The sequence below is a fragment of the Capricornis sumatraensis genome, chromosome 3 (genome assembly GCF_032405125.1).
Source record: "Capricornis sumatraensis isolate serow.1 chromosome 3, serow.2, whole genome shotgun sequence".
Classification (NCBI taxonomy): Eukaryota; Metazoa; Chordata; class Mammalia; order Artiodactyla; family Bovidae; genus Capricornis; species Capricornis sumatraensis.
The window spans coordinates 73365498-73942213 of NC_091071.1; the positions used below are offsets into that span (position 1 = coordinate 73365498).

Consider the following 576716-nt stretch of genomic DNA (forward strand, 5'->3'; position numbering starts at 1 on the left):
TCTTTCATCATTTATTGTGATCTGCCACTTTCTAGATGGGTGACCTTGAGAACATAGTTTAATTTTCTTCAAGATGTAAGTTATTTACATAGAGATAATAATTTTGTCTCAGAAGTATGTTGTTAAAATTAAATGAACCTCAATTGGTTACCTCAATTATAAAAACATGATACTAAAATATATGCCAGACATTTTAACGTAAGTATCACATGGATATTAACAGATATTTATTTTGGAAAAACTGAACTTTGGCAAAATGTAGACATCCACCTGAGTTTCTTCCCTCCTTTTCTTCTTCCTGCTCCCTTTTCTCTCCATTATAAGCTATATTGGGGAACAAAGATCTGAAGGTGCTTTTGCAACGTGCTACCATTTGCTATCCACAGGAACATATGTCATTCACTCATTCATTCTTCTATCAAGTATTCACTGAGCATGCATCCTGTGTGAGTATTAAGGGAGACAGAGACAGGATGCCATGGTTAATGAAAAAAGCCGGAAAAAGTGGTGTGGAAGTAAATGGTTGTATGCCCTATGGGCAGGAGAAAGAGGGAAAGGAAGTCCACGGGGACTGTCTTTAGCAGGATCTTGTGTAAGATTGTCATTGAAAGCAGAAGCAGCAGAAATCCAGCCTGTGTCATTTATGCTCACAATTCCCTTCCTTTTGCCTTGGAATAAAAATATCAGAGGAAATTATTCTGTAAATGTGGCCATTATGTTTTACTTCTGCTGATATTGAAGTGCGTTCTTATTCCCGGAGGACACAAGTGAAGGTGGAAGGGAGCCAGTGGTCTGGGTAGGTTGGCGACGCCAGCCTGGAATTGAACATTTTCTGTAGGCAATCTCTTCATGGGTAATTGAAAGTGGGCTCTTTGAAATGCTAGTGATTTAATAACTTTCTTATGAATTAAAAAATAGGCACATGCTCTTCCTTTCTTCTTTATCAAGTAGCCATTTACACATCCTCCTGTGTTGGAAGTATTTCTAGCTTAAATATTTCAGAACTTTGAAAATCAAAAGGTTTGGTATTTAGGGTGAACAGTTCCTGTCCTGTTTCACATGGCCGTGGCTGAACCTTTCGCCTCCTGGCATTTCCTGGCACAGGAGAAAACGCTGCCATGTTTTACAGCCACACAGACAGTGAGGTAATCAGTAGCAGCAGAGGCCTTACTGTCTTTCTCTAAGTTATTCACAGTCGTCAGGTCCCACATGTGCTGATTCCTACCTGACATCTCCTCTCTGCCACATGCAATTGCTTTTGTTAATTTCATCGATTTAAAAAGAGCAGTTCTGCTTGCTGCTCGCCTTTAAGGTAGGCAAGTGAATTGATGTATTTCCTTCACTTTCATTCCCTGAGGTTGATGACATTTTCAGTAAGTAATCTTTTTTTCTCTACTTTGCATTATAAATGTGTCTTTGGAATGTACGGGCATAAGTACCTGATAGTAGTCATGTAATAATATGTGTGTGTGTACAAACACACAATTGCACATAGATACATTTACACAAAAAAATGCAATGAGTATATGTATAACACACATGTATATTCATTGTAATATCTAAATATAGTTATAAACATAGTAGTTAGGCATACTTGTGCTCATAAGCATGTATGTGAGCATCTGGTACATATGTTTTACTCACACAATAAAGGGCTGAAAGGCCAGAAGAAGGCGACAAGTCATAGTTAATAGACTTTTTAGTCAGTTAGGACTAATTTCAATCTGTGCCTCTGTACTCACAGCCGGATAACTTCGTAAAACTCAGTCAAGAAACCGAACAGCCTTAAGCCACAAACCCTTATTTCATGTCATAATCATGAAACCTTATTTCATGTCATATCCATGGAACACTTGTGAGAATTAAATGATATCAGGGACCATGGTGCTTGTCCTTGCTGTGAGGTTGGAGCACAGCAAAAGATGAATACTATCTGCAACTAATTTATATTATTTTTATATGGACAAGCATAGCTGTTTATTTTCTAATTAGTGGCAATTTCTTCTCTGCCTATCTGTAATTTCTGGTTAAATAATGGTTAGTCCAGACTATTCTTTTCAATTCTTGTTAAAATCTTCCAAAACGAATGTACTCCACTATCTGAGTTCATTAAAATAATCAACACATGAAATTTCTAAATATATTGAAATTATGAGCATTTATATAAAAGCTAATACTTTTCAGCCAAATCATGTGTAGGACCTTGTTTGAGAAATAGATGCTTCAGATTTGGTTCTAGAACATTAGTATGTGTGCATACACATGTATATGTGCACATAGATGTACATGCATGCACAAATCACACACACACACACACACACACATACATACATCACCAGTTATATACAAAGATAAACGAAAGGGCAAAAAACGAAACAGAGAATAAAAATTAAATGTTTAGTAGCAAAATCACCAGACTTTCAGAGACTGTTTCAATGGAAGAAAGGGTATGGAACTTCAAACAATAACCATTTTCATGTCCTTAATGTAATGTAATGAAAGTCGCTCGGTCATGTCTGACTCTTTGTGACCCCAAGGACTATACAGTCCATGGAATTCTTCAGGCCAGAATACTGGAGTGGGTAGCCTTGCCCTTCTCCAGGGGATCTTCCCAACACCAGGGATCAAACACAGGTCTCCCGCATTGCAAGTGGATTCTTTACCAGCTGAGCCAACAGGGAAGTCCTTTCATGTCCTTACATTACAGTATTTTAAGCATAACCTTAGATGACTCAATGTCCCTAAATCTTGCTTTTCTCAAATATAAATTAGGAATACTAAAATCTCTTTCACTTCTAATTTACTAGGTTGAGTGCTAAGTTACTTCAGTCATGTCCCACTCTTTGTGAGCCTATGGACTGTAGCCCTTAGGCTCCTCTAATCCACAGGGTTCTCTAGGCTGGAATACTGGAGTGAGTTCCCATTCCCTACTCCAGGGGATCTACCCAACCCAGAGATAGAACCCGGGTCTCCTGCATCTCTTGCATGCACAGATGAATTATTTGCCACTGAACCGCATGGGAAGCCCTGTATTATTTGGGGATAAATATGTAACCTCTCTGAGCCCCAGTTTCTTTATATGTCAAATGAAATAAAGATTTACATACAGTGTAGGATTTTTGTGAAAATTGAGATAAATCATATTGACATGATTTACAAGTTACAAGGAACTACATAAACTTCTATAGTTAGTCAAAGTAATAGAGATATTACCATATGCATTCTTATACTTTAAATATGTTTTTTTAAATTCCATCTTTAGCAGCATTTTATTTATATGTGGGTATTTTTTTGAAGTGTGACCTCCAAATCAAGGACTTATCATCATTCCAGCCTTTAACTATCCAACCAGTATGTTCTATACAAGTTATTGTACAAAGTAAACTAGTAATATGTGGGAAAATTCATACTTTAAAGCTAATGTAATGAATATTAATACAGATTTTAAATATATGTATGTATTTATATAAATGATTTTGTCTATCCTTAGGTATTGGATTAATTTTGTCAGTCTTTAAGAAAATAAACATGTTTTCCTGTAAAAAAATCAGCCTAGCCTTATTTGCAATAATAAAGTTTACCCATTCAGCTGTTATTCCAGAAACATGCCCAATGGTGCCACTGACATTTGGATATACAGTCTGCCAGTACAACTGCAGTTCTCTCAGAAATGTTGCTTTTACATATTATCAACATGGTTTGTGATTGATACTTTGTGTTTAATCCAAAAGTGATCCCAGAAATATCTTTATCCATTTCCATATGTTATTCTAAAACAGTATGTACTGTGGCTCAAGTTTTAGATTTAGATCGGCTCTTTACATTTTTTTTCTTCAAACTTTATTAAATGCCTACTGATGCCTAACTCATTGCTGGAATTTGAGGAAATGTGGAGAGTAAAATTAGACCCAGTCCTGTCTTTGTAAAGCTTCCAGTCAGTGTGGGAGGGGTGAGTGGAGTGCCACCAGCATTCATCAAATAATTTATTAAAAACATGGAAAATGATCAATACAAATGTGATTTGTGCTAGGAAGAATAGATGAGTTTTCTAAGCAGTAAAAAATCAATTGGATTTGGTGAAAGATTTTCATTGTGAATGGATGAAAAACTAAGAGTATAAACTATGAGTCCTAGTTTTTTTTTTTTTTTTTTTTTTTTAGTGATGATGTTATAACAGAGTCTGAGATAGGAAATAGCAAAAGAGACCCAAGTTTAAGGCTGGAGGTACGGAGTGGGTAATGCTCTGATTCGGACATGCTGGATTTAATGTGCCATTGAAATACCCAAGAGAAACCGTCAAACTGGCAGTTGTCTATGATTCCAGCATTCAGAGGAAAACTCAGGTAAAGTTATATAAATGTGGGAGTCACTGATACTAAGAAGATAATCGAAGCCTTGGGCATGGATAAAATTGCTAGGAATCATATAGGTGAAGAAATAAACGAAATTAGTAAAACATTTTGAGTAGCTATAGCATGGTTATAAGAAATTATGTTAATAGACACACACTTGCTTACCAGTACTATATCTATTTACATTAACAACAAACCAATGAAGGTATTAACAAAGAAGAGAAGAGTAAAATGCATCATCTGAATGTTACAATCGGCAACATAAATGTTATCCAAGTGATAAATATTTATCCAAATAATGTTGTTATTAACTTCTAACAATGACGTATTCAGAGTTGGTGATTTTGACAGCATTAAAATGGACTGTTCTGGCTTGCTAAAAACAGGCTGAAGAGCATAGAAAAGTGCTGATATTGATGTTTTTGAAATTTGGATATTAATTATTAAACACATATTCAGAGGAATCTTGCAATATTTTGGTTACATCAGCCAACTTATCTCCAACCATGTTCTGAATTCCATTTTTTGCCAAACAAGTCCCTGGCGTTGGCAAATCTTTATGCTTCCATAGGGTCCAGCTACTCTTACAATTAAGCTACATTTAGCCTTTAATTGTTGATTGATAATTTCAGGGTTTTGTTAATTCCCCCACAGAGTGACAGTGTTTGAGAATGGCCACTCAATTTCATTTTCATTTTGTAGTTGCTATTTTTCCTACACTTCTCAAATACCTGACGTATGGTACCAGTTAAGCACTTACTTCGATTAGTACAGCCATTCTAGATCAGCAATACTGGGATTTTTAACAATTGCACTGCCATCTTGTGCTCAGTGTCAGGCAGCAAATATTTCGGTTCCAAAATATCATGCCAGTGTCTGTGTTCTGCTGGGGTCATTCCTAGTACCAGCTGGTCCAGGTGGGTTCTCAGAGACATCGATTCTGAGACAGGATTGATATAGTGATGGTTTATCAGGGTGTGCTCTTGGTACCAAGGGAAGGGAAGGGATGGGAAAGAATGGAGATTGGACAGAAGAAGGTGAATTGTGATGCAGGCTCAGTGGAGAGCTCAGCCAGCTCTACAGGGAGATTCACACTGGAGTGACCCTTCAGAGTTGTGCCAAGTTGTCCTTGAATTCACCTCTTATTGAATACAGTCTGTGCTGAGGGAAGCGACTTTCTTTAGCTAAAGCAATCCTGGCATGAGACTGAAAGTGGAGGACTTTCTGTGGGCTGTATTTCAAGCTTTGGGGGAAATAAGTCCTTCTTCCTGTAGGGGGAATCTTGGCTGTGCATCATTGAGTCCACAACCATATAATTCCATCAAAATAAATTGTGATTATGGCAATATGAAGATAGTTTACCTTTCAAAGTCCCAAATTTCTCACATGTTTATTTACTATTATTTTGAAGTACTCTAATATAAGAGACTCTTTATGGTTATACATTTTCCTGGGTTGGTTCCCTCTACATCTATAAACATAATTAGGGGATTTTTTAAAAAATTCAAGTCTGAGACCTTATATGGAAGATACCATAAGCTATTCTTTAAAAAGTCACTCTGCCACCATATACTGAGTGTGCTTAGTCATTCAGTCGTGTCTGACAGCCCTCCAGGCTCCTCTGTGCATGGGGATTCTTCAGGCAAGAATACTGGAGTGGGTTGCCATGCCCTCCTCTGGGGATCTTCTCAACCCAGGGATGGAACCCAGGTCTCCTGAATTGCAGGCAGACTCTTTACCAGCTGAGCTACCGGGGAAGTCCCAACATATACTAAGGGTTCTATGATATTTGCAGAATGGCTGTTGACTGGGTCCTGCCACAGTATGTACTAGTCAGGCTTTCTATCCATCAGTTTACTTTTACAAAGAAGTACTACTATATGAAAAGGTAATGGCCACATTGTAGACATTCTATAACTATTGCTTTCCCTCTACCACTTTATTTGCGTATAAATACTTACAGTTTTAAAGTTTTAAATTTTCTCATAATATTTTAGGGGGAAAAACATCCATGATAAATGGACCTTGTTAGGGGGCTTAAATTAGCCTTTACGAAGTACTCTGTCAAAGCTGAGATTAAATTACCTGTGGCTCAGATGGTAAAGAGTCCGCCCACCAATGCACAGATCCAGGTTTGAGCTCTGGGTCAGGAAGACCCCCTGGAGGAGGGCATGGCAGCCCACTCCAGTATTCTTGCCTGGAAAATCCCATGGACAGAGAATCCTGGAGGGCTACAGTCCACAGGGTTGCAAAGAGTTGGACATGACTGAGTGACTAACACACACACAAAGTACTCTATCAAAGTTGAGATTAAGTTACTTTTAGATTCATTTCATTTCAGTTCAGTCGCTCAGTCGTGTCCGACTCTTTGTGACCCCATGAATCATAGCACGCCAGGCCTCCCTGTCCATTACCAACTCCTGGAGTTCACTCAAATTCACGTCCATCGAGTCGGTGATGCCATCCAGCCATCTCATTCTCTGTCATCCCTTTTTCCTTCTGCACCAAATCCCTCCCAGCATCAGGGTCTTTTCCAATGAGTCAGCTCTTCGCATGAGGTGGCCAAAGCACTGGAGTTTCAGCTTTAGCACTTTTAGATTAAATTTATCCAAAAATATTTCTTGTCTTTTATTAGAGATAATTCCCAGGGCATTGAGACTGAACTCTTTAGCACTCTCATATACCCTCAAGGCTCTTGTTTTGAATCTGAGAATTACATTCATGGTGTATTTGTGATCTCCATGTAAATTTGATTTTTCTAAAGTAAGATTTTATATTACTGTTAATATATACAGATTTAAAATTTTTACATCAGATGTGGCAATAACTCTTGTTTCTCAATAGCATTTCCAGAGAGAAAAAAATGCATTGTACTTTTCTTTCACTGCAACATCTGTGATTATCTTTCTATAAGTTCATTTTCTTAGAAATGGGGAAAGTTTTCTCCTCCTCCATTGGCTTATAGCAGAGAAGGTATACTTTTTCTATCTTCAAGTTCCTTGAAAAATTAATGTCCCTTTAGAAATTATTCTAGAGATGTTTATAGAAAACTGTTAATCTAGGGGAAAGTATGGTGGATGCACATGATTGTCGCACATCAGAGATGGGGTAATGGGTACACATTCTGAAGTTTCATTGAACTGTAGGAAAATCACTGTCCCAAACCAACGAATGTGCTGCCCAGAGTTCCAAATATGTCACAAGGATGATTGTGTGGAAGTTGCAAAAGATAGTTCAGCACAGTTTTCTGGGTAGCATAACATTTTTATAATATTCATTGGAAGGCCCAGTCTTGAAAAAATAATGCAAAACCCCTTATATGCTAAGCTCTGCTATCATACAGACTCCTTTGGTAAAGCACTCATCTATCGTAAAACCATTTTGATTCCTTTAAAAGAAAATTATATTCCTGGAAATATTAATTTTTACAGCATAAATCTATGAACGGTTCTTTGAAGACCTCCCAGACATTTAGAACTAACACCCAAAAAAGATGTCTTTTTCATTTTAGGGGACTTGAATGCAAAAGTAGGAAGTCAAGAAGCACCTGGAGTAACAGGTAAATTTGCCCTTGGAGTATAGAACAAAGCAGGGCAAAGGCTAATAGAGTTTTGCCAAGAGAATGCACTGGTCATAGCAAACACCCTCTTCCAACAACACAAGAGAAGACTCTACACATGGACATCACCAGATGGCCAACATCAGAATCAGACTGATTATATTCTTTGCAGCCAAATATGGAGAAGCTCTATAGAGTCAGCAAAAATAATACTGGTAGCTGACTGGCTCAGATCATGAACTCTTTATTGCCAAATTCAAACCGAAATTGAAGAAAGTGGGGAAACCCACTAGGCCATTCATATATGACCTAAACCAAATTCCTTATGATTATACAGTGGAAGTCAGAAATAGATTTAAGGGACTAGATCTGATAGACAGAGTGCCTAATGAACTATGGATAGAGGTTCACGACATTGTACAGGAGACAGGGAGCAAGACCATCCCCCCAAAAAAAAGAAATGCAAAAAAAGCAAAATGGCTGTCTGGGGAGGCCTTACAAATAGCTGTGAAAAGAAGAGAGGTGAAAAGCAAAGGAGAAAAGGAAAGATATACCCATTTGAAGGAGAGTTCAAAAGAACAGCAAGGAGAGATAAGAAAGCCTTCCTCAGTGATCAGTGCAAAGAAATAGAGGAAAACAATAGAATGGAAAAGACTTGAGATCTCTTCAAGAAAAATGGAGATACCAAGGGAGCATTTCATGCAAAGATGGGCTCAATAAAGGACAGAATAGTATGGACCTAACAGAAGGAGGAGATATTAAGAAGAGGTGGCAAAAGTACACAGAAAGAACTGTACAAAAAAGATCTTCATGAAAAAGATAATCATGATGGTGAGATCACTCACCTAGAGCCAGACATCCTAGAATGTGAAGTCAAGTGGGCCTTAGAAAGCATCACTACAAACAAAGCTAATGGAGGTGATGGCATTCCAGTGGAGCTGTTTCAAATCCTGAAAGATGATGCTGTGAAAGTGCTGCACTGAATATGCCAGCAAATTTGGAAAACTCAGCAGTGGCCACAGGACTGGAAAAGGTCAGTTTTCATTCCAATCCCAAAGAAAGGCAATGCCAAAGAATGCTCAAACTACCACACAATTGCACTCATCTCACATGCTAGTAAAGTAATGCTCAAAATTCTCCAAGCCAGGCTTCAGCAATACGTGAACCATGCACTTCTAGATGTTCAAGCTGGTTTTAGAAAAGGCAGAGGAACCAGAGATCAAATTGCCAACATCTGCTGGATCATCAAAAAAGCAAGAGAGTTCCAGAAAAATATCTATTTCTGCTTTATTGACTATGCCAATGCCTTTGACTGTGTGGATCACAACAAACTGTGGAAAATTCTGAAAGAGATGGGATACCAGACCACCTGACCTGCCTCTTAAAAAACCTATATGCAGGTCAGGAAGCAACAGTTAGAACTGGACATGGGGGAGGGAGGGGTCCTAAGATGGCAGAGGAATAGGATGGGTAGACCACTTTCTCCCCCAACAAATTCATCAAAAGAACACTTAAACGCTGAGTAAATTCCACAAAACAACTTCTGAATGCCAGCAGGGGACAACAGGCACCCAGAAAAACAGCCCATTGTCTTTGAAAGGAGGTAGGAAAAAATATAAAAGACAAAAAAAGAGCGAAAAGAGGTAGGGACAGAGCTCCGTCCCAGGAAGGGAGTCTTAATGGGATCTAATTAAAATTAAAAGCTTCTGCACAACAAAGGAAAATATACGCAAGGTGAAAAGACAGCCTTCTGAATGGGAGAAAATAATAGCAAATGAATCAACTGACAAACAACTAATCTCAAAAATATACAAGCAACTTATGCAGCTCAATTCCAGAAAAATAAACGACCCAATCAAAAAATGGGCCAAAGAACTAAATAGACATTTCTCCAAAGAAGACATACGGATGGCTAACAAACACATGAAAAGATGCTCAACATCACTCATTATCAGAGAAATGCAAATCAAAACCACAATGAGGTACCACTTCACACCAGTCAGAATGGCTGCGATCCAAAAATCTGCAAGCAATAAATGCTGGAGAGGGTGTGGAGAAAAGGGAACCCTCCTACACTGTTGGTGGGAATGCAAACTAGTACAGCCACTATGGAGAACAGTGTGGAGATTCCTTAAAAAATTGCAAATAGAACTACCTTATGACCCAGCAATCCCACTGCTGGGCATACACACCGAGGAAACCAGAATTGAAAGAGACACATGTACCCCAATGTTCATCGCAGCACTGTTTATAATAGCCAGGACATGGAAACAACCTAGATGTCCATCAGCAGATGAATGGATAAGAAAGCTGTGGTACATGTACACAATGGAGTATTACTCAGCCGTTAAAAAGAATTCATTTGAATCAGTTCTGATGAGATGGATGAAACTGGAGCCGATTATACAAAGTGAAGTAAGCCAGAAAGAAAAACACCAATACAGTATACTAACACATATATATGGAATTTAGAAAGATGGCAATGACGACCCTGTATGCAAGACAGGAAAAAAGACACAGCGGTGTATAACGGACTTTTGGACTCAGAGAGAGAGGGAGAGGGTGGGATGATTTGGGAGAATGGCATTCTATCATGTATACTATCATGTAAGAATTGAATCGCCAGTCTATGTCTGACGCAGGATACAGCATGCTTGGGGCTGGTGCATGGGGATGACCCACAGAGATGTTATGGGGAGGGAGGTGGGAGGGGGTTTCATGTTTGGGAACACATGTAAGAATTAAAGATTTTAAAATTAAATAAAAAAAATTAATTTAAAAAAAAAAAAAAAGAGAGAGGTTTCCAAACACTAGGAAACACTCACACTGCCAAGTCTGCGGCGAGCCTTGGAAGCACAGAGGGCAACATAACATGGAGGAAAAATAAGTAAATAATTAAACCCCACAGATTAGGAGCCCAACGGTAACACTCCCAGCGGAGAAGCAGCGCAGATGCCTGCATCCGCCACTAGCAAGCAGGGGCTGGGCAGGGAGGCCCGAGCTGCATTGCTTAGAGTCAGGACCAGGCCTGAATGCCCCGAGGGCAATCTGAGCGAACTAACTTGGGCTAGAAAACCAGACTGTGGGATAGCTACCACGCGCAAAGCCCTAACCTAAGACAACGCCAGGCCCGCACACAGAACAAAGGACTGAACAGAACTAGCCGGCTGTGGGCCATCCCCCCCTGGTGACAGGCAGCCAGAGCCAGAAGGGGGCAATCGCAGCCCCAGAGAGACATTACCTACCAAACTGCAAGCAGGCTTCTTTGCTAACTAAGACTTCTTGGGGTTCTGGACAGTCAACATCCACCTGAGAAGGTGTGCCGGTACACCCAGAAACCCAAGTGGCAGGGACGGGGGAGGTGATAAGTTGCAGCAACAGCACTAGCCAAACACCTCATCACCTGAGCTGCTCAGACCTGGGAAGGGCACAAAACGTAGGCCCAACTGAGTCTGCGCCTCTGAGGACTACCCGAGGGCCTGAACCTGAGCAGCTTAGACCTGGGAGGTGCATGCAGCCCAGGGCGGCCCTCGGATGGTTCTGGGCGCAGAAACCTAGAGCCTGAGCAGTGTGGGCAGGAAAGGCACACATGCCGTGAGCAGGGGCAGGCCCAGTGTGGCTGAGACACTGCGAGCACACGCCAGTGTTATTTGTTTGCAGCGTCCCTCCCTCCCCACAGCGCGACTGAACAAGTGAGCCTAAAAAAAGTGTCCACCACTGTCCCCCTTGTGTCAAGGCGGAAATCAGACAGTGAAGAGACCAGCAAACAGAAGAAGCTAAAACAGAGGGAACCGCCTTGGAAGTGACAGGTGCAATAGATTAAAACTTTGTAGTTAGTACTGACTACATAGGAAGGGGCCTATAGATCTTGAGAAATATAAGCCGGACCAAGGAACTATCCGAAGATGAACTGACCCTACATTGCCCACAACAACAACAGAGAAAGCCCTAGTATATTTTTACTATTTTTACAATCATTCTTTTTTTTAATTAAAAAAATTTTAAGTCCTCTATTACTCCTTTAATTTTCATTTTTATAACCTACTATTACTCTCAAAAAAAAACCCTATTTTTTAAAGTAAATTCATATATATATATTTAAAAAAATATTTTTTGTGACTTTTTTTCTGCTTCTTTTACTATTGTATTTTTGAAAATCCAACCTCTACTCTAGATTTTTAATCTTTGCTTTTTGGTATTGCTTATCACTTTGTACCTTTAAGAAACCAATCTTCAGTTCCCAATTTTACCTGGGAGCGAGATTACTGGCTTGACTACTCTCTCTCTTTGGACTCTCCTTTTTCTCCACCAGGTTGCCTCAGTCTCCTCCCTCCCCCTTCTCTTCTCTACCCAACTCTGTGAATCTCTGTGTGTTCCAGACGGTGGAGAACACTTAGGGAACTGATTACTGGCTGGATCTGTCTCTCTCCTTTTGACTCCCCCGTTTTATCCTCCTGGCCACTTCTGTCTCCTTCCTCCCTCTTCTCTTCTCTGTATAACTCCGTAAACATCTCTGAGTGGTCCAGACTGCGGAGCGCACATAAGGAAGTGATTACTGGCTAGCTTGCTCTCTCCACTTTTGATTCCACCTCATCTCATTTGGGTCACCTCTATCTCCCTCCTCCCACTTCTCTTCTCCATGTAACTCTGTGAACCTCTCTGGCTGTCCCTCACTGTGGAGAAACTTTTCATCTTTAACCTAGATGTTTTATCAGTGGTGCTGTATAAAAGGAGAAGTCTTGAGACTACTGTAAAAATAAGACTGAAAACCAGAATCAGAAGGCTTAAGCCCAAATCCTGAGAACACCAGAGAACTCCTGATTCCAGGGAACATTAATCGATAGGAGCTCATCAAATGCCTCCATACCTACACTGAAACCAAGCTCCACCCAAGGGCCAACAAGTTCCACAGCAAGACATACCACACAAATTATCCAGCAACACAGGAACACAGCCCTGAGCTTCAATATACAGGCTGCCCAAAGTTACTCCCAAACCACTGACATCTCATAACTCATTACTGGACACTTCAGAGAGAAGACATCCACTCCAGAGAGAAGAAATCCAGCTCCACCCACCAGAACACCGACACAAGCTTCCTTAACCAAGAAACCTTGACAAGCCACCCACACAACACCACCCTCAGAGAGGAAACTCTTCAATAAAGAGAACCCCACAAACTGCCAGAATTCAGAAAGGCCACTTTAAACTCAGCAATATAAACAAGATGAAGAGATAGAGGAATACCCAGCAGGTAAAGGAACAGGATAAATGCCCACCAAACGAAACAAAAGAGGAAGAGATAGGGAATCTACCTGATAAAGAGTTCTGAATAATGATAGTGAAAATGAACCAAAACCTTGAAATCAAGATGGAATCACAGATAAATAGCCTGGAGACAAAGATTGAGAAGATGCAAGAAAGGTTTAACAAAGACCTAGAAGAAATAAAAAATAGTCAATATATAATGAATAATGCAATAAATGAGATCAGAAACACTCTGGAGGCAACAAATAGTAGAATAACGGAGGCAGAAGATAGGATTAGTGAAGTAGAAGATAGAATGGTAGAAATAAATGAATCAGAGAGGAAACAAGAAAAACGAATTAAAAGAAATGAGGACAATCTCAGAGACCTCCAGGAAAATACTAAATGCCCCAACATTCTAATCATAGGAGTCCCAGAAGAAGAAGACAAAAAGATAGACCATGAGAAAATCCTTGAGGAGATAATAGTTGAAAACTTCCCTAAAATGGGGAAGGAAATAATCACCCAAGTCCAAGAAACCCAGAGAGTCTCAAACAGGATAAACCCAAGGTGAAACACTTCAAGACACATATTAATCAAATTAACAAAGATCAAACACAAAGAACAAATATTAAAAGCAGCAAGGGAAAAACAATAAATAACCCACAAGGGGATTCCCATAAGGGTAACAGCTGATCTTTCAATAGAAACTCTTCAGGCCAGGAAGGAATTGCAAGATATACTTAAAGTGATGAAAGAAAATAACCTACAGCCCAGATTACTGTACCCAGCAAGGATCTCATTCAAATATGAAGGAGAAATCAAAAGCTTTACAGACAAGCAAAAGCTGGCAGAATTTAGCACCACCAAACCAGCTCTCCAACAAAAGCTAAAGGATATTCTCTAGACAGGAAGCACAAAAAGGGTGTATAAACTCGAATCCAAAACAATAAAGTAAATGGCAACGGGATCATACTTATCAATAATTACCTTAAATGTAAATAGGTTGAATGCGCCAACCAAAAGGCAAAGACTGGCTGAATGGATACAAAAACAAGACCCCTATATATGTTGTCTACAACAGACCCACCTCAAAACAAGGGACACATACAGACTGAAAGTGAAGGTCTGGAAAAAGATATTCCACACAAATAGAGACCAAAGAAAGCAGGAGTAGCAATACTCATATCAGATAAAATAGACTTTAAAACAAAGGCTGTGAAAAGAGACAAAGAAGGACACTACATAATGATCAAAGAATCAATCCAAGAAGAAGACATAACAATTGTAAATATATATGCACTCAACATGGGAGCACCGCAATATGTAAGAGAAATGCTAACAAGTATGAAAGGGGAAATTAACAATAACACAATAATAGTGGGAGACTTTAATACCCCACTCACACCTATGGATAGATCAACTAAACAGTAAATTAACAAAGAAACACAAACTTTAAATGATACAATAGACCAGTTAGACCTAATTGATATCTATAGGACATTTCACCCCAAAACAATGAATTTCACCTTTTTCTCAAGCGCACACGGAACCTTCTCCAGGATAGATCACATCCTGGGCCATATATCTAGCCTTGGTAAATTCAAAAAAATTTAAATCATTCCAAGCATCTTTTCTGACCACAATGCAGTAAGATTAGATCTCAATTACAGGAGAAAAACTATTAAAAATGCCAACATATGGAGGCTGAACAACACGCTGCTGAATAACCAACAAATCACAGAAAAAATCAAAAAAAGAAATCAAAATATGCATAGAAATGAAAAAAAAAAAAAAGAAAACAAAACAACCCGAAACCTGTGGGACACTATAAAAGCAGTGCTAAGGGGAAAGTTCATAGCAATACAGGTATACCTCAAGAAACAAGAAAAAAGTCAAATAGATAACCTAACTCTACCCCTGAAGCAACTAGAAAAGGAAGAAATGAAGAACCGTTCCCAGGGTTGGTAGAAGGAAAGAAATCTTAAAAATTAGGGAAGAAATAAATGCAAAAGAAACAAAAGAGACCATAGCAAAAATCAACAAAGCCAAAAGCTGGTTCTTTGAAAGGATAAATAAAATTGACAAACCATTAGCCAGACTCATCAAGAAACAGAGGGAGAAAAATCAAATCAATAGAATTAGAAATGAAAATGGAGAGATCACAACAGACAACACAGAAATACAAAGGATCATAAGAGACTACTATCAGCAATTATATGCCAATAAAATGGACAAATTGGAAGAAATGGACAAATTCTTAGAAAAGTACAATTTTCCAAAACTGAACCAGGAAGAAATAGAAAATCTTAACAGACCCATCACAAGCATGGAAATTGAAACTGTAATCAGAAATCTTCCAGCAAACAAAAGCTCAGGTCCAGACGGCTTCACAGCTGAATTCTACCAAAAATTTCGAGAAGAGCTAACACCTATCCTACTCAAACACTTCCAGAAAATTGCAGAGGAAGGTAAACTTCCAAACTCATTCTATGAGGCCACCATCACCCTAATACCAAAACCTGACAAAGATGCCACAAAAAAAGAAAACTACAGGCCAATATCACTGATGAACATAGATGCAAAAATCCTTAACAAAATTCTAGCAATCAGAATCCAACAACACATTAAAAAGATCATACACCATGACCAAGTGGGCTTTATCCCAGGATGCGAGGATTCTTCAATATCCACAAATCACTCAGTGTAATACACCACATTAACAAATTGAAAAATAAAAACCATATGATTATCTCAATAGATGCAGAGAAGGCCTTTGACAAAATTCAACATCCATATATGATAAAAACTCTCCAGAAAGCAGAAATAGAAGGGACATACCTCAACATAATAAAAGCTATATATGACAAACCCACAGCAAACATTATCCTCAATGGTGAAAAATTGAAAGCATTTCCCCTAAAGTCAGGAAAAAGACAAGGGTGCCCATTTTTACCGCTACTATTCAACATAGTTCTGGAAGTTTTGGCTACAGCAATCAGAGCAGAAAAAGAAATAAAAGGAATCCAAATTGGAAAAGAAGAATTAAATCTCTCACTGTTTGCAGATGACATGATCCTCTACATAGAAAACCCTAAAGACTCCACCAGAAAATTACTAGAGCTAATCAATGAACATAGTAAAGTTGCAGGATATAAAATCAACACACAGAAATCCCTTGCATTCCTATACACTAACAATGAGAAAATAGAAAGAGAAATTAAACAAACAATCCCATTCACCACTGCAAGAAAAAGAATAAAATACATAGAAATATATCTCCTTAAAAAAATTAAAGACCTATATATAGAGTACTATAAAACACTGATGAAAGAAATCAAAGAGGACACTAATAGATGGAGAAATATACCATGTTCATGGATTGGAAGAAGCAATATAGTGAAAATGAGTATACTACCCAAAGCAATCTGTAGATTCATGGCAATCCCTACCAAGTTACCAACGGTGTTTTTCGCAGAGCTAGAACAAATAATTTCACAATTTGTATGGAAATACAAAAACCTCGAATAGCCAAAGCAATCTTGAGAAAGACGAATGGAACTGGAGGAATCAACCTGCCTGACTTCAGGCTCTACTACAAAGCCACAGTCATCAAGACAGTATGGTATTGGCACAAAGACAGAAATATAGATCAATGGAACAAAATGGAAAGCCTAGAGATAAATCCACACACCTATGGACACTTTATCTTTGACAAAGGAGGCAAGAATATACAATGGAGAAAAGACAATCTCTTTAACAAGTGGTGCTGGGAAAACTGGCCAACCACTTGTAAAAGAATGAAACTAGAATACTTTCTAACACTACACAAAAATAAACTCAAAATGGATTAAAGATCTAAACATAAGACCAGATGCTATAAAACTCCTAGAGGAAAACATAGGCAAAACACTCTCCGACATACATCACAGCAGGATCCTCTATGACCCATCTCCTAGAATATTGGAAATAAAAGCAAAAATAAACAAATGGGACCTAATTAAAATTAAAAGCTTCTGCACAACAAAGGAAACTATAAGCCAGATGAAAAGACAGCCTTCAGAATGGGAGAAAATAACAGCAAATGAAGCAACTGACAAACAACTAATCTCAAAAATATACAAGCAACTCCTTCAGCTCAATTCCAGAAAAATAAAAGACCCAATCAAAAAATGGGCCAAAGAACTAAATAGATATTTCTCCAAAGAAGACATACAGATGGCTAACAAACACATGAAAAGATGCTCAACATCACTCATTATCGGAGAAATGCAAATCAAAACCACAATGAGGTACCATTTCATGCCAGTTAGAATGGCTGCGATCCAAAAGTCTACAAGCAATAAATGCTGGAGAGGGTGTGGAGAAAAGGGAACCCTCTTACACTGTTGGTGGGAATGCAAACTTGTACAGCCAGTATGGAGAACAGTGTGGAGATTCCTTAAAAATCTGGAAATAGAACTGCTTTATGACCCAGAAATCCCACTGCTGGGTATACACACCGAGGAAACCAGAATTGAAAGATATACGTGTACCCCAATGTTCACCGCAGCACTGTTTATAATAGCCAGGCCATGGAAGCAACCTAGATGTCCATCAGCAGATGAATGGATAAGAAACCTATGGTACATATGCACAATGGAGTATTACTCAGCCATTAAAAAGAATACATTTGAATCAGTTCTAATGAGGTAGACGAAACTGGAGCCTATTATACAGAGTGAAGCAAGCCAGAAAGAAAAACACCAAAAGTATACTAACGCATATATATGGAATTTAGAAAGATGGTAACTATAACCCTGTATATGAGACTGCAAAAGAGACACAGATGTACAGAACAGTCTTTTGGACTCTGTGGGAGAGGGAGAGGGTGGGATGATTTGGGAGAATGGCATTGAAACATGTATAATATCTTTTAAGAAATGAATTGCCAGTCCAGGTTCAATGCAGGTTAGAGGATGCCTGGGGCTGGTGCACTGGGATGACCCAGAGGGATGGTACGGTGAGGGAAGTGGAGGGGGGAGGCGGGGTTCAGGATTGGGAACATGTGTACACTTGTGGGGATTCACGTTGATGTATGGCAAAACCAATACAATATTGTAAAGTAATTAGCCTCCAATTAAAATAAATAAATTTAAATTTAAAAAAAAGAAGTGGACATGGAACAACAGACTGGTTCCAAATAGGGAAAGGAGTACGTCAAGGCTGTGTATTGTCACCCTGCTTATTTAACTTACCTGCAGAGTATATCATGAGAAATGCTGGGCTGGATGAAGCACAAGCTGGAATCAAGATTGCTGGGAGAAATATCAATAACCTCAGATATGCAGATGACACCACACTTATGGCAGAAAGTGAAGAACTAAAGAGCCTCTTGATGAAAATGAAAGAGGAGAGTGAAAAGTTTGGCTTAAAGCTCAATATTAAAAAAACTAAGATCATGGCATCCAGTCCCATCTCTTCATGGCAAATGGATGGGGAAACATTGAAAACAGTGGCTGACTTTATTTTGGGGGGCTCCAAAATCACTGTATATGGTGATTGCAGCCATGAAATTAAAAGACACTTACTCCTTGGAAGGAAAGTTATGACCAACCTAGACAGCATATTCAAAAGCAGAGACATTACTTTGCCAACAAAGGTACGTCTAGGCAAGGCTATGGTTTTTCCAGTAGTCATGTATGGATACGAGAGTTGGACTGTAAAGAAAGCTGAGCACCGAACAACTGATGCTTTTGAACTGTAGTGTTGGAGAAGACTCTTGAGAGTCCCTTTGACTGCAAGGAGATCCAACCAGTCCATCCTAAAGGAGATCAGTCCTGAGTGTTCATTGGAAGGACTTTTGTTGAAGCTGAAACTCCAATATTTTGGTCACCTGATGCAAAGAGCTGACTCATTGGAAAAGACCCTGATGCTAGGAAAGATTGAGGGCAAGAGGCGAAGGGGACGACAGAGGATGAGGTCATTAGATGGCATCACTGACTCAATGGACATGAGTTTGGGTAACCTCCAGGAGTTGGTGATGGACAGGGAGGCATGGTGTGCTATAATCCATGTGGTCACAGAGAGCTGGACACGACTGAGCAACTGAACTGGACTGAAAGCATAAATCCATAAGTAACATAATTCTGTGATATAAATTAGAGAAAATTATTGAGAATTTTGAGTGAAAATTGAATGAAAAATTATTCATAATATTCATAGACATATTTTTAAAAAGTATCAAGGTAAAATGTAATTACTGCTGTTATGGACTGAGTTGTGTCCCCCTAAGACAATATGTTGAAGTCCTAACACTCATTATCTGGAAAAGTTACTATATTTGGATGTTGGGTCTTTGAAGTGGTAATTAATGTAAAACAGGTCATTAAGATGGACCCTAATCCAGTATGAATGGTGTCATTACAAGTGGAAGAAATCGGGACATAGATCTATACAAAAGAAAGACCATGACAGAGAGAAGGTAACCATTTAAAGCTAAATAGAGGCCTCAGGGGGGAAAAAAAAAAAATTGTTTCCAACTTTATCTTGGACTTCAGCTTCCAGAATTGTGAGATTTCTGTTATTGAAATGACTCCAGTCTGTGGTACTTAGTTATGGTAGCCCTAGCAAACTAATACCCTCTTTGCAAAAAACAAGAAAATTTATTGAATTTGGATTTGTGTGTTTATCTGTACTTTAGTTCAATTCAGTCGCTCAGTCATGTCTGACTCTTTGTGACCCCATGAATTGCAGCATGCCAGGCCTCCCTGTCCATCACGATCTCCTGGAGTTCACTCAGACTCACGGCCATCAAGTAAGTGATGCCATCAAGCCATCTCATCCTCTGTCGTCCCCTTCTCCTCCTGCCCCCAATCCCTCCCACCATCAAAATCTTTTCCAGTGAGTCAATTCTTCACATCAGGTGGCCAAAGTACTGGAGTTTCAGCTTTAGCATCATTCTTTCCAAAGAAATCCCAGGGCTGATCTCCTTCAGAATGGACTGGTTGGATCTCCTCACAGTCCAAGGGACTCTCAAGAGTCTTCTCCAACACCACAGTTCAAAAGCATCAATTTTTCAGCGCTCAGCCTTCTTCACAGTCCAACTCTCACATCCATACATGACTACTGGAAAAACCATAGCCTTGACTAGACGGACCTTAGTCGACAAAGTAATGTCTCTGCTTTTGAATATGCTGTCTAGGTTGGTCATAACTTTGGGTCCATTTATTTAGCTGAAAGATTTTGTCATAATTAGAGTTAACCAATACTCATTACTAAATAAAGCAATATTTGGACTTCCAAAATCACTGAAGATGGTGACTGCAGCCATGAAATTAAAAGACTCTTACTCCTTGGAAGAAACGTAGGAGTGGGATTGCTGGGTCGTATGGTGGTTTTATTCCTAGTTTTTAAAGTAATCTCCATACCGTCTTTCATAGTGGCTGTATCAATTTACATTCCTACCAACAGTGCAAGAGTGTTTCCTTTTCTCCTCACCCTCTCCAGCATTTATTGTTTCTAGACTTTTTCATGATGGCCATTCTGACCAGTGTGAGGTGATACCTTATTGTAGTTTTGATTTGCATTTCTCTAATAATGAGCCGTGTTGAGCATCTTTTTATGTGTTTGCTAGCCATCTGTACATCTTCTTTGGAGAAATGTCTGTTTAGGTCTTTCCCCCACTTTTTGATTGGATTATTTGTTTTTCTGGCATTGAGTTGTATGAGCTGCTTGTATGCTTTGGAAATTAATCCTTTATCAGTTGCTTCATTTTCTATTATTTTCTTCCATTCTGAGGGTTTTCTTTTCACCTTGCTTATAGTTTCCTTTGCTGTTGAAAAGCTTTTAAGTTTAATCAGGTCCCACTTTTTTGACTTTTGTTTTTATTTCCATTACTCTAGGAGGTGGGTCATAGAGGATCTTGCTTTGATTTATGTCATCGAATGTTCTGCCTACATTTTCCTCTAAGAATTTTATAGTTTCTGGTCTTACATTTAGGTCTTTAAGCCATTCTGAGTTTATCTTTGTATGTGGTGTTATGAAGTGTTCTAATTTCATTCTTTTACATGTAGCAGTCTAGTTTTCCCAGCTCCATTTATTGAGGAGGCTGTTTTTGCCCCATTGTATGTTCTTGCCACCTTTGTCAAAAATAAGGTACCCATAGGTTGATAGGTTTATTTCTGGGCTTTTTATCTTTTTCCATTGGCTTATATTTCTGTTTTTGTGCCACTACTCTACTGTCTTGATGATTATAGTTTGTAATATAATCTGAAGTCAGGAAGGTTGATTCCTCCAGCTCCATTATTCTTTCTCAAGACTGCTTTGGCTTTTTAGGGAATTTTGTGTTTCCATATGAATTGTGAAATTTTTTTGTTTCAGTTCTGTGAAAAATGCCATTGGTAATTTGATGGGGATTGCATTAAATCTGGAGAAGGAAATGGCAACCCACTCTCGTGTTCTTGCCTGGAGAATCCTGTTGACAGAGGAGCCTGGTGGGCTGCTATCCATGGGGTTGCACAGAGTCAGACAAGACTGAAGCGACTTAGCATGCATGCATGCCTTGGAGAAGGAAATGGCAACCCACTACAGTATTCTTGCCTGGAGAATCCCAGGGACAGAGGATCCTGGTGAGCTGCCTTCTATGGGGTTGCACAGAGTCAGACACCACTGAAATGACTTAGCATCAGCAGCAGCAGCATTGAATCTGTAGATTGTGTTTCGTAGTATAGTCATTTTCACAATATTGATTTTTCCTACCCAGAAACATGGAATATCTCTCCATCTGTTTATGTTGTCTCTGATTTCTTTCATTAGTGTCTCATAATTTTCTGTGTACAGTTCTTTTGTCTCCTTACATAAGTTTATCCCTAGATATTTAATTCTTTTTGTTGCATTGGTGAATGGGATTGATTCCTTAATTTCTCTTTCTGATTTTTCCTTGTTAGTATATAGAAATGCAAGTGATTTCTGTGTATCGATTTTGTATCCTGCAACTTTGCTAAATTCGCTGATTTACTAGAGCTCTAGTAATTTTCTGATACTATCTTTAGGATTTTCTATGTACAGTATCATGTCATCTGCAAACAGTGAGAGTTTTACTTCTTTTTTGATCTGGATTCCTTTTATTTCTTTTTCTTCTCTGATTGCCGTAGCTAGGACTTACAAAACTATGTTGAATAACAGTGGTGAAATTGGACACCCTTGTTATGTTTCTGATCTTAGGGGGAATGTTTTCAGTTTTTACCATTGAGGAAAATGTTTGTTTAGGCTTATCATATATGGCCTTTACTATGTTGAGGTAGGTTCCTTCTATGACCTATTTTTTTGAAGCGTTTTAATCACAAAGTGGTGTTGAATTTCGTCAAAGGTTTTTTTCTGCATCTATTGAGATTATCATATGATTTTTATCTTTCAGTTTGTTAATGTGGTGTATCACATTGATTGATTTGCATATACTGAAGAATCCTTGCATTCCAGGAATAAACCCAACTTGATCATGGTATATGAGCTTTTTGATGTGTTGCTGAATTCTGTTTGCTAAAATTTTGTTGAGGACTTTTGCATCTATGTTCATCAGTGATATTGGCCTGTAGTTTTCTTTTTTGTGTGTTGTCTTTGTCTGGTTTTGGTATCAGGGTGATGGTGGCCCTGTAGAATGAGTTTGGAAGTGTTTCTTCCTCTGCAATATTTTGAAAGAATTTTAGAAGGATAGGCATTAGCTCTGCTGCTGCTGCTAAGTCTCTTCAGTCATGTCAGACTCTGTGTGACCCCATAGATGGCAGCCCACCAGGCTCTTCCATCCCTGGGATTCTCCAGGCAAGAACACTGGAGAGGGTCGCCATTTCCTTCTCCAGTGCATGAAAGTGAAACGTGAAAGTGAAGTCACTTAGTCGTGTCCGACTCTTAGCGACCTCATTGACTGCAGTCCACCAGGCTCCTTCATCCAGGGGATTTTCCAGGCAAGAGTACTGGAGTGGGGTGCCACTGCCTTCTCTGGCATTAGCTCTGCTCTTCTTTAAATGGTTGATAGAATTCTCCTGTGAAACCATCTGATCCTGGGGTTTTGTTTTTTGGGAAATTTTGATCACAGTTTCAATTTCAGTGCTTGTAATTGGGTTGTTCATAGTTTCTATTTCTTCTTGGTTCAGTCTTGGAAGATTGAACTTTTCTAAGAATTTGTCCATTTCTTCCAGGTTATCCATTTTATTGCCATATAGTTGTTAGTAATAGTCTCTTAAAATCCTTTATATTTCTGCCTTGTCTGTTGTAATCTCTCCTTTTTCATTTCTAATTGTGTTAATTTGATTCTTCTCTCTTTTTTTCTTGATGAATCTGGCTAAAGGTTTGTTAATTTTGTTTATCTTCTCAAGGAACCAGCTTTTAGTTTTTATTAATCTTTACTATTGTTTCTTTCATTTCTTTTTGATTTATTTCTGCTCGGATCTTTATGACTTCTTTCCTTCTGCTACTTTTGGGGTTTTTTGGGGTTGTTTTTCCAGTTGTTTTAGGTGTAAAGTTAGGTTGTCTATTTGATGTTTTTCTTGTTTCTTGAGCTAGGATTATATTGCTATCATCTTCCCTCTTAGAACTGCTTTACCATATCCCATAGATTTTGAGTTGTCATGTTTTCGTTGTCATTTGTTTCTTGAATTTTTTTGATTTTCCTTTTGATTTCTTCAATAACTTGTTGGCTATTTAGAAACGTGTTGTTTAATCTCCACGTATTTGTGTTTCTTACAGTTTTTTTTTTCTTGTAATTGTTATCTAGTCTCATAGCATTGTTGTCGGAGAAGATTTTACTGAAGTTTGATTTGTGAGCCAGGATATGGTCATTCCTGGAGAATGTTCCATGTGCACTTGAGAAGAAGGTATATTCTTCTGCATTTGCATGGAATGTCCTGAAGATATCAATGAGATCCATCTCATCTAAAGTATCATTAAAGATTTGTGTTATTAATTTTCTGTTTTGATGATCGTCCATTGGTGTGGGTGAGGTGTTAAAGTCTCCTAGTATTATTGTGTTGCTGTCAAATTCTCCTTTTATGTCTGTTAGTGTTTGTCTTATGTATTGAGGTGCTCCTTTGTTGGGTGCATACAGCTGTTATATCTTCCTCTTGGATTGATCCCTTGATCATTGTGTAGTGTCCTTCCTTATCTCTTGTAATCTTTATTTTAAGGTCTATTTTGTCTGATATGAGGGTTGCTACTCCAGCTTTCCTTTGCTTCCCATTTGCATGGAATATATTTTTCCATCCTCTCACTGTTAGTCTAAATGTGTGTTTAGGTCTGAAGTGGGTTTCTTATAGGCACCATATATATGGATCTGAGACTATCCTCAGTCCTTTTCCTTCCTTTTACTTTATTCTGCTCTTCAGAAGTTATTTCTACCATTTTATCTTTCAGCTCACTGATTCATTCTTCTGCTTCAGATGTTCTGCTATTGATTTTATCTAGAGTATTTTTAATTTCAGTAATTGTGTTTTTTGTCTCTGTGTATTTATTTTTTAATTCTTCTAGGTATTGTTAATTGATTTCTGCATTTTCTCCATTTTGTTTTCAAGGTTTTTGATCATCTTTACTATCATTATTCTGAATTATTTTTCAGGTAGTTTGCCTATTTCATCTTCATTTATTTGAACTTCTGTGTTTCTAGTTTGTCCCTTCATTTATGTAGTATTTCTCTGCCTTTTCATTATTATTTTTTTTTATCTTATTGTGTTTGAGGTCTCCTTTTCCCAGGCTTCAAGGTTGAATTCTTCCTTCCTTTTGGTTTCTGCCCTCCTAAGGTTGGTTCAGTGGTTTGAATAAGCTTTGTATAGGGTGAAATTTGTGTTGAGTTTTTGTTTGTTTGCCTGTTTGTTTTTCCTCTGATGGGAAAGACTGAGTAGGTGGTAATCCTGTCTACTGATGATTTGGTTTGCATTTTTTTGTTGTTGTTGTTTAGATAAGGGGTCCTGCATAGAGTACTACTGGTCCATGGATGATGCTGACTCTTGTATTTAAATGGGTTCCTTTGTTTGTGTTCTTACTATTTGATACTCCGAAATCTGTATGCAGATCAGGAAGCAACAGTTAGAATTGGACATGGAACAACAGACTGGTTCCAAATAGGAAAAGGAGTGCGTCAAGGCTGTATATTGTCACCCTGCTTATTTAATTTATATGCAGAGTACATCATGAGAAATACTGGGCTGGAAGAAACAAAAGCTGGAATCAATATCAAGCCTGGAGAAATATCAATAACCTCAGATATGCAGATGACACCACCCTTATGGCAGAAAGTGAAGAGGAACTAAAAAGCCTCTTGATGAAAGTGAAAGAGGAGAGTGAAAAAGTTGGCTTAAAGCTCAAGATTCAGAAAACGAAGATCATGGCATCCGGTCCCATCACTTCATGGGAAATAGATGGGGAAACAGTGGAAACAGTGTCAGACTTTATTTTTTGGGACTCCAAAATCACTGCAGATGGTGACTGCAGCCATGAAATTAAAAGACGCTTACTCCTTGGAAGAAAAGTTATGACCAACCTAGATAGCATATTCAAAAGCAGAGACATTACTTTGTCGACTAAGGTCCGTCTAGTCAAGGCTATGGTTTTTCCAGTGGTCATGTATGGATGTGAGAGTTGGACTATGAAGAAGGCTGAGCACTGAGGAACTGATGCCTTTGAACTGTGGTGTTGGAGAAGACTCTTGAGAGTCCCTTGGACTGTGAGGAGATCCAACCAGTCCATTCTGAAGGAGGTCAACCCTGGGATTTCTTTGGAAAGAATGATGCTAAAGCTGAAACTCCAGTACTTTTGCCATCTGATGTGAAGAGTTGACTCATTGGAAAAGACTCTGATGGTGGGAGGGATTGGGGGCAGGAGGAGAAGGGGACGACAGAGGATGAGATGGCTGGATGTCATCATGGACTCGATGGCTGTCAGTCTGAGTGAACTCTGGGAGATGGTGATGGACAGGGAGGCCTGGTGTGCTGAGATTCATGGGGTCGCAAAGAGTCGGACATGACTGAACGACTGAACTGAACTGAACTGAGGATTAGTTCTCTGGTAATCTAGGGTCTTGCTTCTCTGGTGGCTTAGATGGTAAAGCATCTGCTTACAATGCAGGAGACCTGGTTTTGATCCCTGGGTCAGGAAGATCCCCTGGAGAAGGAAATGGCAATCCACTCCAGTATTCTTGCCTGGAAAATCCCATGGATGGAGCCTGGTATGCTACAGTCCATGGGGTAGCAAAGAGTCAGACACGACTGAGTGACTTCACTTCACTTTACTAGGATCTTAGAGTCAGTGCTTCCACTCCAAAGGCTCAGGGCTTATCTCTGGTCAGGGACAAAGATTCCACAAGTGTTTTTTATTTGGCATTTAGTGAGATTAAAACAAATATCCCCAAATGAGAAACCAAAGATGAACTCCAGACAAGTGGCAGTTAAAAAATCAGCAAATAATAATTAAAATAATGAATACACACATATACATATACATCTATGAGAAAAGTCAAAACAGCCCAACAAAAATAAAGTACAGTAGATTGGCCTGGCGAATAAAGGAAATCAGAAATTATATTTACCAGTTAAGAACAAAACTAACCAAAGCACAAACTGGAAAACAAAACTAAAGCAAGGTGCCAATTGGGGAATAAAGTAATGAAAATAAAATTAACAAATATGTTGAAAAGAAAGGGAAGAAAGATAGAATAGATATGCAAAGTTAAATAGAGATAGATGAAGATTTATATACATTAAAGATTAACTGCAAGGGGAAAATAGCAGTAGGAAAAGCAAACAAATGAATAAATGTAGAGAAAATAATCATAGGTTAAAAAATTAAAAATTAAAATTAGAAAAAGAGAAAAGAACAATTAAAAAAAAAAAAAGGAAAAGTCTACAGAATTGCAGGAGCTCAATGCAGAGGAAGAGGTTTATAACTCCAATAAGAAATGTGACAGAGGAAATAAAAAGTTCAAAAGCTTAATTATATTTCATCAGTTCAGTTCAGTTCAGTCGCTCAGTCGTGTCCGACTCTTTGTGACCCCATGAATCACAGCACGCCAGGCCTCCCTGTCCATCACCATCTCCCGGAGTTCACTCAGATTCATGTCTATCGAGTCCGTGATGCCATCCAGCCATCCCATCCTCCGTCGTCCCCTTCTCCTCCTGCCCCCAATCTCTCCTAGGATCAGTCTTTTCCAATGAGTCAGCTCTTCACATGAGGTGGCCAAAGTACTGGAGTTTCAGCCTCAGCATCATTCCTTCCAAAGAAATCCCAGGGTTGACCTCCTTCAGAATGGACTGGTTGGATCTCCTCACAGTCCAAGAGACTCTCAAGAGTCTTCTCCAACACCACAGTTCAAAAGCATCAATTCTTCGGTGCTCAGCCTTCTTCACAGTCCAACTCTCACATCCATACATGACTACAGGAAAAACCATAGCCTTGACTAGACGGACCTTAGTCGACAAAGTAATGTCTCTGCTTTTGAATATGCTATCTAGGTTGGTCATAACTTTTCTTCCAAGGAGTAAGCGTCTTTTAATTTCATGGCTGCAGTCACCATCTGCAATGATTTTGGAGCCCCCCAAAATAAAGTCTGACACTGTTTCCACTGTTTCCCCATCTATTTCCCATGAAGTGATGGGACCGGATGCCATGATCTTCGTTTTCTGAATCTTGAGCTTTAAGCCAACTTTTTCACTCTCCTCTTTCACTTTCATCAAGAGGCTTTTTAGTTCCTCTTCACTTTCTGCCATAAGGGTGGTGTCATCTGCATATCTGAGGTTATTGATATTTCTCCCGGCAATCTTTATTTCAGCTTGTGTTTCTTCCAGTCCAGCATTTCTCGTGATGTACTCTGCATAGAAGTTAAATAAGCAGGGTGACAATATACAGCCTTGACGTACACCTTTTCCTATTTGGAACCAGTCTGTTGTTCCATGTCCAGTTCTAACTGTTGCTTCCTGACCTGCATACAGATTTCTCAAGAGACAGGTCAGGTGGTCTGGTATTCCCATCTCTTTCAGAATTTTCCACAGTTTATTGTGATCCACACAGTCAAAGGCTTTGGCATAGTCAATCAAGCAGAAATAGAAGTTTTTCTGGAGCTCTCTTGCTTTTTCCATGATCCAGCAGAATGTTGGCAATTTGATCTCTGGTTCCTCTGCCTTTTCTAAAACCAGCTTGAACATCAGGAAGTTCACGGTTCATGTATTGCTGAAGCCAGGCTTGGAGAATTTTGAGCATTACTTTACTAGCATGTGAGATGAGTGCAATTGTGTGGTAGTTTGAGCATTCTTTGGCATTGCCTTTCTTTGGGATTGGAATGAAAACTGACCTTTTCCAGTCCTGTGGCCACTGCTGAGTTTTCCAAATTTGTTGGCATATTGAGTGCAGCACTTTCACAGCATCATCTTTCAGGATTTGAAATAGCTCAACTGGAATTCCATCACCTCCACTAGCTTTGTTTGTAATAATGCTTTCTAAGGCCCACTTGACTTCACATTCCAGGATGTCTGGCTCTTGATGAGTGATCACATCATCGAGATTATCTGGGTCATGAAGATCTTTTTGTACAGTTCTTCTGTGTATTCTTGGCACCTCTTCTTAATATCTTCTGCTTCTGTTAGGTCCATACCATTTCTGTCCTTTATCGAGCCCATCTTTGCATGAAATGTTTCCTTGGTATATCTAATTTTCTTGAAGAGATCTCTAGTCTTTTGCATTCTGTTGCTTTCCTCTATTTCTTTGCATTGATCACTGAAGAAGGCTTTCTTATCTCTTCTTGCTATTCTTTGGAACTCTGCATTCAGATGCTTATATATTTCCTTTTCTCCTTTGCTTTTTGCCTCTCTCCTTTTCACAGCTATTTGTAAGGCCTCCCCAGACAGGCATTTTGCTCTTTTGCATTTCTTTTCCATGGGGATGGTCTTGATCCCTGTCTCCTGTACAATGTCAGGAACCTCAGTCCATAGTTCATCAGGCACCCTATCTATCAGATCTAGGCCCTTGAATCTATTTCTCACTTCCACTGTATAATCATAAGGGATTTGATTTAGGTCATACCTGAATGGTCTAGCGGTTTTCCCTACTTTCTTCAATTTAAGTCTGAATTTGGTAATAAGGAGTTCATGATCTGAGCCACAATCAGCTCCTGGTCTTGTTTTTGTTGACTGTATACAGCTAGTGCCAATAAAATCAACTACTACAATAGAGGGGGGCGGGGAAAGAAAAAAAAATGGAAAAATCCAAAAGAATCTACAGAACAAGTCAAAACATAAGAAAAATAGTTTTTCTTGAGTTGCTGCTTCAGAGTCCTTTTCCTTACTGAGAGTCACAGTCTACCTCACCTCCCTAGGATGCCCTCCAACACTGTGCTGATCTCTGGACCTGCTGTGGGGGCAGCTCGGATTCTAATCTGGTCCTAGTCCTTTGTGTTCTTGCCTCCAATGTCCACAGCTATCAGAACCAGTGTGTTTTATTTTTGGGGAGCTCTCAATGACCTTTTTTATATTCTGTAGATACAGAGTCTGCCTAGTTGATTGTGTGGATTTAATCTGCAGCTTGTACAGATGGTGGGAAGGCTTTGGGTCTTCTTCCTTAGCCACATTGCCCCTGGGTTTCAACTGTGGTTATATTTCCACCTCCACATGCAGTTCATCCACTGGGGTTTGTTCCTGAGGCTGCTCTGGAGGATCTGGGTTTGCCCCTCTGAGAGCCAGATGTGGAGGTGGTGCAGCTGCTTGGGTCGCAGGGGTTCTGGCAGCATCAAGTACTCAGGGCAGTTTGCGGCTAGGGAAGCAGGAAATATAGTGCTTTAGAAGGGTATGGGAACCAGTACTGGCCAGTATGCTCCAGTATTGTTGCCTGGAGAACCCCATCCCTGACAGAGAAGCCTGGCAGGCCACAGTCTACAGGGTCACAAAGAGTCAGACACTACTGACTGTGTGTGTAGATGCAAGACTTTTGCTTGCCTGTGGCAGCTCTGCCCAGTAAGAGTTGAGTGTGAAGATGGCACAGCTGCTTGGCTTGTGAGAACCCTGGCTATGCCAAGTGTGCAGGGCCACAGACTGCCTCTGCCACAGGAGTTATGGCCCTATCGGATTTTCAAGCCTCTTGTAGCTGGCAATCAGAAGGCCTCTTTGGCCAGTCTTTCACGTAGCTCTGCCCAACCAGGCACTTAGAGGGCTCCCTTGCCTGGAGTCCTACTCTGTTGTTCAGCATGTCAGGCACATAGAGGGCCCCCCTGGGTGGGGTCCTACTCTGTAATTCAGTGTGTCAGGTGTTTGATGGGCCAGCCTCTCTATTGTTCAGCTGCCAATGCTGGCCTGTGGGGAGAGAGCCTATGTGATGGCTTCACCCTCTATGCATGACTCGGCAGTCTTGCTTTGCTTCCATGGCAGCCAGACGTTCCGCCACAGGTATTTCCCACCACGGTCTCCTCCCTCACATCCCATTGATCTGTCTCTTCAACAGCAGCTCTCGCACTGGGATTGCTCCACAATTCCTAAACTCCAGCTCCCAGCTGCTGTGCCTTCCAGGGGACCTGTGTCCCTGTCTGGGGTATGTATGGCTGCGACAAGGACTGTCTGATTCTCATTCCATTTAGGCTGCCACAGATCAGCTGTTTCACTCTTGGCCTTAACTGCTTCTCTTCTGACTCAGACAGTTGCCCCGATGTGGGGATCGGATCCCTGTTTCAGTTCCTCCACCGGCCAAGGGCAGGTCCAGTCCTACTAACACTCCTGTTTTTCCCCTTAGTTCTTTTGTCCTACTGAGGCTCTCTACATATTGTGTGTGGCTCTATATATTCTTTTCCACTGGTCAGGTACTCCTGTCTGCTCTCAGCTGGTGTTCTGCATGCACTTCTGTGTCTGAAGGCATCTTCCTGATGTATCCATGGAGAGAGATGTACTCCACGTCCAACTACTTCTCTGCCATCTTATTCTCTCCCCAAATATATCTGAATTTAAAAAAAATCTTACATGTTACCCAAGGAAGGTGAGGCAGTCAATAATTATGTCTGATAGAGAAGGTTTTAAAACAATAAGTTGTTGATTGAATGAAGGTTAAACAAAAGAACAATTCATATTTTTCTATTGTCTTCCCTGATATCTACATTAGCTAATTTTAATCCCAGGTTTTAATGTAACTGACAGTTGTGTGGACTGCGATACCAAAATTAAATGAGCAGAATCCCAAGGTAGAAATTTTGCAAAGCAAACCACTTTTGTAAAAGTGCAACTGACATTAAGAAACTAAATCTCAAGATATTGCCATGATCATTTATAAATTATTTTTTCCTCTATGGAAACTATTGTGTAATCTTAGCATATATTATCTCACAAGACGTAATTAAAGGTTATGTGTGCCACAACTAGAATCCCAGATGCCACAACTAAAGATGCTGCACGATGCAACAAAGATGCGATCCCATGTGCCACAACTAAGACCCAGTGCCACCTAATGAATAATGTGTGCATGCTCAGCGGCTCAGTCATGTCCAGCTCTTTGTGACCCCATGGACTATAGTTCACCAGGTTCCTCTGTCCATGGGGTCTCTCAGGCAAGAATACTGGAGTGGGTTGTCATTTCCTTCTCTAGCGGATCCTTTCGACTCAGGGATTAAACTTGCATCTCCTGTGTCTCCAGTATTGCCAAGCAGATTTTTACCACTGAGCCAACTGGAAGCCAATAAATAAATAATAAAGATTCAAAGAGTAGATCAAAAGTGGAGTAATTCAATTTAAACAATAATTTTGCTATTGTAGTACCACAGTTAACTGTTTTCTTTGCAGATTTTCACAGTACTCCATTAAACTGGGTAAATATATTCCCACAAAATGTATATGTTGAAGCCGTATCCCCAGTGTGACTATATATGGAGGTAGGGTTTGTATTAGAGGTGATTAAGGTTAAATGAAGTTACTGGAGTGGGGCCCTACACCAATAGGCCTAATATCTTTATAGGAAAAGGAAGAGACATCAGCAGTACACCTGCATAGAGAAGAGGCCATGTGAGGACGCAGTGAGAGGGCAAGCTGTCTCCAAGTGAAGGAGAGAAGCCTTAGGAGAAACCAATCCTGCAGACACCTTGAACATCCAGCCTTCAGAACTGTGAGAAAGTAAATTTCTGTTGTCTAAGCCATCTAATATGTGGTACTTTATATGGCACCCCTGGCAAATGAATAATGTCTTAGGAACCTGTTGGGAACATACTAACAGGAGAGAATTGTTATAATTTCTAAAAAGAATGAGTTTTCAACATTACATTTTGGTTTCATACTTGACAGAAAGGCAATGGTTTGTGCTCATGTAGAAAAATACAGGATAAGGCCTATTTCATATATGTATATTTTACGTCAACATGCCTTTTCATATTCTTGACAACAAAGGACCTTTACCAAAAAAGGTCCATCTAGTCAAGGCTATGGCTTTTCCAGTGGTCATGTATGGATGTGAGAGTTGGACTATAAAGAAAGCTGAGTGCAGAAGAATTGATGCTTTTGAACTGTGGTGTTGGAGAAGACTCTTGAGAGTCCCTTGGACTGCAAGGAGATCCAACCAGTCCATCCTAAAGAAAATCAGTCCTGAATATTCATTGGAAGGACTGATGCTGAAGCTGAAACACCATTACTTTGATCACCTAATATGAAGAACTGACTTATTGGAAAAACCCTGATGCTGGGAAAGATTGAAGGCAGGAGGAGAAGGGGACGACAGAGGATGAGATGGTTGGATGGCCTCACACTCAATGGACATGAGTTTGAGTAAGCTCCTGGAGTTAGTGATGGACAGGGAAGCCTGTTGTGCTGTAGTCCATGGGGTCTCAAAGAGTTGGACATGACTGAGTGACAGAACTGCACTGAAGTCAACATGCACTGGCTCATTTATATTCACATTATTTTTCTTCTCAGAATTATCACATGTATTTGAGGGGAAAATTCAGAAAAGAAATTTTCAAAAGACAGTGTTTTGTAATAAAAAATTAATATCCATTAAATAGGGTAAGAAAAAAATCTGAAAAAATGTAGTGATATCATTTATATTTTCACCAGTTGCATATATAGTAAGCATTAAAAATGTGTGTCATAATTTTTTTTAAGTAACTTCTAATACTTTTTGAGTTCAGTTGATTTCTGAGTATGAACTTCACATTATTTTGATGAAAAGTGATATTTTTTCATTTAATGTTTATAGGCATGTTCCATAATAATTTTACACAGGTAAATAAACAACCATAATAGTTCTTGTATCTCTATAAAAAGAGCAAAAAAGGGAAAGAATATTTTATATTTTCTAATAATACTGTGGCTCTGGCTTAGTATTTAATTTTTCCAGGAGTGTGTGTTTGCATATTAAATACTTGGCACAAGACATATATTTTCTATATCATGAAAACATACATGCTTAGAATGGGAATATACATGGAGAAAAGAGACACAAATGTTTTGGTTTGCACCCCAGGTGATTCGATTTTATTTTAGCAGAAATTATAGAGAAAGTGTAAGAATGGTGATAAATATCAGAGTACAGAATGTCACCATGATGTTATCTGGCATGTTGAAAAAACAGAGCAATACACTTAAGTATCATTTGACAAGAAAACATTCAAAACTGTTTCATCTCTTGATTCCATTCAGACTAGAAGTAGATTCAAATCAATTATGAAAAACATCTAGTGTAATACAAGGAATTATTATATCCATTGTGGATCCAATGGATTTATTACATCCATTGTGGATCCAATGGATATATTACATCCATTGTGATAGACATGAGATTTCTGAATGTTTACAAATTCAACAAAAGGTTATCAAAACCCCCAGAGTCTTCTTTCAGAACACTGATATTGCCTGAGTGTGGACTGCAAGTGGCCAGAGATGTTCTACTCAGTATCACTGTAGTGCCTATTCCTTTTAATTTGCTCTTCCACTGTGAGTTGTTCAGACTGGACTTCCACTCTGGGAAATAGAGGCTTGGCTGTAAATTCACAGCTTGGAGCATCAAAATCTGTGTCTTTGTTGATGTGTGCTGCTCCTATTGTTTGCCCATGCCAATGTTTGATATCCTTCCCCAATTCTCTTAAATACAAACATGGCATATTTTTAATATGATCTACAGAATCTATTAAATTATGCTTAAAAATGTTCTCATTCCTTTTGGAAAAAGCAGCAATTTTTACAGTGTTTGAAAAGAAGAAATGTAGGGTTTTATTATTTGAGTGGTTTTCTTTGATGTTTAAAATATTTGTCTCAGAAGAGGGCATTGAACTTTTCCCGTCACTGAGGCCTGACCTGGGGACACACTGAACAGGACTGCCTGCAGTCGCTCGGTCAGTCTGTCTATCTAGAGTCATAGCCAGCATGTTTCTTGAGTAAGTCTTTTCAGATTCGAATATACCAAGTAACTCCGGGAGTTTAGAAGCATTTTCTAAGCTTTCAATTTGATATTCATTTGCAGTGCAGTACGCTTCACTTGACAGCGGCAATAGATTAGGAAATTCTAAAATAGATGTCTTCTGCCTGCAATTATTCAGATATGATGCTGCTACGTAATTGTTATTATTATTCTTATTCAAATTCTCTTTACGATTTTCTGGTACCACCTCATCATCGGTGTTAGTAACCTGTAGAACTTCTGGACCATCAGGTTCATTAGCTTTTTCATTTTTCTCTTTCTCAGCACTCTGCACAACCGCATTATTGTTGTCATTAAGATCCATTTCACTTTTCCTCTTATTCTTTGTATCTTCGGCCTCATTCACCTTATCTTGTACATCCTTATTTCCTTCCTTCTTCTCTTTTCTTGCTTCATATGCTTCCATTTCTTTGATTCCTGTAATATCTTCTTTCTGACACATGTGGATGGATTGCAGGCATGGCTGCAGGAAAGCAATGTTATCTTGTTCTTGTCCTTTACTTTCCACAGTTTTCATGTGTTCTATCAGTGATCCACTTTTAAATCCAGCAGATGTAGGGGTTGTCATTTCCGGTGGCCATTTAGGTTTACTCATTTTGAGCTCTTCCTCAAGGGAAGAGCTTTTCTTAGGTATCTCCCTGGAAGGAGGCCAAATGATTTTTAATTTCCCCCTCTTTCCACATTTTTTCAAATCATCCCTTTGCCCTTCACTCTTACCAGCATCTAAATGCTTATTAAGTTCTCCAAGCATGGGGGTATTTTCCGCATTGTTTTTACACATATCTGGTTCTTCATTAGGAGTAAAGTCAACTGAGCTGCTTTGATTTTTGCAATTCCATCGATCTTTATGCTGTTTGTGTCCAAAACCTTCATCATAATTTCCTTTTGATTTGAAAAGTTGTTTAAAGTGAGGTTTACAATATATTTGTCCATGAAGTGAGGCATAATTTCCCAAACTGTCAAAAAAAAAAACATTTTTAAACATTTTATATATACACTGCAAATTCATACAGCATTAGGGAATTGATTGTTTCGGGCAGTGAATCAGATATTGAGTACAATTAGCTTACTGGCAATAGGAATGTGCCTATTAATTGAACATTCCTGTTAGATAATATTCACCACTAATGCCCTCTATAATACTTGTCTTGCAGTAGTCAGAGTTTCGTGCTGTATGTCAGGTACTGCTACAAAAGGTGCTATAGTGTAATGCATATGTAGTTATAGATGATGTAAAATGGTAGGACTAAATCTTTGCTAACTCAGAGAATTGTGAGGGGCTGCAGCTTTCAACAAATCCTGAATAGCATACAAAAATAAACTATTTGAACTTCCCAGTTAACTGGATTTTGAATGAATGAATTTGAAAGCTTGTCTATGCAATTTTTAATCTTGTCTCTTTGGAAATATTAACAAATAGAAATGCCTGTTAAAATCAACATCAAATTTAGTCAAAGGCAGCAGCATCATTTTTTAATATTTCTGAATCACTACATAAAAATGGAGAGAAAAACTAAAAACCCAAGGATAAAATTACAACAAAACTAAGTGACAAGGTATCCTCGTCAACCTCAAAATACAAGGAGGGAAGGACAAACCAACATCAGCTACAAGATTAGCATAATAGTAGCATGTGTGTGGATGACAACAGAGGGAGAAAGGAAGGTGTCTGATGGACCTGAAAATATGAGACTACAAAATAGTCAATCAATAGTTCCTGGAAAGTATCACATGCCAATCGGAGAGCAGCAGCTCAAATTGGGAGAGCTTTTGGCATTTCAATAGCCAGTGAGAGTGCAAAAGTCCTGTGGCAGGAAAGTCTGAAGAGGCTGGAGAAATTAAACTCAAAACTGACCCACTGTGATCCTTTAGATCCTACACTGTGAAAAACAAATATGGGAGTGGAATCAAAAGTGAGGTGAACAATGATGACAGAAATCAAAAGGTCCCAGTCAACATGAAGGAGAGAATCCAATAAAGGAAATCCCAGGAATATCAAGGCACCATAGTTTTTTGAACAGTATAAGAAAATTAGAAAAGGTAGCCCTGTGAAGTTGGGAAAACCATCCTGAATTTTGCTTCCTTCCAAGATTTGCGTAAATTAACTCTATATAAACAATCAACAGCAAAGTATCAAGGCCAAACGGTATATAAAGTTATTATAAGAAGTGAAAGAATAAGGAGCATTATCATTGTAGGCAACAAAAACATGGTAGAAAAACATGTTCTTGAAACATCAAACTTTTAACCTACTATTTCAAAATGAACTAAAAGACATTAAGAAAATGATAAAAGACCCAAAAGAACAGCATGAATTCTAATTAGAAAAAGCAATAAAGAAGGTTTCAGGTATCAAGAAGGAAACAGTAATGAAAGGAAAAGTCAAACATGTCAGCAATAAAAACCAAACTAAAAGAAAACCAAGAGCAAATTAATAGGAAACATCTTAAGAAAAATATGGCTTTCCTGGTGGCTCAGATGGTAAATAATCTGCTTCAGTGTGGGAGACCTGGTTTCAGTCCTTGGGTTGGAAAGATCCCTTGGAGAAGGGAATGGCAACCCACTCCAGTATTCTTGTCTGGAGAATTCCATGGACAGAGGGGCCAGGTGGGCTACAGCTCATGGGGTCGCAAACAGTCAGACACGACTGAGCGACTAACACTTTCACTAAAGAAAAACAGGAAAATTAAAAGATAAAAAATTTATAATCACAAATGAAAAATATATAATAGGAGTTCCTGAAGAAGAAAATAAAATTATGAAACAAGTTAAATACTAAAAAGCTATAATTTAAAGAGCATTTCCCAATATAAAAAAGAATGAAATTACATACTGAAAGATCACAAATTGTTATCAGTATGTAAGAACTAAAGGAATAAACTTTCCATGAGCCTTTTCTAAGGAATCTACTTGAAAATAAGCTTGAGCAACCATAATGACTAAGGAAATCTCAACATAAGGATTGTGGGTTAGATTAAATACACTGTTATATATAAACTGTGATGAAATGAGGGCACAAAGGGAGGGACTATAACATGTAACAGCTACATATGATGGCACCAAAGACTCAGTACACTATTCTAAAAAATGGGGTGGGAGTGATCAGCAGAGCAAATACAATTAATGCTCTGATAATCAAATTAGTGGTGCTGATAGTTTTGTTTTTCTAAAATTGTTGTTCAAATGAATATGGGATAGTCTAACTCTGTTATCTCCTTTGTCTTTGAGAACCAGAAGCCCTGAAGTAGAAGAAGATACAGCTGTAACAGAGAAGAGGCTAAGCAAAAGCTACGAAATTCTGAATTCAATTTGGAAACATCACTATGAATTCCTATTTTTTTCTGTATATATAAATATTTACTATATCTTAACACTAAAAAGCTTAGAAATAGTGATCAACTCGGTAGAAAGAGCATCAAGATTATAGTCTTGAAATATTTTACATTTCTCACTAGAAGAAACCAAGGCTTAGAGAAATGACTGACTCTGCATCTGGGCCAGTAAATGTATAAGATGAACATGGGACATCTAGACCTATCAGATAAAGAGGAAGTTATCACAGACAACTTGGGTTCTGTCAAAAGGACTCAGGAGACAACTTGAAGTAGCTTCCACTGGCCAGGTATAGAATAACTGGAGTTTCAGTAATGATGATAATTGTTTGTGTAAACATGTGTAAATCTGAAGTTTATAAAGACATTAAAATATCTTAAAAGTGGTTATCTCTAGGAGATAAGAAACTATTATATTAAATTACTAAATAAAAATTGATACATTGACAAAACTGATGAATAAAGGAAAAGAATTATGGACTTATTCTGCCTTTTTAAAAATTAACTTTATCACTGTGTAAACAAATACCAAATACAGGGAAGCATCTTCTGTGAAAGTATTCTAATCATAAAAAATAAAGAACAAAATTTGAGTATCAGGATTTTGCAGACATCATTGAACAGATATAGGTATTACAAGCTTCAATATCTGCTATGTCACAAAAGAGAGAATAGCTGACATAATGTGTTAAGTATACTCTTGTATAACTCCCTATGTTCTTCCAAAAGGAATCAAATCTTATTTTAAACTTGAATTAATCTAGAACCTGGATTCAGCCGACAGTTTTTGAAAATACGGAGGATAAACGAGCATATGAACTGCAGTATGAGTGTGTCATCAGCAATTCCAGACTGCAAAACTTCACAGGTCAAATGTCCTGGGTCTTTCACAAGTAAACAATATGGAATGAAAGGAATGGATGGAAAACCTATAGATTATTTTTTAAAAAGACTTGAAAGACTTGAGAGAGTTTTTTAAAAAAGGATAAAACCAGAGTACAGAATTTAAGAACACACATTTGGGTAAACAAAACTATAAAATGCAAGGAAACAATTACTATAAAGGATGATATTTACTCACAGGCAAGAGACTGGTTATGTTTGCATAGGGCAAAGGGAGGAAGGAGCTTCTGGAATGGCTAACAATGCTGTATTTCTTGATCTTGATAGTGCTTATGAAGTGTTCACTTTATAATTTAGTGAGCCACGTATTTGCTTTGCTTGGTTTTCTGTATCTGTGGGTGTTATATGTGCTGTACTGTGTTTAATTGCTCAGTTGTGTCTGATACTTTCTGACCCCAAGAACGGTAGCCTACTAGGTAACCCTACTCCACGGGGATTCCCCAGGCAAGAATAGTGGAGTGGGTTGCCACGCCCTCTCCAGGGGATCTTCCCGACCCGGGGATTGAACCCAGGTCTCCCGCATTGCAGACAGTTTCTTTACCATCTGAGCCAGAAGGGAAGCCTGGGTTTTATATAATGCTTTTTAAAAATAGCAGTCATTGAATAAATATTTTTGAGTCCTTATTGTATATTTGGGTTTACTTGGTATTGACAAGACAAACATTAGCACATTTCCTACAGCCAGGGAAAATTACACTAGACTGTGTTAGAATGGGGCGAGCACGGGAGATGCTGCGATCCATATACAGGGTTAAAAGCAGGTCACTTCAAAGACATGAAGTCTCAGTTGAGGTCTGAGGAATGATCTGGGGGTTAGGCATGGGAAAACTCCTCCAAGGAGCAGCAACAACATTTGGAATCAGCTAGATGTGAGAGAAAAAAATGACTTTGAGGAACTGAAATTCAGTCTTCATGAAAAGCAACAGGCAACAGGAGGAAGGGGTGTTGGGAGATGAGAAGGGACAAGATATTGAATTGCTTTTTAATTCATATTTATATGTTAATTTTGGGAATAGAGGAAGCCATTATATGTTTAAAACTGGGAAGTGATCCCAGATTTGCATTTTTAGAAAGATCATTTTTCTTATTCAGTGGAGCATGGCATTGGGAGAGGTTGGTGGTGGTGAGAGTTATTTCTCTTATCTATGTGATCTTCATGCTTGGACTAAAGGGCCCCTTCTGAATTTTATTAAGAAAGCAAAACATCAAAAGGAAAAAGGTAACAGCCATTCCGAGCAACATAGAAAATGACCACATTTCCCTTTGTTGTTTTAACTGAGGGAAACAGGATTTGGAAAAACTGACATCTTTGTAGAGACATGATGTTATAAGCATACTGCAAGCTCTTTGAATATTTGGGCCCCAGGCCACAGAACAGTTTTACCTCAGTTTACTGTTGCAATGGTGGCAGCGGAAACAGGATTTATGAAAACTCTGCCTGTCTGCTACTAGGCACTCCATTGGATAAACTGTCTTTCGACAAAGTATACATATTTCCTTGTCTTGGAGTTGCAGTTTCTAAAAATAAAAATATATAAGAGCTTATGTAATACTGTTTTCAGTCACACTGTAAAAGCAAAACAAACAGCAACAGCATATTAACTGGCCATGCAGTTAGTATAGAAAGCTCTAACACTACTGGTCTCGATGTTCCTTCTCTGGATGTAGGGCATCTACCATTAGGCTTAAGGTTCTGGTACAATCAACCTTATTCTGGTTTATCTACTATTTATACATGGTACAAGTTAATTTTTATTATTTTAGGAAATATACATGAGTAAAATGTGTTCACTAACTTTAACACACTGAAAAGGATATATAAGAAAATCGGCCATGAGGAGACCTCCTGAGACCACTTATCATTCTAAATGACTGAACTTTCTATGTATATAAAATTTATACCTAACTTGGTCTAAAGCTTTAGTCTTGAAAGTATTCGGTAGAGATTTTTCTAAAATATATCCATATATTTTTTTCAGCTGATATTTTATTTGTTTAGGTATTTTCTTGATGACTTAGTGTTGACTCTGTGACACCAATTCTTAACAATCAGACGAGACTCCTAAATACACGGAACTATTCAGGGCCATTTGTCCTCAGTCTAAATAGCTTAAGATTTCAGGGCTTTGGGGATTCTTATCTCTGCCTCTTATGATTTCCCAAAGTTACATGTGAATGTCAGTTCCTATGAGTAATAGTAGTTATATTACCAAGTGTTTGCATAGTTATATTACCAGTGTTTGCATAGTGGTTCAAAACTGACACAACTTTTGCCAGAGTATTGTTTTGATTCTCACAACTATTCTGTAATAAGCTAGTGTAGTAGTTTTATATATGAGCATATATGTGCACTGTTCTTTATATAAATAAATATTATATACACACACTTTAATGTTTTGATGCTCAATTTGGGCTACTAAGAAATCTCCTTTATTTATTTTGTTCTAATAGGAGACACACTTCTATATTTAACGCCAATTTCCTTGTATTTTTTTATGTCTTTAGTTAACAGAAACTCAGCATTTGAAATTAGACAGCTTTGCTTAATTATGCCAGAAGTCAGTACATTAAGAAATCATATTAACCTGATAAAATAGACACATATGTTGCAAATATGATAAGGGCAGAATTATTAGTTTCAGCAGTTTTTATTTTTAGGCTTGCTATTTCTTTCAATCTATCTAAAATAATGGGCTACATTAATTATGTCAAATCTTCTTATTGTGAAGCCTCATTAATTGTAAAAAGGAGGAGAATATAAAGAAATGAACTGTTCTCTGATGTTAAAAAATCTGTACTAAGTTCATGTGTTTTAAATCTCTTCTTCCAAATATAATTATATTTTAAAATTATTGTCCATGTTTATCTGTGAATGAGACCAATTGAGCTATAATTTGGGGTTTACGGAAGGCAAAAGAAAATCAGTTATGGGGGAAAAATAGCAGTGGCATTAGAGAGCCAATTCCATCCAACTCAACAACAATAATTAAATATACTTTTGTCAGAGATCTCAATCAATGAAAATCTTTAAAGCACATATGCAGAGTGCAAATTGTTTCTTGGATTATTACCAGGTTGTATTGAATGCAAACTCAAACACCACTTAAGTCTGGCAGTTAAAATTCTATCAATAATAGGTCAAGAAATATTATCTCATATTGTCTTTAACATGTGTATAAAATATTCTAATAAGAAATACTCATAATGTACTGCTGCTGCTGCTGCAGCTGCTGCTAAGTCGCTTCAGTCTGTCCGACTCTGTGCGACCCCAGAGATGGCAGCCCACCAGGCTCCCCCCATCTCTGGGATTCTCCAGGCAAGAACACGGGAGTGGATTGCCATTTCCTTCTCCAATGCATAAAAGTGAAAAGTGAAAGTGAAGGCGCTCAGTCGTGTCCGACCCTCAGCGACCCCATGGACTGCAGGCTACCAGGCTCTTCCATCGATGGGATTTTCCAGGCAAGAGTACTGGGGTGGGGTGCCATTGCCTTCTCTGTATAATGTACTAATGGTATACAATAATTAATAAATCTTTAATTCCATATAATAATGAATGCTACCACAATAGCAATTATTATTATACCTGCTGCTTTATCTAAAGCCTTATTTACCTTGACAAACATAGGTCTCAATAACCTATATAGCAGTGTTTGTTACTCTCACACAGGGCTGGTGAATCATATTAAATGCTTTTGTAAAGAGAAAGTAGTAAAAGCAAGCACGGTAAAGGGAAGGATAGCAACAACCAGGGAAAGCTGTTAGTTTTACGTTATGTTCTTTAGTTCTTTCCATGTACTCTTTTAATTGCAAATCGTCTTAGTTCTGTGCCTTTAAAGGGTTAATCTTACTTCACTCTTTGCAAGGTCATTTACCATGTATAAATGCAGATTCCTCTTGGAAGGTGGTTTCCATCTCTGTTGCAGAAGCATCTGAGATTGTATATCCCAAGTTTTTAATAACTCTTTCACTCTCCTGCCAAGTCTGTTGAAAATTCCTCCTGAGTTCTTTAGGTGAATCAGAAACATCTAAAATGTGGCCAGCGATGACATCCTCATAGGTGGGTGGGGCGTGCTTGAAGTCAAAGCGAGATCTGCCAGCTTCTGAACCATGTGACGAAGAGACCGTCGTCTTCGACCCTACAACCTGACTCTCAAATGCATCCAGACCTGAGAAATGTTCACTGAGAGACCTTGTTTCAGAGCGTATGCTGGGCAGCTTAACAGGCATCATTTCTTGTCGCTCTCTAGGACGACTGTGAGAAAAACCCGTAAAGCTAGTGCTTTCTGAAGATGTCAATCCAAATTCCTCCTTAAATGAACGGCTTTCTTGCTTTATATTACGATTTGCTTCTCCATTTACATAAACTCTTCTATTTGACTGTGTGTCAAAACTTAGGCCATCCTCAAATCCGCTGAACCATCTGTTTATTTCATTTTCATGGTCACTCACGAAATTTTCAGCCATTTCAACAGTCCTGTTGGCTGCTTCGTATCTCTGCGCGTGCTCTGCCAGGCGAGGTCCTTCGACTTTGCGGATGATTTCCACTGCGTCAAAACTCTCAGTATCTGGCATTATGTCTTTAGCGGAATTTACTCCATCTTTGTGAATGTAAGTCGACCTTTTCTCTACTTTCCTTACTTCCTCTTGAGCTTCCATGGGTTCTTTGAAAGAACCACCAGCAGCATGATTGACAGTTATAGGTATTGTGATTGTAGGTGGAGAGTCCCTACCACGAGCCTCTATCTTAATTTGACGGCGAAGTGTTGCAGGAGACGTGATGATCTCAGACCTCTTCTCCACAATGGGAACCGGGGTTATCGATGAACATGGGATGATCCCTCTGGATAACATCGCAGTGGTATCTTTGAGTTTCACAAGTTGTTCAGAACGACTCTTGGGTGGCGAAGGGGAGGTACTTGCTCTGAGAATTCTAGTTGGTTGTGACGGTTTTGGTGATGGTTCAGCAAAACTGTCCTTTTTAGGGGACTGGGAAAGCTCATCCTTAGGAGAGGTTTGTGTTCGCCGGGCGGTAGACTCTATCGTTATGAAAGTTGGTGACGGTGGGCGTGTTTTTAAAGATGGAGGAGGAACCTTGGCATCATCTAGTTTAATTTCCTGATGGGTTTTCACTTGATGATGAGCAGTAGTTTCTTGATGAGTTGCTGCTTGGTGGTGCTCTGCTTTTTCCACAATTGTATTTTCTCTCTGCTGGGTATTTTTGTTATAACTGACATTAGCATTAGACACTTTAGATAATGTTTCATTAAGACTGGTAGCTTTATTTCTCTGCTTTCCTGCTTTAGATGATATCATGGCCGTTTGAATTGTATTTTCACAGGACACAAGCATATCCTCTGCCTGAGTCTTAATCTGTGTTATTTCTTCTTTGATTTTTTCTATGTTATTCTCCATAGCAATGCGAACTCCATATTCTCTTTTTTCTTCACTTAATAGCCATACTGGAATAATATTTAACAGCATCTGAAATGTCTTAAGGCTATTTTTATCTGGCTCTGCTTCAAACTCTTTTACCCTAGACAGAATCTGTTGTAGTTCTTCACGTTTTCTCAAGAATTCCAATACATTTATAGCACGTTTTCCATCATCCTGCTGGGATTCTTTCGCAGAGGAAAATAAAGATTTGTTCTGTGTAATCTCTTGCTTTGACTCTTTAGTATTAGAAAAGACTTGTTTCTGTTGTATGCCCTTGACGCCAAGATATTTTTCTTCCTGAAGATTATTATTTGGCTGGGGCAATTTTTTATGTTCAACTTGACTTTCAAAAGACTGTATATGTGTTTGCTGAAAATTCTGAGTCTGAGAATCAAGATGTGCCTCAGCAACCTTTTGTTCGACTACCTTCTGAGCTGATTTATTCAAGTGTTCTTGTTTTGCTTCAACTATTAGACTTTCTTTCTTTGGGCCAATCATCGGTGGTCCCTGACTTGTTTCTTCACTTCCTAGAGGTTTCCCACTCTCAGATTCTCTAAATTCTCTTTGCTTCTCATGAACTATTTTGAGCTTACTTTCATGGCTTTTCCCTGTGGTTTCTGTAGGCAACTGTATTGTTGCTCTCTTTTCCTTCGCAGGTAATTGATAATATTTTTCAGTCACTGACTGCTTATTGCTACTACCTTCAGTCCTTGCTTCTGTTCTCTCGGTTTCCTGGTACTGTTGTTTGGTAATGGTTTGAATATCAACTTCAGATTGCTTTTTATGACTTTCATAGCTGTGGTTTGTTTCATTTAACTTATGATCTAGAATTGGAAGCTTGATGGTTTTAACTTTGAAACTGGGGGAAACTGGTTTGCTTTGGGGCAAGTGCAACTGCTCCAGATGCTTCTGTTGTGTTTGCTGGGTCCTACATTCTTGCTGACTGTGTTTAATTTCACAAGCTGATTTAGATTGAATCATATCCTTTGAGTTTTGCAAAACTTCCTTTTTCATGGTATCTTTGCCTTCCAAGGTTACTGGAACATGTTGGAGCCTCTTGGCAGAGAATGTCACTGACGGTGTTGTGGAAAGCTGGTTATCTGTACAGACCCCTAGTTCTTGAGAAAGACTTTGAGAGACTGGGTTTGTCTGGGCCACAGTGACCTCTGAATCCATTCCAGTCAGAGGGACCTCCTCCTTTGTATTTTGTAACAGCACGTCCTTTTTCAGCTCTGATATGTTTTGATTTTGGCTCTCTGTTCTAACTATGTTGTAGCCTGAACTCCCCTGTCTCTGGTTTTCAAGCTCTTCTCTTTGTTGCCTATATTTTTCTTCAGCAATCATTAAAGGTGTTTTAAATTTTCTCATATAAGGTTTTGGACTTTGCTGCCCTGAACCTGCTGGAAATGAATGAGATTTTATGAGAGGTGCTATAGGTTTTTTCTTGGCTGGTGAACTTTCTGGAACTGCCTGTGAAAAAGACCTTGTAGAGTCCATAGATCGTTGTTTTCTTTTATCAAGACTTTTGCTAGATATGTTCTGCTTTGTTTCTATGTGTTCACTGCTAGTTGCCATTATTACTTTTTTCTGATCCATTGAGGGAGTCATTTTACATCCTGTATCTGGCAGAGAATTTTCCGAATCAACTTCTGTCTGCTTGGGGAACTTGGGTTTGGGGAGTGTGGGAGGTGGCAAACGTCCTCCAGATTTTCCTGTTATGATTTTAGCCTGAGAGCTTGAGGCTTCTTCTTGGGAGTATTGTATGAATGTTCCATTATGCTTTTCTTGAACAGAAGAGGAAAGGAGATGTGCTGGTTTTAGAGCTGGAGCTGGAGGAGGAGGGGGCGGTGGTGGAAACATGGATAGACATTCTCTTTCAAATTTCTCATCTTCTGGTGGTGGAGGAAGAGGGAGGCCTGGAAAACTTTCAAATTCAGCCTGTATCTTCTCAGTGGACAGTGAAGGAGGAAACACATTTTTTTCAGGCAACATCATTAAAGGAGGTGGAGGAGGAAGAGGAAATTCAATTTCAGATGATGCATTAGAAGGTAGAGGAGGAGGTGGAGATGGAGGTGGAAGAGGGAACTCATTTTCCTTTGCATTATTTTCAGGGTTAAATTTGATTGGATTAAAGGACATTTCCATTGCCATTTTTAAGTCTTTGGTGGTATTTGTCTTCATTAGAAAGTCCTGGCTCTTCAGATGAATATCAGTCTGCTTTTTGTCAGTTGCTTTAAGTTGATTGTGGCTTTTTTGGGAGACTTTTGCTTCTGTTACATTTGACATGTCTTGATTCACAGGCAAAGTCTGCCACCCTGGTTGAGGGGTCACATTCTTTTTCATTATATCTTTATTAGAATATTGCTTTTCTTGCTTTAACAGAGTCTGCTTCTGAAAGTCCTCTGAAACCTCACGTGTTTCTCCAACCATCTTGTAGACTGGAGCCTGGGTTAAACCAGGCCTAGAGCTTTGTGTATCTGTTGATGTTTTAGTGTTTTTGGGATTTTTAGAACACTTGACAGGGAAAGCCTCAATCTGCTGGTGGTCATTCCCCAGTTGGCAAGTTTCAGTCTGTTGCTTTCCAGTTGTTTTATCAGTAGATTGCAAAAAGACAGCCTCCTTCTTCTGTTCTCTCGCTGTCTCTGCTTCCTTGGTTTTTCGATGTTCCCTAACTGACAGGGTTGAAGTCAACTGTCCGCTTACATGTTCATCCCTAAGATGTTGCTCTGTCGTGCTATCAGTCCAGATACCCACTTGGTATGAATTAGATAGTTTTCTAAGGTTTTTTTCAAGAGCATCATTGTTTTGTTCACGATCTATGACGATCTTTATAGGGCCTTTGGGGGCTTTTGGAAGATTAACCTCAGTTCTTTCTTCCATTAAATCTCCATGACAAGATTTGTTTACAGTTTGATTGAGAATGTCTCCTCCCCCCTGCCACCTGGCTGCTGGCTCAAAGGGTCCTGGTCTTGGCTGAAGAATGCTTTTCTTGTCCCTCTGGACAGCCACCTGATGAATCCCTCTTTTCTGCTCTTCTTTGGAGCCCGCCATCACAGTGTGCACATCATCTTTGACTGCACTTTTATTTACCTCTTTGAAAGCTCTTTGTGTTTCTTTTAGACTCCTTAATGATGCCTCAAGGTCATCTAGGATAAGCTCCTTTTTCAGTATTTCTGTCCTCGTCTGTGCAGTCTTTTCAAGGCATTCAATAGCTTTCTCAATATCCCCAGGGATGACATCAGGCTGTCTAGAGTCTTTCCATTTTTGACTTGATTCCTTAAGTGACTTGAGGGAGGTCAGCATGTCACCTTTTAAAATTTCTTCTGTTTTAGCCACTGTTTTCTGACTTACGGCCTGGCTGAGGGAGTTTACGGTTGACTTCACATCACCTTTAATAATTTCTTCTTTGGGTAACTTACAAGATGTATTCTGAGGCTCTGTCAGAAAAACCTTAACTGTGTTAAGCACATCTCCTGGGATGATGTCAGTTTCATTAACAGTACGTTCAACCTGAGATTGCCTTTTCTTTAATAACAGTTTTGTGCCTTCTACATCACCACCAATTATTTCTTCCTCTTTTTCTTGTTTCCCACCTGTTAGTATTTCATTTGAGCCTGTCTGGAGTTGTCTGAGATAATCCAAAGCTCCAGTTTCTATGCATGTTGTAAAAAACTGAACATTTCCTCTCTCAGAGGCATCAATTTTAGCCCTTTCAGATACTTTATTGTTTGATATGGAAGATAGCAAATTATGAATCGTACGTTTTACATCACCCCCTACTATTTCTTCACGCTTAATTGTGTTAGCAGCATTTTCATGGAGAAGACAATAGATAGTCATGTTAATATCGCCTCTCTCATCTTCCTGAATCAAAATACCTTTCTTTACAGATCTTTCCTCAGAGAACAGGTTTTTTATTGCTTGTTGGACATCACCACTCACTATCTCTTCTTTTTCAGCATGAAATTCTGTTGATCTGTTTAATAACTGAGTTTTGGTCAGATTAACATTTCCTTTCTCTTCTTCACTGACCAAGATCTCTCTTTTCTTACAGTCTTTTTTGGAAAGAAGGTTCACCATTATATTTCTGAGGTCAACCTTGATAATCTCTTCTTTCTGTATCTCAGGTGATGCTTGATTCATTAGCTTGTATTTTGCCATTCGAACATCTCCAACCTCATCAGCTTCAATGATGATTCCAGGAGCCTCGATAACTTTTTGAGAGTACAATTCTCCTAAGGTTTCTTTAATGCTCTTACCAATAATTTCCACCTTTTCTACCCTCTTTTCAGTAAATCTGTGAAGGGGTGTGGTTTCAAAGAGCCATGTAGTTGTCTTGACATCAGCAGGAGGGATTTCTTCCTTGGTGATTTTTGTGATGCTTTCATCTGCTTCCTTAACAGAATCCAAAGTTTGATTTTCAAAGAGCCATACTGCCTGCTTCACATCACCTTTCTGCATATCTTCCTGGGTGACTGTTTTGATATTTTCATATTCTGACCCTTCTCCTCTCAGTTCATCTAGAGTATGGGTCTCAAATAGCCACGTGGATGTTTTAACATTGCCCTTCTGTATTTCATTGACACTTACTGTTCTTACATAAGTATTCCTATCCAAATTTTCAGACTCAAAGAATTGTTTACTTGTCCTTACATCCCCACCTTGAATACAGTTCACAGTGGGCACAATATCACATGATTCTTTTGCAATCTGATCCAGTGGCTGGGTTTCAAATTTGTATCTAACAGAACTAACATCTCCCTTCTGAATGTCTTCTTGTGTGACAGATTTAATCACATACACAGTCTCAGATTCATTAATTGAGTCTAATGGTTTTGTTTCAAAAAGCCACCTTGTCCCCCGTACATCTCCGTGAATTACCTCTTCCTTTTTAACTGTAGTCACTTCATGATAAAACCCTTCTCGATCTTGAATTGCATAGAGTGGCTGGGTTTCAAAGAGCATTCTATAGCTTTTTACATCACCCTTTATTACTTCTTCAGTAATTGTTTTCTTGGTGCTAATATAGTCCGAGTCTTCTTTAATCTCATCTAAAGAAAAAGTCTCAAAAATAAAGCACCCCTTTCTTACATTTCCACCTTGTATGTCTGTCACTGTCTTAACTAATTCATCACCTTCTTGACTTTCTTTTATCATATCAATTGGTTGGTTTTCAAAGAGCCACCTACAATGTAAAACATTGCCTTTCTGAATATCTTCCGTCTTTAGGGTTTTGATCTTTCTCAAAACCTCCTCTGAACCAGAACTTATAGAATCTAAGGACTGACTTTCAAATTTATGCCGCATGCTGGCGACATCCCCAGCTTGGATATCCATTTCTATGGCTTTGATCTCCTTTCCTTCTTCTCCTTGTATGCTGTCCAGATTTTCTGTCTCAAAAAGGAAGCATGTTGTACGAACATCCCCACCGTGGATTTCCTCTTGTTTCACAGTTTGCAATTTGACTGTTGCTTCAGAGTCATCTTTTATCGTATCAAGTGGCTGAGTTTCAAAGAGCCATGTACAGGCTTTCACATCTCCCTTATGAATTTCTTTACTGCCAGTCATTAGTGAAACTTTTTCATAAAGAGATTCCATTGGCTGGGTTTCAAAAAGCCATCTACAGGTTTTGACATCTCCTTTAACAATATCAGTGACTTGTTCAGTTTTACTTTCTACTTCTTCCATATTGCTGAATTGTTTAATCGAGTCAAGTGGTTGGGTTTCAAATAGCCACTTAGCAGATTTTACATTCCCAGTCTGTATTTCTTGAGCAGATATTCCTCTAATTATCTGATATTTATGAATGCTTTCATCAAACTGATCAATGGGCCTTGTTTCAAAAAGCCACCTACAGCTTCTTACATCACCTCTTAGGATTTCTTCTTGCTGGACTGTCTTTACTTGATGGTATTTTCCAAGGTGATCTTGAATGGCATATAATGGTGTTGTTTCAAAGAGTGATTTATTTAGCTCTACAGCACCTCTTGTGACTCCTTCCACCTCTATTTTATGTGATGCATCAAATTTAATCAAGTTGTTTGACTCAAAGATATGTGTATAATTCCTTACATCTCCTCTGTCAACTTCTTCAAGTTTCACTGTTTGTATGTACTCTTTTTTATCTTCTCTAATCTCTTCCAGAGGTTGGGTTTCGAAAATCCATTTTTGGTGCCTGACATCCCCCTTTTCTTCTTCAGAAGCAGTAATTTTTTGAAGTTTTCCTACATCAGGGCTATCTTTTAAAGCCTCTATTGGAAGTGTTTCAAATAGTTGCTTAGTAGTTTGTACATCACCCCCTATTATCTCTTCAGACTTAAGATGATCTGCATCAGGAACTTCTTTCAGAATATCTAATGGCTGTGTTTCAAACATCCAACACTTTTTAGAGACATCTGTACCTATTACTGTTTCCTTTTCAACGATGACCTCTTCTGTCTCTTCTTTGATTTTCTCCAAAGGTTGAGTTTCAAACAACCACTTGGCCCTACTCACCCCACCTTTGACATTTTCTTCCATGGATATTCCTCTGACGACTTTAATTTCTGTTATATCTTTGTTAATTGTATCTAGGGGCTGTGTTTCAAACATCCAACGTGCTGTTCTCACATCACCCTTTTCAACATCTTCTCTGTGAACAGTTTTAATTTCTAGCATTTGACCTGAGCCATCTCTAATAACATATAATGGTTGCGTTTCAAAACACTTTATACTTCTCTTAACATTCCCCTTAATTTCTTTGAGCTCAGATCTGAGTTGCAGTAGGTGTAACTCATCTACTGAGTGAAGTTGTCCAAGTTGATCCAGATGTTGAGTTTCAAACATGTATCTCACAGTCTTGACATCTCCCCCAGTTATGTCCTTTATGGCAGTTCCTATTGATTCTTCTTGACTTTGATGCAATTTATTCATCGAGTCTAATGGCTTTGTTTCAAACATCCACCGAGCTGTGTGGACATCTCCTCTGGCTAGCTCAGGAATTTTCTCAGCATGTTCCTCAGTGCCAGAAGAATGATCCCCCAGAGTATCGATGGGTTGGGTTTCAAACATCCATGTGGTATATTTCACGTCACCACCAGCGATGATTTCTTGATCAGCAATGCCCTTGGAGATGTTGTCTTCACCTGGAGAGCCATTGTTGATGGAATCTAATGGCTGATTCTCGAAGATCCATCTCATGGACTGCACCTCCCCCTTCAGAATTTCATCCCACTCCAAGTGTTCTCTTTCTGAGTTCAGACCTTTTTGAGAACTGTCATTCGTATTTTCAAAAACATACCGGGCTTGTTGCACATCTGCTGAAACTGAGCTCCCCGCGTTCATTTGACGAGAAACAATCTCAGAAACCTCACTGATATAATCTTTTTCTAAGTTTTTCCTTAACTCAGGATGGATGTGTTTATATAAACGGTTTAATTCATACAAATTTCTTTGTTTGGAGTATACTTCTTTGGGGACTGGTGGTATTCTAGGAAGGCTGGGGAGTTCAGGGGACTGGGAAAATGCTGTCACATCTACTGGAGGTTGAAGCATGTCGGGTGGGGGAGGAGGAAATTCTTCTGTCTTTTCCGAAGGAGTGGCATTAATTTGTGCCAGAGTTGAGGAAGCGGCACTGTGGTCACTGTATCTGGTGGCTGATGTTTCCTTCCTCTGGCTGGTTGAAGTGTAAGGAGTAGAAGAGGTACCCACAATTGATGATGGCTTTAAAGTCTCTTCAGATTCACTTTCAATCTTTAAGGGAGAGAAAATCAAATCTTATAAAGATGAGTATACTGGAGGAGACTTTCTGGGCACTGCCTTTCACCTGCCCATGCTACGATGTCTCCCTTGGGAACAACAGGTGATACACTCCATTTAGAGACCTACTTCAAAGCAACATTCAGCATATGTTACTATCTTTCCTATAATCCATTTGCACTTTTTAGAATTATATGCCCTATTCAATACATCAGGAACTCAGTATTTTAACATTTACCCATAATCTTGACTGTCTTTCCTTCTTTACTTAATGTGCTATGCAGAGTAATCTAGAGGGAAACAATTAAAATCTTAAAGTACTTTTGAGGGTTGTTTTGTTCTTCTTGGAATTTTAAACACAACAGAGTAAGTAGATGACATTTAAAAACTGGCTTTATTACTTTATCTAATGTTAATTATTAAACTTAAGTGCATATATAATTTTTTCTCCCCTAATTTGCTTTAGTGAGAAAAGTTTTAATTCTCTGTACTGCTTTTCTCATGTAGAAAAATATTCTTCTTCTGGAACAGAATAAGGACTGGTTCAGGATACTTTTTGCTATTGAGAAACCTCTTCAGTCAATAATTCGAAAATGTTATGTGTTTACGTGTGGTTTTATACTTAACATGTCTCTGTGCAGAGAAATTATCTTACCTTAATCTGCTTGGCTGGGGTCAATTCTTTGTCAGAATAAAGGACCTTCTCCTGGACAGACTTTTCAAATTGTTCTTTTAAAAACTTAGTCGAAACCTTTGGAATCTCTTCATCTTCAGGTGTATCTATGACTAAAAACAGAAAAGAACACCATGGATATTATGTAACTAATAAACATGATGTTTGAGAAGTCATCATAATACTATGGAAAACTTCTTATAACATACATTAAATAAAAGTATTCAGGATATAAGTGTATACATATGGTACTACTACATTAGGTAAGTTAGTAGATGTCAAAAAATATAGGAAGAAAAATGATGGTGGTTACTGGATGGAAAGTCGTAAGTTATGAAGCTGTTATTTATTTTAATTGTATATATTTTCCAAATTTTCTACAAGCATGTTTTACTGTTGCGCTCAAATAATAATAAAAGTTATAAAACAAGAAAAGAACAGCAGAAGAACAAGAAAGGATCTACTTCCTTAAGCAAAAGTACCATAAAACCAAATTCAGATATAGTTAAGTAACATCTGGGTCACAGTTGGCTTAAATCTTCCCTTTTAGCACTTAAGAACAGCAAAACTCATTCCCCTTTTACAGGCAAGACACTCTGTACCCATTTTATGCAGATCTGCACAAGTTTGCCTGGAACCTAATCTCATATCTGTAGGTTGGAGAATTAGACTTAAACATGCTTGAATCTATCATTAAAGTGAAGTGAAAGTGAAGTCGCTCAGTCGTGTTCGACTCTTTGCGACCCCATGGACTGTAGCCCACCAGACTCCTCCGTCCCTGGGATTTTCCAGGCAAGATACTGGAGTGGGTTGCCATTTCCTTCTCCAGGAGATCTTCCTGACCCAGGGATTGAATCCGGGTCTCCCGCATTGTAGGCAGACGCTTTACCGTCTGATCACCAGGGAAGATTATCATTAAAAGTAATACAATCTAGGTAACTTTTCTGTTCCCAAGGAGCTTGATAAACATCAAGTTTATTCTAGATCCCTAAGGCAAAAACAATTCAGAGGTGACTGGCTTATCACTTTCTAGGCTTTTTGGATACATCATAAAGTTGAAGGGCAATGAACTATTTTAGAAGCTTATTGCGTCTCTTAGCATAGACAGAACCTAATTATATATAGAAATACTGCCCTGTCTCCATTAGAATCATGAGTAATAGTTACTAACTTTATTCAGTGTGAAGGCTTGTGCTTTGGAAGTCCTCTATTCAAATGCAGAAGCATCAGCAGTAAAAAGGTATATTCAAATCAAATAATATCAGATTCTTACCTGTTTCTTGAACGTATTGATGGAGCTGAGAAGCTTGATTTATTTCCTCAGTGTGCTTTTCAAGATGAGAGACCTGTGTTTAAAGATAATTTTAAATAAATAATTGTTTTTAAGAAATCAGTTATTTCAGGATTGTACATATATTCTACATTGCAGAGTGATTTTCATCCAAGACTTCAGTACACATAGAGAGATGCAAATTAAACACTGATCATTTGTTGTAATGAGCTCATGCTGTAACAGAACATATATGAATGGACATCTAAAGTACCCTTATATTTTCAGGGTGGTCATTTTATATTTCAAAGACTTCAAAGTTGGGAAAGAGACACTGGTGTGTATTGGTATTAAATACATAAAGGAATATAAAAGCAATTGTTTATAACAAGATCAGAATGTCCACACAGTTCTGGAAACTGTGTGGAAAGTGTTTTTTCTAAGTAGTTACCATTTCTGTTCCAAGAACATCAATTTTGTGTGCTTCGGAAATTTCTGGTTCATTTCTTTCCATTTCCTGGCTGCGTCTTGAAATGTCGACCTGGTTGCTACAGATTACCTCCTGAAAATGAATGAATAAATAGACATGCCTTAAGAAAATTCTGAAATTTTTAACTTTTATCAGTGCAATTTCAGTGAAAGAGACTTCTGAAAAAAATTGTTTCCTCAGTATATTGCTTTGCTTGACTGTTGTAACAAATGACCACAAACAGTATCTTACAGTTGTATAGGTCAGAAACACTGAATGGGTCTTGCCGGGTGTTAGCAGGTGTCATTCCTTTCTCCAGGCTCTAGGGGAGGATCCATTCTCTTGCCTCCAGCAGTTCTAGAGGCTGCCCACTTTCACTGGCTCATGGCCTCCTACTAGTTAAACTTTTTCTCTCTCTGCCATCTTGCTGATTTTCTCTTCTGATTCCCCTTTCACTTTTATGGACCCTTGTGATTACGTTGGACTAATCCACAGAATCCAGGATTATCTCCCTGTCAAAAGGTTAGCTACTTGGCAGCTGTAATTCCATTTTCAACCTTAATTCTTCTTTTCACATAATTTAACATATCCACAAATCCTGAGGATTAAGATACAGGTATCTTCAGGAGCCAGTATTCTGTTCACCACCCTTAGAAAGCAACAACTGTTAATGAGGCAACTCATACCCCATATGACAGAGATGAATCTCGAAAAGAAAGTGAAAATCCTTGATGAAAAAGAAATATATCAATATTGTGGTTTATAAGCCAGATTTTTCATGTTACAGAAAGACATTCCTGTGTTCACGCTGACCTTCTGATTTGGTGGCAGATCTAGAGTCTAATTTAAGAGTATAACCATTACATAAAACCAATATAAACAGGCCATATTATGCTAGCATACCTCCATCACCACACATCAGGCTGCTTTTGATTTTAGTTATGCCGTTGCCTTCTCCAGTTAAGTTAGCGCAGGTGATCCTGACTGAACTGGATGGTTGAAACTGCTGCTAACTTTGGTGGTCCATCCCTGCTGTTACTCTGGGATGGGATCTGATGCAAATATATGATTGATTGATTGATATGAAGCATTTGGCACACTGCTAAAAATCTTACCATCAAAAAATAGAATGTAGACAGATGACTCTCCAAGAACACATCTATTTGAACACCTTTGAAGTTGGGATTTTACTTTACTTTTGATAATTTACATGATTAGCAAGTACTATTTTTGATATGGGATTTCATTAATAAAAATGTTGTCTTACTAAAGAATAGTCAAGTGAGCAAAGGTGAATTATTATTATTAATCAAATAGAAGCACTAGAGGTTTTCTTTTTAAACATGGAGTTAAATAGTTTTAAGTGATTAAGTTCTAAACCTTTAAACCAAGAATAAGTTTATATTAAAATTAATTCATGAGATCTTGACTTGTGATTTTTTTTTTTCTTGCTAGTATACTTGCAGTGTTTAGCTTTTTCCCCTCAAGTCTATTTGGTATATAGGGTCAAATTTAATAAAGTGGCAGTCATATATTTGCATATATATATTTACATTATATGTATGTGTATATATATATATATAGTTGCTAAGTCATGTCCATCTCTTGTGACCCCTTGGACTGTAGCCTGAAAGGCTCTTCTTTCCACGGAATTTTCCAGGCCAGAATACTGGAGTGGGTTGCCGTTTCCTTCTCTAGCAGATCTTCCTGACCCGGGGCTCAAACTCTGGTCTCTTGCATTGCAGCTGGTCTCCTGCATTGCAGGCAGATTCTTTACCAACTGAGCCACCAGGGAAGTTGTATATACATATATATATGTGTGTGTCTATATATATATAAAACATGACTTGATCTTATTATATTTCTCTGGGAAGGAGAATTAAGACAAAAAATTGATAACTTCTCAAAAGTCCTACAGAGAATTGAAGCCAAAATCTAGGTTTGCACTTTAAAATGTAGATTATATTCCATTCAGTCCAGTTCAGTCGCTCAGTCGTGTCCGACTCCTTGTGACCTCATGAATCACAGCATGCCAGGCCACCTTGTCTATCACTAGCTCCCAGAGTTTACCCAGATATTTTTGGGTAAACCTAATATTTATACCTAATATTCCATTAGGTGTGTTAATTAACTAGATGGGAGGAATCCTTTCACAGTGTATAAGTATACCAATTATCACTGTGTATGCTTTAAATATCTTATAATTTTTTCAATTATACTTCAATAAAGGTATAACTGAATATCTGAAAAAGGCATTTGAAAAGGTACCTGAAAAAATTTAAATTATACCTCATTAAATTAAAGACCAGTGTAATATTTTCTTAAGCAGAATGCACTTCCAGCTCTAGTCATTTATCACATGATATTTATTAACATGCTTGATGCATAGTTTATGCTAAGGAAAAGCTTACTTAATGAATGAATGAATAAAACAAAATAAAACTTCCATTAACAAATTAATTTCATTCAACCTTCTATTTGACTGAGAATGTCCTAGGACCAGGGGTTAGAACAATGATCAAATGTGTACTTTATTTTCTCAAGAGGGAGTATAGAAAATAATCCATATTCTTTCAGATTCAAATAATCATAAAGAAGTTGTGCATAATCAAGTTTTATTTAAGGTTATTAATAACATTAGGCTGGAGGAAATAATAAAAGTATTATCTTTTATTGTCATCACCTAGGTGTCCCAGGTGGTGCTAGTGGTAAGAAACTCGCCTACCCAATTCAGGAGACATAATAACCTCAGGTTCAATCCCTGGGTCAGGAAGATCCCCTGGAGGGGGGGGCACGGCAACCCACTCCAGTATTCTTGCCTGGAGAACAACCCCGTGGAGAGAGGAGCCTGGCAGGCTGCAGTCCATGGGGTTGCAAAGAGTCAGACACGACTGAAGCGACTTAGCATGCACGGAGAGAATAATAAGTGCCATTGCAGACGACAGAGAGAAAGGAATGCATGGGTACTAATAACATTTCTTTGTGTAAAAACTGTTTGCAACTATGGCAGATCTTTATATCTATCGACATATAATGGGGATATTCTATGGGTTTCTTTTGATGCACTGAGAAATAGGAAGTACTGATTAAACAGTGAAAGAGCAAAGGACATGGGAACTTGATCAGTAACAAGATCCTTATTGAAGGGAACTTTGATCATTACTACAGAATCACATCTCTGCCTAGAGGTGCATATGACAAGCTGTGACCCAGAGACCCATTTATTTGACCCACTCAATGATTTTAAGGTTTTGAACTAGTTAACACCTACCAAAAAATCAAGATTCCTGCTTATGTTTGAAATTTTGAAGATCTGGCAACACTGGATTCACATTCCAACATGGCAGTGGCTTGCTGGACAAAGTAGTGGCCACCTGTCTTAGTTGGGACATATACTTTTCAGTTGGGCACCGTTCCTATCATTCACTAATGTTTATTACCAAATCTGCCTGGAACCATAGAAATTTGAGTTTCTGATACTTGCTGCTAATTGTCAGGCTGAAAGAATAAAGTCAGTATGTTAACTTGATGTGTTGAGAAAGATAAATGTAAAATGTTGGGAGTAGAAAAACAGTAAATAAATATATTTCAATACATTAAAAAAAATTATCATTTTCTGGGGCTAACACTGTATACTTTATGTGTATCTACTTGGTTTAAAACAATCCAGGCCTATCATCTCTAAATATATTTTCTTGTGGGAGATGACACAACATAAATACATAAACAGTACAAGGATACATAAATTTAGTTTAGAGTTATAAGCTTCTACTTCAGCACTTATGTGCTATTATGAAACAGAACTATAACTGTTACACTAGTTCGGTATGTTAGTGTCAAGGCATCAATTTTACTGCCCCCTGTTTTCTGTAATTTACATAAAGTCTGTCTTAAAATATTCAAATTTTTTGTTTCCATTATTTACTGTGTTTCATATTTTGTAAGTAGTGGAGTTGGATTTTAAATCTGACTTTCTTTCTTCCCAAGTGTTGGTGTGTATAGACTGAAGTATTAGATAAAAGGATGGATCGTCATAATGATCAGGAAGAAATCCAATTACACAAATAAATGCAATAAAGAATTCTGGCCAGAACACCATACATAAATTCACATGAAAAGTTCACAAAATTGGTATTAATACTTTAAAAATTAAATTCAAATATAGATTGGCTGCAAGAAGAAAAATACAATTTTGGGTTCATAGGTGGATTAACCAAAATCAGTACTCACGCCCTCCTTTATACTAGGTATGTCATAAGTTACTATGGGTAACTTACTAAATCACACTTAACCAAAAAAAAAAAAAACTCATTTATCCCTGAAAAGAAACATATGATATATATGCTTTAATTTTGGAATCTAGACAATATCAGGCAAAATAAAAAAAAGCTATAATGTTCGCATAACTCATGCCAATCTGATATCAGCTCATCGATTAATCAAGTATATTACAAAGTTTCCATGGATGTACATTTCTTCAAAAGGGATTTCTCCAGCACAGAAAAGATTCTGCACTTCACCTACTTAATTTGCCATTGTTCTTATCACTGTAAGAAAAGGCATTGTACATTTCCACTGATAAAAATGCAAACTCATGCTACCATAATGAGTAAGGGAAGAAAAAAGACAGTTTTTTTATGATGACTCGTTATTATTGTGACTCTTAGAAGTACATCCATTAAAATAAAGTGTGATGTAAGACTGGCAGAATAGTAGTTGATAACTGCCTCACTAAAGTGGAAAAAATAGCTCATTCTCAATGCTAGTAATTCAGCAATTTTACCCATCACTAACCTCATTCTTAATAAAACCAAGAAGGGCTTGTACCATTGTCAAACAAGCGGAAATAATACCAAAAATGTGCTGTTTATGTTAACAAAAATGTCAGTTGATTCAAGACTTGAAAGAATAATCAGTTCTTTAAGTGATGAACATAAAAATTTGTGGTTGATATATTGTGTTTGTCTATTTGGATATTGGATATATTTGAATTCAAACATGTTTTATTTTTGCCCTGAGTTTTCTCTCTTCACTTTTTAAAAAATTTACTTTAAAATTTTACAGCATAAAATTTGATATCCCTATAGTTTGAGCTTCATGTTAGGGTTTTTCCTCATTCACTACACACTTTTGAGCCTTGGCTCAAAAACTGTATTTTCTTTGAAACCTTTCCTGACTTTTCTGTACAGAGTTGCCTGTTCCTGCTCTTATTATCATATTCCTATATGGTCAGTACATATCTCTATTACCTACCTATCACATTTCACAGTCATTATTTGATAATATGACATTCTCCTTTAACTGAACTCATACATCTTCAAATCTTGATGTTTATCTTCCTGTTAGAGAGTAGATTCTCCCCTCTAAATGTCAAGAAGTGGATGCATGGATAAAAATAACTTTTTTTTAGGAATGTGAAAACTTTATGATTTTATAAAAATCTAGTTTAAAAATTAAAGTTCTATAAAATCCTATGATTTTTTTAAATATTTCAGTTGATAATCTTTGATACTGAATATTTTGTAATTGGTAGGCAGAGTTACTATTACATATAGCAATAATATGTTAATCACTGACAAAGTATACTTAGCAGAGTTCTCCTGATAACATTACAAATGGTTGGAACATTTATGGAAGAACGTGGGCAGTGCTGTTATGCTATAAAGAGCAATTGAAATCACTAGAGGGAAGTCTGTATCAAGAAACCAAAAGATACACAAAGGCAGCAAATACATACAGAAAGTAAAGAACCTTTCAAAATAGGAAAATTTATTTTCAAATGTTCTTTTTATAAAAGATCTTATTGGTGGTAAACTAACTTGTATGTGCTTTTTCTTTTGTAAATTGTTATTATTCATTGAGTTGGTAAATCAATGCATTATCAAGGATTATGTAAAAACAACAGTAGAATGCATTGGGTAGAATTTCTATGACATCAGCAAATTAAGTTGATATATTTGTGATGACAATAAAAGATAATATTTTATCCTTATTTTTACTATAAAGGGGAAAGAAGAGTCAAGGCAAATGCGAGTCGTGACCCTTTGTATAACTGTATATACTTGGAAGTGAAGACTCCAGTTGTACTTCATTTAGTTGCCTGAAGCTATGAATGCCTGAAGCTGGCTGGGCTATTGGATCCTAAGAGAGTGATGATGCAAAACATTTGTAAAAAAAATTAAAGTAGCAACTTTTTCCTTTGAAATTACTGCATCTCTAAATGTGAGTGACCTCATATCACTTCACCTATATATTTATTTATTCTAGCAGCAGCTACTGAGCACCACCTATCTCTATAGCATTTTGCTAGGCATTGTCAGTATTGTTTTAATAAAAGTTTTATCTACCAACCTATCTACATATCAATAATCTGTCAGTCTATCTCTATATCTATGCAGTATATAAAAATATGTACATATATATCTAATGGAATAAAAATGGCTCCCTTAACTTGAAATTCTCTTAAGATCTGTAATATATAGACATGCGCAAATTATGTAGGTTTGTTGTATAAGTCTCTGAGAGAATTGAATTCATACTTGATTGAATTCATACTAATTCATACTTTAATTGAATGCTATCATTCAATTAATATCAACTATTTCCTGACTCAAAAGAATTATGCTTTGGTCCCATCTAGCTATAAAGAACAAAACTTATCATTTTTAATAAAATATTTAATTTAAAAGTAGAAATATTTGACTTCAAAGAGAGGTTTCTGAATAAGTAATGCCAGCTTTCACTGCTAAAATTCTGTCCTCTTCTTTCCGCAAAGTGTTATTTATACAGTCATATCTCAGCATCTAAAATGCTAAAGATTCATAAAAAGAGCTTTAAAAGATGTACTCTCAACTGAGCCATCAAACATATTAGTTATATAAATAGCAATACTTATTTGACAAACTAAAAAAAACAGGATACATAAAACATTTGATTTTCAGTAAAAGACACCTAGAAGTTTTATGTAGAAGTATAATATACATATTATATATTCACACACACACATATATACATGTATACAACATTTCAGTCTAACATAGAAGTAAGGCATCTTAAAACCAAAAGGGCATTTGGATATAAATAAACATAAAAGTACAATAAAAGAGGCTAAAACATGGAGTCTCAAGGAGTAGTGAAATTGCAAGTAAAAAGCTTGCCAAAAAGAATGAAAATAACTTAAAGAAAAAGAAAACCAGGGGTAACATGTATATTATGTTAATTAATACAAACCAAAATAGAGAAAAAGAAGAATTGTACCTTTTCATTACACAACTCCTCTTCACCAATATTCAGTTGATTTGTCAGTGAAAGCCCTGCCAATTCTACCTTTAATTATCTTTTGAGTCAGTGTCCCCTTTATTCTAGAATTTCTGACCCATTTAAGCCCTCATATATTTAATCTGCTATTTCAGTATTCTCTTAACTTACTTTCTCCAATCTAACTTTGACACTCCTTACATCAATCCTATACAGCTAGGAAGAACATTACTTAAATGCATATCTATTCTTCTTACTCCCTTGTTTGTTTCTTCAATGGTTTCTGATTGCCTTAGAATAAAATAAAAATTATATTTTTTTCTCTTATGCAGGCTTTGGCTATACTTCCAGCCCCATGACTCAATTATGTTTCACTATATTCATAAATATACTAATTTACCTGTGGCATAAGCTGTTTCTTTCACCTACAGTGTAGTTCTACATTTATAAAAAAAGTATTTTAGTCTCCGCTGAAGCATTCTCCACTCTCAGATTCCCCTCCTCAATTATCCCTCATCCAGAGTAAAGTTTATCACAACCTTTGTGTCCTAACAAACCTCATTTATATTTTCTATCATAGAATCTACCATATTGCACTTGTAATCATTTGTCATGTGTCTGTCTCTCTGATAGAGAGAGCTTCTTGAGGGCAAAGTAATATCACACTCATCACTGAATCTTTCATGCTTGACAGATGGTGCATGCTTAATGACTATCAGCAGAATAACAAAATTACAAGGCACAGACTCTGGAATTAGCCTACTTGAGTTTGGATCACATTTGCTTGGGAGGACTGAGACAGTAAAATTTCTCTGCTAAAAGGATCATGAAGAGTTCCTGTTATACAAACCTGCCTCCTTCTTTCACCATTCCTCTGAGTCTTTATGGTCATCAGTCTTACTCACTGGAGGGACACATTTTAATTCCTTATATAAAAATCCAAGCAGAAAAAAGTGCAATAAAACAGATTTAGCTCTGATGTAAGCATTCCAAGATAATCTGTGCAAACAAAGCCTTTCAGGGTAATTATTAATTATGATTACAAATTAATTACTCTGATCACTTGGGTTTTCTTCAAAATGAGGGAAATTTCTGAAAAATAAAAGGGTAATTGGTTGCAGTTGCACTGGTGAATGTATCTACTAGTAACATCAGGAATGGAAAAATAATGAAGTGGAAATAGGAATGGTGGATTATGAGCTAGAGTTTGTCATCAATTCAAGTGAGAAATCAGGTAAGTAAATGACAGCTAATTTCAGTCGCAGTTAGAATCCTGATTCATAACCTGCTGGGGTAGAGTGTAGGGAAGCATTGAAGGAGACAGAAATAAAGACCTATCACTGACTGAGTGTTGTATATGTCAGGAAATACACAAGGCCCTTCACACTTCATAACATCTGATTTGTTAAGAATTTTACCATTTTTAGATTCTACATGTTGATTACCCATGGACTTAATCAGTAAAAGGAGTTGAAGGGAAAATGCTGCACAAGATTTGAAAATTCCAAACATATACCATGGTACAGAGGTTAACAAGAATTCCATCAGTATAGAATCAATGCTTTAACACCAAAAAGCAGTAAGTTATGTGCTCAACATGCACTTGTGATGTACCTAAAGTGTGTTTAAACTAGGAACAAGAAAGGAGAGTCATTATCCTCAAGTAGATAAATATTTATGCTGAAGAACTGCACTGAAACACCTTCAAAGAATTAAAAAATTAAGTCACGTGCTGTAATTTTTATTGCACATTGATTTCAAAAATCACTGAGTCTTTTCCCCTAATATGGTTTTTACTAGTCCATCAGGTAACTGCACAATTTTCTTTATTTCTTTTAAGGTTCGTGATTCAGTAAAACATCTTTTCTATCAATATAATACTGGTAATCACATGCAAAGATTTAAAAAATACAAAAGTTAGAGGGGTCTCAAAATTAAAGAGACTCTTACAAAAAGAGAACAAAGAACTATTTGCTTTAAGTAGATGTTTAAATAGTTTCATTTTGCCTAAAACTATACATCTATAGCTTTTAAAAATTGAGCCATTTAACTCCTATACATATATAGAAACAAATCAGATGAAATGAAATTTAAGGACATAGCCTTTGATCTGTATTGGATTTTTCTCCAATTATACTTATCAATTCCAGGGCAATGTAAAGGGTAGAACACCCACCCACTTGCTGGAGATTCATGACTGAAGGTCAAATTAGTTCTGTAAGGAGGGGTCAGAGCAGATGAGATTCAAATAGACTTTGCTAAGAAGGGGTGATAGTCTTGTCTTTAAAACTTCAAGAATAGTGGTCTAGAAAACAGTAAAAGATAAATACTTGACTACATACCTCAAAATTATAAGAGAAATTATACTGAGCATAAGTGCTAAACACAGAGACAATGATCATTATATTTAAATAAGTTAACCTGTATTTTGTCTGAAATGATATTGTCTCAGCACTATTTTTACAGGAGGAAATCAACACATTTGTATCTGCTTCTGATATAGAAAAAGTAGTTGTGTATGTAAGTATCTCTAATTCTCTAACCCGTATTTCTTTACATTCCCTCATCTCCATAAATTACTGCTTTTTCATTCTCTGTTTTCTGTACCCAGACTTGATGGTACACTCTGTCATTGTCATAATCCCCTCTTTAGTAATAAAAGGGCTGGGAACAATAAAGACAGAAAAGAAAAGAAATTGAGGGGAAGAAAGGAATACTCCTTTTTTAGATCCTCTAAGAAAAACAAAACAATGGAAATGTGATTGGGGGAATTTGTTGTTGATACTTTTAGAATAATGATAAAAAATGCTTATGATAACAGGTTCACAAACTGGACCCCAGCCTAAAGTCTTGACTGCACTGAAGCCTCACAAACCTCCAAACCTATTTCTATACGCTGTGCAATATGATGAATTGCATAATCCAATGGAGGGATTTCAAATACCAAAGCAGAATGATGTCTCTAGAAGACCATGGTGTATACCCAAGGATAAGGAAGATGGATTGAGTACTTGGCTCCCCACTTTTGGTGTCCACCTAGTGGCTGCTACCTGAAGTGCTCTGTCCTCCTGACGGGGTTGAAAATGAAGGCTCTCCGGGAGTTGGTGATGGACAGGGAAGCCTGGAGTGCTGCAGTCCATGGCGTCACAAAGAGTCAGACACGACTGAGCAACTGAACTGAACTGAACTGAAAGAGCTGTTTATTGGACCATGTTGAGTAGATCACTAAGGACAGAGAGGGATAAAGAAGAAGCACAAGAAAAGCCTGTTGGAAGGAGATGTAATCTTACTTTTGGGTTCTGTGATGTTGAGATTTGCAAAGAAACTGGAAAAAAATGAAGAATTTCCTAAACATAGCTCTGCAGAAGCATTTCCTCTAAGCACAGAATCTCTTTATGCTTCTTCTTTGTTCACGCCTTGTGTTCTTCCAGTTTTGCTTTTTTAGCAGGATAATTCATTTGTAATTATGCAAACTAATAAATAAATGAACATCCAAAAGAACAGACAGGCTTGACTTAATCCAATCATTTTTAGAGCCCCAAGAGGACAGGTTTATTTTGAGAAATATCAGATCCAGAAGCAGCAGAAAAAGCTAATAATATATCCTCTGATATATTATAGAAAATGCCCATTTTCATAAAAGTAATTATATGGAAAAAAACATTCTTGCAGATTTTACTAAGTTCTGAAAACATGATTGTATGTTAATGATTTCTATTGGTGCTATAATTTTCCTTGCTCTTCACAAACTAGCAAAATCTCAGAACTTAAAATTCTGTATCTTGCCATTTTATTATTAAATTTAAAAAGAAAGTTTATTTAGTAAATATATTATACTATATTGTTTACATACTTGAGAAGCTTTTTAGGTGTAATTACACGAAGAGCACAGTTATAATTCTAAACTAATAGGACAATTCAGATTGAAGAAGGGGCTATACAAATGCATATTCTTTTTTCTATTCCAACTTTCCCTAAATGTCTACTCTCTCCCATAAAAGAAGACATACAACTTGATTATGTCTAAATAATCTTTACATCTTTATCAACATCAAAAGCTTTTTGAGATCATGTGTTGGAGCACTGAGAATATGAAATTCTGCTGTGATTTTGTGCCTTTGTGGAAAGGGTCCAGGTAACACTCCCTCAACAACCACAGGCCCTGTGATAAGCACAATGCCATTCCTTTCCTCCTGAGCAATCCTAACTCCTTTTACTTGAACGAAGTGAAGGGTATATCTGTAAGCACACTTGTCTTCTGTAAAAGAAATTGGAAATGGGTTCTATAAGAACAAATAGATTACAGAAATGGAAAACTCACAGTACCATTCAGAAGAAGAGGAACTATGGTCATAATATTCCAATAACTGGGATAAATCTTGTTTCTACAAATTTTTTTTTGGAGAAACAGTAAGATGATCATAGAAAGAAAAGCAACCAATTCAAGATATTTTGAAAGTGTTGAATCTATGCTTGTAACTTAGTCTTATTTATGAGTATTTGTACTATCCCCCAAGGTCCTGCCTGCCTGGGAAACGAGGGGATAGGGGTGGGGCTTCATACAGTAATGCTTCTAAATCCCTCTAAGCCACCAGGCAGATTAGTTTCTTTGCTCATTTTCAGCACAGTAAAGGTTAACAGAGATTTTTCAAGAGAACACACTGATCATAACAAATAGCCTCTTCCAACAACACACGAGATGACTCTGCACATGGACATCATCAGATGGTCAATACTGAAACCAGATTGATTATATTCTTTGCAACTGAAGATGGAAAAGCTCTATACAGTCAGCAAAAACAAGACTGGGAGCGGACTGTGGCTTAGATCATGAACTCCTTATTGCATAATTCAGATTAAATTGAAGAAAGTAGGGAAAACCACTAGACCATTGAGGTATGACCTAAATCAAAGTCAGGAATAGATTCAAGGGATAAGATCTGGTAGACAGAGTGCCTGAAGAAATATGGACAGAGGTTTGTAACACTGTTAGGAGGTGGTAATCAAAACCATCCTAAAGAAAATTAAATGTAAGAAGTCAAAGTGGTTGTCTGAGGAGTCTTTACAAATAGCTGAGAAAAGAAGAGAGGCAAAAGGCAAAAGGGAAAGACATACCCAACTGAATGCAGAGTTCAAGAGAATGGCAAGGAGAGATAAGAAAGGCTGCTTAAGTGAACAATTAAAAGAAATAGAGGAAAACAATGGAATGGGAAAGACCAGATCTCTTCAAGAAAATTGGAGATACAAAGGGAACATTTCATGCAAAGATGGGCACAATAAAGCACAGAAATGGCAAGGACCTAACAGAAGCAGAAGAGATTAAGAAGAGGTGGTAAGAATACTTAGAACTATACAAAAAAGGCCTTAATGACCTGGATACCACAATGATGTGGTCACTTACCTAGAGCCACACATTCTGGAGTATGAAGTCAAGTGGGCCTTAGGAAGCATTATTATGAACAAAGCTATTGGAGGTGATCAAATTCCAGCTGAGTTATTTCAAATCCATAAATGATGCTGTTAAAGTGCTGCGTACAATAAGCCAGCAAATTTGGAAAACTCAGTAGTAGCCACAGGACTAGAAAAAGTCAGTTTTCATTCTAATCCCAAAGAAGGGCAACGCGAAACAATGTTCAGATTACCACACAATTGCACTCATTTCACATGCTAGCAAGGTAATGCTCAAAATCCTTCAAGCTAGGCTTCAACAGTACGTGAGCCAAGAAACTTCAGATGTACAAGCTGGATTTGGAAAAAGAGGAACCAGAGATCAAATTGCCAACATTCACTGGATCATAGAGAAAGCAAGAGAATTCTGGAAAAACATCTACTTCTGTTTTACTCACTATGCCAAAGCTTTTGACTGTGTGGATCACAAAAACTGTGGATAATTCATAAAGAGATGGGAATACCAGACCACCTTACCTGTCTTCTGAGAAACCTGTGTGCAGGCTGAATAGCAACAGTTAGAACTGGACATGGTTTCACCAAGACGCACAGAGCTATAGGAAGGTGGACATGAACAGGAAGAGAGGAGGCAGATGGAGACTGGGTAGCCAGAGGTTACAAGTTGAAAAGCATGTTCAGGGATGTTAATTTTAAATTAATCTTGGATTGCCTAATGAGCTTCTAGGAAATGATTTTGTCTCCCTAGGCCAAAAAGGCAAAAAGAAAGACAGTGTGAGGCATAGAACAATGCCATCCTTCTTTGTCATTTTACTTATAAATAAAATAAGTTTATGAATCGTATTCTACTTTGAATGGCAAAGTAGTGGCAATACTACTACTGATAGTAGCTGGTGTTTACTGAACTGTTCATATCTGCTGGTCAGTTCTGGTAAGAACTTTACATGAACCACCTCATTTTATTCTTAACACACAAAGTACTTAATCCTCATTTTATAGAGGAAGTTATGTGGTCAACTCAGGAGACTATAACCTGGGCTGTCTGATTCTGGAACTGATAGGCTTAACCATTCCTCTAAACTGCCTCAGTTTGATTGGGTTACTTTAGTTACAGCAGTCATTTAAAAACCATGCACATAACTTCAAAAAAAAAAAAAACACATTTCAAGACATACTTTTGGTCACAATCCTATGTGCTGATAGAGATATAAGTTAGATTGGGGTTGCTAATAGCAATCCAGGCCCTTGAAAAATTATGTATGTGGCAGAAAGCTAAAGTCAGGCTTAAAACACTTTTTATGAGAAATGCTTTGCAACGTGGACATACAGTTGATAAAAATATGTTTAGCTTGCTAGAAAATAATTATGGGTCACCTTTAATGAGTCTAAAACACACAGATGTCAGATACATCACAAGCTGTCAAAAATGTTTTCTATCAGCCTAAAATTGTCTAGAGATTGCTTCAAATCCACATAATCTTAATCGAGTACGACTGTTTATGTGAGGCTTTTTGCAACAGCAGATGTGTGTGGAAAGCTACACCCTGTCTTGCAGCTCCCTACTGGTCCACATCAGACTTGGCGGCAGGGAGTGGAGGTCAGGCATGCTTTAGACTCTTGACATAGGTTCAGTGCAGCTGTTCTCATATGAAAGCAATTACCTAAGCACAGCATTGGACTGAGTACTTACCAGATTTTTGGAGCTCCATCTGTTCTTCCCTATGTAGACCACTTAAAGTGAGGGAAAAAAGAAGCAACTCCAGAAAAGAGCTGCTAGGACTTCACAATTAATACGCAAAGAGCTACTTAGTACTGTGTAAATACAAGAGAAAGAAAATGAAGAGGAAATAAGCATGAGAGAAGGAAGATCAAATCCTGAATGTGAGAATATGGCACAAAGAAGGAAGCTCCTAAGATTGCTAATGGGTCCGAGGTTTGGTTTTTGGAAGAATGGGAAAGTTCTAAAATTAGATTGTGGCGACACCACACAACTTTGTAAAGATATTGAACAGCCATTGAACTGTACACTGAAAATGGCTGAACTTAATGGTATGCAAATTACCTCAATAAAGCTGTTAAAAATGAAGAAAGAGAGGATGAAAGTCTTTAAAAAGAACAACCCAGCAACCATACAATGGGTGAGTGAAAATAAACTCTGACAGGAAGAATGGCATTTTCCTACCAACAACATATTTATCCTAATATCTGCTCCATGTACTTCAAGATCTCTTTTTAAAGATGAGGGGATGGATTATTCAGAATGTTTTCCCAAATGGAGCCTGTTGTAGTGAGTGGATTAAAAATATCCCTCTTAAGTGGTCCTTTCCATTCTAGTATTAAGAACCTACTGCTTTTCACTGGCATAGAATTCTGAGAATTCAGTCCTAAGACAAAATGAGAAACAATGCTAATGTGGTATTTCTAACCTAAATATCAACAGGACACATGCTGAATGGCTCATAATCCCTTAAGGAGGGTTGGATTTCATTCTTATCTACAGGAATAAGTAAAGGATGCTTTGAAAAACAGACTCTAAATGGGTGATATTAAAAGCAGTACTTACTATCAGAACCACCGATAATAATAAAGTTTTCCCCAACATATTCTTCTAAGAAGCTGAACTCCATACCCCTGTTACCCAGAGACCATGACTGTCCAGAGTGGCTTCTTTTTCTAATTTACATAAGGATACTCCCACAGGCTAGCAGTGATGCTGCTAACTGTTAGGCAGAACCATAAAGTCGAAGTCTAGAATACATAAATAGGACATTATTCCAAGTTTAAAATGTTTGGCATAGTGAGTGTTCCTATATCTTGTACCTGCTTTCCCCCCACTATTTAAACCTCTTTCAATAGGTATAATCAATTAAATAAAAGAGAGAACTTTACCCTCAGAGATAGCTTAATTTTCAAAACCTGTTTAGTCCTATTGTCTGTTTTCTAGACAAATTGCTTCCAAATAGCTAATTACCTTGAAACATTTGACTTCAGTACATTAGGAAAAAAAAGAGGCAGATTAAAATTCATATTACACCTTATGAAATTATTGGAGGAGGAAATGGCAACCCACTCCAGTGTTCTTGCCTGGAGAATTCCATGGACAGAGGAGCTCAGCAGGCTACAAGTCCATGGGGTCGCAAAGAGTTGGACACTACTGAGCGACATTTGCACTTCATTAGAAGAATTGACTCATTGGAAAAGACCCTGATGCTGGGAGGGATTGAGAGCAGGAGGAGAAGGGGACAACCCAGGATGAGATGGCTGGATGGCATCACTGACTCGATGGACGTGAGTCTGAGTGAACTCCGGGAGCTGGTGATGGACAGGGAGGCCTGGCGTGCTGCAATTCATGGAGTTGCAAAGAGTCGGAAATGCCTGAGTGACTGAACTGAACTGATGAAGTTATTACTAATTGTGATGTTAAATATTGTCAGAAATCCAAAACAAATGTTCTTTCTTTTAACTCTAATTAAACTTGATTTTCAAGTTAATTTATATATGTTAGCAAACTAAATATTTTTCTGGCTATGGGCAGAATTTAGCAGAGAGATAAATCTCAAGTACTTTAAACAAAGAGACAGAAAACACTCTCAGGCATGACAACAATTTGGATAAAACAGAATTAACTGTTTGTCTACCAATAAATGTTTTGTCGTCAATCCCTGCTGATAAAAGAAGAGATTTTTAGAATGCATTCAGAATGCTTTAAACATTTAAGTGAATATTTAAAACATGATTTTTCTACATTTTCTGTTCAAATTTGATAGATATCTCAAATTTCCATTAAGGATTATAAGTCAGTAATTTGATTTTTAAGGACAGATGACTTGTTTCTTTTATTTCCCTACAGATTTCTGTGTAAGGGTCAATAAATGGTATTTACTTGTTCATTCTCTCATGTTTCCTTTCTATTTTATTTATATTGCATTGCATTATGCCTTAGATTTAGCCATTTCTCATGGAATTATGGGGTATTATTAGTATGTCTAAAGGCAGATAATGAAACTGAAGTTTAGAGAGGTCATTACAGGCCTAAAATCATGCAGCTATTCAGATTTTTAGTACATTTTTTAAATTACTCTTACATACTTTAGTATTTCATGTTCTCAGAGCAGGGATTACAGCTTATAATAGTACACTATATTTGCAAGGAGAAAAATACGTCTGCAACACACACACACACATATATTGCTTGATTGCTTTGGTCTTTTTGATTGTTTTTTGATTTGATTGTTTTTACCCAGGATTGATTTGTTTTTGATTGGTTGATTGTTTTGGTTTGATGGTTTTTACCCAGCCTCTATTTACTGTTTGTTCCTAAGGGGATGCTGAGGACATGCACAGAGGCTGCTCAGTCAATCAGCATCCTCTGGCTAGAGTACTTTAGCTCTAGGGGAAGCACATGTATCCATTTAGAGCCAATTAGATGTCATAAGGCTTTTTTCCAAGGCTTCTGGGAAAAGGATTCTCCCTCTTTTTCTCCATCATTTTTAGTCTTTTCTGGGGAAAATTTGAGTGAAAAAGGGGCCAACTGAGAGGAAGTAAGGCTGAGAGGTTAAAAAAGAAAAGAAATATGGTCAAGGAGATATTTAGTTTTTAAAACAAACACTTGGAAAGTGCTTATAAGGTCCAAGCACAATCTTAAGTACTTTACAAAAACAGCTTTTTTAATGCTCTTAACATACCTATGAGGTGGGTGCTAGTCTAATCTTGGCTTTATAATTGAGGAAATTGAGACACAGAGATATAAAGAAACTTGCCTAATGTCACCAGCTAATATGTTAAGGAGGGCTTCCTTGGTGGCTCAGCAGTAAAGAATCCACTTGCCAAAGCAGGAAATGTGGGTTCGATCCCAGAGTCAGGAAGATCCCCTGGAGAAGGAAATAGCAACCCACTCCAGTATTCTTGCCTGGAAATCCCATGGACAGAGGAGCCTGGCGGGCTATGGTCCATGGGGTCCCAAAGAGTTGGACATGACTGAGTGGCTAAATGACAACAACAATGAGTTAAGGAGCAGGGATATGGACCCAAGCGATCTTGCTCCATCTGAGTGCTCCTAGCTACTGTCTAGAGACACACTGTGACTCCTTAGTTAACTCCATGGTAATGTAATACATGCTTAACAATGGGTTCTCAAAGGAAGGACAGAAAGAGGAAAGGGAGGAAGAGAAGGGAAGGAAAGCAAGAAGGAAGGGAGGAAAAATATTCCTGATTTGTTGCCAGTTCCCTTGGTATTAATATTCATAGTATGGCTGATTTCAAGCTATTAACATGATATTATCTGGTTTTCAAAATTCCTAAAAATTTAATAATGAAAGTGTTGGCACAAGCCAGCTGCTCTAGTATACCTCTGGAGATTACACCAAATCTCCCTTCTACAAGATTGCATTTTTATGAATTTGTAATATTCTTTTTAGCTTAAGACGTTTGTGGTTGGGTTTTTGGTCTTTTGCAAAATAAAGCATCCTAATTGATATCAAATTTTACAGATGATGAAATGCTTTCATGGAAATGCCCTTTGGTATCTTTGACCACCACAATCACCTCATGAAATAGACAAATCACTCATTGGTTTCTCCATCTTAACAGAAACTAAGACTTGAGGGGTTATGAATTTGGACTATGTAGTGCTGGCAACATAATTTGCCATACTCAGTGTAAAATGAAAATGTAATGTTACTTGTTTAAAAATCACTAAGAATTTCAAGATGATAGCAGAGTATGAAAATAAGTGCAGGGCCCTTCCACCCAAGGGGTTCTGTGTAACTGCTCCCCGTGAAGGTGGCCCCTGGGTCTATGTGACTCAGCTGATACACGTCAGAGGTGGTGCGTGAACTCATATCTACCAAGTCTCATAGTTCTTACACTCTGTCACACCGCTTTCCTATAAATTAAAGGACCTGTAAAAACCTGTACTTCTACATAGGATTTATTTAAATTATTAATAATGACTATATATCATGTAGCTGATCAATTTCAAGTAAACACACATACTTGATTCACTTAGATTCCTATGTTGCAAAAGCTATATTTTAGATCGCAACTATATCCAATCCCAGGTTTCCTTGGTGGCTCAGTGGTAAAGAATCCACCTGCAAGTTTGATCCCTAGGTCGGGAAAATAGCCCTGGAGAAGGAAATGTCACCCATTCCAGTAATCTTGTCTGAAAAACTCCATGGGCAGTCCTTGAGGTCACAAAAGAGTTGGACATGTCTTAGCGACCAAACGGCAACAATATCCAATCTTAATTTATTTACATTACATTTCCTTTAGGTAAAATTAAAAGAAATCTTGCCTTAAACTTGAGCTACTTATATTGCACCTTAAAAATTTTTTTTCAAACAAAGCCATAAAAAGAAAACAAATACGATTTCACATATCAGACTTTTAATTAATCTCTCTGATATACTTTCCCTGCTACCTGACCACCATACACACTCGGCTGCCTTAATATTCAAAACTTAGACAACTCTAAATATCCTTGGGATTTTTCTGAAAAAACAAAAACAAAAAATACTTTTATGTCCTATGACAACATTTCAGAAATATCCCAGTTACTTTCTTCCTCATAGAAAGGCTATTTACAGTACAGTTACTATTTTTCACAGTGCCAGGCTCAATCTAATGAGTCTTATTACTAATATTTTCACAATCAAAAATCATTATAACCCATGACAATATTTGGTGATATATGACAATGGAGTAATGAAATGGGAAAATAAAATCTTTTATGTAAGATAGCATTTAGAGGTTGCATTATTAAGTTTTATATAACATCTGGGTTCCACTACTCAATTTTTGATTATTTTAAGCAAATAGAAAACTCATCAAAATAAGCAGCTGAATAATGCTTCAAATTTAATCTATGCAAAGAAATAACAGGTAGTTTATCATGAGTTATAATGTAAAGGCAGAAGTTCAATGTAAATATTGTTCTCAACATTTCTGTTTACCTGTTTGACTAACTTAGACTATTTAATTTTCATTTTTGAGACATTAGAAGCCAAGAAAAAAATATACCAGTGTGATTTTCTAGAAACATGTCAAAATGCTCCAATAAGTTAATACACTGATATGCTTTCAGGATGATTTTCAAAACATTTCAAAATTACCATTCTTGATGAGTAATAAAAACAAATATACCACCAAAGAGGGCGGGTTTGTGTGTTTTATATTAGCACTGAAATAAGAGCATTTCAGCCAGACAGGATTTATCCTTGACTGATAGTAGTATTACCTGCTCAGATCTGTTCTGGTGTTGGTATTGGTACTGAGTGAAGGTATTAGAGGAAGAAGCAATTTTGTCCTTCTCAAATTGTTTCTTCACTCTGGCCAAACCACCAGGCACTGTGCACATTTCTGATTCTTCCAGCATCTAAAACAAATTAAGAAAAAGGAAAATTCAACTTTACATCATCTCAGGGTAGGATTCTCAAGCTATTTAAAAAAAAATCATTGACAGTTATTAATGGGTGGTATAATAGAAAGACAGTAACATAAATAATTATTTCAGAAGGTCTTTATTACAGAAAACCTTAATAAAAATAATCTATCCATGATGGTTTTTCATGTGACAGTCTTCTGATATAAAGTTAGAAGAATCTTCAAAGTATTGAGTTAATTTTCTTTATCTCAGATAGATTTTGATGTCTGGAGATTAGACCTGTTAGAATGTATTTCTCTCATACTACATAAACTAGCCAGATATTAGAACAATGGATTAAATGTTAATCCATAATAAAGTTGTTATTAAAATCCCAAATGTCTAGATAGGTAACACATCATTAACAATATTAAAAAAGAAATTGGACTTATTCCAAAATGTACTTAAATCATTAAGGATAAACAAAATAGCTTTGGAGTTCTTTTAAGGGAGCATATTTTTAATCATATGAAAAAATATTAAAGTTAATAAAATTAACCACTATTTAATACATAGTGCTGAGTGATTTTCTTCGATATATTTACATATATTTTTCCACTTGATGCTTCTCCATATTCTGTGAGATATGAACATTTATCATCCTCACTTTAAAATGAGGAAATTGAGGTTTGGGGAAGTAAGACATCTTGTTAAATTCTCACAACTAGGGTGTGAGTGTGGGAGCTGGAGTTTGAAACCATATCTGCCTGTCTTAATCACAGCTGTCTGTCTTAACACTAGCCTTTAAAAAATAGGCAGATAAACAGATACTCCGAGATGGATGTATCCTAGGACTCAGCTCTTAGCCTTGGTGTATGAGACTCTGGGTTGGGTGGGAGGGTCTAAGTTTAAAAAGATCCTGGTCTATCACTGGCAGTTTACGGATGAGAAAGCTCATTCTAGTAGGAGTCACTTGGAACAACCTGAACAACTTTGAGAAGTTGTCTCAGATACTCTGTTTCTGTGGGAAGCTCAGTAACTCGACGGCTTTGGTTTTGACGATTCAGCATATTCTGCAGCCCAGCAGGCACTCAAGCCCAGGTGGGATGACAACTGGTAAGCAAACAGGCCCCAGGCCAACCCACTCTCCTCTAGGATGTGTCCCAGTATGAGACTGGGAGGAGATTCAGTGACACTTCACGCACAGAAGGTCTCCTGAGGTCCGGCCCAGTCCTGACATAACCCCGGAAGACTTGAAACCTGAGAGTATCTGGATACTTGTGAGCTGAGGTTCCCTGGACTGTGGATTCTTCGATCCTGAAATCCTGACTGAAATAGTTTCTCAAAGAAGTACTAAAAGTACAACACTATATTGAGGTTTTCTATACTCTAAAATGGGTTTCCGGAGGTGGCACAGTGGTAAAGAATCCACCTGCCAATGTAGTAGACACAAGAGACCTGGGTTTGATCCTTGGGTCGGGAAAATCCCCTGGTGGAGTAAACGGTAACTCACTCTAGTATTCTTGCCTGGGATATCCCATGGACAGAGTAGCCTGGCGGGCTACAGTCCGTGGGGTCACAAAGAGTTGGACGGGACTGACCGTGCATGCATGCCCACACGCAGGCAATACTCTAAAATACTGGAGATGAAATTAATATTCAGGATTGTCTGAATTACTGGCAAAGTTTATAACCTTTCCCCAGTTACAGGGCCTGTCAAATATTTAAGAATAGCACATTAGCTCAATGGAAAGAAGGGATACATTCTATCAAACTGTAACAAACTTCACACATAAATCCTGGTCAATTACTATCACTTGATACATGTTAAAATCATAAGAAGTTATGGCATCTCTTTTGAAATTTAAGATAAAGAAAGGGAAGGGTAAATTAAGGCTACAGTATTTCTCTTATCCCCTCTATCATTTAACTTACGTAAATGACCTTTTTCATGTATGCTGCTGCTGCTAAGTCGCTTCAGTCGTGTCCGACACTGTGGGACCCCATAGATGGCAGCCCACCAGGCTCCACCGTCCCTGGGATTCTCCAGGCAAGAATACTGGAGTGGATTGCCATTTCCTTCTCCAATGCATGAAAGTGAAAAGTGAAAGTGAAGTTGCTCAGTCGTGTCCGACTCTTAGCGATCCCATGGACTGCAGCCTACCAGGCTCCTCTGTCCATGGGATTTTCCAGGCAAGAGTACTGGAGTGGGGTGCCATTGCCTTCTCCAATCATTTATAGATAATATATAAATATCAAATTATAGAAATCAAGCCAAATTTTGTTAAGAAAGTTACCTTTTCCAACAACTATAAACAATGTCCAAATGATGTACAAATTAATCTGGTAGGTCTGATTAATTATGCTAATGAATGGATACTTTCCTGGTATGTGTGTTTGCACAAAAAATATCAGTTCTTACACTGAATAGACTGCCTCTTATCTACTAAACGAATTAGAAAAAAATGGATATATCCATTAATTTCCTTTAGCATCGTGCTTTGGAATTAGACCATGTTACACACGCAACAATGCATACAGTTTGTTGATATTTTCTAGTAATACAACCCAGTACTCCTGATGCCACTTGCTGGCCTAAGGGGGAAAGCCCTTTGAGCTATAGTTCAGTTAGTAGGAGTGAAAAGGTTTTTTTGTTTAGTTCAGCTTGTAAGTGCATGTTTACCTATGTAAGATGGCAGGACTTACTCAAGAAGCAGCCTGTGACTATGAGCTGGAGTGATGTTTCTTTGCTTAGACTGAAATCGTTATGCCTTGGTTACTACCAGGTACTGACATCCCAACTACTCCATGTAATTGTCAATGACCATATAACTTAGATTGCTTTGCGTTGAACCTTTAAAAAAATGTTTATTCTTATTCTATGTTTCCTATTCTTGGACACAGCAATAAGATTTGGAATTTAATGGGTACACCAATAAAATTATTCTATTAACAAGTCAATTTAAATACCTAACACAAAATCTACCTACTGTTATTTTAATAGTAAGTTAATTTAAATATATAACACTTAAACCTAGGCAAGTATATTACATAGAGAATCAGCAATTTTGTTTAAAAGAATTGTTCTTGGTTTCTAGAGCATAATAGAAATAACATAATTTGGAGAGTAGGACAAACAGTGATTCTAATCCCATGTATGAGCCTTAAAACCTTGGGCTAGAGTTCCTTAATCTCAGTTTTCTTTTCTTATAAACTGGGGGGGGGGAGGGGGAGCAACATATTTCTCACAGATTTTTAGCAAGTGTTAAAAAAGAAGATAAAGGAAATAAATTTGCACAGCACAAAATGTGTTGCTTTGTTGCTTAATAAATGTTACTTCTCCTTTCTCCTCTAGGGGCTTCTGTAGACTGATGCTTTTTCACAGGCAGGCCTTTCCTTTGGTGGTGGTGGTGGTGTAGTCCCTAAGTCGTGCTGGACTCTTGAGCCCCCATGGACTGCAGCCTGCCAGGCTCCTCTGCCCATGGGATTCTCCAGGCAAGAATACTGGAGTGGGTTGCCATTTCCTTCTCCAGGGGATCTTCCTGACCCAGGGATTGAACCCCGGCATCCTTGCAGGCAGATCCTTTACCAACTGAGCTCTGAAGGAAGCCCCAGACTTTCCTTTATGTTCAACAAGATACCACCTGGCTGATTCTAGGACAACGATAAACTGATCTAGGACAAAGAAACTATCTCAGTGTAATTCAAATATAATGGATTCAGTTTGGGGCCACATCAATGACTTCCAAATTCTGCACATAAAATATTTGGTTTATTTATGTAGACAACACTTGGTTATAAGTAGTTTCCATGCTTTTTTGATTAAACAAACATTTGATGCAATTGACCAAATGAGGCAGGTATTTTGCTGTATCTTAGATATTTATCAGGATTTCTCTGAGATAATATATGTGCTCATTTTTCTCAAAATATTAGCTTAGGGGCAAACCAAACAATAGGGCACTTTTTGGGCCAATATGCATTCCTGTATAAGAAGAGGCAGTTGAATATAGTTAAAAGAGTACTGGAGTCAAGAGACTTTGAATCTAGTCTGGCTTCGTTGCTATCTAATTACATGACCTCCCATAAATCGCTGTCCCTCAGTTAGTTTTATCTGTACATGGGCAGGAAAGACAGGGACTATTAAATTCCTTTTACATAGACTTTCTTCAGAATAGCACTGAAATTAAAATTTTTTTATATTAAATAGTGAGAAATTTAGTTTCCCATGTGCCTGATTTAAATGTTTTCCTTTTAACATAATATAAATACAAATCATGCCTTGTACACATTTGTTTTATGGTATATTATCCTCGTGCCTAGCAAGATAAAAGTCTTCCTAGATAAAAGATGGCTTAGTAAATAGCTAGTCTTTATCTAGGTATTTTCAAAGTCAGCTTGTTTCCCCAAGAAACATTTTTCCAATTTATCTAACTTGTGGTGAAATTGCTTAATGGTCCAGCAGGGGGTGCTATGTAAGAAGACTGGCAGGAGGCGCTGGAGGGATACTATTTGTTTTGGAAGTATTTAGATATTTCTCTACATTCATTCAACATCTATGCTGCGTCTAAAATGTATTTTAATTACTATGTAAAATCTTAAATGTCATCTAGAATTGCAATATTGTTAATGAGTTTGGCACAGTCATTCTTGTCTCTGAATAATTTGTAAAGAAAAACGCCGCTTCACAGTAGCTATTTTAGAATACCACCCTTCTTGGCTATTCTCTCTCTCTTGTGGATAAATGAACATCTTTGCTAATTTGGAGATTATAATTATAAAAGAATATCCTTACATTCCATTAAAGCTTCTACTAATAAAATGACTTCTCAAATCCTGTGGCTTGCAGGCCGCAGAATATGGAGCCCAACAAACTCTTTTGAATATGACTTTATTATGCATTGGCTCTAAATATCGGTGGTCTTACTGAATCCTGCTCTTTCCTGTAATCATAAGTGGTTTAGCAGAGTGCCTACATTGCTAATCTCCCTCATTTCTATGTTGATTAAGCTACTCGTAATGGATTTAGTGCATACAGAAACATGAAAAAAGCAAAAGAAATTATATTGCCAGTGAATTTCAATTAACTATACATGTGAACAAGGAGGATGGGAGGCAGGCCCACATGATTAAGATTTTGAAATTAATTCCCCACCTTCCTGAGGAGAATAGCTATAGGTTAAATGATAATTGGGGCAATAATAACACATTTATACAGTGCCTTACGGCTTACATGTAAATTATCTCTTTGACTCTTCACAGAGACCATCTGCAGTAGGTGGTTTTTCCCATTTTTCAGTTAAGGAAACTGAAGTTCAGAGAGGGGTTAAGATAGGAGCTCAAGTTTATACAAATGGTAAGTGGCAGCATGCATGCTAAGTGGCTTTAGTCATGTCTGACTTTTTGTGACCCTAGGGGCTGTAGCCTGACAGGCTCCTCTGTCCGTGGGATTTTTCATGCAAAAATACTGGAGTGGATTGCCATGCCTTCTTCTAGGGGATCTGCCTGACCCAGGGATTAAGCCTTAGTCCCTTATGTCTCCTGCACCACCAGGCAGGTTCTTTACCACTAGTGCCACCTGGGAAGCCCCAGTAAGTGGCAGAGCTGAAGCTTAATTTCAGATACCCTGAATTTGATACACCTTATTTCTGTTTTCTCTACTTTATCCAGTTGTGCAGTAATATTCTTATATTGCCATGTAAAGAAGGCATGTGAAAGGCAATCAGCCGGCCTAATGCAGGAGCACCAGGAGCAGCTTACATTGGCGGAGAAGCTGCGGCAGTCGCCCCTGGAAACAGCTGCCTGGTACCTCGCCATCCGTTCCTTCAAGGACACCACTTCCTGGAGGTCTGACACACTCTTGCTCTGCGCGGCAGTGTCTTCTGCAAATCCACTCGCAGGCTTATTAGGGCCAGCAGTCACTAAAAACAAACGTAGCATGCTCAGATATGATTCAGGTTTTGAAAAGAAAATAACATCATCTTAGGAACAGTGAAGGCACTTAAAACATCTAGTTTTGGGAAGCAGACTGTAATATACCACAGTATTTCCCATGTTTCACAGTCACCTTCTTTTTTTAAACCTTCAAGCAAAGCTACAAAATGCCAATAGAGAAGCATCTGCTTATGCAAACAGCAAATGAAAATACTGCCCCACTTTCCTGCCATTATTCTGATAAACAGTAAGTATTTATTGACATACATAATGTTAATGAAACTCCTGAAGCACTATGTGTTGGATTTATGCTAAATGCTATAAAAGCGTAATCTCATTTACTTCTCTAACAACCTCATGAAGTATGTTCCATTATTTTCTAAAATTTATAGATAAAGAAAATGGAGAATCAGAGTAATTAAAAAACTTTCCCGTGATCACACAATTAGTAAGTGTCAGATTTGGTGGTTTGACTAAATCTTTAGCAAGTCTAAAAATTGCTCTTTGCCTCTTACCTTACCCTTCAACCCTCAAGGAGATAGGTCTAGAAAGATCTATTGAGATCGATCTAAAATATGTGAATGCTATGAGAATTATAGACTGGAGTTTTTCCTTTTATTTCATAGAGGCATGTGTTACATAAGACAGCATTAATAGTTCCCTTTAAAAATAAGTTTTGCCAGTTATTCCAGATCACCTGATATTTTCCCATGAAAGCCATCTACCTGACAAAAATATAGGGCATTAGATATTACATATTTGCAAACAGAGCAAAAGCCTGATTGCATGATCACAGAATAACAGATGTCAGAAGCAGAAACGTCTTAGAGATACTGTAGTCTCATCTGGTCTAATCGGTTCCTTTTAGGCATAAGGAAACACATCTAAATATTTCCTGATGTGAAAGGAATATAAGGACCCTCCCTGGTGAGTGTGATTCTCCATGTTTATTTAAATACAGGTGCCAGAGTTGATTTCAAAACTAGTTTTTGTTATTTAATTCAGTGTTCTTTGCTGCTATCACTCTGTTTGTTTACTATTTACTCTTTAAAAATTGTAATTCCAAAATCATTTCAAGGGCTCCTTCTGGGGCCAACCAGTGAATGGTGTGTGTGTGTGTGTTTTGATATGCTCAGCACTCATTCATACACCCCTGCCTTTCTCCTTAGGGCTGTTGTTTTTTGCACTCATAGGGTAGTGGTCTTTGGTGTGCTTTGTTATTTGAATTGGTTTACCAACACTGACTCAAAGCCCCAGACAACCCCAGTTAACAGACCACCAAGCTGTTTCCTCCCTGCCCTGCTCCCCTATCTTCTCACCGTGTCCCCACACTGAACCATCTTAGTACATTGTTTGTTTTTTCCATCAGCTACTTGAAAGTTTATGTACACACAGCAATTTGAGAATAATATGCGTGACCCAGGAGAGATTAAAAATCATTTGTAGTTTGACTCTGTATTTTGTAATTTGACTCCATATTTGGCTTTCCTTAAGGACTTCTTATTATATTAAATTATAGGTATATTTTAAAGTTTTAATTTTTTTATATTTTATTTCACACATATCAAAAAGAAACAAAATATAAAGGAATAAGACATTGTATCATATGCATGCTGTGATTGTATAACCTGATATATTCACAATAAATGTGAATTAGTTTTTAAAATTCACCTGTCTTCTGAAAACTCTATATATCCACACAAAAGTATAACTCCTCCAGATAATCCTGATAAAAAGAGATTCACACAAACTACTGAAAGTCTCTCACATGCAGAAGAAAATATGTCTTTATTTTTCTCTGTACATTGTCTATTTGTACAGATGAATTCTGAATATGTTCAGCCATACTCCTCTTGTTGTAAATGGTCACTATATGAATTTTATTGAACATGAACCACTAAAGTTTTTCCACATTATGATATGAGTTTCATTTTGTACATTATTCATAAAATATGTCATTCTTATATCAATCTTAACAGAAAGTCAGTACTTTATTTTTGCAAAAATTTACAGAGTATTTACTTTCCAAATACTTCAATTTTTATCCTACTTACTGGGAAATGCCTAAGATTATTAATGGTCAGGAAATCAGTTGTCTGAGTATTAGAGAGATTTGGCTTCCATTGCCTTGTGGCTTTTTCTTCTGATCACAGAAAAGACATTATGTTTTATTCTCTCTGTTTCTCTCTCTCTTCCTCTCTTTTCCCCATCAGTGACTCTGCCTACACAGGCAGGGTAGTGGAGTAGAAAACCTACCTGGAGCAAATAAATTGTGTCCATGTTGTTTTTTAACCTCCTAAGTCAATGTCTTTTAATATCCTCATTTGAAAAACAAGGTGATGCTTCCTGTTGAATGTACTGTGAGGCAGCACACCCATTTGTTCCTATCCTGATGTTGGTGACACCTGATGTAAATTTGTAAGGTTCGTAAAACAGTCTCTTTTTTTTCTTTTTGAAGGATAATTGCTTTACAGAATTTTGTTGTTTTCTGTCAAACCTCAACATTAATCAGCCATAGGTATACATATATCCTGTCCCTTTTGAAACTCCCTCCCATCTCCCTCCCCATCCCACTCCTCTAGGTTGATACAGAGCCCCTGTTTGAGTTTCCTGAGCCATACAGCAAATTCCCATTGGCTACCTATTTTACATATGGTAATGTAAGTTTGCATGTTATTCTTTCCATATATCTCACCCTCTCCTCCCCTCTCCCCATGTCCATAAGTCTATTCTCTATGTCTGTTTCTCTATCACTGCCCTGTAAATAAACTCTTCAGTACCATTCTTGTAGATTCTGTATATGTGCATTAGAATACAATATTTATCTTTCTCTTTCTGACTCACTTCACTCTGTATAATAGGTTCTAGGTTTGTCCACCTCATCAGAACTGACTCAAATGCATTCCTTTTTATGGCCACTGTGTATTTGTATCACAGCTTCTTTATCCATTCATCTATTGATAAACATTGAGGTTGCTTCCATATTCTAGCTATTGTAAATAGTGCTGCAGTGAACAATGGGATACATGTGTCTTTTTCAATTTTGGTTTCCTCAGGGTATATGCCTAGGAGTGGGATTGCTGGGTCATATGGTGGTTTTATTCCTAGTTTTTAAAGGAATCTCCATTCCATCTTCCATAGTGGAAGATGTATCAATTTACATTCCCATCAACAGCGCAAGAGTGTTCCCTTTTCTCCACACCCTCTCCAGCATTTATTGTTTGTAGACTTTTTGATGAGGGCCATTCTGACTGGTGTGAGGTGATATCTCATTGTAGCTTTGATTTGCATTTCCCTAATAATAAGCGATGTTGAGCATCTTTTCATGCATTTGTTAGCCATCTGTAAGGACAGTCCCTTTCTTAGTGATGTGTGGCAAAGAAGATAGGAACATTGGTTGTCTGACCTCGTGATATTCTCTTTCAGAATATGACTGACATTAGAAACAGGGTTAACTGAGTTTAGGGAAACTTTAAAGAGAAAGGTAACACAGAACAAAGTGGGTGTAAGACAGACTCAAAGATATCCTGTACAACACAGGGAACAGAGCCAATATTTTGTAATAACTGTAAATGGAAGATAACCTTTAAAAATTAAATAATTTTTAAAAACATTACTAATAATTGACTGGAAACTAAAGATGCTACTGTCATAAAATACTTGTAGAAAATAGGGAATAATAGGACCTGTAAGTATTCTAATGGAAACCAGAGTGTGGAGGACCATGCCATAAGGCTACAGTGGTCGGTGAAAAAGAGGAAGGGAAAATAAAATTTTACACGACTATTTCTGATAAAAAGCATTGTAAATATTTACATCACAAAACCATTGTACTAGAAGTTATTTGTTTCTGGGATTTAGAGGTAATTCACTGTGCAGATGAGTAAATAAACTTTTTTAACAGTTCAATGAATTCTCTCAAATCTCCAGTTAATGAGTTCTCCAGCCCAGCCTAGAATCTGTTGTAATCCTATATATAGAATATTTTATTTGCTGATAAGAAAATACTTGCTAATCCACCCCCAAATGAATTCTTTCTGTAATAGAATACATCCTGTAAAGCAGAAAGAGCATACAGGGAAGCACTTGGAAAGAATATACACCACTAACAAATCTAAGCTGTTATCATGAGACTATTAGAAACCAAGGGTAAGAATGCATTTTCAAAGAATCCTGAGGTTCTTAGGGGAAAGATTTCTATTATTACCTTTTGTAATATAAGAAGTTACATACTCCAGTTAGACCCAATTTATGTCCACTTCCTATTTTCTTAAATCATGAGAGAGTGTGTGACTATTTTTCACGTCTCTATTTTCCATGAGCCTCAAACATGTGCTTTTCTTCTTCAGGTTTTAAAAATGAAGAAACTGACTAAACCAATGGATCAATCAAGCAAATTTACCTAGGTTGCAAAGTTTATTGTGCTTCCTTGAATTTTACTTCCTGTGGAAAGTCCTTGTTTCAGGAATTTTTTAAAAAGCAAAGTAGTACAAGATAAGGCAGAATGCCCTGATTTTGTTGAGCAATTATTCATCTGCATGTAAGCAGTCACAGAAGGGTTTGCATAGTCAGCCTTCTGTGTTTTCTTGGAGGTGATAATAGTTTTAAGATATCAGATATACAAAATGATGAGGAATAGTCAATGTTTTGAATACACATTGAAAATTTCTTGTAATTTCACAATTTCTGTTATCAGTGAAAGAATTTTTAGAGATATGCAGAGACTAATATCAAGAGGCATTTCAAAACGGTCACTGAGACATTTGCTATGAACTAGTCTTCAAATTAGCTGTTCAGGAATTTTCAAAGTTGCAATTCAGTTTTTTTATTTTATAAATGATATGTTCCTAGAGCATTAAAAAATGACAAATCTATCCTTATTTCTCATTAAACAAATGTCTAAAAGCTGAAATAACAAGTTATAAATATAATTAATGACTTGGAAATAAAGGTTAATGTCTAGATACATAGTGGTAGGCTCAGTGTATTGCTTCAAAATACTGTCAAAGTCATAAAAGTGTTTATTTAGAAAACACCTAATGTGGCAGGATTCGCACGACCAAGTGCTTTGTCATGATCTTCTTTCTAAAGCAAGATTCAATCTCAACACATTTTATAAATTTAAATATGTCTTATTATTTTCAAAATACGAGAGGCCCATTCCCAAATCGTAGTTGTGGGTAAAGTGTTATGGAAAAGATGATTATGTCAACGGATGTTATTGGATGAAAGACTGATATTGAACACCAGGAGCTTTAAAACTGGCTTGTACAAGGATGGTGTAAATTTTTGTGAGTCACCTCTTTACTTCTCCCTTTTGCCTGTGCAATATGAGCTATGTGAAATAAAGTAAAAACTACTTTGACCTCTTTATTTCACTAAGAGACTGTTTGCTAGAGTCTGAGTTGTGAAGCTGATATTTGGTCTCTCTGATTTAGAACACAGGTATAAGCAGAGGTGTTTCTGATTTCCTAGCTGTGGTGAAATCAGAAGGAAAGTTATCAAAGGTGGGAAAAGAAGTAAAGGTATAAAAGTTTTTTAGAAGAATTAAAGCACACATTGAAGGCAGTTAATAGAGTTACTGTATGTTGCAGAGGGCTCCCTGGGTAGCTCAGCTGGTAAAAAATCTGCCTGCAATGCAGGAGACCTGGATTTGATCCCTGGGTCCAGAAGATCCCCTAGAGAAGGGAATGGCTTCCCACTCCAGTGTTCTTGCCTGGAGAATTCCATGGACAGAAAAGCCTGGCGAGCTACAGTACATGGTGTCACAAAGAGTTGGACATGACTGAGCGACTTTCTTTTTCATATGCTGCAGAAGAGAAAAACCAATAGCGAAATACCAATGACAATGTGAAAGACGATGACAAAGATAGAGAAAAGACAGCAAAAGTCAAAATGCTACTACAAGATAGTAGCATTTCAGTAGGAAGGTGGAGCAATGAGCAGAACAAATGAAAAATAGAATTTTTGCTGAAAATAGAAATATTTGCTGAAAATAAAAGTTGGGCATTGATATATTTAAAGTATTTACCATAATCCAGGATAAAAAGTAATTCTAAAACACCAATAGTAAATCCTGGTAAAACATTTCAGAATCAAGGAAAAGAAATTATCCAGACAGATGAAGGATTTCTGTGATGATGAGGCAAAATTCAGGATGTCTTCTTTTTAACACTGAACACTAAAAGCAGTTAGAGAACTGATTACTGAAATTTTAGTTTCAGTACAGAACTAGAGTCTCTGTGAATTCGAGTCTATGTGAATTCAAGACTCTGAGAACTAGGGTCTATGTGAATTCAAGAGTCTATGTGAATTCAAGAGTCTATGTGAATTCAAGACTTTGAAAACTAGAGTCTATGCGAATTCAAGAGTCTATGCGAATTCAAAACTCTGAGAACTACAGTCTATGTGAATTCAAGTTGGTATTCATGTGAAAAGTCAATAAAAATCAAAACACAATCCTTTTAACAAGTCAGCCAAAAAGAAAACAAAGAGACTTAACAAAATAAAATGGAATAGTGTAAAACCAAATGTAAATAAACATGTGCCAAACTTCACCTAAAAGACAAAGACAAATATTAATAAGTCCAATCATATGCCACCTGCAAGACAAAATTTAAAATGAAAATATTGGGCAAGAAATTGCCAGGCAAAAATAAATGAAGAGGAGTTATCATGGCTATATTCCTTTCATGCAGTAGCATTAAAAACAAAAATATGTTCAATGAAATAGAGAGCTATTCTATAAATAGAAGATGCTACCCCACTATGAAGCCATAGCAACAGTGGGCTTCTGCATGCTGACTAGCATAGAACAGAAACATATAAAGGTCATCTGTAACAAAAAGGAGAATTTTTATATAATTTTTGTGAATATAATTGCTGTAGATGACTTTAATATTTTTCCATCTTTGCCATATAAAACTTCAGAAATAAATTAGCTGAATTATACTTTAATAAGGTTTATTTTAATGTCATTTATGTATTCTTTATTATTAAACAAATACCAATTATAATAAACATGACATATTCACTATGCTCCAGAGCCTCCAGTCTAATTGGTAAGAGAGACAGGCAATTTTAGCCCAGAGTGTTTATGGTTTTCCATCAGGTTGAGTTGGGAGCCCCTGGGATGGGGCGAACCTAATCTACCTGGGTGTGTCGTTGCGTTGTGTCAGGAAGGCATCCTGAGAAGTGGAACACCTGCACTGAAACAAGAAAGAGTTGGCATGTGACCGCGTGGAAGAGAAGAAGATGCAGAAAAGGAAGGAAACAGCAGCATTACCAACAAATCGTGTTGGGAAAATTAGGCAATGCTTTTGAGGAAAACATTAAGTTTCTCACCGCATGTTAAAGTCAGGAAAATATTTAGAAAACACCTAATGTGACCAGATTCACACCACCAAGTGCTTTGTTGTGATCTTATTTCTAAAGCAAGACTTAAGTGATTTTTAAAATGATGAAAATTCCTTAGAGAGATATAGCTAATTCATAAAATGGGTTCTGTTGGACATTCTTAGCATAAAAATTCAAAGTGACAAAATCTTTCCAAATATGTAGTGAGACAAAAGAAAACTGGAGGACAGACAAGTATAATAAATAGGCTGAAGTGTTAATTTTCTAATTATTTTCTAACATTATTGAAAAAACAAATAAATGACTCAAAGGAATGATTCACAAGCAAAAAAAAAAATAGAAAATATGTATAAAGTGCTTTCTACATGTCAGACATTAGTCTTTTTAATGCTCTCAACTGCCGTATGAGGTAGAGACTATATTTATTTTTAATCTCCATTTTACCGATAAGGAAACAGAGACATGGAAAGACTGTCAAACTTGTTCAAGATCAGGTGGCTAGTAAGCTTCAGAGCTGGAAAGGAAGCTAGACAATCTGGCTCTGGGTTCTGTGACTTAAGTACAATTCTATGCTATATCTCAAGAAGTACAAGTGTCCAAAAACCAAAAGACAAACCCAAACAATTACCTTCCCAAGGAAAGAGATGAAGTAAAATTCAAACAACATAATAATGTCATTTTTTTTTTGCTAACTGACTCACTGCATATGCAATAAAAACATGTAAAATAAATAGACCTAGAAAACTGATCTGATGTATAATTATGACTCAAAAGAAATTCTAAGGTTTAATAGTAATTTGAATTCTCAGGCAGAAAAATAAGAATTTAAAGATTTTTTTATTAGAAATTTTCTAAAATCAATTTAAGAAGCCTTTATTTAGTCCAGACTAAAAGCTAGGCAGAGAATGAGCTGGAGTGTCACAAAAGTCCACAAAGCTGATACAAATACAGATGTCAGCTTTAAGAAGGCAAGTGTACTTCTGGAGACATATCAATAGCTTTGCTCTTATATTCTGGATGCATTCTAAAGAAGTCAACTACTCAGAAAATTGACTTAGAACTAAATTGGGAGAATGATGAACTAAATTCCATAAAATCTAAATATATGATTTATAACCCAGCTCAAATTTGTGTACACCAGATCAAATCTATGGACATACCATAGACTCAGAGCCATTAGCATGAATAAATTTTCTATAATTCTTAATATTTGCATATCCCTCAGCTAATAATAAAATTCATCTCTTTTAAGCATTCAGAATGCTGCTGCCAAGTCAAATTTGTACTCAATTTGAGTTTTATATATTTTACCCTCATTTGAATATTATAAAACCAAGAAATAGGTGGAGAATAAAATGAAACAGCAAGTGTATAGCAAATCTTGCATTAATTTACAGTGTTTTAAAAAAACATGGAGAAGAAGGGCAGAGAGTTAACTGAGTAAAAGTATTTGACGTGACGGCACAAAAGGCATGCTGTGGCATATGAACCCAGTAAACCAGATTCCACTTTTAAGACCAACCTCCCTTTGGCCCCATTCCCCCCAGAAGCATTGTGTTGTGTGTACTCTAGTCGCCTCTCCAAACTCCATTCATTCATGTGATTTGCACGATTTATACATTAACAAGAACAGATCATCTCTCAGGGTAATAAAAAGGATTGGTTCTTGCTTTCTTAGTAAATCTTCCCTAACCACTATTCTTATTCAGGTACTAGAAGAGATCCTACACATCCAGTTGCCTCATAGAGGAGAAAGACAAGGTTTAGCAATGCGGTAAACAAAGTATAGGTTCTCAAAAGATGTGTACATCCTTATCCCCCAAATCTGTGAGTGTGTGTGTGTGTGTGCGTGTTATGTGTTATGAGCAGTTATGTCTGACTCATTGCGACCCCATGGACTATAGCCCACCAGGCTCCTCTGTCCATGGGGTTCTCTAGGCATGAATACTGGAGTGGGTTGCCATTTCCTTTTTCAGGGGATCTCCCTGATCCAGGGATCGAACCTGTGTCTCTTGCTTTTCTTTCATTGGCAGGTGGGTTCTTTACCACTGCACCACTGAGAAGCCCCAGAATCCGTGAATATGGTATTTTATTGGGCTGACCAAAAGTTCATTCAGATTTTCCTGCAAGATCTTACAGAAAATCTTGAATGTACTTTCTGGTTAACCCAACACATGACAAAGGGGACTTTGCAGATGTGATTAAATGAAGAATTTTAAGGTGGGAAGATTATCCAGGATTGTCCAGGTGGGTTCAGTGTAGTCACAAGGTTTCACATGAGGGAAAGAGAGGCAGGAGAGTCAGAGGCGAAAGGGAGCGATAATGACAGAGGTGAGAGACGGGGAAAAAGGTGAAGAAGGAGAAGAAAAGGAGGAGGGAGAAGTGGAGGAGGAAGGAGAGGAAGGGGAGTGAGAGGGAGGGGAGGGGGGAGGAGGAGAGTGGGGTGGGGGGGAGAGAGAGAGAGATGTAATACAAAATCTAAGCTACTGGCTTTGAAAGCAGAGGAAAGATTCCATGAGTCAAGAAATGCAGGTAGATTCTAAAAGCTTCAAAAGGTAAGCTCCCCCATAGAACTTCTGGGGGGGGGGGTCCCAGGCAACACTGTGATGCTGATCCAGTGAAACTTGTTTTGAACCTCCAGAACTGTAATAGAATGGATTTGTGCTACTGTAAGCACAACTGTATGTATTGATAACTGTTTGCATTAATTTGTTACAGCAGCAATAACTGTACACGTACATGCACCTCACCAAGTCGGAAATCACTACACAGTCGATTCTTTTAATGGCATATTTCAGTTCTAGCTGCCCCAAATTTTATAGATTTATATACACAAACCATGCTCTGTTGGAAACATCTTTGAATTTCTTTGTGCCTCAAAGAATAAATGTCTACCTACTCATAGATAAGACAGTATAAAAGTCCACTTAGATTCTAATCTCTCTGGGTAACAGAACTGCCATTTCTAACTGTAATAACAACTTCTTGTATAGACTTGTCTTCTCTTTTCTGCAGCCCCTGGCATCTCATAAGAAGTTCTCCTGGTACAAGAGCAGTTATAAATGTATAGAATTTAGACGGAAATTAAATAATCATTCGTGCTTAATATTGCTAGTTTGGACATATTTGAAAATTCAATCATATTGCTATTAAATATGTTAAACTGATTGCTTAAAGTATTGGCCAGTTAAAAAATCAATAATTGAATTAAATGACTTAAATTTCTTTGAAGTGGTCAAATAACTTGAAAGTATTAAATGCCTATAGATGATGCATACTTTTACAAAATAAGTCTTGTTAGATATTTCCCTAACACAATGAAACTTATATTGCATTACAACAATAACTACTTGTTAATGAGTATCAGTTCTGTGTTAGCCATTTTACATGTATATTCTTACACATCATTTTATGTCTAATTCTTATAACAACTCTACCTGATGGGTGGTATTATTTCCAGTTTTCTAATGGCAAAAGTAACATTTAAAAAGATAGAATCATACAGTAAGGAGCTGAGCTTGAAAAAGTTCAGGTATTTCTGAGTACAAAGCTATTTAACTCTGCACAGTCTTTTATGTAAGTATTTTTCATTAACATATAACATTATAAAGTAAGTTTTTAATTAAGGGTATGAATCTCCCTCTCTGCTTCCTAAACATCTACACACAAATCCTTTATTTCAGGGATTTATCTAGGGATAAATCAAAGGGAAACCAGCAAGTTGAATTTCTGTGCCCCTAAGTGAGTTCTTTTTTGTCCTTATAAGCTTGAGTTTAGAAATGGAAATCAAGCAAATTCTTCATCTATATTTCTTTGGTCACTCACTGTAGAGCTCAAACTTGAGATGGGGTTAGGTATTGATCCAAGCCAGCAGGGACAGAGTTTAGCTTTTCTGTATGGGAAGGAAATGCAAAGCAAGGGCTGCTCTCATTGCTATTGATGTTTTGCCTCAGGGCATGGGAGGTGGTGGCATGATTCCATCAAAGTTTCTTCTTGTTTAAATCAGTATCCCAGGTATACAATAAGGGTATTTGATAAACTCTCCCCTTAAGGCTTTCAGCATACATTTGGTAAACATTTATTACTCATCTAATGTTGACCATAAAGAAGGCTGAGCCCGGAAGAACTGATGCTTTTGAATTGTGGTGCTGGGGAAGACTCTTGAGAGTCCCTTGGACAGTAAGGAGATCAAGTCAATCTTAAAGGAAGTCAGTCCCGAATATTTATTGGAAGGACTGATGCTGAAGCTGAAGCTCCAATATTTTGGTCACCTGATGCTAAGAGCTGACTCACTGGAAAAGACCCTGATGCTGGAAAAGATTGAGGGCAGAGGGAGAAGGGGGCAACAGAGGATGAGATGGTTGGATGGCATCACCAACTGAACGGACATGAATTTGAGCAAACTCCAGGAGATAGTGAAGGGCAGGGAAGCATGGTGTGCTGCAGTCCATGGGGTCACAGAGAGTCAGACATGACTTAGCAACTGAACAACTGTTGACGACGCATAGTGCTCAGGGCAGGGCACAAATTAATCACTGTTTTATTTAGTCCTGCTCTCCTTGAAAAGAGAAGAAAAGAAAAACCCCAGAGTGATCCTCCAGAAACACAATGCTCTAAGTGTTGATCTGGCTTTGTGTCTAAAAATAGAACCACAACAGCTTGCATCATTTCCACATGCTGACTTAGGAATAAAAAGTTCCCATATGGCTGGCCCTGCCAGGGAAGTTAGCTTTTGTGAATATGCAGCAGATGGAGTCCTCCTGAGGTGGGGAATCCTAAAGGAACTTGGTGACACACACACCACATCCCCATCCCCCAAACCACATTCATTTATACTGAGATGAAACTGAATTAAAATAGATCAAGACTAATCATTTTGATGGGGTTGAAAAGTCCCTCACATGTATCCTCATAATGGCTTAATTTCTCTTCAGATTTTCCCCCCTTAACCCAAGCAATGAGTAGCTCTCTCTACTGTGCTCTCCCAATGTTTGAAAATTACACTTCTGTTTGTATTATGTGTTACTTTTTATTGTATTGTTGAACCTCTCTGTCATCCCTACTTCTCTGCCCTTCCACCTATATGCAAATTCCTCCAGCACAGGGCTGGGTTAAGCTCATTTTGAAACCCATTTTATATCCGTTCTACCTGGGTTTCATCCTACATGAGGCAAACCCAAGGGAGATTAATCATCTACTCTGGACCCAGAAAGCCTGATATTTATTCTGTCTCTGACACTTACTTTTGACTTTAAGCAAATTTCTTAACCCCTGGAAGCCTTCTTCTTCTTACCTATAACAAGAAAATGATACCCGAACCTGAATGCCTGTGAGGACTGAGGGATATCTGATTAAAGTAATGAGTTTTACAGTGTCTTGCACATAGTAAATAATATATGTTCCCTAGCTTCCTGTCTCCTTGCTGCTGCTGCTAAGTCACTTCAGTCGTGTCCGACTCTGTGCAACCCCATAGATGGCAGCCCACCAGGCTCCGCCGTACCTGGGATTCTCCAGGCAAGAACACTGGAGTGGGTTGCCATTTCCTTCTCCAATGCATGGAAGTGAAAAGTGAAAGTGAAGTCGCTCAGTCGTTTCTGACTCCCAGCGACCCCATGGACTGCAGCCCACCAGGCTCCTCTGTCCATGGGATTTTCCAGGCAAGAGTACTGGAGTGGGGTGCCATTGCCTTCTCCTTAGATGATGTTATATATCCTAGGTAATATTATCCAGATAATTTGAGATGATACGAGTCTGAGAATAATAAAAGTTACAAAGTTCCCCAAATCTCAAAGCCAGTAAGTAGAAAGGATAGGACTTGACTGATCCATATGCATCTCAAGGCTGTTCCACTCCTTTCTAAAGTCAAGTATCTGTCATGCTACTTGAAACAAGAATACAATAGAGCACGACAGAGTAGATAATTACTGGGAGAGACTGGGGCAAAGAAGGCGTACAGTCATGTTCATACGGCCACAGGAACGGAGCAAGTATTTAAGAGAGAAGAATGTCAACGAATGTGATATCCAAAGTATTAGTCTGTCTGTGTTTTTGGCATTAGCCTGCTGGGAGGGATCGGGGGCAGGAGGAGAAGGGGACGACAGAGGATGAGATGACTGAATGGCATCACTGACTCGATGGACGTGAGTTTGGGTGAACTCTGGCAGCTGGTGATGGACAAGGAGGCCTGGCATGCTGCGATTCATGGGGTCACAAAGAGTCGGACAAGACTGAGCGACTGAACTGAACTGAAATGAATGAACCATTAAATTTTTACCAGGAAACAAGAGGGCAGTCCCCTAGAAAATGTGAAATGTGTGAAAATCACAACACTGTGGGGATGGATCTACTCCTTTTCTTCCTGCAAATGGTTCCTCACATTTCCCCCTGCCCTCTGTTTTGTTAGGTAAAATCATGAAATCATCACTGAAAGCTATTCACATGTTTTATTTCCCTGTGGTGTCTCTGAGCAGTGGGCTTGGCACAGTGAACCCTGGCTTGGACCAGTTAGGTAGTGATGACTGGGCTGCTCCTTAAGACTCTGCCATCCTTGTTGCTGCCTTCCAAAGGCAAAGAAAGAGAAGGATTCTGGATTCCATGTTTAACGATCCATTCTATTGCTGCTCTGGTAAATACCTCTACATTGCTAGGTACCTCTGCTAAGTACCTCTACATTTCTAGGTACCTCTGCTAAGTATCTCTTCTAAGTACCTTAGTAAGATGTTTGATAACTGCTAAAGGAAGAGGGGTTTTTATATTTGGTTAGTTGGAATATAGGTATTCTTTCTATTATTTCTCTGTATATTCCTTTACTTAAATTGATTTCCATCCCCCTTTTCCCCTAAGGTCTTACTCTAGAAACTCTCCAAAGTTGATATGTTTCTGCATAATTCACCTCTTGCTAACTCATTTCCTCTTTGATGTCACTTAACTTTTTCTCACCCATTATTTCCTAATGTATTCCTTTTATATTCCTACTGCATACTAGCTTAGAATGTGTTCTTTCCCTAAAACAATCCATTTTTATTTCTCAGGCTTGGAAAAATTTCATGCAAAGCTAGTTCGTGTGTACTGAACTATTTTATTTAGTTCCAAGTATGCTGTTGTCACTCAACAGATCAAAAATAAGCAACAGTAATAAAATGCAGATGAGCCTTTAATCATCTGCAGCTTTGAAAAACATCTTCCCAGTATGCCTACCTTTAAAACAAGCTTGGGCAGAGTAAGAAAGTTATTTATTACCTAAATCAGTTCTATGCTAGCTGCAATCTGGAAAAGCCAGACATTTTTAGGAATTCCTCAGTTCTTCATCCTCTAACTTTCCCCTCTCCATTGAGGTTAGCATCTGAGATTTATTCTGACAGAGGGCATTAAAAGAAAGCCTGAATCATTCAATTCTGATTCTCACTGACTTAGGCAATTGATGCTGCGGCAGCTTCTCTCCTACTAACCATATTTTCCTTTGAAAAACAAAATGCATTTAATTCAGTCTGCTTTTTGTCTTAGAGAAATTCAGTCTCTGAATTTACACAAACTTTTCAATGACCTTAAGTAAGTCTTTGTTTAAAATGCTTTTTCTGCCTAAGTCCACAAATAACAGCATACTTTGATATGATTTTCTTCTGAACTAAATGGCTAATAGACTTCATCAAAGAAAGGAAAACTCACTAACTCCACACAGTTTCCATACCGAACATTATTTGGAAAGGCTAAGCAACCAAGGAGAAAAGTGAAAATGCTTAAGTAATGCAATGTTTTGCTTGCTAAATAACATACTTCTCTGGAAGTAAATTCACTCTTTCAGAGCAGTGATATACTAGAAAAATTCTATAAACACATTCCAAACAATGCGATCTTTAATCATTTAAATGTTTCCTGGGTAGGAAAATAAAATTGTGAATGTTAAGCAGAAATAATAAGAATCCATCCAGTCTATGGGGTTGCAAAGAGTCGGACACAACTGAGCGACTAAGCACAGCTCTTACCAAAGTTCTAGGTTCTCCTAATATGCTATAAAATGAAGGGTAACCAGCACTTGTCAAATATTTGTACTGGCATGACTCCTTTCTGATTATTGTACCCCATAATTGTAAAGGACACTTGATAATACTGTATACATTTTGAACAGTCTTTTAATTTAGAACAAGGATGTTTATAAATTAAAACTATAATAATTTTAATTATGTCAAAACTGAATCAGCCAGGTGCTGGGTTACTGTCCCTGTCACCATTAACATGCCCTAAATACCCTTTGCATATCAACGCAGCCTGTAATTTCAAAAGAAAGCGATGATGTCAGTTTCCTAATGATATCCTGGTCCTAGAACAGTCCAAAGAGTGGAAGTAATTTAATAGTCTTCCCTGCTTAAGATGCACATGGGACACATAGTCAGTCAGTCTCATCATCCCTTAATTTATTTATAGCTACTATCTTTGAAAATTTGGCATTGGCATTGGCATTTGTTTCTGTTCTCTCAGATTCAAAAGCTAATCCTATCAGGCCCCATAAGTGGTGGAACTCAGTTTATGCTGCTTATTTCACTCCCGTTTTTAAAGGGCAAAGTGTAAAAATCAGTCTCTAAATGTTATTCGGATTGAAACTTGCTCTTTTCTGTGCACAATAAGACAGTAATATCTGTGAACAATGAATTTAATTAAAACTTGCAAACAAAAGTTTTGATAGACCACTTATATTTAAATTCAGGCGTGGTGGTCGGTAAGGGGAGGAAAGTTGTGGGGGGGGTGTCGGGAAAGAAACGTAAAAAGGAATTAAAAATTATATATTGTGCTTCTTTGTAAGAGTCCACATGAAGCTAGGCTTTCACAACTTTCAAACAGAATCACTTTCCAAGACTACTCCCTTTAGGCACCAAAAAACCTTAGGCAGCTGGACAAATCACTTCAACTTAGTGTAACCTTCTACTGTTTTAAGACAGCTTACCTGAAAAGGAACTCAGACTATAAAGTTAAGTATCTCCTTGTTTATTTTTAAAGATTATTTAAAAATCTAGACATTTAACTGCGGCTCTAGACGGGAACTAACAATCACTAGACAGGGACTCAGCATCAGGCTCCATCTCTTAAGTCTTCTAGTAGCATACATCACCATGCTTACCATTATTTCAGTCAAAGAATCTCTTAGTCTCATCAGTTTACAGAATGGTCACACCCACAATGTGAATGTGAAAGTCTGGTCATTAAACAGTGGCCAGAAATGATCCCCATGGGCCTTTATATGGGGATAGGAGGAATACAATTCATTTGTTAGAATGATATTCTTGTGCTTTTCCTAACAATGAGTGCCAGAGCCGCTCCTAAAAATTTTTTGTTTTTGGAAGAACAGGTTATATGCAATTTTTATTATTACCAGGAACTAAAATTCCTAGATTGCCAAGAAGCAATTGACAGTTGAGATGAATATGGCCAGCTTCACAGGTATTTAACATATAACATTATAACTTGCCTGGTAAGCATTTATTGAATGAATTTGCCTTGCAACAATACTGCAAAATTCAGTGCACATCTTTTTAGGGTTCCTGTTGACAGATTTTAATTTTTCTCTTGTAGTTCTTTTTAAAGAGTAGAAAACAAGTTCCAAATTCTGTAACAGAAGTTATTTAAGCAGAGCAGTGATGTGAAATTTGGGATTAGAGCTTCCAGGAAGGAGGAAAAATAAACTTCTTGCCTGTGAACCTGTGAGTCTCCCACAATGAAATCCAGCTCATCTCCCAAAATGCTCAGCAAGACACCACATGAGCAGGTGAAAATTAAAACTGCATAAAATTGTGTGTTTGGAAAATGAAACAAGTCAACTTTGGGCTTTCTGCCCAGTTTAATTTCTGTCAGAAATTCTCTTGTTATTACATATCTGCAGAAAGAAATTAGAAAAGTGTTATAGCTAAAAAATTTCAGATACATTCATATCTCCATCAGTTTGGTCCAAAAGAAAATAACTAGCTTCCTCATTCCAGTGGATAAGTACAAGACTACAGATAGAACACGTAAGTACTAATACACACACACACAGACACACACACACACACAGACACACACACTTTTCTTTAGGGGACTATTTAATCACAAGTAGTATCCTGTTTGCTTTATGAGATCGAGGAGGAAGACCTCAGGAGGTTTTCAGACTGTCCCAGTGCAGCTCTGGGTTGGAAGCTTGCCAAGGAAAACATATGGGGCAGAAATCCCCAGGCCCCATTCACCAGCCATGCACGACCTGAGGAAAACATCATGAAACTCTCTGAGCCTAACATTTGCTGTTACAGGAAGTATCTCAGGAGAAGGAATTTAAAATGTTGATGCTTTGCAGCACTCTCTGCAGTGTGCTTTATAAAATCTTAAAACTGAGTGTGGAGTTGGTGAGTAGCTTAGGCCAGACAGAAGTAATACTCATCTATCATGACCAGTCTCCTAAAACACACACACACACACACACACACACACACACACACACAATTCTTGGCACCCAATCACATACATTTTTCAGGGTTCCATCCCCAGTCTTCTGTTTTTGTCTTACCACACACATTCTATTAGTTCTAAGTTTCATCCATATTATATCAATGTATATCTCTAGTAACTATTTCAGACTTAACCTTGCCATACATTTGAAAATTCAATGTGACTTTTAAAAAGAATATTACTCATAAACGTCTTTTCATTTTCAAATTTTCCAGTTGTATATTACAATGGAGAACATCTGGGATTGTCAGGAATAGTGGTGAATGTGACATGAAGTCAATTAAAAGTGAATAAAATGATTGTTGGGTATTAACATATATGCAAAACCACAAACCTTTAATATGTATACACACACACACACACACAACCTGGGAATGGGGGCAAATATATCAGATGTTGAGGAAAATGTTGAACTGGCTTTTGATAAGGTATATTTAGCTCAAGAATGTGGGGACAAATGAAATGGGAGATCAATGGAATCTCCAATCTTGCAGCTGACAATGGGCCCAGGCTGAGTGGGCACTGGGTCTGGCATGGGTCCTTTAAGCTTTAGACCCATGCCTGAAGCCTGGAGTCAGGAGTGCTTAACACCAGGCCACTAACACTCCTGAACTGTTCTTGGCCTCAGTTGAAATGTGTGCCATAATCCATCCTAGGTTCCATCCTGTCTTGTTCTTAGTTTTCCTTATTTCTGACCTTGTGATTTATTTTTCTGTTTATAGCTTAGCTTCATCCATCAAACCTAATACATTGTACAATTTCACTGGCTCATAAACTTTTGCTTCCTCTTCCATTATTGGATTCCTCTTGGCCATTTATGCTTTAGATTCTACTGATGAACAGGTGCCCACAGCTGCATCTTTCAATGCTTTCCTCCCAAGTAACAGTTCTCCCTCCATCTTTACTCAGACACTGAGTGGATTCAAAATGCAGAGAGATGAGGCAAAAGAGCAGAGGGGCTGATGGGCAGGATGTGTTGAGGATGGGAACACTATGCTGTGGGTCAAGGTTAGTTGCAGCTAAAAGAAAAAAGACTGTGATCTAAGAGTATTTTGAGACTTAAGAACTAAGTCAAAGTAATGAGGTGGTCCAATGTGTGGCTATGAGCAGCTCCATCAGAAAGGAGACAGACACATTATGGTTGAAGTGGTTGAAGAGCTCAGTTTCTTGAAGTAATGTGATACTGACATCACTGAAGATAACCAAAAAGTTATTAGTTTCAAGTGTTGGAATGATTATAATAGAAAAATGATATTTAATAGCTTTCTACAACTCCAAAGAGGACAGAAATTTAATTTGAGCTCAAGAGTGCACCTTTGAAAAGGAAGGGTGCCTTTAACAAGAGAACAACCTATTAAAATGGGTAGATAATTTTCTCTCTTAAAAACATTTTTATTTAGTATGGTGTTATTTTGAATTTGCAGCATCGAGGATAACTTGGTACTTTAAATTCTTAAGTTGTTCTCTGGGAAAGACATAAATGTTATTATATTAACCCCATATATTAGACAGTAATAATAATGATGATAATAGCCAAAACTCATGTAGCATTTACTGTATACCAGGTACTACTGTTTTAGACATTTTACAAATATGAATTTATTTAATCCTCAAAACAGTAAGCTATGAGATAGATTCTATTAGTATCTCCATTTTCAGATGAGGAAATAGGCACAGAGATGGATTTAAGTAATTTACCCAGGATCAATCAGTTGGTTAGGTTTAAGAGCCAGAATTCAAACCCATACTGTCTTGTTTCAAAGTCTGTACTCAACTAGTTAAGAGTTTATGTGACACAGCATTTTCTGGTTTCCTAGTAAAGTATTATGTGGGTTTCCTTTGAGATCTCTTCTGGCTCTAGAAGCTGATGTTCTTGTGATTTTGGTAAACTGAGGACACTCCATAAATCTTAAGGATAGTGATAGAGCTAGGGTTAAGTAATATATTCCACAGGTCTTTAGGAGAAATGAAATAAAAAAGAAGGAAGGAGAGAGAACAATGCACATCATTTGTGAAATCTTTCTAATTTTGGAAAACTTTCAAAAAACTTTCTAATTTCAAAATATAAAGATGATTATAAATAATGAAATTTTATATATCGACTCTATACAGCTATCTATGGGAGAATAATCTTATAGAAAAGGTTTGTTATTGTTACAGTTTTTATACAAATATAGCTTTGTACTTTATCAGTACAAATGTTTACAAAACAGCAGTTTTTAAAGCAATGTTACATGAAAGGTAAAGTGTCACTATAGATGATATTGTGGTTATTGGTTATTGTTTGAAGACTACTCATTTTTTTTTTTTTAACATCTAAATGGACTTTGAGAACATAAAGGGAAAGCAATATGGAGACATGGGTAACACTGTGCCTTGTGTATAATAATGTATACATATACACGTGCTCAGTTGCTCAATCATGTCTGACTCTTTGCAACCTCATGGGCTATAGCCCACCAGGCTTCTCTGTCCATGGGGCTTTCCAGGCAAGAATTCTGGAGTGGGTTGCCATTTCCTCATCCAGGGGATATTCATGACTCAGGGATCAAACTTACACCAGCAGGTGGGTTCTTTACCACTAAGCCCCTGGGGAGGCCCATACAGATACATACACATACATATATATACACATACGTGTATATACATGATCATAATGGAACACAAATTAAAAGAGATGGTAACCGTATAACAAAATGACATAGTAGAGAAGCTGGGACCAGTTGGGTTGAAATGATGAATTAAAAGAAAAGCAGTGAAAATTGAAATTTGAGGTAATTTGTTGCTTCTAGTTAACGGGTGAACTATTAGAAACTATAAATTGTAGTTTTGAGCCAACAATTGAAATAACTGAACTAGATCTTTACAGAAAAAAAAAAAAAAAGATTGCAATTTAAATACAAACACATGGCTTCTTTTCAAATTTCCTTTCTCTGATACTTTATAGAGTTAAACTTGTGGTTGTTGCCCAATTTTGGATGATGAATCCTGAAATCATTCCCATTCCAGAACAAGTCAGTGACTGAAGCACACATGCATAATACAGTTATATTCCTCAAAATGAGTACTTTTGAGCCCTCTGAGATCCAAAGGGCTAGCACAGTTTCCACTGCAGAAGTCAGGGCTATAAAACAGGGTTCTGTTCTTGCTCTGAGCAGTCTGGGGTGGCACAGCGGACAGAGGGAATGACCAAGCGGCTGATCGCCATCCACTGCTCTTCCTTTGGCACCTCTTCTAGCTCTAGCCCCTGTGTTCCAACTGGAACCTGGGCTGGGCTGCACCCCAGTTGCCACAGCAGACTTTCATCCTATGCAATACTCAGGAGTCTGGTCAGGATCCAACAGAAGCAGAGGCAGAGAATCAAAGTCTGGAGCTGGAATTGACCACCCTTAAATAATGTGAATGAACTCATTTTATTTTTGTCTCTTTCCAGGATTTTCCAACTTGATAATAAGGTGCTTGTATTGACAATAAAAAACTCTAATTTATACGACAAATAAGTTAAAAGCTGATCCTTAGCTTTACAAAAAGATTTCTCCCTGTTTCTCTGGAACACTTATTTACTGTAGTTACTTCTGAAGTCTAATTACTTGACAAAAAGGCTTAGTGGTTTGATAAGATAAAGCTGAATTCTTGTTATGACTGCATGGACTGAAAACAGTCAACAACAACAGAGATAGTGATAAAGCACCTGTGGATTTTAATGCAATCCAGTGGGGAAATGTGACTCTACTCATCAAAAGTTCATATATATAGCTTTTAAAAAAACCCACCACTTAATAAACTGATCTGCCTACATCTTACTTCAGTGCAACTAACTTCTTATGAATTAAGTAAGAAAATCAAGTAATTATTATCTGAACATTATTTTATATGTATAGTTCCTGTTTGTGAAAGTTTACATGAAAAGCATTGACATGTTTTGAAACCATTTATAACACTGGACTTAGCTTTTAAAATTAACGGTGATGTGATTTTTTTTTTTTTTTCTTTTAGCTTTTCTATGTTGCTGACTACCAAGTAAATGCATTTAGAAACACATATGCTGATATATTCAGATTTGGGTGGAATTGGGTCTTTGACAAATAAAAATTTCCTAAAATAAATTATTTTAGTATTATATTCATTTTAAGTCATATGTATGCCTGGAGCAATTTGGCAATTATTTATTTTTGAACAGCCAGACATATCTAAAGTGTTCAGCTCACCAGGCAAAGGATATATCCTGCATACAATTAGAAAAATGTAGAAGACACAAGCCTACTTGAAGGTCGGCCAAAAACAACAGTGCAAAATGATGTGTCCAATGATGGGCTGATGGTGGAGGGCAGGGGACATGGGGAGGAAGTGCTGGGGAAGAGGGGAAGAGTTCATCTAGCACAGATGACAAGCAAACTTAGATGACAGTAAAGTTAAAAAATAAACCAAGCGCCATTTATTAAGTTGTCAATAAATATGTGGATCAGGTCTGCTTTTCCATAATTTACCCTAAATTTGAGAGAAATATGAAATGAAAAATAAAAAGAAAAATAATAACCTGGGACAAAAAGACTTTATCAAGTTGTACTTTGAAATGTATTCCAAGTTGTGGGGGTGGAGTGGGGATGGAGTGATGGTTTCATGAAGCTTTGCAGAATAAAATACAGTCAAGAGAGTAGGTTTCTACTTCTCTCTGCCTAAATCTTGTAAGTTGCTAATTAATGCTCTGTGCCTCAGTTTTCTTATCTAGAACTTAAAAGTGTTAAGTCAAATAAGTCAGTGGGGTTCTTTGTGTTATCTATGTGACAAATTCCTTTTATTCTTTGTGACATTTTAAGAACTACAGCCACTCTACCAGGAATTTGGATTACCTATTGCACTGCTCAGTGCCAGATTATTTTTATGCCACCATTTAGGCCCATGGAGTCCCAGGAGTCATTAAATATAGCCATGCTGTCATTTGTTGTATCCAACTGACACAAATAACTCATTGAATTTGCTGACTCTCAACTCTTTTAAGAAAGCAAAACATTTGTTCTTTACATTGTCTGATTGTCACTGTTCTTTGTGCTTTTCTTGACTATAATGTACAAATAGAAAAATACTCAGGTTAGTTAAATTTGCAAAAAAAAAAAAGATTTCAATGATTAGGAAAATTAATACTATGAATATTTCACTCTGGAGTTCATAGGTAGCATTTCACAGAGGAGTAATATTGTGGGACATATGTGAAATAATTAAAAATATATATTTGGCCTGTTTCCCTGATTCCTGGCATAGAGCTCCTAAAACTCTTGGAATTTGATGGTGTCTTTGGTATGTGAGCTGGGCTTCCCTGGTGGCTCAGATGGTACAACGTCTGCCTGCAATGTGGGAGACCTGGGTTCGATTCCTGGGTCAGGAAGATCCCCTGGAGAAGGAAATGGCAATCCACTCCAGCACTCTTGCCTAGAAAATCCCATAGATGGAGGAACCTGATAGGCTACAGTCCATGGGGTCGCAAAGAGTTGGACACGACTGAGCTACTTCACTTTGGTATGTGAGCTAATGAGGTAACTCCTGGCTTCCTGTTGGTTGTTGGGGGAATATAGATAGTTTCAGGACAGGGTTTGCATTCAGAAAAACCAACTGAGTAATTAAAGAGTTGGAATATTCAGCTCTACTTTCCACTTAAAGAGGGAGAGGGATTAGGCACTGAATCCTATTACCAATGGCCATGATTCAGCCAATTTCCCCACATAAAGAAATCTCAATTCTAAATAACAGCATTTAGTGAGCTTCCAGGCTGGTGAACATGTTGATTGATGGTGAGCCCAGAGAGGGCATGGAAGTTCTGTGCACCATCTCCACACACACATTACTCTATAAATCTCTTCCATTTGACTGTTCTTGAGTTGTAACCCAAATTCAAGGCTAAAGTGGGGGCAATCTGTGGGTTCTGCTCTAACTCTGGAAGTTAGTATGAGTACTGAAATGAATTGTTGCATACCCAGTTGCTATCAGAGAATTGGAGAACTGGTTGGCGTTAGAAAACATCAGTCATTTGGTATAAGGGAGGAAAACCAACAATATCATATCTTACACAGTCACATGAAGACCATTTACCTAGGGGAATTCCCTGGTGGCCCAGTGCAGGGGGTGTGGGTTTGATACCTGGTTGGGAGTTAAGATCCTACATGTCTCACAGCCAAAAAACACAAAATATAAAACAGAAGCAATATTATAACAAATTCAATAAAGACTTTAAAAAATGGCCCACATTTTAAAAAAATCTTAAAAAAAGATTGAATAAATCAGTGTTCTAAAATAGTTTATTCCTGAATCAGAGAAGTCTGAAGTTAACCACACTCTGCAAAGGATGAAACTGTAATTTGAATGAGCAAGTGGTTGTTTCAGAAGCAGGAAAAAACAAATTACAATTTAATTAAATTTCAAAGTGTAACTCAAATGCTTTTAAAAAAGGAGGTGGAAAACAAATAAAAATGACAACGTATTGTCAATTAAGTACTGTTCCCCACAGACTGTTCAATCAGAAGTCTTGAAATTATACTGCCAGGCACTTATTAAGTTGCTGCCCTGGTCTATAAATTACTGAATCTAGACATGACTTTGAGGTAGCAAATAAGTGTTACAAAATGGTCTCTTACTGCCCAGAATTGTGTGTAGGCATGAAGAAGAAAGAGAGGAGAGAGACGGAGAGAAAGTGAGAGAAGAGCTGAGTATCAATTCCCTGTTCCAAGGTTATCACAGGAGTCCAACCCCAAATTGTCTCATTGTAAGTAATATTTTACCAGACAAATAAAAAAGAATACTGATGTGCAGAAGCTTTTCAATTGTGGTAAATGTGAGAGGCAAAATGCTTGACTAGCAGACAGCTATCCATGGTAAACAACAATAAATTATACATGAACTTTGTGGTCTTTTTACCCAAATGTCAACTTGAAGAAAGAGAACCAACCCTCTCTCCCTCTGTAATTGCTGAAGGCTTGAGGCCCACCTGACATTTTCTAAAGTGATGCTCTCTGTGATCATTAAACAGTGCCTCTTTTTATTTTTCAGGTGGTTACAGGCAGTTGTATCAAAGATGCCCAGTACTTCATGCAGAAACATTCATGCCAAACTCCAGACTACACTTTCCCCAAACAGCTGGCACTTTGCCATATTGTAGACATTTGAAATGCTGATTGACTTAAAAAAAAAATAGGTCAAGTTGTTTGTTTATATATTAACAATAAAAAAGGTAAAAGAATCAAAGATTAGGCAGAGAAGTAGAGAAATACTTAAGCATAGAATTCAAGACTTTCCCATTTTTGATCCGGTATTTTTGCTTCTAAAACTCAATGGTAATAGCTTCTAAAACTCAAAACAGGTGCTCTTTCATATTAAAATTCATGGCTCTGAAGGTAGCTGAGGTTAATATTTTACTCGTCCTTTGGCACTCTGTACATAAAATTTTAAAATGACTCAAACAACCACCAACTTGTCAGTGACCAAATAGAGCTCTGATAAAAATAAAATATCTTTCAGTTCAGCACCAGCTGGCTAAATTTAAACCCTGTATTATGTAATCTTAAAGTGTCCTTGCTTGTAGTTGGTGTCTTAATTTAAGAGAATCTGTTATAATGTCTCTTCCAAATCACTTTAGTCTGTAACATTCTAAACATTTAAGGCACAACAGGACCAAATTAAGGTGTTCACAGGCAACTGAAGACAGAAAAAATTCATTTGAAACAGTATATAGGGCATGCTACTTTTAAAGTGAAATCTGTCTTCTCTCTTTAAGTTTGTAGTTACTATAATTAGGGCTGGCAGATCCGACTGGCTGCGCTTTTCTTAATTCTGGAAAACATGTAAGAACCTGATTCTTTAATCCTTACTCCAGTAATACTCCCAGAGGAGATGAGACTGTGGTTGGGGCAAGAAGTACAAAATCAAACTAAGGCTGGATAAAGAATACATTTCATAGATTTCTCTGAGGAAGCTGCAACAGTTGAGAATATTTTAAGTTCTCTTTTTCCCTCAGCAAATTTTAAGAAATATAGTTTAGAGTTTTAAACATATTCATTGTATAGATGATCAATTTATGCTCATAAAAGATGAGCTAATTTTTTCAGTTTTCTCTTTTAGCTAAAAACTGAAGTATAACTTCCACTCATGTCTGTTTATCAAATTTGGCTCATTATTCTTTAATACTAAAAATAAAAAAGGACTAACTATTAATCTGTAAAGAGATTAATAGATGAAGCCCTAAATGTAATAATCTGAAGTAATGCTAAATATTGTCATAAGAACAAAATCTGAGTGAATATTTCCTCTGCTAACAAGTACAGTTAGACCTGTGGTCTTCCTTGATCTTAAGCAATCAGTAAGAACATATTACAGCTATGGAAGTAGACATTTATCAATGACAACGTAACACATACCTTCTGCAATATTTAGACTTAACCCCAAGTTCGTGGAAAAAGCATATATCTTTACAGTTCTTCACAGACTAGTTTCCTCCTTTGTACAGCAAATTTCCCAGTCCCCTGAAAGCAATCGGTGGAGTGGAGGCCAGCTCCACTGAAGGGTCTATCAAGCAAGTAGATGGGACGGCTGAATTTATTTTAGCCCTGCGTCTAAGGATGTAACTTAGCACCTATTTTTAGGAACTGAGCTCTGTATAGGTGGGGCCTGAGTCAACTACTCTTTTCAGAAGTGTGTCTCTGAGGGCACTCTGCCTCGTAGTTCCTCAGTAATGTATGCATGGTATTAACACATGTGCAGTCAATCAAACCTCCTCCTGCAGCCAGGACCATCAAGCCAACTCTCCACTTCCAAAAAAGCCTAAAAAATGACCAGCACCGATGAGGGAAAGGATGACAGTCCTTGAATTAGTTTCATTTGTTTTAATAATTTCAACCTTTTAAGAGTCAAGAATATAAAGCATAGAGAAAATGTTCTAATTTATTATGATGGAATTTGGGTTTTCAGGAAGCAGAAACACTGTTTTTATTTACAAACAGCTCTTAGGTATTGAAAACATTGGTTTGCGTTTTGAGGCTTCACATACAAAGCAAAACACCGCTGTGGTATATTTGTAAGTAAGAAAGTGCTCTCGTTTAAAGAAAGTGAGAGAGGAAGGAGTGATAAGGCATTCTAGAGAGAGTAAAGGGCACTTGGCAGAAGGAACAGCAGGCCAGGGAAAGGAGTCACCTCACACGCTCCTGAGAGAATCATATTAGGTGTCCTTACTCAGCACAGCCTGGAGACCTGACCCGGAAGGAAGTAGGAGAACTCGGCTAGAACGGCAATTGAGCTCCATAATGCCAACATCTAATACCTTCTAAGTAATCATAAAACAGGCAGCACCCTCTGTCTTTCCTCTCTTCTATTATTTGCTTCTGATAGGTTTACTGTGTACACTAACGGCCTCACAGGAAGCCCAAATAAAGAGAAAAATCACACTTTGACTTAAAGAAATCACTTGACTTACATATTGTTTATTTCATACAAATGCTTACAAGTAAGCTATTCATATTGTTTACTAATAAAGACTAGTATATACATTACACTTTCCCATATACAATATTCCATATACATGTACTTTCTATTAAAAATAGGTCAAGGAGTGATATTCCAACTGATTAAGAAAAAGCTTCTGAGACAGTGTTCTGGTACACCCACAGATTTTTCAGGGCCAGAAGCCAATACAACCTAATTACTTTAGAGCTGTGCTGTCCAGTGTGGGAGCTACTAGACACATGTGATCATTCAAAGTTTCAGTTTCAGTTTAGTCACTCAGTCATGTCTGACTCTTTGCAACCCCATGGGCTGCAGCACGCCAGGCCTCCCTGTCTATCACCAACTCCCGGAGTCCACCCAAACTCAAATCCATTGAGTCAGAGATACCATCCAGCCATCTCATCATTTGTTACCCACTTCTCTGCCTGCCCTCAATCTTTCCCAACATCAGGGTCTTTTCAAATGAGTCAGCTGTTCGCATCAGATGGCCAAAGTATTGGAATTTCAGCTTCAACATCAGTCCCTCCACTGAACACTCAGGACTGAATTCCTTTAGGATGGACTGGTGGGATCTCCTTTCAGTCTAAGGGACTCTCAGGAGTCTTCTCCAACACCACAGTTCAAAAGTATCAATTCTTTGGTGCTCAGCTTTCTTTACAGTCCAACTCTCACATCCGTTAACAATTACTGGAAAAAACCATAGCCTTGACTAGACAGACCTTTGTTGGCAAAGTAATGTTGTCTAGGTTGGTCATAACTTTTCTTCCAAGGAGTAAGTGTCTTTTAATTTCATGGCTGCAGTCACCATCAGCAGTGATTCTGGAGCCCCCAAAAATAAAGTCAGCCACTGTTTCCCCATCTATTTGCCATCAGGTGGTGGGACTGGATGCCATAATATAGTTTTATGAATGCTGAACTTTAAGCCAAGTTTTTCACTCTCCTCTTTCACTTTCATCAAAAGGCTCTTTAGTTCTTCTTCACTTTCTGCCATAAGGGTGGTGTCATCTGCATATCTGAGGTTATTGATATTTCTCCCGGCAATCTTGATTCCAGCTTGTGTTTCTTCCAGTCCAGCATTTCTCATGATGTACTCTGCATATAAGTTAAATAAGCAGGGTGACAATGTACAGCCTTAATGTACTCCTTTTCCTATTTGGAACCAGTCTGTTGTTCCATGTCCAGTTCTAACTGTTGCTTCCTGACCTGCATACAGATTTCTCAAGAAGCAGGTCAGGTGGTCTGGTATTCCCATCTCTTTCAGAATTTTCCAGTTTGTTGTGATCCACACAGTCAAAGGCTTTGGCATAGTCAATAAAGAAGAAATAGATGTTTTTCTGGAACTCTCTTGCTTTTTCCATGATCCAGCGGATGTTGGCAATTTGATCTCTGGTTCCTCTGCTTTCCTAAAACCAGCTTGAACATTTGGAAGTCATGGTTCACATATTGTTGAAGCCTGGCTTGGAGAATTTTGAGCATACTTTGCTAGCATGTGACATGAGTGCAATTATGCGGTAGTTTGAGCATTCTTTGGCATTGCCTTTCTTTGGGATTGGAATGAAAACTGACCTTTTCCAGTCCTGTGACCACTGCTGAGTTTTCCAAATTTGCTAGCAAAAGTTTACTTGATTTAAATGACATAAAATTGAAAGTTTATTTCATCACTTGCACTAGGCACATTTCAAGTACTTAATTTCTACATGTGGCTGGTGGCTATGTATTAGACATTGCAGTGATAGCACATTCTTATTATTGCAGACAATTCTATGCTGATTTAGAGCACAGGATTTTAACATAGCTTTGATACCAACTAAACTCTGTGACCTGACAAATTTCATACATTGCTTATATTTCACTTTACTTCTCTATAACTAAATGGGACTCAGTTTACCTACTTTAAATGATGGTTGTGAAGATTAAATGACTCTGTGTGTGTATGTGTGTGTGTGTGTGTGTGTGTGTGTGTGTGTGTGTAATACTCAGGAGCTTCCTTAATGGCTAAGTGATAAAGAATTTGCCTACCAATGCAAGTTCAATCCCTGGGTTGGGAAGATCCCATGGAATAGGAAATTACAACCCATCCAGTATTCTTGTCTAGAAAATCCCATGGATAGAGGAGCCTGGTGGGCTACAGTTCACAGGGTCACCAAACAGTTGCACACAACTTAGCAACTAAACGACAACAGTATATAATATGCGTGAAAGTCTAAATCTAGGAAAAATATTTATTTAAAAATTATCATTATTATTATTAGGACTTTATCCTGCTATATGGTTAAGAAAATGGCACTAGATCTATCATCACAACAGTTTGATTTTAGTCATGAGGAGATTGACCTACAAGGTAAGTATAATAATCTTTACTTTTGTATTTGAATATAGAACCTAATGATGCTATCATGGTTTTAATATTTCAAAATATTGTCAGTTATTCAAAGACAGGACTTGTAGCTTTGTACTTTCTCTTCTTACTCAAAACTGCCTGCTTTCTCATTCCACTGTAGTGATAGATTTCTTCACTTGTTTCTGTAAGTTTAATTCAAGATAATATTTCTTCAAACTTCCAGCTTTTGGCCCTTTCAGGAAATAAATATATTTGATTTAAATACATAAATAAAATTATGTTTTTCATATTTTCTAGTGTTTGTTGTTGTTAATTGCTAAGTCATGTCTGACTGTTTTGCGGTCCAAAGCACAGTAGCCCCCTAGGCTCCTCTGTCCATGGGATTCTCCAGGCAAGAATACTGGAGTGGGTTGTCATTTCCTCCTCCCGGGGATCTTCCTGACCCAGAGATCAAACCTGCATCTTCTGCATTAGCAGGTGGGTTCTTCACCACTGACCCACCCGGGAAGCCTCCCTTTAGGTTACTTGCTTTCAGTGTGGCTACCAGAAAAGCTGAGTTTGGTTTTGCATCTCCTCGCTTCTGCCATTGTTCCCTGTTATTGAATACTTTTGAAACAACACTTACTAGTTGAGAAGGATTCGTTTCAAATACACAATCTGACTTCTACATTTTTAAAATCTCTGGGGCACTTTGCCTGATGAGGGTCATATTTATCATCGTTACATTCTCAGGGACCTCCAGGTCTGTTCACATGTAGCACCTATAATCATGTGGATCACAGTGAACTGTGGAAAATTCTTCAAGAGATGGGAATACCAGACCACCTTACCTGCCTTCTGAGAAATCTGTATGCAGGTCAAGAAGCAACAGTTAGAACTGGACATGAAACAATAGACTGGTTCCAAGTTGGGAAAGGAGTACATCAAGGCTGTATATTGTCACCTTATTTAGCTTAGATGCAGAGTATATCACATGAAATGCTGGGCTGGATGAAGCACAAGCTGAAATCAAGACTACCAGGAGAAATATAAATAACCTCAGATATGCAGATGACACCACGCTTCTGGCAGAAAGCAAAGAGGAACTGAGGAGCCTCTTGATGAAAGTGAAAGAGGAGAGTGAAAAAGTTGGCTTAAAACTCAACATTCGAAAGACTAAGATCATGGCATCTGGTCCCATCACTTCATGACAAATAGATGGGAAAACAGTGGAAACAGTGACAGACTTTATTTTCTTGGGTTCCAAAATCACTACAGATGGTGACTGCAGCCATGAAATTAAAAGATGTTTACCCCTTGGAAGAAAAGTTATGATCACCCTAGACAGCATATTAAAAAGCAGAGACATTACTTTGCCAACAAAGGTCAGTGTAGTAAAAGCTATGGTTTTTCCATATGGTTGTGAGAGTAGGACCATAAAGAAAGCTGAGGGCCAAAGAATTGACACTTTTGAACTATGGTGCTGGAGAAGACTCTTGAGAGTCCCTTGGGCTGCAAGTAGATCCAACCAGTCCATCCTAAAGGAAATCAGTCCTGAACATTCATTGGAAGGACTGATGCTGAAACTGAAGCTCCAAAACTTAGGCCACTTGATGTGAAGAACTGACCCATTGGAAAAGACCCTGATGCTGAGAAAGACTGAGGGCAGGAGGAGAAGGGGATGACAGAGGAAGAGATTTTGGATGACATCACTGACTCAACGGCCATGAGTTTGAGTAATCTCTGGGAGTTGGTGATGGACAGGGAAGCCCGGCGTGCTGCTGTGCATGGGGTCACAAAGAGTTGGACACGACTGAGTGACTGAAATGAACTGAACTAAGCTGAGCTGAACCTAAAAGTTTGATAAATTCTTTCTAGAAAGTCTGATGGGTCCTCAGTTGGTTTTGTCTCCTGAATTTTTAAAGCTCCTTTGTCTATGTACCCTTTTGGGTTTTCTCTTCGACCTCCATACCGTAATATGGTAGTCCTCTGACTCCTTTTTCTCCTGATGCAATAGCATAAATGCTTCTATATATGGAATCTCATCTCTTTTCTCTGCTCTTTTGCAAAACACTTTTGTGAGATTGCATGATAACTGAGTGGACATTGAGAAGATCCCCTGGAGAAGGAAATGGCAACCCACCCCTGTATTCTTGCCTGGAAAATCCCACGGACAGAGAAGCCTGGCTGGCTACAGTCCATAAGGGTCACAAGCCGTTGGACATGACTGAGCGACAGCAGGCAATGTTCCCATTGAGAACAATTAGAAAAGTTGAATCAATTACAAAAAAGGATATTAAAGGCATCAAGGATCAGCCAAACAATAAGGGCTAGAGGGAGTACCTTTCAAGAAATATGATTTTTCAAATGTGAGCTAAGAATCTGAAGCTATCCCTGGAGGTTATTTTTCATTTCTAGATGCAGATGAAGCTGACAATCCAGGCTAAGTCAGGAAGAACACTGAGGCTGGGGGACAAAAGAACAACAATAGTTTTGGCAGTTGCACCAGACTGGGATAATAAAACTAGAGAGGAGCAGGACCTCAGATTTATTTTACTTCTCAAGATATCGGCTAAGTTTCAAAATTTCACAGGACAGCAGACTATAGCTATAAGCCCAAACACAGAAAAGTGTAATAGCCTACATTTTCATGATCTACTAGGAGGACAGGAGACAGCTCAAAGTCCTCAAAGGAAAGGGGAATTGACTTTTAAATAATCCTCAATAACTGCTTTGTCTCTGGGGGTGCTTGATAGTGCAGACTGAACTGGAGCTGAGTGAGGATCCTGTCTCAGCCCCTAGAAGATGGAAGACAGATGAAACAAGAAAGGAGGGACCTGTTTAGGCATAGAGTGATAAAATTAATGACTTGAATAGACTTAACAATAGCCAGTCTCTCTTCCTCAATTTACCAAACTCAGAAGCTTCACAGGGTGTGTCACTACATATCCAAGCTGAAGACCTCTGAAAAGTAGAGCAGAGATAGGCTCTGACAGATTCTCAATAAAAACTTAAAGTAGTCAGCCCCTCTACTTCCTCTGCTGTGTCTGCCTAGCAGAGGAGAGGCTAACCTCTCTAATGAAAGTATATTACCTGGAGATTTTTATACCTTTGTTTTTTGAAAACACAATGCTTGACTTTCAACTAAAAAGAAGTACCTGGCATGTGAGGAGACAGAACATTGTCTCTACATGCAAAAAGGAAAAAAGCAGATATTAATAGATGGTTAATTAGATGATAAGGACTTTAAAACAATCATGATTTATATATTTAAGAAAATATAGGAAATATCACAGGATGTATATAAAAATATAGAGAATTTTTCAATAAAATCAAAATTACAAAATAATAATGAAATGGACATTCCATGAGATTTTCTGTAGACATATGCCACTGTTGAATCATATAACTACCGCTCATTAAAATGTAAGCCTTTTTTTTTGCATATGTTACTGACAAGCCACATTACATTCTCTTATTTTTTAAAAATTTATGCCTAAGTGAATGGTAATGGCACCATCCCATTAGTCCAGCATGCTTCTGCCATTTACCATAGTTTTCTCTTCACAAACTACAATATATGTTTTATCTAAGTGAATGATAAAGAATATTGAACAGAAAAGAACCACTGACATATTTAAAGTCATACTGCTGCTAAAGACCTCCTTCTGAGGGCAAACTAATGTATGAGTTTAGGTTCATTTATATATATACAATTGTATTGTTCTTGGTGGCTTGATATAAAATGTTTTGATTAGGAGATTTCAAAATTCTACGTGCTTCTTTACTAGGTCATCAATTATCTTGAATTTATTCCCTTATTCTACTTTTCCTGGTACCATTTGTTGGTTGAAGACTATTATCCTTGACAAAAAGTATAGACACTCTCTGGGAATTCATTTGGCTCACTTTCTTTTCTTGTTCATTAATAGTAAAAATTTCCAAGAAAAGCAGTGAATCTTTTTTCTTTAATTTTCTCTTAATAAATATAGACTTTATGAAAAAGAATTGTATCAGAGTGATTTACATATATTTTATTTTATCGTCACAACACCACCAAGATTTTCGGTATTATCACTTCATATTAGGAAACTGAGGGTCAGTGAAGTTAAGGAACTCCTTCAAAGACAAAAGTTAATAATCAGCAGTATTGGAGATTAGATTCAATTTTGTTGATTTCATATGTTTGGATCATTTGGGATATATTATTTATCTTGACCATAATCTACACATTCTATCCAATCACTGTTATGTATGCTGGATGATATGCCTTGAGAGCGATCACCTTGTTCAGTTTAGTTCAGCCACTCAGCAGTTGTATCTGACTCTTTGTGACCCCATGGACTGCAGCACGCCAGGGTTCCCTGTCCTTCACCAACTCCCAGGGCTTACTCTAACTCATGTCCATTGAGTTGGTAATGCCATCCAACCATCTCAACCTCTGTCGTTCCCTTCTCCTCTCACCTTCAATCTTTCCTAGCTTCAGGGTCTTTTCCAGTGAGAAGGTTCTTTGCATATGGTGGCCAAAGTATTGGAGCTTCAGCTTCAGCATCAGTCCTTCCAATGAATGTTCAGGACAGATTTCCTTTAGAATGGACTGGTTGGATGTCCTTGCAGCCCAAGGGATTCTCAAGAGTCTTCTCTAATACCACAGTTCAAAAGCATCAATTCTTCAGCGCTCAGCTTTCTCTATAGTTCAACTCTCAAACCCATAGATGACTACTGGAAAAACCATAGCTTTGACTAGAAAGACCTTTGTTGGTAAAGTAACATCTTTGCTTTTTAATATGCTGTCTAGGTTGGTCATAGCTTTTCTTCCAAGGAGCAAGCTACTTTTAATTTCATGGCTGCAGTCACCATCTGCAGTGACTTTGGAGCCCAAGAAAATAAAGTTTGTCACTATTTCCACTGTTTCCCCATCTATTTGCCATCAGGTGATGGGACCAGATGCCATGATCTTAGTTTTCTGAATGCTGAGTTTTAAGCCAAGTTTTTCACTCTCTTTCACTTTCATCAAGAGGCTCCTCAGTTCCTTCCTCTTTGCTTTCTGGCAGAAGTGTGGTGTCATCTGCATATCTGAGGTTATTGATATTTCTCCCAGTAGTCTTGATTCCAGCCTGTGCTTTATCCAGCCTGGCATTTCGCATGATATAATCTGCATCTAAGTTAAATAAGCAAGGTGACAATATACAGCCTTGACATACTCCTTTCCCGATTTGGAGCCAGTCTGTTGTTCCATGTCCAGCTCTAACTCTAGCTTCTTGACCGGCATACAGATTTCTCAGGAAGCAGGTAAGGTGGTCTGGTATTCCCATCTCCTGATGGAAATTTGTTGTGATCCACACAGTCAAAGGCTTTGGCTTAGTCAATAAAGCAGAAGTAGATGTTTTTCTGGAAATCTCTTGCTGTTTCGATGATCCAACAGATGTTGGCAATTTGATCTCTGGTTTCTCTGCCTTTTCTAAATCCTTTTTGAACATCTGGAAGTTCACAGTTCATGTACTGTTGAAGCCTGGCTTGGAGAATTTTGAACATTACTTTACTAGCGTGTGAGATGAGTGCAGTTGTGCAGTAGTTTGAGCATTTTTTGGCATTGCCTTTCTTTGGGATTGGAATGAAAACTGACCTTTTCCAGTCCTGTGGCTACTGCTGAGTTTCCAAATTTGCTGGCATAGTGAGTGCAGCACTTTCACTGCATCATCTTTTAGGATTTGAAATAGTTCAACTGGAATTCCATCACCACCTCTAGCTTTGTTCATAGTGAAGCTTCCTAAGGTCCACTTTGTATCCAGGATGTCTGACTCCAGGTGAGTGACCACACATTGTGGTTATCTGGGTCATGAAGATCTTTTTTTGTATAGTTCTTCTGTGTATTCTTGCCACCTCTTCTTAATATCTTCTACTTCTGTTAGGTCCCTACCATTTCTGTCCTTTATTGAGCCCATCTTTGCACGAAATGTTCCCATGGTATCTCTAATTTTTTGAAGAGATCTCTAGTCTTTCCCATCCTCTTGTGTTCCTTTATTTCTTTGCAATGATCATGGAGAATGGCTTTCTTCTCTCTCCTTGCTATTCTTTGGAACTCTGCATTCACATGGGTGTATGTTTCCTTTTCTCCTTTGTCTTTAGCATCTCTTCTTTTCTCAGCTATTTGTAAGGCCTCCTCAGACCACCATCTTGGCTTTTTGCATTTCTTTTTCTTGGAGATGGTCTTGATCACTGCCTGCAAAATAGGTAGACTCTGGAAAGCCCCTTTTGTGCATTGCAGCAAAGTTAACTAACAGTGGACACTCTAAAGACAAAAAGAGTGGATGAGTGAGAACTTTACAGCTGGGACATCTGCACTTCAGTCACCTGATAGATAATCCCTGGACCAATGGGGCCAATCTAAGATTTTTAGAATTAAAGAACTAAATTTCTAAAATCTGTAGAATTAAAGATCTTGAACGTATAAAACTCCAAATTCTATGTTATTATCCAGCGCACATGAAGTACTAGTCCACCAACTAGAGTTTAACAATCTGCTTTGAACATTGTTGATGACATGACCCATTCAGTTTTCATGCAAGCAGGATTAGGATATTCGTAAGTCTGAGTGAACTCCGGGAGTTGGTCATGGACAGGGAGGCCTGGCGTGCTGCAGTTCATGGGGTCGCAAAGAGTTGGACACGACTGAGCGACTGAACTGAACTGAACTGAACTAAATTGTAGCTCAATTTAATTAACAGCAGTTTTCACCTGCTTAAGTTTAATTCCATTAAAATTACATCACAATTTAAGGAAGCATGAATAAGTCCTTCAAGGATATATGACTGACATTTAAATTGTATCTCATAGTGTCATATAGGATGATCATGAAACTCATCATGCAAACCACAATGCTTTAGAGAGTGAACAGAACACTATAAATAAGTATGATAGCACAATAGCACAATCTGTAACAGCCCAGGGCAAACAGGATGGTGGAATGACATGACTAATAAGCCTAATGTGGACCCTCTTGACTCACTATCAGGGTCTGCATGCAAGAGACTGGTGACCTGGCTCCCAATATAAAATAGTCCTTTACTAAGTACTTCAGAATGTGAATCATCTCTACTCTTTAAATATAATTTGATAAAACATGTTCCCTATAACAAAGATGGAGATGAATTAAAGAACTCCAGGGACTATGAGATTTGATTCCGATAAAGTTAATATTAGGGTACAATTTGGTTAAAAAATGACAGATGACTAGGTGTTCCTAATAAGCCACTGTCAGTTAAAATAGTAAAAAAGAATAAAGCTGTCCAAAATATCATGGATTGCTAATAATGAGAGAGCTAGAATATTAAAGTGATGCTATGTTTGTGTAAGAGAGATGAACAAAGAAGAAAATCAGAGAAAAGAAGAAAGAACAGGAGAAAATATGCTGATGTTTGTGCAGAATATCCAACAGTGGTTTCCCTCCGAGCAATAGACGTGAATCACAGTTTTGGATGACACATTGCATAGAGAACCCTCCGAATCAGGCGACACATAATTCCCTCAAATAAGAGAGAAAGACTGACTCACTCCACAGTCTCATGTTGCTCTGACCAAAACTAGGAGGTCTTCTCTCTATATCATGTGAATACCTTCTGGACCAAGCTGCACTATAGCCCTGAGTCATCACCACTCCTTCCCCTCTTACTATACATCAGTACATACACTACAGAACAGAATGGAGAAGTGGGGTGGGTTGTTAGGGTTCTGAAGGGGCACTTTAGACAGTAGATGGAGGAACTTTGTACAATTTGTCATGCTTTGCATCATGCAAAGGCAAGTTTATATACTGTATCTGATAATCTTCGTTTAATTCTGTAAGGTAGAAGGTAGAAGCTTTAACCTCTACCTAGCAAATTTGGATAGGAGCAAAAATTAAAGCTTTTAGATGTAGTTCAAAGAGAAAACGGAAAAAAAATTATGGTAAGAATGAAGATCCAAGTGTTCCATGATGGCAAAAAAAGACAAAAAAGAAAAAATTCCCTCACCCTATATGAAGGAAATGGCAAGCCTGAATCAATCTCAACACAGTGCAAGTAAAGTAAATAAGTCAAAATGTCATAAAGAGGCACTGCTGGAGGAAGGCAAAAGTGTACTGACTTGATGAGGCCAGTTGAGAGAATAATTCTGAGAATTAGTTTATTTTTAAAATAGCTGAAAAATTTACAGTTATAGTCTTCATCTTAACGTTTACAATCTTGATGTGCTCAGGAGGATTCATGAATAAAAGCCTCTACAAAACTATAATACGTGTTATTAAGGAGAGAATAGGATGAAATAAAAAAATGAGAAAAGCGAAGGCTATAGTAGGTGGCAAGAAAATGCAAAATTCAACAGAAAATTAAAGTAGCAGTTGAGATAGCGAAGAGCATGTAAGGAAAAAATGAATCCAATCGATGAAAAGGGAAAAGATTTGAGAAATTTTTTGTAATGCAGGAGTGAAATCAAAGAGATGAAAATGGTGGCCTAGATAATGATGGATATGAAGGACAGAGATATGATCAAAGAAAGATAACTGTTTAGGGGAAGAAAGAAAAAAAATAGCAAGGACATAAATAATTAAATTTAAAAGAAAAGAAAAAGTTTTCAAGCTGAAGAAAGATCTGAGAAGACAAAACCAAAGGCTCATCCAGATACCTGGATATGCCCTTATAAATTTTTGAATTTTAAAGATAAAAAATAATGAATAAGGAAAAAGACAAGCTAGTCTCAGAGTTCTCACTGAGACATTATGTACCATGATAGAGTGCAATATTGTATAAGAGGGGTTTGCTTTTGTTTGTTTTTATGATGGACATAGATTGAATGGACAATTCTCTTTATAGACAAGTACCTGTTATTTATGTATGAGGCACATAGAGACATATTTTCAATAAATAAAAAATTTCTCAAAGCAAGTGGTTAATGTATCCTCAGTAGGGAAGCTGCTAAAATATATCTGTAAGCCTACAAAAGATGATTCAAATCAAGAATTAAAAGAATGAGAAATTTATTGTATAAAAGCTTTATTATTTGAGTTAAAAGCAGACAAATATTGTAAATACAGTTATAAAACTGAATGTAAGGCACCCCACTCTAGTACTTTTGCCTGGAAAATCCCATGGATGGAGGAGCCTGGTGGGCTGCAGTCCATAGGGTCCCTGAGAGTCGGGTACGACTGAGCAACTTCACTTTCAATTTTATGCACTGGAGAAGGAAATGGCAACCCACTCCAGTGTTCTTGCCTGGAGAATCCCAGGAACAGGAGAGCCTGGTGGTCTGCCGCCTATGGGGTCGCACAGAGTCAGACACGACTGAAGTGACTTAGCAGCAAGGACTTCCCTGGTACTCCAGTAGTTAAGACTCGTCTGTTCCACTGTAAGGGAGAGGGCAGGTTTGACCCCTATCTGGGAACTGCAATCCCACATGCCACACAGTGCAGCAAAAAAAAAAAAAATTGAATGTAAACTTCCCCCAAATTCTTGAAAAAGCATATATGGAAAACAACATTTTAGTATTCATAGCATCTTATTTTAAAATATAATAATTCAGGGTTCTAATCACAGATTAAAATAAATTATGTGACATTAAATGTCAAGAGTGGAGAGAAAGCAGGGGAAATAAAATCAAGTGCGTATTTTTTTTTGGAATTTGATGAATTTATTCAAATCACTCACTCATACATTCATTCATTGAGTAGGTCAGTCATCAAATATTAATAGAGCAGCTGTATATCAAGCACTGTGATAGATAAAGTGTTTATAGGATGAACAAAACATCCGTGGGCCCTAGTAAATACACAAATAGATATACTATATGGCGGATAAGTTGATGAAGGAGAAGAAATCAGCAGTATGAAGAAGAAAACACTTTAGGTTGAGTGGTCAAGGAACACATTTAAGGTAGGGACCAAATTTCAAATTTTATCAGGAAAATAAATACAAAAATTAAAAAAAGAGTGAGTTAAAAAACATGACAAACCAATATGACACACTAGCCCCAACAAAAATTACAATTTACAAGGCTGCTGCTGCTGCTGCTGTCACTTCAGTCGTGTCCGACTCTGTGCGACCCCATAGATGGCAGCCCACCAGGCTCCCCTGTCCCTGGGATTGTCCAGGCAAGAACACTGGAGTGGGTTGCCATTTCCTTCTCCAATGCATGAAAGTGAAGAGTGAAAGTGAAGTCGCTCAGTCGTGTCCAACTCCTCGCGACTCTGTGAACTGCAGCCTACCAGGCTCCTCTGCCCATGGTATTTTCCAGGCAAGAGTACTGGAGTGGGGTGCCATCTCCGATTTACAAAGCTGTGTTAACTCAAATATAGTGAAATTGGCATTGAAATCAATATCCTTTTACTAGAATAAAAATAATCATTCTGAATCAAGCATATAAAATGGAATTAGTTTTCTAGAGCATAGAAACTCAACTAAATAACTGGAAAAAAGGAAAAAAAGAGAACATTTCAAAGTCACACCTTATATTTCAAATACATATTCTAAGCTAATAAAATACTTAAGCCTAAATGCAACAAACAACCATAAGAAATAGAGACATGTATTTTTTCAAAGTCATATATAGTCAACATTTCACACAAGAGAGTAAGAATAAAATTAAATCTCTCTGGAGTCCAGACACCCAGACCTTTTTTATGTGGGCAACACACTGTTGTCAAGTTTTTCAAGTATCCTGAAATGTTCTTTTTATGTAAAAAGACACATTTTATGAGTGATAATATATGCATAAACACATATCTATATGTATATATATATCTCCATACCCTCCTTTTTTATAAAAAATGGGATAATTTTATACCCAGTGGTTTATATTTGCCTTATTTTTTCATGAGAAATGATGCAAATCCATTTATGTCTCCAAAGTAAATAAAGTCAGTCACCATAATTGTAGATTAAAATATTTTAAGTAATTTATCATTCCAGTAACCAAAGAACCATATTTGACAACATTCAACACCTATTCATGATTAAAAACTTTCGATAAACTAAGAATAAAAAGATTTTTTAAAGTTCATAAACAGCATGTACATAAAATTCTGTAGCCTACATCACACTTAATGATGGAAAGTGAATGTTTTGTCTTTATTAAGATTGTGGAGAGGATGTCTACTCTTATCCTTTCCACTTGGCATCATGCTGGAGTGTTTGCCAGTGTAATAAGGTAGGAAAAAGAAATATGAGACAAATGATTAGGAAGAAGTAAACGAATCACTATTCAAATAGCATTACTATATACTTAAAAGTCTTCAAAAATTACTATAACTAATAAAAGCAAAACCAAATACCACCACACATCTAGTAGAATGTGGAACACCACTACACAGCTAGCAGAACACTAATTTCTAAAAGTGTATGTTTCTACATGCTATTTTACATGTATATCCACTGAGAAAAAACTAGGAGGAAATACACTTGATTCTCCACAGTAGGAATACCAGTAATTTTTATTTTTCTAAACTTTATCTCACAATGGAAAATCACATATTTATAACATTAACAAAACAATAAGCCTCATTAATGTTTTTCAAATAAACATGCTGTCATTTGCCACTGAAAATATAGAAGTGGAAGAACTTTTGTAGCTAGAATTTTTTTATGTCTTTTGTGTGTGTGTGATACACCATGTAGCATGTGGGATCTTCCCTGACAAGGGATCGAACCTGTGCCCCCTGCTTTGGGAACATGGAGTCTTAACCACTGGACCTCTAGGATTCTATTGCCTATATAGTCAAGATGTTAGAAACAACTAGATTGCTTATAGAATTATTTGTTAATAATCTCTTCTCCCTCAAACCTACATACATCATTCTACTGTTTTCTAGCAGAGCATAGGTTGGAGAAAAATTCAGTGCATCTTGACAGTGTTACTTTGTATATGACTGATTTTCTTCTTAGGATCCTTATAAGACTTTTTATTTTTTATCCTACATATTTAAGATTTGTAATGGAAGAAATAATAACCATATATGAAAATAATAGCAGCAAATAGTAACAATAACAGCAAGTGAGCATATGTATGTGCCAGTTGCATTCCAAATATATTGCAAACATCATCTAATATAATCTTCATAAGAAATATATGTAGTAAGTTCTGCTTTTTTTAAAGCAAACAAACCAAAATATAGAGACAGGTTAAATATTTTTCCCAACATATTTTGCTCAAAGTCTAACAGTCAGAAATTGGATCCAAACTGTCTGGTGCCCAATTCAATGCTTTTGATTACCAGGTTGTAAGTCTTACTCTTTATAGTAATGGGCAAAGTAATTTCAAAATTTTTTATCTTTTAGAAATAAATAGATGAAATATATTTTAAAAAATGATTTAATCCATTAGGGAAGAATAAAATATGTATCCCCTTAGTGAACTGTGACAAATAAATGATATTATGTAATTCATCTAAATGTTCTTGATATACCAATGTGTCATTTATCATTTTATTCCTCTAAGCTGCAAATCTACCCTCGGTGGCTCTGCATGCAATGCTGGAACATTTTTCTCTTGCCAGCTGGCAAGATGGTAAGCTTCATCAGTAGAGAACCCTGGAGGGATCCTGGAAGAGAGTCAGCTCTTGGTTTCTGTGCATCCTCTCTTCTGGCAGCCTCCTACAGTGCTCTGTGGCCAGGGCATATGGTACCTCTGCGTGGTACCTCCCTCAGAGGCTCAGAAGGTGATTCCCCAGTTTCCCAGTGCAGCTCCTCTATGAACTTCTCTGCCATCTGGGGGGCCTCAGTAGTGCGCTCTCCAGGGAGGTCTGGATCCCAGCCTTACAGGGATCCTTCTATATTTGTTAGTTTCTTGGGTGACCTTTGTTACCTCTAGAGGTTGTGGTTGCTTTCTATATCTTCTAAATCTGTATTCCTTAGAGTTTTCTTTACTCCTTTATGTACAATTCTCTTTTGCTCCTATCTCCTGTTATAGTTAATGATTCCCTGTTTTAAACTTCCCCTGTTAAAGTTACTGTATGTTTCTTGTCTCCTGATTGAAATCTTACTGGAAGAATCATTAAGTGCAATAAAATATAAATGGATGTAACAATTTACATTCTCAACAGTGTGAGAGGATTCCCTTTTCTCTACATCCTTTCCAGCATTTATTGTTTGTAGATTTTGTGATGATGGCCATTCTGATAGGTGTAAGGGGATACCTCATTGTAGTTTTTATTTGCATTTCTGTAATAATAAGTGACGTTGAGCATCTTTGCAAGTATTTTTTGGCCATCTGTATGTCTTCTTTGGAGTAATGACTATTCAGGTCTTCTACTCATTTTTTTTAAAATTGGCTTTTTTTTTTATATTGAGCTGCATGAGCTGCTTGTACATTTTATAGATTAGTCCCTTGTCAGATGCTTCATTTGCAAATATTTACTCCCATTCTGAGGGTTACTTTCTTTGTCTTGTTTATGGTTTCCTTTGCTATGCAAAAGTTTTAAGTTTAATTAGGTCCCATTTGTTTATTTTTGTTTCTAGTCTCATTATTCCAGGAGGGGCATCAAAAAAAGATCTTGTTGTACTTTGTGCCAAGAGTGTTCTGTCTGTTTTCCTCTAAGAGTATTATAGTATCTAGCCTTACATTTAGGTGTTTAATCCATTCTGATTTTATGTCTGTGCATGATATTAGGGAATGTTCTAATTCATTCTTTTACATGTGGCTGTCCAGCCACTAGGTAGAATAACATGGAGTTTCCTTTAAAAAACTAAAAATAGAACTACCATGTGACCTACCAATCCTGCTACTGGACATATACCTGGGTAAAACCATAATTTAAAAAGAAACATGCACTGCAATGTTCACTGCAGCAGTATGTGCAATAAACACGGATGCCAAGGGAGAAGGGGGGGCTGGGATGAATTGGAAGATTGGGATTGACATGTGCACACTAGCGATACTATCGAGAACCTAGCGTAGAGCACAGGGAACTCTACTCAATGCTCTGTGGTGACCTCAATGGGAAGGAATTTCAAAAAAGACAGGATATATGTATACGTATAGCTTATTCACTTTGCTTTGCAGTGGAAATTAATAAAATATTCTAACCAATCATATGCCAGTAAAACATTTTTAAAGATATGTAAATGGCTATTTTTTTGAGATTGAATATCCTCTATACATATCTGTAGTTATCTCTGAACCTCCCAACCTTAAAGTGTTCCAGTTTCAATAATCTCATTTACATGTTGGGAATAATAACACTTATCTCAAAGGATAAGAAGTAGATAACACAAATGTTTATAAAAATGTATTACATATTGTGAAAGCACAATAGAAATGTGAGTTATTATTACTACGTGGTAAATGCTGTGAGGACAGGCCCATTTCTGTCCTGCTGTTACTGGATGCCCAGTGCCTTTCACAGGGCTTGGTACACTGTGGGTGCTCCATAAATGCTGGTTTGGTGAACAGATGCATGAACACATCTTTGTCATTCCATTTCACACTTAAGTCCGTTTGAGCTAAATTTTAAATATGTCAGATAAAGACATTGAGCAAATGGTAAATATTATACAATAAAAATTTACTTTGCATCCTTCAACAGCATCTCAAAATCTTCTCGACTCTTGCCTCAAACACATTTGTAGTTATAAAAGAGATAGAAAACATGGGGAAAAAAACCCTATGTAGTCCCAGAGATAAAACTGTGATGTACTGTTTAATTAATGATTTTCAGGTGTATTTTGTAAGAACAGTTACTATTTGTAACCTGCTTTGGCCACCTGATGCAAAGACCTGACTCATTTGAAAAGACCCTGATGCTGGGAAAGATTGAAGGCAGGAGTAGAAGGAGATGACAGAGGATGGATGAGATGGTTGGATGGCATCACTGACTCAATGAACATGAGTTTGAGTAAACTCCGGGAGTTGGTGATGGACAGGGAAGCCTGGCATGCTGCAGTCCATGGGGTTGCAAAGAGTTGGACACAACTGAGTGACTGAACTGACTGAAAACATTTAATTTTGTATGAGTCTTCTTTTGTTATCTTTAAGGAAATTATAGGTTCTGATGCCAAACTGTTTATGTTACAGCACAACTAGAACACTGTTTTAAGTTATTATGTGGATAAATAACTTCACATTTGATGCCCTTTATTTTCAGGGAGAAAAGAAACAGCTTTCATAGATTTCCCCCCCACTCTTAATAGTCTCTGCTACTATTTTCACCCAAAAGACTAGACAGATATCAAGTTAAAATATGTCACTATGGCCAAGATGAAGCTCTATAATTATTTTCTTCTTACATCTGTCCATGGGCTTGTATACACCGATACTGTTTGTTCCTCCCATTGCAACACTTTTCATAATGATCTTCAGCTGCCTTGTCAAGGAAGTTTGTTGCTTTTTTCTAAGAGTATGGAATTAGTAACACTTCACAAGCTGCTTTGATCACAGGGGTGGATGGGGAAAGACAGGCAAAAATTCTGGATTCTCAAAATTTTTTCTTGAAAGTAATGAAAATCACTTATTTTTTGGTGGACTTCCTTCTCTGTGTGTCTGGTGTTTCAAAAAAAAAATGAAGACATAGGCTAGTCTCTGAGCTGTTATACATATACGTGTATACTGTATACAGCATATGTGTAAGCTTCTTTCCTTTGCTTCCTGTAAATGAAGAGCAATGTCCATGTAAGGTAGATACTGACTTTTTCACATAGGAACATCCCACTGAACACAGTAGGCTCACATGTTATCCCAAGCATGTGCACGTGTGCTCAGTCATGGATGATTCTTTGTGACCCAATGGACTGTAGTCACCAGGCTCCTCTGTCCATGGAACTGTCCAGGCATGAATACTGGAGTGGGTGGCCATTTCCTACTCCAGGGGATCTTCCTGACCCAGGGATTGAACCTGCTTCTCTTGTGTCTCCTGCATTGGCAGGCAGGTTCTTCATCACTGCACCACTTGGGAAGCCCCCCAAAGATAATGAATTAAGTCAAAAGCACACTGAAAACATCTGTTTATGACACACAGAATTAACAGATAAGTAAAGGAGTGAATGAATGAATCAAAGCTGAAAAGATTTGATGGAAGAATTTAGCAATAAAAACTAGGATCCCTAGGCTTTCTCATGAATCTAACATTTTTTTCAAGCATGCCATTTGGATGTCATAAACTGCTTTGTGTGTCTGTTGAGAATGCTTGTCTCCATGTCTTTATTGCAATCGATGCATGTTGTTGTTGTAAATAACAAAGCATAGTAAACATTTCCAAGCAACATTTGATTTGTTTATATTGAGAATTGGGAGAATGTGTAAGGATAATTTAGTATGTGCATTTTTAGACTGTGAATTGAAAAAAAAAACATAAGCAAGATGAAAATAGAAACCTAAAAGCTTCCAGTGGAGCTTGGAAGAGGAAAATCATGAACAGTCAGTTTCATTGTCTTTGAAGTTTTAGACATTCATCTATTTTTATTGACTAACCAAAAAGCCATTTAAGCTTTGCTTCAGATGTCATTTCAGGCTGATAGGTCAGTTTCTCTTACTCTTCAAGACTTAGTTATTAAAAAAATGTTTTTTCCTATTGACAGGTCATAAAACATGAACACAGTAGACTTTATTTGATACAAAGTTTTTTTCAAAACTTATTATCTAAATTTATGCCTTAGACGTGCAATCCATAGTCAACCACCTTGTCAAAAACTGGAAAATCATGTATTCACACAAACTACATTCCTTGAACATCTATATAGCACTGACTATGCAAATACAACTTATCTTGCATTGATGAACTTACAATTGTTTATTGATGCAAAGAACTTGGAAACATCTTAGATGATTTAAAATAATTCACTCTAATTATAAATATATCTTATAGAACTTTTATGGACTGCACTTTCCCTAGCTGGCAAACTATTTCTGTGCCTTTCTGTGCCATTTTGAGTGCTATGCAGAGTAATAGGTTATTTTCCTGTAATATTTTAGGCAATACCAACAACATGCCTAAGAGATACATATTATTAACTTTACTATTTTAAAGAATAGGAAACTAGAGCTTAGAGAAGTTAAGTAACTTTCTCAAGGTTGCACAATTTGTAAGTGACCCAAATAGGATTTAACCTGAACTTACCCATCACCAAATCAGCATGTTCAACTATGGACTCATATATGAGTTCATATATGAAAGAGCATATTCTCATATGGTCACAATTATAACTATGTTCAATGATTCTTGGTATTTAAAAATTAGTTTATTCATTCAACAAGTATTTTAAGCATATAGTCCACACTGGGCATATATTGCTATGTACTTGTGAATAACACAGACAAATAAATCATAACGCAATGTAGAATCATCATATAGATATTTGTAAAGGTTGTGTGTACAATTAGGAAGGGGCTGCATCTGAGGGAGCATCTGAAGAAAACATCCTGGGATCATTTTATCTGTTATTCTAATGCCAGTGGCTCAGAATACCAACTTCTCCTTATGCTGTCTAGGTATTTTCTATTTTATAGAATGTACTTCTCAAAGTGATTACACGGGGGAGGGGCGTCAATGTGGCAAACAATTCTCTATGGACCCATTTATTTACTTATTTTAAAAATAATCTCATTTATTTTTGGCTGTGCAAGTCTTTGTCGTTGCTTGGACTTTTCTCCAGTTGTGGCAAGCGGGGGCTGCTCTCTAGTTGTGGCGCAAGGGCTGCTCATTGCTGTGGTTTCTCTTGCTGCAGAGCATGGGCTCAGGGCGTGTGGGCTTAGGTAGTTGCTGCGCCGGGGCTCAGGAGCTGCCATTCCTGGAGCACAGGCTCTGGAGCACAGGCTCCATAGCAGTGGCCCATGGGTTTAGCTGCTTTGTGGCATGTGGGAACTTCCCAGCTCAGGGACTGAACCTGCATCTCTGGCATTGGCAAGCAGATTCTTTACAACTGAGCCACCAGGGAAGCCCCAGCCCATTTATTCTTAATGAAATAGCTATTCACCTTGTCTAGAGCTGAGATTTCTGTTATATTGCTTTTCTAGCTTTAATTAAATATGATTTGACTTGTCCTCTTGCTCTTCAGGCCCAGGTTGTATTGGGCATGAAGACACATCAAATTCATTGCTGTGAGGACATAAATGATTATGTATATATATGTATAAATAAAGACTAACAATATAAGCAATAATAACCAGCTGGTCTAAAAATAAGTAAGCTTAACCCGAATGAAATGAAAGTACATGGTCAAAACATTTCTCTCACAGAACTGTCAGCCTCTGGTGCTCGCTTTAGGACTAAGTTAATTTAAAAATACAACAGGAAAAGAGAGTTGATATCACCTCTATTAATACAATCGTTTGACAGCCTACTGACACATAAATAGAAAATAACTAGTCAGACTTAGTGAATTCTTCTCAAATCTAGAGAGAAATTCAATTTTAAAGATTATGTGTAAATGGTTCCTTTGTCCCCAGTAATTTCACAGCCACCTCATACACCCAATTTTCTTCCTTTACTCTCAATTTGTCATTATTTATTTTGTTATCACGTTATATACTTATTATCTACTTTATTCACCAGCAGAAAAGATCCATATGGGCAGGAACCACATTTTTGTTCATCATGGTATATCTGGGGCCTAGTATCCAGTAGTCATTTTATTAATGTGTTGCTTGAATAAATTAATAATGACTTCTATAGCCCTACTGGGCTTCCCTGGTAGCTCAGATGGTAAAGAATATGCCTGCAGTGTGGGAGACCTGGGTTGGGAAGATCCCCTGGAGAAGGGGATGGCTACCCACTTTAGTATTCTTGCCTGGAATATTCCATGGGCAGAGGAGCCTGGTGGGCTAGTCCCATGAGGGGTTGCATATATCCATCTTCTATAAATTCTGAGCTCCTTGAGAGCAAGATCATAGTCTTAATTCATATTTGTGTCTTCTGAGCCTAGTCTATAAGAGATGCTCAACCATAATTTTCTAAATAAATTAACTCAACCCAGATGTTGCAAAACTGTTCCACTCACACAAACAACTACAACATATTTCCTTGAATGACTATAATGGGGAGAGAGGTAGGATCCCAGGATCTGTTTGAGAATTTATTTCCCTGTTTGTCTCTGTCTAAAGAAAATTTTTGCTAATCTAAAATTTATGGTACTTTTTATTTGCGTTCTTGTGCTTTATATTGTTAGTTATTTTCACATTGATTGGCCTGTACCCAAAACTCAAACTTTGATCCCACTCCAGCCCAACTCCTGCCTCTCTCCAAATACAGGATCAATCTTAGTACTGATGAGCTGCTAGAACTCAGTGCTATTTCCCTTAGCAAACAAAAATCCAAGATAATATTGTTTACCAAACTAGATCAGAGTGCAGAGAAATCACTTGGGAAGTTTATTAAAATGCATGGATATTCAGTCTAATCAAAGAGGTAAGCTACATTTTACTATAAGCTGTAGGTTGCATTGAGAAATCTGTATTTTAATAATCATGCTGCTGCAGCTGCTGCTGCTAAATCGCTTCAGTTGTGTCCGACTCGGTGCGACTCCATAGACAGCAGCCCACTACGCTCCTCTGTCCTTGGGATTCTCCAGGCAAGAACACTGGAGTGGGTTGCCATTTCCTTCTTCAATGCATGAAAGTGAAAAGTGAAAGGGAAGTCGCTCAGTCGTGCCCGACTCTTAGCGACCCCATGGACTGCAGCCCACCAGGCTCCTCTGTCCATGAGATTTTCCCGGCAAGAGTACTGGAGTGGGGTGCCACTGCCTTCTCCCAATAATCATGCTAGCAGGGTGATTTGAGAAACTCAAATTTTAAGACCAGAGTTGAGAGAGGATGTTTATACATCCTTGCATTGTCAGTGCCTGTGTCTGACACATAATTGGTATTAACATCCTTCCTCAAAATGTAGATGCCTATGCTTCTTAGACAATCGGTTTTATTCATGATCTGTCTTCTTTTGTTAACCTTTTTTCTGCCCCAGAATCCATTTCCTATCACTTCTTATCCTATGTTATGGCCTAGTCTCAATAGAAATTTAGCCCATTGGTTTATATTTAATGAGAACCTTCTCTACGCCATTAACAATTTCCAATATCACTTAAGATAACTGAGTTGTTTACTAAGAGCAAGTTGAAATGCAAACAACATCCCATAGCCACTGGGACCCAATCCAGGTTGCTTGGTGATAAACGATGAACACTGAATTCACTCTTTAAACCTGTAAAAGAATCTAGACCTGGTACTTCACACAATGCTCTGTCATAGACTGAGTTGTGTCCTAAAAAAGATTTTATTTAAAGTTACAGGATTTTACATTAACCTCTTCTAAAATACTTTATTCACTAATATTTGTTAAACTTGCAAATCTCTAAAAAAACTTCCACTGAAGTAGAAATTGAAAAAACAGTAGTCTTTTACAAAATGTGGAATCAAATAACAAAAGGCCAGTTAACAGCCATATTTTAATATAATAGTTTTTCATTTATATTGCTATTATAAAACTTAAACCTAACTCTTTACAGCTTTTACAATTCTTTTTGCTGCTGCTGGGGGCGGGGGAGGTTGTCACACTTTGGGGGGTGGGCCTGCTGCCACGGCCCCTCAGCTTTTTACAACTCTTCAGCATATAGACGTGCCACTCAACAGTAATGAAAGCAAGCAGGACCCTATGGGGCCCTCCCAGATACAAAAGATTTCCATGTCACGGTTTCTTGTTTGTAGGAAAAGGTTTCAACCTTCTAGACATTCCCAGAGTTCTAAAGGGCAGATTCAAACAGTTATTAATTAGAAGACTGAGGGAATGCGGAAACAAAGGAAAGACTGGCGAGAAACAGGGCAGCGATACAGCAGGGTTCTGGCTCCTCCTCAAGGGATATAAGGGATATACATAACAATGCGATATGTATCCTTGGGATCAACAAGTGTCATTGTTGCTCAGTCTTCCTGCTGTGTTGACTCTGTGTGACCCCATGAACTGCAGTACACCAGGCCTCCCTGTCCTCATCTTCTGGAGTTCACCCAAGTTCATGTCCATTGCATCAGTGATGTCTTCCAACCATTTCATCCTCTGTCACCCTCCTCTCCCCCTGCCCTCAATCTTGCCCAGTCTGGGTCTTTTCCAATGAGCTGACTCTTTTCATGAGGTGGCCAAAGTATTGGAGCTTCAGCATCAGTCCTTCCAGTGAACGCTCAGGACTGATCTCCTTTAGGATGGACTGGTTTAATCTCCTTGCAGTCCAAGGAACTCTCAAGAGTTTTCTCCGGCACCACAGTTTGAAAGCATCAATTCTTTGGTGCTCTGCCTTCTTTATGGTCCAGCTCTCACAACTGTACATGACTACTGGAAAGACCATAGTCTTGATTACACAGAACTTTGTCCACAAAGTTGTGTCTTTGCTTTTTAACATGCTATATACGTTTGTCATAGCTTTCCTGCCAAGAAGTAATTGTCTTCTAATTTCATGAATGCAGTCAACATCCACAGTGATTTTAGAGCCCTTTTCGGAAATCTGTCACTGCTTTCACCTTTCCCACTTCTATTTGTCATGAAGTGATGGGACCAGATATCATGATCTCGGTTTTTTTAATATTTAGTTTAAAGCTGACCTTTTCACTCTCCTCCTTTATCCTCATCAAGAGGTTCTTTAGTTCCTCTTCTCTTTCTGCCCTTAGAATGGTATCGTCTGCATTTCTGAGGTTCTTGATATTTCTCCTGGCAATCTTGATTTCAGCTTATAACTCATCCAGCCCAGCATTTCTCATGATGTATACATAAGTTAAATAAACAGGGTGACAGTAAACAGCCTTGTTATTCTCCTTTCTCAGTCCTGAACCAGTCGGTTATTCCATACAAGGTTCTAACTGTTGCTTCTTGACCAGTATACAGGTTTCTGAGGAGACAGTTAAGATGGTCTGGTATTCCTGTCTCTTTAAGAGTTTTCCACAGCTTGGTATGATCTACACAGTCAAAGGCTTTAGCATAGTCAATGAAACAGAGGTAGATGTTTTTCTGGTTGATCTCTGGTTCGTCTGCCTTTTCTAAACCCAGCATGGACATCTGCAAATTCTTGGTTCACATGATGCTAAAGCCTAGCATGCAGGATTTTGAGCCTGACCTTACTAGCATGGGAGATGAGTGCAATTGTCTGGTGGTTTGAACATTCTTTAGTACTGTTCTTCTTGGGAATTGGGATGAGGATTGACCTTTTTCAGTCCTGTGGCCACTGCTGGGTTTTCCACATTTGCTGACCTATTGAGTGCAGCACTTTGATAGTGTCATCTTTCAGGGTTTTAAATAGCTCTGCTGGAATTCCATCACCTCCACTAGCTTTACTGACAGCAGTGCTTCCTAAGACCTAGTAGACTTCATACTCCAGAAGGTCTGGTTCTGGGTAAGTGACCACACCATTGTGGTTATCCAGGTTCTTAAGATCCTTTTTTGTACAGTTCTTCTATGTATTCTTTCCATCTCTTCTTGACCTCTTCTGTTTCTCTTAGGTCTTTACCATTTCTGTCCTTTGTTGTGCCCATCTTTGGTATTTCCAATGTTCCATCTTTGATATTTCCAATGTTCCATCTTTGGTATTTCCAGTTTTCTGAAAGAGATCTCTAGTCTTTCCCCTTCTGTTGTTTTCCTCTATTTTTTTTTTTCTTCACTGTTCTTTGAAGAAGGCCTTCTTGTCTTTCCTTGGTATTCTCTGTAATTCTGTATTTATTTGGGTGTATCTTTTCCTTTCTCCCTTGCCTTTCACTTCACTTCAGCTATTTGTAAAGCCTCCTCAGACAACCCCTTTGCCTTCTTGCTTCTCATTCCTTTGGGTGGTTTTGTTTGCTGCCTCCTATACAATATTATTGGAGAAGGCAATGGCACCCCAGTCCAGTGCTCTTGCCTGGGAAATCCCATGGACGGAGGAGCCTGGTAGGCTGCAGTCCATGGGGCCGCTAAGAGTCGGACACGAGTGAGTGACTTCACTTTCACTTTTCACTTTCATGCATTGGAGAAGGAAATGGCAACCCACTCCAGTGTTCTTGCCTGGAGAATCCCAGGGACAGAGGAGCTTGGTGGGCTTCAGTCCTTGGGGTCGCACAGAGTTGGACACGACTGACGTGACTTAGCATACAATATTATGGACATCTGTCCATAGTTCTTCAGGCACTCTGTTTACTAGACCTAATCTCTTGAATCTATTCATCACCTCCACTGTATATTCATAGGGGATTTTATTTAAGTCGTACCTGGCTGGACCAGTGGTTTTCCCCACTTTCTTTGGCTTAAGCCTGAATTTTGTTATGAGAAGTGTATGACACAATACTATAAAGATTTTAACAATATTTTAACAAAATTTTAAAAATTCAACAATATTATAAAGATTTTAGTATCTTAATCAAAAATTTTTCTCTAGTAAAATCAATTCTTCAATATATATCCTCCATCATTGATGATTGTACTTACTTCCAGTGTTTCTTTTAGAAAAATAGATAAAAGTTGGTACAAATTTTTAGATTGAAATTTTGAATTTGATTAACATTGTTAAACTGTCTCTCCAAGTGATCATACTTTTTTTTTTTTTTTCACCACCACAACATATGAGAGGGTCTAGTTCTTTATATAGCTTCTCTGGTGGCTCAGACAGTAAAGGATCTGCCTGCAAAGCAGGAGACCCAAGTTCATTTCCTGGGTCAGGAAGATCCCCTGGAGAAGGAAATGGCAACCCACTCCAGTATTCTTGCCTGGAGAATCCCATGAATAGAGGAGCTTGGCTACGGTCCATGGCCACAAAAAGCTGGACATGACTGAGTAGCTAACACACTTTCATTACCTAATACATCCTACAGATGAGGGGCTTCCCTTGTGGCTCAGCCGATAAAGAATCTGCCTACAGTGCAGGAGACCTGGGTTCGATCCCTGTTGGGGAAGATCCCTTGGACAAGAAAGCAGCAATCCACTCCAGTACTCTCGCCTGGAAAATTCCATGGAAAGAGGAGCAGGACAGGCTGCAGTGCGTGGAATTGCAAAGAGTTGGACACAACTGTGCAACTAACTTTCACTTTCACAAATGGAAGTTTGTCGCAGAAAGTTTTTACATTCTGATCGTCTGATGGAAAATATTATGCCTAATTCTTATGTCAATTTTATCAATAATTACTAGTGTTGTTCACATTTTTATATGATTATTATAAATTGTAGCTTTATTTTGGTTCCTACGCTTACTCCTTGGAAGGAAATTTATGACCAATCTAGATAGCATATTAAAACGCAGAAACATTACTTGGCCAACAAAGATCCATCTAGTCAAGGCTATAGTTTTTCCAGTAGTTAAGTATGGATGTGAGAGTTGGACTATAAAAAAAGCTGAGTGCCAAAGAATTGATACTTTTGAACTGTGGTGTTGGAGAAGGCCCTTGATAGTCCCTTGGATTGCAAGGAGATCCAACCAGTCCATCCTAAAGGAGATCAGTCCTGGGTGTTCATTGGAAGGACTGATGCTAAAGCTGAAACTCCAAAACTTTGGCCATCTGATGCAAAGAGCTGACTCATTTGGAAAGACCCTGATGCTGGGAAAGATTGAGGGCAGGAGGAGAAGGGGATGACAGAGGATGAGATGGTTGGATGGCATCATTGACTCAGTAGACTGAGTTTGGGTAAACTCTGGGAGTTGGTGATGGACAGGAAGGCCCGGTGTGCTGCAGTCCATGGGGTCACAAAGAGCTGACACGTCTGAGTGACTGAACTGAAATGGAAATTGATACTTCGCCCAGTTTTAAATTTGGTTGTTTCTTTGATAGATGCTTCCTATATATCCTGGATATTCATGTTTTGTTGGTTACATGTGCTATAATATTTGCTATTTTTCTATTCTCTTATTTAGTTAGTATATTGTTTTCAGAACCATAGATGAAATATGTCACCTGCCATATCAGTAACCAAAGGACATTGGGGCTATCAAGCTATCAGCCACTGAGGCCACCCTCGATGACAGTACACCCTAGGGGGTTTCAGGATGGAGAAAAACAGGACAGTGGCCCTACTTAGTTCAGAAGCATATCAAAGGAATAATTTCATTAAGCCCAGATTTAAAAAAAAAGAGGAGACTTCCCTAATGGTCCAGTGGTTAAGACTCTGCATTTCCAAAGCAAGGGTACAGGTTTGATTCTTGGTTGGGGAACTAAGATCCCATAGGCCCAGCAACATGACCCGCCCCCACCAAAAAAAAAACAAACCTAGACTCGCATCTTCTCATACAGAGAAAAGTGCTAAGTTCATTAACTTAGGATGTTTGCTCTTACTTTAATTAGCAGTAATCTTTTCATGTTCAGCTCTTTTTGTTTGTTTGTTTGTTTTGCAAAAATTCCAATGTCCTGGCTCTTCCCTTACCTCTTTAGAACAGACTCTCAGAGATATCTAAGAGGCTATATTCTGGGCTTAGTATTGTGTATTCTGGATAAGTCTTCAATAATGCCCCGACTAAAACATAATGCTCACCTTTTAGGCTGTGCAATTTTTTCAGTCAACGGAAGCTTAAATATTTTTATGACATTGGGTCTCATACATTTTCTGTTTATTTTCCCCTCTCAAGTCATAAATATATACTTATATTAATATAATTTTATGCAGAGCTCCCTTTCTAAAACCTCTAATTCACATCTGATGTTTGTGTATGTATAGTTCTGTTTTGTTATACATGTTGACTCTTACATAGTGTTGTTTCTTGCCTATAGTGTGATTTTTGATTGTGAGCTCACATTCATTGGAACTCTAACCCTGGACTTTATTGAGGCCTTAGTCAACTAAGTACATTCTGCCAGAGAGGATTTATATTTTGTCCTACCAGCTGTTTACTAACCTGGATCCATTAAAAATTGATATTAAAGTTCCTTAATAGTTACCTATCCATAATATAACTAAAAGTAATGGGCTTCATGCTCTGACATCATCTTCCCACGGAGCACTTCATCATCACTAGGGATAGAGATTGAAGATACTTAAGCCATGAGTCAAAAGTATTGTTACATGATGATATAAAATAGGTTTGGAGGTGGTGTATAAAATTCTTCCCTGATGTTTTTGAAAGGCAATGGTCTTAACAAGTCACTAGAGAATGATTACGCATCCCCTAATAAATCTGGAACTACCTAGAATGTTACACACTGAAATATTAGACCTAGTAAACTATTAAACAGGATGCTTCCTATTGTGTTTGGCAAGAACTGATTATTTTTTTTAAACAGATGATCTTCAAAAAATTGAACAACTGGTCTTTTATATTAGGCAATACAAAGTTATGTGTTGTTCTTCAAGAATTCCTGAGACCCTCTGGCTGGGACTTTGTGTACTCTTCTAATTGAGGCCCCATATAGTATTTCATCACTTTGGAAGTTGTAAATAAAGAATCATAACTATGACATGCAACATTTATTCATAGAACATTATTTTAGCTCAATCCTCATATTTATAGATGTGCAAAAAAAGCCAAATATAGAAACATGTAACTCTTTGTAAATATAACTTCATATTCATGTGCTATTATTACTTGTTTTCATATTCCTATTGATAAGTTATTATTCTTCTAATTCACCATGGACACTAAGTATTTTAAGGAGCATGCAAAGCTGTATTAAGCAGAAATAATAAGATATTATCTTAAAAACAAAATGCTTCTAATTAATTTTGATTTCAAATAAGTGAGATATTTCTTATATTAGATTGTGTGGAAAAAATACACATTTGTAATAAAAATATTTGGCTCAAAATCTGAAAATACAAATACATAAAAAACATATACTTTGAAAACTGAATTTTTAAAGAACTGCTAATTAGCTAATGTACTTGGCAGCATTTTTCCCCACTCCTCATATCTAGGATGTCTAGAGTTTAGGATTGTCCTTAGAATGTTTGTTTTTTATTGTGGTAAAAAAATAGGTAAATACTCCACTCCTTCACTTTTACAAATTTTGGTAAAACATGTCAATCAACATTTTAATCAACCCTGAATGCATAAAAATTGCCTTCCTTTTTCATTCAAACCAGCTTTCTTAACCTGGTAACTGAGTCATATTAACCTCAACCTAAATTGTTTCATTTTGGAATTGAGATCCTACTCAGGCACCACCTCACTGGGTATAAAGACATTCATTGACATGAACTGCTAAGTATAAAATATATGGAAGCTTTCCTATTCCCCCCAAATTCCTTACTTTCAATTGATCCACCTGAATTTTCCCCCGTTCTCATATTCCTCCCTTTCAAACATCTTTGAAAAACAATATTCTTTACAAATCCCAATCATATTTCACAGTCAGCACCATTCCCCTCCACAAAAAGACTTCAAAAAGAAAAAAAAAAAGAAAATCAGCACTTCTACAAAGCATCTGGGTCCAGGGACAAATGACTTTCTGTATGTCCTTCTACTCTACAACTATTCATCCTTTAAAGACAATTTTTTTGTGGACGTGCTTCCTTTCTTATAAGTGGCTCAGGGACAGAATATGTCTTCATATACCCTACTCCCCGATACCAAATATAGAAGCAGGCTCACAGTACATGTTCAGTAAACATTTGCTGAATTTATGGATGTTGCTATTGCTCTCCCTCTGTGTTTGTCTTTGATGCCAGTTATTTAGTAACTGGATTCTAGATATTTCTCAAAAACTGTTTTAAAACTGCTTTTCCCCGATGCCTTTTCCTGCCTTTCCCCCTCTATTCCTACTTCTGTTTCTGTCACTTTCTCTCTCTCCTCCTTTCTTCGTTCTCTTTTTCTTTTCCCTCAAAAAGCACTGCCTCAAAGTAATGTGTTTTCTTAGTCATGCATTAATCCTTTGTGACTAGCTTTGTGCTTAAACCCAGCTATGATTGCATCTTCAACACCTGTCATGAAACTTGTCCAGTGTGGACCCACCACATTCGTGAACCTCTAATGTTGCCTTTATTTTGAAACACTGACAGCTATATGAGCTGTGCCAACCTGGAGAGAACATGAACTCAGGTTAAGATGCGGGGTTCTTGTGTTTCACCTTTGTACTGACATTCTAATTTCAAGCCTATTAGGTAACACAATTCTCATGTCCCTTTCCCTAGAATAACCACTTCTTGGTTCAGGTCCCACGTGTGAGCTCCAAGTCTTTAGCCGGTCCTGTGATTCTGCCTGAATCATTTGCGTCATATCTTAGCCTGTCTTCTGGAGACCAAAAGTGAGCAATAGATACGCCAAACGTATGACATGTGTACCGAGGAGCAAAGGGCAGAATAGTCACACACTTTGCATGGTGACACTGGTAAGGTATAAGGGTTCTGTGTGTGCTTAGTTGCTCAGTAATGTCTGACTCCATGGTCCCATGGACTGTAGCCTGCCAGGCTCCTCTGTCCATGGAATTTTCCAGGCAAGAATACTAGGGTAGGTTGCCTTTCCCTTCTCCACGGATCTTCCTGACCCAGGGATCAAACCCATGTCTTTTGCATCTCTTGCATTGGCAGGCGGATTCTTTACCACTAGCTCCACCTGTGAAACCCCATAAGGATTTTACTGCCACGTTACCTTTGCTTCAAGTAACTGCGTAAATACCAACACTATAGTCAACTCAGATCATGGGGCCTGTCATCTCTCAAGGAGGATTCTGCTTCAAACCTTCCTGAATATATCTGTTTTAAACACATTAAAAACTATAACTTTGTATACTCCTAGGGATGAAGAAAGAGAAAAAATCTTTTATTTGAGTGTTTGCTTAAATGTCATCTTTTTGTTGTGGCTCATCCTGACTATCCTAATTAAAACTGCAAACCTTCACAGGTCCCTATCCAATTTATCCTAATCTATATCTTCTATAGGACTCATTGCCTTCTGATATATAATTTACTTAACTATTTTTATTGTGCATTGTAGGTTTCTCCCTGTTAGAATACAAGCTGCACAAAGAGAGATTCTTGTTTTTCTTTTCCCTCGTCTTAGTCTATTTTATTCCTGGATGTTCCCAAGCATGTAGACTAGTACCTGTCTCAAATAAACAATCAAAAACATTTGATGAATGAGTGAATGAACAAATGAAAACAGTGCATCAAAAATATTCTCTAGGAATAGATATACATTTCTGATTCTATAATCAGAATATTTAAAAAATAATATTTAGTTCTTCCAATACACAAGATGAATGAATGGTTCTCAAGTGGGATATTTATATTTGTTGTTCTCTTTCTTTGATGGCATCATGTTTTAAAATTAAGTATGACCATGTCCCAGCTCAAAATGATTTCCTGGGATTTTGATTATTAACCAATGGAAATTTTCCAGCATTCCAAGGTGCTGATTTATAGCTAGCATGTGAAAGACCTCATGAATAGATCCTTCACTACAGTTTCCTCAGAATAGCAAACCCCCAGCTGCCCCTTCCAAGAGAGTCCATGATTTAACTCTGGACTTTGTTTTGACTCACTGACTATAAAAGGGACTAAAAGGAACGTATGGGAGTCATTGAAAAACTGCAGGTGAAACCCACTTTAAGAAAGAAAAAGAGCAACCTCAAACTGAGTAAAGAGATCAAACATAGCAAATCCTTTTGATATGACAAAAGGAATCTTCACTTTGTAAAGGACGTCGCTGTGAGATTATTTTAAGTGGTGATTCACTGACAATATTTTTACTGATGACATGTCTCCTGTATGAATTAAAATAACATGGCTATTTTATAGGAGATTACCTGGGGGCATGAAAAAAGGTACAAGCAGGTAAGGAAGCAGGTCTGGGAGTAGAAGCTGGGGTTGAGAGTCTTGGGTTCACCATGGTGTGCCCAGAGGCTGGGTCTAAAAGCCTGTATTTTGAGTTTCATTAGAGAGAGCACATCAGTCAGAGCAGAACAAATGGTGCTGACGGCTGTCGCTGGAACTGCTCTGTGTCTAATTTATTTATGAGCTTCCAAATGAAGCCCCCTTTTTTTTAAATTAAAGGAATGGTTCTGTTAATTTTAAGGCATCCTGTTACTGTATTTCATTTAACTTTTTTGACCTTAGGTATTTAGAGAATGGTTTGCTTCCTGACCTGAGTGGATTCATATTCCTTTTTTTTTTTTTTTAATTTTTATTTTTTAATTTAAAAATCTTTAATTCTTACATGTATTCCCAAACATGAACCCCCCTCCCACCTCCCTCCCCATAACATCTCTGTGGGTCATATTCCTAAGACAGTTAAGCTCTAGAAAAGATATTGTAGGAAAATCGCATACCCTCACAGTAGAAATGTCTGTTCCTATAATAGTACCATTGTTTTATAGTGCGTTGAGAAGGGGACACAGGTGAAACTATGTTTCTCTTAATTTTGTCGCTAGGAAATACTGCACAGAAGAGATTACTAAACCTTGTAGACAATCTTTTTATTATGTGGATTATTGTTACTTACTTGTTTATTTTGCTGAGATAGACTTTCTTTATACTTACCCACCTATATTTTTAGAAGGATAAATTTGCAGAGAAAGGGTAAGTTAAAATTAACTATCATCTGGATCCCTTCCTATGAGAAAGGTGGATGATGAGTTTCTTGAGGAAATGACATCTACTAAAACTATAATGTCCAAAATGGTAACTATTTGCATTCAAATTAATTAAAATTCAGTAAAATTCACAAATTGCTCCATCTCAGCAGGTACTTTTGAAGTACTTAATTGTCATTAGTGGTTATTTGCTACTGGTGTTACCACACTGAAGTGTACACATGTGGAACACTTTTATAAGAGACATGTGTACTCGAATGTTCATTGCAGCACTGTTTACAATAGTTAGGACATGGAAGCAACCTAGATGTCCATCGGCAGATAAGTGGATAAGAAAGTTGTGTTTCATATACACAATGGAATATTACTCAGCTGTAACAAAGAACACATTTGAATCAGTTCTAACGAAGTGGATGAAACTACAGCCTATTATACACAGTGAAGTAAGTGAGAAAGAAAAACACCAATACAGTATATTAATGCATATATACAGAATTTAGAAAGATGTCAGCAATGACCCTATCTGTAAAACAGCAAAAGAGACGTAGATGTATAGAACAGAGTTTTGGACTCTGTGGGAGAAGGCGAGGGTGTGATGATTTGAGAGAATAGCATTGGAACATGTATACCACCATATGTGAAGTAGATCACCAGTCCAAGTTTGATGCATGAAACAAGCACTCAAAGCCGGTGTGCTGGGACAACCCAGAGGGATGGGGTGGGGAGTGAGGGGGCATGGGGTTCAGGATGGGGGGTGACGTATGTATGCCTGTTGCTGCTTCATGTCAACAGATGGCAAAAACCACCACAATATTGTAAAGTAATTAGCCTACAACTAAAATAAATTAATTAAAAACATCAAAACATCTAATTTTAAAGAACAAATGAGACATGTGAATAATAATCTCACACAAGTATAAGCAGTGCACATATATCAATATTGTGGAAACATTAATAACTGAAAGGATCCCACCACTTATAGAGTAGTGGAAGATTTGAACAAACAGAACCCAGAACTCTATCAGGGAAGATGAATGGCCATTATGAGAATAAAAATAAATTTAGCTTTAATTCAGCATAATAAAACAAGAAATATACCAGGTACTATCTTAAGGTTTATCACAAAAGCCTTGAAAGAGTAACTTTGAATGTATATTTTATCTGTTAGCATTTTACATGTTGATAATTTAAAAAATCAATATTAAAATAATGGTTTACAGAATAAAAGCGAAAAGTAGGCAACTGTCATATTAAAAAAATCCTAATTAACTTAAAATTTATGAACATTAATTACCCAATCACCTGTGATATTTGAAGCATCTCTTGGTCCAGAAGTTTTCAGCAGAAAAAGTAGATATTGTATACTATGTACATGTGGATCAAACTGAAGTAGATCAAACCATGTAAATCAGTATCTAAGACCCTCATTATTTACTTTCCAACTTAGTGGTTTTTAAATTTCCGAAGAAAATTCCATAAATCAGATTTTTAATAGCACTACAACATTTCGGTCAAAAACCATTTATATGAATTTGTCTTTTCTCACACCTATCATATCATCCAAATTTGTCAAATTATGGATTCGTCATGCTTGACATTTAATTTCAAATGAGCCAAGTCTTCCTAGAAGCATTGGAACAACTAACTACTAGAGTACATTCTGCAGAAAATGTGAACATAATGCACTCACATGTACACACAGCACTATGTGTTATTCGACTCTCGTACACCAGTGAGGAAATCTTACAAACCTAAGAAGAGGTAGTGAGGGCAATTAAACACAAGCCGGGATGGATCATCAGACATGGAAAGGAGTCTGGGGAAACCCCAGTGCCCTTCTGTGCTGCTCCCTATGAACTGAAGTTTGGATAAGGGACAGGGGTAATCCATTCGGCATCTCCATTCCTGAGTTCCAAGATGGGACTATCAATTTACATCGATTTTACTAAATTCAAACAATGCAGGCCATTAGGTAACTACATGTTAATAATCTATTGTTAGTTTATTTTTAAAACGTTACTGTCTATAAAAGAGCTATAAGTAAATGCTACCTTCAAGTATGAAATGCTTGAGGCTACTTAAGAGGTTTAACTAATACGTGAGGCCGTTACAGTCACTCATATAATTGTATAAACTCTGATATCTTTCAGTTATTACAATTATTCAGACACTTGTGTTTACCTTTTGGAATAAATTCTATCTCTGTGCAGCAGAACAACAATATGAATATACTCTTTGATTGTGTTGGCTTTGTCAAGATTATAAGTTAACTCTAAGTATTAAAAGGGCTTATGATTATTCCATCAGAGAGAAAAATTGGGGGTACCATGGAAGAATTAAAAGGATCCTATAATGAAAGAAGCTTCTCTTAGAAAGTAGTGGTGCAGAGGGATCGGGTCTTGTGCAAGGTACACATAAAATAAAAATTCAGTTAGTTGCTATGTTCATCGGTAGTGCAATTTCTCCACTCTGGCTTTGTTGTTGTTTTAGTTTAGTTGTTTGAGATGTTCAATATACCTAGAAATTTAAATCTGTGGTCACTCTAAAATTTACGTCATACCTTGATAATAAAAATACCCTTCAGACTACCTTTTCTAAGCTTGTAAAGTTAAGAGGCTTTTGAAAAGCTTTGCACGGAAATGAAAGAAAACAGAAGAGAGAAGTAAGGTGAGATGAGAGGAGCTGTTTATCTCATGTAACTTTGATTAGTTTGCCAGCCTCTCTGTGCTAAGATCTCCACAGGCCAGCATCATCAGACATAAATCATTCACTAAAGCTTCCCCTTTTTTTTTGGCCTCTGCTACTCTAATTCTTAGCATTCAGCCAAGTGCACACAAAGTTTAATCACAAGGCCAGAAATATATGGAGTAAATTCTTCAAGACTAATACTAATCATATTAGAATATCTACTGGGGATACCAAAATGAATTGAAAATGAAAAATAGAGATTGAGATCCCAGTTTGAAGGTATTTTGAAATCCATGCCTGGCCCTCATTAGAAAACTAGCCCTTACCCCCACCAAAAAAAGAAAGAAAGCTCTCTTTTATTCTTCCCACATCATCTCCCAATCCAAATTACATACTTAAATCAATTGGAAACAGAATGGGCTAAATCATATGTAAATTATTCTGAGGTTCAGTTTGTACTGTCATAGATTATAGCTTATCAAACTTTAATGTGCACACGAATCATTTGAGGATCTTGTTAACATACAGATTCTAATTCAGTAAGACTGATGAGGAGCCCAAGGTTCTGCATTTGTAATATGCCTCCAAGGGATGCTCCTGGTCTGATTCACAGAAGACACTTTGAACAGCAAAGTTTTAAAGTAGAGCATCATTTGCTTTCCCAAATTGTGACTTGTCTGCCATATTCCAAAGACTATTTCACATTACTTTCGACTGGCATCTTGATGTTTGGCTGTATATAAATATATATATCAAAAGTATCCTAAAAGTTGTACTAATTGTGATTATTAACAAACATCACAAATACTATAATATGCATTACTTGGCTAAAATAGAAAAACCCAGACTATGACTAATCAGAAATGATAAATTATATCCATATTTTACAATAAATTATTTATATTTTGCAGTTCTGTCATAGTTGAAATTATACTGATACTGTAATTTCTAACATATGAGCTATTAACTTTTTAATGACATTTGCAGAACATTGATCAAATTTATGAGGTTTTCCCTTAAATTATGACACGCTCATGTCACTTTTTATTCTGAATTCATTAAGCACATTTAGTTTAATTGTCTGAAAAAGAGATGCTGAAGGCTTTACACTTTTTTTTTGCCATTGACAATTACTTATATTTTATTCTTTTATTTCCCACAGACAGGGAGACAAATATGTTTTTCCCTTTAGAAAAGGAAAAGTCAAGTGACGGTAAAATGCGCAGCTCCAAAAGCCTAATACTGAAAACACGTATTGTACTGGCTTATAATCAATTAAAAGATATTTTATTTTTAAAAATCAAAGTAAATATGATATATGCTGCTGCTGCTGCTAAGTTGCTTCAGTCGTGTCCGACTCTGTGCAACCTCATAGACGGCAGCCCACCAGGCTCCCCCGTCCCTGGGAATCTCCAGGCACCAACACGAGTGGGTTGCCATTTCCTTCTCCAATGCATGAAAGTGAAAAGTGAAAGTGAAGTCATTCAGTCGTGTCCGACTCTTAGCGACCCCATGGACTGCAGCCCACCAGGCTCCTCCGTTCATGGGACTCTCCAGGTAAGAGTACTGGAGTGGGTTGCCATTGCTTTCTCCAGAATATGATATATAGAGAGAAGTATTTAAATATACCATTTCTCCCCTGAATTGTGTTTCTTGAGCTGTTCTTTCCCAATTTTTAAACAAAACTTTTAAAGATTTTACTTATTAACCATTCATGCTATACAATGTACAACCCTAAGAAATATAAAAAAATTATGCTAACCTTCAAAGATGTGACTGTGACTACTTTCAGATGAGATCTTGTCAAAAGGTGTTTCCTTGTCTTTCTTGCCTGAATCTTTCACAGAATCATCGGACTGGCTCCCAAGGTGACTCTTAAATGCTGGTGAACACAAATTTCTCTCAATTTCCACTTCCTGTTAGAAGACATTAAAGGGATATGTGTTAAAAGCTATCAGTGGGAAACAGATGTGGTTTTTAGGGGGTTTAAAAAGTGGGAGTGAGTGAGGGAGGAGGTTTCTATGAGTGATGCTTTCCAATATGCTTCGGGTAAAATGTTGATAACTTAGCCAAGCACTGTAAACACATATCTGACACTTAGTTTACTTCTCTGGAACTAGTTCCACTTTCCAAATTAGCTTTTCTTTCATGTGGCTTGTTTTGTTCTCATAAAAGAGAGAAAGTAGAAATAAGAGTCAAAATATAACCTAATACATGTTAATAGATGCAACTTCCTAAGGCCTGAGAAATGTCCTTAAGGGATTTAAAAAAATAGCTATATATATCAACGTCATATGCTTAAGACAGAAGGAAATGAGTTTTTCTTTAATATCATGCTCATCCTATAGTGATAATCTTAGTAATTATAGAATTCCCAAATTACTAACCTATTCAACTACCATACAGTAAGTACAGTTTGGCCATTCATAGAGATTATGAAATTACTTCTTTGAGACAGTAATTCAAAATTGGAGAGATAAAAATTTCCCAAATAAAAATGTGTAAATGATATTTCAAATACAGGGAGTCTACTGTTCCTTGTTTTATAGATTAACACAATCCAATCAAGCAAACCCCATCAATCAGACTAATTATTTTGAATAAAAAATTATAAAATGTAAATGAGCCAAGACAGCTTGAGAAGCAAAGGGTACTTTTTAAAATCAAGTAATATGTTGAAAAAACTTTAATAGCTACTCACATCTTTTATATTTTTGTACATGAAGTTGTATTTTCTAAACCATGACCATTCAGATAAAGAACTGATGAATTGCTCTTTACTTTTGTTACATTTTAAATACACTGGCATGAATAAGTCAAGTTTGAGAGACAGATAAAAACTCTAAAACATTTCTTAGAGTAGGTACATTTTCTGTGTCTATGATATGGTTAGACAGGCAAGGCTTTCAGAAAAATAACCTCTTAACTTCTTAGCATGTTTATGTTTTCTAATTTTCACACACACAGTATATATACATACATATATTACATTTATAACATTTATATATATACACTCCGTTCAGTTCAGTTAAGTCACTGTCATGTGCGACTCTTTGTGACCCCATGAATCACAGCACGCCAGGCCTCCCTGTCCATCACCAACTCCCGGAGTTCACTCAGACTCGCGTCCATCGAGTTGGTGATGCCATCCAGCCATCTCATCCTCGGTTGTCCCCTTCTCCTCCTGCCCCCAACCCCTCCCAGCATCAGAGTCTTTTCCAATGAGTCAACTCTTTGCATGAGGTGGCCAAAGGACTGGAGTTTCAGCTTTAGCATCATTCCTTCCAAAGAAATCCCAGGGCTGATCTCCTTTAGAACAGACTGGTTGCATCTCCTTGCAGTCCAAGGGACTCTCAAGAGTCTTCTCCAACACTACAGTTCAAAAGCATCAATTCTTTGGCACTCAGCCTTCTTCACAGTCCAACTCTCACATCCATACATGACCACTGGAAAAACCATAGCCTTGACTAGACAGACCTTAGTGGGCAATGTAATGTCTCTGCTTTTGAATTTACTATCTAGGTTGGTCATAACTTTTCTTCCAAGGAGTAAGCGTCTTTTAATTTCATGGCTGCAGTCACCATCTGCAGTGATTTTGGAGCCCCCAAAAATAAAGTCTGCCACTGTTTCCACTGTTTCCCCATCTATTTCACATGAAGTTCATATATATAATTAGAAAATAGTGGTATGTGATTGACCATCTCATCTTTCAGTACCCCTCCTTCCAATATATGATACATACTGTCTTCTTTACTGTGACTGTTTAACTGGAACTAAAAACATTTACAGGAGTCAAACAATGGTAAAGAAGTTTCTATTTTTAAAAAGGCATTGCCTTTAACATTTCTGTTTCCAACTATGAGCAAAAACCCAAATGCTCATAACAGTAGTTTGCTTTAAGTCATCAAGATACAATGTCAGATAAGCCATGGCGCTTGGCTTGATTGCCTTAGCTAGCGGAGAAGCACAGAACTCTCTCCTCAGTTCAATCTGGTGTCTTCTCCTACTGTCACAGGAAGTGACTGCTGTGAAATGGATGCAGCATGTTTGTTTGCTTGTTTCAGCAATTTAATCCAGCTCCTTGCATTGGCAAAAATAAACTAAGATAAGCAAAGGAAAAATAAAAATGCCTTAAAAGTCATGATTCTTGTTCAGAAAATTTTTGTTCTGATAATGGCCAGAATGCTGAAAATGGTCCACGAACCTGATGTGCGCGTGTGCTCAATCGTTCAGTCGTTTCCAGCTCTTTGTGACCCCATGGACTGCAGCCCATCAGGCTCCTCTGTCCATGGGATTCTCCAGGCAAGAATACTGGAGTGGGGTGCCATTTCCTTCTCCAGGAGATCTTCCCAACCCAGGCATTGAACCCCTGTCTCTTGTGTCTCCTGATAGGTGATGTGAAATTTATCATCTCTCTGTTTCATATGTAAACACAAAATGTGATTTGGTGAAATTGTTTAAGCAAATTTCAGCCAGTGATGACTCTGACATATATTACATTGGTATTTTCAACTCTGAATTCACAACTATCAAGAGTGCCTCATATACTGAGGCAGTAAATGGCCCCACAGACAATTCAAATACGGACAAGTAGACCCATTTCCAAGCCTTGATCATCAGATTCATATCAGTGTGTGGCAACTTCCTTAGCACCCTGTCAAATGGTAAGAAGGGGCCTGTACAGAAAAGGACTTTTTAGATAAGGTTGAATTGAGTTGTCTCTAATCAGTGATCTGCTGTAATCTCTTTAATCTGTTTTACGCACTACAAAAGATTTACTCTGAGTAAAAATCCACAGGCTTAAATAAATGCACAGAACACCAGTTTAGAGAGGGAAAATACCCACAGCTTTTGATTATGAGAAACTGAGATTCAAGCCTTCCCTTCACTACTTATTAGCTATGTGATCTTGTTCAGGTCACTTAATATATCTGGGACTAAGTTTTCTCATATATTATAGGAAAAGATTTAGTCACTGAACATCTAATATCCAACAATCAACTATTTGTAGTGTAATTTCATTTGAAAAAAATAAAATAAAATTTTAAAATGTGATTAATTTTTCCTAGCTTCCAGTCTAGTCAAGGAGACAAAGTATAATACACCACATAAATCAACATAAATATGCAACTATGTACAGGTGAGGAAGAAGAGATAGATACACTCAGTGTCTAAAATAGAAGAATTAGCCTAGTGAGGAAAATCACAAACAGTGTTCCCCTCTCCCCTTACCCTAGAAGAACTTGGCTGATATTTGAAGGATAAACATCCTACTTTGACAAAATCTACTCTAGCTTTTCACACTGTAGCCCTGATTCTGTCATGTGTGCATATGTACACACACACATACGCAAACACACACACATACACACATTGCTTAAAATTCTTCAGTAACTCAGCTAAGGTCATAACAGTTAGTGTGGCCTTCCATTGGTGTTACTGACATTTTGAACCAGGTAACTCTATATTGTGAGGAGCATATTCTGTACATTGTGGGATGCTTAGCAAGTTTTCTTCCATCTTACCCACGAGATGCCAGTAGCATGCCCCCCTGGCTGTGACCATCAAAGGTGTGTTCAGACATTGCCAAGTTTCCCATGGGGAGCAAAGACATCCCTGATTGAGAGCTGCTACTTCAGAATAGGCTGGACCAGAAGAAGATCAATATTTATATGAGAAGATAAATTATGAGAGCATGGTAGTGCTCCAGGCAAGTGATGACAAAGGGTGGTGATGGAAATAAAGAGCAGTGAACTAAGCTGAACGCTATTTAGGATTTAAAATTGACAATGCTAAATGATGGATTGTCTGAGGTTTGAGAGAGAGAGAATTTCATCTTTCTTCTTTCTGGTGTACATAACTAAATGAGTTGTGGTATAATTAAATAATGTGAAAGCACCAGAAGAAGACTGGTTTGGCAGAAAAAAATAGACCATGAGTTGGGTAGCAAGATATCGAAAAGGACTGCATTTGTAGCCCTGGAGCTTAGTGGAGAGGTCTTAATGAACAGTAATCTGTGAGTCATCTGTCTTATGGTGGCAATTGAAACAGTGGTTGTGCATGAACTTTCTTCAAGTGTGATGAGGAAAACATCCAGAATTGAGCCTTGAAAAATGCTGACATTTAATATTAGGGCAGAGAAGTAATAGCAGACAAGAAGAATGTTAGAAGAAAATTAGAAGGGAGGAATATCTTTAACAATATTACATTCTTATTGGGAGTAAAATTAGATAGAAACTTAAATACATACTTTGAGCGTAGCAACGTGGATGTACACTGTTGAGTAAAACTGTTTTGGTGAAAGTAAAAAGCTCGGAGGCAGATGAAATGGGTGAAGAACTGACTGAGAGATAGTGGGTGAAGATAATTTCTTATAAAATTTAGTGTTAAAGCGAAGGGAAGAAATAGAGCAGTACCTTGAGAGACGTGTTTTGTTTATTTCTGTGGTAAAGAGAGAGACGTGCATGTGTTGAAAAATCAGTTGAATGGACTAAGTGAGATGGAGAAGCTGGTTGGCTATGCTGCAGAGACAAGGAATATCAATGATGTAAAATTTCTGAGAGGGGGAAGAGAGTGGGACCCAAAACATGGGATCAAACATAACCCAAAGATAAGAGAACGTAAGCATTCTGGCTGTCACTGAGGGGAAGGAAGGTGAAATAAATACAGATAGAGATAATTTGTAGGCTTGGTAGCTTGAAGATAAGAACATCCCAATTTGAGATCATCTGTTTCCACTGTTAGAATGTGAGGTCTGATGCAAGCAGGAAGAGCTTGGAGAAGACAATGAAAGAAGTTTAATTTCATTGCTGTGGGATACAGAGAAGTGAGATGAGCAGACAGATGGCCGGGCCTAATGCAGCCCTGGGTGCCCATTTGAGGTTGATAATATCGAGTTTACAGGGATATTGTTAGATGCTGTTGAGTGACTTTGTCTGAAAATTCTCCATAGTTCTACTTTAGGCAATGAGAAAGTGGATAGTTGCTGACTTCAACCTGGTAGAGGTTATGTGAGGAAAAAATCAAAATAAAATGTGTACTGTAGGGTAGGCTAAGGTGTGGGAGGGGAAGGTTTAAGGGTGTTTAGGTTCCCATCAAGAGAAATAAGAAAGTGATTGAAAGGAAACCATGGGAGGTAAGATGAATTGAAAGGGACGAAAGTAAAGTTAGGGAGGATCAGAAGACAAAAAAAAGATTAACAGACTAGAATCCTGCTGAATTTAAAGAACACTTGTACTGTGAATATTTGGTGAAGCAAATTGGAAAGGAAGGTGAATGAGGTATTTGCTTCAGTGATTTAGGAAGTAAAACAGATACGGTTTCTAGGATCTAGATGTGACCATGAATATGGAAGCTAACGTAGAGTAGAGGAGAATATTGTTAAAAAGGGGGAAAAGGAACTCAGAGGCTATGCTTTCCCAGGTTAATGAGAGGGCTTGGAAGCTTGAGAATAACTGTAAGTTAAGTTTCAACATCCCTGGTAAACAAGGGAAACTTGACTGAAATTAATTAAAACAGTAATGAAAGGGGACAAGAGGGTTCATTATGAACCTCAGATGATCAGAATTTTAACAAGAGAGTGGGAAAGGAGTGGCCAGAAAGAGCAATGCCTCCAAGTACACAAGGAGGAGGATTCAGGGATGGCAGTTTTTCAGGGGAGAGTCATGCTTCTGTGAAGGCAAGAAAGTAGAGAAAGCACCTGTGGGGGAAGTTGAGGGTACAGAGGAGGTCGCCGATGATGGAGGGGCAGCTCCAGAAGTACTGGTGAAAGCTCTGGTTTAAATAATATCTAAATAAGTCAAATCTCTCAATAATGTTTACAACCTTTTCTAGCTTTAAAACACCTTGAAACCAGGAAAGCCATGGGAAGTAGGAGAAATTTAAGCTTAAAAGAGAATGAAATTTTTTTGTTATTCATATACATTTATGTATTTAACATACTGAATAATTTGTCTTAGAAGATGAAATATATGTGTTTTAAATATGAGAATGGAAAATGCCAACTTTTAATCAATCTAGCCGTCTAGTTCCCAAGAGACCATGGAGCTATATAAGATCACCTAAAACAGTCAGAACATCTTCCCAGACATTTCAAAGGAAAGTGGACTGCCTTATGACGTTATTAGTTTTTCCTCTCAGTATGGATACGTGAGTGGAAAGGTTGCTGAGGTGGGAGTGGGTGGAAGATGAGCATGGATGAATGAGAATGTTTAGACTTGCCTGCATTTAAAGTGCTGAGCTTGCTTAAGTACATTTCTAGACTCAGTGGTTTCTTGCCTTTAAAGAAATTTTAAAAAAGGGAAGTTTTATGCCTTCATAAAGAAAAGGTCAGAAAGAAATGGAAATCATCAAAATGCGAGAGATAGGAGAAGACACCTCCTCACGATGAATTTTGCTAATGTGAGAGAAAAAGAGAACTCTAATCATGGCTTGAAGACTTCATAAGTGAACAATCCTCTTGAAAGTTTATAATCCCCTTTTCCTGGCCCATTTTTCTGGAAGCTTTTACCTTCTCCCTCTGTGTATTAAAAATATAATTTTCCTCATAACTCAGTGCAGCCTTGTCTATGAATTTCCTCCAATCATCCCATTCCACAAGTATCTTTTGTTCATTCAAAATATATTTGAACATTTAATATGTCTCAAGCATTGTTCTAGGCACTGTGAATACAAAGATGATTAAGATGCAGCTTGGGTCCTCAAGATGCTTACAGTCTAGTGACAGATGAAATACATTAATTGACCCTTCTAACACAAATAGGAGTGTGTAATAATAATGAAATATTAAGGCATCCTGGACACACAGAGGGAGGATTCCTTTAAGACGTGGTGAGAGAGAGCTTCCTCAAAAAGTTTACGTCAGAGCTGCTTCATGGGCTCCATCCTGTAGGTAACAGGAATCCTTGAAAGTGAATGAAATAGGGGTGACAAGATTAGATTCATGCTTTCGATAAACGTATCTGTCAGTTCTATGAGAAATAGACAATGGAAGAAGATGATAGTATCTTATACAGTGAGTTTGTAAGGAAACTGTTTGGGAGACAGGACAAACCTACAATAGCATAGTGAAAAGGAAAGTAGAAAGAGAGCACATTACACCATATTTATGAATAAAATTAGTAACTGGTAGGCTGAAGGAGGTAGATGAGTAAACAAAGTCTAGCATAACTCAGAGACTCTAACATGGATTGTTCTCTGAAACTAATAAACCAGGATGAATTTCTTCTTTAAACCAATCAGTGCCCCGGAGAGCTGAGGCCAGTTTCAGGTTTCCTTCTGGACCCAGTACAGTGAGGTGTCCCGGGAGGAATCCTGGGAGATGAAACATACACCACACCTTCGCAATTTGGGCGCAATATTACTCCGGATACAAGTTACAGGGGCAATCCCACAAACATGCTCTTCTCTTTCTCCCAATACATATTTCACACGTGAAAGTGAAATTGAACTTTTTCATTAAAATAGGGGTAATAAAACAGTTATTTTGCTTTAAAAATGAAGTCTGGGTTTCAGTTTTGAAGGGTTGGTAGGTGCAGCCTCCTCTGTGAATTACGTTTTTGACATGCTGACTATTACTTTTACATGAGACGTCCAGATGAAGACATCCAGGGGGCAGCTAGATTTCTCAAAAGAGAAGTCTGTGCTAGAGTGAAAGATTTAGGACTCACTAGCAATAAGGTGATAGTTACTACAGTAAAAGTATATTAAATTTCCCAATCAGAGTATGTTGACTAAGTCCAGACAGCTGAGAAAGAACGTCACTGACATTTAGGAGACAGGCAAAGGAAGCTTATCTAGGGAAGGCAGGAGAGGAGAAACAGTCAGAAGCAGGGCTACTCTGCTACTCTGGTCCACATGGTACCTTGTGTGAATCAAAAAAAAAAAAAAGCCTCCTCTTCAAGACACTATTCCATCTGTCAGAAACTATATGTATTTTGTTAGATCAGAACATGTTACTGCCACCTGCTGGAAAATATCCCAATAGATGACACCTCTCTTGTTTTGGGTACCTCTTTCCCTAGATGTGTGACTTGAGCAAATTATAACCTGCACAACTCCATGTGGCTGCCAGAAGCACCTAGAGATGATTGAAAGCCATAATTGCCCAGGATGTGGGCATTTTCAATGCAGCAGAGAGTTTAGAGAAAATAAGCAATAAACATATTTCCTGGTTTAGGCAATGAGGAGCTGAACTAGGTAAAACCCATTCTGGTAGAAGAGAGTTGGTTTGTGAAGAATTGATAATGAGGGGAAAAAATGATATAAGCATCCTAATTCGTAAGGATTTGAGTAATAATAAAAATAATAGCGATGAAATGAATAGCTAGTAAGCCTTGAACATGCTACATTTTAAGCATTTCATGTGTATTACTCTTGCAAGCCTAATCTCAATTTATGAGAAGGTAAATTTACCCCCATTTAGAGATTATGAAACTGTGGTTCATAGGAAGGAGGACAGGGAACAGTTAAAGAAGGTGAGGGTGATACGTAGATGTGGGGCGAGTTGTGTGGCAAAGAGATCATAGCTTTGAGCCTTCATGATCTTTCCCATCTCTGCAGAGAATTCACAATGGGATGTGTGAGGAGAGGCAGATGGTTGTTTTCCCAGAAGATGCAATTTGGATTCAGAAGGCCAAATCCACTGTCCAGTTCTTTCATTAAGAATAATGTTCTCCCTGCTAACCCTTAATATCCCTTAGCCTCGGCTTCCTCATCAGAGAAATGGAGACACCTTGCTGTCTACCCTATTTTCATGGTACTTTTTAAAAGACTGTCACAAAACAGCAACAGTTTCCCTCCTCTGCACATGTTATCTTTCCCTCCCTTGTCAATTTTGCCAAGACAAGTAAGGTCTATGTCTCTGCTTCTTTGAGTCAGGGCATACCTAGTGGACATGGCAGGTGTGCTTACAACAGAGAACACCATGGCGCAAAAGGCCCTTGTGAATGAGATGGGGGAGAGAAGGGGAAAAGAGGAGAGAAGGAAATTGCAAGCAGCATGGGTGCTCAGAAATGCAACTGAAGAGTCTATACAGTTTCTGGCCAAGTCTTGAGAATGGTTTCTTTCAGAAAGCATCCCTATGCTTTGAGGTGTCCAAGCCACTTGGACAGATAATTTGTACATGCTCCACTCTACAGCCAGGCTGGATTTCCCAGGCCACAAGAGAATCAGCAGCTTGCAGTGTGTATGAGCCATCTTGGCTGTTGAGTGCTGTGGAATCTTCAGACACTTATAGCCTCAGACCATGTGACATGCAAAATTCATGAAAGAGTCTGAGTAAGATCTGCTCAGTTGAATCAAGCCAACCCATAGAACCATGACAGATAAAAATAAATCATATGAAGCCACCAGATTTGGGGACTGGCTTGTTATGCAGTAATAAATAACCAGAAAATGTATCTTCACCCACTGTATCTCCTATTGTTCAGCTTCTGTGGCCCTCATTTTTCTACTCAACAATAAGAAAGCTGGAGAAGAGAAACACCCTTTGAAGAAATCTTAAGGGCCAGCATTTCCTGAATATTATGTTATGCCATATGTTTTGCTCTACATGCATATTTTTATTTAATACTTTAATACTCTGAGGTAGCTACTTTTATTTTTTTAATACTTAAAGTTAAAATAATACCTTTTTCATTTTTGCTGTTGTTTATTTCTTGTTTGGTCATGCCATTGGCATGCAGGAACTTAGTTCCAGTTGGACCAAAAATGGAAACTGTGTCCCCTGCAGTGGAGGTATGAAGTCTTAATCACTCTATCACCAGGGAATTTCCAGCAGTAACTTTTATTTTATAGTAAATAAAATAAAGTTAGAGAACTTAAGTAACTTAAGAGAGTTGCCCCCATCCGCTGATTGTGGCTCAGATCATGAACTCCTTATTACCAAATTCAGACTTAAATTGAAGAAAGTAGGGAAAACCGCTAGACCATTTAGGTATGACCTAAATCAAATCCCTTATGATTATACAGTGGAAGTGAGAAATAGAATTAAGGGTCTAGATCTGATAGGTAGAGTGCCTGATGAACTATGGAATGAGGTCCATGACATTGTACAGGAGACAGGGATCAAGACCATCCCCATGGAAAAGAAATGCAAAAAAACAAAATGGCTGTCTGAGGAGGCCTTACAAATAACTGTGAAAAGAAGAGAGGCAAAAAGCAAAGGAGAAAAGGAAAGATATAAGCATCTGAACACAGAGTTCCAAAGAATAGCAAGAAGAGATAAGAAAGTCTTCTTTAGCGATCAGTGCAAAGAAATAGAGGAAAAGAACAGAATGGGGAAGACTAGAGATCTCTTCAAGAAAATTAGAGATACCAAGGGAACATTTCATGCAAAGATGGGCTCGATAAAGGACAGAAATGGTTTGGACCTAACAGAAGCAGAAGATATTAAGAAGAGGTGGTAAGAATACATGGAAGAACTGTACAAAAAAGATCTTCATGACCCGGATAATCACGATGGTGTGATCACTCATCTAGAGCCAGACATCCTGGAATGTGAAGTCAAGTGGGCCTTAGAAAGCATCATTACGAACAAAGCTAGTGGAGGTGATGGAATTCCAGTTGAGCTGTTTCAAATCCTGAAAGATGATGCTGTGAAAGTGCTGCATGCAATATTCCAGCAAGTTTGGAAAACTCAGCAGTGGCCACAGGACTGGAAAAGGTCAGTTTTCATTCCAATCTCAAAGAAAGGCAATGCCAAAGAATGCTCAAACTACCACACAATTGCACTCATCTCACATGCTAGTAAAGTAATGCTCAAAATTCTCCAAGACAGGCTTCAACAATATGTGAACCGTGAACTTCCTGATGTTCAAGCTGGTTTTAGAAAAGGCAGAGGAACCAGAGATCAAATTGTCAACATCCGCTGGATCATCAAAAAAGCAAGAGAGTTAGAGAAAAATGTCTATTTCTGCTTGATTGACTATGCCAAAGCCTTTGACTGTGTGGATCACAATAAACTGGAAAATTCTGAGAGAGATGGGAATACCAGACCACCGGACCTGCCTCTTGAGCAATCTGTATGCAGGTCAGGAAGCAACAGTTAGAACTGGACATGGAACAACAGACTGGTTCCAAATAGGAAAAGGAGTACATCAAGGCTGTATCTTGTCACCCTGCTTATTTAACTTCTATGCAGAGTACATCATAAGAAACACTGGACTGGAAGAAACACAAGCTGGGATCAAGATTGCAGGGAGAAATATCAATAACCTCAGATATGTAGATGCCACTACCCTTATGGCAGAAAGTAAAGAGGAACTAAAAAGCCTCTTGATGAAGGTGAAAGTGGAGAGTGAAAAAGTTGGCTTAAAGCTCAACATTCAGAAAACGAAGATCATGGCCCCCGGTCCCATCACTTCATGGGAAACAGATAGGGAAACAGTGTCAGACTTTATTTTTGGGGCTCCAAAATCACTGCAGATGGTGATTGCAGCCATGAAATTAAAAGACGCTTACTCCTTGGCAGAAAAGTTATGACCAACCTAGATAGCATATTGAAAAGCAGAGACATTACTTTGCCGACTAAGGTCCGTCTAGTCAAGGCTATGGTTTTTCCTGTGGTCATGTATGGATGTGAGAGTTGGACATTGAAGAAGGCTGAGTGCTGAAGAATTGATGTGCTTGAACTGTGTTGTTGGAGAAGACTCTTGAGAGTCCCTTGGACTGCAAGGAGATCCAACCAGTCCATTCTGAAGGAGATCAGCCCTGGGATTTCTTTGGAAGGAATGATGCTGAAGCTGAAGCTCCAGTCCTTTGGCCACCTCATGCAAAGAGTTGACTCATTGGAAAAGACTCTGATGCTGGGAGGGATTGGGGGCAGGAGGAGAAAGGGACGACCGAGGATGAGATGGCTGGATGGCATCACAGACTCGATGGACGTGAGTCTGAGTGAACTCCGGGAGTTGGTGATGGACAGGGAGGCCTGGCGTGCTGCTTTTATAGTGTCGCAAAGAGTCGGACACGACTGAGCTACTGAACTGAACTGAACTGATGCCTTTCATTCTGCTTTGCACTCTATTCATTTTTGACTCATCTTGTTTTCCCCATTATACCATCAGTTCCTTAAGGATATGCTTTTTTCACCTTTAGAGCCCACATAGCATCTAACATACTGCTTTCCTTGAACACTGCAGATGGCTTACTAAATGTTGAATGGATTCAGATAATTTTTTAATTTTATATTCAAATAAAAATTCAGAACTAAATACAATCTAGAAATGTCCAAAGAAGGTAAAGATGTGAGAGAGAGTGAAAGGAGCAGATGTTAAAAAAAAAAAAAAGCAGGCTAACTCCTTTGGGGAGAGAAGAAAAAACAAAATTTATACCCTACACATGACAACCCAAAACTTTCCTGCCAACACTTTAAAATTACTCCTTTAGATACAACTCAGCGGTCTAATGCAAAACAGGTTTTTCACAATTTAAAACAATTCTAAACTTAAAAAAATCCATGACATAGAGAGAAACAATTGGGGTACTAAAATTATTGTTTATAAGCAAGAATATATGCATTTTTGCTAAAGTGCTATAAAACAATTTCCTTTAAAAAATGGATCATAAGTTATCATGGTATTTTTATTCATCCTCCCAGAATGAGTTTAAATATTAAATAACAGAATAGAAGTTACCACTTCCCAGGGGAAAAAAATGCATCAATAATTTTTATAATTTTCAAGTTGTTATAAATCCTTATTGACTGTATGGCCATAAAATCAACATCATCCTAGTCACTCCTGTAGGTACTTTTATCCCGAGTAGTCCCTATAGTCCCCTGTTCTAGTACACTACATACAGATACCACACACATCCATGTTCATTAATTCATTTCACTTACTACTGAACTGGGCTGAACTGTGTGACCCTCCCCGCTCCCCGATTCATACACTGAAGCCTTAATGCCTTGTAGCTCAGAATGTGACTGGATTTGGAGATAAGGTCTTCAAAGAAGTGATTAAGTTAAAATGAGGTCTTTAGGGTAGGTATTATCCAGTTGGACTGGCATCCTTATAAGAAGAAGAAATCTGGGCTCACTAATAGACACCAGGCGTGCACATGCAGAGGAATGACCGTGTGCAGAGGCAGCAAGAGGGTGGCCATCTGCAAGGCAAGGAGAGAGAGAGGCCTTGGCGATAACCAATCCTGCCAGTGAGTGGAGCTTGGAACTCGACCTCCAGAATTATGAGAAGATAAATTTCTGTTGTTTAAGCTAGGGATCCTCAACCTCTGGGATCTATTGCCTGATGATTTGAGGTAGACCTGATGTAATAATAATATAAATAAGGTGCGCAATAGATATAACATGCTTGAATTGTCCCAAAACCATCCCCTCCTCACTCAATTTGTAGAGAAATTGTCTTTCATGAATCTGGTCCCTGGTGCCAAAAATGGCTGGGGACTGCTGGTTTAAGCCACCCAGTCTGTGTATTTGTTATTGTAGTCCTAGCAAACTAATATAGTATACTTAGAGTGATAAGGATATGATTGATTACTGCATGCTAAGTCACTTCAGTCATGTCCAATTCTTTCGACCCTAGAACTGTGGCTCACCAGCCTCCTCTGTCCCCTGGATTTTGCAGGCAAGAATACCGGAGTGGGTTGTCATGCCCTCCTCCAGGGGATCTTCCTGACCCAGGGATCAAACCCACGTCTCTTGCATCTCCTGCACTCGCAGGTGGGTTCTTTACAACTAGCATCACCTGGGAAGCTCCATGTCTCTATAGCTAGACAGAAGAGTCAGTCACACTTACTGGATACATTTAACAGGATAACTATCAAAGTAGTTGTAAGGCTCACATGTGATATAATGTATGCAGACCCTCTCTTCTGAGACAAAGCCACAGGCAAAAGTTTTCCTAGCTATTTTATAACCTCCTGACCAAACTGAGATTCATTCTTGAAATTCTGACTTTTGCAAATATGTTTCCTCTGTGACTCTGCCTGCATTCTAGTCAATGTCATTAAATTCTGGCAGATTTTTAGGTCTTCAGGTGAAATGAATGTAACCGTTACCCAGTTCTTGACAAGCCAGCAGAACTGAAGGCACAAAGTCCCATAGAAATCTTTGGCAGAAAGATCTAAAGCAAAAAAAAACTATAATTGCATAAACAGCATTGACTCTCAAGATCATTCTCCCTGTGTTTTATTTTACATTGTGTTTAATTTATTTTCTTTCATTCTAGGTTTGCCACTGAAGGCCATTCTTCACTTTGATTTTAGTTCTAAAAAGATATGAAGACATCTTGAATTTTATCTCTAAGCCTGTGGTGTATACTAAAATTCTCCCCAAATTTTCTTCTTCAGGATTCCTGAAATAGATGCCGTGGCGCTCAGGAATAAGGGTCTGTGTCTTCTATCTTTCATCTTTTCCTTTTTGTGTTCTCTACAGGTTAGGGTTGGAGAAGGCATTCAGTAAGAAATGTTCTCAAAATAAATGACAGTCTCCAGGATTTCTGTAGACTGCCTAATGTAATGCACCTATCAATATTCACTATATTATCAAAAAAAATTAATGTGTTAATTCAAAATGAGGCTTTTTGCTCACAAACGCAACTAGTGGGCAGTCACATAGCCGCAGGATTCAGGCGAGCTCAGCCACTGGGACCTTGGGTCTCCATGCAGCCACAGTCAGGTCTTTTTCAGATGGTACTCTCTGGCGCCTGTGTTTGGCCAGAGAGGCTGGTGAGCCTGGACGTCTCATTCAACACTATCACAGTCTAGTCAACACTGTCACCTATAATTCTGCAGCCTGGCATGTTGCAGTCCATGGGGTCGTGGAGACTTGGACACGACTGGGTGACTGAACAACAACACATTTCTGGGGCTGGGAACAATGTCACTAGTAACTATGGGTAGACCTTCAACCTTTCTCATGTCTGTTATGTTATTTCTCTGCAGAGTGAGTCTGCTCCTCCTCGTCTCTACTGCTGCTGCTGCTGCTGCTGCTGCTAAGTCGCTTCAGTCATGTCTGACTCTGTGCAACCCCATAGATGGCAGCCCACCAGGCTCCCCTGTCCCTGGGAATCCCCAGGCAAGAACACCTGAGTGGGTTGCCATTTCCTTCTCCAATGCATGAAAGTGAAAAGAGAAAATAAAGCCGCTCAGTCGTGTCCGACTCTTCATGACCCCATGGACTGCAGCCCACCAGGCTCCTCCATTCATGGGATTTTCCAGGCAAGAGTACTGGAGTGGGGTGCCATCGCTTCTCTGTCACCTATACTAGAACACACAAATTCCCTTATCCAGGGCATCTTCCCAACCCAGGAATCGAACCCAGGTCTCTTGGATTGCAGGCAGATTCTTCACCACATGAGTCACCAGGGAAACCCAGACCTTCAACCTTTCTCATGCCTATTATGTCATTTCTCTGCAGAATGAGTATGCTCCTCCTCGCCTCTCCTAGAACACACAAATGGGTATGAAACAACTCAGCATATATTCACCTTCTTGGTATGGAATCTTGTATTTGTGCCCCACACAGAGAGTTAGATCTTGTCATCCCTGTTTTCTAAGTGAGAGAAATTAAGTACAATTATAATCCTGGTTCATAACCCCATTTTTGGTTGGGTCCAAAATGAATACTCCTATGCCCCAACTTTTTACTTTATTTTAGTTTTTGCCCCAACTTTTCAAAGAAAATATTCAGTGTGCCGTTATTTAATATTCTTAGAAGAAATATTCTTCAGGGAGGGGAAAAGCTGATTCAGGTCTTGAATGCACATTTCCTCGTTTCTTTAGTTTAACATATCTCATTTAGAAGCTGGACATGTACATGACTATTTTGCTATTTGCTACTGACTTAACAGAAAGAATTGAAAGAAGTATGTTTCAAAGTCCACTGAAGTTCCCCATGTGCAAAAATAAACCATGTTGTTATCTGAGCTTTGAGTGGCAGCGCATATCATTATGTCCCTTTGTTTCTCACCTCCTTTGAGACCATGCTCATCTGACTTGCTGTGTGCCTAAGAGAGCCTGTGGCATTTTATGCTCCAGGAGAACTGAACACAAATTCCCTAAGACGCAGAATTTTAGTGCCATGTACCCTTATTTTCATGCTGGTATTTCATTTAGGCAGTTAATTTTCCATAAAAAGCAGAAATACCGCCTTCTTTCTCTTCTCAGTCAAGAATAACAGCCTGCAGCTTGCCCCCAGTTGCTCTCATTTTGCTTAAATGGACCCCTGAAGTATTTTATGATTATCTTTATTAGTTGGAGACTATATCCAGGCTTGAAATAATTCTAATGAAAAGAAAACTTCTATTAAAATATTCTAACTAGTTTCAATCAGCCATATTACTGCAATGGAAAATTCCCTAATGGCCAAACCCTTTAAAGCTAATCTGCTTTAACACGTTTTAAAACTGATGTGCCTTTTGAGATTTAGGTGTTAGCATGCAAAGTGTTTTCTTTTCCTAGTCTTATATTCACTCATTATTTCATTTTCCCTTAACTTTTTGAAAATGAGATAACCTGAGGCTATTCCCTAGAGCTGCATGAATGAGTTAAGAGCAAATTTCTGTACTCAAACTATCATTCTAAAAAATGCATAAGAATAAAGTGAAGAAATGTGTAATTGTGTGGATGATGACCTAACAATGCTCTGAGTGAATCATGTATGTTTCCCAAGGAGTACAAAGTTCTTGATAACTACAACAATTCACATGATTGTGTTGAGTTGGGGTGACAAGGTGGAAAATGGCCCAAAGCTAGTCACACCTGGGTTTAAATTTCAATTTCATTACTTTCTGGCTTGGTGAACTTGAGAAAATTATTTCACCTCCATGAGCTTCCATTTCTTCCTCTGTAAAATTATCATACTATTGCTCATTTTGTGGTGAATATGAAATATGGCATTGGATAGAGCAGGCATTCAACACCTGATAGCTACTTCATAGGTATTTCAATACGTGGTTTTAACAGTCATCAATAAAATGCTAAGTAAACTGAGTTTTCAAAGTCAAAGAAACACTTCAGGGAAGATTTCTTGGGGAGTGTATTTGATTTCTGGCTGCAAATTTTCTTCTAGACACTAAATTGAATATTCAGAAAAATATGTGGTCCTCATAAGGTATAAATATTTATATTCATGAACTAATTATGTCCCATTGAAATTTTGTTAAGACAGCCTGAGATACATGCTCTTGTGAAGCTTCTGACTATCCATGTTTTATGAAAGAATCTTCTAATTATCAGAAGAGATGAGCTTTTATCTTTTTTCATCCCTTATGAGGTATGCTACTGCTGCTAAGTCACTTCAGTCGTGTCCGACTCTGTGCGACCCCATAGACGGCAGCCCACCAGGCTCCCCCGTCCCTGGGATTCTCCAGGCAAGAGCACTGGAGTGAGTTGCCATTTCCTTCTCCAATGCATGAAAGTGAAAAGTGAAAGTGAAGTCACTCAGTCGTGTCCAACTCTCAGCGACCCCATGGACTGCAGCCTTCCAGGCTCCTCTATCCATGGGATTTTCCAGTCAAGAGTACTGGAGTGGGGTGCCATTGCCTTCTCCATTATGAGGTATGGGAACTTGATATGTCATAAACTACCTATAACTCTTACTTTACCATAAATGGAAGGCAATGATAGCTCAGACTTGCTGTAGTGATGATTAGAATAAGTACTGAAAATAACGCTTACAAAATACCTTAAATGCTTCAGAGGCAGCATGCTTTCATTCAAAGTTCGAATTGTTCAGAAGCAAAAGGTAGAAACACTGACTTGTGAAGGTATAACACGCCCTGACACCATTATGTGCAGTTCTTAGGGAATAAAACACTCAACACCATGGAGGAACAGATGGCAAAGAAAAAGTCTGCGCCTCCTTGGAGACTGTGCTTTCTGCTAGAAATAATACTGTGGAGCTCTAGGAAGCCAGATACGGCCCCAGAGAGAAGAAGTTCATGAAGTGGCACTGAAGAAGTGCAGAAAGGACTTCATCTTTTCTAAAGCTTTTCCTGGGAGAGTTCTTGTTTCTGCATTTCTGGACTACAGATGGTCAAAAAAGTGTTAAGGGAAATCAGTCCCACTGTGACTGAGATAAATCCTTCCAAAGACTTAGGGAAAAGTAGAAAGTGTACAAGCACTCTAAGATTTCTTATCTCTTAGAAACTCATTTTATAAATCCCCATGAACAACACAATTATTTTAAATATAGTAGCACAGAAGGGGAGGCTTTAAGTGGATTATCCATATAACATTTTTACGATGCTGAAAGGGAAGAGAGAACTCTTATAGGCCAATTAGATGAGCACTTTGCATGCGTGACAGACTGATGTTTAACATTTGCAGCAATGAAGGAGAGAAGTAGAAACAAAATTGTCCTATAAATAAACTGCTGAACTTTAGCATGTGCCATATTAAGAAATTTTCAATCTTAACTCAGAAACTGTGTGGTTTGAATTATAATTATTTTTGTAGTCTTTGGAACAATTGTGGGCATCATAAGTAAAATCTATTCATTCAGCAAATATTATTAAGCACCTATCAAATGCCAAAAATGTTATCAAAGACTGAAATTTTAAAAAGACAAACAGTCAAGAGCCTGTCTTTAAGAGCTCCCAGTCTGGCAGAAGTAACTGTAGGCTGGTGCAATGGTGCTCAGAGGTAGTGAGTCCTGAGATGCTACCCAAGTGCTGAACTTTGCAAGTGAATTACACATATTGCTTCTTTGTCCTGTTCCTGGTGATCCCTACAGTATTTTATTCTTGTTCTGCATATCAAAGCATTATCTTAATTAAAAAAGGGGTGCAAGTCCAACCAGAGCAGTAGAAAATGAGGAGTTTGTTAAGGAGAATGCGTCATTCCTATTATGGAGAACACTTAAGTTAAATTAAAGAGGGTAAATTTAACAACTAAAATTCCATAGAGACCATTAATTTTACTTTAAAATATTGCTTCTGTCGATGAAAACAAGGAAACTACAAAGAGTGATGAATCTATTCAGCCCGATTAAAATATTATTCCATTTCAAAGAAATTGTATCTGCTTTCTCACTAAATTGTCAGCACCAGGTAAATGAAACAGGCATAACCTTTCCCTCTAAATTTACGATTTTGCATCTCCAGTTCACCCTTGCTTCTTCTCTATAGACCAAGTGGTATCCTCCCTTGTCTAGGGTTAATTCTCTCACTTGTGCCCCTATTATTATATGTTCTGCTACAGTTCTCATCTCTGGATGCTGTTGGGGCCCCACCCTGCTTTAATTAAATTAGATTCTCTCAGACTAGAGCTAGGACTTAAGTACTGTTAAGATATTTTGCAGGAGATTCCAGTGTTCAGCCAGGATGAGAACACTTTCTTATCATCTTTGAGATCTTACTCAACAGTTATCCAGTGTCTCTAATGTACCATGTCAGAAAAATTATCTAAAATTTGAAAAAAAAGGCCAAAAAAGTGATGGTATATTTCAATATCACGTTGGAGCTAAGTACATAAAGATTGTCTTGGGGAATGTACTTAATTCACATCATATCTTTACTACTGATTAGAAGTCAGAATTGGAGACTTAGAGAAGACACATTTTAATGTGCAAATTTTTGTCCAATAGAGATGCAAATAATTTCTGACTGGTACAACTGATAACTTCAGTGACTTATGGCCTTTTGGACATGAACACGTTTTATATCTAATCCAGTAATCCTATCATAGCATATCTTTGTTAGTTTGCCTATAACAATCTCAGCTTCTCAGCTGCTATAGGAACAGGTCAGAGTATCACACTGCTTCCTTCATTAATTAATGTTACATAAAATCTTTGACTTTATATTGCCATTTGTTATGTTAAGATATTTTACCTTTTTGAAAATTATATTTTAAACACTTTCAATTTCTCCCCAGTTATTAGATTCCTCCTAAAAGATGTTAATGTTTATCTAATGCTAAAGTTTTAAAAAGAAAAATTTTCCTGGTTCCCTTTCAGGAAGTCCTTATCTTCCTTCTCCTTTTCCGAAACCCTGGAAAGAACTGTTCACTGCTACTACTGCCACTCCATTACTTCTCACTTGCTCCTCAACTCACCCCAATGCAGATTCATGCTTCCATGGACTCACTGCATTGATTTTTCATGCTGTCAAGCTCATCCATATCCTCCTTGCTGCTGAAATCAATGGACATGTCTCAGTCTTTAGCTCACTTAACATTCTAGCTTCATTTGTCCCCTTGAAGTCATCTCCTTCCCTGGGCTTCTACAACATCATACTCTCTTGATTTTCCTCTTGTTTCTCAGGCCACCGTTTTTATAAATTGCCTTCTTTTTCAGTCGTAGTCCTCTCTCATTCTCTCTCATCTATGTACATAAGTGCTCATAACAGCTTTGTTTATAAGAGCCCCAAGCTGCAATTGACACATGTCCTTCAGTGGGTGAGTCAACAAACGGATGCATCCATGTCATGGAATACTTTTCAGCAATATAAAAACCAAATTATTTAGACATATTCTCAACTACTTGGATGAATCATCAGAAAATTAGAGTGGATGAAAAAAGCCAGTTCTAGAAGGTTACAAACTGTATGATTCCATGTATAAAACATCCTGGAAATGACAAAATTACAGAAATGGAGAACAGATCAGTGGTAGCCAAGGTCTGAGGAAGTGGTGGAGTTGGAAGAGAAGTGGATGTTACTCTGAAAGGGAATAGAAAGGGTCTATGTAGTGATGGATATATTCACTGTGGATATCCTGGTTGTGATACTGTGAGAGTTTTACAAGATGTTACAAGTTTTACAAGATGAAATTAGGTAAAGGGTGTAGAGGATCTCTGTTATTTCTTACAAGTTTGTGTAAACCTATGTGAAGAAGTGAAAGTGTTAGTTGCTCAGTTGTGTCCGACCCTTTGAGACCCCATGGACTGTAGCCCACTAGGTTCCTCTGTCCATGGGATTCTCCAGGCAAGAATACTGGAATGGGTAGCCATTCCCTTCTACAGAGGATTTTTCTGACCAAGGGAATGAACCCAGATCACCTGCACTGCAGGCAAATTCTTTACTGTCTGAGCCACCAGGGGAGTCCCAAGAACACCAGAATGGACAGCCATTCCCTTCTTCAGGGACTCTTCCTGACCCAGTGATTGAACCTGGGTCTCCTGCATTGCAGATGAATTCTTTACCATCTGAACCACCAGGGAAGCCTGGGTAAGACTATAACTATTTCAAAATAAAACTTGATTAAAAAACTAGTTTACTTATGTAGTAATTAGTTATTAATCATAAGTAGATTTTGCTATTCAAATATATCAATTCAACACAACTCATAGATTGGTTTAGCAGAAAAATTGTGTTGAGGAGTTTGGTTTTACTTTTAGTAAACACTTATATTGGATGATTTCATCATCTGGACTAGTAATTTGAATGAGCTAACAGGTATGTGCAGAATAAGGATAACTGAATGTCATTATATACTGGTAGTGAGTGATCAAGAAAGCAAATTGAAAGTAGCTTTGATGACATAAATCCATCATAACTATGTCTGTGGGTCAACTGATTTGAATCATAAATATATCTAATGCTACTAACAATGGCAAAAACTCAATTTCATATGGGAAGAAATAAATGAAGCAACACTAAAATAAAGCTATGAGAGTACAATATTTACCAAGAGCTTGTTAATTTGGCAACTACAACCATTAAGAATGAAGACAGGCACATATAAACAAGTAAATATCTCTAAGAAGCCAATAAATGTCACTAAATTCACACAATGAAGCACAAGCATTTGGTTCAGGTCATTACTTTACTCATTTAATTTTACCTCAGAAAAAAATTTAAATCGCTTGATTATTTGATATGGACAGGGAGGCCTGGTGTGCTGCGATTCATGGGATCGCAAAGAGTCGGACATGACTGAGCGACTGAACTGAACTGAGAAGTAGAAAAATACAATCTGTGAGAGTATATAAATATAAACTGAGAATATTCTGCAAGGATAATGGTTATTTTGGGGAGAGGAATCAAATTAATATGTAGGGTTGGTAAAAGAGGGAAGGGGAATTTTTAATTTTTATTCTATACTCATTGATATTTTTGAATATCTTACCAGTATGCATTTCTTTATTTATTAATTTTATAAGGAATAAAATGGAAAATAAAAATTGGACATGAAAAATACACAGATAAATTCTATTGTAAGAAGTAAGATAATTATTCCAATTAAGTAAAGATATATAAATCCTTCATGAGAAAAACCAAGAGAATAAAAGACAGTAATTTCTTTTTAAGGAGAATTAATCACCAAGGAACGTCAGCTCCTATCAGCTGGTGTGCCGGTAGCTTAGTTTTTGTTCTCATATAAAACCCAAGTGAACACTTTGTAAGAGAAATTTCTAAAGGAATCCTAATAAAAACTATAATGTGCAAGGCATCACTGAGGAAGTCAGCTGACTTTTTTTTTCCAACAGTAGGGAATACAGATTAGGGCAGAAAAAAACAATCATTGTTTCTGGTAATAATGCAATAACTTAATAGAGTTTTGTGATAACAGAAACTACATTTAAAATTAGCTGCAGTTTGGCTTTGGCACTTCATTACTTTTTCTTTTCTTTTTTTAAAATAACGTGAAGTCCTAAGAATGAGTTTTCACAAACCTGGGCAAGGACATTACCAGTGCTTGACTCCATTTAGCTAGAGTGTTTCTGATGAATGGATTTCTGTATTTCCTTAGGTATAACTATTTTATAAGGTTTCTGTAGAGTCCAAAACATAAAGAGTAATCTGTTTTTCTACTCTGTAATAACATCTGGTCAAATAACAGCTTTCCTGTAACCTAGAGCATTGCTATAATATTGGCTAAGTCTGTTTGCTGACTTTGGGCAACAAGTTCCTGGAAGCAATGGTGCCTTCCCAAATCTCAAGATTTGTTAGAAAAGCCTGTTTGGGTAAGCAATAAAGAAAGATCTTACTGTGCAAACCCAGAAGACACCAATCTCAAAGAGCAACAACAAAGGGAAAAAAAGAAAGAGAGAGAAAAAAAGAACACATTGAAGCCAGTTTTATCTGTGATAGAACATTATCCTTTTCAAGTATCATAGCTGATGATTTTCAATTTGGAAAAGAAAAAAAGCCAATGCTCCTAGAATGTACCAAAATAGGACACAATTTTTTCTTTGAAATTATTAATCTGGTAGATCACAGTAGGCCAATTCCAAAGGATTTTTAGTCTTTGTTATTTACAGCAATTAATCTTTTATCTGATAGGCCAGTTATAGAAAGAGTATATTGTAATAAAATAGCCCAAGAGATAAAGAATAAGACCTAAATCTCAAAGGAAAAAAATTTTCATTTGGAAACCAAATAGTAGTAGAACAAAAAAGTTGCTGCCAACAAAGTCTGCTGTATCCTGTAGAGAAATAGGAAAGAGTGAATACTTGTGAGACAGAGCTGATAAGACCACATTCTGATGCAAAGGAGAGCAATGAGAACTGCGCTGATGGTCTCTTCAGTTTTCTGATCTTTCTAAAGATATTACTTTTATGGAGATTAAAGGAGAGTATATCTTACAATTTTTATTCTGTCAAAAAACAATGGTATTGTCACTATTTTAATGTTAGATTTACAATGAAACTCTTCCTAGCAATAAATCTAGGTTAATGATAGAGTAAGTGCAGTTTTCACACAGCCTGTTTTCAAGCTTTATACATAATTCTTAGTTGTCATGAAGTTAATTGCTTCTTTACAATGTTTATTTGTATGTTGTTTATATGAATGCCAATATGTATACTTCTGCAGTTATTTTTCACAGAAAATGGTTCATAAATGTCCATGTTAATATAATATAAAGATGGCTATTGAGAATGGCTGAGCTAATCCTAAAGGAAATCAATCCTTAATATTCATTGGAAGGACAGGCTAAAGCTGAAGCTCCAATACTTTGGCTACCTGATGTGAAGAGCTGACTCACTGAAAAAGACCCTGATGCTGGGAAAGATTGACAGTAGCAGGAGAAGGGGGCATCAGAGGATGAGATGGTTGGATGGCATCATTGACTCAATGGAGATGAGTTTGAGCAAACTCTGGGAGATAGTAAAGGACAGGGAAGCCTGCTATGCTGCCATCCATGGGTCACAAAGAGATGGACATGACTGAGCAACTGAAAAATTGAGAGTGGCTATAGCATAAGGGCCTAGAGGAGCCATCCCACATTGAAGGTCAGGAACGGTGGCAGTGAGGAGATACCCCCCGTCCGAGGTAAGGAGCAGCAGCTGCGCTTTGCTGGAGCAGCCGTGAAAAGATACCCCACGCCAAGGTAAGAGAAACCCAAGTAAGATGGTAAGTGTTGCAAGAGGGCATCAGAGGGCAGACACACTGAAACCATACTCACAGAAAACTAGTCAATCTAATCACACTAGGACCACAGCCTTGTCTAACTCAATGAAACCAAGCCATGCCTGCGGGGCAACCCAAGATGGGCGGTCATGGTGGAGAGGCCTGACAGAATGTGGTCCACTGGAGAAGGGAATGGCAAGCCACTTCAGTATTCTTGCCTTGAGAACCCCATGAACAGTATGAAAAGGCAAAATGATAGGATACCAAAAGAGGAACTCCCCAGGTCAGTAGGTGCCCAATATGCTACTGGAGATCAGTGGAGAAATAACTCCAGAAAGAATGAAGGGATGGAGCCAATGCAAAAACAATGCCCAGTTGTGGATGTGACTGGTGATAGAAGCAAGATCCGATGCTGTAAAGAGCAATATTGCATAGGAACCTGGAATGTCAGGTCCATGAATCAAGGCAAATTGGAAGTGGCCAAACTAGAGATGGCAGGGGTGAATGTCAACATTCTAGGAATCAGTGAACTAAAATGGACTGGAGTGGGTGAATTTCACTCAGACGACCATTACATCTACTACTGCAGGCAGGAATCCCTCAGAAGAAATGGAGTAGCCATCATGGTCAACAAAAGAGTCCGAAATGCAGTATTTGGATGCAATCTCAAAAACGACAAAATGATCTCTGTTCGTCTCCAAGGCAAACCATTCTATATCACAGTTATCCAAGTCTATGCCCCAAGCAGTAACGCTGAAGAAACTGAAGTTGAATGGTTTTATGAAGACCCACAAGATCTTTTAGAACTAACACCCAAAAAAGATGTCCTTTTCATTATAGGGGACTGGAATGCAAAAGTAGGAGGTCAAGAAACACCTGGAGTAACAGGCAAATTTGGCCTTGAAATGCGGAATGAAGCAGGCAAAGACTAATAGAGTTTTGCCAAGAAGATGCACTGGTCATACCAAACACCCTCTTCCAACAACACAAGAGAAGACTCTACACATGGACATCACCAGATGGTCAACACCGAAGTCAGTTTGATTATATTCTTTGCAGCCAAAGATGGAGAAGCTCTATACAGTCAACAAAAACAAGACCTGGAGCTGACTGTGGCTCAGATCATGAACTCCTTATTACCAAATTCAGACTTAAATTGAAGAAAGTAGGGAAAACCGCTAGACCATTTAGGTATGACCTAAATCAAATCCCTTATGATTATACAGTGGAAGTGAGAAATAGATTTAAGGGTCTAGATCTGATAGGTAGAGTGCCTGATGAACTATGGAATGAGGTTTGTGACATTGTACAGGAAACAGAGATCAAGACCATCCCCATGGAAAAGAAATGCAAAAAAGCAAAATGGCTGTCTGAGGAGGACTTACAAATAACTGTGAAAAGAAGAGAGGCGAAAAGCAAAGGAGAAAAGGAAAGATATAAGCATCTGAATGCAGAGTTCCAAAGAATAGCAAGAAGAGATATGAAAGCCTTCTTCAGCGATCAATGCAAAGAAATAAAGGAAAAGAACAGAATGGGAAAGACTAGAGATCTCTTCAAGAAAATTAGAGATACCAAGGGAACATTTCATGCAAAGATGGGCTCGATAAAGGACAGAAATGGTATGGACCTAACAGAAGCAGAAGGTATTAAAAAGAGGTGGCAAGAATACACAGAAGAACTGTACAGAAAAGATCTTCACAACCCAGATAATCATGATGATGTGATCACTAATCTAGAGCCAGACATCTTGGAAAGTGAAGTTAAGTGGGCCTTGGAAAGCATCACTACGAACAAAGCTAGTGGAGGTGATGGAATTCCAGTTGAGCTGTTTCAAATCCTGAAAGATGATGCTGTGAAAGTGCTGCATGCAATATTCCAGCAAGTTTGGAAAACTCAGCAGTGGCCACAGGACTGGAAAAGGTCAGTTTTCATTCCAATTCCAAAGAAAGGCAATGCCAAAGAATCTTCAAACTACTGCACAATTGCACTCATCTCACATGCCAGTAAAGCAATGCTCAAAATCCTCCAAGCCAGACTTCAGCAATACATGAACTGTGAACTTCCTGATGTTCAAGGTGGTTTTAGAAATGGCAGAGGAACCAGAGAACAAATTGCCAACATCTGCTGGATCATGGAAAAAGCAAGAGAGTTCCAAAAAAACATCTATTTCTGCTTTATTGACTATGCCAAAGCCTTTGACTGTGTGGATCAAAATAAACTGTGGAAAATTATGAAAGAGATGGGAATACCAGACCACCTAACTTGCTTCTTGAGAAATCTGCAGGTCAGGAAGCAACAGTTAGAACTGGACATGGAACAACAGACTGGTTCCAAATAGGAAAAGGAGTACGTCAACGCTGTATATTGTCACCCTGCTTATTTAACTTCTATGCAGAGTACATCATGAGAAACGCTGGACTGGAAGAAGCACAAGATTGAATCAAGATTGCTGGGAGAAATATCAATAACCTCAGATATGCAGATGACACCACCCTTATGGCAGAAAGTGAAGAGGAGCTAAAAAGCCTCTTGATGAAAGTGAAAGAGGAGAGTGAAAAAGTTGGCTTAATGCTTAACATTCAGAAAACGAAGATCATGGCATCTGGTCCCATTACTTCATGGGAAATAGATGGGGAAACAGTAGAAACAGTGTCAGACTTTATTTTTGGGGGCTTCAAAATCACTGCAGATGGTGACTGCAGCCATGAAATTAAAAGACGCTTACTCCTTGGAAGAAAAGTTATGACCAACCTAGATAGTATATTCAAAAGCAGAGACATTACTTTGCCAACTAAGGTCCTTCTAGCAAGGCTATGGTTTTTCCTGTAGTCATGTATGGATGTGAGAGTTGGACTGTGAAGAAGGCTGAGCACTGAAGAATTGGTGCTTTTCAACTGTGGTGCTGGAGAAGACTCTTGAGAGTCCCTTGGACTGCAAGGAGTTCCAACCAGTCCATTCTGAAGGTCAGCCCTGGGATATCTTTGGAAGGAATGATGCTAAAGCTGAAACTCCAGTACTTTGGCCATCTCATGTGAAGAGTTGACTCACTGGAAAAGACTTGGATGCTGGGAGGGATTGGGGGCAGGAGGAGAAGTGGACGACAGAGGATGAGATGGCTGGATGGCATCACGGACTCGATGGACATGAGTCTGAGTGAACTCCAGGAGCTGGTGATGGACAAGGAAGCCTGGCATGCTGCGATTCATGGGGTTGCAAAGAGACGGACACGACTGAGCGACTGAACTGAACTGAACTGAACTGAACTGAACTGAAGCTTTAAAAGCTACCATACCAAAGGATTCCTTTTCTTTAGGATTTTGATTATTTCATCCTAGTATTAATAGTTTTCAATGCCCCTCCAGGTTTCTGATTTGGACACCTGTTTCCACAATCTCTAGATTTCTTCCTATTAATTCGTGTCCTAGCTAATCTAAATCAAGCTGTTATTATCAGGGTTTAAAAGTTCTGTGCAGGTAACCACTTACTGTAGGGGTAACCTACATGGGCAACTAAACCTTCAGTAGAGACTGCTAATCTGCACTAAGGCAACCTGAACACAGAGTATGAAATTCATCTTGGCTGGATAACTGTTCATTTTTAATTTTCAGAAATGTCAATGGCATCTATTCTACTCATTATGTCCTGGAAGCACACTGACCACCCTACTCTCCACCTTCTTCCCCAACAACAAATCCAGTTTAATAGGGAGAACATTAAGGAGATTTAATAAATAGTTCTTAGATGAATGAATGAATAAATGCATTATAACAGTATACTCTTGTTTGGAGAAATCTTGAGTTGTGTCATTTTATTTTTTTAAATTTAAACTACCTGAAGCATTTCATAAAGATTTTGAATGGTACACAAGAGTGTATGAGTTAAAAAGTAAGTTTCCCTTCCACCAGGGAACTCAGAAACTACTCTCTTCTGTATCTTTCCACTTACAATCAATGCAAAACAAACTATGTATGTACATATCCAGACACTTTCACCATTTTTCACGAATAAGATTATACTCTAAACACACTCCTACAGTTTCATTTTTATTTAGTAATAAACCTTATGGATTATTTATAACATTACATATAGATTTTCATTTTTAGTATTCCAATGTATGAAGTATAGTATTAATATTTTAAAATTATACTTGTGGATTTAGAATACAGGGAATGTAAGGTAAACCATAGTTTTGCAAGGTTATAAACTCAAAGGGTTCAATGGTTTTTTTCTTAATGACCTTGAGCATCTGGGTAAAGATATTAGAGAAGAAGAATAAACAACAATAGCAAAAGCAAACAAAAAGTAGAACAAAGGATCCTTTTCTACTTGAAACTCTGAGAAATAAACATCTGCTTTATCTTCTCCATAACTTATTTTTCTGGTAAGAAATGAGATGAATTAAAACATGACTCTATTCAGAGCTTGGGAGCAGGGAATTAATAATGATGGAAAGAGGAAAGCTAGAGATGGAGGATGGAAGATCAAAGTAGCATGCACAGACCTGACAAGAAGCAGGTCTTTGATTTCACGTCAACCACTATTTCCTGAGTGATTACTGCAGTCAAGATGCTTACTCGCTTTTAATCTGCAAAGACAAATGACAATTCAGCACAACATATGTTCAGTCCCAGGTGAGTGATTACAGATTGTAATTGCTGAAAGAGTCTGCTGAAAATATTAACACTGAATGTAGCTTCCTTCTAGGCCAAAGGGAAGTACTGTTGTTTTTAATGGTCTGCTGCTATGGGGGAGAGTTTGGTGCTGCTAAATGAGAGATTGTCTCCTCAGAATAATAATCTAGACAGGCTAATATGTCACATGTGATTCAATAATTTCCACGCAATTGTTTTATTATTTACTATTCATATATACCCTGAGTTTTAGGTGTTTTATGTACTCTGATAAAATCAAATATTTGAAATAATTCTAAAGAAATAAATATTTCTCAGAAAACTGATTATTAATTCACCATCTTAGCCACAACCAGAGATCCTTGCACAATATTTCATAAATATTATATGGATGTCTGTGAACACTAGTATCATGTCTGATTTTGCCTTTTTTTCTTCTACTTGATATGATACAGTGGGGAAAATATAATTTGGGGGATCAGATCAGCCAGTGCTCATATCTCAATTCAACTACTCAGCTACTGGTTGAGTCATTTCTGCAAAGGCTTTTGTGGTCCCAGTTTTTGGTGGTATTGTGGGGAGTAAATGAGGTAAACTGTGTAAGAGGTTTATTGAGTTAAAAATATAAAACAAAAATATGCATTGATATATATTTGTCAAGTAATATAATTCATATTCTACTGTATTAAGTCATATGTCTAATATTTATTAATATTTAATTTATTAATTTTATACTAATTAATATAACTATAGTGTTATATTATTATTCCCAAAACCTTAAATTAAAAATTTCTGGCACACACTAAAGTTGGAATAGTAAAGCAGAGGAAAACAAACAATTTTTACTTTTACAAATATTTTACTATTTGCAGAAGTATGTTTTGCTTTAACATCTATTGTTTTGCTTTAACATCTATTGTAAAATAATGTTATTATAAGAGGTTAATAAAGTGTTTAATTTTGGTTGCTTTCTTAGACACCATATAAACCAGTAGATGAAAAATATATATGTATATATATATTTTAAAAAATTCCATTATAGTCTATTTTATACTCCAATTAAAATTCACCATTCTTTGTTGCATTAGTGGTAAAGAACCTGCCTGCTAATACAGGAGACTTAAGAGATGCAGGGTCAGTCCCTGGGTTGAGAAGATCCCCTGGTGAAGGGCATGGCAACCCATTCCAGTATTCTTGCCTGAATAATCCCGTAGAGAGAGGAGCCTGGCAGGCTACAGTCCATAGGGCTGAAGAGAGTCAGACACAACTGAAGGGATTTAGCACACACACACACATCCTTCAATATTGTGTCTCCCTTTCTAGATCAGTACCTGGCTTGTAATTTACTTAAATCTCTCTCTATAACTCATATGTAATCATCAGTTTCTATCACTAAGTATGCTTCTTCAAGTTAATTCCTGGTTAAACCACAGTGGAGCAATAGCATTTCATCATTAATTGTATAATCTGTATGTGATACAAACAAGAAGTCAAGAAAGTTATCAAATATACGTGGTAACAGTTATTAGTCTCCAAGGCAAGAATATACAATGGGAAGAAGATTGTCTCTTCAGTAAGTGGTGCTGGCAGAACCGTATAACTATGTGTAAAAGAACGAAATCAGAACACTTCCTAACACCATACACAAAGATAAACTCAGAATGGATTAAAAACTTAAGGCCAGAAACTATAAAATGCTTAGAAGAAAACACAGGCAGAACACTGTATGACACAAATCATAGCAAGATCCTCTATGACCCACCTCCTATAATAATGGAAATGAAAACAAAACTAAACAAGTGGGACCTAATTAACTTAGAAGCTTTTGCACAGAAAAGGAAAACATAAACAAGGTGAAAAGATAACCCTCAGAATAGGAGAAAATAATAGCAAATGAAAAAACTGACAAAGGATTAATTTCCAAAATATACAAGCAGCTCATACAAGTCAATACCAGAAGAACAAACAGCCCAATCAAAAAGTGGGAAAAAGAACTAAAGAGACATTTCTCCAAAGAAAACATACAGGTGGCTAATAAACACATGAAGAGATGCCCAACATCGCTCATTATTAGAGAAATGCAAATCAAAACTACAGTGAGATATCACTTCACACTAGTCAGGATGGCCACCATCAAAAAATCCACAAACAACAAATGTTAGAGAGGATGTGGAGTAAAAGGAACCCTCTTGTACCGCTGGTAGGAATGTAAATTGATACAGCCACTATGGAAGACAGTATGGAGGTTCCTTAAAAAACTAGGAATAAAACCACCATATGACCCAGCAATACCACCTCTGGGCATAAACCCTGAAGAAACTAAAATTGAAAAAGGCACATGTACCACAATATTCACTGCAGCACTATTCACAATGGCTAGGACATGGAAGCAACCTAGATATCCACCTACAGATGAATGGATAAAGCTGTGGTACATGTATACAATGGACAACTACTCAGCCATAAAAAGGAACACATCTAAGTCAGTTCTAATGCGGTGGATGAACCTAGAGCCTAATACACAGAGTGACGTAAGTCAGAAAGAGAAAACAAATAAGGTATATTAACCTGCTGTGAATGCTAAGTCACTTCAGTCGTGTCCGACTCTGTGTGACCCCATAGATGGCAGCCCACCAGGCTCCCCGTCCCTGGGATTCTTCAGGCAATAACACTGGAGTGGGTTGCCATTTCCTTCTCCAGTGCGTGAAAGTGAAAAGTGAAAGTGAAGTCGGTCAGTTGTGTCTGACTCTACGCAACGCCATGGACTGCAGCCCACCAGGCTCCTCCGTCCATGGGATTTTCCAGGCAGAGTACTGGAGTAGGGTGCCATTGCTTTTTAACCTATATACATGAAATCTAGAAAGATGGTACTGATGAACCTATTTGCAGGGCAGCAGTGGAGATGCAGACATACAGAATACACTTATGGACAAGGACGGGGGAGAGGAAGGAGACGGTGAGATGAATGGAGAGAGTAGCATGGAAGCATGCACACTAACATATGTAAAATAGATAGCCCATGGAAATTTTCTATGACTCAGAACTCAACTGGGAATCTGCAACAACCTAGAGGGGTGGGAAAGGGTGATAGGGGAGGGATGTTCAAGAGGAAAGGGGACATATTACACCTATGTCTAATTCGTGCTGATGTATGGCAGAAATCAAACCAACACTGTAAAGCAATCATCAATCAATTAAAAACAAATAAACATCATTTAAGGAAAAGAATTATTATAGATTCTAAGAAATGCTGCCTGGTTGGGAACATTTTTTAGATTTAATATGGAAACTAAATTTAGACTCCAGGGACAGATCACAGTAAACTGCAATGCCACATGGAAAAAAAAATACCTTATGTCTAAAAAGTATGTTAATTTGTGGGATAACTTTTATTAAATGTTTTGATTTTGGTGTCAATATTGTGCAGTTCTGTGCAATTAAGATCAGAAGGTGCTTGAGACATGAAAGTGCAATTGGTAAGTTCTTTCTTCTTCTGAAAATACCACTTGCAGATGGAATGATTGAGAAAACTTATTTTTATTTAAATCCATGATATTAAAAAAGTAAGCATAAAAATATTATGAGATATGAACTGTACAGTACTCAAAACAAAGAACATAAAAGTTGAAATAATGAAGTGACATGTAGAATGGGCTATGACAGAGGTATACCAATCCAGAATTTACTCCCAATAAGGGTAGACTAGGTAATTTGGTTATATCTGCCAAAGTGTAACAGTTATCTGAAAAGCTGAGAAGCAAAATAATTAACAATTGTATGAAGACACCGAAAAGCTTTAAAAGTAGTATCAATTTTTACGGCTAAAATCCTGGAGAATAATAGAACCCCAAAAGGTGAGCCCCACCTTTGTGCTTCTTTTCCTCTAGAGTTAGCTGCTGATCCCATAAAATGTGACAGATTTTAAGAGGCAGAGCAGGGCTGTTGACAAACTATGGAGGCTAGAGTGACAAATAAGTAGTTTGGAGGCTCTAAGGAGGGATTATCTAGTATATGTCCTAAGCTTTGAGACTCAACCCCAAGGTGCTACAAACTAAAAGGAAGGAGGAACTGACAATTGACTAGCACTAAAATGAAAGGAGAACCAGTGTCAAATGATCTCTGCTGAGATATAAGGATTTGGATACCAAGTACTCATAGCAGCCTGCCAGATGTAATTATTAATTCCTTCATATTTTCATATGCAATGTTTAAACTAATTCAGAAGTAGTCAAGAACATAGGAATACAAACCCATAGGATCACAAAAGCAACAGACAGTGAAAACAGAATTATCAGATACAGAATCAAAAGTATGATTTAATATGTTCAGGGAAACAAAAAGACAAATTTAAGAATCTGAGGAGAGAAAAAGATATGGTTAAAAGAGCCTAATGGAGATTCTAAACAAAAGGAAGATACAATTCCTAAAATTAACAGTATAATACAATGGTTTGAATTCTATTAGACACAACTGAAGAGGGAATTAGTGGAGAAGTCAGAAAAAATATACAAACTGAAATACAGATAAAAGTTAGGTTGCAAATACAGATAGGGAATAAAAGATAAAGGGGGTAGTATGAAAAGTGTATAATAAGTATAACTGGAGTCTTAGAAGGGACTGGGAAAGGGAACATGATGGAAGCAAAGTTTAAAGAGATTACTGACTAAAAATTTCCCAAGACTGATAGAGGCAGCAAACATTTCCATAGAGCAAAGAATTATAGATATAGGGAAAATGATACTCTTTAGAGTGTCATCATAGAAAAATGACTAAAAGTCAAAAGCAAAGAAAGATCATTCTAGATCATACTCCAGGAACAAGACTGTCAGTTAATTCCTCATTGAAAACTATTTCAATCAACTAGCAATGGAATCATAGCTAGCATTACAGGTACTTCATTTCAGCATATTGAATATACTATGCCTTATTCAGCAAAACATCCTTCCAGTATGAAAGTGAAATAGAGATATTTTCAAGCAAATAAAAATGTGGAGCATATACTACAACCAGCCACAGATCAAACAAGATACCCTACAGTGTTTTTCAGATAGTTGGCCAGTGATCCATGAGAAAAGGTTGGAGATTGAAGAAGCAATATTTGAAAATATATTTGAGTGATATTAACTTTTGCTTGCAATGCAGGAGACCTGGGTTCAAGCCCTGAGTCAGCAAGATCCCCTGGAGAAGCGAATGGGTACCCACTCCAGTATTCTTGCCTGGAGAATTCAATGGACAGAGGAGCTTGGCAGGCTACAGACTGTGGGGTCACAAAGAGTTGAACATGACTGAGTGACTAACACTTCACTTCACTTTAACTGCTTAAAAACAATAATGTCTTGTAGAGTTTAAATACAGAGAAAATCCCTATCACAATGACATAACAATTGTGAATGGAGCAAATGGAGTCAAAGTATTCTAAAATTTTGCATTGTCTAAGAGGTAAAACTACTAATTTATATTAGATTCTGATATGAATGCACATTGTAATATGAGGATTAATCCAAAGTGTACTGTACTCGTCTAAGGGGTACCTAAGACCATTAGTGTGTCCATGAAGATGGTTTGATTTTCATAATAAGATGCTATTTGCCCTTTTCACTGAGTTGGCATTTTATTTGACTGTGCGAAGGCCATGACAAGTAAAATTGCTAGATTCTTACCCCCAAACAAGGCAGTGAAACCAAACTCTTACTAGTTTTTGTTGTACTTTTTTGTGCTAAATGTCAGCTGTTTTTTTTTTTTTTTTTCCTGTAAAGGTCTAGAAAGGAAAAGTTTTAGACTTTGCAGGCCATATAGTCTCTGTCTTAATTACTAAACCCTGAAAATTAAAAGCAAAACATCTGTAGACAATATATAAATAAATGGGTATGGCCGTATTCCAAGAAATTGTCATTTTTAAAAAAAAAAAAAAAGTAGCTACGGGTTGCAATTGACCTATTGACCATCATTTGCTGACCTCTGTTCTGTGACTCACATTTGCAGTAAGAACAAGTTAACACACATACACACACATATATACACATACACATAAACAGGTTTACTTAAAAATGTCCCTTGCTGAAGCAGTAAGAATTATTGATTTTTTAAAAGCTTAACTCTTGAGTACATGTATATTCTTTGTGACATAGTGGGAAGTACGCATAAAGCATATTGCCTGCATGCTGAAGGAAACTGCGTATTGTCTTAAGGAAATGTACTTACGCAACCCTATCATTTGTGTGCTGAACTAACTGCTTCCTTGTTGAAGACCATTGCCACTTGAAAGAACAATTAACACATCAACTATAGTTATTTAGATTTTGAAATTTGGTAGACCAGACAATGAGATGTGAAGGGAAATTTTATAAAGGGTTTTGGGAAAAAGTTGTCTTTGCTATCAAAAATAAAAACAAAACACTCTAATAATTGCTTCTCCTCCACTGGGTATAATCTTCTCTGCATGTGATGCCCAGAAGTATGACAACCATCTCATAAGGTAGAAGGCCACTTACCTGAGGGCAAAACCAACGGCATCTTAAGCAGCATACTGCTGGTATACTAAGTGGACAGCATTGTAGTACAAGGGTTATTCTTCCAGTTTTTTTCAGGTCATTAATCTATCCATTTATTTAGCAAACATTTGTTAAATGCTAATTATATGCCTAGTACAGGGGAAAACGGCAGAGTCCCTCATAGCCTAGATGCTAAATTCTAATAGAGAAGACGGAGAATACACTTGTAATTAAATGCGTGAGAAGAATTCAGAGGGCTATGGAAATGTGACCTGTCTGGGGTGCAATGAATGGCTTTCTGAGTACAGTATAAGCCAAACTTGAAAAATGAGTTAGAGTTGGCTAGGATAAAGGATAGAGAGAAGGGTTTCCAGGAAGGAAACCAATGCATTGAAAACATGAGAGAGCAGGGAGCACATGGAAGGAAGTTAAGGGAGGCCAATATGCCCAGGGCACAAAGAACAAGGCATGGCAGTCATGAAGGCTGGAGGAGTGCTTGTGCACTCTGCAATCCTAGAATGTATAGAGCACATTAGAGATTTTAAACCTTATCCTAAAAAATATGCCAGGGATATAAGGCTTTAAATCTGGGCTTGGGTATGCTCAAATTAGCATTTTTAAAAGATCATTCTGGCTATGAGGTGGAGAATGGATTAGATCGGGCCTGCATTGGAAGCCAGGACCTCAGTAAAGAGGCACCCAGTGGAGACAGATGAGGGAGCGGGTGGTGGGGCAGAGGCAGCGGAGTTACACAGCGAAAGGTAACCTAGTCTGAGGTGCAGTGAAAGCGAGAATGAGAGGTTCGAGCAGGCACCTGAAGGATGCTTAAGAGCTGGCTAGAATAAAAGACACAGCGAATTTTTGACAGTGCTTTTGGGGGTTGAGTCAGGGAGGGAGCATATATAAAATGTTAATAGAATAAGTGCCAGATCAAAATTTTTATACTGTTTATCTAATTTTATAATATGTTGGATACTTTCATGCACTCCAGATTTTGTCCATCTATAATTTCTCTTCTTTCCAAAAGAAAAGTTTTAAGATCACTATTGTCAGAAATCCAGTAGCTCCTAGTGAAATATTTTCACAGGACACAGGATTTACAATCATACAGCCTTTTATATGATTACAGTTATCTGATTAAGGTACATGGTTAAGTTGATGTGATCTCCACCCCTCCTAGCTAGCTATGTTTTCTCACATAAGATATCAACCATAATATCTCCTGAATATATTTAAAGTATTTAAAGGAAATAATATTTCAAAGCAGGCAAATTTTTTTGTATGCTTGAATAGCTTTACTCCAATCTTAAATTAAGGGACCAGTATTTAAATAATTTCTGGCTTCTGATCTAGTAATTAGAGATCTCTTATTTTATTTATCATAGATAAATAACACTCAGATAACACTCAGATTCTAAGAATCTGAAAACTCTTTGTGCATGAAGAGTCTCCAATTCATCATCTGATTATTTTAACAACATAAGACTTTTTCTTACTGTAAGTAACATTTATTATGTATTCTGATTCCTTTTAACTTAAGAATGAAGGTTCTTTGGGTTCTTTCTGAAGCTATGACAGTACAAAGTGAGCTAAGCAATTTAATTTAGAAATTAAAATTGACCATTATGTAAATTTAAAGGTAGAGTCAAAACAAATTCTACATGATTTCTCAGTTAAGTTACTTCATTTCTTTAAAAAAAATTAATTAAATTGAATATCATATATTCAGATCAAAAAGTTATAGCATATTATTGTCCTAAAGCCTTCAAAATCTTCACATTCAGTGTTTTGGAAATTACTAAATATTTTCTTAACACAATCATAAATATCATATTTATTAAAATTATATACAAATTGGGGGTAAATAAAAAATCATGATCATGGAAATGGCTACATTTGTCTCCAGAAATGGTTCTTTCATGTAGGGAAAGGTTCCACTGTACTTCTAGCTTAGAGAGAGAAATTATCTTATTACAGAACTCCAAAGTATAAACTAACATTCACACAGTAAACACATTCATGAGTTAATTCATTTAGCCAAAAATACATATTTGATTTTGAACTCTTCAAATGAGATTGGAATATTTCTGCTTTCCTTCCTTCCATCTCTTTGCTCAATCCTCAGGGAGTGAAAAGGACTGATTTAACTTCTGGGTCATCTTTAGCATAATAAAATTCTTGTCTTTCAGGGTTCTACTTTATTATACATACCATTCCATACTATCCCATAATGTATACTGTTAAGGGTTCTTGCCATTAATACCCTCTGGCATTCATTTCTACTCCCTCTCCTTCAGAGTCCATCATCTTATCAGCTAGCCTACAGTATAAGCAAATGCTCTTTGGGCCACTACATCTTAAGTGTCCTGTTTTACCTCTCTGGGATTTTTGCTTTCTCTGATAATTATTTATTCTGAAAGTCCTTGCTGTATGCTCACTTCCTAAAAGCTTTCACAGAACCATTTTGATTTTGTCTCCTGCATCTCTGTTTCAGAGTTGGTCTCTAAATAACCAATATTATCATTACCGCAAAGAGTGCCATGTTGTAGCTCAGTCCCTAGGTTGTGTCTGACACTGCAAACCTGAGGCTGCAGCACGCCAGGCTTCCCTGTCCTTCACTATCTCCTGGAGTTTGCTCAGACTCATTCCACTGTGGCTCAGCTGGTAAAGAATCAGCCTGCAATGTGGGAGACCTGGGTTAGATCCCTGGGTTGGGAAGATCCCCCGGAGAAGGGAAAGGCTACCCACTCCAGTATTCTGGCCTGGAGAATCCCATGGACTAAGTCCATTGGGTCACAAAGAGCTGGACATGACTGAGCGACTTTCAATTTCACTTTGGGCTTCCCTCATACCTCATTTGGTGAAGAATCTACCTGCAGTGCAGGAGACCCAGATTCGACCCCAGGGTGAGGGAGATCCCCTGGAGAAGAAAATGGCAACCCACTCCAGTATTCTTGCCTGGAGAATCCCATTGACAGAGGAGCCTGGCAGGCTACAGTTCATGGGGTCATAAGAGTCGGACATGACTTAGTGACTAAACAGAGAGAAAAATGTCCACTGAGTTGGTGATGCTATCTAAACATTTCATTCTCTGTCCCCCACCCCCTTCTCATTTTGCCTTCAATCTGCATCAGGGTCTTTTTCAACAAGTCAGCTCTTCGTGTCAGATAGCCAAAGTATTGGAGCTTCAGCTTCAGCATTTGTTCTTCCAATGAATATTCAGGGTTGATTTCCTTTAAGATTGACTGGTTGGAGCTTCTTGCTGTTCAAGGGACTCTCAAGATTCTTCTCCAGCACCACAATTTGAAAGCATCAGTTCTCTGGAACTCAACCTTCTTTTTGGTCCAATTCTCACATTCATACATGACTACTGGAAAAACTATAGCTTTAATTACATAGACCTTTGTCTTTAAAATGTTTTCTTTGCTTTTTAATATGCTAGGGTCTATGTTCATCACAGCTTTCTTCCAAGGAGTAAACGTCTTTAATTTCATTGCTGCAGTCAACATCCACACTGATTTTAGAGCCCAAGAAAGCAAAATCTGTCACTGCTTCCACTTTTTCCTCAGCTATGTGCCATGAAGTGATGGGACTGGATGCCATGGTCTTAGTTTTTTGAATGTTGAATTTTAAGGCAGCTTTTCACTCTTCTCTTAAACCCCCATCAAAGCTGTGGTACATATACACAATGGAGTATTACTTAGCCATTAAAAAGAATACATTTGAATCAGTTCTAATGAGGTGGGTGAAACTGGAACCTATTACACAGAGTGAAGCAAGCCAGAAAGAAAAACACCAATACAGTATACTAACGCATATATATGGAATTTAGAAAGATGGTAATGATAACCCTGTATGCGAGGCAGCAAAAGAGACACAGATGTATAGAACAGTCTTTCGGACTCTGTGGGAGAGGGCAAGGGTGGGATGATTTGGGAGAATGGCATTGAAACATGTATAATATCATATATGAAATGAATAGCCAGTCCAGGTTCGATGCATGATACTGGATGCTTGGGGCTGGTGCACTGAGATGACCCAGAGGGATGGTATGGGGAAGGAGGAGGGAGGGGGGTTCAGGATGGGGAACACGTGTATACCCATGGCAGATTCATGTTGATGTATGGCAAAACCAATACAATATTGTAAAGTAATTAGCCTCTAATTAAAATAAATAAATGTATTAAAAAATGATAGAAATAAAAGATGAAAAAAAAAGAGTCTTTAGTTCCTCTTTATGTTCTGTCATTAGAGTGGTATCATGTGTATATTTGAGGTTGTTGATATTTCTCCCGGCAATCTTGATTCTGGCTTGTGATTCATCCAGCCTGGCTTTCTGCATGATGTACTCTGCATATTGAAGTTAAATAACAGGGTATTTTAAAACAATATTTAGCCTTGTCATATTCTTTTCTCAATTTTGAACCACTCCATTGTTTCATGCTTGGTTTTAACTGTTGCTTCTCAACCTGTATACAGATTTTTCAGGATTCAAATAAGGTGGTCTGGTATTCCCATCTCTTTAAGGATTTTCCACCATCAAAGGCTTTAGGATAGTTAATGAAATAGATGTTTTCCTGGATTCTCTTGCTTTTTCTATCATCCAGTGAATGTTGGCAATTTGATCTCTGGTTCCTCTGCCTTTTCTAAGCCCAGCTTGTACATCTGAAGTTCTCGGTTCACGTAATACTGAAGCCTGTGTGTGGGCTGAGTCATTTCAGTTGTGTCCGACTCTCTGTGACCCTATAGAGTGTAGCCCACCAGGCTCTTCTTTCCGTGGGATTCTCTAGGCATGAATACTGGAGTGTGTTGCTATGTCCTCTTCCAGTGGAACTTCCCAGCCCAGGGATGGAACTTGTGTCTCTTAGGTCTCCTGCACTGGCATGTGGATTCTTTACCACAAGTGCTTTACCTGGGAACCTTAAGCTCAGCCTGAAGGACTTTGAGCATAACTTTGCTAGCATGTGGAAATTAGCATGATTGTAAGGTAGTTTGAACATTCTTTGGCATTGGCCTTCTTTGGGATTGGAATGAAAACTGACCTTTTCTAGTCCTGTGGCCACTGCTGAGTTTTCCAAATTTGCTGACATACTGTGTGCAACAATCTAATAGCATCGTCTTTTAGGATTTTGAATAGCTCAGTTGGAATTCCATCACTTTCACTAGGCTTTGGTCGTGGTTATGCTTCCTAAGGCCCGTTTGACTTCACACTCCAGGATATCTGGCTTTAGGTGAGTGACCACATCTTAGTAGTTATCTGGGTCAGTAAGACTTTGTTTGCATAGTTCTGTGTATTCTTGCCACCTCTTCTTAACCTCCTCTGCTTCTATTAGGTCCTTACTGTGTCTGTCCTTTATCATGCCCATCCTTGCATGAAATGCTCCCTTGATATCTCCAGTTCTCTTGAAGAGATCTCTAGTCTTTCCCATTCTATTGTTTTCCTCCAATTATTTGCACTGTTCACTGAAGAAGTCTTTCTTATCTCTCCTTGCTACTCTCTGGAATTCTGCATTCAGTTGAGTATATCTTTCCCTTTCTCTCTGCCTTTTACTTCTTTTCTCAGCTACTTGTAAAGTTTCCTTAGACAACCACTTTGCCCTCTTGAGTTTCTTTTCCTTTGGGATGGTTTTGGTCAGTGCCTCCTGTACAATGTTATGAACCTCCATCCATAGTACTTCAGGCACTCTGACTACCAGATCTAATCCCTTGAATCTATTCATCACCTCCACTGTATAATGATAAGCGATTTAATTATGTCATATCTGAATATCCTAGTGGTTTTCTGTACTTTCTTCAGCTTAAGCCTGAATTTTGCAATAATTAGCTCATGATCTGAGCCACATTCAGCTCCAGGTCTTATTTTTGTCTCTGTATAGAGCTTCTCCATCTTTGGCTGCAAAGAGCACAATCAATCTGATTTCAGTATTGTACATCTGGTGATGTCCATGTAGAGAGTAGTCACTTTTGTTGCTGAAGAGGAGGTTTGCTGTGACCAGTGTGTTCTCTTGATACAACTGTTAGCTTTTGTCTTGCTTTATTTTATACTCTAAGGCCAAACTTGCCTGTTACACCAGGTACCTCTTGACTTCCTACTTTTGCATTCCAATCCCCTGTGATGAATAGGACCTTTTTTTGGTGTTAGTTCTAGAAAGTCTTGTAAGTCTTTATAGAACCATTGAACTTCAGCTTCTTCAGAATTAGCAGTTGGGGCACAGACTTGGGTTACTGTGATTATGAATTGTTTGCCTTGGAAACAAACCAAGATCATTCTGTCATTTTTGAAATTGCACACAAGTACTACATTTTGGGCTCTCGTTGAACATGAAGGCTACTCCATTTCTTTTAAGGGATTCTTGCCCACAGCAGTAGACATCATGGTCATCTGAATTTAATTAGCCTATTCCTGCCTATTTTAATTCATTGACTCCTAAGATGTCGATGTTCACTCTTGCCATCTCCTGCTTGACCATGTCCAATTTACCTTGACTCATGGACCTAATATTCCAGGTTCCTATGCAATATTGTTCTTTTGAGCATCAGACTCTACTTTCACCATGAGACACATCCAGAGCTGAGTGTGGTTTTTGCTTTGGTGAAGTCTCTTCATAAGAGCTCTTTCTGGAGCTGTTAGTAATTGCCCTCTACTCTTTACCAGTAGCATATTGGACACCTTTCAACCTGGAGGACTCATCTTCTGATGTCATATCTTTTGCTTTTTCAATAGGTTCTCAAGGCAAGAAATACTGGGGTTGTTTGCCATTCCCTTCTTCAGTGGACCACGTTTTATCAGAACTCTCCACTATGACCAGTCCATCTTGGGTGGCCCGGCATGTCATGGCTCATAGCTTCACTGAGTTACACAAGCCCCTTCATCATAAGGCTGTGATTCATGAAGGAGAAAGAGCACCATAGCCCCCCCCCCCTTTTTTTTTTTATCATGCTACCACTTTGGCGCATGCCACCATTATATTTTATCTGGACTGTTTCAGTAATTCCTAACTGTTCACAATTTTTATTTTCCTTGGGCACCAACAGTTATTTCCCACAGAACAGCTAAAACACTCCTCTGAAAACTTAAAATTTATTATGTTACTTTTTTCCTCAAAGCCTTCTACAGCTTCTCATCTTACTGTGGTAATGGACATACCCTAACAGTGGCCTATAGGTCTTTTCTGTGATACTCCAAATATGCTCTTGACTTCAGGCCTTAGTACTTTATGTGTGTAAGGCTGATTCAATGTTTTCCCAGGTATTTTTATGACTAATTTCTTCATGCCTTTCAGATATTTACTTAGATGTATTTCAGTGACTTTCCTGGGCCACAGTCCTGTCTCCATCTCTTTTAGTCCTATGCCCTAACCATTCATTATTCTCCTCTATAGCACTTAGGGCAAGCTGTGTATATATTTTATTTTGTGTCTCCTTAACTAAAATTCAGCCTTTAAGTGGAGGTTATTTTGCAATTTCTAAAACTCCTCCATCTTCCGTGTAGACTAGCACCTGCCACAAAATATGCTCCCAACAATTATTTGTTGAGTCGTAAGTGATTCAATATATGGACACCAATATTGGAGAGGCAAACCATTAAAATGCTTGTACTACCAGTTTTGAAATGTCATTTTGCAAAGTTCATCTAACTACTCCATTTATACTGTCACAAAGGTTTTCCTTCATTGAATAAGTGTTTTTCCCTCAAATAATTTAGAAAAAAATAGGGCACAAATAAACAAATAAGCAATCGTAGTAACTGTCACCTTAGAATGGAGAAATACTTTCTTAGCTCTCCTGTTCACCACAAGTGGGTATACATTTCATGACTATGGATATAGTGAATCTTCCATTTCAAAAATACGTTTCTCTCTTTAAACATGTAATCAATTCACCTGGACCAGTCAACCTGAAGGGGCTAACAAACACTGCTGAAAGGCAAGACAGAAGATTTGTAAAGCTTATTAACTGTAATGAAGAAAGAAGATTGTCTTTGTTTTTCTTTAGCAAATCTCTCTTCTCTCCCCAGTCTACATTCATTTTTCTGCATGTTAGTTGTCTTTTTTCCCCTCAACTCATCTTGCAAGTTCATTTTCTTCTCTTCAGTGTGTTTTCTCTTGCATATAATAGACACTGTTTTCTGAACATTCATCATGTCTTTTGTAACAGTTTATTCACCTACCTCCATTGTGTTATTTTAACTTCAATAGTAACTGAAAGCCTTCCAGCTTGAGGTGTCAGCATTAAAATAAAAAATTGAGTATATTCGAAGGCAGAAATTACCTGGGTGCCATATAAATTGCTTCTAAATTTCTTTGGAAATGTTACCTTAACTTTCACCTATGAGTTGAACACCTAATAATTTAAGATCATTTACATTTAAGAAAAATAAAAGCTAGACAAGTGAGCCACCATTTTCTATTATAATTAGCAAACATCTGTTGCCGCTCTCATGATACCACCCTCTGCATGTTAAAGAAGGTTGTATTCTAGGGACCTATTCTCCTTTCAGTGAGAACTCAGTTAAGAACTGCCTACTCTGCAGGATTGGTGAAGTGAATACTCATTGGTCCTTGTTGAAAGATCAATCTCAGTAAAAGAGATGAGACTAAAATCTCTTTTAAAATAGAGGCCCTGAATGTGAATGAAGTTTAAAACAATGGACAGAGAAAATAAAACCCAGAGACACTAGGAAGCAAAAACTGTTAACAAACTAACAATAGTGCTCCTTGCTAAGAAATGAAAATGGTACCTCGATGGAGCACCTGTGAAACTGTTAGAAATGCTGTGCCTCAAATGTGAGTGAATTGTTCCTGATGTGGGGGGGGGGGGGGGGGGCGCGGTGGCTAAATATAGAACAACAACAAACATCTCCCCAAATCTTTCTGTGATATTGTTTCCTCATGTTGAAAGGTCTACTCAACAGGCAATCAGTTCAGTTCAGTCGCTCAGTCATGTCTGACTCTTTCCGACCCCATGGACTACAGTATGCCAGGCTTCCCTGTCCATTACCAACTCCAGGAGCTTACTCAAATTCATGTCCATTGAGTTGGTCATGCCATCCAACCATCTCATCCTCTGTTGTCTCCTTCTCCTCCCGACTTCAATCATTCCAAGTATCAGAGTCTTTTCAAATGAGTTGGCTCTTCACATCAAGTGGCCAAAGTATTGGAGTTTCAGCTTCAACATTGGTCCTTCCAATGAATATTCAGGACTGATTTCCTTTAGGATGGACTGATTGGATCTCCTTGCTGTTCAAGGGACTCTCAAGAATCTTCACAGTTCAAAAGCATCAATTTTTTTGGGCTCAGCTTTCTTTAGAGTCCAACTCTAACATCCATACATGACTAATGGAAAAACAAAAGCTTGACTAGATGGATCTTTGTTGGCAAAGTAATGTCTCTACTTTTTAATATGCTGTCTAGGTTGGTCAAAGCTTTACTTCCAAGGAGCAAGCATCTTTTAATTTCATGGCTGCAGTCACCATCTATAGTGATTTGGGAATTAAAAAAAATAAAGTCTGTCACTGTTTCCATTGTTTCCCCATCTATTTGCCATGAAGTGATGGTCCAGATGCCATGATCTTAGTTTCCTGAATGTTGAGTTTTAAGCCAACTTTTTTGCTCTCCTCTTTCACTTTCATCAAGAGGCTCTTTAGTTCTTTGCTTTCTGCCATAAGGTTAGTGTCATCTGCATATCTGAGGTTATTGATTTTTCTCCCGGCAATCTTGATTCCATCTTGTGCTTCCTCCAGCCCAGCATTTCTCATGATATACTCTGCATATGAGTTAAATAAGCAGGGTGACGATGTACAGCCTTGATGTTCTCTTTTCCCAACTTGGAACCAGTCCATTGTCACAAGTCCAGTGCTAACTATTGCTTCCTGGCCTACATACAGATTTCTCAGGAGGCAGGTCAGGTGGTCTGGTATTCCCATCTCTCAGAATTTTCCATAGTTTGTTGTGACCCACACAGTCAAAGGCTTTGGCATAGTCAATAAAGCAGAAGTAGAAATAGTCTTTTTTAATTCCATATTTCTAAACACCCTTTTTTTCCTTCCCACCACCATTGTACCTTTTGATCCTTACTACTTTTATGCAAAACAAAACAAAACAAAACAAAACACAATACCCCTGGGGACCAGATAGTGTTCTAGGTTCTATGGATTCAAAAAATATTTACAGGCTGTACATTGTGTAACATACACCCAACACACAAACACGAACTCATTATAGATGTTAAAGCTGGGAGTGCACATGAAGATAATTCATCCAATCCCCATTTTACAGCTGATGATTTGGGCCTCTTATGATTGGCTGTCTAAGATCACTCCTTCAATTAAATGGTGAAACTGTTGTAGTAGCCCTGACAACTTCTGTTGCCTGGTTCAATTCATTTTCTCCTAAAGCATGTTGGCTTTCAATGAGAACAAGCTCTTAACAAAGTAGACAAATGAAAGTGTACAGTGAACAGAAGATTTAAAACATGCTATAAGCTACACTATCAAAAAACTAACCTTACTTTTATATTCAAAGATAAAGTTCTAAATCTAAGATATCCACTGTTTAAGCTTTTGTCCTGCTTAGTATAAAGATTATTATTTAAATAGTTTTATAAATAGGAAATGAAAAACTGATCCCTCTGGTTAGGACAATATATTCTAATACCTAGAAATAATCTATATTTATGAGACTAGAGAGCTTTTAATTGAAACAGTCAAGGAAATCCTTTTTCTAAATTTCACTTATCTATTTGTTCCTTACTCAAACCTTTAATTTTACCAGTAGGTTCACATCAGTAGACATTTGCTACAAGAGAAGAACTGTAGTATAATGCACTGAATCATGACTGGAATGACACTGATATGTGGTTGCCAGGATTTCAAAGCATATGATAAAGACTGAAGTAAAGTTAAGTGACAGATCTTGGAAAGTAGGTGAAAGGACACAGTATATTATTGGACATATCAATAGCCTAAAAACAGGAACATGGATCCTACAAGAATAGAACTTTATGTAATAGTTTTCACTACTTAATAAAAGAAAATAAATAATTGTTATTTATAGGTGGATTCATTTATTTTTAAAAAAGAATAATATGTTTTAAATAACAATTCAAATTTGAAGGTTTAATTAATGATCATTTGACATGTGTTTAAAATAACTGTCGTAATAGTCTTCAATTCATTTTAAAAACAATAATTTTGTCCTACAGAATGGCTTATGTTTAAAAATTGTTTTCTTTTATCTTTTTATTTTTGTTACTCCATAGAATAAACCTAAACTGGAAAATGCAAAAGGCTTTAAAAAATTCATACTGTAACTATGCTATGGGACTGACATGTACACACTGCTATATTTAAAATGAATAACCAACAAGGACCTACTGTACAGCACAGAGAACTCTGCTCAACATTATAAAACAATATAAATAGGGAAAGAATTTGAAAAAGAATAAATACACGTATGTGCATAGATGAATCACTCTGCTGTATATCTGAAACTATCACAACATTGTTAAGCAATTATACTTCAATATAAAAGAAAAAGTTAAAGCAATGAAATGAAAATATTAAGAATAAAACTATGCTATGAGATATAAATATACTCTATGCAGAGTATGTGACCCTTGATGTGGTCTGACTCAGGAGATGATGGCAGTCTCTCTTGGATCCTCAAATATTTCCTATCTGCTTTGTAGGATGGAAAAATTTCAATTGTTTCTTCATAAATGTTTTTATATAAGCAAGATATCCACAATGTAAATATGGTTGGAAAGGTGGCCCAATAATACACTAGGTTAATATATAAGTCATCGTTAGATATACGCATCTGAGAGAAACTTTTGATTTCGGAGAACATAGTTCACATGAAGTATTTCTGAATGCATGTCACTCTACTTGGGTTGAGGATATAGAGTAATACACAATTAGCCCTGTATGCTGAATAATATGACATAGGTATTGCTGTATTAAAGACAAAAGAAATCAGGGAACCAGAGAATTCTAAAACAAAAGGATTTGACCCAATGTGAAGAGTGAAGGTCGTCTTATCACGTGAAGAAAAAGTATAGTGTACCAGGCAATCCAGTCAGGGTTACATATTTACTGATTTAATGTTGGTGATTTTTTGCCTGATTTTGAGAAGGGGATGGAAACCCACTCCAGTATTCCTGTCTGGAGAATTCCATGGACAGAGACATCTGGCAGGCTACAGTCCACGGGATCACAAAGAGTCGGACACTGCTGAGTGACTAAACAGAACTGATATGTTTAAAAAATATTTACTCCACTGTGCCGCTATGTTTAATGACCATTATTTTTAAACACTGTACCATGCATGGCTCCAATATTCTTGTTGGGGAAATCCGATGGACAGAGGCTCCTAGAGGGCTACAGTCCCTGGAGTCACAAAAAAGTCAGACATAACTTAGTGACTAAACATCAACCACTACCATGCATAGCACATGGTATATCACTGATAAGCGCCTGTGCATTATTTCTGAGTATAATACCTCAAAGCGATTTATGAGCAAAGTCTCTCACCAAATATGGGTTCAGTAGTGGCTGGATGTGTTCCTCATCTGGGCTCCTGATTCTTCACTCAATTATCTTTGCCCACAGGGAGTAGCTGATGCTGATGATATCATGGGAGGTGTCCAGCCTATGAGACACTGACACCAGCCACGCACCACATTCTCAGGAGTTGGCCCTACGTGGAGGCCAGCTAACTTGCAGCAGAAGTGGGGAAAAGACCCTCTCCTCTTTTTCTTTTCTTAGGTTTTTGTTGTGCTGCCTTACACAGTTTAATAGTTGTTCTGATTTTTTTTTTTTTTGCTCCTTACAGAGAAATCAGTGAGGAAATGGACCAGGAGCTGAATCTCAGTGACAGTTCCTACCCTCTATGTGAAATTCCCTTTCCCTTCAGAAAATGATTTTTAGCACGAGACCAAGCTTCTCTTACGAGTTTACTCCATATGATATTTGTAGGTCCCAAGTAAGACAGACTTCTGAAGAGTCCTCTCCAGTTTCCCAGGCATGCTTACTTCAGATTTGTTACAGTCAACAGCAATGAATTCTTATATCTGTGACATATATTACATCTAAAATGGACATTTTTCATATATAGATACTTTAGGAAAATGTTTCAATTTTATTAATTCATGAACTTTTCTATGTAAAATGGGGCCATTCATATTAATTTATGGTCAAAATTAACATATTTTATTAATCTGATTCAGGTCAACACTTAATCACACATGTTCAGGCTATAATATTTTAATTTGATTCCTTCCTTCAAAAATCGTTGTTGGTGACTTTCCATCTCTTGGTAGAAGGCCAGCAGCTTATACGTTAAGTGTACAGAGTTTGGAATTCAGACAAAATTTGGTACAACTCTCATTCTGGCACTTGCTAGATGTTTGGTCTTGGGCAAACTACTTAATTATTCCAAGACTCATTTACAATGGTTAGTGTATAATTATAAATGTATAATTACAACAGTTATAAGGGTATCCACCTTGTGACATTATTGTGAATTTTAAAGGAGATATAAACAGGAAAATTGCTTAGTACAGGGATGTCAACATAATAAACTTCTAAGAAGCAATAGTTGTTGCCATTGTATATTGTTTCTTTAAGATATTTTTTCCTTCTGAATCAGTTTTTAAAAAAGGTATCAAGACGAACTTGTTCTTTAAAGAAAAATGCTAAAACCATGTCATGGATAAAACAACTTTCTGTGAGTCTCGTTTGCTCCAACTTAAATCTTTAAAAGTATTAATGGCAGACTTTTCACCAGCAGACACACTGTCCATCCCTATAATAAAAACTCATAAAGGGAAAGAACAGATAAAAGTGTTAATAAGAAATTCTATTTTTATTAGCTGATAAGAAATAGCCATCTGGACTCCTATGGACATTTTAAAGAATAATGTATCTGAATTTAAATTCCAAACTATATTAGTCATTAAATTCAGAATATGTCAAAGATAAAGATTTTAATTTCTCTGGTCTGTTCAGTTACTAAAATTCATTTAGATATCGTATTTTCTGTTTATTTGGTTCTATATGGCTAACCTGAAAGTCAATGAGCTCAAAATCTGAAGTTTCACCAGGAAAAATCATAGCTGATAAAAGACTTATCTGGAATTAAACTTTCCTAGATTAATGGGTCATAGAAGAAAGAGCAAAGGGTGTCAAAATACTAAAAAAAGGCTACTCAAATAAGATCATTGAATATTTATTGGGTTCCTGCCACGCTTATAGCTCTGAATGACGAGACACCAGAAAATGTAAATACAAGCATTACTCAGTCTGTCTAACTTCATGGAGCATTTGACTATGGGGAGAGTTAAGTAGATCTTACTTCTACAACCAGGGATTCAGAGAGGTTAGATTAAGAAATTTAACGAGTGACTTGAGAGATTATTTGGAGCACTTGCAAGTTAGAACCAAAGCATGTCACTTGGGCATAGCTGAGATATGACTGGAATAAAGAGAGAGGTCAGACTGTGGAAGGCTAAACTGATGATTTTTTGCTTATTATTAGACCATCTTAAAGAGCTCTGCTTCCAGGGGGATGGGGTAGCTCATGGCAGGGTAGCACTTCTAGAAAAACTAGGACAGCCAAATAGACTGTAGAAATCACCTGTTTGAAGGAAATGGAGAATAACAGAAGCCAATTAGAAACAGAGAGGCTAACATGGATAAAGGTGTCAGCCTAGAGAAGTGAGCCGAACTTTGCCAGCTTCTCCTGGGGAAATGCGCCCGTTCTGGGCATGAGCTGGGAATCGAGGATTCAGACCAAATTTGCTGGGCATGCAGATGGCGAGGATGGCCCCTGTGGGGTGGAGGGCTGCGGTGGACAGAGAGGCTTTGGTAGTTTCCATAACAGAGCCAGTTTCTTCTCAGGATATTTCCAAAATACTGGGGATATCTGGTCTCAGTTCAGTTCAGTTCAGTCACTCAGTAGTGTCCAACTCTTTGCGACCCCATGAATCGCAGCACGCCAGGCTTCCCTGTCCATCACCAACTCCTGGAGTTCACTCAGACTCACATCCATCGAGTCAGTGATGCCATCCAGCCAGCTCATCCTGTCGTCCCCTTCTCCTCCTGCCCCCATCCCTCCCAGCATCAGAGTCTTTCCCAATGAGTCAACTCTTCGCATGAGGTGGCCAAAGTACTGGAGTTTCAGCTTTAGCATCATTCCTTCCAAAGAAATTCCAGGGCTGATCTCCTTCAGAATGGACTGGATGGATCTCCTTGCAGTCCAAGGGACTCTCAAGAGTCTTCTCCAACACCACAGTTCAAAAGCATCAATTCTTCAGCATTCAACCTTCTTCATAGTCCAACTCTCACATCCATACAGGACTACTGGAAAAACCATAGCCTTGACTAGACGGACCTTAGTTGGCAAAGTAATGTCTCTGCTTTTGAATATGCTATCTAGGTCTAGGAGACTGCAAATCTGAGCAGAAAGCCCCTTTTCAGCAGAGTAGAAATGTTGAAATTCTGACAAGACAATGACTAGAGTATAGGACACACTATGAGGAGGGATCTGCAGGTTATATACCATGCTCTTAATTAAAAATGCTGGAGGGCCAGGGGAATAGCAGAGATAAACAGAACGTTATCAGACATCTACCCAGTTTAATTCTGCACAGTGCCTGTTTATATTAAGGTGCTCAACCACTGTTCTATCTATCTACTGTTAGGAAGTGTGAACTCTATAATAGAAGATAAGATTCTCCAGACTGAAGAAATAAAAGTATTTTGCAATAGTATTCAATGTCAAAATGTTTTACCAGGAAAATAGCTAAATATTAATAATAACAACTTCTACATAAGAAAGGTAAGACTTTTTTCCTATATATATTTTTTTTCAAGATTAGGTTTAATAAATATCTATTTAAGCTGTTATAGATACTCATGCATTAGAGAAGGAAATGGCAACCCACTCCAGTGTTTTTGCCTGGAGAATCCCAGGGACGGGGGAGCCTGGTGGGCTGCCGTCTCTGGGGTCGCACAGAGTTGGACATGACTGAAGCGACTTAGCAGCAGCAGCAGCAGCAGATATATGTCAAAGGATCATGGTTGGGAAGCTACAGTATTTAATCTATTGAAAATAATACTGTGTATCATATGAATGTGTTTATTAACTTTTGAGCATTATTATTTACTTACTAGTCTATGATGATGTTGAATAATCTGCTATGTAAAAATATAGTCATTTCAAAATTCATGTTATTATTTGATTGATTTTGTATCAAAACATGATGCAAAAAGTGTTGTTTTTTCAGTGCTATTCTAAGGGCAAATCAGCAATTTACAAGTTTCAAATACGCTTTTTACTAGTATTGCAGTTTGAAAAATTTTTTTACAAAATATACTTTGCTGCCTCAGTATAAACTCTGTAGAAGTTTTGTACAAATATGTTTATCAAGAAAACAACAAACCTAATTCTTATTTTGTTGAACTCTAGCTTTACCTTTGACCTTGTCCTAAACCGTCATCTTGAAAATTTCTAATCTTGACGGTGGTTGATTGTTTAGTTTCCAACTCTTTTCTTGCCTCTCTTTTAACTCTGCTCTCAGAGAGATGTCTATATCTGTACCATAGACATCCTATTTCCTAGTTCATCATTTCCACCACCTAACCCCCAGCCTTTCAAGATTTCACAGCACTGAACTCTTTACCAACAACCGCCTATCACCATGAGCACTGCTGGAGAGTTCTGACAAAATGTGGCCCACTAGAGAAGGCAATGGAGAAGGCACTGGCACGCCACTCCAGTACTCTTGCCTGGAGAATCCCATGGACGGAGAAGCCTGGTAGGCTGCAGTCCATGGGATTGTGAATAATCAGATACGACTGAGTGACTTCACTTTCACTTTTCACTTTCATGCATTGGAGAAGGCAATGGCAACCTACTCCAGTATTCTTGCCTAGAGAATCCCAGGGATAGGGGAGCCCGGTCGGCTGCTGTCTATGGGGTCGCACAGAGTCGGACACAACTGAAGCGACTTAGCAGCGGCAGCAGCAGAGAAGGCAATGGCAAATCACTTCACTATTCAGGCCAAGGACTTGGCAAACCATGGCTGCTGAGACACACGTACTGCTTTGCCCACACAAACTAAACTGTTTTTAAAGGGTTGTTACCAAAAAGAAAGAGAAAGAAAAAAGAAACATACGAGATAGAGATCATATACAGCCTTCAAAATCTAATATTTGCAATGCCTTTCTCTAGAACTTCTACAATTATCCATACTCACTCTTTATCATTCAATTAAGAAAATTATTCTTGTAAAAGAAAGGGACACATGACTGAAAATCAATATTGAAAACAAAGAAATGGAACAGATATAAAGGTGACTTAGATGCAGGTGTTAGCTGAGGAAGACTAAAATAACTATAGTAATAAGCCTCTTTAGTTCTTCTTCTCTTTCTGCTATAAAGGTGGTGTCATCTGAGGTTATTGATATCTCTCCTGGAAATCTTGATTCCAGCTTGTGCTACATCCAGCCCAGCATTTCGCATGATGTACTCTGCATATAAGTTAAATAAACAGGCGGACAATATACAGCCTTGACATACTCCTTTCCCGATTTGGAATCAGTCTGTTGTTCCATGTCCCATTCTAACTGTTGCTTTTTGACCTGCATGCAGATTTCTCAAGAGGCAGGTCAGGTGGTCTGGTATTCCCATCTCTTTAAGAATTTTCCACAGTTTGTTGTGATCCACACAGTCAAAGGCGTTGGCATAATCAATAAAGAAAAGTAGATGTTTTTCTGGTACTCTCTTGCTTTTCTGATGATCCAGTGGGTGTTGACAATTTGATCTCTGGTTCCTCTGCCTTTTCTAAATCCAGCTTGAACATCTGGATGTTCATGGTTCATGTACTGTTGAAGCCTGACTTGGAGAATTTTGAGCATTACTTTGCTAGTGTGTGAGATGAGCGCAATTGTGCAGTAGTTTGAAATTCTTTGGCATTGCCTTTCTTTGGGATTGGAATGAAAACTGACCTTTTCCAGTCCTGTGGCCACTGCTGAGTTTTCCAGAGTTGCTGGCATATTGAGTACAGTTCTTTCACAGCATTATCTTTTATGCTGATGAGGCCTTACAAATAGCTGAGAAAAGAAGAGAAGCTAAAGGCAAAGGAAAAAAGGAAAGATATACCCATTTGAATGCAGAGTTCCAAAGAATAGCAAGGAGAGATAAGAAAGCGTTCCTCAGCAATCAATGCAAAGAAATAGAGGGAAACAATAGAATGAGAAAGACTAGAGATCTCTTTAAGGAAATTAGAGATACCAAGGGAATATTTCATGCAAAGATGAGCACGATTAAGGACAGAAATGGTATGGACCTAACAGAAGCAGTAGATATTAAGAAGAGGTGGCAAGAATACACAGAAGAACTACACAAAAAAGATCTTCATAACCCAGATAACCACAGTGGTGTGGTCACTCACCTAGAGCCAGACATTCTGAAATGCAATGTCAAGTGGGCCTTACGAAGCATGACTATGAACAAAGCTAGTGGAGGTGATAGAATTCCAGTTGAGCTATTTCAAATCCTAAAAGATGATGCTATGAAAGTGCTGCACTCAATGAGTGCCAAAGAATTGATGCTTTTGAACTGTGGTGCTGGAGAAGACTCTTGAGAGTCCCTTGGACTGCAAGGAGATTCAGCCAGTCAATCCTAAAGGAAATCAGCCCTTAATATTCATTGGAGGACTTATGCTGAAGCTGAAACTCCAATACTTTGACCACCTGATGCAAAGAACTCATTGGAAAAGACCCTGATGCTGGGAAAGATAGAAGGCAGGAGGAGAAGGGGACAACAGAGGATGAGATTGTTGGATGGCATCACTGACACAATGGACATGAGTTTGAGTAGGCTCTAGGAATTGGTGATGGACAGAGATGCTTGGCATGCTGCAGTCCATGGGGGTCTCAAAGAGTCAGATACGACTGAGCGACTGAACTGAACTGAATAAGCCTCTTATCCTCATCCATCAGAGGGCAGACAGAAGAAGCAAGAACTAAAATCCCACAACCTCTAAAACAAAAACCACATTCACAGAAAGCTAACCAAGATGATCACATGGATCACAATCTTGTGTAACTCAGTGAAGCTATGAGACATGCCATGTAGGGCCACCCAAGACAGATAGGTCATGGTGGAGAGTTCTGACAAAATGCGGTCCACTGGAGAAGGCAATGGCAAACTACTTCAGTATTCTCACCTTGAGAACCCCATGAATAGTATGAGAAGACAAAAAGATATGGCACTGGAAGATGAGACCCCCAGGTTAGTAGATGTCTATTATGCTACTGGGGAAGAGTGGAGAAATAATGAAAGAAAGAGTGAAGCAGCTGGTCCAATGTGGAAACAACACTCAGTTTTGAATGTGTCTAGTGGAAAAAACAAAGTCTGATGCTGTAAAGAGTCTTCTCTTTACAGAATATTTAATAGGAACCTGGAATGTTAGGTCCATTAATGTTAGGTCCACAGTCAAGCAGGAGATGGCAAGAGTGAACATCAGTAAACTGAAATGGACAGGAATGAGTGAATTTAATTCAGACGACCATTATATCTACTACTGTAGCCAAGAATCTGGAGAAGGAAATAGCCACCCACTCCAATATTCTGGCATGTAGAATCCCATGGACAGAGGAGCCTGGCAGTCTATATAGACCATGGGGTTGCAAGAGTCGGACATGACTTGGCGACTAAACCAAAACCACCAGGCAAGAATCTCTTAGAAGAAATGGAGTAGCCCTCATAGTCAATAAAAGAGTCCAAAATGCAGTACTTGGGTGCAGTCACAAAAATGACAGAATGATTCTAATTTATTTCCAAGGCAAACAGTTCAACATCACAGTAACTGAAGTCTATGCCCCAACCACTAATGCCAAAGAAGATGAAGTTGAATGGTTCTATGAAGACCTACAAGAACTTCTAGAACTAACACCAAAAAATATGTCCTTTTCATTATAGGGGATTGGAATATAAAAGTAAGTAGTCAAGAGATACCTGGAGTAACAGGCAAGTTTGGCCTTGGAGTACAAAATGAAGCAGGGCAAAGGTCAACAGAGTTTTATCAAGAGAATACATTGGTCATAGCAAACACCCTCTTCCAACAATACAATAGATGACTCTACATATAGATATCACCAGATGCACAATACCGAAATCATATTGATTATATTCTTTGCAGGCAAAAATGGAGAAGCTCTATACAGTCCGCAAAAATAAGACCAGGAGCTGACTGTGGCTCAGATCATGAGCTCCTTATTGCAAAATTCAGGCTTAAATTGAAGAAAGTACAGAAAACCACTAGGACATTAAGCTATAAGAAAGAAAGTGAAAGTGAAGTTCCTCAGTAGTGTCTGACTCTTTGCGACCCCATGGACTGTAGCCTACCATGTTCCTCCATCCATGGGATTTTCCAGGCAAGAGTACTGGAGTGGGTTGCCATTTCCTTCTCCAGAGGATCTTTCTGACTCAGGGATCGAATCCAGGTCTCCTGCATTGTAGGCAGATGCTTTACCATCGAGCCACCAGACATTAAGGTATGATCTAAATCAAATCTCTTATGATTATACAGTGGAGGTGATGAATAGATTCAAGGGATTAGATCTGGTAGACAGAGTACCTGAAGAACTACAGATGGAGGTTCATACCATTGTACAAGGTAAAGTGACCAAAACCATTCCCAAGAAAAAGAAATGTAAGAGGGCAAAGTGGTTGTCTGAGGAGGTTTTACAAATAGCTGAGAAAAGAAGAGAAAGGAAAAGGAGAAAGGGAACGATGTACTTACTGAATGCAGAGTTCCAGAGAATAGCAAGGAGAGATAAGAAAATCTTCCTAAGTGAACAATGCAAAGAAATGGAGGAAAATAATACAATGAAAAAGACTAGCTATCTCTTCAAGAAAATTGGAGATACCAAGGGACTATTTCAGGCAAAGATGGGTGCAATAAAGGACAAAATTCGAAAGGACCTAATGAAGCAGAAGAGACTAAGAAGAAGTGGCAAGAATATACAGAAGAACTATACAAAAAAGGTCTTAAGGATCCAGATAACCACGATGGTATGGTCACTCATCTAGAGCCAGACATCCTGGAGTGTGAAGTCAATTGAGTCTTAGGAAGCATTACAGCAAACAAAGCTAGTGGAGGTGATGGAATCCAGCTGAGTTATTTAAAATCCTAAAAGATGCTGCTGCTAAAGTGCTGCACTTAATATGCCAGCAAATTTGGAAAACTCAGCAATGATCACAGGACTGCAAAAGATCAGCTTTCATTCAATTCCAAAGAAAGGCAATGCCAAAGAATGTTAAAACTGCCATATAATTATAGTCATTTAACATGCTATTAAAGTAATGCTCAAAATGCTTCAAGCTAGATTTCAACACTACATTACCTGTGAACTTTCAAATGTACATGCTGGATTTAGATAAGGCAGAAGAATCAGAGGTCAAATTAGCAATATCCGTTGGATCATAGAATAAGCAAGGAAATTTCAGAAAAACATCTACTTCTGCTTCATTCTCTATGCTAAAGCCTTTAACTGTGTGGATCACAACAAACTGAATCAAATTAAAATACCCTTGCTCCTTGGAAGGAAAGGCATGACAAACCTAGACAATGTATTAAAAAGCAGAGACTACTTTGCTGACAAAGGTCGGTGTAGTCAAATCTACAGTTTTTCCAGGAGTCATGTATGGCTGTGAGAGTTGGACCATAGAAAAGGCTGGTTGCCAAAGAACTGATGCTTTCAAATTGTGGTGCTGGAGAAGACTCTTGAGATTCCACTGGACTGGAAGGAGATCAAACCAGTAAATTCTAAAGGAAACCAACCTTGAATATTCATTGGAAGGACTGATGCTGAGGCTAAATCTCCAATATTTTGGCCACTTGATGTGAAGAGCTGACTCATTGTAAAAGACTCTGATGCTGGGAAGGATTTAGTGTGAGAAGAGAAGGGGGTGACAGAGGATGAGATGTTTGGAAGGTATCACCAATTCAATGGAACTGAGTTTGGGTAAACTCCAGGAGATGGTGAAAGACAGGGAGCTGAGTGTGCTGCAGTCCATGGGGTTGCAAGGAGTCAGACAACACTTGGTGACTGAACAACAACAATATATTAATAAGATCAAGAAGTCAGAGAAGAAGATGGAACCACAGAAGGTGAGTCTGAGATTTTTACCAGAGAAAAGAATCTAATGGAAATTCTATAGATGAAAAACTCTATCAAGAAAATTTAGGGGAAAGAGCATATTAGGGAAGGATTGCTGCTGCTGCTAAGTCACTTCAGTCATGTCCGACTCTGTGTGACCCCATAGATGGCAGTCCACCAGGCTCCCCCATCCCTGGGATTCTCCAGGCAAGAACACTGGAGTGGGTTGCCATTTCCTTTTCCAATGCAGAAAAGTGGAAAGTGAAAGTGAAGTCACTCAATCATGTCCGACTCTCAGCGATGCCACGGACTGCAGCCTACCAGGCTCCTAATCCATGGGATTTTCCAGGCAAGAGTACTGGAGTGGGGTGTCATCGCCTTCTCCAAGGGAAGGATTAGTTATGTGTAATATAGAATATATTGAGTTTCCCTTATGGCTCAGCTAGTAAAGAATCTGCCCACAATGTGGGAGACCTGGGCTCGATCCTGGGTTTGGGAAGATTACCTGGAGAAGGGAAAGGGGAAATCAGTCCTGAATATTCATTGGAAGGACTGATGCTGAAGCTGAAACTCCAATATTTTGGCCACGTGATGCGAAGAACTGACTCATTTGAAAAGACCCTGATGCTGAGAAAGATTGGAGGCAGGAGGAGAAGGCGATGACAGAGGATGAGATAGTTGGATGGCATTACTGACTCAATAGACATGAGTTTGAGTAAACTCCGGGAGTTGGTGATGGACAGGGAGGCCTGGCGTGCTGCAGTCCATGGGGTTAGAAAGAGTCTGACATGACAAAGCGACTGAACTGAACTGAACTGAACTGAATATAGAGTCTTAGAATATATGCATAATGAGCCATAAAGGAAAAGATGTGAAAAATATAAAAGTATTTGAGATCTGTAGAGTGGAATAAATATGATTAAATTAACTTAAATTGGGGTCTCTGACAGAGTAAAGAAAATGAACAGAAGCGCACTTCAAGAAATAATAGCTGAGCAATTTCCAAAACTTATAAAAGGAGTGGAGCTCTGGAGAACACAATTAAGGATGGAGAAGGAAATGGCAACCCACTCCAGTGTTCTTGCCTGGAGAATGCCAGGGACGGGGGAGCCTGATGGGCTGCCGTCTATGGGGTTGCACAGAGTTGAACACAACTGAAGCGACTTAGCAGCAGCAGAGAAACGCAGAAAGGTTCCTCAAGTTTTTGGCTGAGTTATGATCTAACATGAATAAAGAAAACTAAAAACTATATTGAAGCCTGAGATAGAACCCTTGGAAAGGACATGTCAAACAGTCATTATAATTATCTTCATAGCCTCAAAATATGTATTATGAAGATATCTATACTTTTAAAAAGGTAGAGGAAAATGTGAGTACCAGATATAGAGAAAAATGGAAATGGTAGATATAAAACAAATTTAAATATAGAATTAAAAGTGTGATGTTTGGGATTAATAGTGCACTGCAAAATAAAAGATCAGAATGGGAGAAAATAATAGCAAATGAAACAACTGACAAACAACTAATCTCAAAAACATACAAGCAACTCCTGCAGCTCAATTCCAGAAAAATAAATGACCCAATCAAAAAATGAGCCAAAGAACTAAATAGACATTTCTCCAAAGAAGACATACAGATGGCTAACAAACACATGAAAAGATGCTCAACATCACTCATCATCAGAGAAAAGCAAATCAAAACCACAAAGAGGTACCATTTCACGCCAGTCAGAATGGCTGCGATCCAAAAGTCTACAAGCAATAAATTCTGGAGTGGGTGTGGAAAAAAGGGAACCCTCTTACATTGTTGGTGGGAATGCAAACTAGTACAGCCACTATGGAGAACAGTGTGGAGATTCCTTAAAAAACTGGAAATAGAACTGCCTTATGATCCAGCAATCCCACTGCTTGGCATACACACCGAGGAAACCAGAATTGAAAGAGACACGTGTACCCCAATGTTCATCACAGCACTGTTTATAATAGCCAGGACATGGAAACAACCTAGATGTCCATGAGCAGATAAATGGATAAGAAAGCTGTGGTATGTATACACAATGGAGTATTACTCAGCCATTAAAAAGAATACATTTGAATCAGTTCTAATGAGGTGGATGAAACTGAAGCCTATTATACAGAGTGAAGTAAGCCAGAAAGAAAAACACCAATACAGTATACTACACATATATATGGAATTTAGAAAGATGGTAACGATAGCCCTGTATGTGAGACAGCAAAAGAGACACAGATGTACAGAACAGTCTTTTGGACTCTGTGAGAGAGGGAGAGGGTGGGATGATTTGGGAGAAAGGTATTGAAACATGTATAATATCAAATAAGAAACAAATCGCCAGTCCAGGTTCAAAGCATGATACTGGATGCTTAGGGCTGTTACACTGGGATGACCCAGAGGAATGGTATGGAGAGGGAGGTGGGAGGGGGGTTCAAGTTGGGGAACACGTGTATACCTGTGGTGGATTCATGTTGATGTATGGCAAAACCAATACAATAATGTAAAGTAATTAACCTCCAATTAAAATAAATGAGTTTATATTAAAAAAAAATCAGTGAAACCAAAGACAGCATTGGAAAAAATATTGAAAATAAAGCATGGATAGAAAAATAGACAAAAAAATCAATAAATAGGCTATCAGGGAACTGGGATATATTATCAAGTTGTCAAATATATACATATGTAACTGGTGTCACAGGAAAAGAACACAGAGAAGGAAAGAACACAGAGAAGGAATGCATATACTTGAAATAATGACTGAAGAGTATCTAAGTTTACTGAAAATTATATACCCACAGATTCAGTTCATGGAGTTCAATGACCCACAGATTTAATTCAAGGAGGTCAATGACCCTTTGCAGAATAAAGATAAAATAAAACCACCCCAAAGTATATCTTAGTGAAATTGCTTAAAGGTAGTAATTAAGAAATAGAGCCAGATGAAAAGGACACATTATGTACAGGGGGCAAAGATAAGAATTAGCATCAGAAACTATGCATCTGAGGATGGTACCCATAACATACCGCAAGAAAACAAAATGCATAACCCATATAACATACACACAGAGATATACACACACACACCTCTGTTATTGCTGAATTCTTTAACCAGTGGAAAAAAACTTTCAAAAATGAAGAAAAATAAAGAGTTTTTGAGTCAAACAAAGAAATTGTATCACTTGGAGACATGCATGGCAAAACTGTTATAGATTGATCTTTACAGAGAAAAAATAGCCCAAAGAAATGTGAATCTTCATAAAGAATAAAAAATGAGCCAGAAGTGATAAACATGTAGGTTAACACAAAAACAAGTTTTCCTTTAAAAAATCTTGAAAAATAATTTATATGGCAATGATTTTTTTGGATATGTTGCCAAAAGTACAGGCAACAGAAAGAAAAATATTGATAAATCAGACTATATTAGAATAAAAACTTATGTGCACCAAGGATTACAGTGACCAGAGTTCATGGAATGGGAGAAAATATTTGGAAATTATATGATATGGGATTAATATCACAGAACTCCTAAAACTCAACAACAAAAAGATAAGTAACCCAATTTAAAAATGGGCATAGGGTTTCAATGGACATTTCTCCAAAGCAGATATACAAATAGCCAATAAGCACATAAAAAGATGTCCAACATCATAACCATTAGGTAAATCTAAATCAAAACCGCAATGAGATATTACCTCATACCATTAGATTGGCTACAATTATAAAACCAGAAAATAAGTATTGGTTAGAATGTGGAGAAATTGGAATGCTTGTAACACTGTTGGTGGAAATGTAAAATGGTGCATCTGCTATGGAAAAATGTACAGTTTTCCTTTAAACAATTAACATCTGCCATGGAAAAATGTACAGTTCTCCTTAAAACAATTAACAGAGGATTATCATATATTCCAGACATTCCGCTTCTGGGTTTATATCTCCCCAAATGAAATGAAGATATTTGTATACCCATGTTCACAGCAATGGGGCTTCCCAGGTAGCAGTAGTGGTAAAGACCTGCCTGTCTATGCTGGAGACATAAGAGACAAGGGCTCAATCCCTGGGTCAGGAAGATTCCCCAGAGGAGGGCATGGTAACCCACTCCAGTATTCTTGCCTGGAGAATCCCATGGACAGAGGAGCCTGGCAGGCTAGGGTCGCAAAGAGTTGGACATGACTGAAGTGACTTAGTACATTCACAACAATGTGATTCAGTATAGCCAAAAGGTAGAAGCAACACCAGTGGCTCTTGAAAGGTATATAGATAAGCAAAATGTGGAATACATATACATGACAAGATATTATCCAACCTTGAAAGGAAATTCTGACACATGCGACAGCATAGATAACTCTTTGAGAACACTGTGCTAAGTGAAAGAAGCCAATCACAAAAAGACAAGTGCTGTGTGATACCATTTATATGAGGCACCAAGGAGATCCAACCAGTGCATTCTGAAGGAGATCAGCCCTGGGATTTCTTTGGAAGGAATGATGCTAAAACTGAAGCTCCAGTACTTTGGCCACCTCATAAGAAGAGTTGATTCATTGGAAAAGACTCTGATGCTGGGAGGGATTGGGAGCAGGAGGAGAAGGGGACGACAGAGGATGAGATGGCTGGATGGCATCATGGACTCGATGGACGTGAGTCTGAGTGAACTCAGGGAGATGGTGATGGACGGGGAGGCCTGGCGTGCTGCGATTCGTGGGGTCGCAAAGAGTCGGACATGACTGAGTGACTGAACTGAGCTGAGAATAGTTAGACTTACAAAGCTAGGAAGTAGAATGGTAGTTGCCAGGAATGAGGGAAAAGAGAACGGGGATTTGTTGTTTAATGGGTACAGAGATTTAGCTTTGCAAGATGAAAGAGTTCTGGAGATAGGTTGCACAACAGTGTGAATGTACTTGACACTATTGAGCTGTACACTTGAAAAATGGCCAAGATGGTAAATTTTATGTTATGTATATTATATCACAGCTACAAGTAAAATTCAAATTAGATTACACATAGAGATAATATAGGAGAAGGCGATGACATCCCACTCCAGTGCTCTTGCCTGGCAAATCCCATGGACAGAGGAGCCTGGTGGGCTGCAGTCCATGCGGTTGCTAAGAGTCGGACACGACTACTGAGCAACTTCACTTTCACTTTTCACTTTCGTGCATTGGAGAAGGAAATGGCAACCCACTCCAGTGTTCTTGCCTGGAGAATCCCAGGGACCGGGGAGCCTGGTGGACAGCCGTCTATGGGGTCACACAGAGTCGGACACGACTGAAGTGACTTAGCAGCAGCAGCAGAGATAATATGTGTAACAATTATATAAAGGACAGAAGGACGTGAACTGAAGTATACTGTTATAAGGACTTTATGCTACAGACAGTGTGGGGGGTGCGTGTGTGTACTCAGTTGTGTCTGACTCATTGCAACTCCATGGACTATAGCCCACCAGGCTCCTCTGTCCATGTAATTTTCCAGGCAAGAATATACAAGTGAGTTGCTATTTCCTACTCCAGAGGATTGTCCCAACCCAGGGATAGAACTCACGTCTCTTGCGTCTCTTGCGTCTCTTGCATTGGCATGTGGATTCTTTATTACTGAGCCCCTGAGAAGCTCAATGTGGTATAACTATTCGGAAACAAAGTGTGATAAATTGGAGACATATAATGTAAATCCTAAAGTAATCACTATAAAATAAAACAAAGAGGAATAGCAAGTGTGGAGCTAAAACAGAATCTTTTGAAAAGGCAAGGAAAAAGGAGAAAAAATAGGCTGATTGCAGATTTATCTAAACATATTGATATTTTGCAAAAGGTCAATTGTTTACACACTCTATTTAAAAGTTAAAAATTCATATTGAATTAAAAAATTAACACCTACTATAGATTATCTATAGTAAGCCTATTTCAAATATAGTCACAGAGATTAAAAGTGGGATGATGGAAAAATATAAACCTAGAAAATAAAAATTAAAAACTAGATTGGCTCTTTAGTATCAAGACAAACTGAATATTAAAATACAATATTACTAGGAGTAAACAGAGACATTTCATAATAAAAGGTGTCAATTTATTAAGACAGAACAATCTTGGGTGTGTATATGCTTCAAAAATAAACGAAGCAAAACTGATAAAATTGAAAGAAGAAACAGATAAATTATATCACATACACATATCCTACCAACTACAGGTGGGGATTTCAACTGTTCTCTCTCTCTAGCTGTTAGAATGAATACAAATAAAATCAATAAGGATACAAAAGATTTGGTAATACTATCAACCCATTTTACTAAATTGAAATTTAGAGTGCACTTCATCTCAAAGGAGGAGAATACACATTTTTTCAAATGCATGCAAAACATTCTCCAACACAGACTATATATCATTAATCAAATCTCAAAAAGTATGAGGATTAAAATCAGACAAAATACAGCCTCCAAACACAATAAAATTAAAATGGAAATCAATAACAAAAATATTTCTGGAAAATATTGAAATATTTGAAAGTTAACTTCTAAACAAAAAGGCATTCACAAGAAAAATTAGAAAATATTTTGAAGATTGAAAATAAAAATGGTATTTGAAGGATGCAGCTAAAGCATTTATTGGAGGGAAATTTAGAGCAATGCTTCTAATGCTTACGTTAGAAAATACGAAAAGTCTCAAATCAATATGGAAGCTTCCATTTGGAAACTAGAAAAATGAAGATAAAATGAAACTTGAAATGAGAAAATAATAAAGAACAGAAATCAACAAAATTAAAACCAGAAAGTTGATCAAAATCAATAAATCTAACAGTTGATTCTTCAGAAAAATCAGTAAAGTTGATAAAATTCTGCCCAGACTGACAAATAAGAAAAGAAAGAAGACGCCAATTAATGATATCAGAATGAAAGGAGGGTATCACTTGTTTAGGTATCATAAGCATTATACAGGAATTTTATCAACAACCTTATGACCACCAACTCAGTAAGTTAGATTAAATGCATAGTTCAATGATGACATGTCATCTACAGCCAGAATCAACTAAGAGGAAAAGCTAACCTGAATAACTCTGTACCATCATAGTAAAATATTTTCCACAAAGAAAACTTGAAGCCCTGGTATCTTCACTAGGGAACTCCACCAAACATTTGAGGCTAAGATAATCAATTTTACACAATCTCTTTTTGAAATAGAAGAGAAGGGGATAATTCCAAACTCATATTATGATGCCTGTATTTGTTATCAAAACCAGATAATGATGTAACAAAAATACTATATTGCAGCAGCCCCAGTGAATAGGGAAACAACCGAACAAAACTGCTTAACAAAATTTCAGCAAATCAATTCCAGAAAAAAAAAAAACATATCATGAATAATAGATTTATCAGAGAGACACTAATTTGATTTAACAGAGTGGTGTGTTCATGTATTTGTAACAATAGGCTCCAGAAGGAGGAAAAAGAAAAACTAATAATTTGCAGCATTTGTCAATTTTCCTGTTGCAATTCCCACCATGGACAATTTCTTTCCAACTATTACGGTTCATTTTACTGAATTCAGAGTTGGGAAAGATGCACACAATTGGCATTTTACTGATTTAATGTTTAAAAATCAATTCAAATAAATCATCATATTAACATACTGTAAAAGGAAAAAAAACTATGATCCTCTCAATCAGTTCAGTTCAGTTCAGTCGCTCAGTCGTTTCTGACTCTTTGCGATCCCATGAATCGCAGCACGCCAGGCCTTCCTGTCCATCACCAACTCCCGGAGTTCACTCAGACTCACGTCCATCGCGTCAGTGATGCCATCCAGCCATCTCATCCTCTGTCGTCCCCTTCTCCTCCTGCCCCCAATCCCTCCCAGCATCAGAGTCTTTTCCAATGAGTCAACTCCTCTCATGAGGTGGCCAAAGTACTGGAGTTTCAGCTTTAGCATCATTCTTTCCAGAGAACACCCAGGACTGAGCTCCTTTAGAATGGACTGGTTGGATCTCCTTGCAGTCCAAGGGACTCTCAAGAGTCTTCTCCAGCACCACAGTTCAAAAGCATCAATTCTTCGGCGCTCAGCTTTTTTCACAGTCCAACTCTCACATCCCTACATGACCACTGGAAAAACCATAGCCTTGACTGCTGCAGCTAAGTCGCTTCAGTCGTGTCTGATTCTGTGCGACCCCATCAACGGCAGCCCACCAGGCTCCCTCCTCCCTGGGATTCTCCAGGCAAGAACACTGGAGTGTAGATAAATCATTTACACATATACAATACAGATTATGAAAACTGAGCATGTTCATTTCCTAGGGCTGCTATCACAAATTACTACACATTGGATAGCTTGAAACAACAAACGTTGATTGCTTCACAGTGCTGAAGGCTAGAAGTCCAAAATCAAGTTGTTGGTAGGGGCATATTTTCTCTGGTGCCTCTAAGGGAAACGCTTCCTTGACTCAGCTTTGGTGCTTGCCGACAATCCTTTGCATTCCTTGGCTTGTAGATTACTCTGATTTCTGCCTCCCTCTTTAATGGCCTTCCTGTGTCTATTTTCGTCTTTGTTATCTTCTCATGAGGACAACCCTAACCTTGTATGATTTTATCTTGATTATATTTGTTTTATTTTATTTATGTATATATTTAAATTTATTTATTTTAATTGGAGGCTAATTACTTTACAATATTGTATTGATTTTGCCATACATCAATATGAATCCGCCACAGGTGTACACGTGTTTCTCATCCTGAACCCCCCTCCTACCTCTCTCCCCATACCATCCCTCTGGGTCATCCCAGTGCACCAGCCCCAAGCATCCTGTATTCTGCATCGAACCAATAAGGTCACATCTACAAGTATTGGGAGTTACAATTTAGACATATCTTTTAGAGGGATGTAATACAATCCATAATACTGAACAAACTTGAAAAAATGACATCTACAAAAAATCTACCACAACATTGCACTTAAAAGACCAAATGGTTTCCCCCTAGGATCAGAAAAAGGCAAGGTTTTCTGGTTCTACCACTTTTTAAAATAAACATTTTACTGGCAGTCCAAATTTTACCAATAAAGCAAAACAAAGAAATGAAAGGGATACAGATTGGGGGAAAAATTGTGTTTATTCATAGATAACCTGATTTTCCATTGGGGGAAAAATTGTGTTTATTCATAGATAACCTGATTATCCATGTAGAAAATCTTAAGTAATGTACAGATTAATTGTTAAAGATATAATTTGTGAGTTTAGTATTGTCTTAAGATATAAATAAGATTAGTATACAAAAGTCAATTGAATTTCTATATACCAGCAAAAAGCAACCAGAACTTAACATTAAAAATTCCTTTTAAATTATATAAAACATGAAACATGGGGTTACATTTCAATTTATGTTTTATACTGTATGCTTAAAACTACAAAACGTTATTGTGATAAATTAGAGAACACCTCAATTCAGAGAATGTATGAACATGGATCAAAAAGCTTAGTGGAGTTTAGATGTAAATTCTTTTCAAAGTGATCTAAAAAATTTTAATGCAACCGAATCAAAATCCTTTCAAGTTTTCTATAGAAATTGATAAGCTAATTTTAAAATTTATGTGAAAAGGAAGACAATATAATCAAGGCAAATTTGATTGAGGAAAAGATACATTTTGAAAAAGAAGCAGTTTTATTTCAAGTATCACAGTTGACCCTTGAACACTGAGAGAGTTAGGATCCCTGAGCGTCACTTGCAGTTGCAATTTCGAGTATAATCATAGTCTCACTTGCACATCCTGGTTTCCTCCATATTTGCAGTTCTGTATTGGTGCACTCAGATAACCTAAGATCATGGCATACTGCACTATTAACACTATTGAAAAAAAATCCCATGCAAGTTCAAGCCCAAGTTTTTCAAGGGTCGACTATACTATTACTTTACAGTAATTAAAATAGAATTGTATTAGAATGAAGAAAAACGTACAGATTAATGAAACAGGACAGATTTCACGTTAGACCAATGTGTACTATCAAAGATCTCTGAAAAGTTTCCAAGGAAATTAGTTAGGGAATGCCAATAAATTGATCTGGGTCAATCAGATATTTCTATGCAAAAGATTAAATCTCAATGCTTATTTTATACTATGTATACCAAAAGCATCTCAAAATGAATCATAAACATAAGTATAGAAGCTAAAATAATAAAATGTAAAGATGAAAACTTAGGGAACAATATTTCCCCTTTGTGTAGGTTTAATTGTCAGTGGGGAGGACATATTGATAGGAGAATTTGCCTGAAATATGGAAGAGGGGCATGGAAATACCACTACCACTAAATTGCCACACTAAGGAGAGGCTGTGGGGATTTTAGTGTTCTTCCCCTGGTGGATGTGGTTGCTCTTTTTTCTTTCATTTATATGCCTTCCCTGCATCATGAATGTTCTATACAAAAAGAATTACACAATTTCTATACTTTTCTCCCCCAGTTATCTATTTTTCTCACTTACCTATTGCTGTATAACATGTCATTTGAAAATTTAATGGTTTATAAAACAAGCATCTATTTAACTTGAATTTTGCAATTTGGGTAAATTTGATGGGATCTGGTTGTCTCAACTTCAAGTAATATCAACTGGGATCACTCGTGGCAGCTCAACTGGGATGGAAATGTCCAAGATGCCCATGATTCAAGATGTCCACTGTCTCTCCATGTGGTGTTTCTCTTACTAGAAAGTTGTAGCCAGAGTTCCTTAGAAGGCAGCAGGATGCTCTTAAAAGCTTCCCACATGGCAATCCTTCACTGGGTAGGCTATTGTGAAGCTCCTGTACTACTCTTGCTGTCTCATGACCAGATGCAGTGTTTGCAGAGAGAACACAAGGTGTGGATCCTGGAGATGTGTTTCACAGGGGTCTCCAGTACAACAGTCTGTCATGCACTGGGAAACCTGTCTTCTAAGCAGGCCGCTCTCTTTAATCAGACTGCTACTACTCCCTACTGCTTGATATATTTGGATTTTATGTAGGTGGGAAGGGAGATAGTTCCCTGAAAATTCCCCTCAAAATTAATCCAACTAATTCTATTTGTTCTCTCTTGAATTCTAGTTTTTTTCTGGAATGAATGTTTCCTTTGCAGAGATATTTCCTAAGCTTCCTTTGAGTACAGTTCTCTCAATGAGTCAATCAAATCCTGCCTATGATCTAAATCTTCTAGTGATATCTACCAAGTTTTAAGCTCACAATTACTTTTCATCTTTATGATAGATTTATTGTTACTTTTTTCCCCAAACTTTTTTCTATATTTTTTCCCCCTGAGATTTATGCTTGAAAGTAGACATGTAGACTCTGTCCACTATAATGATTCATGGTGATGATAAGTGACTCTAGTTGACTATCTTTCAATCCTTTCCATTAGAGCTGTCAGCATCTCCCATTCTCAATACACACATAAGTCACAATTCTCAGTATCTGTATCTTCCTGTGTTTCTCATATTGACTCCAGATGTTTTTTCACATGACTTGCTTTCATGACTCAAGCAGAGGCATTTATTTGTTTTTACATTGGGAGTAGCACGTTAGGCCATTTTGCTGGAGAGGGGTCACATGGAGAGAACCTGGGGTGGATGAGACTTCATGTAATGAGAGAAAAAGATATGTCAAGGAGAATAAAGATACTTATGCCAGATTCCCCACTGAATGAAGCCACTTGAGTGACCCCAGTCAAAACCTTGTGGATCAAAAGATCTGACCAGTTAATTCCAGAAGAGCAAGAAGTAAAAATCCCTGTTTTAAGATACTGTTTGGGGATATTTCCTTATGCATCAATAAATAACTGAATTGGGCACAAAGGAGAGCCTTGTTCCCAGACCAACTGGACTACACACATTTTCCATAAATTCTTTCTCATTTTCCCTCCTTTTATGGTGGTTTTCTCATGTTTCTACTTCCTTCTAGAATGTATATGCCTGCCTATTGGAATCCTACACATCCTTCAAGATGTTGAAATATTAAGTATTGAGCAAAGTGATATAGGTGTCCTGTATTTCTAATACGTTTTGACTTATCTTTCTTTACTTCTCACCGAGGAGAAAATCCCCCAGGATTTATGGTTGTCTCTATTTTCATTAACCAGGCTGAACTACAACACTATGTCATTATTTTAAACCCAAGTGATTGTAAACTGTCGACATGCCAAGAAAACCACTATTGTAGATGATTGAAGCTGTTTCAGGAGTTCATTTTCTTTTTCAGCTATCTGGCTGTTGCAGCAAGTGGAAAATGAACCCAATGATAATAATTATAGCAATCAGTTTTTTGAATGCTTACAGCACTGTGTTCAGGCCTTTGCGTGTGTAAATTCAGGTGTCCTAAATTTCAGCATTCTGTGCTTACCAAAGAAGGTTCTCATCTGAAGCTACCATGATATTCTACTCCTGCTCTGGCTCCACTTATTTCTGTCTCTGTCCACAAATACAGAGACAGAGATTTGGTGAAATCTCATAGTCTCATTTCCCATCATGAAAATGCCAATCTACATTAGGAGTGTGGTCTCCCTATGTTCTCATAGTTTGGAACTACTTGGTTTGGGAGGTAAGAACAGGTGGGAAAGTAGCTTCCTACCCAATTCTTTCCTATGCTTGTCATCTAGGATCTGAAACAGGCCAGCTTGTATACAGTCTTACAGATGATAAAAAATAATAATAATAGATATTTATTAATCATTGGCCAATCATTTTACAGTTCCATTTAATACAACCAGCACCTCTATGAACTAGTACTGTTATCATCACCATTCCTCAGAGGGGTATGCAGACTTCAAGAGGTGAAAGTGCCAAAGATCAAACAAGTTTCCAAGAAACTGCATCAGTTTTTGTCTGATCAGCTTTACTCTAGTCACAAGAGCACAAACCCAGTTCAAGAAGCTTTTTGGTTGTCATGCCCCATTTCATTTGTTTACCCAAGTCTGATTGATACCGGGAACTTTCATTCCATCCCTTATTCCACTTCCTTGATTTTATAACCAAAGCTCCTCTTATAAGAGAATGAAAACAGATATGGAGGAAAGGCAGGTTTACAGGGGAGCTGCTTGCATCGACAGGTGTATCCAACTTAATCAGCCAAAACCGCCCCATTACACCTGCATTATTGTACTATTCTGAACAACAAATACAATATGTAGGGTGGTTAGCCTTGTTCCTGTTTTATAGCTGAGGAAACCATCACTCAGCACTGTTAAGCAATCTGCCCACACACAAAAGGGTCATGTGACTATGAGCATGGGTGATTAGGAGTGCAAGCCAAGTTCATAAGCCCATCATAATATTTCCCAGAGAAGGCCTTAGGAAAGTAAGAAAACAAAGTTTTCTTAATAAACTGGGAATTTCTAATATTTATTGAAAAGGAAACTTTTTTGGTATCACTTTGTACAAAGGGACTTCCAAGAACTAGAGATGTGTGTTGAGACTCAATATAGAGAGATAACATGCAGACATGAACAAGTAACCACTTAAATCAATCAGATTTATATTCGTAAAAAAAGTAATTTCACATTTATGTTCTCACATTGATTTTTATAACTTCAGCTTTCTAGCAGGAAATGAGAGCAATGCCCTATTTTTATTTTCCCCCAATGACATAGAAGCCTGCAAGTACTCTATTTCCTTAGTAAATGCCACCCTAGCTATTGCTTACTTATCATATTAAAATATTTCTAATACAGGAAAGGTTTATGCTTTCTCTAAGGAGAACTGGCTTTATTTTTATTATGTACTTAAGGATCATCTTAACTTTCCAGAAAATTAGTGAATAAGGGAATATATTAAGATGAACTAGAAGGTATTTACTGAACCTGGTATATTTCTAAAGAAAAGTGTGTGGTATATCACATAATTATGAAATTAGGTCTTATTTAAAATGGCAAATGCTTAATGTGCTAATGTATTTCATATAAAATTGAACCCTAGAGCATACTGTCCAAAGCAGAAGATAAAACTTTTTTATTCCCGTAAAAATACATAAATAAAGATTCAAAAGAAGATGTTAGCAATCTAGTCTGAGATCAGGTTGCAATTTTATTATCTCAATCAACCAGTTTTTTAAAAAAATTATTAAAAGCATCCCTTCCTCAATATATTTTCTTCAATATACTAGGGGAATATTATAAGTCTATTCATTTTCCTGGGTTTCTTAATGTTAGGTATAATAAGCATATTCAGAGAGGAGGCTGTAGCATCATTTCATGTTTTTACCCAGGAGGGGTGCAATGGGCTGAATATTTGTGTCCCTTGAAAAATTCAAATGTTGAAATCCTAACTTCCAATGTGGCAGTATCAAGGAGCAGGGCCTTATGGGAGGTGCTTAGGTCATGAGAGTTGAGCGTTATTGAAAGGGATTAATACCCTCATAAATGGGATCCTAGAGAGATTTCCTGCCTTTTCTTCACCACCCTAGAATACAAGAAGTTGGCAATTTGAAACCAGAAGAGGATTTTCATCTAACCCAACCATAATGCCACCTGATCTCAGTTTTCTAGCCTCCAACAATGTGTGAATAAATTTTTGTTTATAACCCACTCAGGCTATGGGTATGTTGTAACAGCAGCCTGAGAAGAACTAAGACAGGGAGTATGCTTCATTAGTCATCAAGGAGAAAGGCTTATATTTCTGATAAACTTTAGTAAATAAACCATAACATTTCTTATATTTATTCCTATAGCACTGAATTCATAGATTATAATTTTTATATAAAGTGACCCATGCAATATTCCCAATAAAAAACACCTTGTGGAATCTCCTCCATCATTAAAATAAACACATAAAGTCTCAATGTTTCACCCTTAGAAGAATAATCTGTAGGTGGCAGGGAGCAGTTGGACGGAGTTACACCACATCTGTTGCTCTTGAATTGTGCTTTCTCTACCTTCACTTAGTCCCCAGATAAAAGGTCCCCACTGCCTTTAAAAAAAAAAAAAATTCTTTTTCAAGCATTGACACAGAGATTTCTCTTTGGTGTCCTTGTGGTTGAAAAGGAAGAATTTTCAAAGATTTTATAGAATACAATACTGAGGTACAATAAAAATGACATTAAAATAGAAAGTATATGAAGCATAAATGGGTGACTGATTCTACCATAACTGGTTTACCTTCAGGATTGTAAAGGCATGAGGAAGTACAGCTGAGCTTAGACATCAGAGGAACCCTACAACTAGCCCAGATAAATTTTGACCCACAGAATTATAAGCTCAATAATTATTGATTTAAGACTAAGTTTTGGAGTTTTTTGTGTAACAATTAGATAATGTATCATATTTCAACATAATCTATTCTGAAAGTAAATTCAAATATCAGTATCAATTTGGGGTTCTTATAACACATGAATGAGAGAGAAAGAGAGAGACAGAAATAGACAAAGACAGAGACATAAAATATTTTCAACTGGCTCCAGAAAAATCACATACATTATCACACACAAGAGCTTCCCAGGTGGCTCAGTGGTAAATAATCTGCCTCCAATGCAGGAAATACAAAAGCCACAGGCTGGGAAGATCTCCTGGAGAAGGAAATGGCAACCCACTCCAGTATTCTTGCTTGGAAAATCCCATGGACAGAGAAGCCTAGTGGATTACAGTCTATAGAGTTGCAATGAGTCATTCAGACACAACTGAGTGACTGAGTGTGTGTGTGTGTGTGTGTGTGTGCACACACACATCACACACAAAATTATGTTCACATACCAATAAAAGTTAAATCAAGTATGGTAAATTAATGCTAAGATAAAACTTGTTCCTGATCCCTTTAGATCTCAGAACACATGTCAGTCATTAATAAGTCAATTTTAATACCTAATAATTATTTCTGCTAAAGCATTAAGCAAAGATGTTCAACGCTTTCTCTTAAGGTATGGATCATTAATAACTGAAAATTACAAAGCATCTATTGTAGTTGATGTAAAAAAGCAACTCTGTTCAAAATAGAGGTGCAATAAAAATACTTCTTTTGGCATTTTGCATTTGATTTTTTAGTAGCAATTGTGATAAAAAACTATACTGGTGAATTTCTGAAGGCAGTCATGCAAAATATGATGCTGGCCATCTGGTTAAATCATAAGAAGTCAAAAGATTACTGAATTTTAGTCTGTCAACTGTAATTGTGAAAACTACGGTAACTGTATTCTCAATATGTTTAGGGAAATTTAAATCCAAAATCAAGGCAATTCTTCAACCATAATAAAGAACATTTCCCCGAAATATGACTTTAGGAAACTATTCAAAACATCACAATTATTGCTGTCCCTTCACTCAACAAACTGCTTATCAAGAACATCTGACTATGAAATTCTTATTATTGTGAACATGTCTAGAGCAATGTGATTTTGTTGTCTGATATTTTGAGAACTAAGAAAGATATAAGACGCTAAAGGTCAGTAATTGGAAGTTTCAAATTAAATGTTTAATGACCCTATTACCATACAGAATTACTTAGAGTAAAACATGATAAATGATCAAAATATGTATGAAATACCACTACAAAATGAAACAAGAAAGTGGGTACAAAACATTTTTCTTTCCCATATTTTACATAACAATAATTAGATTTACACCCAAGGAAATAATTTAGGACTCCCTTCTCTGATAGAGAGAAGGCGTCTTCTCACTCTTTATCAGATATTCATGTCATAGTTGGCTCTAGCAAGATGCTTACATAAAGAGATCTGTAAAGTGATCTATTAGCCCTATCCTCACAAGGATTAGATTTTAAAAAATCGTAGCAATAATGAAAGATCCAGTGTTAAATAATGTATTGAAACACAATTGAACATCCTATTTTGTAAATGAAGAAAAGTTAAGCTTATATTGATATATATGTACCATACATATGTGGAAATGATGGAAACAGTGACAGACTTTGTTTTCTTGGGCTTCAAAATCACTGCAGATGGTGACTGTAGACTTGAAATTAAAAGACGCTTGCTACTTGGAAGAAAAGCTATGACAAACCTAGATAGCATATTAAAAAGCAGAGACATTACTTTATCGACAAAGGTCTGTCTAGCCAAAGCTACGGTTTTTCCAGTAGTCATGTATGGATGTGAGAGTTGAACCATAAAGAAAGTTGAGCACCAAAGTATTGATGCTTTTCAACTGTGGTGTTGGAGAAGACTCTTGAGTGTCCCCTGGAAAGCAAGAAAATCTAACTAGTCAATCCTAAAGAAAATCAGTCCTGAATATTCATTGGAGGAACTGATGCTGAAGCTCCAATACTTTGGCCACCTGATGCAAAGAACTGACCTGATTCAGTGCAAAAGACTCCAACGCTGGGAAAGATTGAAGGCAGGGGAGAAGGGGACATCAGAGGACAAGATGGTTGGATGGCATCACTGATTCAATGGACATGAGTTTGAGCAAGCTCTGGGAGTTGGTGATGAACAGGGAAGCCTGGCGTGCTGCAGTCCATGGAGTCTCAGAGTCGGAAATGACTGAGAGACTGAATTGAATTGAACTGAACTGTATGTATTTGTCTCTTATACATTCACATGCATAAGAGCAGTGAAGAAAGACTGGATATATTCTAAAGGGGCTTCCCTGGTGGCTCAGACAGTGAAGCATTTGTCTGTAATGCAGGAGACTCAGGTTCAAACCATGGATTTGGAAGACACCCTGGAGAATGGAACGGCAACCCACTCTAGTATTCTTGACAGAGGAGCCTGGTGGGCTACAGTCCATGGGGTTGCAAAGAGTCAGACATGGCTGAGTGACTAACATATATATCAGTTCAATTCAGTCGCTCAGTCGTGTCCAATTCTTTGAGACCCCATGAATCGCAGCACGCCAGGCCTCCCTGTCCATCACCAACTCCTGGAGTTCACTCAGACTCACGTCCATTGATTCCGTGATGCCATCCAGCCATCTCATCCTCGGTCGTCCCCTTCTCCTCCTGCCCCCAATCCCTCCCAGCATCAGAGTCTTTTCCAATGAGTCAACTCTTCACATGAGATGGCCCAAGTACTGGAGTTTCAGCTTTAGCATCATTCCTTCCAAAGACATTCCAGGGCTGATCTCCTTCAGAATGGACTGGTTGGATCTCCTTGCAGTCCAAGGGACTCTCAAGAGTCTTCTCCAACACCACAGTTCAAAAGCATCAATTCTTTGGCGCTCAGCCTTCTTCACAGTCCAACTCTCACGTCCATACATGACCACAAGAAAAACCATAGCCTTGACTAGATGGACCTTAGTCAGCAAAGTAATGTCTCTGCTTTTGAATATTCTATCTAGGTTGGTCATAACTTTTCTTCCAAGGAGTAAGTGTCTTTTAATTTCATGGCTGCAATCACCATCTGCAGTGATTTTGGAGCCCCAAAAAATAAAGTCTGACACTGTTTCCACTGTTTCCCATCTATTTTCCATGAAGTGATGGGACCGAATGCCATGATCTTCTTTTTCTGAATGTTGAGCTTTAAGCCAACTTTTTCACTCTCCTCTTTCACTTTCATCAAGAGGTTTTTTAGTTCCTCTTCGTCTTCTGCCATAAGGGTGATGTCATCTGCATATCTCAGGTTATTGATATTTCTCCTGGCAATCTTGATTCCAGCTTGTGTTTCTTCCAGTCCAGCATTTCTCATGATGTATCTGCATATAAGTTAAATAAGCAGGGTGACAATATACAGCCTTGACATACTCCTTTTCCTATTTGGAACCAGTCTGTTGTTCCATGTGCAGTTCTAACTGTTGCTTCTTGACCTGCATACAGATTTCTCAAGAGGCAGGTCAGGTGGTCTGGTATTCCCATCTCTTTCAGAATTTTCCACAGTTTCTTGTGATCCACAGAGTCAAAGGCTTTGGTCAATAAAGGAGAAATAGATGTTTTTAGTCAATAAAGGAGAAATATATGTTTTTCTGGAACTCTCTTGCTTTTTCCATGATCCAGCGGATGTTGGCAATTTGATCTCTGGTTCCTCTGCCTTTTCTAAAACCAGTTTCAACATCAGGAAGTTTACGGTTCACATATTGCTGAAGCCTGGCTTAGAGAATTTTGAGCATTACTTTCCTAGCATGTGAGATGAGTGCAATTGTGTGGTAGTTTGAGCATTCTTTGGCATTGCCTTTCTTTGGGATTGGAATGAAAACTGACCTTTTCCAGTCCTGTGGCCACTGCTGAGTTTTCCAAATTTGCTGGCATATTGAGTGCAAAACTTTCACAGCATCATCTTTCAGGATTTGAAACAGCTCAACTGGAATTCCATCACCTCCACTAGCTTTGTTCGTAGTGATGCTTTCTAAGGCCCACTTGACTTCACTCACATTCCAGGATGTCTGGCTCTAGATGAGTGGTCACACCATCGTGATTATCTGGGTTGCGAAGATCTTTTTTGTACAGTTCTTCTGTGTATTCTTGCCACCTCTTCTTAATATCTTCTGCTTCTGTTAGGTCCAGACCATTTCTGTCCTTTATCAAGCCCATCTTTTCATGAAATGTTCCCTTGGTATCTCTAATTTTCTTGAAGAGATCTCTAGTCTTTCCCATTATGTTGTTTTCCTCTATTTCTTTGCATTGATCACTGAGGAATGCTTTCTTGTCTCTTCTTGCTATTCTCTGGAACTCTACATTCAGATGCTTATATCTTTCCTTTTCTCCTTTGCTTTTTGCTTTTCTTCTTTTCACAGCTATTTGTAAGTCCTCCTCGGACAGCCATTTTGCTTTTTTGCATTTCTTTTCCATGGGGATGGTCTTGATCCCTGTCTCCTGTACAATGTCACAAACCTCATTCCATAGTTCATCAGGCACTCTATCTATCAGATCTAGGCCCTTAAATCTATTTCTCACTTCCACTGTATAATCATAAGGGATTTGATTTAGATCATACCTGAATGGTCTAGCGGTTTTCCTTACTTTCTTCAATTTAAGTCTGAATTTGGTAATAAGGAGTTCATGATCTGAGCCCCAGTCAGCCCCTGGTCTTGTTTTTGCTGACTGTATAGAGCTTCTCCATCTTTGGCTGCAAAGAATATAATCAATCTGATTTCGGTATTGACCATCTGGTGATGTCCATGTGTAGAGTCTTCTCTTGTGTTGTTGGAAGAGGATGTTTGCTATGACCAGTGCATTTTCTTGGCAAAACTCTATTAGTCTTTGCCCTGCTTCATTCTGCATTCCAAGGCCAAATTTGCCTGTTACTCCAGGTGTTTCTTGACTTCCTACTTTTGCATTCCAGTCCCCTATAATGAAAAGGACATTTTTTTTGGGGTGTTAGTTCTAAAACGTCTTGTAGGTCTTCATAAAACCATTCAACTTCAGCTTCTTCAGCGTTACTGGTTGGGGCATGAAACTGAAGTTGCTCAGTCATATCCAACTCTTTGCGACCCCAGGGACTGTAGCCTACCAGGCTCCTCCGTCCATGGGATTTTCCAGGCAAGTGCGCTGAAGTGGATTGCCATTTCCTTCTCCATGGGATCTTCCCAACCCAGGAATCGAACCCGGGTCTCCCGCATTGCAGGCAGACACTTTACTGTCTGAGCCATCAGGGACATCAGGATAACTGTGATATTGAATGGTTTGCCTTGGAGATGAAGAATGTCAACGTTCATTCTTGCCATCTCTTGTTTGACCACTTCCAATTTGCCTTGATTCATGGACCTGACATTCCAGGTTCCTATGCAATATTGCTCTTTACAGCATCGGACCTTGCTTCTATCACCAGTCACATCCACAACTGGGTATTGTTTTTGCTTTCGCTCCATCCCTTCATTCTTTCTGGAGTTATTTCTCCACTGATCTCCAGAGCATACTGAGTGCCTACTGACCTGGGGAGTTCCTCTTTCAGTATCCTATCATTTTGCCTTTTCATAGTGTTCATGGGGTTCTCAAGGCAAGAATACTGAAGCGGTTTGCCATTCCCTTCTCCAGTGAACCATGTTCTGTCAGACCTCTCCATCATGACCCGCCTGTCTTGGGTTGCCCCACGGGCATGGCTTGGTTTCATTGAGTTAGACAAGGCTGTGATCCTGTCTGCTCCCTGTCCCCACCCCCAGAATCTCAGAGCACACTGGGATCTCCCTGAGTGCCTTGTTTACCCCACGTCAGAGGTCAGGGGCAGCGGCCAAGAGCGCCAGGCTGTGACAGCGCAGGAACGGCCTAGGGGAGCTACCCAAGTCCAAGGTCAGGGGTGGTGGCCAGGAGAAGCTACCCCATGTCTGAGGACAGGGGTGGCAGATGAGAGGAGCTACCCCGCATCCGAGGCCAGTGGCGGCCGGGAGGAGACACCCCACGTCCGAGGCCAGGGGCGGCCAGGAGAAGCCACCTCATGCCCAAGGCCTGGGGCGGTGGCCCTGAGGAGCAACCCCGTGCTTGAGGCCAGGGACTGCAGCCGGGAGGAGCCACCCCACGACTGCGGACAGGGGCAGCGGCCAGGAGGAGCAACCCGAGGAGTGGTGGCTGCGCGGGCGCAGGAGGGCCTAGAGGAGCTATCCCACCTTGAAGGTCAGGAACGGCGGCAGTAAGGAGATACCCCTCGTCCAAGGTAAGGAGCAGCGGCTGTGCTTTGCTGGAGCAGTGGTGAAGAGATACCCCACGCCCAAGGTAAGAGAAACCCAAGATGGTAGGTGTTGCAATAGGGCATAAGAGGGCAGACACACTGAAACATATATATATATATATATACACACACACACACTTATGTACTTATTTAATAAGAACATATATATACATATATGTGTATATATATATATATATATATATATATATATATATATATACACACACTTATGTACTTATTATAACACATTGGAGACCTGGACCCTCTTAGGTATATCTATAAAATAGGAGTCATGCTTTGGAAAAAGTTTAGAAAATAAAATAGAAATTCATACATTTGCATGATAAAATAATGATAAGATAGTTTCTTAAAGATTGTAGGCTCGTATGAATTGTTTCTGGCTAGTGTGAAATACAGAAGGCTTCATGAAATTCCTACATTAGCTGGTAGAAGAGGTGAGATTTTGTTTTGATATTTAATGGAAGCCTGGTTTGTACACATATGAGGATGAAGGGAAAAGAGACAGTATGAATTACAACTCTAAGAGAAGAAGCATGAGGTATTTTCCATAGACAGACAATATAGTGCAGTTTAGTTGATGCCAAGAATGCCTAAAGAGGGCTAGTGAGAATTTAGAAAAACAACTTTGCGTATATATTGAGGAAGCTTGAATTCTAGGAGGGATTACAGGAACACATTATGGTAGACAACAGAGTATTATTTCAGTTGTCTCAAACAACTCCTTTCAGTCTCTCCCCTTCTCTCAAACTAGGGAGCCAGCGTAATTACACAAGAAATGTGCTGGCAGATGCTCAATATTGATAGTGTCAGTCTTGACCCATTATTCTACTTTTCCACAATGTAAGCTTGCTGCTATTACCTTCTTTCTCAGCTTTATCTTCTGCTTAACCCTTTTGGTTTCGCTAATAATTAACTTTAACCAGATTTTAATCTTTAGTTCAATTCTTCCAGTTTCCCAATGTTTTCTCTTTTCTGATATGACATATATGGAACAGACCTCAGGACTTCTCTCTCTAGGACTGTTTAGCACTTCATGCTGGGTGCCATCAGGTCCTACGTGTATTTCCACTTCAAAGACCCTAGGAAAAGCATCATTTGACTTAAATCCTTTTGTCTTCTAGTGAAGACATCTTTTGTCTTCTATTCATGCCAGGTACACAATTAACTTTCCATACCCTGGGCTATCATTTTGGTTTCACTTGAAAAACACGAACAATGGAGCTAACTGTACTTATATTGCTTAAATTTCTCAAATGCATATTAAGTAGGGCCCCTGTGTTCACAGACCTCGTATGACCATCATGTAAATCTGTGATAACAAAATCTTTTGGAGCCACTTGTAGATTTAGATTGAATCACTGCTAAAATCCCATCTGTATCACTGTGTGTGTATCTGTGCTCAGTCACTCAGTTGTGTTCAACTCCTTGTGACCCCATTGGCTGTAGCCTGCAAGGCTCCAGCGTCCCTGGAATTTTCTAGGTCAGAATACTGGAGTGGGTTGCCATTTCCTACTATGGGGGATCCTCTGTATCCAGGGATCAAACCCATGTTTGATCTTGCATCTCTGGCAGTGAAAGGTGGATTTTGTACCACTGTGCAGGCTAGAAATCCCATCTATGTCACTGGAGTAAGCTTTCTCATATGTACCAGCTGAAAGATAGCTTCTACTTCTCAAGAACAGTACAAGTTTTTAGCAGTTACTCCATCACTAGTCACACTGGAAACTATAAGAAAGCAAAATATCAAGGAAACTGGCAACTGGCTATTAATGAGAATAGTATACAGTTTTGCATAGCTGCAGTTAGAATTCCAAGTATTTTATTTTAATAGAAGAAAAGTGCCATATAACCATAGTGTCAGAATCCCAAACTCATTCTTGAGATTGTTGTTGTTTAGTCACTAAGTCCTGTCCAACTCTTTGCAATTTCATGGACTGTAGCACGCCCGACTCCCCTGTCTTTCACCATCTCCCAGAATTTGCTCAAACTTATGTCCTTTGAGTTAGTGATGCCATCCAACCATCTTATCCTCTGTAATCCCCTTCTCCTGCCCTCAATCTTTTCCAGCGTCAGGGTCTTTTTAATGAATCGGCTCTCCACATTAGATGGCAAAGTATTACAGCTTCAGCTTCAGTATCAGTCCTTTCAAAGAATATTCAGGACTGATTTCCTTTAGGATTGAATGGTTTGATCTCCTTGCTGTCCAAGTGACTCTCAAGAGTCTTCCCAGCACCACAATTTGAAAGCATCAATTCTTTGGTGCTCAGCCATCTTACAGTCCAACTTTCACATCCGTATATGACTACTGGAAAAACCATAGCTTTGACTATATGCATCTTTGCTGGCAAAGTGATGTCTCTGCTTTTTAAAATGCTGTCAATGTTTGTCATAGCTTTTCTTCCAAGGAGCAATGGTCTTTTAATTTCATGGCTGCAGTCACTGTCTACAGTTATTTTGGAGCCGAAGAAAAGACAATTTGCCACTGTTTCCTTTTTGCCCAGCTATGTGCCATGAAGTGATGGGTCCAGATGCCATGATCTTTGTTTTTTGAATGTTGAGTTGTAAGGCAGCTTTTACATTCTGCTATTTTACCCTCATCAAGAGGCTCTTTATTTCCTCTTCACTTTCTGCCATTGTAGTGGTATCATCTGCATATCTGAGGTTGTTTATCTTTATTTTGGCAATCTTGATTCTACCCTGTGATTCAACCAGCCCACAAAGAATGGGACAGAACTGAATGCTTGAACTGAATTGAACTGAAGACAATCAAAGCCCTACAGACTCAAGAGTTTTTTTTTACCTCCCCACCCCTTAACTGCCTAAAAGAATGTACATAGGAACCCCTTATAAAGAAGAGAGCTATTAGGAAAATAATATACTTTACATCAGAAAGACTTCAATCTCCATGTAATTTGTCTTCTTCCACTTTGAAATTCTGGACCCCTACCCCATTCTTCTCAGCTCAGGTTGGTGATGGGGTTTGGAACAGTGATTTTGGAGCCCAAGGAAATAAAGTCTGTCACTGTTTCCATTGTTTCCTCATCTATTTGCCAGGAAGTGATGGGATCGGATGCCATGATATTAGTTTTTTGAATGCTGAGTTTTAAGCCAGTTTTTCACTCTTCTCTTTCACTTTCATCAAAAGACTTTCTAGTTCCTCTTTGCTTTCTGCCATAAGGATGGCATCATCTGCATATGTGAGGCTATTGATATTTCTCCCCAGCAATCTTGATTCCGGTGTACTTTAGTCTCACACTATCATTTTTCATTTATCTTCTAATTCTGGTTCTTTCCTCTTTTAAGATGAATTGAAACTCTTCACAGTATCAATTATGATATCATAATGATGTATGATATCATAATATATCATATCACACATATCAAATATGTCCAGCAAAAATAAAAAGGCAAAAAGGGGAAAAAGTTAATCCAAACATTCTAGTTTTCTTTATTGTGAATGCGTAAAGATAATTTCCACACTAAGTATTTTCAAAAGATGTCCTACGAGGCTGTAAATTTAGGGCTCATGTAAGAGTTTTAATAGATTTTTGAGCTGGGTAAACAACAAATTAAATTGTGCACTTCTTAATTATGTACATTTTTCTGAGCAGAGTCTCCAGTATTTGAAATAACAAATATCTGTGAAACAAACAAAAGCACTTAAGAAATACAAATGATGACAAAAGATCCAATCAGAAAATGAGCAGAAGACCTAAACAGACATTTCTCTAAAGACAATATATAGATTGACCAATAAACACATGCGTCACTAACTGCCATAGAAATGCAAATCAAAATTACAGTGAGCTCATTCTGACATCACACTTGTCAGAATGGTCACCATGAAAAAGTCTATATATAAGAAACAAATACTGTTGGGCAATTAAACTGGTGCAGTTGCTATGGAAAACAGTATGGAGGTTTCTTAATAAAGTTAAAGTAGAGTTGCCATATGACCCAGCAAACGCAGTTCTGAGTATATATCCAGATAAAGTATAATTCAGAAAGATACAGGATGCTTGGGGCTGGTGCACTGGGATGACCCAGAGAGATGGTATCGGGAGGGAGGTGGGAGGGGGGTTCAGAATTGGGAACACGTGTACACCCATGGCAGATTCATGTTGATGTATGGCAAAACCAATATAGGATTGTAAAGTAAAATAAAGTTAAAAAAAAAACCCAAAAAACAAAAAGACACATGATCCCAATGTTTATAGTAGTTATATTTAAAATAGCCTAGATAAAGAAGCAAATGTCCATTGACAGATGAATGGGTAAAAAGATGTGGCAAGGATACAGAACAGAATACTACGCAGCCATAAAAAGAATGAAATTATGCCATTTGCAGCAACATGGATGTGCCTAGCATATCAAGTGAAGTAAGTCAGAAAGAGAAAGAAAAATACCATATAACCACTTACGTGAGGAATCTAAAATATGACAAAATGAACTTATTTATGAAATAGACTCACAGACATAAAAAGCAAACTTACAATTCCAAAAGGGGAAAGAGGGTGGAGGAGGAATAAAGGAGGAGTTTGCAGTTGGAAAAGACCCCAGTGCTGGGCAAGATTGAAGGCAGGCGGAGAAGGGGATGACAGAGGATGAGATGGTTGGATGGCATCGCCGACTCGATGGACATTAGTTTGAGCAAGCTCCGGGATTTGGTGATGGTCAGGGAAGCCTGGCGTGCTGCAGCCCATGGGGTCGCAGACAGCTGGACATGACTGAGCGACTGAACTTTGAACTTTTGAGATTATCAGATACAAATTACTTTATACAAAACAGATAAATAACAAGGTCCAGCTGCATAGGACAGGAAAGTATATTCAGCATCCTATAATAAACCATAAGGCTAAGGACTTCCCTGTGGCTCAGACAGTAAAGAGTCTGTCTACAATGCGAGAGACCTGGGTTCAATCCCTGGGTTGGGAAGATCTCCTGGAGAAGGAAATGGCAATCCACATTAGCTGGAATCCCATGCACAGAGGAGCCTGGTAGGCTACAGTCCATGGGGTCACAAAGAATTGGACACGACTGTAATGGAAAAGAATATATATGCATGTATATGTATTAAATATATATATATATTACTATACATATATATATAGATAGCTATACTTCAATAAAAAAAAGAAATACAAAGTACTTTATTCTCTCCTGTTAATAATCTATTTTTATAACACATAAGCAGCAAAGACTATCTTTATCTTCAGCTGAATATAATGTTGGTTTTTGTTTGCTAGTAAATTATAGACAAAGTTTTAAAATAAAAACAAATTTAAAAATAAAAAGGCACTTCAATTTCTAGCCAAGATGACAAAGCTTGGCCAGATCACTAAAGGCACTAACAATTAACAAACTGATAAAGAAAAGTAAATCTGTTTGAAAACTTCTTAGAGATTACTAAGAGCCAGAAATGAAAAGAAAATTCTCAGGAAAAAAGAGTGAGAAAAAAATAGCTCACTGAGGTAAGTTCAAATTTTTGCATACTACTTTACCCTTCAGGCATTTGTCTACTCTTAGTTTCAGACCCCCCACTCCAGTGCTCTTGCCTGGAAAATCCCATGGATGGAGGAGCCTGGTGGGCTGCAGTCCATGGGGTCGCAAAGAGTCGAACACGACTGAGCGACTTCACTTTCACTTTTCACTTTCATGCATTGGAGAAGGCAATGGCAACCCACTCCAGTGTTCTTGCCTTGAGAATCCCAGGGAAGGGGGAGCCTGGTGGGCTGCCATCTATGGGGTCGCACCAAGTCAGACACAACTGAAGTGACTTAGCAGCAGCAGCAGTTTCAGACAAGGGGCCAAGAAGCTGGACAGAGGAAGCAGTTAAGAAGCTGGGAGACCAGTAGGGCTTTCAGCAATCTTATAATCCTAGGGAGGAATAAAAAATTCAGGGATATGAAAGCAGTCAGATTTTCATGCCAAGATTGTGGGATCATGGGGGAAAAAAAAGGAAGGCACTTGGAAACAAGATTGTTTTCCAGGTTTTTCCTCAATATAAAAAATAGAGTATAATCTAAATGGAGTACAAAAGTAAAAATAATCATGTGCAGAAAAAACACATAAGACATATTGATCAGAGTAAATAAGGATGTTGTTTGTATAATTGAGGTTCAGAAAGGGAGGAAAAAGGGAATGATATAGAAGCAATATTTGGAGAGAAAATATTTGAGAATTTTTCCCAGATTGATAAAAGATGTAAAAATACAGATTTAAGAAATTCTGGAAACTCACATGGTATTAATAAAAGGAAAACCATACCTAGGAATATCACAATAAAACTACTCAAAAACAAAACCAAAGTTCCAAACTTGACCAGAAAAATAAAAGGTTAATTATAAGAGGCCATCATTAAGGTTTTTGCTGACATCTCAATAAAATAATTGAAAATGGATAGCAGTGGAACAGTATCATTAAAGTGCTAAAATGAAAATATTGAATATAGAATTCAATATACAGGGGAAATATTATTCAGTAATAAAAACAAATCAAAAATATCTCTAGATATATTTCCTTACCCACAAAAATCTAAGAATTTATTACCATAAGTTAATTCCAAGAGTGATACCAAGACAAATTAACTGGGAAAAACCAAACTAACTATTTTAGACATGAGCATGGGAATGCAAAAAAGAAAAGAAAAGTTTGGTTTATGCTTGAGAGGAAAAAAAAAAGAATAATAAATGTTTAAGTCAATAAAAATAGTGACATGGGGGGTTAAAATAGAGCTTCCTGGTGGCTCAGTGGTAAAGAATCTTACTGCCAACACAGGAGATGCAAGAGATGCAGGTTCAATCCCTTGGTCTGGAAGATCCCCTGGAGTGAAAAATGGCAAACCACTCTTGTTTTCCTGTCTGGAAAATTCCATGGACAGAAGAGCCTGGGGGGCTGCAGTCCACGGGGTTGCAGAGTCAGACATGACTGAGTGACTACTCATGCACAGGGTTAAAATACATGTATATTAAAAAACATAATGTTAATAATAAATAGTTCATTAACAAAGGCTTACTCCAGGAATTAAATGGTGGTTTAGCATTCAAATATTAACCAGTGTATATTAATAAGATAAAAAGATAAATAGTATGATTACAAATTTTTATGATAAAAAAAGTCATAAATAATCAGTGTGACATTGTACAAGGCCCATCTATGTTTACTGTAGTCTAGCAAAGTGACTTTCACCATTTTTCCTCCTCTCCTTCCCCACATTCTTTCCACACCACATTTTTCATGGCTTCTTTCATTATGCTCTGTTTTCTTGGAATCCCCTTTCCATAACCGTTTAGCTACAGGAAGGAGAAGTCATCCTGGACTCCCTCTAGACAGACTTGATTGTTCTTTCCTCTACCATTTACTCTTGACTTTGCTTCATAATTATTTGATTCTTTGACCTTGCTTGCTATTAAGCCTCTTAAACCTTTTTTCCACTTAAGTTCCTGTAGAACTTATAGGTTCTATATTTTTTTAATATGTGTTTTCACAGTAATGACCAGCAATGCCTGGCATACCACAAATATTGTTAAATAAATGAGTGAATAATTAAATAAATGAATGAATCAGTAAAGGAAAATTTGAAGGCTTTATACACAAAGAAAGTAGAATTAGTGAGACAAATGTGTTTCTCATGCAAAAGTTGTGCCCTGCCAAAGTTAAATTCTTTGTGGCTCTTTAGAATTATCTTTGACAGATAGAAAGATTCGCTCAGTCATGTCTGACTCTGCAACCCCACGGACTGCAGCCCACCAGACTCCTCTGTCCGTGGGATTCTCCAAGCAAGAATACTGGAGTGGGTTGCCATTCCCTTCTCCAGGGGATCTTCCCGACCCTGGGGTTGAACCTGAGTCTCCCATATTGTAGGCAGATTCTTTACCATCTGAGCCACCAGGGATTATTTGGTGACAAATCCCTCTTTTATAGAGTATAGGTAGATATGTATATGTGTGCATCTTCTAAATTATATTTTTGTCAAGATAAAATCAAATACCAGTAAATTTTTTTGAAAAGTATTATACAAAAATAATTCAATGAATTTATATTTTTTATGCTGAAAACAAGTTGAGGAAAACAAATTGGTGTGTTCAGTTACTTGATTTCATAAAGAGAAATGTGATTGTACACAGCAGTCCATTTAGTACACGTCAATGACTGCACACATTGTACAAATCATTTTTTTTTTTTTTAGGGCTTGACTAAAATAGATATTTAAGTGGTCCTGTATGGATTTATTCTATGGTTGTAGACAATTACATACACAATTTTCAAACTCTTTAGTCTTCTTGGTTTTACAATCAGATTAGTCAAAATTAATATGTAGACTCATGAGGCTCATGCCATAAAAATTATCGATAAATCATTTAGGTCACATTTTAGGATATTAGTATAAATACAGTGAGGACTCCATATTTTAAAATTAAATAATTAATAGTAGATTATATTATTCTAGCCTTAATATTTGCACGTGTGCACGCTCAGTTGTGTCCAACTCTTTGCCTGCCAGGCTCCTCTGTCCATGAGATTTCCCAGGCAAGAACACTGGAGTGGGTTGCCATTTTCTTCTCTAGGGGATTTTCCTGACCTTGAGATTGAACCTATGTCTTGCCTACTATTTACATGGTAAAAAATGAAAGAAAAGAAAAAGAGGATTTTTCTCATTAATTATTACATACTATTTCAATATTGAAGATAAAAATTCTAAAACTAAGATTGCTCTGAATAGAATTTATGAGTCAAGAGCTTAATCTCAATATGTAGGATAATGTTTATCTCCACTATTTATGGATTTTAATGATTATATAATGATTTATAACTTTTATGGATATTGATTGGAAAAAGATACAAATAAAGTGTATCTGAAGTTTGTACTTAACTTTAAGTAAAGCATATTTTATTAATTTTTATGGTTTCTTAGAGCTTCATTAACGAGAGGTGATAAGAATGACAGCTACTAAATTTACATTCCCAAATCAAGAAATTTATAAATAACAGCTTTGAACTATAAAGATAGCAAAGCAAGACATTTACAATTTTCATTTTAAAATTCATATAAAAGATGCTGTCAAATATCACATGGCTTATTAATGATTTGAAATTTATTAAATGAAGAAAAACTTTTTATTGAAAATGTCTACATATATATTGAAAGTTTCTCAAATTATGTTTTTCTATATGCTGACAATATTAGGTTTAATTCAATTTAATATTTGAATTTACCTTGCTATTTTCCTGCCATAGAAAGGGTAAATCTGATTGAAGGAAAACTTTTAAATATAGAAACATATTATGAAAAATGAAAAATCAATGATTTCAACATTAGAAATAACAATGCTTACTATTTTAAATAATTATAAATTTAGCTTATTACCATAATTATATTTTTTGTGTGTGTGTTCTCAGTCATTTCCGACTCTTTGCAACCCCATGCACTAGAGCCCATGAGGCCTCTCTGTCCAAGAAATTTTCTAGGCAAGAATACTGGAGGGGGTTGCCATTTCTTTCTTCAGGGATCTTCCCGATCCAGGGATCTTCCCGATCCAGGGATCAAACCCATGTCTCTTGTGTCTCCTATTTGGAAGGCAGATTCTTTACCACTGTGCCACCTGGGAAGTATTATATTTTTAGAGTATAATTGTGTATCCTGATTCCTTTTATAATAATGTCTATAAAAGTTTCCAATGCCACTTTCACATTTTACTAGTTATATGATGCATATCATCTTAAAGTTTTATGTTTTTCATCTTCAATTGTGGTTAGTAGGTCATATGTTATTGTGAGAAATAAAGATATTGCAGCTAAGTGTGTACATGCTCAGTCACTTCAGTAGTGTTCAGCTTTTTGTGAATCCATGGACTGTAGCCTGCCAGGCTCCTCTGTACACGGGGTTCTCCAGGCAAGAATACTGGAGTGCGTTGCCATGCCCTCCTCCAGGGGATCTTCCCAACCCAGAGATTGAACTCACGAGTCCTGCATCTCCTGTATTGCAGGTGGCTTTGGCACTCCATAAAATGTCCAACATTTTATAACAAATATTGATTGAGTGTTTGTGTGCTCAGTCATGTCCGACTCTTCATGACCCCATGGACTGTAGCCCACCAGGCTCCTCTGTCTGTGGGTTCTCCAGGCAAGAATACTGGAGTGGTTGTCATTTCCTCCTTCAGGGGACCTACCCAGGCCAAGGATCTAATCTGTGTCTCCTGCTTTGGCAGGCAGATTCTTTACCACTGAGCCACTTGAGAAGCCAAAATTTAAATCAATAATTTCCATATTGTTGGACATTTGTGATTTAGAAGAAGTTTATAGTTTAAATAAATCTACATTACATAGATTTTATCATAATGCTAATTATGATTATAGAAGTACATTTAATAAAATATTTATGTATTTATGGTTTCCTGTGGCTCAGATGGTAAAGAATTCACCTGCAATGCAGGAAACCTGGCTTTGATCCCTGAGTCAGGAAGATCCCCTGGAGAAGTGAATGGCTACCTACTTTAGTATTCTTACCTTGAGAATTCCATGGACAGAGAAGCCTGGTGAGCTACCATCCATGAGGTCACAGAGTTGTACATGACTCAGCAACTAATACATGTGTGTGTAGTTTTAGAGGATTATCTGTGATCCTTGGGTTATCGGATTATGAAAAGTCAAAACATGTTGATTCAAACTTCAGCTTTATTAATGACTAGCTGCATGATCGGAGAAGACAATGGCACCCCACTCCAGTACTCTTGCCTGGAAAATCCCATGAACAGAGGAGCCTGGTAGGCTGCAGTCCATGGGGTCGCTAAGAGTCGGACACGACTGAGCGACTTCACTTTCACTTTTCACTTTCATGTATTGGAGAAAGAAATGGCAACCCACTCCAATATTCTTGCTTGGAGAATCCCAGGGATGGGGGAGCCTGGTGGGCTGCCGTCTATGGGGTCGCACAGAGTCGGACACGACTAAAGCGACTTAGCAGCAGCAGCAGCAGCATACTGTATTGGAGGGATGGTATGAGGAGGGAGGTGGGAGGGGGGTGCAAGATGGGGAACACGTGTACGCCCATGGTGGATTCATGTTGATGTGTAGCAGAACAAATACAATATTGTAATTAGCCTCCAATTAAAATAAATAAATTTAAATTTTAAAAAAGAAAATTCTGCCTTAACATTTGAAAATGTTATAAGAGAAAAATTAAAGGGCTGTATTAACTATTGACTACAGAAGTTTAGAACTGCTATGAAAAGTTCTTCAAGCATTGCAAACTACTATAGTGGTCATAAATACATTAGATGTGAATAAGTTAATATTTTATTTTTAATCATATGTTTTGGATCTTCCCTTTTGTAGGGATGATAACTTTCAAAAAAAAGACAATATGATGATATATAGAAAATATATCTAAAAATAATTAAGAAACTTGACACTAGTTTTACAGATTTATTAATTAACTCTCTTTTAAATAGCAATTTTTAAAAATAAAAACTCCCAGTGAATTTTAGAAACCATCCATAGAAAGGGGAAAATTGAGCCTGAAAGTGGTATTCCAAAAGTAAAAGCTTTAATAAAATTTAACATTATTAATAATAATTTTTAAGTATAGCGATATAATTAAAATATCATTTGGAAGCAGAAATATCAGAATATAATAAGCAGATAGTTGTCTCATCAAAAAACATTTTCTTAAAAAAATTATGCAAGTTACTGATAAAAGAACTACATTTCAAATAGAACAATGAAACATAGGATTCAATTTTTTTTTTTACAATAAGAACATTTTTTCAAACAAAATCTTATGAGTAATTATTCTAAAACACATCTGAAACCATGGCTCCTGTAGAATGATAGGTGCCAAAATATTATATGTGAGAATTACCCAGAAAGTTTTAAAAGCACACAGATTAGACCTCATCACAGACAATTAAAAGTAATACTCCTCCCAAGTGATTCCAACATAGCTAGGGGGTGAGAATCAGGTCTCTGGACCACTGCTGTCAACTGAAGAATCCAAGAAATAGATTTGGAAGACCACTAGAATAGCAAGTTGTTTCTATTTGACAATTAATAAGTACATTATATTTTGAAGTAAGTAAGATTTTAATAAAAGTAATTTATGAAATAAAAACAGTAAATGTTGCTTAGTCTTTTGATGAGTTTCTGGTCACATGAAATATACCACACAGTGATAAAATAAATAATTGTAAAACAGGAAAGGAAGCCATCTGCTATTGAAAAATATCTCATCAATTGAGGCAGTCAGAAAGAGACTGAAAAAAGCAACAGCCTGGCTAAAAAGCACATGAAAAGATTCTCAACATCATTAATTTTTAGAGAAATGCAAATCAAGACTACAATGAAGTATCACTCAACACTGAATATAATGGCCATGATCAAAAAAATCTATAAAGAGTACATGCTGGAGAGGGTGTAGAGAAAAGGGAATCCTTCCACAGTGTTGGTGAGAATGTACATTGTACAGTCACTATGGAGAACAGTATGGAGGTTCCTGAAAAAACTAAAAATAGAGCTACCATATGATCCAGCATTCCCACTGCTGAGCATGCAGCTGGAAAGTGAAAGTGAAAGTCACTTAGTAGTGTCCAACTCTTTGCAACCCCATGGACTCTACAGTCCATGGAAATCTCCAGGCCAGAATACTGGAGTGGGTAGCTGTTCCATTCTCCAGGGGATCTTCCCAACCCAGGGCTCAAACCCAGGTCTCCCACATTGCAGGGATATTCTTTACCAGCTGAGCCACAAGGGAAGCCCAAGAGTACTAGAGTGGGTAGCATAACCCTACTCCAGGGGATCTTCCAAACCCAGGAATCAAACTGGGTTCTCCTGCATTGCAGGTGGATTCTTTACCAGTTGAGCTACCAGAGAAGCCCTGGAGAAATATATCTGGAAAAAATCATAATTTGAAAAGATACATGCAACCCAATGCTCACTGCAACAGTATTTACAATAGCCAGGATGTGGATGCAATCTGTCCATCAACAGAGGAATGGATAAAGATGAGGTACATACATACATGTGATATTAATCAGCCATGAAAACTAGGAAATAATGGCATTTGCAGCAACAAGGATGGGCCTGTATGTAGTCTTACTGAGTAAAGTAAGTCAGACAGAGAAAGAAAGACAAATACATAATATTGCTTATATTTGGTATCTTGACAGGGTAGAAATTAACTTATCTCCAAAACAGAAATAGGGTCACAGATGTAGAAAATAACCTTATGGTAACTAGGAGATTAGAAGGGAAGGGGTAAACTGGGAAATTGGGATTGACATATACACACTACTATATATGAAATTAGTTCAGTTCAGTTGCTTAGTCATGTCTGACTCTTTGCCACCCCATGGACTGCAGCATGCCAGGACTCCCTGTTCATCACCAACTCCCAGAGTTTACTCAATCTCATGTCCAGAGAATGGAACAGCTGCCCACTCTAGTATTCTGGCCTGGAGATTTCCATGGACTGTAGAGTCCATGGGGTTGCAAAGAGCTGGACACTACTGAGCGACTTTCACTTTCCAGCTGTATGCTCAGCAGTGGGAATGCTGGTTGGTGATGCCATCCAACCATCTCATCCTCTGTCGTCCCCTTCTCCTCCCACTTTCAATCTTTCCCAGCATCAGGGTCTATTCGAATGAGTCACTTCTTCGCATCAGGTGGCAAAACTATTGGAGTTACAGCTTCAGCAACAGTCCTTCCAATGAATATTCAGGACTGATTTCCTTTTGTTTTGGATTGACTGGTTGGTTCTCCTTGCAGTCCAAGGGACTCTCAAGAGTCTTCTCCAACACCACAGTTCAAAAGCATCAATTCTTCGGCGCTCAGCTTTCTTTATAGTCCAACTCTCACATCCATACATGACTACTGGAAAAATCAGAGCTTTGTCTCCATGGACTTTTGTTGGCAAAGTAATGTCTCTGTTTTTTAATATACTGTCTAAGTTGGTCATAACTTTTCTTCCAAGGAGCAAGTGTCTTTTAATTTCATGGCTGCAGTCACCATCTGCAGTGATTTTGGAGCCCCCCAAAATAAAGTCTGTTGCTGTTTCCATTGTTTCTCCATCTATTTGCCATGAAGTGATGGGACTGGATGCCCAATAATGACCTACTGTATAGCACAGGGAGCATTACTCAATACACTGTAATGGCTTATATGGGAAAAGGTTCTAAAAAAGAGTGGATATGTGTATGCATAACTGATTCATTTTGCTGTACTCCTAAAACGAACACAACATTGTATGTAAAATATACTCCACTAATTTTTTTTTAAAAAAAGCATCAGCCAATGAATTAACAATTAGTTTCATTCAGTATGAGACACTTGGAGCTATACATTTTAGAGTAGACTTGATTTCTACTCTCAAAAAACATAATAAAAAAGAAATTTCCAGTTAGAACATATACAAAATTTATGTAGTACATGGTGTTGTATATTATATATAATATGTTGTATGCATAATACTGTATGTAATATGCTCTACACATATACATGCACATAAGTTCATTTTTAAAAGCTTAAATAATAATCTATGGTCTTTGTTGATGGTACAAGGAGATAGATTTAGAATATACTTTTAAAATCAGAATTGGTCATTATTTATATTTCATCATTATTTGAATATTATTTAATATTACACAAACTTTTAAGCTACTATTCAAGTAACTAAAATATCTGTTAATAAATTTTAACCTGAAAGTTCCAGATAGATAACAGTGACATTCTTATTATCAATTTTTTGGATCATCTACATGTTCCTTCAGCCTAATTGTGACTCTATTTTTAATTTGGCTCCAAGAAAATTGAAGCAAATGCTTTAATACAGATGAAGACAAGTTAATTAGTATACTTTCTTTTTAAAGTTAATCAGTGGTCTTCATTATGCCTGAAAGAATGTGTGATATTACTATCTATCCCTTAAATTAAATAATGTACTTGTGAACCACAAGGTAAGTATATTGAAAACTAGAATATTAAAATATATGCATTAAAAAAGTCATCTTGCTACAAATAGAAGCACTTAGAGTGGCAACACAAATAATTGCTATAAAATGTACCTGTTTCACTATATTAAAGCATGTGATATTTTTCTCACTTGAGAAAGTGTAATAACTTTAGGGCTTCCCAGGTGTCTCAGAAGGTAAACCATCTTCCTGCAATGTGGGAGACCCGGGTTCGATCCCTGGGTCAGGACGATCCCCTGGAGAAGGAAATGGCAAGCCACTCCAGTATTCTTGCCTGGAAAATCACATGGACGGAGGAGCCTGGTGGGCTACAGTCCGTGGGGTCGCAAAGAGTTAGACACGACTGAGTGACTTCAATTTACTTTTTAATAACTTTAGGAATTTATAATCCCTGAAGTATATAATTCATTTCCTGTTATTTTGGCCAAATATCTTAATAAAAATTCAAGGTTATGGAAATCATTTTAAAATTAAATTTTATTTAATCAATGGGAAATCTTCTGACCACATTGCTATTTTCCAGTTAAAAAAAAAAAAAAGAATAAAAACACTGAACATCTGAGTTTAAATTCAAGACTGTAGGTCTTAACTCTGGCTGGCTAATGGGCATGTCTGACATTTTTTTTTTTTTTTTGCCTTGTTCTTTTTCACTTTGAATTTTTTTCTTTAATGAAGACAAAATTCTTGACAATCACACTGCCCCAGAGATTAGATTTGTAGCAAAGAAATAAATCCCTTTACATTTATATTTCTCTTAAATTCTCATCCTTTTTAGTAACATTATCTATTTCCTTACCTTTTCGTGGTGACTTATTTCACCTGCTAACGTTTCTCATTCATGGTATTATTACTGTGATCATTATTGCTTGTAATCAGAATGCACATCTTGCTGTTAGGTTAAAGCACAACTTTAAAAAAAAATAAGCTGACACACAGATTTGGTAATAGTAGGGACTGAATGGCACCTTGAGTCATTTACTTCTTAAATCACTTCAGAGTTTAAGTCTCCAAACCATTCCAGGCAGTTGCAAATATTTCACTATTTACAGAGAGATTGTAGACTTGACTTGGCACTTACTTTTAATCACTGTTGTATATCAGTTTTTGAACATCTAACCAGAAGAGAGCTCCTTTGGTCTCTTGTGCATGCACTTATTCACTCAGCAAACACTCACTCAGAATTTGCCATATCCTAAGAACTCTATGAGACACTAAAATGTCAAAAATTAAACAAAAAGAAAGTTCCTACCTTCCAGGTGCTCATATGAAAGATCAAAGCAAGCAGACATTTGGTATACACTGGGATCTGGGGAATGGATTAAAGTTTTGCATGTTATAAGGACATGGAGAAAGGGAAGGGAAGAGGAGAGGGAAGTTTTCCCAGTGGAAATAAACAGAAGCTATATTTGAATTAACAGTAAATGTCAGCAAGTGGTGGGAGAATGGTACTTCAAGTCTCTGCAGGCCAAGAAAATGCACTGCTCAGGTCTGCTCCTGTGGAGCACAGTTGACTGACAGCCCCAGCTGGACTCAATACTTTATTGAGGTAGAAGCTATACTTCCCTTGGCTTGTTTTGGACCTAACACTGAGAGCTGTGGGGTACTTGTGCAGGCCGTTCCTGTGGGATGGGGGACTCGTCTAATGGATGCCTTTGGTTCCATTCCTCTTTGCCGGATAAAACATTCTTTTGTGCTAAAGTCTGAGAATTTTCCTTCCAAGTCCTCTTACCTCTCCCCTCTTATTTATTTATTTTTTTCAGGTCAGGTCTCTAGGGACTCATTGGTTTTTCTCTCTATTTCTTCTTCCTTTTTATCTTTCGTATATGTTCCCTTTTCCCACCCTCAATCTCTCTTTTGTGACTAATCTAGGTTTGGAGACTGCTTCTTATGCTCAGATGCTCAGTCATATCTGATTCTTTGTGACCGCATGGACTGTAGCCTGCCAGGCTCTGCTGTCCATGGGATTTTTCCAGCATGGTGTGCCATTTCCTCCTGCAGGGGATCATCTGGACCCAGGGATTGAACCCACATCTCCAGCATTGGCAAGTAGATTATTGACCATAAGCTCCATGTAGAAATCCCCTGTCTTTTGGGAAACCTGAAATTACACAGTTGATACCAAGAGTAGTCAAAAGAACATGGGGTTTTGTGACTGGTTCACTTGCTGCCTGGTGAGCAAGGAGGATACTATCTTGCATGGTATTTGGGTATAGGCAGCCCTGAGTTGAGAAATCTGTATGCAGGTCAGGAAGCAACAGTTAGAACTGGATATGGAACAACAGACTGGTTCCAAATAGGAAAAGGAGTATGTCAAGGCTGTATATTGTCACCCTGCTTATTTAACTTATATGCAGAGTACATCATGAGAAATGCTGGAGTGGAAGAAGCACAAGCTGGAATTAAGACTGCCGGGAGAAATATCAATAACCTCAGATATGCAGATGACACCACCCTTATGGCAGAAAGTGAAAAGGAGCTAAAAAGCCTCTTGATGAAAGTGAAAGAGGAGAGCGAAAAAGTTGGCTTAAAGCTCAACATTCAGAAAACGAAGATCATGGCATCCGGTCCCATCACTTCATGGGAAATAGATGGGGAAACAATGGAAACAGCAACAGACTTTATTTTGGGGGGCTCCAAAATCACTGCAGATGGTGATTGCAGCCATGAAATTAAAAGACACTTACTCCTTGGAAGAAAAGTTATGACCAACTTAGATAGCATATTCAAAAGCAGAGATATTACTTTGCCGACTAAGGTCCGTCTAGTCCAGGCTATGGTTTTTCCAGTAGTCATGTATGGATGTGAGAGTTGGACTGTGAAGAAGGCTGAGCACCAAAGAATTGATGCTTTTGAACTGTGGTGTTGGAGAAGACTCTTGAGAGTCCCTTGGACTGCAAGGAGATCCAACCAGTCCATTCTGAAGGAGATCATCCCTGGGATTTCTTTGGAAGGAATGATGCTAAAGCTGAAACTCCAGTACTTTGGCCACCTTATGTGAAGAGTTGAGTCATTGGAAAAAACTCTGATGCTGGGAGGGATTGGGGGCAGGAGGAGAAGGGGATGACAGAGGATGAGATGGCTGGATGGCATCACTGACTCGATGGACGTGAACTCCGGGAGTTGGTGATGGACAGGGAGGCCTGGCGTGCTGCGATTCATGGGGTCGCAAAGAATCGGACATGACTGAGTGACTGAACTGAACTGAACTGAGTAGAAGTGGTGGCCTAACTGCTGAAGATTTTTCTGGAGATAACCTGGGAAAATGTCCTGGTACAGGGGAAGCCCCATGAAGGTGCAATGATTGAGACATTTATATTTTAAATGACATGACCAATAATGGGCTAACATTCAAATATACAAACAGTTTATACACGTTAATATCTAAGAAACAAACAACTTCATTTAAAAATGGGCATAAGACCTAAACAGACATTTTCCCAAAGAAGACATACAGATGGCCAACAGATATGTTAAAAGATGCTCAATACTGCTAATTACTAGAGAAATGCAAATCCGAACCACAAGGAGATATCACCTCCAGCCATCAGAAAGTAGTATAGTGTTAATCGCTCAATGGCTGTCATCAAAAAGTCTACAAATAACACATTTTGGTAAGGTTGTGGAGAAAAGGGAAGCCTAGTACACTGCTGGTGAGAATACAAATTGGTGCGACCACTGTGGAAAATACATGGAGGTTCCCCAAAATACTAAAATCAGAATCACCATATGATCTAGCAATTCCACTCCTAGGTATATATGCAAAGAAATAAAACACTGATTCAAAAATACATGCACCTAAATGTTCATAAAGCATTCTTTATGAAAGCCACAATATGGAAGCAATTTAAGTGTCTATCAGCAGATGAACGAATAAACAAGTGGTATGTATGTGTATATATATATATATATATACACAACAGAATATTACTCAACCATAAAAAAGCATGAAATTCTTCCATTTGCAGTAATATGGGTGGAGCTAGAGAGTATTATGCTTACTGAAATAATTCAGAGAAAGACAAATAATATATGTTTTCACTTATATGTGGATTAAAAAAAATAAAACAAATGAATGAATATACCAAAACAGGAACAGACTCAGAAATACAGAGAAAAAGACAGTGTTTGGCAGTGGGGAGAGGAGCGTGGGAAGGGGCAAGATAGGGGCAGAGGATTAAGAGGCACAAACTACTATGTATAAAATAAATAAGCTACAAGGATATGTTGTACAACACAGAAAATATAGACAATATCTTATAATAACTTTAAATGGAGTATAGTATACAAGAACATTGAATCACTATGTTGTACACCTGAAATTAAAATAGTATTATAAATCAACTATGCTTCAGTTAAAAATATTTTTTCTGATTAGTAAAAATTAAAAGATTCAGGAGTTTTAGAAATATGGGGTCAATGATTTCTACAAGGACCTCAGAGTTGGCTGGTTATTACTACTTTGAATTGACTTCTTTCCAGTGAGATAATGAGAAACTGAAGGATGTTAGTGAGCAGTAAGACTGAGAGTACTGTGAGGTGTCTTGAATGCTAAGCGCTATTTAGATATAACTTTTATTGTTATGATACAAAGAAGATTGACGCTAGAATAGTAAAGATAGCTCAAAGTAAGAGAAATGGCATTCTTTACTGGTTTGTATTAACTGAGTAGCAATAATATGGATTTTTAACTTTTCTGCAAAGATCTTAACACTATGCCTGTAAGAGTGTGCTAAGCCTCTTCAGTCGTGTCCAACTCTCCGCGATCCTATGGACTATAACCTGACATACTCCTCTGTCCATGGGATTCTCCAGGCAAGAACACCAGAGTGGGTTGCCATGCCCTCCTCCAGAGGATCTACCCAAACCAGGGAACGAACCTGTGTCTCTTATGTCTGCTGCACTGGCGTCAGGTTCTTTATAACTAGTGCCACCCGAGAAGCCCAGCACTATGTTTGTGCTGTGTGTGTGTAGTCGCTCAGTTATATCTGACTCTTTGCGACCCTGTGAACTGTAGCCTGCCAGGCTCCCCTGTCTATGGGATTCTCTGGCAAGAATACTGGAGTGGGTTGCCATGTCTTCCTCCAAGGGATTTTTCCAGTTCAGGGATGAAACCAAGGTCTCCTGCTTGGTAGGCAGATTCTTTACAGTCTGAGCCACCAGGGAAGTCAACACTATGTCTAATAAACTCCAAACTGTCATCAGCATCAACCAAAAGAAAGAAACATTTTGAATTTATATTGAATTTATGTGGTAATGTCTGGTAGACTGTTTATGACCAACTTATATGTGGACTAGAGAAGGTCCAGTGACAGAACTCATTTTCACAGAAAAAAAAAAAAACCCACAAAAACCAGTCATGCTGTGCTTAAACCAGCATGAATATTTTAGTCTTCTAAGAAAACTGGTGAATGTGCAAAATTACGGTTGATTGGACAATCTACCCAGTAGGTGAGATTAGGAGGCATAAAATATGTTCTATTTCTGTAGTGCTGAAGAGCAGGAGGTTTAGAGTGACATCTGAATCCATTAGGTGCTAGTCATGTAACAGTGAGCAAATAATTTAATTTCTACAGCCTCACTTTTCTGTAAAAGAGGAATAAATATTTGGCACAGAAAATCACACACAATAAACAGCCTAAGAAAACTAGCTATCGTTATGGTTACATCACTCATTCCTCTTAACATTTTATGGGTCCTTTTATACTGAAGATATTTCCTCCCTTTTGCTCTGGGAAATTAACTTTTATCACATTCTTCCTCTTGCTTCCTCTTTAGTTTTTGACCTTCTTTCTGTTGTTCTGATATGTATTTAATTGCTCTTTTTCATTTTTCCTTTCATATTTTCACCTCTTTGTATGTTTGTTCTTTGCTTTGAAAAATTTCATCACATTCTATCCTCCAATGCTTTTACAGATTTATAACACATACGGTCATATTTCAGATTTCAAGGTGCTATTTTCCCATGACCTTTCCTTTTTCAGAATTAAGTATTTTATTTACAGAAACAATACATTCTTGATTTTTTCAGTGTTATATTTAGATCTTTTTATATGTACCAATCTGGACAGGGAGGCCTGGCGTGCTGCAATTCATGGGGTCGCAAAGAGTCGGACACGACTGAGCGACTGAATTGAACTGAACTGAATTGACTCTAGTTTGCTATTTTCATATTCCCTGAAAAATCTGTTTATTCTCTGTTTATATGTTATTTTGTTTATTTTATTCTAGACGTTTTCCTCAGAGGCCTGTTGATCCTTGTCTGTCCCTCGTATTTTTTTGTAATGTGGATTAGCCTGTTTCTTCTCCAAAATAGAAAGAATGACTGGATTAGCAGTGGACAAGAAGTGGTAAACAAATTTAAAAAAAAGAGGGTGAAAGAGTTATTGTTTCTATTAAATCTCAAAAGATAATTACCAAATTGACAAGAAGTAAAAAATGTTAATGCTGGGTTAATTAAGAGCAAGACAATGATGAAAGTGCTTAAATATTGAATTCTAAACTGATTTTCATTCAATTTATTTCCTAAATGTTAAGTTCTTATACCCTTTTAAAGAAAGTGATACTCTATATTTAATTAATATCTTAGGATGTGGAACAGCAAGAAAGAGAAAGGAATACTCTAATTAACTAATTCACTCAAAAGAAAAACTTTGGAATTATGTGGAAATATTGTGTCTGAATGTATAGTCATAAGTTTAAAGCTACCATGAAATATTTAAGATTGATAGATATTATTTCTGGGGTTTCTTGTAATAAGTGACTTTTTTGATCTATTGACTAAATGCTAATAGTTTCACATTAGAAGTGTGAACTAAAATGGCAGATAAATTTGTCTTTAACAAATATAATAATAGTGCTATAGCATATTCATCTATATTTTCACATGTATAGTCTTTATATTAATTTAGGGATCCCAGTATAATCAGTGTATTAGTATACACTTTATTATGAGGAAGAGCTTTGCTACACAAAGAGAGATCCAAGCTGGAATCAAGATTGCCGGGAGAAATATCAATAACCTCAGATATGTAGATGACACCACCCTTTTGGTAAAAAGTGAAGAACTAAAGAGCCTCTTGTTGAGTGTGAAAGAGGAGAGTGAAAAAGCTGGCTTAAAACTCAACATTAAAAAAAAAAAGAAGATTATGGCATTTGGTTCCATCACTTCATGGCAAATAGGGGGGAAACAATGGAAACAGTGACAGACTTTATTTTTGGGGACTCCAAAATCACTGCAGATGGTGACTGCAGCCATGAGATTAAAAGATGCTTACTCCTTGGAAGAAAAGCTATGACCAACCTAGACAGCATATTCAAAAGCAGAGACATTACTTTACCAACAAAGGTCTGTCTAGTCAAAGCTAGGGTTTTTCCAGTAGTCATGTATGCATGTGAGAGTTGGACTGTGAAGAAAGCTGAGCGCCAAAGAATTGATGCTTTTGAACTGTAGTGTTGGAGGAGACTCTTGAGTCCCTCAGACTGCAAGGTGATCCAACCAGTCAGTCTTAATGGAAATCAGTCCTGAATATTCATTGGATGGACTGATGCTAAAGCTGAAACTCCAGTACTTTTGACACCTGATGTGAATGTATCAACTCATTGGAAAAGATTCTGAAGCTGGGAAAGATTGAAGGCAGGAGCAGAAGGGGATGACAGAAGATGAGATTGTTGGATGGCATCACTGACATGATGGGCATGAGTTAAGTAGGCTCCGAGAGTTAGTGATAGACAGGGAGGCCTGACATGCCGCTGCAGTCCATGGGATGGCAAAGAGTCGGACAGGTCTGAGTGACTGGACTGAACTGACCTGAACTGAGGGAGTTTGTTAGAAATGGAGAATCTCAGCCCCTCCCAGACCTACTGAAAAAAATCTGCATTTTAACAAGGTCCCCAGCTCATTCTTATGCTCACTGAAGTCTGCAGTAGATAGGAAAGATGATCAAGTTGAGGGTCTTTATTTCTTTTTCTAGAACTAGTTTTTCCTTAAAATACATTTTATGTTGAATATCTTATTTCAAAATCCTGGAAGCATTCAGTTCAGTTCAGGCCTCCCTGTCCATCACCAGCTCTCAGAGTTCACTCAGACTCGCGTCCATCGAGTCCGTGATGCCATCCAGCCATCTCATCCTCTGTTGTCCCCTTCTTCTCCTGCCCCCAATCCCTCCCAGCATCAAAGTCTTTTCCAATGAGACAACTCTTCACATGAGGTGGCCAAAGTACTGGAGTTTCAGCTTTAGCATCATTCCTTCCAAAGAAATCCCAGGGATGATCTCCTTCAGAATGGACTGGTTGGATCTCCTTGCAGTCCAAGGGACTCTCAAGAGTCTTCTCCAACACCACAGTTCAAAAGCATCAATTCTTTGGCGCTCAGCCTTCTTCACAGTCCAACTCTCACATCCATACATGACCACTGGAAAAACCATAGCCTTGACTAGATGGACCTTAGTCGGCAAAGTAATGTCTCTGTTTTTGAATATACTGTCTAGGTTGGTCATAACTTTTCTTCCAAGGATTTAGCATCCTTCAATTTCATGGATGCAATCACCTGGAAGAATTAGCCTAATATATTTGGGTGGGGGGGAGCTTAGAGAAGATCAATGAGCAGCTTTTTACATTATATATTTGCATGAAAATCCATGTACTTGGGAAAAGAAATATACTGAAAACCTCTGGTGAAAATAAAGGGAAAGAGAAAGTAACTGGCAAGGTCAAATTAGAGATGACCAAACTAAATCAGAGATGAGATATGGTAATGGTGGACATTTTAGCTTGATAGACAGTTTCTGGATGATTCAGTGTAAAAGCAGGTTAGCAGATAAATTTTTCAATTTAACTGAGGACTTAATGTCGATTTTTCCACTGAAAAGAAAAAGCAAGTGACAAGAAGTTTTACTACCATTGTCCTACTTTTACCATCATGGACGAGTCAGTTGATGAACTGGAAATAATAGGAGGCTGGAGAATTGGAGTTAGCCATTTAAGAGTGGGTGATAATGAAGAAACCTAGGAGAGCCAGTCTGACAGGCCAGGTTATGGGAAGTTACATTTCAAAAGCTTGAAAGAATGTGTTGGATATGACCCCATAGTCTGGGTCTCTAAAATAAAAATAGTTTAAAACATGTGCGTTCAAAAAAGAAGTCACTTATAATTCCAGTAAGAAAGCAGACTGCTGTAGCTTTAAGCACCACTGGAGCTGACCAGTAAGTCTTATAAGTTATGGATTGACAGAGATGAGGAGACATAGAGAACGAACATACGGTTTGGTTCTGTCAGGACAATGACAGAAAAGTTTAAATCTAGAAAGACAAAGACCCTCAAATATAGATTATTATGTGGACATTGTGATGTAAATTTAATAGTCATGAAAAGGAAATCAGACTACTCAACTCTCATTGGGTTTCTCTCTCAGTTCAGTCACTCAGTCGTGTCCGACTCTTTACGATCCCATGAATTGCAGCACGCCAGGGCTCCCTGTCCATCACCAATTCCCGGAGTTCACTCAAACTCATGTCCATCGAGTCAGTGATGCCATCCAGCCATCTCATCCTCTGTCATCCCCTTCTCCTCCTGCCCCCAATCCCTCCCAGCATCAGAGTTTTTTCCAATGACTCAACTCTTCACATGAGGTGGCCAAAGTACTGGAGTTTCAGCTTTAGCATCATTCCTTCCAAAGAAATCCCAGGGATGATCTCCTTCAGAATGGACTGGTTGGATCTCCTTGCAGTCCAAGGGACTCTCAAGAGTCTTCTCCAACACCACAGTTCAAAAGCATCAATTCTTCAGTGCTCAGCCTTCTTCACAGTCCAACTCTCACATCCATACATGACTACTGGAAAAACCATAGTCTTGACTAGACGGACCTTAGTCGGCAATGTAATGTCTCTGATTTTGAATGTACTATCTAGGTTGGTCGTAACTTTTCTTCCAAGGAGTAAGCGTCTTTTAATTTCATGGCTGCAGTCACCATCTGCAGTGATTTTGGAGCCCCCCAAAATAAAGTCTGACACTGTTTCCACTGTTTCCCCATCTATTTCCCATGAAGTGATGGAACCAAATGCCATGATCTTCATCTTCTGAATGTTGGGTTTTAAGCCAACTTTTTCACTCTCCTCTTTCACTTTCATCAAGAGGCTCTTTAGTTCCTCTTAGGGTGGTGTCATCTGCATATCTGAGGTTATTGATATTTCTCCCAGCAGTCTTGATTCCAGCTTGTGCTTCTTCCAGTCAGCGTTTCTCATGATGTACTCTGCATATAAGTTAAATAAGCAGGGTGACAATATACAGCCTTGACGCACTCCTTTTGCTATTTGGAACCAGTCTGTTGTTCCATGTCCAGTTCTAACTGTTGCTTCCTGACCTGCATACAGATTTCTCAAGAGGCAGATCAGGTGGTCTGGTATTCTCAAGAGCCAGGTCAGGTGGTCTGGTATTCCCACCTCTTTCAGAATGTTCCAGTTTATTGTGATCCACACAGTCAAAGGCTTTGGCATAGTCAATAAAGCAGAAATAGATGTTTTTTTGGAACTGTCTTGCTTTTTCCATGATCCAGCAGATGTTGGCACTTTGATCTCTGGTTCCTCTGCCTTTTCTAAAACCAGCTTCAACATCAGGAAGTTTACGGTTCACATATTGCTGAAGTCTGGCTTGGAGAATTTTGAGCATTACTTTACTAGCATGTGAGATGAGTGCAATTGTGTGGTAGTTTGAGCATTCTTTGGCATTGCCTTTCTTTGAAATTGGAATGAAAACTGACCTTTTCCAGTCCTGTGGCCACTGCTGAGCTTTCCAAATTTGCTGGCATATTGAGTGTAGCACTTTCACAGCATCATCTTTCAGGATTTGAAATAGCTCAACTGGAATTCCATCACCTCCACTAGCTTTGTTCGTAGTGATGCTTTCTAAGGCCCACTTGACTTCACTTTCCAGATGTCTGGCTCTAGGTGAGTGATCATACCATCATGATTATCCGGGTTGTGAAGATCTTTTTTGTACAATTCTGTGTATTCTTGCCACCTCTTCTTAATATCTTCTGCTTCTGTTAGGTCCAGACCATTTCTGTCCTTTATCAAGCCCATCTTTGCATGAATTGTTCCCTTGGTATCTCTAATTTTCTTGAAGAGATCTCTAGTCTTTCCCATTCTGTTGTTTTCCTCTATTTCTTTGCATTGATCACTGAGGAAGGCTTTCTTATCTCTTCTTGCTATTCTCTGGAACTCTGCATTCAGATGCTTATATGTTTCATTTTCTCCTTTGCTTTTTGCTTCTCTTCTTTTCACAGTTATTTGTAAAGCCTCCCCAGACAGCCATTTTGCTTTTTTGCATTTCTTTTCCATGGGAATGGTCTTGATCCCTGTCTCCTGTACAATGTCACGAACCTCATTCCATAGTTCATCAGGCACTCTATCTATCAGATCTAGGCCCTTAAATCTATTTCTCACTTCCACTGTATAATCATAAGGGATTTGATTTAGGTCATAACTGAATGGTCTAGCGGTTTTCCCTACTTTCTTCCATTTCAGTCTGAATTTGATAATAAGGAGTTCATGATCTGAGCCACAGTCAGCTCCTGGTCTTGTTTTTGCTGACTGTATAGAGCTTCTCCATCTTTGGCTGCAAAGAATATAATCAATCTGTTTTCAGTGTTGACCATCTGGTGATGTCCATGTGTAGAGTCTTCTCTTGTGTTGTTGGAAGAAGGTGTTTGCTATGACCAGTGCATTTTCTTGGCAAAACTCTATTAGTCTTTGCCCTGCTTCATTCTGCATTCCAAGGCCAAATTTGCCTGTTACTCCAGGTGTTTCTTGACTTCCTACTTTTGCATTCCAGTCGCCTATAATGAAAAGGACATTGTTTTTGGGTGTTAGTTCTACAAGGTCTTGTAGGTCTTCATAGAACCGTTCAACTTCAGCTTCTTCAGCGTTACTGGTTGGGGCATAGACTTGGATTACGGTGATATTGAATGGTTTGCCTTGGAAATGAACAGAGATCATTTTGTCGTTTTCGAGATTGGTTTCTCTCTACTTGTATTATAATCATTTGTTCACATCAGTTTCCCTTACTAAATTGATGACAAAAATCCAATCTGGTTAATTTTGATATTACCAAATTATAGTTTAAAGTACACTCATTCAACTCTGTTGAATGAATGAGAAATAAATATTGGTAATAGGGACTTGTAACAATGTCTGCTAAAAAGAGAAGTTATCTCTTAAAAATATTTTTACTTATAGTTTTAAAAACTGTTATTATGATGACTAAATAATCATTTCAGAATTTTATAAAATTCTATACTTGCAAAAGGAAGTCCTACTAAACTCAGGCAACAGGGACATTTAAGTACAGTATCCTGATCTTAATTAAACAAATACAAAATGATTGAGAAAAACATGAAGAATATAACTCCAAATTGCCGTTCTCCATACCTTTCCTAATATTTGAATAGATTTTATATGAATATAGTTAAAATACTGGAATTTATAAAGGATGCAATTATGTTCTTTAATTTCATGTTGATTATATTTAGTTTTCAGTTTTCACAGTTGCATATATTAACAACTCATTCTTTACTTTTACTGACTTGTGTGATGTAAGTAAAATTAATACTATGTTTAAGTTTATTATCCAGTCCTCTTCTGTAGCTAACCACTTCTATTATTAGTTTTTTATGTAACTTTCCATAGCTTTACTATATATCACTACAAGAATATGAATCTATATTTTTATTTCTCTTTCCCCTTCTTGTATACAAATGGTAGCATAGTATACAAAATATTTTCCAACTAGGTATCTCCCAACTTCATTGTATTTTGGTAATCTTTCCATATGCATACATAAAGAGGTTTTTGGTTTTATATTCAGTTTTTATTATGGAAACTGTTGAAACAAATAAAGGTAGAAAGAATAGTATGATTCCCGAAATAATTCTCAATATTCTGCTACTCATGCTTCATCTGTTTCCTATTTTTATTTTTTCTTGGTTATTTTAAAACAAATCTCAGATATCTCATCAATGAATGTTTTGTACAGCTGACCATTGAAAAATATGGATTTGAATAGTGACAGTTCAGTGCAACTGGATTTGTCTTTTTGAACAGTAGATACATGAGTCTGAGCAAACTCCTGGAGATGGTGAAGGACAGGGAATCCTGGTGTGCTGCAGTCCATGGGGCCACAAAGAGGTGGACATGACTTAGCAACTGAACAACAGTACTAGAGGATCCAAGGTTAGTTGAATCCATGGGCTGGGGCACCTCAGATACAGAGAACCCTTGTATAAGGAGGGCCAACTAAAAGTTATACACATATTTTTGGTAGCACAAAGAGTCAGCACCCTTAATTCCCACATTATTCAAGGGTCGACTGTATTTCTAGTAGCTAAAAATATAATTTACGTATTTGCATAAACACATTGCCACTATCACACTCAGTTAAATAAACAATTCATTTATATAATCTAAAACTCAGATCATATTCAAGTCACTCCTCAACTTTGCTCAAAATTAGTTTTGTACAATTGGTTTATTTGAATCACTATTCAGACAAGTCTATATATTGCTTTTGGTTGATGTGTCTCTTAAAGCCTTTTAAATCTATAACATTTCTCTTTCTCTTTTCTCTCCCTGGCCTGGATTTTTTAAATCTAAGGATCATTTGTCATGTAGAAGTTCCAACATTCAGATTTAATTGACTGTATCCTCCTACTATTTAACATGGTCCTCTTCCCACTATACTTCCTATAAAAGGACAGTCAGAACTAGAGGGTTTATTGGAGTCAGGCACTTTATTAAATTCAGGTATAATTACCTACAAGCATCTTTCATACGTGAGCCTATCTTCTTCCTGATGCATCTCAGCAGGATGCATGTATCATGGGGTACTTCACTTGCAGTGATTAATCAGTGGGTCTAGGTGGCATCAACCTGGTTTATTCAGTACAAAATTCTCCTTCACTGATCCCCTGATGATGTAGCCACTGATGATTGTTGCCTAGATTCATGTTTCAAAAGGAATTGCAAAATGATGCTTGTATAATTCTATCATCCCTCTTGCTTTAATTTGCTGTAATTCTTTGATAACAAACCTTTATTCACCAACTTTGGGGGGTACTGTGAAATACCTATAGGAAAGATAGGATACTTATCACTTCTTTGGGTAATGAATTAATGTCCCAGCATCCTGTAACAGTGACTCATGGAGGTACATTTTTGTCATTTTGAACTCATGATTTTATATATTTAATATGCTTTAATTTGCTGTTATCATAATTTCTTTAAAGCTTGTTCTGTGTTTCATCATTTGACTGCATTGCCATTTTTATTTTTTATTTATTTTTTTTTCATCTTTTTTTTAAATTTTTTTTTAAATTTTAAAATCTTTAATTCTTACATGTGTTCCCAAACATGAACCCCCCTCCCACCTCCCTCCCCATAACATCTCAGTGGGTCATCCCCATGCACCAACCCCAAGCATGCTGTATCCTGCGTCAGACATAGACTGGCAATTCAATTCTTACATGATAGTATACATGATAGAATGCCATTCTCCAAAATCATCCCACCCTCTCCCTCTCCCTCTGAGTCCAAAAGTCCGTTATACACAGCTGTGTCTTTTTTCCTGTCTTGCATACAGGGTCGTCATTGCCATCTTTCTAAATTCCATATATATGTGTTAGTATACTGTATTGGTATTTTTCTTTCTGGCTTACTTCACTCTGTATAATCGGCTCCAGTTTCATCCATCTCATCAGAACTGATTCAAATGAATTCTTTTTAACGGCTGAGTAATACTCCATTGTGTATATGTACCACAGCTTTCTTATCCATTCATCTGCTGATGGACATCTAGGTTGTCTCCATGTCCTGGCTATTATAAACTGTGCTGCGATGAACATTGGGGTACATGTGTCTCTTTCAATTCTGGTTTCCTCGGTGTGTATGCCCAGCAGTGGGATTGCTGGGTCATAAGGTAGTTCTATTTGCAATTTTTAAAGGAATCTCCACACTGTTCTCCATAGTGGCTGTACTAGTTTGCATTCCCACCAACAGTGTAGGAGGGTTCCCTTTTCTCCACACCCTCTCCAGCATTTATTGCTTGCAGATTTTTGGATGGCAGCCATTCTGACTGGTGTGAAGTGGTACCTCATTGTGGTTTTGATTTGCATTTCTCTGATGAGTGATGTTGAGCATCTTTTCATGTGTTTGTTAGCCATCTGTATGTCTTCTTTGGAGAAATATCTATTTAGTTCTTTGGCCCATTTTTTGATTGGGTCATTTATTTTTCTGGAATTGAGCTGCATAAGTTGCTTGTATATTTTTGAGCATTGCCATTTTTAAAACAGAGGCATATAATTCTGTTATATGAATGTACCATGATTTATTTAACCAGTCCTCTACTGATAGGCATCTAGGTTATTTTTGATCTTTTGGTACATTATGTAATACTGTAATAAATAATCTTATATGTAAGTTTTTTACACATGTACAAGCATATATGAAGGTAAATTCTCCAAAGTGAAATTGGTCATATGATAAACACATGTATAATTTTGTTGAACATCAACCCATTGGCCATTGAGGATATAACTCACCAACAAAGGCTGATTTTTTCAGTTATTTTATGAATATCATCTAAAATGGGACAGCAAAAATACTATTTTATTATAACAATATTTTATGACTTTATTAAAAATTCATCATATCATATCTTGCTTATTATGGTCTTAGCAACGCTTTAAGAGTAACATGAAGCGTAGACAGAAAAGAAAGAGCAGTTTACTATTTCCATATAAAAAGTAAGTGAGGAAACAGGATACTGCCCAGCAAAAATAAGACAGAGGTTAAAGAGAATAATCACTTTAGTTTGGAAAAAATAATAAAGATTGCTCTTTTTTGGTTTTTGAGGATTGAGTCTTGGTGTGTAGGAAAAGACAAAGGTTGACAAGTTTGAGTTCAACATGATAAAACAAGCTACATGCCTTATAATGGAATGACATTTGAGATAAAGTATATTAAATTGAAGGATAGCTCCTGACTTTTTGGAACCTAAAGATTTTGCAATTTGGTGGCACTATCTTTATGAAAGTAAACAAAAATACATAACTGCAATATAGAAATAGGTACAGCAGCACATGCTTATTTAGAATGAGAAAATATCCAACAATGTACACATTTTCAAAAGATGTCCAATACCACAAGTTTTATAAAGTCTAAAAAATAACACAATATTTTAATTAAAGTGTCTGTTATATTTCTGTAATACTCTCCCCCCTATATTTTTGACTGCATATACTTACACATCTTTTTTGGATACTATTTCTGTCATGGGTCTTCCCTGGTGGCTCAGAGGTAAAGAATCCACCTGCCAATGCAGGAGATTCAGCTTTGATCTCTGGGTAGGCAGATCTCCTGGAGAAGGAAATGGCAACCCACTCCAGTATTCTTGCCTGGGAAATCCTATGGACAGAGGAGCCTGGGAGAGTACAGTCCATGGGACTGCACAGAGTCAGACATGACTTAGCCATGAAACAACAACAGCAAAATCAAATTCTGTCATACCATTTTCTCTTGGGTATTGGAAAGATAACTCAGTCTTTTCTCTGGCAATGTTGATTACTGCATGTTTTTAAAATAGTAATTTAGAAATGTTTCTGTTAGCTTCACAACTCATTACTGGCAATGGCTTGCTTTTTTGTTTAGTTGTTTATTTGCTGTTTTTCCTAAATCTGAGATTTCTGAATCTGTGACTATGTAACTTCTAAATTCATTTTAGTTCCTAGTCCTAAGTGTGGTTTCCAAGTGTCTCTTTAACTTATTTTACAAAAAAGGTCTTTTTTTCTTTGTAATTATGTATTTCCTATAGCAACATAGAAATTACTGCCAACATCTTTGAAAAATCAAAAGAACTCTAGAGAAATTAAATGTTGTTTTTAAATAAAACATTGCTCCTTATAAGTTGTTTCAGGTGATTTTCCTTTGGTGTGTAACATCCAGTTGTTCTAATTCTATACTCCATGAAAAATTATTGTTTCTATAGAGTTTCTTATTACTTTTCTATATTACTTTAGTGAACGATGAAAGCACATAGTTCAAACATATTAAAGAAGAAAGGGGAAAAAAATGAAACTACAGGAAGGATGAGAAAAGTAAAACACTTAAAACTTAAATCTTTATGATGGTAAGACTTATTCAAAGAAAAAATATTACTAACAGAAGAAAACTCACTGACATGATAGAATTTTTAACAATGCTTTCAATTCATCCAAAGGTATTTTTGTCCAGCTACTGATATGAAAGTCATATGCATTTTTTGGGGATACTTTGTCTCCTTTGTATCTAAAAGATAGTACATATTTGGCTATGGCTGTAAATAAAAACTGCTGTTTTTAATCTTAGAAGGGACTGCCTTGCCTATTGGCTAGCTGAACACTCTCATGATAATATTATGCAGTACAGTTTAAAAGCAGAAAGGACACACTTTCTATTCCAAGAGAATATTCCTCCTCTACAAATAAAGATGAAAGGGTTTTTTAAAAATGGTGCAACTCATAGACAATATTTTAGCTTTTCACAATGAGCAATACCATAAATTTTCCTTCTGTTTTGGCAAAGGATTTGAATCTTCTATAACCTTCATTCATTTTTTTCATGGAACTGTTGCCATCTACACTGTTCTTTATAACTCTCAGGAAAAGAAAATCCTAGGCAGCTTATAACATAATACATGATTTGCCAAAAAAAAAAGAAAAAAAAAAGAAAGAAAAGTAGCAAGCTTATCAACATTTTTATTTCCAAATAATAGAAACATCTCCTCAAATGTTTTTTGTAACTTCTGTTTCAACCTCTCAATTCATTTATTCATTCATCAAAAATAACACCGAACATCTAAAACATGCCAGGCACAGCACTAGGTTCTGGAATACAGTGAGGAACAAAATTAACATACTACACAGCCTCATGAATTGTACATTCTAAGGGAAAACAGACATAATAGGCAGAGTTTGTCCCCCTCAAATTTATATGTTGAAGCTGTAACGTGAACATGAAAGTCCCTCAGTCTAGTCCGACTCTTTGCGATCCCATGGACTATACAGTCCATAGAATTCTCCAGGCCAGAATACTGGGGTGGGTAGCCTTTCCCTTCTCCAGGGGGTCTTCCCAATGCAGGGATGGAACCCAGGTCTCCTGTATTGCAGGCGGATTCTTTACCAGCTGAGCCACAAGGGAAGCCCTGAAGCTGTAAGGAGGAGGAGATGAAGCTGCAATAACCTCTAGTAACTCAGAACATTACTATGTTTGGATACAGAGCTTTTTAAATGAGTCAAAATGAGACCATTCTAATTGGTATCCTTAGAAGAAGAGGGAAGAAGATGCACAGAGAGACACCAAGATTGTGCACACAGAGAGGAAAGACCATTTGAGAACACACTGAGACAGTGGCCATCTGAAAGCCAAGGAGAGATGCCTCACATGAAACCAGCCCTGCCACTGCTTTGATCTTGGACTTCTAGCCACCAAAACCAAGAAAATAACTTGTGGTTTAAACTACTCAGTCTGGGGATTCTGTTGCCTTTGTTGTTGTTCAGTCGCTAAGTTGTGTCCGACTCTTTGCATCCCTGTGCGCTACAGCATGTCAGGCATCCCTTTCCTTCACTATTTCACGGAATTTGCTCAGACTCATGTATATTGAATAGGTATGTCATCCAACCATCTAGTGCTGGGGTCCAGCCCCGGTGGATCCAGGGAGTTCAAAGTGGGGATGGAGTCGGAGTCTGGGAAAGGACTATTTAATTAGAAATATAAAGATTAGGAAAGAATAGTATAGTAGGAAAATTAGTGGAGAAAAGAGGCTGAATAACTTGGTTTACGTGGAAAACTAATAAAACCTCGAGACAAGAGGTTTGCACCATCTACGTTAGGCCACTGGTGCCTGCTTGAATAACGGAGGGTGCCCCGCCTTGGGCTCCCTCTTGCATGGGTCTCAGAAGCCAGGGCAAGTAAGTAGACGTGGTGAGCCTCTGCACTCCAGATGGGAATTCAGCCTGTAAAGGAGAGGGAAGGAGAGGGAGAAAGAGAGAGAGAGAGATTCGACATGGGGTGGGGGGGAGCCAGGTTTCCAAGAAACCAGTTCGAGAAGCTGATCTGAGAAATTGGTCCATCCTTTATTGTCTGGAAAGGATTTTTATATTTTTGATTGTACATAGAGATCAATGGATAATACAAAATTATGCAGTGTCAGCAGCCCTGACTCTTATCGAGACCAGGCTTTCTCTCTGCATACCTAGTTGTATACACAAGTCTTAGGTGATTTACATCATCTTCTGGCCAGAAGGCCAATTAGCATTTTATGGCCCTTTTCTGATAAGGGTCTGTCAACCAGAAGACTTATTTGCTTTAATACTGTTGTTCTTCCCAAAGTCTGGTGCCACACTCAGAAAGCACTAAAGAAAGTTATATTCTTACATAGCAAGGATACAACAATTTATAACAAAGAAAGAGGAGTACAGTGATTTATAACAAAGAGAAAATTCATTAACTCAAAAGTCTAGTGTTGCTAACATCAAAACTACTATATTCCTATTTCTGCATCCCGATTACATTGATTAATATCCTCTCAGGTGCCTAAAAGATAAAGGATATGGAGGCCTGGTGGCAAACAGTAACTCAACAAACTCTTCACCAAACGAATTCTTAACTCTAAAAGGGTCTATATCTTTCAGATGTTTTAAGCTTCGTGCCTCTCGCAGTTGGGGGGCTGTAAAGAATCACAAGTTGTAAAAGTCTCCAACTGTCAGGCAAGTTAGAGAGCCATCAGAGGGATTTGAGCTGAAACATTCCTTTCATATGCAGGAGACCAGTTGGAGCTCTAAGTTAACTTTTTCCAGAGAAAGGTGGTCAGGGATAGCCTCCTGTAATGTCAGAAGAGTATAGTATAGCAGACAGTAAACAGACAGATTTTGGTTTCGGGGTAGATACTCAGACAGAGGACCCCTTGAGACCTGACTCGCCTTGCCCGTCAGGTCTCTCCGCATGACCTTGTCATGGGTGGGATCTCCTGTGCTGGCTCCCAGCATCTAGTCCTCTGTCACCCCCTTCTCCTCCTGCCCTCAATCTTCAGCAGCATCAGGGTCGTTTCCAATGAGTCTGCTCTTTGCAACAGGTGGCCAAAGTATTTGAGCTTCAGCATCAATCCTTCCAGTGAATATTCAGGATTGATTTCCTTTAGGATTCACTGGTTTGGTCTCCTTGCTGCTTAACAAACTATTTTAAAAATAATTTTATTATAATAAATTAATTTATTATATGCCTAGCAAACTAATAAAATAAACATTAAATTATCACATAAATACTTCTAAAGTTACAATTCTGACATGCATGCACCAGACCAAATACCTTTGGAACAACATTCCCACTCTCACACATGCTAACTCAGAACTAGCAAGAAGTCAAGCTTTTTAAAGCTGATTCTAGTCCCTGGCTTAGCAAATAGCCAGTTGAATAACTGGTCAGTCCTTTCCATAAAGAGATTCTTCTTGACATACATAAAATTTGTCCAGTACTTTGCAAATGCTCTTTGTATTTATCTGCCCCCCTCCCAATCAAATTTAAATTCATCCTGTTCTGTTTTGTTCTAACCTATGGTTAAATTGAGAACAACTACAGAACTTCTCCTACTGAGTAATCCCTATAACTACAAATTACTTATTAGGTCATTCATTCTATAGTCTTCTATACTGTACTTCTCAACAGTTGCCAAATCTTTATAACTGTTCTAGAAATTTTGATTATTCTAAATAATTGTCCATTGTTCTAAATCTCAATGTTTTCATTATTCATTAAACTCACTGGGTGACTTTAATCTCTTTACATCTCAGTTCCTTCATCTGTGCATGATAGGATTGAGCTACAGTAGTATCTCAAAGGTTTCCTCCTGCAGGGCAATCCCTGATTGAAGACCTGTGGTGACTACACTTCCAAACAAAATAGATAAAATATAGTACCCATGCCCTAGGCTGATCTAGTCTCTGAAGAATGATATAAAAGTCAAGCTTGTTCCTTCTAAAGACTAAAGGGGAAGAGTTTAGGATGAAAGTAACTCATTTCCTTATCATTTTATACATAGAATGACTCCCAGAAAAATGGAAAATCCCCAACATTGGTTTTAACTTGTTATCTACAAATGTACCGAAACAAGAAATTGTGATAAAAAAAATTCCCTAAATGGTATTTTTTATTTTAAAATATTTTAGTTGCTTTCATTTTTGAATTTATCATTTCTTCTATATAGGAACTCTATTATATCAATGCCAGGTAGTAATACAATGCACTTCACTTATGAAACAGATAGCTAGTTATAAATGGAGATTGTATTGCGCATGGAGAGCTAGTTTCAGAAGCTTCAAGTCTCCTACTTCTGTGAGAATCTATCTACACATTTTTTTAGATAATGGACATATTGCTTTTACAAATTACACTGTGTTCTATTCAGTGTGTGATCTAATACCTTGCAATAAAAAACTTTTTAGCTGCCTTTACATGTAGCAGATCAAGTTCAGTAACACGGTCTTGAAAATAAATACTAGTTAAAGGTTACTTATTGGTATTTTTTAAAAGTTAAATAGCTGTGCCAATATTATTGTCATGAACTCAGGGAAAGTATTAAACTTCTCTGAAACTCTGCTCTCTGTGTCTGGAATATCTTTCACTGCCTCTCTCCACACAGATTTGTCATTGTCTATTCGCTAAGTCATGTCCAATTCTTTTGTGACCCCATGGGCTATATAGGCTGGCAGAACCTGTGCCCATAGGATTTTCCGGGCAAGAAGACTGGAGTGGGTTGCCATTTCCTTCTCCAGGGATCTTTTCAACCCCATGAATCCACATCCCCTGCATTGGCAGGCAGATTCGTTACCACTGAGCCACCAGGGAAGCCCTCTCCATACAGATACTTATCAACAAAATGGATACTTAAAAACCAGCTCAAATGTCGCTCTTCTTCAAAGTTTCTTGACCAGTTCTCAATTTATTTTTAGTTGTGGCATCGTTCATGGTATTTGCTCCCATCACTTCATGGCAAATAGATGGGGAAATGTTAGGTAGATAGGATGGGGAAAAGGAGTCCAAAATGGTGGTGGCTAAAAGACAAGGAAGGGAAAAGTCCTGGAAAATAGAAGAAAGGAAGGATAAAAAAGGTCCGAGGACCCCAGTGAGGACTGCAGGAAGAACCAACAGCACTCCTGGCTAAGCCCAATTTGCACAGGGCAGGCCCAGAGGGAGGAAAAATAACACATAAAAGGAGGAGCCAAGCGCTCTCTTGCTCTCTCTCCCCCGCGTGCCTGCACTCTTTCTTTCTCTCTCTCTGACCCCCCAAGCCCCCACCGTGCACACTGGCACGCTCCTCCACTCTTCTTTTCTTCAAGGATGGATTCTCCTGCTATCTCCTAAATAAAATAGAGCTGTAACACTGATTTGTCTAAGAGCTATGACACGGTTTGTTCAAGACTGAAGAGCTGTGACGCTCAGAGGGCTTTAATGTCCATCACCCCAAATCATTGTTGTGATGAGACAAGAACCGAGAAACATACACTTGCCTGACAGAAACAATGGAAACAGTGAGAGACTTTATTTTCTTGCACTCCCAAATCACTGCAAATGGTGACTACAACCATGAAATTAAAAGACGCTTGCTCTTGGAAAGAGAAGCTATGACAAATCTAGCAGCATATTAAAAAGCAGAGACATTACTTAACCGACAAAGGTCCATCTAGTCAAACTATGGTTTTTCCAGTACTCATGCATGGATGTGAGAGTTGGACCATAAGAAAGTTGAGCACTGAAGAACTGATGCTTTTGAACTGTGGTGTTGGAGAAGACTCTTGAGAGTCCCTTGGACTGCAAGGAGATCCAACCAGTCCATTGTGAAGGAGATCAGCCCTGGGATTTCTTTGGAAGGAATGATGCTAAAGCTGAAACTCCAGTACTTTGGCCACCTCATGCGAAGAGTTGACTCATTGGAAAAGACTCTGATGCTGGGAGGGATTGGGGGCAGGAGGAGAAGGGGACGACAGAGGATGAGATGGCTGGATGGCATCATGGACTCGATGGACGTGAGTCTGAGTGAACTCCGGGAGTTGGTGATGGACAGGGAGGCCTGGCGTGCTGCGATTCATGGGGTTGCAAAGAGTTGGACACGACTGAGCGACTGAACTGAACTGAAGATTAGGCTATGCAAGATGACTGTTCTCTTGCTCTCTATACATCCCATGCAGGACCAGTGCCTGTTTCACCTACACTATATTCACATGACTGACCTTCCTACATACTTGCCTCAGGCCTCAGCTACTGACTGTTCTTATCAAAGAGCTAGTGAGGGGCATGCCCCCTCTGCTAGTTTCTCTGATAACCGGTGAGCTAACCTAACATCAGTTTCCTCTGTATCCAGTAATCTCCCCATTCCCCTGGGAGCAAAGACTGATGTCATGCCCTGCCCCAGCATTACCTCACAGGGTAGAGTATTGCACCAGGTCCTTGCTTCAGACATGCAATTCCCCCCTATCCCTTAAACCGCTGATGTCAATGATGCTTACTCCAGGCTCTGTCTTTGGTCTTGAAGATAAGCAAGTTTAGGCCTTGCAAGTCTGTGGGGTGTATCCCATACCTACACAAGTGTCTGTTAACTAGATAAATGAGATCCATTTATATGTAATGCTCACCTGCAACTAATGAATATTACATATGTTTTTGACTGTCAAATTATATCTCTATTTTCTTCTCTTTAATGTAGACATATTTTATCTTTTCTTGGTATTTATATTTTAAAACTAAGTTGGCTTATTTTATGAATTATTCACTAGGAGAAACACAAGAAATAATGATTTTGAGAAATACAGGCATACCTTGTTTTATTAAGCTTCACTTTACTGTGCTTCACAGATTTACAGTTTTTACAAATTGAAGGTTCGTGGCAACCCTAAGTTGAGCATCTATTGGCACTGGTTTTCTAACAGCATTTTGTCACTCAAGTTTCTGTCTCACATTTTAGGAATTCTTGAAACATTATGGACTTTCCCACTATTATTTGATTTGTAAGTTGGCCTGAGATTAGTGACCTTTGATGTTACTTTTGTAATTGTTCTAGAGCACCCCAAACTGTGTCTGTATAAGATGGGGAAGTTAATAGATGGATGTTGTGTGTGTTCTATCTAACTGCCCCACCAAATGGCTTCTCTCATCTTTCTCCCTCTCCTCCCAGCTCTCTATTCTCTGAGACACATCAATATTGAAATTTTGCCAATAACTCTACAACAGCCTTTAAGTGTTCAAGTGAGAAGTGTGTGTCTCACTTTAAGTCAAAACTAGGAATGATTAGGTGTGGTGAGGAAGCCATCTCAAAAGCTGAGACAGATCAAAAACTAGGTGTCTTGTACCAGTAAGTCACATTGTTACTAAAAAGGAAAAACTTTTGAAGGAAATTAAAAGTCCTACCCCAGTTAACACATGAATGACAAGAATGTGAAATGGCCTAACTGCTGATATGGAGAAAATTTAATGATCTGTGTAGAATATCAAACCAGCCACAATATTCCCTTAAACCAAAGCCTAATCCAGAGCAAGGTCATAACTCTTTTAGATTCCATGAAGACTGAGAGGGGTGAGGAAGCTGCAGGAAAAAAGTATGAAACTGGCAGAAGGTGTTTCATGAGGTTTAATGAAAGAAGTTGTCTCCTTAAAATCAAAGTGCAAAGAGAACCAGCAAATGCTGATATAGAAATTGCAGCAGTTTTCCAGAAGATCTAGCTAAGATAATTAATGAAAGCAGTTACACTAAACAATGGATTTTTACTGTAAACAAAACTTCCTTCAGTTCAAAGAGAATGCCATCTAAGACATTCATACCTAGAGAGTAGGCTTCACAGGATAGGCTGACTCACTTGTTAGGGGCTAATGCAGATGGTGATTTAGAGTGGAAGCTAATATTAATGGACCATTCTAAAATCCTAGTTAGTTCAGTCGCTCAGTGGTATCTGACTCTGCGACCCCATGAATCTCAGCATGCCAGGCCTCCCTGTCCATCACCATCTCCCAGAGTTCACTCAGACTCACGTCCATCGAGTCCGTGATGCAATCCAGCCATCTCATCCTCGGTCGTCCCCTTCTCCTCCTGCCCCCAATCCCTCCCAGCATCAGAGTCTTTTCCAATGAGTCAACTTTTCGCATGAGGTGGCCAAAAGTACTGGAGTTTCAGCTTTAGCATCCTTCCTTCCAAAGAAATCCCAGGGTTGATCTCCTTCAGAATGGACTAGTTGGATCTCCTTGCAATCCAAGGGACTCTCAAGAGGCTTCTCCCACACCACAGTTCAAAAGCATCAATTCTTCGGTGCTCAGCCTTCTTCACAGTCCAACTCTCACATCCATACATGACTACTGGAAAAACCATAGCCTTGACTAGATGGACCTTAGTAGGCAAAGTAATGTATCTGCTTTTGAATATACTATCTAGGTTGGTCATAACTTTTCTTCCAAGGAGTAAGCATCTTTTAATTTCATGGCTGCAGTCACCACCTGCAGTGATTTTGGAGCCCCCCAAAATAAAGTCTGACACTGTTTCCACTGTTTCCTCATCTGTTTCCCATGAAGTGATGGGACCGGATGCCACGATCTTCGTTTTCTGAATGTTGAGCTTTAAGCCAACTTTTCGCTCTCCTCTTTCACTTTCATCAAGAGGCTTTTTAGCTCCTCTTCACTTTCTGACATAAGGGTGGTGTCATCTGCATATCTGAGGTGACTGATATTTCTCCCAGCAATCTTGATTCTAGCTTGTTTCTTCCAGTCCAGCGTTTCTCATGATGTACTCTGCACAGAAGTTAAATAAGCAGGGTGACACTATACAGCCTTGAGGTACTCCTTTCCCTATTTGGAACCAGTCTGTTGTTCCATGTCCAGTTCGAACTGTTGCTTCCTGACCTGCATACAGATTTCTCAAGAGGCAGGTTAGGTGGTCTGTTATTCCCATCTCTTTCATAATTTTCCACAGTTTATTGTGATCCATACAGTCAAAGACTTTGGCATAGTCAATAAAGCAGAAATAGATGTTTTTCTGGAACTCTCTTGCTTTTTCCATGATCCAGCGGATGTTGGCAATTGGATCTCTGGTTCCTCAGCCTTTTCTAAAACCAGCTTGAATATCAGGAAGTTCATGGTTCATGTTTTGCTGAAGCCTGGCTTGGAGAATTTTGAGCATTACTTAACTAGCATGTGAGGTGAGTGCAATTGTACGGTAGTTTGAGCATTCTTTGGCATTGCCTTTCTTTGGGACTGGAATGAAAATTGACCTTTTCCAGTCCTTGCGCCACTGCTGAGTGTTCCAAATTTGCTGGCATATTGAGTGCAGCACTTTCACAGCATCATCTTTCAGGATTTGAAACAGCTCAACTGGAATTCCATCACCTCCACTAGCTTTGTTCGTAGTGATGGTTTCTAAGGCACACTTGACTTCACTTTCCAAGATGTCTGGCTTTAGATTAGTGATCACATCATCATGATTATCTGGGTCGTGAAGATCTTTTTTGTACAGTTCTTCCGTGTATTCTTGCCACCTCTTCTTAATATCTTCTGCTTCTGTTAGGTCCAGATCATTTCTGTCCTTTATCAGGCCCATCTTTGCATGAAATGTTCCCTTGGTATCTCTAATTTTCTTGAAGAGATCTCTAGTCTTTCCCATTATGTTGTTTTCCTCTATTTCTTTGCATTGATCGCTGAAGAAGGCTTTCTTATCTCTTCTTGCTATTCTTTGGAACTCTGCATTCAGATGCTTATATCTTTCCTTTTCTCCTTTGCTTTTCACCTCTCTTCTTTTCACAGCTATTTGCAAGGCCTCCCCAGATAGCCATTTCACTTTTTTGCATTTCTTTTCCATGGGGATGGTCTTGATCCCTGTCTCCTGTACAATGTCACAAACCTCATTCCATAGTTCATCAGGCACTCTATCAGATCTAGGCCCTTAATTCTATTTCTCACTTCCACTGTATAATCATAAGGGATTTGATTTAGGTCATACCTGAATGGTCTAGCGGTTTTCCTTACTTTCTTCAATTTGAGACTGAATTTGGTAATAAGGTGTTCATGATCTGAGCCACAGTCAGCTCCTGGTCTTGTTTTTGTTGACTGTATAGAGCTTCTCCATCTTTGGCTGCATAGCGTATAATCAATCTGATTTCGGTGTTGACCATTTGGTGATGTCCATAAGAATTATGCCAGATCTAGTCTGCCCGTTTTCTACAAACAGAACAACAAAACCTGGCAGACAGTGCCTCTCTTTACAACACAGTTTAGAGAATATTTTAAGCACGCTGTTAAGATCTACTGCTCAAAATAAATAAATAAATAAATAAATCAGATTCCATTCAAAATATATCTGCTTCTTGACTTGGCACTTGGTCATTCAAGAACTCTGATGGAAATGTACAGTGAGATTTATGTTGTTTTAATGACTGTTAATGAGGCTTCCATGGTGGCTCAGAGGTAAAGAATCTGCCTACTAATGTAGGAGAAATAGGTGTGATCCCTGGGCCAGGAAGATCCCCTGGAGAGGGAAATAGCAACCTGCTCCTGTATTCTTGCGTGTTCATTCCATGGACAGAGGAGCCTGCTCGGCAGGCTAGTTCATAGGGTTGCAAGGAGTCAGACATGACTTGGCGAGTAAACAATGACAACATGACTGCTAACATAACACCCATTCTACAGCCCAAGAATCAGATAATAATGTAGACTTTCAAGTCTTATTATTTGAGAAATACATTTTGCAAGGCTATTGCTGCCATAGACAATTATTCCTCTGATGGATCTATGCAAAGTCAATTGAAAACCTTCTGGAAAGAATTCTCCATTCTAAATGGCGTTAAGAATATTTGTGATTCATGGGAAAATGTCAAAGTATCAACATCAACAGAAATTTGGAAAAACTTGATTCCAATCCCCATGGATGACTTTGAGGGGTTCAAAACTTCAGTAGAGAAAGTAGCTGAAGATATGGTAGAAATAGCAAGAGAACTAGAAGTGGAGCCTGAAGATGTGACTGTATTCTACAATCTTATGATAAAACTTTAATGGGTGAGGAGTTGATTCTTATGGATGAATAAAGAAAATGGTTTCTTAAGATAGAATCTACTCCAAGTGAAGGTGCTAGTATGGTTATTGAAATAAAAACAAAGGGTTTGGAACATTACATAAACCTAGCTGATAATGTAGTGGCAGGGTTTGAGAGGACTAGTTCAATTTTGAAAAAAGTTCTACTGTGGATAAAATGCTTTTAAATAGTACTGTGTGCTACAGACAAATTGTCTGTGAAAGACAATTGCTGCAGCAAATTTCCTTGTTGTCTTATTGAAGAAATTGCCACTGCCACCCCAGTCTTCAGAAAAATTACCCAGTCAGTCAGCAGCCACTAGCATCAAGGCAAGATCCTTCACCAGCAAAAAGATTATAAAGAGCTGAAGGCTTAGATGATGGTTAGCATTTTTTAGCAATAAAGTATTTGTTTTTAATTACAGTGTATACGTTGAGTTTTTAGACATAGTGCTATGGCACAAGAGGCTATAATATAGTATAAGCATAACTTCTAAATGCATTGAAAAACCAAAACATTTGTGTGACTTTCTTTATTGCCATATTTGCTTCATTGTGGTGGTTCTGAACTGATCCTGTCCATGATATCTCTGAGGTATGCCTGTATGCAAATACACTAGTGACTTTTCTTTCTCAAGCTTTATAAGCTATATTAATAAGCCACGAGCATCTGAAAATCCAAACAGCAAATGGATGCAGATTATGCCCTAATGTTAATAGAATAAAACAACATTGATACCACATTTGTATATTTAAAGAGGTATTTACCAGATAAAGATAACTTCATCATCTTTACTTTCACTGATGCAATTCTATTATTTTTTCATTCATTCAACAAATATCTATTGAAAATCATTATGTGCAAGACACTAGACCTGATGCTCTGAGAAATAATTCTTATTTCCAGAGAATTTAAATTCTAGGAGGTAAGATAAGGCATGCACATGAAAAAGCCAGACATTGATAAATGACATGAATAATGAAATACAATAAAAGTTCAAAATAAGGAAAGATAACTCCCTTTTAAAAATAGAGAAGAAAACTTTTGAGTTTTACCTTAAGACTCTAACAGGATCTGGACATGTGATGATAGGAAATTACTCTCCTTTCAATTTTTTCAGTATTTTTCCTTTTTTATTTTTGGTGAAAAGAAGTACATAGATATTAAAAAACCTACCATAAACACTTTGCTGCTGCTAAGTCACCTCAGTTGTGTCAGACTCTGTGTGACTCCATAGACAGCAGCCCACCAGGCTCCCCCGTCCCTGGGATTCTCCAGGCAAGAACACTGGAGTGGGTTGCCATTTCCTTCTCCTATGCATGAAAGTGAAAAGTGAAAGTGAAGTTGCTCAGTCGTGTCCAACCCTCAGCAACCCCATGGACTACAGCATTCCAGGCTCCTCCATCCATGGGATTTTCCAGGCAAGAGTATTGGAGTGGGGTGCCACTGCCTTCTCCAACCATAATCACTTTGGGCATGCTTAAATTACAGTAAAATAACATGACATCATGAAGACAATAACTTGTGAATACTAGATATTAGGTCAAAGCCTAATTGATTTGTCTAATTGTGAATTATTGAAACTAGATTTTTAACAGATCTGTCCAAGCTTATGTTTGGCTCTCCTCTCTAGCTGGGGCCATTCAGTTATTTTTATCTGGATATTTTATAAAACTGGAATCTAATAAAAAGTTTTCAGAAAAATATTTAATATTATTATATAATCTTCCAATTATAGTTGGGCCACATTCAACCAAACTAAGTGAACTTAAAAAGTTTTTCTGAAAATGATTTGTATTGCTGTATAAGAAGTCATGTTATTTTGCCAAGACTAGAGTATAACATTAGTGAGCAAGTTTAGTAGCATTCTTTCAAACAATACTTTATTTCAAGTGAAAATAAAATATTTTAAGTAGCTGGAATTAAAAATATTTTTACAATAGTTGATTGACATAAAGGTACAATGAAGAAAATAAAAAATGTCAATTAAAATGTTGATATAAAAAAGAGTGGATATGTTCTCTACCAGTATCTCTTTCATGATTCTTTTAGCTAGTGCTACATTTCAAGACGTAAAGTCAAGAAGAAGATAATTATCACAAATATAATAAATCAAAGTTGAGTAAGCATATAGATACCTGAAAATCAAAAAATAAGTTTCAATACTAGGGACGCTTAGAATATCTTAGGTTTTACAGCATGTATTTCCTTCTTTTTTTAAACAGTTGACTAATAGGCTATCTTCAAAAGGGGCAAGTTTATTTTGGTAAAGATTTCATTGATAGTAATGATTAGATGACTGGTTCAGTGATGATGTTATTTCCAATGTAGTATTTCTTTTCTAGTTTTATACTTTATGTAATACTATGATTTAACTTTATGTTCAGAGCTTAAGATTTATGGTATACTTGAAATAGCAATAAAAGACGTATTGATAATATTGTATATTATAGACATCATTCGGAGAAGGCAATGGCAACCACTCTAGTACTCTTGCCTGGAAAATCCCATGGATGGAGGAGCCTGGTAGGCTGCAGTCCATGGGTTCGCTACAAGTCCGACACGACTGAGCAACTTCACTTTCACTTTTCACTTTCATGCACTGGAGAAAGAAATGGCAACCCACCCCAATATTCTTGCTTGGAGAATCCTAGGGACAGGGGAGCCTGGTGGGCTGCCGTCTATGGAGTCGCACAGAGTCGGACATGAGTGAAGCAACTTAGCGGCAGCAGCAGCAGCATAGACATCATTTGAATTGAAATAATAACTGCTTGTTAAAGACGATCTCTAACTCTTAACCAGTGCTTAGAATCTCTGAATCACTGAAGTTTCCATTCTTTATGACTTGCCAGAAATGATTCAGGAAAGTGAGGTGAATATTTGTTTTTCATGGGGAATATAGGTTCTCATGTTTGGGGAAGGGATGTGGAGTTCAACATAGAATTGATGTTATTTATTGGCACATATTCGCTTTGTGTCAAAGTTATTTACCCAATAGGCTCAGAAAGTAAAGTTTAGCGTCTTTGAAAAACTAACTCATTCACCCCACTAAAACATTCTTGAAAGAATTCAGTATACAATTTTTAAGAAAAAATTGAAGTGACCATTAGAGAAAACAATAACGACTTGTCTAGACTTTCTTACATCCATTTCATTGTTTACTACTTCTGTTATTTGAATATTATGTAGGGCTGAAATCATAATCTTTAAGTGCTAGATTATAAAAAAGAATAGGATAATGTCAAAATGGCACAGTGATCAACATGAAGGCACTCCCAATGTCCCAGTTGAAGACAACTGGAACATAATTCAAGAAAATAACTGCAAATTATTGAAACACATAATATGTGTTTAAATTCATGAGTCCTTAGTGGTACTAAAAAAATTAAAAAACAACAACAACTATGAGTTAGCTTATTTATTGCCACAAAAATTCTACATAAAATCATATATAAACTCAGTGGGTTAAAGCAATAATTATTTATTCTTTCCTGCATATGTGGCCTAGAGGGGATTGATTGATCTAGGCTGGATTCAGCTGATTTTAGTACTAAACTGCAGGCTGGTTTAGGATTTTTCACATCTTACTCAGCCTCCTTAGATTAGCTGGTTTCTTAGTCCATGCTCTTAAAACAATGACAAATGCCAAAAAGAAGCCCAACTATGCCAAAAGCAAGCCTCAGCTTCTTTCATTTTCCTAATATCCTGTTGACCAAAAGAAATCCATGGTTAGAGTACAAATCAAGGAGTCAGAAAATGTGCTCTGCTTTTATTAAGAGAAACTGTAAAGTCACATGGCAAAAAGCATGGATAATTTGAGATGGAGAAATTGTGGCCAATAATTATACTACAGTTAAAATTAAAGACTGCTAAGGAAACAACTTATAGTTTGGAAAAATGATAAATAAAGAGAAGAACCAAGTTTTATTCAGATCTCTTATAGAAACTATACCTCTATGTAAACAAATAGATGAGATGTATTTCTTTATAACCAATTTTTCAACCATTAAGGAATCTATGAAGCTGAACACCCATGGCCACTATGTGTGCTCAGTTGCTTCAATCATGTCTGACTCTTTGTGACACTATGGACTGTAGCCTGCCATCCTCCTCTTTCCATGGAATTCTCTAGGCAAGAATACTGGAGAGAGTTGCTATGCCCTCATCCAGGGGATCTTCCCCACACAGGGACTGAACCCGAGCCTCTCATGTCTCCTGTATTGGCAGGGTGTTCTTCACCACTAGCGCCCCCTGGGAAGCCCCACAGTCACCAACATACCAAAAAGAGATACACGTTTCTCCTCTTAGAAGAACATAATCCAATGTTAAATTAGTCTTGGCCATAAAACAAACAAACCAACAAAAAGTCCAACTTGACTAAACCCTAAGCCCAACTACAATTTTATAGGACTTTCAGAAATCAGAGGAACTCACATAATGAGAAAAAGTGTATGGAATAGGGAAAATCTACAGGAAAACTAAGTTTCTTCAACAAGTAATAAACAAAAAAGATATTAAAGTGTCTTTTAAATCCATTAAATAATCACAAAATGTGGGGGTTTATGGATCTTAAGTCAGGAAGAAACTGAAAATTTCCTTTTTTCCTTTCAAAAAAAAAAAAAGTATAAATTAGCAAAGACACAAAAGCAATACTTCCAGTTTCATCATGATGTTTCTCTAATATGTTCTCTGATATTCCTCATCAAATGTTATTTTTACATTTTTATACTGGAGCACTCTCATATTTATGACAGAAAACCCAGTGGGCAACTTAAATTTTATACTACTATCAAAGCTAGGCTATTGTACACACACATTTCAAATGGGAATTAGTTATCCAAGACATTTGCCTACTTTAGACCAAACCTTCTAAGTTAGTGTAAAATCATTTATGGCTCTACTTGAGCTCTCTGTTCAATAAATATTCTTTTCTTAAAATAATATCCTTTGGCACCCCACTCCGGTACTCTTGCCTGGAAAATCCGACAGATGGAGGAACCTGGTAGGCTGCCATCCATGGGTTCGCTAACAGCCAGACATGACTGAGCGACTTCATTTTGAGTTTTCACTTTCATGCATTGGAGAAAGAAATGGCAACCCACTCAAATATTCTTGCCTGGAGAATCCCAGGGATGGGGGAGCCTGGTGGGCTGCCATCTATGGGGTCGCACAGAGTTGGACACGACTGAAGTGACTTAGCAGCTGCAGCAGCAGCTAAAGGAAGGTAATAACAACTTGAAGAATGGCACTAAATTCTAATAGCCACTTTCATATATAACTTGAAGTGCTCTTGGATTTTTAGTTGCCTGTGTTTGGAAGAGTAAATGCTTATTACAATTTATTTATCCTTTACTGAAGTTTGTCAATGCTGCAGATTTCCCTATAAATGTAGATTCAAAATTAAGTCATCTATTTTAAGTGAGAGTCAAATAAAGGGTTAATTTTAACTGAGTCAAATAAGGGGTTAAAAATTGACAGTCTAAAATACTGGGTTAGTTAGAAACAGAAGTGTTCCTTGAATGCACTGTGAAAGGATATAAAATGTGTATCTAAGATTTTTACAACATTAAATTTGCAAGTAGGATTTGATATAAGAATGTGGATATATATTGCATATACATTGGCAATGGTGTCTTTGCTTTTGGTCAAAATAACAAGAAAGCAGCACTTAAACACAGTCATACATGGGCTACTACTCTTCGTTTTCCCTTTAAACATTTTTTCTTAATTTCTTAGCTTAGAAAGGTAATATATATTTGGCTTAAAATTTTGAAAAGAACTCCCTTATGACCCAGCAATCCAACTGCTGGGCATATACACCGAGGAAACCAGAATTGAAAGAGACGCGTGTACCCCAGTGTTCATTGCAGCATTGTTTATAATAGCCAGGACATGGAAGCAACCTAGATGTCCATCAGCAGATGAATGGATAAGAAAGCTGTGGTACATATACACAATGGAGTATTACTCAGCCATTATAAAGAATACATTTGGATCAGCTCTAATGAGGTGGATGAAACGAACCTATTACACAGAGTGAAGCAAGCCAGAAAGAAAAACACCAATACAGTATACTAATGCATATATATGGAATTTAGAAAGATGGTAACAATAACACTGTATGCGAGACAGCAAGAGACACAGATGTATAGAACAGTCTTTTGGACTCTGTGGGAGAGGGAGAGGGTGGGATGATTTGGGAGAATGGCATTGAAACATGTATAATATCATATATGAAATGAGTCGCCAGTCCAGGTTCAATGCATGATACTGGATGCTTGGGGCTGGTGCACTGGGACGACCCAGAGGGATGGTGTGGGGAGGGAAGGGGGGGGTGGTTCAGGATGGGGAACATGTGTATACCTGTGGCGGATACATGTTGATGTATGGCAAAACCAATACAATATTGTAAACTAATTAACCTCCAATTAAAATAAATAAATTTATATTAAAAAAAATTTTTTTTGAAAATTGCATGGCAATGCAAAACACCCTGAGTAGCCAAAGCTATCTTGAGAAAGAAAAATGGAGCTTGCGGAATCAGGGTCCCTGACTCCAGACTATACTACAAAGCTGAAATGAAACCATATGGCACTGGTGACAAAATAGAAATATAGATTAATTAAACAGGATAAAAATTCAATAAATAAGCATACATACATATGGTAAATTAATCTATGATAAAGGAATCAAGAATATAAAATGGAGAAAAGACAGTCTCTTCAATAAATGGTGCTGGGAAAACTGAACAATTACATGTAAATGAATGAAATTAGAACACTCTAACATCATACACAAAAAAAGAACTAAAAATGGATTAGAGACCTAAATGTAAAAACAGATGCTACAAAAATCCTTGAGGAAAACAAAGGCAGAATACTCTTTGACATACATCCTAGCAATATACTTTTGGGTCTGTCTCCCATAGTAATTAATGAAAGTAAAAATAATCAAATGGGACCTGATAAAACTAAAAGCTTTTGCACAGCAAAGGAAACAATATACCAAACAAAAACACAACCTACAGAATGGGAGAAAATATTTGCAAATGATGCAACCAACAAGAATTAATAACCAAAATATACAAATAGTGCATAGAGCTCAAACGCCCCCCACCACACACACACACAAACTCAATGAAAAAGTGGGCAAAAGACCTAAATAGATGTTTCTCTAAAGACGGCATACAAATGGCCAAAAGGCACATGAAAAGATGCTCAGATTCACTAATTATTAGAGAAATGCAAATCACAACTTCAACGAGGTATCACTTTATACCAGTCAGAATGCCCATCATCAAAAAGTCTACAAATAATAAATGCTGGAGAGGGTATGGAGAAACAGGTATCCTTTTTTACTGTTGGGAAAGTTAATTGGTACAGCAACTCTGGAGTATGTGTGTGTGTGTGCTAGCTAAGTCGCTTCAGTCACGTCTGACTCTGTGTGACCATTGGACTGCACCCTACTAGGCTCCTCTGTCCGTGGGATTCTCTAAGCAAGATTACTAGAGTGGGTAGCCATTCATTTTTCTAGGGAATTTTCCCAACCCAGGAATATAACCTGGGTCTCATGCATTGCAGGCAGATTCTTTACCATCTGAGCCAGCAGGAATTATTATTATGCCCTTCTCCAAAAGAGCAGTATAGAAATTTCTTAAAAATCTAAAAATAGATGTATTGTATGATCCTGAAATACCTCTCCTAGGCATAAATTTAGAGAAAACCATAACTTGAAAAGCTATGTGTATCTCAATGTTCTTTGTAACACTACTTACAATAGCCAAGACCTGGAAGCAACCTAAATTTCCATTGACAGATGAGCGGATAAAGAAGTGGAATAGTTACACAATGGAATATTACTCAGCCATAAAAGGAATGAAATAATGTCATCTAAAACAACATGGATGGACCTAGCGATTATCATACTAAGTGAGAGTAAGCCAGACACAGGAAGACAAATATCATATGATATCGCTTATATGTAGAAAAAATGATACAAATGAACTTATATTCAAGGCCCCACAGACATAGAAAACAAACTTATGGTTACCAAACGGGAAGGGGGAGGATAAATTAGGAGTTTGAGATTAACACCACACACTACTCTATGTAAAAGAGATAACCAATAAGGACTACTGTAGAGCACAGGGAACTATACTCAATATTTCATAATAAACTATAAGGGAAAAAATATGTATGATTATCTACTTCTGCATTTTTCTCCTTGAAAAAAGCTAATTTCCACCTATGCTTATGTGAAAATAAATTAGTACACATCTTTTTCCTTGCTTCCCAAATTTTATTCTTTTCACAATCTGATGTACTTTAAATTATTTTATTATTGCATATTGTATGTATTATCATTAAACCAGTCTGACTATGTTTGAAGCTATATTTATGATATAACTAGGAAAGTAATTTGATTCTTAATATAAGTTTCAGTACTGATACCTTTCATTATGTTAAAATTTCCTGCTAGGCTAGAGTTCTTCCTTAAGCAGTTTCTCAAGGGTGCAGTGTTACATAGTTCCTTGATAAGTTTGTATTTTAAAATTTATTTCTGTAATCTCTTCCTGTGAATGACTACTTGGCTGAGTTTATAAAATCCTTAGGTTTCAAATTTTTCATCCCAACGCGCTATACATTTTCCCTTCTATTACATGTTTCAGAGAATACTAAGGCCAACTTAATTTTTCTTTCTGTTTTTCAATTAGCCTGTTGCTTTAAATCCCTGCATGGCTGCTGTAGATACCTTGGTGATTTAGAAACTTTCCAACTCCTAACATTCTTCCTATTTGGATGAAGGGAAAGGAAATCCACCTTTCATGCTTTTTGTAGGAGACAAGCCTCCACCTCTCCATATGAAGCTGTATATCATCATCTTCCCTGTCTCTTCTCCTTAGTAGGTAGACCCCCTGCTCATTTTCTAAGATCAATTTTGCATTATTTTTTTCAATAAACTACCATAGCTTCCAAAAACTCTGAGCCTTTTCTCTCAGCTAGAGAAAGTTTGTGTTGCATACAGCTAAGAGACTGACAAACCAAGAATTTGCTCCTTGTCCTTTATATATATTTTTTATATGTAAATATATATTTCTCTATCACATATATATTTGTTGTTTAGCTGCTAAGTTATATCTGACTCTTTACGACCCTATGGACTGTAGCCCACCAGGCTCCTCTGTACATGGGATTTTCCAGGCAAGAATACTGAAGTGAGTTACCATTATTTTTCTCCAGGAGATCTTCCCAACCCAGGAATTGAACATGCATCTCCTTCATTGGCTGGAAAATTCTTTACTGCTAAGTCACCAGGGAAGGCCCAACATATATGTATATACATTTTTATGTTGAATATTGACTGATCGATTAATTTTGTTTTCAGATACCTCATGTTAATATTACTAAAATGAGATTTTTTATTTTTTTATTTTTTAAAATTTTTATTTTTATTTTTATTTTTTTATTTTTTTTTAATTTTAAAATCTTTTATTCTTACATGTGTTCCCAAACATGAACCCCCCTCCCACCTCCCTCCCCATAACATCTCTGTGGGTCATCCCCATGCACCAGCCCCAAGCATGCTGTATCCTGTGTCAGACATAGACTGGCGATTCAATTCTTACATGATAGTATACATGATAGAATGCCATTCTCCCAAAGGTAGAGCTGTATTATAGAAATTGTGCATCCTTTCCTTCACTCCCCTCACCCCACCCCACCCCTGCTTGCCACCATGTTTAAAATTGGTTTTAGAGATCTCTTAGCATCAAAGACTCATAGATATTTGCTTGTTCTGGGAGCATGCATTAGGCAGGTAATGAGCAACCCTTAAAAAATAAATCCATAACTATTGTCTGGTCTCTATTCCTCAAAATGCCAAACAAAATGTGACATATTTTTCATGCTTGAAAAGTAATGGCTTTTATATTTTGTCCAATGTCACAGGAAAAAATAAAATTCAGTGTTACAAGAGACTATGAAGGCACCTGCTATGTCTTGACCTAAGCAAAGAACAGGGCCAGCTGTCAGATATAGAGTGAAAATACAGCCTGGTCTGTCCAGAAGTCCCCATGCCTGCTAACCTTGTCTAAGGTAAAGTTGCTAAAACCACCAACTTTCACTCTTAAAAGTGCCCCAGTTTAGATGATATACTAGGTACAGACCTTGTGTGCACAGTGTCCAAGTCCAGTTTCACAAAGTAGTCAACAGCGGTCTCACCAAAAACAAACAATTCCTGGGGATGGCACTCCTCCAGGGCTCCTGCCATCACAGCAGGCATCCAAACCCCCCATCGCCATGGATACTGTATGCAGTTGTGGTTACTCCATTCAGTTTCTCACCAACTGGAACTCATAGCAAGCAGTCAATTGAATTATTAGAAACAATCGCACTATTTCAGGGGAAAATCCATTCTAAATCACGTTAGTGGCCTCTGGGTGTTCTGCTTATCAGTGATTTTGGTTCCTGACTGCTGTTGTCCTGGAACTAAAAAGATTTACAGTGACAAAAATGATTTAAATTGATCTTTCTCAGCCAGCCTTATGAACCGCACCCATTCCAAATCTAGCTATTGATATTTCAAGTTCAGTGTTGTTCAAGAGGTCAGAGGTTTCATTGATTTACTTCTGATATAGCAGTGGTTTAACAGGAGACTTATAAATTGACCAGGCTCTTCTATAATCTAGTGTAATCAACAGTATATCAAAGAGACATGTCTGAAATTTGTTGATATTTTGACAGCTATCTTCCTTAGTTTAAAGGAAGAATGGAATTATTCCTTCTATATACCTATTCTGGACTAGTTCTGTTGTAATTGTAGCAGTGGGGAAAGGTAGGAGAGTTGTGAATTTAAAGCAATACGGATTCACCCACTGCATCATCTTTAAGGTATTTTAAATATTTAAAGCTTATATTTAAATATTTTCAAAACATTTTCCAGTGTCTAAGTCCTTCCAATTCAGTGAGGCCTATATCTTTGCCTGAGCAAGCAAAAAAAGCACTTGAGTGGGACTCATACTTTTGTTATATATATGCATATACTTTTTTAAGGTAGCTATTACAAATCTGCTATGTCTAGAGTTGAATGAAATAATCCATAGATTTTTACTTTGAGTTTGTATTTAAAATTAGCCTTGCTTCACTTACCACTTCTTTTTTTAGTTTGAAGTGAAGTGAAGTGAAAGTCACTCAGCCGTGTCTGACTCTGTCAGCCCGTGGACTGTAGAGTCCAGGGAAATCTCCAGGCCACAATACTGGAGTGGGTAGCTGTTCCCTGCTCCAGGGGATCTTCCCAACCCAGGGATCAAACCCAGGTCTCCCGTATTGCCAGTTGATTCTTTACCAGCTGAGCCAGAAGGGGAGCCAAGAATACTGGAGTGGGTAGCCTGTCCCTTCTCCAGCAGATCTTCCTGACCCAAGAATCGAACCGGGGTCTCCTGCATTGCCGGCGGATTCTTTCGAAGGGAAAGGCTACCCACACCAGTATTCCGGCCTGGAGAATTCTGTGGACCGTACAGTCCATGGAGTCGCAAAGAGTCTGACAGGACTGAGCAACTTTCACTTTCACTTTTTAAGTTAGGTATTATTATTTTTTAATCATCTATTTAACTTAAAATTTAGATGTCAATTTCTTCAAAAATTCATTGAATGTTAAAAAACAGCACTGAAAAATCTATTTTGAATAAAAGTTACAGATTTTAAAGTTGCTTTCTAGAGATAAACTAGGGATATATTTAAGTTTTGGGTTAATTCTAGAGGATAGAGTTTAGAGGCACACACATTTGATGTTATGATTTATAAGGAATGTATGAAGCCATTTATGAACTTCATAATGAAACAATTTTATCTCTCCATATTTGTCAAGTTGGAACTCTTTAATATGACCTACAGAAATCAACATCTAAACCAAAAAGTCTTCCAAAAATTCTCAGGCATTTCAGCTACATTTCATACAGAAATTCAATTTGTGCAAAGTTAAAGCACACATTTTCTGCAAAAGTCACCTCAAAATGTCATTTCTGAGTAACTTACATTTATGGAGAGACAATGACTAGAAAAGAAATAAGTAGTTAAATGGGACTTACTCCCTATGTGACTGACATATTGAACTAGATTTTCTTTGCAACTAACCTACTTCCTGATTTAACCTTCTTTATGTAGCTTTTTAAAGCTACACGAGTTATTTATTTGCTCTTGGGGACTAAGTTGGGACCTGGAAAATATTGCACAGTTATAAGAAGAGTATCTTTATGTAAACAAAAATACAAAAATGCCTATCATGTACAAGACAGAATATAAAGAAATATAAACAAAATTAGGTAAAGGAGATAGTAAAAATAAATGGTGGTTTTGGAAAACTAGAAATTATTCAAAATCCTTTAAAAATAACTTTATGATCTTGAAATATATCAGAGCTAAAAATATGTTCTGATCATCACCAAAGATGTACAGATAATCCTGTATTTAGGTTGAGTGATATCCTTCCTAGCATAAGTAAAACAAAGCAAACATACCTTCATTCATTACTCTGTGATATCTATCTTAGGTATATTTATCGTAGATATATTTTTAATTATCACCTCTCTATTAATGTTTAAGTATTTCCTAGAAAGGGCAAATATTACTTCTTGAAGCAATTTAATTAGACTTTTGGGAATGGGCACAAGTGAGATTCATTTTAAAATGGAGATGGGATCTAGCCAGAATTACAGATTGGATGAATTCTTAAATTTGAGAGGTGAGTTTTTGTGTTTGTGTGTGTGTTGTTGGGCAGTGGGGTTCTCCTGTAAATTTGGGTTGTGATAAGAAGGGGTACCAAACTGTGACAACAGTGAATCATTTGGTTTAGGCTGATTATAATCTTCCTGCATTATATTAAATACTTGGAATTCTAAAACACACTAAAGAAATATGTCCAAGGAGACATTTTAGAATTTTGCTTAGATTAACAAATTTTATGAGCTTCAGTTCACTTCAGTCGCTCAGTTGTGGCCGACTCTTTGCGACCCCATGAATCGCAGCATGCCAGGCCTCCCTGTCCATCACCAACTCCTGGACATGAGGTGGCCAAAGTACTAAAGTTTCAGCTTTAGCATCATTCCTTCCAAAGAAATCCCAGGGCTGATCTCCTTCAGAATGGACTGGTTGGATCTCCTTGCAGTCCAAGGGACTCTCAAGAGTCTTCTCCAACACCACAGTTCAAAAGCATCAATTCTTCGGCGCTCAGCTTTCTTCACAGTCCAACTCTCCCATCCATACATGACCATTGGAAAAGCCATAGCCTTGACTAGATGGACCTTTGTTGGCAAAGTAATGTCTCTGCTTTTGAATATGCTATCTAAGTTGGTCATAACTTTTCTTCTAAGGAGTAAGTGTCTTTTAATTTCATGGCTGCAATCACCATCTGCAGTGATTTTGGAGCCCCCCAAAATAAAGTCTGACACTGTTTCCACTGTTTCCCCATCTATTTCCCATGAAGTGATGGGACCAGATGCCATGATCTTTGTTTTCTGAATATTGAGCTTTAAGCCAACTTTTTCACTCTCCTCTTTCACTTTCATCAAGAGGCTTTTCAGTTCCTCTTCACTTTCTGCCATAAGGGTGGTGTCATCTGCATATCTGAGGTGACTGATATTTCTCCTGGCAATCTTGATTCCAGCTTGTGCTTCTTCCAGCCCAGCGTTTCTCCTGATGTACTCTGCATAGAAGTTAAATAAGCAGGGTGACAATATACAGCCTTGACGTACTCCTTTCCCAATTTTAAACCAGTCTGTTGTTCCACGTCTGGTTCTAACTATTGCTTCTTCACCTGCATGCAGGTTTCTCAGGAGACAGGTAAAGTGATCTGGTGTTCCCATCTCTTTCAGAATTTTCCACAGCTGATACAACATTCAGTTGCAGATATGTCTGGTAGTGAAAGTAAAGTCTGATGCTGGTTGCATAGGAAGCTGAAAAGTTAGGTCCATGAATCAAGGTAAATTCTATGTGGTCAAGCAAGAGATGGAAGAATGAACATTGACAATTTAGGAATCAGTGAATTAAAATGTACAGGAATGGGCAAATTTAACTTATATGGCCACTGTATCTGTTACTGTGGGCAATAATCCCTTAGAAGGAATGGAGTAGCACTCACAGCTGAGTATCAGTGCTAATTGATTCTGGCCAATATTTTTCGACCAGCCAGTAATTTAGAGAGGCAACACTTGTGGTAAAGCACTAAGAAAAAAGAAAAAAAAAAGTCACTAGTGCTTTTTCATTAAAAATTTAGTAAAACTTGATCATGCCAACTAGTCATATATCCAAATGCTAGATGGTCACTTCTACCTTTGTATTTATCCTAACAATTTCCTAGAATCAATAAAAAGACTTTCTGTTAAAATAAAAAAAAATCAAAGTATACATTTTTCTTATGTTTAAACTTTTTATTTTGTAATATTTACAGACTTAAAAAACGTTGAGTATACAGTACAAAATTTCTGTAAACACTTTAGCCAGTTTCCCCCAGTGACAGCATCATTTATAAAACCATAGTCCAATGACTGAAACCAGAAAATTAACACTGATATTATACTAGCAACTAATCTACACATTTTAACCACACCTTCATGTTTTCTTGATTAAGGCTCTTTTTCTAGTGGAAGATCCAGCCTAGGATCTCACATGGCAGTTAGCTGTCATATCTTATTTGTCTCCTCCACTTAATGAGAGTTCCTCTGACTTTCCTTGTCACTTTTAAAGAATATTGGCAATTATTTTGTAAGTGTCCCTCAAGGTGGATTAGTTTGATGTTTTCTCATTATTAAAATGAATTTCTATGTATTATTGGCAAGAGTATAACGGTGGTGTTGTTGTCTCCTTTTCAATGTTCCCATAACTGGAGGCCCTTGACGTCAATATGTCTTATTACTGCTGAATCAAAGTTATTCCTTTTCCCTTTTGTTTTTCTTTGTAATCGAAAGAAATATCTGGTAGGAAGATCCTCTGAGGCTAAGCAAATGTAGTATTTCCCATCACATTGTTATTCCCAGGCTTTAGAACTCATCAGTATTTCTTGGTCACCACAACTGCTGTGGGGTTTGCCTAACAGTTGTTTTATATTTCCACTATGCCTTCTATATTAATTAATTAGAATTCTACTGTATGGAAGAATATATTTTTCCTTTATTTTTGTTTCATAATTATCCTTTTTATTATCTTCAGAATATTCTTTAGAATAGCATTATCCAGTGGAAATACAATAAAACCCTCATAATTTAAAATTTTCTAGTAGAGACATTGAAAATGTAAAAAGAAACAAGTAAAATTAATCTTAACAATATATTTAACTGCAAATATTTTAAATAATTATCATTTCAACACATATTTATATAAAATTATTAATTATATTTTAACCTTTTTTTCTTTGAAATTGGTATCTGTTTTACATTTGGTTTTTTAAAATATAAATTTATTTATTTTAATTGGAGGTTAATTGCTTTACAATATTGTACTGGTTTTGCCATACATCAACATGAATCTGCCACGGGTATACACATATGGATTCATGGATGGATATTTGTTTTATTCTGTTGACTGGATTAGTTACTGTTCTTACTTATTTTGTTGTTCAAGTTGTCCTATATGTGGACATTGGGAGCTCCCTCAAATAGGATCCTTCCTTCTTGATATATATTCTCATCTTTTTTGCACACTTTACTTAATGGTACCTAAAAATGTTCCAGGTACATCTTGTATTTTCCTTTGCCAATCCCTGGAGCCAAGCATTTCTATAAGAAACCCAGATTCCTTTAATCAGAGAATGGGTTTTAGAAATCATTATCTGGCTGTTAGTTGAATGTGTATCTTTAAAATCCTTTACTGAATAAAGATTTATAATTTTAAAATTCATTATATTATTCAATGGTGAGGTTGTCATTACTCACGGATGCCATGAATGGCTTGACCTTAATGAACACCTCATTATTAATAGTACTTGATTAATATTTACCCCCAGGTATTTCATTATTTGTATAGATGTTGATAATTGAAGACTTCTGTGCAGAGATGATCTATGGTGTGATGGGGGAAGTTGGTGGCTCCCAGGCTTCTTGCTGTTGCCTTGGTCTTTCTGTTGTTGCCATCTAACTTTCCTGAGTCTTTTGTAAAGATTGGTCTATCTTTAGGTTTTTTTCTTAATTTACTCCATACATAACCCATCACTTAGGCATACACTATCCTCTTGCTGCCTCCTGACTACTCAAAACTAATATCAAGGTGATTTCGGGTTAGCTTATATTGCTCACAGCCCTATATTAAACTACTCTTTCCTCTTCCTGCCTCAGCCAAAACTCCTGAATTCTCAGAATTGCTGACATGGGCTACATGTTGAGAGCAAAGCAATGGATTTTACCATGATTATACTAAATTCAAATGACATTCTTACCCTATTCAGATTTTCAAGTTTTATTTGATGTCTAAATGAAGTCAACTACTAACTCCAGTGAATTTCAACCTGTTGATATGATAAGGTAAAACATTTTGGGAATCATGGGCAGTAGTTTGGCTAACAATTCCTATAAAATCCTTGAAATGAATAATACTAAATCTCAACAACCCTACTTCTTCAGCAGTATGTGAAAAGAAAGGGCAGAATCCAGTACAGACTGGGATTTATGTAGTGCAGACTCCATAATGTTATTTATCTAAATGTATGGTTTATGACACCATTTTGCAGCTAAAAAAAAAGTTAAAGTAATTCAATTCAAAGACCTCCAGACGAACATGTATAGAATAATCTCACAACTGCTTTCACAAATTTACATTCAGGATACCAAAAAGTATCTTTTCATAAACTGATGTAAAGTCTGAAGTTTCCTGCTATCTAGTAACTATTTGATGATATGAGCAACTCAAGAGGAAGCAGATGCTAAAGGCATGTGTGACTTGGTTGATGCTATTTATGTTGTGATGCTTTCCCTACTTTTGACATGTATCTTTCTACCATGGATATGTGACTGCCAACAAAAAGAATGTTATGCAATGAGTATTCCACACTGAATACTTCAGTTGAAATGAGAATTGGTATCTTATGTTGTCTTGAAGGAACTATAAACATTTCATAAAAACCCTTCAGGTGGCAACAAGAAATCAGTTACATGGGGATTTGGAAGGATTGGTTATGAAGTTTCCCAGGCTGTATTGATAAAGGTCTGAGGATACTGGGAAACATCTTCAAAACCACAGGGTCAGTTAGAATATCCTACCACAGGAGAGATCTCAAAGCACTCCTCTGGTCATTCCAAATAACCAAGTCAAATCAAATATATGAAGTTGTGTCTCTTATTCCCCCAAAACCTCTTTTACCTGATCCAGAAATGACAGATGCAGCTGGGTGCCTTTACAGGGCACACATTCTCCCTCTGGAGCAGCCTGGTTCCCCACTCCTCTCCTCCCGCCCTTGAAGGAGAGATGTGTGTGACTTCCTAGCTCATCAGTGCCCTTCTCTCAACTTAAAGTCATGCTCTGCCAACCTCTGCTGTCTTGCTTCTCCTCCCAGATGACTTATATCACTTGAACTTGAACCTGAAATATGATGCTTCCCTCTGGCATGGACTGAACCATGAGTGTATTATCATTGTTATTTTCAGAGTGGAGCAATCAGAAATTCCCAACATCTCTCCAAATTCAGACCAACTCTAGGACTGTTAGAAAACCATTTTAGGTGAAGATATCATAATATTATAATTATGTAATTAAAAGAGTATTCATAGATTTTGGCAATGTTCACCAGTGAGTGAAAAACAACTACATGCTGGGGCAGATACACATGGTTACAAGTTCTTATAACTGTATAGATTACTTTTCTGTACTTTTCTTATCTCTCTCTCTGACCTGCCTATTAGCTAGGGTTACTTAGCTGCACTGGTTATTGCTTTAATTGCTCTTTTAATTGATTTCCATTTTTAATAAAGACAAAGGGCAAAAGGAGTTGTAACATGTGCTTAGTTATCAATCCAAGAACCAAGAACCAAACTTTGCACAAGCTGTTGTGAAAACAAAGAATCATATAATACACCTGCCAATAGGAGTTCTAATGGATACACATGGCAAAAAAGCAAACAATTACAACTCTATGTAGTAAGAACATAGTTACAATAAGTAAGATTACATGAGAACACTTGGTTTGTGGGTGGAGGCAAAGGTGCAGCAGTTGGAACTGCTCCAAAAATAAGCAAATTTGAGTGAGTCTTATGATGCGAATAGCTCACTAGTCTGTAAGCACAGGAATGACTTGGCCTTGTCTTAATCCTCTAAACTCCTTGGTGGGACCCCTGTTGAGTGGCAGAAGCCCAACACTGATATTTCATGAGACAATTTTATTCAAAACAAATTAAGAATAGCAACAATAACAAAAAATCTAACTAAAGGCACCAGAGAATGAATCAAAATAGGCAAAAACTTGAGGTAAGTTGGCACGTAGTACAAAGGGATAGCCTTGGGTAAGCTTCAATAGTTTAACAGCTATTAATAAGATGGAAATCCCCAATTGGTGCCAAATCAGGAAAGACTACAACTCCAGTGGAAAATTTTGACTTGAAAAACCATAGCAGAGGCATTGGAAAGGGAATAGAGAGATAATACACATGTGGAATTAGCAGGCAAGAATTTTAAAGTAGCTATTTTAACTAGGTTCAAAAACAAAGGGAAATAATCTTACAAAAAATTAAATGACAGCATCAGTTCAGCTCAGTTCAGTCGTTCAGTCGTGTCCAACTCTTTGTGACCCCATGAATCACAGCACGCCAGGCCTCCCTGTCCATCACTAACTCCCGGAGTTCACTCAGACTCACATCCATCGAGTCCGTGATGCCATCCAGCCATCTCATCCTCTGTCATCCCTTTCTCCTCCTGCCCCCAATCCCTCCCAGCATCAAAGTCTTTTGCAATGAGTCAACTCTTCTCATGAGGTGGCCAAAGTACTGGAGTTTCAGCTTTAGCATCATTCCTTCCAAAGAAATCCCAGGGCTGATCTCCTTCAGAATGGACTAGTTGGATCTCCTTGCAGTCCAAGGGACTCTCAAGAGTCTTCTCCAACACCACAGTTCAAAAGCATCAATTCTTCGGCGCTCAGCCTTCTTCACAGTACAACTCTCACATCCATACCTGACCACTGGAAAAACCATAGCCTTGACTAGATGGACCTTTGTTGGCAAAGTAATGTCTCTGCTTTTGAATATGCTATCTAGGTTGATCATAACTTTTCTTCCAAGAAGTAAGGATCTTTTAATTTCATGGCTGCAGTCACCATCTGCAGTGATTTTGGAGCCCCAAAAGATAAAAGTCTGACACTGTTTCCACTGTTTCCCCATCTATTTCCCATGAAGTGGTGGGACTGGAGCCATGATCTTCGTTTTCTGAACGTTGAGTTTTAAGCCAACTTTTTCACTCTCCTCTTTCACTTTCATCAAGAGGCTTTTCAGTTCCTCTTCACTTTCTGCCATAAGGGTGGTGCCATCTGCATATCTGAGGTTATTGATATTTCTCCCAGCAATCTTGATTCCACCTTGTGTTTCTTCCAGTCCAGCGTTTCTCCTGATGTACTCTGCATAGAAGTTAAATAAGCAGGGTGACAATATACGGCCTTGACGTACTGCTTTTCCTATTTGCAACCAGTCTGTTGTTCCATGTCCAGTTCTAACTGTTGCTTCCTGACCTGCACACAGATTTCTCAAGAGGCAAGTTAGGTGGTCTGGTATTCCCATCTCTTTCAGAATTTTCCACAGTTTGTTGTGATCCACACAGTCAAAAACTTTGGCATAGTCAATTAAGCAGAAATAGATGTTTTTCTTGAACTCTCTTGCTTTTTTGATGATCCAGAGGATGTTGGCAATTTGATCTCTGGTTCCTCTGCCTTTTCTAAAACCAGCTTGAACATCAGGAAGTTCACGGTTCAAATCTTGAAGGAGGAATGGTGAGGCTCAGAAATTATACATGTGTGGGTATACGGAGATTATTTTTCTTCCCTTTAGTTCTTTACAAGGAAAATGAATATTTAAAAAAAAGAATAACACTATAAGATGGGGTCTTTGATACATGTAGAAACAAAAAAAGTAAGACAACAATAGCACAAAGGATGGGAGGCCATGCATGGGATGACATTATCAGGAGGCTCTGATATGTGTTGAGTGACTTATGAAGTGGGAGGTGGGACTTGTCAGGTGTTGGGTGGGAAATGGAAAGTGGTACAATATGAATTTGAAGGATGTAACAATTTTAGGGGTGTCTTCATCCATTCAGTCTGTTACAACAAAGTGACATAGACAGGGTGGTTTATAACCAGAAGAAATTTACTTCTCACATTTCCAGAAGTTTAACTGGTCAGGTTCCAGTTAGAACCTTTTCTCCAGATCACAGATTGCCAACTTCTCCTTTAACCTCACACAGCAGAAAGATTTAGCTACCTTTCCAGCTATTTTCTTATAGTCTCTGATCCTATTCCTGAGAGCTCCCCCTCATGAACTAATTACATCCCAAAGGCCTCACCTCTGAATATATTCACATAGGGATTACAGTTTCAATATATGAATTTTAGGGGGGACACAAACACTCAGTCCATTGCAAAGATGCATTTTGTAACCGCTCCAGCAAACACTAAAAACACATTTAGAAGAGTTGCAGCTAAAACTATTATGGAATAAAAAGCCAATAATAGAAAAGTTTTATTATTATCACCCTGCCAAAGAGGCAAAAAGCAGCAGCCAAATAATTCAGATACAATGTAGATAGAAGAAATTTAAATGCTAACACAGCGTGTGAGAGTGGAAGAAACACCACACAGCTGGAAAAGTTGGCCTTAGATAAAACAACCGACTTGCTTCTGAGTATAATAGAAAAGAGAGGGAAAGAATAACTGCAAGATGTGGTCAATGACAATATCAGGATGCTGATTTGTCTTATGTGATAGAAAACACCATATTATTGCAGATATGGGCCCAGTAAGATTGGGAGGTAATTATACACTTAGATGAGTTGAAGCAGCCAACTAATTGTTAATGGTAGATCAAGACAATGATAGTATTTGTATGATGATCTAGGAAAATTTCTCCATTATATTCACCAGCGTCTTGATCACTATGAAGTGGTGCTTTCAAAGCAACAACTTAATTTTAGCAGGTCAAGAATATTGCTTCTCTCAGACAGGTTAAAGAAAGCAGTGCTGTTGTCTGTTTTAGGGAAAAAAAAAAGATGTCTTAATAACTGCTTATCCCATTTGAGAAGTTGTATAAAGTATTGACTTCTTTTTCTCTATTTTATAAGAGAATTGAATATAAATGACTCTGCTCACATTGTGGCAAGGGATTTCCCTTAGCCATTAGAAAGTTTATCTTTCAGTTCCCATTTTCCAAATTATTGATGATGATTATCAGAGGATATCTGTCTGAGGACATTTAAGGCTCTGTCTACAACAGTTGTGGAATGATCATTTTTGAATATACACTGAAATGCATAGATAATAATTCACAGGATTTTCATAAGTATATACACCTGTGTAACCATCAGTTATGATGCAGGACATTCCTCTCACTCTGCAGAATTCATTGCTACCCTCTTACAATCTATCCTTGTTCACAAAGGAACAAGGCTCCTGATTTCTATCATCATAGCTCTATTTGGCTTATTCTTAAACTTTATATAAAACCAATAATTGAATATACATTCTTTATAACCTGTTTTACTATGTTCAACATAATAATTACATGATTTATTCATGTTGTTATATGTACCAGTACTTCTGTTTTATTTTTGCTGAGTAGCATTCAATTATATGGCTTGATCACAATTTCTTTACTCATTGCATTTTGAACTCCAGGAGATGGTGAGGGACAGGGAAGCTTGGTGAGCTACAGTCCATGTAGTTGCAAAGTGTGGGACATGACCAGGCAACTGAAAATCACCAACAACATTTGTTTTGTTTTTTTTGCTGAGTAGCATTCAATTATATGTCTCTGTCACAATTTCTTTATTCATTAATTTTGAGAGTATTTGCATTATTCACATTTTGAATAAAACTTCCATGAATATCTTTGTGGTTACATACCATCTTTTATCTCGGATAAATACCTAGGAGTAGAATTACTGACTGATAGGGTATACATGTATTAACTTTGTATATGTAACTAAGTTGCTATACATATCCACTAACATTTAGTATTATAAGTCATATTAATTTTAGATATTCTAGAAAGTATATAATTGTGTTTCAGTATTTTGGCATCTCATGATTTGGATATGGACTTCTCTGATAAATAATGTTGAACATATTTTCATCTACTTTTTGGTCATTTATATAACTTCTTTTGAAAATATGTTTTCAAATCTTTTATCACATTTTAATTGTTGCTTTTTATTCAATTATCAATTTTCAGAAGTCTTTCTTATATTCTTTCTGTGAGTGCGCGTGTGTGTTCAGTTGTTCAGTCATGTCCGATTCTTGGCGACCCCATGAACTATAGCCTGCCAGGCTTCTCTGTCAATGGTTTCTTCCAGGCAAGAATACTGGAGTGAGTTGCCGTTTCCTCCACCAGGGATCAAACCCACATCTCAGTCTCCTACATTGGCAGGTGTATTCTTTACCGCTGAGCCACCTGGGAAGTCCTTTTAACACTCTTTATGCAAGACTTTTTGTATTTGTGTTTGTTGTTTGATTTTCATTTTACCTAAACCAAGGTATGCAGGTGAAGAAGCAACAGTTAGAAGTGGACATGGCACAAAAGACTGGTTCCAAATTGGGAACAACTGGTTCTAAATTGGGAAAGGAGTACATCAAGGCTGTATATTGTAACCCTGCTTATTTACATGCAGAGTAGATCATGTGAAATGCCAGGATGGATGAAGCACAAGCTGGAATCAAGACTGCTGGGAGAAATATCAATAACCTCAGATACAGATGACACCACCCTTATGACAGAAAGCAAAGAAGAACTAAAGAGCAACCTGATGAAAGTGAAAGAGGAGAGTGAAAGCTGGATTAAAACCCAACATTCAAAAAACTAAGATCATGGAATCCAGCCCCATCACTTCATGGAAAATAGATGGGGAAACAGTGGAAACAGTGAGAGACTTTATTTTCTTGGGCTTCAAAATCACTGCATATGGTGACTGCAGTCATGAAATTAAAAGACACTTGTTCCTTGGAAAGAAAACTATGATCCACCTAGACAGTATATTAAAAAGCAGAGACATTACTTTGCTGAAAAAAAGTCTGTCTAGTCAAAGCTATGGTTTTTCCAGTAGTTATACATTGTTGTGAGAGTTGGACTATAAGGAAATCTGAGTGGCGAAGAATTGATACTTTTGAACCATGATGTTGGAGAAGACTCTTGAGAGTCCCTTGGACTGCAAGGAGATATAACCAGTCAATCCCCAAGGAAATTAGTCCTGAATATTCATTGGAAAGACTGGTGCTGAAACTGAAATTCCAATACTTTGTCCACTTGATGCAAAGAACTAATTCATTGGAAATGACCCTGATGCTGGGAAAGATTGAAGGTGGGAAGAGAAGGGGATGACAGAATGAGATGGTTGGATGGCATCACCGACTTGATGGACATGAGTTGAGCAAGCTCCGGGAGTTGGTAATGGACAGAGAAGCCTGGTGTGCTGCAGTCCATGGGGTTGCAAAGAGTCGGACATGACTGAGTGACTGAACTGAACTGAAACCAAGGTAGAGGGGAAAAAATGGGCTTAATCAAAATTAAAAACATTTGCTTTTCAAAAGACACAATTAAAGGACCAAAACAGCAAGTCACAACTGAGGAAAATATTTGCCAGTTACTTATCTGAAATAGATGTGTATCCAGAATATACAAAAATCTCTCAAAATTCAATAAGAAATCAACCAACTCAATTTAAATATGGGCAAATGACTTGACCAAACATTTTACCAAAGATGAAATATAGAGAGCAAATAAGCACATGAAAAAATGCTCAAGACTTTTAACCATCTAGGAAATTAGATCACTTTATGACATTGATATTTTCAGTCATTTCAGTCACTCAGATATGTCCAACTCTTTGTGATCTCATGGACTGCAGCACACCAGGCCTCCTTGTCCATCACCAACTCCTGGGGCTTGCTCAAACTCATGTCCATCGAGTCAGTGATGCCATCCAACCATCTCATCCTTGTCGTCCCCTTCTCCTCCTGTCTTCAATCTTTTCCAGCATCTGGGACTTCTCCAGTGAGTCAGTTCTTCGCATCAGGTGCCAAAAGTACTGGAGTTTCCGTTTCAGCACTAGTCCTTCCAATGAATATTCAGGACTGATTTCTTTGAGGATTGACTGGTTTGATCTCCTGCAGTTGAAGATACTCTCAAGAGTTTTCTCCAACACCACAGTTCAAAACCATCAACTTTTTTGGCACTCAGCTTTCCTTATAGTCCAACTCTCACATCCATACATGACTACTGGAAAAACCATAGCTTTGACTATATGGACCTTTGTCAGCAAGGTAATGTCTCTACTTTTTAATATGCTGTGTTTGTTGGCCATAGCTTTTCTTTTTTTAATTTTTATTATTATTTTTTTTACTTTATTTTACTTTACAATACTGTATTTGTTTTGCCATACATTGACATGAATCCACCATGGGCGTACATGAGTTCCCAACCCTGAAACCCCCTCCCACCTCCCACCCCATATCATCTCTCTGGATCATCCCCATGCACCACCCCCAAGCATCCTGCATCCTGTATCCTTTATCGAACATACTGGCGATTCATTTCTTACATGATAGTATACATGTTTCAATGCCATTCTCCCACATCATCCCACCCTCTCCCTCTCCCTCTGAGTCCAAAAGTTCATTCTATACATCTGTGTCTCTTTTGCTGTCTCGCATACAGGGTTATTATTACCATCTTTCTAAATTCCATATATACGTGTTAGTATACTGTATTGGTGTTTTTCTTTCTGGCTTGCTTCACTCTGTATAATCGGCTCCAGTTTCATCCATCTCATTAGAACTGATTCAAATGTATTCTTTTTAATGGCTGAGTAATACTCCACTGTGTATACGTACCACAGCTTTCTTATCCATTCATCTGTTGATGGACATCTAGGTTGTTTCCATGTCCTGGCTATTATAAACAGTGCTGCGATGAACATTGGGGTACATGTGTCTCTTTCAATTCTGGTTTCCTTGGTGTGTATGCCCAGCAGTGGGATTGCTGGGTCATAAGGCAGTTCTATTTCCAGTTTTTTAAGGAATCTCCACACTGTTCTCCATAGTGGCTGTACTAGTTTGCATTCCCACCAACAGTGTAAGAGGATTCCCTTTTCTCCACACCCTCTCCAGCATTTATTGCTTGCAAACTTTTGGATCACAGTCATTCTGACTGGTGTGAAATGGTACCTCATTGTGGTCTTGATTTGCATTTCTCTGATAATGAGTGATGTTGAGCATTTTTTCATGTTTGTTAGCCATCCATATGTCTTCTTTGGAGAAATGTCTATTTAGTTCTTTGACCCATTTTTTGATTGAGTCGTTTATTTTTCTGGAATTGAGCTGCAGGAGTTGCTTGTATACTTTTGAAATTAGTTGTTTGTCAGTTGCTTCATTTGCTATTATTTTCTCCCATTCTGAAGGCTGTCTTTTCACCTTGCTTATAGTTTCCTTTGTTGTGCAGAAGCTTTTAATTTTAATTAGATCCCATTTGTTTATTTTTGCTTTTATTTCCAGTATTCTGGGAGGTGGATCATAGAGGATCCTGCTGTGATTTATGTCTGAGAGTGTTTTGCTATGTTCTCCTCTAGGAGTTTTATAGTTTCTGGTCTTACATTTAGATCTTTAATCCATTTTGAGTTTATTTTTGTGTGTGGTATTAGAAAGTGATCTAGTTTCATTCTTTTACAAGTGGTTGACCAGTTTTCCCAGCACCACTTGTTAAAGAGATTGTCTTTTCTCCATTGTATATTCTTGCCTCCTTTGTCATAGATAAGGTGTCCATAGGTGTGTGGATTTATCTCTGGGCTTTCTATTTTGTTCCATTGATCTATATTTCTGTCTTTGTGCCAGTACCATACTGTCTTGATGACTGTGGCTTTGTAGTAGAGCCTGAAGTCAGGCAGGTTGATTCCCCCAGTTCCATTCTTCTTCCTCAAGATTGCTTTGGCTATTCGAGGTTTTTTGTATTTCCATACTAATCTTGAAATTATTTGTTCTAGTTCTATGAAAAATACCACTGGTAGCTTGATAGGGATTGCATTGAATCTATAGATTGCTTTGGGTAGTATACTCATTTTCACTATATTGATTCTTCTGATCCATGAACATGGTATATTTCTCCATCTATTAGTGTCCTCTTTGATTTCTTTCACCAGTGTTTCATAGTTTTCTATATATAGGTCTTTACTTTTTTAGGTAGATATATTCCCAAGTATTTTATTCTTTTTGTTGCAATGGTGAATGGAATTGTTTCCTTAATTTCTTTTTCTACTTTCTCATTATTAGTGTATAGGAATGCAAGGGATTTCTGTGTGTTGATTTTATATCCTGCAACTTTACTATATTCGTTTATTAGCTCTAGTAGTTTTCTGGTGGAGTCTTTAGGGTTTTCTATGTAGAGGATCATGTCATCTGCAAACAGTGAAAGTTTTACTTCTTCTTTTCCAATTTGGATTCCTTTTATTTCTTTTTCTGCTCTGATTGCTGTGGCCAAAACTTCCAGAACTATGTTGAATAGTAGCGGTGAAAGTGGGCACCCTTGTCTTGTTCCTGACTTTAGGGGAAATGCTTTCAATTTTTCACCATTGAGGATAATGTTTGCTGTGGGTTTGTCGTATATAGCTTTTATTATGTTGAGGTATGTTCCTTCTATTCCTGCTTTCTGGAGAATTTTTATCATAAATGGATGTTGAATTTTGTCAATGGCCTTCTCTGCATCTATTGAGATAATCATATGGCTTTTATTTTTCAATTTGTTAATGTGGTGAATTACATTGATTGATTTGCAGTTATTGAAGAATCCTTGCATCCATGGGATAAAGCCCACTTGTTCATGGCATATGATCTTTTTAATGTGTTGTTGGATTCTGATTGCTAGAATTCTGTTGAGGATTTTTGCATCTATGTTCATCAGTAATATTGGCCTGTAGTTTTCTTTTTTTGTGGCATCTTTGTCAGGTTTTGGTATTAGGGTGATGTTGGCTTCATAGAATGAGTTTGGAAGTTTACCTTCCTCTGCAATTTTCTGGAGGAGTTTGAGTAGGATAGGAGTTAGCTCTTCTCAAAATTTTTGATAAAATTCAGCTGTGAAGCCATCTGGACCTGGGCTTTTGTTTGCTGGAAGGTTTCTGATTACAGTTTCAATTTCCGTGCTTGTGATGGGTCTGTTAAGATTTTCTATGTCTTCCTGGTTCAGTTTTGGAAAGTTGTGCTTTTCTAAGAATTTGTCCATTTCTTCCAATTTGTCCATTTTATTGGCATATAATTGCTGATAGTAGTCTCTTATGATCCTTTGTGTTTCTGTGCTGTCTTTTGTGATCTCTCCATTTTCATTTCTAATTTTATTGATTTGATTTTTCTCCCTTTGCTTCTTGATGAGTCTGGCTAATGGTTTGTCAATTTTATTTATCCTTTCAAAGAACCAGCTTTTGGCTTTGTTGATTTTTGCTATGGTCTCTTTTGTTTCTTTTGCATTTATTTCTGCCCTAATTTTTAAGATTTCTTTCCTTCTACTAACTCTGGGGTTCTCCATTTCTTCCTTTCCTATTTGCTTTAGGTGTAGAGTTAGGTTATTTATTTGACTTTTTTCTTGTTTCTTGAGGTATACCTGTATTGCTATGAACTTTCCTCTTAGCACTGATTTTATAGTGTCCCACAGGTTTTGGGTTGTTGTGTTTTCATTTTCATTAGTTTCTATGCATATTTTGATTTCTTTTTTTATTTCTTCTGTGATTTGTTGGTTATTCAGAAGCGTGTTTTATAGCCTCCATATGTTGGAATTTTTAATAGTTTGTCTCCTGTAATTGAGATCTAATCTTAATGCATTATGGTCAGAAAAGATGCTTGGAATGATTTTGATTTTTTTGAATTTATCAAGATTAGATTTATGGCCCAGAATGTGATCTATCCTGGAGAAGTTTCTGTGAGCACTTGAGAAAAAGGTGAAATTCATTGTTTTGGGGTGAAATGTCCTATAGATATGAATCAGGTCTAATTGGTCTATTGTATCATTTAAAGTTTGTGTTTCTCTGTTAATTTTCTGTTTAGTTGATCTGTCCATAGGTGTGAGTGGGGTATTGAAGTCTCCCACTATCATTGTGTTTTTGTTAATTTCCCCTTTCATACTTGTTAGCATTTGTCTTACATATTGCGGTGCTCCTATGTTGAGTGCATACATATATTTATAATTGTTATATCTTCTTCTTGGATTGATCCTTTGATCATTATGTAGTGGCCTTCTTTGTCTCTTTACACAGCCTTTGTTTTAAAGTCTATTTTATCGGATATGAGTATTGCTACTCCTGCTTTCTTTTGGTCTCTGTTTGCATGGAATATCTTTTTCCACCCCTTCACTTTCAGTCTGTATGTGTCCCTTGTTTTCAGGTGGGTCTCTTGTAGGCAGCATATATAGGGGTCTTGTTTTTGTATCCATTCAGCCAGTCTTTGCCTTTTGGTTGGGGCATTCAACCCATTTACGTTTAAGGTAATTATTGATAAGTATGATCCTGTTGCCATTTACTTTATTGTTTTGGGTTCGGGTTTATATGCTCTTTTTTTGTTTCCTGTCTAGAGAATATCCTTTAGCATTTGTTGGAGAGCTGGTTTGGTGGTGCTGAATTCTCTCAGCTTTTGCTTGTCTGTAAAGCCTTTTATTTCTCCTTCATATTTGAATGAGATCCTTGCTGGGTACAGTAATCTGGGCTGTAGTTTACTTTCTTTCATCACTTTGAGTATGTCTTGCCATTCCCTTCTGGCCTGAAGAGTTTCTATTGAAAGATCAGCTGTTATCCTTATGGGAATCCCCTTGTGGGTTATTTGTTGTTTTTCCCTTGCTGCTTTTAATATTTGTTCTTTGTGTTTGATCTTTGTTAATTTGATTAATATGTGTCTTGGGGTGTTTCACTTTTGGTTTATCCTGTTTGGAACTCTCTGGGTTTCTTGGACTTGGGTGATTATTTCCTTCCCCATTTTAGGGAAGTTTTCAACTATTATCTCCTCAAGTATTTTCTCATGGTCTTTCTTTTTGTCTTCTTCTTCTGGAACTCCTATAATTTGAATGTTGGAGCGTTTCATATTGTCCTGGAGATCTCTGAGATTGTCTTCATTTCTTTTAATTCGTTTTTCTTTTTTCCTCTCTGATTCATTTATTTCTACCATTCTATCTTCTATTTCACTAACCCTATCTTCTGCCTCCGTTATTCTACTATTTGTTGCCTCCAGAGTGTTTCTGATCTCAATTTATTGCATTATTAATTATATATTCATTCTTTTTTATTTCTTCTAGGTCCTTGTTAAACCTTTCTTGCATCTTCTCAATCCTTGTCTCCAGGCTATTTATCTATGATTCCATTTTGATTTCAAGATTTTGGATCATTTTCACTACCAATATTCAGAATTCTTTCTCAGGTAGATTCCCTATCTCTTCCTCTTTTGTTTGGTTTGGTGGGCATTTCTCCTGTTCCTTTACCTGCTGAGTATTCCTCTGTCTCTTCATCTTGGTTATATTGCTGCGTTTGGGGTGGCCTTTCTATATTCTGGGAATTTATGGAGTTCTCTTTATTATGGAGTTTCCTCACTGTGGGTGGGGTTGTATCAGTGGCTTGTCAAGGTTTCTTGGTTAGGGAGCCTTGTGTTGGAGTTCTGGTGGGTAGAGCTGGATTTCTTCTCTCTGGAGTGCAATGAAGTGACCAGTAATGGGTTATGAGACGTCAATGGTTTTGGAGTTACTTTGAGCTGCCTGTATATTGAAGCTCAGGGGTGTGTTCCTGTGTTGCTGGAGAATTTGCATGGTATGTCTTGCTCTGGAACTTGTTGGCCCTTGGGTGGTGCTTGGTTTCAGTGTAGGTATGGAGGCATTTGATGAGCTCCTATTGCTTAATGTTCCCTGGATTCAGGAGTTCTCTGATGTTCTCAGGATTGGGACTTAAGCCTCCTGCTTCTGGTTTTCAACTTTATTTTTACAGTAGCCTCTAGACTTCTCCATCTATACAGCATCAATGATAAAATATCTAGGTTAAAGATGAAAAGTTTCTCCACATTGAGGGACACCCAGAGAGGTTCACTGAGTTAAATGGAGAAGAGAAGAGGGAGGGGGTAGTTAGAGGTGACTGGAATGAGATGAGGTGGGATCAAAAGAGGAGAGAGCAAGCTAGCCAGTAATCACGTCCTTATGTGCACTCCACAGTCTGGACTGCTCAGAGGTGTTCACAGAGTTATATAGGGAAGAGGAGAGGGAGGAAGGAGACAGAGGTGGCCAGAGGATAAAAGAGGGAAATGAAAAGGAGAGAGACAGATCCAGCCAGTAACCAGTTCCCTAAGTGTTCTCCACCGTCTGGAACACACAGAGATTCATAGACTTGGGTAGAGAAGAGATGGGTGAGGAAAGAGACAGAGGCCTCCTGGTGGAGAAAAAGGAGAATCCAAAGGAGGAGAGAGTGGTCAAGCCAGTAATCTTGCTCTCAGGTAAAACTGGGTACTAAAAACTGGGTTTTTAAATGTACAAAATTGACAACAAATGCCAAAAAGCAAAGATTAAAAATCTAGAGTAGAGGTTGGATTTTCAAAAATACAATATTAAAGAAAAGAAGAAGAAGAAAAAAAACCAAAGCCATAAGAATTATTAAAAAACAACAACAACCACAAAAAGACTATATACGGCATTTGCTTTAAAAATAGGGTCTTTTTTTTTTTTGAAAAGTAATAGTAGGTTATAAAAATAAAAATTAAAATTAAAGGAGAAATAGAGGACTTAAAAATTTTAAAAAGTTAAAGAAGAAAAAGAAAAGAATAAAACACAATCACACAACAACATCAACAACAACAACAAAAAAAGGAATGATCATAAAAATAGTAAAGATATATCTGGCCCTTTCTCTGGTGTTGTGGGCAGTGTAGGGTCACTTCCAAGGTGGTTCCCTCTGTTTAACTTCTTCTGTTTGCTGGTCTCTTCAGTGTCTGATTTCCGCCCTGACACGGGGTGGGGGGGTGGTGTTGGACACCTTTTTTTTTTTTTTTTAGGCTCACTTGTTCAGTCGCGCTGGGGGGAAGGAGGGATGCTGCAAACAAATAACACTGGCATGTGCTCGCAGTGTCTCAGCCCTGCTGGGCCTGCCTCTGCTCGTGGCGCACACTGCTCAGGCTCTACTTTGCTCCACTGGGAACCGTCTGAGGCTGGCCCTAGGATGCATGCACCTCCCCCGTCTAGGCCGCTCAGGCTGGGCACTCAGGTAGCCCTCAGAGGCGCAGATTTGGTTGGGCCTCTCAGGTCCGAGTAGCTCAAGTGTTTGGCGAGCGTGGTCGCTGCAACTTATCGCCTTTCCCATCTCTGCTGTTTAGTTTTCTGGGTGTACCACTGGTGTCCCTTCTCAGGTGGATGATGGCTGTCCAGAATCCCCAGAAGTCTTAGTTAGCAAAGAAGCCTGCTTGCATTTTGATAGGTAATGTCTCTCTTGGGCTGCAATTGCCCCCTTCCAGCCCTTATGGCTCTGGCTGCCTGTCATTGGCAGGGGATGGTCTGAAGCCAGCTAGTTCTGTTCCATCCTTTGTTCTGTGCGCAGTCCTGGCGGTGTCTTATGTTTGAGCTTTTCGCGTGGTAGCTATCCCACAGTCTGGTTTGCTAGCCCAAGTTAGTTTCCTCTGGTTACGCGCGGGGTGTTCCTTCCCAATTCTTAAAAGCACTGCAGCCCACACCTCCCAATCCTCCCTGCCCAGCCCCCACTTGCTAGTGGCAGATGCAGGGGTCGGCACTGCTTCTCCACTGGGGGAGTTACTGTTGGGCTCGTAATCTGTTGTTTTTAATTATTTATTTTTCCTTCCTGTTATGTTGCCCTCTGTGCTTCCAAGGCTTGCCACAGACTCAGCAGCGAGAGTGTTTCCTGGTGTTTGGAAACCTCTCTTCTTAAGATTCCCTTCCTGGGATGGGACTTCCTTCCTGGGACAAAGCTCCCTCCCTACCTCCTTTGTCTCTTTTTCATCTTTTATATTTTTTCCTACCTGTTTTTGAAGACAATGATCTGCTTTTCTGGGTGCCTGATGTCCTCTGCCAGCATTCAGACGTTGTTTTGTGGAATTTACTCAGAGTTGAAATGTTCTTTTGATGAATTTGTGAAGGAGAAAGTGGTCTCCCTGTCCTATTCCTCTGCCATCTTAAGACCACCCAATCCATAGCTTTTCTTCCAAGGAGGAAGTGTCTTTTAATTTCATGGTTGTAGTCACCATATACAGTGATTTTGGAGCCCAAGAAAATAAAGTCTGTCACTATTTCCATATCTATTTGCCATGAAGTGATGGGACAGGATGCTATGATCTTAGTTTTTTGAATGTTGAGTTTTAATACTATTAGATACTATTGATACTGTTGATACTATTAGAATATCTAAAGGTAAAATGATTTAGAAGAAAACAAAGGCAAAATGCTTTGACATAAATTGGAGGAATATCTTTTTTGATTTGCCCTCTAGAGTTATGAAGACAAAACAAAACAAATGGGACCTAATTAAACTTAAAGACTTCTGTACATCAAAGCAAATCATAAACAAAACAAAAAGACAACCCACAGAATAGAAGAAAATACTTGCAAATGATGCAACCAACAAAGGTTAAACTCTAAAATATGCAAACAGTTCATGCATCTCTACATCAAAACAAAAACCAAGCAACCCAATCAAAAAATGGGCAGACGATTTTAATAGATACATCTCCAAAGAAGACATACAGATGCCAAAAAAGCACATGAAAAGATGCTCAACATCACTTATTATTAGAGAAATCCAAGTCAAAGCCACAGTGAAGTATCACCTCATACCAGTAAGACTGGCCATAATCAAAAAGTCTACAAACAATAGATACCGAAGAGGGCATGGAGAAAGGGAACCCTCCTATACTGTTGGTGGGAATATAAATTGGTACAACTACTATGTATAATCATATGAAGGTTCCTCAAAAACTAAAAATAGAACTATCATATGATCCAGTAATTCCACAGCAGATATCCAAACAGCAGTACTATTTATAATAGCTAAGACATGGAGGCAAACTAAATGTCCATCAACAGAGAAGTGAATAAAGAAGCTATGGTACATATATACAATGAAATATTATTCAGCCATAAAATTTAATGAAATAATGTCATTTGCAACAACTTGGATGGACCAAGAGATTGTCATGATTGTCATACTAAGTGAAGTAAGTCAGACAGAAAAAGACAAATATCATATATTACTCACCTGTAGAATCTAATTTAAAAATGATCCAAATAACTAGTTTACAGAATAGAAACAGACTCACAAATTTCAAAAACAAATTTATGGTTACTAAAATGGAGAGGAGATCAGCCTTGGGATTTCTTCGGAAGAAATGATGCTAAAGCTGAAACTCCAGTACTTTGGCCACCTCCTGAGAAGAGTTGACTCACTGGAAAAGACTCTGATGCTGGGAGGGATTGGGGGCAGGAGGAGAAGGGGACAACAGAGGATGAGATGGCTGAATGGCATCACAGACTCAATGGACGTGAGTCTGAGTGAACTTTGGGAGTTGGTGATGGACAGGGAGGCCTGGCGTGCTGCGATTCATGGGGTCGCAAAGAATTGGACACGACTGGGTGACTGAACTGAACTGAAAGTGGAAAAGGGGAGGGGAGGGATAAATAAGGAGTTTGGGGTTAACAGGCACAGTACTATCAATCAATTATCTGTAAATAAAAATACATTGTAAAGGGTATTTGCTGAGAAATTTACATGTAAGCTACATGATCCATCTTGCTTAAATGTTCATGGATTACAGGACAAACCATTTTCTCTCTCAGTCTTTGTTTCTGCTCTGTAGAGTAAGTTTCATGTCTAATAACCTAAGTATAAAGTTAGGCATACTGTGGAATTTTCATATTTTTTCCTACCTTGTATATGGAAAAATAACTGAGACACTGTATTATTTGGGCCAAGGTTTGTTTTCAGTGACACAACTGATCTAAAGCACTATGTGCTCAACTTTAATGTAAAGTTATTACTAGAATGTAGATTCTGATCCGTTTTCTCAGATGAAGACTGAGATTCTGCAGTGTTCCGACGTGTCCATGTGATACTGAAACTCCTGGTCCGTGGAACACACTTCAGTGAGAACCTGCAGTGTAGAGCAGCACGGCACAGATCTGGACTCTTTTAGCCAGGCTGACCTGGATACGGCACTCTGCCCTGTGATTTTGCGGCTGTGGGTGTGTGTGCTCTGTTGTGTTAAACTCTGTGAGTCCCCATGGACTGTAGCTCCTTAGGCTCCTTTGTCCATGGGATTTTTTTTTTTTTATATATATCAGTTTTCACTTATGCACAAACATTTAGTGATTTTCTATAATGAATCAGGCAATGTATTTAGGTTCTTAAAAAAAACAAATTAGCAAAAGTATCCACAGTTCCTCTCCTGATGTAGCTTATATTCTAGTAGAAGAAACTGAAAGAACTATTTAAAAATTAAAATAAAATTGCAGTTGTATTAAATGGCACGAGGTAGAGCTTTTCTATTAAGAGAGTATGTGATGTGGGAAAATAATATCAATACACTTACCCCCTTTATTGTTCCTCTTAGTTCCTTGCTCATTCATGTTATTGAATTTTTTAGATAAATATTATATTATCTAACAATTATATTATATGATCCATCTTCCCTGAATGATATCTTACCATAGATTTGATATACACATTCAGTTCTATTCCTAGAGTTTTTATTTGGCTTCATTTCTTTATTTATGAACAGTTTTCATTATTAAGGCCTTATAATATTTAATAGTACAATAGCATATTTATTTTAAAATATGAACTTCAGAATCAGTTTTTAAGCTATTGGAAAATACTGTTGATATTTTTATTGGGATCACTTTGAATTTATATGTTAACTTGGGGGAGATGACATCTCACCAAGGTTAAATATTCCTATCTGAGATCATGTGCTTTCATTTGTTCATGTCTTCCACGAGTCCCTCAGTTGCATTGAGAATGTAACTTTTATGTGCTTCTTTAAGTTCAATTTAGTCTACAAATGATATTTCACCACAATATTTGAGAAAAAAGTGGCTAGAGAATGAGATACTAAGTCCAACCTGCCTTGTCAGTTGCCAACATTGAACTGAACTCAACTGGGAAAGCAACAACAACAAAAACAACAACCCCAGAAAACATAGCAAGAAATCTTGCCAAGAACTCACATCGTTTAGAGAGATATATAAAATCAGGTAAAGTTACAGTGATTTCCACACTCAGGCAAGAAGTAAGGGTAGAAGAAATGCCATATTACGACCCTAAAAGGTAAATCAAACTATTTTATATTATTCATGTCTCCCTCATCAAGACCTTTCAGACCCTAAAGACTATTGTCAAAAATCAAGAGTGAAAAAGTTAAGCCTGAAAGTATATATATACACAAGAAAATTTAAGTAAAATATAGATGCTCTAAGTTTGTAAAATCTGCCATTTACAGGACCCCCATGATATTCAGATTTATGTTTCCGTGAACACCTAACATTATGTGGGCAGACTGTGTCTGCTTCAATAACCTAGAACTAAAATGAAAAACAAAAATTATCCAAATGCTAACAGTTCATGAACTGACCTATAGATTTTTTTAGTTGTCTCTGGTTTTAATTTGCTGTCTTAAATATATACAAATGTTTCTTGGAGAGTTTACAAGAGTAAAGGGGGAGTTGCTGCTTATTTAAACAATTTTAATAAAGGACTAACCTTTTACATTTAACATTTATTCCCTTCATTTGCTTTCTGGCAGCAGTTCATAGATTTTTTTCCCCTCCCAAAGGACATAGCATAATGAACATACACGAGATCATTTAAATGAATGTTTTTAATGAGTTCTTTGAATAGATTCTTTAAAAAGCAAGCATGAAATTGCTTTCCCAGTTGGGATTCTTTAAAATATTTTTAGAAGATTCATATATAAAGCCTTAAAATTTGAACCATTTTTTAAAGGAACAATGATTGAAAAGGTTTTTTTTTTGGGGGGGGGGGGTTATGGTTTATTTTCACTCATACTGCAGAAGACATTACAAAACCCAGCAGGATTTTTGACTTATTTTAATGGATTATCACATTTCATATTAATAAGTAGCTATAAGTAGTAGCTCTTATATAATATTTTCATATGTAGAAACATGTAATCTCTGTAGTTAGTGAATATCAGATGCAAATAAATTTACATTATATAATGAACATTGTTCCCCCAATCTCATTAAATACTTGCTTAAGGTGTCAGAGTTTTGAGTTTGGATGGAATTAACCCCATCCTCTCACCTCTGTGATTGTCTCAGTTGGGCAAATACTTCGTTTTTTTTCATCAAAGCCATGTTCAAACTGCTGTTGGCATACATCTCATTGAGTTCAGTGACTCACTCATGTCTGACTGTTTGTGACCCCATGAATTGCAGCACGCCAGGCCTCACTGTCCTTCCCCAACTCCCGGAGTTCACTCAAACTCATGTCCATCGAGTCAGTAATGCCATCCAGCCATCTCATCCTCTGTCATCGCATTCTCTTCCTGCTCCCAATCCCTCCCACCATCAGAGTCTTTTCCAATGAGTCAACTCTTCGCCTGAGGTGGCCAAAGTACTGGAGTTTCAGCTTTAGCATCAGTCCTTCCAAAGAAATCCCAGGGCTGATCTCCTTCAGAATGGACTGGTTGGATCTCCTTGCAGTCCAAGGGACTCTCAAGAGTCTTCTCCAACATCACAGTTCAAAAGCATCAATTCTTTGGTGCTCAGCTTTCTTCACAGTGCAACTCTCACATCCATACATGACCACTGGGAAAACCATAGCCTTGACTAGATGGACCTTTGTTGGCAAAGTAATATCTCTGCTTTTGAATATGCTATCTAGGTTGGTCATAACTTTCCTTCCAAGGAGTAAGCGTCTTTTAATTTCATGGCTGCAGTCACCATCTGCAGTGATTTTGGAGCCCCCCAAAATAAAATCTGACACTGTTTCCACTGTTTCCCCATCTATTTCCCATGAAGTGATGGGACCAGATGCCATGATCTTCGTTTTCTGAATCTTGAGCTTTAAGCCAACTTTTTTACTCTCCTCTTTCACTTTCATCAAGAGGCTCTTTAGTTCCTCTTCACTTTCTGCCATAAGGGTGGTGTCATCTGCATATCTGAGGTGATTGATATTTCTCCTGGCAATCTTGATTCCAGCTTGTGCTTCTTCCAGCCCAGCGTTTCTCATGATGTACTCTGCATAGAAGTTAGATAAGCAGGGTGACAATATACAGCCTTGACGTACTCCTTTTCCTATTTGGAACCAGTCTGTTGTTCCATGTGCAGTTCTAACTCATGCTTCCTGACCTACATCTCATTAGCTCTCATTAAAGAGATGGTCAAGACTTTTGTTTAATGATACTATTCACTTCCTTGTTGGGGAGGAAGAAAAGTACAGGGCCAGACACTTTTGGAAGCCATTATGCCACCCTGAGGACTAAGGATGATGTGGACACAACAAGCAGTGTGCAGTTGTTAGAACTGCACAGAAGAGGAACCAAAACTTGATAAGACACTTCCTTACATGTGATATGGTCTCGGGCTTTTCTGTTACGTGAGAAAATGAGTTTTCTTTATTATTTAAGTTCCTCTGAAACTGATATGTATTACTTTTGCTGCTGCTGCTGCTGCTAAGTTGCTTCAGTCATATCCGACTCTGTGCAACCCCATAGATGGCAGCCCACCAGGCTCCCCCGTCCCTGGGATTCTCCAGGCAAGAACACTGGAGTGGGTTGCCATTTCCTTCTCCAATGGCAGGTATCATTTCCCTAATTTTGAAACCATTTATCCATTTGGTAGCATAGATTGTTTAACTGCCTCTGATTAGATTCAAATTAACTATTCTGAGAGCTCAGACCCTTAAATCTGGCATTTTAAAAATTAAACCACCTTATAAATAACAAAAATTTGGATGTTGATCAGTCTTGTGAATGTTGTTATTATAACATCTTGTGAGTTGTTTCTGTCAGTTAAAAATATTTACACACACTATCCATCTTCTTTAGAAAAGAATGGAAATATTAAAATCAATTTTCTTATCTTTAACAGGTAACTAGGTCCAATGTGATTTACATATACTTTTGAAAACGGAGCACATTTAGTATAAAGGAACATTGTGGCAAAATACATTCAGATATTTCCTTATATGTGAAAAGATATTTTATTATATATGAAAATACTTTGTAACAAATAACTAGTAAATTTCTTTCAGGCCCTAATATCCTGTGATTATATGGTAAATGAGATATTGGGAGTCAGTGGGGAAAGTGGTTGAAGCACACAGCACATGGTGATCATCAGGAAATCATGAATTCTCTTGCCCTTTATAAGCTGGTTTATTGTTTAACTACTTCAGGATCTTAAAGGATAGATTTTGTGTCTGTTTTCTGCATTGTTTTTCACATAATTCTCTTTGATGATGTTTAAATTTGTCATGTTCATATATTCTTTATTGTTTTACATATTCAATTATATATATATATAAGAACATTGATTTAATGTTAAAGATTTTGAAAATTTAAATCTAAAAGGTTCAGAACTAGGAATATTTCTTCACATTGGGAGGATCTTTAAAGCATGTTCTCCAAGTTATGCTTGAGCCTCCTTGGGAACTCCTTTGTTGGTAAAGAACTCATTAATTCCTAAGTAGCTCATTTTATTTTCATATAGTTCTCATGCCTCCATCAATGTATTTAGCATTCATATATATACTCCTTGGATTCTAGAAACCCAACTGACATATTATTGTAAATGTCACTAAATATAATCTTTTGAGGAAAACTGCTATAGTCACTTATCTGACTGTACTTATTTTTGTCAAATTTTTTAAAAACATGCAATCATCAATTGGGATTGACATATACCAACTACTATATAAAAAATAAAGTAAAATACTGCTATAGGACTGGAAAAGGTCAGTTTTCATTCCAATCCCAAAGAAAGGCAATAACAAAGAATGTTCAAACTACCACACAATTACACTCATCTCACACACCAGCAAAATAATGCTCAAAATACTCCAGGCTAGGCTGCAATAACATGAACCAAGAACTTTCAGGTGTTCAAGCTGGATTTAGAAAACGCAGAGGAACCAGAGATCAAATTGCCAACATCCACTGGATCACAGAAAAAGTGAGAGAGTTCCAGAAAAACATCTACTTTGGCTTGATTGACCACGCTAAAGCCTTTGACGGTATGGATCACAACAAACTGTGGAAAATTCTTCAAGAGATTGAGAGAGTCCATTCTTAGGTAGGTTGATAAGTCAAGGGTCCCCAAGGAGGAGAAAGGGGTCTGGAGTTCTCAAGGATGAGATAGGGGTCTGGAGTTCTCAAGGAGAAGAAAAGGACAAACAGTTTTTTCTTTAAGCCCAGAGCTGATGATTGCATAGAAAAAACACTCATCTTGCTCAAGGATATATTTTTCCTTACACTCTGTACCAATGACTATATAACAACAATGTATCCTGCTTGAGGACTTGTTTATCCTTCTTGAGAAACTTCTGACTAATCCTGTCATCTTAAAATGTCTATTATGGGAGTGGGTCTGCTAAGACCTATACAACCTTGAGACATTCTTTTGATTTATTGTTAGTAACCAGGTGAAAATTATATATCTTCCTTGCTAAGACTAGTGAGTGGGGCTCTCTCTGTCCCCCTTCTGATGTCTATGTCAGAAGCTTTCTCTGTCTCTTTTTCACTTTAATAAAACTCTGCTATGCAAAAGCTCTTGAGTGATCAAGCTAAATCTTGATCTTGAAGCTAAATCTTTTTCTTTGGAGATCACAAATCCAACACCGTTCACCATAAGATATCAAAATGGGAATACCAGACCACCTTACCTGCCTCCTGAGAAATCTGTATGCAGGTCAAGCAGCAACAGACAAGGAACAAGAGACTGGTTGAAAATTGGGAAAGGAGTACGTCAAGGCTCGATATTGTCACCTTGCTTACTTAACTTACATGCAGAGCACAACACGCAAAATGCTGGGCTGGATGAAGCACATAGTGAAAGTGAAAATGAAGTCACTCAGTAGTGTCCATTTCCAGGCAAGAATACTGGAGTGGGTTGCCATTTCCTTCTCCAGGGGATCTCCTGGACCCAGGGATCGAACCCGGGTCTCCCACATTGTAGGCAGACACTTTACTGTCTGAGCTATCAGGGAAGCCCTAAGCACAAGCTGGAATCAAAATTGCTGGGGAAAAAAATCAATAACCTCAGATGTGCAGATGTCACCACCTTTATGTCAGAAACCAAAGAGGAACCAAAGAACCTCTTGATGGAGGTGAAAGAGGAGAGTGAAAAAGGTGGTTTAAAATTCAACATTCAACCAGATCACGGCATCTGGTCCCATCGCTTCATGGAAAATAGATGGCAAAACAGTGACAGACTTTCTTTTCTTGGGCATGAATTTGAGCAAGCTCTGGGAGTTGGTGATGGACAGGGAAGCTTGGCATGCTGCAGTCCATGGAGTCACAAAGAGTCGGACATGACTTAGCAACTGAACTGAACATATAAAATAGATAACGAATAAGAACCTATCATATAGCATAGGGAACTCAAATCAATGTGCTGTAATGATCTGTATGGAAAAATAATCTAAAAAAGAGTGATGTAGGTATACGTATAACTGATTCATTTTGTGGTACACCTGAAACAAATATAACACTGTAAATAAACTATACTCCAATGAAAATTTTTTAATGCAATCACTTAAACACAGATGTTAATTCCTCATGATCAAACAAGTAATTTCATCAGTTTAGAGTCAAAAACTTAAAAATCACTAGTGTCACCTTTTAGGATCACAAAAATGAACTTATTTTGATTGAAATGGTGAAACTATTCTTTTTGGAAATGAAATGTCCCACTGATTATAGTCACAGCCCTGGTAAGAGTATGTATTGTGGTTGTTATTGGAAAACAACAGCCTTATACATTATGTTTAAGCATAAGACCCCTCTAACCCTTGCATAGGATAGAGAGGCCTCCCTTAACCATGTAATTCTTCACATCAGCTTTCTGATCATGTAGTGCCCAATGTGCCCAGTGATAAAAGCATCTCTCCAGTACTCCTTTAGAAGAGCCTAGACTACTTTGTACTGAAAATCAGAATCAATAGATGCATCAGTATGATTTAGCAATATGTACTTTGTTGGACTGTGAAGAAGGCTGAGCGCCGAAGAATTGATGCGTTTGAACTGTGGTGTTGGAGGAGACTCTTGAGAGTCCCTTGGACTGCAAGGAGATCCAACCAGTCCATTCTGAAGGAGATCAGCCCTGGGATTTCTTTGGAAGGAATGATGCTAAAGCTGAAACTCCAGTACTTTGGCCACCTCATGTGAAGAGTTGACTCATTGGAAAAGACTCTGATGCTGAGAGGGATTGGAGGCAGGAGGAGAAGGGGATGACAGAGGATGAGATGGCTGGATGGCATCACGGACTCGATGGACATGAGTCTGAGTGAAGTCCAGGAGGTGGTGATGGACAGGGAGGCCTGGCGTGCTGCGATTCATGGGGTCACAAAGAGTCGGACACAACTGAGCGATTGAACTGAACTGAACTGAACTGAACTTTGTGCTTTAAAGGCTCTATATGGAATAAATGGTTCATCAAAGATGCTTTGAGCTAATTTCATTTCACATAATTGAAGAAAATTTCCCACCAGAGGTGATTTCAAATATGTGAAAGCAATCTGTTTTTCTTAAATCTGGGGAAAGTTTAACTCAACAGTGGGTCTGTCTTTCATGAAAATTTGCCATAGGGTGTATGGAAACATTTTACTTTATTTATTTTTAATGTTTTCTTAACAAAGATTATGAAATGGTTTTTATCTTCCCACTGTTTCAGTTATCAGATTTTGACAACTATCAATGGAAAGGTGAAGACGCTGAGATGTCATATTAATGTACCTTCTTTCTGAGTGAATCTAGGGTCAAAGATACAACCCTGAACCTCTGCTATGCTGTGTGCACTATATTATCTGACTTCTAAATAAAGAATTAACTGAACAATCTCATCAGCAAAAAGAGGGATCTTTCTCTTTAACAATGTACCTTATATCCCTTCCTTGAGTTCTACACATCTGAAGTTATTTATGCCAATTTAAAAATGTACTTTCAAAAAAGTCAGATATGTAAACACCAATTATTAATAAATCAGAGACCTGTGATGCTATGTTAAGTCGTTTCATGTAGAATGCAAAATGATGAGATTTCTGGGGACACAGTAGCAATTTATATAAATCTGTCACCATTGAGTATCAGTGAAGCCCTATACTGCCTTTTATTTTTCCTGTTGGTATTTTCTAGAAAGCCTAATCCAACCATTTTGGTCTATGTGAAATTACAAAACTGAATAAATCATAGGGCACAGCTGAAGGACAGTCAAAGCTATGGTGTTTCTAGTAGTCACAAAGAAGGCTGAGTGCTGAAGAATTGATGCTTTTGAACTGTGAATTTGGAGAAGACTCTTGAGAGTCCCTTGGACTGCATGGAGATCAAACCAGTCAATTCTAAAGGAAATCAATACTGAACATTCATTGGAGGGACTGATGCTGAAGCTGAAGCCTCAGTACTTTGGCCACCTGATGTGAAGAGCTGACTCATTGGAAAAGACCCCGATGCTGGGAAAGATTGAAGGCAGGAGGAGAAGGAGATGACAGAGGGTGAGATGGCTGGATGGCATCACCGACTTGATGCACATGAGTTTGGGTGAACTCTGGGAATTGGGGAAGGACAGGGAGGCCTGGTGTGCTGCGACTCATGGGGTCACAAAGAGTCGGATATGACTGAGCAACTGAACTGACTGATCACATTTTAATGGTGCTTTTTATTCAATTATTAATTTTCATGAATTTGAGCAAGCTCTGGGAGATGGTGAAGGACAGGGAAGCCTGGTGTGCTGCAGTCCATGGGGTCACAGAGTCAGACACAACTGAGTGACTTGTTCAGTGACTGAACATGATGGCTGCCTGAGATAAACTTAACTTACTTGAAAATATTGCCCGATACTTCTGAAATATATTTGAACACTAAATATATATACAAACACAGCTAAATAAGAGGTGACAAAAGATTCACTCAGTCCAATTGGCTTATGCAGGTGGACATGTGGAAAGAAGGCTGACAGTGGTAGAGTCACAGGTAGGCAGTCACGTCGGAGAAAAAATAGTGAAAGGAGATCAGGACCAAATTCTCAACTAACTCGTTAATGAATTTTAGAAGGTAAGCTTTACTCTTTATTAAAATTCTTTTAAAACTTATTTGTGGTAATCAAGATAAAAGTGTTTTAGTGTGACAGTATCAATACAGATATCCATATTTAAGCCTACATTGCTGATGTTCCTTTTTAAAAAAATATACGTGAACCATGAACTCCCTGATGTTCAAGCTGGTTTTGGAAAAGGCAGAGGAACCACAGATCAAGTTGCCAACATCCGCTGGATCATGGAAAAAGCACGAGAGTTCCAGAAAAACATCTATTTCTGCTTTATTGACTATGCCAAAGCCTTTGACTGTGTGGATCACAATAAACTGGAAAATTCTGAAACAGATGGGAATATCAGACCACCTAACCTGCCTCTTGAGAAATCTGTATGCAGGTCAGGAAGCAACAGTTAGACCTGGACATGGAACAACAGACTGGTTCCAAATAGGAAAAGGAGTACGTCAAGGCTGTATATTGTCACCCTGCTTATTTAACTTCTATGCAGAGTACATCATGAGAAATGCTGGACTGGAAGAAACACAAGCTGCAATCAAGATTGCTGGGAGAAATATTAATAACCTCAGATATGCAGATGACACCACCCTTATGGCAGAAAGTGAAGAGGAGCTACAAAGCCTCTTGATGAAAGTGAAAGAGGAGAGTGAAAAAATTGGCTGAAAGCTCAACATTCAGAAAACGAAGATCATGGCATCTGGTCTCATCACTTCGTGGGAAATAGATGGGGAAACAGTGGAAACAGTGTCAGACTTTGTTTTTTGGGGGGCTCCAAAATCACTGCAGATGGTGACTGCAGCCATGAAATTAAAAGACGCTTACTCCTTGGAAGGAAAGTTATAACCAACCTAGATAGCATATTGAAAAGCGGAGACATTACTTTGCAGACTAAGGTCAGCCTAGTCAAGGCTATGGTTTTCCCAGTGGTCATGTATGGATGTGAGAGTTGGACTGTGAAGAAGGCTGAATGCCGAAGAATTGATGCATTTGAACTGTGGTGTTGGAGAAGACTCTTGAGGGTCCCTTGGACTGCAAAGAGATCCAACCAGTCCATTCTGAAGGAGATCAACCCTGGGATTTCTCTGGAAGGAAGGATGCTAAAGCTGAAGCTCCAGTACTTTGGCCACCTCATGAGAAGAGCTGACTTATTGGAAAAGACTCTGATGCTGGGAGGGATTGGGGGCAGGAGGAGAAGGGGACGACCCAGGATGAGATGACTGGATGGCATCACTGACTTGATGGATGTGAGTCTGAGTGAACTCCGGGAGTTGGTGATGGACAGGGAGGCCTGGCTTGCTTCGGTTCATGGGGTCGCAAAGAGTCAGACACGACTGAGCGACTGAACTGAACTGAACTGAACTGAACTTAGATGGCCTTAATACAGTATCCAACAGAATTACAACTAATTTTTACTGATTATTACATTCTTCTATATTACTATATGAGAAGTACAATCTACCTATACTTTAACAGAATGACAAGTGACCAGTAATACAATTAAATATTTAAAAATGTTAACAATATAATTTTAAATGATACTGATCTAACATAGTTGCTATAGTAAAAATTTAAGCACCAATTAATTTTTATCCATATGTTTAGAGTTAGCATATGTGTAGAATCAAATTACAGTGGCTAATAATCCACCCATGCCCCAACCTACTTAAGTCCTCAAAACATAAACATATCAGTCATCTTTATTCCTCTACTTCAGTTCCTACATCCACATCAGCAAGTTTTGTCAAATCTATTCTGAAAATGTTTCCTGACCCTTCTCCCTAAGCAGACCATCTCTTCTCCTCTACAACTGTGACTGCCTGCTTCCAGGTGTGCTGCAGTCCATGGGGTCTCAAAGAGTCAAAGATGACTTAGAGACTGAACAACAAACTGCTGGTTCCATTTTTCTTAGAGTAGCCAGAATCTTTGCAATTAATTATCTCTGCTTAAAAGTCCTCAAGGACTTCCTGTTGATTTAAAAACACAGTTAAAAAATAAAAAAAAAAAAACTTACCATCAGTTACAAAATCCTACATGACATAGGATCGGCTTCTTTCTGGTTCCACATGTATTCTTCTTTGCTCTGCTTCAACCAAGCTGGCCTTTGTTCCATCAGGTTCCTAAATCCACCCTACGTCTGCCTTATGGCCTGGGCCATAACTTATACCTTTACCTGGAATTCTCTTAATCAAGACCTCTGTATGGATGACTCATTTATCTTAAGGAATCTGCTCACATATCCCTTCCTTAGACCTGCCATCTCTGACCACCCACTGAAAACATTTTCTCTCCCTTTCTTTATTCTTCATTAATGTTTACTTTATTGTCTTCATTAACATGTATTGCTTGCTGTCTACCTAAAATTATCTTATTTACTTGTTTTACTGTACTCTTCCCTAAACAATAACGGTAGAGAAATAATAGAACTGTGAATTCTACTGTCATCTGTGAATTCCCAGCAGCTTTAGTGAAGGAATGAATGAATAAGTGAGAGGATGCAGGGGAAAAAAAACGTCAAATGAAATGTAAATAACAAAATAGGAATTCAGTGCTAGTATGGAGCTATTTTGCTTATAAATTACTTAAATTTTATTGATTCTTTCTGTGTTTGTATCATTGAGTGGTTGGCATTGTATTAGGATTTTATGCAAGAAAGAAAATTGGCACAAACTGGTTCTGAAACAGGAATTTTGGGGTCATTCTAACTCACAAATTCTTCTAGAAAGTGACAAATATTTCTGATAAAGTGAATTTTTAATGTAATTTAATGAGATTAAGAACTACATTTAGAGTCACCTCTATTAAATTACTAACGTTGGATCATCCCTATGACAAGAAATGTTAATAAGGCATTCTTTTATTGTATTGCCTTTTTTATTTATCTTGGCCAAGAAAATTCTTTTAATTGCTTTTTTATAGCTTTTTTTTTAGATTTTTGGGGCAGATTCAAAATAAAATTTGAATATATGATTGTAATCAACTGTTTTAATAATTTCATGTTATAGACGTGTACAGCAATGCTTCTGCCTGCTGAAAAATAATTCAGATTTAGCATTAACAAATCAGTGCCAATGAGGTAAAACTGCCCTCAATGAAGCCTACAGCAATACAATGTTCCCCCCATAAGCTTCCGTATGGATCACACGTCATACATATAATTTCTGTGGTTTTACTTAGACCTACATGGATTTTCCATCCCACTTTTAAACGCTGTGCTTAGTTGCTCAGTCATGTCTAACTCTTTGTGACCCCATGGAGTGTAACCCACTAGGCTCCTCTGTCCATGGGATTCTCCAGGCAAGAATACTGGATCCCCTTCTCCAGGAGATCTTCCCAACCCAGGGATCGAATCCAATTCTCAAATATTGAAGGTGGATTCTTTACCATCTAAACCACCAGGGAAGCCCCTTTAAATGCTAAGAAAATCTTCAGTCTAAGATCTATCTCTTCTAAAAGATCTCCTTTAAATCCTCTAGAAATATTTTATTTTCATTGAAGGCCAATTCAGGCTGTTTAGATGGCTTTTGGAAATGAGTGGACCAGTTCAGTTCAGTTCAGTTCAGTGAGTGGATACTTTTACTTTTTAAAGTTGTTATTAGACTGGTGGGAGACAGGATGTCAGGGATTCTTAACACAATATTATTCTGGTCAAGATGCTGATAGCATTCCCATTGAGAGACTGAAAAAACTATCTCTTCCTATTTAAAGTCCCATGGTCTTTGTTCATTTTCATCCTCTGGTCACCATTCAGGGGCATATTACAATCATTTAACTAAATTAAAGATTCTTTGGCTGATAGACTTAAGTGTGATCTATCCTCACCTTTCCTACTAGGCAAGTGTTCAATGATATTTTTTGAAAAAGTAGATGATTAAATTATATTTTAATGTGTTCCATCAGCCATGACATATTTACATTTGCTAACTAATCAAAAAGCAGCAAAGTTAATAATAGAAATTTCAGGTATGTTGGATTAGAGTCTACTCTGTGGAGAAAAACTCTGAAGATATTTTTAGGGGGATAAGAAATGAAGATGGTCACCTTGTATATTTATAAACAGAATCATCTGAAGGTAGATATAATGTCCCCTTTCCAAGCCCTTACTTGTTAAACTCGGACAGAAAAATTCTCATATCTATTCCTGACAAAATGGAAAAAAAGAGAAACATAGTTGATCAAGGTTATTGTTACATTCCCTTGTTACATATAGCACATTTTATTTCATTTCCATGTTTTCTAAATAGAATACAAAATAAGTAAATAGATATATAGTTGTTAAAGGATAATTGAACTGTCAGATCTGAGTTTACTCCTATTTGCTTTTACTTTTCTTTTTTTAATTAACTGATAATGCAAACTCAAAGTGATTAAGATGATTTAAAGCAATCCCATGACCCTAAAATTTACTGGACATCAACTGAGGTCTCTAAGAAACATTCTGATGCTTTAATTAGATGCTGTTCTGATGAATTTAGATGAAACATGTTTAAATGCTCTCTGGCATACCTCCTTTTGATGCTGGATGGGTCACTTTGTGTCCAAGGGAAGAAACAAGCTCTAAATGACAATTAATTCAAAATGACTCAATCATCATTGTTAATGTCTCTGATCCTCTCACCCAGAAGTGAGGGTTAACTCTGCTCTATGAAAAATATTCTCCTCCTAATTGCAAGTTTGTAACACTTCCATGGAATCCCACACAAAGCCCCAGAGAGGGGGGCTGTGCCATTATACTTTACATTAAAAGCACCCTTCAAATTCATGTCATGCTAATTAAGCAAGTACAACCATCTAATGCAATGATGGTACTTAAATTAAGCTTTCTGATAGCAATAATGTGTCTCAAAGGGCACAAGTCAGTGTCCTGCCAATGAGTTTAATCCATGCCTGAAGAAGTTAAAGGTGGAGAATGGTTACAGCATGCCAGTAAATGCTTCAAAGTAGGCTTGGAATAAAGCCAATCCTAGTCTCTCTAATAGGGTCCTTATAAAAGCTCCTGACTTGACTTTCATTATCAAGTATTTTACAAATATTAATTATGCTATGTCTCCTTCCATTGAGATAAGTGATATTGATCCAAATTCTCTGATTTATAGGTGCGCATAAACTACCTTAGAGTCAAAGGAAGCTAGGATTCATACTAAGCTCCCCCCAGTAATATGCTGCTTTTAATCTGAGATTCATAAGGACATTTGAAGCAAATCCTCAGTCTTCATGAACTGGCCCTCTCAAGAGACTCGCAAGTTCAGAATGAACGGGGCTAATTCCTTCCCAATATTCATTACAATTCTGAAAACCTCCAATTATATGATCATCAGATCATGGGTCTGCAAAGTCGGTCCAATTTGATCTTGGTGGGAGCCCCATGATCCTTATTTTTGAAACATTCACATGGCCTTTTCATAAGTACAACTAGCTGAGCTAAAATGACACATTCACATATTTGACCTTTTCTCCCATCCCTCTCTTCTTTTTCCCATTTTGCTACTTGCTCCGTAAGCTCTAGGTTGTAAGGATTTTGTTGCTGGCATTTTCTTTTCCATTCATTGTTTCATTTCTTTTCTCTCATCATTCAGCTAACATATAGCATAAAGGGACTGCTAACATATTCCCTTTCCACCAACTACTGACTCCTCCAAGGTTGTGACTTCCTTAGTTAAAAAACAATTCCACTTTTAGCCTAGTGTCTCACAATGAATGGACATTCTGCAGAGTAAAATGGATTTCCCTGTTAATAACCTCAATTTTTAAACAGTAAGCCTCGCTACACTGAAGCATTCTCAAATTACAGACCATGCGACATGCAACTGGCAGGATAAAAATAAATGAAGCACTACTATAATTGTGATTTAAAATTATTTTTAATTTACTCAATTATGCTTTCCTATTTTCCTAAAGCTCAGCTACAATCCATCTCCATTTCCGTAAAGCAATTGTGTTTATCAGTTCCACTAGATCAGCTGCGTGTTTAATAGACCTTGTTTGGAATCACAAAGACAGTCACTGGGATTGTATGCTCTGAAATAGGAGATGTTTAACCTCAGAGCCTCATTCTCTTCAGTGCAATAACTTGTGGGCAAATTATGAAAAACACAATAAGAATGTCAAAACCCAATCCCAAGGAATGAACACCGGGAAATGAGCCCTCCTACACTATTTCAGAGCAGTCAGGAGGATCTTTATATCCAAAAGCAAATCTAATCATCATAGATAGAGACTTTAAAAACCCCTGCCAGTAATTCTCCATAACTGGTTGCCTCTGCAGTTTTCCTTGCTTTTTCCTTTTCCATCCTGACTGAAGGAAACATTTAATCACTTCCCCTTTCCCCTGCATTTCTAAAACCAGACACATACTGTAAGTACACAGCTTCTGAGAAGCAATTAGAGTTAATGGGATTAAAAATCTAATCACACTGCTGCTCTTGGCTTGTACCTGCAGAACTGTATAGCAAAGCCTAAGTGCTGCAAATGCACAGAAATGAGTTATTATGCTGGTCTGTGGAAGGTCTCTGTAGCCCTTGTTTTATTTGGCTCTCTTCAGGGGCAACTTTTCATGGTTTGATCAGAGAAAATGGCTTAGATTTATTTTTTACACCAGGGATCTTCTCACTTGCTTGCTTTTTAAACTGATTTTGATATATGTTAAAGACAACAGTGAGAGAAGAAACAGGACAAAAAACAGCACAAAAATACATTAAAAAACAGTTTCTCCTGAGTCCAGAGAGATGGCAATCACCAAAGAGATTCTCCCCTTTCTTTCAGAAATGTTTCTACTTTGAGAAGTTGGAAGAAACTGAGATGTTCCTGCCAAAGCCTTAAGGGATGTGGAGCAGTCATTGTAAAAGGAGAAGGGGCCTGTGCTGGGGTCCTCCTGACCCTCTGTGACCAAGTGGAGACTGGAAGATAGGCCCTTTAAAATTCCCCTTGCCGTTGAAATTCTATGAGCATATGATGTGAATGAAAGGCTTGGAATACATTTATGTTGGGATAATTTAAGACAACCAGGACAAAAAGATATATGTTGAAAGAGAAAGACATACCAGGAAGCAATTTCACCATAGAAAGATGAAGGGCTTACTCTTGATGTTTTTTAATCCAATAAAATAAAAATTAATAATAATGATAATAGTGATAATAATTATAACATTTACTGACTACATCCAACTCCATGGCACTACTCTACTTTCTATGTATTATTCAATCCTCATAACCTTAGGAGGCAGCTTCTATCATTAATCTTTTAATTTTTTTTATACAGAGAAACTAAGGCATAAATGATTTAATAATTCACCAAGGTCACAAACTACAGTGCCAGGGCTGAGGCTGGAATGCAGGCAATATGGCTCTAGACCCAGCTGTTAACAACTTTATATAAACAAGAATATTTGCTTGAAAAACCACCAGTCTGATTCTGTTCACATGGAGAGAACCCTTAAAAGCCCTTCATAAAGAGATAAACATCATTTAACAAAGAAAAATAAAATCTGCCCTAGTTTCTCTATTAAACATGATAACTAGTTTTCTTGTGCAATTGAGTCAGCACCATTGCTGCATACTTATTTAATTCATATAATTATGCAAGCTTTTTTGACGGCCACCCCCTGCTACTACTGTCCAATATATATCTAGTTACCTGACTCACAGTCAGTGGGTCTTGTCTGTCAGTGCTTTCCAAGGGAATGCAGAGGTAGCAAACTGAAATTTGTCCTCGGTGTGTATGCCCAGCAGTGGGATTGCTGGGTCATATGGCAGATGAATGGATAAGAAAGCTGTGGTACATATACACAATGGAGTATTACTCAGCCATTAAAAAGAATACATTTGAATCAGTTCTGATGAGATGGATGAAACTGGAGCCGATTATATGGAGTGAAGTAAGCCAGAAAGAAAAACACCAATACAGTATACTAACACGTATATATGGAATTTAAAAAGATGGCAATGATGACCCTGTATGCAAGACAGCAAAAGAGACACAGATGTGTATAGCGGACTTTTGGACCCAGAGGGAGAGGGAGAGGGAGAGGGAGAGGGTAGGATGACTTGGGAGAATGGCATTGAAACATGTATACTATCATGTAAGAATCGAATCGCCAGTCTATGTCTGATGCAGGATACAGCATGCTTGGGGCTGGTGCACGGGGATGACCCAGAGGGATGTTGTGGGGAGGGAGGTGGGAGGGGGGTTCATGTTTGGGATCGCATGTACACCCGTGGTGGATTCATGTCAATGTATGGCAAAACCAATACAGTATTGTAAAGTAAAATAAAGTAAAAATAAAAATTAAAAAATAAAATAAAACTGAAATTTGTCATGATTTTAATCTAAGAAACACACAATTTGCAAAGTTTCATATTTTAAGGGCAAATATAAATATGACTCAGATTTTGAGATTGCCAATCATATAAGAGTCTTAAGATTTTCACCTTCATTATTTTGAAATTATTTTTAACTATTATCAACACTCAGCAAGTAGCCACCAATCACAGTGAGAAAAAGATATAAGCTAACATAGGAAGCTCCTAATACAGCTTCAAAAGGAAATTCGCTGTATGTAATGCAGGATACTTTCCAAGGCAGTTGTACCATACACAGGGTTAGGCTGTGAAGTCAGTGATGAATGTGAAAATGACAAAAATTACCCTGGAAGATGTCCTAATCACTTGTATGTGTTCGTCTACATGGTTTGTTTTAAATAGAGCTGTTTCTTGACAGAGTCTTCATGCTCAGTGTTCCCTCCATGCAGGAACAGACCACAGTTTCATACCCATAGTTCAGTTCAGTTCAATTCAGTCGCTCAGTCGTGTCCGACTCTTTGCGACCCTATGGACTGCATCACACCAGGCCTCCCTGTCCATCACCAACTCCCAGAGTTTACTCAAACTCATGTCCATTGAGTCAGTGATGCCATCCAACCATCTCATCCTCTGTCATCCCCTTCTCTAGCTGCCGGGGTCCAGCCCTGGTGGATCCAGGGAATTCGAAGGGTGGATGGCGTTGGCGTGAGAAAAACTTATTTAGTGATTGATATAAGAGTAGATTAAGAAACAATAGTGTAGTAGGAAGATAAAGTGGAAAAAGAGGGCTGAATAGCTTGGTTTACGTGGAAGACCAATAAAATTCCAGACAAGGAATTTGCACCATCTACGTTGGGCCACCGGCACTCGCTTGAATATCTAAGAGTGCCTCGCCTTAGGCTCCCTTTCGCGTGGGTCTTAGCCAGGGCAAGTAAGTAGACTTGGCGAGCCTCCGCGCCCCAGGTGGAAATTCAGCCTGAAGTTAAAGTAAAGAGCAGAGGGAGGGAAAGGGAGAGAAGAAGAGAGAGAGAGACACGGGGGAAACCAGTCCAGCAACTAGCTCTGTCCTCTATTGCTCAGAAGGCCTTTTATACTTTTGATAAAACATGGAGATCAATGGGTAACACAAAGTTATGCAGCGTTAGCAGTCCAGACTTATCAAAACCAGGCTTTTCTCTCTGCATACCTAATTGTATACACAAGTCTTAGGTAATTTACATCATCTTCCAGCCAAAAGGGCCAATTAACATTTTACAGCCTCTTTTCTGATAAGGGTTTGTCAACCAGAAGACTTATTTGTGTTGATCTTCCCAAGGTCTGGTGCCACTCTCAGAAAGCACTAAATGAAGTTACATTCTTACACAGCAAAGATACAGCAACTTATAACAAGTAGAGGGAGTACAGTGATTTACAGCAAAAGAGAAGCAATTAACTCAAAAGTCTAGTGTTGCTAACATCAAAACTACTATGTATCTTTTTCTACATCCTGCTTATGTTGAGTAACATCCTTCCAGGTGCCTAAAAGATAAAGAATATGGAGGCCTGGCAGCAGTCATTGAGTCAACAGTGAACACCCTCTACCAATATAATTTTTAACTCTTTAGAAAAGGCTCTGTATCTTTAAGATGCTTTCAAGTTTTGTGCCTCTCACGGTTAGGGGGCTGTAAGCAATTCACAAGCTGTAAGAGGTCCAGGGAACCTGTTAGGCAAGCTAGAGAGTAATCAGAAGGGGTTAACTGAAACATCCCTTTCAAATGCAGAAGACTAAAGCCCTGAATTGACTTTTTTCCAGAGAATATCAGAAGAGTGGAAAAGCAGGCAGATTCTTATTTTTTGGGGGGTGGATGCTCAGGAAATTCCAGGGGAAAAACCTGAGGTCTGATTAGCCTTGCCATCAGAGCTCTTGCCACATGACCTTGTCACGGGTGGAATTCCTCACACTGGCTCCCGGTATCTCGCATTCAATCTTTCCCAGCATCAGGGTCTTTTCAAATGAGTCAGCTCTTTGCAGCAGGTGGCCAAAGTTTTGGAGTTTCAGTTTCAACATCAGTCCTTCCAATGAATATTCAGGACTGATTTCCTTTAAAATGGACTGGTTGGATCTCCTTGCATTCCAAGGGACTCTCAAGAGTCTTCTCCAACACCATAGTTTAGAAACATCAATTCTTTGCAACTCAGCTTTCTTTAGAGTCCTACTCTCACATCGATACATGACTCCTGGAAAAACCATAGCCTTGACTAGACAGAACTTTGTTGGTAAAGTAATGTCTCTGTTTTTTAGTATGTTGTCCAGGTTGGTCATAACTTTCCTTGCAAGGAATGTCTTTTTATTTCATGGCTGCAGTCACCATCTGCAGTGATTTTGGAGCCCAAAAAAAAACAAAGTTTCACACTGTTTCCCCATCTATTTCCCATGAAGTGATGGGACCGGATACCATGATCTTTGTTTTCTGAATGTTGAGTTTTAAGCCAACTTTTTTACTCTCCTCTTTCACTTTCATCAAGAGGCTCTTTAGCTCCTCTTTGCTTTTGCCATGAGGGTGGTGTCATATGCATATCTGAGGTTATTGATATTTCTCCCGGCAATCTTGATTCAATCTTGTGCTTCTTCCAGCCCAGTGTTTCTCATGATGTACTTTGCATATAAGTTAAATAAGTAGGGTGACAATGTACAGCCCTGATGTAATCCTTTTCCTATTTGGAACCAGTCTGTTGTTCCATGTCCAGTTCTAATTGTTGCTTCCTGAATTGCATACAGATTCTCAGGAGGCAGGTCAGGTGGCCTGGTATTCCCATCGCTTTCAGAATTTTCCACAGTTTATTGTGATCCATACAGTCAAAGGCTTTGGCATAGTCAATAAAGGAGAAATAGATGTTTTTTCTGGAACTCTCTGGCCTTTTTGATGATCCAGAAGATGTCTGCAATTTGATCTCTGGTTCCTCTGCCTTTTCTAAAACCAGCTTGCACATCTGGAAGTTCATAGTTCACGTATTGCTGAAGCCTGGCTTGGAGAATTTTGAGCATTACTTTACTAGCGTGTGAAATGAGTGCAATTGTGCGGTAGTTTGAGCATTCTTTGGCATTGCCTTTCTTTGGGATTGGAATGAAAACGGACCTTTTCCAGTCCTGTGGCCACTGCTGAGTTTTCCAAATTTGCTGACATATTGAGTGTAGCACTTTCACAGCATCATCTTTCAGGATTTGAATAGCTCTACTGGAATTCCATCACCTCCACTAACTTTGTTCGTAGTGATGCTTCCTAAGGCCCACTTGACTTCACATTCCAGGATGTCTGGCTCTAGGTGAGTGATCACACCATAATGACTATCAGGGTTATGAAGATATTTATTGTACAGTTCTGTATGTTCTTGCCACCTCTTTTTAATATCTTCTTCTGTTAGGTCCATACCATTTCTGTCCTTTATTGAACCAATCTTTGCATGAAATGTTCCCTTGATATATCTAGTTTTCTTGAAGAGATCTTTAGTCTTTCCCATTCTATTATTTTCCTTGATTTCTTTGCACTGATCACTGAGGGGGGCTTTCTTATCTCTCCTTGGTATTTTTTGGAACTCTGCATTCAGATGAGTATATCTTTCCTTTTCTCCTTTGCTTTTTTCTTCTCTTCTTTTCACAGCTATTTCTAAGGCCTCCTCAGACAGCCATTTTGCTTTTTTGCATTTCTTTTTCTTGGGGATGGTCTTGCTCCCTGTCTTCTGTATAGTGTCACAAATCTCCATCCATAGTTCATCAGGCACTCTGTCTATCAGATCTAGTCCCTTAAATCCACTTCTCACTTCCACCTTGTAATCTTTAGGGATTTGATTTAGGTCATCCCTGAATGGTTAATGGTTTTCCCTACTTTCTTTGATTTTAGTCTGAATTCGTACTCATAAGGTAGACATAAAATGCAACACCTGATTTACACTTAGGGGCCCTAGTGTATAAAAAAATTCTATACTCCCCATTCTTAGATACTGTGTATAGCTAATTTTGTTTATAGAGTTAGTTTTGTGTGAAAAAGGGTTCATTTTATGTGGAATCCATAAAATCCATGAAAACAAAGAGAATTATTAGTGTTAAGCCCTAAGTTAGTCCTTTTATTGAATCATAAATGTAAATTAGTGTATATTTGCCTAGGAAAATAGTATAAATAGAATTTTTCCAAATTCTAGCAAGCAAAAACAATGAAATTAAAAAGTTATCAAATGATATTTTTATCTTAAATAACTGTTGATGTTTGAAGAAAAATATTTTAGTCAAGGAGTAAGGGAAGGTAGATAGGAATTTGGGGAGGGACATTTTCCTACAGTTTTCTCCCATGTACAACTTGACTTTAATAAACAATGATTTTTCCAAATTGAAAATTTTAAGGTGATCATAAAATGTCAATATCCTTTAAGCAGAAATTAAGAAAACTTCCAAATAAGGGGAAAAATAACCATAAACAAAGGGTACTCCACAAAATAAAACTACATATAATTAATGATTAATGAAATATATACTATTTCAGCACATTGGTTTTAAAAAACAGCTAAGTTGTGAAAATCCTTAATGATACAACAACAAAGTAAAATTACAAAATACTGATGTATTGTTACTTATCTATTCAATATCCATTCTACCTTTTTTTTCCTAATAGAATTCCAGTTTTTAAAGAGTAACCATATATAGTCAAAATAAATTCAGAGTTCTGGAGAATGGAACTCTGAATGAAGATCTCCTGGAGAAGGGAATGGGCTACATACTCCAGTATTCTGGCCTGGAGAATTCCATGGACTATATTGTCCACGGGGTCACAAGGAGTCAGATACAACTGAGCGACTTTCACTTACACTTACTTTTAGACTGCTATGAAGCCAGAGCTGGTCATGTGACACATTTCTGGTTGTTGAGATACAAGTGGAAGTCAATAGGAGGATTTTACAGGGAAGCTTGTTTAAAAAGGGACAGAATCTGTAAATACTAGGCCCTTGACCTTCCCCTTTCTTCCTACCTAATACTCCAGTGTCATGCTACACATGGAGCAGCCATCTTGAATCCATGAGATATTGTCTGAGAATAAAACGCTCCTTGGGAAGGATAGTGGACTATAAAGAGAAAGATCCTGGAACTGTCTACTCTGGACTTCTTTTATATGTGGAGAAAAATTACTATGTTTAAAACACTTTTTCTCAGGCTTTGTGTACTTCAATCTGAATGCATTTGACAACTGACATGAAATTGATCACACAGGCACATGTGCCCCTCCCCAAACACACAGAAATTCAGGCAGTCCTTGCTTTGTACAATCTTGACATAAATATATTTTAGTAACCATAAGTTAGTTAAATGACACAAGTTCCCCAAAACTACAGTTCAAATTTCAGTCACTACAGAACATTAGCAGTGAATTATTATATTAAGTTTAAAACTCCACTATCTGTTCATTTCAGAAATGACTACACACACACAAAAACACTCATTGTAATCAATAATCAATCATACCACTTCTTCAAAAGTCTGTTGGTGATTAGTCAATGCACATCTGTTTTTCATTCCACACAGGCAGCAAAGCATATGGTTGCATTGTCTTCCAGTGATAAATTTGTGTGCATTTTTCAAAAATGAATATGGAAAGACAAAACTGGTCAATAAAGATGAGAATACAGCCGAGAAATGAAGAGAGAAATGCTAAAAGTAAAACTACAGTCAAATGTGATGAAGTTACACAAAAAAATAGCAGAGCACAGGAGTGTTAACATTGGTCACGTGAGACAGCCTAGATATGTACCAAAGGAACTTAGTAAAAAGAAAGTTAATAACATATATGAAGAAAGTGATTGTAAGGAAAAGGATCAAGAGAGCCCAGAGGAAATGATGATGGCAACCACTGGCTTCTCCCTCCCTCCAAAACCTTCATATTAAGTGAATGCTCAGAAATATTTCACAATACAGATAGTGGATAAATTCCTGGGCAACCTATTCAGACTTATAATGTAAAATGAATGACAATTTACTAAGGCATAGAAAAGATGATTACTCTATACAGGAGTGATATGGATAAGAAGAAGGCGAATGATACTCAAACTGCTCTTGACATTGCTTTTAAATATACCACTTTATTGAAGCATATTTTAAAATATCATATCATATCATGTAATTTGTTCATTTCAAGTGTATAATTCAATCATTTTTTTAAAAGTAAATTTATTAATTTTGGAACCATCACCATTTTGAATTTTAAGAACATTTTCCTTCATCCTCAAAAGTCCTTCATGTTCATTTATTATAATCCTGTTACCCTCAATCTCTACCCTGGGCAACCAATAATTATCTGTCTCCATAGCTTTGCTTTTTCTAGATATTTTTAACAAATCAGTCAATCAGTTCAGTCTCTCAGTCGTGTCTGACTCTTTGCGACCCCATGAATTGCAGCACACCAGGCCTCCCTGTCCATCACCAACTCCCAGAGTACACTCAAACTCATGTCCATCAAGTCAGTGATGCCATCCAGCCATCTCATCCTCTGTTTCCCCTTCTCCTCCTGGCCCAAATCCTTCCCAGCAAAAGGGTCTTTTCCAATGAGTTAACTCTTCGCAGGAGGTGGCCAAAGTACTGGAGTTTCAGCTTTAGCATCAGTCCTTCCAATGAGCACCCAGGACTGATTTCCTTTAGAATGGACTGGCTGGACCTCTTTGCAGTCCAAGGGACTCTCAAGAGTCTTCTCCAACACCACAGTTCAAAAGCATCAATTCTTCAGTGTTCAGCTTTCTTCACATTCCAACTCTCACATCCATACATGAATGCTGGAAAAACCATAGCCTTGACTAGACGGACATTTGTTGGCAAAGTAATGGCTCTGCTTTTGAATATGCTATCTAGGTTGGTCATAGCTTTCTTTCCAAGAAGTAGGCATCTTTACTCTTCTTTCCAAGAGTAATTTCATGGCTGTGATCACCATATACAGTGATTTTGGAGCCCAGAAAATAAAGTCTGACACTGTTTGCACTGTTTCCCCATCTATTTGCCATGAAGTGATGGGACCAGATGCCATGATCTTCATTTTCTGAATGTTGAGCTTTAAGCCAACATTTTCACTCTCCTCTTTGACTTTCATCAAGAGGCTTTTTAGTTCCTCTTCACTTTCTGCCATAAGGGTGGTGTCATCTGCATATCTGAGGTTATTGATATTTCTCCTGGCAATCTTGATTCCAGCTTGTGCTTCTTCTAGCCCAGCATTTCTCATGATGTACTTTGCAGATAAATTAAATAAGCAGGGTGACAACGTACAGCTTTGACGTACTCCTTTTCCTATTTGGAACCAGTCTGTTGTTCCATGTGCAGTTCTAATTCTTGCTTCCCGACCTGCATATATGTTTCTCAAGAGGCAGGTCAGGTGGTCTGGTATTCCCATCACTCTCAGAATTTTCCACAGTTTGTTGTGATCCACACAGTCAAAGGCTTTGGCATAGTCAATAAAGCAGAAATAGATGTTTTTCTGGCACTCTCTTACTTTTTCCATGATCCAGCAGATGTTGGCAATTTGATCTCTGGTTCCTCTGCCTTTTCTAAAACCAGCTTATGATTTCTTGTCTTTGCCTTCTTTGACTTAGCACAATGGTTTTGAGGTTTATCCATATTATAGCACGTTCCAGTAATTCATTCTTCTGCATTCCTAAATAACATTCCATTGTGTGGATATACCACATTATCTATGCACCCACCAGTTGATAGACATTTATGTTGCTTCAGTTTTTGGCACTTTTTAAATAACACCACCATGAACATTCATGTTTAATTCTCAATATTTCTAAATTTTTAAATTACAGTTTACTAAACACATATATTTGGGTTTCCCTGGTGGCTTAGCAGTAAGAATCCACCTGCAATGCAGGAGACATAGGTTAGATCCCTGGGTCAGGAAGATCCCTTTGTGAAGTAAATAGCAACCTATTCCAGTGTTCTTGCCTGGGATATCCCATGTAGCCCCTGGCAGGCTACAATCCATGGGGTCACAAAAATCAGGCACAACTTAACAACTAAACAAACAGAACACATATATAGTTCATCTTTTAATTTCTTCATTTATTTTTAATTACTAGCAGGAGATTTTATAATAGTTTGATAAAAATTTTATAGACTGTGGAACATTTGTAAATTTTCCCATTGATCATTAAGATTGTTTTGCATGATTTAGCTTGAATGGCCATTTCTATGGTCCCTCACTAGCATGAAAAGTGAGATCTGTCTGTATACATACACACACACACACACACACACACAAGATTAACAGGGTCACTCAAAAATATATTAGTTACCTAGGATGATGGGCTTTTAGATCATATTTCTGATCTTCTTAATATTTTATTCCTTTCACAATTAAAATTAAAATGTAAAAATAAATCCAAGGGGAATATTCTTAAAATGTCAATATATCTCAATATCGGGGTAATGTTCATCATACTTTTATTCATAGTGGCATAACTGAAATTATGTTTATCTTTTAAAAAAAAGTAAAGGCAGGATAAGAGAGAGAGGGAGGGTGATTTACTGACTTACGATCAGTACAAAAGAATTAGGACAGAAGAAAGGAAGGTGGCTATTAGAGAAACAGTAAGAATGCCATGAGAATGTCCTAGAGAAGAATAAAGCTGTGTGTGGAGTAAAGGGTCTCTTGAGAGTTGAGAGTGATCCTGAGTCCTCACCCTTAGAACCTACACTGGTTTCTAAACTGGTGGAACATTATAATTCCTTTCAAAAGGCAAGGCCAAACTAATGAAACCTTAGCAACAATTGCAACCTATTGCTTACTGTAATTTTGATTAAATCCAAAAATTCAGGCTACATGCCTGATAACAGTTAGGCATCCTCAATATGATCATGTCTCCAAAGAATCTTCTTGATCAATGCTTAAGATGATATGAATAATTTCCTTTGAGGAGGCAATAGTATTAGCCTAGGCTCTGTAAGTGACAATACAATGTACACCGTGTGTTTGCCATTAAGAGCATGCAACGTGTGTTACATCTAAGTGACAGGACAGGAATATTACAATATACACTAGGGATATCCTGGCTGGTTCCTGAAGCAATAATATATTTTAAGGAACAAAATTTAATCCCTTTAAAATTATGTACATATTCCTTGACATATTTCTATCAACATCTGTAATAACAATAGTGTCTATGAAAATACTTAATTTTTAAATTTAATCTGACATTATCCATATCAATATAGTATAATTAAGTTAGCCATGATAAAATTTGAGACTTTCTTAATCATTTGTTTTTACTGCAGTCTACCCTGGCTGTGAAGATAACTGAGAGTACAAAATTATTGTCCTTTATAATATTTGTTGAAACATGGCTATGGTCTAAAATTCAAGTTTTGCTTGAAATGAGACTTTTATAACCAAAATCAAGGATAATTTGAATAAAAAACACAGGATAAAGTTGATTATAAATTGTTCTTTCATATTTAAAAATATGATTGATTAAAGTTGTGACAGAAAGAAACTAAACCTTTGGAAGACTATTATCAATTTATATTAATTTAGGATTCATACAGGAATTCTAGGATTAATCACCAAAGAGAACTGGTATTCATGGTGATAAAAACTACTCTCTAAATGTAGAGAGATGTGAAATTTGTATAATTCTAGGCATGTTTGTCCCAACTGCAAAAGTCCCAGAAGAATGGATTTTCTCATGTCTCAGTGGGGTGTTTCTTGAATCTGTTACTTTATGAAATTAAATATTGGCGTATGAAAACCTCAACAGCTCACTTATTACCTAAATTAAAATGTGTTATAATTTGAATTTTGTTCATTTAAAATTGCGTGAAGATTAACAGCATAAAAGAGGTTTGGTGTGGAAGGTAAGAATATAGAAGATAAGGAATTGGCAGGATATGGAGATTTTGTAAACGGTTCAGTGATTCGCTCTTTTTGTCCCTTTTGTATAACAGTGAATTGTAAACAGCAAATGATGCTTCACTATTTTTTAGAGTTAGTTCTCCATAAAACTAGGTGTGACAGCCCACCTCCTTTACACTGTAGGTACCACCTCAGAAACAGCTTAGTTTTAAAACGTTACTGTTCCAAGGTTAAAAAAAAAAAAAAAAAACTAAGAAAATTTAACTCCTGATATCCTATAAATGCCAGAAAACATGTTTCAAGTTTTAGAGAAAAAAATCAACAGTTTTGTCTCCGTGGGAGATATTATTTCATAAAACCACTTTCTACCACCTACACCTCTCTACCAAATCGTGGAGAGATTCAGGGCAACCTGAGGCTTGGAACACTATATAGGGTCAGGCAGGAAAGGAGTAGAGGTGGTCTCTTGTTGCTGGAGTGCCCAAGGCCTGGAAATCAGGTGCTGGAATGATTCAGCTACAGCAGAATATCAGCTGCTACAATTTCCTAAAAACACAGCAGGGGGTGAGAATCTTGTACAAGTGAAAAATGTTAGCAATGATGTCTCTGACAAAAATGGTGGTGGCTTGTGTCTTCAAAATTTTTCATCTTATCCTCATAACAATTTGAGAGCATTAATTCCATTTTATGAATAATAATAATAACAACTTTATTATGTGCTTTTTTGTCTGCATATATGGCTGTCCACATTTTCTCCTGTGCCAGTATGGTTTAGATAAGCAAATGAAATGTACTGAGGCTAAATGATTTTCCAAAATAACACTGATAACTGGTGGAGCCTGAAGATAAAGCATGGTATATTATGATCATCTCCTGCCTCTTATTTGAGAGGCTGTGAAATCAGATCTCAAGTCCATGCATTACAAAGCAAGTACTTTGGTGGGGGGGCGGGGGATATAACAACTGGTTCAGTGTAGCTTAAACTTAAAATTCATGGGTAAAAATTTCAGAAAGTGTTAGTCGCCTAGTCATGTCTAACTCTTTGCAATCCCATGGGATGTGGCCTGCCAGGCTCCGTTGTCCATGGAATTCTCCTGGCAAGAATATTAGAACGGGTTGCCATTCCCTTCTTCAGAGGATCTTTCCAAAGCAGGGATGGAACCCCAGGTCTCCTGCATTGTGGGCAGACACTTTACCATCAGACCATCACGGGAGCCCTATGAAAGGTCCATGCATTATATTTTAACCTCTGGTTCAGTGATTCCTAAACCTTAATCAGTAATGGGATTTTGACTAATCTATGACAAAAGACAAAAAGAATAAAAAATTATACTAAACTCAATACAAGGCATTCAGATTCCCAACTCATTTTCCCCTTGCAAGTGCATGCAATTCTCTGCAGGAAACTGGCATTGACAGGAACCCCTCATCCCTTTCTGGTCAATTTAGCAAAGCTATGTTGTAACTAATTTTAAATCAGGTGCCCCCTCTCTCCCCATTTGTAGCACACCCATTAAATCTTTTGATCACATAATACCTTGCCTAATCTGTATGCAGGTCAAGAAGCAACAGTTAGAACTGGACATGGAACACAGACTGGTTCCAAATAGGAAAAGGAGTACATCAAGGCTGTATATTGTCACCCTGCTTATTTAACTTATATGCAGAGTACATCATGAGAAATGCTGGGCTGGATGAAGCACAAGCTGTAATCAAGATTGCTGGGAGAAATATCAATAACCTCAGATATTCAGATGACACTACCCTTATGGCAGAAAGCAAAGAACTAAGGAGCTTCTTGATGAAAGTGAAAGAGGAGAATGAAAAAGTTGGGTTAAAGCTCAACATTCAGAAAACGAAGATCATGGCATTTGGTCCATCACTTCATGGTAAATATATGGGGAAACAATGGAAACAGTGACAGACTTTATTTTCTTGGGCTCCAAAATCACTACAGATGGTGACTGCAGCCATGAAATTAAAAGACATTTAGTCCTTGGAAGAAAAGTTATGACCAACCTAGACAGCATATTAAAAAGCAGAGACATTACTTTTCCAACAAAGGTCCATCTAGTCAAAGCTCTGGTTTATTCAGTAGTCATGTATGGATGTGAGAGTTTGACTATAAAGAAAGCTGAGTGCTAAAGAATTGATGTTTTTGAACTGTGGTGTTGGAAAAGACTCTTGAGAGTCCCTTGGACCGCAAGGAGTTCCAACCAGTCCATCCTAAAAGAAATCAGTCCTAAATGTTCATTGAAAGGATTGATGCTGCAGTTGAAACTCCAATACTTTAGCCACCTGATGTGAAGAACTGACTCATTGGAAAAGCCCCTGATGCTGGAAAAGATTGAAGGCAGGAGGAGAAGGGGATGACAAAGGATGAGAGGGTTGGATGGCATCACCAACACAATGGACATGAGTTTGAGTAAGCTCTGGGTGTTGGTGATGGATGGGGAAGCCTAGCGTGCTGCAGTCCATGGGGTCACAAAGAGTCAGACATGGCTGAGTGACTGAACAGACTAACCTACTGGTAAAATGGGAATCTGAGTTCTTGTTCACAGAGCCAAAGAATGAACTTCACAGACATGCAAACCCTCATGGTAGCAAGTGAATAGGATTTAGTGAAGAGAAGGAAAGTACAAAGTTCTCAGCATAGACAGTGAGAGGGGTTAAAGAGTCCCCAGAGGCAAGACTCACAGCAGTGTATATCCTCACCAGTACTAATCTGAACGTTTTTGGTTGGCTCCTGTCCTTAAAATACATCATTTCTAACCAATCAGTTTAAAGGTCAAAATGTTTAACTTAACATCTTTATGGTTTCTCTTGATCCTTGGATTAAGTCACCACCCTTTATCATGCCCCCTGAACATTTTACCCTGGACCAGATGTATGGGCTCAAGATTAATGATCACTAGGTCTTTCTCCCTCAGGCATATGGGACTGAAGTTAATTACTGCCCTTCCTTGGATCTGAGTGCTGATAATTTATCAGACCAAGGACACACTGCAGGAATTCAGGACAAAGTGTAGAGCTTTAGGTTAATGGAATGAGATGTTTATTGAAAACAACCAAGGTCTTAAGAGTTCAACACTGACTGTCTAGCAATTTCTGCCTCACTGGTTCTTTCTGTAGATCAAAGAGGTAGAAATGAAGAATAAGTAATTAACAGATGATGAGATATCTTCCTATCTTACCTTTCAGTAATCTCCAGAACAACCTGTGTGAAGGAGATGGCATCTAAAGAAAGACCACCAGGAGTGGCTAAGCCTATACAGAATGGTATATAGTAACAACTGTGACCCCCATCTCAGAGATAAATTCGGAATACTTCCCTCTAAACGTTTTCATGGCTAAGCAGAATCTTCTTTGGAGTCAGTTTTTTCTTTTTTTTTTTTTTCATTCACTTAATCCACCATCTCCCCAGATTACCAGTATTCTGATTAAAAGCAACTTTCTTTTAACAACTGTCTCTTAGGTATTTATTTTTAAGCATCAAGCAGCTGGACCTGAGTTAGGTGATGAAAGGACTCTCCCTTCATTTGCAATGATGTCCTTTCTAAATTTTAAAAATACATTTATTTTGTAAAATAAAGTAGAGAACAGAGAGTTGTAGGTTTTTTTCTTCTTCTAAACTATTTGGCAAAATAATATATATATATGTACACATGTATATAGATATATATACACATATATATGTATGTAAAAATGTTTATTTCTATTAATATACACTCATACATACATATATTGGAGAAGGAAAAAATGGCTGCCATTTCTTCCTTCTCCAATATATGTATATGCAAGTGTGGATAGAAATAAACATTTTTTACTGTCTTATGAAATCTAAAAATCTAGGAGGCTCAATGCAGACCTGAAACTCTGGAAGCTAACATATTTTTATTTTTTAATCAAGCTTAATTCATTATTATATCATGACTATTTAAATATACAGTTATTTGTGTTTAAAATTATAAAGTAATAATAACTCACAACATTTAATTTTCTTTCATTCGTTATTCAGTTTTTATGGTCATATGCCTGCTTACTCATGACTATTCACAGATTATCTGGGAACAAATAAAGAAGAGAAAAAAATCCTAAGCATCATTTTTAGCTCTTCTAAGCATCTTTGGTTATACCAACCATGATACTGAGTGCCTATTCTGTTCTGTGAATGTATATAATAATTGCTCAGTTATTGATCAAATAAATGATTGAATGACTTCTTAAGGAGAGCTTTGTTATAGTTATGCTTTTATAAAATCATTGTTATCCCTAGCTTTGAAAATGACTAGACTGCTTTCATCATACACAATAGGAGGAAATAATATTACTGCTCTAAAAATGCCTTAGGAAATCATTCCAAACTGAAGTAAACAAAACGAATTGTAGTAACAAGCTTTTATTTTAGCACTCAGTTTTAATCTATGAAATTCAATGATGGGCAGTAATTTAGAGAAATTGCTTATAGTGTAAAGCACGCTTTTTCCATCTTCAGTTGAAAAAATAATACAATTTAGATTGTATTCTACAATAGCTCCCTGTAACTTGCTTCCACTAATTAAGGCTTTTATAATTTGAGTTTAATTCTGCCTTCAACCTATTTTCCATCATTTTTAAAAAATCTATAAGCTGTCAAAAGTAACAGCTCTACTGTCATTTTTCCTTGTACAAAAGTCAGAAACTACTCCCAAGATCTCACCACAATTAAATACATGACTGGAAAAGTAGATATTATAATGGGAAGCAAATTAGTTTTTTTGCCTCAGTGACAACAAGTACTTGAGATTCTATGAAGATTCTTCAAATAGCAAAACAACCATGGAGGGCACTTCAATTGCTGCATAAACAAATACTACGTGCAGATATTCTAATCAAGAGCATTGCCAAATGCTACCTTTAGCATTTGGTTTGCATTGCTAATTTAAATTATTCAGCATGGAGTGATTTCTTAGAATTTTAAGGGAGTGCTAGCCATCACATTTGTAAAACTATTTGTATGTAATTAACTGTCATTGGTACTGATGGCATATCCTTTATATCCAAACGTGAAGTCTGCTGTTTAGTTTCTACTCCTTTAAAGGACAGTAAGTTCAAAATGGAAAGTAAAATGAAAAGGAAAAAAACGCGGATTTGAGATTGACTCATCCAGATTTTTAAAGTACGTACTCCAGATGAAGTACCTTTACAGTTTTAAGGTCAACGAAGAAACTACAGAATTATCATAGTTAGAAATACAGTGTGTGGCACATTTTAATATGAAATTCAAGGAATTTTATACTATGTTAATGCATTGGTTCTAAAACCAATCATATAATCTTTGATGACCTGGTCCTGGAATCATGAATATGCTTATCTCATGTGTAGTGATATTACATTAATCACACTTGCTGATCGACTGTGTGACATGAAGGTAAATACTTACAAATTTAACCAACTGGAAACACAGTTCATAAAATTTAATAGCATTAAGTACAAAGTGGTATTGACATAGAGAAATAAAAATAAGGTAATGAAAGAATGTCCAGAAGTGAACAAGTGAGACTGATGCCCAAAACCAAGTAATCCCCTCTTCCCACCCTGCAAAATTCTGACTGCTGGAGCCTTTTCTCATGGCTACAATGAAAAAGGCCAAAATGAACTCAGCCTTGAATTATTAACCATGACTGGCTAGTTATTTGCAATGCACAAAGCTCCCTTAATACCCACAACAGTCTATGAAAGGTAAACTCCGTCATTATTTTTCATCATTTTAAAAATTAGGAAATAAAGGCACAGAGAATTTAAATCAGTTGCGTAATGACACAGAACTAGGGGGAGGACATAGCATTTAAACAAAACCAGTTTGTGTCAGAGCCTGCAATCTCAATCACCATATTCTGTGAAAAACATTTCAAAATGGGAAATAAACAAAAAATGCTATCTTTGATTTTTTAATATCATGCTAGACCATTTGCTAATAAATCTTTTTCACTCTCCTCTAACTATCTTGTAGGGTATACTTCTGTTTTACTAACAAAAGCCCAAATGTTTATGTGCCTAAACAGAGGTTAACTTGCAGAGGAAATGGGAAAAAAAAAAGCTTATGAGGTATGATTTCAGGGGCGGAGGACTAGTAGGAAAGACAACTTCAAAAGTTATCATTTTATTCCCTAGCAGGAAATAACCGATTTTGTATTTAAGAATCTCAAGTTGATATTTCTTTCCTTACTGACCAAACACAAGTGTGCTTTTCAAATACTCTTGGAATCAGCTCTCTTGTCTTTCTGTTGGTTACCTAATTAATTAATGAAATTTTGACATGTGGCCACTATCTATCTTTACATTTTTAGCGTGTTTTTTTTTTTAACTTTCTATTTGCAGATTAGAGGACAGAAAGTTTGAAATATAGAGGCATCATAGTGAAGTGTACAGCTTATTTGAGTTAGATGAACCTAGGAACAAGTACAGATATAGGCAACTATGTAACTCCTCTGAGCCTCAGTGTGCTGCTGCTGCTAAGTTGCTTCAGTCCTGTCTGACTCTGTGCGACCCCATAGACAGCAGCCCACCAGGCTCCCTGGCCCTGGGATTCTCTAGGCAAGAACACTGGAGTGGGTTGTCATTTCCTTCTCCAATGCATGAAAGTGAAAAGTGAAAGTGAAGTCACTCAGTTGTGTCCGACTCCTCGCGACTCCGTGGACTGTAGCCCACCAGGCTCCTCCGTCCATGGCATTTTCCAGGCAAGAGTACTGGAGTGGGGTGCCATTGCCTTCTCTGAGCCTCAGTATCATTATCTATTAAATGATAATAATTTTTACCACCTAAGAATTATTGAAATGATTACAAATAATATTCCTGAGGTAACTAAACTGGGCTTGACACATCATCCTCTCAAATTCTTGACTCCTTTTCCTCTCATTTTTTTAAGCTGAGACAAATGAATATTGTTAATTTTCCGCCACCTTACAACAGACCTTTGAATACCACACTTAAGTAAGCATGTGCTGTGAGGGGGTGTGGTGGGGGAATTTGAGACTAATAAAAACAACAGAAAGGTAACCGAAATGAACACAAATGTCAAAACTAAACAGTATGAGGAAATATTAAAGAAATTTTTCTTTTCTTTCTTTTTGAAAACAAGATTCTGTCTTTAAGCACAAGAAGAAAGCTTAGACCAAGGAAGTGAATACTATGTGTTCTCCAGTTAAGGAAGTACTTGAATGAATGAGTTCATGTTACAGAATTCTCTTTCAATGTACTCCCTAAAGAACTGGCTTCAAACCACTATGTATCAAACACTGTTTTAGATTTTGATGAAAGCAACTGTTTTCTTCCTACTGAGAATATAAATGCTGGTCATGTACCCTGGGTTAAGAACCCCTATTTTAAAAGAACTATGAAAAATGAGGCAATAATCATGGCTAAAGTCAGAGATGCTTTAGATGTCACCTATTTTATAATTAAAATGAATATGATATGGGCATTTGTCATTTTAATTTAAAGTATATCCATTCCTTTATATATCTACTTAGATTTTTTTCGATAAAAATTATCAAAGACTTGCAATGGGTCATTGAAAACCAAAAGTCTAGCAAACCCTTCAGTGTTATCAGATTCCATGGGGGTGCTGTGTCTTTCATTGTTTTGGAGCTATTTCACAACTCTGTCATGAAAAGTCCTGAGGTTTAAAAAAAATTGATTAAAAATTGTTTTTTAAAAATCAAGATATATATGTATATATATATATACACACACATATAATTAAATTTTTACAAAAGTAACATTTGGCAAGATAACTGTGACTCAACTCCACTCATATACAGATAAATTTTAATAGGTTTGGTATAAAAATGACTAAGTTCCCCAGAAGAATGAGAATCCTTGAGCCTCTGGAGGTCTGAAGAAGGCATAGTTCCCCTATTATAGCTCTTGGAGGACCAGAGTACCCAGAGGGATAAGACAAAAAATTGCACATTGTCACCATTCAGTGAATTTCATTTGCCATCTTTGATCCATGTCACCTCAAAACAAATGGAGCTACTTAAGCTTTGGTTACCTTTTCTGAGTTTCTGCCCAAGTTCTCACAAGTAAGAAATTCTCATCCTGTGTTTGCTCACAGAGTATAAAGATGATGATGATGATGATTTCTAGAGCAGTTAAATACATTTATATTTTTAAACGAATGACACTGACCTAAATATAAATTATCCTGATTATTGAGGTTAAATTCGGAATTATAGTATGTATTGTTTAAGTAGAACATAATATTGAAAGTGACGAATTATTCTTTAGCTGTTGGATGTAAGTTATGTTATCATAGTGCTCTGTCCTTGGGCCACCAACCAAGCAAGCTACCTCTTTGCTTATCTGTTTTCATATTTCACATAGACAAAGGAGAATGTGCTTTTGCTTTTATTGTGATGTTTTATTGTATTATTTTGACTGATGCAGAGTTTTTAAGTGTAGGCTGGATAGGCCCTATTTAACCCATATTTCTCCTTTTCAGTGGAGTATAAGTACATATATGCAGCAGTGAGGTGTGAAGTGACATGGCATATTGGCCCATCTTCATAGAACATAATTTTGCCCAAAGATTTGGGGAGATTTTTATAAATATACAAACTCGTATATATTTACAGAGATAGATCAACTGACAGGTAAAGGATGATTTTCCAAAAAGAGTAAAACCATGATTCGCATACATATAAAAGGCATATACGACAAATATTTTGTTCAACTCATTAATTAAAAGGGGAATCAGTAAGATGTTACTAATCAAAGAAGAACTCACAGTATCATATATTGATAGATTAAAAAGTGCTTAAATTAATTTATACATAGGTACACAACTTGTCAGTATTCAGGAGACAATGCCAGATTCCACTGAATACAATTTGGACTTCTATGGGGAAAATATTATCTTCATTACTATCCTTTATCTAAAACTGACAGAGTTGGATGAACCAAGAAAGTCTTGCTGTCAAGTCTGTGTTTGCAGTTCCCACCGCATTTCCATTTCTGGGAGCTACCTCAGCAACAGGAGCATGAGTCACTCTAGACTGGAAAGTCAGTGCATGGCCTCTGCAACTGAGCTGCATGGGATCACCTCCCAGCTCTGCTGCTTTTTAGCTCTTGTGTCCTGTTCACATTAGCTAATATATCTATGAATTGAATTCTTCAAAACTAAAAGAGTGATTATAATAATGCTAATAACACCTAGGTCACAGGGATATTTGTAAACATAAAATGAATTAAAGCATATAAAGCACTTAGAATCCTGCCTAGTACATAGTGAATGGTGTGTTAATTACTATTTTTGATCACAGTGACATGAACAAATATACTGTTTTCCTTAGGGTAGTTTGAATAGGTTTCTGTAACAAACAATATAGCCGTGATTATTAGAGGCAGGTCATGGTTCCTCCTCTCGTATGACATGGATGTTAATTCCCACTACCTCTTTGTAAAGTTACCAGTTTCTAAGTAGGAATGCAATGCAGTAATTATTTGAGATTTCAGAAAAGCTATGGTGTTGGCAGCTCTTATCACTGACTCAAGCATGAAATATTCTTTTTAAAAATTCCCAGACAACCTCATATTAACTTATCCTACATAACTTATAAACAGAAGGTAAAATTATTTGTTTTAGAGATCTGCCCAAATATATAACAAATCATAATTGGTCTTTATGTTTTTATGGATATATGAATGAACAAGTGACAGTGTAAAAACACATATATTTTAAGTAAAATAATCATTAGTATTACATATTAATTTGAACTGAAAGAGAAAGTTAAAACATATTAAAACCAATAAACCAGAAGATACCAGTAAAGAAAAATGAAGGATCAAAGTGTGGTTTAAAAATATCAGTAAGCTTCATACCAGCTTTAATTGTACCAATTATTCATTTTTTGGTTGAAAAAAAATTCAGAGGGTCAGAGAGAAAAGGCTGCCATCATACATATTTCACTTCTCATTATTTGCCATTTTACCCAATTATATGCATCAGAACATTTTGTGTGTGAGGATTCCTGCTGAGGACTATTTCTGAACTGGAAATAATTGAACTGGACATGAAATCAAACCCACTATGGAACAAGAGTCTGTACTCCAGAGGAAAATCATCTTGATAAAAAAGTCCAGGCTAAAGGTCACATCAATGACCCCAGCTCACCTCTTCGAGTAGCAGCTCGAGAAAAGGTGAAAAGCAGGAGACTCAAATGAGACTTTAAAAATTCTAATTTGGGTTGAAAATGCACAGGTACGGAACATCCACCATTCTGATTGGCCTGATGAGGCAGTCATATGCCTACCACTAGCCAGTTTCTGTGACATGGGACGACCATGCTCTTTTTTTGGCCAGAGTCACATGATCCCCCCCAGAAGCTACCTACTATCCTCAGGTGAACTGAAAAAGAAGGGTATTGCTTGCTATAAGGAGTCAAGTATACATCAAGGCAAATAGGTACATAATGACCAAAATCTCTACAGGTCCACCACCATTACAAATAGTCAGTACTCTGTCTGATTCTATGAAAGCAGTAGCATTTTGAAACAGCTTTAAAGTAAAGAACAAAAGAATCCTTTGAGCAGAGCAAGTACAGAGTAACGGGAGAGCAAAGTTATTTCATGAGGGTGTCATAAAATGCTTTCATCTTTGAACGTTTTGGCTAACTTTTAAATTTTTATGTATTGAGTTGCTATTTTTTAAATTAAAAATGAATTAAGAGTCATGGATTATTTTTCTTCAATGTTTTAAAAATAAAAAGTGATATATTATCTAAATTATATTATTAGTCCTATTGCAAAGATCTGTAGCTGGTATGGTTTTTTTACTTTTCTCCTGTGAATCCTGAAGAGAAAATGCTTTTACTTTAAGTAACAAAGGAAATAATGTTTCCTACAGAAATATTTCAATTAAAAACATTTAATTATTCCATCTAATAGCCACTTATTTGTATATAATGGTATTGAATTCAAATTTAATGGAACCATGTTTTAAATTATTCATTTTCCTTAGATATTACTCCTGATGATTCATGTATATTTTGATGTTTTCATTGCTAACATAAAAGATGCCATTTGAGAATTTCTGTTTAATTGGTAATATTTTGATGTTGTTAATTATTTTTAACACTTATGTCAGCAATTTGGTTAATGCTGCAGAGCTGAATATTCAAAACAGTCCCTCTTCAAAGCATTCATTTTGGATTTTAAAAATACCTGACACTGAATATCTTTTTAAAATACAGGGGATATACAAAAATTTTCAATGAAAAGATCATATTTTGAAAATAATGATTATAACATTTTCTGTCTCCTCTTAGGAACTGTTTATCAGCACCAGTTTATAAAATATGCATAATCACAATGCTCCTTAAATAATACATAGAATTTGATGCTTGTGGCTATATTGGACAATATATTTATGGAAAGAGCACAATGAACAGTCTTGAACTTGGCAGCTGATTTGAGTTCTAGCTCTTTCACTTACTAGGTGTGTATCCTCAGACTGACTATAGCTGCAAAGGACCTTTTGCTTATATATGAGATGAAGATCCCCTGAAGAAGGAAACGGCAACCCACTCCTTTTGCCTAGAGAATTCCATGGACAGAGGAGCCTGGAGGGCTACACAGTCCATGGGATTGCAAAGATTCAGACATGACTGTGTGACTATGTTCAGTTCAGAGATGGAAAGAATGATATTCGGCAATGCAATTTTGTGCTTTTGATGTTTTTCATAAATATAGTGAGCCAGTCTCTGTGACAGCATACTATATATTCTTAAGGGCTACATAAATTAAAGACAATATTGTTTCAGGGGTCTATGCATGACCCCTAAAGCTATGTTTGTCCTGGGATTGCAAAATACCCAAGAGGGTCAGGGGTTTTTAAAGCCTTAACTGAGTCAGGGGAGTTTCATGTAGTAGAGAAGTAATATGAAGAGGGATTTGACTGTATTGCTATGGAACCTTCTGGCAGCTTTGGAAGCTTTGCTAGGGCATGGGTGCTACAGATACAAAAAGCTGAGAAACTAACTATTGAGGAGAATATATTGTCCTGGAGAATTTCTGTATTAACTGGGAGAAACTTGACGTGTTAGACTTTTCAGAGAAGACAGAAAACAGAGTCAGAGGAATATGTTTAATTACTGCTCCTTTATTACTTCTTTATCACCAGACTCAGTTCAGTTCAGTTGCTCAGTTGTGTCCAAGTCTTTGCGACCCCATGAACTGCAGCACACTAGGCCTCCCTGTCCATCATCAACTCCCAGAGTTCACCCAAATCCATGTCCATTGAGTCGGTGATGCCATCCAACTATCTCATCCTCTGTTGTCCCCTTCTCCTCCTGCCCTCAATCTTTCCCAGTATCAGAGTCTTTTCAAATGAGTCAGCTCTTCGCATGAGGTGGCCAAAGTATTGGAGTTTCAGCTTCAGCATCAGTCCTTCCAATGAATATTTAGGAGTGATTTCCTTAAGGATGGACTGGTTGGATCTCCTTGCAGTCCAAGGGACTCTCAAGAGTCTTCTCCAACACCACAGATCAGAAACATCAATTCTTTGGTGCCCAGCTTTCTTTAACAGTCCAACTCTCATATCCATACATGACTACTGGAAAAACCATAGCCTTGACTAGATGGACCTTTGTTGACAAAGTAATGCCTCTGCTATTCAATATGCTATCTAGGTTGGTCATAACTTTCCTTCCAAGGAGTAAAAGTCTTTTAATTTCATGGCTGCAATCACCATCTGCAGTGATTGTGGAGCCCCCCAAAATAAAGTCTGACACTGTTTCCACTGTTTCCCCATTTATTTGCCATGAAGTGGTGGGACCGGATGCCATGATCTTGGTTTTCTGAATGTTGAACGTTAAGCCAACTGTTTCAATCTCATCTTTCACTTTCTTCAAGAGGCTCTTTAGTTCTTCTTCACTTTCTGCCATAAGGGTGGTGTCATCTGCATATCTGAGGTTATTGATATTTCTCCTGGCAATCTTGATTCCAGCTGTGTTTCTTCTAGCTCATCATTTCTCATGATGTATTCTGCATATAAGTTAAATAAGTAGGGTGACAATGTACAGCCTTGACGTACTCCTTTTCCTATTTGGAACCAGTCTGTTGTTCCATGTCTAGTTCTAACTGTTGCTTCCTGACCTGCATACAGATTTCTCAAGAGGCAGGTCAGGTGGTGCCATGTAATTAGTAGTAACTTCTACTAAATATTGGCATCAGAAGTGGAAATACTCTGCAACATTCTCTGCTCAAAGTCAGACATGTAAATTCCTGAAATAGCTTAAATTAGCATGTTTTTTATTTCTTCTATTAATAGAATACATGTTCTATTGATTATTTCTTTTTCAAATAATTTTTATTTGGGGATATAATAAAAATATGTAGAAAAATTTTAAAGAAAGATAGCATAAAGAATAATATAAAAATCACTTAAAAAATCCCAACATTCAAAGACTTAGACATGAATATGGTTAGCAGGTTGATAGTATTCCTTTCAGCCCCTCTCTCCAGCTATCTGTACTTACACATGCTATTTATCTAATGACCTATTATTTTGCATAGTTTGCAAATATACTTTACATGTGGTTTTAGCAATTGCATTTTACATTATATAATCATCATTTTTCCACATAACAGACTCATTTACTAACTAGAATAGTTGCTATTACCACCTATTAGAGATTTCTTAACTTCTTGAAGCAAATTTTAAAAACTTTATTATTGTCTCATATATCATAGTTCGGGGTCATTCATGTCTTCAATTATAAATGGGAATCCTCTGCAAATATCTTAAGATAACATTTCATAATTTAGGAAAAATGTCTCTAAAGACACATTCTCACTCAAGAAGATGCTTATTTATTACCTCATATTCAACAAATGCTGATTATTGAAGTATTTACACGCAATTATGCATTTTTTTAAGATGTGGAAAAAGAAAGTGGAAGAAGCTGTGGCCATAGGTAAGAAAGCTATACTGGACCATTGACTTTACTTTCTTTGTATGTTCTTTATGTTCATTTTTTTATCGCCAGGTAACAAATTATTGTTAAAATTTCAGCTTAAAGCAGCACACATTTTATTATCTCACAGATTCTATAGGTCAGAAGGCTGGACAGGAATTAACTGCTTCAAAGTCTCAGCTGGCTATAATCAGTGTCAGTTACAACTGCATTCTCATCAGAGGTTTCAACTGGGGAAAAGATTTACTTCCAAGATCCTTCACTTTGTTGGCTAAATTCATTCACCTGAAGCTGAAGAACTGAAGGTTTTAGTTTTTTGCTGGCAGCCACCATCCCTTTTGAGACTGCCTGTAATTTCTTCCCATATGAGCTTCTCTAATATGACCACTTATATCATGGTGGCTTTCTTTTTCAAAGGAAGCAAAGAGAAACTAGCAGGATAGAGTCTTACATAATGTAACATAGTCATGGGAATGACATCTTTGACTTTTGCCACATTCTGTTGATTAGAAGCAAATCACAGGTCCTACTCTCACTCAAGGGTTTGAACACTAGAAGACAGAGATTATTGGGGCCATTTTAAGAGCTGTCCCCATAAGTGATTTTCAAAATTTTAAGAGATTTTCAAAATTCTACAATAAATATGTATTATGTTTGCAACATTTAAAAGAATAAAAATAAAAAAGCAAAAAAAAGAGCCCACATACAAAAATAAACAAAGGGACTTATATCTTTAACACAACAATGAAATAATTTAGAAGATGATAATGATATTAAAAAGTACCATCTACAAATAGCTTAAGAAATATCCAACACATAGGAATAAATCTAACAAATATGATAGACAGCTACATTGAAAAATAAAAAAATATTACTCAGAGCAATTTTAAAAGACCTCGGTAACTAGAGATGTTTTATGTAACAGAATTGAAAAATTCAACATTTATATGTATAAATTCTCTCTAAACTGACACATAGTTTTAATGCATATCAATTAAAATTCCAGAAGCAGTATGCATGTATATGTGTATGTGTCTGTAAGTTAACAAACTGATTCTATAAACTTAAATGTAAGCATAAATAAATTGGTATAGCCAAGACAATCTTGAAGAAGAAGAACTAGATTGAGGAAGTTCACTATATTCTAATATTTACTATAAAGATACAACGATGAAGATAATGTGGTATTGGTGTGTAGATAAACAAACAGGCCAAAGGAATGAAATAATGGGTCCAGAAATAGATTTGTATGTGGAAGATAACTTGATTTGTATCAAATGTATCACAATACTTCATTGAATGTTGGGAGGTGGGAATGGTCTTTTCAAGCCATGGTGCTGAAGCAAATAGATACACAGAAAAAAAAAAAAAAAAAGCCTGACCTCTACCTTATACCACACACAAAAAATAATTCAAATTGAACTATATATCTAAAAGTGATGCTAATAAAGCTTTTAGAAGAAAACATTAGAATATACATCATAATATTGAGGAAGGTGGGACAGAACATTAAAGTAAGAATTTACAGATCAGACTTCATTAAAATAAAGCAGTTCTGATGAGCAAAAGACATTATTAGGAGAGCAATTACACAAAGCACAAATAGGGAGATGAGAGATGGAAATGTGACAAACGACTTAAATACCTAGTGTATATATATACATATACATATATATATATATATATATAAATGCTACAAATACAAAATTTCAAAACCTAATGTAAAATGATAGGCAGCAGGCTTGAACTGACATCACACAAAATAAGATCTCCATATGGCTAATCAACCTTGACAAGGTGGTCAACATCGTTAGTCACCAAGGGATTGCAAATAAAAGCGTAATTAGAGCAGTATACATCCACTTGAATGGCTAACATTAAAAATACTGAAAGACATAAATAATGGCAAGCTACTAAGTAATTAGAACTCTCATATATTGATAGTGGAAATGTAAATTAGTTCAATCACTTTGAAGAGCTCTGTGTTTGATTCTATTTAAGCTAAACATAAACCATCAAATGTATCAAAATTTCTACTCCTATCTGAGATAAATGTGCCTATGTCTACCAAAATTCATGCATAAAAATATTCCTCACAGTGTTATTAAAAAATCTTTAAAAAGCAGTCACAAAATGCAAACAACTCAAATGTACACCAATAGGAGAATGGATAAACAAGTTGCAGAATACTTATACAATGGAAATTCAACTCGGCAAGAAAAACATACACACCACTATTATACACAGCAATGTGGACAAAGCCTAGAAAAATTGTTAAGGGGAAAAGACCAAACACAAAAGGATACACACTGCATTATTTCATTTATATGAAGTTTAAGAACACAGACAATCTATATGATAGAACTCAATAGTTGTTAATTCTGGGGAGGGTATCATTGACTGCTACGGAGCATGAGGCACACTTGAGGTGAAATCTTGGTCTGAGTAATCCTTAAATGAGTGAATGGAAATAGTCAAAAATCAACCAAAATGCACACTTGAAATCTGTATACTTTACTGTATGTAAATGAACCACTTCAAAGTAAGAGAGAAAACTGTCCATTCATGTCGGTCTCCAGACATCACTGCATTACAAGTACTGGGGCCATTCCTGAGTCTTCACATTAGTTTGTAATCTTATTTGACCTTCACCAGTCCTAATTCTTTTTTGAAAAGTCATAGTTTTCAATATTTTGCTAATTTCTGAACTTTAAGTTATCTTCTCTGAGTTTATAAGACAATACTATGATATGTTTTTCATCCTGGTGAAGAAAAATTGCACTGTATTTTCATCCTGGCTGTGCCCTACTGCTCAAATCCTTCCTGGCTTCTGAAATTAGTAATCATCTTCTCCATTCTTTCTACTCAACAGCTAAGATATCTGAGGTCTAAAAGCTTACACAATCAGTACAGACTAATAAGACTGAAATAAATTACAGGCAGGAAATAGGTATAGAATCCTGGTTAATCGAACTTTTGTGACTGATATGAAACAAATCACCTTTATTGAATGAATGGCAAGGCAGATGTATTTTAGAAATGTATTATTTACATTATGAATATATTTTTTAAATGTCAGGAATATATATTAGCATCCATTACTTTTAGGTCAATTGTAAATCAGAAGTGAGACTTCCCTGGTGACTCAATGGTAAAGAATCTGCCTGCCAATATGGGAGACATGGGTTTGATCTCTAGGTCAGGAAGATCCCCTGGAGAAGGAAATGGCAACCGACTCCAGTATTTTTGCCTGGGAAGTTCCGTGGACAGAGGAGCCTGGTGTGCTACAGTCCATGAAGTTGCAAAAGAGTGTGACACGATTGAGCAACTAAACAACAATACAGCTAAGTACTCTCAAAATGTTTACAGAACACATAACTCATTTTTTCAACAGGAAGGTCCTGAGATAATGCAACTCTGCCTATAAAGTCTGGAGTAGATGAGATAATACAACTCTGCCTATAAAGTCTGGAGTAGAAGGAAAGAGAGCAGCAGAAGTACAAGAAAAGCAGAAGGGCTTCTACTATAATTTTAAGAGATCATCATTTTAGAGAGATGAAGCCTGGCATTTAGAAATTAAAATGAATTACTCATTTATCATTAGTAAACTATATTAATGTCAATCAAAGACTATATTCAAATACTAATTTTCTATGTTTCTAATTCAAACGGATCTATCTGAACAATACAAATAAATTATGTTTATGCAATTTAATTTCTTTATCTCAAAACACTTTCCCTACTGACATTTATCAATTGTTAAATTACTCATTCAATAATTGATTGTGTACCTATCATGTGTCTTCCATGAATTTATAGAAATAAGCTGCTATGAATAGAAATTTAAGATGTCTACAAGTGACTTCCATTCTTGGCAGCTAATGTAATATCAGCAATGACAATTAAAAAGAGTTCTTTTGTGTTCCCTTGTTTCAAGGAGGGAATCTGGACAGTTAATCAGTGAAGACTGGTGGTAAGTGGTATGTTTCACCAAGGGTTAGATTACCCTTACTTCTGTAATATGCCCCATGGGAAACTAACAGGTGTCATTGTGTATCAAGTTAAAAATAAATGGAGGTGCCTTATGTTAAACATAATCTAGCTATTACCCATGTTGCTGATGTCCTGTTCAAATCTAAAAAAATTGCCATTATCAACACACACAAAAAGCTAGAATCTAGTATGAAAGTAAAAGTCACTCAGTTGTGTCTGACTCTTTGTGATCATATGGACTGTATAGTCCATGGAAATCTCCAGGCCAGAATACTTGAGTGGGTAGTCTTTCCCTTCTCCAGGGGATCTTCCCAACCCAGAGGTCAAACTCAGGTCTCCCACATTGCAGGCGGATTTTTTACCAGCTGAGCCACAAGGGAAGCCCAGAGCCTAGTATAATACCTCTGAAATTATACTCTAAGGAACTTGGACCCGAGGGAAAATCCATATCAATGGGTCTGAAACTTAGCTATCCATTGTCATTATTTGGGCATTATTAAATTATAATAATTCTTTGTATCTCAACCATTAATTATTTCAATTTAATTTGGTTTTGGATGAGGATCACACATCGATCTCTATTTTTATAATATTCCCATGCCAGGCCTGAGAATCATTTTTCCATGTGAAGAAAATGAATTTAAAAGATTATTTAAATGGTTTGACTCAGGATGTCATATCAAGTAAGAAACCAAAAGTAACAAGGGCAGAAGAAACAAAGTACATCTCCAATCATGTCCAATCACCCTTTCTTTCTGGAAATCAGCAAAACAATATAAGAAATTAAGGAACAGATATCCTGGTGAGTTTTTATTTTAAAAACATCAAACACAGACCAAAGCAATAAATAAAAATGAAAAAGAGCACTGGTTTAAAGAAATATGTAGTCAGAAACACTCTAGTAGTTTTTTATAGTGCTACAATCACCATAACCTAATAATACTACAATCCTATGTGAAAGGTCACTCAGTAGTGTCCAACTCTTTGTGACCCCATGAACTATATGGATTTCTCCAGGCCAGAATACTGGAGTGGGTAGCTGTTCCCTTCTCCAGGGGATCTTCCCAACCCAGGGATAGAACCCAGGGCTCCCACATTGCAGGCCGACTTTACCAGCTGAGCCTCTAGGGAAGCCCGAGAATACTGGTGTGGGTAGCCTATCCCTTCTCCAGCAGATCTGCTCGACCCAGAAATCGAACCTGGGTCTCCTGCATTGCAGGTGGATTCTTTACCAGCTGAAGTACTAGGGAAGCTCACAATACTATGAAGACTTAATTACAATAATATTCCCATAATAACACAATCTCCTCTAATGGGTATCTGTCAATCTAAAAAGAGAAGCAAGTCAAGCTAATTAAGGTTTTGACTAGAGCCTTCAAGAAGTAACATGGAAAGTTAAATTTAAATCCCTGAGGTGATCTTTTGACGTTTGGCTTTCAGAACTCTTATCAGTGTATTTGGAAGCAGGGTTTTGTGGCAGCAAATAAATAAGTAAGGATCCCCAAAATGCTATATTACTAAGGACCACAGTCTTCACTTAACAAGGAGACAGATCCAAGTGAAAATATGTCCTAACTGGCCTAACTATAAGTGTAGTGTAGAGCAGGGGTTCTTATATTTTAACATGCATCAGAATCACCTGGAAGGTTTCCTAAATGCAGATTGCTGACTCCAGAGTTTCTGACTTAGTAGGCACTGGTTAGATCCCACAATCTGTATTTCTGAAACATTCATGTGTGACACTATAGCTGCTTATTGGGAGATCACTCTGACAGAGAGCATTTACAAAAGCTTTATGCTGGTCTCTGGTACTTGAGAACTAGACCAACTTAATCCACTTTCTGTTTATGCTGAATCATGGAAATTCTAAGGAACTTCCACTATTCTAATTCCACAATTCTAAGAACTTGTGGCAAGATAATGTCTCCCATGGATGATTCCCCCTACAGACCCTCTGCTTATCCAGAAGATTATCCAGAAGAGCTCTAATTCATGATTAGCCCTACTAATCTGTACTCATATTTGCCTAGAGGATGAAAAGTGAGGAGTGTTCACTAGCATTATATTCCATCAGTTGTTTCTATTTCTTGTGTAAACAGCGTAAGTTAAACATTTGGGAGAGAAAAAATTTCAGAAGGTCATTTTAATTCTATGAAGGAAATGTAACCAATGGCACCCAGATTCTTTAATGAGGGTGATGCTCTTGGGTTAACTTTTCTCACAGTGATTTCCTTTTCTCTGGGAATGGCCCCACATTAAAGAGGAATGGATCCCAAATAGCCATACTTTTACCTGATCCTCCCCCTAGCTACATCTGATTAGTGCTGCACTGAGCAGTTATATATCTATCAGTAGATATTTTCTAGATTTTTAAATGGAACTGTGAATCAATCTTTCTTTGAAGGAAAATGATGAAAGCTGTAAAACTCAGATGCTGAGTGAAGGAGGTTGTGTTTCCCAGCATGACGATCATGATGAACAGGATAGACACCATATTCCCCAGCATGTGGTGGAATATGGTTCACACTGATGAAAAACTGAACTGACAATATCAGGAAGGAAAATTATCCAGATAGGGAGGGGGAGGAAATGAGAGAGGAGGAGATCCAGCAGACTTCAGTGATCGATTTACCATCGTTCATGATGTTCAGTTACATAATTTCCCAGACTATCAGCTGATGATTTAACCCTTTTCTGAGCATCAGATTTTATTAGGGTTTTTTGTTGTTATTTTTGAGTTGGTTGTTATTACTTGCAACTTAATTCAAGAGATCCTTCATGTTATTAAGCTTAAGTCAAGAGGGCTTCCCTAAGCTTCCCTTGTGGCTCAGATGGTAAAGATTCCACCTGCAATGCAGGAGACCTGGGTTTGACCCCTGGGTTGGGAAGATCCCCTGGAGGAGGGCATGGCAACGCACTTCAGTATTTTTGCCTGGAGAATCCTCATAGAAAGAGGAGCCTGGTGGGCTACAGTCCATGGGGTCACAAAGAGTCAGAGATGACTGAGGGACTAAGCACACAAGAGGTTGCTGCTTAAAAAAAGAAAGCCATGTAAGTTAAGTTCTTAGAGTCAGTGGGGAGAGAAGAAAGGAAATAGAAAGAGGAAAATGGAGTAGCAGATATCTGTTTGCTACGCCTAGAGAAAAATCCTATAGATGAGTGTGAGACAAATGAGGGAAAAGCTCAAGAGCAGAAAGCCCTTTCTTGCTCCATAATTGATATTTTGTAGAAGATTCTTTGTAGTGCCTTGTGCATCAACTTGTTATGTGTGAAACAAGCTAGGGAGCAAACAGCATGGCCAGGGATAGAAGGACTTCAGTTAGCCCTTCTGAACTTGACTTAGTTCTAGTGGGATATGGATGTTTAGTTGAAAGCCAGCAGACTTACCATAGACCTACTGCAATGGGAAAAACATGACCCTTTCCTAGATACTAGAGTTCCAGTCACACAGTCCGGATGGAAATAGGGAGAGATTCAGGTTAATAGACTGTGAAGAGTGAGCAGTCTTAAAAAGAAAATCATGACTATTGCTTCCTTGAGCATCGTTTTAGCCAAAAGTATGGACTGCAAAGTAACCAGGCAAAGCCTATGGCATCAAAGACCAGTAGAGCACCCAAGGCAATCAAGGAAGACATGGCTGTTCACTGCGGAACAGAGGAGCAAGCATGATAAATTGTTTCTCTCCCTCTAGAACAGACATATTCTTGAAAAGAAGCTAAGAAGGGCACTAGAATATTAAGAATGAGAGCACTAGGGAGAGACTGCTTATGTGATCAAAGCAGGATATGTTTTAACAGATATGTCTAAACTTAAACTGCCCCCTCCTCTGTCTACCTCTTTTCCCAATAACCAAGAGAAAGGAACTTGGGATAAAGTTTACATCACTTATATCATTCTACTTTGCATATGGAAATGTGGTGTGACCAAAAGTCAAGTTGTTTTGTCTCTAACTAATTCGATGTTTGTGACTGACTACCCTGCATGCTCTTATAGCAGCATTTAATTTAAAACTGTTATGAGCGTTTGGTGGTGATTGCTAGCTGACAGCATTTGACTTGACTCCCTACAGCCCTCTCTGACTTACCTGCCACCTTCTTGCCACACTTTTACATCCTATCTTTTCCTTTTTTCTTTTCAATCTCACCTGGGTCTGGGGAAGGGCTAACTTTTCTTTACTCCCATTGTATATATGTTTACACTATAACAACACACCTCATGACTTTTCTGCCATGGGGGTAAAGAATATCTTCTTTAGCATGATAGACCTCTTCAAGCTGGTTCTTTGAGCCTTGGACATTGATATATTAAAGTCAGAGCCAAAATATATTTTAAATTCTTTTAAACAGTTCCATTTTTGAATGTCAGAAGCTGAGTTTCTAAAGTCTTTCTATGACATTCTTTAAAATTGGTAGTTTCCTTTATAGCTAGATGAATGCTAGGGGCCAAATAGTAATATATATATATATATACACACATATATATATATATATATACACACACACATATATATGTATATATATATTAGAAAAGATAAAAATAAAAGGCACATTCATGATTTGAAATATGATATTTATTATATTATTGTGGTGACAGAATAAAAGACTCCAAGGATGTCTTTGTTCCAATCCCTAGAACTTGTGAATATGTCAGGTTACATGGCAAAGGAGAATCAAGGTCTCAAGTAGAATCAAGGTTGATAATCAGGTGACCTGAAAACAGGGAGACTATCCTGGATTTTGTTATCCCAGTGTAAGAGTTCTTAAAAGTGGAAGGGGAAAGCAGAAGCTGAGATCAAAGTGATGCTGTGTGAGGAAAACTCAACCTACAACTGCTGGCTTTAAAGACAGAGAAAGGGGCTGTGAGCCAAGGAATATGGGTTGTCTTTCAAGGCTGGAAAAGATAAAGAAATGGATTCTTCCCTAAGGCCACCAGTAAGGCATGTAGCCCTGCTAATACTTTGATTTTATCCCAGTGAGATTCATGTAGGACTTCTGAACTCTAGAGCTGAACAGCAATAAGTTCTTGTTGAAGCCACAAAGTTCAAGACAATTTGTTACAGAAAAAATAGAAAAGCAATATTGTTACTTAAACTGGAAACTGGACTGATAAGCCTAAAGTAGTACACTTGCCTGGAAAATCCCATGGATGGAGGAGCCTGGTAGGCTGCAGTTCATGGGGTCGCTGTCGGACACGACTGAGCGACTTCACTTTCACTTTTCACTTTCCTGCATTGTAGAAGGAAATGGCAACCCACTCCAGTGTTCTTGCCTGGAGAATCCCAGGGACGGGGGAGCCTGGTGGGCTTCCGTCTATGGGGTCGCACAGAGTCGGACACGACTGAAGCGACTTAGCAGCAGCAGCAGCAGCTCTTATCTCCCCTCTCAGTTACTTTTTATCCCGTTGCTTCTATTCTGGCCATTTCTTTAATAATTAATTGTAACTGCTAGATTTAAAGCCTATAGTAGTAAGGAGGAACACAAAGACTAAAATATTAGTTTTCCTGTTTGAAAGTAACTCCAAACAATAACACGAGGAAGAAAATATTTGAAACTAATAGTACACATGAGTCTTTTAAAATTACATTCTCAACTAAATGAGCCATGTCCATCTTTGTCTTCCATTACCAGGAACAACTGAGAGCTGCCTATTTAAAATAAACCATGTTCTCAGGCTTCTGAGCTATTGCTGACTATATTATGACTGGTGTATTTCTCCTGCTGGGTCAATGGACAGTTGCTATTTTATTATTTGCAGACTCTTGGGCTACATTTTAAGCATGAGAAACATTGTGCAGGGCTGATGTTTCCTCTGCTCTATGATCTGTTCACTGTGTAAATTCTTAGACAATGAGATTGTATTTCTTTGGCAGAAAGTAAACATTCATGATAACTCATGTCAAGGAAAAATTCTGTACAAAGCTTGAATAGTAAAATGGTGACAAATGAAAATGTGAGTCTGTCCTGCCAAACACAACACCTGTGTTAATGTGGATACAGAAGACAGCATTGCCACTGACTAAGTGGGCTTTATAATGTAAGGCAGATTGATCTAGGTATTTGTTATAAAAGCAAGAGATTATTGTGGTTGCCTCTTATGCTCTTTGAATGCCGCAATAAAGTAGAGACTAGTGCTTAAAGATTCTTTATAATGGCAATGATGAAAATGACAGGTGGCAGCAAATGGGAATAGTGGCTATTTTAGATCAAGATGGATAGCTTTTTACGCTTAGGTGGGAATGGATGTATAGATTATTGGTTTGGTCAGATTTCAATGATTATAGATTATTTTACAGTTGTTGTGATAATGAAAGAAGATAGGTAGGCAGGAAACATTTTACAAATTTGAGAATTGTTTCAATGTGAAATGAGCAAATATGTAACCCACCAAATAAACTGAATAGTAGAAAAGGCTTCAGAAAACCAAATAAACTCAGGCAGTCATCCTTCAAATTTTATATAAGTAACTGTCAAAGGAACAGAATTGCTTCAAAATGGATTTATTTACTCAACAAATATGAATTGCACACTTGTCCTGTGCCTATCCCCCTGCTAACCACTGGGGATACTAAGATGAATTCTGACACAGTCCTTCCCCATGAGAACAGTGGGGAGGGATCAGACATATACATAAATACTTTTTGGTATGGACATTGGGATATGCATTTATACAAAGACAGTTGCATCAAGTGAGTTGAGGTGATTATAGTGCATAGGGCACCTATTAAGTCGTAACAGATAAAAAATTAAAACTAGGCTATAAACTAAGGAGTAACATAAATCTGGTGGTCTTTTTGATCAAAATTCCAAGAACATAGCAAAAATAGGAAAGATAATATTCCTAAATGCACATTCAATCATCAGTAATTATAGGAGTTTGGTGAATTTTTGGCCTCAGAAGGTAAAATTCTAACTTAGAAATTGAATTAAATGGCTCAATGAAAACTGTATAAACCTTTGACACAAAGCATTTAAATGCATAATATTGAGCCTGCCTCAGATATTTCACAAAACAATACTGAATGCAGGCTGACAGCTGCCTAACTGCAGAGTTGACAAGATTTTTGACAAATATAGCTACTACCTAGTATGTGTGAAAGTACAGCCTGCAATCCTTTCAGTACAGAGAAAACTATATGTAGTGAGGCAGGCCTGGCACAAGGTGTTGGAGAGTGGGAAAGCGGGAGAGAAAAGCCTGGTAATACTTAATATTAAAAATCAGACTGAAAGACTCATTTTCTGATCAAAACAAGATAAACTATCCTGTTTAATAAGGAAAAAGAAGTCAACTTTTAAATGTCAGCTCTATGGAAACCTCAATATTTTTAAAATTTAAATGGTCCATTGAAATCTTGCAGTACTATTATTTTCCTATCACTCTTCAACTTGGAATCATAAACCATGATTAATATCAAAAGCTATCTACAGACTCAAAGCAATCCCTATCAAAATTCACAAAAATAGAAAAAAATCTGAAAAATTTCATGGAACCACAAAAGACCCCAAATTGCTAAATTGTCAGAAAGGAGAACAAAACTGGAGGCATCAAATTTTCTGATTTCAAACCATATTATAAAGCTATAGAACTGAAAACAGGAATAGTATTGGCATAAAAGCAGACAAACAGATCAATGGAGCAGAACAGACAGCTTAGAAATAATCCTATGCACATAAGGTTAATTAACTTTTGACAAAGGAGCCAAGAATATACAATCGGGAAAGGAAAATATCTTCAATAAATGGTATTGGGAAAATTGGACAAGCACATGCAAAAGAATGAAACTGCACTACTGTCTTACACCATACACAAAATCCAACTCAAAATAGATTCAAGTCTTGAATCGAAGACCTGAAGCCATAAAACTCCTTGAAGAAAACCTACAGAGTAAGCTCTTTGCCATTAGTTTTGGCAATTACATTTTGGATTTGACACCAAAAGCAAAAATAAGCAAGAGAGACCACAAACTAAAAGGCTTCTGCTCAACAAAATGAAAAGGTAGCCCATGGGATGGGAGAAAATATTTGCAAACCACATATTAGGTTGATCAAAAAGTAATTTCAATTTTGGAATGTGACTTTTAAATCACTATAACCAGGCTCAAACACATCCTTATTAATTAAAATAGGAACCATTACAATCAACATGTTTTTGCCAACAAGAAATAAGTTTGCTTATTCTTGTAGCAAAAAATCTGTGTTTTGAGATTTGATGAGCTCTCAGTAAGCATTTTATGCTTCCTGCTGATGTGGAAGCATTTTCCCTGCAAAAAGTTATCAAGATGCTTAAAGAAGTGGTAGCCCATTAGCGAGAGGTCAGGTGAAATGGTGGCTGAAGCATAACTTTGTAGCCCAATTGATTCAACTTTTGAAGCAATAATTGTGTGATGTGCGATCAGGCATTTTCGTGGAGAAGAATTAGGCCCATTCTGTTGACCATTGCCAGCTGCAGGTATAGCAGTTTTCGGTGCATCTCATTGATCTGCTGAACATACTTCTCAGATGTAATGGTTTCACTGGGATTCAGAAAGCTATAGTGGATCTGACAAGCAACAGACCACCAAGCAGGGACCATGACTTTTTTTTTGGTGCAAGTTTGACTTTAGGAAGTGCTTTGGAGCTTCTCAGTTCAACCACTGAGCTTGATGTTGCCGGTTGCTGTATGCACTTTTCTTTGCATGTCACAATCCTAAAAAGAAATTGTTCATTGCTGCATAAAGTAAGAGAAAATGTCACTTCAAAATGATGATTTTTTTGGGGGGGGGGTCAGCTCATGAGACACCACTTAATGAGTCTTTTCATCTTTTCAATTTGCTTCAAATGTCAAATGATCACAGAATGGTCAGTGTTGAGTTCTTGGGCAACTTCTCATGTAGTTCTTAGAGAAGCAGTTTTGAGGATCCTCTCAATTGATTGTTGTCAACTTCTGATGGCTAGCCACTGCACTCCTCATCTTCAAGGTTCTCGTCTCCTTAGCAAAACTTTTTGAACAACTGCTGCACTGTATATTTGTTACCAACTCTTGTACCAAATGCATTGTTGATGTTGTGAGTTGTCTCTGTTGCTTCACAACCCATTTGAACTGGAATAAAAAGTCACTCGAATTTGCTTTTTTGTTTAACATCATTTCTATAGTTTAGATAAACAGCAAGTAATGTCATTAGAAAAAAGCATAAAGTGAGAAATATGTACTAAAATGATGTATAACATAACCAAATTTATTTAAGAATGTGTTCCAATATCAGACTGCAAATTTCAACAGTGCAAAACTGCAATTACTTTTGCATAAATCTAATATCTGATGAGGGGTTAATATCTCAAATATACAATGAACTCATACAATTCAATAGCAGAAAACCCAATGGGCTAATTTAAAAATGGGCAAAGGATTTGAGTGGACATTTTTCCAAAGAAAACATACAAGTGGCCAATAGGTTTATGGAAAGGTATTCTATATCACTATTCATCAGGGAAATGCAAATCAAAACCACAATGAGATATCACTCACAACTGTTGGATGACTACTGTCAAAAAGACAAGAGATAACAAATACTAATGAGAATGTAGAGAAAAGGGAACTCCTACCTTTTGTATCTTGTAAAGGGAACTTTTTACAAGGTACAAAGTGTAACTTGTACACAGTTGGCAGGAATGTAAACTGGTTCAGCCATTACAAAAAAATATTATGGAGGTTTCTCAAGAAATTAAAAATAGAACTACCATATGATCTAGAAATTTCACTTTGGGTGTACACCCAAAGGAAATAAAACCATTATCCTAAAGAGGTATCAGTACTCTCACGTTCATTGCTGCAATGGTCACAACAGTCAAGATACAGAAACAATCTAAGTGTCCATCAATAGATGAAAAGATCAAGAAAATGTGGTGTGTGTGTACTGCTGCTGCTAAGTTGCTTCAGTCGTGTTCGACTCTGTGTGACCCCATAGACGGCAGCCCATCAGGCTCCCCCCGTCCTTAGGATTCTCGAGGCAAGAACAGTGGAGTGGGTTGCCATTTCCTTCTCCAGGTGTGTGTGTACATTCAGCCTTTAAAATATTGGAAATTCTGTCATTTTTGACAACATGAATGAAACTTGGAGAGCATTATCCTAAGTGAAATAAGCCAAAAAGAGAAAGACAAATATTCCATGATACCGCTCCATGTGGAAATTTTTTTAAAATAGTAAATAGAAACAGAGGAGAGAAAGGTGATTGTTAGGAGCTCTAAGATGGAACAAATATGGAGAGATTAGTAAAAGAATACGAACTTGCAGTTATAAAATGAATAAGGTCAGAAGATATAATGTATACATGGTGACCACAGTCGACAGCACTGTATTGTATAATTAAAAATTGCTAAGCATGTAAGCAAACAAAAGAGGTAAATATGAGGTGATGGATGTGTAAATTAACTCAGTGAGGGGAATTCTTTCACAATACATACATATATCAAATCATTACATCACATAATTTAAATGTTACAACTTGATTTGTTATTTATACCTCAATTCCCTGGTGGTTCGGGGTAAAATATCTACCTGCCAATGCAGGAGATGAAAATTTGATACCTGAGTCAGGAAGATCTCCTGAAGGAGGAAATGGCAACCCACTCCAGTATTCTTGCCTGGGAAATCCCATGGATGGCAGATCCTGGAGGGTTACAGTCCAAGGGATCACAAAGAGTTGGACACAACTTAGCAACTGAGCACACACACACACAAACTGGAAGAAATGAGACACAGAGCTGGATGCTGAGAGACAGAGATGGGAGTGTACGAGCTGGCTATAGTGAATAGGAGGAAAGTTTACGTTCTGTTATTTGGCATCTACAAAAGAGGATTCTAGTGGCAGAAACATGTAGGGAACCTCTTCTTCAACTCTGGTCCTTAACTTGCCTGTAATGACAGAGGAGATAACTATCAGAGGAAGAAGAGCATGTACACAAGCATAATCAGTCAAAAATAGTTAGCATATATATATATATTCGTGACTGAAGTCACTATTTTGAAGACTTTTTTTCAATATAAAAATATAACAGTAAAGAAGATGAAAAGAACATATTTGGTATCTATCTATACAAATAAAAGGTTTTCCAGGTGGCAGAGTGGTAAAAGAATCCAGCTGCCAGTGCAGAAGATGCAAGAGACACAGGTTCAGTCCCTGGGTCGGGAAGATCCCCTGGAGAAGGAAATGGCAACCCAGTCTAGTGTTCTTGCCTGGGAAATCCCATGGACAGAGCAGAATGGCAAGCTACAGTCCATGGGGTCATACTCATTGGGCACAACTGAGCAACTGAGCACACCTGGATACAAATAAAACTGCTACATGTCCTTGGTTTGAAGCCTAGCCAGAAAAAGCAAAGCCTCAAAAAGGACACACTATGTCAGCACCACAGGGTACTAACAGCTTGGAGGAATATTAACTACACTCAAGAAAAATAATAAAAATGCTGGATGAACCCCATTGTGTCAAATTCTCTACTTTCCTTACCCAAATGCTTGTTATATAACACTCGGACAAAAAAAATGACATCAGTTATCCACTAAAAAATAAGCATAAAACTCCCAAACATTTAAAAAATACCTTTGAAGCAAGATGCCCAATATATTGGCTGACCTCTGCAGTACAGATACCTTAATTAATGTCCAAACTTTGTGTGATGTTGTCTTCAGGGCATCTGTCTTTGCTTAGTCTGAACCTGCTGAGTCTTATCATGCCCTTGTCATGCACTGGTTTGGCCATAACTCTTCATAAATCACTCAGGAGAATCTCAACTTCACCTCCTATTGCTAAGCAATGTCCTGATACCCCAAGGTTAGACATAGCCTGTCATTTCCCACTGTGACAAATGCAGAATATTATGTTGCTTCAAAGGCCAAAATTTTATTCAAAACATGGATGTTCCCAGGAGACATTCTACTCAACATGAGGATTGACCTTCTATGAAAGAGAGTCATCTGACAGTTGAAAGAAATGCTTTGCAAAAGCATGAACTCCTTGAAACTGGAAGTATATAAAGGGAAGCTGGGTTGCCATCTGTCCATGCTATAATATGAATTCCAACCATGGGAGGGAGTTTGACTCAAAGACATCTGAGTGCAGCTTTCTCCTTTAATAATTTTATCATTCTTATTCATTCACTTTAATTGCCATATCTTTATGAAATCTGGATCATCTCTTATTTTTAATGATTATCTACTTTAGAACTGCACTTGCTAGTTAAAAGACAGTATAATCTCTTCACGCTGGGAGAGGACTTATTAGTAATGTTCATATTGAAACCAGAATAATTTCTTTGGAAGAATTTATAGTTTTTAATTTCTACATTTGGAAAAGCATCTCTCAGTAGAAATGATGAATGAGCAAGATTTCATTAGATATACTTGGTTGAGGCAACTCTGAGCAATATGCCAAAAAACTCCAGGGAAAATACTGGCAGAATACATTATTACAGAGAAGGTGTTTGTAGTAAACTAATTTTAACTTTGCAGTTACTTTTTCCTTTCAAACATTAAAAACCATTTAATATAGGTTTATTTTTGCTTATACAGCATTTACACGCTAACCACCACTCTGAAGTTAGTTAGTGGTATTGCAAGAAAATAGGATCTGTGCTTCTTAGCAGCTCATTCTTCCTTCATTTCCACCCCTTCATTTTCTCTGAAATGGTAGGAATGCCACCTATATTTCTTTTTCTTTCAGCAGCAAAGAAATCCAGCTGCTGAATACCCTTGGGGCCCAAAGCCTTGTTTTTATTCACCGATGAAGAATAAGAAAGAAAATATGGTGATTCAGCACAACTGTGTCTATGAACACTTTGCTTCGAGTATTTGAAAACATTTCACTTAGGTATATGTGCTATAGACTTCTGGTTACCTTTCTTTAAAAAAGAAAGAGAGTAACTGATTTTTCTAGTTGGTTCATTGTTGTATATGCATATGTATGTGTGTAGAGCAGTATATTTTTATTATGTATTCTGAGTTCTGCATCTGCTGAATTTATTTTCTCCTGTTTTATGTTGAAATCTTCAAATATTATGGGAAAAGGGAATTTAGTATTAGCATAATATAAAGCTGCTTGCTAGCCAAAAATATCTTTCAATGCCATGTGGTGTATACATACAGGACCCCAGTACCTGTGAGGTTTATATGCTCAGCACTGTACTTCTGATGTACAACTGCAGGAAGATGCATAATACAGTTTTTTACTTATCTTTTTGGGTGAGATACTTCATAATTTAAAAGAGAACGTAATAATTGATTATTACTTAACATTCTCTAGAGTAGAAAAAAATATTAAAAAAAAAAAGCCAAAGTACATTATGAGAAGCTTCCTGAGCTGGTAATGGCAGTGGGATTGGGTGTAGGTTGGCAGTCATGAGGTAGACTCTACCAGGAGGATCGGTGCAATGCAGAGATGGAAATTCTCTCTGATATTAGCTCCATATTCCAGGTCACTGTTAATAACACAGGGCAAAATAGAATAAATATGAATCAGGAAGGCAAAGTATCCTTTGATAGCCTGGTAGATATAACCTGATGTCAAAGTAACATCAGACTTCAGAAATAAAAAAGGCTATAAAACAAGCATTAATTCCTTTATGCCCATTTCTTGCACAATTTCACCTATAGTTATGTCATCTATTGGGCATACAGAATAATAACATAGGGTGTCCAACTCAGAGAAGCTGGCACACAACCACTGAAAAGATTGCTTTGGCTGGGATGACCATATGCAAGGGACAAGTGACATCAGGTTATCAAAGACCTGCTGTCAAATGAACAGAAGGTGTGCAGCTATAGGCAGCGCAGGCTGAAGAATTCCTATAAGGTTAGGTTGAAGCTGAGTCCTATGGTTGAAATGCTACAGCACCTGACCTAGAAAGTAGATCTTAAAAGAGCCAGCTTATTTTCACAAGGGCCTTCCAAACACCCATTCCCACGGTACTAAGTAAACACATCCAACATACTTGACACTCTGTTAAAAACAATGGATGGAAGGAAAAGGAAGAGAAGAGATGTTTTTGCCTTATAATCCAGGTGGATATTCAAACAGAATAATAATATAATTTACTACTCAAACTGGGACAATGCAAAGGATTCTATTAATAACTATGTTGGGGTAATACATGTAAACCAGAACTGTTCCTACATGGCAGGACATATGGTTGCCATATAGATCAAATAAGTAAAACCCAATCTTCAATGACAAAACATCTGGGGAACTGAATATAAAATGATACAGAGTAAAATAAAATGTAAAATAGGACTAAAAGAGCATCTTGTCATAAATAAAGAAAACAAATTTATGCCTCAAAGTTGGAAACACCCAAGAATAGTGAAAAATTAAAGTCATTTTAGCATTAGTGGGCACAAGCAAGATATAATAGACAAAAAATCACACCATTCACTATATATTGATTAAAAATTCTAAAATTCAACATACTGAGAACTCCCAATACTGGCAAGATATGGGCTTCAGTTAATAATGTATCAGTAATGGCTCATCAATTTTAATAAATGTACCACACTAATGCAAGATGTTCATAATAGAGGAAAACTGGGGGTTGGAGGGAGAGGAGATATGGGAATTTTTCATTTGTTTTTTCTCTAAACTTTCTTTTGTCTAAAAGCAAAGTCTATTATTTAAGAAAGTGAATATCAATATCTGGAATATTATCATGACCTGGTGGTGGCAGGAAATCAAAGAACCCTACTGCAGGGATAAAAGGGCCCAAGGCAGCAACACAAGACAGGTGTTTGCATGGAATAAAGAGCTGGAAGAAAGGAAATAGATTATTTTTTTTTAAGTTTTGTTAAATAAGAAAATCCATCCAGGCATGACTGAGAAGATTCATTTGGGTCCTATAGAGGCTTATAATTAGTCCCAATATCATGCTTAGCATTCATGATAAATAAATTACTGTCAGCAGATTCATGTTGGATTGGCTTCTCCTTCCCTTGGGATTCCTCCTTGGAAAGGCTCCAAAAATACAATGTGTTGAGAATCCAGGGGAAAGATCAAAATGAAAATGTTAGACAAAGTTCACCTGAGGCATTAGTATGAAGTGGAAATGCAGAGACGTAGACTGGAATACACCAGAAGAACTTGAGAACACATACACCACTAGGAACATCTTTAATAGGAGAACTAGGGTCCAGGAGAACTTTCAGAGGTGATGTCCTTTACATGCGTGATGTCCAATACAGCAAACATTAGTCACATGTAGCCACTGAGAACTTGAAATATGGCTAGAGTGATTAAAGGAATAAATAAGTCATATCCAATTCTTGTGACCCCACGGACTATACAGTCAATGGAATTCTCCAGGCCAAAATACTGGAGTGGGTATCCTTTCTTTTCTCCAGGGTATCTTTCCAACCCAGGGATCCAACCTAAGTCTCCCATATTGCCTGTGGATTCTTTACCAGGTGACCCACCAAGGAAGCCCCCAAGAATACTGGAGTGGGTAGCCTATTTTTCTCCAGCGGATCTTCCTGACCCAGGAATCGAACTGGGGTCTTCTGCACTGCAGGTGGATTTTTCACCAACTGAGTGATGAAGGAAGGCCTAATTTAATTTTAATTAATTGCAGTTAAATTAATCACACATGGCAGTTACTTCGACAATGCAACACAGTAAAATAGAATGCATATAGATGGCATACACGAGCATATGATATGGCACACAAGTCCATGGCTATGGGAATTAGCAGTTGATTGGATCACTGAGATCAAGCCTAGACAAAAAAAGATTTGGTCTAGAAGGATTAAGATGCTAGACATGAAGTTGGTATGTAATGAAACAGGTAACAAGCGACAAAGGCCAGGTGATAAATGAAAGGTAGAAAGAGAAACTGAGAAATGTGGAGTTGAAGGCAAATAAGCAGGATAAATTAAACTATCAGAGAGAACTCTTGGTCACTGTACGCTGGTGTTGTCACTGAAAATAAATGGACTTTGGGTAAGAAGTTGATTTGCATGGAGAATAATGAGCTGAGAGTGAGGCATTCTGAGGTAGCTGAGGAATATTCAGAATGACTTAAAAATATGGGGAGAGAACTTAGGTAACAAGGTAGGACTGAGATAAATATGTCGGCATTATTTACATAGGGTCAGAAATTGATATCACAGAAAGAGAAGAATGAATCTGAGTGAATCCACAGTAAGTAATCCAGAGAATTAAAAAGAAGCACCCAAACTGGAAAAAGCAGACTATATTCCTGTTCATTAAATTTTAACAATTTTATCTGTCTTGACCTACTGTCTTCCTCCCCTCTGGTTGCCCTCTCCAGCAGCTTTTAGGCTACTAAAATTCTTACAGTTAGACTTTTCCTCTAGAATTTGGCTTTATTTATCAGAGAATTTGCCTTATAATGAATATTAAATAAATTTCAAAGATTTTTTTTTCTTAAAATAATCTCTCAGAAGGGAACCCTCATACACTGCTGGTGGGAGTTAAACTGGTACAACCATTTAAAAAGATACACACACCTCAATGTTCATAGCAGCATTATTTACAATTGTCAACACATGAAAGCAATCTAAGTATTTATCCATCAACAGATGAACGGATAAAGAAGACATATATGTATTATGCTGGGTGAAATAAATCAGAAAAAGAAAAATGCTGCATGATATAACTTATATGTGAAATCTCAAAAATGAAACTAGTGGAATATGACAAAAAAGAAAAAAAATCTCTATTCCTTCAAATATCTCTAAATACCTTTCTCTGGGTCAAGTTATACTAAATTCATCTCTGCTTCTATTCCCAGCCCCTGGAAGAGAAAGAAGTTAAATAAAATGCTTGTTCTTCCTGCCAAATAAGCTACTGTTGATTGCTTTCACATCTTTATTAAGTTCCTTGTTAGTGTGTAAGTTATTTTGCATAGGGTTTCTTGTTCATTAGATTAGAAAATTTTAGCTTAAAGTCTGCTAGCCCAATAAGCATAATACAAAAACCAGCCTTTAGGAATAAAGCCTCTGGGCTCAGCCTGTTTGCACGATTCCTTTTTCAACCATTTCTACACAGAAGGACCTTAGAACAAAAGGTCTTATTTTTACTAATCTTCTATTTTTTCATTCACAAAATGACAGTGTTGTACAAGCTTAATCTATAGGGTAGCTATGAAAATTTAAAAAAGAAAATATATTTCAAGTGCTTAGTATATTCCTGGCACACAATGAATGGTTATTGACTTTTTAACTGCATTTATTCAAAATACAAAGTTTATTTATGCTATCAAAGGAAAGTGATATCATTATTTTATGTACCTCTAAGAAAAGAGGAAAATTCTGGCAAACTATAAAATGCCATTGACTACTAGAAGCATGTCAATTTCAAAGGCTTAACATGTGAAGAAATATGTGTCTTAGAACTGAGTATATCTAGTGGCGATTCATGGAGTCGCAAAGAGTTGGACACAACTGAGCGACTGAAGTGAACTGAGTGGCATTTGTGGCTTTCAAAATTTAGCAGTTGCTGTGATTTCTATGACTGACTAGGATCCATTTATACTAAAAACACAGCTGTGAGAGCCTGTATGAAGATGGACAATATGAATCCAGGGAATATCCATAGGGTTCTAGATTTAGATAGATGTGGGTTCAAACCCCTGTTCTATTACTTACCAATGGTGTATGTACCCTTCCATAAGTTATTTAACTTGTCTAATTTCTAAGATGAGTCTGAGTGTTAAATAGGCAGCAATACCCATGAAGCCTGCAACAAAGTACCTGGGAAATACTCAGTGTTTAAAGAATTAGTACTTGTTAGCCATTAGCAGCAGCACAGTGCCTTATCCTCCAGGGTCTGGAGGCAGACCAATGTTGGGATGAGGGGAGGGATTCAGGGATAAGCTCAAATATATGTGGGACCTGCTAAAAAGACTATGCCTATAAATCAAAGAGAAAACTTTAAACGTACTTCAGAAAAAAGATACTTGCTGGTTCTAGAAAAATAAATCATTTTTAGAGACACTAACACAACATCCTACAGTCTCTCAATTTCACTTTTAAACATAAAATACTTTTTAAAAGCCAATGTATGTGTGTGTTTGTCTGTGTGTGTGTGTGTGTGTGTCTGTGTACATTTGGGGTGAGGCTGGGGAAAAAGAAAAAATTTGTCTGTGGAAGTTGGTTTTTGTTTGTTGTTTTTTAAATACCTTGAATTACCTTTCCTATGAGAATTTCAGTCATATTTCAAAACAAGGAAAAATTGCTCCTAACACTCAAAAACAAAGGTAAATGGGAAAAAGATTAAATTATAAAATCATTATGACCAGAAATGGATATATTTTATATCATCTTTATCATTAATAAAAGATTCTGACATCTAATCAAGGTTGAAATCAGAACAGTCTGATTGCTTTAAGTGTATGCTCCTGACATGGCTCCAGAAAAGGCAGTGAGGGGAGAAATGCATACATTATGATGCATTAGCATGCTTTAGAGTGATTTGTCTCATGGTACCCAATAAATGACTTTACATTGACATAAAAACAAGTTAGTGTACTATTAAGTACCATAAATCATCATATTTGGTAGTGGGAGTAGATGAGAAACATTAATGGAGCTTGAATTTGTTTCAGGTGTTTCAAACTCAATGCATTCACTCACTGCTACACATTAAACATATAAAGAAATATCTTTCCAAGTAGGAAAACGGGTTAACCATTTGTTTTCCACACACAATATAGTAAGTGCTAAACAGCTGCTAAAATAAGGCTACAGTTTAGTGTCTAAAGGCTGACTGATGTCCAGGAAAAGGATACCAGGATGACTATACCTGTTGTAATAGCCACATCCATTCTGAACTGTCACTGCCTCCAGTGCTCTCCAGGCTAAATATATTTAATTTCAAACCTGTCCAAAAATTCCAGACTTCTAAGTTCAGATAAAGGACTTCATTTGAGGAATAGAAAGAACACCTACATAAAGAAGACTTTACTATCACAACACTCAGGCTTGGTACTCAGTAAGAAGAACCAACAAGGAGTCTACGAAGTTAAGAAAGTTTGCATCCGACGGGCTAGTTCCAAAGAGATGGAAGAAATTTTAGGAGCATCTATCAAAAGACAATGCATTATAACTACCAAAAAGAGGGTGAGGATTTTGGAGGGGCTGACAATGTATATGAGAGACTGAAGTTTGCTGTCAAATCAGCATCAGAAGGGCAATAGAGAGTTATAGTTCATGGAATTTGAGTCTGAGACCAGAAGTATTTGAGTTTCTTGAATCTGAGCCAACGACTTAGGATTGTAATCAAGACAGAACCATTGGCTTAAATAACAGTAACAACTACAACTACGAAAAAGAAAAAAAAAAGGCAAGCAATTTACTTCTGAAAATGTAGTAAAACTCAGTGAGTGGAACTAGGGTATAAATTCAAAGCTGATCTAAATGTAGGGCTGGGGCTTCCCTGGTGGCTCAGTTGTAAAGAACCCATCTGCCAAGCAGGAGACACAGGTTTGATCCGTGGGTTGGGAAGACACCCTGGAGAAGGAAATGGCAACCCACTTCAGTATTCTTGCCTGGGAAATGCCATGAATAGAGAAGTCTGGCAGGCTACATTCCATGGGGTTGCAAAAGAGTTAGACACAATTTAGTGACCAAATAACAGCAAACTATAGAGCTTCCATTTATTCAACTTCTGAACTACTGAGTAGGCTCCTTAAATTCTCCTTGCTAGAAAAACAATTAATTGCAGAGAACCTGAAATTATAGGCAGAGCTTAAATGGCTGAAACTTCCAAAATTTTAGAAGTAAGGGAGTAGGGAGGTAGGAATCACATTCTACAAAGGGACATAAAAATAATAAATCTGTGAGGTATGGAAAAATCAGAGTAAAAGGGACCATAATCTTTCACTCCACAGTGCTAAAGTCTCAAGATTGATCATAAATATTTAAATTTTTATTTTGAAAAAATATTACTTATTGAACAGTTGCAAGAAAAATATGGAGATTCCCATATACCATTTGTTCAGCTTTCTCTAATCTTAAAATTTTATTTAGTCACAGTATGATTGTGAAACCAAAAAATATTTAGACCTTACTAGAATTTCACCAACTTTCCCACTAATGCTGTCTTTTTTGGCCCAAGATTCAACAGACAATCCCATCCTCAGTTTAGTTATCATGTCTCTAGTCTCCTCCAATCTGGGGTAGTTTTTTAGTAATTGCCCAAAGTGACCCTACCAGTTTTGAAGAGTAATGGCCAGCTGCTTTATAACATCTCTGTATATGTGGGTTTAAATGATGGTCCTCCATGATTAAACTGAGATTATGTATTTTGGTAAGAATACCACAGGGGTGGTGTTTTGTCCATTCAGGGGATGCATGATATCAGTGTATCTTATCACTGGTGATATTAACTTTGATAACTTAGCTTTTTTCTTTTTTTTCTCCTGAGCTTCTCCACAATAAATAGAAATTTATCTGTCAGAGTGTTTTGGAAGGTATTCCTGTGTTGTTAGAGAGGAAGAGAGGCAATGCCCTGAGGCTGTTCTCCAGGGCAAACCCTCCAGGAACAGACATCACTGGTCTCCTGTGACAAATTCTAAACACACTGCAGATGCCGAGAGGAATAACTGGCCCCAAGGATATGCAATGGAATGATGCATTCAGGTTGCTGTAGACTTGGACCATAATAGACATCAGGGTGAGGCCCCAGGGTTCCGTGTTTAAAGCCCCAGTTGCTACCCTGGGGCCTTTCTTCTCCTCGAAAGCTACAGATTTTGAGCCCACACATATGCAGTTCACTGCTCTGTTTTAGCTTAGGGTAATCTCCCGTCTACACAGACTTTGGGCCACATCCAGTTTTTCGACACCTGGTTGGAACCCTGGGACAAGGTGCCATGGCAATATAACTCTGACTAAGGGACTGGGCTTAGTGATGAAGAAGTTTGGGGTTTTGCTTGATAAATAGCTTGAGTCAGACTTTTCATCTCATCTGAAAAGAGGCACCCAAATGCCTGGTGGGCCAGATGTCTGTCAGGCACTGTCCAGCACTCTGCTTTGTGCTTTGAGATGCCAGATCAAGTGTTCAGCCATTAACTCAGTTCTGATGAAATTGCTTTGGCATAAGTCTCTAGAGGTGGCCAGATGTGGGCTAAGGCAAAGGAGAAAGCAAGGATGAGATGGTTTTCAAATTGCTGATTAAGAAACTGGAATGTCATTTTCATGGCCTTTGGTAGAATTAAGGGCCCTGAATAAAAAACAAAGTTTTATTTAATTCTCCCTCCCCAGGTAATGTTTTCTTTATTTTTCCTCTTAGCTTATCCTGATGGTAAGGTAAAATAACCTGGTAGCATATGAAAAGCAGCCATTGGGAGGACAGGAAAGAGGAAACGAATCATGTATGAGACTCAAAGAATTAATTCAATCAGTAAGTAGATATGTTGGCTAAGCACCTGGGGAAGATGGAGTGGCTAAAAGAAGGTGGGTTTGCAGTAGAGGCAGCAGCGCTGGTATCAATATTCTTATAACACAAGGCTGAAAAGCTTCACTAGGCTTTCAAGTAAAATATCAAAGAATGCCAATCATGAACCGACAGCAGTTTTTGCAGCTGAAGGTGAGTCAATATTGCTTAACATTTTTCTGTGGTTACTGGCACTGCATTCTCTACAGTCATATTGGGACTGCATATGTCACTGCAATACACAAATGGGACAAGATGGCAATTTCCTCAGAAAGTCTTTAAGAGCATGCAGATGAGTTCAGCTGGGAATGTTACCATCAGACCACAGAACTATTTTTCCTTCAGCTAACATCAAACACTGGGCAGGAGGCAGTAAAATAACAAAGATATAAATGGACAAAGAACAACCAAAGAACACTAGCAATAATTGAAAAGCAAATTATATCACTAAGAAAAAGCCGCATAAAACAAAGCAAACCATTACAGCCCATCCTTGTGGTATCTTTGAAGTCAAAGTTTAATTTATTCTCTTTCTGTGTGTGAATACAATAAACACTTTCATACAATGTAAATCTCATCTTTTTTGGATTTCGATTTGACTAAGTGCCAGTAACTTCTGTTAATCAGGACAATGCAGGTGCAAACATATCTCTGTCTAGGGCCTTAATAAAACTTTGAAAACTGTAGTTTAACAAACTGTCTTTTCATCTCAAAATGGGATTATAACTCATGGTGGAAATTTTCATTAGCATTTGCTCTAGCTGGTGAGAGTGTAGGCTTCTGCCTTTATAGATGAGAAAACAAAAGCTCGTTGAGATTAAATATTTTCCCCCAAGGACATCTACTGAGTTATACAAATGATACTGGAGAAGAGAAAATAGAAGAAAAATTCATTCCGTTCTAGTTTGGTACTATTTCTTAAATTTCATTTGGTGCTACTTCTTCAATACCTCTTCCCCTTCAGGTGTTATATAACTTTATCTTCACAAAAATCCTGTGCCATATTAATATACTCATTTTATAGGTGTGGAAATTAAGGATTAATGAGGTGAAATAATTCATTTAAGTTCACTCATTGAGGAAGTAGCTGAGCAAAGGTTTCCAACTGATCCTTTGTCACCAAATAGTATGCTCTTATATTCTATGCTGAAATGAAAATTACAATCCTGTCTAACATATCCTCTAACAAAAATAAAGGGGTCATCTTTCTCATTATTTACTTAAGCTCTCCAAAATCTACTTGCTCACTTTCAGACACAGAAAAAAATATTTTCTGTCTTCAAAGATCCTTAAAACTTTTCCTATAGGGGAAATACTTGAGAGTTTGGTGAACAAATTTTTCAGCAGTGATTTTCAAGACTGTAATAACCTCCATCTCTTTAAATGCTTTTATAAAATACATCATGCTTGACAGAAATTATCTCAGAAACACTGATGTAATGGAGGGTGGGAGATAGAGAATCAGAGGCTCTGACAGGGCAACTGCCTGCAAAGAGTAGTGCTTCCTGCTCCTTGAGATTAGAGATAAATTAATCCCTGAGTCCCCAGGTGCCCAAGTATACGAATAAATGGAAGTGTGTGTATCTAATGAAGTGATTTTGTAGTGGAAGCAAATTGGAAGCCATGATTCACCTGGCCTTTAAAGGTTTGATTTCATGCAGAACTAAAAAGTAGATGAAAAATTGGTCATTAAATGAAAAACCAGAGGCTTTGATTATTGGAGGGAATGAAAATAATATTCTGGAAACTAGCCCATATTTAATTGTGTATATCCTATTCAATCACTGATGCACACATAGGCCCACAGTCTGTTAGCCTGTGTCTTCATGTCCTTCTTTGAACCTCCAATCATACAATAGATGGAATCAATGCATTCTGAGGCCACACAACTAGCTACAATAGGATGACTGTGCCTCCTGAGATTGATCAAGTTCAGCTCATGCCTGAATGCTCTGTGTCAATCTATAGCCTAAGTGAACGACAGAAACAGTTTCTGTTGGAGTGTTAGGTAAATTAAACGGATTGCACAAGTGACTGGGGTTTATGACAAAGATCATATCTGTGCATTGAAAACAAGCAGGGTGGGATGATTTGGGAGAATGGCATTGAAACATGTATACTATCATGTAAGAATCAAATCACCAGTCTACATCCGATGCAGGATACAGCATGCTTGGGGCTGGTACACGGGGATGACCCAGAGGGATGTTGTGGGGAGGGAGGTGGGAGGGGGGTTCATGTTTGGGATTGCATGTACACCCGTGGTGGATTCATGTCAATGTATGGCAAAACCAATACAGTATTGTAAAGTAAAATAAAGTAAAAATAAAAATTAAAAAAAAGAAAACAAGTAAATCATTATGTAATCTATTGTGAAAATAAAATCATTTAATATTTGGAATCTAAAGATATGAATGGAATAGATGAACAATTAATTAGTAATTGAATCAAGAAACCCTTTATTCACACTAGGATCATAGGGAAGGCTGAAGTGACCCTTCAGCGGCATTTGCTTAGTGGTCTCACTGTTCTAGTGCTATGGATAGCAACTGAGAACTGGGAAAAAAGACAAAAGAACTTGAACAAGCTCGCTTTGCTCCAAGTTAGTCTAAACACTGCTGCTATTCAAAATCTAATACCCAGAGTTGTTCGTGTTGTTCAGTCGCTAAGTAGTGTCTGATTCTTCGCAGCCCCAGGGACTGCAGTACTCCAGGCTTCCCTGTCCTTCACCATCTCCTGGAATTTTGCTCAAGCTCATGGTCCATTGAGTCAGTGATGCCATCCAACTATCTCATCCTCTGTTATCCCCTTCTTTTCCTGCCTTCAATATTTTCCAGCATCAGAGTCTTTTCCAACGAGTTGGCTTTTTGCATCAGGTGGCCAATCCAGAATTAAGTTGAAAATTGCATGTATATTCCACCTAAATATATGTTTGCTCATAGAGAAACATGATTTGAAGCAAATGTATCTCACAATGCTTTCTGTTTACTTGTTCCTTTATGATATCTTCGTTTTCTTTTCCTTTTGTTATTGTTCCTTTGCCAAACTTCCTCTCCTAACAAATTCACCCTTTTAGGTGACTATGTGTTGCACATCAAATACAGATCATGCAAAACTAAATTTATTAGTGTTTCTTGGTTACCTAAAGTTACAAACACACATGTCATCAACTACATATAGAAAAGAGTAAAAAATATGATTTTAAAATATGGGAATATGTTCATCAGGGAAGAGCAGAGGAAAACTCCAAAATCATATACTACCTAACATTTGTTAACAGATTTTGAAAAGTCTACAATATAACTGTATTAGTCTCATAGCTGCTGAAACAAATTACCATAATCTTAGTGGCTTAAAACAACACAAATTTATGACCTTATAGTATTGGGGATCAAAGTCAGAAGTTCGTTTCACTGGTCTAAAGTCAAGATGTCTTTAGGAAAACATTCCTTCTGGATGCTGTGGGCAGGGGAGGGGGTGGAGGGGGAGGGCCTGGTTTCCTTGCCTCTGTTTCCAGAGGCTGCCCACGTTCCTTGGATCATGGCCCTGTACCACTCCCATCTCTGGTTCTGTCATCATATCTTCTCTGATTATCTCTCACTCTGACATTCTTGCCTCCTTTTTATAACACCCTGTTTTCACCTGGTATACTTCAGGAAAACTTTTCCATCTCAAGATCCTTAACCACATTTCAAAGTCCCCTTTGCCTTATTAGTAACATATTCACAAGTTCTGGGGATCAGGATGTGGACATCTTTGGGAGGCTATTATTCTGCCTCTGTATTATCATCAGTGTAGTCAATTAATTGAATCTAAGAGAAGAATAAGAAAAGAGTTTTGTCCACAAATAGCTAACATTATGTATCCCTTTGTGTAAAGTCTTCCTCCTGATTTTGCATTTATTCATGATACATTAAACCATTCTGATTCTTGAATGTGTTTGCATAAACTTGCTTGTGGTAGATTGTTTAGAGTAGCTCCAATTATTCATCTCCTTGACTGTTTACCCTTGCAAATCAGTTCAGTTCAGTTCAGTCACTCAGTTGTGTCTGACTCTCTGCAACCCCATGGACTGAAGCATGGCAAGCCTCCCTGTCCATCACCAACTCCCAGAGTTTACTCAAACTCATGTCCATTGAGTCGGTAATGCCATCTAGCAATCTCATCCTCTGTCATCCTCCTGCCCTCAATCTTTCTTAGCATCAGGGTCTTTTCAAATGAGTCAGTTATTCACATCAGGTGGCCAAAGTATTGGAGTTTCAGCTTCAGCATCAGTCCTTCCAATTAATATTCAGGACTGATTTCCTTTAGGATGGACTGGTTGGATCTCCTTGCAGACCAAGGGACTCTCAAGAGTCTTCCCCAACACCACAGTTCAAAAGCATCAATTCTTCAGCACTCAGCTTTCTTTATAGTCCAACTCTCACATCCATACATGACTACTGGAAAAACCATAGCCTTGACTAGACAGACCTTTGTTGGTAAAGTAATGTCTCTACTTTTTAATATGCCATCTAGGTTGGTCATAAGTTTTCTTCTAAGGACTAAATGTCTTTTAATTTCATGGTTGCAGTCACCATCTGCAGTGATTTTAGAGCCCCTCAAAATAGTCTGTCACTGTTTTCACTGTTTCCCCATCTATTTGCCATTAAGTGATGGGACCAGATGCCATGATCTTCATTTTCTGAACGTTGAGTTTTAAGCCAACTTTTTCACTCTTCTCTTTCATTTTCATCAAGAGGCTCTTCAGATCTTCTTTGCTTTCTGCCATAAGGGTGTGTCATCTGCATATCTGAGGTTATTGATATTTCTCCCAGCAATCTTGATTTCAGCTTGTCCTTCATCCAGCCCAGCATTTCTCATGATGTACTCTGCATATAAGTTAAATAAGCAGGGTGACAATATACAGCCTTGACGTACTCCTTTTCCTATTTGGAACCAGTCTGTTGTTCCATGTCCAGTTCTAACTGTTGCTTCCTGACCTGCATACAGATTTCTCAAGAGGCAGGTCAGGTGGTCTGGTATTCCCATCTCTTTCAGAATTTTCCACAGTTTATTATGATCCATGCAGTCAAAGGCTTTGGCATAGTCAATAAAGTAGAAATAGATGTTTTTCTGAATCTCTCTTGCCTTTTTGATAACCCAACAGATGTTGGTAATTTGATCTCTTTTTCTACTGCCTTTTCTAAAACCAGCTTGAACATCTGGAACTTCACAGTTCATGTACTGTTCAAGTCTGGCTTGGAGAATTTTTAGCATTACTTTCCTAGCATGTGAGATGGGTGCAATTGTGCAGTAGTTTGAGCATTCTTTGGCATTGCCTTTCTTTGGGATTGAAATGAAAACTGACCTTTTCCAGTCCTGTGGCTACTGCTGAATTTTCCAAAATTGCCAGAATATTGAGCGCAGCACTTTCACAGCATCATCTTTCAGGATTTGAAATAGCTCAACTGGAATTCCATCACCTCTACTAGCTTTGTTTGTAGTGATGCTTCCTAAGGCTCACTTGACTTTGCATTCCAGAATGTCTGGCTGGGTGAGTGATCATACCATTGTGATTATCTGTGTCCTGAAGATCTTTGCAAATGTGAGTCTGCAATTTCTCCCATCAAGCTAAAGCTAAGTCGCTTCAGTTGTGTCTGACTCTGTGCGACCCCATAGATGGCAGCCCACCAGGCTCCCCCATCCCTGGGATTCTCCAGGCAAGAACACTGGAGTGGGTTGCCATTTCCATCAAGAGGTGAAATATATTTCAGCACATTATAATCTGGCTTGTTTTGTGATGATTCTGGACAATGCAATATGGAGATGAGATGTGCAAGCTCTGAGAGGAGACCTCTAGAGCCCCCAGGAAGTTCCACTGTCTTTCTTGATACTTCTATGACCTGAGCATAAATCTGGGCAACTCACTGGAGGAGGAAAGACTACATCAGGCAGAACAGAGTTGTCCTAGCCCTGGAACCATCCCAGAGTAGCCAGACTCCTGCTCACTCGGCAACTGACCATAGATATATGTGCGAGGCCAGAAAACACTAGATAAACTTCCCAGCTCACCAGAGAATTGTAAGCAATCACAGATGTATATTGTTTAAAGATTCTAATTTCAAGGTGGTTTGTTATGCAGCAAATGCTAATGGATACATCGCATGATATAATAACAATTTCTTATTGTTACAAATGGATATGGCATTTTCTCTGAAATTTATAATCTTAGATTCTTATAAGTTCTTAAAAACTCTATTAAAATCATGTTCCATTTCATTTATTTGGGATAATGCCTGCTTGAATTTATGTCTTTGAATTATTGTCTGCCTCATGAGCATAAAAATCCTCAGTGCAAAAGTTCATTCTATGTTGCTTTTATAAGGAGTTTTACAGTTGATCACAATAGGTTGTGTGAAATTATAAAATGCCAGCAGGTAAATTATTTTAAGATTTTCTCATTAAGTTTCTATTGCAATTATATTAGGGTAAATTGTTTTAACAAAAGCTCTGGAATACAGTGACTACTTTTAGGGGTTAAGATCATCTCTATTTTATGAACTTATGTTTTATAGAAACAACATTGGCTCTTATAATTCCTTTTACCAATTAACCAATATTTTCTAAACTATCTGTTAATGGACACTTTTTAATAAAGACATGTTTCTCCTATGTTGACTTTAAATGTTTTAAACAAATATATTTGTGTGCATATCTGTAAATATGTATACATATATATATATATAATTCCATGCCTTTAAAAATTTTACAAACTTAGACTGAACTTCAATAATTTTATGCAATTTTTCTTAACAAGTGCCTATTGCTGAAGAGTTCCCCTCTACAACAACACAAAAATGCAGTTCTTGTTTATCATTGCTGAGATGAATTTCTAACTGTAATAACTTTTCTTATCTGAAATAATTTTTTGTGTTTACTTTAAATATCATAAATATTGAATACCTTTCCCCACATCACCAATATCTCAATAGAGGGTCTCCATAAATATAACTGTCAGTTATAAAGTAGTTAGTATATTTTGGATAACTTATGCAAATCAATATTATGCCATTAACTTATAATAATAACAAAGTATTGATATAAGAAAGAAGAAAGGGATCTATAGAAACAAAGGGTTAAATGTTAAAGTTGTATAAAATTGCTAGCTAAGCTTTTGCATGAAATATATAATTTTAAGTTGAACGAGGAGTCTTTTTGCATGCCTAGTAACAAAATATGATTCACTGGAAGAAAGCAGTTAATTTCTTATTGGATTCTCATTTTTCTTTTCCTTTTTTCCTCCTTGTTTTAGAAGTCATATGGAATTTATATAAAGAGTTCTGCAACCATTACTAACATTCATTCATAAGAACTTATTCTAAAATTCATGTTTGTTTCTACAGATGAAAAATTTCTAAACACAATCGATGTTTTATACATTTAGGGAAATACCATGTTATGGCATAGTACCTTAGAATGGCTAGAACACACTGTATTAAAGATGTTGATCAAATTTAATTTTTGAAAACCAAGAGGTGTTTTCACATCTGATTTCTTTCCATAATTATTTTTATAGGCACCAGGTCCAAAAATCACATACCAACCAATAGCAGTAATCTCACATTTCAACCAGAAACCCTTATTAATGTTTTATTTTTAAAAAATAATGTATTTAAGCAGCTACATCTGTTCCAGATGAGGCTAGGTTCTATTACATAATTTATAAAAATGTCATTTTCTATCTTTAGCCAATTCTTTAATTAATTATCTTGGGTAAATATTCAGAATTATAATACTAAAATCAACAGAGATGAAACTCTTTTCTGTGGCTTAACTTAATTCATTAAGGTAAGAATAAATGACATTGTAAGGATCTATGTTAAATGTTCCCCAATCCCTAGACATCCAACTATGTGTGTGTTGTGTGTGCATTAGTCACTCAATCAGTGTCACTCAATCACTTCTTTGTGACCCCATGGACTTTAGCCCACTAGGCTCCTTTGTCCAGAGAATTCTCCAGGCAAGAGTACTAGAGTGGGTTGCCATTTCCTTCTCCAGAGCATCTTCCTGACCCAGGGATCAAACCAAAAGATACTATAAAGCCATAAACAAAATATTTGCACCTATAGAGTAAAAAGAAGGGAAACAAAGTCCTCCAATTGAAGATTGGTAAGTATCAACAGTTTGATTTTTTTTGAGACATTCTCTAGCTTCAACATAATCTCATATATAACTTTGTATCCTTTATTCTCATTAAATCAAGTTGAGTTACCTGATATACAACAATGGTCTCATCATAACTACAATATGTCCCAATAAAAACCTGAGAGAAAATATTAGCAAAATAATTTATTTTGTAAATTTTTCTATTTCTGTGAAGCTTTCAACAAATTTTTCTATTTCTGTGAAGCTTCAAAGCTAATGATCCATTAACAAGAATAGGACTGTGCCTCCCTGATAACTTTCACTAAGCTTAAAATGAAAAAAAATAGAGCATGGAGTTTGCTTCCCAATGGAAAACCTGAGATTATTTATTAATTATTTATGAAATTCAACTATAATCTCTTTTGTAGGGACTCTACTGAGTGTGATACATTCAAGCAATTTCAGTTTAAGCAGTAGTTGCTTTTAACTGACAACAGAAATATAAATGTGGTATTTGTTAACAATGTTGCTAATCCTATTTCCTGTATTTGAATAAATGTCCCCTTTAGCTAATAGACATATTTTATAGGTGACATTATAGTACACCATAATCACTGAGGCATAATCATACTTTACCACAAAATACTCTAGACTGTATGCCCTGTGGTATAAATATAATATCAATAATTCTTACAAGATGCCTGAGAAGTAGCAGATTAAGACACACATTCACAATGCTAAGCTTCACACAGCTAGAAGTAAATGGCAGGTGCCAGGATTAAAATCTAGGTCACAGTTGGTTCCAGAGCCTTCACTTGTTCCACTTCTCCATCATTACTGATAAATCCTGATAAATCCTCATGGAGCTAAACGCAGCACCATTTCTTAGATGTTTGAAGTACAAAGATTGATAAGAAATTGTCCTTACCTCTAAGGAACTTACAACCTAGCTGCAGAAATAAGGCATATGCATAAAGAAACATCTACATAAAAGGGCCTATCAGAGCTGTTTTTGTGGGAGTGAAAGGAGATCAAGTTCCCAAAGGAACAGACCATAGAGGAAGTCAATAACAGTGGATGCCACGTTTCACACTGTATTACATGGTTTCTTCAGGATATCTGTCTCTAATAGTGGAGGGGTGGGGAAACTATATGCTTAGAAATGGAAGGCTAGGCAAGCTGCCTATCTTGACTATTACAAATGTGGACTCTCAATCAATGGCTCCTTACCTTCCGGCTGTACTCAGCTGGTCCAGCTTGTCTGTTTCCACTCCGTGGAGCTTCAAACACACTCTTCAGCTCATCAAGGGCGATGGAGAACCGTTCAATCCTGTGCCGACCACTCAGGGAACCCTCCTTCAGCACTTCCAGCTGAGCACAGTTCCTAGAGTAGTCACTTCTGTCCTCAGGACACTTCCCTTCAGGCTCTGCACTCAATACCTCTTCTCTGACACTTCGGAGCAGACTTGGAGGATCTGGAGGTCCAAGTGTTGATGCTACCTTTCCTTCAGGTTCAAGCAATTTGTTTTCTTGAGGCTGGGAAAGCCTGCAACAACCGCCCCTGGGACTGTACTCGCTTTTCTGGTAATCGCTGGATTCCCATTTCTGCCGCAGGAGGTTCAGAGAGCCCTTCTGCATTGGGAATATGGATGATTCCAGGTTGTCCTGCAATACAAAAAGTCCTTTCATTAAAGATATGTGTGAATAATTTTCTAAACACTGCTTAGGCATGCTAGATCTTGGGATTTGTATTCCAGTATAGAAATCCAGCTTTCCTATATAATTTCTGGCTCATGACTTGACCCTTCAAAGTTATGTCAGTTAACTGAGAATTAGATTATAGAGAGGACTGATTTGGACAGCCATGGACAGTCGTGTCCGACTCTTCGCAACCCCATGGACTATAGAGTCCTTCGAATTCTCCAGGCCATAAAACTGCAGTGGGTGGCCTTTCCCTTCTCCAGGGGATCTTTCCAACCCAGGGATCCAACCTGGGTCTCCTGCATTGTGGGCAGATTCTTCACCAGCTGAGCCACAAGACTATAAATGTCGATTTATAGGCAAAACTATAGAACCATACATATATATCAAAACCATATATAGACAAAACTAGGAAAACATTATTTTCTTCCCTTTTCTTTTATGTTAAATCAGCCAATAATTACTTACAAAGTAAAATTTAAGCAATATTCTCTCATCATTTAGTATATTCTGTTAGTAATTCAGTCATGTACGTTCTGAGGAAAGAGCAATTTAACAAGTCCAACAGGAATGTCATTCCCAGGTGGTGCTAGGGCTAAAAAAAATCCATATGCCAATTCAGGAGACTCAAGAGACATGGGTTTGATCCCTGGGTAGGGAAGATCCCCTGAAAAAGGAAATGGCAACCCACTCCAGTATTCTTGCCTGGGAAATCCCATGAACAGAGCAGCCTAGCGTACTATAGTCCATGGGGTCACAAAGAGTCAGACACAACTGGGTGATTTAACAACAGCAGGAAAAAAAGGGGTTTATTTTCTGCCTGTAACCATTCAGGACTTCTTTTGTAATTCTTGGTTTCTGCAAATGTATTAACTTAAAAGTTTTGGACACATAGCTAAAAACTATTAAGCTTTTGCTATAAGAAAAATACTTTGATAATAATTTATATGTATACCTTATTTTAATTCCAACATTCTCAAAATGAGTTAGTTGCTACTATGAATACTATTTCAGGTAAGGAAGTTAAGAATTAATTTGCCTAAGGTTCTGCGTAACAGAGCCTGGATTTGAAATACATCTGTGTGACTGCAGAACCTTCCCTTTTAACCACTGGAGTGTAATGTCCTCTTTGTACTTCAAGTGTCCAATTCATATCTCATTATGAAACTGATTAAATTTTAACTTTAATACAGAATTTTGTGGTGAGTAGGAAAAAATCAAATTGTAAAATGTCCTTTTACCAGAAACAAACATATACACACACATAAATGAATCATAGGCATCAAGAACTTCACATTAGCATGAATTCTTGTCATAGAAACAGCAACTTTCTGTTGTAACCCAGAGATTCTACACAGTAAATTTGGGGCTTCAAAAAATATATTTTGCTCTTGAAAGATGATGCTTTTTCCTGGAAAAGTATTAGCACAGTGGGTATGGTAAACAATCTCACTTAGATTAAGTGAGAGTATCTCAAAAGGTCACCTAACAAAATGGCTCCAGACTTCTTTGTCTGCCAACCACATTATAAAAAATGTTTTTATGCACTGGGACTCAGTGTATATATATTAATAAATTTATTTATATGTATCTATACATATATGTATATAAAGTGAGCTTGTTTTCATTAAATAATTTTTCACTTAACTATGTGAAATGTCTGATGATATTTTCTAATATCCTTCACTTAAGAAAATGTTTTCTACCCATTAATTGATTAATGGTTGACTAATGGTTCATAGACTGCTGGCTAGGTCTATGCATACAGTAGGAGCTCAATCCCAGGTTGGGTTTTTACCAACTGTGTGACCTTGCAAAAGCTTCATTGGTAAAATGGACTTGTATACATTAAGGTTTTATTTTGAGAAACGCATTAGATAATGTGTAAAATGTCTAGTGTGAATTAGATCTTCCAGTAGCTGTCAGTTCCATTCCCAGATCCACCTCTGGCTAAATCATTTTAATCACTCAATCATTTATGCTAAGTAGCAGTCTCCTAGATAAGAAAGCTGTAAAGAAAGAGGTTATTTTAATCCACAAATCCATAGACTGAACAGACTGGAAAATTTGGTTTTAATGATATTGCTAATTAATAAATTTGGATTAGCCTCTTATTATAGAAAGTCTCAATAAAGCAGTAGCACCCAACAAGACCTGAATATCTGTTTTAGAGAATGATCAACATATGGTGAGAGTCTAATCAACATATGCTGAAAATGTCTGTGTCTCATGTGTAAATGGACTTCAGAGAAGATCTCACTAGCAAAGGAAAGAATGGTGAAAACATCTCACAGCTGGTAATAGTGACCTCATGAGGTTATTTAATGAAAAAATTGTTTCTGAGTCAATCTTGCATAATTAGGAATGCAAAGCTGGGAGGGGAAAAAACTCGGAGATGGAGAAGGAAAACCATTTTTCTCATATAGGAAAGATGATCCTAATATTCAAAACTGACTTGGAAATTCTATCTCTAGATGAAGATGGAATAGGCATCTTTTCTCGATTCCTCTCTCTAAATATAGCTAAAAATCCTGGAAATAATACGTAAAATGAAACATAAGAGGACTTTGAAGGAGAAGGCAGACAGTCTAGGAACTTTTGCACTTGAGGAACAAAATGGTGGTGAATTCCTTGAGTTTTCTTTTAGTCATATATCCAGAACATGTTGCTCAAAGAGCCAGTAACTCAAAGACTCCAATAGGAACAAACAGCCTGCTGTCTCTAGCAAAAGAAGTAGGAAAGGGGAAAGTTAGCAAAACTTTTAGACAATAATTGCCATACCTCTCTGGACTCCAACGGGGTGTGCTACCATTCAGTTCAACTATCTGACATTAGCACAGATTCCAAAGGTTAAGGCTTCAGTTCCACAAGACTGCCCCTACTTCAGAGGCCAGTTATAAGACAAACTGGTTATAAACTCGGGGTTCTCATGATTCCCTACTCAGGTTTGTTAATTTTCTAGAAGAGTGTATAGAACTCAGAAAGCTACATTACTTAAATGTACCTGTTTATTATAAAGAATGCAACCCATGGGCAGTCAAACGTAAAAGACGCACTGGGCAAGTATGGGAGGGGTTGTGGAGCCTCCATGCCTTCTCCAGGTGTGCTACTCTCCAAGCACTTTGATGTAGTCACCAACCCAGAAGCTCTGCAAATCCACCATTTAAAGAGCTTTTGCAAAGGTATCATTATGTCAGGGGAGTGTGTAATTTCCTCAGTTCTGTCTCACCGCAGCAAACATTTGAAGTGATGGGTGGGTCGGTGCTACAGCTCAGTTTTAATCGGCAAGCAAAGGAAAAGAGATCCTTGAGGCGTAAGGGTGGGCCGGCCCAAAAGATGTGAAGAGAAGAAAAGCCCCCGACTCAATTCTGGCTCCTCCTTTTGTGTGTTTTTCCTCCTCCCCCTGAGCTTGCCCTGTGTAAACTGGGCTCGCCAGGAGGGCGGTTTTACCTGAGATTCTCACTCTGGTCCTTGGGCCTTCCTTTGTTCTACGTTCATGGGCTTTTCCCTTTCTTTGTCTTTTAGCCGCCACCATTATGGACTCCTTTTTCCTGTTCTAACTACCTAACAATTACATAGGCATGACTGATTAAATCATGGGTCACTGATGATTAACTCAATCTCTAGCCCCTCTCCCCTCCTTGCAGGTCAGGGTATGTGGTCAAAATTCCCATCTTTTAATCACGCTTTGGTGTTTCTGGTGAGTAACCCTCATTTTGAAGCTATCTTGGGCCCCCAGCCATGAGTCACCTGGTCATCATACAAAACACAATCAGTCATCACTTCAGAGATTCTAAGAGCTTTAGGAGCTACGTGCCAGGAGTGAGAGACAAAGATCAAATATATACTTATCACAAATCCCTCATTGACTTCCCTCCCCACTATAACCACGGTATCAGAGAAAACTGGGTGAAGAGCCAGGATTTTCATACCCATTCAATGGTAATAAAGTCTTCCTCCAAGATGTCACTGGTGACCGTGTAAGGATCATGGACTTCCCTGTAGCTCAAATGGTAGAGAATCTGCCTGCGATGCAGGAGACCTGGGTTTGATCCCTGGGTTGGGAAGTTCCTCTGGAGAAGGGAACGGCAATCCACTCCAGTATTCTTGCCTGGAGAATTCCATGGACTGAGAAGCCTGGCGGGCTACAATCCATGGGGTCACAAAGAGTTGGACATGACTGAGCGACTAACACACACACACACACACACACACACACACACACACGGATCGTGTACCTTTGCACCACCTAGTGGTAATGAAACATTTCTCCTCTTCCCTGCCTGTGTCAGAGGACACTGGAGTTTGCAACCACAACTTTCACCAGCATTCACTGTTGGTAGGGGTGCTCTTCTAGCAGTGGTATCGGTGGAGGCTACAAGGGGAGCAATAAAGAGGAGCAATCCCCTCCCCAGCCAGGCAGGATCATATCAGTGAATCCTACCACCACATAACAGTAGTGGATTCCCTTCTCCAGGAAGTCAAAGAACACTAATTGGGGAAACTGGACTTCTACCTCAACTTGGCAATAATGAGGCAACACCTCCCTTCATCTTCTGAAAGAGATTTAGGTAAGATCCAAAGTTCATAACATAGTTGCCCAAGTGTCCAGATACTGAAATGCCATAAAAACTTAAAAACTGAAGGAGAAAATATAATAACATTGAGGCCACTCAGATATTGGAATTATCTGGCAAGAATTTTAAAGTAGTTTTGCTAAATAAACAATTACAAACTGCTTTAAACATGTTCAAATGGAAAACGCTTAGCAAATAGAAGATTAAAAAACAAATTGAATTTTAGAAATGAGATATAAATAAAGCAAAAGAAAAGGAAACTTCACTGGATAGTCTCAACAGAATGGAAAGGACAAAATAAAAGGTCAATGAACTCAAATACAGAATGATAGAAATTACCTGATGTAAACACACAAAGAAAATATAATTTAAAAAATGTAGAACATCAGAGACCAGTGAGACCATAAAAAAGATCCAGCATTCATGTCATTGGGATCCCAGAAGAAGAAGAGAAAGATGGTGGTGCTGAAAAATATTATTAGACAACATGGATAAAAAAATTCTAACTTTTTAAATAACAAAAGATATGAAAAGACATAGTAAGATATAGTAAAAAAAAAAAAAGACAGTAAAAAGTTGAGTGAATCCCTGTGACACATCAAAATAAAATTTCAGAAAAACAAAATTTTGAAAAAAACAGAAATGTTGAAATCAGTAAGAAATATATGAAACCTTACCTATAGAGGAAAAACAATTTGAATGACAGTGAATATCTCATCAAAAACCATGAAGTTCAGGAGGAAGTGAAAAAATATTTTTCAAGTGCTAATAGAAAATGACTGTCAACCCCAAATTATATCTCTACCAAAATTAACCTTCAGAAATGAAGGCAAAGTGACAATATTCTCGAAGAAAAACTAAGAGAATTCATTACCATCAAACGTACCCTAAAAGAATGACTAAGGGAGTTCTTGAAATACAAAAGAAACTATAAAAGAAGAAATTTTGGAACATCAGGAATGAAGGAGCAATGGAAAGAGCAAAATCATAGATAAATGCATTAGACTTTCTCCTCTTAAATATTCTAAAATATGTTGATGGTTGATGCAATAAGTATAACATTATCTGATGTGGTACTTAGTATATGGAGATGATTTGTTTGAGACAATTATATTATGGACTAGCAACAGTGAAGGGATAAAGAAGGTAAAGCTTCTACATTTCACTCAAGCTGGGAGATTGTTGAGACCAATAGATTGTGTTAAGTTATATGTGTATAATGTGAGACCTACAGAAAGCACTTAAAAAATCCATCACATATGAGATACATTAAAATGCACTATAGATAAATCAAAATAAATTCTCACAGATGGTATGAAAAAGTAAAGAGAGAAACAAAAAGCAGAGGGAATAACATAAAACAAAATAAAATGGTGGGCCCAGTAATATTATATAAAATATAAATGGTCTGAGTGAGTGGAGTCACTCAGTCGTGTCCAACTCTTTGCGACCCCATGGACTGTAGCCTATCAGGCTCCTCCGTCCATGGGATTTTCCAGGCAAGAGTGCTGGAGTGGATTGCCATTTCCTTCTCCAATAAATGGTCTAAAAAGACTAATTAAAAGACAGAGATTACAGAGTAGATAAAAATTATTAGCTAACTAACTATATATATGTGTGTGTATATATATATATATGGACATTATACAGAGTGAAAAATCCAATCTCAAAAAATTCACATAGTGTATGATTATATTTATATAACATTCATGAAATTGAAAAAGTACATATATGTGGAAGAGATTAGTGGCTACCAGAGGTTATGAATATAGGGGTCAGGTGGGTTGACTGAAGCAAAAGATCTGTGAGCAGGTGAAACATCCCATATCTTTCTTGCTTTGGTTGTAAAGAATTAACAGCTATAACAAAAGTACAAAAGTCTACGCATGATAAAATGGCATGAAAATATATATGACCAGGGATCAAATTGCAAACATCTGCTGGATCATGGAAAAAGCAAGAGAGTTCCAGAAAAACATCTATTTCGGCTTTATTGACTATGCCAAAGCCTTTGACTGTATGGATCACAATAAACTGTGGAAAATTCTGAGATGGGAATACCAGACCACTTGACCTGCCTCTTGAGAAATCTGTATGCAGGTCAGAAAGCAAGAGTTAGAATTGGACATGGAACAACAGACTGGTTCCAAATAGGAAAAGGAGTACGTCAAGGCTGTATATTGTCACCCTCTCTTATTTAACTTATATGCAGAGTATATCATGAGAAATTCTGGACTGGAAGAAACACAAGCTGGAATCAAGATTGGTGGGAGAAATCTCAATAACCTTAGATATGCAGATGACACCACCCTTATAGCAGAAAGTGAAGAGGAACTAAAAAGCCTCTTGATGAAAGTGAAAGAGGAGAGTGAAAAAGTTGACTTAAAGCTCAACATTCAGAAAATGAAGATCATGGCATCCAGTCCCATCACTTCATGGGAAATAGATGGGGAAACAGTGGAAACTGTGTCAAACACTATTTTTTGGGGCTCCAAAATCACTGTAGATGGTGACTGCAGCCTTTAAATTAAAAGACGCTTACTCCTTTTAAGAAAAGTTATGACCAACCTAGATAGCATATTCAAAAGCAGAGCCATTACTTTGCCGACTAAGGTCCATCTACTCAAGGCTATGGTTTTTCCAGTAGTCATGTATGGATGTGAGAGTTGGACTGTGAAGAAGGCTGAGTGCCAAGGAATTGATGCTTTTGAACTGTGTTGTTGGAGAAGACTCTTGAGAGTCCCTTGGACTGCAAGGAGATCCAACCAGTCCATTCTGAAGGAGATCAACCCTGGGATTTCTTTGGAAGGAATGATGCTAAAGCTGAAACTCCAGTACTTTGGCCACCTCATGCGAAGAGTTGACTCATTGGAAAAGACTCTGATGCTGGGAGGGATAGGGGGCAGGAGGAGAAGGGGACGACAGAGGATGAGATGGCTGGATGGCATCACTGACTCGATGGATGTGAATCTGAGTGAACTCCGGGAGTTGGTGATGGACAGGGAGGCCTGGCGTGCTGTGATTCATGGGGTCGCAAAAAGTCGGACATGAATCAGCAACTGAACTGAACTGAACTGAACTGAACTGATACATACATTGTGTTCGTATTGATTTCCTGCTTTTGAGAATATTCTATAGTCATGAGGTACATAAGCTCATTTTGTACTATGTTTGCAACTTCCTTGAACCTAGAATAATTTCAAAATAAAATAGTAAACTCTGGGAACTGGTGATGGACAGGAAGCCTGGCATGCTGCAGTCCATGCAGTAGCAAAGAGTCGACACAACTGAGCAACTGAACTGAGCTGAAGATGTCGAACACCAAAAAAATAAAACAGTGATTTGGTAGTAATTCCTCCAGATTTTATTTTACTTGGGAAGGATTAGAAACATAGAAATATCAGCATTTCACCTTGTGCAGTGACAGAGAGTGGTAAGGTACTCTGCTACATAGGTCACTATTACGAATGGGAAGCTACATGCCTATGTCAGTTGTCAATTTATTGCCTCTCACCTCAAGGTGTATCATTCAATATATGCACCATGATAAATGCACCATCACCATCACCGACTCAATGGACATGAGTTTGAGCAAGCTGCAGGAGATGGCAAAGGACGGGGACGCTTGGCGTGCTACAGTCCGTGCAATTATAGACAGTCGGAGACGACTGAGCCACTGAATGACAACTGACTAAATCCCTTTAAGCATTTCTTCTTTACAACGTTTAGCTTTCTCAGTAGAGGGCGCCAGAGGGACATTGTAGGAAGAAGAGCTTCTAGCAAGTTCTTGCATCGCTGCTGTGTCAGGGGTTAGGAGAATGTGAGAACACCCAGTGGAGCCTGTCCAGTTACAGACTTGGAATGCCACCACTCATGATCTTATAGCCTTAGCCTGGGAATAATCTTTCCACAGTCCTCTCAGGATAGAAACAAATCCCATAGCTGCCTGTGTCCTGGAGGTTCACACAGGGAGCAGCTGTTGATTCTAGGAGGCCTTGAGCAGCTTGCGTGCAGCTGGTCCATAACACAGGAGATAACACCCATCTGCTGTTTCCTCGGCCAGCTCCTGCACAGTTTTGTCCTCTGAAGTCTCTTGCCCAGATAGACACACTGATTACCACTGTGTTTCCTTGCTACCAATTGTTGATCACCCATTCAGGCTGCACTCTGAAGGGTGGCCTATTGCTTGTTTAGAAACTCCAGAACAGCTCCAGCCTAGCTAAACCAGCAAGCCTTTCCACTCTGCTTTTCGAGGGGCTGAGCCACACCTCCTCCAAGGGGTTCTGAACTCTTTTCGAGTTTGTCCTTCCTTGGTTACTCTCCCTCAGCCCTAGGGTACCATATAGTATTTCCTTATGGTTACACTTTTATTGTGGCTGTTAATTCTTTATATTCAACTTTTGCTGTTTAACCTGTATTTGGTTTGTATTTGCTGATTACACACTGGCATATTACTCTTGCTCAGTAAGAGATGCTGCTGTTTAGTCGCTGTCATGTTTGACTCTTTGAAACCCCACGGACTGTAGCGTGCCAGGCTCCTCTGTCCATGGGATTTCCCAGGCAAGAATATTGGAGTGGGTTGACATTTCCTTCTCTAGGGAATATTCCTGACCCAGGGATAGAAACTGTCTCCTTCTTGGTAGGCAGATTCTTTACCACTGAGCCATCTGAGAAGCCCTCAATAAGAAATATCCACTATCTAACTCCAACAGGTAGGTCACGAGGCCACATGTTCTCAGTATTGTCATGAAGCATGCCACTGTCCCCCTTATAACTAAGTGTGCTGGGATGTGGTATGGCTGGGAATAACTCTTCTTCCTATATTCCCTGGTCAGGAAATGACAGTCAACATGGCAGATGGAGGCATTGCCCTTAAAGGGTCCCATTGAACTCTATAGTCTTCCATGACATTTTACAGAAAACATTACAGCAAATATTATCTAGATAAATAAGTTTAAGAAACTTAATATTCATACTGTTCTGAGAGAGCTATAATGTGAACTTTTAAATTAAAGGCTTTTGAAAAATCTTTGAGACAAAAAGAAGCCTAAGCAATTCAGGGTGTTCTATGCTTATTTAAGCAAAGGACCTTTTATCATAAACTGCTCCTAACATCCTTAAGTATTATCTTTCATCAAAGCCATTTTGGAAAGTGTTGACATAAGGCAAAAATCACTAACTAGAAAAAGTAAGCCTCAGATTTCTTCTTAGTATGTGTGTGTGTGTGTTTGTGTATGTGTGTGTGTGTGTGTGTGTGCGTGCGTGAGCACACTCAGTTACTCAGCCATGTCCGATTCATTGTAACCCTGTGGTTTGTAGCCCACTAGGCTCTTCTGTCCATGGGGTTTTTCAGGCAAGAATCCTGGAGTGGGTTGCCATTTAATAAACTGATTAGCTATTCATCTAAGTTCATGATTTTGACAAGTTTTAAAAAAAAGTGTTTCTGTTAATTACTATATTTAACAAATACCTTTTTTTATTAAAAAACAGCTGGCATCTGTTAAAAACCACATGACAAACTGCAACATTTAGGTATAAAAATGAGAGAATTTTCCAGAATTGAGGAATCTGGGATGTGTGAACTGAGGAAGATAACTGCATAGTTTGTACAACCAAAATCACTGAATTAAAATGTAGTTAAAATCAAAGAAAATATTAACTTAAAAAACTGAGTTGAAATAAAGATCCCCAGGAGCTATGTAAGTGATCTCCCTGGGACTATACTGCAAAGGCGGCTAGTTGGTTACAGCATCCTCGTCTTCCACATTCAGTAAGACAAAACCGGACTCACACAGGATTTACTTGTGTTCACGTATCCAGAGGCTTGTTTGTGGATATGGTAGAATCTAGACCCCCAGGGGAGCAATGCTCAAGAACAACTTGAGTTTAGGAATTTTGGACTTTGGTTTTCAGTGTCGAGTGGATGTCTTGCCTAAGTTAGGCATAACTATGTTGAGTCAATTGAGACAGAGGTTTTAGCTAAGCAGACTGAGGTAGAGTAAAACTGAAAAATGTCCACAGGAGCAGGATTAACTGAAAAAAAAAGAAAAAGCACTAGGGCATAATACATCCAATGTTGGTGTAGAAATGCACTCTGTCCTGCATTGTCACATGTGACACAAAGTGTTTTGATCTAACTTCAGTAAATGGTCTGTGCATTTTTCCTTGTTTAGGGGATTGTATTTATGATTTAATAGATTTTCAAGCAATATTCTTCTCTATCATCCTCTTTCTCTGGGATTTCCACACTTTGTCTTTCAGTCTCATTTTCTCTCCTTCCAGAAGACTTTTGCACATGCTGTTCTTTCTGCCTCCATACTCTCCCCCCTTATGTTCTGATACCTCATAATTATGCTTCCGGTCTCAACTTAAGGCATGACTCTCTTGAAGAACAGTTCCTGACTTATCAAAGATGCTGTGGTTCACTATTTAATAAGCATCTGAGGTCATTTTAAGGAAGGTGATCTGAAGTCCACACTTTCAGATCTGTTGTGAAACAATAATAAAAAGAGTAATAGTTTGTATGGACTGACAGAGATAAAATCTGCTAAGGTTTAGTGCATTATATAAATGAGCTAACATTCGCGTGAGGATTCCAAAGTCTTCAGTTCTTGTTGCTACCTAGTGATCTGCTTGCTATCTTATATAAAAAAGTAACAGGTGTATAGAGGGAGAATTTTTAAGCAAGGAAAGGAAAACCTTAACCAAGATTAAGTCATCAAGGCATTAACAACTGAACACTTGCAAAAATGTTCTTATACCTTGTGATCTCTATAAGAATTATCTCCTGCCTCTATTATTGTTACATTGAGTTTATTTATGAATATAATTATAGTATATAGCTATAATAATATATAACATAATATGTAACTATAACACTATGTGATATATAAGGTGTGTGGCACGTGTCACAAACAACAATGATTTTTGCCTGTCAAGCACACCAATCTGCTCAAAGAAAAATGAAGTCTCTGAGCAACTCTTGGTGAGAAGAAAAATTACCAAATGCTTTCCCGTTCTACTGAAATTCCCTGAAGTCAAATTTTAAATAAGCTTCGTAAATAGTCTTATATGGTTGATTTACTAACACTTCTTATAAATCATAACTCTTGTTTCTTGTATTTAGAAACATGCTTTGGTATAATTTTGTTCTAAGAGTGTTTCAAGTTTAAAGCAGAGTTATTTATCAATTTGAAACGCACTTCCAGATCTAAAAGATATATGATTATTATTATAGAATCATAGTAAGTGAAACATTTTGAACAGCCTGATATACAGCAAGGGTGACAAAAGTGCTGATAATTTTGGCAAAATGGAAAATTTATCCTGAAGTAATAATTTAATAGAAGAACCCTCTTTATATTCAAATGTCCCTTCCAGCGTTTTTATAGTCGTTATAAAAGAAAATCCTAAAGTTCAAAGCATGAGGAATGTTTTAATTATAGTTCAGCTACACAGTGAAATTATGTGACCATCTGAACTAGTAAATAGGAAGATAGCATCAAAATCTTGAAATAACACACATTATAACATTGTAATAACACTGTAATGTTATTACAGTATAACATTAAGCAAATAAACACATGAAAGTAAATGTATTTCATTAATTCAAAATACATCCATATGTTCAAGAACTGAAAGCATTTTAAAAAGTAAAAATAATTGTGTTAGTGTATTGAGATTTGAGGAAGTTGGCTTTCCCACACTTAAAAACAATACTGTCTTTAGCAACTTTAAATTGTCTACCTCCTTCCTTGGGAGAGAAAAAAAAATGATGCCTTTGAAACAGTTATAGATTTTTCTAAAATATTTAAAAATCTCCCACCTATTACTCTAATATTTATAGCATCAATTTCAAATATTCTCAGTTTTCACGCAGCAGAGAAAAGCCATTGAAGGTAATTTAAACCCAAGAGTCAGTTTACTGCAGTCATCTCTGTTTTAAATTACAACACTACCAAACCCTCCCTAGAATCAGCATGCAATCATTCCTTTTTCCCTCTGTGGTTATGTATATATATTTATATTGCTTCTATGAAATGATGCTTGAGTCTGACTGCAAGTGATGCCATTTCCATTGCTCAAAATTCATGGCACTTCACATTAAGTAACCAACCAAACATTATGAAGGATACAAACTCAACTTCAGGAACTTGGGAAGCCTCTTCAACATATTTCCTGTGGGGACCTGGATGGGAAGCCTTTTGCCAGATACAGGAAGGTGGAGTTCTTCAAGGGGTTATTTAACCCTGTTTACTCTATCCAATTATTTAATGTTAATTTTGAAGTTCTGAACACAGCATGCTGCAGAGGGTTTGGATTGCATGACAAAGCTGTTTCATACAAGAATTTTTACATAAATCAACTTGCTTTTTAAAAATAAATGCCTGTTTGCATGCAATTATTTCTACTGGTTTCCAAATATTTTATTTTCCCAACACACACCACCCTCTTAAGCACTGCATTTCAGGGATCAGAGTAGAATCTGGGCTTCTCCTGAAGCCCTAAAATATGACTACAGTATAAAAACATGTTTTCACATACATTTTAGCTATTTTCATACCAAACAAATTTAGAAAACTCTGTCAATCAAATGAAGTCTCTATCAATTTAATAATAAAAAAATCAGATTAGAATAAAAATGTATTATATGGTAGAACTTTTCTCAGTGGGTGTCTCATCTTTGGTAACTACAGCTATATGCCTGGAAGGGGAAAATATTTCACAATATAATACTAGCCTCCTTTAACACAGTAGCTAATGAGCCCAACAAGATGACAGAACATAAGAAGATTGTGAGGCATATCAAGATCAGCAAACTGTAGTTTCAAAATACAAAGCAAAAGGTTTCTAAGAACATGCCAAATTTCTGTTGTCACTGAGCCAGATTCTCTGGCGAGGAAATCCTCAGTCTTGCAACTGTTGAAAGCAAGTTAAGATTAGGGAAATAATTTAAACTAGCACCTTCCAAAAATGTGTAAGAATCCCTAGCATTAAGTTTATAATACTAATATTAGTGTAATTTATTTTTCTCTTTTGGTTATATTTCTTTTATCCAGCATTCAGTGTTTTTGTCCTGACTTTGAAATATTCTCAGACAGTACTCATTTTTTCAGAGAAAAACATCTTATGACAATGAGATTGACAAAAAATATTTGTCAAAAAATTAATTGAGCTATTTTGGGGAGGGAACTTTTAATTAGCTTTGGCGAATAGTTGCTGAACATCTCCCTGATAAGAATTTGAAAGAAATGTATCAAGAGTTTCAAAGACTATTAAGAAAAATCTGACTAAAGCTTTAATATTAGATGTTGCCGATTCCATTAATTTTTTTTTTTTTGGTATTATAACTTCATCAAAACAGATTTTCAATTAGTTTTCCTTCTGAAAATGTACCTAAAATTAGTACTTTACTTAATTTGTCACTAACAAGATGCATGCATAATTCATATACATGAAGAAAAAGATAGGAATAATGCATTTGTTTATTATTCTTTTTTTACCTCCTCATTCACATTTATTAAAAGAACTGGCAAAGCAACTAGCTAAGACAAGTTATTAAAAGAATTTGTGAAGTTGTATATCAGCAATAAGCTTATCTTACCGCCATGTCCTTTTCTGTCAAGTTCCTGTCCTGTGACTCGGCTACCACAGTTACATATCCATTAAAGGAAAACACAAATTTAACAGTTCTTTAACTCACTGATCTCATCTAACTAATGAACATCAAGCATGATGGACATACGTCGCTAGATAGCGGTTACAAGACACCAAATCTCTCATAGCTAGCTCTGGGAGCTACATTATTTAGTAAGTCATGGGAGAGAGAAGTGCACTTTCGACCATAACCCCTGCTTGTGCTGGGTACTCAGCTTACAAGGTTTGCCAGGTAAAGGCTGATTGAGGCAGCTTTTGTTTTCAAATTCTATAGAACAAAAACCCATCCACAGTCAAAGGACCGATCCCCCAGAATCCTGGAAACTGTCTGCAGGATGTAGATAACTGGTATTTAATAAAAGAAGATATTATTAAATGTTTCATGGATTATCCCAAGCAGGCTGGGTATCAGACAATACCTGTTATTTAGCACAAAGCTCATGGTCTGTTACAGGCAGGCTTCTACCACTCTCACATAAAGAATCCATGGGTAGAAAAGCAACCATCCAAAACTTGCTCTTGTGAGGTTTAAAATACATATAAATACATATCTCAGTGTTCATAATATAAAGGAAAACAGTTTTAGAGTTTACTGTGGGAATCTGCCAAAGGGTTAGAAAGGATCAGTCCCATGTTCTAGGGTTTACAGTCTGGCCAAGTGCCCTGATTCCTACTTTTATCTTGCACCAAAATCATCTGAGATGCTGTTAAAATTGCAGAGTCCTAAAACCCCAATTGGTGTGGAATGTGGCCTTGGGAATCTGCTTTCTTACAAACTACCACAAGTGATTCTGATGCCCATGGATGCCGGATTTAAAAAATACCTTGCTACAAGGCCAGAAGTATCAATGAACTGAAGATATGACATCATTTCCTAATTCAATAAATGCTTGTGGAGGACTACTAGAGGAAAGGCATAATGCTATATAGTTATAAAGCATTTCTAAAACAACTTTAATCTAAAAACAGAAAATATCCAGTGTTCATGAAGTATGGAAGAATTGGAATGTTTGCACATTGCTGGAGGATACTTAAAATGGTGCAGCTCCTCTGGAAGACAGTATGGTGGTTCCTCACAAAATTAAATGTGCATTTATCATGCGATTCAAAACTTTCATGTCAGAGTACATACCTAAAAGAAGTGAAAGCAGAAACTCAAATAGATTTTTGCCCACCTGTTTTCATAGCAGCATATTCACAATAGTCAAATGGTAGAGGTAAACAAGGTATCCATCAACATATGAATGGATAAGCAAAATGTAGCATATACATACAATAGAATATTATTCTGCCTATAAAAGGAAGGAATTTCTGATATATGCTGTTACATGGATGACCCTATGCTGTGAAAGTCAGTTACAAAAGAACAAATATTGTACAGTTCTACTTGTATGAGGTACTTGATGGAAGCGGTTTAGTCGCTAAGCCATGTGCAACTCTTGCGACCACACGGACTAGGGGCTTGCCATTTCCTTCTGCAACATATGAAGTACTTCAGTTCAGTTCAGTTCAGTTCAGTCACTCAGTCATGTTTGACTCTTTGCAACCCCATGAATCACAGCATGCCAGGCCTCCCTGTCCATCACCAACTCCCGGAGTTCACTCAAAACTCACATCCATCAAGTCAGTGATGCCATCCAGCCATCTCATCTTCTGTCATCCCATTTTCCTCCTGTCCCCAATCCCTCCCAGCATCAGAGTCTTTTCCAATGAGTCAACTCTTCGCATGAGGTGGCCAAAGTACTGGAGTTTCAGCTTTAGCATCATTCCTTCCAAAGAACACCCAGGGCTGATCTCCTTTAGAATGGACTGGTTGGATGAGTATTTAGAATAGTCAAATTCATAGAGATAGACTATTGAATAGTGGTTACCAGGGCTGAGAGGAGAAGAGAATGAAGAGTTATTGTTTAATGGGTACAGAGTTTCAGTTTGGAATGATGAAAAGTTTTTGGAGATGGATGGTGGTGATGTTACATACCAATGTGAATGCACTTAATGCAACTGAACTGTAAACTTATAAAATGGTTGAAATGGCAAATTGTAGATATACATACACACATACACACACACACACACACACATACACACACACACACACACACATATATATACACAATTGAGTTTAGTCGCTCAGTTGTGTCTGACTCGTTGTGACCCCATGAATCGCAGCACCCTGGGCCTCCTACTCAAACTCAAGTCTATTGAGTCGGTGATGCGATCCAGCCATCTCATTCTCTGTTGTCCCCTTCTCCTCCTGCCCCCAATCCCTCCCAGCATCAGGGTCTTTTCCAATGAGTCAACTCTTCGCATGAGGTGGCCAAAATATTGGAGTTTCAGCTTCAGCATCAGTCTTTCCAATGAACACCCAGGACTGATCTCCTTTAGAATGGACTGATTGGATCTCCTTGCAGTCCAAGGGACTCTCAAGAGTCTTCTCCAACACCACAGTTTAAAGACATCAATTCTTTGGCGCTCAGTTTTCTTCACTGTCCAACTCTCACATCCATACATGACCACTGGAAAAACCATAGGCTTGACTAGACAGACCTTTGTTGGCAAAGTAATGTCTCTAATTTTCAATATGCTATCTAGGTTGCTCATAACTTTCCTTTCAAGGAGTAAGCATCTTTTAATTTCATGGCTGCAATCATCATCTTGCAGTGATTTTGGAGCCCAGAAAAATAAAGTCTGACACTGTTTCCACTGTTTCCCCATCTATTTCCCATAAAGTGATGGGACCAGATGCCATGATCTTCATTTTCTGAATGTTGAGCTTTAAGCTAACTTTTTCACTCTCCTCTTTCACTTTCATCAAGAGGCTTTTTAGTTCCTCTTCACTTTCTGCCATAAGGGTGGTGTCATCTGCATATCTGAGGTTACTGATATTTCTCCCGGCAATGTTGATTCCAGCTGTGTTTCTTCCAGTCCAATGTTTCTCATGGTGTACTCCACATAGAAGTTAAATAAGCAGGGTGACAATATACAGCCTTGACGTACTCCTTTTCCTATTTGGAACCAGTCTGTTGTTCCATGTGCAGTTTTAACTCATGCTTCCTGACCTGCATTCAAGTTTCTCAAGAGTCAGGTCAGGTGGTCTGGTATTCCCATCTCTTTCAGAATTTTCCACAGTTTATTGTGACCCACACAGTCAAAGTCTTTGGCATAGTCAATAAAGCAGAAATACATGTTTTTCTGGAACCCTCTTGCTTTTTCGATGATCCAGCGGATGTTGGCAATTTGTTTTCTGGTTCCTCTGCCTTTTCTAAAACCAGCTTGGACATCTGGATGTTCACAGTTCACGTATTGCTGAAGCCTGGCTTGGAGAATTTTGAGCATTACTTTCCTAGCGTGTGAGATGAGTGCGGTAGCTTGAGCATTCTTTGGCATTGCCTTTCTTTGGGATTGGAATGAAAACTGACCTTTTCCAGTCCTGTGGCCACTGCTGAGTTTTCCAAACTTGCTGGCATATTGAGTGCAGTACTTTCACAGCATCATCTTTTAGGATTTGAAATAGCTTAACTGGAATTTCATTACCTCCACTAGCTTTGTTGGTAGTGATGCTTTCTAAGGCCCACTTGACTTCACATTCCAAGATGTCTGGCTCTAGGTGAGTGATCACACCATCATGATTATCTGTGTCATGAAGAGTTTTTTTGTACAGTCCTTCTTTGTATTCTTACTACCTCTTCTTAATATCTTCTGCTTTTGTTAGGTCCATACCATTTCTGTCCTTTATCAAGTCCATTTTTGCATGAAATGTTCCCTTGATATCTCTAATTTTCTTGAAGAGATGTCTAGTTTTTTCCTTTTCTGTTGTTTTCCTGTATTTCTTTGCATTGGTCACTGTTTTCCTCTATTTCTTTGCATCAAAGTGCGGCGGCTGTGACACACTGCACAGAAGCTTGGCTGAGAGGAGCTACCTCTTGCCCAAGGTCAGGGGCGGTGGCCGAGATGAGCAACCCCACGTACAAGGGAGGGCGGCTGCTCGGGCGCAGAAGGGCCAAGAGGAGCTACTCCACATTCAAGGTCAGGAGGGGTGGCTGTGTGGCGATTCCCCTCGTCCAAGGAAAGGCGCAGCGGCTTTGCTTTGCTGGAGCAGCCATGAAGAGATACCCCACATCCAAGGTAAGAGAAACCCAAGTAAGATGGTAGGTGTTGCTAGAGGGCATCAGAGGGCAGACACATGAAACTGTAATCACAGAAAACTAGCCAATCTAATCACACATACCACAGCCTTGTCTAACTCAATGAAACTAAGCCATGCTGTGTGGGGCCACCCAAGACAGGCGGGTCATGGTAAGAGGTCTGACAGAATGTGGTCCACTGGAGAAGGGAATAGCAAACCACTTCAGTATTCTTGCCTTGAGAACCCCATGAATAGTATGAAAAGGCAAAATAATAAGATACTGAAAGAGGAACTCCTCAGGTCGGTAGGTGCCCAATATGCTACTGGAGATCAGTGGAGAAATAACTCCATGAAGAATGAAGGGATGGAGCCAAAGAAAAAACAATACCCAGTTGTGGATGTGACTGGTGATAGAAGCAAGGTCCAATGCTGTAAAGAGCAATACTGCATAGGAACCTGGAATGTCAGGTCCATGAATCAAGGCAAATTGGAAGTGGTCAAACAGGAGATGGCAAGAGTGAACGTCGACATTCTAGGAATCAGCGAACTAAAATGGACTGGAATGGGTGAATTTAACTCAGATGACCATTATATCTACTACTGTGGGCAGGAATCCCTCAGAAGAAATGGAGTAGCCATCATGGTCAAGAAAAGAGTCCTAAATGTGGTACTTGGATGCAATCTCAAAAATGAGAGAATGATCTCTGTTCGTTTCCAAGTCAAACCATTCAATATCACCATAATCCAATTCTATGCCCCAACCAGTAATGCTGAAGAAGCTGATGTTGAACATGTTGGTCTACGAAGACCAACAAGACCTTTTAGAACTAACACTCAGAAAAGATGTCCTTCTCATTATAGGGGACCAGAATGCAAAAGTAGGAAGTCAAGAAACACCTGGAGTAACAGGCAAATTTGGCCTTGGAGTACAGAATGAGGCAGGGCAAAGGCTAATAGAGTTTTGCCAAGAAAATGCACTGGTTATAGCAAACACCCTCTTCCAACAACACAGGAGAAGAATACATATGGACATCACCAGATGATCAACACCGAAATCAGGTTGATTATATTCTTTGCAGCCAAAGATGGAGAAGCTCTATACAGTCAGCAAGAACAAGACCAGGAGCTGACTGTGGCTCAGATCATGAACTCTTTATTGCCAAATTCAGACTTAAATGGAAGAAAGTAGGGAAAACCACTACACCATTCAGGTACGACCTAAATCAAATCCCTTATGATTATACAGTGGAAGTGAGAAATAGATTTAAGGGCCTAGATCTGATAGACAGAGTGCCTGATGAACAATGAATGGAGGTTCGGACATTGTACAGGAGACAGGGATCAAGACCATCCCCATGGAAAAGAAATGCAAAAAGGCAAAATGGCTGTCTGAGGAGGCCTTACAAATAGCTCTGAAAAGAAGAGAAGTGAAAAGCAAAGGAAGAAAGAAAAGATATAAGCATCTGAATGCAGAGTTCCAAAGAATAGCAAGGAGAGGTAAGAAAGCTTTCCTCAGTGATCAATGCAAAGAAAAAATATATACACACACATATGCATATATACAGGCTTACCTGGTGGCTCAGTGGTAAAGACCCCACCTGCCAATGCAGGACATGGGTTCAATCTCTGGGTTGGGAAGATTCCTGGAGAAGAAAATATCACTCCATTATTCTTGCCTAGGAAATTCCATGAACAGAGAGGCCTGGCAGGGCTACAGTCCCATGTGGTTGCAAAAGGGTCGGACATGATTGAAGTGACTTAGCACACACACAGAATAAAAAATGCAGGAAAGCATGACATTTTCAATGATATGGAAATAATAATCAGAAAGTATAGAAAGTACACTGGTAAATAAATAACAATTTTGATAAAATAAATTAAAGTAGCCTTATGGGTGAAGGGAATTTCCACATGTGATATTAAAGGCAAGAGCACTCAATCTATGCTGCTTCCACCCTCTGTTCACTCCCACCCCACAAACATTTGCAAATCAAGGGGAAATGGAAAATTGGTAATTAATACAACACAAAGATCAGCCCAGCTGAGACTTGTAGGTAGATACTGCTTAAATTCTGTCATTAAATAGGCAAGTGCATATATAGATTTTTTTTTCCCACTTAGGAAATGACAGAAAACAACAATAACAAAATCACCTTCTTATTCAGTAAGTGAACATGAGGGAGACGGAACAGTGTAGTAAGAATGGATGTAATGGTGTGGACATGCTTGCAGTATAGTAGCAAAGAATATAGATCTGGAACTAAGTTCATGGACATTGTCGCCCTTGATTTTCTGTTCAGCCACCACATGGTCTTGAGCTTCAGTGTCTTAGGAATAAAATGGAACGCGAATGCTTTCCGTGACCTGAGAGAGTTACACAGATCGTGTGTTAGAGGAAATATGTGGGACTCTGAGAGTATTTCAGTGTCAGAAGAATCTCTTCATGTGGTACAAGAGATAGCATTCAGTAGACTTATTTCTTTTGAGTACTATACTCAAACCAATCAAGATACATTTAAAAATTTCCTCAAAGATTGTCAATTAATTTTGAATTTATAAAACTGAATTAATTTTGGATTTTTAGGGGAGACAAATTATCTGTTAAGGATGGATTTGCCTTTCAGAAATAAAGTCAGTGTAAGTCAAAGGATTAAAATGGTATTATGCTCTTAGATTAGAACACTTCCACAAATACCGAGATGACAGCCAGCTGCGCAGAGAGGCAAGTGTGTACCTAAAGATAGTCAGTTAAGTCACTTGGTCTCTCGGGGCCTTAGTTTCTTTACATTTATATGAATTGGGTGGTCTTTTAATACTTGGGGGTTCAAAGACTATGCCTAGCTCATTCCCTGAATGCCATGGCAAAATTAGAAAGTTTCTAAATTCTCCACCCTTACATTTTCAAGAAGCCCTCAGTCAGAATGAGAGGTGAGTCCAAACACTCTACATGCCACTGTGGGGAGCTGACTCAGGAGATGAAGGTTTATAATCAAGTATCTCTTGTGGAAGTCATGAAGATGCTCAGGATGAGGTTGCCGTTAGTTTTCAGAAAAAGATGCACTTGTCAGAAAAGGGCCTCTCTTCTGTTCCTGTGGGCAATGCTGCCCACGGTGGTTTGGCAAAGACTCCGTGACTAGTACAGAACCTCTGCTCTGGTCCACATGCAATCCAGGGTCATGCCCACTGACAGCAATGCTTTGGAGGAAGTTCATTCCCAAGAGTAAGTCTCATTTGAGCAGGGCCCTCAGAACAACTTTGTTCATACATAGAGCCACTTCCCACGGTGAAACAGCCTACAGGTGTTGGGTAAGGACTGGTTTCAGTAAAATTATTCTAGGAATTTAGAAACTCTGTTTCCCATCCCCCCCGCCCCGAGACTCCCTATATCTAGAGATGTGGAGTTTTTCTTTTTTAAAAAATATCTTCAAAACATAAATGGGACTCTGCATTTCGCATTCCAGATTCTACAGACACATCCCTCAGACATTCCCAGGGTTTTTATTTGCTGCGGGAGGTTGCTCTTAGTGAGCTCTTCACCTACCCTGTGATGAAACTGAGTACTTCTCTAGTCAACAAGAACAGGTTTAACCTGTGGCAGGACACCCCCTCTAGTAAGATTTGTCATGACTTGGTAAAGCAGAGGCAATAATCTACAATCATATTCTGTAGGGACTTGAGTGCCCTGTGGAGGTACCTGTGAGATCTGCATAAAGGACAATGGTGATGAGATTAGTCTCTCCATAATAACACAGAGCTCCTTGTCAGCAGTTAAAGATCAAAGGAGTCTTCACAAATGAATGAGTCTGTAATGTTTTGCTGGACAAACACAAAGACCATTTTCAAATGCACCTTATTAGAACCTCTTTTGGCCCTGTTGAAGTTCGCAAACTTGGAACTGTAAGGTAACTTTTCTCTTTGGTATGCAGTGTCCGGAGCTCTCATCTGTCCTACGTGGGTTTCTGCAGGACTTTCCTCCCCCAGAGAGCCACAAAGCTGTCTTCATCTATAAGAGCAAAGCTGAAATTCTGATATAAGTGTGTAGTGAGCACACACCTCTGGCTGATGAGCATTTCACTCCTCGTGATTGCAAATCAAACTTTAATAAACACAAAGTCTTATTTTACTTTGAGTCTCTTAATTTTTTTCCAAAAAAGGATAGTCAGGGGTGCTTAGAATGGAAACCCACATTTAATACCCTTCCCTCAACCTAGAAACAATGATTTTAACTATTCTATGTTTAAGGTATATATATATATATACACACACACACACATGAAGTAATTTAAATAAACTACATTATGACTAAAATAATTTTGGGGAATCACCGCACTTCTTTTAGGACTCCATTAATAAATCATATTTCATATGACTGTAAATTATAGAAATCTCTGGCACAGTGGCTTAAACAGAGAATCATACCACATCATTTTCATCTACAGATGTATTCAGAAGTAGGCCAAGATAGGTTATGTCATTAGTCTTTCTGCATCATTGTTAGAATGTAGCTTTTAAGTTTACAGGAAAAGTGCCATACTCAAGGAAACAACTGCATCTATGTTCTCAGAAGAATTCAGAAAGACCAAATGCTCTTCTCTTGGCGAGACTCTTTTTTCTTAGTTTCCTTCCCAGGACTCCCTGGCTACCTCTCCGTAGCCAGAATTGTGCTCTATAGCCAGCCCAATCTGTGACAGAGCCTGGGAGAGCAATAATTTCTCTTGGGTATATTGACATCTCCGAGTTTTATTTCTCTTAGTGAGAAAAACAAACAAATAACTGGAGAGTCTAGAAGCAGTCTGTTACCATGTTCGAGCCCAAATATATCTATCATGCCATGATTCTATGCTAATTTTATGAGCTATTTAAAAGAACATAGAGAAAATAAAAGTGTCCTGTCATAAGAATCTGAAGGGAACCATGTATGTGTGAAAGAATTATAAAAGATCTTCAGTTCAGTTCAGTTCAGTTCAGTTCAGTCGCTCAGTTGTGTCCGTCTCTTTGCGACCCCATGAATCACAGCACGCCAGGCCTCCCTGTCCATCACCAACTCTCGGAGTTCACTCAGACTTGAGTCCATCGAGTCAGTGATGCCATCCAGCCATCTCATCCTCTGTCGTCCCCTTCTCCTTCTGCCCCCAATCCCTCCCAGCATCAGATTCTTTTCCAATGAGTCAACTCTTCGCATGAGGTGGCAAAGTACTGGAGTTTCAGCTTTAGCATCATTCCTTCCAAAGAAATCCCAGGGTTGATCTCCTTCAGAATGGACTGGTTGGATCTCCTTGCAGTCCAAGGGACTCTCAAGAGTCTTCTCCAACACCACAGTTCAAAAGCATCAATTCTTTGGTGCTCAGCCTTCTTCACAGTCCAACTCTCACATCCATACATGACTACTGGAAAAACCATAGCCTTGACTAGATGGACCTTAGTTGGCAGAGTAATGTCTCTGCTTTTGAATATGCTCTCTAGGTTGCTCATAACTGTTCTTGCAAGGAGTAAGCATCTTTTAATTTCATGCTCTTCTATAGATGTTCCAGTCCCTATGGGATGCTCCCTCTTGGCTGCCTAGGGACATGCTCTATGACTCCAAAGAGTTGTACTTCCTGGGTACACCCACATGTAGACCCTTTGAGTTACAGAAGAATTGGTCTGCCTTATGCCTCATCAGAACCAGATTCTTTTCACTATTTTGAAACTAACAGGTTAATTTGTTCCAGATAACTTAATGGTTACTTATTATTTTTTCCTGTAGATCTCTAGAGACATAGGGTATGAATTTGAATCTAGGTGGCATTTTTGAACTATATATGACTAAACTATGTGTTAACCATCACTGAGATTTGAGTTCCATATGTATAAAAATGAATATGATATCTAACTCCAGAGTTATTTGTGACAGTTTGAAACATTTGGCAATGTTATGAAGTGGTCAGGCACATGGAGTGCACATTAAGAACAACTGGCTTCAAATACTCAACCACCAGTACTTATATGACTTTAAATACATTATTTACATGTCCAAACATTAGTTACTTCATCTAAAAATTGAAATGATAATATTTCCCAGTAGAACCCTTGTGAGACGAATATGCTAAGTGAAATCATTTTAATTAAGAACTTAATATAGTTCCTATTATGGAGTAAGTGTTCAATGGATATTGGCTTTTATTAGCAGTATTTAAGTGTAATGACTGGCATCCCAAAAGTGCTTAAAAAAATCAGTTATCTTCTACAAACCATGGAATATCACAGTTTTGAGATAATTTTATTTTATTTTATATATTTTAAAGTACATATTATTTCAGTTGAACTTATTGAGTCTTTCTCCTTAGAGGCTGTAATCACAAAGTCTAATTAGCCATCTGATTTTTATTTGGTCCTTCTAATAGATATTATTCCAGTCTGGAGGTTTTCATATATAATTGTTAGAGTGATATATTATTTAGGGCAATATTGCCTAATTTTTTTGATAAATGAATCTAATGGCAGAAATACATTTTAGTGTAAATCACTTCTTACATGTTTAACTAATGAGTTTTCTTACATAAAAAGGATCATAAATCATATAAATAGTTGCAGAGTTTAGCCAATCCTCAAATTACATTTCCTAAATTTATTTGAAAACTTGAAATATACAACAGCTATGATATTTGGGTGTGATATAAAGTTTCTTATGTAAAACTAATCTCATAAACTGTGACATACTGAACTGCAAGTTCTGGTGACTTAAAACACTTTTTCAGGAGTTTGCCAAAGCCAATGAAGAACAACTAATCCAACATCATTTAATTTGTAAAGGACTTGGGGAGTCAACTATGTTGAAAGAATAAATGCAGTACTTATCTCAGTGTGTTTCTTTTTCCTACTCCGTGATGATTTAAAAAATAAAGATATCCCTAAAAATTATAGGTCTGTCATCATCACTACTTATATGTTGGAAACTTATTGAAAGATATCAAAAAATCAATTTGCAAGCACCTAGAAAATCATGGGTTACTGGGTAAAATCTGCCTGGCATTGTGAAAGGTAAATCTTGTCAAATCAACTTAATTTCCACCTATGGCAGAAGTGACAAGACTGGTAGCCACAGAGAACTCGATAGACAAAGTATATCCTGACTTTGGCAACAGCAGCTCCATATAATAACTAGAGAAAATACAGTTTGGGTGCCACTTTATTAAGAGCTCCTATTAATGACTATGCTTAATATATCTGGAAATGATACTTATTTGGAATATTAGATGAGAAATCAGATATAAAGATGCTCAAATCCAAGACTAAACTGTGACAGGGATGATTCTGGTAATTTTCTCATGAAAATTTGAAAGGTAGTAGAATTTAAATTAGTAGATTTAAAACCAAGGAGGAATCACCATTATTTCAATTTGTTGAAAGTCACTCAGATACTCAGTCATGTCTGACTTTTTGCGACCTCATGGCCTGTGGCACACCAGGCCTCCCTGTCCTTCACCATACCTGGAGCTTGCTCAAACTCATGTCCATCAAGACAGTGATGTCCTCCAACTAACTCATCTTCTGTTGTCATCTTCTCCTGCCTTCAATCTTTCTCAGTATCAGGGTCTTTTCTAATGAGTCAGCTCTTTACATCAGGTGGCCAAAGTATTGGAGCTTCAGCATCGGTCCTTCCAATGAATATTCAAGGTGGATGTCCCTTAAAATTGACTGGTTTGATAGCCTTTCAGTCCAAAGGACTCTCAAGAGTCTTCTCCAACACCAATTCCATCATGCCTCTTTTCTTGACTTTTTCATGCCTTTGTTAAATTATGAATGTCAAGTTAAAGATTTGCAACTAGAAAGGGTATAGAGAATCATAATGTCCATGTAATGTTGCAATGGGATCATTCTCTGAGCTTTTGGAGCTTGGAGGCACAGGAGAATAGAGTAAATTAATGGTAGGAAATCAGATGTACCATTGAATCACTGCTTCTGCCCTGTGAGGGATATATTTATATGTATGACCACAAGGATTTCTTTCCACAAGAAGAGTTTAATGCATCCCTCTCATTTCTGAACACTCAAGACATTTAACAAAATGAAGACTTTGCTCAAACCAGAGAAAAAGTCCTATTTTTATGAAACACTACTAGTTCCCAAGCAGTAACTCAGATATCTGAATACACATTAAAATAGTAAACCATTTGATAAAAGAAAATTATTAATTTTAAAGTGAATTTTGAGGAATCATATTAGCAGAGATTTATTTAGAAATAGTGTTAAAAGACCTGATTTCAGTATGCTGTATCCCAGCCTAGACAGTTTAAGTTCATTAGAGACCCACTCGGTAAAGAATGTGCCTGCAATGAAGGAGACCTGAGTTTGATCCCTGGGTCAGGGAGATCCCCTGGAGAAGGAATTGGCAACTCACTCCAGTATTCTGGCCTAGAGAATCCCTTGAAGAGAGGAGCCTGGTGGGCTAGGAGTTGCAATGAGTCTGACATGATTTAGCAACTAAATCACCACCAGAATAGGAGACAGATTCAGACTTAAATTGAAGAAAGTGGGGAAAACCACTGACCATTCAGGTATGACCTAAATCAAATGCCTTATGATTATACAGTGGAAGTGAGAGATTTAAGGGACTAGATCTGATAGACAGAGTGCCTGATGGACTATGGATGGAGGTTCATGACATTGTACAGCAGATAGGGATCAAGACCAACTCCATGAAAAAGAAATGCAAAAAGGCAAAATGGCTGTCTGAGTAGGCCTTACAAATAGCTCTGAAAAGAAGAGAAGTGAAAAGCAAATGAGAAAAGGAAAGATATAAGCATCTGAATGCAGAGTTCCATAGAATAGCAAGGAGAGATAAGAAAGCCTTTCCTCAGTGATCAATATAAAGAAATAGAGGGAAACAATAGAATGGGAAAAACTAGAGATCTCAAGAAAATTAAAGATACCAAGGGAACATTTCATGCAAAGATGGGTGTAATAAAGGAAAGAAATGGTATGGACCTAACAGAAGTGGAAGATATTAAGAAGAGGTGGCAAGAATACACAGAACTGTACAAAATAAATCTTCATGACCCAGATAACCACCATGGTGTGATCACTCACCTAGAGTCAGGCATCCTGGAATGTGAAGTCAAGTGGGCCTTATGAAGCATCACTACGAACATTCAATACAATAGTGTAAAGTAATTAGCCTCCAATTAAAATAAATAAATTAAAAAAAAAAAAGCTAGTGGAGGTGATGTAATTCCAGTTGAGCTATTTTAAACCCTGAAATATGATGCTGTGAAAGTGTTGCACTCAATATGCCAACTCATTTGCAAAACTCAGCAGTGGCCATAGGACTGGAAAAGGTCAGTTTTCATTCCAATCCCAAAGAAAGGCAATGCCAAAGAATGCTCAAACTACTGCACAATTGCACTCATCTCACACGCAGCTAAAGTAATGCTCAAAATTTTCCAAGCCAGGCTTCAGCAATACGTGAACTGTGAACTTCCAGATGTGCAAGCTGGTTTTCGAAAAGGCAGAGGAACCAGAGATCAAATTGCCAACATCCGCTGGATCATCGAAAAAGCAAAAGAGTTCCAGAAAAAAATCTATTTCTCCTTTATTGACTATGCCAAAGACTTTGACTGTGTGGATCACAATAAACTGTGGAAAATTCTGAAAGAGATGGGAATATCAGACCACCTAATCTGCCTCTTGAGAAACCTGTATGCAGGTCAGGAAGCAACAGTTAGAACTGCACATGGAACAACAGACTGGTTCCAAATAGGAAAAGGAGTAGGCCAAGGCTGTATATTGTCACCCTGCTTATTTAAATTCTATGCAGAGTACATCATGAGAAACACTGGGCTGGAAGAAGCACAAGATGGAATCAAGATTGCCAGGAGAAATATCAATAACCTCAGATATGCAGATGACACCACCCTTATGGCAGAAAGTGAAGAGGAACTAAAGAGACTCTTGATGAAAGTGCAAGAGGAGAGGGGAAAAGTTAGCTTAAAGTTCATCATTCAGGAAACTAAGATCATGGCATCTGGTTCCATCACTTCATGGCAAATAGATGGGGAAATAGTGGCTGACTTTATTTTGGGGGGCTCCAAAATCACTGCAGATGGTGACTGCAGCCATGAAATTAAAAGACGCTTACTCCTTGGAAGGAAAGTTATGACCATCCTAGACAGCATATTAAAAAGCAGAGAAATTACTTTGTCAACAAAGGTCTGCCTAGTCAAGGCTATGGTTTTTCCAATAGTCATGTATGTATGTGAGAGCTGGACTATAAAGAAAGCTGAGTGCTGAAGAATTGATGCCTTTAAGCTGTGGTATTGGAGAAGACTCTTGAGAGTCCCTTGGACTGTAAGGAGATCCAACCAGTCCATCCTAAAGGAGATCAGTCCTGAGTGTTCATTGGAAGGACTAATGTTGAAACTGAAACTCCAAGACTTTGGCTACCTGATGCAAATAGCTGATTCATTTGAAAAGACCCTGATGATGGGAAAGATTGAAGGCAGGAGGAGAAGGGGACAACAGAGGATGAGATGGTTGGATGGCATCACCGACTCAATGGACATGGGTTTGGGAGGACTCTGGAAATTGGTGATGGACAGGGAGGCCTGGTGTGCTATGGTTTATGGGGTTGCAAAGAGTCAACATGACTGAGTGACTGAACTTAACTGAAACATTGCAAGAGGTAAAACACAATAGAACAAAAAAAAAAAGTGCTTCCTAGACCAGGAATTTTCATCTTACATACCAGCTCTAACACATTTGCAGTGGCTAGTGAGAATTCCAGAAAAAAAACATCTATTTCTGCTTTATTGACTATGCCAAAGCCTTTGACTGTGTGGATCACAATAAACTGCGGAAAATTCTGAAAGAGATGGGAATATCAGACCACCTGACCTGCCTCTTGAGAAACCTATATGCAGGTCAGGAAGCAACAGTTAGAACTGGACATGGAACAACAGACTGGTTCCAAATAGCAAAAGGAGTACGTCAAGGTTGTATATTGTCACCCTGCTTATTTAACTTATATGCAGAGTACATCATGAGAAACTCTGGGCTGGAAGAAGCACAAGCTTGAATCAAGATTGCCGGGAGAAATATCAATAACCTCAGATATGCAGATGACCCCACCCTTATGGCAGAAAGTGAAGTAGAGAGTGAAAATGTTGACTTAAAGATCAACTTTCAGAAAATGGAGATCATGGCATCTAGTCCCATCACTTCATGGGAAATAGATTGGGAAACAATGGAAACAGTGTCAGACTTTATTTTTTGGGGCTCCAAAATCCCTGCAGATGGTGACAGCAGCCATGAAATTAAAAGACACTTACTCTTTGGAAGAAAAGTTATGACCAACCTAGATAGCGTATTGAAAAGCAGAAACATTACTTTGCCAACAAAGGTCTGTCAAATCAAGGCTATGGTTTTTCCAGTGGTCCTGTATGGATGTGAGTTGGACTGTTAAGAAAGTTGAGTGCTGAAGAATTGATGCTTTTGAACTGTGGTGTTGGAGAAGATTCTGAAAGTCCCTTGGACTCCAAGGAGATCCAACAAGTCCATTCTGAAGGAGATCAGCCCTGGGATTTCTTTAGAAAGAATGATGCTAAAGCTGAAACTCCAGGACTTTGGCCACCTCATGCAAAGAGCTGACTCACTGGAAAAGACTCTGATGCTGGGAGGGATTGGGGGCAGGGGGAGAAGGGGACGACAGAGGATGAGATGGCTGGATGGCATCACGGACTTGATGGACTGAGTCTGAGTGAACTCCGGGAGGTGGTGATGGACAGGGAGGCCTGGCGTGCTGCGATTCATGGGGTCGCAAAGAGTCAGACACAACTGAGCGACTGAACTGAACTGAGGCTTACTGTAAATAGTAACATGATCAGCAAGTGAACCATAAGTGGGCTGAGCATTCATTTGATGGAGTGGAAGACATTCTCCTCTTCCCATAATGACAAAGACCAGAAGTTTATATCATAGCTTAACTCTAGTATTTATATTTGATTGTACAATTAATCCAGATGGAGTAATTATTCTTGAATATCCATTTATTCAGACTCAGCTAGGCACTAGTATCTTTGTTAAGATTTGAATTAAGACTTCCAAGTGTCATTATACACACTCAATCTATATAAACCTACCTGGCTGCTAACGTCCAGAATCTAATGCACAGAATGTGTAACCCGGACCTTTTAAGGAATTTTAGCAAGACTTATTCTGCTGGACAGTGCTAATTCATCCAATCTAAAAAATTACATGATGCCTGGATTTCTCTTACAATACATCTATGAATGGGCACTCCAGAATGGGCTGGAACATCTTTTTTTAAAATTAATCATTCACTTGAGACACACTAACTGATATCCAATATGTGCTGGAAAAAGGCATCAGATATTGGATAAACCCAATGATCCCATGCTATCTTTGCCCAGGATTTTATAGTCTGATAAGAGATTCCAAGTCAGAATTTATCTCTGACTTCATTAATTCTTGAAAACGTGATGGTAGTGGTGCTGTGAAAGTTCAGAACAGGACACTGACATTAACTTTGATTTTTAAAAACTATTTCTTGCATTAACCTCAGATATCCTTGTAATGTTCCCTCCCACCCCCCATGAGCCTATTCTAAACTTGAGGCTATACAGAACAAGTCTAATCCTTCCTCCACAGGAAAAAGGGCTTTAAAATTCTGAAAAAAAATTTTTACTTGGTCCCATAAATCAACTTCTATCCAAATGGACCTTACCAGAAATAGTCTTAATTTTCTCAAACATCTCAGCTCTAACCCATCACCTACGACCAGAATTAATCATGTATCCTCTTAGTGCCTTGTAGATAAGTCATGTATCTCTCTCCCTTTAGTAGATGGAAAAATCTAAAAGTCAGTGTTTTGAGTCATTTGTGAGCTCCTGTACATTTTACACAGAACAAAATTGAATAGATTTTAATTGAATATAAAAGAGAAAAACATTTTAGCTCCTGGAAAATAAATATCAAAGGCTTGTAGAGAATATAGAGAAATTACAATGACTGGTATAGATTCTCAGAGAAATATGACATATTTAAATCTTAAGAATTTCTTTTTTGATAATGCTATTTTTCATTAAAGTCTTTTTCTGAATGAGTATAAACTGTAACATACAGAAGTGATATTCAAAACATTTAACAAATAATATCTGATAGACATGACCTTAGTATTGAAGTAGGGTTCAAGAAGCATTGATTTTAGGTTGGGAAGGTCTGGGAGTCTCAGAGAAAGACCAGAGGCTATTTGAAAACAATTTCAAAACTGTTTCAATATTTTACAAAACAGTAAAACAATAATAGTCTATAACGGCTAAATAACAGCCTTTGAAACATAGATTTCTTGCATTAGACATTGTAATAGACACCCTGCAATCAAACAACCTTATTGTCCTGGTCATAAGAGAGAACATTGCTTGTTCAAATTCACAGTTAGTGACAGAGACAGTAGTAAATCTGATGGACACCAGCCTTAACGTGTCTTTCAGTTAGACTAAACATTAGATTTCTTATTGACTCTAGGTCCCTCTCCTCCCATTTCTTAGAGTATTTACTTTAGATAGCTTGCAATTGCAATTTCTTTCTTTGTCCTTTGCCATGGAAATCTTCTTCCAGTATCCTGTCAATTTTCCAACCCAGGAATGTTGGTTTTTTCAAGAAACTGGGGCCATCCCTTTGAAATGTAATCATTAAGAAAGGTAGTTCCCTTGTGTCTTGAGAGACTAGAAGTCCAAATTCAATAATCGCCAATTAGTAAACACAGACGGTTCAGTCATATTGACCAAACTCCCCACCAATGTCTTAAGCACTATTCAGCTACCTCATGCCAGTGCCTAATATTCTCCCAGCTTCCCCCCCCCCCCGCCCCCCGCCCAAGTGAAGCTGAATGCATATTGGAATATTCTTATGTTCAATTTTCCTTGATTATTTAACTTGCCCGTACTTCTTTGACAGAATGCATATTTTCAGACTTGACCTATTTCTATGATGCCATACTCTTTCTAGTTGGTAACTGGTGTTACCACTTAAGAGAAAAAAGAAAGACAGCTACCAGTTTCTTGGGCCACTACAAAACAAATCATACTCCAAAGAAACTCCTTTGTAAACTGTGGAGTACTGATGTCAAACTTTAATATGCTTAAGAATTTCTCACAATGCTTTTTGAAAATGTAGATTCCCAAGTTTCATTATCAGTGATTCTGATTAAGTATATCTGTGGTTGGTTTGGAAACACATATTTTAATATGAATCAAATGACCCCTGCTACAGGTTCTGATTTACATCATAAACTTGATAAGGGAAAAATTCAAATCTATCTTGTTCACAATTTTATCCCCAGCTCAGGACCCTGCTGCTGTTGTTGAGCTGCTAAGTCATATCTGACTCCTTTGTGATTCCATGGAGTATAACCCACCAGGCCCCTCTGTCCATGGGATTCCCCAGGAAAGAATACTGGAGTAGGTTGCCATTTCCTTCTCCAGGGGATTTTCCTGACCCAGGAATCTTCTGCTTGACATGGGAATTCTTTACCACTGAGTCATCAGAGAAGCCCAGCATAGCACCTAGCATTCCATAAATATTATTTTGAAAATAACTATTTTTGCTAGATGTTTTTCCAGTACATATGTTTTTCCTTTATGGAAATTTAATGCTTATGACTAGAATTTTAAATATAACTTATTTCATAAATTTATAAATACTTCAAGAAGTTTTCTTTTCTTGGAGAAAATAATAAATGCCCTAATAACAGTCATATCTTAAGTTTCATTGCAATATTTAAATGTGTTTCTCTCACATTTTCTTATTAGGTCCTCATAACAGTCCTTCTAAGAAAACATATTATCTTCCCATTTTGCAGATGAGAACACTGAATTTCAGAGAGAATTAGTGACTTCTAATTACAACAAATTCATCATAGGGGGCTGGAATGCAAAGCTAGGAAATCAAGAGATACCTGGAGTAACAGGCAAGTTTTGCCTTGGAGCACAAAATGAGGCAGGGCCGAGGCTAGCAAGAGTTTTGCCAAGAAAACACATTGGTCATAGCAAACACTCTTGTCCAACAACTCAAGAGAAGACACTACACATGGACATCACAGGATGGTCAATACCAAAAACAGACTGATTATATTCTTTGCAGTCGAAGATGGAGAAGATCTATACAGTCAGCAAAAACAAGACTAGGAACTGATTGTGATCAGATCGTGAACTCCTTATTGCAAAATTCAGACTTAAATTGAAGAATGTAGGGAAAATCACTAGGTCATTCAGGTATGACCTAAATCATATCCCTTGTAATTATATAGTGGAAGTGACAAATAGATTCAAGGGATTAGATCTGCTAGAGTGCCAGAAAAACTATGGACAGAGGTTTGTAACATTCCACAGGAGCAGTGAACAAAATGATCCCCAAGGAAAAGAAATGCAAAAAGGCAAAATGGTTGTCTGAGGATGTCTTGCAAACAGCTGAGAAAAGAAGAGACAAAGACAAAGAAAAAAAAAAAGATACACCCATCTGAATGCAGAGTTTGAAAGAATAGCAAGGAGAGATAAGAAAGACTTCTTAATTGAATAATGCAAAGAAATAGAGGAAAACAAAAGAATGGGAAAGACTAGAGATCTCTTTAAGAAAATCAGAGCTAACAAGGGAACATTCCATGCAAAGATGGGCACAATAAAGGACAGAAACTGTACAGACCTAACAGAAGCAGAAGATATTAAGAGGAGGTGCCAGGAATACATAGAAGAACTATACAAAAAACAGTTTTAATGATCTGGATAACCACAATGATGTGAACACTCATCTAGAGCAAGACATCCTGGAGTGTGAAGTCAAGTGTGCCTTGGAAAGCAGTACAACAAACAAAGCTAGTGGAGGTGATGGAATTCCAGCTGAGATATTTCAAATCCTAAAAGATGATGCTATTAAAAGTGCTGCACTCAATATGCCAGCAAATTTGGAAATCTCAGAAGTGGCCACATGACTGGAAAATGTCAATTTTTAATTCCAATCTCAAAGAAGGGTAATGCCAAAGAATGTTCAAACTACTATAGAATTGCACTCATTTCATGTCCTAGCAAGGTAGTGCTCAAAATCCTTCAAGCTAGGCTTCAACAGTACATGAAATGAGAACTTCCATATGTAATAGCTGGATTTAGATAAGGCAGAGGAATCAGAGATCAAATTTCCAACATCTGTTTGATGACAGAAAAAAAAAGTGAATTCCAAAAAAGCAACTGCTTCATTGACTATACAAAAACCTTTGACTGTGTGGATCACAACAAACTGTGGAAAATTCTTAAAAAGATGAGAATAGATCACCTTACCTGTCTCCTGAGAAATCTGCATACAGGTCAAGAAGCAGCAGTTAGAACTGGACATGGAACAACAGACTGCTTCCAAATAGGAAAAGGACTACATCAAGGCTGTATATTGTCACTCTGCTTATTTAACCTATATGCAGAGTACATCATGCAAAATGCTGGGCTGGATGAAGCTCAGGCTAGAATCAAGATTGCCAGAGAATTATCAGTAACCTTAGATATGCAGATGATAGTACTCTTATGGCAGAAAGTGGAGAGGAACTAAAGAGCCTCTTGATGAAGGCGGAAGAGGAGAGTGGAAAAGCTGGCTTAAAAGTCAAGATTTAAAAACTAAGATCATGGCACCCAGTCCTATCACATCATGGAAATAAATGGGGAAACAATGGACACAGAGATAGTTTAATTTCTTGGGCTCCAAAATCACTGCAGATAGTGACTACAGCCATGAAATTAAAAGATGCTTGCTGCTTGGAAGAAAAGCTATGACAAACCTAGACAGTGTATTAAAAAAGCAGAGACATCACTTTGCCAACAAAGTTTTGCATAGTCAAAGCTACGTTTTTTCCAGTAGTCATGTACAGATGTGAGAGTCAGACTAATAAGAAGGCTGAGTGCTGAAGAATTGATGCTTTTGAACTGTGGTATTGGAGAAGACTCTTGAGAGTCCCTTGGATAGCAAGGATATCAAAGCAGTTAATCCTAAAGGAAATCAATCCTGAATATTCATTGGAAGGACTGATATTGAAGCTGAAGCTCCAATACTTTGGCCACCTGATGCTAAGGGCCTACTCATTGGAAAAAACCCCAATGCTGGGAAAGACTGAAGGCAGGAGAAGGGGATAACAAAGGATGAGATGGTTGAGCGGTATCACTGATTCAATGGACATGAGTTTGAGGAAACTTAGGGAGATTGAAAGGACAGGGAATCCTGTCATGCTGTAGTACCTAGGGTCACAAAGAGTTGGACATGACTGAGTAACTGAACAACAACAAGAACTGCAACACAACACAACACATGATAGACAATATGTATTGTCTTTTGGCTGTAAGCTTAAGACCATGGAGAAAGTTTGGTAAATGGTTTTAAATTATGTGTTATATTAAACAGATCTATAGATGTTTAAAAATAAAAAAAAAAAAAACATGTATTTTTGATGGTTTATTAATAGGGTTATATTTTACATTGTAATCTTTAGATTAATGTTGTAAATTTAAATTCTTTTTAAAAATAAGCTTTGCTTAAACAACGTAAATGTATTTAGCATATATTTTTTTTCTAAGTTTCCAATATTCTTAAAGGTTTGAGCAACAACTACTTTTTACAATTTTATTTCTATTGGTATCTCTTTGTTATCTTTAAACCAGACATCAAAGAAAAAATTTTAAACATTTTCTATTGCCTTGTGTACTATAAGAAATGTTTAAAGCTTAAAATATACATAGTTAAATCCAACTGATGCTGAAGTTTGAATAAAATAAAAGAATCTACTTTTTTTCTAACTGAGAGGACAGAAGCATTTTAGAAACTCTCAAGTTATACTTTATTGCTCCTTTCATTTGTTGTAGGTCCATTGGGGATTTTTAAAACTAAATATGCTTATTAATAAGTTCACTTTCTAATAAGTAACTTCCTGTGCTGTATAAAATTTTATGTTTGGATACAAAGTTCATCTATACAGTGATTCTATATTTTAGTGGGGGTAAGGTGATTGGAGGTATATATGACACTTTGATTTTTGTTAATGCTAATTCCATAGAATATTCAAATATATTTCTGAGATTCTAACATGAATGTTCTGTGGAGGGGGTGGATATCTTCTCTGTCCAGTCCTAAATGTATCACATTTTTTATAAAACATTTTGCATAATTACCAAAGCACAAGGATATTTTACCTAACATTGTTGAAATATGTATAAAATCAGGCCTCAAGGAAAATATGAAAGTTCTTAATGAAAGGAGAAAAGAACCTCTCCCAAAACTGCAACCAAGGATAATCTTCCCAGCATCTCAGTCAAACCTAATATACAGCGAGATCTTAACTAATTATCTGTCCCTTTAAAATGCTCCTTCTACCCAAGATATGCTAAAGTCTGATCACAAACGTCTTTTCATCTCTTTCTTCTCCTTCCATTTCTTGCTAAGCTCACTGAAAAAGTAATGTGTCTCACCGTCTACAACTACTTGTTGGCATTTTCTCATTCAGTTCAGTTCAGTTCAGTCGCTCTGTCGTGTCCGACTCTTTGCTACTGATTCCAGATCTGCCATATTGCTGAACTGATTCTCACAAATTGAAACTAACATCAGTATCATAGTATTCTATAGATACTTTGCAGTCTTTATCATATTGAAGTTTTCTACTTTTTTGCTTCTTGTAGAACTATGAAATCATCTTTGTGATAAGACCTACTTACTTTTATTATGAAAACACTTTTGAGAAATGATCTGTAAGTTGACAAGCATGTGAATTATTTTCACTAATTACTAAGCACTGCAAATTATCTATGCTTAAGATAAATGCATTAACATATAGTCCTGATGTAAAGAACATGAAGGTCTCTGCTGATTTCTTTGTGGCTTCTCTGCATTGGGAGGGTTAACACCTAGTTGGCACAGCTTTGTGACAGATCAACAATTCCTCCCCAATTTTTGGCAATTTACTCAACTTTACTTGTTCAACATATTCATAGTATATATCCTCACTCTAAAAAACTGATTTTGATTGGCTGTGGAGAAGGGTACAGGGCCTTGCTGAAAACATTTTATAGAACAATCATCAGGCATTTTTCTAGTTTCTGTATGTACCAGACAAGGTATGTCAATAAATACATGTTTAGTATGAGAAAATGTAATCTTGAAAATACATCACAAAGAGATTAATGCCTATGAGCAACAAATCAGCCAACCCTTGAAGAATGTTCTCTCACTTTCTATGTCTTTGGTATTTCCATAGAAAATTATTATGTTTCATAATTATTTGAGGGTATACAGCAAAATTCAATAAGGATTTATATGATTCAGTCCTATCCTAGGGAATGCATTCTCTTCCCCAGAGGCTTTCTCTATCAGTGCTGCTTACAGTTGAACCCTGAACTTTCCAAGTTGTATGCAAAGCAGTTGGTACTGTGCCTCTAGAAAGCCAAACTAGTAAATTGAGGGGTAATCTGCAGTTCAAGTATAACTGAACATAATTTTTTTTTTTTTCTGGCTGAAAAGCACCATGTCTTTAAAAAATTTTTAAAAAGAAGTTATATTTATGTGAATTTAACTTTTTAAAATTAACCATATCAAGGAAATAATAATTAAAAGAAAACAGAAATCATAAATTATAATGTATTCCATGTCCAAAATAGTGTGTTTGAGGATTTTTCTTCCTTTGTTAATAAGCATTTAATTTACTTCCTTCCAAGTTACTTATGTTATAACTTGCCAATTCATTAAGCTTCCCTAAATTTATGGCCATCTGTTGTATTTTTGCTTGAGCAGAAGAATGCAAAAATGCATTAAACTACATGGTGATTCATTTTCTACCTTACTCAAGACTGGCAGTTTCACAATTAAAATGAAACTGTTTTTTTGACAGATGGAATGATAGTCAATGGAGCATCACTATGTCTTCTGTTGACTCCAGAAGATCTGAAATTAACCTGACTAGAGCTACCTAATTTGGCCAGTCATGGAGAGTTGCTTGAGGAAGTTGGTAGGTGGGGGGAGTGTCACTTTTTTCCAATTAAGTAGAAAAGAGAAGAACAGAAAACAAATAAAAGAAGACAACAGAAAAGAGAAAATAAAGGAAACTGAATCTTTTCATTATGGCCTGAGTAGGAATCCCTGAATTCCAAAATTAAGTTCAATAGGTGCTTTGTTTCAAATGAAACGCAAAGATATTGGGAGAAGCAACACAATTAGCCTTAACAGTAATCTCTACCTAAAGCTCTGCATAAAGGAAACCAACAAATACATAAGTCCTTTGAGTTTCCAAGACACAGACAGTAAGACTAGGACCATGAAATACCAGCATTACAATAGTCAACTGCGTGACAGAGCCAAGTCCTAAAGTTCATTAACAACAAAAAAAATGACCAGCCATCAGAGGCCATGTGTGGAGAAAGAAATGCATCAGACCATTAGATGTGGAGTTCCTAAAATTAGGAAGTCAGGAAGCTATTTATGACCTAAAGGAATCGTAAAGGGGAATTAGATATATCAAACCTTGTTTCTTCTCGCCTGCCTGTTTCTTGTTATATGAAATCTGATCCATGTCTTGGCTGTTAGACTGAAGTAGAGATCATATAAATGAAAATTTATGAGGGATATTCCCCAAGCTATTTTTTGAGTTCCTTCTCTCACCTTCTAAGAATTTTTAAACCTTTGTGTTTTATTCTAGCACAGTTCATCTGTAGTCAGACATATATCCATCTGTGGCCTTAAGTTAGTCATCAAAGTATCAGTATTATTCATCAAAATATTAATATCAGATTTCCAAGTTTATACTGGATCCTTCATGCAGAAATGAAATCATAGCTTTTTTAATTCTCCCCACCATAATTTTTTTTGTTAATTATCAGTTCTGCCAAGAGCACTATCCTTCTAGTCTTCCATTTTCATCATTATTTTAATTTTTTTACCTTTATCCCCAGTTACTCAACCCAGGAGTTGCGATCATAACAACTCCTATTTTGGAGAATTCCGTTTAACCATTAGTTTTTCTCTTTCATGTTTTCTCTACATTCATCTAAATCCTTATCACGTCACACATGGATTCACCCAGGTATCCAGCGAAATGTCCATGATCATTATCTTTTTCCTTCTGCTATCAGAAAAATATGTCCTATATCACTCTTTAGCTAGTTAATTTTCCATGTAAAAACTATTTTTGCTCCTATATGATTCACAGAATAAGACCTAGACTCCCCTAGGCTATCAAAATTCTAGGTGAATCAAATTATTTGATACAATCAAATTTTGTTTTAAGTTTTCCACAGTATGAACCCCTATGCTAGGAGGAAATGGGTGTATTAGAATTACTGCTGGAACAAATTACCATAAATTTAGTGGTTTAAAATGACAGAATTTATTATTTTATGGTGTGCAGACCAGAAGTACAAAATGAATTTTAGGGAGCTAAAAGCAAAGTGTCAACAGACTCCTCTCCCCTAAGAGGTTCTTAGAGAGAATATGTGTCCTTGAATTTCCTAGCTTCTATTGCTGCATTTTTTCCATTCTTCCATCTTCCTAGCCAGCAAGATATCTTCAAGCCTATTCTCCAGCTTCACTTTGGCTTTTCCTCTCTGATAAAATCTCCTTGTGCTTCCCTCTTACAAGATACTTGTGCTTGGATTTTGGACCCATTTAGTAATCTAAAAAGAAAAAAAAATCTTACTAATCTCAGGATTCTTAACTATTACATTGAGGTTATGCTGACAAATTATAGAAATTTGAAGGTAGTTATCTGTAGAAGCCTTTATTTAGCCTAGGAGAGCAGGTAATACTCTACACAGTCTTCAAAGTAAATTTTATGTCTTGTACAAGTTCCCCTACCACACTTTTAAGCAGACCTTTGAAAGCTTTTCTCTCCACCAACTGGAGACATGATTCATTTTTCTGAGCAAAAAATCATAAAATATTTTGTTTAACAAATATAAGAAACAGATAGTACCTATACTATTCAAATGAATTCATTAGGCACTATGTGGAGTATAAATATGTGATCCTGCCCTCTCTGAATTTACTGAAGAAAAGAAACATGCACTGAATAAATGAGTGGGAAGAAGCTATTTTTAGTCACCATTCCCATTCACTCATCTTCATTTTTTCCTCCAACCCTGTCTTATCAAGCTAACACTCTACCAGTATTGCTCTTTCCAAGGACCACAATGGCGTCTATGTCAGCCCAAAGTGATAAGATCATTTTTGTGTTATTTTACTTGATTTTCTTCAACAGAACTCAAAAAAGTTTCATTTTTACCTGGAAGGTGTTCGTATTAGCATTATTATTAGTCAGAGTTCTTTGGAGAAATAGAATCAATACAAAATTGGAAATATATATCTGGAGAGAGAGAACTATATAGACACACATACAACTATAGTGTATATGTATAGATTGATATATGACATCAGGTTTGGTAATACATTTTCTGAGGCATTGTATATTATTCTCTTATTTTAAAAAATCTTTATCATATATGTAATTCTTTAGGGTTCTTAGATCAAATTCCGTAATGTGGAGAGGGGAAATTTCCCCAACACCAAGTATTTCTTTAATTGTGATAGTTTCAAGTTGGACACAAAGGGGACTCAGCCAGACACATATGTGTAACCATTTTCCCCAAATTCCCCTCCCATCTGGGCTGCCACAGATCATAAAAAGGATGTTAATATTAAAAATAAAACTTGTAAATGAAGTTCAAGGTTTCCCATATAGACCTTTCTGCTTTAGTATGCATCCTAACAGACATATTTATACAATTTACTTTGTCTTAGAATCACTCATAACTCATCTCACATGACTACAACACTATTTATTTGTGTCATTTATGGCAGTTTATTTAAATCTGAAGGTGTTATTACAACAGATAATAGTTCCATGTTCTTCAAAAGTTTCATTTTTAGGTGTTAATATTTAGATTCTGACATGGAGTGCTGGAAATAAGCTCTATTGGTCTACTTTAGGAGATGTGGAAAGAAAAAAAAATCAGCAATTTAAACTCTGAATCCCTATACAAAGTGTTTCATTTAGCCACCATCTGGTCTATCCACTATGGTTAAATGCATAGTTATATGTGTAAGATTCACATGTATGACTTCAGCCTGTGCAAAACAATTCTGTCTTCTATGTTAACTTTCAAACAATATTAAAATCTACATGTTTTCACATATGCACAATTTTTACTCTGTAAATTCCTGTTGTGATATATTTTATTCCTCCTACTCATTTTAAAAAGCTTAGAGTCACTTTCTTTTTATAAAATATAGTATTCTCTTATAACCTTAATCTATTTTGCTGCACACTGTTATGCCAAAGCTTCGGAGAAAGCAATGTCACCCCACTCCAGTACTTTTGCCTGGGAAATCCCATGGACGGAGGAGCCTTGTAGGCTACAGTCCATGGGGTCACTAAGAGTTGGACACAACTGAGCGACTTCCCTTTCACTTTTCACTTTCATGCATTGGAGAAGGAAATGGCAACCCACTCCAGTGTTCTTGCCTGGAGAATCCCAGGGACAGAGGAGAGTAGTGGGCTTCCGTCTATGGGGTCGCACAGAGTCTGACACGACTGAAGCGACTTAGCAGCAGCAGCAGCAGGAGTTATGCCAAAGCTTAAATATGCATATATTCAATTCCTGTTAATATTATCACTTAGTATCAATTACTTATTTCATTCCAGGAAGATTTTGAGGAAGATGTCTAGAATCTTGGATGCCATCTTATTGCTAAGTTAGTATACATAAAATAAGTGGTTTGAAAATCCATCTCTGAGTTCCTCTCCCACCCCAAAATTCTAGATATATAAAACTGGGATCTTTCTGAATTATAGAAAATTCTACTGAAGAATTCCAATGTATCTATTACTAAAATACTATATGAATTTAAATTTCTTAAAGTGAATTAAATACTAGAACAATAGAATTTATCAAGAACAGTTATTAGATAACTAGAGTATTGTGACGAAAAAGCATAAGACTTGTACCTTGAAACCTTCCTAAATATTTCAAATATAAATTTTTCCTTAGAACCATAGACATTTAAATTATCTGGCTCATTAAAACATTAATGGAAAATGCTAAATTTTATAATTGTTACACAATTTAATAGTCACATTTCTCTTACAAATACTATGTTCAACTCCATATTTTTGTAAAAGCTCAACTATTAATTTCAGTACAGAAATTAAAATTACTCAGAAAGGAAGAATGCCAGGCCACAAACTGATAATTTTATGTTCGGTAGTAACTGCATTTACCAGTATAGACTACAACTATAGAATTATTATTTTAAAATCAATGATAAACCACACTTTCTCTGTTTAATTCATAATTAAATGAATTAAGAATTATGAATTCTTTTCCTCTTTTAAAGAGGAAACGTACATTTTTCCTTATAAACCTTTAAAACAAAACTTTGTTTTTAAGAAAAAAGTTGGCAAACATTGAAATAACCAAATAATTTTTAAAGACATCTAGTCTTATGCAAATAAGACTCTTATTTCCTACCTATGTTCTATCATGAATACAAAATTTGGATTTCTTTATGAGCTGGACACTATCCAAAAATAAATTATCACTGGTTACAAATAGGTAATGCTCAGGAATTTTAGTTGCATATAGTATGTTCTCAGAGCCATTTTGTTCTTTTAGCTAGGAACATACCCTGCAGCAAGTTATTGTTACAATTTTTTTTCACCATTCTGCAATAAAATAAGTGCTTATAGTCAAATATTTTATGTTTTTGTTTTATTCATAAATACCACCCTGAATAATCATTTTTGAGACCCTAAGATACTTGAATACATTTTAAGATTGAATATATTATCATAATGTGGTTATAAAAATCATAGTAGCCAGAGCTCCTTTTCAAGGGAGGAAATCTTTTTTGTCTCCAAAGCAATGATTATCTAATCTGTGCAAACAGAGCTGCTTACATGTATACATATTGAAATCTTAGGATACACTCAATGTCACTTGCTAGACTTGGGTTCCTAACTTAAAGCATGTGTCCTCTGCCGTGTGCTGTCTAGGCTTACTGTGAGTAGAGAATCATTCTCTTTTAATCAATTTCCATTGCTCAAATGTGTTGCCTTTAACAGCTAAGTGTTCTTGTGGGTGTTCTGAATCCTTTAGTTTGAGAGACAGCATATCACAAAGGTCAAGAATTTTGGTGATGCTGCCTTAAAGCCTCAGTCACATTCTAGGGCAAGCTGAGGCGTTACTAGCCTCCCAGAAGCAGGAATTCTAGAAGCAGTTGGAAACTTGATACACATGTGGACTTAGGAAACTCCAGGAACAGATGAAAAGGAGAGCTTGTCCATCTGGAAGATTACTGCCTCCTGACAGAAGGAGAGAGTAACACAGAGCTTCATACTCCGAAGTTCATACCCAGGTATAGCAGCAATAAATCATGTAGGCTACATATATGAAATTGTCACTCCTTTAGTTTTATTCAACATTCTTATTTAGTTTTGTAACATCTTTGGAGTATTTGAGTGGTAAAATTCATTTCTCACATGTACCATTGTATTAATTGGTTAAAATGGATTTCTATCAGGTTGCAGGATTTCTTAGATGACTCAGGATATCTGGTCTCTGGAACCATCGAGAGGAAATGGTCATTCGAAGCGTCTCTGCTGTATCAATATACAATTATATAGATCAAAAACTGTAACCATCTACTCTCCTCTGAATAGGAGTAGAATGTTCCTAAAGTAGAGGCACATGTGATATATTGATCTGAACTTGAGACAAATTCAGGGCACCTGCTAATTTCATGGAATCTTTTAGGAAAAATTAAGAGGTATAGACATATTACACAGAAGCTAAACAAATATTTGGTTATTATTCCTGACTAAAACAACAAAAGTCTTCTGAACTAAAACAAGGCAGGGAGGAGGAACCAAAAAAAAAAAGAAAAGAAAGTGATTTTCCCACAACTGGTCTTCATCCTGCTCACTCATTCCACCATGTTGGGCTCTGTACCAAGTTAATAAAAAATCATTAAATACTAAATACTAGACTGTTGTAGAAAATAAAATCATAGATTCAGAATTTAAAATGAGACTTTGTCATTAATTATTTTTAAAAATTTAATGCAGAAAGAGAAAAATGGCTATTTTATCTATTATTGCATAACAATACTACCACAAAGTTAGCAACTTAAACAAGACATGTTTATGGTGTCATTTCCTGTGGACACTGTGTAGTAGAGTACTCTGCAGTTGGGTTGAAAAGAGCTACAGTCAACGTATCAGACAGGGTTGCTAGTGCCAAGCATTGTATTAGGTACTGCTGCTGATGCTGTTGCTGCTGCTGCTGTTGCTGCTGCTGCTGTTGCTGCTGCTGTTGCTAAGTTGCTTCAGTCATGTCTGACTCTGTGCAACTCCATAGATGGCAGCCCACTAGGCTCCCCTATCCCTGGGAATCTCCAGGCAAGAACACTGGAGTGGGTTGCCATTTCCTTCCCCAGTGCATGAAAGTGAAAAGTGAAAGTGAAGACGCTCAGTCATGTCCAACTCTTAGCAACCCCATGGACTGCAGCCTACCAGGCTCCTCCATCCATGGGATTTTCCAGGCAAGAGTACTGGAGTGGGTTACCATTGCCTTCTCTGTATTAGGTACTAGAGATACAAATATGAAAAATCTGAACACAATCCATTCCTCCATGGATTTTATCATGTAATGGGAGATTTTCACCCATGGATAGATGATTTCAGCATAATGAGTTATTTAGGATATAGATGAGCTAGGATTTGGTGATTGGGATATGTGTGGTAACTTAAGGGGCCCAGTCAATATGAAAACTTGGGTTTTAACTTAAGCATCTATGTAGCTTGTGAGCTACATAGATGAATATGTTGAATATAAAGAAGAACTGTTAACAGCTCACCGTTAAATATACCTCCATAAAATAAGATAATGACACTTTACTAATATCCATAAAGTCTGTCTTCTGTTATACATTTACATGTAAATAAATAAATACAGGCATTGTAAAAATCTCTGCTATAGAAAGATTTTGTTTCCTTTTCCTTTTTCTTAATTAGCAATGCCATTCCCCTGACATGGTTGATTGAGCCGAGAGTAGCTATCCAACCCCAGAGGAACTAATCCATAAACCAATCTGAATTAATCAGGTTCCCTTTTGAGAATATGAACTAAGATATGTGGAAACCTAATAAGCTGCTAGCTGAGGTAATGGCAGATCATTAGAGTAAAGGTCCATGAACTTCTACAGATGAGCTCCCTGGAGCTTCATGTTATCCAGTAGTACTGAAATCTGGTTGTTCTGTTTTTCTTTAAATTTTAAAAATATGAATTTTTACAATAAATATCTTTAACTTGGGTTAAGTAGGCCTTTATCGTCTTCAAACAATTTTTCCTGCCTAAAATATTTAGAAGACATTGATGTCTATCAGAAAAACCAAGGAGCAAATCCTATGACTCCATTCTGATACCATGGGATTTGTTTCTACCTGAATTTAAAAGAGGTACCAAGGGAACATTTCATGCAAAGATGGGCTTGATAAAGGACAGAAATGGTATGGACCTAACAGAAGCAGAAGATATTAAGAAGAGGTGGCAAGAATACATAGAAAAACTGTACAAAAAAGATCTGTATGACCCAGATAAGCACGATGGTGTGATCACTCACCTAGAGCCAGACATCCTGGAATGTGAAGCCAAGTGGGCCTTAGAAAGCATCACTACAAAGCTAGTGGAGGTGATGGCATTCCAGTTGAGCTATTTCAAATCCTGAAAGATGATGCTGTGAAAGTGCTACACTCAATATGCCAGCTCATTTGGAAAACTCAGCAGTGGCCACAGGACTGGAAAAGGTCAGTTTTCATTCCAATTCCAAAGAAAGGCAATGCCAAAGAATGCCCAAACTACCGCACAATTGCACTCATTTCACACGCTAGTAAAGTAATGCTCAAAATTCTCCAAGCCAGGCTTCAGCAATAGGTGAACAATGAACTTCCAGATGTTCAAGCTGGTTTTAGAAAAGACAGAGTGCCAGGAGCCAGCACGAGGAGTCCCGCCTGTGGCAAAGGTCATGAAGTTAAGGGGTCCGACAGGCAAAGATGAGTCCGGCCTTAAGGGAGCCTCGCTGGATTTTCTCGAGCATCTACCCCCAAAACCAGAGTCTGCCTGCTGTACTGCATTATGCTTTTCTCTTACACTTCTGACATTAACAGGGGCTGTCCCCCACCACCTTCCTCTAAAAGGAATTAACTTAGAGCTCCAGTCAATAAGTCTCCTGGGCATAAAAAGTAAAAAGAATGTCTCGGCTTAAACCCCTCTGATAGCTTTCTAACTTATCTGACCGGTCTGTCCGGATTTTTACAACTGCGCATGTGAATTGTTTGCAGCCTCCCAACAGCGAGAGGCACTGAAAGCTTAAGAAATTCTAGGAAAAATCATTACAATAAAACTGATTAAAGGTTGCATTGTTGAGCCAATACTTGCTGCCAAGTTTTCATATCTTTTAATGTAACTTTATTTAGTACTTTGAAGGTGATGCAAACTAAAGAAAAACACTACAGGGAAAATGAGATTAACATTCATTAAGGAAGAAAGCCAAAAAATGTTAACAGGCCTTTTGGCCAGAAGATAATGTAAATCACCTGAGACCCTAAGTATACGGAAAGATTTGCAGGAAGAAAGTCTGGGCTTGATAAGGGTCAGGGCTGCTGACCCTGCATAACATTGTATTATCCCTTGATCTCTATGTACAACCAAAATTATAAAAATAAAGGAAAATAAAGGACGGACCAGTTTCTGGAAAGACTGGTTTCCCCCGTGCGGTCTTTTCTCATTCTCTCCTTTTTAGGCTGATCCCTTGGAACGCGGAGGCTCTCTGTGTCTACTTATTTGCCCGGGCTTCTAAGACCCACGTGAGAGACACAAGGTGGGGCACCCTCCGCTATTCAAGCAGGCGCCTGTGGCCTAACGTAGACAGTGTAAGTTTCTTGTCTTGAGACTTTATTAGCTTTCCATGTAAACCAAGGAATATCAGCCTCTTTTCTCCACTAGTTTTCCAACTACACTATTCTTTCCTAATCTCTCTTTATATCTCTAATTAAATAATTCTTTCCTAAGACGCCGACTCCGTCCCTGGATCCACCAGGGCTGGACCTCGACAACAGAGGAACCAGAGATCAAATTGCCAACATCTGCTGGATCATGGGAAAAGCAAGAGAGTTCCAGAAAAACATCTATTTCTGCTTTCTTGACTATGCCAAAGCCTTTGACTGTGTGGATCACAACAAACTATGGAAAATTCTGAAAGAGATGGGAATACCAGACCACCTGACCTGCCTTTTGAGAAACCTCTATGCAGGTCAGGAAGCAACAGTTAGAACTGGACATGGAACAACAGAGTGGTTCCAAATAGGAAAAGGAGTACGTCAAGGCTGTATACTGTCACCCTGCTTATTTAACTTATACGCAGAGTACATCATGAGAAACACTGGGCTGGAAGAAGCACAAGCTGGAATCAAGATTGCTGAGAGAAATATCAATAACCTTAGATATGCAGATGACACCACCCTTATGGAAGAAAGTGAAGAGGAACTAAAAAGCCTGTTGATGAAAGTGAAAGTGGAGAGTGAGAAAGTTGGCTTAAAGCTCAACATTCAGAAAACGAAGATCATGGGATCTGGTCTCATCACTTCATGGGAAATAAATGGGGAAACACTGGAAACAGTGTCAGACTTTATTTTTCTGGGCTCCAAAATCACTGCAGATGGTGATTGCAGCCATGAAATTAAAAGATGCTTACTCCTTGAAAGGAAAGTTATGACCAACCTAGATAGCATATTCAAAAGCAGAGATATTACTTTGCCAACAAAGGTCCGTCTAGTCAAGGCTATGGTTTTTCCAGTGGTCATGTGTGGATGCGAGAGCTGGACTGTGAAGAGAGCTGAGCGCCAAAGAACTGATGCTTTTGAACTGTGTTGTTGGAGAAGACTCTTGAGAGTCCCTTGGACTGAAAGGAGATCCAACCAGTCCATTCTGAAGGAGATCAGCTGGGTGTTCTTTGGAAGGCCTGATGCTAAAGCTGAAACTCCAGTACTTTGGCCACCTAATGTGAAGAGTTGACTCATTGGAAAAGACTCTGATACTGGGAGGGTTTGGGGGCAGGAGTGAAAGGGGATGACAGAGGATGAGATGGCTGGATGGCATCATCGACTGGATGTATGTGAGTTTGAGTGAACTCTGGGGGATGGTGATGGACAGGGAGGCCTGGCATTTTGCAATTCATGGGGTCGCAAAGAGTCGGACACGACTGAGCGACTGAACTGAACTGAACTGAATTTAAAAACAGAAAAACCATCTGGATTAAGGAACCATATTTTCCAGATCCAGTTTCTTCTGTCATGGGTGTGTTGTATATCCCAGTATTTTCATTAGCAATGTAAATTTATATTTTTTGGTTTTCCAATAATACTGTGAATACTAAAGGAAGAGGATCAAGGTTCTTTGGTGATCCCAGAGTGCCTAGCGAATAGGAGTTTAATACTTGTTGGCTTTTTAACTAGCTTTTGGTATTATTAAATTCCATGGGCAGAAGAGCCTGGTGAGCTACAGTCCATTGAGCCAGAGTTGGACACAAAGGAGTGACTACGTGTATGCATACACATTACTTTCATAGAGAAAAAATTGTGTTCCACTAAATGTAGAAGACCAAGTCTTCACTCATAACATAAAGCAAGGGTCTTATTTATAATTACATGCCGTTCAAGGAGGAAGGTGACTGAATTCTCAACGGATTATTTCTAATTGTTATGAGGGGGCTAGAATATCTTTTTTTTTTTTTTAACCTTTATTGTTTCCTTAGGGGTTTTACAAAATTAAGGCAATTTTTGTCCAGCAAGTGTGATGTATCTGTTAAATGATCTATATTGAGATTTTAGGGAACACTCTAGAAAACCTAGTTAAATACTGTTATGTACTGAGAGTACTTAAAGGGATTCCAGTGCCCTTTAAGGAGGAGGTGAACCTTTTTGGTCATGCCTTCCCTTAGCCTTGTGCAACAAGGTATCTTGCCCAAGAACTGGCCTTTCTTTAGGTCCTGGAGCTGATAATTACACTGCAGGACATTGTCTTACTTAAGGAAATGCTTTTCTTAGGCTCTATGTTATAGATTTTAATTGTAACAAATCTTGCTGTTTCTCAAGAATTGTACCCCTGATTACACAGCAACAGTATATCTCACAGAGAGATCTTGCCAGGAACTTGCTCCTTCTGGCTAACGTTGCACTGAAATAATCTCAGGATGTATGACTTGGGAAAGGGTCTATGGAACTCTTACAACCTTGAGGTATTCTTTTTATCTATTCTCAGCAGCCATTTGAGAAGTATATAAGGCCCTGCTTAAACTAGTGAGGGTGAGTTCTCTTTCTACCCATTTTCAATGTCTATGTCTGAAGCTTTCTCTGTCCTGTCATTTTAAATTTTGCTGCACAAAGCTCTGAGTGACTGAGACCCATTTTTGAGTTAAATCTTCTCCTTTGGAGATCACAAACTCGGCAACAACCTCTGTAAGCTATCAGTACCATGCCCATACATCTTCATATCTAATCAATATAATAGAATTAAAAACTGGCTATTTAAGATTATATGTTTACTGATACAAAATTCATTTTTTTTCTACCAAATGTTACTGTGAATTTATTAAGGACATATTTAGGATCATGTTCTAACTATGAGGCATTATGCTAGGAATAGGTCTACTATGGGAGACAAGACACAGGATCTGACTTCAAGGATCTTACAACCCACTATAAGTTTATATATCCATTTATAATAAATTTAAATAGAAAAGACAAAACAATCTATGTGGAAAATGTTTTAAATGATTTGTGTCAAGTCACTGACTCCACCTCTTCTAATATTTTTATGATAAACTATGGCACGACTGAAGTGACTTAGCAGCAGCAGCAGCAGCATGGCACCCAGAACAAGTAATTCTTCCCCTTCCACCCTTAAAAGCTCTTTTTCTTGTTTTCTGCTTTTATGTTGACTAAGCCATTTGACTTAAATATAACATTTGAAGGTATAAATATATGTAGAAAGTTTAAATCCATTGATAACTAATTTAATAATTTCGAATCTGATTACTTTCTCAGTAGTGAGGATATTACTTTCACGATGGCAAACGTACAGGAAGAAGATGTATGGAAAGGTGCTTTGGGAGTCTTTGAGATTGAGACATTTCAGGGCATTATTCCCTCAGATAATTTTATTCAGCTAACAAGCAAGAGAAAATTTGGACTGGCAGGTTAAATCAATCAATCAGATTAACAGAGGAGAGTTGCCCTTGAAAATCATCTTTGTCATGCAAATATTACCAGAAATATAAAACAGCAGTAAGCCTAAATTCAACTACACCATCTGGTATCAGAATTTCTATAAATGTCACAATTTTCTCCCAGTCTTGCTTTGAATGAGGTCATTTTCACCACTTATTTAAATTAGTTTGTTTTCAATTTATATTCATATATTAAAATGTAGGTATTGACTACATTAAAGTTGTTTTTCTCTTCATTATTCATAATATCAAGTCCCTGGAGAAACTAATAAAATCTTTGAATTTTAGGTCAACTCCCTGGACGCTTGTGAGACAGATCAATTTACTTCTTTCCTCCTTCTGAACCACCTTCCAAAGGAGACACTGACAATATGACTTATGATTTCAGCCCCACTTAATTCCTTCTACCTGAACTGTTCCTTTTATCTGAAACATTTTCTTCATCTGAAATACTTCTTCATTAGTTGAGTCATTTAAACTACACCTGCTATCCTTTCCCCCTTCACCCAGCTTTATAACAGAACATTCTTCATTCATTTTCTTTAATTTTACACTAAAAAATAAGTTTCCAATTTTAAATGTCACTTCATTCATACATAATGAATCTGTCCCCAGAAAACTTTTTACAGTATCAGATATGAAAGAATTTTTCTTGTTAGCTTTTTCACTCAATAAAATGATTTTTATAGGACAACTGGAGACACATTGTTCAGAACATCTCAAGTTAAAAATCACAAACCTTAAAACTTCAGCCAAATGTCACCTTTCCAAAGTGTTCTACATATTTTTAGTTGCTAAAACAACTACATTGGCCAAAAGAGTGAGTTATTTCTAAAGCAGCAAATGGAATAGTGAATCTCTGTTTTTAAAAAAATCTGTTTCCTAAGAGGTTTCTTAGCTTAGTGAAAACACAGAACTTGAAAACAACATTAAATGAAACAACTTATTTTATTAGTATTTTTTTTTTCTTTTTACCAAATACTGAGAATTAGTAAAATGTCAAACAAAGAGTCAGTTCAGTTCAGTCGCTCAGTTGTGTCCGACTCTTTGTGACCCCATGAATCGCAGCACGCCAGGTCTCCTTGTCTATCACCAACTCCCGGAGTTCACTCAGACTCACGTCCATTGAGTCGGTGATGCTATCCAGCCATCTCATCCTCTGTTGTCCCTTTCTCCTCCTGCTCCCAATCCGTCCCAGCATCAGAGTATTTTCCAATGAGTCAACACTTCGCAGGAGGTAGCCAAAGTACTGAATTTCAGCTTTAGCATGATTCCTTCCAAAGAACACCCAGGGCTGATCTCCTTCAGAATGGACTGGTTGGATCTCCTTGCAGTCCAAGGGACTCTCAAGAGCCTTCTCCAACCCCACAGTTCAAACACATCAATTCTTCAGCACTCAGCTTTCTTCACAGTCCAACTCTCACATCCACACATGACCACAGGAAAAACCATAGACTTGACTAGATGGACCTTTGTTGGCAAAGTAATGTCTCTGCTTTTGAATATGCTATCTAGGATCCTGTGAGTACAAACATATGTTTAATTACCAGGATCACTGCTCTTTTTTAAAATCTTGCTCACTTGAGCTAGCATATTTGGGCTTGCCACCTCATCTTATTAAGAACAGAAATTTGGTATAAATGATGTGTTTCCACCTGTGTCTCCAAATAAATTTCATGGTTTATAATTATACAAGCATCTTGTGATTCTTTTCTAAATCTAAATTCGTAAAGAAACATTACACTTCAGTTAATTACAGAAGCCACAGGCAGTTTACAGTTTGCCAGTTTTTGTAGTTTGATTGCTTGAAAATGCCTATTTAGCTGAAGACTAGGCTTATAACTAGAAAAGAAAAAAAGAAAAACTATGTTTGTCTATTTAATGTTCCAACTTATGTGGTCTCTTTCTAGAGCTGACATATCTACCTTAATTAGTCCAATCATCTAAACCATATCTGTTATCTTGATCACATGTATACATTTATGTGCTTTCTCTCAGATATTCATTTTTCTCATTAACATGCTTCACATGCTAATTCCAACAGTTTGGTTCTTTACCTTAATCCAATGTCAGGCTTTCTCTTCCTCTAAAAAGGATGTTTTTCTCCTCTTACAGGTCAAAATTATGAATATTTGCAGTTCCTCTCAAGTGTAAAGAGTTGCTGCAGTTTTTCAGGTACTATACTTTGGATCATAAATGAATTTGGTAATTAAGTTTTTTTGTTTACTATTTATTTTCTAACTTATAAAATGGAAAAGGTAGGCAAGATTAGGTTTAAGAATTGGAGAAGCTTTGGGCAAAACCCAGCTATAGACACTTGGTATGTTTGTGTGTCTTATTTTTTCTTAATTGTAATTTTCACACCTTAAAATAAGAAATCTGTTTTAGGTTATCATAGGAACCAACTTATTCTATTTTCTAACATCAAGTTCAGTTCACACATTTATAGCCTGCCTGGTCCCTGTAGGCATCTAAGTTTACAATTCTGAGATAGAAGAGGTCTAACGTTCCATAGAACCCTAGCAAGGTAATAAACTGAAGAGATTTTTTTTTTCTTACAGTACATTCAATTCCATTACCAATTTGTTATTAAACATTAGACCGTGAAACTGAGATATTAGGACATTAAATGTGGACAAACAATATAAGTCCCATTAGCCTACAGGGGAAGCAATGAATGATCTCATTTAATTTGTGGAAAGTTGAATAGCAGCAACTCTGCAAATGAAATTAAGTGCTATGCCTCATTGAATGAGCTCAGAGCTCTCCAAGGGGAGATCTGTGTTCCAAGATACAGCAAATAACAGGCAATGTCTTTAACTTAGCTGTAATTTTGGAATTGTTAGTTGGCGGAAGATATTAAGAAGAAGGATGTAAATGATCTAACTCTACAGGAGGCTTGAAGTGCCCATGTCAATGAAGCTCTCAAGGTTCTAAAGTGAAATAAAAATGTTAGATTTTTATTTTTACTGTCCATTGATTGCATAACTTCTAATTTGCCTACTTATTTCCATATCTCTCCCAAAAAAGCTAGGTTTAAATTTTGGTGAGGTTCTTAATCAGACCTTTCCTCTCAAGAGGTTCAATGATCCTTTCTTTTTTATAACTACTTTAATCATTTTTGACACTTTCTGCTCTACCATCACTTTGGCACATTTGCTGATTTCCATGAATCATAAATTCTGGGATATACTGAAGTATCTGACACTTTCACTCAGCTTACTTTGACAATTTATCTTAAAAATAAATGCAGGTGAAAGTAAGGTTGTAATGTAGAGGTTATAAATGGGGCAAAGTGCAGGCAGCTTATGATTCTGCAGTGAAAACTGTATAATTTTGCATGCAACCTTTGGCATAACTACTCTCTGTCTAGTTCAACTATTATAGATAGCAGACATTTAAACAATTTTATTTTGTACAGACTTTTTATTAGAGTCACGTAAAAGTTTCTTCCAATGGTTGTTTAGTGTATAATTTCAGACATGGCAACTATCCCACCCTTACAGCAGAAGAGATTTTCTTGTTTCTTTTCTTAATGTTATGAACTTGTTGAGAAATAACCTTGTTTTCATTCACCTGTCAGATGGTTTATTGGATGGAGCACTAAGCATGGAAATAGAAGATATGACTTTGAGTTTTGACTCTGATATTTGATAGCTTGACACTTTCTTAGAGGAATTCCTTAACTTCAGTGATTGCTAATTTTCACATCAGGTCAATCAGACTAAAAGTACCTTCCATATCAAGTTGTTAAGAGTACTAAATAAAGTAACAGGTGTGAAAGAATCCTGTAAATGGTTGATCACTAGGTTAGATACTGATACTAGTAATTTCTGCTAGAAATTACCTTGAGATTTAGCAAATGTTTAAATGGCAATTGACTCTGTGGCTTATTCATATTGGCTTGAATGTTCCAGTTAATTATAAGGCAATAAATAAAGTTATTCTGCTACATTCAAATAACCATGAAATAACTTGTCTAGACAGGCTGATGGTGGGGCTATGTAAAGCTCTTCTAGTAGTCTCATTGTACCCAAATTCCAAGGAAGTGGCTAATTGTTGGGAGCCAGCATGAGGAACTCCGCCCATGGCAAAGGTCATGAGGAAGGAAGCTTGGCATACGCAAAGGCGTGATCAAGCCTCAGGAAACCCCCTGTTCCTGAGCATCTACCCCCAAAACCAGAGTACTTTATGGGGAGCTCTCCCCCATAACCGTTTCTCTTAGAGAAGGAGTTAACTTGCCGCTCCAGTTAATAAAAATTCCTGGGCGTGACAAGAGTGTTTCAACTTATGAACTCTGGAGGTTCTCTGGCCTGCCTGATCAGGCTCGTCCGGCCGCATGTGATTGTTTACAGCCTCCCAACTGTGAGAGGCACGGGATGTTTTAAAACTTTCTAAATACACTCTTTTGAGAAGTTAGAAGATCATTAGTATAGTATTAGTAGGATGATTAGGAATTATATTGGTGAAGAGTTTTTTTCATTTATCCTGCCAATAATTACTGCTGATTGCCTGCCCTGGGTGTGACAAGGATGTCTCAGGTCAAACCTCTCTGCTGACAGACTAGCTTGTGTGACAACCTCTCAGCCATAAACAGCACAGAGAGTTTGGTGTATTAGCACAGGGCTTTTTTCATTGATGAGTCAATGATTGCCATCAGGCCTCCATATCCTTAGGCACCTGGGAATATATTAATCAATGTATTTGGAATATAGAAAAGGAAATATAGTAGTTTTTTGATGTTAGCAATACTAGACTTTTTGAGTTAATGAATCTTCTCTTTTGTTATAGATCACTGTACTTTGTTATAAAACACTATAAATCACTACGCTATGTAAAAATATAACTTTATCACTATCTTAAGACAAAATAGATCTTAAGGGGAACATTGGTGAAGGGTTTACATTTGTTGAGCCAATATTTGCTGCTAAATCTCCATATTCCTGCCCTTATAATGAATATAACTAGCATATAGGAGAAATAAGTATTAACCTTTAAGATTAATCATGTTAAACCTTAGGTTAAGCAAATTCCTTTCTTGATTGTAACTCACTACACCCTCACCCTATAGGAATGCAACTTTATTTGGAGGGTGGCGCCTGATTTAAGAAAAAATCACCCCTGGAAAAATAAGTTTTCTGGTTAACTGACCAGTATCAGAAAGGGCCATAAAATGTCAGCAGACCTCATGGCCAAAAGATGATGAAACTCATAAGACCTTTGTATAATTTTATATGAAGCACCTGATTGTGACAAAGGTCAGGTCTGCTGACCCCCCACGTGAGTCTGTATTCATCCCTATGTATAACAAAAAGGTATATAAACAAACCTGAGAAATAAAGAAATCGGATCAGTTTCTGGAAAGACTGATTCCCCCATGTCGTTTCTTTCTCGCTCCCCGCTTTCCTGGCTGAATTATCATCTGAAATGTGGGTACTCACCAAGCCTGCTAATTCTGCCTGGGCTTCTGAGATCAGACCAGGGAGGCCTCAGTGCCTCCTCTCCTTTGGGAGAATGGAAAGACGCCTGTGGCCTACGTAGGTGGTGATTGGTATTCCATGTAAACCAGTTATTCAGCCTCTTTTCTCCACTAATTCTTCAACTACACTATCTGTTTCTAATCTCCCTCTATATCTGTTATTAAATAAGTTTTTTCCAGGACGCCGACTCCGTCCCCACCTTCGAATTACCCTGGATCCACCGGGGATGGACCCCGGCAGCTAATGGTCTTAAAATTAACTTTTAAAACAAATTGAAGGTCAATAATATTCTGATAGAGATTTTCTCTATATAATTTTAAGGTAAGCTTCTTTTAAAAGCTTATAAATAACATGACAACAAAGTAAAATGATGTGACTCATTCAGCCCTCCTAGAAAACCTTATTGGAGAAGACAATGGCAACCCACTCCAGTATTCTTGTGGATAATCCCAGGGATAGGGGAGCCTGGTGGGTTGCACAGAGTTGTACACGACTGAAGTGACTTAGCAGCAGCAGCAGCAGCAGCAGCAGCAGAAAACCCTAACAGCATCATGTTTTTCATTGAAATATAATTCACAATGCAATGAATTACACAGATCTGAACAGTGAAACTTGATGAGATTAACATATGTATAAGTATATAACCTGCATCTTAGAAAAATATAGAATATTTCTATTATTTCAGAAAGTTCCCCTTGCCATATTCCAGTTAATATCCCCATATGTAACTACTGCAATTGTCCTTAATAGATGATTTCACTTATTTAAACTTCTTAAAAATGGAATCATACCACATGTACTTTTTTTGCATCTGTCTTCAAAATGTTTTAATTGTTTGTCAATATAGGCTTTCTTATTTATTTTTGTTTATTGCTAAGCAGAATTCTACTGATTGAGTACATAACAATGTTATTTCACTTTCATGTTAATCGAATATCTGTGTTGTGTCTAGTCTTTGGACAGTAAAAAATAAAACTATTTTTTAATAGACATATATTAGAAGTGGTATCGCTGGGTCATAGGATAAACATGTGTCGTGCTGTGCTGTGCTGAGTTGCTCCGTCATGTCTGACTCTTTGTGACTGCAAGAACTATAACCCACCAGGCTCCTCTGTCCATTGGATTCTCCTTGCAAGCATACTGGAGTGGGTTGCTATGCCCTCCCCCAGGGTATTTTCCTGACCCAGGGATCGAACCCAGGTCTCCCACATTGCAGGTGGATTATTTACCATCTGAGCCATGAGGGAAGTCCAAGAATACTGGAGTGTGTATTTAATTTTAAAAGAAACTTCCAAAATATTATTCAAAATAGTTGCAGTATTTTACACTTCCACCTGTAATGAATGTTTCAGAGGCTCTGAACCTTCATCAAAATTTTATATATCATATAGTCTTAGCCATTTTATTTAGTGCATGTGATATAGTATCTCATACTGGTTTTAATCTGATATTTACTGATGACTATAGATTTTGAATGCATTTTAATAGAATTATTTATAATTATAAATTCATAATTTATAAATTTATTCATAATTCATAATTTAATTTATAAATTTATAATTTATAATAATTTTAAATTTATAATTTAAAGTTATTATTTATTAATTATTATAATTTAAAATATAATTATAAATTTATAATTTATTAAATAAATTATAAATTTATTATAACTCATATATCTTCTTCTGTGAAGCTTTTTCATTTGTCCATTTTTAAAGTTGATCTGCTTATTTTCTTAGTGCTGATTTGTATTCATTTTTTTATTCTAAATAAAGGGCCTTTATCAAATAGATGTACCAAGATCACTTTCTCCCAATTTGTACTGCTTTTTCATTCTCTTACTGATGTATATTAATAAGCTGTATATTTAATTTTGAAGGAATCCTGTTTATGGCATTTAATTTTACAGTTGGTGTTTTTAGTCTCCCCTCTGAAAAAGTTTTGCCTGTCTCAGGTCTTAAAGGTATCCTCCTACGTATTTCTCTAATAAGCATCACAGTTTCAGTGCTTACTTTTAAATCTATGATCTATCTCAAACTGAGATAGAAGTGAAAATTCTTTTCTCCCCCTATTCAACCAACGTATCCACCATTATCTGTTGAAAAGACTATCCTGTTCTTTGAATTGTCTTGGCATCTTTGTCTAAAGTCATCTATGTCTGGTTTTGTGTCTAGATCCTCTTTTCCCTCCACTGATCTTTTTGTTTACGCTATGCCTATGCCACAGCATTTGAGATAGTAGCTTTATATTAAATTTGAAATAAGGTAGTGTGAAGCCTCCAAATAACTTTTTTTTTCATGATTATTTTCCTGTTCTCAGTCCTTTGCTCATCAATATAAGTTTAAAATAAACTTGCTTAATTCAACTAAAAATGGCTCTGTTAAGATTTTAATCAGAAATAATAGACTAATTTTGAGGGGATCAACATTTTAATTTTAATTCCCCAAATTCAGGACAAGAGTATTTATATAGGTAGCACTGGTTTTTCACTCTAATTTCTCTTAGCAATACTTGGTTGCTATTTGTTTAGAGGTCATGCATCTTTTCTGTTAACAATATTTTCAACTAGTTGTTTAGGCTATTACAAAATTGAATGGTTTTTTTCCCTTAATCTCATTCTCTAATTATTTACTTTTAATATATAGGATCATGGCATACTTTCACATTGTATTAATTATCTACTGCTGTGTTAGAAACTACCATAAACTTAGTGGTTTAAAACACCATCCATTTAAAACTCTCATTTCTGTAGGTAACCAGGCATCACATAACCTGATTCCTTTTACTGGGGCTTTCTAAGATTGAAATCAAGGTGCCCACAATACCAATTTCTCATCTGGAGACTCAAGGGAAGCATTCACTTTCAAGATCATTCAGGTTTCTGGCATAATTCAGTTCTTGCATTTCTGTAAGACTGAGGCTTGGTTTTCCTACTGGCTCTCAGCTGGACATGGCTCCATATTCTTAGAAGATACCCACATTCCTTGCTGTGTGGATCCAACCATTTTCAAAATGAAGAATCTCCATGTCAAACCACTCTTCTGCTTTGAATCTCTCTCATCAGCAAAAAGTTCTATTCCATTTAAGAGTTCACCAGATCCACTAAGGATAACCTCTTTAACTAATTGGGGATCTCAATTACATCTGTAAAACTTCTTCATAAGAGATTAGGGTTTCAGTTAATGACTGGGAGAAAGTATGGGTACACCAAATGGGTGGGAATCTTGGGATCATCTTGGAATTTGGCCTACTGTAGAATTGACCTTGTATTCAAGAATTTCACTGTATCTACTCATTGGTTCTAACATTTGCTTTGTAGAATTCTTTATGTAAATAATAAAACTTTGATCATTTTACCTCTTTCTTACCAATCTGTATATCCTTTATTTATCTCTTATTTTATTGAATTGGTCAGGACTTCAGTTCATTTTTGATAAAGGTGGTGAAAACATATATCCATCTTTATTCCTACTTTGTTGAGTGTATTTATCATGAATATATGTAACATATGGTCAAATTCTTTTTAAATGCCAGTTTATAATTACATATTACATTTCTTTAACAGTTAGTGGGTAGTCAGATTTTCTTTCTCTTATCTTGTTAATTCTGGCAGTGATCGGCTAAAATTTTGCAATATTTTATTAATAAAAAATGTGTGAGGACTTTTTTACAGCCTACTATAAGTTCTATATTTGATGACTAGTCTATATGCCTTTTAAAATGATGTCTATTCTTTTCTGCAGGATGTCTGTTGTTGGTCATGTGCGTGCTAAGCAGCTTCAATCGTGTCCGACTCTTTGTGATCCTATGGACAGTAGCCCTCCAGGTTCCTCTGGCCATGGAATTCTCCAGGCAAGAATACTGGAGTGGGTTGCCATTTCCTCCTCCAGGGGATCTTCCCAACCCAGGGATAGAACCCATGTCTCTTACATCCCTTGCACTGGGAGGTGGGTTCTTTATCACTATACCACATAAATGTCAAATAGGTCAAAATATTTGATAATGTCATTTAAATCTTATATTCACTTATTGATGCTGTGTTTAGTCATTCTTTCAGTTATTTGATAATGAGGCATAAATATCTTCTGGTATCACAAATAACTTTTCTTTTTCTGCCTTTCAATCCTGATAGTTTCTTGCCTTATATATTTTGAATATTTTCTATTTAAGTGTATAAACATGTATGATTATATTATCTTTCTGATTAATCTTCTATCATCATCAAATAACATTCTTTATTGTTGGGAATACCATTTGTCTTAAAGAATACTTTATTTGATAATACCACAGCCACATTTTCTTTCTTATGCTGCTTGCATGGTCTATATCTTTTCATACTTTGGTTTCAACTTCTCTAACTCTTTAAAGTGAATCATGCATGTGGCATTAATTCAGTCTTGTTTTTAATATATTTCCCCCTGCAGAATTCCATAACCCTCCCACCTGCCCACTGCTGTACTATTAGTTTTACATGCTTTATATCTACATTCTACAAACCATACAGTCCAATGTTACACATTTTATATTAAGCAACAACTTTCTACTTTAACATTTTCTTTTGGTGAAAAGTACTGCTTTTGTTCTGCTTATTAAATATTAGACATTAGATACCATCTTAATAAATAAATTTGCTCTTTTCCTTTTTAAAAAATCTGAATGGTCTTTAATATTTCCCTTTTCCTTTAGCCACCAGGATATTCTAACTTCTGGTGGCTGTTTATGTATGGATTTTTAAAAAAGAATCTGGAAAGATATCTGGTTATATTTAAACAGCACGTGTGTAAGCTAAGTTTTTTCAGTAGGCTTTGTGGCACTATGGATTGTAGCCCACCAGGCTCTTCTGTCCATGGGAATTCTCCAGACAAGACTATTGGAGTAAGTTGCCATGCCCTCGTCCAGGGTATCTTCCCAACCCAGGCACTGAAATTGTGTCTCTTATGTCTCTTGCGTTGGCAGGTGGATTCTTTATCATTAGTATCACTGGGAAGCCCATATTTAAGTTGAGGGAAAGTTAAAAAATTATAATTAACTGAAGACCCATATGTGTGGCAAAAGAGTTCAAGAAAGCCTGAAAGCATTTCAGTTCAGTTCAGTTCAGTTCTGTACAGTCGCTCAGCTGTGTCTGACTCTCTGCAACCCCATGAATCACAGCACGCCAGGCCTCCCTGTCCATCACCAATTCCTGGAGTTCACTCAGACTCATGTCCATCAAGTCGGTAATGCCATCCAGCTATCTCATCTTCCGTCATCCCCTTCTCTTCTTGCCCCCAATCCCTCCCAGCATCAGGGTCTTTTCCAATGAGTCAACTCTTTGTATGAGGTGGCCAAAGTATTGGAGTTTCAAGCTTAGCATCAGTCCTTCCAATGAACACCCAGGACTGTTCTCCTTTAGGAGGGACTGGTTGGATCTCCATGCAGTCCAAGAGACTCGCAAGCGTCTTCTCCAACACCACAGTTCAAAAGCATCAATTCTTCGGCATTCAGCTTTCTTCACATTCCAACTCTCACATCCATACATAACCACTGGAAAAGCCATAGCCTTGACTAGATGGGCCTTTGTTGGCAAAGTAATGTCTCTGCTTTTTAATATGCTATCTAGGTTGGTCATAATTTTCCTTCCAAAGAGTAAGTGTCTTTTAATTTCATGGCTGCAGTTACCATCTGCAGTGATTTTGGAGCCCCCCAAAATAAAGTCTGACACTGTTTCCACCGTTTCCCCATCTATTTCCCACGAAGTGATAGGACCAGATGCCAAGATCTTCGTTTTCTGAATGTTGAGCTTTAAGCCAACTTTTTCACTCTCTTCTTTCACTTTCATCAAGAGGCTTTTTAGTTCCTCTTCACTTTCTGACATAAGAGTGGTCTCATCTGCATATCTGAGGTTATTGGTATTTCTCCCGGCAATCTTGATTCCAGCTTGTGCTTCTTCCAGCCCAGCATTTCTCATGATGTACTCTGCATATAAGTTAAATAAGCCCGGTGACAATACACAGCCTTGACGTACTCCTTTCCCTTTTTGGAACCAGTCTGTTGTTCCATGTCCAGTTCTAACTGTTACTTCTTGGCCTGCATATAGGTTTCTCAAGTGGCAGGTCAAGTGGTCTGGCATTCCCATCTCTTTCAGAATTTTCCACAGTTTATTGTGATCCGCACAGTCAAAGGCTTTGGCATAGTCAGTAAAGTAGAAATAGATGTTTTTCTGGAACTCTCTTGCTTTTTCCATGATCCAGCGGATGTTGGCAATTTGATCTCTAGTTTCTCTGCCTTTTCTAAATCCAGCTTGAACATATGGAAGTTCACGGTACTGCTGAAGCCTCGCTTCGATAATTTTGAGCATTACTTTACTAGCGTGTGAGGTGAGTGCAATTGTATGGTAGTTTGAGCATTCTTTGGCATTGCCTTTCTTTGGAATTGGAATGAAAACTGACCTTTTCCAGTCCTGTGGCCACTGCTGAGTTTTCCAAATTTGCTGGCATACTGAGTGCAGCACTTTCACAGCATCATCTTTCAGGATTTGAAATAGCTCATCTGGAATTCTATCACCTCCACTAGCTTTGTTTGTAGTGATGCTTTCTAAGGCCCACTTGACTTCACATTCCAGAATGTCTGGAAAGTATGTAATAAGACCCCCCCCCCCAACCCCGCCAAAAAATGGGTAGGCATATCTTGGAATCCATGTAAAAAATACCATAATTAATAATTTAATATCTTCTAAAAATCAAAGGAACTAGACAATGTAATGTCTGCTTTTCTAGTTAGTAATTATAATTCATATTCAACTTCACCTAGCCTCATAATATATTATGTTCAAAATGTGAATAACAATTCCTGGGACTTCTCTGGTGGCTCAGACAGTAAATAATCTGCCTGCAGTGCAGGAGACTCTGGTTCAGTCCTTGTTGGGAGGTCTCCTGGAGAAGGGCATGGTAAACCACTCGATTATTCTTGCCTGGAGAATTCCATGGACAGAAGAGCCTAGCAGGCTATAGTCCTAGGTCACAAAGAGTCAGACACAGCTGAATAATAATTCTAAGTACCCAGAAAAAAATGTATTTTCCTAATCCCCACATTACCAACTTTATTCTACATAAATATTATTCTAGTTGACTGCTCTGACCAGAGTTTATCTATTATTAAAAGTAATTATTATAAGCCTTTCTAAGAGATGGTCTTTGGTGTAACTTTAGATATAAAAGCTGATCCTGGCAAAAATACTTTTCCCCATTCCATTATAAATTGGGAATATTAAAGGGGTGTGGTTATTAAAACAACAACAAAAAAACTCCTGAGGCTCTCTCTTATCCACAGAGAGGGATTGTTGGAAAAGGTATAAATATATACCTGTAATGTAATGGTGTTCCATAAGTGAAGAAAGGATTTTATTGCTCCTCTCAGATTTACTCAAAAGTGCTTTGGAATCATTTATCACTTGCCAGATTAAGATGCCACTGGTTTCATATTAGTACTGGGGTGACATGTGACTAATACCTCAGGGAAAATATATATACATCAGGAGTAAACCGAAGAAGGCAATGGCATCCCACTCCAGTACTCTTGCCTGGAAAATCCCTTGGACGGAGGAGCCTTGTAGGCTGCAGTCCATGGGTCGCTAAGAGTTGGACACAACTGAGCGACTTCACTTTCACTTTTCACTTTCATGCACTGGAGAAGGAAATGGCAACTCACTCCAGTGTTCTTGCCTAGAGAATCCCAGGGACAGGGAAGCCTGGTGGGCTGCCATCTATGGGGTCGCACAGAGTCGGACACGACTGAAGCGACTTAGCAGCAGCAGCAGCAGCAGGAGTAAACAGGCCTTCATGTTCAACAGGTTAAACATTTTCCCTTATTGTTTTTTAATAATTCATTTACTACTTCCAAAGTTGAAAAAATTTTACATTTTAGAGTCCTTTTCTATACTAAGGGAATCAGAAGCCACTTCCACGTGTGCGTGCATACATACACATGAATGTTTCACTTCTATTCTCATCATCCTGACTTGTATATATTATAACAATCTATCTCTATAAAATTTAAATAAATTTTACAATAACATCCAATATCTTCAATTTTAAACACTTTCTGATTGCCAAAATAGACCAAAGTTACACATTTGACATGGAAGTAGACACAATAATTAGTGTTGGCCAGTAATTTACATATTTTTTCCTAACCATATTGTTGTTTTAAAATAAATATTATCCTTAGTTTATAAGCAAAGAAATTGAATCCCAGATAATTTAAGCGACTTAGCCAAAATCACAAGCTAGTAAGTGCCAAATCTAAGAAGTATTATCTTAAACACAATTTAATGAGGAAATGGTTTGGAGAGCACATTTTGTGGGGCAAAGGCTCTTCTAACCACACTACCCTCACAGAGCAGATGAGCTGGTGAGGATCCTTTATTACTTACCCACTTATAACTCTGTTCTCCTTCAGTGGTTCACCACAATTGCAATTAAATGATTACTTGTTATTGTCTCCCTCCCTTGGATTATAAACTTCATGATAGCAAAACTGTTTACATGTTGTTGATGCTGCTGCTGCCGAATTTTAGCTTTTAAGATAGTGCTTGGCATACCTCAATCTGTCTGTTAAACAAACAACTGAATAATCATGTGGCAAGTCTCTAATAAATGGGCAGATTTCTTATGCTGTATCACAATTTTCACAGTTCAGATAATGCTAGCCTACAACTGTGTAAATTGGACCTTGCATAAGAGAAGGTATGTGATCACAATAAATCCTCAGTTTATGATTGCACTGTTTAGTTTTCACTATAATTTCATGTTAAGTTCTTGGGAAATGATGACAGTTGTTATTTACTGCTTAGCACTGGTATAACAGATGAATGCCTTTAAATCAGCACATCATCATAGGAAATAGTTTCATTATGTCTTTCAAACATGAGTAGCCAAATGTTTTGTGGCACTGTAATTAAATAATAATTATATTCACTAAAGATTATGTTTGTGCCTATGGTGTACATGAAACAGTACTCAGTGTATCTCATTTAATCCTTACAACACATGCAGTACTATGTTCTGTTAATTCCTCCATTTTGCAGATAAATGATAAAGTTTATACAAGCTATTAACTTGGTAACTGACAGATATTCTTTAAATCCAGGCAGACACCCTCAAGAGAGACTTCCTAGATACTGCACTGTATTACTATTGACTAGCATGAAATTCCATAGTGTGTTGGATTCTACAAATTATTTCTTTGGTAATGTCTAAAGAAATTGATTGCTTTAGAAGGAGAAAGTTAACTAAAGAGTAAAACAAGAAGACTAAAATTCCTCCTTTAGTTTGTAGAAAGAGACTGGGCTACATATTCTAGCTCTCTCTTTCTAAAAGGGTAATGCAAATTATTGCAATGGACAACTTAGACATTTTCTGTTGATTGACTTCTAAAGGATAAGACAGTAGTATTGGCATCTTAGTGATATACAATAAGGAATCACCCTGAGAAATGGACTATGGAAAAAAAAAAACAACACTCCTTATATTATTCAATTTATCTTCCTCTTGAACTTTCCCTTGAGTGGCTGAGTCCCTTTCTCCACAAAACTCAAAACTTGGTGTCAGTGTGGTGGGCTGAAGGTGTGAGTAGGTCTGTAGACTATAGGTGTCTCTTTCTCTAACCTAATAGAGCAATCACAGGGTGGAACGATGCACACCAATTACAATCAAAAGGTAGGAAGAGAAAGCTCTTCACCTAACTCACAAGTGCTGAGAAACAATGATGGTTTTTTTTTCTCTGTGCTTTGCAACCCCCAATTGGTAAAGCCAGAACACCGGTAAAAGGCATTTTGGGACTGAGTATCTCATCCAAGGGCATAGTCTGAGAAGGGTAGGAAATAAAGGGAAGAACAGAGGAAGGGAGGGAAGGTGGAGGAAGATGTAATGTTTTTTGAATTTTTAAATATCATTACTGATATATAATTGACACACAGTGAGCTGTACGTATTTAAAGTAGATGCTCTGATAAATTCTGACACATACAAATGCTCAAAAAACCATCACAACAATCTGGAAGTGAAAGTAACCATCTCACCACCAAAAGATTCCTCATTCCCTTCATCACTTCCCTATTTTCTCTAGTATCTTTTACTCCACATAGTTATTTGGTGATTCATCTGATAGTTCATCTCTTTTTATTACTGAGTAGCATTTCATTGTATTTTTCAGTTTACCCATTCATCTGCTGGTGGCTATTTGGGTTATTTCAAGTCTGAACCATTAGAAATGAAACTGCTGTGGATATTTGCTTTCATTTATTCTGGGTGAATATTGATGAAAGTGGTATGGTTTAGTCATTGAGGTGTATACTTAGCTTTTTTAAAAAAATTCATAGATTTTTAGAAGCAGTACACACATACACAAAAAGAGTGAAATGTACAGATTTCCCATATATACACTTAGCCCCTCAGATTTCCCCTATTTTCTAACATGCTCTGCTGCTGCTGCTGCTAAGTCACTTCAGTCGTGTCCGACTCTGTGTGACCCCATAGACGGCAGCCTACCAGGCTCCCGCGTCCCTGGGATTCTCCAGGCAAGAACACTGGAGTGGGTTGCCATTTCCTTCTCCAATGCATGAAAGTGAAAAGTGAAAGTGAAGTCGCTCAGTCGTGTCCGACTCTTCGCGACATCTTGCTCTAGTGTAGTACATTTGTACAACTGATAAACCAATATTGATGATCACTATTAATTAAAATCCATGGTTACTTAGGGTTCACTCCTTTAGCTATATATAATATGGGTTTTGACAATTGTATGATAACATGTCCTCACCATTACATAATGACAGTTTCACTGCCCTAAAAATTCTCCTGTGCTCTATACATCTATTTTGAATGTACTTTTAAGAGAAAAATTGAAAGGTACAGAATTATTCCAAATTAAAAAGATATGACATTCCCCCTCTGGAAGAGGAATAAGAAGTGAGCAGGAAGATGGCAGAGGTGGGGGAGATGGAACCAACGTAGTGCTAGTGGCCATCCCTCACTGAGAGAACTACAAAGTGCAAGATGAGTACGTCCCCTTTACCCTTTTCATAAAAGAATAGAAAACTGAGGGTCAAATTACTGAGCATCATGTTGCAGCACACTGACTAAGCAAGATTCAAGCACAGGATTTGTTACTCCTCATAGGAACTACACTATCAGGCAAGCTGGGTCACAGGGATCATTTTTCAATGACTAATTAACATTTTAAAAGCCCAGTTTCACCAGGGTGCACTGCTGGAATATAATAACATTTTACAAAGTAATAAATTACTTAAAGTGGAGCATCAGAGCCTGTGTCCTACTGCCTGTAAGCCTAACTAACCTAGGATATTTCCAAAGATCAGCATATTAGTTTAGATAGACTCAGATTTGAGTGTATGAATTATGGCTCATGGGATGCTATGAGACAACTTCTGCTCCCCAACTATCTCCTCCCTTGGTTTATCACCCTGCTCTCATACAGTGTCAGAGGAGAACCGCTTAGTTAATTTGCAAATATTTAGTTTACATAGGTGCCTCTTCGAACTTTAATATCACTCAGTTTGGTTTTCTGTTCCTTAGCTGAGGACAATGATAGAATAGTAGATTACAGAGGAATGAAGAAGGCATGTAATAACATAATTTTAGGACACTGAGAATGATCAGGTTGATGGAAAAAACTATAGCAACCAGAGAGCAGTATGAGGGCATTAGGTATCTAGGAGTCAGGTAAATAGGGTCTCCCGCAGCAGAAGACAGAAGAAACCAAAGGGAAGAGAAAGCAGTAAGCTACATGCTGCATCTATCAGGGGACTGCAGAGGTCTTGTACAAGGTATACGACTTACAGTAGGTTCAATTTTAGTCTTCTAAGAAGAAAGCCAATAGAAGGCAAGATGAGTACACTTGTCAACAATCTTCCAATACGTCTGCTCATTATCTCTGCTTTCACCTAAAAACTTTCTCCTTCCAAATGCATCACATACTTCCAGACAAGTGGGGGAAAGCACAAAAAGCTGAGAGAACAGGATACAATTAAAAAGTATTTGTAGCAGACATAACCATGCCTTGCCCACACCCCTTCAGGATCTTTGATGCTGATTGACAAATGTTTGTAACTTCATTAGTGCCTGAAGGATTTTTCTTTCTGAAACTCCAAGTATTAAGGAATTACCAATCCTCTTCATCCTTCCTTCTGCTCCCCAACCAATGACTCCTGGCTTCTTGGAAATTTTGAACTGTTCTGTACATTTCCCAGAATTCTGTCATGATTTAAGCTCTGATAGTCTACTATGGTAGGTGGCTTGATTGAACACACTTTATCAATTCTATTCTCTTCCCAGAGACACTTCCACACTTCCTTACCAGGTACCTATATTTCTCAAATAGGTTATTGTTCACTGGAATTTATGTCTCCAGTCTTGTGCCTGGCACAGAATTCAGACAGTGAATAAAGAAGAAATTATTGTACTACTAAGATCTGGGAGATAATTATGGGTAGTCCTTTTAATTTTGTGGTAAGATCCATTTACTAGCATTAACTTTTTCAAGAAACATGGGATCTGAGGCTTTGGTGGGGTTCAACAGACATTTAAGGAGTAGTTATTATATGACAGATGTTTTACTAGATTGGTTAGCACGTTGTTTTCTTCTTATAGCCTAATTACAGTGTCAAGTTTCATTAACACTATGGTTTTCATCCATTTGGTTAATAAACTTGTTTCTCTAGGTTTCAGCAGTTATAAGATAAATCACATCACAATAATAGCCAAGAGAAAAGATTTTTTAGTTATGCCCAGATTATTGAGGAGACTTCCAAATCTCACTTTTGAAAATTCTTGAAAAGAAAAGAAAAAGTGCTAGATGCTCAGTCGTGTTCAACTCTTTGTCACCCTATGGACTGTAGCCCACCAGGCTCCTATGTCCATGCGATTCTCCAGGCAAGAATACTGGAGTGGGTTGCCATTCCCTTCTTCAGGGGATCTTCCTGATCCAGGAATAAAACCTGCATCTCCTTCATCTCCTGCACTGCAGTGGATTCTTTACCGCTGTACCCCTAGGGAAACCCTCAGGAGACTTCCAAATCTCACTTTTGAAAATCCTTACACCAAAGCAAAAATAGGGTGGGGTGGGATATCTTGGTTACTTTCACAGACTCCTCTCCTTTATCATGTAGCACCTGCCACTTTACAACCCCCTCTACTCTAGCTTTGCTTCCTGAAACATTGGCTTGAAACATCTGTTATCCAAGTTAGTGACCCTGTGAAGCCAATTGAAAGTGCCTTATTTCTGGTACTATGTATAAGTCACTAATGCTTTGACTGAAAGTAATAGCCTGCTTGGCTCACAGTGGCTGCAACAATAAAGACATTGGATTATCTAATATAACAAAAAGTTTCAGAGCCAATGATTTCAAGTCCATGGAGTAGCTCAGTACTGTCTTTAAAGGCCCATTTTTGTTTGCCTCATTTCTGCTCTGCCCAAGTCAGTGTGTTACAAATACTGCCCCTTATGGCATCCAGTACCATCACTTCATGGGAAATAGATGGGGAAGCAGTGGAAACAGAGTAAGACTTGATTTTTTGGGGTTCCAAAATCACTGCAGATGGTAATTGCAGCCATAAAATTAAAAGACACTTACTCCTTGGAAGAAAAGTTATGAGCAACCTAGATAGCATATTCAAAAGCAGAGACATTACTTTGCCGACTAAGGTCCGTCTAGTCAAGGCTATGGTTTTTCCTGTGGTCATGTATGGATGTGAGAGTTGGACTGTGAAGAAGGCTGAGTGCCGAAGAATTGATGCTTTTGAACTGTGGTGTTGGAGAAGACTTGAGAGTCCCTTGGAGGAGAAGGGGAAGACACAGGATGAGATGGCTGGATGGCATCACTGACTCGATGGACGTGAGTCTGAGTGAACTCCGGGAGTTAGTGATGGACAGGGAGGCCTGGCATGCTGCGATTCATGGGGTTGCAAAGAGTCAGACACGACTGAGCGACTGAACTGAACTGAACTGATGGTCACAGAATGACTGCTAGAGCACTTCATATTACAACATTCTAAGTGGTAAGAGAAGGAAGGAGGCACTCAGACAAAAAATGGTCTTTTTGCTTTGTTAGAAATATCTTTCACATAAATCCATGCCAATTTCTCTTTACATTACGTGGACTAGAACTTGGACCATGTAGCCACATTAGACTAGTAAGTGCTAACAAAGAATACTGATTGACTTAGACCATCATGAATTATCTTCCCACCTTGCACTTAGCTCCAATAAAAAAATATATAGATATTCTGCTGACAAGAATAATGGAAGGGTGGCTGCTAGGTGTAATGAACAGTGTCTGCTTTGCTGCAGTGCCTGTTGAGATCCACCAAAGTATTTTCTGATGAAATCCTGCACCCTGGTCTTGGTTGATGAGAATCTCTCTTCCTTTATGATTGATATACAAAATGTTCTACATACTTTTGTAACCAGCTTGACGAGTTGGGAGATTAAGTATACATCTGTGAAACAATAAGCACAATCTATGCCATAGACCTATCCATTATCTCCAAAGTTTCCTTCTTCCCTCTTTAATATTAGTATTAGTTTAGTTTTAGTGTTATTACTTTGTGATAGGAACATACAGCATACAATTTACACTTGTAGCAAATTTCTAAGTATACAGTACAGTATTATTGACTATGGGATCTATGATGTTGGATCTCTAGGACTTATTCATTGTGCATAACTGAACTTTGTTCCCTTTGGTTAATATCTTTCAATTTATTCTCCCCTAGCCCCTGGCAACCACCATTCTACTCTTTACTTCCTTGAGTCTGCTTTTAGATTTTCCATGTGAGTGGTATCATATAGTATATATCATTTACTTTTGGATTGCTCTTTTTATGCCTTCTAAAGCTGTGATTCCTATATTTGTAATGTTTTATGGATTTCTTTTGAAAACTTGTTTTATTCAAAAACAAACAAACAAATGTATCATCCCTGGTGGTGACCTGAAGGATCAAGAGTGATAAGCTTTGGGTTTCGAGTCTCCCTGTTATCAATACTGAGATGCTGTTGCTGCACTAAGCCTGTATATTTGATTCCTTCTACACTTGAGATTTCTTTCTTTCTCACACCCTCCTCAGTCCTATAATAAATAGTCCTCTGATGGCCCCACAGTCTCAAGAAAAATATCTGAATTCCAGTGTGATTTCAATATGCACTTCACATGAGACTCTCGTTGCAGATACCTACCTAGAATCTACTCTTCAGTTTTCTTATACATTTGAATCTTTCTTCATTCAGGATTTCAATCTACTTGTATAACTTTATTTCTTATCAGAGTTTGGGAAATAAGAGCAAGCTGAAAAAAGTACCTTTCTTTTTAGTCTCTGCTTTCCTGGCATCAGTTATCTTCAATTTTTCTTAATATCCACACTAACCTTTTTAAAATTTATTTTCTAATTGGAAAGTAATTGTGTTACAATGTTGTGTTGGTTGTTGGTTTCTGCAAATCAATATATATTCAATATATATCCCTTCCCTCTTGAGCCTCCCTGCCCACCCCAACTCTCTCACATTAACTTTTTAAATGAAAGGTAGAATAAAATAAGATGAAAAACAACTTAGAGGCTGTTTCCCAAATAACCAAATTCAGCCTTTAAACTCAGGGAAGTACAGCTTAACCTACACCAATGACATGATATTCAAGTGCAAGGTCTTCTTACCATTTTTTTTAAAATTTCTGTCCTAGATTCATTACAACTGAATACATTAGAATGAAAATTGCATGACCCTTTAAAAAATTATTTGCATGGTTTTTAAGGTCTATAAAATAAAGTACAATGACATCTTTCAGATTGATATGATTAATCATTCTATAAGTCTTTTCCCAGGGCCTATCTTGTGACTCTCAACAGTTGATCTGGTTTGCAGAATTCTTTTCTTATTCCACACTATCTTGACAGTCATATTTACACTTAGAACTTCTGAATCATATATATGCTGACTACCAAAACTTAATCTCCATTCCAGATATCTCTTTTGAGTATTAACTGCCTATAAGACATCTTTACTGACCTTTACTTATCCTATAAATACCTTAACAACAGATCCAAGATTTAACCCATATTATTCTTCACTAAACCTACTCTCATTTTTACCTCTATTTTATGATATTGAACAACAAGTCACCCAAGCTAAGTCAAGAATCTTACAATACTCTGGTTTTTCTGCAGATAGTGTAAATATTTCTGAATGCAGATCCTATTATGCAGAGTGAAGTAAGTCAGAAAGAGAAAAATAAATATAATATATTAACAGAAATATATGGAATCTAGAAAGATGGTGCCAGTGAACCTATTTGCAGGACAGCAGTGGCGACACAGACATAGAGAACTGACTTCTGGACATAGGCAGTGGGGAGGAATGAGAGGGAGGGGTGAATGAAGAGAGCAGCATGGAAACATGTATATTACACAGATATACTACTATGTAAAATACATAGCCAATGGAAATTTGCTGTATGACTCCAGGGACTCAAAGTGAAGCTCTGTAACAACTTAGAGGGGTGGGGAAGGGAGGGAGGTGGAGGAAGGTTCAAGACGGAGGGGATATGTGTAAACCTACAGCCAATTCATGTTGATGTATGGAGGAGCAATACTGTACAGCAATTATCCTTCAATTAAAATATACAAATTAAAAAAAGAGAATCTTACAAATCATATTTGATTCCCTTTATCTAACTGCCCACTTTTGACCAAACAATATCAGGCCTATCAATTTTAACTCCTAATTATGTGTTGGTTCTGGCCACCTACCTCCAAACTTTTACCCTAGTTAACATCACCATTTCCTTTCATCCTGAAATTTTATATTGTCTTGAATGATAGCTATGGTTTTTCCAGTAGTCATGTATGGATGTGAGAGTTGGATTATAAACAAAGCTGAGTGCCAAATAATTGATGCTTTTGAACTGTGGTGTTGGAGAAGGTTCTTGAGAGTCCCTTGGACTGCAAGGAGATCTAACCAGTCCATCCTAAAGGAAATCAGTCTGAGATATTCATTGGAAGGACTGATGCTGAAACTGAAACTCCAGTACTTTGGCCACCTGATGCTAAGAACTGATTCATTTGAAAGGACCTTGATACTGGGAAAGATTGAAGGTGGGAGGAGAAGGGGACGACAGAAGATAAGATGGTTGGATGGCATCACCGACTCAATGGACATGAGTTTGAGTAAACTCCAGGAGTTTGTGATGGACAGGGAGGCCTGGGATGCTGCAGTCCATGGGGTCACAAAGAGTGGGACACAACTGAGCTACTGAACTGACCTGAATGATAGTTTATCTACCAATAATACCCACTCTCATCTGCAACCTATGCTCCACAATGCAACCAGAGATTTTTCTAGGACATAATTCTATCCTGCTTGTTTAAAATTGTGAAATTATTGCCATTGATCACAAGATAAATCCCTAAATTTGATAAACTAACAAGGTTCTTTATTTCTTATCTTTGACAATATTTCAGTCTTAACTCTCTTCATACTCCATTCTGGTTCCATTTTCCAGAAATACCAAAATGCTCAAGATTTTTGTGATTTGCCCATGACTTTGTTCCTGTTGCAGGTATTCCTACAAAAAGCAATTCTATAAATTTCTTTTTTTTTTTCCTCTACCTCTCTGTTCTGCCGAGAGAACTTCATGAGATTTTCTGATTCACTTAAGAAAACTTTATCTCTCCTCATTGCCATCACTGTAATAAGCACATCTCTTGATGATAGACTTTGGTCATCTGAGTCTTCCTTCCTCTTAGACTACATATTCTTAAGAACAAGGGACTATGTATTGTTTACCTTGACATGCTCAAGGAACTAAATGTACAAGATCAAATACAAGTAGGATGTCAATAAAATAGTTATTGAGTGGATGGATAACTATGGATTGTAACTTTTCCTATCTACCATTTATTTCCTGGTTTCTTCCCAGGTCATCAAGGATAAGTTTCGATCCTTTCTCAGTTTTATATGCTCAGGTTTTCACGCTTATCCAAACAGATTTTGAGAAAATTTACCATGAAAACAAATATGTACTCTATTTAAAGATGAAATGAAGGATAGGAGTAAAAGAGGAAAAGAAAAAAGAAGAAAGGAAAATTTCCCTGGCCCTCTCATATCTTGCTGTTTACATGACTATGGAGGAATGAGCTCATGAGAGAGCACTGACGCGATGCTTTCTCTTCCCAGATTCACTGTCCTGCTTTGTGTCTCTTCTTCTAGAATCATATTCACTTCATGTATATATGGCCTCTTGAGATTCTCCTTTCACCTTGCTTCACTTTTCTGAGCACTTTACTACTGTCTCTAAACTTTCATACTTTCACAAATCCCTATATATGGAGGCTGACATTTTTCTGAAGCTGCAGTTTTTGCTGATATTGCTTTATGTTAAAATAGACACATCTTTCAGGAAATGGAAGGTATAAATTTGGTTTGTAAACTTGATTCCAAAATTATTATATTCTTTGTGGAAATGACACCAGTAGATACATTAAATCCATGCATTGTATGTATTACTTGAGTGTATATTAAACTAAAAAAAAAGCTCCAAAGGTATTTAGTTTTCTTCAAGAAAATTAGACATACCAAGGGAAAATTTTATACAAAGATGGGCAAAATAAAGGACAGATATGGTATGGACCTAACAGTAGCATAAGATATTAAGAAGAGGTGGCACGAATACACAGAAGAATTATACAAAAAAAGATCTTTATGACCCAGATAACCATGATGGCGTGGTCATTCACCTAGAGCCAGACATCCTGGAATGTGAAGTCAAGTGGGCCTTAGGAAGCATCACTATGAACAAACTAGTAGAGATGATGGAATTCCAATTGAGCTATTTCAAATTCTAAAAAATGATGCTCTGAAAGTGCTGTACTCAACATGCCAGCAAATTTGGAAAACTTAGCAGTGGCCACAGGACTGGAAAACGTCCGTTTTCATTCCAGTGCCAATGAATGTTCAAACTGCCACACAATTGCACTCATCTCACATGCTAGCAAAGTAATGCTCAAAATTCTTCAAGCCAGGCTTCAACAATATGTGAACTGTGAACTTCCAGATGTTGAAGCTGGATTTAGAAAAGGCAGAGGAACAAGAGATCAAATTGCCAACATCCATTGGATCATTGAAAAAGTAAGAGAATACCCCCAAAACATCTACTTCTACTTTATTGATTACCCCAAAGCCTTTGACTGTGTAGATCATGACAAACTGTAGGAAATTCTTCAAGAGGTGGGAATACCAGACCACCTGACTTGCCTCCTGAGAAATCTGTATGCAGGTCAAGAAGAAACATTTAGAATTGGACATGGAATAGACTGGTTCCAAATGGGGAAAGGAGTATGTCAAGGCTTTATACTGTCACCCTGCTTATTTAACTTATCTGCAGAGTACATCATGTGAAATGCCAGGCTGGATGAAGCATAAGCTGGAATCAAGACTGCCAGGAGAAATATCAATAATTTCAGATACACAGATGACACCACTCTTATGGCAGAAAGTGAAGAGGAACTAAAGAGCCTCTTGATGAAAGTGAAAGAGGAGAGTGAAAAAGTTGGTTTAAAGCTCAACATTCAAAAAACTAAGATTATGACATCCAGTCCCAATCAGTTCATGGAAAATAGTTGGGGAAACAATGGAAACAGTGACAGACTCTATTCTTTTGGGCTCCAAAATCTCTGCAGATGGTGACTGCAGCCATGAAATTAAAAGATATTTGTTCCTCAGTGTGGAGATGCCTTAAAAAATCTGGAACTAGAACTGCCATATAATCCAGCAATCCCACTGCTAGGCTTACACACCAAGGACATCTGAATGGAAAGAGACACGTGTGCCCTAATGTTCACTGCAGCACTGTTTACAATAGCCAGGACATGGAAGCAACCTAGATGTCTATTGGCAAATGAATGGATAAAAAAGCTGTGGTATATATACACAATGGAATATTACTCAGCTATTAAAAATAATGCATTTGAATCAGTTCTAATGAGGTGGATGAAATGAGCCTATTATACAGAGCGAAGTAAATCAGAAAGAAAAACATCAATATAGTATATTAACCCAGATATATGGAATTTAGAAAGATGGTAACGATGACCCTATATGCGAGACAGCAAAAGAGACACAGATGTAAAGAACAGACCATTGGACTCTGTGGGAGAAGGTGAGGGTGGGATGATTTGAGAGAATAGCATTGAAACATGTATATTATCATATGTGAAATAGATCATCAGTCCAGGTTCGATGCATGAGGCAGAGTGCTCAGGGCTGGTGCATCGGGATGACCCTGAGGGATATGATGTGGAGGGAGGTGGGAAGGAGGGTCAGGATGGGGAACACATGTACACCCATGTCTGAGTCATGGGAATGTGTGGCAAAAAACACCACAATATTGTAAAATAATTAGCCTCCAATTAAAATTATAAAACAAAACAAAACCCTGGAGCCATCCTTCAGAAAGTACACAGTGCTCAATCAATAGCATTTGCTCATAAAATATATTTTGTTTTTTGGAAGAAAAAATTGAAAAGATACTTGTTCCTGGGAAGAAAAGCTATGAACAACCTAGACAGTATATTAAAAAGCAGAGACATTACTTTGTCAACAAAGGTCCATCTAGTCAAAGCTATGGTTTTTCCAGTGGCTATGTATGGAAAGCTGAGCACTGAGCACTGAAGAATTGACACTTTTGAACTGTGGTGTTGGAGAAGACTCTTGAGAGTCCCTTGGACTGCAAAGAGATCCAACCAGTCCATCCTAAAGAAAAAGTCCTGAATATTCATTGGAAGGACTGATCCTGAAGCTGAAACTCCAATACTCTGGCCACCTGATGCAAAGAACTGACTCACTGGAGAAGACCCTAATGCTGGGAAAGATGGAAGGCAGGAGAAGGGGATGACAGAGGATGAGATGCTTGGATGGCATCACTGACTCAATGGACATGAGTCTGAGCAAGCTCAGGGAGTTGATGGGCAGGGAAGCCTAGCGTGCTGCAGTCCATTGGGTCACAAAGAGTCAGACACCAATGAGCGACTGAACTGAAAGGTATTAATAAATACTGTGGTTTATAGATATCCAGATGTTCTAGGTATGACTATGAGCCTCTTGAATTTATTTTGGATGACTGGTTCTGAGGCAAAGTGGGCATAGATAGTAGCTTCTAAGGAAAGCTCAGACAAGTCAAATCCCTTCCCATGGAAGACAATAACCAACTAGTTTTGTTTTCTGGAATTATAGCTGGGAAGGGGAATTTCTCAGATAAGTTTTGGAGATTCAAAACCAGAAGCATATGCAGAGGAGAGTTGAATAAGTACTTTTTATTAATTAAAAAATTAATTCAAACTTATTTCCAAAATTTGAAGTTTCAAAAGCAGTTATAGAGAATTGGGATACAAAGTGGAGAAATTAATATCAAGAGGAACAAGAACTACTGGTGTCAAGTTAGTCTCAATCTAGGATAATTGCCTATAAACAATTTGGTATCAACAATTGCCTTGAGGATGTCAGTTGTACTATTATACATGGATAAAGCATTCATATCTAAAGGCAAGAGATGAGATAAAACAGGAGTTTGCATTCCCTCATTCTTCTTACTCCTCAGGCCTGGGTATTTTTTTAACAAATAATATGAAACCATATCCAGGCCTAAAAGGAAAAGCCTGTGATTGACAATAATAAAATATAGATGCCTTACTTCCCAGGCTCTTTCAAGTAAAAATGCCAAGATCTTACCTGATAGAACAATAGTTTACCAAGGTCATTCTTATAGTCACTATTTCAAAATGACCCCAGAATGATAAGGTCACCCAGATCAGGTCCCATAGTTGGAGAGGAAAGCTTTGATAAATGAGTCATCTCAGGATATTTTTATGAGGAACATTGTATGAGGTCTTGGGAAATTTCCTTTCTTGTGCCCTCTGCATATATCGACTCTAATCATTGCAACACAAGCACTGAATGCTGTTTATATAAGGAAAGCCATCTCACCTGGTATCTGGAGCCAGAAACCCATGGAGACCTTAAGAAAAGTGATATCAAGTAAAATTACATTTCCTATAAAAACATGGTTTTGGGGCTTGGCAAATGTTAGACAATAAAGGTTTTTGAAGTGAGTTAAATCCTTTGAATATGTGAAGAAATGAATTTCATATGATCTGTGGGCTATGTTTATGTACCATTTTGACAATGAGACAAAGGAGAGCTGCTGGAATAACAAAAGACAAGTGTAGGATTAGGATGAACCAATATCATATGCCAACAAGGGAATTAACACACAAGAAATGCAATTTCACAGGATTTGTAGAAAAGCTTTTTACCATCAGCAACCAAGGTCTACTGCGAGAGGAACTAGGTAATTCACACAGCCATGATAGCTGTCATAGAAGCAGAGTAAACTTATAGAATTTTCCTTTAAGAAGAATAAAAATAAAAAGTGGGTTTTAAGAGCAATACAGGCCTACTAATGCCCAGAAACTACCAATTTGAAAGATATAAATTCATCTCAGACAATAGCGTATATTTGGGCATAACCTGAACTAAATGTTCTGATCTCAGACCTGCTACTAATGAGCTGTCTAGCTTTGGACAAGTCTCTTGACTGTTCAATATCTCAGCATTCACTTTTGTAAAAAGAAGACACTGCATTATATGCTTGCTACAGTTCCTCCTTGTGTTGTGATTCAATTAAATCCTAAAGGATCTAATAAGACATTTATATTTAGATCTTCCTCTTAACTTTGTACATATAAACAAAATAAGCTATGGTTTAGATAATAGTAATATAGTAGAGACAACACTCTATCAGCATATTTTTTCTGCCTCATTGCTGAGACTGCATATAATTGAAGCTAGAAGGTAATTTAAAAGTGACAAGGTCTATTCTGTGTTCACCTGCCAGCATGGGCTATATACTGGTTGACAGTCATCTAATTCCTATTTTGAATCAGAAAATTTGACACGTTCGTAAAATAAATCTATTAGAAGGTCAGGGAACGATTATGTTATTACTCTAAATATGGCTTAAAATATGGCCTCAATGGTTCCTTTTCTAATAGAATGTTTATGACCTAAAACATTTTTGAAAGGATATATTCCAAACGGTTTACTTTGGAGATAGAGGGCAGGAAAGAAATTACAGGTGATTTTCATTCTTTTCACATGTAACCATGTGATCTTTTTTTAATTAGCAGGTAGTATTTGTTTAGTCCCACAAACATCATACAGAAATATATTTAAGCCATTACAGTTGTAGTCTATGTGTGTGGCTACAACTTGTCATTACTTGTGGTGAATATCCTCTATCTGACTGAGAAACACAAGCGATAAAGAAAGAAATGGGACCCCTATCTCAACCCTAGACTGTGTTTTTGGTTACTTTTTAGAACAATCCCTAACTATACAGTGCTAGTTTAAGCTGACTCTACTGTGGTCCTCACCTCTTCAAGATGAAGAGAAAAATATCCGGGAAAGCTATGAGTGACCACGAGGCAACTAACTTTCAAGGTCAAGACTGTATCAATTCTACTCCCAGATGTTATGTATTTGACCTCATTTGGCCTCTACAGACTGACTTACTAATAGGACCTTGTGAAATGTTTCTGCCATAAAGTGGTAGCCTGTTCAGTTTCAAAAAGTATTAACATTCCCCATGACAAAACTGCATTGGTAGATTAAGTTAATCTATGATATTTTTTCATATCCTCCCTTTTTTTCCCAAGTAAGCCCAAGAGGTGATCTGACCCCAAAACATGGCTTCTAGTATTAAGATGAACTAGTTCACATTTGTTAGTTTTGTCAAATGTAAACTAGGACAGGACCAGACAAAGCCCCCTGATTCACTGAATTGTCTGCAACAATAAAATTGGGGATGAGAGGCACTATGAGAAAAAAGAGGATTTGTGGTAGATTCATCTTTGATCACACATTTTCTCAACATATTGTGCTGAAAACAATGCTGTGAAAAAGTCGGCTGCCTAACAAACTGTTTAAAGCATGTATGTGCTTTACCAAAAAATAATGGAAAACAATAATGTAGTGAAATGAAGAATTACACACCTGTAAAAGTCCCCAAGCTTCATTAGCATCATTTATCAGAATAAAACAGTGCAGCTTCAGTTTGCTAAGAAAAATTGAGTACTGCTTAGGTGCTTTGTTCTATTTCTTCCTCCCATAGGAAAAAAAAAATATGCTATTTGAAAACAAGGCTTCTTTTTCTTAATGCAAAGTTGCAGAAATCTACATGCGTAGGAAGATGAAATGTTTCACTACAGTGAATGACAAACATTTTCTGATTTAGTTTGACAGCTAAACAGAGTAAGAGTCTGCCACACAGAGAGCTGTGAAAATGACAAGTCAACTATGAGAAGCAGTTGAGGGTGTCTATTTCCTCTTTTTATTCCATTCCCTTACATGGTCCCATGTAAAGGGCCAATTACCCAAGTGCTTTATGCAGGCTACATAAATGCCCTAATTGGATGGTCCAGTTATCTCAAGGATTCTAACTTCACAGTTGGATAGGTTTAGATAAAGAAAGGAAATGTGGTGTCATCAAGATATTAAAACAAAACTCAAAGTTCTATACAAACACAAACAATATTTCTCACTGACTAACTTCAGTTTCTTCTGTTTTAGTAGACTACTGAGTTACAAAAGGAACACAGAATTTGCACTAAAAGAATGTAGCCGTGAAATAAGTGTTGTGATGATATAAGAATAATCCCTTACAGAGCGTATTTCAGTAGATTTCTCTAACTCAATATGTTTCAAATGACAGGACTTGCATTGTATTGCTTAGGGCATGAATCCAACAGAGATCTCATTACAGCATCACAAAATGTTTTCTGATATCTGGTTCCTTTTATTTTGAATGCTCCCTGGTCTACCTTAAATATACCTTCTCTCCTACTGGAGTTCAGGTTTCCCTGGAGCGGGGTCACCCTGAGTTACCCGATGCTCCCTTCTATGCCTGCTCCTTGCTGACCTTACCCCTCCTTGTACAATGATCAGGCTGCATGTGGCCACGTCAGACAGACCTTTGTTTTCCTGGGTTCCTTTCTTGTTATTGTCCTTACTTGCCCCTTACCCATACCGCTTCTCTCATTCTTTTTGCTGTGTCTTCAGCTTTAGGGTCCTTCACCTCTTCTCCCCTGTGTTTTTCAAGAGAGATATACTTTTCATGATTTTACTGACCGTATACTCTCTCTACCATTATTCAGGAGTGATGAACTAAATTCTCCCCACAGTTCTGACCATATGAAACCATAGTTATAAGTTTTAATCTTTCCATTAAAAAAAAAGCTAGAAGAATTTTGTTTCATAATAATAATAATAATTTTTATGCAAGGTTAGGCATGAAAGACAAAGAAAATAGAAAAAAGAAAATAGTCAATGTCTTTCTGTTTTCACATGTGAATTATTAGGGCAAAAATGTTATCTGACTTAAGTGACTTAGGGATGAAAAGTATCATTCTCCATTGATATTGCTGACTTAGGTCCCAATCAATCATTCTAATAACTGCCTTAGAAACACTATGTAGGGGATTTCTTAAAAAGGTATTTGACCTGAACATGAAATCCTATTCCATTCCCTAATCTCCCAGATAGACACATATTTTTTCCATAGGGTATATATTTTCTTTGGAAAATGCAAAATTGTGTTAACACTAATAGAATATTGCTATAAGTCAGTAAGAAAATCACCATTTATTACTCCTCCTGCTCACAACTTCTGTCTGCCATGTGCTTGGTTAAAAGCTTTCATGTGCTTGATCTTGTTTAATTATTACATGTCCCACAACAGAAATGATACTATTCCTATATTCACAAATGATGAAATTAAAGTTAATATAGGCAACTGTTTTGCCCAAGGTCACACCAAATAGTGTGTGAAAGAAGGATCATGTTACATTGTGACTAATATAAATTAACCTGAATAGAAATATTTGGTTTTTTTTTTAAGGATCAAGATGGATATTAAGAACATATAATGATCCCTTGGGGTCCACATGAAATTGGTTCCAGGATCCTTGTGGTCCACTGGAGAAGGAAATGGCAACCTACTCCAGTATTCTTGCCTGGAGAACTCCATGGACCGTATGAAAAGGTAAAAAAGATATGACACCAGATGATAACTGCCTCTTCCCCCAGATTAGAACGTGTTTGCTCCTGGGGAGGAGTAGAGGACGATTACTAACAGCTCCAGAAAGAATGAAGTGGTTGTGCCAGAGCAGAAATGATGCTCAGTTATGGATGTGTCTGGTGGTAAAAATAAAGCCTGATGCTGTAAAGATTGCATAGAAATCTGGACTGTTAGTTCCATGAACCAAATCAAATGGGATGTAGTCAAGCAGGAGATGGAAGAATGAACATCAACATTTTAGGAATCAGTGAATTAAAATAGATGGGATTGGGAGAATTTATTTCAGGTGACCATTATATTTACTTCTGTAGGCAACAATCTCTTAGAAGAAATGGAGTAGCCCTCACAGTCAATAAAAGATCCTGAAATGCAGTACTTGGGTAAAAATCTCAACAATGACAGAATGATCTCAGTTCTTTTCCAAAGCAAACCATCTAGCATCACAGTAATATGAGTCTATGGCCCAACTGATGCTAAAGAAATTGAAGATGACCAGTTCTCTGAAGACCTACAAGACCTTCTAGAACTAACACCAAAAAAAAAAAAAAAGAGATGTCCTTTTCATTGTAGGGGATTGGAATATAAAAGTGCGAAGTAAAGAGATATCTGGAGTAACAGGCAAGTTTGTCCTTGAAGTACAGGATGAAGCAGGGCAAAGAGCTTTGCCAAGAGAACACACTGGTCATAGCAAACACCATTTTCCAACAACACAAGAGACAACTCTACACATGGACATCACTAAATGGTCCATACCAAAATCAGATTGATTATATCCTTTGTAGCTGAAGAAGGAGAGGCTCCATACAGTGAGAAAAAAACAAGACCCAGAGCTGACTATGGCTCAGATCATTAGCTTCTTATTGCAAAATTCAGGTTTAAACTGAGGATGGTGGGGAAAACCACTAGGCAATTCAGGCATGACCTAAATCACATTCATTATGATTACATAGTAGAGGTGATAAACAGATTCAAGGGATTAGATCTGGTAGTGTGCCTGAAGAACTATGGACAGAGTTTCATAACACGTACAGGAGGTAGTGATCAAAACCACACCCCCAAAAAAGAAATGCAAGAAGGCAAAATGGTTGTCTGAGGAGGCTTCAAAATAGCTGAAAAAAGAAAATCAAAAAGCATGGGAGGAAAGGAAATATGCCCAACTGAATGCAGAGTTCCAGAGAACAGCAAAGAGACACAAGAAGGCCTTCTTCAATGAACAATGCAAAGGAATAGAGGAAAACAACGGAATGGGAAAGACTAGAGATTTCTTCAAGAAAATTGGAGATATCAAGGCAACATTTCATGCAAAGATGGGCATGATAAAAGACAGAAACATTCAGGACCTAACAGAAGCAGAAGACATTAAGAGGTGGCAAGAATACACAGAAGAACTATACGAGAAAGGTCTCAATGATCTAGATAACCGTGATGGTATAGTCATTCACCTAGAGCTGGACATCCTGGAGTGTCAAGTGGGACTTTGGAAGCATTACTATGAGCAAAACTAGTGGAGGTGATGGAATTCCAGTGGAGCTGTTTCAAATTCTGAATGATGATGCTGTTAAAGTGCTGTACTCAGTATGTTAGCAAATTTGGAAAACTCAGCAGTGGCCACAGGACTGGGAAAAGACAGTTTTCACTCCAATTGGAAAAAGACAGTTTTCACTCCAATCCCAAAGAAGGGGAATGCCAAAGAATGCTCAAACTAGCATACAGTTGTGCTCATTTACATACTAATAGTGTTATACTTAAAATCCTTCAATCTAGGCTTCAGCAGTATATGAATAGAGAACTTCCAGATGTACAAGCTGGGTTTAGAAAAGGCAGAGGAACCAGAGGTCAAACTGCCAATATCCACTGGATCTTATAGCAAGCAAGGTAATTCCAGAAGAACATCTGCTTCATTGACTACGTTAAAGCCTTTGACTGTGTGGATCAAAACAAACTGTTAAAAATTCTTAAAGAGATGAGAGTACCAAATCACCTTATCTGTCTCCTGAAAAACCTGTATGCAGGTCAAAAAGCAACAGTTAGAACTCCACATGGAACAATGGAATTGTTCAAAATTGGGAAAGGAGTATGTCAACGTTGTATACTGTCACCCTGTTTATTTAACTTATATGCAGAGTACATCATGCAAAATGCCAGGCTGGGTGAATTATAAGCTGAAATCAAGATTGTTTGGAGAAATATCAACCATCAATATGCATATGATACCGCTCTAATGGCAGAAACTGAAGAGAAATTAAAGAGCCTCTTGATGAGGGTGAAAGAGGAGAGTGAAAAATCTGGCTTAAAACTTCATATTCAAAAAACTAAGATCATGGCATCTGGCCCCATCACTTCATGGCCAATAGAAGGCAAAAAAAAAAGAGGAAATAGTGACCAATTTTACTTTCTCAGGTTCCAAAATCACCTCAGATGGTGACTGCAGATATGAAATTAAAAGACGCTTGCTCCTTGGAAGAAAATCTGTAACAAACCTAGACAGTGTATTAAAAAGCAATCACTTGGTTGACAAACATCCATCTAGTCAAATCTATGTTTTTTCCAGTGGTCACGTATGGATGTGAGAGTTGGCCCATAAAGAAGGCTGAGTGCTAAAGAATTGATACTTTCAAATTATGGTGCTAGAGCAGACTCTTGAGAGTTCCTTGGACTGGCAAGGAGATCAAATCAGTCAAACCTAAAGGAAATCCATCCTAAATATTCATTGGAAGGACAATTTTGCTGAAGCTGAAGCTTCAATACAGCTGATGCAAAGAGCCAGCTCATTGGAAAAGACCCTGATGCAGGGAAAGACTGAAGGCCAAAGGAGGAGGAGACAGCAGAGGGTGAGATGGTTTGGTAACCTCACCAACTCAGTGGACATAAATTTAAGCAAACTCCGGGAGATTGTTCAGGACAGAGGAACCTGGAGTACTACAGTCTACTGGGTCACAGAGAGACAGTCATGACTTGGCAACTGACCGACAACAACAAAATCCCTGTGGATACATAAATCTAAGGAAGATGAAGTATCTTATACAAAGTGGAGCAGTACATTCCCACCTTCTGTCCATTTCCTCAGGTTCCATATCCTCAGAAATGGAAGGCCAACTGTATCTTGTTAGATTTGAGGAGTATAACTATTATTTAAAAACTTTGTCCAATTCTGCTTTCAATTCCGTATTAAGCAAGTAATCAGTCCATATTTTTATCTTCTGTTCCCAATCACACAAGTTATCTGTATTTAATACTGCATGAGATTTCCAGCCTTTGTGTAAGGTATTAGAGTCTTCTCTTTTTTTAAGGATCAATATTATGAAAGATGGTCTAATGGCTTTCCTTACTTTTTTCAATATAAGTCTGATTTTGGCAATAAGGAGTTCATGATCTGAGCCACAGTCAGCTCCTGGTCTTGTTTTTGCTGACTGCATAGAGCTTCATCTTTGGCTGCAAAGAATATAATCAATCTGATTTCGGTGTTGACCATCTGGTGATGTCCTTGTGTAGAATCTTCTCCTGTGTTGTTGGAAAAGGGTGTTCACTATGAAAGGTGTGTTCTCGTGGCAAAACTCGATTAGCCTTTGCCTTGCTTCATTCTGTACTCCAAGGCCAAATTTTCTTGTTACTCCAGGTGTTTCTTGAATTCCTACTTATGCATTCCAGTCCCATATAACAAAAAGGACATCTTTTTTGGGTGTTAGTTCTAGAAGGTCTTGTAGGTCTTCATAGAACCATTCAGCTTCAGTTTCTTCAGCATTACAGGTTGGAGGATTGACTTGGATTACCGTGATATTGAATGGTTTGCCTTGGAAAGGAACAGAGATAATTCTGTCATTTTTAAGACTGCACCCAAGTATTGCATTTTGGATTCCTGTTGACTATGATGGCTACTCCATTTCTTCCAAGGGATTCTTGCCCACATTATTTGATATAATGCTCATCTGAGTTAAATTCATCCATTCCAGTTCATTTTAGTTCACTCATTCCTAAAATGTCAACATTTACTCTTAACAACTCCTGTTTGACCACTTCCAATTTGCCTTGATTCATGGACCTAACATTCCAGGTTCCTATGCAATATTGCTCTTTATAGCATCAGACCTTGATTCGATCACCAGTCCCATCCACAACTGGGTGTTGTTTTTGCTTTGGCTCCATCTTTTCATTCTTTCTGAGTTATTTCTCCACTGATCTCCATGAGAATATTGGTCACCTACCAACATGGGTAGTTCATCTTTCAGTGTCCTATCTTTTTGCCTTTTCATACTGTTCATGGGGTTCTCAAGGCAAGAACACTGACGTGGTTTGCCATTCCCTTCTCCAGTGGACCACATTTTGTCAGAACTCTCCACCATGACCTGTCCGATTTGGGTGGCCCTACAAGGCATGGCTCATAGTTTCATTGAGTTAGGCAAGGCTGTGGTCCATGTGATTAGATTGGTTAGTTTTCTGTGATTGTGGTTTTCAGTCTGTCTGCCCTCTGATGGAGAAGGATATGAGGCTTATGGAAGCTTCCTGATGGGAGAGACTGACTGGGGGAAAAATTGGGTCTTGTTCTTATGGGCAGAGCCATGCTCAGTAAATCTTTAATCCAATTTTTTGTCCATGGGTAGAGCTGTGTTCCCTCCCTGCTATTTACCTGGGGCCAAACTGTGATGGAGGTAATGAAGATAATGGCGACTTCTTTCAAAAGATCCAAAGTATGTACTGCTACACTCACTGCTCCCAACCCAGTAGCAGCCCACCACTAACCCATGCCTCTGCTGGAGACTCTTGGACACTCCCAAGCAAGTCTGGGTCAGTTTCTTGAAAGTAGGGAAAAACCAACAGACCATTCAGGTATGACCTAAATCAAATCCCTTACTATTATATAGTGGAAGTGAGAAATAGATTCAAGGGGTTAGATCTGATAGAGTGCCTCATGAACTATGGACAGAGGTTCTTGATATTGTACAGGAGACAGGGATCAAGACTAATGGCAAGAAAAAGAAATGCAAAGAGCAAAATGGCTATCTGAGGAGGCCTTACAAATAGCTGTGAAAAGAAGAGAAGCAAAAGGCAAAGGAGAAAAGGAAAGATATACCCATTTGAAAGCAGGTTTCCAAAGAATATCAAAGAGAGATAAGAAAGCATTCCTCAGTGAACAGTGCAAAGAAATCTAGGAAAACAAGGGGATAGGAAAGACTAGAGATCTCTTCAAGAAAATTAGAGATACAAATGGAATATTTCAGGCAAAGATGGGCTCAATAAAGGACAAAAAAGGTAAGGACCTAAGAGAAGCAGAAGATATTAAGAAGTGGTGGCAAGAATACACAGAAGAATTATACAAAAAAAAAAATCTTCATGACCCCTGATAATCACGATGGTATGATCACTCACCTAGAGCCAGACACCATGGAATGTGAAGTCAAGTGGGCATTAAGAAGCATCACTATGAGCACAGCTAGTAGATGTGATGGAATTCCAGTTGAGCTATTTCAAATCCTAAAAGATGATGCTGTGAAAGTGCTGCACTCAATATGCCAGCAAATTTGGAAAACTCAGCAGTGGCCCAGGACTGGAAAAGGTCAGTTTTAATTTCAATCTCAAAGAAAGGTAAAGCCAAAGAATGTTCAAACTATCACACAATTGCACTCATCTCACACACTAGTAAAGTAAAGCTCAAAATTCTCCAAGCCAGACTTCAACAGTACATGAACTGTGAACTTCCAGATGTTCAAGCTGGTTTTAGAAAAGGCAGGGGAACCAGAGATCAAATTGTCAACATCCGTTGGATTATCGAAAAAGCAAAGAGTTCCAGAAAAACATCTATTTCTGCTTTATTGACTATGCCAAAGCCTTTGACTATGTGGATCAACACAAAATGTGGAAAATTCTGAAAGAGATGGGAATATCAGACCACCTGAACTGCCTCTTGAGAAATCTGTATGCAGGCCAGGAAGCAACAGTTAAAATTGTACATGGAATAACAGACTGGTTCCAAATAGCAAAAGGAGTACGTCAAGGCTGTATATTGTCACCCTGCTTATTTAACTTCTATGCAGAGTACATCATGAGAAACGCTGGGCTGGAAGAAGCACAAGCTGGAATCAAGATTGCCAGGAGAAATATCAATCACCTCAGATACGCAGATGATACCACCCTTATGGCAGAAAGTGAAGAAGAACTAAAAAGGCTCTTGATGAAAGAGGAGAGTGGAAAAAGTTGTCATAAAGCTCAACATTCAGAAAACGAAGATCATGGCATCTGGTCCCATCACTTGATGGCAAACAGATGGGGAAACCTTGACAGACTAGTTTTTTGGGCTCCAAAATCACTGCAGATGGTGACTGCAGCCATGAAATTAAAAGACGCTTGCTCTGTGGAAGAAAAGTATTGACGAACCTAGACAGCATATTAAAAAGCAGAGACATTACTTTGCCAACAAGGTCCATCTAGTCAAGGCTATGGTTTTTCCAGTGGTCATTATGGATGTGAGAGTTGGACTGTGAAGAAAGCTGAGCACAGAATTGATGCTTTTGAATTGTGGTGTTAGAGAAAACTCTTGAGAGTCCCCTGGACTGCAAGGAGACCCAACCAGTCCATTCTGAAGGAGATCAGCCCTGGGTGTTCATTGGAGGGACCGATGTTGAAGCTGAAACTCCAATACTTTGGCCACCTGGTGTGAAGAGCTGACACATCTGAAAAGCCCCTGATGCTGGGAGGGATTGAGGGCGGGAGGAGAAGGGGACGACAGAAGATGAGATGGCTGGATGGCATCACCAACTTGATGGACGTGAGTCTGAGTGAACTCCAGGAGATGGTGATGGACAGGGAGGCCTGGTGTGCTGCAGTCCTTGGGGTCACAAAGAGTCAGACACGACTGAGCGACTGAACTAAACTGAATTATGAAAGATGCTTTTCCTCTTCTAATTAAAAGAAGGAATCAGGTTAAATTTTTAACCACTGACAGAGGTTCAACAATCTATGACATATTCTCTTGGTTGCAAAGAACTATTTCATCCCAAAGTATATTTTTCATTTGTTCACCACTGAAGGTTCTGTTTCAATAATTTTACTGAGTTTTGCTCACTAACCAAATAAGAAAGAAAAGAGCTTCCCCTTTCTGGATTCCAAGTTGGCATCTGATTATTTTTCTCATGTATGCACATATTTATATATGACATCTGTCCTTTACAAATTAGTTTTGCACATGATAAGGTATGAAACTTGCACATTATATAGAAGAAAAAAATTTCACTCTTCAAAGATTTCTGACACAATGTGCTTATTAAATAGTTTTTAAAAAATTGCTTCAAATGATTTTAAAATAACATTTTTTGGCAGAATAAATTGACTATTAAGTATCCCTGAAAACCACTTCTAAGGTTGTCATAGTTTCATTTTGCTTTGCCTTATGAAAGAAATCCCTTAAAATAAATTTCAAACAGAGTTTTAAGATTACAGAAGAAGAGGCACAGAGACACAGATTTATGTTTAATTTCTTAAATTTCAAGTGCACTATTGAGTAGAATTGATAGCATTATAAAATTTTTATTACAAACCTAAGGCTTTCTTAGAAATATGCACCCATGTCCATTAAATTCTACAAACGTTATTTCCAGTAATTATATTGAAAGTCTAGGTGAATTTTTAGAATTTTTGAATTATTTAAGTAATATTGAGTTCAAAATTTAAATTTATACTTTCATTTCAGAGAAACCTGTTGCTTTTTATTCTGAAGCTGTTTCTGAAGCTAGAACTAATAGTTATCATAATAAAATTTAGCACTGAAATAAAAGGTAAGTTGAGAAAAGCATGGAAATTGCCATCATTACATTATGTTCTCTTCAGCAAGGTAATTTAGTTGGGCAGACATATCTCTATTAATCAAAATACTTTTGACCATGACCTTGCAGCATTTTTATAGTTCTAAAGCTTGCAGATATTTTAATACAGATCATTATAACACAGACCCTTTTATTTGAAGCCATTTCACTCTATTCACAACAAAGAAATCTTCATTTAACTTATTTTTTCTTGGGTAATTGATATCAGCTAAATCTATTATGGAAATGGGAAACCTATAGAGGCAGATGACTATTCTATTTTTTATATTCTATTTTATGTTTTAAACTGGAATAGTTGAACATTTCCAATAATTGTCTAAAAAACATTGATTTGGAAAAGATTAGAAAGGTGACACCAGTAATTGCAGCAAAAGTATTAACTTTTATTGTAGCCTAGGAAAACGTGTGTTAGAAAATGTGTATGTGGAGCTGAGTTTTTCAAGTAGATGTAGTGAGCAATTTAAAGAGAAACCCTCATGGTTTTCTTTTTAACACAGATGAATGGTAATGATTTACATCTTGTTACAAAATGTTAACTTGATTAAAATGCAATTAAAATGTACAAGCCATTTATCAAAGATATAATGCTCCGAGAAAAGTAAACTAAAGAGTACTTGATTTTTAAAGCATTTTTCTTGTAAAAGAAATGCTTGCCATAAAAATAATAGACAACTTTGTAACATATAACTCTTCACACCACTCTCATTACATTATTTAGAGAGAACAGTTATTAAAAAATTTAATATGAGTCTGCCAGACATTTTCATAACACATATAATACTTAAGTGTATAATGCTGGTATTTTTTTCAAAAATAAAATCACATTATATAATACTTGCTCTTCTAAGCAACAGTATAACAGACATTCTATGTACGTGTACATAACAATTACTCTTTTTAAAGGTAAATTGACATTTTAGATGTATGGCTCATATGAGTAAATAATGTATTATAAGTATTTCTTTGTTATTTTAAAAAGTCATGTTATTTTTCACCAGGCACTTTTCTGTTTTCTCTTACTACCTTCAGAGTGCTTCAAGCCATTTTTTTCAGATGCTTAGATGTACAATTATACAATATGCAAAAATAATAATTTCCCTACCTTTGTCTATTTGTACTATTTTTCTTTTATTTATTGCATTGGCTAGTATTTACAGAGCAAGGTTAAATTAATTTTCATTAGAAATTCTTATTTTGCCCTGATTTTAATATGTATCATTTACATTTTCACTAATAACAATGTACTGGTATTAGTTTGAGGCAATTTCTTATCCAACACAAAATCTCACTCTAATCCTAATTTTTACCTTAAACTATAACTCTTTTCAGAATTTTTCTAGCTAGTTTCAGTTTTGTAGGAGCTTTATTTTAAAACCAGGAGTTACATCGTTATATACTTATAATTTTTTTTTACTTGAAATTGATTTTTTAGGAATATCTAAGTCCAATCTATAGATAGCATATTAAAAAGCAGAGACATTACTTTGTCAACAAAGGTCCGACTAGTCAAGGCTATGGTTTTTCCACTAGTCATGTATGGATGTGAGAGTTGGACTATGAAGAAAGCTGAGCGCTGAAGAATTGATGCTTTTGAGCTGTGGTGTTGGAGAAGACTCTTGAGAGTCCCTTGGACTGCAAGGAGATCCAACCAGTCCATTCTAAAGGAGATCAGTCCTGGGTGTTCTTTGGAAGGACTGATGCTAAAGCTGAAACTCCAGTACTTTGGCCACCTCATGCGAAGAGTTGACTCATTGGGAAAGACTCTGATCCTGGGAGGGATTGGGGGCAGGAGAAGGGGATGGCAGTCCATCACCGACTTGATGGACGTGATTCTGAGTGAACTCTGGGAGTTGGTGATGGACAGGGAGGCCTGGTGAGGTGCGATTCATGGGGTCGCAGAGTCGGACACGACTGAGTGACTGAACTGAATGACTGAAGTCGTCTATCTGCTCTTCAATCTCTCCTAGAACAGTTCTATTTGAACCTCGTATTTATGTTACTGTAGAGTCCTCCTTGACCCCTTTTACTTTACACAGCTCTGTTTCTTCCAATGTACAATACGGTGATGTTTTTCCACAAAGAAACGACTTTATGAGGGTGGATAGGTTCCCAGGCGGACTGATAGAATTTACTAATGACTTGATGATTTAACTAAGCTAGATTACTAATAGTATATTTCAACTCTTTACCATAGTTAAAAGTCATAAATTTAAGGCCTAGACAGAGCCCAGCTATGCCTTTGGCACATTTAGGTGTTAACAATGTGGAAAGTTGATACATTTTCATCATTTCCTAGATCTCGGCAGGATTTAAAATTAATTATGTATGTCTTCTAACTCGTCACCAAAACTGGAGCTGTCTAGCCAGTCAAGCAGGCCCATGTCATTCCTGGTCAGGTGGGTCTGAGGGCTTCCTGATGCTTTCAGCATACTGAACACCACAGAATCTGTCTATTTGCCAGAATTCCTCATTGACATTGCCCTCATCCTTGCCACTATCAAATCTAGTTTAGACAAATGCTATTGCATTTCCACTCCTGACCTTTTAATGCCACTACGATAGATTTCCTTACAGCAACCAGAAGGATAACAATAAAACATGTATCAGATCACACTGCTCTCCTTCTCAAAATTTCAAATGGTTTTTACTTGTGCAGAGGATAAAATATTACATTTACTATGATCTATAAACCCTTCTGGAATGACCTGCCTCACAATCCTTACCACTTATAACTCTCTCCACTCACACAACTGGAGCTTTGCTGCACTTCCTTTGTTTCTGACAACACTACAACTCTTTCCGGATTCAGGAGATTTCTTTTCTTTCTTTCTTTCTTTTTATTTTTTTTTATCCAAGAGGTTTTTCTTCCCACTCACTGCCTGGATAATTCCATCTCCAGATCTCAGTTTCAATGACAGCTTCTCAAATAAACCATCCTGAACACCTTAATCTAAATTCCTAACCCCTATCGGACCTTAGTCGGCAAAGTAATGTCTCTGCTTTTGAATATGCTATCTAGGTTGGTCATAACTTTCCTTCAAGGAGTAAGCGTCTTTTAATTTCATGGCTGCAGTCACCATCTGCAGTGATTTTGGAGCCCCCAAAAATAAAGTCTGACACTTTTTCCACTGTTTCCCCATCTATTTTCCATGAAGTGATGGGACAGAATGCCATGATCTTCATTTTCTGAATGTTGAGCTTTAAGCCAACTTTTTCACTCTCCTCTTTCACTTTCATCTAGAGGCTTTTTAGTTCCTCTTCACTTTCTGCCATAAGGGTGGTGTCATCTGCGTATCTGAGGTGATTGATATTTCTCCCGGCAATCTTGATTCCAGCTTGTGCTTCTTCCAGTCCAGCGTTTCTCATGATGTACTCTGCATAGAAGTTAAATAAGCAGGGTGACAATATATAGCCTTGGCGCACTCCTTTTCCTATTTGGAACCAGTCTGTTGTTCCATGTCCAGTTCTAACTGTTGCTTCCTGACCTGCATACAGATTTCTCAAGAGGCAGTTCAGGTGGTCTGGTATTCCCATCTCTCTCAGAATTTTCCACAGTTTATTGTGAGCCACACAGTCAAAGGCTTTGGCATAGTCAATAAGGCAGAAATAGATGTTTTTCTGGGACTCTCTTGCTTTTTCCATGATCCAGCAGATGTTGGCAATTTGATCTCTGGCTCCTCTGCCTTTTCTAAAACCAGCTTGAACATCAGGAAGTTCATGGTTCACATATTGTTGAAGCCTGGCTTGGAGAATTTTGAGGAGGGATTTGGGGGCAGGAGGAGAAGGGGACGACAGAGGATGAGATGGCTGGATGGCATCACTGACTCGATGGACGTGAGTTTGGGTGAACTCCGAGAGTTGGTGATGGACAGGGAGGCCAGGCGTGCTGCAATTCATGGGGTCGCAAAGAGTCAGATATGACTGAACGACTGATCTGAACTGAACTGAACTGATGATAGTATCTTAGAGCACACAATTATTTTCTTTTCTATTATATATAATAATTGGTAACTACTTACTTAATTCTAATGATTTCCTTCTGTAAACTCACATGTGGTTTTTTTCCTCTCTGTATTTTAAGGATTCATGCATAGAAAGTATGGCATTCAACATACATTATCACAGAAATCAGTGAATGATGATTAAATGAATAAATTGATGAAACGGACAAATATGCTTCATTAGCCCCTAAAGAGATAATTATACTGAATTACAAGAATAGATCTCAGTTACTTGAATGTTATGTATCTAGCTCTGTATTTGAATATTCTTTCTAGTCATCAAACAAAAAGAGTGTACTCCATCCTGAAACACCTTGCGTTTATTCACTTCCCATTCCATTCCATGCTCTTTGTCTCAAATCCAGTCCCAAGGGATATTTACTTTTAGTTAACAGCCTTGGACTCACAACCATGTTTGAGAAAAGACTGACATACATCTGCCAGTTTTTTATATTTGACCAACTAAATTTCTCACGAGAGTCCTCTGTCCAACTAAGATTCAGATCCAGAGATTTCTATAAAACACTGACTTTGTTAGAAGTGGGTATTTTGAGTGTACACTATCATATTAATGATCTAGGTCTTTTTCCCACAACAATTATTCGTATCCTTTTGTGTATGCCTTACTATCCATAGAAGGTAGTGAAAGCATTTTAGAAATTCTTGTGTGTGTGGTATCATGGAGATTTTAAGGGTAAGTAAAGATCCTACCCATGTTTTCCACCTCTGAAAAGTATGGTAGCTATACCATTCTGGAAAGATGAGTACTCTTTTGTATTTAAAATGTTCTCCTTCAGTGACATGATTACAAAATTATCATGGCATACTGGGGTTTCTGCAGAGAAGACTGACATGAATAAGAGGAACAAATAGGAAATCTACATTTTATGTAGTTTTCATCATAAGAATTGGCAATAATTAAATCTAGCAATAGGTAGTCTGGAAGGTAGCTGCCTATCATTCTAAAGATAATCTGAATTGATTTTTTCTCCCTTGAACAGAGTTTTTGAAGTTGATACAGATGACGTCTGGGCTAGGCCACATAATCCATATTTGAGTTAGTCAGCCACAAAGCCAGACAAAAGCATTCATCTTGCTTAAAATTCACTGAATTCCTTCTTTTGAATTGATTTCAAGGGAAGAAATGCTACATTTTAATCTAAGTGAATACTGAGAGCCATCTGCTGTAGAGGATCAATGTGACTGACTTCTTCAGACACTTGGCACATCAAGAGAAGGCGGGGAATAGATTCAGAGACAGCAATCTCTCTTGCATTGAATATTTCCTTAACTACATATGATGCTATATTCTAAATCTAATTCAGTAAATTATGTTTCTTTAGAGGCTTATACAGATGAGAATTTATAGCTTTCTTTGGTGTCTATGTATTTTCTCAAGAAGCTATTATACCATGCAAAGTTCATTCTTCCTGTTTCCTCCTATGCTTGCATCAGTTGATATATAAGTACATAATACATGACCATAGTGTACACACACATAGGCATATATATTATACACACACACACTATTAAAATAAAATACACAGAAAAAACTCCAGAAGAATAGCTGTTCTTTCACTTCTTTTATTAAGTTTCTGTTATGCTTGAAAAACCAAACTAATATCTTTTTGGACATGTATTTCTTTTAGAAAAATTAAAACTACCAGAGTTAGCTTAAAAATCTAGCATTATAGTACACTTTTAAATGAACATCTGTATTTATGACAATCAATTCCTGGTTCTAAAGGTGACACCTATGAATAGGTCACTTTATTGAAACAAGCATTTGATTGCATACACCTTGAGGCCAGGGAGCAGGAGCAAGGCTTTCAGCTGGTATCTGAGACCAGCAGAACTCACAGCATTTCCATTTCCACAGGACTTTGTTGTTCTCTGTTTGATGTTGCGTACCCAGTGAACTCTTTTGAAGAGATACGCCTTTGTCAAAGAGATAAGCCTTTGTCAGTGAGAAACAGTCTCTAAGAAAAATTGACCAGTAGTGATACTCATGGAAATGAAGAGAAGCAAAGTGATGGTTCTTAGCCAGAAAATGGAAATGCCAAATAAAGCTCAGCACACAATATTAAATTTGGGGCTTAAATGTATTCAGTTTGTTTAATTAATTTTTCTTGAGCAGCAACGCCACATCAGGTATTGTTCAAGATCAAGGGGATTTAAGGATGACCAAAATGGACATGTGGGCTTCCCACATAGTTCAGTGGTGAAGAAACCACTTGTGGTGCAGGAGACACAGGTTCAATTCCTGAGCTGGGAAGATCCCCTAGAAAAGGAAATGGCAACCCATTCCAGTATTCTCGCCTGGGAAATTAGATGGACAGAGGAGCCTGGCAGGTTACAGCTCACAGGGTCTCAAAAGAGTCAGACTAGCGACTAAACAACAACAATGACGAAAATGGACATGTAGACTGACCATGGAAAGCATGGAGTCTACTGTCGGAGGAAAAAGCTTTCCCTGCCCTGTGGGTTCTTACAGATGGTCTAAGAATTATATTGACATGACACAGATTAACAGGAGAAATCATATTTAATTTTGCACATATGTGAACTCTATATACACGAGGAAGTCAGAGACCCTACATACATAAGAGGTTCATAGATAGAAAGGTAAAATGAGGTATATAAGCCATCTGGAGCTAAGAAAGGGGGTAAGGGCCTAGGGTTCTCAAGGCTGGGAGGGTCATTCACAAGATGGCAAGAGAAACAGATATTTGGTAATCAGATGCTTGCCCTGACCCATGATGAAGTCACTTAGATAAAATTGACTGCTGATAATAACTCTTTTTCTGGTTAAAAAAAAAAAAAAACTCAAATTCTTATGGGTATTCTAGGGAAGGGTGGTAGTTTCCCTTGAGACTACAGGGTCTTGAATGCTTTCAGCTCAAAATAATCCACATGCCAAATTAGCACATCTTGGGGAGGTCTATTCTAAGCCCCTATGCTAACAATAATTTATGGGCCTAAAACTGTTGCATATTTATATATAAATGTAGGTAGGAGGTACGCATCTCTTTACTTTTTCAACAAGTTAACATTTACATAACTTGGAGGAGCGTGATAGACTACAGTCCATGGCGTCACAAAGAGTCAGACACGACTGAGCAACTTCACTTTCCTTTTTTTCCTTTTACTAGAAAGTGGTATACACTTTCTAGTGTACATTCTTATTAGGAAGTGGTATACACTTTCTAAACTTGATAAGTCTGATAAATTTCTCTTTCAATATCATGAAGTAGGTCTTATCACCATATTCTTCTTATAGATGAGAAAATGAACAGTGCAGAAAAGATTTGCAGCAATAATATACTTTCCATTTATTGATTTTATTTGTGTATCAGTTAGCAATCAGCCAGAAGCTTTTAGTCTACAAAACTTTCAGCAGAAATTATGACTAAAAAGTTTAATTGAAGTATGATGTGCCTTCATTAAAATATACATATTGCAATGGTATAACTCAATAAATGAGTGTAAACATTCCCATGACGTATGACTCAAATCTTAAAATGGAACATTATCAGTACATCAAAAGCCCATAGCATGCTCTATTTATGTCACTTTCCCCCACTCACCCACCAAAATATCTGTATAGGACTTAGAGGATAATTGGAAGAGTTGAAGAACAGAAGTCACTAAAGCCACTCCTAAGGTTTAGGAAATCTGTGAATATAGAAAACAGGGATTTCACCACAAATGACTTCAGCCTCCTGTAACAATGACTTGACTCTCTCAGAAAGCTGGTTTACAGTATACCTTTGCCCAAGACTCTGCCTAAAATTGCCACCAGAGAATTATGGCTTCTTATTTAACATCTTCCAACTATTTTACCACTGGCTTTCACTGATTGAATATTTCTTTATGAGAATCATTGTAATGTAATATCCATAACAATCCCTTGTGGCTGATGGGAAATCTTAGAAAGGTGGAGATGGTACTGAGCATCAGCAGAACTTATCTGTTCTAGTCTGTTCAACTTCTTTAGCTATTCAGCTTCCACACACACTTATGTATATGCCTAAATTACCAAATCACAACAGGATACAATCACTCATTAAACAAATGAAGATTTTAAAAGTGGAGAAAAAAATTCATAAGTAATCGCATCCATTTTTCACTGATACATATATCCTGATTAAATCAGTTGCAATCATCGACTGAAATCACATAACTTTAATACCAATATAATACCTTGTATAAATTCCTGAAGAAAGAGGATACAGAAAAATCTGTGTGTGTATAGATAAATGATCAATGATATATGCATATGATCAATGATAAATATGGTTACTGAAGTTCTTGTTTCTGCAAATAACCTATACCACCACAAAACCCTTCCAAACACCTTCCTTCTGCCACTACTTATTCTATGTCTTTTCCTCAGTAAGAATCCAATGTTTAATAGTTCTTCACTTGTTGGGTGAACAAGATCTTCACTTATGAAAGCCTGAGTTAACTGTGACCCTGGCTGTCTGAGATTGCAATGTGTGTGTGTGTGTGTGCGCGCACGCGCATGTGTGCGCGTGTGCACATGTGCACATGTATGTATGTGTGTGTGTGTGTGTGTGTGTTAGTTGCTCAGTTGTGTTCAAATCTTTTGCGATCCCATGGACTGTAACCCACCAGGCTCCCCTGTCATGGAATTCTCCAGGCAACAATACTGGAGTGGGTAGCTGTTCCCTTCTTCAGAGTAGCTTCCGGATCCATGAATCAAACCCAGGTCTCCTGCATTGCAGGCAGATTCTTTACCATCTGGGCCACTAGGGAAGCAGTTTCCCATTAACTTTAAGTAGAAGCATAATAGGTGCTTGAGAGAATCCTTTGGGTTCTAGATATATTCTCCTTGTCCCTACTGTGTAGCAGAAATTATAATTCCCCTTGATGACAGTTCCTCTTTGCCTATTGCTACAGGATCAAAGGTACTTAAGATGACAAGACAGAATTCAAACTTGAATTCAATCTGGTAATAACTGTGTTGTGAAGATACATGGAAGAAGTTTACAAAAAAGATCTTCATGACCCAGATAATCACGATGGTGTGATCACTCACCTAGAGTCAGACATTCTGGAATGAGAAGTCAAGCAGGCCTTAGAAAGCATCACTACGAACAAAGCTAGTGGAGGTGATAGAATTCCAGTTGAGCTATTTCAAATCCTGAAAGATGATGCTGTGAAAGTGCTGCACTCAATATGCCAGCAAATTTGGAAAACTCAGCAGTGGCCACAGGACTGGAAAAGGTCAGTTTTCATTCCAATCCCAAAAAAAGGCAATACCAAAGAATGCTCAAACTACCGCACAGTTGCACTCATCTCACATGCTAGTAAAGTAATGCTCAAAATTCTTCAAGCCAGGCTTCAGCAATACGTGAATCGTGAACTTCCAGATGTTCAAGCTGGTTTTAGAAAAGGCAGAGGAACCAGAGATCAAATTGTCAAAGTCTGCTGGATCATGTAAAAAGCAAGAGAGTTCCAGAAAAACATCTATTTCTGCTTTATTGACTATGCCAAAGCCTTTGACTGTGTCGATCACAACAAACTGTGGAAAATTCTGAAGGAGATGGGAATACCAGACCACCTGATCTGCCTCTTAAGAAACCTGTATGCAGGTCAGGAAGCAACAGTTAGAACTGGACATGGAACAACAGACTGGTTCCAAATAGGAAAAGGAGTGCGTCAAGGCTGTATATTGTCACCCTGCTTATTTAACTTCTATGCAGAGTGCATCATGAGAAATGCTGGACTGGAAGAAACACAAGCTGGAATCAAGATTGCTGGGAGAAATATAAATCACCTCAGATATGCAGATGACACCACCCTTATGGCAGAAAGTGAAGAAGAACTAAAAAGCCTCTTGATGAAAGTGAAAGAGGAGAGTGAAAAAGTTGGCTTAAAGCTCAACATTCAGAAAACGAAGATCATGGCATCCGGTCCCATCACTTCAAGGCAGATATATGCGGAAACAGTGGAAACAGTGTCAGAGTTTATTTTTCTGGGCTCCAAAATCACTGCAGATGGTGATTGCAGCCATGAAATTAAAAAGTGCTTACTCCTTGGAAGGAAAGTTATGACCAACCTAGATAGCATATTCAAAAGCAGAGACATTACTTTGCCAACAAAGGTCCATCTATTGAAGGCTATTGTTTTTCCTGTGGTCATGTATGGATGTGAGAGTTGGACTGTGAAGAAAGCTGAGTGCCAAAGAATTGATGCTTTTGAACTGTGGTGTTGAAGAAGACTCTTGAGAGTCTCTTAGACTGCAGGGAGATCCAACCAGTCCATCCTAAAGGAGATCAGTCCTGGGTGTTCACTGGAAGAACTGATGTTGAAGCTGAAGCTCCAATACTTTGGCTACCTGATGCGAAGAGCTGACTCATTTGAAAAAACCCTGATGCTGACAAAGATTGAGGGCAGGAGGAGAAGGGGACAACAGAGGATGAGATGGTTGGATGGCATCATTAACTTGATGGACATGGGTTTGGGTGGACCCCGGGAGTTGGTGATGAACAGGGAGGCCTGGTGTGCTGCGGTTCATGGGGTTGCAAAGAGTATGACACAACTGAGTGACTGAACTGAACTGAATAACTGTGTACCCCATAAAAGCATAGCTCCTTTAAAAACTAAGATTCACAACCAACCAAGTCTAAAGATGTATGTACAAGAATCAGAAATTACCTAAGCCACTTTTACTTCCACACTTATTTCCAGGACCCATGTTTTCTCCTGGCCATGGGAAAAACATCTTCATATGTTTATGCAGGTCATATGCTAAAATCTGTATAGCACCACACAAGTCTTAACGCTTTATCATAATCCAGCTTTTTCATTCGAGAAGGCAATGGCCACCCACTTCAGTACTCTTGCCTGGAAAATACCATGGATGGAGGAGCATGGTAGGCTGTAGTTCATGGGGTCGCTAAGAGTCAGACATGACTGAGCGACTTCATTTTCACTTTTCCTTTCATGCATTGGAGAAGGAAATGACAACCCACTCCAGTGTTCTTGCCTGGAGAATCCCAGGGACAGCGGAGTCTGGTGGGCTGCCGTCTGTGGGGTTGCAGACTGAAGCGACAGCAGCAGCAGCAGCTTTTTCCTAATTGAATATGTTGTAACTATTTCACTTTTTGCTTGTTGGGTGAAAGAAGATCTTCACTCATGAAGGCCTGAGTTACCTGTGACTCTGCCTGTCTGAGATTGCAGTGTATGTGTGTCTGTGTGTGTTAGTCGGTCAGCTGTGACCACTTCTTTGTGATCCCATGGACTGTAACCCACCAGGCTCCTCATCCATGGAATTTTCAAGTCCTGTTGATTCTGGGTAATGGGTACATAGTAAGATCAATGAATCCCATGGGTGTGAGCACTTTATCTCACTTATTTTGTTTTGATATTGGTTATAATAAGGTCTCAATGCAAATAACAGATGATTATTTTAAAGAAATTGACAAGTTGATTCTAAAATATGTACAGACAGGCATATTTTATAAAACACCTGGGCCATCTTTATTTTTTTAAAGAACAAATTTGTATTTCAAAGCTTACGCTAAAGCTATGGTAATCAGAATAGTGTGGCTTTGACAAAAAGACATATAGATAAGTGAAAAAGAGTAGAGAATTCAGTAATAGCCCTGTATCTATACAGTAAATTAACTTTTGACAAAATGATTGTGTATGCACTCACTCATGTCTGACTCTGATTCTAATTTCCAGGCAATAATACTGGATTGGTTTGCCATTTCCTGCTCCAAGTGATCTTCCTGACCCAGGTATCAAAATCATGTCTCATGTGTCTCCTCCACTGGCAGGTGGATTTTTTACCAACTGAGAAAACTGGGAGGCCCTTTTGACAAAGGTACCAAAGTAATTCAATAGAGGAAATAAAATATTTTTAGTAAAAGTAATATTTTTACTAAAGAAAGAAATATTTGCAGTAAACAATGCTAAACAACTGGATATTCATATGAAAAGGAAATGAAATTCTACTCCTTACCTCTCACTATAAACAAAAACTAACCCAAAATATTAATAAATAATAAATCTAAACATGAAGGCTATAATGTAAAAATACATTTTATATAAAAAATGGTCTTTGCAAACTTGGAGTAGGCAAATTTTCTTAAATACAAAGTAAAAACTATAAAAATAGGTAAAATTATTATCATAAAAGTTAAAAACTTTTGTTCTCTGAAAAATAACACGAGTAAAATAAGAATGTAGCCATAGATTGGGAGAAAATACCTGCAATACACATACAGTGAAACGCTATCCAGAATACATACAGACTTCTTACAACTGAAGACCAACAACCCAGTTTTTAAATGGGCAAAAGATAGGAATAAACAGACACTTCACACAGCAAATTATAATATGGCCAATAAATACATGATAAGATACTAAGTATCAGTCATTAGGAAACACTAGTTAACAACATGATACATGATGAAATACTATTTCATGTCGACTAGAATGACTAATATTAAACATATTGACAAACTCGTTTGATGAGAATTTAGAACAGCTGGAGCAGCACTGCCTGGGAAGCCCTCAGCACGGACCTCTCATGCCTTATATGTAGAAGTGCAAAAATGGTACCACCAGTACAGAAAATTTTGGCAGTTTCTTGAAAATTAAACATCCTCTCATCTTTGACCTCCTAAGGCCAAGCATCACAAAATATTAATAAAAACTTATTTACAAAATGCAATGCAAAACTTGTTCATTGCAATTTTATGCATGAGTCATATACTGTGAAAACCCTAATTATCTGTTAGTTGGGAAATGGATAAACAAATTGTATAATATTTTTACAACAGAATCTTACTAGCAATATAGGATATTGAACTATTGGCATACTTTATTAATATAAGATGGATGAATATCAAACAACAACAACAACCAAAAATATTATGCTACATGTATAAAACAAGAAGCAAAATGCTACATCCTCTATAATTCCACTTACATGAAAGTCTAGAAAAAGTAAATCTAGCATGCAGTCATAGAAAGCAGTGTTCACCTATATCCAGGATGGAGACAGAGGGGTTGGGAGGGGTATAGTGGAAGCTTTTGGGACTGATAGAAGTGGTTCATATGTTAATTGAGGTGTGTGTGTGTTAGTCACTCAGTCTTGTCCAACTCTTTGCAACCCCATGGACTGTAGCCACCAGGCTTCTCTGTCCATGGAATTTTCTAGGCAAGAATACTGGAGTGGGTTGCCTTTCCTTCTCCAGAGGATCTTCCCAACCCAGGGATAGAACCTGTGTTGTTTATTTATCCTGCATTGACAGGCAAATCTTTTACCACTAGTGCCACCTGGGAGAAGCTAATTGTGCTAGCGGTGGTTAAAAGGCACATATGTTTGTCTAAATTCATTAAATTCTACATTTTACATGTGTGTTTTATTATACAGAAAGTAAAATATTTTTTTAATTGATCCTTGATCAGAAGCAATATCTGAGCTGGAACCCTTATACACTGTTGATGGGAATATAAATTTGTGGAGCTACTATATAAAACTGTATGGAAGTTTCCCAAAAAATTTAAAATAGAACTACCATATGACTCAGCAGTTCCACTATGAGTATTTATCCAAAGAAAATGAAAATGCTAATCTGAATATATATATATACACCCCCATGTTCATTGCAGCTTTATTTACAATAGCCAAGATATGGAAATAATCTAAGTGTCCATCAACAGATGAGTGGAGAAAGATGCAGTGAATGTATGTGATTAATGAAGTACTATTCACCCATAAAGAAGAATAAATCTTGCCATCTGGGACAACACAGATGGATCCTGAAGGCATTACATGGGTGAAATTAGACAGATAAAGACAAATACAGTATGATTTCATTGCTATGTATAATTAAAGAAAAAACAAATCCAAGTTCATTGATACAGACAACAAATTGCAGGCTGGGACCTGGAAAAAATGGATAAAGGGGTACAAACTTCTAGTTATAAAATGAATAAGTCACAGGGATATAGGCAAATCTGTAAGCAGAATAAATAACCAGTAAAATAAATATCCAGTGAGTTGTAAACTCTGGGAGATAGTGGAGAAGGAAGCCTGGCATGCTGCAGTTCAGGGGACCACAAAGCATCAGACATAACTTAGAGACTGAAAGAACGAAGTTGGGAAAAAAGGAATAAGCAGAAAGATTCAGAACTACACATAAGTCTATAAGGATTGAATTCATAATGCTGCTTAAGAATTCATGATGTTTCTATCATTTACAAATGTGCATTATATTCCTCATTTTATTCAACATCTACATTTTGGGGAAGCTTTTAGCGCAATCCTGCAAAAATTTTAGGAGGAAATTCCTCAGTTGTAAACTAATTTCATTTCACTTAACAGAACAGGTCTTCATTGTCATAAGTAAAGTTCTTCTTAGTGCCCAAAGAGTGCAGCTTCATTTGTTATTATCACCACTTTAATTAGACAGATTCAGTAAAATTCTAAGTTAACATTAACAACAAAAAAATGATTGTCATATAATGTTGTGGAATTTTAGTAAAATTTTATTTTAGTAGTTTTATAAATGCATTTATTACTATGCACAGAAATAATTGAAGAAAATACCACTTAAGACTGTCAATCATATTTTTAGTGAATGTTATTAAAAAGTATGTTAAAATTGCATCTATTTTAAAATGCATAAAACCTTGGTATATATTTCATGTGAATATAATGAGTGATCTGTAATACTTTAGCATTGAGCCTGATCACATTAGCCAAATAACATTACTTTTTGTACGCACAGCTTAAGGTAAATATATGGAAACTGACTCTGTATTCAGCCACTTTTAATTCTCACTGACATACGTGTAAGATGTATTTTGTTTTCTTTATTAATGAAAATGTAACTTTCTACTAAAGTATCACATGAAATTTCACTGCTTTGTTGTGAACTATATTTTACACTTATGCTTATTCTAATGTTGGAATATTGTATACTATAGAAACATAGTAACAAAGGAGCTTGAAAAGGAGTTAAAAGACATGTTTATATACAATATGATAAAGCTGCATTTAGAAAAGGCAGAGGAACCAAAGATCAAATTGTCAACATTCATTGGATCATGGAGAAAGAAAAGGAATACCAGAAAAAAAAAAATCTACTTTTGCTTCATTGATTAAGCTAGAGCCTTGGACTCTGTGGATCACAACAAACTGTTTAAGAATATTCTTAAAGAGACTGGAGTACAGACCACCTTACCTGTCTCCTGAGAAACCTGTATGTGAGTCAAGAAGTAACCGTTCAAACTAGACATGGAACAATGGACTGGTTCAAAATGGGAAAGGAGTATGTCAAGGCTGTATATAGTTGCTCTGCTTATTTAACTATATGCAGAGTACATCATTCAAAATGCCAAGCTGGATGAATCACAAGCTGGAATCAAGACTACTGGGAGAAATTTTAACAGCCTCAGATATGCAGATGATATCACTCTAATGGAAGAAATTTAAAAGGAACTAAAGAGACTTGATAAAGGTGAAAGAGGAGAGTGAAAGAGATGGCTTGAAACTCAACATTCAAAAAACTAAGAGCATGGCATCCGATCCCATCACTTCATGTCAAATAGAAGGGAAAACAGTGGAAGTAGTGACAGATTTTATTTTCTAGGGCTCCAAAATCATTGCATATGGTGGCTGCAGCCATGAAATTCAAAGCCTCCTTGGAAAGAAAGCTATGACAAACCTAGACAGTATATTAAAAAGGAGAGATAAAACTTTGTCAACAAGTGTTTGTATAGTCAAATCTATGGTTTTTCCAGTACTCATATACGGATGTGACTGTTGGATCATAAAGAAGGCTGAATGCCGAAGAATTGATGTTTTGGAACTGTGGTGCTGGAGAAGGCTCTTGAGAGTCTCTTGGACTTCAAGGCGATAAAAACAGTTAATCCTAAAGGAAATCCACTCTGAATATTTATTGGAAGGACTTTTGCTGAAGCTGAAGCTCCAATTTTGGCCACTTGATGCTAAGAGCCAACTCACTGGAAAAGACCCTGATGCTGGGAAAGATTAAAGGCAAAAGGAGAAGCGGGTGGCAGAGGAGTCATTGGTTAGAGCATCACTGACTCAATGGATGTGAATTTGAACCAACTCTGGGAAACAGTGAAGGACAGAGAAGGCTCACATGCTGCAGTCCGTGGGGTCACAAAGAGTCAGACAGGACTTAGTGACTGAAAAACAACAATAAAATATGACATTCCCAAATTAAATTACCAGATTCAGATGAGATGGCCATTTTTTTCAACTAGGAATAATATCTGTCAAGGAATTTGAAATGCAAAATACTAGAGCTTTGGATGACTTCATAACTAAACTATTTTATTCTCTGAGAAAATTGAGGAACAGATTAATTAAATAATCTATAAACACTTGCACTGTCCCCAGGACTAAAATTTTGATTTCATTAAATTCCTGCTTTCCAATCACAATTTGTATCTCAACTTACTGAGAAGAGAAAGTATATTAAAAACAAACACATAAAATCCTGTCAAAGCATAATTCTGATTATAAACATTTTTCTTCCATGTATCTTCAGCAATGATTCAGTAACATTTCCTGGCCTTTTCCTTGTCTTTATGCTCACATGTATCCATCTTTTTATCATATTTTATACTAGGAAGTCTTTTTTTAAATAAAAGAATATTTTTAGAGGAGTTTTAGATTTACAGAAAAAAATGAGAAGTGTGTACAGACAGCTTTCATATATCCTCACACTCAGTTTCTCCTATTATGAACATCATATGCTACTATGGCATATTTCTTATAGTTTTTAAAAATTTATTTTTTAATTGGTTTATTAAAGGATAATTTGCCTTCATAAGGATTTGCAAAGGGTAATTGCTTTATAGAATTGTGTTGTTTTCTGTCAAACTTCAACATGAATCAGCCATAGGTATACATGTATCCCCTCCCTTTTGAAACTCCCTCCCATCTCCCTCCCCAACCCACCCCTCTAGGTTGATACAGAGCTCCTGTTTGAGTTTTCTGAACCATAGAGCAAATTCCCATTGGCCATCTATTTCACATATGGTAATGTAAGTTTCCATGAAACTCTTTCCATACATCTCACCCTCTCCTCCCCTCTCCCCATGTCCATAGGTCTATTCTCTATGTCTGTTTCTCCACTGCTGCCCAGTAAATAAATTCTTCAGTACCACTTCTAGATTCCATGTATGTGTGTTAGAATATGGTATTTATCTTTCTCTTTCTGACTTACTTCACTCTGTATAATAGGTTCTAGGTTCTTCCACCTCATTAAAACTGACACAATTATGTTCCTTTTTATGGCTGAGAAGAAAAGTTATGACCAACCTAGATAGCATATTGAAAAGCAGAGACATTACTTTGGCAACAAAGGTCCATCTAGTCAAGGGTATGGTTTTTCCAGTGGTCATGTATGGATGTGAGAGTTGGTCTGTGAAGAAAGCTGAGCCCCGAAGAACTGATGCTTTTGAACTGTGGTGTTGGAGAAGACTCTTGAGAGTCCGTTGGACTGCAAAGAGATCCAACCAGTCCATTCTGAAGGAGATCAGCCCTGAGATTTCTTTGGAAAGAATGATGCTAAAGCTGAAACTCCAGTCCTTTGGCTACCTCATGCGAAGAGTTGACTCATTGGAAAAGACTCTGATGCTGGGAGGGATTGGGGGCAGGAGGAAAAGCGGACAACAGAGGATGAGATGGCTGGATGGCATCACTGACTCGATGGACATGAGTCTGAGTGAACTCTGGTAGATGGTGATGGACAGGGAGGCCTGGCGTGCTGCGATTCATGGGGTCTCAAAGAGTTGGACACGACTGAGAGACTGAACTGAACTGAATATTCCATTGTGTGTACGTACCACAACTTTATTCATTCATCTGTCGATGGACATGTAGGTTGCTTCCATGTTCTAGCTATTGTAAATAGCAGTGCAATGAAAAACGGGATACATGTGTCTTTTTCAATTTTGATTTCCTCAGGGTATATGCCTAGGAGTGGGATTGCTGGGTCATATGGTAGTTTTATTCCTAGTTTTTTAAGGAATCTCCATACCATCTTCCATAGTGGCTGTATCAATTTACATTCCCACCAACAGTGCAAGAGCGTTCCCTCTTTTTCACACCCTCTCCAGCATTTATTGTTTGTAGACTTTTTGATGAGGGCCATTCTGACTGGTGTGAGGTGATATCTCATTGTAGTTTTGAGTTGCATTTCTTTAATAATGAGCGATATGCTAAAGCTGAAACTCCAGTACTTTGGCCACCTCATGCGAAGAGTTGACTCATTGGGAAAGACTCTGATGCTGGGAGGGATTGGGGGCAGGAGGAAAAGGGGACAACAGAGGATGAGATGGCTGGATGGCATCACGGATTTGATGGGCAAGAGTCTGAGTGAACTCCGGGAGTTGGTGATGGACACGGAAGTTTCAGGAGCCATATTAGGCATTACTGAAAAAATGGAGGCACAGCCCCAATCCCCTCCCCTCATCTCACAGGTATGGCCCTGGGATGAAGGAGTTAGGCCTTGTGATTCTGACTTGTTCTTTCCTTTCTTCGGTTGAGTTGGCTGCAAAGAATGTTAGGGTGCTTGAGAGAAGCATCAGAAAGTACAAAGCCTTCTACAGTTGTGCCCAGAAAATAATCTATAAAATGACCATTGACATTTGTGCAAGGATCTTTACAAAGAATGTCCCAGGATGAACACATAGGCTGCAGCTTGAGGCCATGGGAAGGATTGTTATCTGAGACCTGTTTGTGAGGGGAATGTTTATGGCAAAAGAAGTTTGCTGAGTTTAAGTTTTAGGATTAATTAAGAATAGCTAGAAGTCTTTTTAGGAGATGATCTTAAAATGCTAGGGGCAAACAGGATTTAGAAAGATAAGAAATAAACTGAGGAATGTAGCATGAGTTACAATGTAATCACAAGTTAAGTACAGTAAATCTGGGTGGGGGAAACTAAAAATTTCAAACCTCTAACCTAATGCTTTTGTCAAAGTATAAAAGAGAACCTGAAGCTTGAAATAAACATGTAGTCCCATACTTTGAGTCAGAGGCTACATCATTGTCTGCCGGATGTAGTCCCATACCATGAGTCAGAGATGACAGCATCGTCCGCCTATGTAGCTTCTTACTATGAGTCAGAGGCTACATCATCATTGCCGACACCATCCATCTCTTCAGATTGAATCCCTGGCTGCTGGAGCTCAACCCCAGCAGGGAGGCTTGGTGTGCTACAATTCATGGGGTTGCAAAGAGTTAGACATGACCGAGCGACTGAACTGAACTGAGTGACTGAACTGAGCTGAATTCAGTGTTAAAATATATATTTGTCTTTCATGTTTATGTGAAATTATTCATGTTTGCAGTCTCGGTTCAGGTTCAGTACAGTTGCTCAGTCGTGTCCGACTCTTTGCGACCCCATGAATCACAGCACGCCAGGCCTCCCTGTCCATCACCAACTCCCAGAGTTCACTTAGACTCACGTCCATCGAGTCCGTGATGCCATCCAGACATCTATCCTGGGTCATCCCCTTCTCCTCCTGCCCCCAATCCCTCCCAGCATCACAGTCTTTTCCAATGAGTCAACTCTTCGCATGAAGTGGCCAAAGTACTGGAGCTTCAGCTTTAGCATCATTCCTTCCAAAGAAATCCCAGGACTGATCTCCTTCAGAATGGACTGGTTGGAACTCCTTGCAGTCCAAGGGACTCTCAAGAGTCTTCTCCAACACCACAGTTCAAGCGCATCAATTATTCGGTGCTCAGCCTTCTTCCCAGTCCAACTCTCACATCCATACATGACCACAGGAAAAACCATAGCCTTGACTAGATGGACCTTAGTCGGCAAAGTAATAGCTCTGCTTTTGAATATACTATCTAGGTTGGTTTCTTCCAAGGAGTAAGCGTCTTTTAATTTCATGGCTGCAGTCGCCATCTGTAGTGACTTTGGAGCCCCCACCCCAAATAAAGTTCGACACTGTTTCCCCTGTTTCCCCATCTATTTCCCATGAAGTGATGGAACCAGATGCCATGATGTTCGTTTTCTGAGTTTTGAGCTTTAAGCCAACTTTTTCACTCTCCTCTTTCACTTTCATCAAGAGGCTTTTTAGCTCCTCTTCACTTTCTGCCATAAGGGTGGTGTCATCTTCATATCTGAGGTTATTGATGTTTTTTTCCAGCAATCTTGGTTCCAGCTTGTGTTTCTTCCAGTCTAGTGTTTCTCGTGATGTACTCTGCATATAAGTTAAATAAGCAGGGTGACAATATACTGCCTTGACGTACTCCTTTTCCTATTTGGAACCAATCTGTTGTTCCATGTCTAGTTCTAACTGTTGCTTCCTGACCTGCATACAGATTTCTCAAATGGCAGGTCAGGTGGTCTGGTATTCCCATCTCTTTCAGAATTTTCCACAGTTTATTGTGATCCACACAGTCAAAGGCTTTGGCATAATCAATAAAGCAGAAATAGATGTTTTTCTGGAATTCTCTTGCTTTTTCCATGATCCAGCGGATGTTGGCAATTTGTTCTCTGGCTCCTCTGCCTTTTCTAAAACCAGCTTGAACATCAGGGAGTTCACGGTTCATGTATTGCTGAAGCCTGGCTTGGAGAATTTTGAGCATTACTTTACTAGCATGTGAGATGAGTGCAATTGTGTGGTACTTTGAGCCTTCTTTTGCATTGCCTTTCTTTGGAATTGGAATGAAAACGGACCTTTTCCTGTCCTGTGGCCACTGCTGAGTTTTCCAAATTTGCTGGCATGTTTTGTGCAGCACTTTCACAGCATCATCTTTCAGGATTTGAAACAGCTCAACTGGAATGCCATCACCTCCACTAGCTTTGTTCGTAGTGATGCTCTCTAAGGCCCACTCGACTTCACATTCCAAGATGTCTGGCTCTAGATGAGTGATCACATCATCATGATTATCTGGGTCGTGAAGATCTTTTTTGTACAGTTCTTCCATGTATTCTTGCCACGTCTTCTTAATGTCTTCTGCTTCTGTTAGGTCCATACCATTTCTGTCCTTTATCGAGCCCATCTTTGCATGAAATGTTCCCTTGGTATCTCTAATTTTCTTGTAGAGATCTCTAGTCTTTCCCATTTTGTTGTTTCCCTCTATTTCTTTGCATTGATTGCTGAAGAAGGCTTTCTTATCTCTTCTTGCTATTCTTTGGAACTCTGCATTCAGATGCTTATATCTTTCCTTTTCTCCTTTGCTTTTCGCCTCTCTTCTTTTCACAGCTATTTGTAAGGCCTCCCCAGACAGCCATTTTGCTTTTTTGCATTTCTTTTCCATGGGGATGGTCTTGATCCCTGTCTCCTGTACAATGTCACGAACCTCATTCCATAGTTCATCAGGCACTCTATCAGATCTAGGCCCTTAAATCTATTTCTCACTTCCACTGTATAATCATAAGGGATTTGATTGAGGTCATACCTGAATGGTCTAGCGGTTTTCCCTACTTTCTTCAATTTAAGTCTGAATTTGGTAATAAGGAGTTCATGATCTGAGCCACAGTCAGCTCCTGGTCTTGTTTTTGTTGACTGTATAGAGCTTCTCCATCTTTGGCTGCAAAGAATAAAGTCAATCTGATTTCGGTGTTGACCATCTGGTGATGTTCATGTGTAGAGTCGTCTCTTGTGTTATTGGAAGAGGGTGTTTGCTATGACCAGTGCATTTTCTTGGCAAAACTCTATTAGTCTTTGCCCTGCTTCATTCCGCATTCCAAGGCCAAATTTGCCTGTTACTCCAGGTGTTTCTTGACTTCCTACTTTTGCATTCCAGCGCGCCCAAGAGGAGTTACCCCATGTCCGAGGTCAGGGGCAGCGGCCTAGAGTGCCAGGCTGCGATGGCGCAGGAGCACCCAAGAGGAACTACCCTGCATCTGAGGTCAGGGGCAGTGGCCGAGAGGAGCTACCCTGCGTTCGAGGTCAGTGGCAGCGGCCGGGAGGTGACACCCCAAGTCCAAGGGCAGGGGCGGTGACCGAGAGGAGCTATCCCGCGTCCGAGGTCAGTGGCGGCCGGGAGGAGACACCCCGCATCTGAGGCCAGTGGCAGCCCAGAGGAGACACCCCACATCCGAGATAGGGGCTGCTGGGAGAAGCCACCTCGCGCCTGAGGCCAGGGGCGGTGACCATGAGGAGCCACCCATGCCCGAGGCCAGGGCTGGCGGCCTGGAGTAGCAACCCCAGGAGTGGTGGCTGCGCAGGCACAGGAGGGCCTAGAGGAGCTACCCCATGTTGAAGGTCAGAAACGGTATCCGTAAGGAGATACCCCTCGTCCAAGGTAAGGAGCAGCGGCTGTGCTTTGCTGGAGCAGCCATGAAGAGATACCCCACGCCAAGGTAAGAGAAACCCAAGTAAGATGGTAAGTGTTGCAAGAGGGCATCAGAGGGCAGACACACTGAAACCATACTCACAGAAAACTAGTCAATCTAATCACACTAGGACCACAGCCTTGTCTAACTCAATGAAACCAAGCCATGCCTGCGGGGCAACCCAAGATGGGAGGGTCATGGTGGAGAGGCCTGACAGAATGTGGTCCACTGGAGAAGGGAATGGCAAGCCACTTCAGTATTCTTGCCTTGAGAACCCCATGAACACTTTGAAAAGGCAAAATGATAGGATGCCAAAAGAGGAACTCCCCAAGTCATTAGGTGCTCAATATGTTACTGGAGATCAGTGGAGAAATAACTCCAGAAAGAATGAAGGGATGGAGCCAAAGCAAAAACAATACCCAGTTGTGAATGTGACTGGTGATAGAAGCAAGATCCGATGCTGTAAAGAGCAATATTGCATAGGAACCTGGAATGTCAGCTCCATGAATCAAGGCAAATTGGAAGTGGTCAAACAAGAGATGGCAAGGGTGAACGTTGACATTCTAGGAATCAGCGAACTAAAATGGACTGGAATGGGTGAATTTAACTCAGATGACCAGTACATCTACTACTGCGAGCAGGAATCCCTCAGAAGAAATGGAGTAGCCATCATGGTCAACAAAAGAGTCTGAAATGCAGTACTTGGATGCAATCTCAAAAACGACAGAATGATCTCTGTCTCCAAGGCAAACCATTCAATATCACAGTTATCCAAGTCTATGCCCCAACCAGTAACGCTGAAGAAACTGAAGTTGAATGGTTTTATGAAGACCTACAAGATCTTTTAGAACTAACACCCCAAAAAAGATGTTTACAGTCTACTCAGTATATTATCCTGGCATTTCATGCCCTTTTTTTTTTTGCTTACCAGGGCCTAAATTCAGTTCAGTTCAATCACTCAGTTGTGTCCGACTCTTTGCGACCCCATGAACCACAACATGCAGGCCTCTCTGTCCATCACCAACTTCTGGAGTCAAATTAGCAGAGAATATAGATACAAAAAAATGTTTCAGTACAGATGTGTCACTTTTGCTATATTTAGCTAAAGACTTGTAGGGAAAATACTACAATCAAATCTATCTTTTAATTTAAATAACATAAATGTATTTTATTTTCTGATGGTATTTCCTGTATGCCAATTTAAATGCTATAGGTTATTTAAATATAGTAGATGACTAATTTCATTTTCAAGGATATTGGTTCCTAAAAAGAGACAATATCTACAGTGTTAACACAGACATTTCTATGTATGTATGCATATATCTACTTATCCATTTATCATCAGTGAACTCCTACATGTACTACTATCAGAAAAAATATAGGCACATGCATTCCAAATTGAACTTTCTTTAATATTCCCCAAAATACAATGACCAAGATATTTTTTCTAGTACTGATAGTGTCACAAGCTGAAGTTACTTGATAGGATAAATTAATTTTGTAGTAATTTTTTTTTCAAAATGAATTTTAAGATATAGTGTAGCCCAGTTCTGACATTGTCAATATTTACAAGATATCCTTAGCCAGTAATGAACTATACCTTTATCTTCGTATCCTCAATTGTACTTGACAATCAATCGAGGTGAGGCCCTTATGGCACCAGTATTCTCTGATCAGTTTTGATACTTTGATTTTTGCTTCTGTACTTTTCGTGACTATAATCAACAAGCAAGAAAAATATCCTTTAGTAAATAACTCTGCCATGTCTCTTCCCACAGATGCATTGCTTCAAATGCAATTTCCTCCACAAATCTGCATAAGCAAGCATACCAAGAATAAGAACTAATTGTAAAATCATGCCTTTCAAGGAAAAGGCTTAGGTTTTCCCCTCAGTGCATGAAACAATTTAGGAAACAGTTATCATCTTTGCCAGGAAAAATGATTCTCTCCATTGCCTAACTTTATTTCATTCAAGTAATCTGGGGATAGGGTTCCTTAATATTTTAGAAGCAATCAATAGCAGCTGATATCTCTTAGCTATTCTACTCAAGAGAGCCAACTTTATCTTCATTTTATGCAGAGTCAATGTTCTCTTTAACTCTAAATTATTTATCATGTACCATTTGGGATACAGAGGAAGCCATGTTTTAGAAAATGAGGGTTATGTAAAATAAATTAATTCTGAATTATTATTCATGATTGTCTCACATAGGCCTAAGGTTTACTTTGAAGCACAATTGAACAGCAACAAGAACAAAGTGTTTCTTCTGGAAAAAATTTCTAAGCAGATTTTTGGACCGAAGAGATAGAACATGATTACATAAGCCTCTGCTTCTTGTAGATGCGCCTACAATCCAAGGATTATTTTGTATTTGATCAGAGTAGAAAAGACATTGAGTATATTCTGATTGTGATCAGGAAAACCTAGCATGGTGCTAAAAGCATAGTAGACACTCAAAACACTTTTGCTAAGTGAATAAATACACAAAAAATGAATACATGATTCAATCACTAGATTCACCCCACTTAGTTATTAACTGCTTTATAATGTTATCACTTTTGATACATGGGAAAGACGTATTATGTATATGAAATCCAAAGCTTCATTACTGTAACTGCTATTTTATTTGGTAATATTCACGTTGTTAAATAAACTGGCAAATTGCCTCAACGCAAGGTGCTATGTAGTCATATACTTTAATTATTAAATCATCTCTTTAGCAAAAAATAGACTATTAAGTTTCTTAGAATTTCTCTGAAACTCTGACTCCCTTAGAATTTTCCTACTGCATTCTATAAAAGTTATAGAAATAATAAAATTAAAGTAATAATGTATACCAGAGGAAGTCATAATTAGAATGCTGTTTTAAGTCACCCATGGGTTGTATAGCCTGCTAGCTGTTTGGTGCAAGCAGAAAGTCCTCTTTTTTCAAAAAATAGAGGAGAATCTGGTTTTAAGCTACAAAAACACATGACTAAAAAAATAGCAATCCTTTTCAAGCTTCCCCCAATATTAACATGCATAATTAAGAAATCAGCATTAATACAATGCTATTATTGAAACTAGAGACTTACTTGGATTTCATCAGTTTTTCCACTAATGTCCTTTCATAGCCCCACCTCCTCATCATAGTAAAAAAAGTTGAGCACAAAAGTTCTTTAGTCACTCAGTCTCGCTTACTTTTCTAGTTTCACTCCTGATTCTTTCTGCTTTGTCATTTATATTCTGGTAGTACACATCAATCAGAGAAGGCAATGGCAACCCACTCCAGTACTCTTGCCTGGAAAATCCCATGGACGGAGGAGCCTGGTAGGCTGCAGTCCATGGGGTCGCTAAGAGTCGGATACGACTGAGTGTCTTCCCTTTCACTTTTCACTTTCATGCATTGGAGAAGGACATGGCAACCCACTCCAGTGTTCTTGCCTGGAGAATCTCAGGGACGGGGGAGCCTCGTGGGCTGCTGTCTCTGGTGTCGCACAGAGTCGGACACGACTGATGCGAATGAGCAGCAGCAGCAGCAGCAGTACACATCAATATTCCTTAAATGTATTATCTGCTTTAGGCTTCCATAAATTGAGTAACACAGATATATTCTTCCTATATTTCCTCACCTGGTATATGATCACTCAGACTTGAGTTTGAGTCCAGCATCATTTCCTTCCTGAAATTTCTTCAAGTCCTTAGATTGGGCAAATATCCTACTGCTGGGCTCCAGTAACACTCAGGCCATGTGTCAATGGAAACAATTATCATATTTTATTAAAATAATCTGTTCATGTGTCTGCTTCCCTGACCATACTGTGAATTCCCTTAGGGCAGGGGACTTATTCGTTACTTTACCTTTATATCCTTGTGCCCATTAAAGGCATTCTGCAAGTATTGACACAATCTGGAAAAGGGAAATAGAATTTCAAGTCTACTTTCTTAGCTTTAAAACATACTTTTTCCATTATGCTATTTTTATTTCCTGTTAGTAAGATTTATTAGATGGTTTGTTAAATTATAAATTATCATTGAAATAATTATAGAAGTTGTCCAATGTTTTGCTGCTTGTTATACTAGCTTTCCTTCTATTTATAAGCAACAATCAACCATTCTATTCAGTAGGAATTAGTACATCCGAGGTGTTTGTGAATATAAACAAAGATTAGGGTCTGAATCATTCACTTTCTACCCAGGCAACTTTGACAAATCTCTTATTCATCTATATAACTGATGGAACTGAAGATCTGTCTTAAGTATCAAATGAAGTAAATAATGGGAAGATTAAATAGAAACTATACAGTGTTTCACTTACAAAAGAAGTTATTGCTATTTATATTATCTGTACTCCTATCACACATATAATGATCTTGAATAATGGTTTATTTCAGCTGAAGTTTGGATACTTACTATAATACACTATTTTCTCAATAAAATAAATACTATATAAAGGAATCTTTCTAGAGAAAATTGTTGCCACTTTTATGAAAGTGTTGTGAGACTCCTAAAAGGCTTTATTTTTGTTTTGTTTTGCTTTATTTGTCTTTTTGCAGGGTCAGACAGATTCTTTGTGGATATTCACTGAGAGAAAATATCCTATAGATGAAATTACCACAGCACTACATGGTTCCTTCTAGACAGTCTACATTTCCTATAAGTTATATAATATAGTTCTTTAGGGAGTAAAAACTATGATCATGGCATCTGGTTCCATCACATCATGGCAAATAGTGGAGAAAAAGTGGAAGCAGTATCAGATTTTATTTTCTTGGACTCCAAAATCATTGCAGAGACTGACTGCAGCCATGAAATTCAAAGATGCTTGGCTCCTTGGATGGAAAGCTGTGACAAACCTAGACAGCATATTTAAAAGCAGAGACATCACTTTGCCGACAAAGGTCCCTGTAGTCAAAGCTATGGTTTTTCCAGTAGACACGTATGGATGTGAGAGTTGGACCATAAAGAAAGCTGAGCACTGAAGAAGTGATGCTTTGGAACTTTGAAAGTCCTTTGGACAGCAAGAAGATCAAACCAGTCAATCCTAAAGGAAATCAACCCTAAATACTCTTTGGAAGGACTGATGCTGAAGCTGAAGCTCCAGTACTTTGGCCACCTAACACGAAGAGCTGACTCATTGGAAAAGACGCTAATGCTGGGAAAGATTGAGGACAGGAGGAGAAGGGGGCATCAGAAGATGAGGTAGATGGTTGGATGGCATCATCAACTCAATGGACCTGAATCTGAGCAGACTCTGGGAGACAATGAAGGACAGGGAAGCCTGGAGTGCTGCAGTCCATGTGGTCCTAAAGAATCAGACATGATTTAGCAACTGAAAAACAAAAACAAGGGACTGCAAATGCATAGAACATTATGATTTTAACTGTACCAACATAAATCTAACAAACTAAAATGACCACAGTAATAAAGATACAATGTCATCTATCATACTGAATATATTAGTCTAAATAAATGTGATAATTAACTGACTTGAACACACATGGTAAACACTTCATGTCATTTCATTTCATTTTGAGCACACCTTAACCTTTGAGAAATTTATCTTACCCACTCCCCTCCCCCCATCCCACCTTATATATGTGAAAACTAATACTTCGAGAGATCTGGTAACTTGACTTAAGTCTAACAGATAGAAAACAGTGGTGGTGCCGGGATTTGATTCTGTCTCCAGAGTCCTTGCTCTGTTTTTTGTCTCTGTTGGATTACAAGTTCAAATTCCCCCAATGATTTGTACATTTCTTTACTGGATGTGAGGGTTAAGGAGAGGGTTTATTCTTCATCATCTATTAAAGTGACTAAATTACTTTCTTTAGTGCAGTTTGCTGACATTTTGTTGACACTGAACTAAAACACACTTATTTTGCATGTGATTATTGTATTAACATGAAACTATCTGGAGACCTTTGTTTCCACTGTTTACTCACAATTTTAATGCTCATCTGCATCTCTAGCCTAAAAGATCATAAATACTGAATCCTTCTAAGCTGTACCCAGCTGAAAAATATGTACCTTTGGGAGGATGATAACATTATTTAACAACACTATATTTCCAATGATGTGTCCCATGTGACTATAAATTTAAGCCCTATAGTGTACTGGAGGCATAATATTGTAAAAGTTGTCTTCCTTAGAAGTTTCTAAACAGTGTCCTTGATTTATTGACAACTTCATGAAAAGAAAATTCATGCCCTGAATGAGTCGATGACTTAAACATAAACTTAAAACTGAAACATGAACAAAGTTTACATTAAAAAAAATGTGTCTGTATAATTAACTAATAATCAATAAAGAGTCAAATTCAACTAAAGACCGAAAATGGAAGTTTTGTAGGCTCTGAAAATTCTCTAGTGAACCATTTAGAAATTGGAGCATAAAACTAATTTAGATCCATAGGGGAAATTCACAGAGAGGGGACAGTAGAAACAGAAAAGTCAACTTAAAGAATATTTTTCATAGTTACCGTTACACAAAATGTATGTATTTTAAAAACTGCATTATCATAATCAAAACAGATGTGTAAATGTAATCATTTATCATTATCTGTTCTTTTTTCCAAGTGATGATTATTTCTCTTCTCTTAAAACAACATATAACTCAATACATCTGATATCAATGTATTCTTACAAAGGAATAAAAATAATAAAAATATAGGTTCCATGAGGTTTGGTGACAGTTGGTGGTAGGAGAACAAGTGTCTATTCTATTTTTTTTAATAAATTTCAAATTAGTAAAATTAATTCTAGTTACAGAAAGGGGAGTGGTGATATGTCTACCAAGATGATTGTGGCCCCACAGACTATTGTTAATATTCCCCCTCAGAATTAGCCTTTTGTTTCTGGATAATGGGTGACTTATAGTAACACTTCAAATATGGGAGAACCCAGAACAAACCACAGGTGAACTTGGACTCAGGCAAGCAAGAGGAGAGGGAAACTTTTTATGATTGGTAAGGGGAACCAAAAAACGTCACTCTGTGTATTTAGGTCAAAGCACTGTGATCATTATGTGGACAGCCCATCAAAATAATTCTGATAATTAGATATTAATTAGAATTTAAGATTATGATAGGGCTAATTATCTAGCTAATTTTCAGCAAAGGAATAATATATTGACAAAAGGCATAACTCATTCAACATAGTTCATCTAGTTTCATACTTCATCTATTAAGAAACTGATTCTCTTTTTTTAAGAACAAATTTTTTTTTTTCTGAAGTATAAATGCTTGAGACAACACAGCGTCCTATTGTTTGTGGCAGGAGTTAAGAGGCCAGGATTCTGCTTCTTAATTAGACACTGATGCTGGAAAAGATTGAAGGCAGAAGGGGACAACAGAGGATGAGATGGTTAGATAGCATCGCTGACCAATGGACATGAATTTGAGGAAATTCTAGGAGATGATGGACAGGGAAGCCTGGCATGCTGCAGGCCGTGGGATTGCAAAGAGTCGGACACGACTGAGTGACTGAGCAACAGCAGCACATCAGCTTTATGACCTCGGGCAAGCCACTTCACCTTCTGAGCCTCAGTTTACTCATTATAATGAAATGATGAACAATATAGGGTTATTTCTAACACTAATGTTGCATTGGTCTGTATCACTGTTTTCTGCATTTGATGGTTATTTTCAAATGTAACCTTATAGCAAATATTATAGCAATATCTGTAATATTAAATCAGATGCTAGTATATATCTATTACTATATATAATTAAGATTAAATAAATCAACACAAATATTAAATGAAACAGAAAAGTTTCATAATCCATCCAAATTCCTAAGAGCATATGATTTGAAGGGTATGGTAAACAATTCTTCTCTATTTCTATGGTTGACAGAGAACAAATATACCAATTCCATAGGAAGATATAAATAGGTCTACTGAAAAAAAAATGCACTGAATTCAAGGTCATAAAAGTAAGGAACATGATTTATTTTATCAGGGGAAGTTAAATAGCCCCTTTAACTGAGAGTCAGCAATTTGGAACCTATGAGCTTTCAGCAGTATCAGAAGACACAGCTGAAGGATAGGATAGAAAACTATCAATCTAGAATGTCTAAGACTCTCCAGAAGCCACTGGAACAGACTAGATAATGTCTAGACAAAATGAATGTGTTGGCCCTACATGTCCTATAACTGTGTGTGGGTCTGCTGAAACTGGCAGATATATAGCTTCCATCTTCTTCATCCTTTCTGTTGTTGATATGATTCCAGCTGTATGAAACTCATCCATCAATGCTTCTATATCTCCTTATATTTGCATATTTGGAATGCAGTTGTTGGGATACTAAATCAATGAAAGCTCCATGAATTTCTGTGTGGACTTGAAGTCTACTGAGATAAAATACTTCACAGTAAATTTCAAATAGAAATTAAATCTAGTGCTTAAAACCATTACATATTACTAAGAAGAAAAATGTCATAATCTAAGACAGTAAAGAGGGCATTATTTTCCAAATGAAGTCTCTTTGTTTTATGAGAAAAATCAAATAAGAAATGGAATTTTTTGGCTGACTTGTAAAACAGGTTTCAGTGCTAATTATATATTAGGATCTAGTTTACCCTGGCCTATAGGTTTCCTTTTACTGTTGACTTCCTAATTATTCTCATTATATTTGAGAAGCTTGAGAGTAAACCTGAATCAACTGAGACAAGTTAGGGTTAGAAAGAAGGGACAAGGAATAAACGCAGTGGCAAGTGAAATCTGGCAGAGCACAGTGACACGTGGTAAGAGTGGTATATAAAATCAAGGAAGAGGCTAAAATTAATTAATTAAAGCACAGTAATTATAAGCAAGTTTAGTGTAATAGAACATCAACGACTAGCATACACTGACAAGCAGTCATTTTCAGATCCTTATATTTGTAGCTCACTTGATCCAAGTCAGTCCCAGAACATGGTCAGTCTAGAAGTGAATGTCAATAGACCATAGGTTAACATGGGTAGTTTTGAGAAAGGCAGATACTAGTAGATCATAAAGAAAAACAATCTGAACTTATTATAGTGTTCTAAACCTATGACGAATTTTCTTATGGTAGAACCTCTACATATTTAGAGTACAGTGTGAAGAAACTTAATGATCATTAATTATCCTATAATGTGCCAATATTGAAACCTATATGCAGGTCAGGAAGCAACAGTTAGAACTGGACATGGAACAACAGACTGGTTCCAAATAGGAAAAGGAGTACGCCAAGGCTGCATATTGTCACCCTGCTTATTTAACTTATATGCAGAGTACATCATGAGAAACGCTGGACTGGAAGAAGCACAAGCTGGAATCAAGATTGCCAGGAGAAATATCAATAACCTCAGATATGTAGATGACACCACCCTTATGGCAGAAAGTGAAGAGGAACTAAAAATCCTCTTGATGCAAGTGAAAGAGGAGAGTGAAAAAGTTGACTTAAAGCTCAACATTCAGAAAACGAAGATCATGGCATCCGGTCCCATCACTTCATGGGAAATAGATGGGGAAACAGTGGAAACAGTGTCAGACTTTATTTTTTGGGCTCCACAATCACTGCAGATGGTGATTGCAGCCATGAAATTAAAAGACACTTACTCCTTGGAAGGAAAATTATGACTAACCTAGACAGCATATTCAAAAGCAGAGACATTACCTGCCAACAAAGGTCCATCTAGTCAAGGCTATGGTTTTTCCAGTAGTCATGTATGGATGTGAGTGTTGGACTGTGAAGAAAGCTGAGCACCGAAGAACTGATGCTTTTCAACTGTGGTGTTGGAGAAGACTCTTGAGAGTCCCTTGGACTTCAAGGAGATCCAACCAGTCCATTCTAAAGGAGATCAGTCCTGGGTGTTCATTGGAAGGACTGATGTTGAAGCTGAAACTCCAATACTTTGGCCATCTCATTTGAAGAGTTGACTCATTGGAAAAGACCCTGATGCTGGGAGGGATTGGCAGCAGGAAGAGAAGGGGACCATAGAGGATGAGATGGTTAGATGGCATCACTGACTTGATGGACATGAGTTTGGATAAACTCCAGGAGCTGGTGATGGACAGGGAGGCCTGTCATGCTACGATTCATGGGGTCGCAGAGTCGGACACAACTGAGAGGCTGAACTGAACTGGCATCCAATGTACAGTTTTTAATTAAATTTTTGAAAACCAGTACTTTTTTAGTGACACAGACAAAACCTTTGTAGAAATCGTTTGTTCTATTTAATTTTATATTGTAACTTGACTGAGCCACTGGATGCCAAGATATTTGGTCAAACATTATTCTGGATGTTTCTGTAAGGGTGTTTCAGATAAGTTTAACATTTAGATAGATAGACTAAATAAAAGATTTTCCTCCCTAACATCAGTGGGTTCCATCTAATCAGTTGGAAGCCTCAATAAAACAAAAGTCTGACCTTCCCTCCAGTAAGAGATCTTTCCTACTGTCTGATTGCCATTAAGCTAGGACATCATTTCATTCTGTCTTCAGATTCAAACTGAAATGAGTCTCTATCTGGCTGACTTTTGGACTAGAACTACACTATTGGCTCTCTGGTTTTCAGGGTTTTAGACTCAGACTAGTACTATACCATCAGCTTTCCTAGGTCTCCAACTTACTAACTGCAGACCTTGGAACTTGTCAGTCTTCATACTCATGTAAGCCAATTCTTGATGGTAAATCTCTTTCTTTTTATATATTGTGCAGTTGGTTCAATTTCTCTGAAGATCTCTGACTAGTAAACAGGGTGTTTAATTAACCAGAATAGATGGCCTTTTTAAATAATTATGTGCTAATTTTGAGAAAATATAAAAGTTATAAACAATTATTGGAAAGAAAATGGGCCCTTTGGCTGTGACAGTTTCTTAGATTTTTCTATAATGTTAATGACCTTGATAGTTTTGAGGAGTTCTGGTCAAGTATTAAATATATAATAGTATGTTTCCATATTATAATTTATTTGATACATTTCTCTTGATAAGACGGGTTATGAGTTTGAGGGAGGAAGATGACAGAGGCAAAATATCATTCTCATCAAATCATTTCAAGGGTACATACTATCAACAAAATTTGACAGTTGACATTGACATAGATCATCTGGCTGAAGTAGTGTTTGTCAGAATTCTTCACTGTAAAGTTACTCTTTGCCCTCCTTTCCATCTTTCCCTACTTCACTTTTCAGAAAGAAGTCACTTTGTGCAGCCCATACTTAATAAGTGGGGAGTTACATTCCTCCTCCTTCAGGGTGGAATATCTATACTTTGGAATTTTCTGCATGGAATATTTGTCTCTTATCTCTTACTTATTTAGTCATTCTTTTATCTCAGTATGAGCACATAGATATTTATTTTATACTTTGGGTATAAAGCCAATAATGCTTTGTTTTGCTATTTCATGAAGTTTTTGTTCTATTTGCTTAACATTTTCTTAATTTTTGGTATTACCAAAATCTCCAGGCTCATCTTGAATGTTTCCTCTTCCAGTCTTAGAATCAGTCATATCACCAAAGTACTTTTAAATACTATTTTATGTGATATTAATAGAGGTAATCCCAAGGGTTTTGTGTGGGGGTAGGGTGGAGGGGGGAGGACAGGGATGGAACATAGGCATGGGATTTTACTGATAATGTATTAATTTTCTATCATTTAAGTTTCACCTTTTCTATGTCACTGGGTTTAGGTGTATTTAATGAAAATAACTCTTAGGTAGATTTGTTTTGTTTCATCTAATTGAAGAATGCCTCTAGTTTGCTGAGTAAAAATAATCAACTTGTATTATATTCATTTGCCTATATGCCTTGGCTTATTTCCATAATTTTAATGTTTTTATCTATATTTTCTTCTATATTTCATGCCTAACTTTTATCAAATTGGGAGAATTTTCTTTATTTCCTTTTCTCCATTCTTTAGAACTATATTTGAAATTTTTAGTGATTACTCTGAATTCTTCACATGAATGTTCATCTTAATACAGTCTAAAATTAGTATCTCTCCTCTTTTCCTATGTAATTAAAGAACATTAACATACTTGATCACTTAAGTTTGATCACCTTTGTACTGTCTATATTATATTGTCTTATAATTTTACTCACTTGGAAATTTGGATCAGATTGGCAATAATTTCTTGTTCTTTTTAAAAATCATAGTTATACCAGTGGTAACCACTTTGACAACAACAACCACAGTACTCTATTTAAACCATTATTTCAGAAGCCAGTGTAAGTTGGGGAGGAAGGATGAAGACAAAAAATTTAAAGCACACACACATATCATGAATATGAAAAAGCAAGCTCATCCAAAAGATGGAATCAGTTTTAAAAATCATTTATCATATTACTAAAAGTGAAATAAGAATTTGTTTCCCTAAATGTAGTAATCAAAACTTATCCATTCTACCTTTCTTTATTCTAGTATCCGTCGTTCTGCTAAAGAAATGAATAGATGTGGTTCTTATTTTTTTTTGAATGGACAATGTAGCTAAACTGGGTTTCAAGTGGACTTACACTACTTCTACAGAATTTGAAGATGTTCAGTTGTAAAACATGGAAAGTATGCACCTTTGCCAGAGGCAAATTGAAATTTTTCCCTTTCAACAGACACAGGTGCCTGACAGCTTATTATCAACTCTTTAGAACAATAAGAGGAATGTGAGAAAAATAAAACTATGAGATTAAAAAAATGAATGAGAATTACATGGGTTAGCTCTAAATTTTCAGCTTAGCAAGCAACTTCGTTATTGACTAATGTTAGTAGAAATTAAAAACATATTTGAAGACTCAAGTCAGAAAGCTAAATGTTATAATACTCGTGTGGCAGGTAAGCGGTGCTGTCTAGAGGAATAGGAGCGCCATCTCAAGAGAGACAATTGGGTTTATTCAGAGGTACAAAATCCAATTGCAGAGATTTTAAAAGAAGGAAATAGAATTGAAAAAATCTCCTGACAATTTTTTTTACTGGCCACTAATTTGCATCTCATATTGGAAAAGTTTAACTTCCTAAATAAGTTAGAAAATTAATACTTTAAATATAGCAAAAACAAACAATAAAACTTTAACAATACCTTTTGTGATAGATTTTAAAGGAACACCCATGATTCCCATCTCCCTGTAAACACAACTCTCCTAATCCTGCCCCTCTGTGTCTGAGCAACACTTGTGAATTGTTTGTAACTAAATGGATGCAAAAAGGTAATAGGATATTTGTGATTAAGTGTATGAGATTTCATGAGTGTTACATTCATCTTGCCAGTGTTTCTGTCTCCTTCGGAGAAGTAAGTTGCCCTAAATCATACAACTGAAGGAAATAAAATCTCTCATCACCTTGAGACAGCTTGGAAGCAGATTTGTCCCCACGAGCCTCCAGATGAGAACCTTGCCCAAGTAAACACCTTGATTGTAGTCTTACAGAGGATTCCACTAAGCCATGCCTGTGCTCCTGGATCATACCACTTCAAGGCTATGTGATTTTATTTTAGTATTTTAAAAATATTTTGACCATGCTATGCAGCATATGGGATCTTCATTCCCTGAGCAGGAATAGAACCTCTGCCTTCTGCATTGGAAGCATGAAATCTCAACCACTGGACCGCCAGGCAAGTCCCAACCATGCCTGGTCTCCTGACCCATGAAAACTGTAAGATAATGAGTATGAGTTGTTTAAAGCAGTTATGTTTATAGTAATTTTGTTATTTAGCAATAGAGAACTAACATTCCTATTTATGTCAAATCATAGTTTGTTTATTCAATAAATATGTGCCCAGGTACTGTGCTGGGAGTTGGATCCAGTGCTAAACTAAGTTTTTAAGGCCTGATGAGTCAGACATTCACTATTTTATGCATGAATTTGGAGGAAATACAGGATCCTGCGGAGCTACAGAAGGCTTTCTGGAAGAAATTGTATCTAATATGAAATTTAAAATATGAATATAAATTTTATAGGTGAAAAGAAGAATGTTTCAGAAAGAGACAACTCATGCAATGCTCGGGATGAAACTAGATTGATTTAGTAGTTTAAAACTGTGGGTGTGTGCTTTTTAGAGGTGGGAGGTAGCAAAAGATTAGGCTGAAAAAGCATGTAGGTTTATGCAGATTTGTTTTTATAAATCATCTTTCAGAGTTTGGCCTGTGTCCTAGTAAGCTAATGTTTTCCTTTAGATATATATGTCAAATGGTATTTTATCTTCACTTATTAAAGATTTTGTATCATGGAAAACAGCAGTTTTGTTTTTTTTTAAATCATTCTGGTCTCAGTTCATCCCTTCTCCAACTTCCTTATATGAAGTAACTACGATAATTTGCTGGAGTGAATGGTAGCAATAGCATTGCAGAACTTGCCTCTAATATCATGGTTGTTATTCATGCAAACTGCAATATTAAGAACTCCAGAGAATTTTAGTTGTATACAGCAATGTTTCTCAAACACCAATATGTGTAAGAACTACCCAGGGAATATTTTTTAAGAGCAGGTTCCAATTCAGTAAGTCTGGAAAAGTCCTTCTGAATTTCTAACAGGCTCTAACGTGATGCTGATGTCTCAAGAGCACCCTTGCAAGAGCACAAAATGTCAGTCATAATGTGCCTAGAGTACTCTGCAGTTGGTTAGTAGGTTGGCTCACCATTAGAGTATCTAGGGAAGCATTAATTTGACAAATCTCTGGTGTAGTCACAAAAATGTATTAAGACTCAATAAAGTATGGCCAGAGATTTTTAAAATATGAAGGAATGCTTTGGAACCATTTTAAATAAAAATAGTTTTAGTGCACCCATTTTCAGTTCCTTAGATTGTATACTACATGATATTATATACTCCATGATTAACATGGAGTTTAGTACTTTATGAGTATCAGTATTCAGTTTGATACTGGGCCTCTATCATCTCTGAAATCCCAGGCAGAACCCTAAGATGAGAAAAATAAAGTTGAATTTGTGAATATATAGAAAGGAATGGTTATCCCTGGAAATGAAGAAGAAAAATGTAGATCCCCAGTCCCCTCCCTATATAAAATTAAAGGCCTGAGTCTTCTGCGATTGCTTCCTCCCTACTCCTGGCCCAAGTGACCTGGGCTCTCAGTTCTGGCCCAAGTGACCTGGGCTCTCAGTTCCAGCCAGCTCTCACAACTACCAGATAGCCCCCACACTCCCAAGATCACTCTCCAGATTCACTTTTCCATTATTTCACAGTGTTATTCTCTATCAAGGTTATCTTGATGAAAAAAATCAAAATGAAAATATGTCTCTACAAATCACTGTAATAACTCTTGGTTTCATTAGGAAGCAGAATTGGAGGCAGAAATTTGCCTACTGGAAGTTTATTGGGAAGTGCTATTGAAATCAACAGCTTTGGGAATGTGGAGGCAGTAAGACTGAGCCCAGAAAAAGAGTAGGCTGTGATACACTCCCAACAAAAGCCTCAGCTAATGCCATGTGAAGCTCTGGAGCTGGGATGGTACTGTAAAGTTGTTTCAAATTGAAGCAATGAACCACCTTGTAAAATCCCCTCATAGAACAGTGATTATATTCACATGGGAAGGGGGACATAGTATTAGATGAGGCACATCTTTTCAGCCAAGAGTAAATATCAGGAGAGACTAATCAGCCGCCAGCAGCAAAATACACAGCAGCTGGGGAAATAAGTCTTTTCATCTTGAAGGAGGGTTAGATACACTTCACAATGGAGTATCTGCTATGACCCTTTCCATAAAAAAAACCGGTATGTTAAGACCCTTAAATGACTTAATACAAGAATGCAAAAAGATCCCCTGGAGAAGGGAAAGGCTACCCACTCCTGTATTTTGGTCTGGAGAATTCCATGGACTATATAGTCCTTGGGGTCACAAAGAGTCAGACACCAATGAGCAACTTTCACTTTCACTTTATAAGGGAAAAGAATCTGAAAAAATATATGTATATAAGTGAATAACTTTGCTGAAACAAATACAACACAGTAAATCAAATATATTTCAATAAAAAATGTAAAAAACAATGAAGCAATTTCCTACCCTATCATATATGGAGTATGGGATATGAGAATCTCTCAAACTATTCAGGGAAGAACTTCTAAACCCACATTGGTGATGGACCGTGGTTTTGATTTTTGTCTTTTTCTATTATTTCAAATCTTTCATGAACAGATACATGATTTTATCACACATGACCAGTACATAACCTGCACCAAGAGAGTTGAACATTTCCAATATACCTTATTTAGTATGATATGTCCACTGATCACAAGCTTAAGTTTGTAGCAACATCAACCCACTTTACTCTCCACTTCTGTACTTATCAAGGATGGCTCACTGAGGGGTAATGGAATTTGTCTGCTATCAGACTCACACTGTGGTTTGTGAAACCTAGTTTTAAGTGGTCATATGGTTCCCATCTTTCAAGAAATTTAAAAAACAATCTAAACAACAGACAAAACACCAACAATAAAATGTATAGCAATAATACTGTAATTACTGCTTTGAGTAGGAAAATAGATACATAAGACTTTTCTCACTTCTTACCTCAGTTTTAAGGCTCAATGAAGTGAAACGCATCTGTTTTAAGTCCAAGCCTTTTCTAGGTCATTTTAACTTTGGTCTCTATCAGGAAAGGACATTTGTAGTCAGTGCCCTGGTTTCATGAAGGTGATATTCCTTTAGCTGCTTTTTAAACTTTATAACATCCTTCATACTTAGGGGACATTTTTAGACCCACACTGTGCTCTTTCTGAATCAAACACCCTGAGAAAAGGTCTCTTTTCAAAGGCTACTCCTGATAAATTTCAGACAGCCTCCTGTCACAGAGTGTCATCCTAAAGTTAAGCTGCTGCAAGTTCAAAAAGGCGTGAAAAAAATTGCTAGACAGGTCCCTTACATGTGTGGTGCAGTTCTTATCAGCCTTCTGAATAACATAACTGCTTTGACAATCTACTTGGAGTTGAGATGTGTAGCAACATTGTTCTAACTTACAGGGAATCAGCTGCCCATTGCAGGAAGAAGTTCTTGTAATTTCTTATTTCTGCAGTTACATTCCAAAATATAACATGCTTTTTAATAGGCATTCTTTATTTGCCTGTATCCACGAAGAAAACACAATTTCATTTCCACTTTGAACTCTAATCATCAGACTATAAAAACAGAGCCTCTGAGATTAACTAACTGACTTTGGAGATGTAGAGCTTTCTGGATTCAGTTTAGTTCAGTTGCTCAGTCATGTCCAACTCTTTGCGACCCCATGAATCGCAGCACGCCAGGCCACCCTGTCCATCACCATCTCCTGGAGTTCACTCAGACTCACGTTCATCAAGTCCGTGATGCCATCCAGCCATCTCATCCTCGGTTGTCCCCTTCTCCTCCTGCCCCCAATCCCTCCCAGCATCAGAGTCTTTTCCAATGAGTCAACTCTTCGCATGAGGTGGCCAAAGTACTGGAGCTTCAGCTTTAGCATCATTCCTTCCAAAGAAATTCCAAGGTTGATCTCCTTCAGAATGGACTGGTTGGATCTCCTTGCAGTCCAAGGGACTCTCAAGAGTCTTCCCTAACACCACAGTTCAAAAGCATCAATTCTTGGGTGCTCAGCCTTCTTCACAGTTCAACTCTCACATCCATATATGACCACAAGAAAAACCATAGCCTTGACTTGATGGACCTTAGTCGGCAAAGTAGTGTGCTTAGATAGTAATACATAACTATCATAACTTTTCTTGGTCATAACTTTTCTTGCAAGGAGTAAGTGTCTTTTAATTTCATGGCTGTAGTCACCATCTGCAGTGATTTTGGAGCCCAAAAAAATAAAGTCTGACACTGTTTCTACTGTTTCCCCATCTATTTCCCATGAAGTGATGGGACCAGTTGCCATGATCTTCATTTTCTGAATGTTGAGTTTTAAGCCAACTTTTTTGCTCTCCACTTTCACTTTCATCAAGAGGCTTTTTAGCTCCTCTTCACTTCTGCCATAAGGGTGGTATCATCTGCATATCTGAGGTTATTGATATTTCTCCCGGCAATCTTGATTCCAGCTTGTGTTTCTTCCAGTCCAGCGTTTCTCATGATATACTCTGCATAGAAGTTACATAAGCAGGGTGACAATATACTGCCTTGACGTACTCCTTTTCCTATTTGGAACCAATCTGTTGTTCCATGTCCAGTTCTAACTGTTGCTTCCTGACCTGCATACAGATTTCTCAAGAGGCAGGTCAAGTGGTCTGGTATTCCCATCTCTTTCAGAATTTTCCATAGTTTATTGTGATCCACACAGTCAAAGGCTTTGGCATAGTCAATAAGGCAGAAATAGATGTTTTACTGGAACTCTCTTGGTTTTTACATGATCCAGCAGATGTTGGCAATTTAATCTCTGGTTCCTTTGCCTTTTCTAAAACCAGCTTGAACATCAGGAAGTTCACGGTTCATGTATTGCTGAAGCCTGGTTTGGAGAATTTTGAGCATTACTTTACTAGCTTGTGAGATGAGTGCAATTGTGTGGTAGTTTGAGCATTCTTTGGCATTGCCTTTCTTTGTGATTGGAATGAAAATTGACCTTTTCCAGTCCTGTGGCCACTGCTGAGTTTTCCAAATTTGCTGGCATGTTGAGTGCAGCACTTTCACAGCATCATCATTCAGGATTTAAAACAGCTCAACTGGAATGCCATCACCTCCACTAGCTTTGTTCGTAGTGATACTTTCTAAGGCCCACTTGACTTCACATTCCAGGATGTCTAGCTCTAGATTAGTGATCACATCATCATGATTATCTGGGTCGTGAAGATCTTTTTTGTACAGTTCTTCTGTGTATTCTTGCCACCTCTTCTTAATATCTTCTGCTTCTGTTAGGTCCAGACCATTTCTGTCCTTTATTGAGCCCATCTTTGCATGAAATGTTCCCTTGGTATCTCTAATTTTCTTGAAGAGATCTCTAGTCTTTCCCATTCTATTGTTTTCCTCTATTTCTTTGCATTGATCGCTGAAGAAGGCTTTCTTATCTCTTCTTGCTATTCTTTGAAACTCTGCATTCAGATACTTATATCTTTCCTTTTCTCCTTTGCTTTTTGCCTCTCTTCTTTTCACAGCTATTTGTAAGGCCTCCCCAGGCAGCCGTTTTGCTTTTTTGCATTTCTTTTCCATGGGGATGGTCTTGATCCCTGTCTCCTGTAGAATGTCATGAACCTCATTCCATAGTTCATCAGGCACTCTATCTATCAGATCTAGGCCCTTAAATCTATTTCTCACTTCCACTGTATAATCATAAGGGATTTGATGTAGGTCATTCTGGATTAGGGAAAATGATTTCTGGAAATTCCTTCGATGTTAAAACTCTACTCTAAACCATGGATAAGAGCTTCTGATGGAAAATATGTTCCCCCTAATGCCAAACAGGGCTCAACTAAATTGGGAAAGAGCAGCAGAGGGCTGTACTACATACATAAGGTGGTTGAATATATTCTTATTCCATGAACTAGCGATCATTATCATGGCTTCTTATATCTTTTAATAGAGTGGAAATTGATCTCAGAATAAAACAAAGGGTGTTACAAATCAACTAAAGGCATCATCATAATCACCATTATTGTACAAGTTCTTACCATGTGCCAGTTACTATTCAAAATACTTATCTAATCTTCCTAATAAATCTATGACATAAATATATTCAGGCAAATTTTCATATATATATATCATAAGTTCACATATTTCTATTACATTAGAATGACTATTACTGAGAATAGTATTTATTTCCCATTAAAAAAGCAACTTCTTAGATAATTAAGTTATTCAGCATTAAAATAAGAACCTCCTCAAACTTAGGAAACTTGAAAGAAAGATGACAGTCATTTAAGCCCATGCTGCAATGTAAGATGTACTTATGGTGTTTGCTTTGAACGTCAGCACCAGCCAGATAGTAATGTGTGATGAATTTTGTTTAAATCCTGCATATACAGTCACGGACTTTCTAAAGAAAAACATCATTTAGCTGCATGCTGTGAGCCTCTCACTATAACTGTTAGGTGTGCTTGGAAATAACTAGCAAACCAATATAATAAATATGACTTTTGAAGTTGATTAAAGTTGATTATTCCCTTATACTTCCAGAAAATGTAACCATTCTAAAAGGTTACTGATATATTACTGGTAGATTTTTGCTCATTCTAAATATAGGCCAAGGTAAAAATTATTTCTGTACTGAAGCACAGAAGAGAAATATAATGACCATTTTTTGATCTCTCCCTTTATTCTTTCTCTGGTTGGTCTCATTTTCTTCTGTCTTATATCTAAGTACTTCTCAATAAATCCACCCCTAAGAATTCAATTTCAGGTTTAAGAGAGATGTACAGAGTTTTATTCTATAGTGATCAAAAAATAGGCAAGGTAGATCTTCCTTTTCAACCTACTTTTCAATCTACTAATTTTTTCCCCCCAGACTTCTGGGGTCAAAGTATTTCTAGAATCACACACAACTGCTGAAATTCTGATAAAGAATTTATCAGAATTCTGAACTGACTGAAATGCTGAAATGACTGATAAAGTTTTTTCTTATGCATGCTTCCAGAACCATCTGAAGAAGGAAATGTTCTAATATGCTTCCCTAAAGCTACTAAAACTAACTGATGGAGCAGTTTCAGATTTAAGAGTTAATCAAACTGGAGCACCATCTGCTGGAAGGTGGTTGAGGCTGGTATGAGTGCACTGAATTCTCTAATAGTGAAATATGAGGATGAAAAATCAAATTGCTTCTATATTTAATGCAAAGATTTCACCTGACACTCCTACTCATCTTCAAAATGTGCAATAGAAATGCGGAAAAATCAGTGATTTTCAGGCTAAAACATCTTAAAAAATGGATTTATCTGGCACATGTTAATTGTACCAACAGGGGCTCTAGTGGCTAAATGGATTCAATGACTTAATTATAATCTGCTTCCTTGATTGTTCAATCAATGGAGGCATATTAGTCTCTGGGTTAGCCAATAATATTCAAGGTACTCTGTTAAATAGGAATGCTAAGAAAATGGATCTATAGTACCATTATTGTTAGACACTTAATTACAAGGTGTATCTGTAAAGTGCAAGAGGAGAACAGATAAAAAAGAGGGATTGTAGCACTAATGATAAATTCATTGAGGAATTAATATTGGGTTTATTCCTTAGAGGCAGGATTCTATTAAACAAGGGTAAAGAGAGAAAACTACAACAACATTGAACAAGTTGTCATATTTGACAAGTCAGACAAAATCTAAGTAAATCTCTCTTCGGATTCCAAAATCTATAATCTATCCAACAGTTCATGAATTTGAGAGGCATGCTCCCTCTAGTTGAAAAATATGGCCGATAGAGTTAACTGAAGTCTGGACATATCATGATGTCCATTCAAGACCTTTTAGAACACTTTGCTCAAACTACCGCACAATTGCGCTCATCTCACACGCTAGTAAAGTAATGCTTAAAATTCTCCAAGCCAGCCTTCAACAATACATGAACCATGATCTTCCAGATGTTCAAGCTGGTTTTAGAAAAGTGTCAGAAGCCGCATTAGGCATTACTGACAAAATAGAGGCACGGCCCTAAACCCCCTCCCTTTGTTCTGTAGGCATGGACCCAGAATGAAGGAGTTAGGCTTTGTGATTCTGACTTGTTTTTTCCTTTCCTCAGCTGAGTTGACTGAAGAGAATATTAAGGTGCTTACTGTTTTTGAGAGGAGCATGAGAAGGCATAAAGCCTTCTGCAGCTGTGCTCAAAGAATAATTCATAAAGTTAATCACTGACATTTGTTCAAGGACTTTTACAAAAAAGTGTTCCAGGGTGAGCACACAGGCTGCAGCTTGAGGTCATGGGAGAGATTGCTATCCAAAAGTCATTTGTGAGAAAAGTGTTTATGGCAAAGGAATTTGCTGAATTTAGGGCTTAGGAATAATTAAAATAGTTAGAAGCTAAAGATTTAAGGGTTGCTGTGATGTTACAATATTCTACTATAGCTTATAGAAATTAGGGACTTTACAGATATTATTAGCTAGAAGCCCTTTCTAAGAAATAGTGAGCTTAGGATACTAGGGGCAAACAGGACTTAGAAAGATAAGAATTAAACTGAGGAATGCGGTATGCAGCCCAGACATTAGCCTGAGTTTCAGTGTATTCACAAGGACACATGAGAAGAAGTAGATAAGAGAATCGCTGAGGAAGGAACTCCTATTGAGGGGCAACAATGATTTTTGGAGAAAAATAAATCTGGGTCAATGGGAACTAAAAATATCAAACCTCTGACCTAATGCTTTTGTAAAAGTATAAAAGAGAATCATAAGCTTGAAATATACAGGCAGTCCAAAAAAAAAAAAAACTGAGAGGCTGCCTCAGTTTCTCACCGACACCGTTCACACCTTAAGGTTGAATCCCTGGCTGCTGGAGCTGGACTCCGGCAGAAAAGGCAGAGGAACCAGAGATCAAATTGCCAATTGGATCATCAACAAAGCAAGAGAGTTCCAGAAAAACATCTATTTCTGCCTTATTGACTATGCCAAAGCCTTTGACTGTATGGATCACAATAAACTGTGGAAAATTCTGAAAGAGATGGGAATACCACACCACCTGATCTGTCTCTTGAGAAACCTGTATGCAGGTCAGGAAGCAATAGTTAGAACTGAACATGGAACAACAGACTGGTTGCAATTAGGAAAAGGAGTACGTCAAGGCTGTATATTGTCAGCCTGCTTATTTAACTTATATGCAGAGTACATCATGAGAAACGCTGGGCTGGAAGAAGCACAAGCTGGAATCAAGATTGCCAGGAGAAATATCAATAACCTTAGATATGGAGATGACATCACCCTTATGGCAGAAAGTGAAGAGGGACTAAAAAGCCTCTTGATGCAAGTGAAAGAGGAGAGTGAAAAAGTTGGCTTAAAGCTCAACATTCAGAAAACAAAGATCATGGCATCTAGTCCCATCACTTCATGGGAAATAGATGGGGAAACAGTGGAAACAGTGTCAGACTTTACTTTTTTGGGCTCCAAAATCACCGCAGATGGTGACTGCAGCCATGAGATTAAAAGATGCTTATTCCTTGGAAGAAAAGTTATGACCAACCTAGATAACATATTCAAAAGCAGGGACATTACTTTGCTGACTAAGGTCCGTCTAGTCAAGGCTATGGTTTTTCCTGTGGTCATGTATGGATGTGAGAGTTGGACTATGAAGAAGGCTGAGGACCGAAGAATTGATGGTTTTGAACTGTGGTGTTGGAGAAGACTCTTGAGAGTCCCTTGGACTTCAAGGAGATCCAACCAGTCCATTCTACAGGAGATCAGTCCTGGGTGTTCATTGGAAGGACTGATGTTGAAGCTGAAACTCCAGTACTTTGGCCCCCCAGTGTGAAGAGCTGACTCATTTGAAAAGACCCTGATGTTGGGAAAGATTGAAGGCAGGAGGAGAAGGGGACGACAGAGAATGAGATGGTTGGATGGCATCACCGACTCAATGGACATGAGTTTGGGTGAACTCTGGAGTTGTTGATGGACAGGGAGGTCCGGCGTCCTGCGGTTCATGGGGTTGCAAAGAGTTGGACACGACTGAGCAACTGAACTGAACTGAGAACACTTTCTCTAAACCTTTACATGGTTATACAAAATATGGTAAAGGATAAGGAAGCCTGGTGTGCTGCAGTTCACAGGATCACAAAGAGTCAGACATCACTTAGCAACTGAACAACTACCAACATATTTATATGAATGCCATGTGTGTGTATGTACATATAGATGTACACATGAACATACTCCTGAACATACCTAAATATTAGCAGTTCGTAGAGTGTAACCAATAAAATCAAAGTACATGAGAGTCCATAGAGCATGATTGCATTAATATAAAATTATTTATATAAACATCTTCCCGACCCAGGGATCGAACCCTGGTCTCTTGCATTCCAGGCAGACACTTTAACCTCTGAGCCACCAGGGAAGTCCAAACAAAGAAATACATGTTTGTATAATATAAACATATTTCTGTAAAGATACAAAAAAAAAGAAAAGAAAACCAAAACCCTGGTAACAGCCATTATCTTTGGAGAGAGAAACTGGTAAGCATATTGAATAGAAAGAGATTTTCAATTTTATACTGCACGAGTTGATTTTGTTGACATGTTCACATATTGCTTTTATACTTTAAAATCTAGTTTAAACCTAGATACTAACATTTTCACAACAACAAAGATATTCAAAAATATGTAGAATGTGAATGTCACATGATATATATTTCCTGTTTTGTTTGAAAATGATCCAGTCATAAGAGCTCTAGAATGATCTAACTGAGAGTCTTCTTCATCATCTCTAATTCCTCCTTCTCTGTGAACATTTGCCACATGGCTGTGACTGATGGTAATGTGACTTTGAGACTTCAGCAAAAAGGAACAATTTCCATTTGCTTTCTCTTATGATTATGAGCTCATGGAGAGTTACAAAGTGCAAAATGAAGGGGAAATATTCTGTTTGACAGCAGTTAGTAACAATAAGCTGTCATCCTTTAAAAGGAATACAGTAAATATTTCTTTAAAGTAGCTTCTCTAATAACTCACACAGTAATGGAAAGGAACATGATGCCTCAACTTTTTGCTACCCTTCAACTGGGTGACAAGGAATCTGACAGAAATAGGCCTCTCACACTCACCCAGAAAATTAAAGAAATTGTTCATTGATTTCTTCTATTCCATTCTACAAAAGGCTTTAACTATGACTATTCTGTTTATATCTATCGTCTGTAGACCATTCAATGAGCAAAGGCATTTGAATGAGTTTTCAGTTTATAAATGTTACTCTGCTTTCAAGTATCCTCTGCATCGTCTTCTCATGCCATAGTATTTTCTTTGAGGTGGATATCTTCTTTGAGGTTAGAGCAAGTGATAAGTCTCTGGGACTGATTAGTGCCCAGAAGTTGAGACATATTTTATTAAGGCATTAAAGTCAAACTCAGAGAGATTAACAAGTTAAAAATATGCAATTTGACCTGAGTGACACAAATTATTTATAATAAATTTCATTGGATTTACATAAGAGAACAGTAAGAACTCTTTGGAAAGATGGTTCGTTTTCCTAGTTTTCACTTAAAATAAAGTGAAAAAGAAAAAAAAAAAAAAGAAAGAAAGCCCCATAGACATTTAACTTCCTTGTCAACTGGCAGAGATTAGAGTTACAAAAAGTATTTCATATATATATCCTGTCATTCTGATCTAAGAAAGTATAAGGAAGTAATTTCTCTACCTCTATTGGTTGAAAAAGTTAATCCTATATAGGGGACCAGAAAAATTTATTTCCGTACATATACTCAGTACTCTTTATATTTTACTTGTTTGGCAGGCTTTGTATTTGTCAGCTAGAAGGTTAGGGAAAATGGTAAAAAAAAAAAAAAATGTCTAAACACCATAAGATTAAATCACTTTCATGCCAAAAAATGACCAGTTGTCCTTAATAAGATGGCCAGAATTCCACTTAAAGAGAAAAATGTAGCAATTCTAACAAAGGGAAGTAATGGGAAAATGTAAGCAATTGAAGTTTGTTTACCAGTAATGCTGCCTCATTGAGCACCAACCCTGTGTGCTTTAAAACTAAAGTCAGCAGTTCTACTATTTGTCATCTTCTTGTATTTTTTTGTGGGGGAGGTGAAGTAGAAAAGAATAGCCTTATTGCTTTGCCAAACAAAATGGACATGGTGGGCTCATGCCTCTCAAAACTGTGTGTCCCAATTTTACTGTCTTTTAATCAAGGACGCCACAATTTATAAAACCCATATGAGTCATCTTTTCCTTCTTCTATTAAGGATTATTTTGAAGAATATAATTGAACATTAAAATAGTTTATGTGTTCTAAATAATGCTGATGACTTAAAATTACCCATCAAGTTAATGTTTCCAAGTAGAAGGGATTACAGTATATGAAACTGTCAAGTTCGTAAGTGTCAAAAGTAACAAATGCTTTTCAAAATCCTCTAAAAGAAAGGAATGCACCTAAAGCTGACCAGTTCCATTCTATTAGATATATATCTGGTTTTGTACCCATTGCAGTTATAAAACATACAGAAATCCCATACTTCAAAGAGCAACATTATGTTTTCTAGGGTTTCTTCATGATATAAGCTAAAAACAAAATGAGCAATCTTTTTTTTCCCCTTAGGTGAAGAATTTATTTGAGGGACTCTAAAATAACTCAAAAATAGTCAAATCAACTTTACTCACACTTTTAAAAGAAAGAAAATGTCCTTTTTACAGAATCCAGGCATAGAAAGATTTTGCTCAAAAGCACATTTTTCTTTAATGTTATAAACTGCATAGAAGAGAAGCAACAGTTTAACATAGTATCAATTTTGTGATGCTATCTTTTGGATAAATAAATACTACTTTCCTATTGATTTGAGAGCAACTTTATACATAGATACACTAATGATAAAGACAGTCTGTTAGAAAAAGTATAAGTTCAAAGGTGTGACCTTTCATCTACAACAATTCAGTTGGAATTTTCACCAACAGCAGTGAACAGTCATCCTGAGAAAGTTATTAAAAATATTCTTTCAGATTTGAAAATAAAATGGGCAGATATATATAACAAATTTATAACACATAAAGCAATGGCAAAGACTGCAGTGTCCTTGCATTAAAATACAAAGAAGCACCATTGATACAGTTTAATAAATGTCCCACTCTATAATGTTGGAACATGAAAAAAAGAATAGATACACTAATCTATTTCATTAGTGCATAAGGAAGAAATTCCAGGCCTAAGAGGTAATGTGAGTCATCCATGGCTACGTAAGAGGCAGTCAGTGGTAAATCTGGGCTGAGTACAGAATTTCTAAGTATACCATTATACCTTCCCCTTAAATTAGTTAGCATAATCCTAACCCAGGCTCAGTCAGTGCACTTAAAAGATCTGAAAATGTAAAGGCACTTATATTCAGTACAAGTATACTTATGGCTCGTACAACAGACCTAAGTGGATGTACCTTCTTAGTAGGAAACCTCCGGTTAACACAATAATTCTGGTACCTAGGCTGCGTGAAGCTCTGGGGCTTTCCCAGAGTTGCCTTGGTTGTATCATTTCCTTCCTAATTGTCTAGAAGAGGGAAATCGCATGGAAGAAAACACGTAGGAAGCACATTTTGTGGGACATGGCCAGAAATGACAGCCATCACTTTTGATCACGTTCCAACGGCTAGCACCTAGTCCCTGACAACAGGAGAGGCTCAGGAACATTCTCAGTTCCTAAGTCTCTTTGCTTAGAAGAAAAAGAAAAATTCTGGTGTATATCTAGTAGTTATTACTTCATGTTATTAGGTACAAGACACTAATCTTCACAGATAATTTAGAAAAGAAATCATTCATTCCAGCCCTGAGTTCTATAAATAAGAGATAATGTATAAATAAAAATATATTTAGTAAGTAAGTGTAGATAAATAAAATCTGGTAATCTCTAACACAACATGCTAGTACTTCATGACATACAGGGCCTTAATCTTCAAGGTGCCCTAGTTAAAAGCATCCAGCAGCCCATCCCCAAAATCTATGTCAAAAAGGTATGTGGATAGCTGCTCCAGGGTTATTTTCCCCAACCATCAAATCCTTGGTGATATCAGGAAGAGTGGCTTCTGCATGCCTGGTTGGAATGGAGGAGCTCACTCTCCCATCCTGTGCTGACCTTTGTACACACCGCCGCTTCCAGTTAAACACACAGGTACTGCGGAAATAAGATCATTATGGCCACTTTAAAAATGAATTAACTACTTTATTCAGAGAATATGACTATTTATATGCTGTTCATACGTTTTACAAATGTGAAAATACACTTTGGAGAAATCACGTGAACTAGGTTCACAAGGGCATTTAATTTTAAATTCAAAGATAAAAGTTTCTTTGTAGATAGATTTTTTTAAATTGTCAACTAATGCAGATAAAATAAATTCATTAATACTTTCATATTAGGATACATATTTTTAAAAACATTTATATTTTCTTCTATCTCATGGTCTTCAGCCCATTAAGAAAACCAGGCTCTTGCTTGGGGTTACTGAAGGGATGTGAGAGAAAACAAAGAAATAAAGACTGTCTTTGAATTTTTAAATGCTGGAACTTAGAATTAAAAGCACTCAAAGCATAGGCAATGTATCTGGAAGAGAACAACATAAATAAGAGGAGGATTATCACACGTGAAGAGCACAAGCTGAATCCCCTATCTGAAGCAAGGAGAAAAGGAGGAGGAGACACCATGAGTTTCCCTGAATGAGGGACTCCCCTGGACTCCGCTTCCTGGGTCAAGCACAAGGGGAAAGCTAGAATGAACAACACAGACAACAGCAAGTTACTTGCCTGTATTGTTATTTTAGCCTTCCTGTTCGGGATATAATTGTACATCACTGTCATTCTTAACTTGCAGCTCACTGCTGAATAATGATGTTAATCCCCACTTCAAGTACTTAGTGTTGATTGAGATATCCTCCTTTGAGAAATTTCTCTTATACTCTTTGCTTATTTTTTAAAATCTGGCTTTTCTTATTAACTTATAGGAGTTTTTTTTTTTTTTCTTACAGTTTTACTGAGATATAATTGATACTGCAATGTATAACATTGTGTATACCACAATGATTTATGTATATTGTGAGATGACTACAATAAGTTAACATCCATCATCTCATGTAGATAAAAAACATTTTCCTTATGAAAACTTTTAAGATCTACTTTCTTGGTAACTTTGAATATCATACAGCAGTATTAGCTATAATCATCATGCTGTACATTACATTCCCAGTACTTACTTATAACTGGAAGTCTGCAGCTTTTGAACACCTTTAGTCAACGTGGGAGGTTTTATATATCATATAAAATTTATTTATTTTTATTATAATACTATATATTTAAAATATATATTTCATATACTTCGGATAATAGTTGCCAGAAATATGTATTGCAACTGTTTTCCACATCTGCAGCTTGACTTTTTATTCAAAATGTTGTCTTTTGATAAGCAGAAATTCATAATTTTAAAATAGTCCAAATTTATCACTGTTTTATTGTCAGTGCTTGTTCTATTTTTATAAAAAAATATCTTATTTGCTCAAGTTAATAAAGATATTCTCATGTTTTTCATAGAGTACTTATTGTTTCACCTTTCAAATAAAAGTATTTTATCTACTCATACATTTTTATATGTAGTATGAGGAAAGAGTGACTTTTTTCTATAATATGTAGATATTCATTTGACCCTCAATGAATTATTAAGAAACATTCCTTCCACATTGAATTGCAATATTGAACTTATGTTGCTGTCTATTTGGGAATCTCTTTTTCGAGATTTTTTTTTTTACTTGTTTTATATTTCTTGTTTTACTCTACTTATACCAATAACTACACTTCTAAATTACTATAATTTTATAGTAAGTCTTCCTACTTAGCAGGCTGTCTTCCAGCTATCTTCTTTTCCTCTTTCTCATCCTCATTCTTAAGACTGCCTTAGCTATTCCATATAACTTTTCATGTAAAACATTCCATAGTATTATGGGATTATATTCTATAATAGATTTCTATTTATATCCACCTAAAATTTCATTTAAATTTTAGAATAAACTTGCTAATTTCAGCAAGAACCCTATGATTTTGATTCCAATTATATCATCCCCTGAAACCTCAAAGTCTAGTAAGTCTCTCCTTTTGTATTGAAGGGCAAATTGATTATGTATCTGAGATAGGAACCTCTCTCTACAGGGACTTTTTGAGATAATAAGATAAGGCTCTGTTTTTTCAGATACTTTCAGCGGAGCTCCCACACTGCCTCAGAACTTAGCAAGCGCCCCACAGAGGAAGCTGGCTCTGTTTTTGAGACTATATCCAGAATTGGCAAATATCCACAGTGAGGAAAATGGCCAGCAATCAGCTCACCTCAGAAAGGCTCTCTTTCAGAATTAAAGTTCATCACAGTTTCCTCAGCTTTCATATCTTAAAAAGGATTATTTTGTCATAAATCTCACATTTTTTTTTTACTTTTACATTTAGAACATTCACTTCGTGATATCTACTTCATATAAGTAAAAAATGGAAGGCCATTTCTATATGGATTCTTGAAGAAAGGATGCTATCTTAGAAAAGATCTCCCTTCTACCCTTATTGCCCACCTCTGTAGACCTAACATTTATACAAGCAATACAATATGAGGAAGACATACCCCAAAATGTTTTATAACAGTTTCTGCTGCCTAAATGCCCGAGGTGCTTGACATAGAAATTAAGGTGATTTATAGTAAAGAATTAAAGCTATATGTTTTGGTAACCTAAAATTTTTGGACTAATATAGGTACATATTAATTAAATTTAGTTAAATTTTAAAACAATTTAAAAAGGCTTCAAAACCACATTTCTTCATTATAAGAGAAATTTCTCTCAAACAGCTCCTTCAGAGACTGAAATGGACAAGTGATATTCTGGCATCAGCTCCCAGATCTGTATATTACATTTATACATTTTATGGATTGGATGAAGATTTTATTACTTGAGAATTACACATAACAAAATTCAGTGGGCTAATAAGTATGCCTCAGGCACAACAGAAACAATAAGAGGAGGTAAAAAATAATTGAGACCAATCTCTGCTTTAGAAATGGATGAGGTGATCATGTTTTGAACCCATACCCTTGAGTATCATTTCAGTTCAGTTCAGTTCAGATGCTCAGGTTTGTCTGACTCTTTGCGACCCCATGAATCACAGCACGCCAGGCCTCCCTGTCCATCACCAACTCCCGGAGTTCACTCAGACTCACATCCATCAAGTCAGTGATGCCATCCAGCCATCTCATCCTCTGTCGTCCCCTTCTCCTCCTGCCCCCAATCCCTCCCAGCATCAAAGTCCTTTCTAGTGAGTCAACTCTTTGCATGAGGTGGCCAAAGTACTGGAGTTTCAGCTTTACCATCATTCCTTCCAAGAAATCCCAGGGCTGATCTCCTTCAGAATGCACTGGTTGGATCTCCTTGCAGTCCAAGGGACTCTCAAGAGTATAGCTTCAATAATATATATATAGCATGTATATATGTACTGCTTCAATAATTCTCAAGTATAGCTTTAATAATTACCACATAAATTTACCTACACTTCAAGTCTGATTTATGCAGAGCCCAGGTTGGAATGTGAGAAACAAAGGGTCATTTTAAAGAATTAACTCACAGAATGAGGCTTCATAAATATTTACTGGCCTACTAAACTTAAGGTATTATTCTATAAACTTTTAGAAAAGGGAAAAGCATATGATGCCCAGACCAAGATATTACTGGTTTAGAAGAGAAGAGAAACAGACAAGAGAAGCAAACTTACAATTTAACATATCATAAAGCACTTTTAGAAAAGGCAGATGAACCAGAGATCAAATTGCCAACATCCGCTGGATCATTAAAACAGCAAGAGAGTTTCAGAAAAACTTATATTTCTGCTTTATTGACTATACCAAAGGCTTTGACTGTGTGGATCACAATAAACTGTGGAAAATTCTGAAAGAGATAGGAATACCAGACCACCTGACCTGCCTATTGAGAAACCTGTATGCAGGTCAGGAAGCAACAGTTAGAACTGGACATGGAACAACAGAGTGGTTCCAAATAGGAAAAGGAGTACTTCAAGGCTGTATATTGTCACCCTGATTATTTAACTTGCACGCAGAGTACATCATGAGAAATGCTGGGCTGGAAGAAGCACAAGCTGGAATCAAGATTGCCAGAAGAAATATCAATAACCTCAGATATGCAGATGACACCACCTTTATGGACATGAGTTTGAGCAAGCTCCAGGAGTTGGTGATGGACAGGGAGCCCTGGCGTGCTGCAGTTTATGGGGTCACAAAGAGTTGGACACGACTGAGTGACTGAACTGAACTGAAAGCACTTTGTGATATTGATAACTGTAGTGTTTTACTGTTGCTGTTTTGTACTATCAGATTATTATTATATGACTATCACTGAGCAGAGTACATTATGAGAAACACTGGACTGGAAGAAGCACAAGCTGGAATCAAGATTGCTGGGAGAAATATCAATAACCTGAGATATGCAGATGACACCACCCTTATGGCAGAAAGTGAAGAGGAACTCAAAAGCCTCTTGATGAAAGTGAAAGTGGAGAGTGAAAAAGTTGGCCTAAAGCTCAACATTCAGAAAATGAAGATCATGACATTCCGTCCCATCACTTCGTGGGAAATAGATGGGGAAACAGTGGAAACAGTTTCAGGCTTTATTTGGGGGGGGCTCCAAAATCACTACAGATGGTGACTGCAGCCATGAAATTAAAAGACGCTTACTCCTTGGAAGAAAAGTTATGACCAACCTAGATAGCATATTCAAAAGGAAAGACATTACTTTGCCAACAAAGGTCCGTCTAGTCAAGGCTATGGTTTTTCCAGTAGTCATGTATGGATGTGAGAGTTGGACTGTGAAGAAGGCTGAGCGCTGAAGAATTGATGCTTTTGAACTGTGGTGTTGGAGAAGACTCTTGAGAGTCCCTTAGACTGCAAGGAGATCCAACCAGTCCATTCTGAAGGAGATCAGCCCTGGGATTTCTTTGGAAGGAATGATGCTGAAGCTGAAACTCCAGTACTTTGGCCACCTCATGCGAAGAGTTGATGCATTGGAAAAGACCCTGATGCTGGGAGGGATTGGGGGCAGGAGGAGAAGGGGATGACAGAGGATAAGATGACTGGATGGCATCACTGACTCGATGGACGCGAGTCTAAGTGAACTCCGGGAGTTGGTGATAGACAGGGAGGCCTGGTGTGCTGCGATTCATGGGGTCGCAAAGAGTTGGACATGACTGAGTGACTGAACTGAACTGAACTGAATCATTACATTGGCTTTCATCTCAATGCAATTTTAACTATCAGGAGGGCTCTTTTTTCCTGGAATTCTTTTCATGTTTTCTAGATAATCAAGATAAATATCCACACAGGGTCAGAAAATTAGCCTTTTCTTATTTTTTTTAATGCAAAGACAAAAAATAAACAATAACAACAAAAAACAAACACACAGAGGACCTTGAATGAGACAGTAAGATCTCATAATCTCTGGGCATGTGACTTCTAGGGGCTTTCTTATCAATTCCCCACCTATTCTTTTTCTTATGATGGAAAAGTTGGAACCACTATAAAGGTGTTAAGCTTTGTAGGGGGTAGATTTGAAGATGGCCCCAACAGTCCTCACTTCCAGCTACCAGGCTCACATGAAATCCCCTCTTCTTGAATTGGGCTGATCTGTGACGTGCTGTTAAATACTTGAATATGGTAAAGTAGAAGGGATGCCAATTCCATGATTGTGTTATGTAAGACTGTGACACACAACACACACACACACACACACACACACACACCACACACCACGTCTTCTTTATCCATTCATCTGTTGATGGGCACTTAGATTGTTTCCATAACTGGCTTTTAAAAAAGGCTGTTTCACTCTCATTTTTGAAATATACCTTTGATGAATACAGGATACTTAATTTTCAATTTTTTTCCTCTATGAACTCTGAATGTGCTAGACCACTGTATTTCAGCTTCCACTGTTTCTGATTAGAAGTCAGCTACTGTTTTATCAGAGTTTTTTTTTGTAAATGATAAATCATTTTTTTTCCCTTCTTGCTTCTTTCAAGACTTTCTCCTTGACTTTGACTTTCAGCATTTTTACCATGCTGTGTTGATCATTTGGACCTCCTTGAATTTACTCTACTTCACATCTACTCAGGTTCATTTATTCTACTGGGTTTAATGGATGTATGCATCAATGTTTTTCAATAAATTTGGAAAGCTTTTAGTCAGTATTTCTTCATATATATATATATATATATTTTGTTATTTCCTTCTCTCCTCCTGGAACTACCATTACATACATACATGTTGTAGATGGATGGTGTCACATTTTTCTAAGGCTGTCTTCATGTATCTTCATTCATTTTCTCCCTCTCTTCTTCATCTTGCATAAGCTCGATCAATCAGTCATCAAGTTCTTAAAGTCTGATAATTTTTCCATTGGTTCAAAATGGTTCTTGAGCCCCTATAATGAATTTTTCATTTTGGCTATTGCACTTTCAATCCCAGTACTTTCATTGGTTATCTTTTTTATAGAGACAATTTCTCTCTCCTTATTGATATTCTCTATTTGATATGACACCGACATCTTATTTTCCATTACTTCCTATTATGGTTTCTTATAGTTATTTGAAGTCTTTTTCTGTTTATCTGACATCTGTTTGCTCTCACAGGCAGTTTTCGTTGCCTCCTTTTTCTTTGGTTTATAGGTCCTACTCTCCTATTTCTTTGCATGTCTTCTAAATTTTTTGTTGAAAACTGGACTGCTAGACATTTTAGCAAGTCTGGGTCATGGTTCTCCCAATTTATTATTGTTATTTACTTTTGTACTTATTTAGTGACTGGCTGGGTTATTCCCGTGAAGTCCATTTCCCCCATCACGGGGGAGTTAGTACGAAACCTCTAATATTACTTCTCAGGGAATGTAGTTTTTGATATGCTCACAGTCATCCTGAGATGAAAACAGTTATAGCAAGGCTCCCTTTGACTGTCTCAGTTCCCTGACTCAACTGATAAACTCCACTAATTACTGATTGCTTCACTGTTTTCGAAAATCTTCTGAGGCATAAATTGCTTTACAGATGTATCAAAAAAAATCAGACTTTATGAAGGGATAGTTCTTCAAGTTAGTATTTGACGTTTCTCCTGATCTCTGAAAGGTTCTTCCCAAATGTCTCTTTTCCTGTTTCTCCCAGGCAAACTAACTGTCCTATATCAGTGTATTTCTCTGATATCAGCATCTTCCCAATAACTTTTCACCAAATTTTCAGTGGTTTTGAGATTGACATTAAGCTTGAATTTTATATTCTGTTGCAAAATAAGTCAGTTCCAATGGGGAGAGACTTTGTGATAACCCTAAACCTAGCTTCTCTCATCAGGGAAAATCTCTGAGTTAAGCATCTTGTGCTGGGGGAAGGAATGATGGCTTGCTTCTGAGAGACATCTTTACTTTAGAAGATAAGCATTTGATAGATGAAGGGACCTCCAGGTGTCCTCATCTTTCTTTTCTTGTCAGGGTATATCCCACCCATGAGTTGGAGTCAAGGGAATTCAGGTCTAGTATTTTCAATGGAAAATAGTATTTTCGGCTAAAGATGGAGAAGCTCTATACAGTCAGCAAAAACAAGATTGGGAGCTGACTGTGGCTCAGATCATGAACTCCTTATTGCCAAATTCTGACTTAAATTGAAGTAGGGAAAACCACAAGACTATTCAGCTATGACCTAAATAAAATCATTTATGATTATACAGTGGAAGTGAGAAATAGATTCAAGGGATGAGATCTGATAGACAGAGTACCTGAAAAACTATAGACAGAGGTTCGTGACATTGTATAGGAGACAGGGATCAAGACCATCCCCATGGAAAAGCAATGCAAAAGGGCAAAACGGCTGTCTGAGGAGGCCTTACAAATAGCTGTTAAAAGAAGAGAAGTGAAAAGCAAAGGAGAAAAGGAAAGATATACCCATTTGAATGCAGAGTTCCCAAGAATAGCAAGGAGAGAGAAGAAAGCCTTCCTCAGGGATCAATGCAAAGAAATAGAGAGAAACAAGAATGAGAAAGACTAGAGATTTCTTCAAGAAAATTAGAGATACCAAGGGAACATTTCATTCAAAGATGGGCTCAATAAAGGACAGAAATGGTATGGACCTAACAGAAGCAGAAGATATTAAGAAGAGGTGATAAGAATACACAGAAGAACTAAACAAAAAAGATCTTCATGACCCAGATAATCACAGCGGTGTGATTACTCATCTAGAGCCAGACATCCTGGAATGCAAAGTCAAGTGGGCCTTAGGAAGCATCACTACAAACAAAACTAGTGGAGGTGATGGAATTCCAGTTGAGCTATTTCAAATTATCAAAGATGATGCTGTGAAAGTGTTGCACTCAATATGCCAGCAAATTTGGAAAATTCAGCAGTGGCCACAGGATTGGAAGAGGTCAGTTTTCATTCCAATCCCAAAGAAAGGCAATGCCAAAGAATGCTCAAACTACTGCACAACTGCATTCATCTCACACGCTAGGAAAGTAATGCTCAAAATTCTCCAAGCCAGGCTTCAACAGTACATGTACCATGAAATTCCAGATGTTCAAGCTGGATTTAGAAAAGGCAGAGGAACCAGAGATCAAATTGCCAACATCACTGGATCATCGAAAAAGCAAGAGAATTCCAGAAAAACATCTACTTCTGCTTTATTGATTACCCCAAAGTCTTTGACAGTGTGGATCACAATAAATTGTTCAAAATTCTTCAAGAGATAGGAATACCAGACCATATTACCTGTTTCCTAAGAAATCTGTATGCAGATCAAGAAGCAACTGCTAGAACTGGACATGAAACAACAGACTGGTTCCAAATCAGGAAAGGAGTACATCAAGGCTGTATACTGTTACACTGATTATTTAATTTATATGCAGAGCACATCATGTGAAATGCTGGGCTGGAAGAAGCACAAACTGGAAACAAGATTGCTGGGAGAAATATAAATAACCTCAGATGCACAGATGACACCACCCTTATGGCAGGAAGCAAAGAAGAACTAAAGTGCCTCTTGATGAAAGTGAAAGAGGAGAGTGAAAAAATTGGGTTAAAACATTCAGAAATCTAAGATCATGGCATCTGGTCCCATCACTTCATGGCAAATGTATGCGGAACAATGGAAACCATGACAGACTTTATTTTGGCGGCTCCAAAGTCACTGCAGATGGTGACTGCAGCCATGAAATTAAAAGACACTTGCTCCTTGGAAGAAAAGCTATTACTACCCTAGAAAGCATATTAAAAAGCAGAGACATTATTTGCCAACAAAAGTCTGTCTAGGCAAAGCTGATGTTTTTCCAGCACTCATGTATGGATGTGAGAGTTGGACTATAGAGAAAACTGAGCACCAAAGAATTGATGCTTTTGAACTGTGGTGTTGGAGAAGACTCTTGAGAGTTCCTTGGACAGCAAGGAGATCCAACCAGTCAATCCTAAAGGTAATCAGTCCTGAATATTCTCTGGAAGGACTGATCCTGAGGCTGAAACTGAAATACTTTGGCTACCTGATGTGAAGAATTAGCTCCTTGGAAAAACCCTGATGCTGGGAAAGATTGAAGGCAGGAGGAGAAGGGGATGACAGAGGATGAGATGGTTGGGTGGCATCACCGACTCACTGGATCTGAGCCTGAGCAAGCGCTGGGAGTTGGTGATAGACAGGGAGGCCTGGCATGCTGCGGTCCATGGAGTTGGAAAGAGTTGGGCACGACTGAGCGACTGAACTGATTTTCAGTGGTGTCATGCCTAGTGGTAGAGCATCTCTCTCCTTTCAGTGAGAAGGCAGTAGAAAAAAGGAGTCATTACCTATCAGATGCCTTCAACTGGAATTTAGCCTCAGCAATAGGTAGCTTAGCAGGATGAGAACTGCAGACAGCCTGCACCTCCTGGGAAAATTGCCCTTTGAAGAAAGCTAGTAGGAGAGTGAGCCCTGTGTTTTCAACTCACCAGTGTGGGCTGAGCTGGGAGAAAAAAGGCTTGGTCCAAACACCAAAGATTCTGCCAGTATTTACTAATTTTAGTCAGTCAGTCAGTCAGTTCAGTCGCTCAGTCATGTCCGACTCTTTGTGACCCCATGAATTGCAGAACTCCAGGCCTCCCTGTCCATCTCCAACTCCCAGAGTTCACTCAAACTCGTGTCCATCGATTCGGTGATGCCATCCAGCCATCTCATCCTCTGTCATCCCCTTATCCTCCTGCCCCCAATCCCTCTCAGCATCAGAGTCTTTCCCAATGAGTCAACTCTTCACATGAGGTGGCCAAAGTACTGGAGTTTCAGCTTCAGCATCAATCCATCCAATGAACAACCAGGACTGATCTCCTTTAGAAAGGACTGGTTGGATATGTTGCAGTCCAAGGGACTCTCAAGAGTCTTCTCCAGCACCACAGTTCAGAAGCATCAATTCTTTAGCACTCAGCTTTCTTCACAGCCCAACTCTCCCATCCATACATGACCACAGGAAAAACCATAGCCTTGACTAGATGGACCTTTGTTGGCAAAGTACTGTCTCTGCTTTTTAATATGCTATCTAGGTTGGTCATAACTTTCCTTCCAAGAGCAAGTGTCTTTTAATTTCATGGCTGCAATCACCATCTGCAGAGATTTTGGAGCCTCCCCGCCCCCCCCCCCCACCAAATAAAGTCTGACACTGTTTCCACTGTTTCCCCATCTATTTCCCATGAAGTGATGGGACCAGATGCCATGATCTTAGTTTTCTGAATGTTGACCTTTAAGCGAACTTTTTCACTCTCCTCTTTCCATTTCATCAAAAGGCTCTTTAGTTCTTTACTTTTGCCGTATGGGTTGTGTCATCTGCATATCTGAGGTTATTGATATTTCTCCTGGCAATCTTGATTCCAGCTTGTGCTTCTTCCAGTCCAGAGTTTCTCATGATGTACTCTGCATAGAAGTTAAATAAGCAGGGTGAAAATATACAGCCTTGACGTACTCCTTTTCCTATTTGGAATCAGTCTGTTGTTCCATGTCCAGTTCTAACTGTTGCTTCCTGACCTGCATACAGATTTCTCAAGAGGCAGGTCAGGTGGTCTGGTATTCCCATCTATCTCAGAATTTTCCACAGTTTATTGTGATCCACACAGTCAAAGGCTTTGGCACAGTCAAGAAAGCAGAAATAGATGTTTTTCTGGAACTCTCTTGCTTTTTCCATGATCCAGTGGATGTTGGCAATTTGATCTCTGGTTCATTTGCCTTTTCTAAATCCAGCTTGAACATTTGGAAGTTCACAGTTCACATATTGCTGAAGCCTGGCTTGGAGAATTTTGAGCATTACTTTACTAGTGTGTGAGATGAGTGCAATTGTGCGGTGGTTTGACCATTCTTTGGCACTGCCTTTCTTTGGGATTGGAATGAAAACTGACCTTTTCCAGTCCTGTGGCCACTGCTGAGTTTTTCAAATTTGCTGGCATATCGAGTGTAGCACTTTCACAGCATCATCTTTCAGGACTTGAAATTGCTCAACGGGAATTCCATCACCTCCACTAGCTTTGTTCGTAGTGATGCTTCCTAAGGCCCATTTGACTTCACATTCCAGGATGTCTGGCTCTAGGTGAGTGATCACACCATCGTGATTATCTGGGTTGTAAAGATCTTTTTTGTACAGTTTTTCTGTGTATGCTTGCCACCTCTTCTTAATATCGTCTGCTTCTGTTACGTGCATATCAATTCTGTCCTTTATCAAGCCCATCTTTGCATGAAATGGTCTTTTGGTATATCTAATTTTCTTGAAGAGATCTCTAGTCGTACCCATTCTGTTGTTGGACTCTATTTCTTTGCATTGATCGCTGAGGAAGGCTTTCTTATCTCTTCTTGCTGTTCTTTAGAACTCTGCATTCAGATGATTATATCTTTCCTTTTCTCCTTTGCTTTTCGCTTCTCTTCTTTTCACAGCTATTTGTAAGGCCTCCATCAGACATCCATTTTGCTTTTTTGCATTGGTTTTCCATGGGGGTGATCTTGCTCCCTATCTCCTGTACAATGTCACGAACCTCCGTCCATAGTTCATCAGGCACTCTGTCTATCAGATCTAGTCCCGTAAATCTATTTCTCACTTCCACTGCATAATCATAAGAGATTTGATTTAGGTTATACCTGAATGGTCTAGCGGTTTTCCTTTCTTTCTTCAATTTAAGTCTGAATTTGGCAATAAGGAGTTCATGATCGGAGCCACAGCCAACTCCTGGTCTTGTTTTTGCTGACTGTATAGAGCTTCTCCATCTTTGTCTGCAAAGAATATCATCATTCTGATTTCGGTGTTGACCATCTGGTGATGTCCATGTGTAGAGTCTTCTCTTGTGTCGTTGGAAGAGGGTGTTTGCTATGACCAGTGCATTCTCTTGGCAAAACTCTATTAGCTTTTTCCCTGCTTCCTTCTGCATTCTAAGGCCAAATTTCCCTGTTACTCCAGGTGTTTCTTGACTTCCTACTTTTGAATTCCAGTCCCCTATAATGAAAAGGACATCTTTTTTGGGTGTTAGTTCTAAAGGTGTTGTAGGTCTTCATAGAACCATTCAACTTCAGCTTCTTCAGCATTACTGGTCGGGGCATAGGCTTCGATTACTGTGATATTGAATGGTTTGCCTTGGAAATGAACAGAGATCAGTCTGTTGTTTTTGAGATTGCATCCAAGACTGCATTTTGCACTCTTTTGACCATGATGGCTAGTTCATTTCCTCTCAGGGATTCCTGCCCACAGTAGTAGATATAATGGTCATCTGAGTTAAATTCAACCATTCCAGTCCATTTTAGTTTGCTGATTCCTAGAATGTCGACATTCACTCTTGCCATCTCCTGTTTGACCGATTCCAATTTGCCTTGATTCATGGACCTAACACTCCAGGTTCCTATGCAATATTGCTCTTTACAGCATTGGACCTTGCTTCTATCACCAGTCACATCCACAACTGGGTATTGTTTTTTCTTTGGCTCCATCTCTTCATTCTTTCTGGAGTTATTTCTCCACTGATGTCCAGTAGCATACTGGTAGAGTCTCCCAAATCTGTTTTTCTCAGTGGCCTTATGATCTTATAATCATTTGCAGATATCTTAAATTGTTAGGTTTTTTTTTTCTTTTTTCCTTTTTTAGACCAGAGATCAGTTTCATGGGAGAACAGGTTTGTGGAGCTCAGTCTGGCATGATGAAAGTGGAACTCTACACACTGTCTGTTTTTAACACTTCAGAACTTTGACTTCTGCTTTATTCATGGGGAAATAATCCATTATAAAGGTCATATCTTCACTTACTACAGTGAAGGATTCAATATTTGCAATAGATGGAGGATTTTTTTCTTGGCCATTGTCTGGGAGTATCAGTTGTTTCTCTAAACAAATATGCTTTGCATTTCCCTTCTTGGCTCTTGCTCAGGACACAGCTGATAAAGCAATGGTGTGATGAGGGAGCTGGTGAGAGCAAACACTCTATGGTTCCCCGTGATTCATAATTTTTTTAGTAACTAAATAAAAAGTTCTTGGAATATTTATATTTTATGCAGCAAGCACATCGAGACATGTTGTCAGTTTCCATTTTAATTACTCTTCTAATTGCTTTTCATTTTAAATCCTATCATAAACCTACTGCATACCACCTGCTTATTCACAGTAAAATGGAAAGGGAGTGGGAAGAGAGAGAAGGAGAACAGAAATTATGGCTTAAATAAATTCATCTTAATCTTAGGCATTCAAAAATATGCACACAGAAGAACACTGCTTCCACTACTTGAGGGTATGAAGTAATGTAATCAAGAAACAGCATGCACTGTTATCTAAATCAGCTTGTGTTTTACATAAGAAATGCCAGACACTCAGGCATAAAACTTACCCAACATAAGTGTCTCTATTATGTTCAAATAACATCAGTTCTAAGTTATTCTATAAACCACTAAAGATTTGGGGTGTACTTTTTAAAAATCATAATTTCACATCGTGTGATTTTCTGTCCACTTGTCACCTACAAGTGCATATGTAAAATGCCAATTCTAGTTCCTATTCAAGTCATTATCTGTAGGGGCTGAGAACATAATATGTTTTTAACAAGACCTCCAGGTGATTTCAGTGTACATTAAAGTTTGAGAGCTAGTCTCTCTGTACTTGTATTATGTAAGGGTTTCACTGACATGCTTTGCTTAAAGAGATGATGCTCATGATGGAAAGATGTTCAGGATGCGTATCAGGAAGAGGCTGCTCTGCCATACAGAAGCTGATGATGGCTGAGTGACTTGTTCATTCTGACCACTGATATCTTTATTTTTACAACTGTGATAATATTTCAGTTTGCTTCTTTAGGGCTGATGTGACTATCACATGAGATCAATCAATCCAGCAAAAACAATTTGCAAAATGAGACACCTTTTTACAAACAGCAAATCTTAGATAAAAAAAAATTTTGTTTTACCTTCACAAAGACTAAGATATATTTTACAACTATACTGGTACAGACAGTAAGAAAAAAAATGGAAAACTGTAATTCCAGAATACAACAAAGTAGTCATAAAAACCAGCTTTCAGTTTATTTCAATAAGTGACTCAGAAGCTAGAAAATGTGATACAGACATCAAAATACATCCAAAGTTTACATTCTGATGGTCACCTTAAATAAATTTAGTGAGTCACAATAAGTTACAGCTGACTTGCCATGATTGATAATATTAATTATATTCTTGAATTATGGCACCTATGTTTAGTGCCCCCAAAACCAGAATGATTGTCACATCAGCAATATTTATTGAAGTGACACTAAAGACACAATATATGTATTTACTCTTCACCTACTAGATTTAAGACTTTGATTAGATCATATGATGATACATGCAGGACATCCTGGAATTATTGCATATCAAAAGGGCAACTCTGCTGACAGCTTCCCCTTGAAACATCTGCAAGTCACCAAATTCCAGAGAGCATATGTCTGGAAATGGTATCAATGGCATACTGTTAATGGGTGAATCACTTATCTGCAAAAAGTCCCCCACCTCAGTTGCCATTAGAGGTCACTGATTATTATTCAGGATAAAGGAACATTTACATTAGCTACAGTTTTTCCTGTACAACGCCTAAAGCCTGTGTTAAGGACAATCAATCAGAAATTTACAGGGAAACCACTATGATGACCATCATTGTGTGGGGAAAGAGAGGGCTGATGCATATCCCTAGTAATACAAATAGGACAACTGTCAAATTTCAGGCAACCAGAATCCTGTTTCTTCTATAAAATTCTAGCTTAGAAAGAGACCACTGAAATTATCTACCTAAAAGAGACAAACACAAATAATTTAAAGATAATCAGCTAAGCTAAGTAAATAGAGACCTATGGCTGCCACATAGAGGCATTTGGATTCACGTACTAGAAAGACAGGGGCTTCCCAGGTGTCTCAGTGGTAAAGAATCCACCTGCCAATGCAGGAACTTCATGAGAAGTGGGTTTGATCCCTGGGTCGAGAAGATCCCCTGGGGGAGGAAATGGCAACCCACTCCAGTATTCCTGGGATAATCCAATGGATGGAGAAGCCTGGTGGGCTACAGTTCATGGGGTCACAAAGAGTCAGACAGGACTGAGCAACTGGGCACCTACACACTCGAAAGACAGAGACCACTGTTCTGTGAACTCTGACTCACCCAATCCTCTTGTTTCTAAATGATTTCTGAAAGAAACTGAGAATGATAAAGATCATGCAGCTTTTCAATAGCAAGGCCCATGTCACAACTCAATTCTACTAATATACTCCATTTGAGTTTGATTTATAATCAAAGCTAGGGACAAATTTGGCCTTGGAATGCAGAATGAAGCAGGGCAAAGACTAATAGAGTTTTGCCAAGAAAATGCACTGGTCATAGCAAACACCCTCTTCCAATAACACAAGAGAAGACTCTACATGGACATCACCAGATGGTCAACACCGAAATCAGACTGATTATATTCTTTGCAGCCAAAGATGGAGAAGCTCTATACAGTCAACAAAAACAGGACCAGGAGCTGACTGTGGCTCAGATCATGAACTCCTTATTACCAAATTCAGACTTAAATTGAAGAAAACAGGGAAAACCGCTAGACCATTCAGGTATGACCTCAATCAAATCCCTTATGATTGTACAGTGGAAGTGAGAAATAGATTTAAGGGCCTAGATCTGATAGAACTATGGAATGAGGTTCGTGACATTGTACAGGAGACAGGGATCAAGACCATCCCCATGGAAAAGAAATGCAGAAAAGCAAAATGGCTGTCTGGGGAGGCCTTGCAAAGAGCTGTGAAAAGAAGAGAGGCAAAAAGCAAAGGAGAAAAGGAAAGATATAAGCATCTGAATGCAGAGTTCCAAAACATAGCAAGAAGAGATAAGAAAGCCTTCTTCAGTGATCAATGCAAAGAAATAGAGGAAAAGAACAAAATGAGAAAGACTAGAGATCTCTTCAAGAAAATTAGAGATAGCAAAGGAACATTTCAGGCTAAGAAGGGCTCAATAAAGGACAGAAATGGTATGGACCTAACAGAGGCAGAAGATATTAAGAAGAGATGGCAAGAATACACAGAAGAACTGTACTAAAAAGATCTTCACAACCCGGATAATCATGATGGTGTGATCACTCATCTATGCCAGACATCCTGGAATGTGAAGTCAAGTGGGCCTTAGGAAGCATCACTATGAACAAAGCTAGTGGAGGAGGTGGAATTCCAGTAGTGCTATTTCAAATCCTGAAAGATGATGCTGTGAAAGTGCTGCACTCAATATGCCAGCAAGTTTGGAAAACTCAGCAGTGGCCACAGGACTGGAAAAGGTCAGTTTACATTCCAATCCCAAAGGAAGGCCATGAAGTAAGCCAGAAAGAAAAACACCAATACAGTATACTAACACATATATATGGAATTTAGAAAGAAGGCAATGATGACCCCGTATGCAAGACAGCAAAGGAGACACAGATATGTAGAGCAGACTTTTGGACGCTGAGGGAGAGGGAGAGGGTGGGATGATTTGGGAGAATGGCATTGAAACATGTATACTATCATGTAAGAAACAAATTGCCAGTCTATATCCGATGCAGGATACAGGATGCTTGGCACTGGTGCACGGGGATGACCCAGAGAGATGTTATGGGGAAGGAGGTGGGAGAGGGGTTCATATTTGGGAGCGCATGTACACCCGTGGTGTATTCATGTCAATGTATGGCAAAACCAATACAGTATTATAAAGTAAAATAGAGTAAAAATAAAAATTAAAATATATATATATCGTATTTAGTAAAAAAAAAAAAAAAAAAAAAAAAAAGGCAATGCCAAAGAATGCTCAGACTACCACACAATTGCACTCATCTCACATGCTAGTAAAGTAATGCTCCAAATTCTCCAAGCCAGGCTTCAGCAATACGTAAACCGTGAACTTCCTGATTTTAGAAAAGGCTGGTTTTAGAAAAGGCAGAGGAATCAGAGATCAAATTGCCAACATCCACTGGATCATGGAAAAAACAAGAGAGTTCCAGAAAAACATCTATTTCTGCTTTATTGACTATGCCAAAGCCTTTGACTGTGTGGATCACAATAAACTGTGTAAAATTCTGAGAGACATGAGAATACCAGACCACCTGACCTGCCTCTTGAGAAATCTGTATGCAGGTCAGGAAGCAACAGTTAGAACTGGACATGGAACAACAGACTGGTTCCAAACAGCGAAAGGAGTACATCAAGGCCGTATATTGTCACCCTGTTTATTTAACTTCTATGCAGAGAACATCATGAGAAACTCTGGACTGGAAGAAACACAAGCTGGAATGAAGATTGCCGGGAGAAATATCAATAACCTCAGATATGCAGATGACACCACTCTTATGGCAGAAAGTGAAGAGAAACTAAAAAGCCTCTTGATGAAAGTGAAAGAGGAGAGTGAAAATGTTGGCTTAAAGCTCAACATTCAGAAAACAAAGATCATGGCATCCGGTCCCATCACTTCATGGGAAATAGATGGGGAAACGGTGGAAACAGTGTCAGACTTTATTTTTGGGGGCTCCAAAATCACTGCAGATGGTGACTGCAGCCATGAAATTAAAAGACGCTTACTCCTTGGAAGAAAAGTTTTGACCAACCTAGATAGCATATTCAAAATCAGATACATTACTTTGCCGACTAAGGTCCGTCTAGTCAAGGCTATGGTTTTTCCAGTAGTCATATATGGATGTGAGAGTTGGACTGTGAAGAAGGCTGAGCGCCGAAGAATTGATGCTTTTGAACTGTGGTGTTGGAGAAGACTCTTGAGAGTCCCTTGGACTGCAAGGAGATCCAACCAGTCCATTCTGAAGGAGATCAGTCCTGGGATTTCTTGGGAAGGAATGATGCTGAAGCTGAAACTCCAGTACTTTGGCCACCTCATGCAAAGACTTGGCTCATTGGAAAAGTCTTTGATGCTGGGAGGGATCGGGGGCAGGAGAAGAAGAGGACGACAGAAGGTGAGATGGCTGGATGGCATCACGGACTCGATGGACGTGAGTCTGAGTGAACTCCAGGAGTTGGTGATGGACAGGGAGGCCTGGCGTGATGTGATTTATGGGGTCGCAAAGAGTTGGACATGACTGAGCGACTGAACTGAACTGAGGAACATTTTAACATGTATGAAATAATTCATATATTTCCTAAGCTCAAATTTGCAAGAAAGAAGATTTATACATTTTATTTTAAACTATCAATTTATGACTTTTCATTTAGAAACCTTGGCAGAATAATTATTACAGTTTTTTAAATGTTTGATTTGCACAACTAATGTATAGTTTATTTTTTCTGATTTTCTCAACTGTGCTTATTATGGCATGCTATACTTTGTTCCTATATGTACTGTACACTCCCTCTCAATAAGAAGTATATATCTCCATACTTGTACAGATACTTCAGTTGTTTTCTGATACATCTAAAGACTAAGTGGCCAATGGAAAAATTTTACATATGGCCTAATTCTCTAAACAGTTAGTCAGTGAAATTGTTTTTTCAGTAACATGGTACATAATGGATTATTAACCAACTAAATTGAGGGATTTTATTTAACTGAATTCTTGAACTACAACTAGGTTCCAGATGGCTGGTCTATTTAATAGGCAATGTGGGAAAATGTAGAAGGTTAGGAGAGCTGCCTCAGAAATTATTAAATAAGTGTTAAAACTTTTGGACATACTGGTGATACTACTCAAACACTGCAAAATGCTTTTTACATTAAGTACAACTAATAAACAGGTGAACTCATAAGCACAAGTTCTCACCTTTAAATGGGGGACAGAATACATATAAAAGCAAGGTCCTAAATAAATTATAAATTTATAACCAGATGTTGTAAGGGTAGATTAAAAAAATATGCTCTCTAAAACTAATAGCCAGCTCATTAAGGACACAGTCACCTTCTGCTTTTCTAATAGTTACATTGTAAATGAACACCATAGAAAATGGATATTATGGAGAAAACAGCCACAAGTTAATAGGGGGAAAATAAAGGAAAGGAAAATGGACAATTTGAGAACTTATCCTCAATGGCTTTGGTCTATGTATTAGGCGCTAAAAGAAAAAAAAAAAACTGCATTTTATTAAACCATGATGGAAGCCAGTATTTTATTTTTATAAAACATAAAGGTTGAAGTATCCTCTTTCAGAAATACTTAAGTGCAACTAATATTTATCCCCTAATGGTATAAAATATTTATATTTAGAGGGCATATGCCAAAATCATTGCAGATGGTGACTGCAGCCATGAAATTAAAAGATGCTTGCTCCTTGGGAGAAAAGTTATGGCCAACTTAGATAGCATATTAAAAAGCAGACACATTACTTTGCCAACAAACGTACATCTAGTCAAAGCTATGGTTTTTCCAGTAGTCATGTATGGATGTGAGAGTTGGACTATAAAGAAATCTGAGCACAGAAGAATTGATGCTTTTGAACCGTGGTGTTGGAGAAGACTCTTGAGAGTCCCTTGGATTACAAGAAGATCCAACGTGTCCATCCTAAAGGCAATCAGTCCTGAATATTCATTGGAAGGACTGATGCTTAAGCTGAAACTCCAATACTTTGGCCACTGATGTGAAGAGCTGACTCATTGGAAAAGACTCTGATGCTGGAAAAGTTTGAAGGCAGGAGGAGAAGGGGATGACAGAGGATGAGATGGTTGGATGGCATCACCGACTTAATGGACATGAGTTTGAGTAAGCTCCAGGAGTTGGTGATGGACAGGGAGGCCTGGCGTGCTGCATTCCATGGGGTCACAGAGTTGATGATTGAACAACTGAACTGAACTGCCTCTTAAAAGATTATATTTCTAGGGAAGAATTATATATCTTAATGTGTAATGAAATAACAGAAAGGGAAAGGAAATGTTGAATTTCAAGTGCCAGTGGAAATGCTGGGCCTTTGGTTGGAAGTCAAGAATAAATAACCTGGAAGGAAGCTATGGCTGGAAATTGATTTTATAAAACTCCTGCTGAGAATTTTAGCTAAAACAATGGGTTAATAGTCTATTTGCTATGAGATAAACCAATAGACAACTAAAGTGGAAAATGTGCAAAGAAGGAAGGACTAAAGCTCTAACTTTGGCTAAGCTTTGGACTGAGAATAGGAGATCTTAAAAAAGGGAAATAAGCATGGTACTAAAAAGCAAGAAAATTTCAAGGTTAATGTTACTTTATTAAAGTCACTAGTTCGATTTTAAGAAGAACTAAAGATGCAACTAGGATAAACTATAAACACTTCTGGGCCATACTTTCCTCATCTACTGAAGGACATGGCATAGAAATGCCCAGAGATTGCTTCCAGCTCAAGCAAATTTTATCAGTTGGCAATTAGAAGTTTGGGTGCTTTAGGGCAATTTTAGTGGACTGAGAGAAAATTCAGATATCAAGGGCCTATTCAAAGAGCAGCTGGGTAGTCAATGGTTTATCTCTGATGGCATCATCTATGTCAAGGACTTTCAAAATATTCTCAGCATATAAAAATTCACAAACATTTGCACACGTCTATTTAATCTATAGAATTGACTGTTCCAGATATAATTACAGCTATCTTTATTTTCATGAAATTCCTATTTTTATAGTAAACTTTAAAAATAAAATGCTACTATTAATCATAAGACATTGCTGAAACTATCTTTGATATTAATATTAACTTGGAAAGGCCAGTGAAGACATAAAGAATGAGCTATGCCTGTAACTATAGCAACAAGGTCAAACATGGTAAGTAGCAAAAGGCAGACTTAACATCTTTCTAGGCAAGAGGGCCCTGACTCTGCTCTCTCTTTACATGGTGACTACATTTACAGTTTAAAAGAAATACTTAAATATTACTAAAAGAAATATGAAAAAGAAAGTAGTTGGAATAATATTACTAAGAGGACAGTATTATTTTGGACAAAATATTAGGAAATATGAGAACCAACCCACTAGAAGAAATATTATTTATGAAAGTGTGTGCACTAATAAATTTCATAGAAAGAAACAGACCATAAACAGATAAAATAATAAAGAGAAAAACAAGACTATATTCATAGTGAATGCATGTAATATACTTTTAATAGAAACTGACAGTCATAAACTTAATCTGAATAGAAATGTAAATATCATAATGAATTGATTGGATATGATATATACTGATATATTTATATTTATAGAATTATATACCATAGAGAAAATACATGCATTTTAAAACAAATGGAATAGAACATATGAAACATTTATAAAATTTTACTGGACACCAGGTCTTAAAAATTTTTATTTTTAATTTGTTATGTTAGACACCAGTTTGCATATATTTTGTGTATTTTAATAATATATTATATACATATATTGTTAAATATAACTTCCTTGCAGCTCTATGTATGTGACTAAGGTCTTGCTAATATAATGGAGTGGAAACGATGAGGGCAACTTCTGTAGCCCTTGTTACAAGTAAGTTATTTGCCTAAGATTTTCTTTCTTTCTTTTCTGTAAGCTGGATCTCACATAGGCACAAATGAGATTTCACTCTGCAGACAAGGGAGGCACCTCAGGGAGAGCGGAATAATCAAGATGGAAGAAACCAGAACACTTGAGCGACCTTGTGGAGCAGAGCTGTCCCTCCGGCCTGGAGCAAGCAGACTGCCATATAAGAGAGAGAAATACATTTCTATCCTATTTAAGCTACTCTAGTATTTTTGCTACAGAAGCTTAGAAGTGATGCTAAAAACATTTTTCAGAGGATTTAAAACCACTGGAAAGATGCAGATCCTTTCCAGTTAATGCAGACATGTCTGTATAGGATTTCAAATACTGTGGTATTATAAACCGTCCCATGCTAACTCACTACACACATGTACTCTAGTACCAGCAAGTTGATGTCTATCAACTATCTAAATCCTTTTATCTACAGTACATTGTTCCTAATTTTCAGTTCTCCCACAATTCAAGATTGCACTCAAATATTTAATGAGAAAACTGCTGTTTCAAACAAAGGCTAACTTTTTGCATATCATAAAAATTATATATATATATATATATATATATACATATATATATATATACATATATACACAAAACTGCCAAAGGGATCAAAGATTCTGTAAAGCATTTAAATTAGTAGACAGTTTCATGCATTTCTACCGCAAATCAATTAAGTTTGAGAGTTTTGTTCTAAGCAGAGAGATAACAGACTGAAACTTAGGCTTATAAAATCTAGTTGTTCCCTTGGAAGAAAAGTTATAACCAACCTAGATAGCATATTGAAGAGCAGAGACATTACTTTGCCAACTAAGGTCCATTTAGTCAAGGCTATGATTTTTCCAGTGGTCACGTATGGATGTGAGAGTTGGACTGTGAAGAAAGCTGAGGGCTGAAGAATTGATGCTTTTGAACTGCGGTGTTTGGAGAAAACTCTTTAGAGTCCCTTGGACTGCAAGGAGATCCAACCAGTCCATTCTGAAGGAGATCAGTCCTGGGATTTCTTTGGAGGGAATGATGCTAAAGCTGAAACTCCAGTACTTTGGCAACCTCATGCGAAGAGCTGACTCATTGGAAAAGACCCTGATGCTGAGAGGGATTGAGGGCAGGAGGAGAAGGGGACGACTGAGGATGAGATGGCTGGATGGCATCACTGACTCAATGGATGTGAGTCTGAGTGAACTCCAGGAGTTGGTGATGGACAGGGAGGCCTGGCGTGCTGCGATTCATGGGGTCGCAAAGAGTCGGACACGACTGAGTGACTGAACTGAACTGAGATTGAAAACAAACCTGAAGAAAAGGTGTTGATTTCTGAGTGTCAACTACGTCCTTGGTGTTGTTCTCTTTTATCATATGCCTGTATACAGCTAATAATCTCCAAGAATTTGATGTATTTAACTTGTAGTATTTCATCTTATCTTTTAAAAAATCCTTATAAAGAAATTATGATTAAATCTATTAATTGGTTGGAGATCAGAGTTGTGCAATGGCTGCTGTGGAATGTGAACAAAGATCTCTCTAATCACTGGACTGTTTTAGAAAAAGAGTAAACTTTGATAACTAGAAATAATTTTCTAAATCCTTGAACTTTTTCCAGTGTAAAAACTATGACAAAGAAACCTGTCTTTAGTCTAGATATTGGGGTTTAGATATCCCACTGATGATAAAATGCTTAAGTAGAAAATTTAAATTTTAGTGGATTTAAATAAAATATAAACAGGTAAACATTTATTTTGGAGAAGGAAATGGCAACCCACTCCAGTACTCTTGCCTGGAAAATTCAATGGATGGAGGAGCCTGGTAGGCTATAGTCCATGGGGTCACAAAGAGTCGGACATGACTAAGCAACTAACACACACATACACACAAGCATTTATTTCATTTAAAGGAACTTGGAAGAATATAAACAGGTAAACATTTATTTTGGAGAAGGAAATGGCAACCCACTCCAGTACTCTTGCCTGGAAAATTCAATGGATGGAGGAGCCTGGTAGGCTATAGTCCATGGGGTCACAAAGAGTCGGACATGACTAAGCAACTAACACACACATACACACAAGCATTTATTTCATTTAAAGGAACTTGGAAGCGTTACATAAATCTAAACAACAATTTATATCTTTCTGAAGTTCATCAAATATTTGTAAATTTATCATTCACCAAATATTCATGAAATGCTGAATTTGGCAATTAGCAATATTTAGCAATATATTTATATTAAATATCAGCAGACTTTGTTAAATTTGGTCAACAAATTTTAATCTATTTATTAATATCTAGCTCTTTCTTTTATTCTCCACCATTGCCACATTCCTTTTCTCTGACTTCTTTAAAAGAAATCTTTTTTTACAAATATAAAAGTGGAGCATTCTGGATATATTTATCAACAAATACTTGTTAAATAGTGCCATCTTTCAAGAAAGTGGTGCTAGGCATATGAGAGACAAGAAAGAAAGAAAAGGATTCATAAACCACAAGGAACTTGCTAGGTTATTTAGGAGAAAAAAAACTGATATAGCAGAAATAATACAGTGTACAAGAACTGAGAATCGAAACTTAGCAGAATATGTAAAGCAAATATAAATTCAGAGAAAGAGGTGGTTAGTGATGGTGAGAAGTCTTCTGTGAACCAGAGAGAACATTAGAGAATGACTCATTGCCAACTTGTTTATTAAGCCTATTCAAGCGTTTCTTTTAGAAGGGACAGCCATTATGGACATTTGTGTTTTTAAGACCAGTATTTAACATTCAAAACACATTTCAAAACAATCAATATATAATATAAACTTAATAGGATCTATGTCTTGGACTTCTGTAGTATTTTATTGTGAATTTGAAATATTCTCCATGTAAATTCTTCTACTATTGCACTGTGTACCAGTCATAATCAAGGTGGGAAAACAGAAACAATTATTGTTAAACAAAACAAAATAATAAGAGAATTTTATAGAGGAAATTAGGCTGATATTAGAAAACAAAACAAGAATACTAACATGGAAAGAAATAGTAACTGTAAGAAGTAGATAAGAGCCCTAACTAAGTCTAGGGGACCAAAAGGAAGAGTAGGGTTATCAGAAGTTAGCAGTTCAGAGGAATGATGCTGCAGATCTAGAACCAAAGAATTTGAGGGGCAGATGCTATAGGGTTAACATTAATCTCTGGAACCTCAAAGAAGACCCCTGTGTAGCTTGGACCAGACCCTGAGGGAGGAAGGCCAGCTTTGATGCTGACATTGCTACCAAGGCCACTTCTAAGAGGAGTGAAAAACCTGGGAACTAGAGGTGATTGCTACTGCACCTGGTAGAGGGCCAAGGCTGGAGCAATGACAACAAGAACAAACAAACAGATAAACAAAATTCCTTTCTCCCCTCTCCTATTTTTTTGCACTTGCTCCAGTGTCCCTATGGCAGAACCTAATGGGGAGCCAACTGGCAAAGAAGAAAGGTGGTTGGCAGAGGACCAGCCACAGCATCAAAATACTCCATATGGAGGATGAACTCATAGCTGACAACAGTTTAATAACTAACACAATTATGTTCTAAGATGAGGACTGGAATGTAAACATTTCATAATAAACTTACCATTTTACTATGAAATTGAAATCCCTCCCACATAATTTTATTGTACTGCATTTAGATTTTGTTATTGCTAAATGTGCATTTCTCAGTGGGAAAAATTCTTGAAAGGTGAGTGAATGTAATAATATTTAATATAATCTCCAACTATTTAAAGATTATCACTGAAAAGAAGAAAACATTTTACTTTCTTTAAAGTTGTGTTTAGTGAAAGCAGAATTTTCACTGTTAAATTAATACAGATGAGAAGGAATTAGGGACTACAGATCATCCATATGTGTGCTAATGAATAACCACTACATACCAAATGAGAAAGACAGAGTAAAAGAAGGCTAAATGATGATACTAACGAGCAGCAGCTGTGGAACATTCTTCATGCTTTTCCTACTTTTGTAGGTGAAGCAGAAAATCCCTGTCTGTAATCAAGGTGCTGGCTGGATTAGCGTTATTTTATGGCTCTGTTGGGGGGAGATCTGCTTTCAAGCTCAGCCTTGTAAGTGTAAGGACAGGCTCAGGTCCTTGGTCACTGGCCAGAAACACAAACTCCTGGCTACATGGGAATCCCTTAAGATAGCTGTGAAATAAAGAAATACATATATCTCTTCCCCCTGGTTCCTAAGACAGCATTCCTAAAACTCTTGTAAATAGAATTGCCAGGAGAATCTTTTTTTCTAACATTTAGAGTTTGAGCCCAGTTCTTAATACAGAAGACTCTAATTACTTTAGTGATAGGAGCATCTGACACCAAACTCCCAAATCCCTTGAATTTTCTGGCTGTTAGAAATGTCTTTTGTTCTTATAACTCGGTAGGCTCCTAGGTGGGAGCTGTTAACCAGAAAGACATATCCAAGTGCTGGGAGCCAGCACGAGGAGTCCCGCCTGTGGCAAAGGTCATGAGGTTAAGGGGCCTGACAGGCAAAGGTGAGTCGGGCCTTAAGGGAGCCTCGCTGGATCTGCTCGTGCATCTGCCCCAAAACCAGAGTCTGCCTGCCTTACTGCATTGTGCTTTTCGCCTGCTCTTCTGACATTATACGGGGGGCTATCCCCCACCACCTCTCTCTGAAAAGGAGTTAACTTAGGACTCCAGTTAATAAATCTCCTGGGCATGGCAAGGGTGTTTCAGTCCAAAAACTCCTGTGATGGCTCTCTAGCCTGCCTGACAGGATTATCCGGCCACAGGTGATTGTTTACAGCCTCCCAGCCATGAGAGGCACAAGATGCTTTAAACTTTCTAAAAACAGATTCTTTTGAGAAGTTAGAAAATTATTAGTATAGTACTAGTGATTTATTAGAAATTATGTTGGTGAAGGGTTTCATTGCTGAGTTGATGATTGCCACCAGGCCTCCATATCCTTAGGCATCTGGGAGTATGTTAATCGATGTAATTGGAATGTAGAAAAGGAAATATAGTAGTTTTGATGTTAGCAATACTGGACTTTTGAGTTAATGAATTTTCTCTTTGTTATAGATCACTGTACTCCTCTTTCTTTTTTATAAATCATTGTGTCCTTGCTATGTAAGAATGTAACTTTATCGCTATCTTAAGACTTAGTAGATCTTAAGGGGAAACAAGTTTTCTGATAGACTAATCTTTATCAATAGAAAGTAAGGTGGGGCCATAAAATGTTGATTGGTCTCCAGACCAGAAGATATTGTAAACAAATGTAAGACCCTTGTCAGAACCAAGATATACTGAGAACACTGTCTTTAGATAAGGGTCGGAGCAGCTGACCCTGTGTGACTCTGTTTCTGACATTTATCTCTATGTATAATTAAAAGTATAAAAGTGGACCTGGAAAATAAAGAAACGGACCAGTTCCCTGAAAGACTGGTTTCCCCCGTGTGGTCTTTTCTCGTTCTCTTCTTTTCTGGCTGAATTCCCATCTGGAGCGTGGAGGCTCCCCAAGCCTACTAATTTTGCCCTGGCTTCTAAGACCCACGTGAGAGGGAACCCAAGGCGGGGCACCCTCCACTATTCAAGCGGGCGCCAGTGGCCTATGTAGGTGGTGCAAACTCCTTGTCTCGGAGTTTTATTGGCTTTCCATGTAAACCAAGTTATTCAGCCTCTTTTTCTCCACTTATTTTCCTACTACATTATTTCTTTCTAATCTCCCTCCATATCTTTAATTAAGCAATTAATTCCTCAGACACCGATGTCATCCCTGCTTCAAATTCCCTGGATCCACCAGGGCTGGACCCCAGCACCTAGGAGTAGAAATTTGAGACTTTCAGCCCCACGTCCCCATTCTCTGGAGAGGAAAGTAGGGCTGAAAATGGAGTTAATGCTCCATCAGGCCTACATGATGAAGCTTTCATAAAAACATCCATAGTATAAGGTTTGTGAGTTTCTGGGTTGGTGAACACACTCTTGTATCAAGAGTGGTACTCCACAACTCTATGGGGCCCAAAGCTCTGGCACTAGGGACCCTTTCAGACCTTGCCCTATGTATCTCTTCTCTTTTGTACATCCTCTGTATTCTTTATTATATCCTTTTTATAGTAAAGTGCTAAACTTAAGTGTTTCCTGGGTTTATGAAATGTTATAGCAAATGATCAAATTCAAGGAAGGAATCATGAGAACTTCTGATTCCCAGGCAAGTCAGACACAAGTTTTGGGTAACATGGGGGTCTACTACTTCAGACTAACGTGTGAAATGGGTGTGGCTCAGATGGTAATGAGTCTGCCTGCCATGCGAGAGACCCCAGTTTGATCCCTGGGTCAGGAAGATTCCCTGGGGAAGGAAATGGCAACCCACTCCAGTATTCTTGCCTGGAAAATCCCATGGACAGAGGAGCCTGGCGGGATATAGTCCATGGGGTCACAAAGAGTTGACATGAATAAATGACTAACAGTTTCAAAAATTTGGGGGTACAGTGCAGTCTTGTAGAACTAGCCCTTAGCCTATAGTGTCTTTGCTAACTCTGGTTAGTGTCAGAACTGAGCTGTAGGACACAAAGCTGGTATTGCAGAGAACTACTTGGTGTAGGAAAACTCCCCATTCATTTAGTATCAGAAATGGTATGTGGGAGGCAGTAGTGTGAGAGTAAAAAAGAAACACACAGGGAGTAATTTTCCTATACAGCAGCTCACAGCACAGAAGAGGGAGGAAGAGAGCCAGAGAGATCACCCAACATACATGCCACAATCTTCCTATAATCTGATCTCAGAAATGACAACCCATCACTTCTACTGCATCCTACTTGACAGAAGCAAGTCACTAAGCCTGGTTCACATTCAAAGGCATACATACATGCATAAATACCAGATTGCAGGAATCCTTGGGGACCATGAGAGGACCAACCCAGATGCTTAAATACTAAGACAACAGGGTGGTCTGTGTTCTGTCCTCTGAGAGAATTATACAGAAGAGTTGGCATCAAATTTCTGAAGACTTTGGAATCTACTATTCAAAATATTTTTATAGTAAATCTGTCAGTATCATATGCTTAAATAAGGTAGGCTACAAAAATGGGAGGAAACACAAGTGTATGCTTTGGAGTCATTTTCAGTTCCATGATTCTTCCCCTAAAGCTATAGTTTCCTATGGTGATCAGCTCATTAGATCAATAATGTTATCCCTGGGATGATAATGCTGTTTGTGCTGTGATCTCTGGGGCTTTTTCCTTAAGATGCAAGTTGGATACCACAACTTCAGGCATCATACCTTAGGTCAAGGAAGGAAGGAAAGAAAAGAGATGGGACTAGCAAGTATACTTCTCCTCTCATGAAGAGGAAACCTCAGGAGCTCTCTAAAACACTCTGCTTATATAACAGTGTTCCTCTTTAGACCAAAGAGATTGAGATCACGTTGACAGGTTTAGACTGATGATGATTTATCTCTGGGACGGAAAAAAGAATGCAAACTCTGTCATTGAAAACTCAGATCTTTGTAGAAACAACAAAGAGAAATGAACAATCTGCCACATTTACAACCAGGTTTCTGAATAATATCAATTGTTTATCCCTTCCTTGCATATTTTTGAATTCAAAGAAACTATTAGTATTCTAATTTATTTCTACCTTCTATTTTATCATATTCAATTATTAACTGCAGGAGGAAAAAAGTGAAGCCAGATGAAGTTAGATGAATCATGGGCCTTAAGGCAATAAAACATAGCTTTAATTTTGGAGTTGTTAACTTACTTCTAGACAAAAATATATTACAACAACAACAAAAAAAAAAAAAACACAGAGGGAATATACATGAGATGTTAGTAACAAAACTTCTTTTTATAAAATCTTTAACTACTAGAAAGCCTGTTATCAGGACTGTTACTTCTTTTTTCATTAAAAAGTCTGCATCTATTATTTTAAAGTCTGATTTAATTATAGATGGTGATGCTGCTGTCCAGTCACTAAGTCACGTCCAACACTTTGTGACCCCATGGACTGTAACATGCCAGGCTTCCCTGTACTTCACTATCTCCCTGAGTTTGCTAAAACTCAGGTCCATTGAGTCAGTGATACCATCCAAATATCTCATCCTTCTCCTCCTGCCCTCAATCTTTCCCAGCATCAAAGTCTTTTTCAAGGAGTCAGCTCTTTGCATCAGGTGGCCAAAGAATTAGAGATTCAGCTTTCAGCACCAGTCCTTCCAATGAATATTCAGGGTTGACTTCCTTTAGGATTGACTGGTTTGATCTCCTTGCTCTCCAAGGGACTCCCTAGAGTCTTCTCCAACACCACGATAAAAAGGCATCAATTCTTTGTCATTCAGCCTTTTTTATGGTCCAACTCTCACATCCATACATGATTACTGGAAAAACCATAGCTTTGACTATATAGATCTTTGACAGCAAAGTGATGTCTGCTTTATAATACACTGTCTAGGATTATAACTTTCTTCCAAGGAGCAAGGGTCTTTTAATTCTGTGGCTGCAGTCACTATCTGCAGATTTTTAAGCCCAAGAAAGTAAAATCTCCCACTGTTTCCATTTTTTCCCTACCTATTTGCCATGAAGTGATAGGACCAGATGCCATGATCTTCATTTTTTGAATGTTGAGTTTTAAGCCAGCTTTTTCACTTTCCTCTTTTTCCCTCAACAAGAGGCTCTTTAGTTCTTCTTCACTTTCTGCCATTAGAGTAGTATCATTTGCATATCTGAGGTTGCTAATATTTCTCCCAACAATCTTGACTCCAGCTTGTGATTCATCCAATCTGGCATTTCACATGATGTACTCTGCATATAAGTTAAATATGTAGGGTGACAATCCACAGCCTTGACACACCCCTTTCCTAATTTTGAGCCAGTCCGTTGTTTCACCTCCGGGTCTAACAGCTGCTTATTGACCTACACACAAGTTTCCTGGGAGGCAGGTATGGTGGACTGGTATTCCCAACTCTTTAAAAACTTTCCAGAGTTCATTGTGATCCACACAGTTAAAGGTTTAGCATAGTCTATGAAGCAGAAGTAGATATTTTTCTGGAACTCCCTAACTTTCTCTAAGATCCAAAGGATACTGGCAATTGGATCTTTGCTTCCTCTGCCTTTTCTAAATCCAGCCTGTACATATAGACATTCTCAGTTCATAGGCTTTTGAAGCCTAGCTTGAAAGATTTTGAGCATTTCTTTGCAAGCAAGTGAAATGAGTGCAATTGTCCAGTAGTTTGAACATTCTTTGGCATTGCCTATCTTTGGAACTGGAGTGAAAACTGAATTTTTCTAGTCCTGTGACCATTGCTGAGTTTTCCAAATTTGCTGGCATGTTGAGTACTGCACTTTAGCAGCAGCATCTTTTTGGAACTGAAATAGTTCAGCTGGCATTCCATCATGTCTTCTAACTTTGTTTGTTGTAATGCTTCCTGAGGCCCACTTGACTCACACTCCAGGATGTCTGGCTCTACATAAGTGACTATACCATCATGATTATCTGGGTCATTAAGACGTTTTTTGGTACAGTTATTCTGTGTATTCTTGCCACCTATTCTTAACTTCCACTTCTCTCCTTGCTGTTTCTGTTCTTTATTGTGCTCATCTTTGCATGAAATGCTCCCTTGGTATCTCCAGTTTTCTTGAAGAGATATCTAGTCTTTCACATTCTATTGTTTTCCTCTATTTATTTGCATTGTTTACTTAAGAAGACTTTCTTACCTCTCCTTCCTGTTCTCTGGAAATCTGCATTCAGTTGGGGATATCTTTCTCTTTCTCTTTGCCTTTCACTTCTTTTCTCAGCTATATGTAAGACCTCCTCAGACAATCATTTTGCCTTTTTGTATTTCTTTTTCTTCTGGATGCTTTTGGTTACCACCTCCTGTGCAATATTATGAACCTCTCTCCATAGTTCTTCAGGCACTCTGTCTACCATTGATAAAATGTGGTCCACTGGAGAAGGGAATGGCAAACCACTTTAGTATCCTTGCATCAAAAACCCCATGAACAGTTGAAAAGGCAAAAAGACATGACAACAGAAGATAAGCCCCCAGGTCAATAGGTGTCCAATATGCTACTGGGGAAGAGAGGACAAATACCTCCAGAAAGAATGAACCAACTGGGCCAAAGCAGAAATGATGCTCAGTTATGGATGTGTCTGGTGGTGAGTGTAAAGGCCAATGCTGTAAAGAACAATATTGCATAGGAATCTGGAATGTTAGGTCCACAAGTCAAGGCAAATTGGACATGGTCAAAAAGGAGATGGTAAGAGTGAACATCAACTTTTAGTGAACTAAAATGGATGGGAATGTGCAACTTTAACTCAGATAACCATTATATCTACCACTATCAGCAAGAATCCCTTAGAAGGAATGGAGTAGTCCTCATAGTTGACAAAATAGTCTGAAATACAGTGCTTTGGTACAATCTTAAACATGACAGAATGATTTCAGTTCATTTCCAAGGCAAACCATTCAATATCACAGTAATCCAAGTCTATGCCCCAACCACTATTGCTAAAGAAGCTGAGGTTGAACAGTTCTATGAAGACTTACAAGTTTTTCTAGAACTAACACAAAAAAGATGTCCATTTCATCACAGGGGATTGGAATGCAAAAGTATGAAGTCACGAGATACCTGGAGTAACAGGCAATTTTGGCCTTGGAGCACAAAATGAAATAGGGCAAAGATAACAGAGTTTTGCCAAGAGAACACACTGGTCAAGGCAAACAACCTCTTCCAATAACACGAGAGATGTCTCTACACATGGACATCACCAGATAGTCAATACCAAATCAGGCTGATTATATTTTTTACAGCTGAAGATGGAGAAGCTCTATATAGTCAGCAAAAACAAGACCTGGAGCTGACTGTGACTCAGACCATGAGCTCCTTATTGCAAAAGTTAGGCTTAAGTTGAAGAAAGTAGGGGAAAACACTAGATCATTCAGGTATGACTTAAATCAAATCCCTTAAGATAATACAGTGGAGGTGATAGATGAAGAAACAAACGTGAAATTGTTGTTACTGGTGTCGTATTAATGTGTGCTTTAAAACTTGTACATTGATGCTTAAAGCTACTTAGTCTGTAATGATAGGGAACTTAAACGTTTTAAAATTTTAAAATGGCATTGTGTAGATAGGCTATTGGAAAAGACAAATTAAAAAATGACAAAAACTATATTTAGAAAGCTATAATATATTCAAGATTGTATTTCATATTTATGGTGAAAATATAAACTTTAATAAATGGTATTAAGATATTTGGATAGGCATATTTTAAACAAAGATTAATATTTGCATAAGAAATATTGAGGAATAAAAACAATAGAACATTATTAAACAATAAACACTAAATGGAACAACAGAACAGTAGAGGAGCCAGCCTCTTTTCTTCCTCAGCCCCCTATTGCTGATATTGTGTGACAGTCCTATGACAGGCCCATAAGTAGAGCAGGAATAAGGGCAGGAATGGACACTATACATGGCCTTCTGCTCAACAGTAACACATCAAGAGTGGCTCCAGAGTGGCTTTGTTAGGATATTAAATCATGACTAATGATAGAATTCCACATATCAATAAAATTTCTTTTATAGAGCCTTATTTCTATATCCCTTAATATTCTACCCCCATTTATCCCCAAAGCAGGCCAGTACTTTCAAATTCCTATTGATATCTTTTAATTATCCAGTCTTTTGGTAAATCAAACACACAAAACATAAAAAACACCTCTATTTTCACAGCAGAAATAGTCATTTTCTGCCAGTGATGTGATGATACTTGACATTAGTCACTGATTAAAAAAAAATAAAGATCAATATAATGAAAATGAGTATACTACCCAAAGCAATCTATAGATTCAATGCAATCCCTATCAAACTACCAACGGTATTTTTCACAGAGCTAGAACAAATTTCACAATTTGTATGGAAATACAAAAAAACTCGAATAGCCAAAGCAATCTTGAGAAAGAAGACTGGAACTGGAGGAATCAACCTGCCTGACTTCAGGCTCTACTACAAAGCCACAGTCATCAAGACAGTATGGTACTGGCACAAAGACAGAAATATAGATCAATGGAACAAAACAGAAAGCCCAGAGATGAATCCACACACCGATGTACACCTTATCTTTGACAAATGAGGCAAGAATATACAATGGATTAAAGACAATCTCTTTAACAAGTGGTGCTGGGAACACTGGTCAACCACTTATAAAAGAATGAAACTAGAACACTTGCTAACACCATACACAAAAATAAACTCAAAATGGATTAAAGATCTAAATGTAAGACCAGAAACTATAAAACTCCTAGAGGAAAACATAGGCAAAACACTCTCTGACATAAATCACAGCAGGATCCTCTATGACCCACCTCCCAGAATATTAGAAATAAAAGCAAAAATAAACAAATGGGACCTAATTAAACTTAAAAGCTTCTGCACAACAAAGGAAACTATAAGCAAGGTGAAAAGACAGCCTTCAGAATGGGAGAAAATAATAGCAAATGAAGCAACTGACAAACAACTAATCTCAAAACTATACAAGAAACACCTGCAGCTCAATTCCAGAAAAATAAATGACCCAATCAAAAAATGGGCCAAAGAACTAAACAGACATTTCTCCAAAGAAGACATACAGATGGCTAACAAACACATGAAAAGATGCTCAACATCACTCATTATCAGAGAAATGCAAATCAAAACCACAATGAGGTACCATTTCACACCAGTCAGAATGGCTGCGATCCAAAAGTCTACAAGCAATAAATGCTGGAGAGGGTGTGGAGAAAAGGGAACTCTCTTATACTGTTGGTGGGAATGCAAACTAGTACAGCCACTATGGAGAACAGTGTGGGGATTCCTTAAAAAACTGAAATAGAACTGCCTTCAGTTCAGTTCAGTTCAGTTCAGTCGCTCAGTCGTGTCCGACTCTGCAACCCCATGAGTCGCAGCATGCCAGGCCTCCCTGTCCATCACCATCTCCCGGAGTTCACTCAGACTCACGTCCATTGAGTCCGTGATGCCAACCAGCCATCTCATCCCTGGTCGTCCCCTTCTCCTCCTGCCCCCAATGCCTCCCAGCATCAAAGTGTTTTCCAATGAGTCAACTCTTCGCATGAGGTGGCCAAAGGACTGAAGCTTCAGCTTTAGCATCATTCCTTCCAAAGAAATCCCAGGGTTGATCTCCTTCAGAATGGACTGGTTGTATCTCCTTGCAGTCCAAGGGACTCTCAAGAGTCTTCTCCAACACCACAGTTCAAAAGCATCAATTCTTCGGTGCTCAGCCTTCTTCACAGTCCAACTCTCACATCCATACATGACCACTGGAAAAACCATAGCCTTGACTAGATGGACCTTAGTTGGCAAAGTAATGTCTCTGCTTTTGAATATACTATCTAGGTTGGTCATAACTTTTCTTCCAAAGAGTAAGTGTCTTTTAATTTCATGGCTACAGTCACCATCTGCAGTGTGACCCAGCAATCCCACTTCTGGGCATACACACCAAGGAAACCAGAATTGAAAGAGACATGTGTACCCCAATGTTCATCACAGCACTGTTTATAATAGGCAGGACATGGAAGCAACCTAGATGTCCATCAGCAGATGAATGGATAAGAAAGCTCTGGTACCTATACACAATGGAGTATTACTCGCTATTAAAAAGAATACATTTGAATCAGTTCTAATGAGGTGGATGAAACTGGAGCCTATTATACAGAGTGAAGTAAGCCAGAAAGAAAGACACCAATACAGTATACTAATGCATATATATGGAATTTAGAAAGATGGTAATGACAACCCTGTATGCAAGATAGCAAAAGAGACACAGATGTACAGAACAGTCTTTTGGACTCTGTGGGAGAGGGAGAGGGTGCGATGATTTGGGAGAATGGCATTGAAACATGTATAATATCATATAAGAAATGAATCACTAGTCCAGGTTCGATGCAGGATACAGGATGGTTGGGGCTGGTGCACTGGGATGACCCAGAGGGATGGTATGGGGAGGGAAGAGGGGAAGAGGGGGGGTTCAGGATGGGGAACACGTGTATACCTGCAGCAGATTCATGTTGATGTATGGCAAAACCAATACAATATTGTAAACTAATTAACCTCCAATTAAAATAAATAAATTTATATTAAAAAAAGAATGAACGTATAAAACAAAAGTTCATGAGAAAACAAAATATTCTGTAGAAAATGATAATGAAAATTCAAACAGAAAACTGTGATTTGTAACTGAAGTAGAACTTAACGAAACTTTTTACTTTAGATATCTATGTTTTAAAGGAAAAAAGATTTACAATAACTTATCAACGTTTATAAATTAAGAAGCTAGATTAAAAAAGAATTAAAATCAGAGTCAGTAGGAATTAAAAAATAACCAGTAGAAAAGAAGAAATCAATGAAAACAAAGCAAATATTAGAATTAATAAAGTCAAAACCTGGTTCTCTGGGAAGATTAATAAAACCAATTAACCATATAGTAAGGCAGATAAAGAAATACAAAAATAACACAAAAAGCCAATACTAGGAAAACAGAATGTGATATTACTATAGAATTTAAAATCATTAAATGAGAATATCATAAATAGTATTATGTGAATATACTTGAAAATTAAATGAAAAGGATGATTCTTTGAAAAATGTTATTAAAACTAGTGAAGAATCAAAGAGATAACCCAAAGTAATATTCTACCTGTACAAGTAATCAAACTCATAATTAAAAATAAAACCTAAATGAAAGCTCTGAAGGCAAACACTTGATTTAGTAAATTTGTTAGACATTTAAGGAAAAATAATACTATCAATCATTTAACCACCCTTGAAAAAACAGACAAGAGAAAGAAACTTACCAACTTACTATGTAATACCAACACAATCCTGATACAAATTCTGATCAAAACACTACCAAAAAATTACATAACAGCAGCCCTTATAAACATAGAAGCAAAATATCAGAAAATCAAACATGAATATATATAAAAGAAAAACACATTGTGAACAACTGGGAATTATTGCAGGGATGCAAAATTAGTGTAATAACTAAAAATCAATAATGTAATTTGCCCCATTAATAGAACAAAGGATAAAACTCATAATGAGCTTAATAGGTACAGAGAAAGCCTTTGACAAAATTCAATATCCATGGACTAAAAAAGTTCTCAGCACACTTGAAAAATAAAAAAATGTCCTTAATTTGATAGAAGGCATCTAAAAACAAAAAACAAAACAAAAAAAATACCTACATCTTTATGGTGAAATATTGAATGATTACTCTGTAAGACCAGGAACTATGCAAAACTGTCCACTCCAACTTTTTATAGATATTGTACTGTAATGAGTTTTAACAGTGAAATACAGCAACAATTTTGGGAAAAAATAAATCTGTCTATACCCACACACTTCAGTTCAGTTCAGTTGCTCAGTCGTGTCCAAATCTTCGCGACCCCATGAATCGCAGCACGCCAGGCCTCCCTGTCCATCACCAACTCCCGGAGTTCACTCAGACTCACACCCACCAAGTCAGTGATGCCATCAGTGAAAAGGAACTAAAAAGCCTCTTGATGAGAGTGAAAGAGGAGAATGAAAAAGTTGGCTTAAAGCTCAACATTCAGAAAACAAAGATCATGGCATCTGGTCCCATCACTTCATGGGAAATAGATGGGGAAACAGTGGAAACAGTGTCAGACTTTATTTTGGGGGCCCCAAAATCACTGCAGATGGTGATTGCAGCCATGATATTAAAAGATGCTTACTCCTTGGAAGGAAAGTTATGACCAACCTAGATAGCATATTCAAAAGCAGAGACATTACTTTGCCAACTAAGGTCCATCTAGTCAAGGCTATGGTTTTTCCAGTGGTCATGTATGGATGTGAGTGTTGGACTGTGAAGAAGGCTGAGCACTGAAGAACTGATGCTTTTGAACTGTGGTGTTGGAGAAGACTCTTGAGAGTCCCTTGGACTGCAAGGAGATACAACCAGTCCATTCTGAAGGAGATCAACCCTGGGATTTCTTTGGAAGGAATGATGCTAGAGCTGAAACTCCAGTACTTTGGCCACCTCATGCAAAGAGTTGACTCATTGGAAAAGACTGTGATGCTGGGAGGGATTGGGGGCAGGAGGAGAAGGGGCCCACAGAGGATGAGATGGCTGGATGGCATCACTGACTCAATGGACGTGCTTACATAGAAAGTCTTAAAGACTCTACCAAAATAATAAAAATCTAGACTTATTAAGTAAAATTAGCATGATTACAGGATATGAAGCCAAAAAATAATTTATTGCATTTATTTATACCAGGCAATTAAAAATTTTAAATGACACTATAATATTATCATAAAACATGACATTTATAGGAATACATTTAACAGAAGATGACTAAGACCTAAAAAGCACAAAACATTACTGTGAGAAATTAAAGGCAATTTAATAGATACCTATTCTATGTTCCTAGACTGAAAGATTCAATGTTATTAAGATGTCTATTCTCCCTAAACTGATTTACAGATTCATTGTAATACCAATCAAAATACCACCAGGAGTTTTTGAACAAATTGACAGACTGATTTGAACATTTATATAAAAATCTAAAGAACCTAAAATAACCTAAATAATTTTTAATTTTTAAATTATTTTTATTTTTAATATAAAAATGTTTATAAATATAGGAGTCAACGTGGTAAGGTAATCATCTGTGTATAAGTGGAGGACAATATATAATGCCAGTATTTCCAAAATTGTGTTTGAGGAACACTAGCGTATTGAAGATGAAGACATGAGTTTCATGATCTAATAGAGTTAGTGAAACATTGCAAACAGTTCATCTTCAAAGTTTTAACATTTTATGGGTGGAAAGTGATTCTAAAACAAATAAAGCACTTTTACTTAATATATTGTCTCCCAAACTTTTTAAACCATAGACCATTCTCTCTAAAAATCTCGACCGTTCCATTTAACATGTGTAAACATTTTTACCTTGTGCAGAACTGCATGGGGAACACATACTAGGCATATTCTCCTCAGCAGTCTGTAGTGGGAAAACAAAAGCAGATGCACTGACATCACGGAAGCAAACAGAAAGCTATTTCATTATAGCAAATATAATAACTGGAAGTACAATTGCACAGAATATTCTGTTTAGAAAGCATGCCCTCCTTTACATATGGTTTTCATTTACATGATTAAACATAATTGCCATTTCAATACTTCAGTTAACTAGAAATTATTTTAGGTGAAAGAACTTATACCAATAATTCAGGATAACATAATTTAAGAGTTTTCACTATATCACTGTTACTTCTTAAGTATGTCCTTAGTTAACTGTATGTTCATGGTTAATCATAGACTCCTTGTGGGCTACAATATGTTTTTTCCCCACTAAACATAATTAAGTGCTGCATGCATATTCACCAGGAGTTTAATAAATGTTTTTAATCAATATTTCATGGAAAACATTGAGATTCAGTACCTCCAGAGTTCTTATTTTTTAAACCAGAATTTATATTAATTTGTTTACTTGTTACTTAACATTTAGGTTAAAATATATATATATATATGTATATTTCAATTTCAGTTTACATTTTTGAGACTATTTTGAGCTAGTTGGTTATATTACTAGATATTAAATTGCTACTTAACAGTTATCCTGATTTGTTGATTTGATTATATAGAAATTTACATTTTGGGTGCAGTATCTGCTGGTGTGTTATCAACAAGATGTTTTTGTTCAGATAAATCTATTAACTATTGTCTAATAAAATGAATTATAATCTTAACTAGATGTACAGGCGCTATATAGTATATTCAAACTGTTCAACATCAAATCCCTTTAAAATATACTTAAGTGATTAATACAGATGATTTGGAATGAAAACACAGTATACTATATTGGATCAATAAACTAGGCTTTGACTGTAAATAGTGGAAAGTATTCATGAAATAATGGAATTTGCACATAAACAGGTGGAAAGTGTCACTGATTAAAAACCAAAAACATTATACAAGAAAGTGGTGAGGCTCCTGACTAACTTACAGACTGGAAAACATTCTAATTACACAAAATCATGTTACTTAAAAAGCTGTCAAAATCTATTACTGTGAAAGTAGCAGATTTGGATTTATACAGTCTATCTAATACTAAACAGGAGACTGGCTAAACAAAGGATACTAGGATAGATGCATAAGAATTTATAACATGGACCACATTTTACATACACTAGTTTCTATAAAAAGATGAATACAAAAACACTTTTCTTTTTGTTTGTTTGTTTGTTTTTTGTTGTTGTTGTTTACATTTTTTTAGAAAAAAATTGGAGTTCTGTAATTACAAATTGTTGTTAATTGCAACTTCAAATTTGCAAATATTTGAAAGCAACTTTTAAAAAGAAAAAAAAAATCAGGGTTTGACTCAAATGCTCAAAACCCAAACAAAATAATTATCTAAAATAATATGTAGCATTAGTATAATTTATAAAATATACAATTTAATTTTAGATATCAGAGGATGTTGATGTTTCCAGTTAAAGTTGCTTTTTTTTTTTTTCATTGAAAGTTGGAACCCTGTCCTACTGATCTTTATTTTTATTTTTTGGATTTTGTAACTTGATTTTTTTTAATATTAATTTATTTATTTTAATTGGAGTTTAATTACTTTACAATATTGTATTGGTTTTGCCATACATCAACATGTATCTGCTATGGGTGTACACATGTTCCCCATCCTGAACCTCCCTCCCTCCTCCCTCCCCATACCATCCTTCTGGGTCATCCCAGTGCACCAGCCCCAACCATCCTGTATCATGCATCGAACCTGGACTGGTGATTCATTTCATATATGATATTATACATGTTTCAATGCCATGCTCCCAAATCATCGCACCCTCTCCCTCTCCCACAGAGTCCAAAAGACTGTTCTATACATCTGTCTCTTTTTGAAAAGAGCAACTGCTAAATCAAATAATCTTGCTAGATCTACATGAATCAACATAGTTGCATTTCCAAAGCAGAATAAGTAAAAATAAACCAAGATATGTTTATTGGAAAAGATAGGTTTATGATTTCATTATTTACGTAAATACACAAAGTACCATCCTTTTTTTCCTGGAGTAGTAAACTTTAGGAGAGTGAGAGAAGGGAAATATGTCATGGAAAATGAGTTTAGCTGTATCTGTAATGTCTAATTTATTGGAAAGAGATACAGGAGGGAGAGAGGGAAAGGCAGGAAGAAGGAGAGATCTAAAGCAGAAACAAGCCAACAAAAACCATTATTTGATGTCATTCACAACCAAATCTATAATCTCAATGTATATTTTTCACAGTTCCTTTGAGTATTTGGGAAAAGAGAAGGAAATGAAGAGATGAAATTCTGAAATTTATACTGGCAATCCACTTTGTGTTTAAGCATCCACCTTGTGTTTATGGCACCCCACTCCAGTACTTTTGTCTGGAAAATCCCATGGACGGAGGAGCCTGGTAGGCTGCAGTCCATGGGGTCGCTAGAGTCAGACATGACTGAGCGACTTCCCTTTCACTTTTCACTTTCATGCATTGGAGAAGGAAATGGCAACCCATTCCACTGTTCTTGCCTGGAGAATCCCAGGGACGGGGGAGCCTGGTGGGCTGCCATCTATGAGCTCGCACAGAGTCGGACACGACTGAAGCGACTTAGCAGCAGCAACAGCAGCTTGCGTTTAAGTGGCTTCAAAGAAGCACGTCTCTCCACAGTGATGTTCTACCTGCCATCTCAGAGCCATAGCGTTAATTAAAGCTCAAAAGAAAATACTTGGTAATGCCCTTCTGGGAATGGCACTTGAACAGCTAATGTTAGAAATTTTAAATTCTTCCCTTTACTGCATGCTGAAAGACCTCTTTGAATTAATTAAATGGAAGCAGTGAAAACATATCATATTTATGATAATTATAATACAACTTATACTTTCAGTATTCAATCACCAACAACTCTTCCTCTCCTGATCATCCTCAAAAGGAGTATAAATCAAATAAACTCTCTCAGGGACAAACTTATTTGGATGCACCTTTTAGAACTTGAGGTGTCTGCAGCATACACTGTTGGTAACCATCCATATGTGGAAGCAGCATTTGCACTGATGGCTTCTTGCTTCAAGCCCCAGTGACTATGAAAACTCTCTGGTATATGTTGTAAGTGGTCTTATTTACATTTTATAGATGAAACACTGCTAATGAGATTGGGCTGGTAATTATTTAAACAAAAAAAAAAACAAGAAAACTTGAATACTTTTAACTATGAGTATTTTTTAATATAAAATGTACATATTTCAAAAAGTAGCCATCCATATCTCTACACTCAAATTCAACTATTCACTTTTGCATCCCTCCTTCTCTCCTAGTGCACAGGCTCTTTCTCACTTCCCCATCTCTATCTCCATCTTTAAGAACAGTATTTTCACAAAACTAGAACAAATAATTTCACAATTTGTATGGAAACACAAAAGCCCTCAAAGAGCCAAAGCACAAAGCAACAGTCATCAAGAAAGTATGGTACTAGGACAAAGACAGAAATATAGACGAATGGAACAAAATAGAAAGCACAGAGATAAATCCACGCACCTAGAGACGCTTTATCTTTGATAAAGGAGGCAAAAATATACAGTGGAGAAAAGAGTCTCTTCAACAAATGGTGCTGGGAAACTGGTCAATCACCTGAAAAAGAATTAAACTAAAACGCTTTCTAACACCAAACACAAAAATAAACTCAAAATGGATTAAAGACCTAAATATAAGACCAGAAACTATAAAACTCTTAGAGGAAAACATAGGCAGAACACTCTGACATAAATCACAGCAAGAACCCTCTATGACCCACTTCCAGAGTAATGGAAATAAAAATAAACAAATGGGACTTAATTAAGCTTAAAAATTTTTGCACAAATGCTTTTAAGGTTAAAATTTAGTATTGTTGGTGATTGAATACTGAAAATATAAGTTGTGTTATCACTATCGTAGATATGGTTTCACTGCTTCAATTTAATTAATTCAAAGTGGTCTTTTAGCATGCAGGAAAGAGAAGAACTTAAAATTTCCAAAATTTGCTGTTAAGTGCCATTCCTAGAATGGCACAGGAAACTATAAACAAGGTGAAAAGACAGCATTCAAAATGGAAGAAAATAACAGCAAATGAAACAACTCACAAATAATCTCCAAAATATACAAGCAGATCATGCAACTTAATACCAGAAAAATGAACAACCCAATCAAAAAGTGGGACAAAGAACTAAACAAAAGAAGACATACAGATGGCTAATAAACACATGAAAAGATGCTCAATATCATTCATTATTAGAGAAATGCAAATCAAAACCACAGTGGAGTGGCATCTCACATCAGTCAGAATGGCCATCATCAAAAAGTCTACAAACTATAAATGCTGATTGAAAAGGGTGTGGAGAAAAGGGAACCCTCTTACACTGTTGGTGGGCATGCAAACTGGTACAACCAGTATGAAGGTTCCTTAAAAAACTGGGAATAGAATTGCCATACGACCCAGCAATCCCACTTCTGGGCATACAGTCTGAGGAAATCAGAATTGAAAGAGACACACGTACCCATGTTCACTGCAGCACTATTTACAATAGCTAGGACATGGAAGCAACCTAGAAGTCCACTGGCAGACAAATGAATAAGGAAGTTATGGTACATGTACACAATGCAATATTACTCAGCTATAAAAAGGAACACATTTGAGTCAGTCCTAATGAGGTAGATGAAACTGGAGCTTATTATACAGAGGAAAGTCAGAAAGAGAAAGACAAATATTGTATATTAGCACATATATATATATTTTAGAAAGACAGTAACAATGATCCTACCATGCAGGTCAGCAAAGGAGACACAGATGTAAAGAACAGACTTTTGGACTAAGTGGGAGAAGACACGAATAGCATTGAATAGCATTGAAGCATGTATAGTCCCATATGTAAAACAGATGACCAGTGCAAGTTTGATGCATGAAGCAGGGCACCCAAAGCCAGTGTCTGGGACAACCCAGAGGGATAAGGTAAGGAGGGAGGTGGGAGGCAGGTTCATGAAGGGGATACACATGTATACCTGCGACCGATTCATGTTGATGTACGGCAAAAACCATCACAATATTGTAAAGCAATTATCTTCCAATTAAGATAAGTTAATTAATTTTAAAGGAGAATGCAAATTGATTCCCTACATCCATTCTCTCCTTATGTCTTATCTGAACAAGCTAGAATGCTGCATGTCTCAGTATCTCTAGCACTGAGCAGTACCATACAACTGCTGCTAAGTCGCTTCAGTCGTGTCCGACTCTGTGCGACCCCAGAGAGAGCAGCCCACCAGGCTCCCCCATCCCTGGGATCTCCAGGCAAAAACACTGGAGTGGGTTGTCATTTCCTTCTCCAGCCACACAACTAAATTTGGCTAAAGAGATAGAAATGAAAGTTAGTTCCTAAAAAGAATGGAGAGATATTTTTAGGAACCCTTTTTCCTGCTACTGGTTTAGAATGCAAAAATGACAACTAAGGCTCCAACAACCATTTTGGATCATGACTTGACATTAAAAAAAAATTCTCAAAATAGCTGAGGATTGGGTGCCACCATGATGTCACCATACCAGCCCTGGTAACCTACCTCTTTCACGTGATAGAGAAATCAACTTCTATCTTGTGTAAACCACAATTTCTTGGTTTTATGTCACATACAGTTGAATATAATTCTACATGATATCTATTAAAAATTATACAAAGACCATTAACAAGTTGCTAATATAAACTGTTAAAAGACAGCAGAATGTAAAGCTTACTTGGCCTCTTCTCCAAGTCCTATCTATTTGACATCTGTTTAGAAGTTTCCATTGCTATGTGTTTATGATTCATCCTTCCACTCCCTTTCTCAAAACTTTACATATGTATCCATAGCAAGTATATAGCATTTTCATTAATTTACATGAAGGATAACATGCTTTTTATGCAACTCACTTTGTTCACTCCATAATATCTTAAATATTTTTACACGCTAGGAGGTCTGGTGTGCTGCGATTCATGGGGTGGCAGAGTCGGACACAACTGAGCAACTGAACTGAGCTGATCTATACAGTTAAATTTTATAAATGAGTAAATTTTAAATATTTATATGTATATATCACTTTTTATTCATTTATCTCTTAATCAACTAGCACATGTATCATTTTTTCTAGTATTTCACTATACTCTCCAGTCAGAAATGGCCATCTTTGAATCTGTCTCATCTGACATATGAGTAAGTATACTCTAGAGTAGATTCCTAGTCATGTAAGTGTTGGTTGTAGGAACTGCACATTTTCAGTTCTCATAGATGTTTCAGGTACTCTCATAAAGAAAGATACAGTTAACACCACTTTTACACAGCAAATACAATCTTGATAGTCTTTACAGATTTACTGTTATGAGCGATGCCTATATAAGTCTAATTTTTATTCACATCCTTACAGATTACTATAACCGGTATAAAATTTTTATATAATTAGAGTAGATTTCTGTGGTTTCCTACATTATTTGCTTGGCGAGAAAGATGTCAGAGAGAAACAAAAAAGATTAAGGGGAACAACAGCCAAGAGAAACTTAAGACCAACAGAATAAAATCATCAGTATGCTGAAAACAACATTTTCCCTACTTTCTATTATCAACTGGTGGACAGAAAAAGATAAATGGCAATGTGAAAAAGATACGATTTTCTCTGAATAATAATTATTTTCTGTCCCATGGCACCTTCTATTTGACATCTGCTCAAAATCTCAGCTTTATATCTACAGATAAGCTCTATTTTTATAAATTCAGAAAATAAGGTATAGTGAGATGTTAAAGGCTATGGCAGACAGGGGAGCCCAGAACTATAAATCTTCTATCACATCTATTCACCTTAATAAACCACCTTAATCTTAGACATTGTGAGCATGTGCCCTTAAACAGTAATATCTAAAATGATTACTTTCTTCAAGGTTACATTTCAAATGTTAATTTATGGGAAGCAAGAGCTCTGTAGAATTATCAATTACAGTATGTCAATCTCTTACTTTGAAGTCCAGGGAAGATGTTTGTAAACAGTGAAAACTCAGCTTTATTTATTTATTTTTTTGCAATCATTTTGCTTTCAAAATACATCAAAATATACCTCAAAGACAAAAGAGTCAAATCATAATCTTTGACGTGTTTTTCAAACAGGAGTGGTTTGTTATGTTTATAAGATATTTTTGCACAGCTTCCTTAGATTTTGATGACATAATTTAAAATTATAATACATTTACCCAGTATAAGGAAAGGTTCATTTTTCATATGAAATCAACTTAAAAATACTTTCTCACTGGTTCTTCTGTTAATCAGATCAATAATAAGCAATCATTCAATAATATAACAAATTATTTCATTTATATTTGAAAATATATAGTATCCCAACCTTAATGCATTATTTTATGACTTTTTTAAAATTTCAAAATAAATAATCAACCTAACACCACAAAGTTATTGCCATGAGATTAAAAGCCTAATATGGAATGTTAAAATGTTCTTTTATAAAAATATTCATAATTTTTCTTTAATAATACCTAGTTCAAAATTAAGTGGAATTTTTGATAAATTTCAGAAAATATGTTTACACACTTAACAAGGTTTCCTCAATAGTCAAAAAAAAAAAAAGACTGTTAATATTTTGCATTAGAACTTCAATACTGGTCCTACATAAATGGAAAGCGTCTTACTGGCAGCATATGAAAAAGCTTTACTATAATAGCTTAGACTTTGTATTAAAGACAGATAATGGGCATGAATTTTGAAAGAGATTCTAACAATTTATATTAAAATAATAATATAACAATAACATTCAAAATGTAAATAATACAAAATTCAACTTCAATACTATAATAAAATACAAATAATATGTGTATTTGAAATTAATTGCCATCCTCAAAAACTTAGCCATAACAAAAAATATACTAACTGGTGCTTTGATTAATACCACATGGAGGTAACAGTCATTTGGTGCAAATAAAACTAGTGCTTTTTGTTGTCATTGTTTTTTCTGCATTTAGACATAATTTCATATATCAAATAAAAATGTTAATTCAGGTTCCTTTGACAAATGATAAAATCCTTAAGTGATCATTTATGTTAATCTATTTATCTAGCTTGTTTTTTGTTATGTGCTTCACCCTCATCAATAACACAGTTTGACAAGCAACTCTGTTCTGCTTTGCTGGAAAGAAATTTGAGAAGCTAGTTTTAATAGCAGCAGAAATAAATGTGAAGGATATTATGTCCTTTACTAGTTCTGTGAAATCAGGCGGCCTGGTGTGCTAAACCTGATGATTTGGCATCCTCAAATCATATATAATAAATTACATTTGAGTACGGAACATCCCCCAACATTTTTCACAGTTCCTTCTAAACTTTTCTCTGTTGGGACTCTGTTTTCACTGAGCTAAAATATTTTCTTACAACATATCCCAAAGTAACTTTTTAAAGTGCAGTATCAGGTACCTTTTAATAGTTCTTGTTTTCAAAACAGCATATGTCCAGACATTGAGTAAAATATATGTGCAAAGTTGTTTTTAAGAAAAAAAACGTTCAAAAAGAAAGTGTAATATTTTAAAATTTTTATGTCTGTTCACTATTCAGCATTTCACACTTTCTCCTATAGGACTATTCTGAAAATAATTTTTAGATGCAATCAAAATAACTTTGTGTGGACCTCTCAAGTCAGTACTTTGACAAGACTAGCCAAGAGATAGACATGAGCACCTACCAGTTGTCTGCACTGTAGCAGACACTCACGAGAATACAGGGAACGAGAAGTCACTGTCCTGACTATTACTTTTTTATTGAAAATTATCTCTTCAAGCAGGTCTAGCAGACGATTGACAATTATTTGCTCCATTTGAGTTATTTAAGTCTCCAAAACAACAACAATTTCAAGAGATTTAAGTCAGCCATATTTTTGAGCAATTTTTTTCCATTTCATTTTTCAAATTTTTGACATACAATTTTTTGCAGTACTGTCTTAATATACTCTATAGTAATCATTTACCCTTTTCATTCTTCAAACAGTCATATTTACTTTTTTCCCTTTATTTTTTAAAATCTATTTTACTAAAGTATAGCTTATTTACAATGTTGTGTTAATTTCTGCTGTACAGTAAAGTGATTCAGTTATGCATATGCATATATACACATATATATTTGGAGAAGGAAATGGCAACCCATTCCAGTATTCTTGCCTGGAGAATCCAATGGACAGAGGAGCCTGGTGGGCTACAGTCCATGGGGTAGCAAAGAGTAGGACACGACTGAGTGACTTCACTTTCACACATACATAATATACTTTTTCATATTCCTTTCCATTATAGTTTATTACAGGACATTAAATATAGTTCCCTGTGCTACACAGTAGGACCCTATTGTCTATCCATTATATATATATAATGCCTTGCATCTGCTAATCCAAAACTCCCAATCCAGGTCTCCCCATGCCCTCTTTCCCTTGGCAACCACAAGTCTGTTCTCCATATCTGTGAACCTATTTCTCTTTTATAAATAGATTCATTTGTATCATACTTTAGATTCCCCATATAACTGATATCATACAGTATTTGTCTTCCTCTTTCTGCCTTCAGTTAGTATGATAACTTCTAGGTCCATTCATGTTGCTGCAGATGCATTTTGTTGTTTTTATGATGAGTAGCATTCCACTGTGTATACATACCACATTTTTATTCATTCACCTGCTCATCAGCATTTAGGTTGTTTCCATGTCATTTCTGTTGTAAATAGTGCCTCAAGGAACACAGGGATGCATGTACCTTTTCAAATTATAATTTTCATAAGATTCTGCACAGCAAAGAAAACCATAAATAAAAAGACTACCTATGGACTGGGAGAAAATATTTGCAAATGATGCAACTGACAAGAGAATACATTTCCAAAATACACAAAAAGCTCATACAACTTAATAACAAAAAACACTCAATCAAAAATGGCAGAAGACCTAAAAATTCCCTTCCCCAAGGAAGATATACAAATGGCCAACAGACACATGAAAAGATGCTTAATATCCCTTATTACTAGAGATACGCAAATCAAAACTACAATCAGGTACCACCTCACACTGGTCAGAATGAGCATCATTAAAAAGTATACAAATAATAAACACTGGACAGGGTGTAGAGAAAATGAAACCCTTTGACACTGTTGGTGGGGATGTAAATTGGCGTGGCACTATGAAGAACAGTGTGAAGATTTCTAAAAAATAAAAACAAAAATAGAGTTGCCATATGATCCAGCAACCCAATTCATGGGCATATTTCTTATATTATTAGAGGGAACTTAAATAAATTGTATTTTTGTCCTGAATAGAGCACATTAAAGGAAATAGCTACTACTCCCATTAATTCAATGATTAAATTAAAATTGTAGTTTTCATAGTCTACATGATAATGTAACTAGGTGGCTACAAACTATCTTTCTTAATCATCATTTTTTACAAAGGAGCATTTTATGCAATGATTAACTTCTACTTATTTGCAATTATATTGTATCTGATTTCTTTTTCTGACATCTCAGCAAGATGAAGGGATAGATACGGCCTTTTTCTTCCCAAGTATAATTTGATAAACTAAAGCATTTTCATTATATTCATCTTTATGTTATCTTTCTCCTTCTAGAGGACACAAAGAGATATATTCTGTATAAACTGCTATGTTATAGGGGCACACACAATTTAGAATAGCTAACACAATCTAAACCTTTATCAGTGAGACGTATTATACTGGCTTAACAATTTACCTCCACTTTTTAAGTAGTATCAAATACCTAGGTGAAAACAAAATTGAAGTTCTCTCAGATTTTTTTTTCCTAGTATACTTCCCCTCACAGAATAGTAATTTCTAAACAGAAGAAAAAGAAAGTGGCAGGGGTGGGGTGTGGTAGAGGAGAAGGAGCATGTAGCAAAGCTCTGGTAGAAATCCGGTCTGAATGTCTATACTTATATTTTGTCTCTATTATAACTATACTGTGTTTCTTTACACAATTGAAAACTAAGGTTGCTGGATCATATGGCAACTCTATTTTTATTTACTTAATTTTTAAGAAATCTCCACACTGTTCTCCATAGTAGCACACAAATTTATAGTCCCACTAACAGTGTCAAAGCTGCTTAATGTTGTAAATAGTAGTTAAATTATATATCTATAAGCTGGGGAACAGAGAAGGCAATGGCAACCCACTCCAGTATTCTTGCCTGGAGAATCCCAGGGACGGGGGAGCCTGGTGGGCTACTGTCTATGGGGTCACACAGAGTCGGACACAACTGCATTGACTTAGCAGCTGATAGGCATTACTCCAGGTAGCTGGAGAAATTCAATTTATCAACTACTTTCTTTGGGGGCTAGAAATAGAATCTAACTCTAACTAATTCACTGAAAATGAAATATATGGGGAAGGTTTGAAGTGGCTCACAGGAGAAGCTGAAGGACTAGAACTTAGCATCCATAGGAAAAAGAATTACACAGGGCTGGGAGTCCCTTGGACTACGAGGAGATTCAACCAGTCCATCCTAAAGGAGATCAGTCCCGAGTGTTCATTGGAAGGACTTATGTTGAAGCTGAAAACCCCAATACTTTGGCCACCTGATGCAAAGAACTGACTCACTGGAAAAGACTCTGCTGCTGGGAAAGATTGAAGGCGAGAGGAGAAGGGGACGACAGAGGATGAGATGGTTGGATGGCATCACCGACTCAATGGACACGAGTTTGGGTGGACTCCAGGAGTTGGTGATGGACAGGGAGGCCTGGCGTGCTACGGTCCATGGGGTTGCAAAGAGTCAGACAGGACTGAGCAACTGAACTGAACTGAGAATTCAAGAGCAGGAAATAAAGACCAGTCTCTTCAGGGCAAAACTTTGGAAACACAGACATTCCAGTTATTTTCAATTTTTTAAAATTGTTGTAGTTATTGTTGTTTTGTTTCATTTCCTTAAAAATCACTGTTCAATGTTAAAGTTCCTGGAAGCATGTCCCATTGGCCAATTTTAAGTCATGTGTCTAACCCTGGGCCAAAGGGATCTAGAGCATCTTCACAAATGGTAGCATCAATACTATATCCAATGAGGAAGAGATAATTTCCCAAAGCCAATCCATGATCCTTTGTTGAAGATGTGAACAAATGTTCAGGTGGCAGAACAGATTTCTACTGGTATAACTATTAACAGAGATATGAGTAACATTCATACATTCACAATGACTAGATTGACTTGGGTTACTATGTTACAGAGATGATTCTTGTCAATAAATTAATTTAGCTCCATAAATCAATGTCAAGATATATATTCTATTGCAATATAAGATTTTTCATATATAAAAATCTTATTTGCACTTCAATATAGATATTACTTTGCATATTTTATATAGAGAAAAGTAGATTCAAAGGTATTAAGAGACATAGTCATGATTAAAGAGATAAAAAGGAAAAGAGATAGAAACTCTGGCCATTTTCAGTTTTGATTTTATTTTAAATGTTAAGTGCTCAGAAGTTCTGTGGGTTTATCAGTTACATTTTGTATTATAAGAATGAGAAAGAATTAACTTCAATCAATATTTTTATAAAGTAATGATTTCTATATTTTTCTACAGAGTATTAAATAAGAAAAAATTTACTTCCTTAAACAGTGATGATTCTGCATAATTTACTGTCTACTTATGAATATTTATGTTATCAAATTTCCCAAACCTGCATTTTCTTTTCCAATAAAGAGACTCTTTTCTGTTTATTTGTATTATGACACCCATTATACCTCTTGCTTTTTAAAAAGTAATTTAGCTTCTCTGTCCATGTTGGATCTCTGTCTTTTTTAATCAAATGTATTATGGAATCTATTGAAATTCTTTTATTTTTTTATACTTGACAATTTCCCAGGTATCTATATTTTCATTTAGGGGCATGTGTGTGAAATGTGCTCTGGTCTTTGTAATCCTGATACAAACTACAGAATTTTCATACATTCTTCTGTTGCTTATGCTTTCTTTCACTTGGTCTTTCTTTTGCCCTCAAACCCCAACTCTGTTTTTATTTATTTAAGTCTTAACTTTGGGCAGGGGATTGTGAGAGTGTTTTCACACTCAGATTTAAACTGATCAGATTTAACCTAAGTAGTGACAAATTTAACAAGTACTGACAGTTTAAATGATACAAATTGTTGGGAGCTGCATTAGGCATTACTGACAAAATGGAAGCATGGTCCCCAGCCCCCTCTCCTCATTCCGCAGGCACAGATCCTGGGATGAAGGAGTTAGGCCTTGTAATTCTGACTTGTCTTTTCCTCTCCTCGGCTGAGTTGACTGAAAAGGAATATTAAGGTGCTTATTGTTCTTGAGAGGAGTATAAGAAGGCACAAAGCCTTCTGCAGCATGGCTCAGAAAATAATTCATGAAGTTAATCACTGACATTTGTTCAAGGACTTTTACAAAAGAGTGTTCCAGGATGAGCACATAGGCCATAGCTTGAGGCCATGGGAGGGATTGCTATCTGAAGCCTATTTGTGAGGAGAATGTTTATGGCAAAGGAGTTTATTGAATTTAGGGCTTAGAAATAATTAAAACAGTTAGAAGTTAAAGATTTAAGGAATGTTGTAAAATTAGCATATTTTACTATAGCTTATGGAAGTTAGGAATTTTTAGAGACACTATAGCTAGAAGCCTTTTTAAGAGAGAGTGAGCTCAGTATGTTAGGGGCAAACAGCACTTAGGAAGATAAGTAGTAAACTGAGGAATATAGTATGAGTTACAACGTAATCACAAGTTAACTATAGGACACATTAGAGGAGGTAGATGATAGATGATAAGGCTGATTTGGAGAGAATCACTAAAGCAGGAACTCTGTTTGAAGAGCAACAGTAATTTATGGAGATAATAAATCTGGGAGAGGGGGAACTGAAAATGTCAAACCTCTGGCCTAATGTTTTTGTAAAAGTATAAAAGAGAATCTTAAACTTGGAATAAACAGGCAGTCCAAAAGAAAACTGAGGCTGCCTCATCACCAACACCGTTCATCTCTTCAGGTTGAATCCCTGGTTTCTGGAGTTGGACTCCGGCAACAAATAAATGTTGAAATCAGGAGCTATGCTTGGAAGCATTGATAACCCAAACAATGTGGTTGAAAAGAGAATAGGCAGGAACTACCAAGATTCTGGAAACTGGGAGATGCTTCTCTTCCTTGACCTCTCATTGTTCTATTTGTCTTGATATGAATAATGTTGGTCTTTTTATGGGAATGGCAGTTTTCCATAGTTTTTGTTTGTATATTATATTGTTTGTGTTTAGTTTTCAAACACAGAAAAACTTAAGAAATGAATATAAAAGGGACCTATATATTATTTGTTGACAATTGATGATAAAAATGCCTTTTCATACTGTCCATGCAGTTCTCAAGGCAAGAATACTGAAGTGGTTTGCCATTCCCTTCCCAGTGGGCCACATTTTGTCAGAACTCTCCACCGAGACCCGTCTGTCTTGGGTGGCCCTACACTGCATGGCTTAGTTTCATTGACTGCAGCCATGAAGTTAAAAGATGCTTATTCCTTGGAAGGAAGTTATGGCCAACCTAGACAGCATATTAAAAAACAGAGACATTACTTTTCCAACAAAGGTCCATCTACTCAAGGCTATGGTTTTCCCAGTAGTCATGTACGGATGTGAGAGTTGGACTGGAAAGAAAGCTGAGCACCAAAGAATTGATGCATTTGAACTGTGTTGTTAGAGAAGACTCTTGAGAATCCCTTGGACTGCAAGGAGATCCAACCAGTCAATCCAAAAGGAAATCAGTCCTGAGTGTTCATTGGAAGGACTGATGTTGAAGCTGAAACTCCAATACTTTGGCCACCTGATGTGAAAGCTGACTCATTTAAAAAGACCCTGATGCTGGGAAAGATTGAAGGCAGGAGGAGAAGGGGATGACAGAGTATGAGACAGTTAGATGGCATCACTGACTCAATGGAGATGAGTTTGAGCAGGTTCAGGGAGTTGGTAATGAACAGGGAGGCTTGGCATGCTGTGGTCCATGGGGTCGTGAAGAGTCAGACATGACTGAGTGACGGAACTGAACTGAAGCTAAAAATTTACATATTGGCCTTGAATTTTTGTTAAAAGCTGAATACTACTATGTTATATACACTAAATAATTATCCCATTTAATTATATATGTATATATATTTGTGTGTTTATATATTTAATATACTTGTGTATTTACATATATCATACATAATACATATGGGTATATACATACATACATGCATAAATATATACATCTTAAACTTATGCATGATCTTTCTAACAGAAAATAGTATATATATTTAAGCCTTTTAGAGGTACTAGTTAATGTAATAAAGAGACATTCCTTTGTTTAATGGAAGTATAGCTTCTAGAACAGATTATCCAAATGCATCAATGAGAAGCTATCAGTAGGAGGGACAAAGTCCAAAGTTCCAAATTCTTTCTCTACAGCTTACTTTCTTTAAGACAGTAGCTGAACATGTTGCTACCTAATGAAATCAGGTTACAAGTTCTTTTTCTACAGTGCAAGTTTCATGGAGGTAATATTATATCTATACATTTTTATAGCCCTTTATGTCTGGCACAGTGGACTTGAACATTTTAATCAATGAAATAAATAGTGATTATATGACTGCTTAGTGAAAATGGTCTATTTTGATTTCATCCTCACAGAATTAAGCTTTTGCTACCTGGGGACTTTTGTTCTTCTCGGTTTAAATTTAATAAGTAGAGATATATTTTTCTTCATAAAGTATTGTAACTAAATCCTTCTTTCTCAGTCTTTATGTAATATTGCAGCACATTCAATATCTAAATACAAAGATGTTCCTTGCTGCTGCTGCTGCTAACTTGCTTCAGTCATGTTCGACTCTGTGCGACCCCATAGATGGCAGCCCACCAGGCTCCCCCATCCATGGGATTTTCCAGGCAAGAGTACTGGAGTGGGATGCCATCACCTTCTCAAAGATGTTCCTTATTGTATATCCAACTCTGCTTATAACAGAGTTTGTGTTCAATCTTTTTTTTTTTTTTTTTGCCTGTTCAACTGAGTCTTCCACAGTTACAACTGTCATTCATTCTATAAATCTGAATAAATGTGGTAAATTTACTACAAAAACCAAACCAAAATCACTGAAATCATAAATGAGGATAAACTTTCTCCACCTAAAAGTTAAAATGAGAGGAAACATGTTTTCAGTCTTCTTGCCTTCATAACAGTGAGGATGTTTTCATTTCATTTTTAATTTTGCACAAGAATTGCACCATTACCCACATTGTAGATTTATTATTCTTTTCCTATTTTTGTTATTAACATTTCTAGGTCATTCTTCAACTATAAAGTAGTTAGCACTTCCATTTCACAGTTTTACAGCAATCTGGGCCTAGTGATCTTAGTATCCTGTTATCTTATTTTCCATGTTCTTGATATTAAGAATTAAAGCAAACAAGTAGAGAAAGTGAATGGGATGACAATGTGAGAGGGAGCAAGAAGCAGGTAGAAGTTAAAGACTGAACTGTCACATAATATGCAGTTTTTGGCCTGACTTTTAAAGAGCTCTTACTACTGAGATGTCTTACAACTGTGCACAGTCATGTCCGATTCTTTGAAATTCCATGGACTGTAGCCCACCAGGCTCCTCTGTCCATTGGATTTTGCCAGCAAGGATACTGGAGTGGGTTGCCATTTCCTCCTTTGGGGGATATTCTTGACTCAGGGATCGAACCTGTGTCTCCTTTCGCTCTTGCATTGGCAGAAGGATTCTTGACCACTGAGCCACCTGGGAATCACCACCTTATGCTTAATGTTCTTCAAATTTATTTTTAAAAATATGTTTACTGATTGATTCCAGTCCTCCACTTTTTATGGGATTTTTAATAGAACAACCTTGAAATTGATTAGGTGTCAAAAGTGCTAGACAGCAACCATTGAATGAATTTAAGTATAGGCATATCTCAGAGATACTAGGGGGTTCAGTTCCAAACTACCACAATAAAGCAAATATCAGTAAAGAAGCTCACAGGAATTTTTTGGTTTCCCAGTGAGTATTAATGTTATGTTTACACTATGATCTATTAAGTATACAACCGCATTATGTCTAAAAAACACTATACACACCTTAATTTAAAAAATAATTTATTGCTAAAAAATGCTAACATTCATCATAACCATAACCATTCACCTTCAGTGAATTATGTTTTTGCTGGTGTAAGATGTTGCCTCAGTTTTAATGGCTGCTGACCAATCAGGGTGGTGGCTGCTAAAGGTTGGGGTGGCTGTGGCAATTTTTTAAAATAAGACAACAGTGAAATTTGCTGTATCAATAGACTCCTTCCACAAATTACTTTTCAATAGTATCAATTCAGTTTTGATACTATCTATCCACAGTAGAACAAGCAAACTGAACAAACAGTTTGAACTGGCTTACGATGTGGCTTAAGGGAATGCTGTGACTGGTTTGATTTTCTGTCTAGACCATTCAAAATTTCCCATACCAGCAATAAGGCTGTTTCACTTTCTTGTAATTCATGTGTTCGCTGAAGCAGCACTTTTAATTCCCTTCAAGAACTTTTCCTTTGTGTTCAAAACCTGGCTATTTGCAAAAGAGGTCTAACTTTAAGCACATCTTTACTTTTGACATGTCTTTCTTACTAAACTTAATCATTTCTAGCTTTTGATTTCAAGTGAGAGATATGACACACTTCCTTTCACTTGAACACTTATTGCAGGATTATTAATCAGCCAAATTTCAATACTGTTGCGTTTCAGAGAAAAAGGAGGCCCATGAAGAAAGAGAAAGACTGGTGAGTGGTCAGTTTTTCAGTGGATCAGTGAGAACACAGGATTTACTGATCAAATTTGCCATCTTATATGGGCATAGTTCACAATGCCTTGAAATAATTATAATAGAAACAAAGATCACTGACCACAGATCACCATAACAAATAATGAAAAAATGTGAAATTGCAATAATTTCCAAAATGAGACACACAGCCACAAAGTGAGCAAATGATGTTGGAAAAAATGGTGCTGACAGGCTTTCTCAATGCAGCATTGTCACAAATGTTGAAATTGTAAAAAATGCAATATTTCTGAAGCACAATAAAGCAAAGCACAATAAAATAAAGTGTACCTGTGTTCAAAATAAAATGAGAAACTGAATTTTCCCTCCTATTTCCATAAAAATAAGGCTAAATTTCCTAACTTCCTCAATGATTCATTTCTCTTTGTTACTTTTGAGTAATACTACAAAAAAACTTTGGCCACCTCATGCAAAGAGTTGACTCATTGGAAAAGATTCTGATGCTGGGAGGGATTGGGGGCAGGAGGAGAAGGGGATGACAGAGGATGAGATGGCTGGATGGCATCACTGAGTCGATGGATGTGAGACTGAGGGAACTCCAGGAGTTGGTGATGGACAGGGAGGCCTGGCATGCTGCAGTTCATGGGGTCTCAAAGAGTCGGACACGACTGAGTGACTGAACTGAACTGAACAAGAAAACTGTGCAGGTAGATATGAAACCAGGATACGGGGAAGGAATAATATTTATGAAGAGGAAGATAGTCAAGAAGGGAATTGAGACTGAAAACTGAACAAAATAAATTGAACTGGATTAAATATTTACCTGGAATAAATTACATGAAACAGCATTTTAACTGTTTTGCTGCTATAAAGGAATGCTGCTGCTGCTGCTAAGTCGCTTCAGTCATGCCCGACTCTGTGCAACCCCATAGACAGCAGCCCACCAGGCTTCCCTATCGCTGGGATTCTTCTGGCAAGAATACTGGAGTGGGTTGCCATTTCCTTCTCCAACGCATGAAAGTGAAAAGTCAAAGTGAAGTTGCTCAGTCGTGTCTGACTCTTTGCGACCCCATGGACTGCAGCCTACCAGGCTCCTCCGTCCATGGGATTTTCCAGGCAAGAGTACTGGAGTGGGGTGCCATTGTCTTCTCCATAGGGGGGCACTCATAAATAAATTAAGATTAAATTGTATTAGAAAAATGAAATTACTTATTTCCTGTCTTTTTATGATTAAGCAAGTGATAAAGCATTTATTAAACACATACTATGTTCAAGGTTTTCATCTAGATTCTCAAAGATAGGATTAAAAGAAATACACAAACATCACAAAGCAGTGACACTTTAAAGAAAAAGCCCTGGATATTGAGGCCAATTTCTATCCCTGCTCTGCCTGTATCAGCCATGCAGTTTATAATCTGAAAAAGAACAAGACTGAGGTGCTCCCTAACTGGGTTGTTGTGAGAATCTAATGCAAAGTAATAAATTACAAAACAGTGTAAACATCTAAGAGACTATTATTCTAGTTGCTCTTGAAGAACGTATAGCATAGCAGTAGTATCTTAGCATAGGAAAGAATCTCTAAAAAACTTCTAATCAAATTCCATTTAAAAAAGGAGAAAAAAATTAGCGGTGAACCTCAGATTACATATATTAGGTTGGTGCAAAAGTAATTGCGGTTCTGTCTCACATATAAGGGTCATCATTACCATCTTTCTAAATTCCATGTATATGTGTTAATATACTGTATTGGGAGAAGGCAAGGGTGGGATGATTAGAGAGAATAGCATTGAAACATCTATATTACCATAGGTGAAATAGATGACCAGTTCAAGTTCGATGCATGAAACAGGGCACTTAAAGTTAGTGCACTGGGACAATCCAGAGGGATGCGGTGGGAGGGATGTGGAAGGGGGGTTTGCGATGGGGGGG

General features: G+C 37.6%; 1 protein-coding gene across 1 annotated transcript; it reads right to left on the reverse strand.

Moving 5' to 3' along the window:
* Nucleotides 1–40209: 40209 nt before the first annotated feature.
* XIRP2 (xin actin binding repeat containing 2) lies at nt 40210–377916 on the reverse strand. Its single transcript, XM_068968681.1, has 9 exons — nt 377506–377916; nt 144816–144969; nt 80155–80315; nt 74269–74406; nt 54351–54461; nt 53903–53975; nt 52612–52742; nt 42659–51950; nt 40210–40304 (listed from the first exon to the last, which is right to left on the reverse strand). Exons 1-9 carry the CDS (start codon nt 377911–377913, stop codon nt 40210–40212), a joined length of 10563 nt encoding a protein of 3520 aa, XP_068824782.1. The 5' UTR covers nt 377914–377916.
* Between the last annotated feature and the right edge of the window lie 198800 nt (nt 377917–576716).

Bases quoted from the DNA above. Each gene is read 5' to 3' on its own strand.
- XIRP2 (XM_068968681.1), bottom strand. From the start codon at position 377,913: ATGCAGAAGGGCTCTCTGAACCTCCTGCGGCAGAAATGGGAATCCAGC. The intron at 144,970-377,505 runs GTAAGGAGCCAT...GTCTTCTAACAG, and splicing joins CAGCTGAGTACAGCCGGAAG to GAAGTGGAAATTGAGAGAAA. The intron at 54,462-74,268 runs GTAATACTACTA...ATTCATTTTCAG, and splicing joins ACCAGAACAGATCTGAGCAG to GAGGTAATCTGTAGCAACCA.